At 33.3% G+C, this 533,408-nt stretch overlaps 55 protein-coding genes, 7 long non-coding RNA genes, 6 other non-coding genes and 13 pseudogenes across 86 annotated transcripts; 41 read left to right on the top strand and 40 right to left on the bottom strand.

Moving 5' to 3' along the window:
- Nucleotides 1–2,939: 2,939 nt before the first annotated feature.
- Nucleotides 2,940–8,203, bottom strand: LOC120219507. The gene is made up of 13 exons (XM_039216328.1): nt 7,929–8,203; nt 7,064–7,185; nt 6,817–6,968; nt 6,594–6,744; nt 6,182–6,216; nt 5,419–5,494; nt 5,287–5,350; nt 4,968–5,158; nt 4,227–4,484; nt 3,771–3,872; nt 3,574–3,621; nt 3,293–3,380; nt 2,940–3,209 (listed from the first exon to the last, which is right to left on the bottom strand). The coding sequence occupies exons 1-13, from the start codon at nt 8,086–8,088 to the stop codon at nt 3,037–3,039; spliced, it is 1,620 nt and encodes a 539-aa protein (XP_039072259.1). The 5' UTR covers nt 8,089–8,203; the 3' UTR covers nt 2,940–3,036.
- Nucleotides 8,204–10,026: 1,823 nt separating this feature from the next.
- LOC120219505 (DEAD-box ATP-dependent RNA helicase 32) lies at nt 10,027–14,429 on the top strand. Its single transcript, XM_039216325.1, is given in 9 exon segments — nt 10,027–10,508; nt 11,029–11,116; nt 11,119–11,303; nt 11,434–11,757; nt 12,157–12,348; nt 12,438–12,593; nt 12,691–13,109; nt 13,380–13,531; nt 14,063–14,429. Coding segments are annotated over 9 exon segments (2,241 nt in total). The 5' UTR covers nt 10,027–10,124; the 3' UTR covers nt 14,404–14,429.
- A 2,131-nt stretch (nt 14,430–16,560) lies between these two features.
- On the top strand, nt 16,561–18,219 carry LOC120219504 (GDSL esterase/lipase At1g28570-like). Its single transcript, XM_039216324.1, has 5 exons — nt 16,561–16,859; nt 16,946–17,170; nt 17,295–17,443; nt 17,594–17,870; nt 17,953–18,219. Exons 1-5 carry the CDS (start codon nt 16,586–16,588, stop codon nt 18,168–18,170), a joined length of 1,143 nt encoding a protein of 380 aa, XP_039072255.1. The 5' UTR covers nt 16,561–16,585; the 3' UTR covers nt 18,171–18,219.
- A 6,083-nt stretch (nt 18,220–24,302) lies between these two features.
- On the top strand, nt 24,303–26,080 carry LOC120219502 (annotated as a pseudogene).
- A 5,541-nt stretch (nt 26,081–31,621) lies between these two features.
- Nucleotides 31,622–32,546, bottom strand: LOC120219267 (F-box/LRR-repeat protein At3g26922-like). Its single transcript, XM_039216099.1, has 2 exons — nt 32,431–32,546; nt 31,622–32,327 (listed from the first exon to the last, which is right to left on the bottom strand). Exons 1-2 carry the CDS (start codon nt 32,544–32,546, stop codon nt 31,622–31,624), a joined length of 822 nt encoding a protein of 273 aa, XP_039072030.1.
- A 2,339-nt stretch (nt 32,547–34,885) lies between these two features.
- LOC120219501 (GDSL esterase/lipase At1g28610-like) lies at nt 34,886–36,447 on the top strand. The gene is made up of 5 exons (XM_039216323.1): nt 34,886–35,175; nt 35,257–35,481; nt 35,563–35,711; nt 35,781–36,057; nt 36,149–36,447. Exons 1-5 carry the CDS (start codon nt 34,908–34,910, stop codon nt 36,421–36,423), a joined length of 1,194 nt encoding a protein of 397 aa, XP_039072254.1. The 5' UTR covers nt 34,886–34,907; the 3' UTR covers nt 36,424–36,447.
- Nucleotides 36,448–38,640: 2,193 nt separating this feature from the next.
- Nucleotides 38,641–40,257, bottom strand: LOC120219500. Of its 3 annotated transcripts, none has more exons than XM_039216322.1 (2): nt 39,454–40,257; nt 38,641–39,423 (listed from the first exon to the last, which is right to left on the bottom strand). In XM_039216322.1, the coding sequence occupies exons 1-2, from the start codon at nt 40,241–40,243 to the stop codon at nt 38,774–38,776; spliced, it is 1,440 nt and encodes a 479-aa protein (XP_039072253.1). In that variant the 5' UTR covers nt 40,244–40,257; the 3' UTR covers nt 38,641–38,773. The 3 variants fall into 3 exon arrangements, with proteins under 3 accessions (XP_039072253.1, XP_039072251.1, XP_039072252.1); XM_039216321.1 differs by having other exon boundaries at nt 38,642–39,442; nt 39,473–40,257; XM_039216320.1 differs by having other exon boundaries at nt 38,641–40,257.
- Nucleotides 40,258–41,102: 845 nt separating this feature from the next.
- Nucleotides 41,103–42,723, top strand: LOC120219499 (protein FATTY ACID EXPORT 5-like). Its single transcript, XM_039216319.1, has 3 exons — nt 41,103–41,436; nt 41,853–41,940; nt 42,488–42,723. The coding sequence occupies exons 1-3, from the start codon at nt 41,238–41,240 to the stop codon at nt 42,663–42,665; spliced, it is 465 nt and encodes a 154-aa protein (XP_039072250.1). The 5' UTR covers nt 41,103–41,237; the 3' UTR covers nt 42,666–42,723.
- Nucleotides 42,724–42,884: 161 nt separating this feature from the next.
- On the bottom strand, nt 42,885–46,044 carry LOC120219498. Its single transcript, XM_039216318.1, has 7 exons — nt 45,709–46,044; nt 45,157–45,297; nt 44,686–45,051; nt 44,022–44,267; nt 43,748–43,840; nt 43,369–43,569; nt 42,885–43,265 (listed from the first exon to the last, which is right to left on the bottom strand). Exons 1-7 carry the CDS (start codon nt 46,027–46,029, stop codon nt 43,050–43,052), a joined length of 1,584 nt encoding a protein of 527 aa, XP_039072249.1. The 5' UTR covers nt 46,030–46,044; the 3' UTR covers nt 42,885–43,049.
- A 1,581-nt stretch (nt 46,045–47,625) lies between these two features.
- Nucleotides 47,626–49,547, bottom strand: LOC120219497 (vacuolar protein sorting-associated protein 22 homolog 1). 2 transcript variants are annotated; one of them, XM_039216315.1, is made up of 7 exons: nt 49,427–49,547; nt 49,211–49,321; nt 48,988–49,123; nt 48,444–48,598; nt 48,027–48,134; nt 47,851–47,940; nt 47,626–47,761 (listed from the first exon to the last, which is right to left on the bottom strand). In XM_039216315.1, exons 1-7 carry the CDS (start codon nt 49,475–49,477, stop codon nt 47,669–47,671), a joined length of 744 nt encoding a protein of 247 aa, XP_039072246.1. In that variant the 5' UTR covers nt 49,478–49,547; the 3' UTR covers nt 47,626–47,668. The 2 variants fall into 2 exon arrangements, with proteins under 2 accessions (XP_039072246.1, XP_039072248.1); XM_039216317.1 differs by having other exon boundaries at nt 47,626–47,757.
- A 5,211-nt stretch (nt 49,548–54,758) lies between these two features.
- Nucleotides 54,759–58,758, bottom strand: LOC120219496 (microtubule-associated protein TORTIFOLIA1-like). The gene is made up of 6 exons (XM_039216314.1): nt 57,896–58,758; nt 57,417–57,608; nt 56,979–57,078; nt 56,197–56,882; nt 55,254–56,123; nt 54,759–55,152 (listed from the first exon to the last, which is right to left on the bottom strand). The coding sequence occupies exons 1-6, from the start codon at nt 58,574–58,576 to the stop codon at nt 54,955–54,957; spliced, it is 2,727 nt and encodes a 908-aa protein (XP_039072245.1). The 5' UTR covers nt 58,577–58,758; the 3' UTR covers nt 54,759–54,954.
- A 4,320-nt stretch (nt 58,759–63,078) lies between these two features.
- Nucleotides 63,079–66,940, bottom strand: LOC120219495 (annotated as a pseudogene).
- A 4,734-nt stretch (nt 66,941–71,674) lies between these two features.
- On the top strand, nt 71,675–76,445 carry LOC120219491 (AP-5 complex subunit zeta-1-like). 2 transcript variants are annotated; one of them, XM_039216311.1, is made up of 15 exons: nt 71,675–71,976; nt 72,694–72,785; nt 73,125–73,221; nt 73,438–73,481; nt 73,606–73,694; nt 73,977–74,068; nt 74,154–74,297; nt 74,614–74,761; nt 74,907–74,983; nt 75,231–75,302; nt 75,409–75,456; nt 75,545–75,672; nt 75,757–75,916; nt 75,997–76,207; nt 76,283–76,445. In XM_039216311.1, the coding sequence occupies exons 1-15, from the start codon at nt 71,719–71,721 to the stop codon at nt 76,333–76,335; spliced, it is 1,713 nt and encodes a 570-aa protein (XP_039072242.1). In that variant the 5' UTR covers nt 71,675–71,718; the 3' UTR covers nt 76,336–76,445. The 2 variants fall into 2 exon arrangements, with proteins under 2 accessions (XP_039072242.1, XP_039072243.1); XM_039216312.1 differs by lacking the exon at nt 72,694–72,785 and having other exon boundaries at nt 71,703–71,976.
- A 1,667-nt stretch (nt 76,446–78,112) lies between these two features.
- On the top strand, nt 78,113–83,911 carry LOC120219492 (protein disulfide-isomerase 5-3-like). The gene is given in 16 exon segments (XM_039216313.1): nt 78,113–78,346; nt 78,715–78,805; nt 79,059–79,153; nt 80,131–80,188; nt 80,582–80,766; nt 80,894–80,951; nt 81,297–81,311; nt 81,313–81,338; nt 81,427–81,501; nt 81,789–81,845; nt 82,107–82,173; nt 82,280–82,414; nt 82,795–83,016; nt 83,301–83,462; nt 83,569–83,646; nt 83,732–83,911. Coding segments are annotated over 16 exon segments (1,443 nt in total). The 5' UTR covers nt 78,113–78,305; the 3' UTR covers nt 83,810–83,911.
- A 2,306-nt stretch (nt 83,912–86,217) lies between these two features.
- LOC120219211 (early nodulin-like protein 1) lies at nt 86,218–87,286 on the bottom strand. Its single transcript, XM_039216062.1, has 3 exons — nt 87,043–87,286; nt 86,305–86,814; nt 86,218–86,268 (listed from the first exon to the last, which is right to left on the bottom strand). The coding sequence occupies exons 1-2, from the start codon at nt 87,233–87,235 to the stop codon at nt 86,354–86,356; spliced, it is 654 nt and encodes a 217-aa protein (XP_039071993.1). The 5' UTR covers nt 87,236–87,286; the 3' UTR covers nt 86,218–86,268; nt 86,305–86,353.
- A 2,986-nt stretch (nt 87,287–90,272) lies between these two features.
- LOC120219490 (protein translation factor SUI1 homolog 2-like) lies at nt 90,273–92,154 on the bottom strand. Its single transcript, XM_039216310.1, has 5 exons — nt 91,972–92,154; nt 91,245–91,304; nt 90,925–91,130; nt 90,782–90,835; nt 90,273–90,524 (listed from the first exon to the last, which is right to left on the bottom strand). Exons 2-5 carry the CDS (start codon nt 91,279–91,281, stop codon nt 90,480–90,482), a joined length of 342 nt encoding a protein of 113 aa, XP_039072241.1. The 5' UTR covers nt 91,282–91,304; nt 91,972–92,154; the 3' UTR covers nt 90,273–90,479.
- A 3,729-nt stretch (nt 92,155–95,883) lies between these two features.
- LOC120219489 (scarecrow-like protein 21) lies at nt 95,884–98,491 on the top strand. The gene is made up of 2 exons (XM_039216309.1): nt 95,884–96,038; nt 96,601–98,491. Exon 2 carries the CDS (start codon nt 96,738–96,740, stop codon nt 98,481–98,483), a length of 1,746 nt encoding a protein of 581 aa, XP_039072240.1. The 5' UTR covers nt 95,884–96,038; nt 96,601–96,737; the 3' UTR covers nt 98,484–98,491.
- A 6,068-nt stretch (nt 98,492–104,559) lies between these two features.
- LOC120219488 ((+)-delta-cadinene synthase isozyme XC14) lies at nt 104,560–106,969 on the top strand. Its single transcript, XM_039216308.1, has 7 exons — nt 104,560–104,698; nt 104,791–105,055; nt 105,130–105,502; nt 105,646–105,862; nt 105,951–106,091; nt 106,183–106,431; nt 106,579–106,969. The coding sequence occupies exons 1-7, from the start codon at nt 104,564–104,566 to the stop codon at nt 106,870–106,872; spliced, it is 1,674 nt and encodes a 557-aa protein (XP_039072239.1). The 5' UTR covers nt 104,560–104,563; the 3' UTR covers nt 106,873–106,969.
- A 2,820-nt stretch (nt 106,970–109,789) lies between these two features.
- Nucleotides 109,790–112,298, top strand: LOC120219487 (annotated as a pseudogene).
- Nucleotides 112,299–112,969: 671 nt separating this feature from the next.
- LOC120219266 lies at nt 112,970–113,320 on the bottom strand. Its single transcript, XM_039216098.1, has one exon. It carries the CDS (start codon nt 113,318–113,320, stop codon nt 112,970–112,972), a length of 351 nt encoding a protein of 116 aa, XP_039072029.1.
- A 4,361-nt stretch (nt 113,321–117,681) lies between these two features.
- On the bottom strand, nt 117,682–118,378 carry LOC120219265 (annotated as a pseudogene).
- A 9,388-nt stretch (nt 118,379–127,766) lies between these two features.
- On the bottom strand, nt 127,767–130,331 carry LOC120219486 (multiple organellar RNA editing factor 9, chloroplastic-like). Of its 2 annotated transcripts, XM_039216306.1 has the most exons (5): nt 129,946–130,331; nt 128,540–128,637; nt 128,392–128,457; nt 128,102–128,278; nt 127,767–128,015 (listed from the first exon to the last, which is right to left on the bottom strand). In XM_039216306.1, exons 1-4 carry the CDS (start codon nt 130,284–130,286, stop codon nt 128,106–128,108), a joined length of 678 nt encoding a protein of 225 aa, XP_039072237.1. In that variant the 5' UTR covers nt 130,287–130,331; the 3' UTR covers nt 127,767–128,015; nt 128,102–128,105. The 2 variants fall into 2 exon arrangements, with proteins under 2 accessions (XP_039072237.1, XP_039072236.1); XM_039216305.1 differs by having other exon boundaries at nt 127,767–128,278.
- Nucleotides 130,332–149,057: 18,726 nt separating this feature from the next.
- Nucleotides 149,058–151,069, top strand: LOC120219316 (transcription factor bHLH123-like). The gene is made up of 8 exons (XM_039216135.1): nt 149,058–149,091; nt 149,308–149,471; nt 149,565–149,976; nt 150,082–150,186; nt 150,317–150,382; nt 150,503–150,568; nt 150,661–150,714; nt 150,803–151,069. The coding sequence occupies exons 1-8, from the start codon at nt 149,089–149,091 to the stop codon at nt 150,929–150,931; spliced, it is 999 nt and encodes a 332-aa protein (XP_039072066.1). The 5' UTR covers nt 149,058–149,088; the 3' UTR covers nt 150,932–151,069.
- Nucleotides 151,070–155,754: 4,685 nt separating this feature from the next.
- Nucleotides 155,755–156,398, top strand: LOC120219335. Its single transcript, XR_005525290.1, has 3 exons — nt 155,755–155,921; nt 155,994–156,201; nt 156,292–156,398. It is a non-coding gene; the product is annotated as an uncharacterized LOC120219335 (long non-coding RNA).
- Nucleotides 156,399–172,287: 15,889 nt separating this feature from the next.
- On the top strand, nt 172,288–172,697 carry LOC120219485 (calcium-binding protein KRP1-like). Its single transcript, XM_039216304.1, has one exon. It carries the CDS (start codon nt 172,360–172,362, stop codon nt 172,654–172,656), a length of 297 nt encoding a protein of 98 aa, XP_039072235.1. The 5' UTR covers nt 172,288–172,359; the 3' UTR covers nt 172,657–172,697.
- Nucleotides 172,698–177,212: 4,515 nt separating this feature from the next.
- LOC120219483 (zinc finger protein CONSTANS-LIKE 2-like) lies at nt 177,213–178,202 on the top strand. 2 transcript variants are annotated; one of them, XM_039216302.1, is made up of 2 exons: nt 177,213–177,792; nt 178,054–178,202. In XM_039216302.1, the coding sequence occupies exons 1-2, from the start codon at nt 177,301–177,303 to the stop codon at nt 178,159–178,161; spliced, it is 600 nt and encodes a 199-aa protein (XP_039072233.1). In that variant the 5' UTR covers nt 177,213–177,300; the 3' UTR covers nt 178,162–178,202. The 2 variants fall into 2 exon arrangements, with proteins under 2 accessions (XP_039072233.1, XP_039072234.1); XM_039216303.1 differs by having other exon boundaries at nt 178,014–178,176.
- Nucleotides 178,203–196,157: 17,955 nt separating this feature from the next.
- TRNAS-AGA lies at nt 196,158–196,239 on the top strand. The gene has a single exon. It is a non-coding gene; the product is annotated as a tRNA-Ser (tRNA).
- Nucleotides 196,240–198,450: 2,211 nt separating this feature from the next.
- On the bottom strand, nt 198,451–202,323 carry LOC120219264. The gene is made up of 4 exons (XM_039216096.1): nt 202,287–202,323; nt 200,150–200,661; nt 198,764–199,130; nt 198,451–198,696 (listed from the first exon to the last, which is right to left on the bottom strand). The coding sequence occupies exons 1-3, from the start codon at nt 202,321–202,323 to the stop codon at nt 198,771–198,773; spliced, it is 909 nt and encodes a 302-aa protein (XP_039072027.1). The 3' UTR covers nt 198,451–198,696; nt 198,764–198,770.
- A 1-nt stretch (nt 202,324) lies between these two features.
- Nucleotides 202,325–203,324, top strand: LOC120219481 (annotated as a pseudogene).
- A 127-nt stretch (nt 203,325–203,451) lies between these two features.
- On the bottom strand, nt 203,452–204,671 carry LOC120219482 (myosin-2-like). Of its 2 annotated transcripts, XM_039216301.1 has the most exons (3): nt 204,483–204,671; nt 204,033–204,162; nt 203,452–203,990 (listed from the first exon to the last, which is right to left on the bottom strand). In XM_039216301.1, exons 1-3 carry the CDS (start codon nt 204,528–204,530, stop codon nt 203,692–203,694), a joined length of 477 nt encoding a protein of 158 aa, XP_039072232.1. In that variant the 5' UTR covers nt 204,531–204,671; the 3' UTR covers nt 203,452–203,691. The 2 variants fall into 2 exon arrangements, with proteins under 2 accessions (XP_039072232.1, XP_039072231.1); XM_039216300.1 differs by having other exon boundaries at nt 203,456–204,162.
- Nucleotides 204,672–206,296: 1,625 nt separating this feature from the next.
- LOC120219480 (ADP-ribosylation factor GTPase-activating protein AGD5-like) lies at nt 206,297–210,494 on the bottom strand. The gene is made up of 11 exons (XM_039216299.1): nt 210,354–210,494; nt 209,537–209,595; nt 209,317–209,407; nt 208,857–208,911; nt 208,649–208,739; nt 208,317–208,551; nt 207,786–207,981; nt 207,450–207,628; nt 207,058–207,285; nt 206,913–206,968; nt 206,297–206,680 (listed from the first exon to the last, which is right to left on the bottom strand). The coding sequence occupies exons 1-11, from the start codon at nt 210,402–210,404 to the stop codon at nt 206,521–206,523; spliced, it is 1,401 nt and encodes a 466-aa protein (XP_039072230.1). The 5' UTR covers nt 210,405–210,494; the 3' UTR covers nt 206,297–206,520.
- A 9,927-nt stretch (nt 210,495–220,421) lies between these two features.
- Nucleotides 220,422–226,787, top strand: LOC120219263 (annotated as a pseudogene).
- A 14,407-nt stretch (nt 226,788–241,194) lies between these two features.
- LOC120219334 lies at nt 241,195–241,999 on the top strand. The gene is made up of 2 exons (XR_005525289.1): nt 241,195–241,322; nt 241,643–241,999. It is a non-coding gene; the product is annotated as an uncharacterized LOC120219334 (long non-coding RNA).
- Nucleotides 242,000–243,785: 1,786 nt separating this feature from the next.
- Nucleotides 243,786–245,464, top strand: LOC120219261. Its single transcript, XM_039216095.1, has 3 exons — nt 243,786–244,011; nt 244,269–244,475; nt 244,582–245,464. Exons 1-3 carry the CDS (start codon nt 243,786–243,788, stop codon nt 245,367–245,369), a joined length of 1,221 nt encoding a protein of 406 aa, XP_039072026.1. The 3' UTR covers nt 245,370–245,464.
- A 2,002-nt stretch (nt 245,465–247,466) lies between these two features.
- On the top strand, nt 247,467–247,945 carry LOC120113435. Its single transcript, XR_005515303.1, has 2 exons — nt 247,467–247,595; nt 247,777–247,945. It is a non-coding gene; the product is annotated as an uncharacterized LOC120113435 (long non-coding RNA).
- A 941-nt stretch (nt 247,946–248,886) lies between these two features.
- LOC120219322 lies at nt 248,887–254,932 on the top strand. Of its 6 annotated transcripts, none has more exons than XM_039216141.1 (3): nt 248,887–249,794; nt 253,568–253,657; nt 253,897–254,932. In XM_039216141.1, exon 3 carries the CDS (start codon nt 254,227–254,229, stop codon nt 254,887–254,889), a length of 663 nt encoding a protein of 220 aa, XP_039072072.1. In that variant the 5' UTR covers nt 248,887–249,794; nt 253,568–253,657; nt 253,897–254,226; the 3' UTR covers nt 254,890–254,932. The 6 variants fall into 6 exon arrangements, with proteins under 6 accessions (XP_039072072.1, XP_039072071.1, XP_039072074.1 ...); XM_039216140.1 differs by having other exon boundaries at nt 253,568–253,795; XM_039216143.1 differs by having other exon boundaries at nt 253,568–254,353; nt 254,438–254,932.
- Nucleotides 254,933–255,400: 468 nt separating this feature from the next.
- On the bottom strand, nt 255,401–255,727 carry LOC120219324. Its single transcript, XM_039216146.1, has one exon. It carries the CDS (start codon nt 255,666–255,668, stop codon nt 255,462–255,464), a length of 207 nt encoding a protein of 68 aa, XP_039072077.1. The 5' UTR covers nt 255,669–255,727; the 3' UTR covers nt 255,401–255,461.
- A 1,126-nt stretch (nt 255,728–256,853) lies between these two features.
- Nucleotides 256,854–287,035, top strand: LOC120219477. Its single transcript, XM_039216297.1, has 9 exons — nt 256,854–256,865; nt 266,128–266,133; nt 266,365–266,902; nt 267,313–267,453; nt 267,546–267,659; nt 267,752–267,925; nt 268,043–268,158; nt 286,520–286,607; nt 286,692–287,035. Exons 3-9 carry the CDS (start codon nt 266,390–266,392, stop codon nt 286,698–286,700), a joined length of 1,155 nt encoding a protein of 384 aa, XP_039072228.1. The 5' UTR covers nt 256,854–256,865; nt 266,128–266,133; nt 266,365–266,389; the 3' UTR covers nt 286,701–287,035.
- On the top strand, nt 261,712–262,819 carry LOC120219478. The gene is made up of 2 exons (XM_039216298.1): nt 261,712–262,337; nt 262,429–262,819. Exons 1-2 carry the CDS (start codon nt 261,848–261,850, stop codon nt 262,809–262,811), a joined length of 873 nt encoding a protein of 290 aa, XP_039072229.1. The 5' UTR covers nt 261,712–261,847; the 3' UTR covers nt 262,812–262,819.
- Nucleotides 287,036–290,499: 3,464 nt separating the features above from the next.
- On the top strand, nt 290,500–292,807 carry LOC120219260 (annotated as a pseudogene).
- LOC120219479 lies at nt 292,808–299,900 on the bottom strand. The gene is made up of 3 exons (XR_005525309.1): nt 299,887–299,900; nt 293,601–293,603; nt 292,808–292,985 (listed from the first exon to the last, which is right to left on the bottom strand). It is a non-coding gene; the product is annotated as an uncharacterized LOC120219479 (long non-coding RNA).
- A 740-nt stretch (nt 299,901–300,640) lies between these two features.
- On the bottom strand, nt 300,641–302,112 carry LOC120113441 (annotated as a pseudogene).
- Nucleotides 302,113–303,042: 930 nt separating this feature from the next.
- LOC120219475 lies at nt 303,043–329,281 on the top strand. The gene is made up of 5 exons (XM_039216294.1): nt 303,043–303,047; nt 317,263–317,273; nt 328,232–328,349; nt 328,487–328,692; nt 328,794–329,281. The coding sequence occupies exons 3-5, from the start codon at nt 328,260–328,262 to the stop codon at nt 329,059–329,061; spliced, it is 564 nt and encodes a 187-aa protein (XP_039072225.1). The 5' UTR covers nt 303,043–303,047; nt 317,263–317,273; nt 328,232–328,259; the 3' UTR covers nt 329,062–329,281.
- LOC120219474 (NAC domain-containing protein 72-like) lies at nt 310,672–312,381 on the bottom strand. The gene is made up of 3 exons (XM_039216293.1): nt 312,171–312,381; nt 311,814–312,082; nt 310,672–311,372 (listed from the first exon to the last, which is right to left on the bottom strand). Exons 1-3 carry the CDS (start codon nt 312,349–312,351, stop codon nt 310,803–310,805), a joined length of 1,020 nt encoding a protein of 339 aa, XP_039072224.1. The 5' UTR covers nt 312,352–312,381; the 3' UTR covers nt 310,672–310,802.
- LOC120219476 (ABC transporter G family member 9-like) lies at nt 323,343–326,331 on the bottom strand. The gene is made up of 4 exons (XM_039216295.1): nt 326,206–326,331; nt 325,314–326,112; nt 324,235–324,554; nt 323,343–324,145 (listed from the first exon to the last, which is right to left on the bottom strand). Exons 1-4 carry the CDS (start codon nt 326,302–326,304, stop codon nt 323,477–323,479), a joined length of 1,887 nt encoding a protein of 628 aa, XP_039072226.1. The 5' UTR covers nt 326,305–326,331; the 3' UTR covers nt 323,343–323,476.
- Nucleotides 329,282–330,001: 720 nt separating the features above from the next.
- On the top strand, nt 330,002–331,746 carry LOC120219472 (protochlorophyllide reductase, chloroplastic-like). The gene is made up of 5 exons (XM_039216292.1): nt 330,002–330,113; nt 330,191–330,289; nt 330,376–330,907; nt 331,005–331,363; nt 331,442–331,746. The coding sequence occupies exons 1-5, from the start codon at nt 330,060–330,062 to the stop codon at nt 331,595–331,597; spliced, it is 1,200 nt and encodes a 399-aa protein (XP_039072223.1). The 5' UTR covers nt 330,002–330,059; the 3' UTR covers nt 331,598–331,746.
- Nucleotides 331,747–341,973: 10,227 nt separating this feature from the next.
- On the top strand, nt 341,974–343,507 carry LOC120219471 (CBS domain-containing protein CBSX5-like). Its single transcript, XM_039216291.1, has 2 exons — nt 341,974–342,398; nt 342,523–343,507. The coding sequence occupies exons 1-2, from the start codon at nt 342,028–342,030 to the stop codon at nt 343,376–343,378; spliced, it is 1,227 nt and encodes a 408-aa protein (XP_039072222.1). The 5' UTR covers nt 341,974–342,027; the 3' UTR covers nt 343,379–343,507.
- An 8,874-nt stretch (nt 343,508–352,381) lies between these two features.
- LOC120219259 lies at nt 352,382–355,693 on the bottom strand (annotated as a pseudogene).
- Nucleotides 355,694–358,387: 2,694 nt separating this feature from the next.
- On the top strand, nt 358,388–362,647 carry LOC120219469 (nuclear/nucleolar GTPase 2-like). Its single transcript, XM_039216290.1, has 11 exons — nt 358,388–358,676; nt 358,916–359,049; nt 359,172–359,301; nt 359,447–359,607; nt 359,930–360,031; nt 360,134–360,238; nt 360,565–360,693; nt 361,106–361,246; nt 361,361–361,461; nt 361,767–361,824; nt 361,954–362,647. Exons 1-11 carry the CDS (start codon nt 358,445–358,447, stop codon nt 362,311–362,313), a joined length of 1,653 nt encoding a protein of 550 aa, XP_039072221.1. The 5' UTR covers nt 358,388–358,444; the 3' UTR covers nt 362,314–362,647.
- A 3,034-nt stretch (nt 362,648–365,681) lies between these two features.
- Nucleotides 365,682–370,155, top strand: LOC120219468 (MLO-like protein 11). The gene is made up of 15 exons (XM_039216289.1): nt 365,682–366,055; nt 366,177–366,234; nt 366,321–366,553; nt 366,629–366,745; nt 367,261–367,321; nt 367,489–367,583; nt 367,906–367,980; nt 368,105–368,190; nt 368,475–368,524; nt 368,744–368,784; nt 368,872–369,042; nt 369,182–369,217; nt 369,328–369,395; nt 369,481–369,541; nt 369,744–370,155. The coding sequence occupies exons 1-15, from the start codon at nt 365,918–365,920 to the stop codon at nt 370,125–370,127; spliced, it is 1,674 nt and encodes a 557-aa protein (XP_039072220.1). The 5' UTR covers nt 365,682–365,917; the 3' UTR covers nt 370,128–370,155.
- A 1,728-nt stretch (nt 370,156–371,883) lies between these two features.
- LOC120219470 lies at nt 371,884–375,047 on the bottom strand. Its single transcript, XR_005525308.1, has 3 exons — nt 375,038–375,047; nt 374,916–374,923; nt 371,884–372,172 (listed from the first exon to the last, which is right to left on the bottom strand). It is a non-coding gene; the product is annotated as an uncharacterized LOC120219470 (long non-coding RNA).
- A 26-nt stretch (nt 375,048–375,073) lies between these two features.
- LOC120219258 (putative glycine-rich cell wall structural protein 1) lies at nt 375,074–375,600 on the bottom strand. The gene is made up of 2 exons (XM_039216094.1): nt 375,226–375,600; nt 375,074–375,130 (listed from the first exon to the last, which is right to left on the bottom strand). The coding sequence occupies exons 1-2, from the start codon at nt 375,598–375,600 to the stop codon at nt 375,074–375,076; spliced, it is 432 nt and encodes a 143-aa protein (XP_039072025.1).
- A 1,198-nt stretch (nt 375,601–376,798) lies between these two features.
- Nucleotides 376,799–380,121, bottom strand: LOC120219311 (vicilin-like seed storage protein At2g18540). The gene is made up of 7 exons (XM_039216129.1): nt 379,515–380,121; nt 379,295–379,344; nt 379,136–379,177; nt 378,140–378,253; nt 377,387–377,465; nt 377,214–377,285; nt 376,799–377,118 (listed from the first exon to the last, which is right to left on the bottom strand). Exons 1-7 carry the CDS (start codon nt 380,040–380,042, stop codon nt 377,071–377,073), a joined length of 933 nt encoding a protein of 310 aa, XP_039072060.1. The 5' UTR covers nt 380,043–380,121; the 3' UTR covers nt 376,799–377,070.
- Nucleotides 380,122–381,125: 1,004 nt separating this feature from the next.
- Nucleotides 381,126–382,721, bottom strand: LOC120219467 (thioredoxin-like). The gene is made up of 3 exons (XM_039216288.1): nt 382,477–382,721; nt 381,317–381,635; nt 381,126–381,138 (listed from the first exon to the last, which is right to left on the bottom strand). The coding sequence occupies exons 1-2, from the start codon at nt 382,694–382,696 to the stop codon at nt 381,322–381,324; spliced, it is 534 nt and encodes a 177-aa protein (XP_039072219.1). The 5' UTR covers nt 382,697–382,721; the 3' UTR covers nt 381,126–381,138; nt 381,317–381,321.
- Nucleotides 382,722–385,882: 3,161 nt separating this feature from the next.
- On the bottom strand, nt 385,883–387,125 carry LOC120219307 (cytochrome c oxidase copper chaperone 1-like). Its single transcript, XM_039216127.1, has 2 exons — nt 387,021–387,125; nt 385,883–386,273 (listed from the first exon to the last, which is right to left on the bottom strand). Exon 2 carries the CDS (start codon nt 386,242–386,244, stop codon nt 385,993–385,995), a length of 252 nt encoding a protein of 83 aa, XP_039072058.1. The 5' UTR covers nt 386,245–386,273; nt 387,021–387,125; the 3' UTR covers nt 385,883–385,992.
- Nucleotides 387,126–388,149: 1,024 nt separating this feature from the next.
- On the bottom strand, nt 388,150–392,816 carry LOC120219466 (annotated as a pseudogene).
- Nucleotides 392,817–396,742: 3,926 nt separating this feature from the next.
- Nucleotides 396,743–400,037, top strand: LOC120219465 (annotated as a pseudogene).
- A 162-nt stretch (nt 400,038–400,199) lies between these two features.
- Nucleotides 400,200–400,786, bottom strand: LOC120113433 (protein GRIM REAPER-like). The gene is made up of 2 exons (XM_039134609.1): nt 400,643–400,786; nt 400,200–400,571 (listed from the first exon to the last, which is right to left on the bottom strand). Exons 1-2 carry the CDS (start codon nt 400,766–400,768, stop codon nt 400,200–400,202), a joined length of 498 nt encoding a protein of 165 aa, XP_038990540.1. The 5' UTR covers nt 400,769–400,786.
- Nucleotides 400,787–402,741: 1,955 nt separating this feature from the next.
- On the top strand, nt 402,742–406,999 carry LOC120219464 (annotated as a pseudogene).
- A 7,681-nt stretch (nt 407,000–414,680) lies between these two features.
- LOC120219257 (pentatricopeptide repeat-containing protein At1g62930, chloroplastic-like) lies at nt 414,681–416,500 on the top strand. Its single transcript, XM_039216093.1, has 2 exons — nt 414,681–415,542; nt 415,647–416,500. The coding sequence occupies exons 1-2, from the start codon at nt 414,696–414,698 to the stop codon at nt 416,498–416,500; spliced, it is 1,701 nt and encodes a 566-aa protein (XP_039072024.1). The 5' UTR covers nt 414,681–414,695.
- A 659-nt stretch (nt 416,501–417,159) lies between these two features.
- Nucleotides 417,160–419,923, top strand: LOC120219256 (pentatricopeptide repeat-containing protein At1g62680, mitochondrial-like). The gene is made up of 4 exons (XM_039216092.1): nt 417,160–417,645; nt 417,703–418,222; nt 418,543–418,600; nt 419,635–419,923. The coding sequence occupies exons 1-4, from the start codon at nt 417,160–417,162 to the stop codon at nt 419,921–419,923; spliced, it is 1,353 nt and encodes a 450-aa protein (XP_039072023.1).
- Nucleotides 419,924–420,061: 138 nt separating this feature from the next.
- Nucleotides 420,062–422,290, bottom strand: LOC120219453 (probable protein phosphatase 2C 39). 2 transcript variants are annotated; one of them, XM_039216274.1, is made up of 5 exons: nt 421,997–422,290; nt 421,161–421,409; nt 420,783–421,059; nt 420,480–420,634; nt 420,062–420,396 (listed from the first exon to the last, which is right to left on the bottom strand). In XM_039216274.1, the coding sequence occupies exons 1-5, from the start codon at nt 422,279–422,281 to the stop codon at nt 420,259–420,261; spliced, it is 1,104 nt and encodes a 367-aa protein (XP_039072205.1). In that variant the 5' UTR covers nt 422,282–422,290; the 3' UTR covers nt 420,062–420,258. The 2 variants fall into 2 exon arrangements, with proteins under 2 accessions (XP_039072205.1, XP_039072206.1); XM_039216275.1 differs by having other exon boundaries at nt 421,977–422,000.
- A 3,156-nt stretch (nt 422,291–425,446) lies between these two features.
- Nucleotides 425,447–428,039, bottom strand: LOC120219452 (annotated as a pseudogene).
- Nucleotides 428,040–432,322: 4,283 nt separating this feature from the next.
- On the bottom strand, nt 432,323–432,730 carry LOC120219255. Its single transcript, XM_039216091.1, has one exon. The coding sequence runs from the start codon at nt 432,728–432,730 to the stop codon at nt 432,323–432,325; it is 408 nt and encodes a 135-aa protein (XP_039072022.1).
- Nucleotides 432,731–437,761: 5,031 nt separating this feature from the next.
- Nucleotides 437,762–439,396, top strand: LOC120219463. The gene is made up of 3 exons (XR_005525307.1): nt 437,762–437,841; nt 437,987–438,224; nt 439,340–439,396. It is a non-coding gene; the product is annotated as an uncharacterized LOC120219463 (long non-coding RNA).
- A 536-nt stretch (nt 439,397–439,932) lies between these two features.
- Nucleotides 439,933–447,593, top strand: LOC120219450 (germinal center kinase 1-like). The gene is made up of 17 exons (XM_039216271.1): nt 439,933–440,018; nt 440,794–440,905; nt 441,164–441,201; nt 441,334–441,387; nt 442,220–442,288; nt 442,428–442,544; nt 442,669–442,737; nt 443,111–443,190; nt 443,359–443,487; nt 443,565–443,811; nt 444,754–444,846; nt 444,964–445,131; nt 445,549–445,664; nt 445,941–446,073; nt 446,623–446,747; nt 446,852–447,034; nt 447,448–447,593. Exons 1-17 carry the CDS (start codon nt 439,983–439,985, stop codon nt 447,464–447,466), a joined length of 1,788 nt encoding a protein of 595 aa, XP_039072202.1. The 5' UTR covers nt 439,933–439,982; the 3' UTR covers nt 447,467–447,593.
- Nucleotides 447,594–452,960: 5,367 nt separating this feature from the next.
- LOC120219457 (ethylene-responsive transcription factor 4-like) lies at nt 452,961–453,811 on the bottom strand. The gene has a single exon (XM_039216282.1). It carries the CDS (start codon nt 453,805–453,807, stop codon nt 453,190–453,192), a length of 618 nt encoding a protein of 205 aa, XP_039072213.1. The 5' UTR covers nt 453,808–453,811; the 3' UTR covers nt 452,961–453,189.
- A 2,679-nt stretch (nt 453,812–456,490) lies between these two features.
- Nucleotides 456,491–458,932, bottom strand: LOC120219458 (30S ribosomal protein S20, chloroplastic-like). Of its 2 annotated transcripts, none has more exons than XM_039216283.1 (3): nt 458,710–458,932; nt 458,008–458,180; nt 456,491–456,771 (listed from the first exon to the last, which is right to left on the bottom strand). In XM_039216283.1, exons 1-3 carry the CDS (start codon nt 458,888–458,890, stop codon nt 456,538–456,540), a joined length of 588 nt encoding a protein of 195 aa, XP_039072214.1. In that variant the 5' UTR covers nt 458,891–458,932; the 3' UTR covers nt 456,491–456,537. The 2 variants fall into 2 exon arrangements, with proteins under 2 accessions (XP_039072214.1, XP_039072215.1); XM_039216284.1 differs by having other exon boundaries at nt 458,740–458,932.
- A 787-nt stretch (nt 458,933–459,719) lies between these two features.
- LOC120219451 lies at nt 459,720–467,176 on the bottom strand. Of its 2 annotated transcripts, none has more exons than XM_039216272.1 (16): nt 466,879–467,176; nt 466,506–466,614; nt 466,085–466,147; nt 465,631–465,734; nt 464,660–464,726; nt 464,473–464,544; nt 463,941–464,102; nt 463,784–463,854; nt 463,561–463,658; nt 463,060–463,167; nt 462,094–462,191; nt 460,928–461,065; nt 460,625–460,672; nt 460,255–460,369; nt 460,017–460,114; nt 459,720–459,869 (listed from the first exon to the last, which is right to left on the bottom strand). In XM_039216272.1, the coding sequence occupies exons 1-16, from the start codon at nt 467,013–467,015 to the stop codon at nt 459,783–459,785; spliced, it is 1,575 nt and encodes a 524-aa protein (XP_039072203.1). In that variant the 5' UTR covers nt 467,016–467,176; the 3' UTR covers nt 459,720–459,782. The 2 variants fall into 2 exon arrangements, with proteins under 2 accessions (XP_039072203.1, XP_039072204.1); XM_039216273.1 differs by having other exon boundaries at nt 463,784–463,839.
- Nucleotides 467,177–480,982: 13,806 nt separating this feature from the next.
- LOC120219455 (D-amino-acid transaminase, chloroplastic-like) lies at nt 480,983–482,759 on the top strand. Of its 2 annotated transcripts, none has more exons than XM_039216276.1 (5): nt 480,983–481,072; nt 481,174–481,244; nt 481,369–481,544; nt 481,710–482,383; nt 482,467–482,759. In XM_039216276.1, exons 1-5 carry the CDS (start codon nt 481,036–481,038, stop codon nt 482,565–482,567), a joined length of 1,059 nt encoding a protein of 352 aa, XP_039072207.1. In that variant the 5' UTR covers nt 480,983–481,035; the 3' UTR covers nt 482,568–482,759. The 2 variants fall into 2 exon arrangements, with proteins under 2 accessions (XP_039072207.1, XP_039072208.1); XM_039216277.1 differs by having other exon boundaries at nt 480,999–481,072; nt 481,180–481,244.
- A 630-nt stretch (nt 482,760–483,389) lies between these two features.
- LOC120219254 (pentatricopeptide repeat-containing protein At1g62930, chloroplastic-like) lies at nt 483,390–484,373 on the bottom strand. Its single transcript, XM_039216090.1, has 2 exons — nt 483,872–484,373; nt 483,390–483,751 (listed from the first exon to the last, which is right to left on the bottom strand). Exons 1-2 carry the CDS (start codon nt 484,371–484,373, stop codon nt 483,390–483,392), a joined length of 864 nt encoding a protein of 287 aa, XP_039072021.1.
- Nucleotides 484,374–484,447: 74 nt separating this feature from the next.
- LOC120219253 (pentatricopeptide repeat-containing protein At1g62914, mitochondrial-like) lies at nt 484,448–484,963 on the bottom strand. Its single transcript, XM_039216089.1, has one exon. It carries the CDS (start codon nt 484,961–484,963, stop codon nt 484,448–484,450), a length of 516 nt encoding a protein of 171 aa, XP_039072020.1.
- Nucleotides 484,964–488,988: 4,025 nt separating this feature from the next.
- On the bottom strand, nt 488,989–491,011 carry LOC120219460 (pentatricopeptide repeat-containing protein At1g63330-like). Its single transcript, XM_039216286.1, has one exon. The coding sequence runs from the start codon at nt 490,950–490,952 to the stop codon at nt 489,090–489,092; it is 1,863 nt and encodes a 620-aa protein (XP_039072217.1). The 5' UTR covers nt 490,953–491,011; the 3' UTR covers nt 488,989–489,089.
- Nucleotides 491,012–491,690: 679 nt separating this feature from the next.
- Nucleotides 491,691–491,764, top strand: TRNAV-AAC. The gene has a single exon. It is a non-coding gene; the product is annotated as a tRNA-Val (tRNA).
- A 4,485-nt stretch (nt 491,765–496,249) lies between these two features.
- On the top strand, nt 496,250–496,323 carry TRNAV-AAC. The gene has a single exon. It is a non-coding gene; the product is annotated as a tRNA-Val (tRNA).
- Nucleotides 496,324–496,387: 64 nt separating this feature from the next.
- On the bottom strand, nt 496,388–496,459 carry TRNAD-GUC. The gene has a single exon. It is a non-coding gene; the product is annotated as a tRNA-Asp (tRNA).
- A 1,738-nt stretch (nt 496,460–498,197) lies between these two features.
- Nucleotides 498,198–502,181, bottom strand: LOC120219456 (28 kDa heat- and acid-stable phosphoprotein-like). 3 transcript variants are annotated; one of them, XM_039216279.1, is made up of 9 exons: nt 502,052–502,162; nt 501,276–501,313; nt 500,997–501,137; nt 500,207–500,269; nt 500,006–500,089; nt 499,870–499,904; nt 499,392–499,477; nt 498,631–498,696; nt 498,198–498,332 (listed from the first exon to the last, which is right to left on the bottom strand). In XM_039216279.1, the coding sequence occupies exons 1-9, from the start codon at nt 502,116–502,118 to the stop codon at nt 498,298–498,300; spliced, it is 615 nt and encodes a 204-aa protein (XP_039072210.1). In that variant the 5' UTR covers nt 502,119–502,162; the 3' UTR covers nt 498,198–498,297. The 3 variants fall into 3 exon arrangements, with proteins under 3 accessions (XP_039072210.1, XP_039072211.1, XP_039072212.1); XM_039216280.1 differs by lacking the exon at nt 500,997–501,137 and having other exon boundaries at nt 499,392–499,505; nt 499,811–499,904; nt 502,052–502,181; XM_039216281.1 differs by lacking the exon at nt 500,997–501,137 and having other exon boundaries at nt 502,052–502,154.
- Nucleotides 502,182–505,619: 3,438 nt separating this feature from the next.
- Nucleotides 505,620–507,747, top strand: LOC120219462. The gene is made up of 2 exons (XR_005525306.1): nt 505,620–507,130; nt 507,231–507,747. It is a non-coding gene; the product is annotated as an uncharacterized LOC120219462 (long non-coding RNA).
- Nucleotides 507,748–513,238: 5,491 nt separating this feature from the next.
- On the top strand, nt 513,239–513,312 carry TRNAV-AAC. Its single transcript has one exon. It is a non-coding gene; the product is annotated as a tRNA-Val (tRNA).
- Nucleotides 513,313–513,372: 60 nt separating this feature from the next.
- Nucleotides 513,373–513,444, bottom strand: TRNAD-GUC. Its single transcript has one exon. It is a non-coding gene; the product is annotated as a tRNA-Asp (tRNA).
- Nucleotides 513,445–514,944: 1,500 nt separating this feature from the next.
- Nucleotides 514,945–530,428, top strand: LOC120219459 (pentatricopeptide repeat-containing protein At1g62670, mitochondrial-like). The gene is made up of 3 exons (XM_039216285.1): nt 514,945–515,345; nt 515,447–515,508; nt 530,257–530,428. Exons 1-3 carry the CDS (start codon nt 514,979–514,981, stop codon nt 530,284–530,286), a joined length of 459 nt encoding a protein of 152 aa, XP_039072216.1. The 5' UTR covers nt 514,945–514,978; the 3' UTR covers nt 530,287–530,428.
- Nucleotides 530,429–533,408: the final 2,980 nt, after the last annotated feature.

Here is a 533,408-nt window from a genome sequence, read left to right as displayed (position 1 = left end):
TTTAACGTTATTATATGTCTTATTTAATGTTTATGAATTTAAATTTTAAGATTTAAAGATCATATATCATAGTTAGCAACAATTTCTGAAACAGATGATTAAAAGATTTTAGTTGACACCTCGCCATTCACCTAAGTTGTGAATTTAATACTTCATTAGAAACAAAAATTTATTTCTCTCTCTTCTTATATATAAATTGTTCAAAAAATAAATACCAAATATTTAAGATTCAGTGTCCCTAAATATAACACACGATTAGTTTAGAATTTCAATTGTGGAAAAAATCCACCATCAAAACAATAATTTATATATAATATTTTAATTATAAATATAAATATACGAAATATTAAGTTGTAGATGGTAGGATATTGAAAGGTATTTTTATATTGAGAAGAGATTTGTTTTTTCCATTTTTGGTGAGTGAATTTTGGATTATAGCAATGGGGTGGTGGGGTTAGGTGCCAACGTAGACTTCACCAACCTTCCATATAATTGGACTCTCCCTTTTTATAAAATTTTAATTCTAACTCACATCCTTTATTTGATTTTATAATTTTTTAGTAAGTTGTTTTTTCCCAGGAGAATTGCTTAATATTTTTTTCTTTCTAAATATGACAGTTTCTTTAGTTTTAGCCAAAGGATCAAAGTGGTAAATTTCAAAAAATTGAATGATATTTTCTGGAATTTATGTATATTATTTTATAAAAATAGCAACATAAATCAATTGGATTAAAATTTATTTTTTATGAGATTCTTTTATGTTCTATTTTTTTAATAATATGGAATGATTATAAGATAATATTTAATTATTTATTCATAATTTTTTTTAATCGTTTAACGACATACACTCTTTAAATACAGTTATTCGAATTTAAAATCTTAAATGAAACAATATTTTTTATCATTAAAACTATTTAAATAATAAGATTGACAATTTTTGTGAATTATTCAATCAAACATGTCACGTGAAGGAGCGAAATGGCCTCTTTGGTTTGTCTTGTTAGATTCCTTTATCTAATTTGCGTTCACACTTATAGATTCCACGCTTAACCGCGTTCACACCTGAATGATCTCGGCTCCTACGCCCTCATTATGGCTTGGCTCTTATCTCTGTTCCATGGCTTCCAAGGCTTTTACATCAATTATAGCTCTATAATATATGTATTTGATCTAATCGAATTATCAAATTGAATAAGGAAAATTTAAAGTTAGTTGAATTTAAATTTCTAAATTTTATTCTTAAAAGTTTAAATTAAATTTATAAATTTCAAATTGATTTGTTTGAATTTTTATTTAAATTTAATTATAAAATATTTATAATATTATGATATCAATTGATTCTATTTAAATATTTTTTATAATCATAAGTGATATATACATATATATATATATATTTATTTATTCACATTTTTATGTGTGATATACATATATTACGTAAAGTTAGGAACTTAACTCGAACTTAAAAATTAATCTATTAATTATTAAATTTTTTGAGTTGTTTCAATTATTCGAATCTTATTTTAAAACTTAAACTTTATTTAAATATTTTTAATCAAATATTTTAACATAAATCAAAATAAAATATTCATTTTTTAAGTTGAATCGAAATTTATTCCCTCTTAATCAACTCCATGGTTTGATAAGCGAAGCGAAGCGAAGCCAAGTTAACCGACATCATTAACCAAAGAAGTTGTCAATCACATGCAGATTTTGAGTAGGCGGGGAATGTCAACGAATAATCATCAGCCACGTCGAACGACATGTGATCCTACGTGGCAAAATTTTAGGTTTGACTCTTTCACTTCCTTTTCCTATATATAACCCATCCCTTATAACCATTCAAAGTCCTTGCTCTCTTCATTCATTCATTCATACACACATTACAATGGGTAACTGTTTACGGCGGCACTCATCAACAGAATGGGCCGGCGACGACTGGGGAACATCCACGACGGAAGACGGCGCCAAAGCGGAGGAAAAGGGTCTTGTAAGAAACAGTAAAAAAATAACATCTACAACTGCAGTTACTGCAACTACTACTCACGAAGTGAAAGTAAAGATAACGAAGAAGCAGCTGGAGGAGTTATTAGGTAGGGTTGATATGAATGAGTTATCAGTGCAACAGGTTTTAGCACAGTTGATCAATGTTAGCAATCAATATGATATTCAAGCAAATCAACGCTCCTGGAGGCCTAAACTCCAAAGCATTCCTGAGGTGAATTGATCATCACGGTGAACACAAAAAATAAAAATGAACCCAGATTTTCCTTTCTTCTCTTTCTATGGGGATTTTACTGGGAAAGTGACAGAAAATTGGAGAGCAGAGGAACAAGTTCTCTGGTTTTTTTTTGGGGATCAGTTTGTATATAGAAAGAACATGGTGCTTTGTTTGTATAGAGTTAGAAGAGGTCCTTGTTTTTCTTTTTAACTCAAAGCTCATATTTGATTTGGATTTCCTTTTTCTTTTTGTTAATTAATTTCTGTTCAAATCTGACTTAGAATGTTGAATGATTCGGTCATAATAATTAAGCAATTATAACTCAAATAATTAATTTGAAAACGACTTAGTTAAAAGCTAATTGGATAACAAGTTTTGAAGGAAAATTTCCATCATTCAAAATTTTAAGTATATTTTTATTAAGGTTAATATTTTATATTTAATTTGTTCTCCTTTAAAAAATAATCTATATATTATGTGTAAATTATATATTTAGTCTCTATACTTTAATTCAATCATTTTTAATTCATGTAATTTTTCGATATAATAATCTTTTTCGAAACTACATTCCTAATTCGAAATTACATTCCATGTTCTGTTTTGGAAAGATTCTTCTAGGGATAATAATATATTCCCAACCATGGTGGGAATATCATTTCCCACCACTACATTGTTCAAAAAATTAAACAAAAACAAAGTAGATAATCCTCTCTTAAAAAATGGAAACGACTCAAAAACTTGGATGCATTCAAAAGATGAAATTTTTTATTTACCTTCAAACAAAACAAAAAGGGTAATACTAATGAACCAACAAAATTTCATGGAAGCTTGGTGCTAAATAGTCCATTAGAACCCGGGAATTGTACCGGACGATTAACTGGGAAAGGAGCATGCAAATACGGAATATGGCTTGGCACCGCCAGTGGTGGTTGTCCACCGGCAATGAAAGGTTGAGGTACACAAAGCGGCAATGCTTGGTCCGGTGCACTTCCTGCAATCACGAAAAGGCTTTAGAACAAAATGACAACAATGCACACAACTGCATTCTACTTTTTACTACAAACAACAGTAAACCTTGGTGTTTCGGAAATTGGACATGATGTGGAGTCAACAGAGGACGTGCAGGTTCCGGAGAGAGACCCGCTGCGCTCGGAACCAAATCCTTCATATGAAATAAATAGCAATTTAGAAACAAGTAGAACTAAAACAACGGTACCGTCCTTTGACAACCTAAATAGAAGAAAATCTCTAGAAAAATAGTCTACATTTTCTTTCAACACTCGGAAGCTATCAACCCAGAGTGCTTTAATGATATAAGAATGTCATTTCTTTTGTTTGAGGGCTGATCATCTTACATGAGAAACAGGCATGCAAATCAGCTGTCCAAGATGTCCAAACATAACCTAGAAACGAGCAGATAAAGAGAGATTAGTAAATAATAAACAACCACTTTTTCAATGTTAAAAAGAGTATCAACATTCCAGCTCCGTCTTGGCAGGCTAATAAAAGGGACCAAAGCAACACAGGGAAGAAAGTTCCTTCTTTTGCTTACTGCTTGCGAGTTTGGATTCAAATATGCAGTTGCTGCCTGATCAGGATGATATTGACCGGCATATCTAAGTGGCTGGGTTCTATTCCCCATATGCCCAACAATCTAAAGACGAAAAATTGAAAACAACATTAGAGATATAATCGGAATTAGAAATACTTCATGATGAACATACTAACAACTCTTATATAATCCGTAGACAGCCAAGTGACACCAAAATCTTTTGTTGCTCTTGAAATTGAGCAGCAATCAATTAAAAGCTAAACAAATTAATATTGATGAACAGTTTACGGTTTAACAAAATAACGCTAATGTATATATAGCCAAACAGATTTCAAATGCAGCCATGTAAATTTTCAAGTCCTAAGAGGAAGAACTTTGAATGATAAAATGGGAAACATAAAATAAAAAATCTAAGATTAAGATTAATGAACTACAAAAGCTTATAAAAAAACATACGGGTTGAGAAAACTGGGAACCATTGACACCAGTTGCAGCTGATATGTTACCGTAAGAGACAAACTTAGAAGGCGTCGAGGAACGAGGCACAAAAGTGCCCATCCCATCCTCTGGCTGAGAACCAGCAACAGCTACCATAGGTGAATTGCCTGGTATGTATGGCACATTTGTGACTGTCGGCACAATAGGAGGAGCTGCTGATATGGCAGTAGCAAAAGATGGAGAGAAAACTTTTGCTCCGGGATTGAGCTTAAATTCCTGACACAAAATAAAAAAATAAAGTAGGAAACCTTCAACATAGACAAAGAAGATTGTGTTATGATATCCACTTAGGAAATTGTATCACTATAGTGTCCGATAACTAACTGAACGAAGAGTATGCAGTTACAATTCTATGAAACATAAAAACATGAGGCTAACATCTTGAAGACATGAATCGTGTGATATTAAGACATTGACAACCTCCTTGCTATTGTCTCGTATTATAGACATTCAAGAGAAAGGAATCCACCATTATTCTCTCTGCTAGATATTACAAGCTATGTTGCTTAGACTTTTCATTTTTCTTAAAGTAATTGTGTCCGAAATTTGTATCAGAAATGCGGATAGGAGGATATGACCTCTAAGGATTCCCCAAATGCATGAAAAACCTTAAAAAAATTTAACCATACTTGTATCTGACACTCATACCTGAGTCCGAGTTACAGAAATCACAAGTCAAATTTTATATAATTGTTTTACCTTTGAGTTTTTATTTAATTCTGAACTTTGTGGAGGTATTATGGCAGTCGGATTAGCAAATAACCTCTGACATGATTCCGGGGAAACATTCTTCACAAGATTAGAAGTTGAAACACCAGAACAAACAGCATCTTGGTGTATGTCTATTGCAGAGGGCCTTTCACAACATGGATTGTCATGTTCACCAACCACTGGAGTATCAAGAAATGTTCCAGTAAGCAATAGCTTAATTATCATCTAGGATGCCGATAAGTCAAAAGGCTATCAATTTAATATAACTTTTATTCTCCATATAAAGGAGATCCGGAAGGTTTAAAACCTGGCTTAAGAGTATCAACAGCAGAAGACTCACAGCTTGAAACTGACTGTTGAACTTCCTTCTCCTGTAGAAATAATCTCGTTAGTAAGTTGAATATTAGCTTCAATTCTAGGTTTTATGTGAAGAACATACATTCTGTTCAACATGAAACTCAAACTTTTGGCCAAGTTCATCCTGTGAAAGCAGAGACCTATCCTCTCCAACCTGTCTGTCAGAAAAAATAAATTGATACGAATCTGATAATAAGGAAGATAAAATATTACTGTACATAAAACATTCAAAAGAGATACATTAAAATAACTCCTGGCACATTGGGAAGGAATCTATCATGAATATGATGCTGCCAAGTTACTATATCCAACAGAAGCATGAGATAAGGAATTCCAAAAAAAAAACATCTTTTATTTTTTTTTCTTTAAGCAATGAATGAGAAATAATAGTTATAAGAACTCATGATGAGACTACAGGATGGAAAAGGCAAACTAAGGAGAAAAAAAGAAGCATCATCTTTTACATTCGAGCATGTGCTTCCTAAATTAATTTCTACGTTTGGAATGACCAAGTAGCCCTAGAATTTTCCTTATTCTCGTGCAAGTAATACAATATCAGACCTCCAAGTTTAAAACCATTGTAAAGAAAAGAAAAACAAATGCGATTCAATAGAAACAGTTCCTTTTGAAAACCTTACAAGAGGCAAGTGAGACAAGTTCCACCTATGAGAGACTAACTCTGGATGCTTTGGCTTGGGTTAAACTAGTTTTTTTCACGCGCATATTCATGTCTAAACATAGACCTCTCAACCAGAAAAAAGGTATGTTCTTTCAGCCAATGACATGATCAGAAGTGTGGAACTTGAGCAACAAGTGCAAAAATTAAAGAAAATTCTGTTTTGTACCTCCTAGCAACAGTGGCACCAGAAGCACCTTCTCTCTGTGAGAAGACAAAAATGAAAAATTTAGAATGAGAAATGGACGAAAGAATCATCATCACTCAGACAATATCCCATTATAGAATGTATGATATTTTACTTCATACTTTACAGTTAGAGTTTTTTTTTTTTGGAAGAAAGAATAGAACAATCATATGAACTAAGCAACATGACTGATCTTCCCTGGGAAAAGCAAAATTTTGTAGGAATGATGGAAGCCTTCAATCAAACCAATACCCATCAAGAAGGTTTTCTCAACTAAATTTTTTACAATGAAAAGATAAAAATGTATCTGTTAATATCTATTTGACATCTGCTTCACATTTTTCCCAAGACGAAAGGCTTAACTAAAAGATAGTTTTGAACTGGAAAATTTTACCTGTTCAACGTGTGTCTCATCTCTTTTCTGATGTTCAACTTCCTTACCATTTCCCATGGGGTTCTCTAGCAACTTTCGACCTTCATCTTCCTTTCCAGTATCCGTGGATATAAAACTATCAGCAAATCCATTCTCGTTATGGGCTGAAATTCTGTTTTGATAGGTACAATTAAATTAATATATGCTAGCCAAAAATAATAAGAATAAAAGGAATATATGGTACCTCTTTGTGTTTCTTTTTCTTTCATCCATGGTAGACTCATTAAGCTTCTTGGTCCCATTCAGTGGATTGGAAGAAGGGACAAATTCAGAAGCAGCTTCTCCATTACCACAATCTATATTTCCGGCAAAACCATCAAAAGGAAGCGGGACTCCCTAAACACAACATTCATTCATGTCAAACCAATCATTCAACCTTGCATTAGTCAAATAAAACCCCACCAAAGAAAAGGATGTAACAGTGATTATACCTTAGCAACAACTTGAACAAGATCACCAGCAAGAATTACCAGTGTCTCTACTACACTGCCATTCGGAACATTGGTGGCACACCTGCCCTTTTTAGTCAATTTTGCTTTCTTCAAAACAATACCTAATGAAACACAAATAAATTAAATAAGCATCCTCAAAATTCAACATAGCAAATACAGATAAAAACCCTCAACTAAATGCAAATTTTAGTCTTAAAAACAAGCTTTTATCTCCCCAAAAAGAGATGACTCAAATGCTTCATTTTGTACTGCTTTGGTTCCCAAAAGGTAATATGCCATGCCACCTTCTTTGAGCCATACTACATATTAGATAGTGTTCGCTTGGTTTAACCTTGCTTGTGCTACTTTCCTTTTTTTTAACTTCCTCACAAGATTAAAACCAAGATAAAAAAAATGACTTGAATTTAAGACAAAATCAAACTAAGTGTTACCTAAAAAAGCAAAAAAACAAGAAAAACAACCAAAATAGTGTATCAGATAAAAATGTCTCCTTTAATATGATCCCTGCAGCAATAATGCCCCTTGACAAAAGTGCATATCTGCATGCCACCGTTAATATTAAAACCTTTGCACAAAAGCGATAATAACGATAAAAATCATATTTCTTTCAATTTCTATTAATCAAATAGACAGAACAGAATAAATCAGCAGAAAAAACAGAAACCAATCTGATCTCATCCAATTAACAGACGAAATCACCAGAATAAAATATAAATAAAACAAAAACCCATACATAATTTCCATCAACAATCAAAACCCAGAATTGGCTTCGAACAGAATAAGCAATGCCAAGAGAAACCCAGAAAAAAAACTTCCCAAAAAAATAATAAAGGAAGAAACGCACCATATTCCTTCTCCACAGAGGCAGTGTGGAAGATTCCAGAATAAACAGAGCTGTCTTTCAAGTGCGCATCCACTTGCAGACCAATGATTGACATGGTAGCAAACAACAAAGCTTCGTTCATTGAACAATTCTTTTCTTCTACTCTGTTTTTGAATCCCATCTCTGCTGCTTCTTTTTTTCTCTTTTTCAATTTGAAACTCGTTTCTGAGGTTGATCCAATTGAGATTTTCCTTTTATATATAAAAGCTTGTGTTTTTTCTATAGATGTATGAATGTAGAAAAGAGGGATCTAAAGTAGCAGTGGGGTTGATTTGAATTCAAAAACAAGAATGACAGACATAAGGCTATATTTTCTTTCTTTCTCCCTTTTTTAATCGTGTTTTTCTTAAATGGTAAATTACAAATTTATCACTTAACTTTATTCTTATTCTTATTTAAATCACTAGTTTTTTTAAAAAAAATTAAAAATTCTACTTTCGAATTATTCATGTTTTGATCACTCGAATATTAAATTTTGACAAACTCGAATTCGAGTTCGTTAATTATTTAATATTCCGATTAATGAGTTGAGCAGTTCGTAAGCAGTTTTAATTCGTTTTGGTCAAAATTCAATTAAAATTTGATTTGAGTTGATTCGACTCGAATTCGAACTCGATTCAAAATCTTAATGAATTGAGTAAAGTCCAATTCGACTTGATAAATTCGCGAGCGACTCGTTAATTTTTAGTAGTTTGATGATTGCAAGCAACAATAAATGGAATGGAGAGATGTTGATTTCTTTATTTTTAAGATTGGTTTTGTATTGTTGAACTTTTTTTTAATAATATTTTTAATATGTTAGTTTGATGTATTTGTGGATTATTACTTTGGTTTTCATATGTTAATTTGGTGTATTTGTAGTTTGTTACTTTAGAGTTTATACTTTGAAATTACTTGCATTCTCTTTTAATAATTTTTTGGTTAAATTTGTTAATTTATGTTTATATTAAGCTTTACATAATATTAGTAGATTTTACATGTAGTTAAAAAATAAGGTAAAAATTTTGGTGAGTCTAACAAGTAACGAGTCGAGTCGAGTAATAATTTTTCAGCGAGAACTAGTCGAGCACTACCCAACTCTGGATTGACTCGCTCGACAAACACCCCTAATTTTAAGATTTAAATGGAGAAAATATGATGGGTTTGACTAAAAAAATTAACAACATTTAATTTAAAGATGGCTATTGAACTCCTTTTAGGTTTTCAAAATAGCCTAAAACTTTTTAAACCATATTTTTAATTCTTAAATTTTTTATTTTTATGATCTAGTCCCCAATTATTTTTTTAATCACAATGAAGCCCTAACATTATATTTTAAACTTAATTAACTCATGAATTATTTTAATCGAAATATTAACCTCGATTTTAGGGCATGCCAACTCTCTTTTCTTTAAAAGAAATTAAGCTTCTAAAATCACTTAATGTGGATAATTGGAAATATTTTTAACATATATATTTCTCTAGTTCCTATGTGGCTTCTACAAAGTTTTTGTTCCTCCAAAGAACCTTAATGAGTAGAATACGCTTTTTCTTCCTAATATTTTTATCTTTATCTAAAATCTGAACTAGTTCCTCCTCAAATGTAGGAATTTTTTTTATTAAGCTAGAGCGATAATAAATATTCTAAAAATTCTCAACCATTTAATAAGCTCAAACACTCTTGCATTTTCTGATGCTCAAACCTGAGACATTTAGGGATAACAATCATGCATTTAATCACTGAGATAGCTTAGTTTATGCTATTTTTAGAAAAAGTTGAGTATTTAATTGCACCAAAAAATGAAATTTGGATACTTAAATGCACCAAAAAATAAAAGTTGGATAGAGCTAATTGCAACAAAAAAAGTTAGATACCTAAATGAACCATTAAAAAAGTTATGTACCTAAAAAGACTATTAAAAAAGTTATGTACCTAAAAAGACTTAAATGCACCACGTTGAACATGAATGTCACAATTAGGTACCAAAAGTCATATTTATCCTTTATAGGAATATTTTTTTAAGGTCCTTAATAAAAAATTTCAAAAACCTTAAATCGAAACTCCTAGGAACCCTACCGAAACCCTAATTCTAAAACCCTCAAATAAACAAAACGAAAGTTCACAACTTTCTTCTTCTTCGACCCCCAGAAAACTAATTATCCATAAAGAAAAGAAAAATGCGGAGACCGAAATCAAGATCCACCCGGAAACAGCAGAAGAACAACGAGTTCCAAGAAATCGATATTCTAAACGAATGGATAGAATCCCAGAAACCCGAATCCGGGTCCAATCCTTTAGCCCTCGACCCACTGAAATCCAAGTCGCCAATTGGCCGAATTGTCGACCCTGAAAGTGTTGTCGTTTCATTCTCTAGATACGCCGGAGCGAGGAAATTTTATGAACTTCCGATATCAAAAAGGACGAAGAATGGATTGGAGGGAGGTGGGTTTAAGAAGATGACTGATATACAGGTGGCGTCTTTGCCTCACGCGCTTTGTGGAAGAGATATTCTCGGTGCAGCTAAAACTGGGTCCGGAAAGACTTTTGCTTTTGTTATTCCGGTTTGTTCTTTATCTTATCTATTTTTTATCATTTATGAATATTTCTATTTTCTTTTGATGGCAATTTTATTTTGGCATGGGGGAGTTAAATTATTTTTTATTAGAAATTTATAAGGAAAATTTTGTGGTTTTGAAGTTTTGAAGGGAAGTGGATATTTCCTTTGGCTGGTTATGGTCTTAACCCTTAAATGAATTCATTTGGTTGTGCATACAAGATTTATTTGCTTGGTAATTTAAGGGTGTAATCGAGCTTGGTTGAGATCAAGCTCAAAGTTCAGTTCAACTATCACTTTTAAAACTCGAACTGCCAAACTCAACTCAACAATGAAGGAACCAAATTTCATTTTACCTGAAATGGAGTAGCTTGTGAACACAAGTTATTGTTTTTCCTGTGGTTTTGATTATAGAGATGATGATGATGTAAAATGAACTTATGAAAGATGGTTGCAGTGATATCTTAGTACTAATTATGTGTTGTTTTGTTAATGTTTCTGGACCTTACTGAAATTGTTTATTTCAGGTCCTGGAGAAGCTGCATAGAGAGAGATGGGGTCCCGAGGATGGAGTTGGCAGCATCATAATATCTCCCACAAGGGAACTAGCTGGTCAGCTTTTGATGTATTAAAAACTGTTGGGAAGTATCATACTTTTAGTGCAGGCCTTCTAATCGGTGGTCGAAAGGAAGTTGACCTCGAGAAAGAGCGGGTGAATGAGCTGAATATTCTAATTTGTACTCCTGGACGTCTTCTTCAGCATATGGACGAGACTCCAAATTTTGATTGTTCTCAGCTTCAGGTCAACAGCACAATATAATGTATTCTTAATTTGGTTCGTTTATATTGGCATGCATCTGCATTTCTTGTTTGATATTTTCCACTTCTCTGTTAGCTGCTGATTTGGGTAGTGGTTTCTGGCCAGTAAACAGGTTTTGGTCCTTGATGAGGCTGATCGCATTCTTGACATTGGTTTTAAGAAGACGTTAAATGCAATTGTATCACAGCTACCAAAGTGTAGACAAACATTGCTTTTCTCTGCAACCCAAACAAAGTCGGTCCAGGATCTTGCAAGGCTCAGCTTGAAAGACCCAGAGTATATCAGTGTGCATGAGAAAGCTGTTACTGCCACTCCCAATCGCTTACAGCAAACTGCAATGATCGTTCCACTTGAGCAAAAGTTGGACATGCTGTGGAGTTTCATAAAGGCACATCTCAAATCAAAGATTCTTGTGTTTCTTTCAAGCTGTAAAGAGGTATATTTGCATTATTTATGTTGTGTAAACGAAACATTTTCTGTTTAAAGTATTTATTATCAAGAGTTAAAATGCACGGGATAAATGCTGGGTCTTCATTAGAAATGTCAAATTGTCAATAAACATCTGGCTGTCTTGGTTGGACTTTGATATCTTTATTTGCACCTTTTTACGTGCTGGTAGCATTTAGCAGCAATGCATTGTAAACAAGCAACTTCTCTGCCTTGCCCCTTTCCCTTTTTAGATTTGGAATTTTAGTATGGTAGATTTGGGAAAAAAGGTTTCCTCTTGCTCTTGGTCTTTATGATTTCATTATAGATTTTTTGTTTTCAGTGTTTTTCCTTCTTCTTTTTTTCATCCTTGTAATGAATTTACAATGTGAAAAATGCTGTATCATAGGTTAAATTTGTCTTTGAAGCATTCAAGAAATTGCGTCCTGGAATACCCTTGATGTGTCTTCATGGAAGGATGAAGCAAGAGATAAGGCTGGGTATTTATTCACAATTCTGTGAGTCTCGATCAGTTCTCTTCTCAACTGATGTGGCCTCAAGAGGCCTTGATTTTAACAAGGCGGTTGACTGGGTTGTGCAGGTAAAATATTTGTTCAAGGGAAAAATAAATAGAAAATAGAAGCAACTTTTATTTCATCATCTAAATGAGATTCTTTTCTTGTTTTTAAGGTGGATTGTCCGGAAGATGTTGCGTCCTATATACACCGAGTTGGCCGCACTGCTCGTTACCTTTCTGGAGGAAGGTCAATTTTATTTCTGATGCCTTCAGAAATGAAGATGCTTGAAAAGTTGCAGGCAGCAAAAGTACCTATACAATTTATTAAGGTAGATTAATCTCAATATTGTTTCTTCCTTTTCTGAATCATGTCCTGATGTACATGACTTGTATGTTAACCTAACAATTACGATACTGATTTCCCAGGCAAATACAAAGAGGTTAGAACCTGTTTCTAGACTATTGTCGGCTTTACTAGTTAAATATCCAAATATGCAGCAGCTGGCACAGAGGGCCTTCATCACATATTTGCGTTCTATTTATATTCAAAAAGATAATGAGATTTTTGATGTGACGAAATTGCCTATTGATGATTATTCAGCATCACTTGGTTTACCAATGACCCCCACAGTCAGGTTCTTGAATAGAAAAAAGGAAAGCAAAATTGAGTCAGAAAAATCCACTCTTATTGAATCTGAAACATTTGATTTGGACAATGAGTCAGCTATCGCAAAGGGAGAGCTACTTGTTGAAGATTTCGAAGACAACAAAGAGGACAAAGATTTCCTTCTCAAGGATGCACCAGACGTTGGAGAAGGGAATGCTAGTGAGATAGGAGATATCATGTATCCCCCTTTTTTATACTCTTACATAGAATGCAACAATAAAGATGGCCTTGCATTAATGGAAAATATTATTTACATACTAGGCTGGTTGAATAGTAAATTCTTTTGATATAGCTGATTTTTCTCATAGAACCACCTGGTTAGGTGGTAACTTGCAGAGATTCTTGTCTCTTTTTACTTCTGGACTAAACCCCCTAATACCTTTATGATTCTTTCTATTTGTACTCCTTTACTAGAAACCAGTTTTTGAATTGGGTTTCTTTTCTTCAGGCCAGCAACACGGGTTTTGAAGAAAAAGAAGCTGAAGATCAATGTTCATAGGCCTGTGGGGACAAGGGTTGTCTTTGATGAGGAAGGCAACACACAGGCTCCACTTGCCATGTTGGCAGAGAAGATTAGTGGCGAGATACAACTTGACGAAGGTATTCATTTGTCAGTTCTGTGTATTGCAATTTATAAGCTTATTTTGCTTGGACCTTTTATTTTCTTGAAATGCCCAGAGTTCTATACCCATGTTTGACACATGATTGGATATGGGTTTGGAAATATGATTTTTATATATGGAAAAACTTTGAAAAAGTGGAACATATCTGTGTCAGACACATACCTGTACTCGGCATTCACAATTGAGTCGGAGTGACATAGTTTAGACTTTTAGAGGCTACTCTTCTGCAACTTTTAATATATAATCCGTTAATTGACTTGATCTCCTGTTGTCCTCATGTAATAAGGAGAAAAATGAAATCTTAGGATGAATCAAGTTCTTTTCCCAACTAAACCTTTGAATGGTTTTAAGTAGTATGCTATGTCATTCTAAATTTGATGCTACTTTTTATAAATAGCTGTTCGTCCCCTGGCATAAAGACGATCAAATAGATTGTTTTATGTGCTTTGATCTTGAACGGAATGCTTGTTTCTTGATGTTCATTTAACTAATGATTTCCGTATTGCAGACAAAAAGAACGAGTTCTACAAGAAGATGAGGGAAGAGCTGAAACAGGTAGATAAGGGAGACAAGCTTCTACAGCGTCAACGGCTTAGGGAGGAACGGATGAAGAAAAAGATGAAGTTGAAGAAAGGGCAGAGGGATGATGATGAAGAGGTTGATGTTTCTGACTCAGGAGAACCAGATGCAAACAAAAAACGGAAAAGGTCGAAAATATACTTCCATAGTGATAGTGAGGATGAAAAGGAAGAAATTAAGGTTGATTCGGCCGGTGTCAATGCTGATTCCATTTCTCTGGCCGAACAAGAAGAACTTGCTCTCAAGTTATTGAACTCGATGCACTCGTAAATTTTATAAAATACCATATGATTCTCCTTTTGACATTGTATTAGTTTATCCCCAACATTACACAGCAGACACTTTCATTTTTCAACAAATCCAGTTTTGTCCCGTGTTATATACCAGTTTAGTATGTCAATGGAGTTGTCGACGGAACTATTTTTTTTCCCTATTTATGTATATAATCGTCAATAATGTTACATTCTTCTCTCATTTGATTACTGACAATCAAGTATCTGTTAAAATTTACATAAATGAAGACGTGGTAAGATATAATAATAGTTTGGGTCTTTAAATTTTATATATTCCATTAACAAGAAGATAATTTGAAATAATTTAATAAATCTTCAATATTTAAAAATTCAATTCATTTGATTTTTATATTTTTATTTTGATTTTTAAAAAATAATTTAATAAATCCAACCTTTCAATAAGATGATCAAACATGTCGTTTTGGTGTGTAACTGTTATATATTCTACAAAAGCATTATTTTAATTAAATTGTGATTTTTAAGAAAAAAAATATAAAGTATAAAATAATATTTGTTCAAAGATAATTCTCAATCATTGACATTGAACACTTAAATCATGACATTCGTGATGCTCGAACCCAAGGTCTTAAAAAATAACAATAATTTTTTTACCACCGAGATCGGTACATATAGATAACCTTAATATTTATAATCATATTTAAAGCATTTCAAATTTTATATAAAATTAATATATTATTAATTTATACTATATTAATTTAAGATCTACTTTTTAACAAAATCATAAAATTAATTACTAGACATTGATGTAAGTAGATTTTGTTAGGGATCAAAGCCATTTAATTTGCTTTATCTTACTCTTCCATCTATCTAAAGCTAATTTATATTATAAGAAAATAAAAAAGAACTCACATTTAAAATCAAAATTTAATCGTTAAATATTACCTTTAAAATTATTATTATTAAATATAAAAATTTATTTTAAATTTATTATTTTCTTTATTATTTATTAAAACATATAATTACTAACTATTATTTTTGTTACGCATGTAACAATTACTTAATTTGATGTAGTGGTAAATTATTTATTTATGTTTTTTGAATTAATCATTGGTATCCGATACAAATTTAGACCGGGTATTGCAGAGGTGAGGGCGACCCTCCCAACCCAGTTTGCTTCATTCGCTAATACTAGGATTCGAACCCTTGATCTTATTTAAAAAATCTAGTGTCGCATCCTACTAGATCAACTAATTGTTAATAATTATCTATTTATGTTTTAGGTCACATGTTCGTTCAAAATCCAATTTATAATTCATTAAAATTTTTATACTAACCATAATTTAACTTTAACAATATTTTTATAAACTTATTTAATATATTACTTAATTTTTATTAATAAAGATGACATGTTTCATCAATCAGAGTTAAATTTATTAAATTATTTTAAATTAAAATCAAAACTAATTTAGTATAATTTTAAATATTAATATTTATTGAAATATTATTAAATTCAAATTAATAGAATATATAAATTTTAAAGACTAAAATTATTATTTTATCAGATCATATCATTGTCTTTGTTAATTTTTTAATGACAAAAATATAACATTGACGATTTTAATTATCAAAATCGAAAATTGATAATAGTTTAATGACCAATTATTTTAAAAATATAAGGGAAAAGTACAAAAATAAAACCGATTATAAGATGTTGCTTTGTTGAGTCCCCCAACTATTAAAAGTTACAAATGGTCACTCGACTATTCATATGTTCCAAATTCGTCATTTTCTGTTAAAAAATTGACGACATTCTTAGCTAGACATTAACATGATGATTGAGATATACGAAAATATGATCACAAAATCTCAAACGATTATCATATCTTAGACAACATGATAACGTTTAGCTCAGAGGATTATCAATTTTTTATCAAAAAAAGACGAGATTGGAATATATGAATAGTCTAGTGATAATTTTATAACTTTTAATAGTCAATAGAATAAGAAGACAATTTTATAATTTTTATTATCCGGACTCAACAAAACAACACCTTATAATTAGGATACTATTTGTGTATTTTACCCTAAATATTATTCCAGTCAAAGTTTACCAACTCCATTTATTTATAAAAAAACCCAACTATTCCATTAAAGCTCAGATCTGCAGCAACCAGTTTTGTTTTCCAGGCATTTCTGAAATGGGTTATTCTTCATCATTTTGCTTGTTGAAACGCCATTTGATCATCAGCTTTATTTTCAGCATATCCATCACCCTAATCTCACATGTCAATGGATGCTTTACATCAATCTTCAGCTTTGGTGATTCCTTAGCTGATACAGGCAACTTGCTTCAACTTTCACTTTCAGAATCCAGAAAACTTTCCCACTTTGATTTCCTCCCTTATGGACGAACCTTTTTCAATAACCCGACTGGGAGATGCTCCGATGGCCGCCTAGTTATAGATTTCATTGGTACTTTTACATTCTTTAAAATGGGTTGTGTTTATATTTTATGGTTTCATTTTCATTGATTTTCTTCGATTGGGTTTGCTTTGCAGCTGAAGAGTTTGGACTTCCATTTTTACCGCCGTATTTTGAAGGCAAAAATGGAAGGGGAAAACACTTTCAGAAAGGTGTGAATTTTGCTGTTGTGGGTGCCACAGCTCTTGATGACGCGTTCTTCAAAGAAAGAGGAATCCGTAATCCCTTTACGAATATATCTCTGGGTGATGAATTGGGATTTTTCAAAGATGTTTTGCATTCTCTTTGCTCATCTTCTTCAGGTGAAGTGTTTTTTTTACTTCTCCAGTCTTCTTTAGATCCTGTTTGGTTGGAAGGAAAATAAGGGGATATGAAGTTACCTTAATTATGTTTGTTTCTAAATCCCAATCAGCTTTTGATTCACAGATTGTAAAGAACTCCTTCAGAACTCGTTGATTGTGATGGGAGAGATTGGAGGAAATGACTACAACCATGCATTCCTTCAGGGGATAAATCCCAAGGAGATGTCACACTTTGTTCCTCTTGTTGTTCATACAATTGCTGAAGCAATCACTGTAAGAAATTTGGCTTCTCATCAAATTATTTTGAAAGATACAGAAAACTATAATTCAACTCATCCGAATCAGATCATCATAAGTTTTAATGGCAAATTTTTACAGAATTTCTTCACATCAACAAAGTTTTTACTTGGCAATGATATGCAGGAGTTGATAGAGTTAGGGGCAGTCACAATGTTGGTCCCGGGAAACCTTCCAATCGGATGCTCACCGGCATATCTCACCTATTTTCAAGGTTCCGATATAGCCGATTACGATCCCCACACTGGTTGTATAACATGGCTGAACCAGTTCTCCCAACTCCACAATGAATTGCTTCAGAAACAACTCAATCGAATCCGCGAGCTTCATCCACATGTTAACATCGTTTACGCAGACTATTACAACACTGTAATGCGTTTTTACTATTCCCAGAACCAATTTGGTAAGGCACACGGTCTCTATCTAAACCGATGTATGTATAATCTACACAATCATTTACATGCTTTTGTTTGTAATGATTCCAGGGTTTACTGAAACACTAAAAGCTTGTTGCGGAGGAGGAGGTCGATACAATTACAGTTCATCAATGGCGTGCGGGGATCCGCCATTAACAACCTGCTGCGATGACCCTTCTTTACATGTTAATTGGGATGGTTTACATTATACTGAGGCAACTTACAAATGGATCTCAAAGGTTGTTTTACAAGAATTGTATGCCATTCCCTTTATAAATACCTTTTGATCTCCATTTACCGTCAACAAGCAAGTTTATTGAAAATATATGTGATGTGAAAATAAAATTCGAGTTTAATTTTTAGTTTTAATTTTTTTTTAAATCGACTGATTCCATCACTATAAATTTTCATATAATTAATATATTCTTGTAGTTATGTTGTTCATTTAATTAATTTTGTTGTTTAGTTATTTTATTTATTGTTTACTTACTATATTTTTAATATAATTATTTTATTTTTATAGTTTTCTGAATATTTCGTTTAATTAATATAATTGTCTTATAGTTGATGTATAATTTATAGTTATTTTATTTTTCTTTAGTTATTATGTTGATCATTTAACTGTTATATTTTTTTATAATTATTATTTTGATTTCGATTTCAATATTGATATTTGTAATAATAATCTTATTAATATATTGAATTGATATATTTAACGTTTTAAAGTATTGTGACAGCTAAGAGTACTCTAATTAATATATTAGTTTAAAGGAAGACCGGTTTGAATAAGAGACACAGACATTCACACATGTTCATATATTGAAGATCATTGGAGAGTTTCAATGCCCGATCAACCTTAACTTTTTAACACGTGTTTAGCTCATATTAGTTGTTTTTATTTAAAAGATTATATAATATATATAAAGATAAAAAATATTAATTATTATTTATAAAATGTAATGTTTTGATCATTCTTTAATTAAGTTGACACGTGAATAAATAGTAAAAGAAGATTATTCTCGTTTAAATTTTGTATATTTTTTCATTAAGTTCAAAAAATATAATATTTTGTTAATTTTGTATTTATTTAATTAAGGCATGATCATATTTGTTTTTATTCAATTAAAATATAATCACTTATCTTATTGACTTTTAAATGTTTAGTCATTGAAATTTTAACTGTCGTTAGTGACGAAAAGTGTGAAAATTAATTGAAAGTGACCACATTTTTATTAAATAAAGTTTAAAGTGATTAATTATTTTTTAATTTAATAAAAAATTTATATAAAACTCATTTAAACTTATTATTTTTTTTATTTTGAAATTCAAGCTCATTATAATTAATATGAATACAGAAGTATAGATAGTTTATTCCATTGGATCCCGCCAATAAATTTGTGTTTCAATTCATTTTGACTTGTCGATTTGAGAATCAATTTCAAGAACCGGTGGACCACTCAACGTATCGGGATGTATTAGCTATGTTAGCCTTAATATACAGTTATGAAAAATAATTACCGAAAATGTTATTATTTCCATTGAAGCTAAGGCGCGTGTCTTCACATCTGAAGCTCAAGAAAATTTAATACTTCAAATGACAAGAAGAAGAAGAAGCCATGAAGAGGAGAGAGAATGGATACTGCGATTAATAGACAGAGAAGAGATAGCAAGAGAGGAAGAAGCTGCTTTTGAGAAAGTAGAGGTCATCAAATGGACAAAATGATGATGCTAATAAATGAATCCATTTCCTTTAAGTTTAATGAATGAAATGGTGGATTCAAAGAAAAAAAAAGCCATTTTGTGAATGGCAAATTGGACAAGAGAAAGCAATTGGGGTATCAAACGATAAATAAAGCGACATGTTTTATACTTCTGCTTTTCCATCGATTCTTTTCTTTTCTTCCGTGAACTTTAACGTTGCTCGAGACACAAATGGCTTTTCTAAAGTATAATGGCCGACCATTGTTTGGAACATAATTGACACCAATATATTTAGTTAAACTACTCTGGCGATCACTTTGTTTTTAGCCTATTTTATTTTGGTCACTGATTTTGGAAAAATCATGTTTTGGCAACTTCTGTTTTCGATCCGTCTTATTTTGATCACTCGGCTGCTAACTCTTGTTATTTTACTAACGTGACACATTAGCAGAAATGATTAAATTTTAACTCAACCATTGAATGTTAGATCTAATACTAATTTGACCTTAAACTTTACATAAAATGCTAATTTAACCCTAAATTTTGGATAAAATATTAGTTTCATGCCTAAATCTAGTTAAACTTCTCGCCGTCAGCCGCTACTCATCATCGTCAGTTGTCATCACCGGTGATCATCGATCATTGTCGCTGACGACTGTTAGACTCAAAATTTTCAATTCACTCTTTTTTGACCTCCTGAATGTGAATATAATGTCTGCTTCACTGAAAATATCATGAATTCCACAAACCCGTTGATTCAATTAAGCTGTTGGTTGTTCACCTATAAAAAATGAGTCAATCCTCTCGGAAACTTTCTGGTTTCTTTGTCTACCACATTGGCTCTCTCAAGGCCATTTATGCACTTAGAATGATATGACATAACCTTTTCAATTAAAAGCTCATCTTTCAAAGGCAGCAACTCATTGGCATGATACTGCATGGCTAAATAAAGATTAAATCCATATTTTAATAGAAGTTTCAAAATTCTTTCCTTTAATGGCACATATAAGATCCATGTTTGAATGCAAAAACTTGCAAAATCAGCTTGTAATTGGATTCCGTATCGCCTTTATGAATTAATCATTTTCACTGACATGCCACATCAGCAAATTAACGGGTGTCAATGGCTCAGTGACCAAAATAAGACTGTTCGAAAATAAGTGACCAAAGTATAACTTTTGTAAAACCATTGACCAATATAAGATAGACCAAAAATAAAAGGGATCACCAATGTAGTTTATCCAATATATATCCCATTAATTGATTGATTGTGCTGAGTTTATGGGGACTGGTTATTTTGTTTTGGGGTGTAAAGGGCGTTTCGGTGATTGGGGCTGCTTTGGGGTATAGTTGGGGGGTTGATTTTGTGTACAGGGGCTTTGGTCCTGTTTGTTCTGCTTTTCGACCATAACATATACATTTTATCCCAAAAAAAAATTAAGTGTTTGAAAATTTAACATTGGTTAACAGACTAACTTAATTATCAGTTTTTTTAAAGTCGTGGCTTAATTTGACCATTATAGAGGGACTAAAATACAAAAAAAAATTATATTTCCATATGCAATGAGGTAAGGGGAGGTAGGATAGTAGGTTGCTCCAAACGTTAGGTTGAGAACAACTTCCGAAGAAGACCTCCGGCAGTCAGAAAAATTAAAAATAAAGATAAAAATACAATGTATGTATAAATAAATAAATTAATAAATACATAGTTGAACAGTCATCATATGCAGTTTTCATACGTGCGTATGTAATAGGAAGTAATCTCTGCAAATAAATCTCTGTGTAAAAATCTCTGCATATAGACAGTAACGTAATTCCCGGCTAAATTTAGAAAGAGAAAACATGAAGAGAATGATACACAAAAGTTATCGATGGCAAGTTATGAGAAGTAATAAAGTCAAATGGGTTAAAACCTAAACTAAAGCAACACTATTCCGCTACCCTAATTCTAATCCTTCATAAATTCTAAAATAAAGTCAAATGGGAAATTACTACAGAGGCATTAGAAAGAAGACAGAGATACTACACCCTATGACTGTGACCCACAACTACTCGGCTACCCTGGTCTTAAGTCTCCATAATTTCCTATTAGATGTCATGTCCTCGGTAAGGGTTAAATCATTCAAATCTGATCTCAAGTACTCTAACCACTTCCTCCTTGGTCGTCCTCTCCTTCTAGCACCCTCGACTGTAATTGACTCTACCCTCCTGACCGTATCCGACGGTTGTCGCCTAAGGACATGCCCAAACCACCGTAGTGTTCCCTCCTTCAATGTTTCGGATACAGTCACCGCCCCCAAGGACATCCTAATTGCAGAGTTTGGTGTCATGTCCCACAGAGTCCTACCACATGCCCATCGAAGCATTCTCATTCATGCGGCCTCCATCCTCCTTATGTGATCCTTCTTGATTGCCCAACATTCTGATCCATACAGTAGCGATGGTCTAATTGACATTCTATAAAATTTTCCCTTAAGTTTTAGAGGCGCCTTCTTGTCACACAAAACTCCAGTAGCAGCCCTCCACTATAGTCATCCCGCCTTTATACGGTGTAACGTCATCATCTACACTATCATCTTTATGTATCATAGACCCTAGGTACTTGAAACAATCCTTTGAGGGGAGAACGTGTCCTTCGATGCTTACTTCTACATCTTCATCGGTTTGGTTCCCACTGAAGTTTGAACATATATATTATGTCTTTTTAATATTGATCCTTAGACATTTTTCTTCCAAAGCAGTCTTTCAGGGACCAAAATAATTTAACTAAAATGTTTCTGATTACTTAAGTAATGGATGACAATTACTCGAGTTTTTCTCAAACTGTTGCACAGACTCAAGGGCACTCTTTCTATTCACATTTATAGTTTTATTAAAATTAAAAAAGGAAAAGGAAAAGAAAAAGAAGAATGTGAAATAATGTGTAAAGAGGAGCTCATCCCATATATCGAGCAACCCTGATAAGACCAATGGATACCGTCTGCATATATCAGCCAACTCGGAGAAGCCATGAAGACATAAGAGAATGATACATTATTTTTTTGGGTACAAAAGGGGACATTGAACTAACAGTGTCTGGGTCTTCTTCTCAGAGCTGATTTGTCCAGATTGAGAACGTTTTGAATTTCTATAGGTGGCTGTTGTAAGATCGACAATCCGAAGTTTAGGTGACCCCCAAGATAAGCCAAGGCATCAACAATTTGTTGATTTTGCGAGGGCAATATCTGACCGCGGACCTCCATTGCAAACTGAGGTAGCTTCTGATAATAGTTGACTCGTTTGCTTGAGCAGGAGAGTTAAGCCTGCAAACAGCTTTAAGATTGTCCATCTCCACTTCCAACAATCGCACGTCATGGCTCCAAGCAATGTTAAAACCATCGAGTAAAGCCCATAGCTCGGCTTGGAAGGGTGAGCATCGACCTATACAACATTAACAATAGTGCTAATATAAAAACTCCATAAAAAATAAATTCCGCATAGATCAAAATTTGTATATTAATTTTGGGATTTGCTCTTTACATTTATATTAAACTTATTATCAATTTAATAGGTGAATTAGTGCTAAAAGGAAATATTATTTTCCTTAAAAATTAAATTTAAATAATTTTATTTGCAAGGTATATATTATTAATAAATTATTTTTTTAAAAATAAATACTTTCTCAGTTCCATTAAATTTGTTTATTTTGATTTTTAAAATTATTTCATTCAAAATGTACTATAAAAATCAACAAATAACAACTTACATTATTTTATACCCTGTATATTTCATTTTTTATATCTATCAAAATAAATTTATCAAGTCTAGCAATCATTTTGAGAATATTTTTATTATTTCCTTTATTTTATATGATTTGATCTTAATGATTAATATCAAATAAAAAAATGGACTCGTTAAATGACTTTAATGATTTAAAGAAATGTTGTTTTCACTTAAATTATTAAGGGTGCGTTTGGCTCTCGGAATGTAAGATTACCAGTGGGAATATAACATTACCAGGAATAGGATTACTGAGAATGTTGTATTTTGTGTTTGGTTGGTTTAGCAAGAATGTAAGATTACCGTGTTTGGTTAAAGGAATAAAAGATTATTGAAATGTATATTTGATCAAATTGTCCTTATTATATATTTATTTTTTTTAATAAGTTGGAAAATATTTATATATTTTCTTTACAAAATTTAAATTCATAATATATATATATATATATATATATATATATATATTATAAAATTGAAAATATAAAAAGGTTTAATGAAAGTTTAAAATTTTATTTTAACCATGAACTTTATATAAATTTTAATTATAGATTTTTTTTTGTAAATCTAAAATAGTTTAAGGATAAATTTGTAATTTAACATTCGTAGAATTTTTATTATTCAATGAAAGAAGAAATATATATTTGAAAAAATTAAAAAATTAAGGATATTTTAGTCCAAAACGCCGGTAATCCAACAATACCTAAGGAAATAGAGGTAATGACATTCCTGGTAATATACCTCAAAAATCTACTATTGGTAATAAAATATTACTGGGAATGAGATTCTCGACCAACCAAACATGAGAATGTGGATTATATTCCCATCCAAACACCCCCTAAGTTTAAACAACTGCATTTATGAGATGTATATATTATTAAATGATTAATTCTATAATCACCCAAACTATTTTAAAAAATAATATTATTATGTATATAAACAACTTACTACTACTATGAGCTTTGCTTGTAGAACCGGCTGTTGCTTTAGCTAAATTGACAAATTTTATCAATGGCTACTTCATCACGTTGGTCGTTGAAACAGCGTTTGGTAGTTAGCTTCCTCGTCGCCATAATAACCGGCCTTAATTCACCGGTGAACGGATGTTTCACATCGATTTTCTGCTTCGGCGATTCCTTAACCGATACCGGCAACTTGCTCGAGATTTCATTTTCAGAATCCGGCAAACTTCCTCATTCTGCTTTTCCTCCAAACGGTCGTACCTTTTTTCACCGTCCTACTGGCCGGTACTGCGACGGCCGCTTGGTTATCGATTTCGTAGGTACGTATATATATATATATACATATATACCCAAATTGAATAATATGGTTGAGAATGGGATGGTTTTGCAGCTGAAGCATTGGGATTTGAGTTTTTACCTCCATTTTACGGATCTAAAAATGAAAAGTTTGAAAAAGGAGTGAACTTCGCCGTTTCGGGTGCTACTGCTCTGAATTTTACTTTTCTAGCGGAAAGAGGAATCCATAAGCGCTCCACCAACGTTTCTTTGGAAGTTGAACTCAATAACTTCAATATTTATTGCAATCTCTTTGCTCATCTTCTTCAGGTACTTTTTTTCTTTTAAGATTGTGTTGGGTGTCAGAACAACATAAATTTTTCGTACAGATGCATAGAGATAAATCTTATCAGAAATAAATTCGAATTTCAGTATCTATTCTTTTTTTCAAGTTCTTTTTATCTCAATTTTAAATGTCTAATATAATATATCAAAGATAATATATCTTTAAAAATTTTAAATTTTATATAATTTAAATATTTTTTATAATATTTATTAATAATTTGTTTCTATCCGTAATATGAAATCTTGCATTCGACTATAGACTGCAAAGAGCTCTTAAGGACCTCCTTGATAGTGGTGGGAGAAATTGGAGGAAATGACTACAATTATGCATTCTGGCAAGGGAAAGACACCGAGAAAATCCGAGAGCTTGTTCCACTTGTTGTTCATGATATAGCATCAGCAATCAATGTAAGAATTTGAAACATTCATCAAAGTTGTCCTTGTTTCAGATTAGTAAACATCTGACGACATGCAGGAACTGATAGAGTTAGGAGCAGCGACACTATTGGTCCCCGGAAACTTCCCAATCGGTTGCTCCCCATCTCTGCTGACACAATTTCAGGGTTCAGACAAGGACAATTACGATTCCTTAACCGGTTGTCTAACATGGCTGAACCAGTTCGCCCAACACCACAACGACCTACTTCAGAAAGCAATTCAAATTCTCCGGACCCATCATCCCAACGTCGGCATTATTTACGTCGATTATTACAACACCGCGATGCGTTTTTACCGATCACCGGAACAATTCGGTACACTTTTCACTACGTTTAAACCAAAGAAATCTTGATTTTGTCATGTCCGGAATCGGTCTCTTTACATCGGATTTTCTCGAATGATTTCAGGATTTAAAGAAACAGTCAAGGCATGTTGTGGGGTTGGAGGTCCTTACAATTATAATCCTTCGAGATCTTGTGGTTATCCGCCATTAAAACGGTGCTGCAATGACCCTTCTTCGTATATAAGCTGGGATGGTATCCATTATACAGAAGCAACGTACAAACTGGTAGCCGATGTTGTATTAGAAGAATTGATGAACACTATTCCTAGTTTAAATAACTTGTGTCATGCATCAATTATAAACAGACCGTCAACAACATATTTGAATTTAGATAAATAAATTATAATGAGATAACGAGTACTTGAATTTTTGCGAGTCCCGAATTTAGTTCGAATTTGATTAAGTATGATAATATCGTAGATATGTACATTAAACATTGTATTGTTACTTATTCATGTCATATTATATATTATTTTTAGATTAATTATCAATATTTAATTTATTGATTTATTAATTTAGATCAAATATTACAGAAGTCTATTAAAGTAATATATATTCGAAATACTCTAAATCATTTGATAATACATATTCATACATTCTAACAGGCATGATATTTAAATCCGATACCTTAAGAGATAACAACAATCTTTTAACCATCAAAATATATTGGTTATTACTATTGTCATTAAATAAATTTAATTGAGATTAATCATCAATGTATGCATTATTACTTTTTTATAATGTTCTAATAAAGTTATCATATAATTGGAAGTTAGGTGAGATTTCATTGTCATGAAGTTGGGGGTTGATCATTGGAGAAGTAAGTCTAAAAGATGTTGGTGTGCATTCCTGGCAAGTATCTCTTTTTTGGGGACCAAACTCCAAACACATTCGTTTCTTTATCTTTGCAAATTATAATAATATAATTGTGAAAGGGGATACGTAATGGGTACGTGGCATGTGATGAATTGTGGAAGGAGATATGTGTTATTTTCTGATTTACATTAACGTTCCTAACATAAAATCTCACGTAAAACAACTTTAATATATGAATAAAAATATATTATCAGTTTTATTATTATTATTTTAATAAAATAGATTAAATTATCAAAAAAATTATTATTTCTATTGATTTTATTATTATTGAATATTTTACCGATTTTATTATCATATCCAGTGAACCCTTCGCTAACCAAACCCAACAAATCCAAGCTTGTCAAAATTTGGAAACAATCATTGAACAAGAAAGAGCCAGTGGGTCCATTATCATTTACAATCTTGTCAATACAAGAGAATACTTATCCATGGTGTTAATTTGTTCGCTATACCTGTTAAATGATTTTAGTGGAAAAAATATTTAAATTCAAGCAGTCGTATTTATAAAATATATATTATTAATATTTAAAAATAATTTTAAATATATATTATTTTATAGTCATTTTACTTTATTAAAATATATATTATTAAAATATAATTTTAAAAATATATATTATTTTATAGTCGTATTTTATATTATTAATATCTAAAAATTATTTTATTTTAAAATAATTTAAATATTTAAACATTCTTTATCAACTTTAAAACATTGGTAATCTCTTAATTATTTTCGCTCAAATTTCTATAGTGCATGTACATTCGTCATATTTGTACTTTGACAATAATTAAGATTGAAAATTAATGCTCTGATATTTTGATATTTCAATTTCAGTAAGGTTGTTTCATATGTTCGAAACACAGACTCGTTTTCTTCAAAAACTAGAAATAGAAAGATACTGTCCTGCTTTTTTGGAATTATTAAATTAATAAATTAAGATTTGTTGGGTCATTAAAAATGGGATATTCAATTAAATTTAATTTGAATTTATAAAATTTATTTTAATAAAAACTAGAAATAGTAAGATATTGTCATGCTTTTTAGGTCGTTGTGTGGTGCTAATTCTTCCTTACGCATAATCGATTTTCGAACTTAACTTTTTGACTTGTAGACCTAAAAACGTTATTTTAATAATTTTTTAAATTAAATTTTATTAAAATGACAAAATCAATTTGAATACCCAATTATATCATAATCAAAGATTGGTAGTGATTTCTCGAACTGATTTTTTTAAAAATGGAAAATACCAATTTAGTGGAGACGACCCTTAACATTCCCGATTTAGGGGACCGTTTCCACAGCATGAACTTGCTAGCGTGGCATTCCTTGCAGTAAGTCTATACTCGTTCACAATTTGGGATCTCTACAGGTGTTAATCTCTTTGGAGGAGAGAACTTCGTAAGTTCTTCAATCTTGACTTCAATATACTATAAAATATTATTATCTTTTAAGAACTAAAAATTAATTAAATATAGAATAAAAGATAATATTTAGATAAATTAAACAAATTTGTAAAAACTTAAAAATAAATTTAATTTAACGTTCGTTTTATAAATATAAATATAATATAATTTATAAATAATTAATATATTTCATAAAGATGCACAGGTTCAAATCCCATGGTAGGCTTCATTTGGTTTATTCCAGTCTTTCCTTTCAAATTAATCAAATTGTGTCGTGTGGCAACATCTAATTAATTGCTATTAATTTAATAAAAATTAATTATCTATAATTAATTAATTTTAAAATATTATTTTGTTGATGCGGCGTCATACGTGGAAATGTCAAGTCAGTATTTCAATCCATGTGAACTTACCTGATCAGCAGTAAGGGTCCAAAGTTTTCATCTATCTAGGGGGCATTTTGTCCTATAATGAAACGTAGGGGTCCAAAGTGTTTTAAAAAAAGAATAGGGGTCAAATTGTCTATTTTTTCAAATTTTAGAGACTGATTTTGTCATTATGCCAATAATAAAAAAATCCATATCATTCGAGAGTGGTCAAAATAAGAGCAAATTTAAAATTTAGTGATTAAACTAAAAAAATTAAATTTTAGTTACCAAAATATGATTGAGAAATAGTTGATTAGGGAATGGTGTAATTTACCCTTATTAGTAATATTACAAATGGGTTATTGAATTTAAAAAAAATATAAATGAACCACTCAATTAATTTATTGTTAAAAATATTTCATTCTACTAACAGAAATAAAATATGTGTTAACTTTTTAATAACAATCATATCACTATATTTAACAATTGTAATAATTACATCATTCAATTTATTGAATATTACAATCGAATCACTCAATTGTAACTAAAAAGTTAATGTTCGTAACACACTTAACCATAGAGTGACATGTTTGTAACAATTGATTAACTAAGTGACTCATCTATAAATTTTTGGGTATAGTAAACCTAAACTTTAAAAAAATTAATTTGGTCACTCAACATTAATATTGTTATGTTTTTTTTTTCACTCGATCGGTAAATCACAAAAGGTGTGACTACATAATAGCTTAAATCAAACAATATCATTTTAGATCCTACAAAAATATTAAATTTATTCCAAAATAACATTGTTTCGGATCTTTATAATAATTATTTTTCGTTTACTTTTTTTATGTTCATATTTTGTACTTTCTTCTCGTTTTTCTTTCTCTCCTTTTCTCTCTCTCTCTCTACTTGAACCAACTCAAATTCCAACTACCACTTAATGCAACTGGCCATTGCACCGTCCGCCATTCTGGTCGCTGTAAGCAATGATAAATGATGAGTCTTAATTTAGTTTTATAAATATTGTAAATACACAAGTTTAAATTCAGAAAAAATAATATTATTAGTTTTATGAGTTTAATTATTTAAGCTTGTCTTATAATAAAATTCATAATGAATTTAATTTAGTTTGATTTGGAATAAACGAGTTTTATAGAGAAAAATAGAACTCGAACAAAATTATAAAATTAAATATATAAAGTATAAATTATCTCAAAACTGAACCGCAAAATAAAAACCCAAACAACATTAAACCGCATAATTTAATTCACATTAAAATTTTAATTTTTTCAATTTCATGACTTAAATATCTTGAATACGGACGAAAGCTACTTTGCATCTAATTCTCCAATTAATTAACATTATGGTTTTTATTAACTCTAATTTGCTTTAATATCTTGTCATGCATTCATTGATCCACGTTACGTAATTTTCACAAGTTTTAACCATGACCGTATATAATATTTGACATGCCCGGACTTATTCCTTTTAATTTTTTATACATACATATCTTATAATAAACTATGAACTTCCGTATTGGATTTCACAAATAAGGTCTTGAAAATGAGAGCACGTTAAACACGTAGAACCATACTTCATTTACAAGTTTTGAGTTTTTTTTTTTTACGCGATGATAAAATTATCCCTTAATATTCATTAAAATAGTTGTTTTAGCTCTTATTCTTTTTTTAATATTTTATTTTTTAATGTTTTAATTTTTATTAAAATAGTCCATGTTAGAAAGAAACTGTTAGTTGATTAATAGTTAATATATGTTAATGTGATATTTTTCTGTGTTTAATTGATGAGATGACACATATGTTAATTGACTAACAGAGTTATATTATTGACGTGACATTTTTTTTCACGTGCTTAATTGGTAATGTGGTAAATATTACATCACTTAAAGTGATAATATGACACGAGCTACATCACTGTAAGCACATGGAAAAATATAACGCCAACAACATTTGTTGATCGTTTTTCAACAAATGATTTTCATCTAGTAGAGATTATTTGAAATAACGAAAAATGTTGAAGTTAAAATGCTCCAAAAAGAAAAGGGTTAAAATAATTGTTTTAACAAATATTGGAGGATAATTTTTAAAGAGTATCAGTATAAATATCCCCATTGTCTTGTTAAACTTACAATTGCGTGCTATCAATGGCAATTTCTTCATCACGTTGGTTGTTGAAACAACGTTTGATTGCTGGCTTTCTGTTTGTTGTCATGTTTACCGACACTAATCCGGTAGCGAATGGATGTTTCACGTCGATTTTCAGCTTTGGTGATTCCTTAATGGATACCGGTAACTTACTTGAGATTTCACTTTCGGAATCCAAGAAGCTTCCACCTTCGGCTTTTTCTCCGAATGGCCGGACCTTCTTTCACCGTCCAGTCGGGCGGCACTGCGATGGTCAGTTGGTCATCGATTTCCTTGGTACGTATATACATTGCAGCTAGGTTCTATAATAAATTCATTTAAAGAGTATTTCATCAAGTATTCTATTATGGTCTCTCCAGTAGAAAAACTAAATTTGAAATTCATGCTAGTTGGTTCATTAATAACCTTTAAGAGATTCTTTTGGGAACCTTTAAGATTCAACATCTTAACTTATAATGTTCATCAGGTAATACAAAACATATTAAAATTCTTAAATAACTACTGCTGGTAAATTTCACCAAACAAACCCCAGCATTCGAAATCAAAATCATTGTCAAAAATTAAACAAAATAAGAGAGACATTAGAAAGCCATAACTTGACATTTTTTTGGGACTTTCTGGGTATACTCAATAGTTGTTCGGTGATCTTCGATTCTTCTTCAGCCGTTAAGACTTGAGATGCACATATTTTAAGCTTATCAAGAACTGTTGCATTCTTCAAGATGAAAGTAACCAATTTAAATAGAGAACTCTCATCATCAAAATCTAATACGTTAACCTTCTTGAGATGATGTTCAAGACAGGAAGACACCTTTTCCATTGGAAGCGGGACCTAAGACCACCAAAGAAGAAATGTTAGAAGATTTATTTTTTAAAGTACATACTAATATATTTTTCATTATATGTGTACCTCGTTTGATGATATTTTATATATAACAAGAGTTTGTAGAGTAGGTGAAAATTCAAAAAACTTGAGAATCTCTCGTCCTTGCCATGTGTGTTTCCCAAATGTCCAGTTTAAACAGGTTTTGAAATGGAACAAAACGTTTGTGGGACACAAATGTTATATTGGTCAAATAAGAGTTTAAAAGAACTTAAAAAGCATCAATATTGACGAATAAAAATGAAACTCATTGCTTCTGGATTGATACTCAAATGAAGTGACTTGATCTTGTCAATTCCTTCAAAAAGTTTAACTAAAACATCTACTTCTGTTGTAAAAGTTAACGTTCCATAAACCTTAATACCAGCCCTAACAAGAGAAGGCATGTTTACCGTCAAATAATTTTTTGCTCTGAAGTCCACGTATTTGAAGTAAACAAGACTTGGAAGATTAATGACAATGGCAAACGCTAAGCAGAGTGAATGGTCATCAAGGGGATAATCGTTAAGAAGTAAAGTCAAGCTCTTAAGTGAAGGAATTGAGATTGTAAGATAGATTATGTTTCGCATGTCACAATAGAAGATAGACAATTGTTCAAGTATAGGACATCCTGAAAAGAACGTTTTGACTGAATCATCATCTTCAAATTTAGTAGATCGAAGCACCAAGATCTTGAGGCTAGGCAAACAAACATGAATATGAACACTCATTACAAATGGGATTTCCAGTTTCAATCTCACCAGTGTCTTGCAAGTAAAAAGCAGAGCATTAGGCAACATGGGAATGTTATTGGACTCTAGAGCAAAAACCAAATCTATCTCCTTAACCCCATGCCAAATTGCACCATATATCCATGCACAAACACGTGAATCATCGATCCCTGATATGTCAATACGATTGAGTCGAAATTGTTTGATCCTTCCCTCACTATAAAAAAACAACCATGAAGTTGGTGAAGCTCTTAACAGTATGTAGAGAAGAACGTCATAATATTTCGAAATCAACGTCAAATCTAACCAATGAGGCAAACATGTATCGCCATCTGGTTGATAGAATGGAGGTTGAAACTACATCTTCGATGGGAAGCGATGATAGAATGCGAGTTAGAAGGGAATCGGGCAAATTACTAATCCTATTGGATGCCATTGGAAGTTCAAACTTTGAATGACAAATGAAAGGTTACATATATATAGGGAAGAGTTGCCAATGAATAGAAATGTCTCATTTTGAAAACACAATTCTTTTTAAGAACATTTTGAAAACACAACTCTTTTCGAGAATTTATAATATGTTTTATGCCTCTTTTACAATAATTGAAAGGGTGTGTGGGTTTAGAATGAATTAGTTTTAGTTCATTATTATTACGATGCCTGTCTAGATTTCATTTGGTATTTTGTAAGCAGGCATCGAGATGCATCTGTCGAAAAACATCTTTAAAAAGCATAAAGATCTTTTGTTATAAATAATGTGAAGATGCCTCAACTCAAAAACATCTTTAAGAAGCATTGAAATCCTCCTCTATAAGCAACATCGAAATGCATCCGCTTAAAATATCTTTAAAAATCATATAGATCATTCAATGCAAGTAGCGTCAATATAGCTTCACTCAGAGTCATCTTTAGAAAGCGTCCAGATCCTCCATTGTAAATATCTCTAAAGAAGTCACCATGTGTTCGTAAGAGGGAGGCAACGAACACAACAAAATCATCGCTTTGTCTTCATCCTCAATTTTCACATCAAGCCGAGCCAAATTAGAAAAGATTTGATTGAAGACATTCACGTGTTGCACCAAATCATTATCGTCCTGCATCTTCAGCCCATACAACCGTTGCTTTAGATACAGTTTAGTCATTAAGGATTTGGACATAAACTGACTTTTCAACTTCTTCCAAATTTCATCTGGAGTCGACAGATGCATGACGTGATACATAACCTCGTCCGCCAAACATAATCGTATGGTTCATGCCGCTTGCTGCTGCAATTATTCTCAATCTTCCTCCTCCATTGACGCCGGCTTTGTAAGTCGCAAAGATTTCAGGATTCCTTGCTGCGCCAACAGATCCTTCACCCTTGTTTGCCATAATCCGAAGTTACCCTGACCATCGAATTTCGCAACTTCGAATTTTGCTACTGACATCTGATACCAATTGTTGAAGAATCAGGTAAAGAAAAATGAAAGAACACAAGAATTTTAACGAGGTTCAGCAATGTGCTTACGTCCTCGGTGCCTAGGTGGCGCTAGAAGTTTTATTCAATATCTCACAAGTTTAGGTTACATCTCTATTTATAATAAATAAACTCTGGTATATAATTACAAAATTAACCCTGTACCGTACCGCGGGGCTGCGCCCCCGCACCCTCAACTCACATAATCGTAACTCCCACTATGAGACTTTCTTTGTAAGGACAGTTGATGTTCGCTTCGCTCACTCTGTTCCATCTCCTGTCCTCTTTACCGGTATATTTATGAGCCATACCTAATAAATTATCTTTGAAGCAATCAGGATAATTGGGTTGCACCATCCATTGAAATATCTCAACTCCAAGTGACAGTCCATGGCAGGCCATCTTTGGCAATATTTTATAATAACTGTACCCATTTGATAAATGATATTAAAAGCGAAAGATAATCATAATTCAGATTAAGATAATAATATTAATTATTTATTTATAAGGACATTTAGAGTTGACTAGGATGATGACCGATCATACCAATGTTATTTATTTGGATCTTTCACGTGTATTATAGTTATTAGTTAGTGTGTTCTCGAGTAGACAAATTTGTTTATTCTAAGTGTTATTTATACATCAAATATCATGTTTTAGTATATAAATGAATAATAATTTTTAATTGTGATTTTTTAAATAAGTAGTATAGTTAAAATTAGATAATTCAATTGATAAATAATAAGTCACATGTACAATTATAAGTTAAGAATAACCAGTTCTTGGAGTTCCGAAATGAATTGCATCAGCAACAGCTTGATTAATCTACAAGCATTATCCACATTACTCATCCAAAACTTATAAAATGATTAAAACATTTTAATATTTCAACCAAAATATATGATATGGTAATAAAATCATTCTGTTTTATATAAAATATTTAATTAAGATATACGTTGTTGCTTAGAGATTCAACAACTTATGATAATAGAAAGCACCTCTGCATCTGATTCTTTTTCCCATTGACCCATTTACATATAATCGGAATTATCTTTTATATTTTATATATATATATATATATATATACCATATATGGAAACTTACCTACCACGTTATCACACAAAAAATGATGATAGAAGTAGACGTATCTTTTAATCTACATTTCCTACAATGAAAAATAATTGAAATTACCTACCACGGTATCATTTGAAAAGGTCAGATAAGGAGTATATATCTTTTTCTTATAATTAAATGAATTTTTTGGTAGGGAAGTATAAATATAAATATCCACATTTGAAGGCTGTAGGTGCAGAAAGAAATTCTCTTTGATTGTATGCATCAATGGCATCATGTTCTTGGCTGAAACAACGGTTCATTGTTATTATCTCTGTCTTTGTAACAATAACCAGCGTTAATTCACCGGTGAACGGATGTTTCACGTCGATTTTCAGTTTTGGTGATTCTTTAACCGATACCGGCAACTTACTCGAGATTTCGATTTCAGAATCCAGCAGGCGTCCTCATTCTGCATTTCCTCCCTATGGCCGTACCTATTTTCACCATCCGACTGGGCGGTACTGCGACGGTCGCTTGGTTATAGATTTCCTTGGTAAGTATATCGATCTTCTTTGTTGCTCCGACTCTTCATTCTTGTCTAATATCCGTGCCGAAATTCAACATGGTTTTGCAGCTGAAGCATTGGGATTTTCCCTTCTACCACCATTTTATGGATCTAAAAGTGGAGGATGGGAGGAATTTCAAAAGGGAGTGAATTTTGCAGTGGCGGGTGCTACTGCTCTCAATTCTTCATTCCTTGCAGAACAAGGGATCCTGAGTGTCTCCACCAATATTTCTTTGGGAGTCGAAGTGAATTCCTTCAAAAATTTATTGCCATCTCTTTGCTCACCTTCTTTAAGTAAGCTTTTTTACTTCGTTTTGATTGAGTTTGCCAAAATTTTCATTTGTGTTCAAATGCTAATCTGCTGTGAGTTTATAGATTGCAGAGAGTTCCTCCGGAACTCCTTGATTGTGATGGGAGAGATTGGAGGAAATGATTACAATCATCCATTCTGGCAAGGGAAAAACACTGAGAAAATCCGACAACTTGTTCCTCTTGTTGTTGGTGTTATAACTTCATCAATCAACGTAAGAATCACTCATTTTAATTTTGTCATATTGAATTCGGGTTAAACTCTAAAATCACAATATATGCAGGAGTTGATCAAGTTAGGGGCGGAGACATTTTTGGTCCCCGGAAACTTCCCAATTGGATGCTCCCCATCTTTTCTGGCAAGATTTCAAGGCTCAAGCAAGGATCAATATGATCCCTTGACCGGTTGTCTAACATGGTTGAACCAGTTCACCGAATACCATAACGAGTTGCTTCGAAGAGAACTCCACGGACTCCGAAACCAACATCCCGACATCAACATAATCTATGTCGATTATTACAATATCTCAACCCGTATCTACCATTCCCCGGAACAATTCGGTAAATTTTCTACTTCTGCTCAAAACAGGAAAAACTTAATCCATCATCAATACCTGATTTCTTCACATCAAATTTTCTCAAACGATTTCAGGGTTTAAAGAAACACTCAAGGCATGCTGCGGGACTGGAGGTGTTTACAACTACGATCCTTCGAAATCTTGCGGTTATCCGCCATTGGACCGATGCTGCAAAGATCCTTCTTCATACATAAACTGGGATGGTATACATTATACAGATGCTGCCAACAGATGGTTTGCCAGCGTTGCATTTGCAGAACTGATGAATGCCATTCCTAGTTTAGAAGCCTTGTGTCCCACATCGACTTTAAACAAACTGGGAATAATGTATCCAAAGTCAGAGATGTAAATTATAATATAGGATGTTTTATAATTCAAGTGTCGAATTTGAGATGTATCCAAGTTTGGTGAGAAAATAATGTTTAGATTTTTCTTATAAAATTAATTTATTAACTAAAATATATTTTAAAAATAGAAAAAATAGTTAATTATGAGAACTTAATTGGGAGACGGGACAAATTTTTACTAACCACCTTGCAAAAATTTAAAATTAATTTATTTTTATTTAATGAATTATAAAAACTAATGTAAAAATATTTTTAATAGGCTAATATAATATTGTTTTAGTATATGAATAATGAAACGGGGCTGTGGTTAGAATTTCAAACATACATATGTCGTTAGTCTTAGTTTTGAAATGAAGTGTGGGAAAAATACCATATATAAAGGGAGAGCTTAGCAAAGCTATATTGGTGGAGTTTGTAAATTAACCGAAGCTAGTAGTGTTTATATTTGTATTTTGGTTCGTATTAATAATATTGTAAGAGTTATAAAAGTTCATCGAGTGTCCATTAACGCTTTCTACCGTTGTGTTTATTGAAATTATTTTCATGTATAACTTCTTAATTAATTTATCAAATTTCAATTAAATTTAGGGTGACGTATCTTTGTCATAAACTGATGGTTTGATTGTAAGACAAGTGATTAATGCTTACCAGCTGCTCACTAACTTGTTCCATATTCCCCAGAATTAAGCTGAAAAATGATATGAAGCACGCAAAATACTAAGTTATTATCAAGTTATTGACAAATAAAATTTTAATATGCATGTATGAAGATAAGTTAATTTGTACTATCATTTTTAAATGATACCGTGGTAGGTGATCTCCATATGTTATTAATCCTGTTTTCTATGAATGGATCGATGAAAGAATTAATTAGATGCAAAGTAGCTTTCAATAATTTAAAAAATATTAAATCCCTAATTGTATAGTTTGTATAGCTATCTTATATTTGGCATAATGCATTAAAATAACCTTAACGTTTGACAGTTGTGTCAAGTTTACCCGTATTGTTTTTTTGGAACATTTGACCCCTTAACGTTTCATTTTAAGTCAAAAAAAACCCTCATTGAATGAAAATTGTTAGTCAACTAACTGTCAACGCATGAAGATGACATGTCAAGCTTACATAACATCGCACGCTGATGTGGCAAATGCCACGTTAGTAAACATTAATTTTAAAAAAAAAATAATTACATTAATTTTTAATAATTTTCAACCAATACAAAGATGACACGTGTCATCATTTCATTGGCTTATATATTAAATTGTAAAATTTGCCTTCCAGCATCCATAAGTTCATAAATCTTAGAGTTTTGCGTGCTTCATATCATTTTTCAGCTTAATTCTGGGGAATAAGGAACAAGTTAATGAGCAACTGGTAAGTATTAATCACTTCTCTTACAATCAAACCATCAGTTTATGACAAAGATACGTCACCTTAAAAAATAAGCATAAATTCTTACCGGAAGGCAAATTTTACAATTTAATATATAAGCCAATGAAATGATGACACGTGTCATCTTTGTATTGGTTGAAAATTATTAAAAAATAATATAATTATTTAAAAAAAATTAATTTTTGTTGATGTGGCAAATGCCACCTCATCACCTTTGCATATGTGGCATTTGCCACGTCAGCGTGCAATGTTATGTAAGCTTGCCATGTCATCTCCATGCGTTACCCGTTAGTTGACTAACGGTTTTCATCCAACGAGGGTGTTTTTTGACCTAAAATGAAACGTTAAGGAGTTAAATGTTAAAAAAAAAACAATACGGGTAAACTTGAAACCACTGTCAAACGTTTAGGTTATTTTGTTGCATTATATCAAATATAAGATAGCTATACAATCTATGCAATTAGGGATTAATATTTTTTAAATTATTGAAAGCTACTTTGCATCTAATTAATTCTTTCATTGATCCATTCATAGAAAACAGGATTAATAACATATGGAGATCACCTACCACGGTATCATTTAAAAATGATAGTACAATCTTCATACATAGATATTAAAATACATCTTAAAATTACTAATCAAGATCAGTACGATTGGTGTAAACCAACAGAAACACATTTGGATCTCAACCTAAAGTTAAGGGAAAATGAACAGGGGTATCAATTGATAAAGGGTGACATTAAAGACTTATAGGCGAGTGTTTATTAATATATAGTAACATCTTCAACCAATACAATGAAAATGACTAATATGATTGTTAATTGCTACATTTAATTCAATGTTCTCACTATAAGTGGTATGACCAAGCTAGAAAACGTTCTTCACAAGCTTCGGATACATAGGGGCATAAGGCTATTAGTGTGAAACGAAGTAAACTGAAACATCAAAACTTAATAGAATCATTCTTTCGAGCGTTTGCTCAACCTTTCATCTTTCAAGCGCCTTTGATCTCCAACCATGGACTCAAATACATCCAAGAGATTGTCCAGTTCATCAGCATTATCACCCAAAGCCTTCAAAGTATATACAATGCTCTCAATGGTTGACAAACATCCTGCCTTCGGTTGATGCCTTATTTCACTATACAAGCTCATCTTGTCCAAATCTAACCTCAAATGGGGCAAAAGCTTCAACCATGGATTTTCATTGTAAACTCTCCCTGCCTTGGACCAAGTCCCGTCCAACACAATCAAATTCTTCACCTCGAAATGCATAGATTGAAGCTCATCAACTCCAACTGCATCTTGGCTCGGGAATAGAAGTACTGATCCTCGTGGGACCTTGACTTCAAATTCTTCATTCTCTTCCACTTCCACCTCCACCTCCATTTTCCCGTCTGATTTCCTCCTTCCAAGCTTTTTCACAACAAAACCACAGGACAAAGCTTCTTTGGCCCCTGTTGATTCCAAAATGTGCTCAAACTTCAGCTTCTTCCCATTTATATCTACTTTCCAAATATGAGAAAGATCAATAACATTTCCGTACTTAACCATTGTAGCACCAATCACAGGCCCTTCTCTATCTCGACAAACAGTTCCATTTCGATCAAAATCAATTCTATCACCTCTTGTTTTAGGCCAATCAGTTCTGTCATCTAAAACAGGTTTATTTGTATCATCAAAATTAGACCCTTCATCTAATTTCTCACAAGGATTCTCCATAGCCACTGAACCTTTTGCAACATCATATTCTTTACCAGTTAACTCTGACAACAGTCCATCACCACTAGGAACATCTAAACCCTTAAAAAAGTCGACACTTTTAAAATAATTTACCCCATTTTGGTTCCTACTAACATCATTTTCTAAACTAAAGGGAGTAAATTCTCCATTTTTTTCATTCAAGTTCCCATTTTTCTCATCAGGACACTTCCCATTTCCCTCAACTTCTAAACCAAAACTCTCAAAACCAGATTTCCGGCTCTCTTCCTTTCCCAAAACTTGAACAACCCCAGAACTTTCCGGTCCAACCATACCCAGACCTGACTCAAGGCACGGTTCCAACAACCTGATTTCAAACCGGGCTTCAAAATCAACTTCAGAAACAGTGACTACATTCAGATTCTTGAGTCCTAACTTTGCAATCCTAGTTGAATTTAAAGGATGGTTTCTTTCTGAACTGTGTTGAAGAATAGTTACACTTACGGAATTGTCGAGGTTCCGGGTCCGGATCCTATTGCAGAGGCAGACTCGGGCAGGTTTAGAACAAGTTGGACATACGAGTCTCCTTGGTTTTCCATCCGTTTGGAGTGTAGACATTTTTAGGGTTTTCGAAGATTTGGGGATTAGGGTTTGCACAGGACTGGAAAACGAATTGAACGGGTTGGAGCGGGTTGAAGATTGGATCCGGGTGCGAAACTGGTTTAACATTTGCTCTGACTCAAGTGAAAGGTTTTAGTTTTGTATTTGATATATGAAACCCTTCCCTGGATTTTAACCCTCCTGGCCCTAAACGATGACGTTTAGAAGTGTTTTATTTTGAGAGAAAGCATCTTTTAATTTTCATTTTTTTTAAATAATTTAATTTTTAAATTCATTTTTAATCGTTTTGATGATTACAAATTTTCAACTTCATGAAAAAATGTGAAATAAAATAAAGTTCATGAACTATATTAAAAATTAATGTAGATTAAAATAAAATTCAAAAATTAAATTAAAAATTTATCAAATTTAAAAATTTTAAAAATATCTCATCCCTTTTATTTCAGTGCAATCATTTTTAGGTTTTGTATTAATTAACTCAATTTAGTTATATTCATTTACTCGCAACTAATATAATAACTATATTTATTGAAAACTTTTTATAGGTGGCTTTTTATATATATGTTATTAAATGTATTTAAAATATTAAAATATTATTAAAAATATTGATTTAATGATAAAATAAGTAAATACTACGGGTTATACTCCGATTTCAACTTGAAAAATAATCTATTAATTATTAAAAATTTAAATTATTTGAGTTATATTTTATGACCCAAATTTTATTTAAACTTTTTAACCATATAAAATATATGAAATTACAAATTGAGTTAAATCAAATAGAATATTTTAATATTGAACTGAATCGAATTTTACTCTACCTATATATGGCTAGTTTTTGATTTATTGAGATAAGTAGGATATTGAGGAATCCTGTATAATTCAACTTGCTATTTTTTATTTTATTTTTGAAGGGAAAATGGTGCCTTTGAGGGTTGACCAATTAGAAATTCCACACGCCAGAAAAAGTCCATCTTTAAGAACTAAAAATTCTGAACTCAAAACAAAAATCCCATTGCTGTTGTTCCAATTTTTCCCCTTTGATCAGTTCAACTCAATATTACTCCTAAATTTTCTCTAGCAAAAAAACCCTTTACCCAAAATGCATGATTTTTGCTTCACAATCCCTTATGGATTGATTCTCGTGGCCGGAGGAGTAATTGGGTATTTGAAGAGAGGAAGCACAGCATCACTTGCTGGGGGTGTAGGCGCTGGATTGACTCTCATTCTTGCTGGATATTTGAGCCTTAAAGCTTTCGAGAAGAAAAAGAACTCTTATATTGCTTTCGTTCTTGAGACTGGTAAATTTTCAAAATCTCATCTTTCTTTTCACCCCCGCCTTTTATAAACTTTTTGTTGTAAATTTGATCTGGGTTTTTGTTTAATTACCCTTATGATCTGTAGTTAGGTAATAGATGATTTTGTAGTCTCAAGGTACTCAATTTAATTGGTGTTCATATTTTAGGAGACTTTTTTTTAACTTTTTTGGATCACTGATCATAGATGATGTTGTTACATTGTGGAAATCATGAATCAGATTGGATATTGTTGATCCAAATTGATGCTATTTTCTTGATGAATTTCTAGGGAAAAAACTGTCTTTGCTATGTTCATGAAAGTTGATTTTGTGTATTGTCTGCTTGCTTGCAATCTTCCCCTTCAATGATGGAAAATGTTTCTTCTTTTTACTGATCTGTATTATATACCTTTAAACCAGTTACTGCGGCTGCCCTGACATGGATCATGGGACAACGTTATTACCAAACGTCTAAAATTATGCCGGCCGGAATTGTTGCCGGAATCAGGTATGTTGCTAGCCTGTTAATATATATTCAGTACCCTTCATACGATTTATCAAATTATATCATTACTGTGATGATCCTGCTGGATAATCTTACATTAAGCTCTTCTAAAGCTAACAATACTCGTATATTGATAAATGTGTTGTATGAGTTAAGACCTTAAGTGCTCGATTGTGTACCAAAATATCTCCTTTCGACGGTGCTGATTATAGAACCCCCATGTCCGGTTTATCTTATACCTATTACGGACCGACCGTATGTTGCATTTCAATACCATGTATACAAGTCTCATGATTTTCAGATTCTTTCATGATATGCATGTCTTTTATGATCCATCATTGGTGTAACATTTAACTCAACCTGATTTCCGTCCGGTAATTCGTGTTATTTCCATTTCTGATGCAAAAGTTTCAGATCACCATGTTTCACTCTGCTTCCATTTGTCCACCTCTTTTGACTTGGACATAAGGGTTTATTTTAGGTTTTCTTTGTTAATTCAGAATCCATTAGAGCTTCAGGAGATATCAACTCATGTTGCATTTCGTTGCAGTGCTCTCATGACAGGGTTTTACTTGTACAAAATCACCACCGGTGGCAATCATTTCCGGCCAAGGCTGAATAACACTGTTACACTGAGATATACCAGTTTTAACAATTCCTTCAAGATCATTGAAGCTCGGCTTCTTGTGTTGGAAAATTTCAATTATATAACACGTGTTGTACTCTGATGTGTGTATGAATCTAAAGTATAGACTGTTGCATATGAAAAAACTGGTTTTTTTACCAAAATTATGTTTGCTTTTGGAGAAATTTCCCACTTTTAAAGTTTAAATTTGTTATTGGAATGAATGGTTCACTTAATTTTCCCAATATAATCAGGTTTGCTCATCAGATGTAAATATAAAGAACAAGCAGAACTAGAATTTACAACTCATATAAGACTAAAATTCAACAGAAGAATGGATTTGGTAAATCTATGGGAATCGTGTTCTTACATTTTATATCATACATGAGAGTATCTGACATCTCCATTCCTAGTATGATTAGCATATTTACAGTTGATGCCGAACACAACGTTGCACAGAATTGCCCGAAACGATAAATGAAGCTGTCTAGCAGTTTCGTGGCCTAAAGTACTTTGGAGGCATAGACGGACAACGTTCGTTCATATGGGCGTATGGATCCATAGAATTATATCCAGGTAGTTCCATTCGATACTTGCCCTTTATCTGACAGTAAGGAAGCTTTACATTGTCGGCATCATTGCACCACTTTGGAAGCCGGCTTGAATTATTCTCGAAAAACCTTAGAGAATAAGCATCTTTGATCTGTGTTTTCGATATTAATTCAATCGACAAGAGCTTGTATCAGTAACTACTTGGGGGAAATTATATCACCTTAAACAAAGACTTTATGTCAAAGTAAGCTCACCGTAAACTCGGTAACTTGAATAGAGTCGGCAAACGGATTAAAAAGTCCTGCCTCCTTGTACATTTCGAGGATAAAAGCAATGCATGATGTTGACTTCCCGTCACTATACACCCAGTTATCCTGTTCTGGAATGGTCAGCAGTTCATCAAACGACGACCCACGCTTTTCGATTTCCACCAATATATCAGAAAGATTAAGACCCTGCAGTTAACGCTATAATTAGAGAAAGAAAAGATATTGGAGCACATTTTTTTAACGAACAGGAACAAAGAACAGCTAATATATTCAATTTTTTTAAGACCAAATAAGTGTAAATAAGCTACAACCTCGATTTCTGCCATGAGTTTACTTATGTTACCAACAAAGAAAGATATCGTACCTGAGTTCCAAGACGCTTGTTTAAGGCCTCATTCCACATGTTAGCAGCATATTCAGGTTGTATTTTACTCCAAACTGTCATGACAGAAGCTACCTGTATGATTGTCAGGCAAACACTTAGAAACTATGAACTGCATAAGTTCTGGACTCAAACCGTGGAGAGAACAAGAACCATAAGCATTAACAACATTTTTATGCAATAACATTTTATCTGTAGTGCTAAAACTTAAAACCAAAAATCTTAGTACGAGGTACCAAAATGAATATCTAAATACCACGTGAGCATCCAATGGAGGAGGATAATTCCCATCGATGGTGTCTATCCAGCTAAATATCATGTTATGGTAACCATATGGTTCGCCCGCCATACTTAGTGCATACTCCCATGCAGCAGTCTCGTTAAACTTTGCTCGAACATCAGGATGCAGAGGAAGATATGCAATATGGGGATTAGACTCATCCTTGTTCAGCTCAAAATCCCACCATTCATCCCATGGTATAATTGCAATGATATCTTCTCCCTACAACCCAGGATAGATAAAATAATAACAAAAGAGTCATTAATAAGTACCGGCAGAACAACTCAAATAAATGGTTATACCTGATAAATTACTAAATTCAGTCGAAATAACATCAAAGAATCTATGCAAGAACATAAAGATAGTTGGATACAACATTGTTTTTACACAAATTTAAATGATTCTGAAATTTTCCATTCTTTAACATATTTGAATAGGGGGAAATCAGATAATCATGAAAAAAAAAATCTGTGTTTATGTGGTGCTAGGTTAACCTATTAAGCAAATACTCATTGTAAGTCTATAGTACAGCAAGAAAACAATAGCGAACAAAAGGGTATTTGTTTTTACAGACAGAAAGAAAAGAGAGAATATGTAGGGAACAAATTTGGTTAGTTGGATAAAAGGGTTTTTGTCATACCTTCTCATTTTCATGTCCTGATTCACCAACCCAAAGTTTCCCTTCAGAATCCTTTAAACAAACAGCAGTATGACCAGCATAAGCACCGCTAACCCACTTCTCAAGAGTCTCAAAACCACCCCATCGTCCACGAATTTTTGATATAGCAAGGAAATCTCCTGAGTGCACATCATCAACACTGATGTTAGTAACCCAAGGCTGAGGCCGTTCTTCAAAAGAAGCCCCCATGTGCTTCTCGAGAAACCCAATATTGGAGTTCTCACCCCATCCGGTATTCGTAAATAAGGGGAAGACATCCCATAGAGCTTGAAATGTTCCTATCATCCCTGCTTGCATCAGGAAAATTGAAATCCCCTTGCGTTTCACCTAATTTAAACATGACATAAAACTCCATGTATGAGTTCACCGGAAAGATGCATAACTGAAACAAGCTAACGCTTGAAGTAACTCAAACTAACAATGGAAACTTACATATTCATACTCAGCTTTATCTTCCCACTCGCTGATTTCAAGCGTATGCTCCCGAGACAAAAAATAATAATCCCAAGTCACACGGTATGGAGTTGCAAAGACATAAAGATCCATACAAGTCCAACTATGGGGGTAGCTAACCTGGATAAGCACAGAGATACCATTTTCACACTATTAAGTCCCGATGTATTCTTAACCTATTCTACAATCATTCAAAATATAGAATTTTGCATCATTCAGAGCATAAGTTATGCAAATATTCAATTTTCCTCAATTTGACAAATTACACTCTCAAATTTGACAAATTACGTATAGAAAAGCGAAATAAAAAATCCCAAATAATTCAGTTTTCCTCAATTCATCGAAACTAAACTAAATTAAAAGAAACCAAAATTGAAGCACTTTCAGCTGAAACCAAGCAAAACCCAGAAACAAGAACAGTCCAAAAAAACCTCAAACGAATTAATTTTAAGCACTTCAAATCAAACCAAGAGATACCCAGATTGCAGAACACTCCAAAACATCGAGAAAATAGAAGGCCATAGGTGTTACCCTTATATGGAGAGTTCCACCGCCAAACTCACTGCCGGTCTTGTTATGGAACTCCATCCAAGCCGTGTTCTCATAGAAGCAAGCACCTTTCCAGTTCATGATGCGGTTCGGCGATGAAACAGAGCCGACGAAGGATGGTAAAAGGTCAACGGGGCCGTGAAGAGAGTTCAGGATCGGCCACGAAACCTCTCTCGGCAATAAAGGCAGAACATCTCGAGGGTGAAATGGAAATTTTGCAGCTCGGACATGTGAGAAGAAGAAGAAGAAGAAGAAGAAGAAAAACAGTTGAAGGAAAGTAGGAAATAAAGAAGAAAAGAACATTATGGATTTCAGAGAAACGATTAAAAATTAGTTCTTTTCTGCTATGACAAAACATAAAAAGAACTTGAGAACAACCAAATTCAAGTTTGTTTGTATTTTATATAGCTGTTAATTGCATAAAATGGTACAAAAGTAACAAAATAGGCGTAAAACTTTTTGTGATTTTAATTTTTGGATGTATCGCATTGTTTCGGTTTCTTGTTTAAACGACCTTCCATTTTAATTTTGGGTAAAATGTAATCAATGTCACTATTTTATTAGTTCAATTACAAATGAGTCCCTTTTTAAAAAAATTACAATTTAGTCAATTAATTATTATTATAAATAGGTTATTTTGTTGTTAAAATCGAAACAGATGTATAATTTGACCTGGTTTAATAATAATTATAATCTCTAAAATATATATATTATATCAATTTGATCTTAATTCTAAATGATTAAATAAATTTAACTCTTAAAATTTAAAAATATAATCAATTTATTACCTTTTAAATAAGGTGAAACCTTTCACTTTGTTAAATAGGAAATGTTTCCGAATCTTCTCATAAAATCGTAGTTTGATTAAATTTGATAATGTGTTATAATTTTTGACATAATAACAACTTTAGCCCCTAATTTTTTATCTTAATTACTTTTTATTTTGAATAACGTGAGCCATCAACCTTCGAGTTATAGTCAAATTGTTTTTTTTTTAAATGAAATAACTTATTTGACTATTATATTTTAACGACAAAGACCAAATAGTTATCATGGTAGTTTACGTATATTTTATTATTGGACTGGATATTTTTAAGAAAATAATGAGTTTTTTAAAAAAAAATATATGGTTTTTTATTTATAGTTGAACTATCAAATCAATGTTAAAATTATAATAGTTTACCCTATTTTTCATTAAAAATAATTTAAGTAAAATTTAAATATTAAAAATTAAAGTGGTCTATAAAAAATTTAAGATTAAAGGATAAAAAAATAAATATTTGAAGTTAAATTTACTATTCCATCTACTTTTTTTTATAAAAGATGATGTGATTTTAATATTATTTGAACATAAATATAAATTAAAAGGAAATATTGTTGTCGTAGATGTTCGGCTGTTAAGCTTTTATTCATCTGTCTTGAAAACTTTTTATTTAAGTATATTATGAAAACTTTAAAGTTTTACTTAATTATTTTGAAATGTTATATTTTTAATTGAGCATATTCTAAAGTATTATACTTTTATTTAAGTTTTTAGACATTAATAAAATGTTATAATTTTATGTATCTCCTACAGAAGTGTTTATCCTATAAAATTAAAATATTATCATCCACAACCACTTTGAAAAAAGTGTTCACTTCAGCTTATTAGATCTCAAAATGTATCCATAAAATAGCTTAAATGAACACTTACATAGAGGGAAGAGCAAATACAAAAGGTGCAAGAAACTTCCGAGGAAGAAGATCCTTGGAAGGAACTAATTGTAAAAGAGGAGTTCATACATTTGCAACATGTCATAGCTTAATAGCCTCACTTATTCATACACCAATAATTCATAACAAACATGATTCTTTGCCTTGCTTGGAAGCTTCAATTGAGGAACAATCATTTTTCTTATATTTTTCCATTCAGCCTCAAATATCTCTAACCTTAGCACGTGAATCAAACACCAAATGAGGAGATGGAGGATACACAGGGAAACCAATATCGACGTTTTCCATCTCTATGACCATCATCGATCATTGCAAGACCTTCCTGCATCAAACAACACGGATTTTGTAAACCCTGCAAATCTAAATACCATAGTAAGATGAAATACATGTCGATCGTTTGTAAGAACTTACTTCTAATAAAGTATCAAGGGAATCGATAGCACGCCCATGCGTCCAGGAAAGCCGTCTCTCTACCTCATCGACAGTCACATAGCCTTGAGCCTGAGAGAGAAACAAGTAGAACATCAATGAAACACTTATTCACGTTTGGTACTTGATAGAAAATACAAAATTGAAGAATCAGTAACCTGTGCCAGCTCCAGAATTTCATTATGATCTTTCTTCAACTCAGTTGGAACCGATCGAACCAGCTTTTTCTTTCCAGCAGATATTACCTCAAATCCGCTACCTAATGTCTAGAGGATTTGAACAACACTTGTATTTAAAAATGGCAGTACACATATTTATATAATTTGCATAAGACGATTCCATTACAGACAAATGCAATAGGAAGTCAGATCTGCAAGCAGAAATAATGGCACCACAATTCAAAAACTGTTCAAGCAAGCGTGTTGCTCAAAACTACGGAAACCAATATGCATTCTCATGTTTATCCTGTCAATCATCCTAAGAGTCGAAAAGGGAAGATGGGAATGTGGTAAGGCCAGCAAACTCACTCAATAAGCAGTATAAAACAAATATGAAGTAACTTCATAGTGCCATACCTTCAGCTTACTTATAGCACGCAAACAGTCATCCTCAGAAACAGCTTCACGATCATGTTTCCGTTTCTGACGAAGCAATTTGCAGAGTTCCTGCAGATCGATCAACCCTCCATTAAGGGACCGAGTCGCCAAGCATATCTCAACAATTTGAACTCCTGTCTAGCCAAATACCAATACCATATTATAAGCACTCAACCAAATTTTGACACAAATGAATCTCTTCCATGTTAAGGTTAAAACTGTGAAGTTGATCACTAGAATTTACGAAATAACTCAAAAAAACAGCACCGGTATATGAATTTGTATATCAAGCCAAAATGCAGAGAAATCTGCAGGTAAATTATCTATATTTATATAAATTTCACAATTATAGAACTCCCAAACAAAAATGGGTAAATATACCCAAAAAATAAGCATAAAGATCATAACTCTGCTCTCAAAATAAAGAATATCAATTTAAACTAAAAAAGAGGGGAAAATCTTAAAGACAATGAAAAATTCTCCAATTAATATTTGTTCTAAAAATAAGGATTTCGTTACCAACCAAGTTCATAATAGAAATCACCAATCCCTAAAAGTTCAGCCCAAAATCCCTTATTTGAAGCCAAAGGATCCACTCCTACTTTAGCACACATTTCATGAAATTGTGACCTAAAAGACGGATTTTTACGAATATCATTCTGCAAAAAATATAGAAGTAGAAATTAGAAAAAAACTGAAATGATCAAAATCATGAAACGTAAAACTGAAAAGGAATTTTTCTTAACCTTGTGTTTTCGAGCGAATTCTTCGAGTTGAGAACGGAAAGTAGCGAGCTGTTCCTTCATGAGATCGGTCCGTAACTTGGCTACATTTTCTCCCAATAATCGATATTGATCCTAAAATTTTGAGAAACAAATTACACAAACAATTACAGGTAGAGGCTGTAATTGATATTGATTAGGAGAATCGTAATTAAGATCAAAATGAACGAGAAAGCAAACCCTAGCAGCAGCAGCTGTTTGAAGGCCTCCGATTCCAGGTCGTCTTCTCATTTTCCCCTTTTCTCTGCGTTTTTCTGATCAAAGTTTAGTTTCCTTTTTTTAGCAGACCGCCGAGTTGAGAGTGGGTTAAAAAAAGCTGGTCACGTTTTAAATTAAAAAAAAGTCAAAACATACTAATAGTCTCGATTGAATTTTTTAATTATTAAAAATTTAAAAATAATTTCCAAATATCAAAAATTAAAAAAATTATTTTTGATTATTAAAAGTTATAAAATAATTCCGATCACTAAAAATTATAAAATGACATTTCATCATTAAATGTTACAAATTAATCTGATTATAGGATGATATTTTATAAAGTTCTAGACTATTAAAAGTTATAAAGTGATCGCTCGATTATTTATATGTTTTAAACTTATTCTTTTCGGTTAAAAAAATGATCTTTTAAACTGGAAATTAACATGCGACTGATATATGTTAAAATCGTATTTTAATAATGCCTGCTGACATTGCCTTTGCTTTCAAGCACTAGCCCGACAACATAATATTTCAAGCATTGACTTGAAGGCGTAATATAAACGGAAAATTGATTCACAAAATACAACCCGAACGATTTCGAGATTATCATATCACAATCAATAGATTAATGTCTAGCTCAAACAATCATTAATTTTTATCAAAAATAATAATAAATTTATGACATATAAATAGTTTAACGATCATTTTATAACTTTAAATAGTAGAGAGAATCAACAAAATAATATTTTTAATCAAAATATCATATGTATACTTCTTAATCTCTTCAACATGAATCCAATGCTTCTTTTACTGAACATTTGGATTCACCTATTAAAGATGAAAACTTTTAAGATAATAACTTTGGAAGCAAACCATTACGTACTCGAACTCAAAAACATTTACAGAATAATATTTTCACCCCCAAATTATTGTCTTAAATTTTGGAAATCCATGCTCTTCTTATGATTCTCGAGATTTGGGTCTTTAAATTCTACTGAGCTGGAGGAACACCGAGAATGTTGACAATCAGGTTCAGTTTCACAGAACAAGCGCTTGGTTCTAATTCGACAGCCTACATTCTTATGAGCTAACTACAAAATGACATGCCAAGAAGAAATAAAACATCTCGATAGATTGTCATGGAAACAAATTGGTTACTGAATCAGTGGCCTATATAGCAGTAGGTTCTTCTCACATTGTATAGCCTGCAGGCATTGCTTGCATTTTTTACGACAGGACGGATCTCCACTTTTCTTAAGATTTCAGGGTGCTTAGTCAGCTCAAAAACACATGTCATCAACATCAAGATGATTACCTTCTACAAATGCCAGCCAACACAGGTAAACACTCGGATTTATTTTCCTAATATGAGGATTTATGATACTCTAATCATTCCGACTTCATAATATTTTAAGTTTATTGTTTCGTTTCATTGCAAGAAAATGACAGGGAGAAAACTCTCTTCATCACAAATCTATTGGTTAAATGCTATATCATTCATGGTTACATTTACATCGGAGGACACTTGTAACACTCATAGCCCATATATATATATATATATATAAAAGCCATAAATGTCACACGCGAACATTTATTGAATATAAAGACTTAAAACCTCATTTTAAGTTTAAACATTTCCTGCTTCAATTTAAAAATCTTAACGTTATTCCTATAAAACCGTAAAATAAATTTAATAACAATCAGTAATTAGACAGTTCAGAGTTGATCATATATATATATATATATATATATATATATATATATATATATCATTGCCTAAATACTGCTTAATTTAAAACCCATTTAAAATCAATCATAATAATATTCATTTATAAATATGATTATAACTAAAATTAACCAAAAATCAAAACAGTTCTAAATTAATATTACATATTCCTTTTTAAAATAAATCTGATAAAGCAACCCAACGAATATAATGCACATGCCACGAATAAGTCAAAATTAGGATGTCTTACTGATACCGTTAGTAAGTTAGATTTCCATAAGATGCTAGTAAATTCCTCACTTCACGTCATTTACTTTATTTGAACATACACATAAAAAATCATCACGCGCTAAGTAAAACTTAGTGAGGCAGAAATATAACTAAAACATAGAATCCATAAAATATAAGGAATAAACTGTAATTTAAATAAAAATATTAAAACTTCAAACCAGGCTTTTCAAGCCGTATTTTTCCTCATCAAAAACCTAAAAATCATGTTCTCATAATTACATCAAAATCACAATAATCAACATCAGCAATATTGTACTTTGCATATACTTTCCATTCAGACACATTTCAGAACTTTCATATTTTTTATTTTTATATTATTTTTCCTTTCAATCACTTTCAAAACTTTCTTTATTTCATTTTCATAATCCAATGTATATTTATGATAATACAAGATACACGAGTCAAACGAGTGAGCGCAATAATCACTTCAGTGATATCATCATAATCAGAATATATAAATACACACAATGCTATCATATCAAAATTGTAATGTGCACACAAAGTGCAATCATATCAAAATATATATACTAGTGCACCCACTGGTACACTACAGTATATCAGAATCAGAACATATAATCATACACAGTGCTATCATATCAGAATCGTAATGTGCACACAAAATGCAATCACATCAATATATATACTAGTGTACTTTTAGGTAACACCACAGTATATCATAATCACTCCAACCTCATGTGCCAACGACTCTCAATGCAACATACAATGAGCTTTACTTTAATTCATAACCATTTAAATAAATATCATGACAAACCAGAATTATTTTTAAATCATAACCGTAGAATATAACATGGGCAGTTCATACCCGAAATCATTCATGAAACTTGATAAAATATTATAAAAATAATTTCAAAATTAAAACATAAACTATACTTTTTAAATAAAATAATACGAGGCTGACTTATCACAAATCATCTTCAATCAGAATAATTAAATAATTAAATTGCACTCACATTAATACTTTATATACAAATCAAAACATAAATCTCACCAAACTTTAAGTTTATTTCTTGCTTCCAATTCACTTCTTCACGAATTTATCACAATTTTAAAATTATTTTGTATTAATATAGATATTTAAAATTTATTTTATTTATACCACTGGAAACTAGACTCGAATACGAATCTAACCATATAAGACACTTTTTCTAGTTCAATTCTCACAATTTATAGCGAATTTTCAAAGTTGATTGCAGAAGTTGTCTTGGATAGAATTTGTTGTCTTGTTTTCTGACCTATCACTGATTAAAAATTCTTATCTTTTTGTATACTTCTTGAAATCAATTTTCGTTTGTTCTAAACGAAACTAGACTGATATACAAATCCAATGGTATAAGATTCATCCCCCAATCATTTTTTTAGAATTTCTAATGATTTTTGAAACTTATTGTTCAGAACATAATTTATATGCAGATTTCACCATATAGTGTCCTTAACTTATTCACTAATTCTATTAACTTACTAAATAAACATATAAGCTTAAATTATATTTCATATAACACTAGGAGTCACTTCTTAACATAACTCCAACACTGACTTATCGCAATTTAATGTTTATTCGAAACATAAATATGAACTAAATGCACTCACCTAGTGTCCTTAGTTTGTAAACCTTCCTTAGAAATTCAAATTACATCCTTAAGCTTCTCCTTAGCTTTAATATTGTTTCATCATGATTCCAACAAACAATCTAAATGCACATCATTACCGAATATATACAAATTCAAACCACATGTTAGAATCTTACTAACATAAGCACACATAGAAAATAGACTCCTAAAAATTCTTTCAATATTCATTCGATAATAATTTCATGTCACAACATAAATGTTGACCTTAACACTTCTAATTGACCATTCAAATTTTATTTAATTCAAATTTTACAAACATTTTCACTTAAGCTTCCAACTTTTCCATCTTTGTGATTTTATCCTCAACTTTTACAAACTTTCCAAAAATAATTAAATTTCACATTCTAACAGCAATTGCAACACTTAAACATTAATTTCCAGCAGAGTACATCAATTATTGCATAATCACACATCAACCCACACTTTTTCATAATTGCCGACTAGGTTCCTCAACTTTTTAAAAATTATCAAATGGTCCCCAAATTTTTCTAAAGCTTGTTGAATACTTCTTACACATTTACAGGCCCTACATAATTTTTCTCCCTTGTTCAAGCTTCGGTTAAATAATTTAAGTTTAAGACTATAGTTTTCATGATTTTACTCGATTTTGATTCGATAAGCATGAAATCAACATTGATTCAACCTTATACAATCTCTACAATCAAAGCCCTAAATTAATTTCATCAAAACACATCTTTACCCTAAAGCTGGGTTTTGGCTGAAACTTTATATGTTCGTATAACCATGTACAAGTGATTTTAATCTTCAATCATGCTTGGAAATTATTCTACAACCTCAAAAACCTCAAAATCATTCATCAATTCCATAAACCCTAATGTGAACATAAACCATAGAGTTCGAGATCTTTGAACACAAATCAAATTAGCAAGCAATAATAGTACCAAATGATACCGCTTTTCGAATAGAACAAGTTTTATTTCACGACATGATCCAAAATCTTTAAGAAATTGCTCAAAAAAATCTCTTACCTAGGTACGAAGGAGCACGAAATGTCGGCTAGAAAATGGCTTGGTTTCATGAAATTTTGGTTAATTTTATGTTAATTTAGCCTTTATTTAAGCTTAAATGAATAAAACATTCATTTAACGAGAAATATCTTTTACTCTTAATGAAAATTGATATTTCCCTTAATACCATGCCACATAAACCTTGTCATAAATAAAAAGTAAAAAATAAATCAATTATCTTGCCCTTTCCGACTTTGCCCATGCCATTTTTCAAATATTTCAATTTTGTCATTTTTATCCAACGGTCTAGATTAAACATGAAAATTAATTCTCAAATCCAATGGTCCATATTATTTTTCATCATTTTAATATGTGGAAATAATATTTCTAAACTTAATTTAATGCTCTTTAAATTTTCCTGAAATTTCTATTCGATCAAATTTATCAAATTTTCACCAAACTTTAACACTTTCTAGTTTTTAACACAAATTTTGGATCAATAATCTAATTTCAATAAAACCACACTCTCAAGAGTAAACTATCCATTTATGGAATAAAAATATTTTTGGGAAAATTACCACTCAAGTCCCTAAACTTTTCCCAGCTTTACACTTTGATCACTAAACTTTAAAATTTTACATTTTTGGCCAATAACCAAAATTTTGGGTATTTCACCACTATCTTACACGCCACACAAAAACCAGCTTTGAATATATCAATATTTATATTTATACCACAATGCCATCATAGCCATTTGAAAAATGAAAAATATCTTTTCACTTACCATTTACTTCATGTAAAATAAATGTACTGAACCAGTATCCTAACCAAAAGAAGTTTGCAAGCAGAACACATGATTTCGTTACCAGTAACAGATTACTTATCAAACTTTTGCAACTCAATCCCCCAGGCCGATGCTAACTGCAGTAGAAGTTGGTCAGGTGCGATGCCTTCCCAATCCTCCGGTGGATTTGTTGTGGAAGCCGCCTCGTGCAAATTCAACAAAAGCTCTTTCTTCAACTCCATGGGAATACCAAATGCATCAGGTCCATTTTCTAACACCACTTCTACCAGCTGAAAAGTTATACGACATACAACTAATTAGGAACTTGAGAAAGATAATGTTTTATTAAAGCAGCTTGAACTTCAAATGATCACACATTGGGAAATGATACCTGTTGAATCCAGGACAGACAGATATCAAACAAATCCGGCTCCAGAAGAAATTGCAAGATAGCATGGAAGGCTTCATTTGCTATCTCATTCGAAAGTTGGTCTACCATAGGACCCGATTTATCCATTAGCTTTATGAGCAAGAGATCATCCCCTGTTGACAGAACTTCAGCATAAGCGGAATCCATATCACCTACTTGAAGGGCATGCATGGCATTGCTCCAAGAAATCCAGACTGGATCTCGTTCTGGTCCAACATCATCATCTCCCAGAGCTTCAGCAGTCAATTCAGGCACACGTCCAGTTCGGCATGCTCCACTGTCCTCCCCAGCGACACGTATTGCTTCCAAGGTAGCTTCATCCTTTGATGCCTGCCAGACACTTCTAGCAGAAGGTCCTTCACCGAGCCTTTTAGGCCCAGGACCCTTATCCCAACCTCTCCTGCCACCAACCTGATCACTCTCATGTTCTGATTTGGGTGATCTACCATCCAGGCCGCTGCTGCTAGCTGGAGCTCTTCTTGATGGAATTTGCCCATTCCTCAAAGCACCAAATGCAGGGAAATCCCAATCATCAGACATTTCAGATCTCCAAAAAGGTCCCCTTCCTCTCCCACCTGGAGCAATTCCATCAGATTGTGCAAACCTTTCTCCATATGGAACTCGCCCACTGAACTTGGAACCATAGTCAGAGAAGCCATTATACTTCCCTAAAGATCTATTAGACGATCCTTCAAACCCTTCCATAAAATTACCACCTCTCCTGCCTGATGATAACGATAAATCCCTAGCCATGTCTTCAACAATTCGTTCAAGGCCCCTAACTCTGTTCTCCAATGTTACCATGCTATCATGAGAACCACCCATAAAATCCTACAACATAGCAATGAATCTTAACAATCGAAAAAGCACTTACCGGAACCCTAAATGGAAAACTGAGAAATACCTGCAACATGTTCATAAGATGCCCTTGTTTCCTCTCAAGTTGCAATAACTGCCTCTGGATAGCCAACCAATTCCCTTTGTTGCTGATAAAGGATTCTTCAGACTGTCCATCTACCTTCGAGTAACCTAAACGATTTCCGGATTGCTCCCTTTGATTTACATCTATCCTGTTATTAGCATCAAAAGCCCTTGTTCTTAGGTCTTTTCCATTTATCTTTTCTTCGGGCCATTTATCCGACACACCAGCAGCTCCTCTCTTAATGTTACAGTTTTTGCTGCCAGAAGATGCACAAAAATCATCTGCTTGGCTGTTTCCCATACAATTCGACCTCCTTCTCATGTCTGGATCATCTGGTTTGGATTCTTCCTCATTCTTTGAGTTTGAAGAATTAAGGTGTCTACGAGGAACAACTACTTCAACTGGTACATCACCAGAACCCCTCGTTTCAAGTTTCTGGAAGAATTCAGGATTCAGCTCTTTGTCCGTTAACACAGGTGCTTTCTTCTTTAAAAATACAACTGCTTTGTCAGGAATGCTTCCACCTTTGCCTTGGGAAACAGAATCTGAAGTAGGGGAAAGATTGTTAGATGAATCCTTTCCTGATGGATCTGTTCTTTTATCACAAACATTTGGATTTTTCAAGCCACTCTTTTGTGATGATTCAGCAGATTGAGTATCGTCACCATCTGCAGCAGTAGTAGTAAATTAATCCAATAAGAGAAAGATTAAACATCATAAGGACAACCTGAAAAAGCATAGAAACGCATAACTAACATACTTACCATGAGACTTCTGGTCATCTGCAGCTGCAGCATCTCCTTCCCCTGCAATCTTCTTCCATAATTGCAACGCTTCAGTCATGGCATCTCTCACAGGTTTCATCTGTTTGACCAATAATTAAACATTACTCAAAATGATAAGAATTCCATAAGGCAGTCTTGTGCAACACCATACATATACTATTAGAAGAGATGGCAGTGAAGGACAAACACATAGGAACAACTTCATTTAGAGGACCACGATGCAAGAGTTACATTGGTTTGTAAGGAATTGGACAAAATGCTAGCCTTCCTGAATCATAATGTGCCAACTGAAATGCAAAACCATTTCAGAGAGCATGAATTCATCCAGTCGAAACTCACATTATCTATTAATAGCTTATACATATCGCATTGAGTGTGTGTTAACATTATATGAAAGAAATGAAGCCAGAAAGCTACCCTGTCAAAGCGGCAACCCTCAAGTACAGTAATCATCAAAGATGCTCTATCTGCAATCAAATTACTTGAATGTAATGCCAAGGCACTTAAAGTATCAGCAGCTGCCTTCCGTGTCGCCCAATCTGTGCTCCCAAGGCATTCATGGATGCTTTGCAGCAAAGCTTCCATGCTCTGAGGTGCAACTGCTCCCACCTGCAACAATGTGATCATAATTTTCAAAGAAATTCATTTTTTTGTGAGATTATTTAAAGATATTAAAATTAATTCTACCAAAATTCCACGATCAAACATAAGAAAATGTACATTACCAGCAGCCAGAGAAAAAAGCACATGGTAAAACAATTAAGATATTGCAAGACTTCCAATGGAGATTCCATTTAACATCCACAAATATTAACAACATAAATTCACCACTATCCTTATGAGTTCAACAATGCACATGATCAAAATCAAGCTAAAATCAGTTATATTGTCCAAACCTGTGACAAACTCGCCACTACTGGCAAAAGGGAAGCTTTAGCCATAAAGTTTTGACTATTCAACAGCTTGCAAATCCTTGGACAAAGCTTCTGGAAAGCAGCCAAAGGAGGATCAGCTGCACATTTCACCATATTCGCCATACAGATTGCTGCACCAGATTGCACCCCTTTGTTCTGTTCCCCCATTGCTTCAAACAATGGCTTGACAAACAATCCGACCAGAGTCCCTCCATTTTCCCCTTTCAAATACTTCCCTGAAAGAGCTCCGATGGAATCACGACAAGCATCTTTCACCCCAGAATCAGCATCTTTTAGCCTTTTGACAATGTGAGCAATGATTTTAGTCAAATGGGAAGCTGCCAATTCACCATGGCAATTACATAGCGTTGATAGTAACCTTAAAGATTCTTTCTTTACAGCTGGTTTTGAATCATTGGAAGAATCAAATAGGCAATTTAGCAACATGGGAAGTGATTCGGGGGAAATGGATTGGATAATTTTTTCAAGATCTTCAACAGCAATTTGGTAAGTGTCACGATCAGAAAGCTTGGAAAGTAAGGTTAAAATCCTTTGCTTTAGTTCTACCATTGCAAGGTGAGAAGAAAGTGAAGAGGGTTTTGAAGGAGCTAAAGTTGAAGACTTTGAAGGTTTTGTTGATTTGGATGCTTGGGGATTACTCATTGTCAAAAGAATGAGAAGAACAATAGGGTTTCTAGGGATTTCAAAGACTGAAATGAAGGGGAAAATGGAATTCACAGATTAAACTAGGAGAAAAAATGGGATTTCAAGGAAGTGGGAAAGTTTTCTACCAAGTGAAATTCATACATCGAAAGAAGAGTTGACGAGGAAATAATTCTTTTTTGGAGTTCAACGAGAGAAAAATGTGTTAATCTCTTAAGAGGGAACTGGAATTTCAGAGACTGAAACAAACAAATAAATGGGATTTATGAGGCAATGAAATTATTCTAAAATTATCTTCTTCTTTTTGTAGAGAAGGATTGGATCTTGCATACATTGAAAGTAAAATTGATGAAGAAAGAGAATGAGAATTCAAAGATTTGAGTTTTGAGAAAAGAGATGGAGTAAGGGTAAAGCTGAGATCTGAACAGAATCAAATGGGGATTTTGATATCATTTTTAAATGAAAATTTAAATTTTAAAGGTTTAATGAAAGAGAGGATGAGTTGGCCAGGGTATATTTCGTAATTTTGTATTAATGGAATATGATATAAAAATAATAAAGATATTGATTGTATAAATTATAATGTGAAAAATAAAACCTAAATATATTAAAATTAAGTAATAAACTTAATTTAGTTTTTTTGGATATACCAATTGAAAATATTTAAAGAAATTTATTAAATTCTACATTACTTGATAAAATAAGTGAAATTGACAAAGATACACTAGCATAAAATTTTACTATCTAAAAGTGTATGTAATTTTGTGCCATTTCAGTACTTAAAATAATTATACTAAAGTTCATGAAATTCAAACAACCCTAAATATGTATATAATTATATAATAATGATAATTGAATATAAATACCATATTAAGATATAAACATGCATTGTGGTGACATACGGTCTTGAACCTGTTTGATGAAGTTAAAATAGAATTTGAATCCTTTTAACAATTTCAAATTTAATTTTTTTTTAAATTTTATTTTTTTTAAATATCTAAATTCGAACAGTTACATTTACAAATATTATCAATAATATAAAAACTTTTTAAATAAATATTATATTATAATTACTATGTACTATTAAAAAAATAAAAAAATGAATTTAATTTTCTCAAAAAGAAACATATTTATTAAGTTTGATAATTAGAAATTTGAAGGGTGGATAGGCGTGAGTGGTGGGGCCGCTATAGAGAAATGAGAGAGTTTTGACCATGGGAAAGCACGTGATTAAGCGTAATCAATAAATTAAAATAAACAAAGCCATGCTTTTGGTGGGTATTTATTGGTAGAAATTTTTAGATTAGAGATTTGATAGGTTTGGTTCAACATTTGTTTTTCTTTTCTTTCCCTAAAATGATTGAAACTAATCATTTGTTGCCTTCTAGTTTGTGTGGACAACACGTTTTACTCTTGTTTTTAATAATATAAATATGATTAATTTATTATTATTTTTTAAAATACAAGTACAATCACAAATTCACGAAATAATATATTGGGTAAACTACAAGATTAGTACCTAAGCATCGGTTGCCGGTTCATCTGCGGTTCCGAGACGATTACAGCAGATGAAATCATCGGATGGAGCCGGCACCAGCGGCAGTCACAGTCCTAAAAACGTCCATCAGATGCCAATGTTTGTCTCCGAAAACGTTGCGTTAGAAAGAACTCCCATCAGACAAAAATGTGACAAGAAAGTGTCGAACATTGTGGAAGTTGTGGACATAAAATGTGGTAATTCGAACCGAGCATGGGCGAGTCCTATAACTAATCGTCTCAAGAAGCTCGGATTCTCCAGGCTTTCCGAGAGCATCGTCTACACTTGAAGCTTCAAATCTGACTTCGGATTCTTATATCCTATATCCTATATCCTAAACCCGAAACCCCGACTGGGCCGTTCTCTGAAACTTCCACCATAGAACAAATGCTTGGCAAAAGCATGCTGCCTCCTCTTTTCTTCTTCTTTTCAGCTGCCACAACTGGTCCAACTATAGGTCTACCATGAGCCTTTCTTCGAGCAATCTAGAAAACTTTTTTCTTCAAATGAGTTGGTTCCCTCTTTGTTTAAAGTGAAGTACATTGAACATTTAAGCTTCTAACAAACATTACATTGGTTTCATTTTAATGTTGTTTGGTGCACGTTGTTGTCAGGTACCTACTGTTGATCAGCTTTGTATAAATTAACCCTACTGCTCCTGGATGATGTTTCGAAATTAATAGGAATATGTGTCCCATATTAATAAACTAGATTAACAAGATCAATCACGCAATAAAAATTTATAATAATTAATTTAAATTAATTTATCACTAAACCAAGTTCTATATAAAAAAAATATGGTGCATATTGTGGACAGTGACGCCCAACAAATATTATATCTTCAAAGGACTTTCAAGGTGATTTGATTTATGGAAATTAAGATTATTTATTGTTATATTATATTATAGAGTTGAATAATAAAAATTTAAAAAAAAACTGCAATATTTAGATGAATCATGTTTTGTGATTTTTAAAATTGAAATTATTCAAATTGAATCGATACTATTTTTTTTATTTAATTTATAATTTATTTTAATTATTTCATAATATAAAAACAAATTTTATACTTAAAAAATAATGAAATAGCTTAATAATATCATATATAAATTATTAATTTTTTTTATATACTTACATAATAATAAAAATAATGCTTTAAAATTTTAAAAATAATTCAAAATCGTCACATCAATTGTGCCGTTAATTTTTTAAAGGTGGTTGATTAAATGAAACTAAAACGTAACGTTAAGTATGATTTTAAAAAAATACCAACAATCAGTTGGTCTAGTGGGATGAGATACTAGTCCCTTAAGCAAGGTTAGGGGTTCAAATCCTGATGTTTACGAATGAAGCAAATTGGGTGTTAATAGATATCTTGTTAATGATGGCTGCTTCGGAAGGTGATCAGCCCAAAATTGTAGAGCTGTTGAGAGCTGGAGTTACTTAGGATGTCAAGGATGCTGATGGCCGAACCGCCATTGATAGGGCTGTCAGTGATGAAATCAAAGACTTCATTCTTAGTTTTTCTGTGCAAAAGGCTTGATCTAGATTAGGGTGTTAATAGAATGGGATATCCGTCTTTGAAAGTTTTTAGGTTCGGTTCGAAAAACCTTGAATTCTGCTTGATTTTTGTTGGAGTGGAGTACCCTGTGCTTTCTTTCTAAGCACAATCTGCATGTGTTTATATATCATGGTTGCTCCTGTTGGCCATTGCTCAACAGCTCTGTTATGGGGGAAAAAACCATACACTCAGCTCAGAAAATAACGAACGCCTGCGAAGCTTTGCTCCATAAGTTGTACGTTAAGCAGAGAATCAGTCGCTGTTGCTCTGGTATCTGGAGTCAAATCCGACTTGATGTTGGCTCGTTCGGTCATTTCGGAAAATTTGGCGGGAAATTCGTTCCTGAAACCTTGATGTCTGCTCTCTCTAAGCTGGAAACGGTCTTTCATTCCCTCGCTAAAGATGATAAATTTCAGGTTTGTTCCGTCATTGATCCACCTTATACGTGTTCGTATGTGATCCTTTGATGAATACGCATTTGGATTAGTTTGAGCTGGGTCTTTTATGTGTTGCGTGTGTATTCGGGCAAAATTGTCCAGATCTTGTGATGAAAAAAAATTCAGTGTGGGAAGAATTTTTTCTTCAGATTATATGAATACTATAGTCATAGTATATATCGAAAAACTTATGATGATATGACGTCTTCAGAAAAATGCCCGAACAACACATTGTTTTTCTCCTAATTGCATGCATGTCTGAAATCTTGCAACACTAAAATCTTATTAAAGATGTCTTATCATCCGAATATCTTCTCAAGGACAACAGGACGTGGTGTCATCTGAATATCTTCCGACATATACTGTAACAATAAAATTATATAAAAAAAATAACCCCTCACTCCCTGCATGGAGTCTTTTTTCTATAACATAAATCCAAAAAAGATTGTCGCGTATTTGTTAACAGGAGATTAATTTAGGAATTTGGGAAATGTTTGTTATTTTGACTAGGGAAAGTCAACTTTATTTTGCAGAGTGGCTGTCTAAGCATTTCAAGCATCCTAATGGTGAGGCATGAATGGACATGAAATTTTATAGTAGGGGATGAACTTATAAAATTTTAAAGGAGACGAAAACATATTATCAAGAGAAAATACAAAGAAAATATCTAAAATGTATGAGAAATTAAAAATTTCAAGGGCGAGCGTTTCTGTCAAGGCTAGAAATACACCTTAAGAGGGAGGATCTTAACCGTACTGGTGCTTATAAGGTCAATAAGGCGGGTGCTCTGGCATCGCTCGCCAAAAGTTTGGTCCGACTATATATCGAATATAAATGTTAACATGTATAAACAAGCATCCATGTTCTCTTTGTTTTTATTCATGTCAGCTGTGCCATAGACAGGCTCACAACATTATTCAAACAGATTCATTCGCAAGATATAAAAGAAAAAGAAAACCTCACCTAATCCACCGTAAGATATTGTTTATTATCATCGCCATTATTAAATATATCTACACTTATGATCAAAATCCAGCATCAATCTACTACTAAAAAGACATTCAAACATGAACTTATCTGAACCAACTTTCCTCCACATGATGTTTGCTTTTCTCATCCTCTATTGTACATATGATGAATCGAAATTCTCGAACCCAATTTTCCTCAGGCTTTTGCCTGCGAGAAAGGATCAAAAGTGTTACAGATATCGGAAATCCATCATTCTCAATATAAGAATTTAAGACAGATCATATTACTATTTACTGTGAAATATGGCAATCTTGGACTAAGGCACACAAGGCATAAACTATGCATGAACATGTATGGTTAGGTCGACAGTAGTTCAGATAGCTCAACTGGTGGATCGAAAGCATCTACCACCGAAGATGTGAACTATCATATTAGCAGCTTAGTGCCAGCAGACCCCAAAGTCGATATTAATGTATTATATAATTCACCAATAACTACAGCAACCCCTAGATAGCTCATACAATTGGCAAGTCATTCAACTCTCTATTAAAGGATCTAATCCCAAATTCTTGTAGGATGCACTGAGTAGGACAATCGAACCGAAGACATTCGGGATTTTGATCAATAATATAGATCCATACTTAATATATCCTGTACAATGCGGAAAAAAATTAGACGACTACACTATTCGTAGCTAAATTAGTACTCACAAAATCTTACACGCAGTTCTTGAGATGAAATGCAACAGACTTTATCATTATGGAATTTTCCCTCCGAAACCGAACATAAGGAGGTCTCATGTTAATAGTCATGCACAGTTAATAGCTACAAAATCACTAACCTGGGAATACAAGAAGGTTCCAAGGACAGCGATGGCAGCTCCAAGAGCATTGATGGGCTGCACCGGCGTGTGGAAAATGATGATGGAGGAGACTATAACGGATATACGTTTCATGGTGTTCCCAACACTAAATGTCAAGGGAGAGATCTCATCAAGGGACATGTAGGAGACCTGATTGTACAGATGATAGAAAATACTTTGGGCTGCTACCCACCTTTCAAATACAATAAAATCAACATAACTTTGTTAGTTGATGAGAAGAATCATGTATCGTTACAAATATATAATTTACATTTAATTCAATAGGGAGAACTAATTGTTCAAAATTCATAGAAGGAAAGAAACAATACGGATTTTTTATTTTCAAGATGGAACTTCTAACGAGGTTGTGGTGCTAAGGAAAAGGTGAATATTAAAGAGAAAGCTGATAGAATGTTGTAGGAACCTAGCTGAATTTCCAATGGAACTATAATTAATTAGTAACAGTGTAACTCGGGTTGTATGTGGTTTTTGAAGAATTCCACAGAAAATTCACTGAACATTAATCAAACTCTTAATAAATCAGCTTGTGAAAAAGAGCACTGGCATCAAGACTCACATACGTGTCAACAGAGTATAACAATTCCGGAATGGCACTCCGTTGTAGTTCAGATTAAAAAGTCATAGAGATCATGAAGTAAAAATAAAGAAACTAGAACACTTTCATAGTCTCTTACTTGGTCATATAGGTGACAGGTAACTAAGCTATTCTACTTAGCAGAATCTTAATTAGTGAAAAAAATCTGATAAATTTCTCTAATGCATTCAAAGTAGCTGCCGGAGTCAAACATATAAATTTCAACAATATTTTAAGCAGATGAAGACCGAACGATGAAATAAAACCAATGTACTTCATGTAATTAGTAATTTTTTTGGTTGAAAATACATGTAATTAGTAATTACCAGACAAACTGTGGTCCTATTTCAGATAAGGCCTTTTTGCCATCCTGCTGCCCACATCTGGGGTCCCTCCACGGCAACTGCAAAAGGTGTGAGAATTAAGAGAGACAACAGTGATAGACAAGCATAGTAGTTCATCCCGCTAACAGATTTCCCCTTCATGCCCCTTCTTCGAGAATATGTTACGGAAGACAAATGCCAAGTTCGATATCATAGCTCCCATAAAACCTGAATAAACAGTGAACAACAAAGTTCAGCATTATGATAATTACCTTAAGGGAAAACAGATTAACATAACAATCCCAAAGCCATTACGGACCCTCAAGCAAAATATATATCCAAAAAATCCAAACCCAAAAAAACAGCTGAAAACAAGACCATGGTAACACATTTGACAAATTTAAAGAACTGAAAACGAGGATCGTATATTGAACCTTCTTTGGTTTGGTTGTTAAGAAAACAGAGGGAAAACAAATTTTAAACAAAAGGAATTTGATAAGGTTAAAACAATAGAGCATTCACTTCATATAAGCACGCAATTAGAGAGGGTTGGTTTACCAGAACTCCTGAAAATGTAAAAGTAGCAATTCAACAATGATATCAGAGAGATTATTAATTTTACCAGTCATATTGAAGTTGAGTTCAGTAACGGCGGCAAGAGCGCAACCACCAATGATCGGAACAAGGGACAAGTAAACCGATGGAGGAAAGGTCTCTCCGAGCAAGAACCTGGAAACCAAGACACTGAAAGCTGGTTCACCACTCTTGATGATGTGGGTAAATGAAACTGCAACCTTAGACATACTAACTGTTGCTGCTACATGTCCAATTGTATGTGCCACAGCAACCTAGGAAAAAACATAAAATGGAAAGAAAAAAAGTAAATCCAGAAATATTACTGTAATACATCAAATTGTCACTTTATTTTGTTCTATCAAAAGTTTAAATTAAGATGCATTTTCCTTCATTTTCTCAGCAATCAGACAAACAGTAATTTTCTTAAAGCCTCAAACAAAGGACATCTGCTCTGCACATTCAACTTTTTCCTTCATACAGTCCAAACAAAATAGCAATATAATGAAATTTAATCAGATGCAAAGCCTAACGGCAATCCTTTCTATCTTTTTCTCTCACTTTCTCAGCAACCAAACAATAAAAAGGGGAAACATAGTCTTCCAAAACTCAACATCTGTTTTTGAATTATTAGTCAATTGGGGTATTAAAAACAAAACCAAATTTTCTTCTTAAAATCTAACACAAGACGCATGATACCAATTTTAATTTCCCTTTCATTTTCTCAGCAATCGGACAAAGAATAATTTTGAATTTTCTTAAAATTCAAACATCTGCCATCTGCACTGTTAACTTTTTCCTCCCTACAGTCCAAACAACATAATAAAACATGATCCTGCAATTGACTTTATTCAGAAACAAAACCTAACAGCCGAACTTTCTATCTCACACTTTCCCAGCAACCAAACAAAAAAGAAAGAAAGAAAGAAAAAAAGGGGGGCACTCACCGGAAACAAAGTCTTCCAAAACTCAAAATCTGTTTTCGGGGCCTCAGCAATCCTTGTAGCCCATGAAATCAACATCATCAAAGAACCACACGCAAGTGACAACGTTGAAGTCAACCAAGGGTATGGGTAAGCATTCAAAACCTTCTTGTTGTATATATTGAAAACCACATTCAAAGCCCACCAAGTCGCAAAATAAATCCCAATTTTCAACCTCTTTGCAGCTTCCGATTTCACTTCAAAACCAGCTGCCTCAATAGGCTGTGACTTGTCGGCTTCATAAGCCTTGCATTGGAAAACTGGCTTTTTCTCCTTACCAATACTCTCGATGGATGAGACATGCAAGGGCTTTGATACTGAAAGATTGCTTCTTTTGGGACTGTTTTCAAGGTTCAAAGATGGTGAAAAGGAAGATCTACAAATTGTTAAAGGTGGTCTTTTGTGAAGACCACAATTTGTGGCATTCATGCAGCTAGCTAAACCCGATTGCTTAATGCTAAAACTCATTTTGTTTTCAAACTACTTGATCAAAGCTCGAAATGGGTATGGAGAATTTTTTTTTTAGAAAATTCTGTAATTCTTATGCAACCTGCTGTTTATTAAAAACTTGAAAAGAATCAATAAGGGGAAAATAAAATTTTATAACCTTCAAACAATGGTACCAGAAAGTTCGAAAATCCCATCTAGTCCACGAATTTTCAAAAAAAAAATTGCCTGGGTCTTTTGCACAATTTCCCTTAAAGTTTAAAGACCGCAATAAGGCGGCGAATAGTTGAAAAGAACAATACGTGTTACTAGAAAACTTTATAAGACCATATACATAAAAAAGTTCGATAAACTACCTAAATGATCATTAAATTATAAATAATTTAATAAATCAGTCACTTAACTATTAATAATCGTTTTGTAATAGCAAACAGTGATATAACACATTAGTTACTTAGGTTGATTTGTTTAACACTGTTTGATTACTCATATTTAATGCAAATTCTTTTTCTTCTTTCTGCGTTTACTTTATCTCTTTAAGGATAGAAAAATGAATGAGAGCGGTCGTCTTTCCTTATAAATTTTAATTTTTTTTATGTTTAGATGTTTTTTTTTATTTTCGATTGAAAATTTATTTTGATCCTCTAAAATTTTATAGATTTATTCTGTTTTAAAAATTTATAAATTTATCATCAAACATACAATCTTATATATCCTTTATGTCACCCTATCATTATATATATTATGTTTTAAGCCTAAAAATTTTACAAATCTTTCTTTTTATGATAAATTATTATATTTTTTATAAATAAAATTTGTTTATTTGTCATGTGCGTAATAAAATTCAATTTGAATATTTTATTCAAAATTATGTAATTATTTTGAAAAGTTGTTGAGGTCGGAAGAATGTGGTGTTGTTGATGGTAGACTGAGGCCATGGATGGTTGCTTAGGTCAAATGTGGCAACTACAACAACCCAAATCTTATTAAATTAAACTAATACTTTGGATCCAACTTATTTTATAATTCATATAACTATACCATTATAATATTAATCTAATTTAGTGGTTTGAATTACTCAACTAATACAAAATAAAAAATCAAATTTTAAAAATTAAGAAATAATATAATCTATTTCATGCATGTAGTGAGTACAAAAATGTTTAAAATGATAAAATTTTAACTATGAATATTTAAATCATAATTCTGAATATAAAAATTTATGTTTTAAATGAATATTTAAAATAATAAAGGGATAAGTTTTTTGAAGTGATAATTAGGGGATATTTAAGTGTGAAAATAAGTATATTGGCAGTGGGCTTCTTTTTAACAATACAAATAAATTAAAAAAATCATCATGTATTGTAAAGTTATTTTTAAAAAATGACAATTATTTTTAAGGCTTTAAATATATCATGTATTGTAAAATTTATTTCTTCCTTATTTATTTATTTTTAAGGCTTTAAATATAACTTAAGTATACTTCATAATTTTTTCCCGCTTATAAAATTATTTTAAAATAGTTTCTAATTCAAGTCAATTGTGAGCTAGAGAATTAAAAAGTTCGAGAGCTACAGACTACAATCTAAGTTAAGACTACAAATGAAAACCTCCGCATAAAGTGATAGTTGAAGTACTAAAGGTGTAATTTATTCAAAATTATATTATATTAAAATATATTTTTTAAATTCCCTTTATACAATAATAATAGAATATATAATTGATAGCTTTCAATTATATATGAAATTATATTATTCTTTTACACTTTCTTTTAAAGATTTAGGACTATAATAAAAACTTTCAGTTATATTTAATTCAATTATATTCACGAATAATAATAATTTAATGATATAATTTACAATATTTGGTAATGCTTTTAAAAAAGTATAATGAAAAAGTATCTTTTTAAAATTAATTTCTAAAAAGTGATTTTAGATTATTTTGTTTAAAAATCTTATTGAAACTTACGGGAAAACAAAGGAAAAAAAATCCCAAGTTAAAGCCATGAAAAAACCCTCCTCCGTCTTCGCTGGGCTCTCCTTCCCGTCGCTCTCGTCTGCTGCTGTCCAGTAATAAATAGGTTAGTAAATTCCTGTTTTTACCAATGAAAGAGTGTGTGTATATATATATATATATATCTGTTCTTGTTTAGTTCTCATTTATGTATGTGTGTGTGAGAGAGAGAGAAAGAGAGATTTGGAACATCAGCTTTTACATATATTCATGCAATTGACTTCATCTTGATTTTCTTGCAAAGTATTTGGGACTATCATTTGTTTCTATTATAAAAACACCGTGGCTTTTGGGTTTGAAGGAATTCTACATATTGCTTAGATGAATCCCTTGAACAGCGAGTATACTTGGCAGCGAGTATACTTGGCTCTAGTGCTTGACTGCTTGCTTGGTCTTGGTGAACTCTTCCTTATCAAACTATTCAATGCTATTTATCTTTTCATTTGTCCTTAAAAGGTTGAACTTCCATGGCATCCTATATGGGTAGAAAGCAAAGCACGAATGATATGATCAGTAACTTGTCTGATTCCATTCTAATTCGCATCCTATTGTCGCTTCCCATAAAAGATGCCATTCCCACCTTCATTTTATCAATCAGAGGGTGATTTCTATTTGCCTCAATATTTAATCTTGATGTTGATTTTCACATATTTATGCATTCTCCTCGCCTTACTATTAAGAGCTTTACAAACTTTATAGATAAAATGTTGTTTTTCCATACTGAAAGAAGGATCGAACAATCACTATAAAGTCTCCATACATTGTATAGATAGAAGGTTTACAACACTTCGTGACTATCAATTTATCTCTGGAAGGATATGCTATGCTAACATTAACGTTCGTCTTTGGAGGGATTTGTGACGCAATCATCATAGGGAGATAGTAAATGCATCTCGTGCTATAAAAAGCAAAGGTATTTGCCACTAGACTGGTAGAGCCGTAGATGTATCTCACTTAGATACATCTCACTAGGTTTACTATAACAATATGTTTAAAGTGGAGGGAAGCTACAGAGGCACCCATATACAATTTGAGGTCTTCCGGCAGAGGGATCTATTACACTGTGACTAATAGTTCATATTCGGAGGGATCTACCATACATCTCATGCTTTGAATAAATATTTGAGTAAAGGAATCTACAACTCTGGGAAGACATTAAGATAGTCATCTCATGCTTTGAAGCATAATATAATCTCAGTATGGAAAAACAACATTTTATCCATGAAGTACGTGAAGCTCTTAATAGTATGTAGAGGACAAAAACTCAAATATTTCAGAATTAACATGAAGATTAAACAGTAAGGGAAACAGATATCGCCATCTGATTGATAGAATTGAGGTTGAAACTGCATCTTTTATGAGAAGCCACGATAGGAAATTGAACAAGTTACTGATCCTATCATCATGCTTTGCTTTCTTACCTATATCGGATGCCATGGAAGTTCAATCTTCAATTACAAATGAAAAGATTAATAGCAGGGCTATATATAAGGAAGAGTTGCACAATGAATCGAAAAGCCACATGGCGAAAACACGACTTGGATTCCGTTTATTCAATTAAATGTCAGTTCACCAAGTACAAGGCACCAACCAAGCACTAGGGCAATGTACACTCGTTCATTTATATATTGCTTACTGTCATATTGTCTCCATTCTTTCAATTTTTCTTCATTCCTGTCCAATTTTCGTGTTCAATGCATATAATCAAATTATATGAAAAAATTTATAAAAAAATCAACATATTACGTTTAATATTTAGTAACATAGATTTATTATTGTATTGGAAAATGTTTGACGTCAAAAATGTACAGAATGATATTTTGGGTTTAGTAAATTCACTGTTATACTGTTATATAGTAGTTTAAAATATAATAAGGAGATTTTTTTTCATCTTTAAATTTTTAGTGATATCGACAATAGCGGTTGGCGGTGATTGGTGGCAGCAACCGACTTTGACCGACGATGGTGATGAGTGATAGCCGGGGACAAGAACTTTGATTGAATCAATGGGTGAAATTGATATTTTTATTTAAAATTTAGGGCTTAAATTAGTCTTTTATGTAAAGTTTAAAGTCACATTAATATTCTATCTAAAATTCAAAGATTGAATAATTTAAACATTTTTAGAGTTCGAGTCTCAATAAGAATGCTAGTTCTTATTGTTCATATGTTATGATATGAATTTACCACACCAATTCAATATGTAAAGATAATGAGATTTTATTGATACATAACCAATTTCAATAGACTTATAGGAGGGTCCAATTGGCGTACATTCAATATGAATAGAACCTACGAATCCGTCAATTATGAGTTAACTACTTTAACCATTCGGTCATGGATTCTTAGCGTGAATCTTCGTGCATGATGAATAATCAAATTTCAACTAAAATGAATTTTTTATGATAAATCAATACAATTTAAGAGGAATCTATGAAAAACATCGATTCAAATTCTGGATTTTTTGAATTAAGGAGATATACATCAATAAAATAAATGGAGATAACGGATCAATGACCAAAATAAAACAAATTAAAAAGAAAATTGATTAAAATGTAATATTTTTTAAAACTCGTGACAAAAATATGAAAAAAACAAGAGGGATCATCAGTGTAGTTACCCATTAATAATTAAATAAATAGATATTGAATAGTTCAAAAACGGCTGGTCTAAATTCGCTTTATTTACGGAACAAAAAGAAAACGGAAATTAAAGAGGGTTCGTTAGTTGATTCAAGAAACATAAAACGGTGTCGTTGCCCGAGCCTCTTGTCATCGTCTTCAGAACCGTCGCGGGAAATTTCAATTTTCTTTCCAAGGAAAAACACAACAGAAAGAAAAAGGAAATGAGCGATGGAGAAGGAGATTGGAGTTTCTATCTTCGAACCGTATCGAACAGTGCTAGGGAGTCGAATGTCTCTAATGATCCAGCCTCTGATCCATCTTTACTTCACGCGCTGAAAAAGCTCTGCGATGTTTGCAGACAAGATGAGAAATCCTCCGAGGATTTGGTTGCTAGGGTCTATCCTCATCTCAACAAGCTCTTTCAACGATCCGTTGCTTCCCTCTATCAATCTAGCACTTCCAACGGACTTCTCTTACTGGTTCGATTGTTCTTTTTCGTTTTTTTCTGTTTGAATTATAGAGAATTTTGGAGTTGCTTGAATAATTGGTGTGAATTTTAGTTAAACGTCTTTTGAAAGTGACTTAGTGCATATTCTATATAGCTGATTTATTTAATGATATGTATTTCATTTGAATTCTCTTACTAGTTCGAGTTGACTTCTACCTTCTTCTTTTTTTCTGTTTTTATTTGAATTTATTTGGATTATAGAAATTTTAGATTTAATTGATTATTGGACTTTTGATTAAACGTCTTGTGGAAGTGTAATTTATGATTTAATGGACACTTTTATAATTTTTGAGATTTGATTTGTTGTCTCCATAATGTATATAGTGCATTAGCTGTTGTATGTGATAAAGATATTGATTGTTGTCTTGATTGTAAATGAGAAGCTTTTACAATGTAAAACTTTTCGAAGATAATTCTCTATGTGAAAGTAAAATCGTGAATTTTGTTTGAAAGAAAATATGCATTTTTAATGTTCAAGTCTCCAAAAACACTAGATGTAAATTTTTAATGTTTGCTTTGTGTAAAGGCTGGTTTGAGATACGACACTAAAGATGGTATGGCTGAAAAATCAAATATCACTTCATTGTTTAGATGTTCCCTAGTTAGAGTGTTTGTATTTCATAGCTTTGCAGCTTAGTTGAATAATTTATCATTTTATCCTTTTTGTTATTTGGGATTCGCTCATCAGGTAATTCTTCAATTTTTCCTCGATTTTGGAGAGATGGTTCTCCATGATGCTGATCCCAGTCTGCAGATATTTATCCGTTCATGTTTGACCCGGTAATTATATCATTTTTATGGTTACAGGGTTAAACTTTAGACTATGAGTTGTCTATTTGATTTGGTTTGTTGAATTGGAAGACCTTTTTTTTCTTAAAATATCAGAAAAGAAAGAAAAAAAATTAATGAACTTGAGTGGATAAAAATGAAGTATAATGATGTAAATGGCACTACTTTATGATCTAAAGGAAATCTTATGGATGGATTAGTAATTAATATGTTTGGTACGATGCTAATCTACGGGATGCTCATTTCATATATTAATATGCTTTTTTACGAACTTAAACTTTCTGTTTTTATTGAATTGAATACTTAGTGCTATTCTAATGTTGATTACAGTGAGTATGCAAATCCTGCTGTTGCAGCGGCAACTCTTGATTTTCTATATGTAAACAAGAAGAAACTTCTTATTTCATTCCCCAACTTACTACCTCAGGTATGATTAGCAGTTTCTGCTGATAAACATGATTCTTTCTAACAAGCATGAAAGATGATGAATATTTGAACAATTTGCATTTTTTTGGAGAATGTTATAAGTTTATAAAAAATTTCATTCCTTTGGCCGAATGTATATTTTTATTTTTTTAAATTTAGGAACATGGGACCCAGTATTTATCCATGTGTCTTGTTAATATTCTTAATGTGTTTGTAGTTTTTCCCTTTGCTTCTGAAGCTGATTGCATGGAATGGAGAGAAGTAAGTTTACCTACCTAAGTTTTATTTCCATTGTAAATGCCTTAGTCCTAGAGTGAGTGTGATATGGTGGTTGATTGCCGAACCTAAGATATGAGCCATTAACAGTCATGTATCTTCTTTCCAGATTAGAAAAGCCATTTCTCAAGGTTTTTCCAGGATTGGTGTCACCTGGGTCATTTCTCCCATTATTTCCATCTTTAGTGGACCTGCCAAGTGAGTGGATAGTCTGGATTCTTAGCTGACTTAAGTTGTTCTCTTTTCTGCGCATATTACATACACACTTTTACCTCTTTCTGCATTTCAATCTTTCTTTTATATTTACTCTAACCACTCTTTGACATAAACTAATTGATAGTGGTTGATCCGATCATTTTTCTTTTCTTTTTTCGTTTCATTTTCTATGTGCATTCTGCTGGTGTGGTGATTGATGAAGTGGATTTTTCTTATTTCTTCTTAAACTAATTGATCTGTCTGACATATGTTTATGTACACCAGTTTTGGTTGTGGCTCTGGAAAAGGTAGAACGAAGGTCAGGATTACAAAAGGGAAACAATGTAGCTTCAACCCAAAAGAGTAAAGCTCCTGAGGTTATTTGTGGAACTTTATAAATTGTATGTTCAAAGAAAAAAACTCATGTAGTTCAAATGCTAACACTCCTTTTATATGACTCAGATGCTACTTGCTCTCATGGATGAAGCTTATACTGGTACTAACATTGGGGATGGAGGGGGAGACTCATCCAAGGGAAGCAGTACTAGAGATGCGCCTGATCCTCTGTTTCGTGAACTTCTCAAAGATGAAAATGATGGCCTTTCTGTATGTTTTATATTTCTAAATCATCATTTTGTGTCCCAATGCTCTTGTATAATACTCCTTTTTATTTTAAAACTTTTTGTATATGCAAGTAAAAATTAACACTTTACCATTTCCATATTTTCTAAATTCACTCTAGAATTCTGTTTTCTTTAGTCTTGTAATAGTCCTCACTCTTTCAGTAATACAAAATTATAATTTCAAGCTATGAATTTTGTCTATGCCTAGCTTTAATCTAGTGTTTGTTTTGGATTACTAATTTCCCCATTTTTCTGAGCTGGAAATAAGTTGACACTTGAGTGCTGCTTGATTGTTTCAGGAACTCCACTGGGCTTCTCCTGGGGTGGCTGCAGTGCTACAGGCTGTAAAGAACAGTCCTCAATCTGATAGATTGAAGCAAATACTCAATATAGCACCTCGGCTTCTTGATGCGTATTTTACTATAGCTTTGCGTGATGCAAATAACTGTACGCGTTATGTCATTACTAATCTGGTTGATATCCTTTCTAGCATTTACATAACTTTATATATAGATGTAGCTTCTATTAAGAGTTATTGATGTTCGTTCCTTGTATCTTATTGTTACTTTGTGCTCTTGCCTCTCTTTTGCAGCATTAATCTGTGCATTAATTCCAATTCTAATGACTAGATATTCCATGATGTTTCCCAACAAGAACTACATGTACAAGGTGTGTATTTATTTTCAAAATATCAAAGGCTTTTCATTGCATTTTTTTCTTTGCCTCTAGATCCTCCCTGACAATCTGGACGAATTACATTAATTATTTTGGCCCATGCCAATATGCTTATGTTTGATAAGTGTATATCTTTGTATGATTTTGAACCTTTTAATTGTCGATGTACATGTTATGATACGGAAATTTAGATGGTCGGATCAGAATTGTTTGGATTCATGAGAGGTTTATATTTTTGCAGACTCGTCAAAGGCTTTTAGAGTTCATGCTTGCAGCATTTCAACATTCTCCGGGTTTTATTGCACTCTTGAAGGTGCTTGTCATACACAAGTTTCATGTTTTTTTAAGAATGTGAATTAAATGTTATGGGCAAATGTTGCTATTTTTATATAGTTACAGTCCAATTTAACCTTCTACAGAAGCCTATAATTGACAGGCTCGGGGATGTATATGAGAGCACAGAAAAGGTCCGATAATTACATCCCTAATTTTTCAGATAAACTGGTGCCATGCTTTACTTTTCAGATCTAATTGTATATGATTTCCACTGTTTAGACAGAACTAGCATTACAACTGTGTTGGGCTGTCGGCGAGCATGGTGGGGGCGGTGGAGCTCACAAAGATGTCGCCAGGGAACTTTTCGAAAGTCTAGAGTTGCTTTTGTATGAAAATCTTTCATCTAGGTAGTTATATTCTGTCTTCTAAAAAAACAAGTTCTTTCTAATGTTGGCCATTGCATGCTCACTTTAAAATCTTTGTTTTGGAAGTCGTCTAGGTCCGAAGCAGGAATCTGAGGTCAATTCTAACCATAGAAACTTAACAAAGTCATCGCAATCAAGGCTTCTATGTTTTGTAATCACAGCCATCGCAAAGCTTGCCACACACCACCGCGAACTACTGCTGAGAGCAAGTGTAGCATTGGTCAAGGTCGTACGAGTTCCGTCAATTTTTTACATTTTACTTTGGTCGAATTATGTTGCCTAACAATCATCTATTGTCATATTCAGGTTGCTCGATCTCGAATATCGGATTCAAGGGTGAAGAGACGAGCTCAAGATTATTTGGGATTAATGGATGAGCCTGGTATTTGTTTGTCCGTCTTGGGGCCTTCCCGACCTTCGAATGGACTCGTGCACCATCCAGGCACTGTCAACTGGATTGAAGGAGGCACCAAAATGGTGGCACATATTCCGTTTTACATTCTTGGTGAACAGGAAGGTAAAGGACCTTGCGACATTCCGTTTTATATTGAACTTTCAATAGGGCTCATTAATTTCATTGTTTCCGACACAGGTCCACCCTTCCATGATTTTTTGTTTTCAGATGTTCTTCCGGGAAGACGGTAGCGGCGACCTTATCATATAGAAAGGTCTCGGAGTTCCTAATTTTATCGAGTTTCCGGTTTATAGCCATTGCATTATTCTTCCTTCATGCTTTGTTTTCTTTTAACTCATGGGTCACACCATGAATGGAATTAGAGGGGGTGGGTTGGGACGGTCCCCATAAAAATGTTAAATTTCTATAATTTTAGTATTTTTTTTGTATTTTCTGTTAAAAATATATTTTCGTCCTCCTAAACTTTTATAAGTTTGTATCTCCTTTAAAGTTTCATAAATTCACCCTTTAATATAATATATTGTGTCCGTTCCTGTGCCACATAGAACAAACTGCAAAATAATTAGTTAAGTGTTTTTAGAAGTCTTTTACTTCAATTTTTTTATGAAGTTGTGTTTCCTGTTTTTTAAGGAGGGATTCCTCCATTTCAGTTTTTGTTAGTACTATTATAAATCAAGACATTAGCAATAACTAATGAAATAAATACTCACAATAAATAAAATAAGTTTATTGTACCTTGATAAAAGTTTTTAGAAACGATTTCATAGACGTCGCTTGCTAAGGTTAACATAACGTTTCTAGGTTCATACATCCGAATAAGAAACATGAAGCTCAATTGATATTATTAAACTAAATAAATTTAAAATAAGAAAAAAAAATCTCTAATTACATAGTGACACGGGTTACCATTTTATTAGAAGATTAAATTTGTTGTATTAAATTAAAATTAGGATCAAATTAATAAAATGTGTAATTATATCAATTTTTTAATAATTGCATTAACTCTTTCGTTAAATGTTAATGTCTTGATTGACACACTTAAATAATTAAGTGGTCATATTGATAAAATTTTAAAACTGATGATCTAAATGAAAATGCCGCCCTTTGATTGGAGGAAAAAGTTATTTAACTGAATAAGTTAAAAATAAGAAAAAAACTCTCCAATCAGATGGTGACATATGTCACTATTTGTTAAATGATTAAATTTATTAAATTAGGACTAAATTGTATAAATATTAAGGACTCAATATATAATTATACTAATTTTTAAAATAATGACTTGATTTGCAAACTTAAATAGATCAAAGTGGGAAAAAAAAGGTAATGATAAAGTGGTCAATTCATGATAGTTTATCTTAAAATTAAACAGCAAAACTAGAGAAAGGATGCGAATCCGGGGAATCGAACCCCGGTCAATACCATAGAAGGGTACTTTATACCACTAGTATATTTGACAATATTATTGTTATTCATAGTATATTTATGAAAATTGATGTTAATAGTGCGCATTAACTTTTAGTATATTTTTAAAAATATACTTTCTTAGTTTAGATTTTATCAATAAATATTATCTTTTAGTTTAATTATAATACCTATTAACTTATAAAAAGTTGAGAATAAGACTTCACTTTAATTTGTTACGATTTATTTTTTATATTTTATTAAAATTGAGATATTAATTTAATTATATAAAACTAGTAAAAATTCACTTTAATCACTGACTTGGTAATTAATAGATCAAGAATTTATGTAAAGAACTAGTAAAAATCAATAATTTAACAAATTATATGTAATAAATTAAAAAAAAATATCATTCCAAGTTAAAATATTATCGACAACTAAACTAACTTCTTTATTTTTTTTTCAAAAAGAAGAGGACTATATAATAATTAAATAGAGAAATTAACTTCTCGATTTTTTTAAAGTTTAGGGATGAAACGCATAATAAGACCTTAATATTTTATAAGTATGTGCATGGGACTATTAATTATTATAATTTTAAAAAAGGAAATGAAAATCCCAGGATAAAACGCAGTAGAGTCGAAATAGTTAAAACGTAAAACGACTTTGCTCGTCTCTCACCCTACACTCTTTGGAAAAAGGTTCTCCATTGCTAGATCTCTTGGGATTTAAATTCCTGTTCTTTTTTTTATTTTGAGTTTTGAAAAAAAAATCGGATTCCGAGTGATTGATATCAGTCATGATTTCTTCAAGCAAGATCAAATCCGTTGATTTCTACAGGTTCAGATCTGTTAGCTCTCTCTCTTTTATTCATCGTTTTTTATTTATAAATTTTCTGATGATTGATTCAGAAGATTTGAAGTTTGAAAGTTTAATGGATCTTAGCATTTAATGTAAATGAGCAAAACTAACAACTGTTTGCTATACATGGATTGAATTTTTGTTTATTTATTTACTGGAAATGAAAGAAAGCTTACGTTATAGCATTAGATTTTACTCGTGTGAATAAATTTTGCGAAAACCTCGTTTATTTGCTTAAGTTTTATTTTCATTTGGCGAATGGGCTTAATGTTTAATGTTTTTCAGGGTTTAAGTAAATTTTATGATGATAATTCTGTTTTATCAATTATTTTTTCGTCCATTTGCAGGAAAATCCCTAGAGATTTAACAGAGGCATCCTTATCCGGTGCAGGGTTATCCATAATAGCAGCATTGGCTATGATGTTTTTATTTGGAATGGTATGCAGCCTGTGTGTTTACTCAAATTTCAATCTGATTTGATTCTGTTTGGCATGTAGGTTGATTTTACATCCCAGACATTACCTTTGCAACATCCTTCTATCATATTAGTTGTTGTCATTTCCTTTTCTTTTCACTGATTACATTTTTCAGTTGTATTTGTGGTTCGTTAGTTCAACTTTTTCCTTGAAAGAAAGCATTTTCTCTTTTATTTCCCCTTCCCCTATTTTAATCCATTAAATTTATTTTGCAGGAATTGAATAATTATTTAGCAGTCAGCACCACTACATCTGTTATTGTTGACAATAGTTCTGATGGAGACTTTTTGCGCATTGATTTTAACATGAGGTGCATTAACTTTCTGTAGCAATGTTATCATTCAATGTTCTCATTTGGTTGCAAAGCTTTTATGTAGTTAAAGTCTTAAGCTTTATGTGGCAGTGTTTTAGCAAATAATCTTTATTTTGAATCTTGAACGGCTGTTGGACGTTGATGGTTTTACCATCATTTCTAAGAAGAAAAGTAATAGGTTGAGTTATTTTTTTTGTGTGAAAATTTCCAACTTCAGTATTGGCTTCACCTTGTAGCCTATAATAGATTTTGTCTCATCATGTATCAAAAGGTAAAAAGGAAAAGAAACAAGGCATAGGTTGTGATATCTGTCAGTTTGTATATCCTGTATGTGAATGTGCATTACATTGATAAGTCTTGTATGCATTCTAGTATTAGCTTTATGGTTGAAGGTCCAGGTGAACTTCATGTCAAAACCACAAGCAGAGGGATTTTTTACTATGTAGATTGAGCATGTGCTTATATAAGTTTTTACTTATCTTTATTGATACACTGATGGACACATTAGTGAAATGGGCATCAGTGGCTTGAATTTTATTAAATTCTCGGTGATGAAATGATGTACTTCAGTTTCTGCTAGATCTCACACTTATTCTCAATTGAGCTTAGCCTGAAAATTGACCCCCCATGGTACTAGGGTCCAAACTATGTTGCATTATACTTGCTTGACCAGCAAACAAACAATGAGACACTTTGCATTATGGTTCTTAGGGTGCTTTAGACCGCCCTTGAGATTTCTATACAAATTCTAATCTTTTTTCCCAAGAAATGTTGGGATTACATTGTTACTTGTAAATCAAGATATATTTGGACACATTTATATGCTTTTTCTTCTAAACTGTCACAGGTTGCTATAGTGTTGGTGATCTTCATATGCATATATCTTTTCATTTCTGGAATATCCTTGAACATAGTTCGAGCTTTATTTTAATGATAGATAATTAGGTTGGCTGACTATTCCAATTGATCTCCAGTTTTCCAGCGCTATCATGTGAATTTGCTTCTGTTGATGTGAGTGATGTCTTGGGAACTGTAAGTATCTATCATCAAATGTGTTTCATTTGCTTAATTTTATTGAATAGGAAAACTTATGTTTCTGTATTGCACTACATCTTTTAAGAGGATGGTCCTTGCTTTGCTCTGAATTATTTTACTAGCTGCAAGCTTGATAATGCACTCTAAATGACTGACAAAATGTCAGAATACTTTCAGACAAGCTATATCCCCGTCCCCTATCTTTTTTTAAACTTATAATATTTTTTATGCTAAAGAAACAGAAATACACCACAGATTCTTATGCTGGATATTGTGTTAATATTTGCCTGTCTCATACTCCATTCTTCAAGATGCCTTAATCTTTTTCTCAGTGGCGTATACCATTTACATTTTGGTCCATATGACTAAATTTGTTTGTTCTGTTTCCAGAACAGGTTGAACATAACAAAAACCATACGAAAGTTCTCAATAGATCCACATTTAAGACCCACTGGTGCAGAGTTTCATTCCGGACCTGTTCTACATTCTATTAAGCATGGAGATGAAGTTGATGAAGAAACTGTCGAGGGTGCTGTACCATTAAATGGTGTTAGCTTTGACAAACTTTCACATCTGTAAGTGGATTTATTCAAAGTTTCAAGCCATTTAACTTTTTGGACGTTATGTCCTGACTTGGATTTTTCTCTGCTAATTGCCAATTTTGGTGAAACCTCTATTTACTTCATTTGATTTTTTTTTCAGGTATCCAATTTTAGTTGTCAATTTTTATGCTCCTTGGTGCTACTGGAGTACTCGCCTGGTAATTTACTATTAGCACATGTGATATTTTATTTTGCCTTGCAGATTCTTTCTGAAAGCAGTATTGTCTAGAATTCTTAGCTGTGTAAAGTGGTCATTATACACACATGTTATACTGATATGGTCTCCAAATATATTATTATTAGTAATCAATTTTTCTTTTGGACTATTGAACATTTTAGTAACTCTCTAATATACTCTTTGATGTGATATATTCTGTAGTAGGACCTTAGTTTGTGAGGCTCTGTCTTCCTTGAAGCAAATGCATGTTTGTCTACTTGCTCTGAAAAACAGCACCTAGAGATGATTAAACCTTTGCCTCACCATGTTACTTTTTGCGTTTCAGAGACCATCATGGGAGAAAAACTGCCAACATAATAAGGGAGAGGTCTGAGCATACATTAATTCTCTTCCAAGGATTAAATTTATAAATAGTTTCTTGATTTGGCATGCATTTGCACCCTTGCCTTTTACAGATATGATCCAGAATCAGATGGGCGTATTCTTTTGGCCAAGGTTGATTGTACTGTAGAAGTTGACTTGTGTAAGAGGTATTTATTTGTTTGATGTTTCTTCAAATGTTAATTAATGCTAACTTGTTTGAGAATATATGTCATTATTTGACCTCTAACTACATTGTTGTGTTTTGATCTTTTTGATGTTGCAGATTCATATCAATATTTATCTCCATATGTTTAAATGTGTTTTCTTGCTTCTATTATAGAATTGTTTCCCACTTGTTGCATCTTTTTCAGAACTTTGCCGCAAATTTAATCTTCTCTCTTTTACTCTTTCTTCCTTTTCTGGTTTACTATGCTCACTTGTGTTCTTCATATAGGCATCATATTCAAGGGTATCCATCCATTCGCATTTTTCGTAAAGGCAGTGATCTGAGGTAAAAGGAATTATTACCATATATCTGTTCTTTAAATCTTCCACACTCTGCTTTTTCTTTATTTTGCTTGTTACTTAGCAATATTATATTCCGATATGTGAAGCTTATTTATGTACTATGTTTTCAGGCATATGTTTAACCCTCCACTTTTGTTTGACCACCAGCTAGAGGATTATTACACATTCTTCTAGGCTAATTAGTGCTGCTGAACCTTATATATACGTGCAATGTTGATTCACCTTGTTCGTCCATGTGTTTCAGGGAGGACCATGGACACCATGAACATGAATCTTATTATGGAGATCGTGATGCAGAAACTCTGGTTAAGGTACACAACTAAGCTAGTTTTGAATTGACTATTTAACTTTACAGATCAAGTATAGAAATCCTATAAGATTAAGGTGCATACATGATCTAATGCAATTATCTTCTAGGCAATGGAAGATTTGGTTGCTTCTGTTCCACAGGAGAGCCAGATGCTGGCTTTAGAGGATAAATCCAATGTATTGAAACTACCGGCACCATTGACTGGAGGATGCAGAATTGAAGGATACGTGCGTGTTAAGAAGGTAATAATTATGATTCTAAGATTCTGTTCTTTAGATTTATTTACTTGTAATTATTTTGTTCAATCATTTATGTTTATCGGTGAGAAAAATGAGCTGTAGAAATGTAGTTATATCCAATGTTATTCAGACATCGGTGCGAGTGTTGGATATCGTATGTGTCTGACATAGGTATCGTTAGATTTTTCTAAGTTTCTCCATGTATTTGGAGAATCTTTGGAGATTATATCACCATATCCACGTGTGTGTCAGATATGGGTAATTTGACAAAATAATGAATTGGAACAACATAGGTTATATGATCTCTTTGATCTGAAAGTTTGCCAATTCAGAACTGTTATTCTTCATATACCTTAACGTATCAAGTGACTTGCACTTTGTAGGTTCCCGGCAACCTTATAATCTCTGCTCGTTCAGGCGCCCATTCTTTTGATGCTTCTAAAATGAACATGTCTCATGTCATAAGCCATCTTTCGTTTGGTAAAACGATTTCACCTTGGTTACTGAGTAATGCGAAGCGATTAATACCTCATCTTGGTAGAAGCCATGACAGGTTGAATGGTCGGTCATTCATTAATCACAGGGATTTAGATGCGAATGTTACGGTGAGTTCTTTTATACGATCCTTTTTGTTCAATTGCTTGTTTTACCTCTTAAGTGAATTTGGTTGTCCATGGACGTCTTATACGCATCTTTTCAAAGAAATTAGTGTTTTACCTCTGTGGCTGAGTAAGATATGCATTGACCTTTAGTCGAGAATAAAGAAAATCTATTCTAAGAAATCCTCATTCTAAAACTTATAAATGATCTTAACTAATTCCTGATAATTGGTGATGGGAGTGGAGTGTATGTAGTCTATACTAATTACCTTAATGCATTGCATTTTCAGATAGAGCATTACCTTCAAATTGTCAAAACAGAGGTGGTTACAATGAAATCTTCTCGGGAACATACGTTAATCGAGGAATACGAGTACACCGCGCACAGCAGTCTAGCACAGAGCATATACATACCCGTTGTGAAGTTTCATTTCGAGTTATCTCCGATGCAGGTTATTGGTCCAAACTGCTTAATTTTCACAAGTTTTTACTTCCATTCTCCTTGTTTTTTTCATTAGTCCAATGGATATTCGTTTTTCATTTTGATTTCGTACACAGGTTTTGATAACGGAAAACCCGAAATCGTTTTCGCACTTCCTCACTAACGTCTGCGCTATAATAGGAGGTGTTTTCACGGTTAGTATCTTACTGCCCCGTCCCGAACCGCCTTATCTTTTTTCCTTACGAAATCAGCCTTTAAATCATGATGTTTCAACTGCAGGTAGCTGGGATTTTGGATTCAATATTACACAACACAATTAGGGTGATGAAAAAGGTAGAATTAGGCAAAAACCATTGATAGAGAAAAGAGGGGGAAATGTATTGTGTAAAGGAGTCTAATTAGTGAGGATTATTATATTAAGGAAATGACATAAAAACACGATAGACGAATATTTTATTTCTAATTCTAGTTGGTATAATAGGAAATAAGTTCGGTTCACTGCTTCAATGCAAAAACTTTGATACTCTTTCCCCTCAGAAAATTGGGGAATTTTTTTCCACATTGATACCCAAGAAAATGGTGAGATATTCTGCCTCTAAGAGGATAGGTTTTTTCTTCTTATTATTATTATATATGGTTAGGTACCTTTTTATTTTAAAAAATATTAATGTTATATTTTTATCATTTATATTCTCTCATTCAACAATTATAAAATGATATAAAATTAAAGTGTTAGAAGATATAAAACGATCGTGTTTCATATAATATAGTGTCAACTTTCAAATTGAATATAAAAAATGAATTATGAAAAATGTTTTTTATATTTTTAAAATCAATTTTTTTTATATAAATATATAATCTAGTTTTCAATGCATTAAATAACTTTCATGATTATTAATTATAAATTTCATCAATTAATTTTAATTATTAAAAATTAGAATATTTTATTTTGATTACTCACTTTTGACATTATTCTCATTTTAATCATTCTAGTGTTAATCAATAAAATGCTGTAATAATGTGACAAGTCTCATCAAAATAATTGGATCCCTACAAAAAGTTAAAATTACATTAAAATGATGTTATTTTAGATGGAACATTCATGTTTTGACAGGTCGAAATTTGATGTCATACGATTTTTGTACAACAGAATTACTCCAGACGACTGCGACGGAAAATAACTAATAGAAATGATGAAATTGTTAGAAATATGATAAATAGAAAATAAATAAAAAAGTAAGATGGACAACAAATGATTTTCACGTTAACGAAAAACAATCTACATCAGTAAAAAAAACACATGTCATATCATCAAATTGTTTATGATTTAACAATAAAGTGATAAAAACATGAATACTATTATAGTTGACTAAGTAAATTGAAAATCTTTAAAATTTAATGATCAAAATATAGTGAAATTAAAATTAAATGATGAAATATATAATTAACTCTATTCAAAATTCTTAAATTTATCACAACACTTGTTAATGGTTATAATATCACTCGTGTTTGTGAAAAAATATTCTCAATATATCAAATAATTATTCTTCTTTTGAGAAGTATTAAAATTATTCTATATAAATATATAATTTTACTATTTTATTTAAAAATAAAAAATAAAAATATTTTTATAATAATATTAATTATATTTTAAAATAATAATATTTTAATATTTACTCAATTTAATTGATATATGAACCGGTGCCATCAAAACAATTATGAATTTTATAATAAGAAATATATTTTATTTGTTTTTGAATCCACTTGTATAGGGTTCGCAGTAATCTATATGTAAAAGAGGCTTTTTGAATTCTACCAGAAACTGGTTTTCGAATTTTACCGTTTTGTATTTTAACTTTTTACTTACGTAGAAATGAGTTATTAACTTCTAATTTATACATGAATCAGTTTTCAACCTAAATAAAATTTTCATTTAAAATAAACCGTAAATAGATTGAAAAAAAAAATAGTGGATAAATTTATGCATTTAGTACCTAAGCTACCAGTTTTGATCAATTTTAATACTTAAACTTTTATTTTTTTTAAAATCATATCTAAAGTTTAGTTTTTATTTTATTTTAGTAACTTGCCGTCAAAAACTTAACGACCCTACATGTTAATGGTTATATTACATCACTTATCACTAAACTATCTTCTCACTCCTATTTTGGTATTGAAGTTTAAAAAATTTCAATTTAACTACTCTACTTTCAAATTGCTTATATTTTAATCACTCTAATTTATTTTATTAATAATTTTTGTGACATGAAATTATTATTATTATTTTATTAATATATAATTAAAAATTTAAAAAATAAATTTGAAAGTTAGAGTGATTAAATTAGGAGTAATTTGAAAGTTAAGTAATTAAATTAAAAAAATAAAACTTTAGTTACCAAAATAGAAGTGAGAAGATAATTAAGTGATGAATGATGCAATTTACTCATAAAAAAGGTGTCACTGCAAATCACCATTAAGTTTTTAACAACGAGGTACTAAAACGAAACAAAAACTGAACGTTAAGAATGATTTTGAAAACAATTGAAAGTCTAGGTACTAAAACAGAATAAAACTGATAGTTTAGGTACTAAACACGTAATTTACTCAAAATAATTTATATACAAATAGAAGTATAGAAATTATTTTAAAAAAACTTGAAATTAATTTATTTAAGTGTTTACAAACAACCACACCAAATATTATACAACTATAACCTTATTCTTTTAGTTTTTTAACAACAAATTAAGAAAAAACAATTTAACCAAATAAACATCCACAAAGGAAAATCAAACAAATAAATATAAAATCTAAACAATCAATAATAATAATAATAATAATAATAATAATTATAATAATAATAATAAAGGAAGAACCCCAAATTCATGAATGGAAAACTCCCTCTTAGAAACCTAAAACAAGAGTTGAAGCCACAAGCATTGCTCCCATAGTAGAACCAGTGACACTCATCAACGCCAAAGAAGTTGCGGCATTTTTCGATGGATTAGTCTCTTCACTAGGTGCCGGGGTCGGGTTATTCTCGACTGTTCCATCCGGCGGAGACTCACCGGAAGGTGCCGGAGATGGTGGCTCGGTAGAACCGACTGGCGGAGGAGAAGGAGCAAGGGTTTCATTTCCGGTCGAAGAACGGTTGCTTCGATCAGCCAAGACAACCACCACCAACTTCTCGTTTTTTCCACAGTTGTCTTTGTTGCCACTGATGAAATAGTAAGGACCTGAATGATCCAATGAGAAAACAGTGTGGCCATCGGTGTATTTGGCGATTGGTGATTCTAAATTGCAGTTCTTGTAGGCCTCCTCGGTCACATGCAGCACTGAATCATCATTTGGTGCATAGCTAAACACTATGGCATGCCATCATACACATACATAACATCAAAAAACAAAGATAATAAAAAATATATAACACTAACTGCCAATATAACATTTGAAAAGTTAAAATTGTTTACCGATACAGTCAAATATGTTTCATACACGAGTATTTTTGGAAAACACGACTAATCCGAGTAATATATTCATACTTTTGGAAAACATGACTAATCCGAGTAATATATTCAATAACAGCAACTTACCAAGTGAGTCTCCAGTCTGAAATCTGTTCTTTTCAGCCCATTGATTGTAATTTTCAGCATTGGAGCCATTGTGAAGACCCCAATTGACTTGGAATTGTCTTGCATGAGCCTTTTGAATCATCATCTGCATGAAACAAAAGAACCCCAATGCTAAAAAAACTTTGCTTTGACATCTGAAAATGGACTTAGCCATTGAAAAACCAAGGAAGAACAAACAAAGACTTAGAGTTTTTGAAAAGCTGAACTGAAACTTTGGTTGCAACAATTTTCTGCCAGAACCAGGGTTTTTGTAGGCAACTTGCATGGATATTTTTAGGGCTAATTGCACTAAATGTCCTTGAACTATGACATAATTTAATTCGATCCTCAAAATTCAAAATATTTTAATTGAATTCTCAAAATACCTATATCATCATATCAAGTTGGTCTTTCCACTGGTCTAACCTTCAGATTTGGCGTTAAATATTGACTCGGATATTAATTAATGGAATATATTTAAAACACATGCTCGTATTTTTTTTTTGACATTACATGTTTTCTTAATATGTCACGTTCAAGTTGTTCATGCAAAGGGTAAAAATATGTTTTTGTGTTCTAAATCTGTTCCACTATAAATCCATGCTGACAGAAGAACCTGATTAATATGATATTGATACTTTGAAAATTCGATTAAAATATGTTAAAGTTTGAGGCCACTTTAAAATATACATTATAGTCTGAGGACACCTAGTAAAATTACCCCAGAACTTTAAAACAGTGGCATGCAAGTTTTTGTTTCTTTTCCATATATTCTCTCTTCTTTTTGCTTTGGATTTCTTGGTTTATGGTGCAAAGTATAAATCTTCAACTCCTTATAGTTTATTTGAGTCTCTTTTTTTCATATTGAATTTATGCTTTGCTTGATCATAAACAAGAATATCCATGACTTTCCTTTGGGTTAAACCACTGAAATTATGTACACAATAATGCACAATATGCTATATTCACACATAGAAAATGTGATTGTGGATTATTTACGGTTTAAATCCCTTTAATTTATGATATAATTTGCTTTGAAAAATGTATTTAAGCATTGGGTTTGTATCGAGTTCCCTCTTCCTCAAGTTATTCTCTCCTTTTAATTTATAAAACTAAAAGGAAAAGGGAAAAAAAGAATGCTAGAGATAGAGACAGGTTTGTTACAACTTAAATGTGTTTAAAATATGTAATTAAATAACATGACTATATTAATATGATTAGAGACCAACCTATTAAGAGTTATACCTACTTCTACATATGAATGATCCCGTGACTATTAGATATTCGAGAAATTAAATGTAGCTTCCCTAGGATAAAAGATGGGCTCTTTCTCCCTTCCTGAGCTCTCGGGGATTACACTATTTCTTCCTTATCTGGATCAATACTAAAATCTTCTAGAAACGATCATGTCAACTAGTGACCTTCCACCAAAGCTAGAGGAGGTGAACTATAAAAATCTTCCCTATTTCTCATCATCTAAACCACTATGAAATGTCATATCATGTGTTGCCCATCTATAAGAATCTTATATATTTCTAAATGCATCTATCCTATTCATCAAAAGTTTTTGTAATACTTAATCTGAATTAATCAATTAATATCAATGTTAAACCAAAAGAAGGTTCTGAAAGCCATAAAACTTGGAGGAATGACAAAATTAAAGGCAAAATAAAGGATGCTAAGGCATACCAATTCCAAGCACCACTAAGGTGAAACATCCTTAACACAAATAATCCTCAATTAAAAGAGGATTAGTACACCAATCACACAAAGGGCCAGGCTGGGGATCCAAACATCATGCCAGAAATGAATGATATTACCATCACCAATAGACCAATACAAATGACTTATAAAATAGGCTCAAATATTAGAAAGGGCCAACCAGAAAGTGGAATAAGTTAACTATAGTAACACCTTGGAGCTTGGGTTAGGGGCCATATGATTTTTTTTATGTTGAACACTGACATGTAATTCGTATAACCATACAATTTGACTTAATTTTAGACTGTAAATTGTAAATATGTTGATACTTATTTTATGATATTATTTTATAATATATATACACTACAACAAAATTGTTCTACAGCGGCGTTTTGAGAGTAAACGCTACTAACTTTAAACATATAACAGTGTTTACATTTCAAACGCTGCCACAAAATAGTAAATTAAGCGGCGTTTTTATACAAACGCCGCAATAGTGTTCATCTATAGTAGTTTTTTTCAACAAACGCCGCAAAGAGTAGTACTTTAGCGACGTTTTTATACAAACGGCGTAATAGGATTAATTTATAGTGGCGTCTTTCAAAAACACCGTAACAGAGTAGTACTTTAGCGGCTTTTTTACAAACCCAGTTTCGCCAGCCACGCTAATTTCATGTCGAGATTTACCAATTGATTATTTAAATAATTGGAAGCGCATGAATGGGGTACATTTAGCAAGCTGGTGACTTTTCTTTGATGACATGCGTGCATGGTTGGGGGATTTATCATCGCATTGGTGGATGCGTGCGCGGGGTTAGGGGATTTACCATTGAAGGGAGAGGGAGATTTGTGTGATCATTTGAGATTTAATCCCAACGCCGCATGAACTAATCGGGATCTTCTTCGTTTGGTGCAATGCTCATTTAGTTGATGATACTAACGATGACTACGGTAGCACGAGGAATTCAAGCTTAAGATTTTCTAACATTAGGGTATTATGATAAATTTTGAAAATTTAGGTTTTCTAATAAAACATAATTTTCTAAAATAAAAATTTAAATATATATATATATACAACACATGTTATATAATAATTTTTTAAACGGTCATTACTTCGTAAACACTTAAAAAGATAAAATTAGAAACATTAAGCATCTACTTTAAGCAAACATCTAAAGTTAACAAATGACAAAACTTGGGCACTTATTTTTCTCATTAAGCCATAAAAATAATATTTATTTTCGAAAATCTAAACATTAATATAAACAAATATAAATAAACTCAACTATTTGTAGAAAATTTTAGATTCATATCAAGTTAATTCAAACTTGAACAAGGATACATAATATTTATACCATAGATGAGTTCCTGAAATATGCTTAAATACTTGGTTTGGTTTGTCTTTAGTGAAATATGCTTCACCTTTGTCCTCCCCTTTTGTAAATGGAATATTCATCCATTATTGCAGGCTCCTATTTTTTCATAGCTAAATGCAAAAATACTCTAAGACGTTCGTTAAGATTTTCTTATCATCCAACACTACATAATCCAGTGAACTGGAAATCAAAAAGAAATAGGTGCAGAGCATATAATGCAATCAAAACAACATAGAGATGATATAAAAGCGTAGTTGTTATTATATTTTCCTAATCGGGTACTATATTCCAGGTTCGAAACAAGGTGTGCAAATTAGCAGAAAATCTTAAGCTTGCTGCATCTTAGAATCCATGGATTTTGATGTTTTCCTTCTTCACGATGCCCGCCTAGTAAAAACAAAATGAAAGAAGAAGATTAGAGACTTTAGCACCAAAATATATTTGGTCGAACTCATCATTTTTCCGCTTCGTGTCTAAAACCTGTACCAAACGTATACTCGGAAATAAGCATGTAGATACGACTCTCCAAGAACCCTCTAAATAAATGAAACTGAACATGCTCATGCCAGGCATATACCTCTCACAATTCAGTTCAAGTTACTTTTGCTTAACATCAACTGATTCCAAAAAGCAATGACAATTACCTGAACAAGGAAGGTGGAGACATTCTTACGTTGGTCACCTTGAAGTTGAATAACCTGAAATATAAACCACAGCATAACGAACTTTTTCAAAGGTTACCAAAAATAGATATGGTTGATTATCGCTTAAATGGTTATACACGCACCTGCCCTAATTCCGGGTCTTGAACCACTGTACCATTGCAGCAGAACTCCTTCTTGAGGTCTTTAAGTATCTTGTTGTAGCTGAAATCTTTCTTCAACCCTTGGACAGTTGTCAGGCTTTTCCTACCATTCCTTTGTTGAACACGGATGTGAACATACTCCTTTCCACCGGCACTTGAGTCCTCAGCATTTGCATCAGCAAAGGGATCTAACACAACGAATTCAAAAAGAGAAAAGGGCTAAAACCCGAAATTAACAAAGAACAAACATATCAACAGCATCAATGAATAATGCAGCTAATGAAGTTAAGATTAAAATGTACCAAAGGCGGTAGGAATTTGGACGTCGAGATCAGACATGAAACTTTGTTTATCAAAGAGGCCTGAAACAACCTGAACATGATAAACGAATGCCACATTGGGTTCAAACTTTATATAACATATTACCATCAAGAATAAGAATAATTTATCATAAATGTCAGAAGCACAACTTGGGCAGCCTAAATACCATTTGGCAACAAAACTAAAACATGAACTTCGTTTACCAAATAAGCCTAACAGCAACCCGAACACATTATGCGAAATCCACATCAGATTCGAATTTAGATAACATATTGTTATCAAGAACAAGAATAACTTTTCCTGTAAATTCGAAGAAACAAAAATCAGGCAGCATAAATTCCATTTGGCAACGAAACTAAAGCGGGCATCTCATTCCCTTTCCATCAGCAAGTTAAAACATAACAAGTCTTACAAACCTCAAGAAGTAAATTAAAACTACATAAACATTTGATCATTTTAATATAAAATATAGGGTAAATTGTAAACAAGCAAACACAAAATCATAAAAAAAAATTATTTGGAAAAATAAGTGATATTGAATCCTAAATTCGTCTTTTCCCTACAAACAAATAACGATTCTTGGCACACAAATTGAAGAAATAAAGAAAAACTTGATCATATAGGCAAAACCCATAATCAGAGAAGTTTAATATCAAACAAAAACCAAAAAAAAAATAAAAATTAGACAATCTATAGGGGAAATTTCACCTGATCCAAGAATGGCAGGGCTTTTTCTAGAGAATCGAAAGTCAGATTATCAAAGAAATTATAAGAAGAAAAGGCCTAAAATGGGTATAGAATGGGAACCGTCTCTGTGCCTTACGGGAGATGCTGATGGAGTACACTTTTTTCTTTTCTTCTTGGTTTGATTGGGTGGCGAGGAAAAATAAAAAAGAAAGGCCTAGAAAAATTTTCCTCTTTTGTAAAATTATGGTTTTGCTCACTCTCATGTTAAAATTAGAATTTTGATCCCTAGGTTTTAACTAAAATAATTAAAAGAGTTTAGTATTTTTTTTTGAGAAAATAAATATTTTAATTTTATGATATTATTAATTAGTCTCATTTATTAACGCGATTTGCTATTGATTAATGGTGTTGATTGATGTGGTCTTTTTCTTAAAACAAATGCATATGTTGCATAAATGTTTTAAGGGTATTCTTTTAAATCAATTAAAGATTTAAAGATTTAATGTAAAAAAAATCTAAATTATTTTATCTTTTTCATTATGTGTTTCAATTTTTTTCAATTAATATATATGTTTAATGTCTTTAAGTTATTATTTTTAATATATGTGTCGTAACAATAGTTAAAAAGAATTTAGTATTTTTATCAGACATGTGTCACGTTTATATATATATATATTTTTGAAATTTTTATTTAAAAAAATAAAAATATTATTATATTTAAAAAAAATAAGATTAGTCACCGCTTAAATTCTTGTGCCATTGTCGCCATTGAGTTGCATAGCTTCGCAGACCTTTGTTGTCTGATCAGTTAGTCCCTCAAGATCAGTAGGAAAACAGATACACTGTCCACATCCCTCAACTCAGTGTTCCAACGCCTGATTGCTCTAGATGCACAATCTCTCTATTCAGTAATGGTTCCTCATCGTGTGCGACTATGCCCTGTCCAGGAAAACTTTAATTCTTTCATCTACCTTTTCATTGTATGATCGACAAAGGGCGACGATCAATATGAGTAAAGGAGTCTGGAATTAGAATCTTTAAAAAGTCTTGTGATTTTTTTAAGATTTGAAAAAAATTAGTTTTTTTTAAATAAAATTATAATTTTAAGTTTTTTATTTTAAACAAAAATTTAAAATTTTATAAACACACGTGTTCAAGTAATAAATTTTGTTTACGGTCATGACAAACTATGTATTTAAAATAGTAACATTGATAACATTAGGATCTACATTGACAAAAAAAAAGTTTATCCACCTAAATGAAAAAAATATATAATTTGAACACATTTTTTATATTAAACCTCAATTAAACAACTTAATATAAAAACGAGCGTTTGATTTACAAAAAATATCATTATTATGAATAATATTTTTTAAAAAAAATATTATTTTTTTATTTAATTTACCTTCATTCCCATTAAGGGAGAAAATATTATTATCAACAATAGCGCTTTTTTGATTAAATGACGAGATACCATTTTCATCAATTCCTTTGATATTTTGTATAACGACTCGAATTTCTAAATTAATATTCGAACAATAATTCTGAAACATAGCTTGATAACTTGGATATCTCATTTTGATAGACTTCCTACAAGAGACAGACTTCGAAGAATGGGAATCACTTCTTAAGGTAACTGTGTTTTATGCAATAATGCAATGGAAACACGAGACCATTTGTTCTTCCAATGTCCGTTGATTGTTTCTTTATGGGATACTATAATGTTCCTTAATGGGTTGAGACGAACTGCATCGTCTTGGGGAACATGGAAACTTGGGCATTTGGTACTTGGAAAGGTAAATTCCTTCTCACAACAATCTTGAAGCTTGCTTGGTGCGCTTATATTTATACTCTGTGGGAGGAAATGAATCGAAGAATGTTCCAAGGTTGTACCCGACCAACTGAGGATCTTCTCAAAGTTATTAAGGATATCGTAGGTATACAATTAAAAGGAAAAAAAATATTAATAGACTAGGTAGTGTTAATTTCACTATTTGTAATTCTTGGGGTATTGTCTAATCGATCATTTCTAATGAACCGGTTCTAATGAACCGCAAGGAACCGTTTGAACCGGCTTTGAACCGCTCGAACCGGATCGGACCGTGAACCGGTTCAACCTAATTTTTTTTTATTAAATGTTTTTTGTATTTTTATTTAATTTTTTAAATAATTATGACGTCATCCGGTTCTTACGACCGGTCTGACCAGTTTGACCGATTGAACCAGTGAACCGGTAGCACGTTCGGTTCGCTGATCGGTCCAGTTCGCTGGCCGGTCCAGTTTTTTTAGAGTTATTTTTGATCCTTAGTCTTGACTTTTTTGAGTTGTAATATCAATATTATTCATATAATATAGATATTGTATGAATTTAGTCTTAAAAATCTAAGATTTTAGAAGGTTAGTATCGATATTGATTGATGCAGTATTGATATTGTTCATAGAACATCGATATTCCTTTCAACAATATCGATACTCACTAGTCCAAGGCATTCTAGTATGCCATTTTGGTATTGATAACATCAAATCAGTATTGATACTCTTTGCTTCAACTCGAATGACTATGATTTGCTATGAAATAAATGAAAAAATTTAGGTATTCAAGTTGTAAAAGTTCAATTCGAAAATACAAATTACTTATTTAATTTTATTCAAAAACTAAATAACTCGATTCATTCAAAAACTAAATAACTCGATTCAATTAATTTAAAATTTATAATATTTCTTTTGATTTGACTAAATTTTTACCTACTCCTAATTATATATTCTTACTATAAATTTATTTTTTATTTACACTATATATTTTTATTTGTTCTTCATATATAAATTTGTTCTTATTATAAGTTTATAGTGTGTTCATTAATGTTTAATATAGAATATTGAAGGAAAATTTAAATTTTATTATTACCTTAATTGTTAGACTTGATCCAAAACACTCGCAAAAATGGTGTTGGTAGATTGTTTGACTTCATCCATATCACTCAATTGGACCCCACAACTTGCTGACATGGCATGCTGAGAGATACTTCCCTATTTTTCGTCACGAGTGGCGTAAGAATTTTTTAATTCATTTCGTTTGTTACAATTGTTTTAAATTTAGTAGGCGAGGACAGCGAAATAATTACACAATTACCACGTGATTAAAATATATTTTTTAATTTGATTAATAATGTTACTTTCGGTAAATTATTTATTTGGTACCTCATATATAATTTTTCTGTTTTTGTAATTTAATTATTTTTTTAATAAAGTTGTATCTAACACAAATATTCGTCACTGATAATAACGTGGGGTTTAACACAAACATTTAAGATGATTGTAATTGATAAATTTTGAACTAAATTGTTATAATAAAACTTAGATTGAAACTGTTATTATATTAGGACACATTGTTATTTATGTTAACTTTTTAATAAAAAGAAATAAAAATAAGATGTAACTAAATACTTTTTTATTAAAAAAAATTGAATATAAAAATAAAAATAATAAAATAAATGGGGTATCAAATAAATAATTTATCCTGTTAATTTTAACCAATGAAAAATAAATTATTTATAGTTTTTTTAAATACCATTTTGATTTCGATTCAGTTGAATCTTATCCATAAGAGTATAATTATTTTCTTAAATAAAAAACGAAATAAAGGAAAAGAAAAGGAGATTGCCGACTCATTGAATATGAATGCGCAATGGATGACGGAGTTTATTTCACACTGTCCAGAGAGGCGCGTGGGAGCAGTGTTTTCTCTTACCACTCATTAAAAAAAAGGAAATATCGAAGATTGCTGTAGAAACGTGTGCTCACCATGGTCGGCGGCCGTTAGTTTTTCAACGCCGTTAGTAGTCGCGGTGCAAACTCTACCTTCCATTACATTTTAAAAACGTATACCGTTAAAATCTTTCCGTTACATTCTCCTTTCTTTGCATCTATAAATGTTAGACTTCATTGCTTCCTTTGTTTTTCGATTTCAAACTTTGAAAAAAGAGAAAAAGTCCAAGTTTTTCAAGTGGAAGAATAATAAAATTTCGTTTTTTACTTGGTTTTGAGCTTTGGGTTTTGATTTTTGGTTCTTAAGAAACAAGAATTTCCAGGTAACCTTCCTAGTTTTACTGTTAATTGACTCTCTGTGTTCTTTTTTCAAGGTGTTTCTTTTTGTGTTCTTTGGTGATTCTTTATCTTTTATTTCAGTTTCATGCCTAGTTTTCACGGAAATGAGAACATTACCTGAGTTTTCCATTTCGAGCTAAAGTTGTAAAATAAAATGGATAATTTAAGTTTAATGGAAGCTTTGTTTCGACATTGTTCATCAAGCTGAATTCTAATGTGCATACTCCTATGAACCTACTAGATTACCGATTTGCTGTTTATGAGCTGTTTTGCATTTTATATTAATAATCTCTCTTCACCTCTAAAATTTTATTATAAGTTCGTCTCTAAAAAATTATAATTTTATCCCAACATAAAATTCTAAGTCAGGTCTGTTCCCAGTATCTATGTTATTCTCAGTGGCACGGTCTTGCATTGACTAATGTACTGTTCACTGAAGCTAGACTATGAACATGGCTTTAGCTCTTTGATTTAGATTTCGGTTTTGGTGGCAACTGCTAAATGTGAATACATAGAACTTAGGTGGTTTTTGCTTTGCTTTTGCAGGTGGAATTTGTTTTCCTGAAGAGCTAAATTTGATTCTGGTGTTGAAGTTTATTGTGTCATTTTGAAAAAGTTTTGTGCAAACTCATTGCAGATAAATATTCTTTCCCCCCGAAATCTTGTTATCACAGTGGAAGCTGATGCAAACTCATTGCATGGACTCGCGCCTCTGTAGATACGGTGTGGTTGCCGCTGGCTTATCCTACCCAACCTCTTATTCATCTGTTCCTTCGGTACCTAATATGTTGATTATTTCTTCGAAATCCGACATAGGAAACTCATCACCGGTCTCATTCTTTTCAACTAAACTTGATACCAACACAGCGTTGAGTGACAGCCAGGAGCAGTATAACTCCACAGATAATCTCTCCGGATGTGCTTCTTGTAACTCTTCGCTTGAATCTAACTCTTATTTCCATCAATCGAGTCCCTCTCCAAACTGCAAGCATGAAAACTTACCGGTCTGTTCTGGTGGAACTTCTTATATACAAGATGCGAATTCTAGCCACGAAATAACATATGCTTTACAGGAGCTAGAGACTGCACTTATGACACCCGATGAGGCCGATGAAGTAACCAATAGAACGCAGACAACAGGCCAGCAATCTAGGGCATCAGGTCCAGAGTGCCAAGGATCTTTTGTGTGTCAACCTTGGACATCCTTTGTTTCAAAGCATAGGCTATTAACGGAAGCTGCTCCTGTTGAAAAACTTCTGAAAGCAATAGAGGATATGCCTTTCCAGAGTAGTTCACCGGGGAATCTAAAGCAGTTGTTGATTGCGTGTGCTAAGGCTCTCTACGAGAACAATATTGATGAGTTCAATATGTTGATTGCGAAGGCCAGGGCTTCCGTGTCTATCTATGGAGAGCCAATTCAGCGACTTGGTGCTTACATGGTGGAAGGGTTGGTTGCAAGGAAGGAGGCATCGGGGTCTAACATATATCGAGCCCTTCGTTGCAAAGAACCTGAAGGCAAGGAATTGCTCTCGTACATGCATATCCTCTATGAAATTTGTCCGTACTTGAAGTTCGGCTACATGGCTGCCAATGGGGCCATTGCTGAAGCATGCAGAACTGAAGATCGGATCCACATAATCGATTTCCAGATTGCTCAGGGAACACAATGGATGACCCTCTTGCAAGCTCTTGCAGCCAGACCCGGTGGAGCTCCATATGTACGGATTACAGGAATCGATGATCCCATTTCTAAATATGCTCGTGGTGGTGGATTGGAAGCGGTTGAAAGACGTGTAATGGCACTAGCAGAGAAGTTCAATATTCCAGTTGAGTTTCATGGGATGCCTGTTTTTGCACCGGATATCACAAGGGACATGCTCGATGTCAGGCCCGGGGAGGCTCTCGCTGTCAACTTCCCGCTGCAGCTACACCACACACCCGACGAGAGCGTTGATGTGAACAATCCTAGGGACAGAATTCTCCGAATGGTAAAGTTGCTTTCACCCAAGGTTATCACCTTGGTTGAGCAAGAAGCAAACACGAACACGGCCCCTTTCCTCCCCAGGTTCATCGAGACTCTGGAGTACTACTCGGCAATGTTTGAGTCCATAGACGTGACACTGCCGAGGCACAGAAAGGAAAGAATTAATGTCGAGCAGCACTGCCTTGCCCGGGATATCGTGAACATCATTGCCTGCGAGGGAAAGGAGAGGGTCGAACGCCATGAGCTGTTTGGCAAGTGGAAGTCTAGGCTAACAATGGCCGGTTTCCGACCATACCCTTTAAGCTCTTATGTGAATTCAGTGATAAGAGGCCTGCTAAAGTGTTACTCCAAACATTACACGTTGACGGCTAAAGATGGTGCAATGTTGTTGGGGTGGAAGCACCGGAACCTTGCATCAGCTTCTGCTTGGCGCTGTGATAGTTGAAATTCATACAAAGGTAGTAACAGTTTTATAGTCGAATCGGGATGTCTGGTCGACCAGGTTGATTTCAAGCTCCGGTTGAAACCGACTAGTTTATTATTGATGGATGATGAAACTTTCTTATTCCATCAGGCAATCACCATTGTTTGTTTCCTTTTTTGAATCATTTTTTGGGGTTATTCTATAGGATTTGATGTACCATTTGATGCTGAATGTATAAGAATACAAAAGGATTCATTCTTTATAGTAATACCAAATTTGATGTACGTAGCACAACATGGTCATAAATCAACGTTTTTTAAAATAATCCGATTGATTGATTAATTAATCTAAACTTCAATATCATGAATACACGTCATAGAAAACGACCATTCTACCATAATTTATTCCCGTTATAACACTAAATCATTGACTTTAAGTTTGGCCCAAAAATTCCAAATTAAAACGTCCGTAGGATTGGGATAAGCTTAATTGGGTTGAATTGAATATGCTTAATATGTTGTTTAACGAAACAAAACTCAATTCGAAAAATAGATCCTTTCAAGGACTCAACTCGAAAAAGTTTGATTCAAATTGACTTCAAATTTTAGTTTCATAAACTGGACTTAGAGAAAAATATTTTTCGGCAACTACTATCTGGAGAATTTTTTTCCCACCTCCTCCAAGCATGATGCAGTTCTCATTTATATATTTTGACCCTTTGTCCCTTTAAAGATTAAAAAAAAAAAGTAACTATGGTAAATTTTCATTTTGTCCTTTGAAATGATAGAATATTAGTTTAAACCCCTTAAAAGCCATATAATAATAAACTAAAATAATAATAAAACTATATTATGACCTTTAAAATTTTATAATTTTATCCTGCCCCTAAATTTATTTGGGCTTCGCCCATGATTATAGTTTTAGTACATTGGATGAATTAATTATAATTATAATTGTAACTTGAGACCCCACGACCTTAAGCTTAAGAACCTTGTGTTCTACCAACTGAGTTGGATGGAGAGTATTTCATAATTCGGATGTCTCCTACGGAAACTGTTCTCAACCTGGTGTTGGGGGCAGTCTACTATCTTACCTCCCCTTACCCCATACATATGAGAAAAAAGGGAAAGTCATTTTTATTATTGTAACTTGAAAAAGTTACCTCTTCTAAATATGGATTAAATTACTTTTTTTTCATAATTGAGTAATTATTTTAGTCTTGAAGGACCTGCCGAATAATTTGATTAAATAAATTTACCTAGTTTTCTATTTTTTTCAACAGTCAACAGTTTCTCAGTCAAGCACGTGGATAACTATTTTCACCAACCAAAAAATATATTATTAAAAATAGCGTAAATCTTAGATTTCTATTTAATATATATGTACGAATCAATTGACCTTAGCAGTTAAAGAATTATTGTTATTTTTTTGAGATTTTAGATTAGAACACTGTACATACATAAATATGAGCATTCATTATCAAATAATTGAAAATATTTAAACCAATAATATCTTATTCCCTCTAGATTTATCAATATATATATATATTTATAAACATAAATATTATATTAATATGCATGCGTGCCTGAGTCCAACTATTCTTTTATTTTAACGTTTTGTGGCCAAGTATTGAAATTTTAGCGGCTTGGCGGCTACGCCAGAGAAAAAAAGAGAGAGGTTAAAATCATATAAAAAATAATAATCAACCGAATTTATAATTTTATATACTCACACACCATGTTTGAAAAGTGAATTGAAAATTAAATTTATGGTAAATTATATTAGAGACTATTAAATTATTTTTAATTATTAAAAATTTAAAAAATATGATACTTAAATTTAAAAATTATTATATTATAATTATTAAATTCTATCGAATTATTACAAAATATTAATTAAATTTTATCAAATTAGTATAAAATAATCATTATATTTTATTAAATTATATTAAATTATCATACTTATTATGATAGCGTAGAAATCATTTTATACCGATTTGATATATTTAACTACTTTGATTTTTAAAAGTTCTCCCTTTATTTGATTATTGGGACTTTGAAAATAATTTTTTTAAAGTCGCCACTCTTTTTTCTAATATGAAAATTTCTAAAATATATATAATGAAGATTTAATTGTACATAGCATATTTATTTATTTATTTATACATGTATTACATTTTATCTCCACTTTTAATTTTCTGACTGCCGGAGGTCTTCCACGAAAGCTGCTCTCAAACTGGCGTTGGGGGCAATCTACTACCTTATCTCCCCTTACCCCATTACATTTAGGAATATGATTTTGTTGTTGTTGTATTTAATTGTACATAGCGTGCCAAATAAGTTGATTTGGTACTACTAAAAATTCAATATTTGATTATTTAATGTTAAATAAGTTTGTTGTTAACTAATTTTAAAACCTATCGTTGGAGGTAAAATAATGAATATTAAACTCTTGATCAGTATGGATGCCATTAGTAAAATAATGCATGAACAATAAAGCATTTTAAAAGATGATATTATTTCAATTGACAACTTCAATTATAAATAGACGCCATTAGAGAAATTTGCTTAATTTACCCTTGAATATTTTTGTAGTATAATAATTTTTTAGTGACGGGTTTAAAATATACATTTCTAGTAGGAATGACAACGGGTCGGGTTCGGGGCGGGTTTTGCTCGCCCCGTCTCCGAACCCGAAATGAATCCCCGTCCCCGACTCCGACCCGATCCCCGACGGGTTTTTTATCGGGGCGCCCCGTCGGAGATTTTTTTGCCCCGAACCCGACCTGAACCCGAACCCAAACCCGAAAATATTTTATATATAATTAATATAAAATATATAAAATATTATATATATAATTAATATATAAAATATAAAATATTATATATATATATATATATATATATAATCGGGGCGGGGCGGGGATACCTTGTCCCGAACCCGACCCGACCCGAAAAATCCCCAAACCGAACCCGACCCGATATCATTCAACCCGACCCGACCCGACCCGAACTTAACCAGGTTTTGAATTTCCCTGTCGAGTTCAGGTCATACTGCCATCCCTAATTTCTAGCATTGACTGAACTGCAACTATGGAATTCACAATCCAATTTGTTAAATTCATAGTGTAAACATTATTATTCAGAGCCATCGGCAGTGTTTCTTTTAATGGTTTCTTTTTTATTTTATTTAAAAAAAAGGTTGTTTTGAACTCTTTTTTTCCTCCGACGAATTCGGTTGGAATTTCGTAGCTATAAACTGTGAAGTTCGTCACTAAATTTGACTAATTTGTAATTTATGACGATTCAAAGGACTTTTTGACACTCTTTTAAGTCCAGGAGAGTCTCTCCAGATATTTTATATGTCAATATATCATATAATCTTTTTTCTCGAAATTCGGCGTGCCTTCCTTTTCAAAAGTAGATGAAAAACAAGTTAAAAGTTTATTAAAATCTATCGGGAGGTTATGAATTCGAGCATTCGTATTTATGGATAAGAGTGTATTCGGTTCGTTTTGACTCGTTTTTTCAATAAAATATGAACTGAACCGCACTTTGCGGGTTTTTAAAAATTGAAACCGAAACCAAATAGCATAAAAATCACGATTTTCGGTTGGTTCGATTTAGTTTTGCGCTATCGAATGTTTACTATTTTTCAAACTCAACATCCAAATAAAGCAAATAAAAAATTTAAATCGAGTACAAATATATAAATTTAAATTTATAAAAAAGTATTATTAGTTTTGAGATTTATTTCGGTTTGATTTGGAACAAACGATTTCTATATAGAAAAATCAAACTCGAACCAAATTGTATAATTATATTTTTAAACTGAATCGAATCTGAACTGTAAAATGAAAAACTCGAACTGAATCAAACCACATGGTTCAATTTGGATCGATTTTTCAATTTTTCTGGTTTCATTTTCAGTCCTATTTATAGGGTGTGTGCATATTGTCAATTGATTAAAAAAAATCGTAACAAATATTACCTTATAATCATTCCAAACTATTCAAATTTTTTTATTAAAAGTTCTTGTATTATATTTATAAATTGATTTTATTTTTAAGGTAAACTACACATTTATTATTTAAATTATTACTTTTATTTCATTTTGGTACTCAAACTTTATTTTTTAAACAAACCATACATAATATTTAGTTTAAGTTTCAATTTGGTATCTTTCTGTTAAAAGATCAACAGAATACTGGCGTGGCATTTTTTTAATTTTTTCAATGATGACATGGTATTACCTTATGGTGATACGTCAATATTATCATTAAGATTTTAACGATAAATACCAAATTGAAACCTAAATTAAACGTTAGGTGTGGTTTTGAAAAAAAAAATCAAATTTTCGTACTAAAACAAAATAAAAGTAATAGCTTAGGTGGTAAACATACATATTAACCTATATTTTATTATAACAACAATAACAAAGATTGCAGATTAGCTTGGACGTGAAGCCTAATGTGTTTTGATTATTTTTTTAAAATTGATGAGTAATAATCTTTCAACATTTGGCTAAGATACATAATTCCGTTGTCAACTTGGACATGTAAGTGCAAGCATGGAGTCCAAAATTTGGCATGACATCACCAAATACGACCATCCTATTATATTTTTAATAATCAATTCGGTTTTGTTAGCATTGTAGGATAATTCATTCTTAATCAGAAATATATTTATTCATTCATTCTATCTAAACAAACATGATTTTTGCACGAATTCAGTTATTTCAATGGTAAAAGAATTGTTGTTATTCATTGAGATTTCGGGTTCGAGCACCGATAATGGCAGTGGTACGAGCGTTTCAAATGGTTGAAAGTTCTTTGAACATATACTACCCTATACTTACTTCAAATTAATTAAAAAAAACATGATTTTTAAACATACAATTTTCAAGTAAATTTTATCATTAAAAACATGTAATTTTCTATAATAAAAAATAAAATCAATTTATTTCAATAATCCAAGTAAAATACCTTGCATGACTTTCATCATCAAGTATCTATATAGAAGTCATCTTAAGCTGTTATTATCATATAATTACTTTTAATTTGTATTGAAATTGAGAGATAAATATTGAAGTTATAAATGAATTTTGATCAGACGTACACTGCAATAATTAAATTTTAATTTAGTGTAATTATACTTAAATTATAGAACATTTCAGTTTTGGTTAAAAATATTTTAATTCTCTTCTTTTAAAATGATACCCAATTAATGAAGTTAATAAAAACATTTTAAAAGGATATAACTATATAATTAATTTTTTTTTTGATAAAATACATAAATGGTTCTCCGATTATAGGACATTGCTTTGTTGAGTCTTTTAACTATTGAAAGTTACAAAATGATTCTCTGACTATAAGGTGTTATTTTGTTGATTAAAAGTTGCAAAATGATCATCTGACTAATTATATATTCCAAACTCATCATTTTTCATTAAAAAATTGACGACAGTCCGAGATAGATGTTAAACAGCTGTCTGGATATGATAAAATTTGATCTTACAATCTCAAACGAATATACAAAAGAAACGATTATGGAATCAAATTTTATCATATCTCTATCAACATATTAATATTTAACCCAAACGACCGTTAACATTTTTTTTAAAATGACGAATTTAAAATATATAAATAGTCAAATAATCATTTTATAACTTTTAATCAATAAAGCAACACGACTTTGAAGATAAAAGAAACAAACAAGAGAAGCAACACGAGAAAAGGAAGCAAAATGATTACCCTTCAATGAATTATGCTTAAAATTTTAAAGATCAATTGATGATATTTACTTTGTATTACATTTCCAAACGTTATCTAATAATATTTTAAAGGCATCAACTTTGAAGATAAAGAAACAAACAAGAGAAGAATCAACACATGACTTTTCAATCTATTGGCAATTACCAATGTACCCCTGTATATTTTATTCAATAATTTTCTTGAATTTCACTCGTCTTTATTGACTTAAAAGCAGCCATTTTTAACCTATAAATACATGCAACAGTTACACTCTTAACCTCACACAATCTTTGCTAAATTTCGAGAGTTGACAAAAAAAAAAGCATATTAACCTTTGATCACCATTGAAATGGCTTCACAAGTTTCTCAAATTCCTTCTTCATCACCACTTACTGCCACTCCCTCTGGTAAGGATGAAATTCGTCCCAAGGCCGACTTTCAGCCTAGCATCTGGGGTGATCTCTTCCTCAATTATCCTGACCAGGTATATATATACCTGTATATATAATGCTATTATATTATTGTTTAATTATTTTACTGATTTTCACACGAAGGAATTTCCATTGTTTCGAGCAGGAAATCGATGCTCAAACTAAACATCGACATGAAGAGTTGAAAGAAGTAGTGAGGAAGACGATTGTGGCACCGATGGCCAATTCTAGCCAAAAGTTAACCTTCATCGATGCAGTCCAAAGATTGGGTGTGAGTTACCATTTCACCAAGGAGATCGAAGACGAACTAGAGAACATCCATCGTGACAACAACGTTGTCGAGAACGATCTCTACACTTCTTCTCTTCAATTCCGATTACTTCGAGAGCATGGATTCAACGTTTCATGCGGTAAATATTGAAACAACAACAGTGTTTTTAAATATATCACGATTAAAGAAATAACATGGGATGTATGATTGCAGATGTATTCAACAAGTTTAAAGATGAGCAAGGGAATTTCAAGTCATCCGTGACGAGCGATATTCGAGGATTATTGGAGCTTTACGAAGCTTCGTATTTGAGGGTTCATGGGGAAGATATATTGGACGAAGCAATTTCTTTCACCACCAACTATTTAAAACTTGCAGTAGCGGCTATAGACTATCCTTTGTCGGAACAAGTTTCTCACGCCTTGAAACAATCAATCCGAAGAGGGTTGCCGAGGGTTGAGGCGAGGCACTATCTTTCAGTATACCAAGAGATTGAATCCCATAACAAGGCTTTGTTGGAGTTTGCAAAGATTGATTTCAACATGTTACAACTTTTGCACAGGCAAGAGCTATGTGAGATTTCTAGGTAAGTTTCTTTTTAATCTTTTTCACTCATTTGTTTTATTTTTTTCATACCATAAAGGAAGCACCGGCCTTTAAAATAGGTTGAAAGAATTAAAATTTCAAGATTTAACTAATTAAGGTTTTTGCATGGTATAATTGTTGTAGGTGGTGGAAGGATTTAGACTTTCAAAGACAGCTACCATATGCAAGGGATAGAGTTGTTGAAGGCTACTTTTGGATTATGGGAGTGTACTTTGAACCCCAATACTCACTTGGTAGAAAAATGTTAACGAAAGTCATAGCAATGGCATCTATTGTAGATGACACTTATGACTCATATGCAACTTTTGATGAGCTCGTTCCCTATACAAATGCAATTGAGAGAGGTTTGATTTCTTTAGTTGTGAATCAACTTCCAGTTACATGTATGTTATGAGAAATAATCAAATATAACATTGAAATTGGATTTCAGGTGGGATATCAAATGTATAGATGAACTCCCAGAATACATGAAAGTAAGCTACAAGGCACTGTTAGATGTTTACGAAGAAATGGAACAACTGATGGCTGAAAATGGGAGACAATACCGTGTTGAATATGCGAGAAACTCGGTATGTACTTTGTCAAACATATATCTTACACAACAAAGATCTGAGTGAATCTCGGACTCAAATAACATTTGTTGCGGTTATGCTGCCTCAGATGATACGACTTGCCCAAGCATACCTTGTGGAGGCCAAATGGACTCTTCAAAACTACAAACCATCATTCGAGGAGTTTAAGGCTAATGCATTGCCAACATGTGGTTATGCCATGCTTGCTATAACGGCTTTCGTTGGCATGGGAGATATTGTGACCCCAGATACCTTCAAATGGGCAGCCAATGACCCTAAGATCATCCAGGCATCCACAATTATCTGCAGGTTCATGGATGATGTTGCTGAACACAAGGTACAATAATTTACTTATATGATCAGAAGAAATCAAACTCTAATAATCTAATGTCTTCCTAACAATATTAAACAACAGTTTTTATCCATATTTGAAAGAAAATTTATTTAATCCATACAACTAATTTCTATATTTCTCCGGGTGCAGTTCAAGCACAGGAGAGAGGATGATTGCTCGGCAATTGAGTGTTACATGGAAGAATACGGAGTAACAGCACAAGAGGCATATGATGTATTTAACAAGCACGTGGAGAGTTCATGGAAGGATGTTAATCAACAGTTTTTGAAACCAACAGAAATGCCGACGGAGGTTTTGAATCGTAGTTTGAACCTTGCAAGGGTGATGGATGTGCTCTACAGGGAAGGCGATGGCTACACATTTGTTGGGAAAGCAGCAAAGGGTGGAATCATTTCATTGCTTATTGAGCCAATCCCACTTTGAAATGATAATTTCCCTCTTCAAGTGTGTTACTTAAGGACTAATTATTAAGTTTTTATTAATAATGTTTTATAAATATAAACCCATGAAATGATATATTTATGAGAAGATGCTTCTGTTCACCTTCCTAAGAGCTTCTTAGTGCGTTGCTCCTTTTATTTCTCTTGTGAGCTGTTGTTAGATAATTACTAGTATTCAAAATAAACACTTTAGTAATAACTAAATGTATAAATCGTAAGAAATAAAATAAGTTTCTTTACCGTTACTACCTTAAAAAATAAATATCGTCTCCCAAAATTGACACAATACTTTTGAATCCATACATCATAAAAAAGATAAAATTCAATAAAATGATATAGTTGCTTAAGTACTAGTATTTATTAGATTTGATTTAACATGTAACAAAATAAGTGTTTCTTTTCTTAACAAATGAAACTTGAACTAGTTCAATGAAGGATATCAACTTTGGTATTGAAAAACGTTATCCCATTCATTCCAATTTTGAGGGCTCAAAACATCAGAATAGAATGAAATCGATCGAAATTACAGCAACAAATGTGTATCAGGGGCATCCAAACTCCATCACTCATACTGCTTAGCAAACTTGGCCAGTAAAATGAATATTAGTCACAGCACGAGCGAGAGAGGGCAGTTAATGAATGTACTTGTGATGATGGAAGGTGCAGAGTGAAAAATCTAATTTAAATCCTTCGCATGATATATATATATATATATATATATATATATAACCGCATAGACAACTGCGTCTAACCTAAAATTTGTTCACTTAACTGTCGAGGTCCTTCGCAACATCTTTAGTGTAGAGATATTAGCTTACATTTATTTTATAAAAACTACGCATTGAGAGCCATCCGCCGAACATATGTGTGGGCTTGGAAATAACTCTGCTAAAATAGAAAATCACATTTATGAGGCGTTACCACGCTCTTTATAAGTCTCAGCTTAAATCACTTTAGGACTCTTCTTCGATTAAAAGGGAACAAGTGTTTCATCTCCTTCGGATCACCTCTACTATTCAAGAACCCTCTGACTTCCGAAGTTCCACATCCACCGGACAGTTACAAGCCTTTGACTTGTTCGTTGAATTCTAGTGCGAGTTATTGTAGATGGTACTTTCCGTATACCCATCATTCTGTCCGACAAGTGGCAATCGACTGAGAGAAGGACCAATATGATATTTCTAAAAGTTTAAGATCAATTGATGATATTCAATTAAAATATCTACTTTGTTATACACTTCTAAACGTTATCTACTAATATTATTTTGTAGGCGTCAACATTGAAAAAAATAGAAGAAAGAAAATTAAGTTCGCTATACTAAGTACGACTACAAAAGTAACATGACAAGCATCTCACTACTAATTAAATTTTTAATATATTTATATAAAGATCTTTGGTGGGAGATTCATTTATTAAAGTTAGAAGGTGTACAATATAAGTCGATTCGAATTAATCAAAATAAAATCTTGAAAACTGAAAAAACAACCAAAAGAAAAATATAATATAATAAAATTACCAAAAAAAAAAGTTTATGAAACTATAATAGATTAAATCATATTAATCAATTATTTAAAAAAAAATTAAAGTGTACAAACTAAGTACTTATAAACAAAATAGATCATTCGATGAAAATGTTAAAGATTTAATATATTAACTTCAAAAATTATAGACATAAATATTAATCAATCGCAACATATCTTTAGCGATTGAAAATGTCTATCAATAAAAAAAACTAATCAAAATATTCAAAGAAATGTTAATTAACAAAATAACTAAATAAGCGCCAGTTGAAGAGACGACATCAAATCAAATCTTGAGAAAAAAGAAAATATAATATAATAATAGATAAAAACATGCTATAAAATAAGAAAAATTCACCCATTGCGTTCGTATGAAAAATAATGCATATGTATTATAGACTCAACTACTAAAATTCAAGATCTCTAAATATAATAATATTCTTTTTTTATCATTAAAATCACTTGAGAAATTAAGACTAATGTTAGTTTTAATAATAAAAGATAATATAAGAAAATGGTACGATGGAAAAAGCAAAATAAATTATAGTATTAAAAATACTAATATACAATATAGTAGTTTAAAAAATGCTGGCCACCTGGAAAAAATGCTGGCCAAGAGCATGCCACGTGACAAGAATACATTAACTACTACTCATGCCCCCAAACATTTCTACATCAATCATTTTCATCTTTAAATTTCAATACATATTCATTGATGAAAATTCGATCCTTATTAGTTGATTGTAAGAATCAGCAGCTCGTCTGATTCTTTAAATACCCAAAAATAGAAAAATCATATTAATTAATTATTATTTTTATGATTTATTTAATATCAAAATAACAATTAACAACTCCATCTGATGAAAATTTCAATCCTTATTAGTTGACTGAAAGAATTAGCAGCCCACCTGATTCTTTACATGCCCGAAAATAGAAAAATCATATTAATTAATTACTATTTTCATGATTTATTTTATATCAAAATAACTATTAACAGCTCATCTGATGAAAATTTCAGTCCTTATTAGTTTTTTGAAAGAATTAGCAGCTCATGATTCTTTACATACCCAAAAATAGAAAATTCTTATTAATTAATTACTTTTTATGATTTATTTAAAATAAAAAATTAACATTTAGTATATAGTTGAATTAAATAATTTAGTTCAGTCGTTCAATCCAATGAACCAGTGACTAAAAATTTACATCAACTTGACTTTCAACCTTGCTAATAATATTATAGAGGCATCAACTTTGAAGAAAAAAAGGTACAAACAAAAGAGGACTCAACGCATGACTTTTCAATCTATTTACAATTTATCCTTCATTGGACCCTACATTTTTCTTGAATTTAACTATAAATACATGCAACAATTGCACTCTTAACCTCACACAATCTTTGCTAAATTTCGAGAGTTAACCAAAAAAGGAAGCAAATTAAGCTTTGAAATCCATCGAAATGGCTTCACAAGTTTCTCAAATTCCTTCTTCATCACCACTTACTGCCACTCCCTCTGGTAAGGATGAAATTCGTCCCAAGGCCGACTTTCAGCCAAGCATATGGGGTGATCTCTTCCTCAATTGTCCTGACCAGGTATATATATATACATGTATATATAATGCTATTATATTATTTGTTTAGTTATTTTTTTGATTTTAATCTAAAGAAATTTTCATTGTTTCGAGCAGGAAATCGATGCTCAAACTAAACATAGACATGAAGTGTTGAAAGAAGTAGTGAGAAAGATGATTGTGGCACCAATGGCCAATTCGAGCCAAAAGTTAAACTTCATCGATGCAGTCCAAAGATTGGGTGTGAGTTACCATTTCACCAAGGAGATCGAAGACGAATTACAGAACATCCATCGTGACAACAACGTCGAGAACGGTCTCTACACTACATCTCTTCGATTCCGATTACTTAGAGAGCATGGTTTCGACGTTTCATGCGGTAAATATTGGAACAACAGCATAGGTTTTTTTTTAAAAAAAAAATAAAAAATAACTATTATAGAAATAGCATGGGATGTTTGATAACGATATTGTATTTGGGGTGATTTAATTGCAGAGGTATTCAACAAGTTTACAGATGAGCAAGGGTATTTCAAGTCATCCGTGACTAGCGATATTGAAGGACTGTTGGAACTTTACGAAGCTTCGTATTTGAGGGTTCATGGGGAAGATATATTGGACGAAGCAATTTCTCTCACCACCAACCATTTAAAACTTTCAGTCGCTGCTTTAAACTATCCTTTGTTCGAACAAGTTTCTCATGCTTTAAAACAATCAATCCGAAGAGGATTGCCAAGGGTTGAGGCGAGGCACTTTCTTTCGGTATACAAAGATATTGAATCTCATGACAAGGCTTTGTTGGAGTTTGCAAAGATTGATTTCAACATGTTACAACTTTTGCACAGGAAAGAGCTAAGTGAGATTTGTAGGTAATAAGTTTTGATTTAATCTTTTTCAACATGTTACATCAGTCTCATAACACTGGGAGGATTGCAAATGTTAAGATTTGAACAGTAGATCGATTAAATGAATTAAAATTTGAAGATTTAAATGTACTAATGAGGTTTTTGCATGGTATAATCGTTTTAGGTGGTGGAAGGATTTAGACTTTCAAAGACAGCTACCATATGCAAGGGATAGAGTTGTTGAAGGGTATTTTTGGATTATGGGAGTGTACTTTGAACCCATATACTCACTTGGTAGAAAAATGTTGACAAAAGTCATAGCAATGGCATCTATTGTAGATGACACATATGACTCATATGCAACTTATGATGAGCTCGTTCCCTATACAAATGCAATTGAGAGGTTTGATTTCTTTAGTTGTGAATCAACTTCCAGCATGTATGTTATGAGAAATGATCGAATATAAAATTGAAATTGGATTTCAGGTGGGATATCAAATGTATAGATGAACTCCCAGAATACATGAAAGTAAGCTACAAGGCACTCTTAGAAGTTTACGAAGAAATGGAACAGTTGATGGCTGAAAATGGGAGACAATATCGTGTTGAATATGCGAGAAACTCGGTATGTACTTTGTCAAACATTTATCTTACACAATAGAACAAAGATCTGAGTGAATCTCGGACTCAAATAACATTTTGTTGCGGTTGTGCTGCCTCAGATGATACGACTTGCTCAAGCATACCTTGTGGAGGCCAGATGGACTCTTCAAAACTACAAACCATCATTCGAGGAGTTTAAGGCTAATGCATTGCCAACATGTGGTTATGCCATGCTTGCTATTACGGCTTTCATTGGAATGGGAGATATTGTAACCCCAGATACCTTCAAATGGGCAGCCAATGACCCTAAGATCATCAAAGCTTCCACAATTATCTGCAGGTTCATGGATGACGTTGCTGAACACAAGGTATAACTAATTACTTATATTATATGATTAGAAGAAATTGAACTCTAATTCAATAATCCAATGTCATCATAATGAAATCAAACAATAGTTTTTATTATGGTTTGAAACAAATAAAATGTTTAATCCATATAACTAATTTCTATTTTTTTTCTGGTGCAGTTCAAGCATATAGGAGAGAGGATGATTGTTCGGCAATAGAGTGTTACATGGAAGAATACGGAGTAACAGCACAAGAGGCATATGATGTATTTAACAAGCACGTGGAGAGTTCATGGAAGGATGTGAATCAACAGTTTTTGAAACCAACAGAAATGCCGAAGGAGGTTTTGAATCGTAGTTTAAACCTTGCCAGGGTGATGGATGTCCTTTACAGGGAAGGTGATGGCTACACATTTGTTGGCAAAGCTGCCAAGGGTGGAATCACTTCATTGCTTATTGAGCCAATCCCTCTTTGAAATAATAGTTTTCGCTCTTCGAGAGTGTTACTTAAGGAATAATAATTAAGTGTTTATTAATAGTATTTTATAATATAAACACATGAAATGACATTTCTGGGAAGATGTTTCAGGTTGTAACTCCCCCCGTCCTACTAAAAAAATAAACAATATTATCTAAAATGGCATTTGTTATTATGTCACGGTAAAAAAGAGAGAGACTATTTTAGAAGTAATTTAGTTCTGCTCAATATAATCTATAAATGAATGTCGTCTTTCAAATTTAATACAATGCTTCCTCATCTGTTTCCCCTCGATCCATCCCTAACAAACATGTTGAGAGTTCATGGAAATATATAAATCTAAGAATTTTTTAAACAAAAGGAAATAAAAAATAAAAAAGAAGAAAAAAAAAGATATTGTTTGAGGAAAATATTAACCACCCACAGATATAGGTCAAATTTAGTTTTTGTTCTCTGTAAAATTTATAATAACGTCCATATATTTTAAATTATTTTTTATATTTTTATAAAATCAGTAGTTAGTATAAATCATGTTTATTATTCCCATTAAGATACTGATAGGTCTGTTTTTCTTTAAAATACCCATTTGAATTAATAAAAAATTTAAATTATATTATATTAAAGTATATAAATTAAATATTATATTGAAGAATTCTAAAAGAACCAAAACCATGATTTAACCTAAACCAAATATTATATTTCGAAAGAAAATTTAATTTACCCCATGTCGTCGCTGTGGCTTCGAACGTGAATTTTGGAAAGGGACCCCGACATGCTCTTCCTCTTTACCGCCCTATTCGCCGTTGTTGCCGCTTCCGGCAGCATTTTCTCTCTTTTCTCCGCCATAACAGTATCCTCCGAGATTGCATGCAACGAAGGCTTCCACTCTGGAGTAGTAGAGAATGGTGTCCCTACCTTCACCCTCTTCTTCTTCCTCCTCAGTGCCGCCATTTTTGGAGCCATTAAAGTCCTCGTCTCCTCCCTCCTTGGAGACGCCACCACCTCCTCTGTAGTAGACATTTCAGGGTTTTTAACGCAACATGAAACAAATTCCACAAAAGATTTCATAGCGGCTTGCTATAACTTGTTATTAATATTATTATAAATTAACAAATGAAAAATTGCACTTATATATGTAATTATATATATAATTGTGGGACTAACAATTCAATTATGCACAAAAAGGAACGAGAAAATGAGAGAAGAAAAGAGTAGGATGGGGAAGATTTAGAGTAGAAGCCTTTGGTGTTTCATTGTTTTTCTTTTTAGTGCTTCTTTCTTCTCAAAGTTTCTATGTATGTGGGTCTATTTTCATAGCGTGCGGGAAGTGAAATAGGGATGGATTTGGTTTGGGTAAAGTACACAAACGACCATTAAATTATGCCGAAATGATCTTTTAGTCATTAAAGTTTCGAGAGTTATAAAATGATTATTAAATTTATTGAACTATTATAAAATTATTGATGTAAGTTATACAATAGTGATAAATTTAAAGATCATTTATAACAGTTTAATAAATTCAATGACTATTTCGTAATAAGCTTATAAAATTTAATGACTATTTTTTAACCATTTGAAGTTTAATGACTATTTTATTTTTAAATTTTTAATAACCAGAAATTCATTTCAAATCCTAATTTAGTAACCATTTATATACTTTATTCGTTTGGATTTACATGATAAAAGAGAGAGACCTAGACAGTGTTAAGTTGAGGTAGTTAGATATTTAGGATTCATATTCAAGTTTTATAATATATAATTTATGTATGACTTTTTAATTAACTCTAATTTGAATTGAGGGAGTGAATGTTGAATTAGTTATATGATTTTATGTTGGCAATAATTTGATTCTTTTATGTGTTAATTATAATTATTGATAGATAATTGAAAATTGTACTTTAGGAAAATATAAATAAATTAACAACTAATTAAAGTTTTAATATGATATCACATATACACTGAAAAGTATTTTGAAAACTACTTATTAAAAGGATTATTGTTGAAATGAAATATTTATCATTTAATTGTCATATGAATTTTTCATTTAAGATGTGGGGCTGCCTTGGTTGAGGACTTGGCACTAATACTTATGAGATAGTACACCTTTTGGAATATATTTTTAGTATAGACACGTCTAGCAGGGAAGTTCTACCGTGCGATAGCCTTAATATACGGATAAGGAAAGACGCTATCGGTTTTTTTATTTTTTTTAACAAAATCGGTAAAATATTACTTAAAACATTAATGTTTTTTAATATTTCCGATAAAGTGCCCAATAATAACAAAACCAGTAGAAAAAATAACAAAAATGGTAGCGTTTTATCGGATATGTTAACAAAACCGGTAGGTGAAGATTCAGGATGTTCTTGCACAAAATAATTTAGGTTAGACATTGGAAGGGATCGATAAGATGTCGTCGTCCTTGACACCTAAGGAGAAACAATGTTAAGATCAAAAAGTCTTTTCTCAAATTCGTTTACACTTATCAAATTAAAATTTTTAGGATGTGTTGAAAGAAAAGAAAATTATCTCCTTGTGGGCAAAATTGAAACAATCTTGTTTGAATAAAACACTGATTAACAAGTTGCATCGAAAGCAACATTTATTCACTTAAATTGATAGAAGACTCGTCTCTTGAAGATCACCTAATTATCTTTAAGAAAAACTCTTAAATTTAAAGGTCAGAGAGATGAAATACGACCAAGAAGATTTAAAGTTGATGCTCCCATTTCTCCCCAGCCCCCATTCATCCTTCAAAGATCAGGTCAGTGAAGTATACAATTTCATACACACGTATGATAAGATGAAGTATCTTTAGGTGCATGATATATGTAAATCTCATATAGAAAATATGAAGAATTGCATATGTATATCATATATAGTTATAGAAAGCTGTTTAAATTGAAATCAATTAATACCATAGTATTATAAATATTTATAATTAAATTTAAATAGACACTCGAACAACTCGACTTGAATTTTTTAAAAGATAAAGTTGAAATTATAAAATATGACTCATCAACTCCACTAACTCAATTTTTTAATTCAAATCGATTCAATTTAATTGAATATTCACTCCTAAGAATCATCCCATGCAGGACTGATAGTTGCTTTAACACTCTTAAAATTAAAGAAATAAAATTAATCCCCTTAAAATTTATACAATGATAAAATTATATTTTTATCCTTCAAAAAAATTAATTCAATTTTAATCCCTAAAATAAAATTTCAGGTTTGCCTAACTCAAAACAAATAATTTTAGTTTTTTGAGGTTGGGACCCAAATACAAATTTAGTGTACCTCAGAATCCTCGATGTGTAAATTCTGCTCCAACCAGAGAACACCTAAAAACCCAACCCACTATCATATTTTCTTTATCTATTAATCAAAATGATATTTTCATTATCTATTAATTCAATTCATAATTTCATTTTCTTTTAGCTTTTTAATGAGTACGTTTTTATATAATAGCTATTTAATAGGTTTTTTTATATTTATAAATAAATTTAATTTATTATTATATATTTTTAATCATTTATTTAATTATTAATAGATTCACCTATGCTTAGTTTTATATATTTTAGGATCTTTTGATGGGTGAAAATAGATCGCTGAGATTATCTGTTTGTTTCTTTTCGATGAATATCTTCTCAATTTCAACTATTAATCTCAATCGTTTATTTTCGCTCATACAACGATCATAATAAATATAAGATCCGTTTACCTCATTGTAAACGGATCTTACCTCATTGTAAATACATGAAAATATATTAAAACTACAAAGAAGATTTTCCTATTATCAGTGAGCAAATAATAATCCATTTAAATATTAGTTATAGTAACTTTTAACCGAAAATAAAAATAGTTTTACTTCTATTTAATACTTATTTTTTTAATATTTCCATGTTTTATATCTATTTTTATATTTTAAATAATAATATTTTTTACAAACTAACCGTTGACTTTGATAATTATGTACATAAGGATCTTTACAGGTAAGATATCAGCATCCGATGTCATAAGAAAGTATCACATGGGGGGATAAAAAATTATCATTTCCCACATTAAAATTAATTTATGAATCCAATTTCAGTAACCAAAATTAATAAGATGACCCAAAATTAATAATATGAACCACTTCATCTTTTCGCCCTATTTAATACGGTCAAATTGTAGTTTTGGTCTCTCTATTATGCTCAAATTTTGGGATCTAATCACTTTGCTTTTATTTAGTATAATTTGATTTTTCTACTTTTATAATATCATCACTTAGTCCAATTAATTATTATTGTAAACTTTTACATTTAAATTGACAATTTTTTTTAAAATAGTATTTTTTAGGAGTGTTTTCACTTGAAATATTTAATTATTTAAATTAGCTAGTGATTTATTAAAATAGACAGACTGAATTATATCTAATTAAAGTATAAGAACTAAACCTAAAACTTTAGCATTATAAAGGGATTGAAACCAAAAATTGACCCTAATACAACTGTAGTGAATCTTTAGTGCTCTCCTTTATTTTGGATTACACGATAAAACTATGGTGAGATCAGATCATTTTGGGTTGGACAGATTTTTTTTAAATTCGATTCAGTTTAATTTGATCTTTTGATATTTAATTTTTTTATTTTACTTCGAGAAAATAATTTTATTTTATGTATTCTTAATACTCTTTAATAAAATTTTAATCTTTTATCTAAATATTTATAATATAATTATTTCTTGAGTAAATAACAATAATTAATAATTTTATATTTTAAAATATTTTTACTATTTAAGATGTTAATTAGTAACTATCCAGATATTATGGTTTAATTTGATTTTGTTAACTCACTCTAAAGAAAATAGTTGAAACCTGGAGTTATCTTAAGGTGCATATGAAAGGACAAATAAAATGGGCATATTAAGGGAGGAGCATTCAAAACAGTAGGATATGAACACGCACATAAATTGAAATTTGAGATTAATGGGAATGTCCTACAATGATTAATACCTTCTAACTATAGTACATGATTGGTTGATTTCATTTAGTGACTAATAGGAGTCGAGAACAATGAAAATACAAGTATAACAATGTTTAATGTACCCTACATTTAGGTGCTTGTGGGTCCATTTAATTATTCAACAACATCAACCCAACCCTCCCTTGTAAAATAACGTGAAGATGTGGATGGAAATATTAAAAAAAAAGCATTATTATTATTATTATTATAAATTATAATATTAGCTTAAAATTTAGAAATTCAGGTCACGAATTATCTTAAATAAGGAACTAAAAAAATATTATTCTTCTTAAAGGATCATGACTCGAACAATTATTTTTACAAAGTATATATATATATATATTAAATGGATTAAGAAAATTTCTACTATATTATATAATAATTATCGTATATTATTAAAAAATTACAGAGAGAAATATAGTGGATCTTTGAATGTGATTAGAACATTAGTTTCCATTAATCGCATTTCTTTACAACTCTAAAAATAACCTAAAATTACTTATATTTATTTATAATTTAGAGAAAAAAACCTAATTAATAATCACGTTTTCTGAAGGAAAAAAAGTTGACACAGCATGGAATCTTTATCTCATAGCCTCAAACCCTTTCTGCTTCCTCACTCGATTCTTCAATATTCCTGGAAAAAAACGATATTAGCTCAAAGAATATAACAAAAAATATATAAAATTATATTTTAAAAATAAAACTAATCAACAATGAGGAAGCTATGGATGTACCTTGAAATTTACAGTGAGGAGGCTCTTCAATAGAGACAAAGAGAGTTGTTTATAAGCGACACCAATATCGAACAAGATAAGACCAGACATAGGGTCATCAACGATTATGTCCTTAACAGGCAACCAAAGGAAGAGTTCTTCTTGGCTTAAACCAACCACACCAATTAGGCTGCCGTAACTAAGGTTAGCCCTCACCACACTGTGAACAACACCCTATTCTCGTACTTGGTCAAGCACGGTTTGTCCAGGAAGACCTCGAGGGTTCCGTTGTCGGAGAGTGTGTAGGATTTCACTTCCTTGGGGAGTAATCCTTTCGGTAAGCCTCTCGAGACGAGCAGATCGTGGATCGAAGGCGGCGAAGAAGACGATGACGAGAAAGGAAATGGTGAGATGAAGGAGAAGATTGTGAGGAAATGGAAGAGTTTTATGGGGTATTTTTTGTGGTGTTGAAATATGCCATGGATGATGTTGTTTCAATGCATAGAAACGTATGAAAAATGAGATTAAAATGAAAATGAAAGGTTTAGAGGAGAATAAGTCTTTACAAAGAAAAATAATTGAAATAGTGTTCTCAAAAGGTTTAGAAAAATAGGAAATTTTTCTTTCGTCCTCGCCTAGGGGCCCAATTTACAAATTTAAAATAGTGTTTTTTAATAATTTATATTAAAGCTTTACATCTTTTTAATGAAAATAGTGTTTTTTAATGAAAATAGTGTTTTACATTGAGTGTAAAACTTTTAGTTTTACACCTTTTAAGGTCGTTAGATGAGAAAAAATCAAATGTTAAGATTAATTACTTATTTTTTTCATTAAATATCTTCACATTTCATATTGTTAATCTCAACCTTCGATTTCCCCTCATCCAAACCATTATAAAAGGTGTAAAACTTTTGTAATTGGATCGCCCCTTTATATAAAATTATTTTTTCTTTAATTTTTCATATATAATTAAAATTTTATTATATTATGAATTTAAAGGATAATATTTAATCAAATTCAAATATTACATTGTACAAAAATTATTAAATATGCATTTTTTTTTGAAAAATTATTAAATATGCATATTATTTTTTTATGAAAAAAAACATCATTAATCATTTGTGGTAAGCTTTTAATATGGCGATCCATTGAGTATGATTCAATGCTAAATTATTTGCATTATGTATCTTGCTTTTTTTTCTTCCTTTTATTTGCATAATTATTGAGTGTTTTGCGGCATTGAAATTGGTTAATTTGCCATGCGCTGGTTGGAAACTAGGAAAAAAATTAGGGCAAGATTTTTTATATAGAGAAAAGTAATGTTATTTATGCTTTTTAAATATATTGCATCAATTGTTTTTTAACTTCTTTTTATTTACTTGAATTATATAGAATTATGATTTTCTTTACTATTATGCATCTTACTACAAGCAATTGAATTTTGGTACAATTAATGTTATTATTATTGTATTAAGTGTATCTAGAAATTAAAAAATGGAAGTCTAAAAATTTTAATACTTTTTTAACAAAATTGGCATACAATTTTTCTTATTTTTTATTTCCTTTAATATATCAAACTATATTTAATAATTTATCTAAAATAATGAGTACGCATTGACCCCTAAAGAGCCAAGTGCATCTGCCCCTGATTGTAACATTAAAAAGATCATATATGTACTTTTTTAATAGTCTTTTGTGTCTATAAGATAATATTCAGTGGCTTTTTTAACCTTATGAGTGTATACTCACCTAACAAATGTAACCGCTCAAACTTAAAACTTCTAAGAAAAACATTACTTTTTACCATTGAGGTCACTCATTGAATTTACTTTATAATCATTAAAAGAAAATTTTATTTTAATTAAAATATTGTATTATTTTGGAATTATGTTTCCTTTTCTCACAAGCAAAACTCAAATAATGCAACAAAAATGATCGGGTCCCCTACAAAATTGTTGTCAATCTCAATCTTTGTTGTTGAGATCTTCAAGTCGAGCAAAATTATTAATTTCAAAAACCTTAACTCGAATTATAATAAATCTATTAATTCATAAACCATGGTTAATTAGCCCATGAAAGGGTAACGTGGTCAAATCACATCAAACGAAGCATGTAGTGACGGTTGCATCTACTGGAGTGAAGAGGACTGAAACTCATATTGTCAATTTTGTCAGAATTGTAAATGAAGGGTATACATGTCATTTCATCTTCTAAAATTCAATTTTTTTTTGGTAATTCGCTGATGTTCATGTTTATAATTTAAAGTAAAATATATTACTGTCATTTGATTGTATAAAAATAATATTTTTGATTGATGATTTTCTAAATGTTACAACATGATTATTAATTTTTTAAATAGTTATAAAATTATTATTTTTATAAAATAATATTTAAATTTATATTAAAAAAGGACAAACTAGAATCTGGTAACAGCATTAACATGTGTTATTTGTAATAATATTTTTTATAAATTATATACATTTATATTATAATGTTTTATTTGGTTTGATATTTTATTTTTTAATAGTTTAGGTGATAAAAAATAATATTTTGTTTAAAATATTTTTTAATCATTAATAATGAGTGTATCCTATATACGTTGTTTGAACTCAAAATTTCAAAAGAGAATTATTCTCCTTTTAATTACAGACACCCAATGAATTCTATTTTTTTAATTATTGATCATATTAATAATATTAATAGAAGAAATATCTTTTTGTTTTTTGTTTTTTTTTATTATTTGAGATGGCAATAAGTGCGTTACCGGTGACGGGACCTAAGGTAGGTGACCCACCCAAGAGAAATGGCACACGTGGACCAAGGGTGACTGACAACTTGGCGATCTTGTTGATCAGATAGTCACGAGCGTTGGATTGTGCTGGAGGGATGATCAAGGGTAAAAGCAGGTTCCCGGTTGCGAATTGGTCCACGTGTGGGCCATGCATGTTCCCAAACGCGTGATATTTGCTTGACCTCTTCCTATTATGGAATCTGTTGTCCCAAAGATCTCACGCTTTCTTCTTTTCATAATTTATATTTATTTGTTGATTTTATTGCTTAAATATGTTGTTTTTAAATTTTATTTCTAAAAATAACATTTTTGTAATATTAATTAGAGAAATAATATTTATTATTGTCTCGTAAAATAAAAATACAGCTTGTTATTTTTTTGGATAAGCAAAATTTTATTATCCAATGAAAAAAATACAACAAAACATCTCAATTGGGAGTATAAACGCTACTTACAACAAAAAAAATAGTCTATACCCCAATAATTACATAAGTTTATATTAGCATAGTCAGTTCTATTGAAGTTTCTGTCAATGAGATTGAAACGAACAAGGTCTTTAATATTTTTTAAGACTTGATCTGTAGTTCTTGATTCTCGTATGAAGATTCGTCTATTTCTTTCTTCCCAGATCGAGTAAATGTAAGCTGTCCATGAAAGTTTCAGAATGGTGGTGAGTAGTGATTTGCCTTTCCAATGTTGAGAAGCCCATCCAATTATTGATTCCCAGGTAAAATGCATGATGCACATATTAGAAAGACTCGTGATTGAGTTCCATAGAGAAGTAGCAAAAGAACAGTCCATAAACATGTGGTCTCTAGTTTCAGACGTCTCGTCACATAAGCAACATAAATCATCAGAAACAATACTCATTTTAGAGAGCCTTTCCCGAGTAGGAAGGCGATCCAGAATAGTCATCCATGAGATAATACTCAGCTTGGGAATGTGCAGTGGAAACCAGATAACTTTGTGTCATGGTACCTTTGCATTTTGTTCTCTCAATTTCTCCCATATTTCTCTGGTCTTCGAAATTCCTGTGTTAATAATAGGGATGACTTCAGTCCTTATTTGAGAAGCTTCCTGAAACACCAGCTATAGGAAGAACTTTCACTGATGTCAGCAAAATTGCTACTTTTAATTACATAGCAGTAGGTTCCATGCTACCCACAATGATCCTTCACCAGCTAGTAGTTTTTGAATGAGCTGCACCATACAGGTTTTATTCCATGTTCTGATATTTTTTAAACCGGGGCCACCTTCAGATTGGGTCTGCATAATTTATCCCAACCGATCCTAGCTCCTGTTGCAGCCTTATCTGATCCTTTCCAAAGAAATCTTGAGCAGAGTTGTTCAAGTATTTTAATAACTTTCAGAGGAAGTAAAAATTGTCTACTCCAGAAATTAACCACATTGTAAATGACAGTTTTAATAAGCTCAAGTCTTCCTGCATAACTCAAGAATTTCCCAGACCAATGCTGGAGTCTTTGTTTGATGTTCTCAATAAGAGGCAGACAGTCATTTTCTGTTAATTTTCTAGTAACAAGAGGAATACCAAGATATCTAACATGTAAGAAACCAAGTTTAAAACCTGTACCAAATTTAATGTTTTCCAGAATTCTAGAGGAGATATCAGTTGAAAACAATTATGTCTTGCTTACATTAAGCTTGAGGCCAGACAGCTCAAAAAAATGGTTAAGGATAGTAATGACTCCAACAATTGATTCTAGATTTCCCTTGCAAAAAATTAAAGGACATATTTGGTAAGACACGTTTTTGTCTTATGTGACATATTAAACAATAAATATCAAAATTTTATTTGGTCGACATTCATGCGAGAGACACGTTTGATCAATTGTTTCCTTTAAGAATTTAAGAAAATATATTTTGTTTTTCTTTTGTGTATTTGGGAAATGTTTAGGGAACGACAGCCTGCTAAGAAAATGTGCAACCAAAAATGATAAGAAACCTAAAATGTTAATTGTTTTAAGATCTGCGCTTTTAACATTTTAGGTTGCGTTTAATAAAAAATATTAAGATTTTTTTAATATTTTTGGTTACGTTTTTCTTTAATCTTAAATTAAACCGTCGTACCACATAAATACTAGTACATTCGTGAAGAATTATATAGGAATTTGAGGTGATATTTATAATAATCATGAGAAGTAGTTGTGTGTTGTGTAGGAAAAAAATATTTTTCGAGTCAAAGTCTTCACCTGTTATTGTCGATATTTTTAGAGTTCAAAAGGAAAAACTATAAAAGAATATGTATAGTAAATTATACATATCAAATCTTTATAGATAATGATTTTTCTATAAAAACCAACTTTTTGTATCTGACAAATTAAAAGAAAATGAAATTAAAAATTAATTATTTTATTTTTATTAAGCTAAGAGTGATTACAAAGTAGTATTTATTTTAAGTACTCTTAACCATTTGACAATAAATGTTCAATCACTCTTGCACTCGTTGGTGTTTAAACTTGTGACTTCTAAAAATAACAATGATTCACTGAGGTATCAAATTTAAGTTCTTTCTATAAATATAAAAAAAATTAAAATTAAGGCAAGAATAAGGTTTTTGGGACAAAACGAAGGTGTTAATGGGCTTTCAGCTTATTGTTAGTGCGTAGATCTTAAAAAAATTATGCAGATTTAATAAAAATAAAATTGTCTCAATTAGACACACGGGCACAAAATGATGATATTTCAAAATTTTACGTTATAATTATAGTTTAAATAGCAACATGATTTATTCTTTTACTTAAAATACTTATTTTTAAAAATCTCTAAAAAAATGTGAGTGACTAATCACATTTTTTTATAATACAAAAAAAAAACGAAAACTAACTTAAACTAACTTATAAGGCTTTATAATAAGTCTAAGTCTGGCCTATTTAAGTTAATAGACTTTTAAAAAAACCCGAGCCTGTCCTTTATATTAAAATAGGTCAAGCCAGACCAGACTTTATGTAAGCTAGGCCGTAGGCCCCTGTAGGCCGGCCTGACCTATTTCCACCCCTATTATCCACTATAGTAGCTAGCCACCTCCCTTGGAGGAGAGTAGTAAAGAACCTCTCCTATTGCTTTGCCCCTCGCCAATGCTGCAAGTTTATCAGCTACCAGTTTAGCTTCACGACGGTTGTGCCTTATTTTTACAATCCAATCTCGGTGCAGTAGTTCCCGGATCTTTCAAACATCCGTCTCACTCTCAACAATCCGACTCTTGTTGTTGAGTATGTCCACCGCCTTAGCACAATCCGTTTCTAACAATTTTTATGTACCCATAACTCCGGTTTCAACGAATCATGGATTGCCCACATTTCCTCCATAAGAACAGAACAAATTCCTAAGCTCCAAGCAAACTCAAAGAGCCATGTACCTTGCTCGTCTCGCAGTACTCCACCCGCAGCAGCCATCTTCATCGCTCCACCTACAGCTCCATCAGAACTCACCTTTATCCAATTCATAGCAGGCCGACTCCACCGAACAGCAGCACGATCAACACCCTGACGTCCTAATCCGATCGTTCACTCTCCAAAATTTTATTTTTAAACTGCAAGCGACTAAGCACATCTTTCACGTACATATTAGTTGAGACATCACTAAGAATAAATATCACCTTATCAAATGTATCTTTCAAAATACACGAATGATAAAAAAATCACTTCCACTCTACATAACAAAAACAAGTGTTATTTTCATTAAAAAAATCTAAAATGATATTATTTTTACAGATAATATTAAAAAAATATTTTTAGTTAACACAATATCTAGGGATGGCAAACGGGTACAGTTTCGTGGATTCCGCACCGTATCCGTTCCAATTGGGGCGGGGATGGGTATAATTTTAGCGGGTAGTGGGCGGGTATGGATTTAGAAAGTGGTACCCGTCGCGGGTGGTGGGCGGGTAATGGGTTTGAGACATTACCCGCCCCGCATCCGCCCGCCCCACATCCGCCCGCCCAGCTAAATATCCATTAAATTTTGGACCATTATGAATTTAGGTGTAATTTTAGAGACTAATTTATAAATTCTAATATTGTATAAGATATAACATGTAATTTATCCAACTCTCCAACAAATAGCAAAGGATATTTTGGGCATTCATGTCTCCACTGTCCCATCAAAATCTGCATTCAGTATAGGTGGAATAGTAATTGGTCCTTATCGTAGTCGACTACTTCCGGAGACAATTAAAGCATTAATGTATGCTCAAAATTGGCTTTGGGCCGATATTAAAGGTAATATTATTATTTAGTTTATATTAGTTGTCAAATTATGCTTAATTATCTTATTAAAGTTTAGTTACTAACTTATATTAGTTTTACTTTCTATTATATATGTAGGTAGTAGTGAATTTAAATTGGAGCGCTCTCAGTTGGAGGAAATAGAGAATGATGATTGTAATACTGGAGTATTATATGTCACAAAATATTGCCTGAAATTTTAGAATGTTGTGCCAAAGAACAAAATTATTATGTGTTTGTCATTTATGTTTCTAGACTTTAATTATGTCATTTATTATGGTATTTTATGTATTTTAAGATCTATATTAACACTTAACTTAGATAATCATTGGATTATTTTATTATGTTTCTTAATGGACATGTTTTTTTTATGTTTGTTGCTTATGTATAACTTAAGTTTGCTGTCAGGCGGGTCTAGACGGATACGTCGCTAGTGGGTAGTGGCTGTGGGATTGGATTTGAGAATGTACCCGAGTGGGCGGGTGTGGATTTGAAAATTTGTACCCATCATAGGTGGTGGGCGGATGGTGGATTGAAAAATATTAGGTGGATATGAAGATAGAGGAAGGGGTATCCGCACCCGACTCACCCGTTTACAATCCTAACGATATCATTTACACATCTATTTCTTTCAATAATAAAAAAGAAAGAAACGGGTGCACTAACATGAATCTATGTGTGCACCAACACATAAATTAAAATATCTCTTTATTAAAATATCACACAAATTAAAGGTGTGTTCTGTCAAAAATATTTTTTAAAAAGTAAGGCTGAGAAAATTGTCTTTTTCTTATATAATAAAAAAATAAATTTTATTTTTATAAATAGTTTTAAAATAATATTATTTTCATAATTAATAATATATATAGATAATAAAATCTCATTAATTACCTCGATTTTTTTCATAAAATAAAAGAAATGTGTGCGCTAATACAAATCCATGTGTTTCGACCCAATACAAATTCATAGGATCGAATAAAAGAAAACGTGTTTTTGGATAGAACTGGTAAAGTTGACCCGTATCCGATTACCTGAATTAATTTACTCGATCCGAGATTCGATATAGATCCAAATACGATTATCCAAAATTATTCGAAACTCGAAATAAACCGAATCGAACATAAATCGACCTGAATTTTAGTTAAATCGAAAATAACCCAAACCAAAAATAACCTGAACCGAAAGCAACCTGAATTTAATTTTCTAATATCATATCCAAATCAAACTTCGACCCGATTTTAACTCGATAGTCGAGTCTAAGTAAATGAAAAATTTATTATTATTATCATCATCATCATCATCTATCTTTTAATAATTTGATAAATAGTAAAATGATGCATATTTTATTCTCATTTTGTATTATACTACTAGTTAACAATTAGTCTATCAACTTTAGTAATAGTTAAATGGTTCAATATAACATTCTCTCATTTAAAAGATCCTCTTTGTATCTTTTATCCAATAACTTTTAAATTATTTAAAAATTATTTATATCAACATTCATTTAAATATAATTATTATATTATTTTTTAAAATTCAATAAATATTATATTTATAATTAAACATCTAACATCTAATTAAAAAATTTAGTTGAGAATAAAATTTATAATTCAAAATTTAATTTTCATCTAATTAAAAACTTTAATTGAGAATAATATTTATAATTCAAAATTTAATTCTTCACCAAATAGGTTGCACCACAAACCTTTTTAGGTTAGATCAATATGAAATTCAAGTCACAAAATCTATTATGTCTTATAAGTTCGAGTCAAATTGTCATCCATAAATGATAGTCTTATTTGAAACATTGAATGTTGAAAGTTGAACTTGAACCTAAATGATAAGATTGAGAAACAAAAATATATTTTTTTATAAGAATATATTAATAATTTTATATATACTCGATTGGACTCATACTTAACTCAACCCAAATTGACCCAAAAATCTAAATATTTACCCGACCAATACTATTCAATCCGATATTGACCTGACCCGAAAATCAATCGATCTGATATTGATCCGACCCAAAAATCAACCGGTCTGATATTGACGAGATTCGAAAACCAACCGACCCTATATTGACCTAACTCGATACCCTATCTAACTCGACTTACTATTGACCCGAATTGAAACCAAACTCGAAATAACCCATCCCAACCTAAACCCGTTCTGAATGACCCGTTTGCCACCTAGTTTTGGATAGAATGAAATGCTTTTTAAAAGAAATGTATGCACTACACAAGCTTATGACTTTATTTATTTATTTGGGTGAAGATTTCAGTAACGATTTGGGCGTATCTGGTTTAGTTTTAGGTAATTGATCGTTAATTTCCTTATATTTTATAACATATATTTGATTTAAATGAATATAAAAAATTAAAATTAAAATACAAAGGCAAGATAAAAAGAATGTAATTTTGGATGTTCGAATCGAGACAAATTTGGGATAAAAGTAAAATAAGGTTTGGGTCCAAATCCATGTCAAGGCAAGCAAAAAACTATAAAGGTCTATTTCCGCATATGGCCGAAAACAGTCCATCAGCATCTACCAGAAAATTTCAAATTATCATATATTTTAGATATTTTCTACTAATAATATATTCTCTTAGAATTTTATAAATTTGCTCTCCCCTAAAATTTTAGAAATTCACCCCAACATAAAATTTTGCATTTGTCCCTGTCCATATGGCTCATTGCTTGTCCCTGTCCATATGGCTCATTGTTTGAAACCGGACATAAATCAGCTGCGAGGTCAGAGGTTAAACACATGATGCTAACATATTTCTCAATTAACATCTTCTTCTTTTTTGAAAGTTCAATTAACAACATCCGAATGACTCTTATAGGTATATCTCTGCCTGCTTAAATAAACTAACACAGATTTTACAGGGGGAAATTTATAGATCATATATATGATACCGCAGAAAAAGCCTTCGGACAACATGTGGAATAGCAATATCAGCTTACCGGAAACGGCTTGTCGTTTCAGTGAAACATCAATGAACTCTTCACAAAAGACAACAAGTTGTGTGATGAAAACCGAACTTCAGACCACCATAACTAAAATGTTTACAGAAAGGCATTTCTTGTACCTTGTTAGGATGATGGTTCTGATTGACTCGCTGATTGCTTTGGCCTGTATTGTCCAGCAGGCGGGCCATCTTTTCGTCTCTCATATCGTTTGCTCACGTATTTTGAGTCTTTTCTAGGTTTTGGTTGATACGTAGGGTATTTGCAGGGAATTATTTCTCCATTGACATATTTATCACCTACAAAAAATCGAAAGCAAAAGCAGAAGCACATTATATGATCATAATCCAGCCGTCCAGGCGAGAAACAAAGAAATTTGTTGGCATAACCAAGGTTGATTAGCTGAAACAACCTCCGTAATTTTTATTTTTGACATCTATGTAGGAATCTGGCAGCACCCAAAGAACTCCGGGCAATCCTACATAAACAATGAAGTTCGTTCACAACTCATGGTTAACAAAATAGTTCAAACAAACAGGGCCGACGATAAATCTCCTTACCCTTGAATTTTTCAGAGGTTTCTTCTGATACAGTACATTGGAACCCAGTATAGGTAGTGGTGCTAAACGCATACATGTTCTTCTTTGCTTCTTCCATGCTGTAATAATTGGGGGGGTGGGGGAGTTAAAAACTTAAAATGATTAAAACACACACAAATCACAATAGTCTCCATATTCATATCGACTACGTTCTAACACATTATGTCACAACTAGCATCAACTGAACACTAGGCTTGAAACCTCAAGGCAAAATTCGGTTCGACAACAGCCCGCCATAGCAAAAGTTCCTTACATAAGATCTAATACTAGACCTAAACATGAAGAATCTGTAAAACAAGATGCTAATAAGTTCTATAAGCCACTAAACCCCCTTGGCACAAGCTTGTTCTTCAGATATTAGACGGAAATAACTTGATTTTGACCAAATTTCAGACCATCCATCAATCTCACGCTGATACCTAAGCCTAATTCATTATATCTGGCCTTGGAAAAGACTACAGATGGCCTAAAAGAATGCTTAATATAGAGCCATATGCAACATATGAGTTGCAAGCTTCACTAATATGTGCAAATGGAAATCGAAATAACTAGTTTAGATCTTATGAGTTCTAGACGTTAACTAACTCGGGTTTGAGTAGGATTGCAAACAAGAAACCTATACTCACAAGATATTTGTGTTCAGCTCGAAAAAAGCTTGAATTTAATTTGGTCATTCTTGAGGCCAAGCTAGAGATATCGAGAAAGCCAAGTTCAATCATTTTAATACTCATTTTGAGCAGCTTGTGAGCCTGCTCAAACTTTTTTGTGTATAAATGTATTTTTATTATTTGTTATTAAAGTACTACTTTAAGCCAAAAAAATGTGTATGGAACGTTATCGAGCTTAAAGTCTAGTTTGAGTCATAAATCATGCAAACATTTTGTTCCAAGCTCGGAAGCTCAAGCTTAGACAATCGTTTTCAATAGAGCTCGAGCAGAGCTATGAACAGCAAGTTTGGAATCAAGCTTGAGCTCGAGCTTCTCCCTGTTCAAGTCTGGCTTTACTCGATTACAGCCTTAGATGTGTGGATTGGAATCAGTATGTGTCCGACACAAATATAGTTTGGGATTTTTTAGTTTTTGCATGGATTTGGAGAATCCTTGAAGGTCATATCCCTATATCTATACGACACACAAGAAATATGAAGAATCCAAATAACATATGTCTCAAATTTCAATGATGAACTTTTATCATATGTTGTGGAAGTCATTATAATCATCCATATATAAAATTTATCCTCTTTTCTCTACTTCGAATTATAACGAGAACTCAATCAAACACAGCCAATTCAACAAAAAATCTCATCAAACCCTCTAATTCTGATTCTTCAGAGAATGAAGCAAAACCCAGAAAGCTGAAAGTCTGACCTGCCAAGAACAGTGGCAAGTGTGTTGAGATAAGCGTCAATCATTTGTTCCCTTGTAGGAGCAGGGTCTTTAGGGAACTCCATAACAATAAGCCAATGATTATAATCACATCCAGGCAACATTATGGTTTCCCTCGGCTCATTGCTGCTGCTCCTCTTGGACGAATAGTCACTGTCGAGTGCTGCAGCTCTGACGATGCGATGAGGATGAGCTGGTGGTGAAGGATGGCGGCGAGTCAGCGAGTTGAGTCCCAGAGTTGAAGGTGGAGTGAGTCGGAGACGAGTTGGAAGAAAGGGTTTTGTGGGTAAAAGGAGAGACGAAGGGTTTAACAGAATCGCCATTGGAGCTGTCTAAAGGATTAGATTTTGATATTCTGAATTTGATGGGAAATATGGTTCAAAGGTTTAGCCTTTTTTATATTTTTGGGCTTCGAATACAAATTTTCAATTTTTTGGACTAAAAGTCCAAAACTAATGGTTTTGAGTGTTCTTTTAAGTGAAAAATTAAACACGTGTTTGGTCAGTGTATAATTAGGATGACATATGGGGAATGGGTGGGCAGCAGCGGATACCTCCTCCCTAAAAATTTAACCACAAAATATTATTACTGTTAGAAATATTATAATGTAATATGTTATGGATGAAATTTCAGGAAAAAAAATTAATTGAGTGTAAAATCTGATAAATTCTCACACACTTAAGTAAAAAAATTTAATTAAATTCTTATTTTCAAATATAAAAATAGCAATAATATTAGCACCCCATGTCCCCAACCTTGTATGTAAAGAAAATTCGTAGAGAATTAGAGGTTTCCTTTTATTTTTGATGCAAAAATGAGATAATGCTGACAAGTTATTGGCCTAGAAACTGACCCTTATGCCCTAAACCCCACAGGAACCTTTTAGGACTCCACAAGTTTTTATTATTGTTAATGATGGACTTTTGATTATGATATTTAAGGGATGGAGTATAGTGTTTAGATGAGACAATCTCAACCGTAAAAAATAATTAAGAAAATAAAATTACTTTCAGCCCCTAAAACTATAATATTGTAAAAATTTGTTTTTTTAATAAAAATATATAGAATGAATTTAATCACCATAAAACAAATATTTTTTTGTAAGGCGTTTTATATAAAAATAAATATATCTATATTTTATTAACCCAATTCATGAGCAAAGACTACAACTATTCTCCAAAATATTATAACCTCAAAGAAATCAAGCACAATGAGGAGGAGCTATAATAAAAGTCCATCAAGAATATATACAAATACATGTATGATCTATTGATATAATATAAACTTTTAAATTTTAGACGTTCTTTTTAAATTGTTTTAAATTTTAGATGTTCTTTTTAAATTGTTGGATAAATAAAAATGGACGATTAAAATTAATACTAAAAATTACAAAATAATGAATTTTCTCAAATTTAAAACTTTAATCCTAACCATTAAACTCAATTAATTCAAAGATCTAAAAGTATATGAAATTTTAAATTTTACGCTATTTAAGTGAATACTAAAACTAGGATTGTGAACCTCTTATTGACAAAATTAGAAAACGATTGCACCACTGGTCTGCCTGTAACCTCAGCTATGCAGGCATACTTGAGTTAATTCGGTATGTTTTGTTCAATGTTAGTAATTTCTGGTGCAGACAACTTGCACTCCCAGCATCGATCTTAAAAACCGTGGATCAGCTTTGCTCACGGTACTTCTGGAAAGGAGAAGATAAGTCTGTTGCCGGTGCTCGGGTAAGTTGGGATAATAATTGTCGTACGAAGTATGAAGGAGGCATAGGACTGATTATTATCTCCATTTGGAACAAAGCGTGTATTATTAGCCTTATAAAGAAAATTTTTGCGGGTGATGGCTCTCTATGGGTTGCATGGCTACAAAATTATATCCTTAAAGATAAAGACTTCTGGCAATTCGAACCTGGAAGTAACGTTAGCTGGGGTTTTAGAAGGATTTTAAAGCTAAGACATACTGCTTTTCCTCTTATTTCTACTGGTTCGTTGCAGACAAAGGAAATTTGGGACAGAATTCGGTTGCAAGGGCAGAAAGTTCCTTGGCATCGTCTCATTTGGTACCCTATGCATATTCCTAAACATAGCTTAATCACTTGGATGGCCATTTTGAACAGGTTACCAACCAAAGATTGGTTACACAGAATGGGAGTTCCCACAGATGGTCTCTGTGTTAATTGCAATTTATACCAAGAAACTAGAGACCATCTCTTTTTTCAACTGCTCCATGGTTATTCGTCTTTGGAAATCCATCTTAAATTTGAACGGGATTAATCATAATTTTTTGACATGGGAAGATATGGTCGATCGTGCTAGCTTAACTTGGAAGGGAAAGTCCTTACTCACCACCATCTTGAAAATCTCGTGGAATGCGTTCATCTATCACTTGTGGCAGGAACAGAACTAGAGAACATTTCGGGGTCGTTTCCGGGCTGTTGACGCAATTCTCAAAGACATCATTGATACTGTTGGTATTCGACTTAGGGACAAAGCTATTAACAAACTATATATTATTAACTTTAACCTTTGTAATGATTGGGGTATAGTCTAACCAATCATTGGTGTGTATTTAGGCTTTTGTTATTTTGTTGATTGGTTATTGGTTGTAGTTTGACTGTGCTTTTGGGTAATAAAATTTTGAATTATCCAAAAAAGACACACACATATATATGTACGAATTAGAATATATTTACACAATGTAAAAAACTTTTAGTTTTATATTGATTTATTATAGTCGGATGAGTACAAATAGACGGTTAAAATTATCTCCTTATTTTTTTTAGTGAATATCATCTCATTTACTACTTAATATCAATTGTCTATTTTCGTTAATCTAACAATCCATAATTAAAATATTTTATATTGTGTAATTGAATCTTACTTTTATATATATATATGATAGGCTTTGGCCAAGTTAATTGAGCAAAACGAAATCGAATTTACTAAAAACAAAGATAATTAATTATTTGATTGGTGAAAAAGAATATTTGATGAAAGAGGGTGAAATCCCATCAGGTGGGACGGGTGATGGGGTTAAAGCCACATTCCCACTACTCTACTTGTTTATTTACTCATCATCTTTGAATTGAAACATCGCTTATACCATAAATATTTTAATATTTTCAATGGTGGAAATTGTAGCTTCAATTTTGGGGATGGGAGAGAAGTTTCTAACAAAGTCAACTACAAGAGAGAGATGGCCATTTAAAGTACAACTCTCCTAAATGTTTTGTTTAACATAATCATAATATTAAATTTATTTGTTATATTATTTATCATTCTCATGCTTATCTTTTTTTAAATCAAATTTAACTTTTCGATCTTTCTAAAAAAAATCAAACTCAACCTTTTGAGATTTGAATTACTTTTTTTTAAAAATAGGAAATTAGGTTTTCATTAAATAAAAAACACAATGTACAACAAAAAAAACACAACCTCAATATAAAAAAATAAAAGATTTGAATTACTCGTTATCTTTATCGGACGAGACACTTTACGGAGTAATAAAGGAGTGGTGAGCGAACCAAACTATCGGGCAAGTTGTTTCGCTATAGAATTCTGATTATATCGTCAAACAACCTTTTATCAAAGATGATATCTAACTCTACATAACCACCGACAAGCCAATTTAAAAACAAATGTCGCGAGCACCAAAACAACTACAAATATATGAGAAAAAATTCAAAAGTCATAATGAACGTGCCACAATAATAAAGGAAAAACATGTCGCAGTGATAGATTTATATTTAAAATTGAAAAAAAAAACAATAAATTTAAGAAAAAAGAAAATAAATGACATAATATAAAAAAGAGAATTAATAATCATCAGAAGTTGATAGGAACATTAAAATTAATGTCATTAGTCATTATCAACTAAAAAAATCAAAGAAAAAAATAAGACTGCACAAAAAATTTTAATTATTTATTCAAAGATTCTCAATTATTTAGGATGAATAATAAGATAATATTTATTCTTAATTATTTATTATTAAATGCTCATATATTACTACATATATGATACTTGAACATAAGATCTTAAGAAATAACAATAATTATTTAATTACTAAGATCGCTTTGATAGTAATATATATCCAGGAAGTCAATGAGAATGAACATATTCTTTTATCCTAATATATCTGTTTCTCTATAATTTTTCACCAACCAGTGAGTTGCCAAGCACAAATAGCCTTTTCAAAAACATCCTCTGGTGGCTTCACCATGATCTCTCCCAACTTAATCAACGACAGAATGAATTATAACGATTGATTGGAGTTTGGATTTCTCCCATTGAAAACTTCACCTTGTGAACCAGTCATTTAAACAAATTAATCGAAAGCAAAATTGAACAAGAAATCAAGAAGAAAGTGAAAGTGAAAGAAATTGGAAGAGAAACGAAGAATTTGCAGAGAATTTGGTTAAGAAAGGAGAATTCCAATCACTCATTGCTCCTGCTAATGTGCGCTGATAACCTTTTTCAAACGTATGCCATTTTAAAAAAAAAATTCATTTGTTATTCTTTCCGGAAGATTTTTATTCGAGTCAGTGACATATTTAAAAATTTAAAGGTAAGGATTCAAAATTTTAATATATTTTAAAAAAAATTATATACAATTTTTTTTCAAAATTAAATTAAGTTTAACATTTTTTTCAAAATAATGATTGTACAATTACTCTTCTTAGAAGATGTATATTTTTGTCCCTAATTCAAGTAATAACATCTACAACGTATATGTTTATTAGTAATTAATAAAAAATTTAAAAAAAATATTATCTTATAATTTTATACTCCTAAAAAAATTAAATTCATTTTATAAACCTTTCAAGTTTATTAAAATTAAATTTCAACGAGATTGGTTTAAGTAGTAAGCAGTTTGATATCGTTTAAGCAAATTTTGAGTTCGAGTTATTGTGTATGCAGAAAATTTTCATTGGAATACTCATTCACTAAAACTAAATGTACTATCTGAATCAATCCAAATTAACCAAAATTAAACCTTAAAAACTGGAGAAGCAACCATAAAAATTAAAATTACAATAGCATTAGCATTAGCATGAGAATCCAAAAAGAAATAAACCAACTCATTATTATACACGCATATACGCGGTGGATCCTCAAATGGACGTCTTTTTAGTAGACTGGAAAATCTAGATGAATTTTTAAATAATATAGCATGTCATAACTTTTTAAAAATAAATTTCAACATTAAATATTTCCGAGAAAAGTATTTTTAAAATAATTTATAAATTGACAAACGCACAACGAACATAAACGTAGCGATGATTCTAGGAAATAAAAGTATGGTTTAAAAAATTAATATTCTTTTAAGAAAATAAGTATATAAAATTCTTTTTAAATTTTCCTCCTCTTAAAACCAATTTTCTCTTTTTTAAAAATTTAGTCCCTCAATTTTTTATTATTTTTTTACTTTTATAATTATTTCATTTTATATCCTTAAACCACATACTCTACTAACACTATAAAATACTCGTGTAACTTCAATTTCTATTATTAACAACAAATGTCTTCTCTTTTTAATTTAGTCATGTTTTATTTAATTTAGTCCTTTGGTTAACTTTTTTTTTTTATAAATTCTTTATTTTCAATGATTTTGTTGACTCATTTATACTCTCATTAATAATTTATCCTAAAAATCTCTTTTTTAAGAATTAAATTATAAATATATTTTATAATTTTAGATGTTATTTGATTTATTAAATAATATTACAAATCTTATTTACACATGTGAAACAAAAATAAAATATGATTAGAGAACGTTGTTTAAATTGTAACCTATATATACCATACTATTATAAAAAATACTATTAAAATTAAAGAAAAATACAGACAACTCGATTTGATTTGATTTGACTTGAAAAATGCAAATAAAACTTTAATCATATAATAAAACTAATCAATTTGACTAACTCATAATTTTTTGACTTGACTCAATCAAATATTCATTACCATCCAATCTTATTCAAATAGAATAACAAATTCGATAAGCAAGCATATTTTGTTGGTTGGCCAAGCTACTCATTTTTGTTCTCTTATATCATCTTAGGTTATGAGTTCTAAATCCACTAAGAATACCTCCCTTCTTTCTTATAGAGTCCCTTTTTTACTCCTCTCTAGATAAAATTAGGATTAAGATTAAATTCTGTCAATAAATAACAAATTCAATATGTGAAAAATATATAATGTTTCACACATTAAATATGAGTGATTAATAAGGTTAAGACTAAGACCCCCACTAGAAATGAGCTTTGAACTTAGGAAAGTCGCACTCTTTATTATTAACTCGTGTGGATTTTATTTCTCTCTCTTACGCAAGGACTCACCACTTTTAATTAGGTCAAAAGCCTTCGCATTTTGTCTCTTAGCACAACCTCATCCCACCCCTATATAACATTAACATCATGTTGCCCATTATTTATTATTCAATTATTACTAATTTAAAGAAAACATATTTTTGGTGTGTTTAATATAAATTATACATCTTTTTAGAATAGTTAGATAATTAAAAATAAATATTTAAAATTATCCTTTTTGTTTTTTTAATAAATATCTTCACATAACCATATTTTCTACTACTATATAGTGTGAACAAATCTTACTTCATATATATATATATATATATATATATATATATATATATATATATATATATATATATATATATATATATATATATATGTATATATTCCATTTTAATCAAGGTCACGAAGTTTAATCAAAATCACCAAATATTGGTTAATATTTGTTATTATGATGTAAGGTTATATTAAGGACCATCCCTTAAAGAAACTTTTGACAATAGTTAATAGTTAATTTAGCTTAACAATATTACATATTATTAATATTCTCGACAAATCCACTTTACTATATAGTAGGTAAAAAACAAAAAAGAGGGGAAATGTGAAAACAAAAGTGAGATTGAGGTATGAGGTTTAGTCAATTTGAAACATTGTGTAATTTGATGGCAAACACAAAATTATTATTTGAAAATGACACTCAACCTCCCAAATTCACTAGGTTTCAAAATCCAATTGAGTCGTAATATTTGGGAAAAATATTATCTATAAATTTTAAAATTACAATTATTCGATTAAAATCAAATCAAATTTTATTTTTATTTGTTCTATAATTTTTATAATGTAAAATAAGAATTTTAAAGTGAAAATGTCTTTAAACATAATATTAGAATTATTAATTATGTTATATTTATTTGAAGGATCAAAATTTCATAGAAATTTAATGAAAAAGATAATAAAAATTTATCAAATAATGTGAAAAATTCAAAAAAAAATGTCTATTATAAGAAAGTACGAATAAAATATTATAGAAAACTCACGGAATATGACCGAACCAATTTCACCCCTAATATTTTCATGATTATCGACTACATTTATGAAACAAGAAAAATATTTTCATTGTACTTAATTATTGAATTTACTTATCGTGAGTAAATAAATGATATTATTGAATTTATTTATAGTGAGTAGGGATGGATTGAAGGGGATGAGAAGAGGTAGTTGTTCATCTAAAATTTATAATTTATCATATATTTGAGATTTTTTAAATTTTTATTGATAATACATTTTCACCCTCCTAAAATTTTGTATGTTCACTCATCTTAAAAGTTTTATAAATTCTCTTCTCTAATATAAAATCATACGTTTATATATTTTAATTGTGGTGAAAGAATGGAAAAATAGCACACGATAATGAAGCCACTTGATGTTTTTGAGTGTTAAAATTCAAAGCGGCTGCAAGTTGTTTTTTTAATTATTAATAAAAGTAATTTTAAATATTTTGAAATAAAACCTACATAAACACGTGATTACTAAAATGATTGAAAAATATTACTACTAAAAAGATAAGTATTTAGTGCACCAACAACTTGCGATGGGAATATTTATATATATAAAAGGAAAGATTTTGTTTAGCCCAATCATAAATTATTTCAATGTTCTAATATTGTGGAATATTATAATTATGAACATGGGAATAAACTATGTTAGAGTTTGTTATGGTTTGTTATTAGTTTGTTATAGTTGTTGGTTACTTGGGCTATATAAGCCACACTTATATTAGATTGTAGGCATAGTACTTTCTTCAATGATCAATAAAATCTTCATTCTGTCATCTCTCTATCTTTAAGTTTCCTCCTCCTTCATTTGAGCTTTCATCATTCTTAGCCTCCATGACAGCATTCTCACAAGCTACTATATAGAAAAGAAAAATAATATATTTTTTGTTCATTAAAATAGTAAATTTCAACATTAGGTAAAATTACAGTATAAAATACAAAATCATTTTAAATAGAAGTTAAATAATCATTAATGGTGGAGTAATAAAACAATTATAAAAAAGAAGTGATGGGGACGTGTAATGTAAACGAGACAAGAGGTGAAGTGGGGAAATGATTAAGGGAGGAGAAAGGGAAAGAATAAAAAAAAAAGGGGGTCATTTAAGGGCTCTGAATTTGAGAGGGGTGTGGGGTCCAAGTATTTTTGCACGCGCGCACGCCTCGTGGACCCCAGTCGTTGACTTTTAGTTAAATTTCAAATGGCATAGGCTTTTTTTTATAAAAAAAATCATTTTTAAGAAATAATTGTTGAATTTGGAGGACGAGTGTCTTCTCTTTGCCTCCAATCCATTATCGCCTAGTTTAATGGAAAATTAAGTATTTTTATAATAAAAACTGAAATTTAAGTTGGATATTTTCTGTAAAATATTATAAAGTAAATAAATACATAAGAAAACTAAAATTATATAAGAATAGGAGATTGTAATTTAATTGAAAAAGTATTATTTCAACTGCAAAAGAAAATTAAAAGGTATTTAAAATATCAAGGGAGAATTAAAAAAGAAGAAGAAAGATTCAATTTCAAATTGACCTTTTGACCTGAGATGTCAACCGCATCCCGATTACTGTTTTCTCTATGGTACTTCCGGTTAAACTGTTGAATCGTTTGATAGAGACGTTTCGCTTTGAGTCGGCTCAATTTGGATTAAATTAATTTAAATTTTTCATGTATTTCTATGATTTAATGTTGGTTAAAATTTTCAAAATATGTTGTTATTGCTTTAAATTATTTCTAATGTTAAATATTTAAAGTTTTTTTTCCAAGTCATTTAAATTTGATAGTAGTTGATAAGTTTATAGGATCAAATTCGAGTTATTAGAATTTAAATAATATTATACTTTTGAAAATATTTTTTAAAAACTATCGATTTTTTGTAAATAAAAACTTTTACATAGATTTCTCCACTTATCAGAGTTTTTAAGAAGTTCATATCCTCTAAACCGACTATAAAGTATAGACAAGACATTCGACGGATTTATTTGACCTATCAAGGTGAAATTCAAGAATCTAACCACTAGATTTATTTAAACATTTTACCTACAAGTAATTATAATAATTATATAACTAACAACAATACAACATCAGTTATAGTTACTATAAATACTCTTCAATCACAATTGAGAAGGGATTCTCCCCGCTTATTCTCTTTTTGAACCCCACATATTCCCTTTATACATTTATCTCTCTCATAAAAATATCATCTAATGAATATTTATTCACCGGTTACAGTTATTTGCTCAGATTAAAAGGAATTAATCGTCAATAACTGATTAGATAAACTTTTATATATATATATATATATATGAATGAGAAGCAGGAAATTCATTTCTAAAGTATCCCATCAAACAAACCTGCCCTAACACCTAAAACAAAACCTCAATCAAAATTCATATCAAACAAGTAATATTCACAATCTCAGAAACAAGAAGTGATATATTTCAGTCATGGCAGATGAGTTTAGTGCAGAAACAAACTGGTGGGATAGAACAGCTGCAGGTTCTTTTTCTTCTTTATCTTCTGGTCTAAACAATAGTTTGGGAACCTTTGGTTGGGCAACAGAAATGGCTGTGTAACACCCCAATTTAGGGGCTAAATTTAAGAAAATATAAATTGGTGGATTTAATTTGGTATTTTGAAAGAAACAGGGGATTAAATTGTAAAGTTCTAAAGTTGGCAAACCATTTTCAGAAGTGCAGAAAGTTCAGTGGCTAAACCCATGATTTAACCATTTTTTTTAATATGTTGAATTATAAATCTGATTCTCGTGCGCAGGCAGCAGAAATTTTCCAGATTTCCCTTCTCCAGCAACCCAACTTCCAACTCCGATCTACTCGCCGTCCGACCTCCAAACGACGAGCCGAAACAACCATCGTGTTCGTTGTGAACCGAGGAACAAAACCCCTCAAACCTTTCGTCGTGAATCATCGCCGTTCGTCGTGAATTTCAGTCGGAAGTATCGTCGGTAATAACTCGGTTATAGTTGGTTTTTCATCGATTCACGACGATCGGGTCATCCGTTTACGACACCTCCCGCACCATCGTGTTCCTTGTGCCGTTCCGAGTCCACCGGTGTTCTCCTTTTTCTCCGGCGGCGGCGGCGCGTTGGGAGGTGAACCGGTCAAACTTCCCGATTTGTTGAAATCGAGCTCTCCGCCGTTCAAAATTGTGAACCGAGCTTTGTAAGTATCTCGAAATCGCTCAAAATAATTTTTAGAAATTTTTCCGGGATTTTATCACTGTTCACGCGCCCCCACGCGCCGCCACTGCGCGTGGGGAAGGAAAAGTGACCGGTTTGACCGGTTTTGGAACTGTTTTGACCGGTTTGACCGGTCACAACCCGACCCAACCCGTTTACCCGACCCGACCCGTTGACCCGACCCGTTGACCCGACTCGACTCGTTGACCCGACCCGTTGACCCGTTGACCCGTTGACCGTTGACTACTGTTGACCAAAACTTTGACTGGCTTTGACCGGGCATTAAACGACCTTTGACTTTGACCGAGTATACCTATCCTGACATTTTTCGACGTTCCAAATCCGATTCCGCTGTCCGTTTTTCGAAATTCGAACCCGAAGGCCTCGAAATTGTCAGTCAAACCCGTTGACTTTGATTTTGACCGAAAATTCCAAATTCCGAAAAGTCATATTTTATGCTTTCGACGTCCTGAATCCAAATCCGAAGTCTGTTTCGCCAAATTCGAACCCGGTAAGCCGTCTTTCACTGATTTATCACCCGATTCGATCCGTTTATCGTAATTAAGCTCTGTTTCTGATATAATTTATGTTGATATGTATCTGAGGAATTATTGGAAGTTGAATTGAAGATCAAAGGCGTTCGAATGGAATTTTTATGGTCGATCAGTATTGCACGGAAATCGAGGTAATACTTTACTACCTCTTTATGCTTTATGGAACATGTTGATATTGGTAAATGCATGAATAAGATAATGTTGGTCACTTTTGTGGAGTTGAATAATTTATTCACTCGATATGAATGTGGTAGAAATTCTGTAACGGAATACGGATCGAATGACTAAGATAAGAGATTGATAATTGTTAGAATTAAATTACAAGTTTGTGATTGGTGATAAAGAAATCAGCTCTGGATTTGTAACTTATATTTTATATCATCAAAGGTTAAATGTTAAAGATACTTGGATGAAAAATTATGAGAATACTCCGATATGGTAAAATTACGAAATTACCCTTATGTTGGAAAATGATAAGAATTGCCCTGGAAGTTGGTTAATAACTCTGAAAAGACATATTGAAATTATCCGGTTAAGAAATTACGAAATGCCCTTGAGAGATAAAATAGTCTGATTTGACCCTGAATGAGAAAGTACTTTGAGGATTTGTACTTAACTCGATTAAGTACGAATTTAATTGTTAAGATCCTGTCTTTGTACAGAAAAATTTATAATATTCCGTTTGTAAAATCTGAGAAGACACTTGACTCGAAAATATTCGAATAAGGAGTAAATACTTGAAGAGTAATTTATCGGAGGTATTCTGCTGACAGAATTGTTCGAAAGGACTGAAGTAAATGATAAGATTGAATTAAATAATAAGACCGGATGGAAGGAAATGATTGAAATATTCTAGAATTATAAAATGACCAAATTACCCCTGGAATGGAAATGACTCAAGAATGTCACCAAGCTCAGGAATGAATGGATATACTCAAGCTGTGAAATGAATAGAAAAAAAATGTTAAGCACCAAAATGACCAAAATGCCCTTATGACCTAGAATAAGTAAATGTCTTGGATTAATTAAGAAATCCAATAAACATGGATGTTGTGCTACCAGTAAAAGTTGTGGAACGCAACTTAAGTGATTAACCAACGTTAGTACTATATCATTACTGAATGATATAAGTATCACTTGAATGTTTGTTCATCTTCTCAAATTTGGATCGATGATAATTCTGGAAGTACTTGGCGCAGCTCAACTCTAGAGCGCATACAGTACTAATAAGTGGGTAGTCGTTAGTCAAATCAACCACGAATACCAGAATGACTTTATTATATTAATAAGTTGAAATGAAATGAAGTACAACGTGTATTTGAAATTCAGAAATGTCTGAATTATTCTGGAAAACTTTAAAGTAATCGGGATAGACTTGCTTACCAAACGAACTAAGTAACATCAATGACTAAGGATTAAATAGGTGATTTGATGAGTTTGGAAACACTGTTGAACTTACATGATGAATTGTCATTATGGGTTATGAGCCATGGATCAAGTACGTCAGTATTTCCTGATATTGTTGAAACGTGGAAATGAAATAAAGACCGTTGGAAGATTTATTCAGTGATGATTATGGGATGATCTATGGATCTGCACTATGGTATTAAAGAGTGAATACACTGGAAGGATAATGAATTGACTTGTTGACATGCATCAGTTTGAGAGTTGTGTAACTCGAGTTGTTTGATAATATGATCGATAGTCGTAGATTGTAAATGACTTGAATCTTCGATTCTATATTTCATCTAAAATCACTTCGGTCATGTTTGAAAAAAAAAAAAACAAGTAACGCAGATGGAAAAGATTCTGAATATCCCATTTGGTTCAATTGGGCTGAAATCCTATGAATTTAAAGTATATTCATGAATACCCCTGATTGTTTGGGTAATGGAATCACTCGCAGTAAATCTGAATTTAGAATTATTATGTATAAAGGTTCCTGAACGTTTTCCTAAAGCACACGAAAATATAGTGAGATTCTAATGTATCAACATTAAATGTCTGGCTAGATCGGTTAGTAATCGATTCTCCTCAATAGAACCTTGTTCCAGGAATTCGATCAAATTTCATAAGTTTCATGTTATCCAAAATGATAACTACTGGAAATACTGGGATTCTCTAGTGTGTTCCCTACTTATTACTGAACTGTTTTATTGGTTTTAATATGTGGTACACCGAATTCATTGGTTATTATTTTATTGATGCACCAATTTAATGTGACAATTTATGGAATATGGCTGCTATCTAATTTTTGTTTTGAACTGGTATATGATTACCATGTTTTTGGATTTATGGAATTTGTGTCACGGTGCAATTGAATTTTGGAATTGAATTACGATGGAATAGCTCTGATCAAGCTAACTGGGCCTAATGTGACTCTTGAGGGCCCCAAGATGTTTCATTAGGTCGGCTTTCCTTTGCTGTGTGCTTAGGGTAAGCTATATGGACTCATTGACTTGGGCTTAAGGATACAAGCTTCAGAGCCTATCCTTAAGTCGGCTTTCTTTTTGCTATGTGCATAAAGTAAGCTATATGGAAAATAATTTTGGCAACTACTGATGGTGTACCAGAAAAAGGTTTAAACTATGATTTTCAAAAGTTAAACTCTTTTACAAAATTGTGAGATTTACTGGACTAAGATTTGTACCTATTATGATTTTATTATACTGTTGGAACACACTAGACATCCTATTCGATCTCCTGAAAATATCATACTTTGAAAGGTTTCTTATGAACTGAGATTCATGGCTTCTACTCTATGAACTTCTAAGGGAACCCCAAATTATTCTGCAAGCTGGTATACATATGATTCAATAAGGAAATTATATGGCTTTCCATTTATCTACATGTCATGTAGCATCATCTGGTAGTTCTGTATTACTGAGCTTTCCAAAGCTCACTCTATTACTCACATTTCAGGTTAAAACAATTATACCAGTGCATCTATCGACTTCAGTAAGGGAGTTCTTCCGGCGTGGTTGCAGAGTATGGTACTTGTGATTAGGGGGCATGTAATTGTATTTTGATTTATATACGAGTTTGGAAATCTGTTTTATTTTTAAATAGTGATAAATGATTTTATAAGTTTACATGTTCTGATAAAAAGTTTTAAAATTTCCGCTATTTTTACGGTGGGTCGCTCCGGTGACCCTAATGTGACTTCCCGAATCGGATCGGGCTAACCGCATCGGTTTGGGGTGTTACATTTAGTGGTATCAGAGCTATGGTTTAAGTCAAAATTTTTCAAGATAGACCGGCCGGTCAAATGTCAAAATATGTCTGATCAGTACATGCCCCTAGACTGCAATCGTACCTCTCTGAGCCGGAACTCCAGGGCTGAGTCCCTATCTGTAATGAGTAAACCAAAGTTTCTATCTGCTAAGGCTATACTTGTACAAAAAGGAATACCAGTAACATCTGTCTTAACGCAGTAAAGTACCTTAGCCATGTGAGAGTTATTCATCTGAGAATTTCTGACTCGACTCCGGAAATGAAATTGAGATATGTTGCTACTCTACGAGCCTATTCACGTATCCAATGCTGAATTGATTTCACAAGGATAAAGTTGTTTTGATTATTTACTTGGACTGAGGGAGAATTCTGAAGAGATTGATTACCCGAGAAAATTTTCATTCAGATTCTTTTATTGAAATGAGGAAAAGTTCTGATAAGAATGTATACTCAACTGGTTAAGGATTAGTGAAGGATCTGTGTTTCTAGATATGAAAAAAAAAAACTGATGAAAGTTTTATTTTTGCAATAATGTGACATGAATGAATTTCGAGGACGAAATTTTTTTAAGGAGGGGAGAATTGTAACACCCCAATTTAGGGGCTAAATTTAAGAAAATATAAATTGGTGGATTTAATTTGGTATTTGAAAGAAACAGGGGATTAAATTGTAAAGTTCTAAAGTTGGCAAACCATTTTCAGAAGTGCAGAAAGTTCAGTGGCTAAACCCATGATTTAACCATTTTTTTAATATGTTGAATTATAAATCTGATTCTCGTGCGCAGGCAGCAGAAATTTTCCAGATTTCCCTTCTCCAGCAACCCAACTTCCAACTCCGATCTACTCGCCGTCCGACCTCCAAACGACGAGCCGAAACAACCATCGTGTTCGTTGTGAACCGAGGAACAAAACCCCTCAAACCTTTCGTCGTGAATCATCGCCGTTCGTCGTGAATTTCAGTCGAAAGTATCGTCGGTAATAACTCGGTTATAGTTGGTTTTTCATCGATTCACGACGATCGGGTCATCCGTTTACGACACCTCCCGCACCATCGTGTTCCTTGTGCCGTTCCGAGTCCACCGGTGTTCTCCTTTTTCTCCGGCGGCGGCGGCGCGTTGGGAGGTGAACCGGTCAAACTTCCCGATTTGTTGAAATCGAGCTCTCCGCCGTTCAAAATTGTGAACCGAGCTTTGTAAGTATCTCGAAATCGCTCAAAATAATTTTTAGAAATTTTTCCGGGATTTTATCACTGTTCACGCGCCCCCACGCGCCGCCACTGCGCGTGGGGAAGGGAAAAGTGACCGGTTTGACCGGTTTTGGAACTGTTTTGACCGGTTTGACCGGTCACAACCCGACCCAACCCGTTTACCCGACCCGACCCGTTGACCCGACCCGTTGACCCGACTCGACTCGTTGACCCGACCCGTTGACCCGTTGACCCGTTGACCGTTGACTACTGTTGACCAAAACTTTGACTGGCTTTGACCGGGCATTAAACGACCTTTGACTTTGACCGAGTATACCTATCCTGACATTTTTCGACGTTCCAAATCCGATTCCGCTGTCCGTTTTCGAAATTCGAACCCGAAGGCCTCGAAATTGTCAGTCAAACCCGTTGACTTTGATTTTGACCGAAAATTCCAAATTTCCGAAAAGTCATATTTTATGCTTTCGACGTCCTGAATCCAAATCCGAAGTCTGTTTCGCCAAATTCGAACCCGGTAAGCCGTCTTTCACTGATTTATCACCCGATTCGATCCGTTTATCGTAATTAAGCTCTGTTTCTGATATAATTTATGTTGATATGTATCTGAGGAATTATTGGAAGTTGAATTGAAGATCAAAGGCGTTCGAATGGAATTTTTATGGTCGATCAGTATTGCACGGAAATCGAGGTAATACTTTACTACCTCTTTATGCTTTATGGAACATGTTGATATTGGTAAATGCATGAATAAGATAATGTTGGTCACTTTTGTGGAGTTGAATAATTTATTCACTCGATATGAATGTGGTAGAAATTCTGTAACGGAATACGGATCGAATGACTAAGATAAGAGATTGATAATTGTTAGAATTAAATTACAAGTTTGTGATTGGTGATAAAGAAATCAGCTCTGGATTTGTAACTTATATTTTATATCATCAAAGGTTAAATGTTAAAGATACTTGGATGAAAAATTATGAGAATACTCCGATATGGTAAAATTACGAAATTACCCTTATGTTGGAAAATGATAAGAATTGCCCTGGAAGTTGGTTAATAACTCTGAAAAGACATATTGAAATTATCCGGTTAAGAAATTACGAAAATGCCCTTGAGAGATAAAATAGTCTGATTTGACCCTGAATGAGAAAGTACTTTGAGGATTTGTACTTAACTCGATTAAGTACGAATTTAATTGTTAAGATCCTGTCTTTGTACAGAAAAATTTATAATATTCCGTTTGTAAAATCTGAGAAGACACTTGACTCGAAAATATTCGAATAAGGAGTAAATACTTGAAGAGTAATTTATCGGAGGTATTCTGCTGACAGAATTGTTCGAAAGGACTGAAGTAAATGATAAGATTGAATTAAATAATAAGACCGGATGGAAGGAAATGATTGAAATATTCTAGAATTATAAAATGACCAAATTACCCCTGGAATGGAAATGACTCAAGAATGTCACCAAGCTCAGGAATGAATGGATATACTCAAGCTGTGAAATGAATAGAAAAAAAATGTTAAGCACCAAAATGACCAAAATGCCCTTATGACCTAGAATAAGTAAATGTCTTGGATTAATTAAGAAATCCAAATAAACATGGATGTTGTGCTACCAGTAAAAGTTGTGGAACGCAACTTAAGTGATTAACCAACGTTAGTACTATATCATTACCTGAATGATATAAGTATCACTTGAATGTTTGTTCATCTTCTCAAATTTGGATCGATGATAATTCTGGAAGTACTTGGCGCAGCTCAACTCTAGAGCGCATACAGTACTAATAAGTGGGTAGTCGTTAGTCAAATCAACCACGAATACCAGAATGACTTTATTATATTAATAAGTTGAAATGAAATGAAGTACAACGTGTATTTGAAATTCAGAAATGTCTGAATTATTCTGGAAAACTTTAAAGTAATCGGGATAGACTTGCTTACCAAACGAACTAAGTAACATCAATGACTAAGGATTAAATAGGTGATTTGATGAGTTTGGAAACACTGTTGAACTTACATGATGAATTGTCATTATGGGTTATGAGCCATGGATCAAGTACGTCAGTATTTCCTGATATTGTTGAAACGTGGAAATGAAATAAAGACCGTTGGAAGATTTATTCAGTGATGATTATGGGGATGATCTATGGATCTGCACTATGGTATTAAAGAGTGAATACACTGGAAGGATAATGAATTGACTTGTTGACATGCATCAGTTTGAGAGTTGTGTAACTCGAGTTGTTTGATAATATGATCGATAGTCGTAGATTGTAAATGACTTGAATCTTCGATTCTATATTTCATCTAAAATCACTTCGGTCATGTTTGAAAAAAAAAAAAAACAAGTAACGCAGATGGAAAAGATTCTGAATATCCCATTTGGTTCAATTGGGCTGAAATCCTATGAATTTAAAGTATATTCATGAATACCCCTGATTGTTTGGGTAATGGAATCACTCGCAGTAAATCTGAATTTAGAATTATTATGTATAAAGGTTCCTGAACGTTTTCCTAAAGCACACGAAAATATAGTGAGATTCTAATGTATCAACATTAAATGTCTGGCTAGATCGGTTAGTAATCGATTCTCCTCAATAGAACCTTGTTCCAGGAATTCGATCAAATTTCATAAGTTTCATGTTATCCAAAATGATAACTACTGGAAATACTGGGATTCTCTAGTGTGTTCCCTACTTATTACTGAACTGTTTTATTGGTTTTAATATGTGGTACACCGAATTCATTGGTTATTATTTTATTGATGCACCAATTTAATGTGACAATTTATGGAATATGGCTGCTATCTAATTTTTGTTTTGAACTGGTATATGATTACCATGTTTTTGGATTTATGGAATTTGTGTCACGGTGCAATTGAATTTTGGAATTGAATTACGATGGAATAGCTCTGATCAAGCTAACTGGGCCTAATGTGACTCTTGAGGGCCCCAAGATGTTTCATTAGGTCGGCTTTCCTTTGCTGTGTGCTTAGGGTAAGCTATATGGACTCATTGACTTGGGCTTAAGGATACAAGCTTCAGAGCCTATCCTTAAGTCGGCTTTCTTTTTGCTATGTGCATAAAGTAAGCTATATGGAAAATAATTTTGGCAACTACTGATGGTGTACCAGAAAAAGGTTTAAACTATGATTTTCAAAAGTTAAACTCTTTTACAAAATTGTGAGATTTACTGGACTAAGATTTGTACCTATTATGATTTTATTATACTGTTGGAACACACTAGACATCCTATTCGATCTCCTGAAAATATCATACTTTGAAAGGTTTCTTATGAACTGAGATTCATGGCTTCTACTCTATGAACTTCTAAGGGAACCCCAAATTATTCTGCAAGCTGGTATACATATGATTCAATAAGGAAATTATATGGCTTTCCATTTATCTACATGTCATGTAGCATCATCTGGTAGTTCTGTATTACTGAGCTTTCCAAAGCTCACTCTATTACTCACATTTTCAGGTTAAAACAATTATACCAGTGCATCTATCGACTTCAGTAAGGGAGTTCTTCCGGCGTGGTTGCAGAGTATGGTACTTGTGATTAGGGGGCATGTAATTGTATTTTGATTTATATACGAGTTTGGAAATCTGTTTTATTTTTAAATAGTGATAAATGATTTTATAAGTTTACATGTTCTGATAAAAAGTTTTAAAATTTCCGCTATTTTTACGGTGGGTCGCTCCGGTGACCCTAATGTGACTTCCCGAATCGGATCGGGCTAACCGCATCGGTTTGGGGTGTTACAGGCTGATATCAAACTATCATCTTCCATGGATTCTATCTCACCACCATCGTCAGTTGTTTTCCAAGATAACCCAAAACTTGAAGCCGGAGCTGCTAATTTACACATGATGCACATGATGGAGCTTGGCCTTTCCTCTCAACCCATGGACTGGAATCAAGCTTTTATGTAAGTACTGCTATATATATATATATATATATGTATGTATATGTTTTATCTTTTGAAGGTGTTGATTAAAGCTTTTGATGTGTGTTTTCATAGCCGTGGGGAGAAGAATGAGCATAGTTTCAAATCCATGCTCGAAGAACATAATCTGGAAACTTCATCTGTTATCAATATGGATTCAACAGCTTTATATGGGAGTTCTTCATCTATTCTGCAAGGATTCATTTTGGAGTCTGAAAACAATAAAGTCCACGAGAGTCGTTCGGTCAATGATTATCAATATGGGATGAACAGTAATGATCATCATCAACTGTCGCCTAATTCTTGGTCTAAAGTCCCTCAATTCTTGAGAAATTATCCTACAAAACATGGACAATTACATTTCTCAAATAATGCTCCTTTTTGGAATCCATCTGCAGCGGCGGCTGATCATAATGTCAGGCCGCCTGGGTTTCTCCCATCACTGCAAACCCAGATTCAAACAACAAATTTCGATGAAAAGCCAAAGGTACTATTTAAAAAAAGAACACTTTATTTTGAAGAATCTTTTACTTTTCATATTAGGGTTTGGAATATTTTGTGTATTAAATTCTTTATCTTCATATGTCATTAGAATACATCTGAGGCTCGAGACTCAAGCACTGTCGTGAAGAAAAGTGGAAACGAAGCCTCATGTAAAAGGCCTCGAAGTGAAACCCCATCTTTGCCCGCTTTCAAGGTACTTTCTTCTTCTTCTTCTTGGTCTAATTTTGATATTGGTCCTTTAGTTATGCCGAAGTTTAGAATTTAATCCCTTTATGATACCATGTAAATAAAGACGAGAATTTGTATGGCTTTGATTATGATAGGGGAGAAAAGAGAAGATGGGAGATAGAATCTCTGCACTCCAACAATTGGTTTCACCTTTTGGAAAAGTGAGTTTTCTTATCAATTCTTTTACTTAAATAGTGTGGTGTTGATCAGAATTCATATTTTGATTTGAATTTCGTGAAAGTTTATGATTAATGTTTTTTTCTTCTTCCCATTATATGTAGACTGATACGGCCTCGGTGCTGTCAGAAGCCATTGAGTACATAAAATCCCTCCATGATCAAGTCAATGTAAGCTTCATTAACAACTAGTGTTTTTCTATATAAAGATTCAAAACATAAAATATCAAAAGTTTCCCCATTTCTTCACTATATTCTTTCAGGTTTTAAGTACTCCATACATGAAAAATGGAGCTGCCACTCAATATCATCACCAGGTAATAATTATACTTCATAGAAATCCTTTGTTATTTTAGGGTTTCTACTCTTTGTCATTTTTATGCATTTTTTCCTCTACTAATGCAGAACTGTGAGAAGTCCATGGACCTAAGAAACCGGGGACTGTGCCTCGTTCCAGTCTCGAGCACGTTTCCGGTGACACACGAGTCTACGGTGGATTTCTGGACACCGACATTTGGGGGAACATTCAGGTAGGAACGAAGATAAAACTGTGGATTAGGGTTATTCAGGTAGGAGACCATTGGAAAACAGTAATTTGTTTGTAATCATTTAAGAATAATCACTATGAACAAGTTATATTGGATTAGGGATATTGAGAATTGAAAAACAATTACTGATTTTATAGGGAAAAACTTCATAGAGTAATGAGAAAAATAAATAAATGTTGTCAAAGATAATTTTTTTTTTGTTTACTAACATTATCAATTAGGGCTTTAATTTGATAATAATAAGAAGAAAAGAAATTGATTTCTGAATTGAAGTGTGGGGATGTCATTTGATTGGAAATCTAACTTTTAATTCTATTATTATTACTAATAATATTATTTGGAATATATGGGCTAGTGGAAGTCACAAGGTGGGTCTTTCGGGCTATATCTTTTTAGAAAACTATATTTCTTCTGTCAAATCAAATTTGTCTCTTATTAAATTTTATTGGTATTCATTTAATTTCAACTCATTATTATTTAAAATTTAGTATCGATAAAAATATGAAAAAATATATTTTAAAAATGTTCAATTAAATCATTTTTTAAATATATATTTTACAAAATTTAATTATTTAAAATAATTAGGATCAAAGTTTTAAAATTTTAAATTTAAAAAATCAATAAAAAATAGATTTAGTAGGAAAGAATTATTGGGATAAAGTATGTAAAAATGCTATCAATCATGTTTTTGTGCTTTTCCAAGTGAGTGGTCACGTTGAGGAGCTTTTATCGGAAGGTAAAGTAGAAAAAACAAAACAAAAATGGTAAACATTAATATAAATTTCATGTAAAATATTAAATAGTTTAATATATATTAAAATGTAATTTACTCATGGAGAATTTTTTTAATAATGTGAATGAAAAAATTATAAAATATATAATGCGATTTTTAAATTATTTGTTTGAATGAGATATTTGCTACATTAATTATGAGAGATGTATGAATTATTATGAGACACCATCAAGCTTGAATAAGAGAGAAGCCAAAATGTAACACACCTCCCTCAACTCTTAATCACAATGCGACTCCCATAAAAATTTAATGACTTTTTTTTTTCAAAAAATAAGTTAAAAATTAGAAAATTAAATTTACAGGAAAAGAGAGCGGTGGAGTTGGTAGTAGGAATGGCAACGGGTCGGGTTTTGCTCGCCCCATCCCCGAACCCGAAATAAATTCCCGTCCCCGACCCGATCCCCGACGGGTTTTTTATCGGGGCACCCCGTCGGGGATTTTTTTGCCCCGTCCTCAAACCCGACCCGAAATATTATACCCGAACCTAAACCCAAACCCGAAAATATTTTATATATAATTAATATAAAAAATATAAAATATTATATATATATATAATCGGGGTGGGTCGGGGCGGGGATACCTTGCCCCGAACTCGAATCCGACCATAAAAAAATCCCCGAACTCAAACCCGACCCGATATCATTCAACCCGACCTGACCCGAACTTGAACGGGTTTCGAATTTCTCCGTCGGGTTCGGGTTATACTGCCATCCCTAGTTGGTAGGATAAGAGTTAAGAAAAGAACAAGAATTGTAGAGATAACAAGCTCACATCAACAAATACAAAAGTTAAAAGATTGACAAGTCGTAGGAAGTGCAATGCGACTCCCACGAGTCGTAGAGATCACAATGCAATTTCGATTCCCACTATAGTATTTACCATATTTGAACAAATAATGTAAAATGCAACATTATTTCAAAAAAAAAAACTCACATCATGACATAACTAAAGATTATATATGATAAGATAGAAAATTTAATTAATTTTAAAAAAATTAAGATACAAACGTTTATTATTATCAATAGAGAAGAACAATATTTTTGACACTTACATAATAATAAAACATTAACAATTAAATTTATCACAACTTAAACATAACATATATGAACTGACTGCAAACACCTATCAATATGACATAACTAAAGTCCAAATTAAGTTAGATCAACAGCATAATCAAATACTCACTAACCAGAGAAACGATATTAAATTCAATCTTAAAATTACTTTAAAAAATGTCATATTGTAGGTTTTTTAGGATGACATCATATTGTATTTTATATCTTAATTCCATCAGCCTTAAATATATTTTATTAACTTTTATGAAAGATATTAGTTAAAAATGAGAATAGAATAAAGATCCTTTTTTTAAATTAGTACAGTAATGATATCTTTCTTTTTGTTTAACTTGGATTAATTTAAAAAGTAAAGATGATTTTAGGATTTATTTGGGTTATTTCATTATTAACAAATCTAATTAAGAGTAGTATTTGTGTATAATGTACTTCTAGTAATAAAATGATGATATAGTATCAATAATAAATTTATTTTCAAAATTTTAATAATATATTGTTATTAAATTTTAATAAATTTATTTTCAATAGTAAAGATCCTTTTAATATTATTTTTCGGAGATTTAATAAAAGAATAAATATTAAAATTAAATATATTCGCATTTAGTTTACTTTTAAAGTCAATTTATCTTTAATTCTCATTCATTACTCAATCATTTTAGACATATCATGAACTGTTTTAAAAGTCTAATAAATTATAATGTAAAATCATAAATCTATTATTACAACATTCAAATCAACAAATAAATAATATGCTTCAAAGTTCCAAAAAGTCCATTATTTCCCAACAAGATCCACGATTCAACCATTTTGTAAAACTCGTGTCACCATTGTATTAATCAAATAAAAGTAAACAAAATTTAAATTGTATCCCGTATCACCATCGTATTGACCAAATAAAAATAATATTAGAAAATGACACACGATTCTTGATGAAAAGAGAGAAAATATTGTGGAAATTTAAAAAAAATAATAAAAAATATTATATCAATATTGTCGTTAAATTTTTAATGGTCAGTTACAAAATTATGGAGAAAGGGTGATGTTAATAATACTTTTACAAAAAAAAGTGATTTTGTGACTAAAATAGGAGAGAAGTAACACGTTGGTGACTAATGACTTAGTTTACCCAATAAATAGTCAACTTCAAAGTTTCATCGAGGGACAGCCACCGATATTGTAAGTTTATTCTGAGAGATCGCTGTTTTCCTCTGACTTAAATCTTGTCCACTTCGGACATTCGGGAAAGCCAGACGCACCGGAGAAGGTAAGATGATGAATTCGTTGTTCAACATCATGACAACATCCAACGTGGTCGGCTACTCGTTCCTCGACACGAAGGAGTGCAGTATTGATGTATCTAATGGCTGCATTTGGACAATACTTATCTTGCAGTGCATGTCAGTGTTCATCAACTCCAGTGGCTTATCGCTTGTCCAGGGATCCCATGCCTGAAAACAAAAACAGGTTTAACAACTTCAGTAAAACCATAAATGAATACGCATTGGCACGAAAGGCTCCCAAACTATGATCCTCTTTCTAAATTGGTCCCTAAACTTCTAAATGTTCCAATTTCATTCCTAAACTATGACCATTTTTCTAAATTGGTTTCCAAACTTTTTCAGCAGTTCAATTTCATCCCAAATTATATGTATACACTAATCACATTCCATGTTAACAAAATCATTGGACCATGCTATCTTATTATATGTTTGAAAAAAAATAAAGTTTAGGTTAAACTGTGATTAGAAATATATTTGGATGAATTTGGGGATGAAATTGAAATATTTAAAAGTTTGCGGACTAATTTAGAATGAAGTCATAGTTTGAGAATGAATTATAATGTTCAAAATTTTATGGACTAATTTAGAACGAGTATATGAGTTTGAGGACGAAATTAGAATATTCAAAAGTATAAAAATTAATTTATAATAAACATCATAGTTTAGAGACATATGATACAATTAACTCTTTTAATTATGAATGTCCCGAATGTACTTGCTTCAATTGTACCGAACGATGCCGTCTTTGGCTAATATCAATCGTATTAAAAATTTATAAAAAAAACTTAATGTTTATTGTATTTTATCAGTTTATTTTATTAATTTGATCTATAATCATAAAAAAATAACCTTCTAAATTTTCATATTTAAAAAAAATTATAATATAATATTGTTTTCGATGATTTGGAAAACTATTTAAAAAATTATGTCAAATATTTTGTTTGATAATTAAAAATATCAGCTGCAGCAGTGACAGTTGCCTGTGCTTGCGAGGCTTTTACCCATCAGGGAAGCGGATAATACAAGGCCAATACGGAGAGTGTACGAGGAGAACACCCCTAACATGTAAGAATGGAGATAATAGACAGATTCATCAAGATGAATAGCTTGAGGTATCCTCTAAATTCAACTCAGTTAAATCAGTTCATCCTATCCTTTTCCATTGGGTCCTCAATTATCGACCTCTGATGCTAAAACATGCGAAGAAGCTTGCTTGAATAACTGTAGTTGCAGTGCATATGCACATAGCAAAAGTGGCCATTGCTTAAGATGGTTTGGCGACCTTGTTGATCTTCAACAACTTTCAGCAAAGGATACTAGTGGAAGTACAATCTTTATCAGACTAGCAGCTTCCGAATTTGACAGTGGAAGAGGTAGTTTCTTTTAAAAACTTCTAACTATCTTGGCTATTAAATTGTTTCGGAATTTTTAATGTCTTGAATTCGATCTTTAGGAGCCAATAAGTATATATGGAAAATTGCAATCCCCATTGTTCTATTGGTGCTTCTTCCTGCGTCCTTCATTGTTTTTCAGAGGAATATGTTCAAAGACAAAGGTACTGTGTTTCGTATTAGTCTTTGTGAATTGATCTGCTACCTTGCTCGATATGCGAATGGATGTACTTACATATGCTGACCTCTGTCTTCAAAAACAGGGAAGATGAGCATCACCACTAGTAGCAGAGAATTTTCAGATACTGACGACCCCGGGAAACTTACGAGGAAGGACACCGCGTTTCCATTGTTTAATTTTGCTAGTGTATCGGAAGCTACTGAAAACTTCTCCTTGGAGAATAAGTTGGGAGAAGGGGGATTTGGTCCTGTTTATATGGTATGAAGTCTATAATCTTTTAAGACTATTACCAGAAATCAAGCTCAAGTTTTCGGATGGTTTTGATTGCAGGGAAAACTATTAAATGGACAAGAAGTAGCAGTGAAAAGGCTCTCCAGATGATCCACACAAGGGCTCGAAGAGTTAAAAAACGAGACGCTTATAGCAAAACTTCAACATCGAAACCTTGTTAGGCTATTAGGTTGCTGTTTAGAACAAGGAGAAAAGATACTGATCTATGAGTTCATGCCTAACAAAAGCTTGGATTCATTTCTTTTTGGTTTGTGATTTATGAATGCTTAAACCTTCCCTTTTCTCCCCAAGATTTGCTTTTGTTATGCAACAATTTGTTTTTGCAAATTTGTGGCAGGTTCAAACAATCAAGGACTACTAGACTGGGGAACAAGAGTTCGAGTAATTGAGGGGATCGCACAAGGGCTTCTATATCTTCGCCAATATTCGAGACTACGGATTATAATTCATGCAACACTTGAATCCCATTGTGTTGTCTCCTCAGTTCAAATGCTTACTTCCGAATCTTATTCATCGGCTAATTGCTTATGATGAACAAATAAATACTCTAGTGGGCTATCGGAGTTGAATTGATTAATTATTCTCTTGCTCTCTAAGATATAGAAGTTGTTATAAATACTTACAAGTAAAAACAATACTAAAAATTTCTAAACGTGGAAACAAATTATATATAAAGAAAAATACAATAAGACGGAGATCTAGAGGTCCAGCCACTGAGCTAAGCCAACCTTACTAAGTTTTCACCCATACTTATATTAAAGTTATTCTTTTATTCTCAAGGCATAATAACAAAATCAATTCTTAATATTTTATTGAATTTTCAATTTCACCCTTACTTTTTTATAATTTTAACCTTAATATTTTTTTAAAAAAAATTCAAATAAGACCTTTCATTCTTTATATTTTCCAAGCATAATAGTAAAATTGGTTTTCAATGTTTCATTGATTTTTCTTTTTTATCTTTAATTTTTTAAATAATTTCAATCTCAATATTTCAAAAAAAAATTAAATAAGGCCCGCTTGTTATATATATTCTCTAGGGGTTAGTAACACTTTTGAAAAGAATGACCAAAATAGGAAAGAAATGATATGCTGGTGACTAGTGATGTAGTTTACCCAATAAATAAGCAAGTTTTTCATCGAGGGACAGCCGCCGACATTGTAAGTTTATTCTGAGAGATCTGAGGGTTCCTCTGACTCAAGTCTAGTCCACTTCGGACATTCGAGAAAGCCGGTCGCACCGGAGAAGGTAAGAGGGTGAGTTCGATGTTCAACATCATCACGATATCCAACATGGTCGGCCTGTCGGCTGCTCGTTCCTCGACACAAAGGAGCTCAGTATTGATGTATCTATTAGCTGCATTTGGACAATACTTAATCTTGCAGGTCAGCGTTAATCAACTTTAGTGGCTTATCGCTTGTCCAGAGATCCCATGCCTGAAAACAAAAACAGTTTTAACAACTTCAGTAAAACCATAAACGAATCGGCATTGGCACGAAATGCTCACGTTTCATCATATGTTACAAAAGTCATAAGTCACAATATAATCTCAAAGCCACAAGTATTATTGGATAGAAGATCAGCAAGACATTACAAATGCTAGAGTGCAACCTTATTTTTTTTTAACTTAAAGTGTGATATAGGGTCTATTGGCTCTAAATCATCCTTAGGTATTTCTCCTAGAGAGATATTGTAAATCCATTTGATCTCAATATCAACACGCCTAGGCCCCACATAAGTCTAGGAGAATGTTGCTTATATCATGGTGGTTTACTGGTTTATATACTAGCTCATGGTGGTTTATATGCTAGCTCAAGGTGATTGAGGATGGTGGAGGCTCCGGAGCATATTATTTCCTCTTGAAAAGCTAAATAAACTTACTATATATGATTAAGGGTGTGCAAAACTATCCGACTCGGTCCACCCGATCCACCGACCCAGACCTAAAAAACCGGGTAATTTTTTTTTTAAAAATTATCCGACGTGGTCGGATCCGGGTCACAAAATTGAAGTTTTTCGGGTACCCGGTTAGTTTTTTCTAATATATATATATATATATATAGGATTATTTATATATATATATTAATAAATTTTGTATTTCAAACTTTTAAATTTTATGTTCGAATGTTGGAGTATGTAATTCGAAGTTTCGAACATTTAAATTTGTGTATATATATATTTTTAATTAATAATTTGAAAAAAATGGATACCCGCAAAAGCCGGGTACCCGATTACCAGATAATCGCAACATCCGCGTTGAGAAACGAGCCGAAAATCATTGACATGGATGATGCAAGTATCCGATAATCGTATACCCAAAAACCCGAGTAGCCGAATTTGCACAACCCTAGATATTATACCAATAGATATTGAAATATCCAAAACAAGGATATTTCCTCGACAAGGCCTTCATTACCATTCTTCAAACATCTTCCTTAACTCACAATCACGTTTTTTTTCAAAACAGTATCATGGCTATAAGATGTCCTCGATATTTTGCACCCTTTGATTACAATTAATGTCGTTATCGGTTTAAATCCACTAATAGCTTTATAAAATAGATTTTTTTTTCATTTACTCTAAAATTTTATTAATCCATCCATTTGACTAATATTGACTATTAAGTTTGATGGTTTCTTATCAGTTGATTATATATGTCATATCACGGCATTGTCATGTACACTTCTAGAAAAATTTTATTTGAAAAAGTCTAAAAATATATTTATAAATTATAAAAAATAAAATAGATTTTTATATTTTAAATTTTTTCATTTTTAATTGTTTAAAATATTACTATCTTTTAAGATTTCTTCTTTAATAAAAATTTAAAAAATACAATGTGATAAAATTATAGTCTCACGTGACTATAATATCTTATAAAAAGAATTCTATTAAGGATTAATGATTAAATTTGGTCAAATATCTTAATTAATTCAATTTCTTAATACGATATACAATTTTTTAACTCGGAGATTTAATTAGATACGAAAAAAAATTAAGATAATGACTTTTTTAAGTTTAAACCTTGAAGTATCCTTAAACCCAAAAAAAATATTAGGGTAAATTACAAATTTAACACCATAACTTTACATTTCACTCATTGTACTTTAAAAGTTTTTAATTTTCTCACTGACCTTAATACGTTGGACTTTTTTTTTCACTCAGTTATTTTCACATTAACGACTTTATAAATGGGTTGTTATATACATGCAAAATGACGTCATTTTGGTTAAAAAAATGACACCATTTTAACTTCTTTAATTATGTAACGGCTGAGTGACAAAAAATCTAATGCATTAAGTTCAGTGAGGAAATCAAAAACTTTTAAAGTTCATCGAGCAAAAAAAGAGAGAGTAAAATTTAGTGATGAAATTTGTAATTTACTCAAAATATTATGTCAAATTAAAATGGGAAGATTAAATTTTAATTTTTTTTATAATATCAAACAAAATCTTTCGCTAAGAACCTGTAACACCCCAACCCGTACCCGGATACGAGTCGGAGATGTCACATTAACTTTTAAAAACGATATTCTTACAAAATATCAAAACATTTGAACTCATTTTAAGAAAATACGATCATATATTATTGAATTGTGTTTGTTATAAAATTTTGAGGCAAAAACGTATTTATGAATAGTAAAATACGGTATGAACAGTACCGTGAACATGTACCCTGCTACAGTACCAAATGCTAATTTTTCCAGATTTCAAACAGGGAACCGATTCCCTGCTACAGGGTGCCGATTCCCCTGCTACAGTACTGCTACAATACTTCTATAAAACATACATAAAACTCATAGGATTTAAAACGTTCATTTCTATACATTTACCATTTACAAAAATACTTTTAAACATTACAAAACTTGTTCAAAGTATATCGGATTCCAGTCTTTTATATTACATGCCAACTAAATTCTATATAACCAAATACATGTAATTCAACTACATTCCTGATCTGATCTTCGGTAAGGAGAACTGACATGTCTTGTTCCTCTTTACTTCTCTTTTCGCTTTCTAAACCTAGGCGTGAAACAATCACACGCTAAGTCATAGACTTAGTGAGGCATATAAACAAGTAATGGAAACCATAAAACATTTCATATAACAAAATGTATACATGCACATATACCATCATTATCATGATCTCTATCATAATCATTAACCCATTTATCATATGATCTTGTACTTATCATTTCTGTATATCGTGTATCCTTTCATATAATCAATTCACACATATACATATATTATTAACATACTTATCGGTACTTATATTACTATCACTAATTTCTTTTTATCATATAAGCATATACATCATTTCATAACAGAGCACACATAGTATCACATCAATTAATTTATTATCTTTAAATCCCATGTATACTTTTGTGAACTTAAGGTATGTGAGTAGATTTAGGTTGTGCGCCACTATGCTGTCACCACAGCTCGTATAAATGTCCCGAAAAACCTATCCAGAGGTCATAAAGAATCTCAGCAATTGTCCATAGGTCCCGTAGAACCTAGGTAAACTGTCCATATGTTCCTTAGAACATAGTATACTGTCCATATGTCTCAAAAGAAATATGTAATTATGCCCATATGTCCCGAAACATAAGTAATTCTGTCCATATGTTCCGTAGAACATAGGTAATTCTGTCTATATGTTCCGTAGAACATAGGTAATTCCTCGACTCTTGGCATGCCAACTATACCACTAGCTCTCATATCACATAACATTGGCATTATCATTTATAACATTTTTGTATTCATATCATTTCTCTTATAATGGCATGTTCCTTCTATTATGTCACATACCACATGTATGTGTAAACATATATTTCATATGCATATAACTAATAACTCTTTTATTTCATATCATGTAATACCCTTACAGAGTATCATATCTTCTTATCATGTATTTCATGTCACATGTTCTTGCTTTCATATAGTCACATAGCTCATGTCAGCTAGTCACTTATGTTCACATATCACATTCATATCACATCATTCTTTCACACAGCTCTTTATCACATTTCATGTAATCACATATTTCTTCTCTTCTATCACATACCACATGTATGTGTAAACATCTATCTTATATCATATAACATGTATTACATATTGCATATTCATGTAATCATATAGATCATGTCACATAGCTTATATTATTTCTCATATTCGTATATATATATATATATATATGGTTCACTTTCACATATCACATTTCCTTTTTCTCTTATTTTATTCTCAAATATTCACATAACGTGGATCAAATATACATATAGTCACGTAAATCACTTTTGCATAGCTTATATCAACTTTTCATGCCATTTCACACGTCTTGTTACATTGCTTATATCTTACTTTTATGTCTTCTCATATACATATATTCACATATACATATCATTTCATTATTCTTACCATCACCATTAATCCATTTTTCTTACCATATTCATATCAATAACACATATATATCATAACAAACACATACTTCTATGAATTTATGCATTTTACTATTGGAAATAGGCTTATCACAAGTCTTATTTTCCATTGAACATCATATACTAAATAATGTGCGCTCACCTTGACCTTGCTTTGATTTGATCCTAATTCTTTGATTGTTCCAAAACTTGTTTAGGCTCAATATCTACACAAATATAATTTTTAACATAATTATCAGAAGCCTAAACCTTAAACTGGATATTACTAACTTAAGCTGATTTAATGAACCAAAATTCCATTTTTCCTTTAGGGGGTATATGTATCCCTGCATAATATGGAATTTTTCGTTCAAGCCCAGAAATCACTGTTCATGCACGAAAATTCACTATTTCCACTTCAATTCTTAATGTTTCATTTCCTTTCATATTCTTAACTCAAATATACATGCTTAAACTCATTTATATCCATTTATCTCATTTTAAACCTCAAAATCATATCCTCTTTATGAACTTCAAGAATCATACCCAATTTTTAGTATGTTCTAAATTCAATTCTAACACTTCATATCTCTTAATTCCACTTATGACAAGTCAAATTTGACTTCCACTTCTAATTATGAACTCTATTCCAAGATTTCATTCAAGAACTAAAAATCTTTAATCTTCCCTAACTCCTTTATCTTTTGATTTTAAGATAACTTAAGCTTTCCTTAAGCTTAGTTATCATCTAATGATAAAAATCCAAACCTTAAATCAACAAATAATTAGCTAAACCGAAAACTTACCTTTGCTTGTATGCTTCACGGTGAAGAAGAAAACAAGAAGAATAAGAGTTTTCCATATACCCTCCCCCCCAACGTGTTTATCTCTTCTTAAAGGGAAAAATATCTTTCATGACAAATGACCATCTTGCCCTTTAATTCCTTTGATAATTACTAACAACTTTCAGGAAATATCTCCACATAAATCATTGAACTATTCTACTATTCTACTTTTATCCCCAAATTCTAAAATTTTATAATTTGATCACTAACCCGGTATTGAAGATGTTACAAATCTCCCATCCTTTTAAGAAAATTCGTCCTCGAATTTTCACGGCATATCTTGTTGAAAAAACATATCTTCTAATGTTCTCATGTTGCTTCACTTACTTAATCTTTCTTGTCATCATCAGAAAACTTACTTTTCAATCCTTTAACTTTACTCAACCATACGAATCTTCATTTCCTTCACTATATAACATTCATATGATCAACACATTTTTCATCACGTAATCTTGTTAGCCAATGCTAACTCTTTCTTCTAGAGTACAAACCCCTATCATATCCACACTCTTGCTTATACACAGTACTATCCCTTTGTTTAAAATTTATAACTCCGATTTCATTCATCTTATAAACGTATCACTGATGCACTTATTATTTTTCTCTTCTACAAAATCTAACCACATCATTTGATCTTTTAATGTTCTTATAGTGATATTTGTTCACCATATTCTATCTTATCCACATAATAACAAACTTCTAAATTTAATTTCTCCACTTAGGAGAAATGAACACCTTCTAGCATTATCTTCATATCATTTATCCAGAGGTCTGTAACAACAGAACCTTCCTCAAATTCACCCTTGAGGGTGCTCATAACTCTTTTAACTATTTCAATATATTCATTCTATGAGTTAACGAAGTATACAATTGAAAACACATCGAAATATCATTCAACGTCATAAATCATTCTCTAATCATATACAGGCACTCCCTGAGGTGTTCGCTCTTCTCCCTGCTTGGTCAGGGCAGGTGAATTGCTATTGCCTTCAGGTTTATCGCATTCCACTTCACTTTGAAGCTCTCATATATTCATGTGCTCATATAATTTCTTCTATCACATATTAATTGTGCATATGATCATCCAATTCATATCATTTAACATATGTCATTTGCATATGTTCACATATCATCTATCATATCATATAAACATATATATCTCATAAATCATTCTCAGGTATTCACTTATCTTATATAAAATAACAATTTAACTCTATTAACAAGATAACACACTCCTTACCCTATCAGATCAGAAAATTTTTCACTTTGTGTTGGCATGTATACTTTTAAAATACTTTTGACTTCGTTTTTAGCATAGAATCGGCTAAACCGTAGCTCTGATACTATTAAATGTAACACCCAACCTGTACCCGACCTGGATACGAGTATGAGATGTCACATTAACTTTTAAAAATAATATTCTTACAAAATATCAAAACATTTGAACTCATTTTAAGAAAATACGATCATATATTGAATTGTGTTTGTTATAAATTTGAGGCAAAAACATATTTATGAACAATAAAATACGATATGAACAATATCGTGAACAGTAATGAACATTACCCTGCTACAGTACCAAATGCTAAATTTTCCAGATTTCAAACAGGGAACTGATTCCCTGCTACAGGGTACTAATTCCCCTGCTACAGTACTGCTACAATACTTCTGTAAAACATACATAAAACTCATAAGATTTAAAATGTTCATCTCTATACATTTACCATTTACAAAAATACTTTTAAACATTACAAAACTTGTTCAGAGCATATCGGATTCCAGTCTTTTATAATACATGCCAACTAAATTCTATATAAGCAAATACATGTAATTCAACTACATTCCTAATCTGATCTTCGGTAAGGAGAATTAACCTATCTTGTTCCTCTTTACTTCTCTTTTCGCTTTCTAAACCTACGCGTGAAACAATCACACGCTAAGTCATAGACTTAATGAGGCATATAAACATGTAATGGAAACCATAAAACATTTCATATAACAAAATGTATACATGCACATATACCATCATTATCATGATCTCTATCATAATCATTAACCCATTTATCATATGATCATGTACTTATCATTTATGTATATCGTGTATCCTTTCATATAATCAATTCACGCATATACATATATTATTAGCATGCTTATCAGTACTTATATTACTATCACTAATTTCTTTTTATCATATAAGCATATACATCATTTCATAACAGAGCACACATAGTATCACATCAATTGATTTATTGTCTTTAAAGCCCATGTATACTTTTGAGAACTTAAGGTATGTGAGTATATTGAGGTTGTGCACCACTATGTTGACACTACAGCTCGTATAAATGTCCCGAATGACCTATCCAGAGGTCATAATGAACCTCGTAAACTGTCCATAGATCCCGTAGAACCTAGGTAAACAATCCATATGTTCCTTAGAACATAGGTATACTGTCCATATGTCTCAAAATACATAGTTAATTTTGTCTATATGTCCCGAAAGACATAGGTAATTCTGTCCATATGTTCCGTAGAACATAGGTAATTCTATCCATATGTTCCGTAGAACATAGGTAATTCCTCGACTCTTGGCATGCCAACTATACCACTAGCTCTCATATCACATAACATGGGCATTATCATTTAACATTTTGTATTCATATCATTTCTCTTATAATGACATGTTCATTCTATTCTATCACATACCACATGTATGTGTAAACATATATTTCATATGCATATAACTCATAACTCTTTTATTTTATATCATGTAATACCCTTACAGAGTATCATATCTTCTTATCATGTATTTCATGTCACAGGTTCTTGCTTTCATATAGTCACATAGCTCATGTCAGCTAGTCACTTATGTTCACATATCACATTCATATCACATCATTCTTTCACATAGCTCTTTATCACATTTCATGTAATCACATATTTCTTCTCTTCTATCACATACCACATGTATGTGTAAACATCTATCTTATATCATATAACATGTATCACATATTGCATATTCATATAATCATATAAATCATGTCACATATCTTATATCATTTCTCATATTCATATATATATTCATATATATATTCATATATATATTCATATATATATATATATATATATATATATATATATATATATATATATGGTTCACTTTCACATATCACATTTCCTTTTTCTCCTATTTTATTCTCAAATATTCACATAACGTGGATAAAATATACATATAGTCACGTAAATCACTTTTGCATAGCTTATATCAACTTTTCATGTCATTTCACACTTCTTGTTACATTGCTTATATCTTACTCTTATGTCTTCTCATATACATATATTCACATATACATATCATTTCATTATTCTTATTATTATTCTTACCATCACCATTAATCCTTTTTTCTTACTCTATTCATATCAATAACACATATATATCATAACAAACACATACTTCTATGAACTTTTGCATTTTACTATTGGAAATAGGCTTATCACAAGTCTTATTTTCCATTGAACATCATATACTAAATAATGTGCACTCACCTTGACATTTCTTTGATTCGATCCTAATTCTTTGATTGTTCCGGAACTTGTTTAGGCTCAATATCTATACAAATGTAATTTTCAAAACAATTATCAGAAGCCTAAACCTCAAACTGGATGTTAATAACTTAAGCTGATTTAATGAACCAAAATTTCATTTTTCCTTTAGGGGGAATCAATACCCCATGGGGTATCTGTACCCCCTGCATAATCTGGAATTTTTCGTTCAAGCCCAAAAATCACTGTTCATGCACGAAAATTCACTATTTCCACTTCAATTCTTCATGTTTCATTTCCTTTCATATTCTTAACTTAAATATACATGCTTAAACTCATTTATATTCATTTATCTCATCTTAAACCTCAAAATCATCTCCTCTTTATGAACTTCAAGAATCATACTCAATTTTCAATATGTTCTAAATTCAATTCTAACACTTCATATCTCTTAATTCCACTTATGACAAGTCAAATTTGACTTCCACTTCTAATTAGGAACTCCATTCCAAGATTTCATTCAAGAACTCAAAATCTTTAATCTTCCCTAACTCCTTTATCTTTTGATTTTAAGATAACTTAAGTTTTCCTTAAGCTTAGTTATCATCTAATGATCAAAACTCAAACCTTAAATCAACAAATAATTAGCTAAACCGAAAACTTACCTTTGCTTGTATGCTTCACGATGAAGAAGAAAGCAAGAAGAAGAAGAGTTTTCTAGATACTCTTCCCCCCAACTTGTTTATCTCTTCTTAAAGGGAAAAAATATCTTTCATGACAAATGACCATTTTGCCCTTTAATTCATTTGATAATTACTAACAACTTTCAAGAAATATCTCCACATAAATCATTGAACTATTCAACTATTATACTTTTATCCCCAAATTCTAAAATTTTACAATTTAATCACTAACCGAATATTGAGGATGTTACAGAACCACAAACTTTTAATTGACTTTCTTTTGGGTGTTATTGGAGTAAAAATCAATCAAAACAATAGGGTTATGTCTAAACTTTTTGTACTTTAATTTCAAAGGAAATTGTTGAAGGAAATTGCATTGAAACTTCCTTTTGTCTTGAAAGATAAAACAAAAATCTCAGTGAAAACCTTACCTCGGTGTGATTTGATTTCTCTTTTCCGTTTCTTTTGAAAACCATATTACTCCTTAGATTTAACATTTAACATATAAATGTCGTTTTCTCTGTATTTTGGGATAAATTCAAAAATATTTTTGTTGTGTGGTAGTTTAATTTAATGTTAAATTAAGATGGTTTCAATTTAAAATTTTATCATGTTTAATTTAAAAAATTATATTATATAATTTTCTTAAATTTAATAGTAAATATTAAATTTATGTTAATTATTATTAAATTATATATATAGCCACATCACATCACTATCAATCCTTCTGTTTTATTTTTTGTTTGGATTTTCAATATTAATATTATATATAATTTCGTCCAAAAAAGAGGAAACAAGAAATTTTGAGATACCGAAATTTGTATTTGTCGTTAGGAATGGAGTTTAGGAAAGAGGAGAATTAAATAAAATATATAATACAATTGAGACATCCACATCAATCCCATGTCATGATGGTACGTAGCAGATTAGCACATGCAGGACATCCCAAAGAACATCAATCGGTACAAAAAAATTTCAACTATTAGTGCTAAAAGGATTTTTTTGTTGTTTTTTTATACCTAAGTTTGAGTATCATAAATGTAAAGAATATAAAATTTTAATGTCAAATGATTAAGAATTGTATTTAAATAAATAATATATTGTATTTATCCTAATTTTTTAATATATATATATATATTATTGTTTTATAAATATATTAATTTTTTTTAAAAAAATATTTCTATTTCAAAAAGAATATAAACACGACATGCATCAGATAAAAGTTTTTCCAAATGGTCCTTATAATGCATGCACTTTAAAGAATAACGTCGAAAATGTTAGACACATACTTTGAGTGAAAAAAAATTAGCCACCTAAAGTTTAGTTTGAATAATTATTTTTATATTAAGCTTTAATTATATTTACTTTTGAGATCTTGGGATGAGGTGTTAAAAGATATTTAAGTGTATGAGTTTTTTTAATAAGTTTAATTAAAAATAAATGTTTAAATTATATTTTATTATTATTATTTAGGTGGTCTTAAATTTTCAAAAAAAAATATTTCAGTCTTCAATTTTTTTAAAATTATTTTTTAATCAATAAGTCGTTAAATCATACCGATGTGATGACATGTATCTTTCTCGTCTTTTTTTAATAGAAAACCCCTAACTCTTTCAATTATAATTGTTGATCAATTGACGATCGTCATTGGTCACCATTTGCGATAAGGTTGATATTGAAATATTTGTATTTTCCTTAATCCTCAAATTGATTTTTCACAAAACTCATTTAAAATCGAAAAAATTTCATATAAAGATTCAACTTTCTAATGCTTTGACATCCTCCCGTAGTCATCCGATTAGGCTAGTTTTGAGGTATGTTGTTTATATTCTCATAATAATGTTTCTTACTATTAGAATTTTTTAACAAACATCCATCAAATCTGTGAAAGTCCCAAACAAAATAAAAATAAAAATAAAGGTTTATTGTGTTTAGAATTGTAGACAATAATAAGATGAGTTTGTCAATAATTAGAGTGACTACAAAAAATATCAGATAACGACAATATGACAATTAAAATTAAATAAAAAACTTCTATTTTGATAAAAAAAATAACGTGGTGAAAAAAAGAAAGAAAATGTCATGTTAGCACAAAATAAAAATAAAAACTTTTTTTTAACTTCCATGTTACTATGTTAGTATAAAAATACCGCGTCATTTGGCTGATGCTGATTGAATAATCCAATGACAAAAGTTTTAGTAGAAAAAAATTAAAATATATAGTTTAATAACCAAAAATAGACAAATTATGAAAATTAATAATTAATGGGTGTAATTTCTCTATATTTTATATCCTGGTTTTTAGATATCTTATAATGTATCCTAATTTCCCGCTTCACGCTAAACAATAAACAAAGAGTTCCATTGTTTCCAACAACAACAACAACAACAATTTCGGGGCTCCACATTTTGAAATGAATAACATGTAGAAGGGATATTCTAGTTTGAAAAATAAGCATTAGATTCAGAGATATGAACAAACATATGTTTGTGTGGCATAATTTATAGTTTCTCTTATAAGAAAATATGATAAAATAATTTGAGATCAATCTTAAAATCTAGGGTTAAGTATATAGATAGTATCCCGATAATAGGATTTTGTTTTATTGAGTCATCCGACTATTAAAAGTTATAATGATCTCCTGACTATAGATAATTATTTTGTTGAGTCTCTTGACTATTAAAAGTTATAAAATTGTTTTCATAAACCGTCTGAGTTGGATGTTAACATGATGATTGAAATATGATTAAATCATATTTTAATAATATTTACTGGCACGATCGTTGCTTTCAAGCACTAACTCGACTACATTTTTTAATATATATATAGACACACGTACGTGGTTACTGTTTATGTTGATAAATTCAATTTCATGTTTAAAAGTTTGTCCGGTTTTAAACGATAATTTATTTCATTATTTGATATTAATAAAATATTAAAATACTTATTCATATTAAATTTAAAATATTATTGATCATAAGAGTTAAATTTAAATAAATATTATCAATTATTATTTGATTTAGTAATATATATTTATTAGATTTGATCAGGATTAAATATTCAGATAAGATAACTAAAATCTGAAAAACACTCAAGTGAAAATATTCCACGCCCCAACCTACACAGGTCCACCTATATATATAAACAAATGAAACTAATAAATATGTAGGGAACACGTGTGTGCAAAATCGCCTGGTAAATGAAACATATAATTAGTATATGAACCCTAAAATGAAATAATTGGTATCTATAATTTCAGTGACTCGATTTTACCCTCCAACAAACAGAACAAATGGAATAGAAAACAACGGGGTACAAGTGTAAATATGTTTTCAACTTTGTGAACATCATATACACAGATATCCCATGCAACTTCCACGAAGTAGGGTCTTCACAGTTAACTTCATGCCAACCTACTTGAAAGGTGCAAGAAGCTCACTATTTCACCATATATATCAACTTTATCTTATTATTGGTACATTTAGTTATCTTCAAGGTAGTAATATAATCAGAAAATTTAAATTACGATATCAAAATTTAAAAAAATATATAATCTTCTAAATAAATAGAACCAAATCATACATGTTGAATCATTTAAATATGCTTATAATGATGGAAGGTTGACATCTAAGATTTTATTATGAATACTCACGCAACACACTGTTATCTGATCACAACTAAACAAACATCCAATCACTCTAAGGCTTCAATAAAATTAAATATATTTTTTATGTCGTCATTAATTGAAAAAAAAGACTGGATTTCGTAATCATTTAACCTTATATTCGAACATCTCATTTACAATAAGATATGAATAGTTTTTTTTTAAGATTTTCCTTAAAAATATACAATTTTCATATTTTGGTAATAATTATCAGAGATCCCTTAACTTTTTCAAAGACATAAGTCTATATAAAATTCATACAAAACGCTATGGACTTTATGGTGTTTCAATTGTGTCAAAAATTCAACTAAATTACTGAGGGCATAATTATAAAAGATAAAAGTTCATCTTAACCAATTCATAATAGATTTTACAAAGATTATATTATCATAGAATGAGAACATATAACTCAATTTAATTCGATTTTATACATAAAGTTTCAATTTCACATAACACATGACCATCTCATAATCAAAACATAATATAAAATATTTAAAATTATCATAACATTGTAACAACTTATTAAAATTACCAAATCATTAAAATTGGCATACAAAATTATCTATGTGAGTTAAAGTATATAATTTATCATACACGTAACAACTTTTAATGCTAACATAGTTATTTGACATGACCACTAATTAAGGTTAATGGGTTAATCACACATTTCTCCCTTGTTTCCACATAGGTATTAAAACTTATAATGTTCACACTTTAGTTCCTGAACTTTCAATCTTTACAATGTAATCCTTAATCATAAACTGAATCAAATCATAATTTACCCTAATCAAACTATTTCCACAGGCATCATTTAAATGTTTAAAACAATCAAATAAACTCTAAGAAATTACTTTTACACCATCGCATATCGAAAAAATTACGGATCAATTTTCGCGGGTTACATAAAGGATGAGAACTCACAATTTCGACAATGAATGAGAGGGTGAATATGATGATGTAAAATCTTTTCATCCACATGAGAGAGAGCGATGATAAGGTTTAGGTCTAATTATAGGGCTTTTTGTTGACTCGGGACGTTTCTGAAGTGAATGATTGTGTGGGTTTTGATACGGTGAATAGTCAGTGGCAAGCCAAGATATTTTTTTGAGGTGGGCATATATAACATACGATGAAATATAGGCTTTTAACCCGGGGAAAGAAACACGGGGAGATGGGGAAAAGGCGCCAGCTACACGTATAATAGATCTAGGGAAATTTGCTTCCAAAATCTGAAACGGATTATATACCAAATAAGTCCTTGATTTTTGGCAGTTTTGAAAATAGACATATCGTTAAAAGTTCGCATTCTCGATGAAAGTTTATTCACAAACACAATCACACATCTTCTCCTTTGGTCCTGCATCTTCTCGTTAGGCGGTGGAATTGGGAGTTTCCTATCAGGCATGAGTTAATTGCATTCAGATGCTTTTATATGAATTTGAGTTATTAGTAAATAAATTGCTCGTCTAGCTCAGTTGGTAGAGCGCAAGGCTTTTAACATTGTGCTCGTGGGATCAAGTCCCACTGAGGGCAATTCATAACGGAGGTCTTTCACGGAAGCTGCTCTCAACCTTGCGTTGAGGGCATCCTACTATCCTACCTCCCTCTTATCCCATTACATATGAGAATAGGGTCAACTAATTTGAGTTATTAGTAAATGATTGGTAACATGTTAGGATCTTATGGGATGTCTATAGAATGAGTTTAATAAGAAACACAATTACATTAACCAGCATTTAGACAAATTACAACATTCATAAATCTATACATATGAACCAATTAAGCAATTTTGGTAATTTAAAATAATATTATTAGTCTTCTTAGAGGTATCAAGTTCGATCAGTTGCGTCTACAAAATATGTATGCATTATCAATGACTAAAAAGTATTATGAACATATACTACCTTATAAATACTTGTACTATTAGAAAAACTATACATAAACATATAACTATATACATTTATGATTATCCACACAGACAACAAATCATGTATATATTGCAACACGTGGTGAACTGGTATAAGACCATGCAAAGAGTTGAAACTTATTTATTACTTTGATAAAAGTGAATTGTCTATTTCTCGATGAATTTCTTCTTTCATTTTCAACTCCATAAATTTACTCCATCGAGGATTACATTAGCTTTACTCCAACTCAAAAAATAGGAAACCCTATCACGACATTGAGATAGAGCTCCCTTTTTGAATGGAAATGGTGTGGACATTGCGGTTGATTTCGAAGACTACTTTCCGTCGATGGTGGAGCGAATGGGGGCGGAAGGGTTCATAACGGAGCTTTGCAACGGGTTCAGGCTGCTGATGGATGGCGAGAGAGGGGTGATTACGTTCGAGAGCTTGAAGAAGAACAGCGTGGCGCTGGGATTGGATGATTTGAGAGATGATGAGATTGTATGCATGTTGAGTGAAGGTGATTTGGATGGCGATGGGGCTCTAAACCAGGTTGAGTTTTGTACTCTTATGTTTAGGTTAAGCCCTGGGTTAATGGATAACAATGGATCCAGGCAATGGGTTGAAGAATATGGTGTTATTTGAAAAAAATTAAGGCAATAAAAATATTTTTAAATTGCAACTTTTATTTCTTTCATCTAAATTAGTTTAAACTTAGCTTCTGGTTCATTGCTTAAAATTAGCTTATTCTCTCTCTCTCTCTCTCTTGTTTTAAAATTCTTTTTTATTTAATTTAATGTTTTCATTCTTATTAGGAATTTGGAATTCAAAACTTTATATATTTTGAACCATTGTTATTGTAATTATTATGATGGACTATGGGATGCATAATTTGATGATGGGTTGTTGAAATTTAAGATCTTTGCATTGTTATATTAGCTTGTACTACTTTTTAATTAAAACCCCATTAAGTTGGAGTTCTAAACTAGAAAAGAAATTCCCTAGGTTCATGTTTTAATCATATTTACAATTTAGTCAAATATTTAAATGCAATTAATGGTTATCCTTGAAAAATGTAGGATTTTTTTTAAAAAAATTAATCACTAGTATTCAGTTTGTTGATCGATTAATCTAAATCAGAATTTATAAAAATTCATAACGAGGACAACTCTCTCAACTCCGTTTACTCCATTCGTAAATAGCAAGTTAAAAAATATAATTTTAACTCGTAGATTGGATTACTAATCTAGTTTTGAAGATAAACTAGGTAATTGATGATTACTCTTTGAACCCAAACAATAATTTATAGCATATAACATTTTGTAGGCTTCTTGACAAGGTTGGGGCGTATTCTCGAAGAAGTTTTACTTGAATTATTTTAACCATATGTGTTTAAAAATATAAAGATCCTAACTTTTTCTCTTGATAAAATATAAATATCCTAACTTAAAGTTGGGATAAGAAATGAATCATAAGATTAAAATTCAATTTTCAGATATATTAAACGTCACCTCATAATAATGATTTTACGAATGAATTAAGTTAGATGTTCCATAAGATTAATGTATTTAATCTCTAACTAGACCTAGCATTATTAAATACGATATAAAAATACGATATAAATACATAAATGATCGATTCTACTCCTACCACCAAAATATTTCATTTTCTCCCCATGCAAGTGGGGATATAAAATTGGATAGTACATGCATGGTGTTATTGATAGTACCCAAATTTCCCAAGTTTTTGCCCCTTTAATTGCAAAGAGTTGAATTTTATTTATTTATTGGTTAAGGTGAATTTGTCTATATCTCATTAAATTTCATCTTTCATTTTCAATATCACAAATTCCTGAGATTGAACATTTTTATGTGTTCGACTTGTAACTATCAAAGGAGTCACCTTTAAGATAATAACAAAAATGATATTCTCCCCTCTCACTGACCTCTTAAAACCAACTAATTTATTCAATCATATAACAAATTTTAAAAATAAAAAATCAACTTGTGTTAAAAACATTTATTAACAGACTAGATAAATATAAAAAAAATCAAAATTTTATTATTTTTTTAATAATTTAGAGGGATTATAATAGTTATTACTTATTCATAATTTTTTAAATTTATTGACAACACACACTCCTACACATGCTACAGCTCGAAATTAAAACCATTAAAAAAATAACATTTTTCGTATACCACTAAAAACACTCAATAAATTCAATTTTTCGTTATTATAACAAATAATCCAAACTAAAATAATATAGCTACGGCCACAACCAAAAATAAAAGTAATAATTGTGGGGCTCACTTTACATCACTGTTTCAAGTGTCCAACATTTCTTTGCATTTAAATAGCAAACTATATCCTAATGAACCCACCCTCCCTCCTCTCCCTTCTCCATACGTTTCCTTCGATCTTTCAGAATATTTTGTTTACCTAACTATTAACAATGATGTTGACGTGTTACCATAAGATAATGCCATATCAGCATTGAAAATAATTTTAAAAATATCAGATCAGTATCAATGATAATTTTTTAATGATGGATGACCAAAATAGAATCAAAACATAATATTAGATATGATTTTAAAAAAATAATAATTAAATAACCTAAACAGAAATATAGTAATAGGTGGATGACCAAATAAGTTAATTTACCCAGACAAGCCCTGCTGAAAAGCGTACGGCGTTGACATATTTACTTTAAGCATGCCCACATCATCGAATGCCTCTGAATTTTACAATTTCAAATTATAAATCTACTGTATGTAAAAACAATTATAAATCTACTAAAAATGAAAATAAAATCTGACAAATGACTATAAAATTATATTTTATACACTTTCAATGTATATGTTTAATGGTTAATGTGTTATTTATTTATTTATTTATTATTATTTAATAAAATTTAATTTACATAATTTATGAGTGGGTTATAATAATATAAATAATAGTGATTTATGATTTTTTTATAAATAATATAAGTTGATTATAAGGTAACATATATTTATAATTTTCTTAATCTATTGACAATTCGTATGTACCCTACATACAAAGTTGTTTAAATTTTTAGACTTTTATAACAATTATCATTTATCTTTATTACTAAGATCATTTGATAAGATCAACGACGATTCATGTTTTAAATATAAACTCAAATGAACAAAGTATTTGTTTATCATGTAATGATTCATTAACAAATATTTTGCCTTGGTGAGTGTTGTTCCTCGGCTTTTTGAAAAAATAGCCCACTAATCCATTATTGCCCATACATATCAAGATTTGAAACATTTGTCACATGCTGTCATTATTGATAGGATAAAGTGAAATATTTATAAAGTATTAAGAAATCTATTATTGCAAAATAAATATATTAACAATAAGTATTAATAATATAAATATTAACAATTCACCATAATTTAGGATCATACTATCATTAGCAACAAACTAAAGGACTAAATTGCAAAAAGTTAAATGTTCTAATTGTTAATATCCATATTGTACTTCATATGATATTGAAAATGTCTTAGAACAATATCAATATTAGAATAATGATATTGATATTAAATTATTTTTCCAACTTCAAAGTTCGATTTTATATCGTTTCCTTCACATATTATCAACAAAATACAAGTATAGTATTGATATTGATGGATGGCACCAATACCCTTTAAGAGTTATAATAAAATTTGGATATCTCTAATCAATATCGATACTCAAGTAACAAATGATATTTAAGTCTAGAAATTTAATAGGTTGTGTCAGTCTGTTAGATCACGAATGTAATGGGTAGTGTTGACAAACTTTCTCGTGTAGTCTCATATGAACTCACCCTGTTTTTAGACCACATTAAGGAGGCTGTACGACGAGTTGTAGATTGTTTTGTTGGTCAATTCTTGAGCAACAAACATCTATGACAACTGCTTGAAGTATGTTATGGTTATCACGGGCATAGAGTCATGCCAGTTCTTCGCTCCCCTACAAAAAGTGGTCGAGAAGCCTTGCAGTTTAATTCATCGAAGGCCCCCATAATATCCATACAATTCATGTATTGACATGAGTGGTATGTAAGATCTCCAGTTCTATCATAGACCTTAGGCAACTTGAAATTTGAGGGATAAGAAGTGACAAGTACATATGGCATGAAAGGGCTGTGCTTCTCCGTAAACCAATAAGCTCTAGTATTACTCGAGATTCTGAAGTTGTCAAATTGCTTCCTCATGGTTTGCATATGCTTTTTACATTCTTCTCGGCATGAAATTTAACATGCGTCCACAATAGAAGAATGATTCAATTCACGTGGCTAGTAGCGACCCTCGCAATGGACTCTATTCCTCCACGTGGGACACATATGGAGAATCAGCCACGTCATCATCCTAATCTTCTCCTGTTGTTGTTGAAGATTAATATCTTCAAGCAAGGAATAAATGGCCCATCTACCATTGTCTTCCACGTGGCACCCAACCTACGCCCTCTTTTACTCATGCCAGCCAAACAACACCACGTTCAATTTTATGTTTTTTAATGGGGTAAACTATAGTATTTAGTTTTTCCCTTAAAATACGTGTTTAATGTGTCATTTGTAATTATTTTTAGATCATCCATTAAAGAAAAATGTTATCTCTATTTTTTCCAACTTGTCATTGCAAGTAAAATTTAAGTGTTTTGAAATTAATTTCTAAAAGTTAAACTCTTGATTTAACTTTCGTATTAAAAATAAAATAAAATAAAACAAAAATTTATAGATAAAAATTGATGCATTAAAAGTAGATAAATTCTCAAAATTAGAATGTTGGAGACTTATGATTATTTGATTTAAAAAAAATAAATTAAAATTTAAAAAAATTCATAAATTTTTCTATTTGTTTTCGTAAAAGGCTAAAGAGATAAAAGAAAGAAGACGGCTGAAACATATCACATATCCATTGGATACATTTTTTATAAATAAAATAAAAATATTACCAAAAAACATTAAGTATTTTTTTATAAAATATAAACATATAAAATAGAACACATATATAATTTAAACACGCATGTAACGTTAAAAACATTTTTGACAAATAAAAAGTAATTTTAAATTAAATATTTTAATAAATAAGAAAACAAACCAGAACTCTAATTACATCTTGAAAAATAAAATAACAAAACTACCCTTAACCAAACTCTTTACAAACTAGAACTTCAAATTATCTTGGTAAATTAGATTTAGGGGTACGAGAGTTGCTCTTCGTACTTCTCTTTATTTATCCAAACACTTCAAAAAAGTTATCGGAAAAGAAAAAGAAAATGAAGAAGTGTGAAGTATGTGGAGAGTTAGCTCGGATGCACTGTGAATCAGATGAAGCCAACTTATGTTGGGATTGCGATTTGAAGGTCCATGGAGCCAACTTCCTTGTTGCTAAGCACACTCGAACCCTCCTTTGTCATCTCTGTCAAAATCCTACTCCTTGGCTCGCATCAGGTCGCAATATCGGCCCCGCCTTCACTGTTTGCGATTCCTGCGTCGAAAACAGCAATATTGAACCTGAAGTGATGGCGGAAGAGTCATCCGAGGGAGAGTACGGTGAAGAAGAGGAAGACGACGATTACGATGATGAGGCACCGGAAGAGGAGGTTGAAGATACTGCTGACAATCAGGTGGTTCCGCGGTCAGGCGACTCTTCTTCTCTGTCAATGTCGAAGCCGGCGGCTAGCTTGGAGTGTAATAGTGAAGGTGTCGTTATTGGCAGTGGGATCGGGTTGAAGAGGAGGAGAGAAAATCAAAGTTTCTGCTATGATGTATGTTGAATTTTATTTATTTTAGTTTCTTTTTCAAGATTTAAATTGTTTTACATTCTTTTTTTTTTGGAAAAAAGAATCTCCTTCTCCGAGTAATTGACAGAGGCATGTTGAATGTTTTTCTTTATTTACCCCTCTTAATATTTGATGGTTCAAATAAATATATTATACAATCAAATTTTCTTGGTATTTTGATTTTTCGTCATGTATTTTCTTGGCATCCAAGCAGACGAGTGAATATTTTTTTGGTTGCAAATGCAGGGTGAAATCGGGTCCTCATCTCTCTTAGGCTCAGGAGGTTCATCCAATGGAGAAACATCATCTATGGGGATCATCAAGATTATTACTGAAGCAACCAACATTAACTGAAGTTAATCAATAAGGTAGAAATAAAGATGAGGGTGAAACAAAGTTTATCATCAGCTATTTCAAAAGACTTCTGTAGACACATAATTTCGTCTTCACACTTTTATAGTACTTACATATATATATTAGTATTACTCCACACTTTTATAATATTTACATATATATATTAGTATTAATTTTATTTATTTCTTGCATATTACAAGACCAAAATTAGGTTACAAGACCAATCTGCTGGCCCAACAGTGGACCAAGTCCAGTACACGTGACCCACTGGGAGTTAGGGTTCCCAGAACCCTAGCAGTTTCCCCATCCAGCGCCGCATCACCAAGATTCCAGGGCTATCACGTCGCTCCAAGACCCCCATCATCGCACGTCTCGCCTCCAAACGGCCGGAACTCTCGGCCACGCAAAGAAACAAGCAACAACAACCAACATCAGTGTTTTACTCTAATTTAAACTCTAAAAATAGCCATTTTTGGGCTATAAATATTATGTAAAGCACACAAGTTTAGGATTACGAAAAATACACAAAATAAAGATACTAGGCACGAGCACACAAAGAGAGATCGTGAGAGTCACAAAACTCAGAAGGTTGTAAAAGCATTCGAAGCATTTTTCTTGAAAAGAAATAAAGGGTATTTTTCTTGGTCTTTTACCTTTGTTTTTGATTCGGTTCCCTTGCACTGCTTGCATGTTGTTGTTGTTGAGTCTCCTTTGAACCATCAAGAAAAACCATTTGGCCGATGAACTCTTAGGGGAAGGATCGAGACTTTGATCTCAGTTCTACCCTCCCCCGAGGCCTATTTCGAAAAACCAGTTTAAGATTTGGGTTGAAGGCAAGAAGAGCTTTCGAAAAAAGCTTACCTTTTCGTGTTTGGCCGCCGATGAACGACGGCCGCCGCGATCAGCGGTGGTGGCAAGGCAGCTTGAGGCGGCGCAGGCCGTTTTCTGGAAATGAACGGTGGTGTGTTCATCAGTTGGATGAACAAAAGAGAGAGTCTGAGTGAGGGAGGGGAGCCTTCGACGAGAGAAGAAGAGAGAAATGAAATTTCAAAAAATATTTGAGTCATATAGTTAGCCCAGCGGACCAAACTGGCCCGACCCGTTATATCAGATCCGCGTGTTTTGCTAAAAGGGGTAAACTTCATTTTGGCTCCCTCTGTTTTGAAAAACATTCAATTTGGTCCCCAAATCGGTTGGGTAAACTTCATTTTGGCTCCCTCTGTTTTAAAAAACATTTAATTTGGTCCCCAAATCGGTTTAATTCCCTTGGTTATTTTCTAATTCTGCCATCTAACTTTATTTTGTTTCATTTTACCCCTTTATACTTATATATATTTTATTATATCTCATATTTACTCTTTTATACATAGATATTTGGATTTTTATTTATTTACACTATATTATATTATATTCCTATTAGTTTATATATATACATTACTTATTTTTCTTTTATTACATGCTATTTATTATATATATATTACTCATATTTGCTTTTTTTTATTTTCTTTGTTTTTATATTTTTTATTCATGTATATTTTTATTTACCTATCTATTTATATTTTTATATTTTTTTTTCTTTATTTGAATTTTCGTATTTTTCCTTGTAAATTTTATTCATATTTCATTCCTAATTCTTGTGTACATTATACTTTCTTTATTTCGTTTGTTCGCCTTATTTTTATATTCTAATTTTATTATTTTTATTATCTAACCATTTTCTCAGTTTTTTAAGGATGTTTTCAAAACAATCAGAAGTAAGTAATTCAGGATCAAATTTTACCTTTTTAATTTAAAATTGCTATTTTATTAAATCATGACAACTGGAAATTACGTAGTACCGAAAGGGCGGTTCAAGGGTGCTAATCCTTCCTTGACCGTAACCGACTCCCGAACTCGACACATTTCTGAAAAAACGCAGATCAGGTAAGATGGTGTCCGACCCACCTAAATTCGTTTTAAAATGGTCGGTGGCGACTCCAACCCAATTATTTCAAGTCGAAACCCAATTCCGGGCCCAACCGAAAGACGGTTCCGACAGCTTGGCGACTCCGCTGGGGACACAGGTAAGTGAGTCAGGCTAAGGTAATTTCCAGTTGTCTTTTTAATGAAAAAGGTAAGTTTGAACTTTAAGGTAACATTTCGATCCTTATTACTTACTTTTGGTTATATTTTTTCGAGTAAATAGTTGGACTGACCGTTTTCTAATGATTTCAGTTTTCCAAACTTTTTCATCCAAAGGCTCTATACCCGAGCTCCGAACCCTTTAAGTGGGGGTGAAAGCGACGCATTCGTGTGAATTTATTCACCGCATATGCCTAGCAAGTAGCCTTCGGGATTCATACACCTTATGTCTTCGTGTGAATTTATTCTCCGCATAGACATAAGGGAATGTGTCCCCTCGAGTTTAACTTAGTCCACATAAGCCTGTGATGGGTTTAGGACTAAGGGTCTGGTAAGCCCAAGGGGGCACCAGCAAGGAGAACTCGGGTACCGTGTTTTAGAACCTAAACCAGGAGACTTCGAAGAAATAGAGCCTACCCCAAAACCACATTCCAAAACCTAGGACAATTGTTTCCTAACCATTTGTTTTTTCTTATGTTTTTATTGCCATTTATTTCTTGTTATTTTTATTTATTTCCATTTATTTTTATTTTATTAACCATTTGCCTTTGTGTTTGTTTTTAGCATTTGCATCATAACAAGAGGCCATTGATCCCTAAAAAGACGTTCATTACGCACAAAATAATCTGAATTAATGGATAAAGGTGTTGTAATACAAGAGATTAAAAACCCTGAGGTACGACTATGGTCCGAGAAGACTCAGAAGGAAAAGGGAGACAGTCTTCAAGACAGCTATGTGTCAGAGCTGGTTAGCTACGCCTCGATCAGCCTAAAGCAGAATGACGTACAAGAGCTCCGGGATATTTGGGACAGTTGGAAGAATGAGGTGAAACAGAAGTTCAGCCAACGGTACGGTGATGTTGCACTTTTGCTTCATGTTAAGATTGATGAGCCCTTAATTAGAGCCTTGGTTCAATTCTGGAATCCGGGATACAGTTGCTTCACCTTTAACCGGGAAGACATGGTGCTCACCATAGAAGAGTACACTACACTGCTGCATTGTGAAAACATCAAACTCGAACGGGCCTACCTTAAGCACATTAAAAGTCAACCTTTCAAAATACACTAGCTAAGGTTGCCGGAGTTGATGAAAAATGGGTAACTGACCGAGCTCGATGTAAGGGTAGTGGAGAAGGAATCGCTTGGCTTCATATCAAACAACTAATGAAGCACCATCCTGATGAGTGGAAGACAATAGACCTGTTTGCATTAGGTCTGTATGGTCTAATTTTATTCCCAAAGACCTTGGGATACATCGATGCCACCGTAGTAGAGCTATTCGAACAACTCTCGAGAAGAGTCAATCCAGCACCAGCCATCTTGGCTGAGACCTTTCGATCTCTCAATCATTGCCGAAGAACTGGCGGAGGAAGATTCACCGGGTGCATTTAGCTCCTTCAAGTCTGGATTCACAGCCACTTCTGGAAGACTGACGGGGTTGCCTACCGCCGTTTCAGCACCACCTATTCACCTCTAGGTGAATTTATTACCTTAAAATGGCATGAAGGCGCCTCGAAAGAAAAATGGATGAAGGTCTTTACGCATCTTCAAGACCGAGATATTGTTTGGAGAGCCCCTTGGTTATTCCTCAGTGATGTTCTTTTTCGATGTGGTGACTCCGACACTGTGACCTTACTTGGACTTTGGGGAGCAGTCAGGTATGCTCCGCTATTAGCACTTAGACAATATGGAGCACGTCAGTTTGTCCCAGCAACATGCGGGTTAGCTAGGTCAGAGTTTGAGTATCACGGCGACAGCTATAAGAGATGATCAAAGAAGTAGCCGATTCGTGGAGGAAAGTATTCCGGATGGATGTTGTAGCTGCCAGAAGTATGCTCACTCCGGATTATGTGGAGTGGCGAAGATTGAGAAAGAATGACAATATCCCTGTGCCAGACTGTGATGACACCCGGACCATGGAGGAACATCTCAGGCACGTCCCTTCTGAACTCGAGATAGCCAAGACCGAGTTTGAAGCCGTGAATAATGAGCTGAAGCAAAGGATAAAGGAACTTGAAGCTGAACGTTATCAGTGGAAGCTTGATGCTGACTCTCAGAAAGATCGGGCAGAAAAACTGGAAAAGAACAAAAAAGAGTCCGTTTTGAGCTCGAAGACTTGAGAAAGGGGTATCAAGATAAGGTCAAGGATAACTCCAAGTTGAAGGTAACCTCTGAATACTGGAAAGACGAAGCTCATAGCCTGAAAAGGAAGTTCGAGGGGCCTGATGAGAGAGCTTGGAAAGAACAAACAAAGACTGCCCAAATACGCTTGGCAGATAGTCAATATCAGAACCAACGCTTGAGAGTTCGGGTAGCTGACTTAGAGAAACAGCATGAGAAAGATGGCAAGACGATAGCTGAGTTAGAAGCTATTATAGATGGGTTCAACAGGCAAGCAAACGAGCTTCAGATGGTGCCCTTCGACGGAGGACTACAATGGCGTTTCCGTTGGGAACAAGCACAACGAAGGGTGAGGGCCCGAGACGCAACCATCCGAGATTTCCTGGATCAAGTGCAAAAAGCAGCCCGTCATCTTCACGGCCTAGCAAGGGAAGCTAGTGTGGTTCGACAAGGCATTCAACCAGTGACAGATGAAGGCAGAAGACTTGTCAACCTACTGGAAGCTGTTCGGGGTCTAGAGGATTTAGTCCGAATGTACCTTTAATTTGTTTTTATGTCTCTAAAAAGATAAAACATTTTTGTCTGAATAAGGATTATTTATAATAATGAACACTTTTCTGGATCAATACCTCCAATTGCATACATCATACATTGCATTTCTTGCATTTTATATTTCATGTTTGTTTATTTTATGTTTTCCATGTTTTTACATTCATATTAACTAACAGAACATGTCTCAGACACCGAGCTTACCACCACAAGCATCAGATACACATCACCCGCACAATACTCGAGCAAAAAAGAGACAAATGGAAGCCAGAATGGAGAAGATCGAAGACACATGGCAAGACTTCAAAGGAGCTAGAAGATAAGATGGCTCAGAACAGTGAAAGTACTCTTGAGTCCATCAAGAAAAATCAGGAGTCCTTGGTCGACCAATCGTAGCCAAGTTGTCAGGTCTACAGCAAGCTAGTGCATCAGGGGGCATCTCTTCCGAGGGGTGGCCATACCACCAACCCCGCAAGTGGTTCTCTCACCCGGAATATTACCCGGGACGCATATGCTACTAAAGGGAAAGCAGCACTACCCGGGACTCATTCGCTACCAAAGCGAAAGTTGCACCTGCTGTGAAGATACAACTTCTACAATCATCCTGATGATCATCCGGATGATTATAATGTCCCAGACTTTGACGAGGAAGATAAAGCCAAAAAGATGGAAGAAAAGATAAAAATATTAGAAGATCAAATAAAGATGGTCCAGGGAGACCATGATTATTATGGAGTAGACGCAATGGAGCTAAGCCTAGTTCCAGACTTGGTGCTTCCACCAAAATTTAAAATTCCTGAGTTTGAGAAGTTCGACGGGAACAGTTGCCCTTCAGCCCATATCACTATGTTCTGTCGAAAGATGACAGGATATGGAGGGAATGATCAACTCCTGATCCATTGTTTCAGGAGAGCCTGTCCGGTTCAGCTATTCGGTGGTACAACCAGCTTAGCCGAACTCATATCAAGACGTGGAAAGACTTAGCCAAGTCTTTCTTGGAGCAGTATAAGCATATCAACGATATGAGACCAGACCGGGTCATGTTACAAAGCCTGGAGAAGAAACACAATGAGAGTTTCCGACAGTACGCACAGAGATGGAGGGATTTATCTGTGCAAGTTCATCCACCTTTGGATGAAAAGGAAACTAGAAAGCTGTTTGTACAGACCCTGAGGGCACCTTACTTCGGGCATTTGGTAGCAATCACGTCGGGGAGTTTTTCAGATTTAGTCATGGCCGGCGAAATGATCGAGTTGGCCATTAAACAAGGAAGATTGAGGGAGGAGACTCCAGTAAAAAGCCTCCCACGAAAAACAAGGAGCGAGAGATCAACAATGTGAACACCTACAACGTCAACAAGGGGGTTACGATCTCAAGCTCAAATTCCACAGCAGCTGTACCATCCGATACTTCTAGACAGAACCAGAGAGAACCAAGAAGAGAAAGGGAAAGGGAACAGTTTGACCCCATTCCCATGACGTATAAAGAATTATACCAACAGCTCTTCGACACTCATGCAGTGTCGCCTTACCCTATGAATCCAATAAATCCTCCTTACCCGAAATGGTATGACGAGAGCGCTCACTGTGAATACCATGGCGGTGTGCAGGGCATTCGATTGAAGTTGTCTCGCATTCAAGAGACTTGTGCAACGAATGAGAAACAAGAATTGGATCACTTTCAATTTCGGAGCACCAAACGTCGCCCAGAATCCCTTGCCCAATCATCAGGAGACAGGAATTAATGCCATTACTACTGAAGGGGGAAGGAGAATTAATCAAGGGTTTCGGAAATTGAATCTCCTTTGGCTTGGGTATGGAGCCAAATGGTAAAAGCAGGATTTCTTGCACCATATTCAGATACGATAGAAAATGAAGATGGTAACCATTGTTGTTATCACAACACAGAAGGGCATAAAGTGCAAGATTGCCCAGAGTTCAGATTGTTAGTCCAGCTCATGATGGATCGAAAGGAGTTGGAATTCTACGAGGAAATTCAAGATTCTTGGGAAGCAGATGTTTGTGCCACCGGAGAATCATCAGATAGAAAATTTGGTAGGGGTAGTCCTTTGATAATTACCCCTAAGGCAAGCATGACAGTGACAACACCAGCCAAGGTGGTAATCTCCGCACCGCGGCCTTTTCAATATAAGGACAATCGGCAAGTGCCATGGAAGTACGAGTGTCAGATGAGCACTTCCGGAGGAGGTAATAGTAAAGTAGGGCAAAGACCACTGGAGCCATTCAAAGAAGATGTGCTAGTCGTCAATGACCTATAAAGGAGGAAGAAGCTAAGGAGTTCCTCAAGATCTTGAAGCACAGCGAGTACAACATTGTAGAACAGCTCCACAACTTACCTACACGTACCTCCATGCTAGCACTATTTTTAAGCTCGGAAGCACACCGAGAAGCGTTGTTGAATGTCCTTAATCAAACGTTCGTGCCACAAGACATACCAGTCAGCAAGATGGATCGACTGGTGAACAATATTCAAGCTGATAATCTCATCTCATTTTCAGATGATGAGATTCCATCCGGAGGAAGAGGCCGAACAAAGGCGTTACATATTACTACCTACTGTAAGGGGCACGCTTTACCAAGTGTCTTAATCGATAATGGTTCAGCCCTGAACGTGATGCCTTCGATTACATTGAAGAGGCTACCAATAGATACCTCTCATATGAGGGCTTGTCAGAATGTGGTCCGAGCATTTGATGGGACCAAAAGAGAGGTAATTGGAAAGATTGAGGTACCATTGACCATCGGACCAGCCACCTATGATGTTGAGTTCCTTGTGATGGATATCATGCCGTCCTATAGCTGTCTCTTGGGAAGGCCGTGGATTCATCAAGCAGGTGTAGTACCCTCCACGTTGCACAAGAAAGTTAAATTTGTCATTGATGGGGCCTTAGTAATTGTCAACGCTGAGGAAGATATCGTAGCAAGCGTGACCACAGAGGCTCCATACATCGAAGTAGGCGAGGAAGCGGTAGAATGTTCGTTCCGTTCCCTGGAATTTGTGAATGCCACATTCGTGGCAGAAGGAAAAAGAATCCCAAGACCTCGACTCTCCAAATGCACAAGGATGGAGATCAAGCAAACCCTAGGCCGAGGTGCAAGAACCGGGAGAGGTTTTGGGAAATATTTGCAAGGAATGATCAACCCTGTCCGTCCTATCCCAAAATTAGACCAATTTGGGCTCGGTTTTCAGCCCTGTTATCATGAAAAGAGAAAGGAAATTCAAAAGAACCGGGAGAGAAGGATAGTCAGGTTGACTGGAAACGAACTCCAATGGAAGCCTATGACATTCCCGCCGCTCTTCAGAACATTCAAGTCAGGTGGTTATGTGTTTGAGACCACCACATCCGAGTTAGAAACGGCTCTGGAAGATCTGAACGTTAATGCCGTGACCACAGGAGATGTTGACAACAGAGATAGATCCGGGATATGCCTTCCGCCACATGGGTTCATGCCTAGCAGTTGGTCGGTGGAAGAACTACCTGTGGTTTACAAGAATCTTTCAGAGTAATATTCGAACTATCCCTATTTGCCTATACCCGGGGCAATAGGTGATCTTTTGTAAGGGTGAATAAATGTTTTGTTTAAGTTTAATAAAGGATGCATTTTCTTTTCCATGGCAAACAAATTTTTCTTTTATTTATTATCTATCTCCCTCATTCCAGTACTTCATTTCCAGTTACTCTCAAAATTAGTTCTTGACCATTCCGTGTGGGATATTATCCTCTCACACATACACATCTTCCTCCTTTCAGGTTCCCAGATAACGATAATGTGGGCACTAATGACCCTGATCCGGAGGTGGATTTTGAATCAACCATTTGTCTTGGGGAATTTGAAGAATGCGATAATGAAGAAGAGTACAACTTGCCTACCGAATTGTTGAGAATGATGGAAAAAGAAGAAAAGCAAATACTGCCACATGAGGAGGCGATCGAAATCTTAAATTTGGGCACTGAGGAAGATCGAAAAGAGGTTAAAATCGGCACAACTCTTTCGACTGAAGCAAGAAAAAACCTGATAGCCTTACTTCAGGAGTACGAAGATGTGTTTGCTTGGTCGTATCAAGACATGCCGGGACTAGACACAGATATGGTAGTTCACAAACTGCCAATCAAACCAGAATTCAAACCAGTGCAGCAAAAACTGAGAAGAATGCGACCAGAAATGCTCCTTAAGATCAAGGAGGAAGTCAAGAAGCAATTTGATGCCGGTTTTCTTCAAGTAGCCAAATACCTTGAATGGGTGGCCAACATAGTGCCTGTGCCGAAGAAGGACGGGAAAGTACGCATGTGTGTCGATTACCGGGACCTTAATAAGGCCAGTCCCAAGGACAACTTTCCTCTGCCACACATAGACACTCTGGTGGACATACGGCCGGGAACGCCTACTTTTCATTCATGGATGGATTTTCGGGGTACAATCAGATCAAGATGCATCCCGAAGACATGGAAAAGACCACTTTCGTCACAATGTGGGGAACTTTCTGTTACAAAGTGATGCCTTTCGGATTAAAGAATGCTGGGGCGACATATCAGAGAGCTATGGTGACCCTGTTCCACGACATGATGCACAGAGAAATCGAGGTTTATGTCGACGACATGATTGTCAAGGCACAAACCGAGAGTGAACATGTCAAGAATCTAAGGAAGCTCTTCCAGAGATTGAGAAAGTTCCAGCTGAGACTAAACCCTAGCAAGTGTACCTTCGGGGTAACATCTGGAAAACTACTAGGCTTTATAGTCAGCAGGAGAGGCATACAGGTCGATCCAGATAAGGTTAAGGCCATCCAGAATCTACCTTCACCACGAACCCAAAAAGAAGTTCGAGGTTTTCTGGCAGACTAAACTACATAGCTCGGTTCATATCTCAATTAACCGACAAATGTGACCCCATCTTTCGCCTCCTCCGAAAGAATAGCCCTGGAGCATGGGATAAAAACTGTCAGATTGTATTTGAGAAGGTAAAAGAGTATTTGTCTCACACTCCTGTCCTGATGTCCCCTATCCCAGGAAAACCTCTGTTTTTGTATCTCTCCATATTCGAGAACTCCATGGGGTGTGTTCTGGGTCAACACGACGAATCTGGGAAGAAGGAAAGAGCCATCTACTACCTAAGCAAGAAGTTCACCGATTGCGAGGTTCGATATCCTCCTATTGAGAAGGTTTGTTGTGCCCTGGTATGGGCTACAAAAAGACTTCGACAATACATGTTGTATCATACCACTTGGCTGATTTCCAAGTTAGACCCACTAAAATACATGATGGGTGTACCTGCTCTATCCGGAAGGCTAGCCCGATGGCAGATGCTTTTGTCTGAATTTGACATCGAATACGTCAGCCAAAAAGCGGTAAAAGGCAGCGCCATATCCGATTTTTTGGCAAGCAGAACTGATGAGAGCTATGAGCCACTGGACTTTGATTTCCCAGACGATGACTTAATGGCCATATCTTTAGAGGAAGCAAGCATTTCAACGGACGGTTCCTGGAGAATGCACTTCGATGGGGCATCAAATGCACTAGGACATGGCATCGGGGCAATTCTAGTCTCCCCAGAAGGGAGTCACTACCCATTTACCAGCAGACTGAACTTTGATTGTACCAATAACATGGCAGAATATGAAGCCTGTGTCTTGGGAATTCGGGCTGCACTGGGGCAAAATATAAAGACTTTGCGGGTGTATGGAGACTCGGCCTTAGTAATCTATCAACTCCGGGGAGAGTGGGAAACCAAGGATATAAAGCTGTTAGAGTACCGAAAACTAGTGTTGGATCTGCTCGAAGAGTTTGACGAAGTCACCTTCCACTACGTGCCTAGAGAAGAAAATCAAATGGCTGACGCTTTGGCTACCTTGGCAGCCACATTCAAGGCTGGCGGGGAGTCTGAAATGATGCCAATTAACATGCAGTCGTATGAGTATCCAGCTCATTGTTACCAAATTGAAGAAGTGAAAGACACTAAGCCTTGGTACTACGACATTCTGCAGTATATCAAGCATCGGAGTTATCCAGAAAAAACCACTGAAATCGAGAAGAGAACCCTTAGAAGGTTGGCAGCTGGATATGTCCTTGACAGAGAGGTTTTATACAAGAAAAGCCATAACCAAGTTCTGTTAAGGTGCGTCGATGCTGAAGAGGCAAAAATGATAGTGGAAGAAGTACATGATGGGGTTTGTGGAGCACATGCAAATGGGCATATGATGTCAAGACAAATAATGAGATGCGGATATTTTGGTCCACACTGGAAAGTGATTGCATCAACTATGCTAGGAGATGTCATAAATGTCAGATTTATGGGGACAAGATAAATGTTCCGCCCCATCCACTTCATGTAATGACGTCACCATGGCCTTTTTCTGTGTGGGGCATGGACGTTATCGGGCAAATCCATCCGAAGGCTTCGAATGGTCACCGTTTCATTCTCGTAGCAATTGATTATTTCACGAAATGGGTAGAGGCTGCGTCATATGCCAGTGTCACTCAATCCACTATTTGCAAGTTTCTGAAGAAAGAAATTATATGTCGGTATGGTCTACCTGAAAGGATTATCACCGATAACGCAACAAACTTGAACAACAAGATGATGAGTGCTGCTTGCGAACATTCAACATAAAACATCACAATTCCACTGCTTACAGACCAAAGATGAACGGAGCAGTAGAAGCAGCAAACAAAAATATTAAGAAGATAGTGGAGAAAACAACTGAAACCTACAAAGACTGGCATGAGAAGTTGCCTTTTGCTTTGTTCGCTTATCGAACCTCGGTACGTACATCGACTGGGGCAACTCCATTTTCACTAGCCTATGGAATGGAAGCAGTGCTACCCATTGAAGTCGAGATTCCGTCTCTCAGGGTCTTGTCAGAAGTCAAACTAGATGATGCAGAGTGGGCACAATCCAGATATGATCAGCTTAATCTGATAGATGAAAAAAGACTGAAAGCCATTCATCATGGTCAAATCTATCAGAAACGAATGATCCGAGCACACGACAAAAAGGTGCGCCCGAGAATATTCCGTGAAGGGGATCTAGTGCTAAAAAGAATTTGGCCAGTCCAGAAAGATTTCCGAGGAAAATGGACGCCAAATTGGGAAGGACCTTATGTCGTGAAGAAGGCTTTCTCCGGAGGAGCCCTTATCCTGGCTGAAATGGACGGACCTGAGCTGCCACATCCCATTAACTCGGACGCCGTCAAGAAATACTTCGCTTAGGATGAAAACCCGAGAGGGCGTCCTAAGTTGAAGAAAAAAAAAAGGCTTTTAGGGTGAAAACCCGAAAGGGCACCCTAAATTGAAAAAGAAAAAAGAGAAAATAAGAGAAAATAAGGTGGGTTCAAGATGAAAACCCGCAAAGGGCGTCTTGCAACTAAGGATGGGTCCAAATTGAAAACCCGGAAAGGGCGATTTGGATATCAACAGTGGAAACAGCCCGGCACATGAATCTTCTACGAACTCAACAAATCGGAGAAATGTTGCACCCTCCCAAACGTTGTCGCATTTTCAAAGATCATTTGGCAAAGGTTGCATTCAAAGTCACCAAACGGCTTTTCAACTCAGAAGTGCCCACGTTATCGAGATCTAAGACATTCATTTACACATCATTGTGTATTCATTTTCTAGAATGTTTGCCATGTATTATTTGTTCTTCCCCTCCCTTATGAATAAAGACCATATTTCCTCCAATTCCTTTTGAGCATCTTGAATTAGATTTAAACCTAATGGTTTATTTATTTTTATGAAAGATAATCGCATATTACTGTACAAAGATTCATTGAAAAGTACAGGTATCCAGAAGCCGATCAAGGCTCATGCACATGCTTGAGATGGTTGAGGAGCATCTTCAAAAAAAAAAATCATCAAACATTTGAAGAATTCAAGATCAGAGATCGGAACTTCAAGCTCAAGAGTCAACAACGACAGGCCACCGGAGATCGAGATTACTCTCCAGAGCCCAGAATAACATATGTTGCATATGCATTTTAGGCATACCTAAGAGCATGACATCCATAACATCACATATATGCATATCTTTGCAGGTTTTACCCAGAGCCAATTTCAACTTCACAACGAAGGATATTGGACTACAGACAACGCAAGTTCAACTTCACGACGAAGGGACCGCTGGTTGTCAACAAACATTTCTCAAATTCAGAGCCAATTTCAACTTCACAACGAAGGATATTGGACTACAGACAACGCAAGTTCAACTTCACGACGAAGGGACCGCTGGTTGTCAACAAACATTTCTCAAATTCAGAGCCAATTTCAACTTCACAACGAAGGATATTGGACTCCAGACAACGCAAGTTCAACTTCACGATGAAGGGACCGCTGGTTGTCAACAAACATTTCTCAATTCCAGAGTCAAGTTCAACTTCACAACGAAGGATATTGGACTCCAGACAACGCAAGTTCAACTTCACGACGAAGGGACCGCTGGTTGTCAATAAACATTTCCTCATTTCAGAGCCAATTTCAACTTCACAACGAAGAATATTGGACTCCAGACAACGCAAGTTCAACTTCACGACGAAGGGACCGCTGGTTGTCACAAACATTTCTCAATTCCAGAGTCAAGTTCAACTTCACAACGAAGGATATTGGACTCCAGACAACGCAAGTTCAACTTCACGACGAAGGGACCGCTGGTTGTCAATAAACATTTCCTCATTTCAGAGCCAATTTCAACTTCACAACGAAGAATATTCGACTCCAGACAACGCAAGTTCAACTTCACGACGAAGGGACCGCTGGTTGTCAATAAACATTTCCCAATTTCAGAGCCAATTTCAACTTCACAGCGAAGGATATTGGACTCCAGACAACGCATGTTCAACTTCACGACGAAGGGACCGCTGGTTGTCAATAAATAACTTCCCAACTTCAGAGCCAATTTCAACTTCACAACGAAGGATATTGGACTCAAAACAGTATAAGTTCAACGTCACGACGAAGGAGCTATATACAATACCAACTTCACAAACAGATTGATCCAACTTCGCGACGAAGGAGTCATCTGTAAACACCACAACGCCATAATCTTCAGAACAAGGGTCACCTTCACGACGAAGTACCTTGAACCAGAAGATGATTCAGAGGCCACTTGTCGAAAGCTTTGAGCTCGTCTTCAACTTCGCAACGAAGGATTTCATGCTCAAAATCTTCCAGTTTTGACTCAACCCTACGACAAGGGAGTCATTTCTTGATCAAATTTCAAACTCTGTGACAGAGGATAGTTGATATGGACGAAATTTGTGTCTTTTAATCTTTGCTCTATTGTCGTTACACGATAATGAGCAAAGAGGGGCAGCTGTAGACACATAATTTCGTCTTCACACTTTTATAGTACTTACATATATATATTAGTATTACTCCACACTTTTATAATATTTACATATATATATTAGTATTAATTTTATTTATTTCTTGCATATTACAAGACCAAAATTAGGTTACAAGACCAATCTGCTGGCCCAACAGTGGACCAAGTCCAGTACACGTGACCCACTGGGAGTTAGGGTTCCCAGAACCCTAGCAGTTTCCCCATCCAGCGCCGCATCACCAAGATTCCAGGGCTATCACGTCGCTCCAAGACCCCCATCATCGCACGTCTCGCCTCCAAACGGCCGGAACTCTCGGCCACGCAAAGAAACAAGCAACAACAACCAACATCAGTGTTTTACTCTAATTTAAACTCTAAAAATAGCCATTTTTGGGCTATAAATATTATGTAAAGCACACAGGTTTAGGATTACGAAAAATACACAAAAAAAAGATACTAGGCACGAGCACACAAAGAGAGATCGTGAGAGTCACAAAACTCAGAAGGTTGTAAAAGCATTCGAAGCATTTTTCTTGAAAAGAAATAAAGGGTATTTTTCTTGGTCTTTTACCTTTGTTTTTGATTCGGTTCCCTTGCACTGCTTGCATGTTGTTGTTGTTGAGTCTCCTTTGAACCATCAAGAAAACCATTTGGCCGATGAACTCTTAGGGGAAGGATCGAGACTTTGATCTCAGTTCTACCCTCCCCCGAGGCCTATTTCGAAAACCAGTTTAAGATTTGGGTTGAAGGCAAGAAGAGCTTTCGAAAAAGCTTACCTTTTCGTGTTTGGCCGCCGATGAACGACGGCCGCCGCGGATCAGCGGTGGTGGCAAGGCAGCTTGAGGCGGCGCAGGGCCGTTTTCTGGAAATGAACGGTGGTGTTCATCAGTTGGATGAACAAAAGAGAGAGTCTGAGTGAGGGAGGGGAGCCTTCGACGAGAGAAGAAGAGAGAAATGAAATTTCAAAAAAATATTTGAGTCATATAGTTAGCCCAGCGGACCAAACTGGCCCGACCCGTGCTTATATCAGATCCGCGTGTTTTGCTAAAAGGGGTAAACTTCATTTTGGCTCCCTCTGTTTTGAAAAACATTCAATTTGGTTCCCAAATCGGTTGGGTAAACTTCATTTTGGCTCCCTCTGTTTTAAAAAACATTTAATTTGGTCCCCAAATCGGTTTAATTCCCTTGGTTATTTTCTAATTCTGCCATCTAACTTTATTTTGTTTCATTTTACCCCTTTATACTTATATATATTTTATTATATCTCGTATTTACTCTTTTATACATAGATATTTGGATTTTTATTTATTTACACTATATTATTATATTCCTATTAGTTATATATATACATTACTTATTTTTCTTTTATTACATGCTATTTATTATATATATATTACTCATATTTGCTTTTTTTTATTTTCTTTGTTTTTATATTTTTTATTCATGTATATTTTTATTTACCTATCTATTTATATTTTTATATTTTTTTTTTCTTTATTTGAATTTTCGTATTTTTCCTTGTAAATTTTATTCACATTTCATTCCTAATTCTTGTGTACATTATACTTTCTTTATTTCGTTTGTTCGCCTTATTTTTATATTCTAATTTTATTATTTTTATTATCTAACCATTTTCTCAGTTTTTTAAGGATGTTTTCAAAACAATCAGAAGTAAGTAATTCATGATCAAATTTTACCTTTTTAATTTAAAATTGCTATTTTATTAAATCATGACAACTGGAAATTACGTAGTACCGAAAGGGCGGTTCAAGGGTGCTAATCCTTCCTTGACCGTAACCGACTCCCGAACTCGACACATTTCTGAAAAAACGCAAATCAGGTAAGATGGTGTCCGACCCACCTAAATTCGTTTTAAAATGGTCGGTGGCGACTCCAACCCAATTATTTCAAGTCGAAACCCAATTCCGGGCCCAACCGAAAGACGGTTCCGACAGCTTCAAAAGCACACCATCACCAATGATGATGATGCATCGGCCATAATCACTGGAATCTGCAGGTTGAGCAGAGATCAGAGCCGCCAGATTTCTTTCCCGCACTAACTCCTATTTAAATATAACGATATTCTGTAAAATTGGATTCGAAATAATTAATAAAATCATATACAAGTGATTAAAAAGCTGAGAGAAAAAGATTTAAAATTTTCCAAATGAAAGCATCTCAATGCTAAAGCTTGGGATAGCTTTCATATTATTGTATAGATTGCTAAATATTAATAATGTAATTTTTATTTGGTTGATCGTGAATGAAAAAGAACCCATATGATTTATTTTAGTTAATCCAGATTAGAGTGATTATAAAATAATATTTATCTTTGACATTTGGTGCTCAAATTTAAACCTTAGATAACGATTATTCTTTTAAGCACTGAGGTAGCTTAGATCATGAAAAAAATCATTTAAATTTAATTTTATTTGTAGAAAAATTATTTCATAAACTAAATTAAAATAATGATGTGTTTCATGTTTTTTAATTCTTAGACAAATATTTTCACATGTAACACATTAAATAATTGTCCTTATTATTATTGGTATATTACACATGTAGGTTATTCAATAATTAATAAGATTACAAATGGGAATTTTAAAAAGTTTTAAACAGGTCACTCCCTTTATTGGTTGTAACTAACAAATCATTATATCATTAAATGTAAAATGGAAGTTACGCTTTTTTAATTATAATTGAGTGATCTTATGATTATAATCGATAAATAAAGTAACATAATTTTAATTAAAAAATTGTCTTTAATCTGATTTTTAACGATAAAGTTGACGTTCATGGTCGATTGGTCGAGCTAAAGGTGGCAGCCATTGAGCGTTGGTCTATCCAGCAGCCGCCATAGTAGCGTTAGCATTGAAACCGAGAGAAAACCATCGGGGCAAGCACGGATTACTGTTGACGATGATGTCACACAATCTAAAAAGGCATCAGTGTCCGAAGGTAGCTGCCCACTTGTAGCAACCACAATGACTAATAGAGGAGCAAAACTACATGCATCTTCAGATAAACATATAAATGGATAAATGGGAAATCTATGAAGATATCTTATGTGTTTGTTATATAAGTTTATGAGAGAAGGGTGTGGTCAAAATCTCTAAAATTGTAGCACAAGTTAAAAGAAAGAGAAGGTTTTAGAAATAGAGGAAGACAGACGGATTGTTTGTAGGGTGACTTGTTATATTAAATTACGGTTGTGGAGGTTGCAGATGTTACTGCGTGATTTATTTCTTAAAAATAATTATACTTTTATATTGCGCTTGTAGTGTCGTGGTGACCTTGAAAAATGTTACGATGATGCTGTAATTAATACTCATTTGACAATATATCAACATACACTCATACGTACACATATATGGCTTCTAAAAGCAAATCAGCTACTACTGAGAGATTACAAGCCTCATGTTGAGATCTTCCTGGCCTTCTGCAACTGTTGCAGCAGACTTTCAAGTTATAATAACAAAACAAAAACTAAAAGATCAACGTATATATACATAGACATGTAAGCCAATTATTCAAGACCCTTTACCTGTTTTCTTTCTCTTTATGAATCTCTAATATTCTTATGCCTAAAAGATCAGTGTATATATACATTCTATTGTGTATATTAGATGTTTTCAGTGTATATAAAAATATAACTACAATATTAGATATTTTGTTAAAATATAATAATATAATGATCCTATTGTGTGAGAAAAGAATAGCGGGGACAATAGATAAAACTGAAAAGGAGTTCCGATGGAATTTGGAACGACATCCCTACGGGATTTCTGTTCTTGCATGTGGAACCTCTACAGCTCTATTTTATAAAAAGATATTTATATTTAAACAACGAAACTGGAGAGCAGCCTTGTGGACGTGCCGGAGTGGTTATCGGGCATGACTAGAAATCATGTGGGCTCTGCCAGCGCAGGTTCGAATCCTGCCGTTCACGATTTTTTGTCGTTTCTTCTTTTGCGATAGTTTAGTTTACATGCGAATTTTCCTATGCGTTACTTTTTATGTATTTTAAATACATTTCTAATAAGTATAAACATATAATTTAACTAAAACCCAACCCAATTACTTCCACCACACAAACCCAATCCAATAATCAAAATTCAAATAATTTTATCTCAATCCAATCCAAATTTAAATTAAATCAAAATACCCTAATCCAACAAACTTACAGTTTAACCACCAAGTGTTGGATGTATTAGTGGAGACACACATTATACTCTCAAAGAGAGGACCAAAATTCAAACTTTTAAGATGACATTATCAGAAGATACAATTATAAATGTCAAACATAAATATTTTTTTTATAAATTTGAGGTGAATATAAAACGGTATATGTCCAAATACTTACAACCATTTGACAATGAAGGTTCGTACCCCTAACATAAGCGATATTTAAACCCGGAACCTCAAGATATAACAATAAATCCATTAATCATTGGATTCTTTTGGTTAGTGATTTCAAATATAAATTTTAAAACAGATACAAAAAATGTCAAAAAATTAGCTTTATATTCTAATTACACTCTTACTAATATCTCAAGTATTTTTCTGTATATTAATTAAAATATATCATGATACAGATATTAGCCTCAATAACAAGCCAGTCCAATTCTCAATGTTACAGTGGCATTTCCTTATTCATGGAAAGGTGTAATAAAAAATTCAATAAATTGGATGTGAAATGTGAAGGGTTCATCCCCCCAAATCCAAAGGAACCAAAAAGAGTGAATCCAAAATCATATCTTTGGAGATTTTGTTAGTTTTTTACAATTATTGCTCCATTGTAGGATACAAATTAAAACCATTTATTTTATTACAGTATCACTGTTGACCGGCCCATCGAACCATTAACTTTTTCCTGGTTTAATATCGTTTAAGTCCCTTTACTATGTTAAAATTTACATATCCATTTTTATGTAGGTATATGATCTTATTACATTATGTAAAACTCTTTTAATTCTACACAGATTTAGAACCGTTGGATGAGTGAAAATAAATTATTGCGATTAATAGTAAGAAATAAGAATATATTCAATTAAATTAAGATTGAGACTATTACATCTAAATTTGATTATTTTACTTTTATAGTAAGTCCAAATTTTAATAATACAATTTCTTTTAAATAGTCTGAAGAAATTATAAAGCAAGAAATATTCAGAATCTTTCTTAATCATTTATAGAGTATACACATCTTACAGACACAAATATTCAAAGCCGAATTCCCTAAGAAAAACAATAATCATTTTTACCACTGAAGCCACTCGATGAATTCAATTTTAATCATAGAAGTGTTAACGTGATTTTTTATATGTATAAAAAAAATAATCATTTAATATATATATATATATAATTATTGTTAAACACAATTGATTAATTTTTTGTGTGGTTCTGATCATACAACAAACATGTAAAATATATTCCATATAATCACTTCAACAACAATAATTAATGTTATGAATTTAGATCTACCTATAGCATACTAAAAGTAAAAAGAGGCAAAATTAGAGTGATTGAATGTCTAATTTCAACATAGAAGACGGACAAACACCATAATTAGACCCAAAAAAACTAGCCCATCCACTACTTCGAAGTTCAAACCATTAGCCTTTTTCCTTTTTGTTTATTAGGTACCATCCCCCCTGCCCCAAATTCTCTCTATATAAGATATTCTCATCCACCACTTTCATTTGCTTCAACAAAGCAAAAACAGTCATTACATCCAAGAGTATAGCACAAAAGAGGGAAAAAACATGATTTCTTCAACAAGAGCATGGATTGCAGCAGCAAGCATTGGAGCTATTGAGGCACTGAAAGATCAAGCAATTTGTAGATTGATTCATGCTCAAAGGTCAATTCAAAGGCATGCCAACAACAATATCAGATCATCATCTTCCTCTTCTACACAAGCTAAGAAAATCTATGTTCCATCTTCTGATTTGTCTAAGAAAGATGATAAGTTGAAGAAATCTGAGGAATCACTTAGAACAGTCATGCATTTGAGCAGTTGGGGTCCTAATTAACGTATCCCCTTTTGATATTTTTTGTATATATGTAATGCTATTTTTACTTTCCCTACCTTCAACGATCCAAAAAATGGTCACAACTATGAAGGTGAACAGAGGTTAAATCATAAAATAATATTCACAAAATGTTTAAAATAGAATCCATATACTGAATGCAAATGCCTCTCCAATCTCCATATCCTAAAACATGAAACCAGGAAATAAGAAAAGGAAATTCCTAGGGAAAAGAAATCAATACCTAAAGTAGAACACATACTATACATAAAAATTTGCCTAAAACTTTGTATAAATGACACAATACTTCAAGGTTTTTTTATATAAAATATAGAAAGAAGCGCAAATGTCAGTATTCAAACCCTAAATCTTCTGGATGCTGATGATTGTATGAATCAATCGGGTTAAACCCTGAAAACCGCAAGATACTTCATCGATACTATATTTTTCATAAGTCATTTGGCAGTTCAAACTTTTGTGAACCAAGAATTTGGTGGGAGCTGTTCTGAACAAAGACCGCAAGAGCACATCTGTCGCTGTTGAAACCATCCCATAGAGTGAAAGTAGCAGTGCCTGAGACCGTCTTCTTGGTGGATATGTCTTTGACAGTGCAGAGCTTTTCAAGCTTTCTAACAACAAAATCATTGGATAAGACTTTCCCTCTGTTCTCTCCTGCCGGGCAGTCATTCACCAATCCGTTCTCATACAATGCCACCATTACATTGACACCATTGTTGTCTACTTTAGACCTCAAAGCTCCTGTTAGGGTCACTTGCAATGACTCTGATGTAGGCCTTTGGAAATTAGCCTGTTTCAGGCTAAATGTTTCAGAAGAATTGTTTCTTGTCAATGAAGATGAGGATGAACATGAACATGGAATGCATGAAGTGATCTTTGCTATCCTAGCTAACTAAACACTTAGGTTGCAACTTTCTTAGAATCAATTAAATATCAAAAGTGTATGTCAGTTTAATCGATTCCGTTATCAATTGTGAAAACCAGTAGCGGAGCTAACTGAATGAATCAATTTTCATAAACGATTAATTTCATAACTGAAAAAACTAAATTAACCAAATATGGTTGATTTGGTTAGTTAAACCAGTTTAAACCGAATAATGCTCTCCCCAGACATAATCTACTTTTCATGTATAGAAGACAAGCATTAGAATTGGGCGAGTCCGCTTTGAGACTTTAGCTTAGGAGGCAGAGTATTTGATGAAAATGATTTATTTTCAAGGGATGGCTTCCTTGGTCTCGCAGTTCAACTACATTAGCAAAAGTAAAATGGAAAATTTATATGAACATGGATATATTTTGAAGATGATTAATGCCCTTGGCAAAAGATATGAGGGATGGTGGAGTGGGAGCTAATTACTAATAGCCTTAGGGTGTAAGTACTGGATCCATGTATGTTTCTTATTCGAATTTTTTTTTCCCGTTTTTTCATGTATTTTCCCTTCATATCATGAAATATAAAATAAATAAATAAATAAATATTCTTTTGATAGATGAGGTTATCTGGATTTGATCTTGATAACTACAACTAAGAGAACATATGTATTCCATTATTGATTCATGATTTACTATAAAAGTTTCAAGATTCAAGTTCATGACATAAGTTAAAAATTATTTAATTCAATAGTGGACCCCCTAACTAAAATTACTAAATTTCTTAATTTATTTCCACAATTACTTTCTGAGATCTTCATATCAGAATAAGCAAAAACTTCACAGATTCTAGCAAAGGGCTAGATTTAGAATTCATCAATTCAATAAAAAAGAAACGATTGCCATCAAATCAAAGATATTATTTAAAAAATCCAATACCTGGAATGATGGAGCAGGGAACCTGGGAGCACTGGAAATGGTGGATAACAAAGTATCTTCATCATTACCCACACACTGAGCCCTACCTTGAACCACAACCTGAGGCGTAAACATGGTGTCAAGCCTCAATGCCTCAACATAAGCCTTTTGTCGAACAGTTGATAGGCTCGAGCCATAAGGGTCTTTCCACCCCATGTAATCCCAGTAATCAACATGATAAGCAAGCACAATAAACGGCGTATCCAGCTGAAAATTCCCTCTACCTAGTCTCGACAAAAGCAACTCCGCCGCCGGCGATGTCGCGCATCCCTGTGAAGAGAACAACTCCACCAGGACTGGCCCATCACCCGCCGCTGCTTCAACCACTTTTCCATCGGTTTTCCCATTTGCATGGACTCCCTTTTTCGATGAAGACGATGAACCCCTACCAAAACAGGCAAGAGACGACGACCCATGATAATAAACCCACTGCTCTCGTCTCCCTCTCCGCCCTCTAATGGTAGGTCTTTCGACTCACGAGGAAATGAAGAAAAAAAGCTCCTTCGGAAACAAAAAAAGGTTTTTTTTTCAGTAATGGAAAAAGGTTGAAAGTGTGGTGGAGAAAGGATTGTGGCGAATAAGATGCAAAGAAGAAATGGAGGGTTTAGAATATTTTCTGCTTTTGATCTTAATAAACAAAAAATTGTTGTAAATAATGTAAATTTCCTACCATGTTTGAAGAATCTTGTGGAGACAGCGTTGCTTTAAGAACACGAATTTGTCGGTGACACGTTGTGGTTGTTGTCAGCGCTGGGTTGGCTGTCAGTGGAGCTAGAAAGAACACCGGCACCAACAACAAAACTATATATTTTCCACCCATAGATGGAAAGGTTCACAAGGAATCTTAATACTAAAGAAATAAGAAAATGTATTCCCCAATAAACTTGTAAGATACTATGATATTATAATAGGGTAAACTATATGTTTAGTACTCAAGTATTACTTTTAGTCTGTTTTGGTCACTTAACTATTTTTTATTTCAAAATCATACTAACATTACGTTTTAGTTTCATTTTAGTTACATATCATTAAAAATTAACGGAGATGCCACTATAATGCCACATCATTATTATTATTTAAATATCGCGTTAGTAGTTCTGTTAATTTTTAACGACAAGTAACCAAAACGAAATCAAAACGTAATGTTAAGTATGATTATAAAAATAATAGTTTGGTAACCATAATGGAACAAAAATCATAGTTAGAATAGTGAGAATTCAAAACTAATATATTTATATATTATAATATAAATTTGTATATATTAAAATTTATTAATTATTATAAAAATAAATAGATTGATCCGAGATATATCTAAAAGTAATTTATATATAATGAAAGTCATGGGTGAGTATTCAAGGTTTGATGGGTTTACACTTTAGCAACAACTCATGACCTCATTGGCGAGATTCAAACATTTTAGTTGCTATTCATAAATCATAATAGGTTTGGAGTAATTATCAATAGCAAATTTGTTTAGATAATGTAGTGAGAAGAAAATGGTTCATACGATGTATATGAGAAATTATTTTTTAATTAGGATGGAATGAATAATGTGTGAAGGAAGATAATCGAATCACTTGGTGTTTTTTGAAAGATGCCAAAAGATACAACGTCTATTGAGTTAGTGCTTTATTAAGGTTGGCGTCCATATTATATGGCGTATGAGGAAGACGTCGTGTTTTTCAGACATCTTTCCAAAGACATCAAGTGATTTTATTATCTTCTTGTTCATTCCACCCTGGTTAAGAAAATCATTTCTCAACCTATTGACAACGTACACACTCTGTAAACATAACTACTCGAATTCAGGATGGTGATTTTCTAAATCTATTTTACTTCACATACAATGTCATGATTCAAATGTCTAAACTATTATTTAAGAGACATCGTAACTTATCCTAGTAGATAATGATTGCCAGAAATCATAATTAATTTTTTGTTTTACCATTTTTAAAGAAGTGATGAAAATCAAAATCATATTCGAAATAAAATTAATTTCTACTTAATCATTTAATGGAGAAATATTGTGGATAATGAGGAAGTGAGTTGGAGATATTTCAAATCATTTGCAGCCTTCTCATTGACTCATGATTTCAACCCTCAAATCCCCGCCTTATTGTTTCTGGGCCATCCATTTCTTACATAAAATATTCACTTCCCTTTTTTATACATTGAGCTCTAAATTATTAACCGAAAATCTACAGAAAACAATGGCTTCAATGCTCAGCTCTGGAACTGTTCTTAGGCCAACCACGTTTCTCGGCCAAAACAGAAATGCTAACTCTCTTAGAGACGCTGTTCCTACATGCACTGCCTAATATACAATGGTCTGTTCTTTGGCTTCTCTTTGTTTCTTCTTTGAATTTTCGTAGAATTGTTCAATTGTTTTCTGATTTTGAAGGTGTAATCATGTGTAGGGAAATGAACTGTGGTATGGACCAGACAGAGTGAAGTATTTTGACGGGTGAGTTCGCTGGTGACTGGTTGGGACACTGCTGGTTTGTCTGCTGATCATGAGGCCTTTGCTCGGAACAGGGCTCTTGAGGTATCCTCTCTTTATTCAACCCTTTCACTCTTCATCTTGTAAATTCGATCTTCATAACCAAAACAATCCAAAACATTTAGGTAATCCATGGGAGATGGCAATGTTGGGAGCGCTAGGCTTGCATCACACCAGAAGTACTTGAGAAATGGGTTCGGGTTGATTTCAAGGAACCAGTGTGGTTCAAGGCAGGAGCTCAAATCTTTTCGGAAGGTGGCCTGGATTACTTAGGCAACCCGAACCTCGTCCATGCTCAAAGCATCCTCGCCGTCCTCGGATTCCAAGTCGTCCTGATGGGCTCGTCGAAAGATTTCGCATCAACGGCCTCCCTGGTGTTGGGGAAGGCAACAATCTTTACCCCGGCGGCCAATACTTTGACCCTCTTGGCCTTGCCGATGATCCCGTCACGTTCACGGAACTTAGGGTGAAGGAAATCAAGAATGGAAGGCTGGCAATGTTCTCCATGTTTGGCTTCTTTGTTCAAGCCATTGTTACCGGAAAAGGTCCCTTGGAGAACCTCTTGGACCACCTGGACAACCCTGTTGCAAACAATGCTTGGGTCTATGCCACCAAGTTTGTGCCTGGATCCTAAATTTGCATTGTGCCTATCCGTGTAATTGTAGATTTTCAACAACTTTGACAATTTAAAACTAAGTTTCATTGAGAACGAAAACGTAATTTTTTATTTCATCTGAATTGCAAAGAAATTACAAACATCTTTCATCACTAACAAAGCAGAATTATACACAAAAAACTAAAACAAACTATTCAAACAAGACACCCCTATTTGTCTAATGCACATATGATAATCTCTCCACCAAGGTAACAAAAATTGGTAGATACATACAAATACAATGTCTCCTCACTGTTCATGGACTGTAGATATATTTGTTTCCACAAATGTAAAGAATTGTACCAAGAATGGAAGGAGGGAGATGATCATTTCAGACTGGGAATTTTATCATGCCTTTGAACCTAGCTTTCCCCACCATTTTCTTCGAACTTTGTCTGATTCGGGATGCCCACGCTTATGTATTCTTGCCTTAGTTTCATTTAATCTCAGCTTGTAATCTTTCTTCCAGGTCTCAAACCGGTTTTTTAATCTCCGAAGTTCGTCTTCAGGATTCTTATTAGAACCTGGCTGTGGCATTTTGATGTCAATCAAAGATATAGCATCAGCATCAAAAGTTTGTTTCCTCTGCTCAAATTCCTTTAACAGATTGCCCAGAGCATTCAAAGAGCCATTCTCTCTACCCACAACATCAGGCATATCATTAGAAAATAAGACGGGTGTGTTCCCACCGGTAGTTCGAGATCCCATGGACACGTTATCTTCAGAATCATAGCAGCGAGGAGATACCACATCAACTCTTCCTAGCTGACCAGCAGCACTGTTGGCAGCAAGACTCTGTCTGGCAGCAGTAAGACTTGTCTGAAATAAATGCAGTTGGAATCAATAATCGAAGTTACTATTATTATATTTTTCTAATTACGTTATAAGAGATTACTGAATTAAATCATAGACAAACCAACAAATCATGGTAGAAAGATTCAACAAATCCGTGATATTAGCTCCCATGTAAAGCTTACAATCCGCCAATTATTTTAAGTCGGTTTACATGATTAACTATGATCATCAGGATCACATTAATTTTGCAGTCACTTTGAGGATTATCAAGAACTTTTGTGTTGGCCAACAACGACTCTAATGCAAAGATGTTTTAATATTGATATATAAAAACACATACTCACTTGAAGTGATGCCATTTGCTTTTGCCACATATCCTCCATTTTCTTCATCTTTGCCTCGTAATCCAACCACCTTGCCTCGGACTTTTGTAGTTATTCTCGTAATGTGGCATTTTCTTGTTCTTTTTGCCTCAAGGTCTCCTCTGCCTTGAGAACCCTTCTTTGAAGCTCTGGCATTGCAGAAGGTAGAACTTGAATATAAAGCATGTATTTTCATTATTCTTAATTTCACAAGTGGAACTAAAAAATCAATTTTATTTTCATTTATTAAACACAAATGAAATTAAATTTAGTAAAAAAAATTATATTTTTTTATTAACCCGAGGTAAGTACAATGTAATATTTGTTCAAAAATAACTTTCAACCTTTTAACATTGAATACTACCCTTGATATTCATTGTGCTTAAACTCAAGACTTCAAACAATAATAATAATTCTTTTATCACCAAAATCAATTAATTTGTGCTTATATTATTTTATTAAATACAAATGGAATGAAATTATAATTAATTAGTTTGATTAAAATTAGATAACATAACACTTGTAGCTGATGATGTGACCCGCCGATGGTTGGTTGGTATTGGAATATCGAGAATGATCATCGCCACACCTAACGGGTCTGATTGGGTGACCTTTGAGAATTTTATTTCTTCCCACTGTAGTGTTATTTCAAAAAAGAAAAATATAAAAAAAAACTGGCCCGTCTGTTCACATAATTGTGTCTGATAAATGATAGTTGACGTAAATAGTTTAACTGTTGCTAATTTAAGTACAGCAATGATTTTGTCCAACTACAAATGGATTTTATGGTTTGGCCGTTTTATTACAAGCCACCATTAATGGAAATCAGGTGCATGCATGCGGGTAAAAGTAATGCTTTTTCGTATCAAACAGGAGTAGCTTTTGTTTCAGATTCTTCTTTTTGAGGTTGAACAATCATCTAATATCATGACTTTAGATCATATTATGTTCTTAAGATCAGGGTTATTTTGTTTCCCTAGTGTAGGAAAGGAATGAAGAAATTGAAACATTATTTTCATACTGTTGTTTTCAACAGGGAAATTATAGCTAATTCAAGCACCAAGGTATCTTGATTTGTGCAAATCTTAGATATATCCTTGCTAATGAAAAGTACCTTTTGGCAGGTTACACCAAAGACTTTTAGCAGCTAGAATTGGAGAAAATGATTGAAGATGGAAGACACTGGCAGCAGAAAATACGAGCTTTTCAGACAAATAATGGAAGAGTTTCTATTCAAAGATTTGGGAGGAGATAAGAACAAAGAATGGTTGTGTACAATGGCAGAAATTATTATGGTGTTCCATGCATATTCCAAAACATTCTTGATTGCTGGGATGGTTGTTCAAGACAAGCTGCCTACCAAAGACAAGTTATTGACTAGAGGTTTAATGGTGGTATTCAAGGAGGATTTGATAGAGTATTCAAGGAGATGAGAAACCATTTGCTTTTCGAATGTGTGTATTCAAGGAGGATTTGATGAGTATTTTTTTTAAAAGTCTGATGTGATTACAATGTAATATATGTTAATAATACCTTTTAGTCATTGACAACATCCTACGAATTAGAAAAAACAACACTCTTTTTAATAATTGAGATCGACACATTTTACAAGTTAAACACATCATTTATTTTCATGTTGAATAAATATAAATATTTGCATATACTATAAGTAAACACAAAAAGGTGATTTGTAAAATTAAATGTACATTTGTTATTGATATAACAACTTTTGTTAAGTCTTCACTAATTTTTTTTTATGAATGATATTAAAAGAAACCATGTTTGAGGAATGATTAAAACCCAATTCAATCTAAACTCATCTTTATTAAAGTATTGTGGCATAAATCTACTCATACAAATTAAGTCTTCACTCAATTATGGAAAAAACAAAATGAAATGAAACTGCATCTACACCTTGGTTACAACCCCCCTCTAAAATACCCTTCCAAGTCTCTAAATTCTTGTAAAAATGACTATTTTGGTATAGTAATGACAAAGCCAGAGATCATCAAAGGGTGGATCAGTGTTTTGTGAACATCCCTTGCGTCAATGACGAAAAATCGTAATCCTTACCTGATTGCGAAGAATTCGCTGATGGAACTGGGGAAGCTGACTGGGGCTTGCTTGCTCCCGTTGTAGCAACACCATTTGCTGGGGTAACTTGTCCTAGTGCATAAAAGCTACAAGAGATGACAAATCCAACATTTTAGGAGCACGAAACAGTTTATGGATGAAATCCGTAATCTATTGGAGAATTATTTATCATAACACGTCAGTGGCATGGAGTTTGAGAATACAATTAGAACCTTTACAGGGAATTTAAAGTCACGGGGAGATCATAACCAACCGAACTCATGGCAAGGCCAATGGTATTACAAGAGACAGCCAAGAATAAAGAGATTAAATATGTACCTGGATGATGGATATGCAGCAGAGCTTGCCACTTGTGTCTGTCCCATACTCATAACCTAATGCCAACAGAAAAAGAAGTGCATGTATGAGAAACTTGATAGAAATATTTCTTTTAAAGCAATTGCAACTATACAATGGAATCTACCTGCATGAGTTTCTGCAGATCAGCCTGCCCAGCAACGGGCATCATCATTCCAGGGATTTGGTAGCCCATGTTTGGCCAAGTTTGAGTGGGTATGCTTGAGCCGTTAGATGGAGGCTGTTGAGTATTTCCAGAAGCTGATTTAGCTGCAGCAGCCATGAGAAGGGACTGTTGTTGTGCTAACATAGCTAGTTGTTGTTGATGCATTGCAAAAGGCGACACCATATTGGACTGTAATTGATTGAAACGATGAAATTAACAATGTTATATCCCACAAAGGGACAAAGAAAGGATCAGTCACGCTTTATCAATTAGCTCCAACCAAAAAGTGATTAATAAATATGTTTTTCACCAAGGATTCATAAAGATACAAGTAAAGGCTGTTGAATATATACCTTTTCAAAAAGGCTCATAATATCATTTTTCATGTCTTTTTTGGGATTCTCCGGCACTTGGTTGGTTGTTAATGGAAGCAAATCACCAAATAAATCCTCAATTCCAGTAGTAGACTGGGTATTACTTTCAGCAGCTTTTGGTGGACTGGATTTGTCAGCTGTGGAAGCCCCTCCGGCAGCTACAGAATACCATGTGTCAAAATCAATAGTAATAATAAAATGCTCTAACCATAACCCTCAATCTCGAGATGTTAGCACTAGATAGAAATACTGTTAACAAGATAATAATGAAAAAATGTGAATAAACAAAAGTTATTGAGAAATATTAAGACATACACTGAAAGCCTGCCCAATCGTCAGTAGAAGTTTCCTCAGAACCATTCTCGCTTGGACCATCATCCAAGGACAACATGTTGAAAAGGTCTGTAGCATAATCGACTTTAGGAGCCGTGACTATGGGAGCAGTCTCTACAGCTGACTTTGTTTTCTCAGCTGGTGAAACAACTGGTTCAGGCTTCTGCACGGGTGTGACCTATTTGAGCAGCACACTATGTGATATGAACATCATTTTTTTTTGAAATATGCACGTGTATATATAAGAGAGGTAAACTACAAGAAAAGAATACTATGGAGTAGTGAGCAAGAAAGTAAGTAAAACCACGCACAAAACAAGTTCAAGATCACAGTTCTATTTTTTTGCTACTTTAGCAAGTGATAAACTTTCTTTCCACATGGCATTTTTCTCATACTTCTTCATTCTAATGCTAATACCTCTAGGCTACCCATGTAAATGTATTAAAGAAAAAACAAATGAATGATTTTCTAGAAAGAATCAACAACAAAAGCACATACAAAAGAACTTAGTACCTGATCAGGTCCCTTAGGAGGAATAGGAAGACTGACTCTTGTTGCAGGGAGGCTTTCTTTTTTACCAGATGCTTGTTTATTACTCATTTCCTCCAATGAAATCCCATTATTACTAATGTGTCCATGACCACTTGTTTCAATAGGTCTCTGCCAACGTGAGGGAGCCCTTTCGTCCAACCCACTAGGTGGTGATTTGGATCTTCCATCTCGAGAAACCCATCTTTTTTCCTCATACCTATGACAAGAGAATATACAACAATTATTATAATACCAAAAAAATCACTTAACCTAAAAGAAGTTAATTGTGAATAAAGAAAACACATGCTACATACTTTGCACGGATGAAGTTTTCAATTCCAACTCTATCATAATTAGGGGGTAACTCAGCTTCCCAGTAACTGTTTGCCTTTTCATTCCCCATTGCTGTATAATAAGATAAACTGTTGTCATAATTTGTAGGCTCTCTGCTCTTATCCATCTTAACATTAAAACCATCATTAATCATGATAATACATATTCATGGCCTAACAAATAACTTACATTGAATAAAAGCAACCTGCTCAGGAAGCCACGTGTCTAGTGTAGCAGATCGAACCTGCAGCAAGAGTCAGTAAGATGCAGGAATCCATTTGGTAAAAATTAACTATATTCCACAGTTTTCACTAATAATAAAATCAAACATAGAAGAAGAAACATGTGCAAGAACTATCAGGTAAAAGTTTTTCTCAGATAACAGTTGGCATCAGAGACAATTTGGATTTTGGAATCACCTAGATACAGTGCAGGGAAAAAAGAGATAAAATCTTAGGTTGCCAAAAACAGAGCAATCCCAACATCTAAGTGAGCTAAATCCATAACTCTATTGGGAAAAGCTTTATAATTAATTTGTTATGAAAAATATAAGTGAAAACAGTACACAAGTAGTGACCGTCGCAGCAACTCAATGAACCTTCTCAACAAGGAAGAGATAAATGCAAAATTCAAGAGATAAGAAAAGCACCTTCGATATGTGTACCCCAAGACTTCTGTGGATCCCAGAACATTGCATGCATATAAAGATACCTAGATTCACACTTGCCCATCTTGGACCTCTGTAGAGAAAAGGAGGCAATTATTAGCACTGTGGTAAGAATGACTGAATGAATGTTATCATCAAAATTGAGATGATTTCTATTTCAATATTTTCTATTAGGATATCATCAAAATCTCCAGTAACATACTTGGTTTTGCAGTCAGCACATTCCCTATTCTCTGGCAATTTAAGAAGACCTTCAATAATCTGCATAGGAGGTGAAAAATAAGAACTTCAATCCCAATAATAGACTGAATAAACATCAAAATTGAAAAAATTATGAACATGATATATGAATCGGCAAAAATCATCTACTGAATGAGTCTATCATATCATATGTATTGACATACTGACATACACACAATAACCTAAAATTCGAGAGAACATATATATTTACAAAAGAATGTGGAGGAATTTAACACCCTCTACAACCAAAAGCATACAACCTGATGCCACATAAGGAAGATTGCGTAAATTTGTTCATGTGATCTGAAAGCAACCTTCCAAAAGCTTTTACATATATGAACAAATCAATTATAATCAGCAAAATCCACAAAGATCTTAAAAGGGTAAAGCATAATTAGGCAAAAGGAACCCTAAAATGAAACAAAAATTGATTGAGGAGAATTGAGTTTAATTCTAGGAAATTATAAGATGCTACTTAAAATGCAACAATTTTTATCTGATAAACTTCAATTAATCTAGATGAAAGATCTATCTAAACCGATCTTCAGCTAATAAGAATCTTAACATAATCACCATTTATTCATATTAAGAAACGCCTAAACTGAGTTCATATTCGCTATTCCATATTCGATTCAATCAAATCCTTCATAAAAACCGTAATTTAAGCAATACAAAAAGTATATAATAAACACAGATCAAATCAATACAAAGCTGAAAAGAAAGGAAGCTACTTGGAATTACGATAAAACAAGGTCAAAAAGGTGAATTTTTACAATCACCTTTCGATGTCTTGCGTTGAGCTCCTTGGTAACGCTGGCCTTCTCATTCATGTTTGAGATATGAAAAGAAATCTACAGCGAGAGAGAGATCAGCGATGATGCCGACGAAGAAGAAAGGGTAATTTCAAAAGAAAGCAAAGGTCAATTCGATCTTTTTGTCACCTCTCTTTCTCTCTTCTTTCCCTCCCTCTTCTCCCTGATTTTTGTGCAACTCGCGAGAAAAAATAAGCAAAAATAAGAAATGAATGAAGGTCAAATTTTAGTTTTAGTCCCTATACAATGACTGAATTTGAATTTAGTTCAAACACTTTAACATAATTTGATGTTTCATTTTTTTATAAATAATATCCGAGCAACCTTAGTGGTTAAAAGATTGTTGTTATCTCTTGATGTTCTGGGTTCGACCATCACATATGAAGGGATACGAACATTCATTATCAAATGATTGAGAATCTTTAATCATATATTATCTTATATTTATCTCAAAATAATTAAAAAATTCAATGAAATTAGAAAGGGTAAAATTAAACTAAAACTAGAATGACAAAAAAAAAACCTCACACTTGTTTGATTTTATTAGAGAAATACTGAAATATTATACAGTTAAAAATAAAATTTTGATTTAATGATTTGAAAATGATAAAAACAGTTTATTCAATATACTAATTAATCCAAAAAGATGTTAAAAGTATTAATTTCTTAGTAAAGTCTTATATCGTATTACTTTTAAAAGGATTAATTCACAAACAAGTAAATTAAGCTTTAGTTTAGGGTAGGTTAAAGGTTGTCTGTTACTATGGAAAGTTGCTAGACTTTCTAATTATGAAGTTCTATTTGATAATGTTGGAAAATCATTTTTTATCCTAACCAAATACGGTATAATAACAAAATTTTCTTCCAATTTCGTTCTAGGATTTTTCTCTTTTGTTTTGATTTAGTAGGAAACTCAAATTTGTGTTAGTGGGTATTGGATATAATTCTGATTATATATTTTAAAAGATGATTATATAAACATTCATTGAGAGACCTGAATGATAAAATGATGTGTTGTTCTCTTTCTACAAGACGTGTGTTTGTTCATTGTCAATTGGTTGATAAAATTCTAAATATATATTATTTTGTAATTGTCTTAGACTAATAAAAATAATTACTTAATAAATATGAAATTCAAAATTCAATTTTTTGAATAAATGATTAACAAATTATTCATGCATTATAGAGATGTTAGTAAGTTAAAAAATATTTTTAAAATTTTTTGATGTACATATTGTATAGTGTCAAAATGCTGACATTTTTCAGTATGTACTCGTGACCTTTGGTTTTGTATAGGGTCAAGTTGCGTGTTTTGGCCTCTCAATTCGTGGATCTTATTTCTGGGAATTGGCTGCTGGTGGGGGGAGTACGATGTGAAGAAAGTGTGGCAGGGGATTCGGGTGAGGCATGAGAGAGTTCATTGAGCGAGGCTTGTATAGTTCCCGTTGCACATTCCTCGCTATGCTTTGATTGTTTGGTTCGCTATGCAGGATAGACTGTCAACGAAGGATCGCCTCTTGAAATGGGGAATGGAGGTGGACGAGAGAGATGCGGGTTTTGCTTAGAGGAGAGGGAGACTTGTGAGCACCTGTTCTTTACATGTGATTAAAGAGGTGTGGAGAGAAGTTCTTCGGCTCTGTCATATATGAAGGCCGATCAAGGGCTGGAGGCAGGAGGTGTTGTGGGCGATGGGAAGACCCAGGGGGTAAGACTCTTCTTTCTATTCTGCTCAAATTAGCTTGGGGTGCTTATATTTACAGGATTTGGAGACAGCGGAATTGTAGAATTTTTGGTGGGCCTGTGAAGGGTGCTGCAGATTTAGTTAGGGAGATCAAAGAGGACGTCCGATGGAGATTGAAAGGTGCTTTGCCAGCGAGTGGAGGTATAAATAGTCATATGTGTATTGCTTGAGGCATTGATTAATCTGCTGTTCAGAATTAAACATTTTTTTTGATAAATATGGACGAATATAAAGTAGTATATGTCGAGTCTATCATCCATTTGACAATGAATGTTCATACTCTTACATACGTGGTACTCAAATCCGAGATTTCAAAGGATAACAAAAAATCCATTAATTACTGAAGTCATTTTATTCATACAACAAAACCAAATATCTTAAATATAATTTTATGATGCAAAATCATAATGAAACTTTTCTAGTACAAGACCCCAAATATCTAAACTCCACCAAAATTTACTCCAACGCCTATTTATTTTCTTTCTTCATAAAAAAAAACCTAATTTAAAAATAGACAAACAACACATTGAGTAACATTCGCCAATATAAACAATAGGAATGATTAATCTTCCCAACTTGTTCAACTTTTTTTTGGGCACAAATCAATCAAATCTATGTTCATGTTTGACATAAAATTTATATGGGTAGTAAATCATCCCTCTTTCATAATCTTACCATTAAGTTTTATGGATATCGCTCAACAAATCTTAGATAAACACATCAAATTTTAATTTATCGACAATATATTAAGTAACATTATTTTTACACTTCACTCTTTTTAGATTCCATACTAGAACAATAGAGTAAATTCATATCCTATTTGGGTCAATTTAGAGAAAATAAAAATATTTTAATCCAATGCACATTAATTTGACAAGTCATATTTCAACTTTAAATCTTTTAAAAGAGATAACAATTAATCAAATCTATGATAGATTTAGACACGAATTCTATATGAAAATTAAACCACCTCTCTTTCAAAATCTTAATATTGTTTTTTACGGATATCTCTCAAAAAATCATAAATAAACAGGCGTCTAAATTTATTTTGTCCATGGTGTATTGAATGACGATATTCTTTCACCTAACTAATTTTATTGACTTTTAGATTCCCTATTAAAATAATAGAGTAAATTGAGATTAGGTCAATTCAAAGAAAAAATTATTTAAATCAATGTAAATTAATTTGACATATCATATTTCAACGGATCATATTTCATCTTTTAAATTTGTGAAAAGAGATAACTATTGTTCTCCTGATTATAAATTAGGTTCACCGACTCCATTTTTAAGATAGAATAGTGCGAAGAGCAACTAGATCTGACGAAACATCGGAAACTCCGAAATCAGATTTCGCTTATCTAAGATCATATTGAAGGTAAATTCTCATTTTTCTTCAATCTCCTTTGCTTCAATTATTTAAACTTATAATATAATTAAGATTTTCATGAATGGTGATGTTTTATTAAAAATATTGATTCTATTATTTGCTAAAATCATTTTTTATTTGTTAAAAAATTTAGTGGAAATTTTCCTATTCACTACTTGAATAAATGCTTCAACTTGTCATTTTAGATCTAGATATCCCACTTCTCGATTTATTTACTTTTTTTTCTTCTTATTTGCAAAGATGATTTGGTTTCAAAAATGTAATATTTAAAGATTCAGAAATATATATATATATTATATATATATATATATATATATATATATATATATATATATGCCAATATAAACAATGGAATGATCAATCTTCGCAACTTGTTTAACTTCGTTTTTGGGACACAAATCAATCAAATATATTTTAATTTTTTTTATGGAAAGTAAATCACCTACCTTTTATAACTTTAACGTTACTTTTTATAAGATATCAGTCAATAAATCGTAAATAAACACGTATCAAAATTTAATTTATCTGCATTGTCAAATGACACCATTCTTCTACCCAACTCTTTTTAAATTTCATAATAAATAATAGAGTAAAATAATATTATATTTAGATCAATTTAAAGAAAAAAAGTGTTTAAATCAATGCACATTAATTTGATAGATCATAATTTAATTTTTAAATCCATTAAAAGAGATAATAATTGATTTTCTTATATAAATTTGATTTGTCGTCTCAATTTTACAGATAAGTGTGAAGAATCATTAATCCTTACGAAGTATTGAAAACTCTTGAAGCAAATTCTCATCTTTTCTTCAATTATCTGCTTCAATTATTTAGAGTTATTATGTACTTGTTGTGGAATTTGGGTTAATTTCCACCAATAACAATTCACCTTTAGAACTATTATCTAGGTGACTAGTGTGAAAATAATTGTACTAAAAATCACCCCAAGGTAGATTCCCAGGAAAGAGGAGGGGTCACAATGGTCCCTCTTAAAACCCACTTTCCTTAGACAGAACTACCAAGACAAGTAATTTTAATAGGACAATAATTGACAACAACTATACCCGACAATAGCTATTAAATAGACATAAAAGAGAACACCAAAATATTTCACTAATAGAGGAAATATTACAAAGAGAGAAAGAATACAAATAGCCTTTAAAATAGAAAAAGGTTTATATTTGTGGGATGATTAACTAAGGAGGAGGAGGGCTTTATTTATAACAAAAGAATTTCCCCTCCTCCTTATACACAACCAATGTGGGACTTTTGCCAAAAACCAACAAATCTCCACTTTGGCAAATTCCACACACATCTCTAAAAAAACAATCTTTTAATTTGTAACAATATTGACCAAATCTAAACAATGTTTAAACTTGACCGCAGTTACCACTTTTGTCAACATATCAGCAGGATTCTCAGTGGTCCGAATCTTCTGGATTATGACTCCACCTTCTTCTAGAATCTCTCGTACAAAGTGATATCGAACATCGATGTGCTTCGTCCTTGCATGGTAAACCTGGTTCTTTGCTAAATGAATAGCACTCTGACTGTCACAGTGCACTTTGATGTGCTTTTGTTCTATTCCCAATTCACCAAGCAACCCTTGAAGCCAAATTGCCTCCTTCACAGCCTCTGTAACTGCCATATACTCTGCCTCTGTAGTAGACAAAGCCACTGTTGACTGTAAGGTGGACTTCCAACTGACTGGTGCCTTTGCAAATGTAAACACATAACCAGTAGTTGATCGACGCTTGTCCAAATCACCTGCATAGTCTGAATCACAATACCCAACTACACACTGACCATCTTGTTTGTCCTGCTGAAAGACCAAACCAACATCTACGGTGTTCAGAATATACCGCATAATCCATTTCACAGCTTGCCAATGCTCCTTTCCAGGATCATGCATATACCTGCTCACAACCCCAATTGCCTGTGAAATATCGGGTCTCGTACACACCATTGCATACATCAAGCTACCAACAGCACTTGCATACGGAACCTTTGACATGTATTCCCGTTCTGCATCATCCTTAGGTGACATGGATGCACCGAGCTTGAAATGAGGAGCAAGAGGTGTACTAACTGGTTTTGACATCTCATTTATGCCAAAACGTTTTAGTACCTTCCTCAGATATTCTTTCTGAGACAAACAAAGCCTCCCCAATTTCTTATCCCTTGATATCTCCATACCTAGAATCTTCTTCGCTTCACCAAGATCCTTCATCTCAAACTCCCTGTTCAATTGAGTCTTTAGTTTCGCAATTTCTGTCTGACTCCTGGAAGCTATCAGCATATCATCAACATAAAGAAGAAGATATATATAGGATCCGTCTTCTAGCTCGCGTAAATACACACAATGATCATAATTGCTTCTTGTGTACTTCTGCCCTATCATAAACTTGTCAAATCGCTTGTACTACTGCCTTGGAGATTGCTTCAATCCGTACAACGATTTTTCTAATTTGCACACCATCTCTTCTTTTTCAGCAACTTTGAATCCATCTGGCTGAGTCATGTAGATTTCCTCATCCAAGTCTCCATGTAAAAATGCAGTTTTTACATCCATCTGAACTAGTTCCAAATCCAACTGCGCTACCAAAGCCAACAAAATTCTGATGGAGGAATGTTTTACAACTGGAGAAAATACTTCATTATAATCAACTCCCTCCGTTTGAGCGTAGCCTTTAGCCACCAATCTTGCTTTGTAGCGGATGTTATTCTTGTCAGGAAATCCATCTTTCTTTGCATATACCCACTTGCACCCAATTGCCTTCTTTCCCTTCGAAAGACTAGCTAGTTTCCACGTCTGATTCTTTTGAAGGGATTGCATTTCTTCATTCATGGCAATCCTCCACTTTTTATGTTCTGAACTTTGAACTGCTTCATTAAAAGTGGCAGGAACGTCATCAATTGCAATTGGTGATGCAAAAGAGACCATATCAGCATAACGACCAGGTTGTCTAATGGTCCTCTTTCCCTTTCTGAGTGCAATTGATTCATGTTGCTGTGGAGGTTCTTGGGTCTGAACCTCTTCTTCATCTGACTCTTCTTCTACCATAGGAGAGTCAACATCATTTTCTTTACTGGTTGGGACAAATTTGCTTCCTTCAAACTCTACCTTTTTGGGAGTTCCATCTGTCTGCTCCAATTTTTCTGAAGTCACCTTTCTCAACATGGTAGATTCATCAAAGGTAACATCCCTGCTGAAGATTATTTTCTTTGTTTCTGGACACCAAAGACGATAGCCTTTCACACCAGAGGTGATCCCCATAAAAATCGCCTTCTTTGCTCTTGGATCCAGCTTTGACTCCTTAACATGGTAGTATGCAGTGGAATCAAACACATGTAAGGAATCATAATCTGTAGCAGGTACTCCAAACCATTTCTCTAATGGTGTTTTACCACCAATAGCAGTCGATGGTAAGCGGTTGACAAGGTGACAAGCATAGACCAAAGCCTCAGCCCAAAATTCTTTGCCTAACCCAGCATTAGACAACATACACCGAACCTTCTCCACTAATGTCCGGTTCATACGCTCTGCCACTCCATTCTGTTGTGGTGTACCTCTGACAGTGAAGTGCCTAACAATACCTTCCTCTTCACAGACTTTTAGAAATGGATCATTTTTGTACTCTCCACCATTGTCTGTACGAAGACGTTTGATTTTTCTGCCTGTTTGAGTCTCCATCATCTTTTTCCATTTAAGGAAAAATCCTAGCACCTCATCCTTTGTCTTCATTGGATACACCCAAACTCTCCGGGAAAAATCATCAACAAATGTGACATAATAGTGTGTTCCTCCCAATGAAGTTGTCTTGGAAGGCCCCCATACATCTGAATGAACATAATCCAAAATACCTTTAGTATCATGGATTGTTGTTCCAAATTTCACCCTCGTCTTCTTCCCTTTGATGCAATGCTCATAAAAAGCTAATTTGCAAGCCCGAGCACCCTTCAATAATCCTTGATCTATCAGTAATTTCAAGGATTTTTCACCAACATGCCCCAAGCGCATATGCCATAACCTGGTTGCTTCTGACTCCTGTTCATCAGTAGAAGCTGCCACTGCTGCTGTCCCAACAATTGTACTACCCAGAAAGTAATACACATTGTTTCTTTTTCGGATTCCCTTCATTATCACCAGTGCACCAGAGATAATCCTCATAATCCCATCTTTTGGCCTCACTTCTAAACCTTTTGACTCTAAGGTTCCCACAGAGATGAGATTTCTCATTAAATCTGGTACAAAATGGACACCTGTTAAGGTTCTGATTGATCCATCCTGATTCCTCAAGCGAATTGAACCAATCCCAAGTGTGTCAAGAGGGGAATTATTTGCTGTGTAGACAATTCCACCTTTTAGTTCTTTAAAATCAAAGAACCATTCTCTATTGGGGGTCATATGGTGGCTACAAGCTGAATATAACAGCCATGAACTGGAACAGCTGGTTGATGGCGTAGCAGCGAATGCGAAATCTGAATCTCCATCATCATACTCGACCACATTTGATTCTGAGACAGCCTTCCCCCTTTCAGGTTTGCCTTTATTCTTTAGCCTGGGACATTCTTTCTTCCAGTGCCCTTTTTCTCGACAAAAGGCACATTCATCTTTGCTCAATCTGGACTTTGACTTCGATCTCCCTCTGTTTCCTTTATTCTGACTCTTCGAACGGCCTCTAACAACAAGAGCTTCTGCTTCGACACTTGTGTTTTCTTGTTTGTCTTTCTTTCTCAATTCATAACTATACAAGGCAACAGTTACTTCACTGAGAGACACATCAACCTTCCCATGAAGTAGAGTAGTTTCAAGATACTCAAACTCATCAGGAAGTGATCCCATCAACATCAGAGCCAGATCTTTGTCTTCAAAAGTCACGTCCATATTCATCAGATCAGTCACCAGCTGATTAAAGCTAGTAATGTGATCATTCATAGTGGTACCTGGTACATAGTTGAAGCGGAACAGTCTCTTTTTCATGTAGAGTTTGTTCTGACCGCTTTTCTTCAAAAATTTCTCCTCCAGTGCCTTCCACAATTTACTTGCAGAAGTTTCCTTAGAAAATGCATACTTCTGCTCTCTAGAAAGACACGATCGAATAGTACCACATGCCATTCTATTGATCCTCTTCCATTCTTTCTCCTCAACATCATCTGGTTTCTCTCCTTCAATAGCAATGTCTAGACCCTGCTGAAATAGGGCATCTAGAACCTCGCTTTGCCACATGCCGAAATGACCGGTGCCATCAAAAATCTCCACTGCAAATCTAACATTTGTCACAACATTTCTTGCCAAAATTGAAGATGAAGAAGCGTCTGCCATTTCTGCTACAAATTCTATTTAATAGCTGCCAATGCAGAATGTCAATTATCCCAAGGAAATTTTTCTGATGTGGAAGATCAGCCTAAGCCGCAACCACAGAGCATACTAAAAATAAACCAAGAGCGCTGATACCAATTGTTGTGGAATTCGGGTTAATTTCCACCAATAACAATTCACCTTTAGAACTATTATCTAGGTGACTAGTGTGAAAACAATTGTACTAAAAATCACCCCAAGGTAGATTCCCAGGAAAGAGGAGGGGTCACAATGGTCCCTCTTAAAACCCACTTTCCTTAGACAGAACTACCAAGACAAGTAATTTTAATAGGACAATAATTGACAACAACTATACCCGACAATAGCTATTAAATAGACATAAAAGAGAACACCAAAATATTTCACTAATAGAGGGAATATTACAAAGAGAGAAAGAATACAAATAGCCTTTAAAATAGAAAAATGTTTATATTTGTGGGATGATTAACTAAGGAGGAGGAGGGCTTTATTTATAACAAAAGAATTTCCCCTCCTCCTTATACACAACCAATGTGGGACTTTTGCCAAAAACCAACAGTACTAAGATTGTCATTAATGTTCTTATTTTATTAAAAAAATCTATTTTTTAAATGATTTTTTTGTTTAAATTTTCAACTGCAAATTAGTTTATTTTTTTCTCCTCTTTTTAAATTTCCTAACATATTAACAATAAATTGCAATGCCCTAACTTTTTAGGGAAATACTCTTGCAAATATATACATTTTGGGTTTGCTTTTTAACAATTACAACTTTATTTTTGTAATATAAGATTTTTCATCTGATTTCTATTAGATATTTTTCCTTTTCGTTTTCCCCTATTCTTTAGAGTCTTAGTTTGTTAATTATTATTCACTCATCCATATCCAATATCATCTCTACTAAATCCATTTTTTTTTCAAAATTTGATATTTAAAAGATAATATAATAGTAGTAAAAAAAAGTAAATTTATGATGGAATCAATGTAATCTGTTTTAAGTAATAAGTGACTCCAATCTACTTATCTTTCAACAGTTTTTAAATAAAAATTCAATTAAAATGTTTCTCTGATATTTGTTGTAAAGGAATAAAAAAATTATTAAATTTTTTATATAATATTTTAAGTATTTAATTTGTATTTTCTATTGATAATATATTTTTATTTCCTAAAATTTTATAAATTTATATCATACTATAAAATCATGTGTTCGTCCTTGCGTAAACATTTATATTGATTGATATAATATGTTTGGGTCAAGTTGCTGCAACTAAGAAACTCTAAATATTTGTAAATTATCCTTTTGCCAAACTAAATCCCTTCTCTTTCTCTCATCTTTTACACGTTTTAGCTTCGTTGCATGCTTGTTGACATGTATTGGGTGAGTGAATTTCGGTTTCTTTTTTTATATAGAACCAGCAATTCGATCTCGGGCATCACATGTCTTCCTTTAAGGTTTAATTTTAGTACACATTTAAATAAATTGAAGGAAACCCTTTTATCTGCTTGCTATACATTAAAAACATCAAAATTCCATACTTGGATTTCTTCAAATTCTTGTCAGCCGACAAAATCTTCAGGTTTTTTGGCTGTTTTTTAATAAAAATCATTGTCGTTAGTTTTTTTTTTTTGAGGTTATTATCAAATATGTTCACCGAAGAAGAGTTGAAAGACATGGAAGGATTGAAAAGAGTCGGATTTCATTGAGGTCAAGTGTGGGTGCACCAGCAAGAAATATGGTGATACCATTGGGAAGCTTAGGGTTTTCACCAATGGCCAATTTTTGATATCTTGTGAATGCACTCCAGTTTGTGATGAAGGTAATTCATTGTTTCATTTTCTAAAGTGTTTCGTCGTTAGAAAATAATACTGTTGCAAAACAAAAACGTTAGTATTAACTAGTAGGTAATAATGAAATAATAGAAGAAATATAACGAATTATAGGTGTTTGGGTACTTGAGAGAATGTAGAATTGATCATTCATTTGTTTCACTTAATTTTGTTTATGAATTTGATGAACTTCAATTACACCTCATATACATGAAACTGATAATTGATTTTAACAATGTTAAATCAAATTTCTTCATTTGTTTTAACTGTATGCATTTAAGAGGTTACTATTAACATTCTGTTGTGGTTTGCCCCCTAAGTTCATCAATTTTGGAGCTGAACTTGCATTAATTCAATTGGTTCTGAGATCCACTTCTTTGGTTGACATGTTTTACGGTGAATTCTTGAAAACCATAGATATTGACGCCTTATGATTTCGAGAAACATTCTGGGAAGGAAGGAACCAGGAAATGGAAGAATCACATTTGGATGAACGGCAAGAAAGTTCCAATATGGAGGACTGTTCTTCTGAAATACTACAAGCGTGCATCTAACGGAGCCAACGAGCTTGCGAGCTAAGCGCCTTTTCCATCGCGACGAGTTCATTTGTTGCACGAACTGCAAGAAAGAACACAGGTTTCGACTCCGGACAGATGAGGAATGCCGTACGTACCATGATGCTTTGAATGCAAAAAAGTGGAGGTGTGCTAACTGGCCATATGAAAAGTAAGTTCTCAACATCGCTTATTTGGTTTTTGAATTCGATGAAGTCCCTAACATGTAGCTTTGCAATTGTTGGTTTAATGTTTGTTTTTCAGAATCACCTGCAAAGCTGATGAAGAATGAGCAAGCAGGAAGAGTTGCAGGGGCTGCCCTCGATCTCCTACTTGCAAAGGTTGCACTACTTGTTTCTGTTTCGGGTGCCTCAAGTGCCGATTTCTCGATTGCAAGTGTCGCATGGGAAATAAACCGAGTACGAGTAATTTCCCTATAACCAGATTAGTGAGAATGCGAAATAAAAGCGGAAAAATAATACCCGAAATTGATAACGGAGTTCAGCCAATTATGCCTACGTCTCCGGACTGCTGCAGATCTTTTACTAAGAGAGAAAATTTACAGGTATTTACAAAACACTCACTACTCACAAAAAAGCTCTCTAGTATTGGGAGAAAGAAATGATTTGGGATTTTGGGATGGTTTTGAAGCTAAATGAGCTAGGGTATTTATAGTTGAAGCTTAGGGACTAATCTTTGAAAATACCCTAAAGTGCAATGACTAAATGTGTGATTTAACCATTGTGAAAAATCAACAATATCAGCCCCCTTTTGACTTCCCCATTTTCGGTGCCTACATTTGAAAATTAAGCCACCCATTAGCCAAAAAAATCAAAAAAGAACACCCCCTTTTTTACTTCCCCCCATTTCGGTGTCTAACTTCAACAATCTCTCACTTGAAGACTGATTTGAATCTGTCTTCACACCTCTGATCAATGCAACAGTTTCTCTAGTCTTGTTACTCTAGCATGCCAACTGAAGTTGAACACAAATTCAGTTTTTCCGTGGTCACCGTCTTTGTCAACATGTCTGCCGGATTTTGGGCTCCACTAATCTTTTCAAGTTTCAAAATCTCATCTTTCAGAAGAGACCGAATAAAATGATATCGTAATTGTATGTGCTTCGTCCTGGAATGAAAAGACGGATTCTTTGCTAGATGGATAGCACTTTGACTATCACAATACAAGACATTATTTTCTTGTTTCTTGCCTAACTCTTCCAAGAAACTTTGGAGCCAAACCATCTCCTTGCTGGCTTCCGTAACAACAACATATTCTGCTTCAGTTGTGGAGAGAGCAGCTATCTTCTGTAGTTGAGAAACCCAACTCATTGCAGTTCCTCCTATAGTATAGACATACCCTGTAGTACTTCTTCTGATGTCGACATTTCCGGCTAAGTCAACATCTACATAGCCTGTTAGTATCTTATCTCCACCTTTGAAACAAAGTGATTTGTTTGTGGTACCCCGCAGATATCTGAGGATCCATTTGACTGCTTCCCAGTGTACCTTGCCTGGATTATTCATGTACCTACTAACAGCTCCCACTGCTTGAGCAATATCTGGTCTGGTATAAACCATAACATACATCAGACTTCCAATTGCTAAGGCATACGACACCTTCACCATGTGTGCACGTTCTTCCTCTGTCTTTGGTGACTGTTCTTTAGAGAGTATAAAATGAACACCTAAAGGTGTACTTACTGGTTTATTATCTTACATGTTGAACCTGGAAAGTACTTTGTTGATGTACTCAGCCTGTGATAACATCAAAGTCCTCGACTTTGTGTCTCTCTTGATCCTCATCCCAAGAATCTGCTTTGCAGCGCCCAGATCTTTCATTGCAAATTGCTTCGACAATTTTTGCTTCAAGTGTATAATCTATTGCATGTCTGAGCCTGCAACGAGCATGTCATCAACGTACAATAATAAAATAATGAAGTTATTGTCGAACCTCTTGATGTAACAACAATGATCTGCTTGGCATCTGGTAAAACCACTGCTACTCATGAAACTATCGAACTTCTTGTACCACTGTCTAGGAGCTTGTTTTAAACCATACAAGCTCTTCTTCAACCTGCATACTAGGTTTTTCTTGCCTGTCTGTATGAAGCCTTCTGGCTGCCTCATATAGATTTCTTCCTCCAAATCACCATGAAGGAAAGTTGTCTTTACATCTAACTGCTCAAGATGTAAATTCTCTGCAACTACAATTTTCAACACCAATCTGATTATAGACAATTTTACGACTGAAGAGAAAATTTCATTATAGTCAATACCTTCTTTTTGCTGAAAACCTTTGACAACCAATCTTGCTTTGTAGCGTTTGCTCTCATCGTGCTCTTCTTTGATCCTGTAAATCCACTTGTTATGGAGCGCTTTTTTACCTGGTGGTAATTCATCTAATTCCCACGTCTGATTTGACATAAGCGAGTCCATATCATCTTTCATGGAAGACTCCCACTTGACTGAATCCTCCACCTGCATTGCTTCATCATAGCACTCTGGTTCACCATTGTCAGTCAACAACAAGTAGTGCAAAGAAGGCGAATAACGCTGGGTTGGTTTAGGAATTCTGGAGGAGCGTCTCAGTTCTGGTGTGCCTGGTTCTTCTTGAACTGTTTCAGGACTGATTTGAACATCATTTCCAGAAATCTCCTCGAACTCAGCAAATTCTTTTGTTTCAGCTTTGGTATTGGAGCTACTTGATTCTATGGTTGATCTGTCTTTGTACATCACATTCTCATTGAAAATGGCATCTTTGCTTCTGATGATCTTCCGATTTTCATAGTCCCAAAATCGGTAACCGAACTCATCACCACCATAACCAACAAAGACACATTTGTTTGACTTAGTATCAAGTTTACTTCTTTCAGTAGAGTTTATGTGTATATAAGAAATACAACCAAACACTCTTAAGTGTGAAAGGTTTATTTCTTTTCTGCTCAAAGCTTCCTCTGGTATTCCACCATCCAAAGGAACTGAGGGCCCACGGTTGATTAGGTAAGCTGCAGTGTTGATAGCTTCAGCCCATAGAAATTTGGGCAATCCGGCATGTATCCTCATACTTCTGGAACGTTCATTCAGAGTTTTGTTCATGCGCTCTGCTACGCCATTCTGCTGCGGTGTCATGGGAACTGTTGTCTCTATCTTGATCCCATTGTTTGCGCAGAAATCTCTGAATCTACTGTTTCTGTACTCTCCTCCATTGTCAGACCTCAACCGCTTGACTTTCAAACCAGTCTCATTTTCCACCATGACCTTCCATTTTCTGAATATATCAAAGACTTCTGATTTATTCTTCAGAAAATAAACCCACACCTTCCTTGTAGAATCATCGATGAAGGTGACAAAAATATAGTGAGCCTGCAAGAGATGGAACTGGAGATGGTCCCCATACATCAATATGAACCAACTCTAACTTTTCTGCCTTGGGTGTCTTGCCAATCTTTGCAAAACTGACTTTTTTTTGTTTGCCAAAGATGCAATCCTCGCATAGTCCGACATCTACATTCTTTAGATCTAGCAGTTTCCCTTTTGACAAAAGTGTCTTCATCCCTTTCTCGCTCATATGGCCAAGCCTTTGGTGCCATAGGTTTGATTTCCCATCAGCATCTGCTGCATCAATGATATTCTCTAAATTTGAGGTTACATAGAGAGTACCAGTCTTCTTACCACGAGCAATGACGAGTGCTCCTTTGGTAATCTTCCATTCACAGCCTGAAAAAGTTATGCTATATCCTTCTCCATCAAGTTGTCTTACAGAAATCAAATTTCTTTTGAGGCCATAAATATGTCTCACTCCTTTCAGCGTCCAGGTGGTCTGGTTTGGCAGCTTTAATCGGATGTCTCCTTTTCCGACGATCTTCAAGGTTTCATCATCAGCTAGATGAACCTTCCCAAAATCACCACTGACATAGTTTTCCATGATTTCTCGGCATGGGGTGGAGTTGAAAGATGCCCCTGAATCCAAGATCCATGATTCAATCGGACTGTTGACGCTTAGAATCATGGCATCACATGTCTCCTCTGTCATGTTGGCAGATTCCTGTATGCCAGTATCTTTCTTCAGTGCTCGACAATCTCTTTTAAAGTGACCATTCTTACCACAATTATAACAGGTAAAATCTTTCTTTCTCGTTCTTGATTTTCCCCTTCTGGATTTCGATCTGCCACGATTTGAATTCTTTTATGAAGTTCTCCCTCTAGACTCCGTGTGCAAGGATGAGGAGGTTGATGCTTCACCCGATTCTCTCCGTCGAATTTCTTCACTCAATACCAGATCCCGAACATCGTCGAATTTTAATTTGTTGTTTCCCGACGAGTTGCTGACTGCTGTAACAATAGCATTCCAATTGTCTGGTAGAGATGATAAGAGAATTAAAACTCGAACTTCATCATCGAATTCAATTTTCACTGATCTCAACTGGGTTGTGATTGTGATGAGTTCATTTAGGTGTTGAGCCACTGATGCCCCTTCCGCCATCCGCAAATTGAATAATCGCCTCATCAAATGAACTTTGTTTGAGGCCGATGGCTTCTCATACATACTGGAGAGAGCCGCCATAAGACCCGTCGTGGTCTTTTCCTTTGCTATGTTGAAAGCAACATTGCGGGATAACGTTAGACGGATAACTCCGAGGGCTTGTCTGTCGAGAAGAGCCCAGTCTTCATTCTTCATGCCATATGGTTGCTTTCCTGAGAGAGATTGATATAGATTTTTCCGGTACAGAAAATCTTCAATCTGCATCTTCCAGAAGCCAAAGTCCGCACCATCGAACTTTTCAATTTTCACATTCCCTTCGTCTGCAGCCATCGCTCCCACTCGAATCTGGCTTCTTTGGATCGTTTTCTGACAATTCTTGCAAACTATCATGTATTAGAACACCTCTGTCGACAAATTCGTATCACCGACAAAAATATTTACTATTCACGAAATTCACTACTCATGTGAATAGTAATGAATAGTAACCTTACAAAAAATTGATAAATTTCACAACCAAAAGCTCTGATTACCAGTTGTTGGGGAAATAAACCGAGTACGAGTAATTTCCCTATAACCAGATTAGTGAGAATGCGAAATAAAAGCGGAAAAATATTACCCGAAATTGATAACGGAGTTCAGCCAATTGTGCCTACGTCTCTGGACTGCTGCAGATCTTTTACTAAGAGAGAAAATTTACAGGTGTTTACAAAACACTCACTACTCACAAGAAAGCTCTCTAGTATTGGGAGAAAGAAATGATTTGGGATTTTGGGATGATTTTGAAGCTAAATGAGCTAGGGTATTTATAGTTGAAGCTTAGGGACTAATCTTTGAAAATACCCTAAAGTGCAATGATTAAATGTGTGATTTAACCATTGCCAAAAAATTAACAATATCAACCCCTTTTGACTTCCCCATTTTCGGTGCCTACATTTGAAAATTAAGCCACCCATTAGCCAAAAAAATCAAAAAAGAACAACATTTTTTTGACTTCCCCCCATTTCGTGCCTAACTTCAACATGTCGCACTTGCGTCGATTTCGTCCAAAATACCGGGCCTTGAGGCTATAGCAAAGGCACTGAGGATCGATCCTTTCTATGCTTCATTGTTCTATCATTTTCCCGACTGGAAACTGTTCCAATGTTAGTAGGATTGTGAAGTCCATGCTTTTCTTTAGAATAATTCTTAGCTGAAAACCGGAGACTAACTAAGAATGGCGCCTTCAATCCGCCATAAGTTTACCAACTTCTTAATGAACTAGTTTTCTTTACTTCATATTGTTATAAGTTTGATTTTAAATCTTTTTGCTCAGGTTCCATATGAGATCGGAGATTTAATCAGGATGTATATTTACATTAATTAAAATTGATTGATAGGTGATGGGATAATTAATAAAATTGACATAATAACAAATTTAACTTACGACTCTTATATTTCATTTTAATTTGATCTCAATTTTTAAAGTTAACTCTTAATATTTTTTTAATTATTAATATTTGATTTATTGATCAATCAATATGAATCGAATTTTATAGAGACCCATTACAGGACAGTTCTTCTAATCCGGTATCTATTTATTCTCTTCTCTACCATCTTCCCCTCGATTGCTACATGTCAAACCTTTTCAATTACCCTTAGGGTGCGTTTGGTTCACGGAATGTAAGATTACCAGTGGGAATAAAAGATTACCAGGGAATAGGATTACTGGGAATGTTGTATTTTGTGTTTGGTTGGTTTAGCAGGAATGTAAGATTACTGTGTTTGGTTAAAGGAATAAAAGATTATTGGAATGTATATTTGACCAAATTGTCCTTATTATATATTTGTATAATATTACAAGTTGTAAAATATTTATATATTTTCTTCAAAAAATTAAATTAATAATATTTATATAATTTTTTTACAAAATTAAAAATATAAAAAAAATGTTTAATGAAAGGGTAAAATTTTATTTTAACCCCTGAACTTCATAAAAAATTTTAATTATAGATTTTTTTTTGTAAATCTAAAATAATTTAAGGATAAATTTGTAATTTAACCTTCGTAGAATTTTTATTATTCAATGACAGAATAATGATATTTTGAAAAAAAATAAAAATTTAAGGGCATTTTAGTCCAAAACGCCGGTAATGTTACAATACCTAAGGGAAGGGAGGTAATGACATTCCCGGTAATATACCCCAAAAAATCCACTATTGGTAATAAAACATTACCGGGAATGACATTACCGGCCAAACCAAACGGGGGAATGTGGATTCCATTCCCGGGGGAATCTCACATTCCCCCATCCAAACGCCCCCTTAGAAATTTCCTTTTGAGCTTTCATATTTTATCCCTTCATCTTCTTTTTCACGTCTCTTTTCCTTCAATTTTTTCCCTTCAACTCATCAAAATAAGAGGCGGGGCTAGACATGATCAATATGCGCGATGAAATAGGGCCCCGAAATAGTAAAGGCTCCAAAAAGTTCACAATGAGGTTATTGGTATTACCGTAGATGATTAAACTATCAAAAATGAGCCCAAAAAGCTTTGTTCGAAGGAAGATATGAGAAATACCAATAATTGTATTGTGCTACAACTGTAAAGCTTATCTCATTTTTTTTTGTCTAACTCACTTTACGGAAAATGGCATCTTTTTAAGAATTTGCACAGGACCTCCAACGTTCTAGTCCCGACCCTAATCAAAGTAGAACCCCGACTATGTTTGCAAGTACGGCAACAAGCCAACAAATCACATTAAAAAGACAATAAAAATTAAGGATAAACTACATACCACTAAACTTTATCGGTTAACTCGTTTATATCATTAAACTTTTAATTTCTCAAATTATAATATCGAACTTTGGTTTTATATTCAATTATATTACTTTGTCGTTAAATTATAATATCAAACATTGATTTTATATTCAATTATATTAGTTTGTCATTAAGTTTTTAACGACACAATGACATTTTTCTAAAACTCCATCGATGGAAATTTATCTTCAACCAATCTTAACAAGAAGTATTTTAAAATCAGTTTCTTCTTTTCTAGAATAAAATAGAGTCAAGAATATAATGACATAATGATAACCCTACCTATTCTCAAGGTGTATGAAACTTGAACTTCCGGAGTAATGCTATTCCATGCAAGCATAACGATAAGCAATAAGCAAGAAGATGACCCTTTATTATTGGATCGTACCATCCTTTAAATCTCAGTGTATACATAAATTTATTATCCAGATAAGAAAACAATAATGATAACAATAACAACAATCCTAACAGCAATTCCCCGTTACGAGTTGGATTGCTCCACTGAAGTGAATAAAATCATGATTCTGAATTCAAACAATTAGCCTGCTGCTATAAATATTGCACTTTTTTTTTATTTTCTTTTTCAAAGAAGGGAATATTAGGTATAATGGCAATCACCTCTAAATGATCCAACAACAATACCAAACCATGAAAGCACGGGAAAATTTTAGAATTTTTTTTAAAAGGAAATTCAATTAATGAATTTTGAGTAATTCGGTTCAGTCGGTTAATCGAACCGACCGATTGAACACCCCTAGAATCCAGTGTTCAATTTCAAGGCTACTCAAAGTCATCTTCAACGAACCGACAACTACTAGATGAGAAATCTCCCACAGGGCTAGCAGAGTTGTGCGGACCAACCCAGGAGACTGCAGCACCAGCTCTAGCTCTTGCGGTTCAAGTATATGTTCTGCTTCACGATAAACTATCTCCTGATGCTCGGAGTATGATGAGAAACTATTTTTATGTAATTATAAGGTAGCATCTGTTTGAAAGACTCCTAATCATTTGACACTAAACACTCAGATATCACTGCAAACGAATACTTGAACCCGGTACCCCTAAGGATAACAATCATCCCTTAACCACTAAGATTGTTTGGTTGGTGTCAAACTAAGAGTCTTTTAGTTTCATTTTGGGGATATTTTCGGGAAAACTTATTAAGTTTCTCAACAATTACAGAGAAACAAGACAACCAATGCAGTGTATGACTAAAACTCACCTAGTTTCAATGGTCATCTATAGACTATCGTCATGTATACTTCATCTTTGAACTTGTAGATGATATGCTTACTGAGATTGAGGCTCGTTTAGATTTTGAGGATGAGATGCCACTACTCGATGTCAGCCTAATTATGAATAGAATCCACACCATTGCTCAGGATGTGGAGCATACATTGGAGACTGCCAATTATGACAAACTTCTGCAATCAGGATTGCAGGTATAATCTCTTAGCACTCAATATCTTTGAATGTGAATGGAGTGAAAATTTTATGTTAGTGAGTTCAATTGCAGAAAGCGTTTTCTTGTTTAGAATTCACATTTTTACTCCCCAAACATATCATGAAAGTAATAGAGCAGTTCCCAACTTTTGATCGTTCAGTTGGATTATTTTATCTACCGGTCATTACGGTTCTTTGGTTGTAAGATACTTAGAGATTTTGGCCTTTACATGCTTGTAGAAAGGCTGTGCATGTTATATGTAAGGTTAGTTATCAATGATGCAGTTGCGTCCATTTCCAAAATCTTGCAGACAACTGTTGGGCGTCCATTTCCACAATAAGCCGCAAACTCAACTCAATGCCGCCCCAAATCATGGAACCGAGACGACCCTTCCTGTCGATCCATTTTTGAGACTCTGACAACACCATGTTTAGATTGTTTGGACTATCTGGTGATGAAGTTAACACGAGAATGTTTACCATATTGCATGGGAGGTTGAACAATGTATCTTATCTGGTTCCTCAATAGGTTGGACGTTAGACACTGGTTACATTTAGTCATAGCTTTTGTAACAGTCGGAACTCAGAATGTCTCAGCCAATACCTCTGATGCAGGGGGATCTGAGACAGATGATGCTGAGCTGTCAGATTGCACGTTGATGGCGCTGAGATACCATGAGTTGGCAGATCAGCGCAAAGGCGGGAATTGATTGTGACATGTTCCTTATTGGGGTCGTTTTGAGTATGTTTCAGTCTTTTGGCCATAACTTTGGCTACAGGTGTCAGAATCGCGCATAAGACCCCAATCCGGAAAGCTCTTTTCGACGCGCACGCTCTCCACATTGAGCTACGCTCCATGTGGCCTTTTTTTCAACCTCAAATTCTGCCGTTTTCCCTCGAATCACTAGATTTAGTTATTTTTTACTATTTATGGTAATATTTCGATTGTTAATTAGGAAGTCAATTTAAATCCGATTTAGACGGATTTTTGGGAGATTGCTTATTTTATTTCGAATTTCAATTAGAGTGATTTTCGGGATTTGCTATTTTTGGCAAAATTCGAATAAATACGATTTTTGCTATTTTGGCAAAATTCGAATAAAGACGATTTTTTTAGCTATAACAGTCCGGCTTGTGGACTGCTTTTGACAGTTATTGATTTTATAATATTTTATTAAACCCTAGAGACTTTTTTTTTCTTGGTTTTTGGGCGAATTTTCTCTTGTGAATCGTCTGTCGGAGCTAGCCTACAGGATAATCACTATGTCTGGCGTCAGTTGGTATCAGAGCTTCAACATCTTCTTGGGAAATTTCACCAGTTTCAATGGCTGGAGGTCGTGGTCGTGGTCGTCGTGAGCAGGTTCGAATGAGGAAGCCCAACGCGTGATCGCAGCGTTCAGGATGTGATGATTGCGGATTTGCAGAGGCAAGTCGCAGAATTAACCCAGCGCCTAGCGGCGCAGGATTTAGAGGATCGTGAGGCCTCTGATCACGATACAAATTCCACTTTCGAAAAAACCCATATCACAATCGCGCAGGGATTCCGGGGCGCAGGATTCCGGGAGCACCGTGGTCGGGAGGAGCGTCATGGAGACCTCGGTTTTCGGGTCGATCTCCCTGAGTTTTCTGGTACATTACAGGCCGAGGGATTCGTGGATTGGATTAATGAAGTGGAGCGTATTTTTGAATATAAGGAAGTCCCGATCGTGTGAAAGTGAAACTGATCGCCATCAAACTCAAGGGCAGAGCATCTGCGTGGTGGGAACAGTTACGACGTTCACGAGAAGACAGGGCAAAGCCAAGATCACTGATTGGGAGAAGATGAAAAAGAAGATGAAGGGCCACTTCCTTCCCTTCGGCTACACGCAAACCTTATTTCAGCGACTTCATGCGTTGAGGCAGGCGCGCGATCAGTCGATGATTACACGGAGGAGTTTTACCAATTGGTCGCCCGGAACGATTATCTGAGACGGAGGAGCAGATGGTGGCGCGATATTTGGGGGGTTTACGCCACCCTTGCAAGATGTCCTCAGCCTTCATTCATTGTGGAGTGTTTCGGAAGCATACCAGCGTGCACTTGCTGTTGAAAAACAGCAAAACAGGAGACCAGTGATCAGGAGCGATCACAACAGTCGACCAGTTCGCCCTCAAGAGTCCGTCCTGCTCAGCAGCCACCGCAGGGTAATTCTAACCCTACTATTAGATGTTTTCGTTGTGGTGAACAAGGGCATAGGGCGACTGATTGCAGGAAGCCTGCTAGTCAAAAGGGCAAAAATTTGTTGATTGAGGAAAACGTGGAAGACGAGAATGAGGAGATTGGCGAACCCGTGTATGACGATGATGAGACTGATGATGTGCTGTATGGAGATGGTCATGAGACTCTGGTCGTTCGCAAGAGTCTACTTACCCCCAAGGGCGATTCAGGGGACGATTGGTTGAGAACCAATATTTTCCACACGACTTGCACAGTTGCAGATAAGTCTGCAAAATGATCATTGACAGCGGCAGTTGTGAGAATGTAGTGAGGAGGTTGTCCAGAAATTGCAGTTGAAGACGGACCGTCATCCTAAGCCATACAAGTTGTCATGGCTAAATAAAGACAGTGAGGTAACAGTTGATAGGCGATGCCTGGTGTCTTTTTCAATTGGTAGAAATATTTTGATAATGCCTGGTGTGATGTTGTGTCTATGGATGCGTGTCATATATTGTTGGGTCGACCTTGGCAGTATGATCGCAGTGTCATTCATGATGGACGGAAGAATACATATTCCCTTAGCATCAAGGGAAAAAGATTGTGTTGGCACCCCGGCGGGAAGGACTTACTCCTACCCCAGTAACCATAATACTAATCTGCTTTCTATGTCCAGGTTTTTAGATGAGATTGAGCATGGCGACGTGGTCTATGCCTTGCTACCTTGCGAGAACAATGCAGTAGACGTGGATACAGATTACCAGTAGAGGTGCAGCGGTTGCTAGCAGAATTCTCTAACTTGATGCCAGAGGATCTTCCTCCTGGACTACACCTATGAGGGATATTCAGCATCAAATTGACCTTGTTCCTGGGCAAGTTTGCCAAATCGACCAGCATATCGCCTCAGTCCCAAGGAGGCCGAAGAGTTGCAGCGACAGGTGGAAGAGTTGTTGGAGAGGGGCTATATCCGAGAGAGTATGAGCCCATGTGCAGTCCCTGCTCTGTTAGTGCCAAAGAAAGATGGTTCTTGGCGTATGTGTGTTGACAGCCGAGCGATCAACAGAATTACAGTGAAGTACCGGTTTCCAATTCCCCGTCTAGATGATATGTTGGATCAACTATCTGGTTTCTAAGATCTTCTCAAAAATTGACCTTAAGAGCGGCTACCACCAAATCAGAATAAGGCCTGGAGATGAGTGGAAGACGGCGTTTAAAACGCCACAAGGGTTGTATGAGTGGATGGTCATGCCTTTTGGGTTATCCAATGCGCCCAGTACATTCATGAGATTTATGCATCAGGTCTTGCGGCCTTTTATGGGGAAATTTGTTGTAGTTTACTTCGATGATATCCTCGTTTATAGTCCGACATGGACTTCACACTTCGATCACCTCCGTGCTGTTTTTGAGATGCTGAAAACGGGAGTGCTTGTTTGTCAATCAAAAGAAGTGTTCTTTCTTCACTACTTCTGTGACTTTTCTTGGTTTTGTTGTGTCTACTGATGGTGTTCAGCAGATCAGTCAAAAATAGATGCAGTCTTGGAGTGGCCCAGACCAAGAACATTACATGACATCCGAAGTTTCCATGGCTTGGCGTCTTTTTACCGTCGATTCATTAGAAATTTCAGTACTCTGATCGCCCCTATCACAGAGTGCCTCAAGGGGCGTGATTTCCAGTGGTCTGAGGAGGCAGAGGCCAGTTTTTCAACTGGTCAAGCAGAAGATGACCGAGGCTCCAGTTTTGGCACTTCCAGATTTTGACAAAGTTCGAGGTAAATTGTGATGCATCTGGCGTTGGCATTGGTGGTGTTCTGAGTCAGGCAGGTCGTCCGGTTGCTTTTTTCAGTGAGAAGCTATCGGGATCAAAGAAAAATTATTCCACTTATGATCTGGAGTTCTATGCCATAGTTCAGTCCCTGAAGCATTGGCGTCACTACCTAGTACAGAAGGGGTTTATTCTGTTTAACCGATCATGAGGCCTTGAAGTACATCAATGGCCAACACAAGCTGAGTAGACGTCATGCCAAGTGGGTAGCATACTTGCAAGAATTCACTTTTACGCTGAGGCACCAAGCAGGAGTTTGAACCGCGTCGCAGATGCCCTGAGCCGTCGTACCTTACTTCTCACCACCATGAGTACTAAAGTTGCAGGATTTGAGACGTTCACAGATATGTATGCAGATGATCCTTCCTTTGGAAGGATATTTCAGGAGGTAACTGAGGGTCACGTCATGATTTGTTTTGCATAATGGGTATCTGTTTCGTGGATTACAATTGTGCATTCCAGATTGTTCATTGAGGCAGCAAATTATAAGTGAACTCCATAATGAGGGACACTTTGGCCGAGATAAGACATTGGCCCTTATCTCTTCTGAATTTATTGGCCCAAGTTGACTAGTGATGTGGCCCATTATGTGGACCGTTGTTATGTGTGCCAGCGATCTAAGGGAGTTCTCACCAATGCGGGATTGTACACTCCCTTACTGTTCCTGAAGCTCCTTGGTTCGATGTCAGCATGGATTTTGTACTAGGTACCCCGCACCCAAAGGGCCTCTGATTCTATCTTGTTGTGGTTGACAGGTTTTCCAAGATGGCTCATTTTGTAGCTTGCAGAAAGACTATGGATGCTGACCGGATTGCCCATCTCTATTTCAAGGAGATTGTGCGTTTACATGGTGTTCCTCGATCCATCACTTCAGATCGTGATACTAAGTTCATCAGTCATTTCTGGAAGAGCCTGTGGGGGAAACTGGGAACGCAGTTGAATTTCAGTAGTAGCGCCACCACCCCAGACGGATGCCAGACTGAGGTGGTGAACGAAGTTTGGGAAACCTTTTAAGGTGTTGGCAGGAACGAAGCCGAAGCAGTGGATTTGGCATTGCCTCAGGCAGAATTTGCCTACAACAGATCAAAAAACAGAACCACAGGTTTAAGCCCATTTGAGATTGTCTATGTCAGAACCCATCCGGGGTGTGTGGACTTAGCCCCTATTCCACGTATAGGACGTTTCAGTCCTAAAGCAGATGAGATGGCAAAGTATCTTCGGGGTATCCATGAGCAGGTGAAACAGACCATTCATGAGAGCAATACCAAGTACAAGACTCGGGTCGACAATCATCGTCGTCAGGTACTTTTTGATGTTGGTGATTTTGTTTGGGCTGTATTAACTCGTGACGTTTTCCTGTTGGTGAGTATAATAAGCTTAAAGGATCGGAAGATTGGACCTTGTGAGGTCGTGCAGAAGATCAATGATAATGCTTACAGGTTGCGATTCCCAGTCACTTGAAGACTTCTGATGTCTTTAATGTGAAGCACCTGAGTCATTGTTTTGTGGATCCTGATGACACTACTCTGAACTCGAGGACGAGTTCTTTCCAACCCGGGGCGATGATGCAGGGGATCTGAGACAGATGATGCTGAGCTCAGATTGCACGTTGATGGCGCTGAGATACCATGAGTTGGCAGATCAGCGCAAAGCGGGAATTGATTGTGACATGTTCCTTATTGGGGGCGTTTTGAGTATGTTTCAGTCTTTTGGCCATAACTTTGGCTACAGGTGTCAGAATCGCGCATAAGACCCCAATCCGGAAAGCTCTTTTCGACCGCACGCTCTCCACATTGAGCTACGCTCCATGTGGCCTTTTTTTCAAACCTCAAATTCTGCCGTTTTCCCCTCCGAATCACTAGATTTAGTTATTTTTTACTATTTATGGTAATATTTCGATTGTTAATTAGGAAGTCAATTTAAATCCGATTTAGACGATTTTTGGGAGATTGCTTATTTATTTCGAATTTCATTTAGAGTGATTTTCGGGATTTTGCTATTTTTGGCAAAATTCGAATAAATACGATTTTTGCTATTTTGGCAAATTCGAATAAAGACGATTTTTTTTAGCTATAACAGTCCGCTTGTGGTGCTTTTGACAGTTATTGATTTTATAATATTTTATTAAACCCTAGAGACTTTTTTCTCTGGTTTTTGGGCGAATTTTCTCTTGTGAATCGTCTGTCGGAGCTAGCCTACAGGATAATCACTATTCTGTCTGGCGTCAACCTCCCATATAGCAGTTTTTTTTTTTCTTTTCTTTTTTGCAGCATTGGCACCACTCAATATTGTTTCCTGTTGCTGCATGTAATGCCCTGCCATTTCCAGAAATTAAGAGAACCATTCCATGCACTCAATACATTAAAGGAGATTCATTGAGTGGTCTCAATGGTTAAAAGGGAGTGTTGTTCTGCTTTAAGGTTATGGGTTTGAGTATTTGCGTGTGCAGGGTGCATATGCGTTAGTATTTATGATGCTAAGACAAAAAAAGATATATCAACACAAACTACACTGACAAATTATTGGTGGAAAACTGGAACAACTCCATGTTTGTTTTCTTTTCTCAGAACAGAGTGTAAACAAAAGAAAACAGCAAGCACTTTTCCAGACCGAAACCTCTCAAGTTCATCCATACGGCACCTTATATTCCTGAAATTTATGAAACAAGATTTATTTAAGCACCACATTTCATCTGAAACGATCGAGTATTTTACTAAGATAAGAAAGCATTATAACCTGGTGATTGAGCAGCGTATGACGTTTTGAATCCCATGGCGGAATCGAGTTTGACAAAGAAGCTTGTCTCTAGAAGAACAAAGCTTGGTAACAACATCACTCATGACCATCCGCTCACCCGGTGATTCAGCAGAACAAGTTAGAGCTATTTCGAATATCAAATTCAAGCATTGAAGACTACCGTTTCTCAGGCTGTTTCAATGAGAGTGATGTCTGCAACTGTTCCTCCTCTGACACTCTCTTGAAGAAGGATGAGATCTATAATCTCAAGCATTTGATCCGGAAAAGCTTTCGCAACAAATTTGTGAAGACTCAAACCTTCTTTGAACCTTTCATCAGTTGACCTTTTCCCTGTAAACAAGCTGATAAATTGGAAGGAATTTCAGCACTGATGGAGTTATTTATAAGGTCTAATGTTTTCAGCCTTCGTAAACGACCAATTTCTTGAGAAATCTCGTTGTAGAAGCTGTTTCCCACTAGACTCAACTCCCTAAGAAAACTCAAGTTTCCAATGCATGGTGATAAAGATCCCGAGAGTTTGAGGAATTGCAGTTCCAACTTGGTGGCTCTATCATGCCGACAGCATGTATAAGAAGCCAACTCTGCTATTATCACCCGTCAATTGGTTCAAGTTCTCTGACTTTGAAAGTAATGCGGCTAATAATTTCAGGGGCTGCTTAACTTAGTGCATATTTGATAATACTGAAACAATTTCTTAATTGATGACATTTATATAATCTATATCCTGGTTTAATGGTAGTGGGAGATTGAATTTACATGCTTGCGACCGCATGTAATGCCACTCCACTGACACAAGTGAATCGAACTATTCCATGACTTATTGGTCAGTGTCATTTCCTCTAACAACAGGGGTTGCTGTTGCTATATTAAGACCCTGCAAGTTGAAGCATGTGAAAAGAGTTACAACTTCAACGCAAATAAGAAAAAACGGGATGGACGCTTCCATATGGTAAATAATTTCTTAATTGATGAGATTGATCTGCAAGTGAGAGTGATTTGTTAATAAACCAGAACTGAAGTGCAGTATAAGAAGCCAACTCTGATATTATCTCCCTTCAATTGGTTCAAGTTCTCTGACTTTGAAAGTAATGCGGCTAATAATTGCAGGGGGCTGCTTAACTTAGTGCATAGTTGATAATACCGAAACAATTTCTTAATTGATGATATTGATTTGGAACCCTGATATAATCTATATCCGATGGTTTACAGGTGGACCTTTGAGTTTACTCGATATAATCTGCTCACACCATGCGACAGAAGGATTTCGTGTATGTTAAACATTTTGTCGCACACTTTCAAATCCGACTAATGCAGAACCAGATATCAATCTCCCTTTAATAGCCATTAACATGTTCAATAACACTACTAATACAAGAAGATTTGAAGTTTAGTGACGATTTGAAAAAAAATAGTGGGGTGATCAAAATGGTAGGCAAGACTAGAATTGTGAAGCACCATTGAAATAATTAGACTACAATATAAGTAGTTTTGAACTCTGACATTATCCCATTCTAGTTGGTTCAAGTTATTGCCTTGGATATTACTATAGGCTGGAGACTCACTGGAGAGCAATATCGAAATTGACATTCATTTGTAGAAGAAATTCGACTGGAATGAATGTCCAAGATTATTCTATCTGACATATTTGATTTGTTGGTTTGTTGACTCGGATGAAAATAATTCGATTTTTTTTTCAAATTGAATATCGATCCACTAATTTCACAAGTTCACGGACAAGTCACTGGTTGAGACCCTGTTTTGAGTGTAATTACATGATCATGTGTCCTTTCAGGAGGCATACCCTTCAGATCATAGAATACCCCTTGATATCTTTTCAGCAGCTGCTGAATATCTTCATGAATCTCATAAACTGGTGAGTTAAATAGAGAACCGCATAAACTTAGTTGCTCCGTGTGGAAAACTGAAACAACATTAATTGCCCATGGAAATTTCTTGACCTCTTCCCTTCTGTATAATTTAATAGTGAATTTGTCATATCTATAATAATTTAACTGTATCAATCATCAAGCTTTGAAAAAATTACTTTTTCTTTACCCACAACACACTTGAATTGGCCTATAAATAGTCATCTATGAGAATATTATGCCTCACCTCATCATACAATAATAGCTACTTATCCAAAATGAAAGCTTTGCTTTTCATAGTATGCCTTCTCTTGGCTTCCACTCTCTCTTTTCCTACTTCCACCACTGCTCGAGAACTGGATGAGAAGGGTAAGAGCAATTTTATTTTCCCAATATCGATTCAAAGGTTTTTAAGTTTGCTGGTTTGCCTAAATGATTAGTATCAGAATCTTCATACTACTTTCTTAACATCTGCAATCCCCTCTTAAATTTTTAGATTATTGTCTCTTTATATAACACGAAAGCCCTAATTTGAATATAAACGGTTCATGTCAAAACTCATTGAGTAGCCTCAACGATAAATGGGAATATTGTTCTTTTTATATGTCTCGAGTTTAAATAGCTATGTTGCAAGTATTTACGTTGTCAATAACTACGAAAGAAAAACAGTTTTTTAATATTCTAATTTATGTTTGTTTATTGTGCAGACCCATATCCAGAAAATCCTGAAAATCCAGCAGTAAAATGCGGACGAGGTCAATCATATTTCAAATGCATTCTAAAGCCACCTCCTAAGTGTACCATTTACGAACGTGGTTGCAATGCTGATCCCACACCTTGAATTTTACTTTGAAGGAGAAAAAAGATTACGGATCTTGTATATCTAAAAAATCAATTACCAAAAGGAACGTAATAAAAAATATATATCTAAAGCTGTCACCTACTATTACGTTTTTTTATGATATGATTTGTATTATGAGTGTTGTGATTAAGTTTGAGTGATGTTACTTAAGTTTTTTGAGGAATAAAAGAATTAAAATTTCGATTTTGTTTGTTGGTGAGGTAACCGATTTACGATGTGTTGGGGTCTATTATGTGTGCGTTCAGGAACGATTATGTAGGTAGGAAATTTATGTGGGCAAAGTCACTATATAATGAGAGGTGTCGATAAAAAACCTTAAAAATTTATAAAATTTATTTTTCCTATAAAAATTATATAAAAACAAAAATGACATCACTATTAAAAAAGTCTGAGTCTTGAAATCTCTTAAAAAAGAAATTAACTTTATTGTTTTAAAAAATATATATATTATAAATTATTTAATAATAGAAGTATCAATGGTTAAAACATAAAATCACATCACAAAGATAATTATATGATAAAAACTTTATTTTAAAAGAAAAATATAATTTAAAATTTGAATAAATTGGTGACCAAAATAAATTTGAAAAGGGATTGTAGAATGTGTATATACTTACACATGTATAAGTATGTGCTTTGTTTCTAGATATGTACTATGATAGTGATAGATGTATATACTAACACCGATATAAATATGGTACATAGAAATAAATGCATACTTACATTGGTATAAGTATGTACTTCTCTCACTATCCTCGTACCTATAAATAAAATTATACTTAACTGGTGTATGTACATCTAAATTAATGAACTTAAATTAGAATAAGAAAACATCATTAATAAATAAGCGAGTCAATAAACAAATTTATAAACAAGCCAACAAATGAATTTATTCGTGAATATAAACAAACCAAATACACATTTGTTCGTGTTCGTTCGATGGAACCCTCTACACCCTTATATAACTTCCAATTGAAAGATCGGTGGTTAAAGTAAAAGAGGTAAATAATTAGATGGTCAATGGTATATTTTACCCTAATTAACATACCTACCCTCAAATCCTCCCCCTTTTTTTTGTTTGAAAATACACTTAAATCCCTATTGTTTGTTTCATATGGTCCATTGAATTATTCTTATTCGTTGAATCTGTTAATTTCTTTCCTTTTTTTGTTTTGTTTCGGTCCTGCTTTTATGTATTTTGATCTCATACGTTATACTAATTTCTACGTGTTGGGTTTAAGGGTTAGGAATTTCTTTATCTTTTTCTATATTTTAGAAAACATGTTTTAGGTTACGATTCGATTCGTTTTGTTTTATTGTATTTTTAGAGGAAAAAAACATGTTTTGGAAACATATTTTAGGTTATAATTTAATTTATTGTATTTTTAGAAAAGCATGTTTTAGGTTATTTTTTTATTTATTGTTTGCATGTTTTTAAATGTGTGTGTAGAATTGTTTTGATTTATTTCACTCATATTTTTTATCCTTAAATTAATTTTATATGAAACTCACTAAAAAATGATGAAATTCGTCTAAAGATTCAACATATTAATACTCATAAGATCATCCTATGAGATTAAGTTTATATTATCTTATTCATTTTCTCAAGATAATATTTTCCATCGTTCATATTTTTAAAAAATTACTCAAACCCCTCAAATCTTGTCCCAACCCTAAAAACAATGATGGATTTACCCATAACGCCCGTGATTTTCCCTATAAAAAGCGGCCCAAAATGGACATTATGCCTCACTCATCCCATTATACAGAATGAAAGCAATATTTTTCATACTATGCATTCTCTTGGCCTCCATTCTCGCTGTTCACCCTTCAACCGTGGCTCCACAACTTGCTGAGAAGGGTAACAACAATTATACTTTTATTATTTTTCCAATTTTACATCATTTAAACTTCCTTGATTATTGGCCAAAATAAAAACCAATTTGTAACCATTTATGTAATGTTACAAAAACTATTATACAAATTTTCTGTTTTTTTAATATTTAACCTTACGGTAACTTACACGAACCAATCAACCTCTGTATTTATTGAGCACGACGTATACAGGGATATTTGAACATTCATTATCAAATGATTGAGAGTCTTTCGATCAGATACTACCTTTTAATCATCTGTATTTATTGCCTTTAATTTCTGGTCTTATTGTTGTTAATTCTACAGAGGCAATTCGATCTCCAGCTCGATGTGCACTTGATCCTAATCGGAGCTGCACACCAAAGAGGCCTCCTAATTGCCCAATTTACCGTCCGAATTGCAATAATCCCATGCCATAAGATATTATGTTTTTGGAATAATATGTCTAATAAAGTTGCCAACTTTTGTATTTTGTTGCTAATGAAAATTTAATCTGAAGTGTGGCAAATGATTTGTGTTATGAATTGTCTGATTAATGTGATTGTGATGTAATTTTCTACAGTACTACTAGACCTTGCTACAACCACTGATGTAAATAGATTGTACTAAACTTATTCACTACATGCTGGTATATTGTGTCCAAAACAGGAAACATTATATTCGATCTTTTCATTCACAAGAGATATGGGTGATTGGATGTTTTACCTGTGGAAACTAGTAAATTATAGATTGTTTGGGTCTATTTCGAGCTTTGTACGATCTCTCGTGTCTCCTTTGAAGGGTAGGGCGTGACATTGACGGTTAATCCAAGTATATATGTATATGATATATATATATTTAAGTAAGTTTAAAATCATTAAAGCTATATACGTGTATGATAGTATGAATATGATTTGAATTCAAATGAATAAGAAAAATCTGCTTTCGATATAAGATCTGTTATAAATATATGATTTTGATTTAGAAAATTTATATGATCTTTGTTCATATGATTTGTATATGGCTCTACTATGATATAAAAATTGCTCTGATATGATATCAGATTAATGATTAAGTTATTAATGCAATAAACAAAACCTTGATAAACTCAGCATATCAGAAGGAGCTTGTGTGAAAATAACTTAAAGTATGCCAACTTAGTAAGAGTTTTAAAGTTTTTTTGTGATAAAAGTTGAAAATATGGATTCCTTACCATGATATGATTATGTTGTTTTTATGGTTGATCATACTGAATGACATACATATACAAGTTGTTGCTTCTTGTTCGATAGAAGGCTAAGATAGAGTTGATGAAAAACAAAGAAGAGAATATCGGAAACTAATTTCAGATTCATTGAAATTTCCATAAACTTTTTACACAGAATACTCTGCTTTTTTTTTTATATTGGAACTCAGCATAGTCAAATATATTTGACCTTCTAAGGATTGCTTTCTTACGATTCCTAAAATTAGAATCAGTTGGAGAAAGAGACTTCGATCTAATTTTCTTATTCATCCTTTTTTGGGCGAATTAATTTTGATAGCACGAACTAAAGTGGTTAAGGTACTCGTTATTCTCCGTACAGATCACGGGTTCGAGCACCGATAGGGGTATGAGCGTTCATAGTTAACTGGTTGAGAGTCTTTGAACATATATTGCCTTGTATTTACCTCAGATGTATAAAAAAGAATTAATTTCGATAAATTGTACTCACACCGTCTAACTATTTTTACACCGATAATTATGTTTGAATTTGTCAAATACAAATATTTTATATAAAAAAAACATTATCACACGAGATGTACTTATAAAGCTAGTAGAAGAATTAATATGGTTCTTTCAATCCTTCCGATAGGGAAAAGTGATACATTGTCAATGGTGAATTAGAAATATTCTTTTGGTAGACACGTTTATTAATAATATAAAAATTTTATATAGGTAAATTTAAATAAATTTTTTTAGATGAATACAATTGATAAAATAATTAATTAATTAAAAAAATTGAATTTTAAGATAAATGTGTGCCTATCCAATGTAAATCATACCTCCGCCATTGTATATTATATTTAGCTTCACCGTGAAAGATGGATCGAGGGGGTGGTGAGGGAATTTGTCTCCTAAAAATTTAAAATTGTCATATATTTTAAATTTTTTTCTATAAATTTTCTATTAAAAATCTGTTTTTATCTCTAAAATTTTATAAATTTATCTCCACTCAAAATTTTAAAGTTCATTCCTCAATATAAAATTTTGGTCCCTATTCACAGCTAATCATTAAAAAAGCACCTCCAAATGCATGAAATTTAGTGAAAGTTTAGACACCGTTGTAAGTATTCAAACGATTAAACAAATGAAAAGAAAGACATGCAACACAAGGAAAATAGCAGTTTGAGTTCTATAAACAGTCCAAAAAACCACGAATTTTTGCATCATTTCAATCATAATTTGTCAAACACCTTATAGCATACGATGGGATTCTTAAGAAACAGTTGTTTATCTGTCATTTTGCCCATCTTTGTTTCAGCTGTGATTCAAGCAAAAGCGGAATCGGTGTTTTGCAGCAACCCCAGAAGCCGATGCTATGGAAGGTTAATAGAATGCCCTTACGAGTGTCCCAACAGTGGCTCTGCCAACAGCAAATCTCAAACTTGCCATGTTGACTGTGATTCACCCCGCTGCAAGTCCTCCTGCAAACGTAAGTTTCGCCTGCTTCTGCGTCTGAGTTTTTATGTTTTGTTTGTTAAATTACCCGTCTTTCATATTTGTGTTTTATGCATATTTATGCATGAATAACAAGTGCATATGTATGGATGTTATCCAGCAAATCCCTTGAATTTCAGTCAAAGACATGTAAAACACTTTCTTAGTAAAAAGTAAAGGGACACATATTTTGAACTCATTAAACAAATTCAATGGTTGTTTAATGGTTGAAGGGAGTGTTATTCGCCCTAGAGGTCTTAATAGTCATTTTGCTTATCTTTATTTCAGATGTGAATCAACCAAAAGCAGAGCCGGTGTATTGCACCAATCCCAAAAGCAGATGCTACGGAAGATTAATAGAATGCCCCAAGGAATGTCCTAGCACTACATATGCAAATAGTCAAGCTAAAGTTTGCTACGTTAACTGTGATTCACCCGTCTGCAAGTCCTCCTGCAGATGTAAGTTTCCATACATATGTAGAGCTAGAAACTATGAATGTTAAACTTAATAGTTAAATTGAAATCAACTAATTATTGTTCTTCTTCTTATTATTGCTGATTTTAGATCGTAAACCAGACTGCAACGGACCTGGATCAGCGTGCTATGATCCTCGTTTCGTAGGTGGTGATGGCATTGTGTTTTACTTCCATGGAAAGAGCAATGAGCATTTCAGCTTGGTCTCTGACGCCAGTCTCCAAATCAATGGCCGCTTCATCGGCCATCGGCCCGCCGGTCGAACTAGGGAATTCACTTGGATTCAAGCACTCGGAATCTTATTCAACTCCCACTCCTTCTCTCTTGAGGCCATTAAATCCGCAACATGGAATAATGAAGTGGACCATCTAAAGTTCAGCTATAATGGGGAGGATTTAGTTGTCTCTGATGGAGCTCTATCCAGCTGGTACTCCCTGGACAAAGAAGTGAAAGTGGAGAGAGTTGCAGATAAGAATAGTGTGATTGTAACATTGAAAGATAGTGCAGAGATTATGGTGAATGTGGTTCCAGCGACCAAAGAAGATGATAGAGTCCACAACTACAAAGTACCATCTGATGATTGCTTTGCTCACTTGGAAGTTCAGTTTAGGTTCTTTGCCCTTTCACCGAAAGTTGATGGTGTGCTCGGCAGGACTTACCGAACGGATTTCGAGAACCCGGTGAAGCCTGGTGTGGCGATGCCTGTTTTTGGTGGTGTAGATAAGTATAGGACGTCTGAACTTCTTTCTGCAGATTGCTCAACTTGTTTATTCTCTCCACAAAATGGTTCAAATGAGAACACATCTGTGACTGAATATCTCACACTTGACTGCACCCGTGGGGGATCATCTGGATACGGAATTGTTTGCAAGAAATGAAGTAATGGGTTCATTACTTAAATAATGGAGGCTTAAAGCTATATAGTTTAAGTCAGTAATTTAATATTTTCGTCTTAAAATGGCGCTTTCATTCCTGTATTCTGCTACTGTATTCTCTTTTGTAAGTTCTATGTTTATGAAGAAAAGAACTAGTTATATTTTATATATTATTAAAATATGGCGGCTTGCGACGCTTTGCAAATTTAAATTTAATTATTAACTAAAACTAATATCTTGATCCATTCTAGTATCTTGTTGAAATAGGAAAAGTACATAGGGGTTGGTGTCTCTCAACATATGTCGGAGACCTCGAACTACCCGAGGATCCCTCAGGCCTCAAACAGTGTAGTGTATCAACTTCATTGGGCTCGGCTGGCCTGCCAATTCAAAGGGAAAGTCTTCCCTTTTCACCAGAAAAGCCTAAAGAAGAAGCAATAGTCCTTTGCCGCTAGAGCCCATCAGCTTTCATAATTGGCCAATCTTCATTATTCAGCCTCATATCGCTATCAAAAATCGACTTCACATTCGGGAGCCAACATCAATTAAGCATAGATTAGATTCTGAGATTATCTCCCCACGTAATCCCATACCAAACAGGAGAGCGGAAAAACCTTCGAGAAGAGAAGCGAGGATAAAAGTGAAAGAATGAGATAATACTCTACTACCTTTTGTATGCTTTCCGGAACATATTGATAATTGGTAAATGCATGAATGAAAATAATTGGTTCGTAAGGTGTATTTAATTATCATTGCACTTAAACTAAATATGAAATAAACATAAATAAATTTAATCAATTGTTAATATGCAAAAGTCTTTTGGAGTCAACTAGATAAATTTGAAATAGTCTGACAATATAGCTTATAGTAATGTCATTTTCTTAAAACTTTAGGTCAATTTTTTTAGTAAATTTTTCCACACAAATGACAAAATATTAAATTTCCATGTCGTTGCCTTCTTAGGACTATTCTACACAATACAACATGACAAATCGTTGATGATTATATCATCTTGGGAAAGAAAGGGTTTGGAAAGGCTTAGTGGAGTCAAGAAAATCCACAAAATATATATTAAAATTTTATATAAAAAATATCATTGCCGAGGAAATTTCACGAGTTCGTCCAATTACTCAAATTTTCTCCTTTTTCTAAACTTTTAATTCTATAATATAAAAAATTATAAAAATATCTAGATATTCTTATAAGATAATATAGTTGGAATGTGATTTCTCCATGACTTGATAAATTATAAATATTTCACGAATAAATTCGTGTGATTATAGTTTGGATTATAATTTTAAGTTTTAAGGGTACTTAAAAATTATATTGAATATAAACTATTAAATACATATAAAAAAGTTATTAAAAACTATAAAAATATTGATAATTATATTGCAGAGTTATAAATCTTTTAACAAGAAAAGTTATTATACACCTCTAAACAAAAAAATGCCTAAATCACTATAAACATTTATTTATTATTGCTTTTGTTATTATTATTTTGATTAAATTATATCTTATTAAAGTATGTCATTGTCTCGGACAATTTCCACAAAACATGCCGAATAGTTCATAATAATCTTATCATCGTGGGAAAGAAAGGGTTTGAAAAGGCTTATTGAGGTCAAGAAAATGAAAGAAAAAAATATGTATGGAACGATCTCAGTAGTTGAAAATTTTATTGTTATTAGATACGGATGCACTTGATCAAGTGCATCATACCTATTATTTTGATTAAGTTCTTAAATATAATTTAATATGTTAAAGATAAGAAAAAAAGGATAAAATTTGCATATCTATTTTATTGAAAAGAGAGTATTATTTTTTTTATCATCCACCGCTGATTGTTATCTTTTGAGAAACTAAGTTCAAATACCACGTATGCAGAGGTATGAACATTTATTGTCAAAGAGTTGATAGTCTTTAAAAAAATACTACCTTATATCCAACCAAATTTATATGTAAAAAAATTATATAAAAAATAGCAATGCCGTGGAAATTTCATGAGTTCGTCCCATTAGTCAAATTTCTCTCTTTATTAATTACAAATTGCATTTTTCAATTAACAATCTTCGGCCTATAAATAGTAGTGTGAGATGGAGATTATGCATCACTCATCCTTCAATTAATAATCCAAAATGAAAGGATTGTTTTTTATAATATGCATTCTCTTGGCTTCCATTCTCGCTTTCCCCGCTTCCACCATGGCTCGCCAACTGGCTGACAAGGGTAACAACAACTATCATTTTATTATTTTCTTTATTTTTTACATAATTTATATTCCAAGGATTGAGTTGAAGGATTTTTTAAATATTTATAATCGAATAATTCAATCTCGTTTTAATTCATTTATTAATGTATTTATAGAAATAATGTTTTTTTAGTAATTATATTAAGGTTTATTGTGCAGCGGCAATTCCATCTCCAACTGCATGTTCACGTGATCCTACTCGGAGCTGCACTCCAGTGAGACCTCCTAACTGCCCTATTTACATTCGAAATTGCCATGGAGGAACCCCTTAGAATACCATTATGCTTTTGGAATATCACGTCTAATAAAGTTGCTAGTTCTTCTGTTTTGTTGGTAACCAAATTTTAATTTTAAGTTTGAAGTATAATTTGTGTTACGGTTTGTGTCCATTGATGTGATTGTCATGTATTTTGCTTCTGATTTAGAAATGAAAATAAAGGAAAGCTTGCATCTTTTTCATAAAGTCATCTTTATATTTTGCCAATGCTCCATATAATAATTTTGGAGGGAATATAAGAAGATATAGTTCTTTTCATCTACATGATATAATTAACATGATAATAATAAAAATTATGATACGATATGAAAATAACATTAATGTAACATGATATTAATATGATATAACAGTGAAGAATGTGTGTGTCAATCAAACTGAATTAAATGAAGAGTCTTGTTTTGATATGGGGGAAGAAGGAAATGAAGAAAAGAGAATGAAGTGTCAACCAAAGATGTTGATGCATTTTTGTTTAGATGACATGTCAACTTTTCTATTTGCTTATGTATCTTTTCACAAACTAGTTCAATTTTACTCAAACAAGTTACTTTGTTGATTCCTATTAATGAATTATGTGTGCCAACAAAAAAAACTAAACTAAAATTAAAATATATACCTAATTAATATAAGGAATACATATTTAAATTGGCACAAAAATATTAAGTTCAAATAAAATCTTATTGCATCAATAGAATTAGATAACGTTAGTAAAATTTAAAGTAAACGATAGATTTTATATCAGTTCGTTTTATATATTTCATGATAACGGGGGAGTGAATGATTGAATACAGGGGTTGATTTGTTTTTATATATTTCATGATAACGAGGGAGTGAATGATTGAATACGGGAGATAGAAAATAAAAGATTTTTCTATTAATAATTTTATTCAAAATGTTTGGAACCACATATTGAAGAGATTTTTTTTTTTGAGAGAAAACAAGAATAATTGACAAATTTATCAATAAGAAATAATAAACGCCTAATCAAATACGTTTGTATGTTTCTGGTTCATAGATATTGGCCTTGGCTTTAAATTTCATTTGGCCAGCAACAATCTTTACACATTGTTTATGCAAACTTTTGATGCAAAGGACTCAACCTGAATCATAAGTAATCCTTCGGAAGTTTACAATCATCATCTGCTTTCCTCATCCTTGAGTGTGATCTCCTGCCGCTTGAACCCCTTTGGTTTCTTCAACCATCATTGAATTCGACAGACTAATCATCATCATCATCATATTTTGTACGCTCATCTATGGAAATAACAACATTATTGGCATCCTAGAAACCCTTTTGTCAGCCTCTGAATACGTGGCGCTGCAGCTTCGTGAACAACTACTGTATCAAATATAAATTCCAGCACATCCTCAACGAGCAAAGCATAAGTGCTCACATGATTTACCTTAAAAGAGGGGGAAACGGTTGATGAACGGGAGTTCCATTTTTTTGGTGATTCGGTAGTTGTTTTCAAGATCCGATCAGTGAGGAAGTTCTTCTTGACAGAGAGAATAATATAGTTTTGAATCGGCATCATTGGAATGTGAAAGACGGTGTCTGATGAATTTTAACCCATGGAAATCAAAACGTTTTCCTTAGATCTAGGACAAACGAAGATGATTTTGGGATATCGAACCCCATATTCATGTTTGGGAAGATGATTCAAGCTTACGAGTAAAGTTGGTATTGAACGGTGACGAAGATGGCATTTGACGTGGTGGTCACCGGAATTTGATTGTCGGTCGATGAAGTTTTCTCGTTGATTTTGCAGAGCATTGTTGGAGAGGGCCTAAAGATGAAATGAAATGGAATTGGCATGTGGGAGATGAAGTTGGTTACACTACGTAGTTTTGGGGGTTTCTAGAGGGGAGGCGGGCAAATCTCAACTTTAGTCCTCCATTTAAGGTAAGAATGTGATCTTATCCCCACATTTCAATATATTTTTATATGTATAGCTCAATAGTTTAGAGTAATTCTATTTAGTCCAAAATTGATAAATTAGGTATTCATTCAATACTAAGTTCTTAATTTTTTTTTAGCGAATAAGACCCTCATTTATTAATTAGTTCTAACAAGTTATCTTTATGGCGAGGAAAAAAATTAATTGGATTCAAGTTCGATGGCGATCAGATAGGGTTTAAACAATTGATTAATGTAGCTCGAAAATGCGAGATAATAATTTACTACCTCTTTATGCTTTTTGGAACATGTTGATATTGGTAAATGCATGAATAAGATAATGTTAGTCACTTTTGTGGAGTTGAATAATTTATACGCTCGATATGAATGTGGTATAAATTTTGTAACTGAATACGGATCGAATGACTAATATAAGAGATTGAGGAATTGTTAGAATTAAATTACAAGTTTGTGATTAGTGATAAAGAAATCAGCCCTGAATTTGTAACTTGTATTTTATATCATCAAAGGTTAAATGTTAAAGGTACTTGAATGGGAAATTATGAGAATACTCCGGTAGGGTAAAATTTTGAAAATACCCTTATGTTGTAAGATGACAAGAATTGTCCCTGGAAGTTGGTTAATAACTCTGAAAAGACATATTGATCCGGTAAAAATTATTGATGTGCATAAGAAATGCTAGTTTTGCTTAGGAAATGCGGATAACCGGTTTTTAACCCCAAAAGGGTTTTGGGCAAGAAGAAGCATGTTAAGGAATCATTTCAAGATCAAAGAATGTTCGGAAAAGCAATTAATCATAGGATCTCTAAATTATATTATTTTTGTTAAGAGTTAATACCGAAGTTATTTTGTTAAGAAATTACAAAAATATCCTGAAAGGCAAAATAGTCCGAGTTGACCCTGAATGAGAAAGTACTTTGAAGATTTGTACTTAACTCGATTAAGTACAAATTTGATTGTTAAGATCCTGAATTAGTGCAGAAAATTCTTGATATTATGTTGGTAAAAATCTGAAAAGGCACTTGACCCGAAAATATCCGAGTTACGAGTAAATACCTGAAGAATAAATTATCGAGGGTGCTCCTTTGTCAGAATTGTTTGAAAGGACTGAAATAGATGATAAGTTCGAATTAAGTGATAAGATCGGACGAAATGAAAAGATTGAAATATCATGGATCTATAAAATGACCAAAATACCCCTATAATGAAAATGATTATAGAATATCATCAAGCACAAGAATGAATGGATATCCTCAAGCTCTTAAATGAATGGAAAAACATTGAGCACCAAAAATGCCCTTATGGTCTAGACTATATAAATGTATTGGGTTAATTAAGGAATTCAAATAAACATAGGGTTGTATTACCCTTAAAAGAAATGGAACTCAATTTAAGTGAGTAGATCAACCCTAATGTTATGTCAGTACCTGAATGATATTGATATCACTTGAATGCGTGTTCGTCTTCTCAAGTTTGGATCGATGATAATTCTGAAAGTACTTGGCTCAGCTCAACTCTAGAGCGTCTTTGGTATTAAGAAGTGGATATTCGTGAGACAAATCAACCACGAATATATGAATGACTTTATTATATGATTAAATTGAACTGAAAGGAAATACAATATGTATCTGAAATTCAGAAATGTCTTAATTACTCTAGAAAACTCTGTAGTAACCATGATAACATTAGTTGCTAAATGAACCAAGCAACCTTAATGACGGAGAATTTAGTAAGTAATTGGATGAGTCTGGAAATACAATAAACTTGTATGATGTACGGTCCCTATGGTTATGAACTAAGAATCAAATATGTCATCAATTCTTGATATTGTTGTAATGTGGAAAGAAAATAGAGATTATAAGGATGCTTGTTCGATTCCTTAAGGTATATTTAGCGATGATTCTGAAGATGACTTATGGACAAGAATTGTTGGTATTATAAAGTGAATACCAGGAAGGGCAATGAATTGATCAGTTGACAGGCATCAGTTCTGAGAGTTGTTTAACTCAAATTGTTCGATAATCCTATCGATTGTCATGGATGGTAATTGCCCTGAATATTCGTTTCTTCTTTTTCGACTCAAATCACTCCGGTTATTCCTGATACACCTGAATCATAGTGGGAGTGTAAAGTATCGTTTTAAATGTCTGATTTGAACGACTAGTAATTGACTCCTTTTCAATAAGACTTCATTCCTGGGATCTGATCAAAAAGACATCAGTTTCATGTTATCTATACTGATAACTGCAAAATGCCTTTGATAAGTATTGGGATTTCTCTAGTGTGTTCCTTATTTTTTTAATAAATTGTTTTGTTGTTTTAACATAAGGTACACTGAAATCTATGGTTATTGTTTTATGGATGCACCGACTTAATGGTGATGTCTTATGGGTTTGTATCACGGTATAAATTGTATCTTAGAGATACAGATTTTGTATAGTACAGCTCTGATCAAGCTGGAAAATTTTTATGGACCTAATGTAACTCTTAGGTAGGCTCTGCGGCCCTGAGATCATTCTCGGGTAGGCTCTGTGGCCCTAAGATGTGTTCTTAGATAGGCCCCGTGGCCCTGAACTTTCTTGGGTAGGCTCTCAGGCCCTAAGATGTTCCCTTAGGTTAACTCTTTATACGATGGTTTTAAAACACGAGTTTAAAAAGCTCCACTACAGTATGGTTTATGGGATTTACTGAAATATCATTTGATTAGTGTACCTATTATGATTTTATCGTACTGTTAGAACACACTAGACATCCTATTTAACCTCCTGAAAATTTGATACTATGAATGCTTCCTATGAACTGAGATATTCATGGCTTCTATTCGTTGAACTACCAGTGGAACTCCAGATTATTCCGAAAATCGATATACGTTAGATTAAATAAGAAATGATATGGCTTTCCATTTATCGGCATATCTTGCAGCAACATCTGGTAGTTCTGCATTACTGAGCTTTTCGAAGCTCACTCTATTACTCACCATTGCAGGTTAAAAGAATCGTACCAGGGTATGGTACATGTGATTAGGGGGCATCTAGATTGTATTTTGTTTTATATACGAGTCTGAAAATCTATTTTACTTCTGGATACTGATAAATGATTTTATAAGTTGCATGTTTTAATTAAAGTTTTAAATTTTCCGCTATTTTTATAGTGGGTCGCTCCGGTGGCCCTAATGTGACACTCCAGATCAGATCGGGCTATTCGCATCGGTCTGAGGGGTTACAGAATTTTTAATATAGAATTCAAAAAGTAGCTTAGGAAATAATTTAATTCAATTAGCATATGAATTATAATTAATATCAAATTTGATTATAAATGTCATCTAAAAATAGCGAAAATAAAATAATATGAAATTATGGGATTTCTTGCTCTAAGGGTTTGTCCCAAATGATTAATGAAGGCCTGAAATTTGTTAAGTAATTGAAGCAATGTTGAAATTTGGTCCATTTTTCTTCAAAAATTGAAGCATATGTGTCCTTACACTGTCACTAGAAAAAGTTTAATACAAATATAAGTGTCTAAAGTATACCCTAAATTAATTTTAGATGCCTAAAGAATTTTTTATTAATTATAGGTTTAACAACATCTTACTAATTATATTAACTAATGAGTTAATTAATTAATTAGAGTTAATTAATTGGTTAGTCTCAGTTGTATATATAAACCATGCAAATGTATTATACAGAAGAAAAAAAAAAGAATAGAGAGTCATTCATTATTTCCTCTCGTCTTATTCTTCTATTTTTGTTCTTTGCAAGATATTCTTGTTATATTGGTATCAGAGGGAAATAACGTCCCTTCCAACTTCGTCATGCCTGATTCTTTGAATGATCGTTTTGCTAATGGAGGTACTTCATACTATCTACATCAGTCGGATAACCTTGAAATTGTTTATACTCGGCCTCTTTCCAATGGTAATTTTCATAGTTGGAAAAGATCGATGATGCTTGCTTAATCAGCCTAAAACAAGTTAGGATTTGTTGATGGTTCGATCACTGTTCCTGATCCTTCTTTCACATAGCAGTTTAATGCCTGGACGAGAGCTAACAACCTTGTATATTCTTGGATCTTGAATTTTGTATCCAAGGATATAGCTGCAGGTCTTTTGTATCATTCCATTGCTGCTGACATTTGGAAAGATCTGGTGATCGTTTTCAGCAATCGAATGGACCAAGGTTATTTCAGCTAAAGAAGAAATTAAGTGACTTGGTGCAGGGCCAAATGAATGTTAGCGCATATTATACTCCGCTCAAGATTGTTTGGGATGAGCTTTTCTCCACCAAGAAGGTCTGTTCTTGTATGGGTTATACTTGTGAAGGAGTTAAAAGAATGTTAGGAACATCAGCAACAGCAAGTTATGCATTTTTTTATGGGATTAAATGAGTCTTATTCTCACATAAAGTGACATTTTCTTTTGATGGATCCCTTTCCTTCGATTGTCAAAGTGTTTTCTTTTCTCATTCAAGAAGAAAACCAGCATAGTGTCAAGATTGTTAATCCCGATACTGAAGCCACCTTTGCCGTTAGAGCAAATCATGGCAATCGTAAGAATCGACCTCAATGTAGCCATTATAATATTCTTGGCCAAACAAGGGATAAATTTTACAAGTTGCATGGATATCCTTCAGGTTATGTGCCAAAGAATTCGTCTTCGAACTCCAAGAATTCTCAAACGGCTCACACGAATTCAATAGCCACTTCGAGTGATGTTGCACAACAAGGATCTTCACTTGCTAATGAATGCTTGAAAACTCAGCAGTGTCATCAATTGATTGCAAGGCTTACAGCTCAATTACAAGCTGCATCAACTTCAGAAAATCCTTCGACTTCTGTTAATGCAGCCATGCAAGGTGAGATTTCGTCTCAAATTAATAATTTTTCCCTTCAATTACCAAAATGCTGGAATGTTGATTCTCGTGCATCCAGACATGTTTGTTTCTCAAAGGCCATGTTCGAGACTTTGTATCCTATCACTGGTAGCAGTGTTGTTTTGTCAGACAAATATGTAATCTCCGTTGGATTTGCTGGGACCGTTAGATTTTCCTCCAAGCTTGTTCTCAAAGATGTGTTATGTCCCTGAATTCAGGTTTAATCTACTATCAGATGGGTGTTTGATAAATGATACTGATCTCATTGTGTTGTTTTGCAAATCAAAATGCTTGATTCAGAACTTATATCGAGTGATTGTGAAGGTTGAACTGCTTCAAGGTCTCTATCTACTGCAAATGCCTTCTGCTGAAAATATAGATAGAAATGATGTTCCTTGTAAAGGTTCTAGTAGTCCAGTTTTTAATTCTTGGCACGCCAAACTTGGTTATCTAGTAATCGTGTATTAGTAAAATTTATATTAAAAATTTAAAGGACGAAAAATTAGAAAATTTTAAGAATTTAAAATTAGATTAATAATAAATATATATATATATATAATACTTAAAATATATGGTATCATATTATTTTAAGGAATCAAAGGAAAAAAATGATATTGGGACTGAAAATATTCAAGTAAAAGACTAGCTATGATATATAGTAATAGTGAGATTAACTTCATATCTGATCTATTTTGGAGATTAGCATGAGTTAATTAGTTATAGTTGCATACATACGGCCTTAAAAGTCACGAAAAACCGACAGAGAAGACAGCTCCGGCTTCTTTCATCTGTAAGATTTAAGAACAGCTCCACAAAAAGTGCAAATTATAGCTTTCCGAGATTTCCAATAAAACGGGACATAACAAAACCGGTTGATCGTCATCATATCTCCGACGCTTGCTCCACCGCCGCACCGCGAGCATAACCCAGCTGCCGGCTTAATACTTTTCAGCTTCCGCCTTTGGTCCACCAAGAAACAAAAGCAGACCATATTCAAAACATGAAACGACTAAAAAACAATGTTCAGGCCCCAGAAAGCTAAATGTTTATTTCAACTCTTTGTTGTAATTAATTTTGAGGGGGGATGCATGGGATATTTATAGAGCAGATATGGCGTTAAAGGTCGGGCAATATCTGAGGGTAAAAAGAAGAAGTGGTTCGATGTTTAATTCATGTTATTTTTCCAGAAACCTGTCCAGCTATGATGGCAATAATGTGTGGATGGTTTACACTTGGACATGGCAGTTGGGGTTTATAATTATGCTGCAGGGAGGTTGCTGTACATCAGTAAAAACCTGAGATAAAAATATCTCCCAGGTTTTAATGAGGGATTTTGATGTAGAACAGTAAAAACTAGACGGTGAAAAAATCTTCCAACTTTAAATGAAGTTTTGCCCAGGATAAAAAGTCCCGAATAAGGGTTTTTTTTATTACAAAATATAAAAAATAAATAAATGGTAACTACTTAAAATAAGGGATTTATCCTTTATGATGGCAACCACCACCATTTAATTGAACTGCAAATGTTAAAAGCAAACATATTAAAATATTTCTGCTATTGATATGTACTACATCATGTGAAATAAAAGTGCAAGCACACTATTGTAAGGTTGCAGTCGGGAGTGAGAAATTTCCTCTCTTTTTTCCTAACATGAGGGTAGCTTTTTCTTTAGATGGTAATACTCTAAGTTTGAACTGAAATAAATAATGAATTTGAAAGTGTTATATTGGGTCATCAATGGGATGCACACAATTTTTAAATTATTTTTAATATTTAAAAAGTTTAATTAATGAAATAAATGACTGAATTATACCTATTAGCTTCTTAAAGTTAAAAAATGGACCATTCAAAACTTTGATCGTCACTAGCCGCTTGATCTTTGATTTTTTATTTTTAAGCTCATAAAATGGATCAATTGTAAGCTCTCGGCCTACAAGACTTAGTCTTATAAGGTATATTGGACCAATGGAGGTCAAAAGAGTTAAAAAGAGGTCACATTGTATCAATTGGACCAGCCTGAAAGAGAAATAATTTATCATTTCTCCCGAAAAAAATTAGTTGACCCTATTCCCATATGTAATGGGGTAAGGGGGAGGTTGGGTAGTAGGTTGGTCCCCAACGCCAGGTTGAGAGTAGCTTCCGCGGAAGACCTCCATTATAAATTACCCTCAATGGAACTCAATCCCACTACCACAAGATTAAGAGCCTTGCGCTCTACCAATCGAGTTAGATTAACCTTCCGAAAGATTGATCTTTTTACGAAGGGATTTATCATTTAGTAAAAGGCTTGATTTTTTTGAGTTGTGCCAAAGTTGGGACCCCACACTAAAAAAGTAGATTTTTTTAAAGAGATATATCCTTTTGTTAAGGAAAGGTTTAGAAATATTTTTAAGGTTATATATATATTAATAATATAATTTTTTCGGATAAAATAGATATAAATAAAATTTTAGAGTAAACACCCTCAATAAAATAAATTATTAATATAAAAAATTTAAATTTAAAGATAAACACGTGCCTACCCTGAACAAAGGCTACATCTTAGACTGGTTTTGGCCTTGAGTCTGTAATGAGTTTGTCAAGTGCCATCGTTTGCACTTAGACCCCCTCCATACACTCTACGTGACTCTAAACACTTTCGAAACATCATATAATCATATTTAGCATGTATAAGCACGCTTAAAACTTATTAAAAATCATGCATCTATGATATTCAAATTTGATTCGATTTAAGTTTAGATTAAAGAATCAATGGAATGATTATCCAAGTTTTATGTATCAAGACATAATTATATTTGTACATTTCAATAAAGATAAAATAGTTTTATTATTATGTCATATTTGAGTCAATTGACAAAAAAACACAATCAAATTGAAAGAAAAAAACCAATACAATAAATATTTAATTATACAAAATGTCAAATGCATTCCATCTATGTAAGATATATTTAAAAATGTAAATCAAGTAATGGGTGTAGGCTACTAGATTCAACATTATCATTTATTATGAAAAACTATTATTTTCCAATGATCATAAAGAAGCTGCAACTTGGAAAATTACCAAACAGAAAAAAGAAAAAGACATTAGGTATTTCTCCACGTCGAAATTTTATATGATTAACATGTTAAAAATACCATTTTAATGTTACGTTTGATTTCTTCAATTGATTATCTTTTCGTTAGGTATAGTCCACGGTATTAGTGAAACACAACACATGGGTTTCCAAATTTTAATTAAGGCTTTTGATATACATAATATAAATTTAATCCATTTGAATAACAAACATTACGGCTATGTTTTATTATAAAAAATTAAAATAAAATTTTACTAGTAGCTTAATTTATATATATTTTTAAGGGTAAAGTATAAAATGGTTCTCAACTATAGGGTAATGATTTGTTGAGTTTTTTGACTATTAAAAGTTACAAAATCATCCTCCAACTAGAAGGTGATGTTTTGTTGAATCTAGCAATTATTAAAAGTTACAAAATGGTCACTTGACTATTCATATATTCCAAACTCGTCATTTTTCGTTAAAAAATTGACAATCGTCTGAGCTAGAGGTTAACATGTTGATTGAGATATGAAAGAAATCGTATTTTAATAATATATATTGACATCGTTGTTGCTTTCAAACATTGGCTTAACGACATAATGTTGCAAAAACTGACTCGATGCCATAATATAAATGGAGAGTCGATCCATAAAATTTAAAATTTATTTTATTAATAGCTTACGTTCACCTCTTTTGATTTAGGTAGATAATCGTGATTAATTAGAGAACGATTGTTTGTTGATTTTTCTACGTGAAAGAGAGTTGGTTATAAGGAAAAAGAGAGAAATCATATGTAGATTGTTAAAGGTTTAGTCCCATTTATCAGTCTTGATAGAGGGTATTACTAGTGACCATAGTTCTAGTAGATTTTGTTAAAGGTTCATGGACTAAATAGGTCTAGTAGTTAGATCTTAGATTTTGTTATAGTGTATCACGTGGATTTATTAGATGTCTTAATTATGTGTTGTAATTGACTCGGGAACTTGTGCTGGAAAGATGCGGGCATCTTAGAGACTCTGGTGAACAGAGACTTTGTCCGAATATCTTGATTAACGAAAACTGATAATATCCTTTAAAGGTATAATAAATTTAAATTTAAAAATTATTTAAAATTAAAATGACTTAAAATATTTAAATTTTAAACGAGGTAAAATTTAAATGATTTAATTTTAAAAAATAAGCTTAAAATAAATGATTTCATTCAATTTTAGGATAATTCAAATTCAAATGATTTAATTTTTTTTAAAAATTAAATTTAAATTAATTCATATAATTGATCCGAGTAACTACAATTTTATATCTATAAAAGTGAAAAACAAGTTTAGATTTTTGTTGGAGTGTTGGAACACATAATTATGACAAATATAAATAGAAAATGACAAGCAAACGCATAGTCATCTACAAGTCAGACTAATCTCTTTTTCAGGTATGTATTTTATCCATCGTGATCAAGCTTGTATAGAACCAGAAGGAAATGACTTTTAATAAAAATATCGTATCAGCTAATCGCCTATTTTAAAATTTTGAACCTCATTTTAAACATCAGAAATATGATATTATTAAATATTTAATAAGAAATTTTTACCACTCTTATAATAATATTTAATTTAATAAAATTAATTTTTACTTAAACTATTAATTAATTAAATAAATATAGAAATATTGAATTAAAAGAATTAGGGATAGACATTTCATCTGGACGCGACGGGTTTGAGTCGACCTAATCGAGTTGGAACTAGGGATTGAATTATTAGAAATATGATTAATTTTTACTAAACGATATACATATATATTTATTTAAATTTTAATATATTTAAAACATAAAAAAATCAATATATAAATATACAATAAAAATTATCAAACAACAATTTCATGCATTGTATATATCTTTAACTTCATAAAGATTCCACATCATAATTATATTACTTTGGGATTCCGAATCGTCACTTGTGGTTCATTTAAACGAAATCCGAATATATTATTTATTTTCTATAATATCCCTACAAGTTTTTTATTTCACAAATAAATTTAAAATTTACTGTACGTCTTATTTATTTATTTATATATTTATAAAGTATTAACTAAACTTAATTAAATACATATATCTATATTTATGTTACATCTTATAATTATTACGTATGGTGATGAAATAATTCAATAACATAATTATATATCCCAATCATTATCGATTATTTATTCCTAAGCAATTCCAGGTACCTTCCATATTTTCACAACCTACCTAAATCAAATCAACATTTGCTAATTTCTTTTATTGGAAATTACCTAATTCGATAAATGTACTTTGTTGATCATTTTTTTAATTGTAAATAATCTTTTAATCTAGCTTTAATCTTTCAATCATTATTCATTTAATTTTCTAAAAATTAAATTTTATTAAATTTATAATTTTAGAAAAATCTAACATATTTAGTATCTGAATTAATATTCAATTAACACGGTTAGATTGATAACCCTTTAATTGGAAGATATGGAAATATTTTTTTAAGGAAGTTATAGAAATATTATAATTTAAAAATAAAAATCCTAAGAAAATCTAAAAATCAAAATCGATGACGCCTTCAACTTTACAAGAGGGACTTGCTTGTCTTTCGGTGTGCAGCCGTGTGACAAAAGTGACCATCAAACAAGCTTTTCCAATAACATATTTAATTAAAAACATAGGGGTAATATAGACTGAAATAATCAATAAATACACCGTGAAGAAAAAAGATTTGAATCTCAAGATATGGTTGAACGGTTAAGATCATCCCTTTTGGTCCATGATTTCCGGTGCAATGGGGCAACCTCATCATTGTCTTTTGCTATGAAATATTTTTTTTTATTAAAATTGAATTTATGACATCAAAATTATTCCAAGTGTAAAGTCCAAGTATTTGATACATTAAAGGTTTGGGGTCATCAATGGGATAAATGGATTAAAATTGATTTACACTTCTCATGAATTAATAAAAAAATAAGCATTCAAATTATATTATTTTTCTTAAACCAATATTTAAACTATTTTTTAGTTAATTTAAATATTTAATATTATAAATATTATTACTTCAGGTGACTGATTCATAATAGATGTTAAATTTTACTGTTAAATGACATGTGTCACGTTTAAATAATTTTAATTATTAAATATTAACAATTTTTTCTAAAAATATTAGTATCATGAGGCATAATACAATCATGTCACTTGACATTTACATATATATTTTAAAGAACATTTCTAACAAGTTTTAAAATTCTAAAAGGTTATTAGAAAATAATAAAATTTTGAAAAAAATTATATGAAAATATCCTGACATAACATATGACATCAAATAAATAAATAAAAATATCAAAGTTTATAGTGAATGTTAGTCAAAGGATTGAAATGATAATTTATTATCAAAACGAATTAATTGGATAAAAACCACGAATTTAATTGATATTTTTTTTTCAAAATTTAAGATTTTCATAACACCATTAAACCGAAAAGATTAACAAGAAATTTATTTTAGTTTCGGGACTGACCCCTAGTATATGAGGCTTAGACAATTGTATTTGACTTTGGATAACCCTAAAACAATTCCAAGTTGGAATTTTTTTCAAACTCTAAAAAGAAAAGGTCAAATATTTAGGTTTATCTAGTCTTCGATTGCCGTCTTATTTATTAAATTCTCATTTTACTTTAAAAGATTATACATACATACCAGGATCCCACTCACCATTCACTCCCGCTTTCCTACTCCGTCAAAATCCGTACATTTTCCGCTTCATTTTTTTTTAATTTTTTTCTACTACCCCTATAAAATTCAAACAAACCCCACAGAAATAAAACATATCGAAAGCGCGTGAAAAAAAATTGGTATTTGCTAATGATATCATTCCATTTGATCATGGAATTCCAGTACAACAACTGACATTTTCGCAGATTTGTTGCTACTGCCATTAGTTTTCTTGTATCTGCATGAGATTATCTGACATTTTCTTCTGCTACTTCTTGCTGGATCACCCAAAAGATTTTCCTTCAAGAACATCTTCTGATTTGATTGATCAACAAAAACCCATCAAGGATTTCCTTTCGTTTTCTTCTTTGTTTTGAGTTTTCGACGAGATTGAGTCATGGGAAAAAGCAATAGTAGCAGAGATTGGGCTCAGATCTATGCCATTTACGGCATGAATCAATGGCAAACTCTTGTTTTCCTTTTATGTCACGCTGTTTTCTTCTCCCTACTTTCGTTCATCTTCCTTTTCTACTTCGGCCCTATCTTCCACTTCTTCCAAACTATCCTTCCCAGTCCTAGCGCCGCCCGTTTCGCCGCCGGGTTCAGCGGGGCCGTCACGTCGATTTCAGCTGTCTGCTTGTTCCTCGCGGCGGCAAACTTTTTCTACTCCGCTGGGCCTTTGCATTACGAAATGGCGCAGCGGATGGTGGGGTCGGTTTATGATTGGTCCACGGTGAAGCTGGCGCTTGATGTCGGTTGCGGCAGAGGTATTCTTCTCAATTCGGTGGCGACTCAGCTGAAAAAGGCCGGAAGTTCGGGTCGGGTTGTTGGGTTGGATCGTTCTAAACGGACAACTTTGTCCACGCTCCGAACCGCAAACATTGAAGGTTTGTTAATCTAAAACCCTTCTAATTTAAAAGTATACGAATTCATACATTAAATTCATCATTAAAAATGGCGATGGGGAATTTAAAACAGGCGTGGGGGAGTACGTAACTTGCAAAGAAGGAGATGTGAGGAGTCTCCCGTTCCGGGATAACTATTTCGACGTGGTGGTTTCGGCCGTGTTCGTCCACACCGTGGGAAAAGAATACGGCCATCGCACGGTGGAGGCAGCGGCGGAGAGGGTGAGAGTGTTGGGGGAGATGGTTAGGGTCTTAAAGCCTGGCGGCGTGGGTGTCGTTTGGGACCTCCTCCACGTGCCGGAATACGTGCGGCGGTTGCAGGAACTAAAGATGGAGGATATTGGAGTCTCCGAGAGTGTAACTGCCTTCATGGTTAGCAGCCACATGGTATCCTTTAGGAAGCCCAATCAGCATATTGTGGGTCCGGGGGAAGTCCGATTGGATTGGCGATGCTGACGTGGAAATAAAAGCATACTTAAAAGAATAAATCGAATATTAATTGAATTAGTATTGATAGTCTTAAAATCTAATTTTGTGGGGGAAATATACATAGAGAGTACTCTTGTTTTAATTTATTTATAATTTACATATGTCTGGGGAGACGAAGCCAAACCAGATGATTTTGTTTATATATGTCCGCGAATAATGAATAAATTTTGGTCTTCTCATGGTTTTACTTTTTATATTTTTGTTTAGTTAGTTTTCATTGTTACGTATACCAAAATTCTAAACATAAGTATCATCTATGTATTCATAATAATAGGCTAATTTCGATTCCCATATAAAATCAATCGATGAAGCACTGCGAACCGATCGGTTCAATCCAGCCGATTTGCAAATTTCAGGCGGCTTCAAGTAGCTGAAAGCCGAAGGCCGCACAACTCTCTGGTATGTCACTAAGGCTTGGCCGCCGATGGAGCAGCAGCACTAGATATCAATGATTTAAATTGTAGTTATGTTTTTAATTACGTTGTGTTTATGTAATTACAAATATGATAAATATTATTAAGGTCGTTATAAATACATTGGTAAATATCATTACTATTATATAATAACTGTTATTTTAATATCATATCACTATTTAAATTCCTACCAAATATGCCGGCACCCGTTAATTACGTTTCTTTTCAACCCAGAGTTTGTAAAAAGTAGAAAGACTAAACTAAGAGAATCTGAAAAGAATAAATTTGCAGGTAAATATGAAACAGAATTTGTCATTTGAAATATGAGAAAAAAGTTCTAAACTCTGTGTATAATTATTATCTATACTCTCAGTCATCTGATAATGGATATTTAAACATTTATGTAGATATCGTGCTTAAACTTGAGACCTTTAGGGATAACAATAATCCTTTTATCCACCAAAATTGTTTGATTCGTATTATTTAACATTATCTTATTAATTATCATTATTAACATCATTTTTGAGCTTTTGTAGACAACGTATGTTTTTAACTAGATACTATTTTTTTCACTAGTTATTGACTTTTAAATTTGATCAAGTTTTTTGATATTGATGCATATAAGATTTTAAAGGTATTTGATCGTATCTGGCCAAAACGACCGAAAACGATTCTAACCAAGTGATGCACTTTTCAAAGAATCACAATTTTTTCTAACAACCTAAAAACAACTTCGACAATATAAATTTTAAAATTAAACATAAAGTAAGAAAAATCTATCTTTTGATCAAAGTAATATATATATATATATCATGTTAAGAGCAAATTGGAGTTGCATGGAACTCATGGGGACTTAATTGGCCTGTTAATCAAAGGAACAAGAAAACAAGAATGGTGCCATCTTCCCATGGAAGATAAACGTAGCTTCGTTTATTTCATTTTAAACGAAATAAATGTCTAGCTTTATTTATTACTCAATATCAACAAGGGTTTTGTCGTTAGAAAGAAGTTTGCATCTTGTTCTCAGCTAGTAGGCTATATCTATCGTCTTCACTATTTTTCATGGGTAAACTATATATTTAGTCGCCTAATTATTCTTGTGATTTTGTTTTAGTCACTCAACTATTTTTTTTCCAAAAGCATACCTAAAATTATGTTTTAGTTACATTTTGATCACTCGTTAAAATAGACATAACTACTGATGTGATAACTTTTTTTTATTTTTTCAATGATGGCGTGACATTATCTTATAGTGACACGTCAACATCACCGTTAATTTTAAACAATGGATGACCAAAATGTAACTTTAAATATGATTTTGAGAAAAAAATAGTTGGGTGACTAAAACGAAACCGCATGAATAGTTGGCTGATTAAATATGTAGTTTACCTATTTTTCATTTGCAGAAGCTGTCAACAATCCCCTTGCTTTATTCAGATTCAAGCTTATTTCTTCATAACATGCTTTTCTTTCCTTTTATCTGGGCCTGAGTTATGTACTTGTTTCCCACTTTTACTAACATCATTGACTATACAATGATTCTTTATGTTTGGTCAAGCAATTACAAAACAAGAAAGATCAACAAATCCGATAGAATCAGTTGATTTGGCTTTTAGATTGGTTTTGAATCTGAACCAGTGAGTCTGCACCATTTCAAGCTTCATTTGTGTAAACTGCTGGAAAGTTGCATACATGTTCCATTTCCATGCTTATAGTTACATGTTTTGTTTGCTCCGTTTAGGCACACAGGATTTGTGTATCACAACTTCGTCAAAATCCAATACATCTCACAGATTTTTCATCATTTCAAAGTCTCTCTTGGTTAAGGTCACAATTATATACTACAACAAATGGTTGGCCATTACACTCATCTGCTACTGCTATAGCAGCTGTATGTAAATTGACAACGAAGTGAAATTCACTGTTTTTCAGCCAGTAAGTCGGGTAATTTCCACTTCCCTTTCATGGGTGAAGGAATTTAATGACCGATGCTTTATTTTAAAAATGATCTTTTATGTTTGATGAATATATGGGGGAGAGTAAAGTGGCTAAAAATCTAGCAAAAATCCTGGATTTTTAGTCTGTCGAAGCAAATCCATAAATATGTGTGGAGTTATTGGCCACGGAATTCAGAGGAAAACATCCAAAAAAATATATATCTTCCAATCTACAATTTAGTTGTGGCCTTTACATTTTTTAATGGTTTACAATATCTGTTCTACTCATTTATCTTCAGCCAGGAACAAACAGAGATGTGTCATCATCACTCATGTGGGCTCCTTCATCCATCTTTCTACGTGCTCTGCTTTCTACCCAAATCCATGATGTCGCTTTTACAAACTTCATTTTCACCCATTCTAACCTTAATACTTTTGACACCTTGTTATGAAAATAACAATGTTTTGTTATATATAATGAATAAATAAATAAATTTGTTTATGAATATAAATGGATCAAATATATAAAGATATTCATATTGATTCGTTTATTAAATAAACATAAACATTTTATTTATGTTTATTTATTCGATTTTATAAACGAACATGAATTAATATTATACAAATAATTCATAATAAACTCACACATTTGGTAGGTTTTTATATATTGTTAGTATAAATATATTATATTAATCTACGATCACATGTGGAAATGATGAGATTGCATTTATTTATTTACTTTTTAATTTCTCAAATAGTAAGCATTATTGGTGTTTTGGTCAACTATGATTATTGTATTATATATTTTGTAAAATCTTATCCAGCTTTTATTATGTGGACCTTATTTTCTCATCCTAAAATTATCTTCACCACCAATCACACATAACGTTATCCACTGTATGACACTCTTCAATAGGCAACGTGCACTACCACACTCAAAGACCATCAATCACAGTCCAAGCATAAATAGTGTAACTTAAAATCACATCCATCCACAAATAGAATCCTAAACTTTTTCAGAACGCAGATTTAATCTTAAGCCTAATCGCATAGAATCTCCCCAACTCTTCCTCGTATAAGAAGAGACTTCCGACATTTTGCAACGTTGGAAAACTAGAAAATAGTATTTACAAGTGGCAGTTGAAGCCTTTGTGAGTTGCCGGGACATATCTCGGTTCCTCCTTGAAACTTATCCATGGCGTCTCTTCACACAACGATATCTCCTCAAAGCCTCCTTTCTTTATCAAAACCTGGAAAACCCATCTCGAGGCAGGTCTCAGCTTCCTCATTAACCACCTCAAAGTTGCCCGATGGCCTTGTTTTCTCCGGGACCAAACCGAAAAGGAACAGCAACAAAAGGGCCAACTCGGTGGTGGTGAACTCATTGGCCGAGGAGTTCGATGTGATTCCAGTTCAAAGTGAGGATGTTACCGATATGCAAGAAGGAGTCACGGTGAGCCAGGTGGAGAGAGAATCGCCTGGGGAAGAGCTGGTGAGTCAAGTCAGTGGGTTTGGTAATGAAGGGATGTTATATTTTGAAGGGATTTCTTCTTCGGGTTCACCTTCAGGGAATGGATTTGGTGATGGAGGAGGAAATCAAGAGGAATTGGATAGGCTTATAGATAGAACTATTAACGCTGCTATTGTTCTTGCTGCTGGTACGTTTGCCCTTACCAAGTTGCTTACCATTGATCACAATTATTGGCAGGTAAGATTATTTGTATATTTCTATCTGCAAATTTTATTTTGAATTGGTTCTGTTTCTGTGGAAATCTGCAAGATTTAGCTTGGGAAAATGATGATTTTCATAAATTGTTTCCCTTTTTTTCTTTTAGTTGATGAGTAATGCCAAAGATTTCAACTTTTTTTGCTTTGGTATTTCCTTTCTTTTCCTTTTCTTTTTAGAGTTTTTCTTATGAACATGTAAAAGATCCCCTTTTATATACGTATATTACCTTCAATCGGTAATTGCCATTGTTGAAGGCTTGATTTGTTATGAGTGGACTGTGTTGATGTTTGATATGCTTATGTACCACTTGAATGCCTAGCATTGGTAAGTCATAATCGATTTGATCTGCAACCTACGATGAACTTAAAGATTTTGGCTTTCAATGGTAGGGATGGACTATTTATGAGATACTAAGATATGCACCTCAACACAACTGGAGTGCTTATGAAGAAGCTTTGAAGACAAATCCTGTTTTAGCAAAAATGGTTATCAGCGGAATCGTCTATTCTATAGGGGATTGGATTGCGCAAGTAAGTTTATATAGTCAGAAAAATACTTTCAACCTTTTGGTTTTTGGTCACATAATTGTCTATTAAAATTTATCTTGCCTTTATTCTTTCAGTGCTTTGAAGGGAAACCTCTCTTCGAGTTTGATCGTACCCGAATGGTCAGATCTGGCCTTGTTGGTTTTACTCTACACGGTTCCCTGTCTCATTACTATTACCAGTTCTGCGAGGTAATCATTCTGCACTATATGTCTTACAAATCAAGTTCAGTGTTGATATTTTTATCTGGTTTAATGAAACAACACTCGTTTTTTTTCCGCAGGAGCTTTTTCCTTTCCAAGATTGGTGGGTGGTTCCTGTGAAAGTAGCTTTCGACCAAACTGCATGGGCTGCAGTTTGGAACAGCATTTACTTTGTAGTTGTGGGATTTTTGCGTCTTGAGTCTCCAATCAGTATTTTTAGCGAATTGAAGGCAACATTCTTGCCTATGTTGACAGTAAGAGAACCTTCTATCCTTGCCATTCATTCTCTCTATATTCAAACAATCTGGTGTTCCTTCGTTTGTAAGTGATATGGATATCTCTTAGCCTAATTGTGCATGGTTATCATGTAGGCCGGATGGAAGCTTTGGCCGTTTGCTCATCTTATCACTTATGGTGTCATTCCGGTAGAACAAAGGCTTCTTTGGGTGGACTGCGTAGAACTTATTTGGGTGACGATCCTCTCAACGTAAGTATCTTAAATATTGAATGCTAGGCAATGGCATCGAAAAACACTCTTTCCGTGCACAAACTAGCTAATTGAGAAAATGGCTGAATGGTAGCAATTACTAATATGATTCTGAGACGCATGATCCTGTAATATGTGTCGTAACCGGTTTTCGTCCGGGCACGAAATATTTATTTGGCGGGGAAATTAATGTTAATAAATAATTTTGAAAATAATTTGGGAGTCGCCATCGGCCTTTTGGGTCAGGTAGGTCGAATACCTAAAAATTATTTTTTAAAAGAGTTTTAATAAAACATCAATTAAAAAAAAAATAAACTGATCTGCGTTTATAACCAAAAATTCGTTCTTTTTAGTAATAAAAAGGGATTCGTGGTCGGTTACGTTTAGGGAAGGATTAGCACCCCTACAACGCCCAAAATTGGTACTTTTTAATTATAAATTGTCTCTATTATTAAAATTTTAAAAATTCAAAAATATATTTAATTTATAATCCTATTCTTTCAAAATTATAAAAATATTATTTATTTAAAAATATCCGAAAAGAACTTCTAGGTGCCTTAAGACAGCTCTTTTCTTTGATATTGATAAATATTAATTTAAATAATATTGTTTACTTTTTAATTTTAAAATATCAGAATAGGACATCCAGTTGTATTAAGACTGTCCTTTTCTTCGATATTAAAAATAAATATTTTTAAAAAATACTATTTATTATATATTTATGAACATAAAAATATTTAACAATATAAAAATACAAATATTACTAAAACAATATATTTAAAAACAATAAAATAAATGAAAACATATAAAATAAATGAAGACATATAAAATAAATAACTAAATTATAATAAAAATAAAACTAAATCTAATTCTTAATTAATTGAAATTATAGGGATTAAATATTTTATTTTCTAATTTAATAATTTAGTGACCAAAATAAAATTATCTAAAATTCAAATTTTATAATAAAATTAATTAAAAATATGAACTAGGGATAAAAAAATTTATTTATTAAAATTAAGGGATTAAATCTGTCATTTATCCTAAATATATTATTTTAATAAAAAGGACTAAAATAAATAAAATTAAAATTCGAAGACTAAATTAAAAATATTATAAAATCAATTTAGTGACTAGAATGTAAAATTTACAAATACGAAGGACTGCGGACGGGGTTTAACTATTTCATAATTACGCGTATAGTCCTTCCCGAAACGACGTCGTTCGGGAAGGACTATATAAGTCCCAAACCGGCTGGCCCGAAGGGCCAACCATTTCATTCCTCATTTCCTTCTCTCTCTCTAAACCGAGAGAGTTTAAAAAACTCTATCGCCTCTCTCTAGCTTCCCTCACCGGAGGGAAGCCGGTCACCGGTCGGCCACCGTGTGCCGCCGTGTTTATCACCGCCGGCCACCGTATCCGGTGGCCGGAAAATTGTATTTTTGACACCATTGAATAGATCGGACCGTCCTAAGGACGGTTCCGATGTTCTTTTTCTTTAAATGGCTCCCAATCGGAGCAGATCTATAAATATACCTTCGGTTTTTTCGGTTTTCCGGCGATGTTCAGTGTTTCCAGCGACGGTCAAGGCTTCCTTGGTAAGCTTCTCCCCTCTTTTCTTCTTTCTGTTTTTTTGCTCTGTTGGGATCGTTGGTAGTTTTATATCTTTCTATTTTCTTTTTTTTCTTTTTGGTTCAGTCTCTGTCTCTTCTTGCTGTCTCTGTTTTTTTTTTTTTTCGCAGGCGGGGTGGTGGCTTTTATAGCCACCACCGGTGTTCGTCTCAGACCGGTCCGAAGAGGGGCTCTCGGTGAGTCACCGGACTACCAGTGGTGACTCACTGAGTAGCCATGGCGTGGACGGCTGCCATTTTATCTTCTGGAGTCTTCGGTTGGGACGTGGCAGCGGCGGAGGCGTCGGCAGTGGGCCATTGGACCACTTGGCAGTGAGGCGGCGGCTGGAATTCTGGAAGCATCAGAGGCGGCTGGGTGTGGCTAGGGTTTAGAAACCCTAGCTGAAACCTTACTAATCGTTTAGGGTTTCTGGTTGTCTGGACCGGTTCCGGTTGGTTTGTAACTGGGCCGGTCCAGTTGTAATTATTTATTAAATAATAATAATATATAATAATAATAATAAATACTAATAATAATAATAATAATAATAATAATAATGCTAATAATAATAATAATACTAATAATAATAATAATAATAATATTAATAATAATAATAATAATAATAATATTAATAATAATAATATGGATAAAAAATTAATATCTTCAGCTGCCCCTCTTTGCTCATTATTGTGTTAACAAGAATAGGGCAAAGATGAAAAGATAATAAAATTTTTTATCCATTTGACTTCACTTGATTGTAATGAAGATATTGAATAAATTCTTCTCTTTCTTCAGATGAGTTCTTCTCATTATGAACTTTCTGCTGGGGATGATGTTCCATCAAATGATGAATTCAAGCAAAAGATTGAACAAGTTCTTCTCATTATGAACTTCTTCTTCCTTCTTCAGATGACGAGTTCTTCTCATTATGAACTCTACCTGGCAAAGTTGATCCATCAAATGATGAATTCAAGCAAAAGGTTGAACAAGTTCTTCTCATTATGAACTTCTTCTTCCTTCTTCAGATGACGAGTTCTTCTCATTATGAACTCTTCCTCTGGAAATGATGATCCATCAATTTGATGAATTCAAGCAAAAGGTTGAACAAGTTCTTCTCATTATGAACTTCTTCTTCCTTCTTCAGATGACGAGTTCTTCTCATTATGAACTCTTCCTCTGGAAATGATGATCCATCAATTTGATGAATTCAAGCAAAAGGTTGAACAAGTTCTTCTCATTATGAACTTCTCTTCCTTCTTCAGATGACGAGTTCTTCTCATTATGAACTCTTCCTCTGGAAATGATGATCCATCAATTTGATGAATTCAAGCAAAAGGTTGAACAAGTTCTTCTCATTATGAACTTCTTCTTCCTTCTTCAGATGACGAGTTCTTCTCATTATGAACTCTTCCTCTGGAAATGTTGATCCATCAATTTGATGAATTCAAGTCTTTGCTAAAATCTTTAAAATTCCTGTTAAAAATTCAACATAGATGAAAATGAATGAAAATGCACCTATTTTTGTAAACACCTAAAATATGATGCATGAATGTTAAGTTATTTGATTTCAGATGAGTGAATTGAATATTTCTTCAGTTGTAGAAACCCAATAAATCTTTCTTCTTCAAATCAGAGAATCTATCCTCTTTGACAAATGTAGAGGTAGATATAATGTCACAAAAATTTCTTGAGAATAAAACTCAATTGTGTAGGCTCTTGAAAAGCTTGCATTCAAGCAACATGTTGATTCTGATAACAGCTCATCTGATTATGAAATGGCCTTTCAAGATGATTTCACAGATATCGATAGTTCTTCTAATACCAAAAAATCTTGAATTCTGATTCTGATGAGGAGAATAAACTGTTATACTTGACAAAAATGGGATTCTCAAAGGCTGAAGCTTCAATAGCCATGTAGAAATGTGGTCCAAACTCATCAATTGTAAAATTGATAAATTTTATATGTGCTGCTCAAATGACTAAGGCTGCTGATGCACTTCTTCTAGTAAAAGATAACTCAAAGAACACTTCCAGAAGATGCTATTGGCAAATTTATCTTTTAAATTCAATACTTGATTCTGTCCAATCAGATCAGATAACTCAAAGAACACTTCCAGAAGATGCTATGTTCTGTCCAACCAGATTAGATAACTCAAAGAACACTTCCAGAAGATGCTATGTTCTGATCAACCAGATCAGATAACTCAAAGAACACTTCCAGAAGATGTTATGTTCTGTCCAACCAGATCAGATAACTCAAAGAACACTTCCAGAAGATGCTATTGGCAAATTCATCTTCCAAATTCAATGCTTGATTCTGTCCAATCAGATCAGATAACTCAAAGAACACTTCCAGAAGATGCTATGTTCTGTCCAACCAGATCAGATAACTCAAAGAACACTTCCAGAAGATGCTATGTTATGTCCAACCAGATCAGATAACTCAAAGAACACTTCCAGAAGATGCTATGTTCTGTCCAACCAGATCAGATAACTCAAAGAACACTTCCAGAAGATGCTATGTTCTGATCAACCAGATCAGATAACTCAAAGAACACTTCCAGAAGATGCTATGTTCTGTCCAACCAGATTAGATAACTCAAAGAACACTTCCAGAAGATGCCATGTTCTGATGCTTTTCCATTGACAAAGAAGTGATGACCTTCATGGGATCCAAGAACAAAGTTGAACTTGTTTATAACTATGTACCAAAAAGCGCCAAATTGATAGAAAAGATTTGTAATGTTCTGAAGCTTATGACAAAGAGCCACTTTCGAGTGTCCAGAAGTATGTTCTTGATGAGTGCTGAAAATGGAATCTAGTATGGGTTGGAAGGAATAAAGTTGCTCCACTTGAACCTGATAAGGTGGAAATGCTTCTAGGTTTCCTTAAAAACCATATACAAGGATTTGTATAGAAACATGTTTCCTAGTGATATCAATGTCTTGTTTCTTTTTGTTGGAATCAATGCTACAAAGGTTGCCTTTTATTGTCTTAGTATATCTTTGCAAACAGATGTGCAAGAACTGAATGGTGATCGGTTGGAGCAATTGATGAGTAGATTTGTCAAATTCGACCTTGTTGTTGGTTATATCTAGCATAACACCCTTATTGTTCAAGATGGTGATGATTTGCTTATTTTGTATTCCATGTATTTAAAAGTATTAACATAAAGTGATATTCAGAAATCTTTAATTTATTTCAAAATTATGTTAATTCAATAGAAAAGAATAAATTGAATTTCCAAAAATAAATTGAATCTCAAATAAATTGAACTTGAAATAGATATAATTGTATTCAAAGTTATGGCAAGCATAAGAATAAAAATTCAAATGTCTCAACAAATTACAAGCATAAGTATTTCTAAATTAATCAAGTTGACACAATTTAGAGTAATGATGTAAGCTTTTGTCTGGAAGATTTCAAACGTTGTCAAAATGCTTGTAGATGTGAAGTTTCTCCCAAACTGTCAAAATCTTAAGAGGGTTCAATTGCCAGATGCCTAATATCAAACTGCATTTGAGCCGCCTTTTCAGGTTTTCAACTCAAATCCTTCGTTTGGTTACAAGATGCCCTTTGCGGGTTTTCACCTTGACCCTTTTTTTCTTTTTCTATTTTTTTTTCTTCTTCTTTTTTTCCTTTTCTTTTCTCTTCTTCTTTTTTTTTTTCTTTTTTTTTTTCTTCTTCTTTCTTTTCTTCAAGCATAATATTTCTTGACAGAATCCGAGTTTATTGGATTTCTCAGAATTTTTCCATCCATTTCTGCCAAGATCAACGCTCCTCCGGAAAAGGCCTTTTTCACAACGTATGGTCCTTCCCAATTAGGCATCCATTTCCCACGGAAATCTTTATGTATAGGCAAGATCTTTTTAATACTAGATCACCCTCTTGGAATTCTCTTGGATGTACTTTCTTATCATGAGACTTCATCATCCGTTTCTGATACATCTGTCCATGGCAAATAGCTTTCAATCTTTCTCCTCAATAAGGTTCAATTGATCAACTCTAGCTTGGATCCATTCAGATTCATCCAATTTTGTTTCTCTCAATATTCGGAGCGATGGAATCTCAACTTCAATTGGTAAGACTGCTTCCATCCCGTAGACTAAAGAAAAAGGCGTTGCCCCAGTAGATGTTCGAACAATAGTTCGGTATGCATATAGAGCAAAAGGTAACTTCTCGTGCCAATCTTTGTAGGTTTCAGTAGTCTTTGTAATGATTCTCTTGATGTTCTTATTTGCTGCTTCAACTGCCCCATTCATCTTTGGACGATATGCCACTGAGTTTGCATGTTTGATCTTGAACTGTGTACAAAGTTCGGTCATCATTTTGTTGTTCAGGTTCAGAGCATTATCTGTAATGATCCTTTCTGGTAGACCATACCGGCAAATTATCTCTTTCTTTATGAATTTACAAACTGTGGACCTCTTAATATTGGTATATGAAGCAGCTTCAACCCATTTGGTAAAATAATCAATTGCCACAAGGATGAAGCAATGTCCATTCGATGCTTTTGGTGTGATTGCCCCAATGACATCTATTCCCCACATAGAAAATGGCCAGGGTGCTGTCATTACATGTAGAGGAGATGGGGGTACATGAATCTTGTCTGCATATATCTGGCATTTATGACATTTCCTAGCATAATCAATGCAATCTGTGTACATGGTAGCCCAATAGTATCCATATCTCATTATTTTTCTGGCCATGGAAAGACCATTTGCATGTGTTCCACATATTCCACTATGTACTTCTTCAATGACATTTCGAGCTTCGCTGGTATTTAAACATCTCAATAGCATTTGATCATTGCTTTTCTATACATAATCTCTCCATCAAGAAAATATCCAGCAGCCATTCTTCTCAAAGTTCTTTTATCAATTTCTGATGCATTTGGTGGATAACTTTGATTTTTGATATATTGCAGGATATCATGATACCATGGTTTACCATCTACCTCTTCTTCCACACTATAACAATGTGCAGGAATTTCATACACTTGCATTTTGATTGGCATCATATCAACTTTCTTATTTTGCCTGAAACATAGCAGCTAATGTAGCCAAAGCATCTGCCATTTGATTTTCTTCTCGAGGGAGATAATTGAAGGTAACTCTCTCAAATTCTTTCACTAATTCGAGTGTAAAATTTCGGTATTCCAATAATTTGGGATCTTTTGTTTCCCATTCTCCTCGCAATTGATACACCACTAACGATGAATCTCCATATATCTTGAGAAATTTGATTTTTCTTTCTATAGCTGCTTTCAATCCCATGACACAAGCTTCATATTCCGCCATATTATTGGTGCAAAAGAACTCCAGTCTACTTGTAAAGGGATAATAAATATTTTCTGGAGAAATTAACACTGCCCCAATTCCTCGTCCCAAAGCATTAGATGCTCCGTCAAAATAAAGTTTCCAAGTTGCAAATTCATCATTTGTTCTGTCCTCTTCATTCATGGATATGCACAACAAATCTTCATCGGGAAAATTGAAGTTCAAAGGCTGATAATCATTTGATACACGACTGGCCAAAAAATCAGCTATGACACTTCCTTTTATCGCTTTTTGGTTGACATAGATAATATCAAACTCAGATAATAACATCTGCCATCTAGCCATTCTGCCTGTCAAAGCTGGTGATTCCATTAAGAACTTTAAAGGATCAAGTTTTGATATCAACCAAGTAGTATGGTATAACATATATTGTCTGAGTCTTCGAGTAGTCCACACCAAAGCACAACATAATTTTTGTATTGGTGATATCGAACTTCACAATCAGTAAATTTCTTGCTCAGATAATAAATAGCTTTTTCTTTCCTTCCTGATTCATCATGCTGTCCTAGTACACATCCCATCGAATTTTCAAAGACCGTCAAGTAGAGAATTAATGGTCTATCAGGTATTGGTGATACTAAAATAGGGGCATTGGATAAATATTTCTTAATAATATCCAAAGTTTCCTGACATTCTTCATTCCAGACTTCAGGATTGTTCTTTCGAAGTAATTTGAACACTGGATCACATTTGTCAGTTAATTGAGAAATGAACCGAGATATATAATTTAATCTCCCCAAAAAGCCTCGAACTTCTTTTTTTGTATTGGGTGGTGGAAGATCTTGAATTGCTTTGACTTTATCCGGATCAATCTCAATTCCTTTTTTGCTGACCACAAATCCCAAGAGTTTTCCAGAAGTTACCCCAAAAGTGCATTTAGCGGGGTTAAGCTTTAATTGATATCTCCTCAACCTCTGGAAAAGCTTTCTCAGATTTTGAATATGTTCTTCTTCAGTTCGGGATTTGGCAATCATGTCATCTACATATACTTCAATCTCTTTGTGCATCATGTCATGAAACAAAGTTACCATGGCTCTTTGATATGTTGCCCCTGCATTTTTCAATCCAAATGGCATTACTTTATAACAGAATGTGCCCCACATGGTTATAAATGTTGTTTTTTCCATGTCTTCAGGATTCATTTTTATCTGATTATATCCTGAAAAGCCATCCATAAATGAAAACCATGCGTGTCCTGCTGTATTGTCCACCAATGTGTCTATGTGGGGTAATGGAAAACTATCTTTCGGACTAGCTTTGTTGAGATCTCTGTAATCCACGCACATTCGAACTTTTCCATTTTTCTTTGGTACGGGAACAATGTTGGCTACCCATTCTGGGTATTTAGATGCCCGTAGGAAACCTGCATTGATCTGTTTCATTACTTCTTCTTTGATTTGTAACAACATTTCTGGCCTCATTCTTCTGAGCTTTTGTTGGACTGGTTTATAATCTGGATTGATTGGAAGCTTGTGTATCACTATATCTGTGCTCAAACCGGGCATATCTTGATAAGACCAGGCAAATATATCTTTGAACTCTTGAAGGAGATTTATCAATTCTTGTTTTATCTGGACTGTCAGAGTAGTACCAATTTTCACCTCTTTTCTTTCTTCATCTGTTCCCAAATTCACAGTCTTAACCTCTTCTTTGTGGGGTAGAATTTGTTTGTCTTCTTTTTCTACCAATCTTAATAGTTCAGTAGGAACATCACATTCTAGTTCATCTTCACAACCATTGATTTCTTCCAGACATATAGGCTGCTCTAAATTTATCACTGGATTAAATCTAGGAATAAACATGCTATTAACACGGTGACACCTGCAAATTTAAGTCGGAACATTTCCGAAAGAATATAGTAAATTTATGAATTGTAAAAATGTAATAAAATGTAAAGAATGATTGCCATCTGAAAATTTTAAAGAAAGTTCCTTATATTTAACATAATTTCTTTTACAAGATAACAAAAAGTTTTCATATTTTTGAGCTAAACATAAAGATTAGTTCTGAATATTACTCTGCATTAATATTAAAAAACTATAGGAAGATCTTCAGTGGTCCAATTGGTGAGTGTTTCTCCAGGAAGACATGGTCGAATCATATCCAAGTACTTGCCAGTCTTGTTGTTATTCGTGATCATGTTGATAAATAATCCATTCATAGCTTCTTCAACTATGTCTTGATCTTTCGTCAACTTTTCTTCTTTAAAGGCTTCAACAAGCTGTTGTTCCACATTAATTGTTCCCCCTGATCTGAATGTTGTCCTCAACTGTGGGAAAGACATGTGTTTCCAAAGGATTTCTCCTCCTTTCAATTTTGCCTTTCTGTCTTCACATCTTCTTTTCATCTCTTTGTTCCTTTGCTGAAGATTGGGCTTAAATCCCAGCCCAAAACGGTCTTTTTTCATCTTTATACTGATAGGAACTGAAATCCCTTGAAGATTCTTTCCTAGACCTCTCCCAGCTTTAGCTCCGATGCCTAAAGTTTGTTGTACCGTCATCTTGGTGCAATCAGACAATTTGGGATATGGAATTTTGCTTCCTTCTGCAATAAAGGTTGCATTTACAAATTCAAGAGCTCGAAAAGAGCATTCAAGAGCCTCATCATTGGTGTCGATATATGGAACATCGCTTGTTACAGACGCAATGATTTCTTCTTCAGCACTAACGCATATTAGTTGTCCATCAACAACAAATTTCAATTTCTGATGTAATGAAGAAGGAACGGCTCCTGCTGAATGAATCCATGGCCTCCCTAATAGACAATTATATGTGGGGTGGATGTCCATAACCACAAAGTCAATATTGTACACGACTGGGCCAATTAACAACGGTATTTCCATTTTCCCAAGCACTTCTTTTTGAGTACCATCAAATGCTCGTACTACATTCTGATAACTCTTCATGTGTGATTGATCCAGAGGCATTCTTTGAAGTGTAACTAGGGGCATCAAGTTGAGAGCGGATCCATTGTCAATCAATACTCCTGGCAACACATGACCATGACAATGTGTCGTGATGTTCAAAGCTTTCACTGACCCCATTCCGCCTTCTGGTATTTCATCATCTGTGAAGGTTATGTAATTGTCAGCGGCTATATGTCCCACAATCCTATCAAGTTTATTGAGGGATATATCTTCGGGGATAAATGTTTGATTGAGGATTTTCATCAAAGCATTCCTATGCGCTTCTGAATTCATCAAAAGATCAAGAATAGAAATTCTCGCCTGTTGTTGTGTAGTTGTTCAACCACACTATACTCACTATGTTTCAAGAATTTCAAAAATTCTTGAGCTTGCTTTTCTGTCACAGGTTCATTGAATGCTGGAAGGGATTCATCTTCAAATACCTTCTGAGGTATTGCCATGGCTTTTCCTTTTGCTTTCACTTGTTCTGAAGCATTGGATGTTTCGGGAGAGTAACATCTCCCACTTCTTGTAAAAAAACCGACCTCGCTCACTGCTTCAGATGCCGATGTTGTACTCAGACTTTGTGTTTTCTCTTCTGTTTTATTTAGAGAATCAGATCCTCCTACCATTGAAACATTGGTAGTATAATTCCAAGGTACCCTGCGGGTATCTTTGTATGGAAATGGTAGAGGAGTGGTAATAATTACTTTTGGCCTTATTGGTGCCGGAATCGTCGTAGATGATTTCACATTAATGATCACAGGATCACTTATTCTTTGACTTGGTTTAGAATCCTCTGATGAGCAAACATCATCTTCTTTTTTCCCGGGTTGGTTCTTCAAAGAATTCTATTTCTCTGTTGTTCATCAATTTTTGCACCAAGTTTCTAAACTCAGGACATAATTGAATTTTATGCCCTTTCTCCTGATGATATTCACAATAATTCTTACCTTCATTCTGCTTTGGCCTGAATTGTTGTGGAATTATACCGGCTAAAGAAAGCTGTTGGAATATCCAAACAAATGGAGATTTAATTTCAGAAATGTCAGTCTTTGCTTTCTTTCTGTCCTCTTCCTGAATTGCATTCACGTTTTATCTCCATGATTTGGCAATGGATGACTTGATGCGGATGGTGTATTAAATTCCAACTTCCCAGTGTTGATCAAATTTTGAACCACCCTTTTGAATGCTAGACAGTTTTCAATAGAATGTCCTGTAATTCCTTCATGGTAAACACAGTGCTTTGTATCATACCAAGGAGGGAATGGTGGTTGCATGGGAACCAAAGGGTAGGGCCGTATAACATCTGCTTTTAACAGCGAATCATAGACCTCTGCATATGGTACTGGTAAAGGTGTAAAAAACAACCTTTCGTTTTCTTTTCGAGATCCTCTGGACTCTGCTCGATTAGTGTTTGTTTCCTCTTTCTTAACCCTTGGCTGGGTTATTGTAACACTTTTCGATGAATCTTTGCTGTAAGAATTTGCATTGTTGACCTCATTCTCCTTTTTCCGGTATGTAGGTCTTTTGGAACTAGACCCATCATTTGATTCAATCTTGCCACTTTTCAAAACATTTTCAATTAATTCTCCAGAAATGACCAAATCTGCAAAATTTCTGGTTGCATTCCCCATTAGATGACTTAAATAAGGGGCCTTCAATGTATGGACAAACATTACTGTGGCCTCTTTTTCTGACAAAGGTGGTTGAACTTGGGCTGCATTGTCACGCCATCTCTGGGCATACTGTCTGAATGTTTCATTATTCTTTTTCTCCAAATTCTGGAGAGTCCATCTATCAGGGACCATGTCTGTCACATGGCGGTACTACTCTAAAAATGCTTTAGCCAAATCTTTCCAGGATCTAATGTTGGCTTTGGTCAATTGAGTATACCATTTTAAAGCCGGTCCTGTCAAACTATCCTGGAAGCAATGAATTAACAATTTTTCATCCTTCACATATCCTGCCATTCTTCGACAAAACATAGTGATGTGGGATGAAGGGCATGTAGTACCATTATATTTATCAAATTCGGGAGCTTTGAACTTGATAGGGAGGATTAGGTCTGGAACCAAACTTAACTCACTAGCATCAAACCCATAGAATGACTCAGTTATTTCCACGGATTTCATTCGTTCTTCTAAGCTCTTGATCTGTCTGGTCAGCTCTTCATTTACTTTTTGTTTCTCATTCAGTTCATTTAAATCTGGGATCAACTGATCAGTATTAAAATCCCCTATTTTCACATCTGATATAAGTGGATTTTTGCTTGAAGATGCAGGATCCACTTGTTGATCTTCATGTGGTTTGACTTCTTGTAATGCAGATGTACGAGCATTGATTTGTATAGGTGTAGCACCAGAATGATAAATTGGTTCTGGTGGAAAACCTAAAGGATACATAGGATCTTGATCAAAAGATACAGGATTTTCTTGCATTTTTCCACTGATAGCCTGCCTTTTAAACATGTCCTCTATCTTTTTCATCATACTGTCCTGTGAATTTGCAATGCTGGCTTCAATTTTTTCCAACTTCATTCTCATTTCTTCTTGTTCTTTATGATGCTGTTCCTCAATACGCTGTATTTTATCCTCCATAATTCTCCTAGTAGCTTGTCTAGTACCGTAGTGATGTAGTATTTCTCTTTTGGCCAGAGTAACTGCGATTGAAAAATCTTTTAATATTATTTTTTCAAATTTTAATTAATTAATTTTAACTTAATAAATAAAATAATAATTCATAGCGAAAATTATGAAATGAATGATGAATGTATGCAAAATGCATGTATGTAAAAACATTGATCCCAAAAGTTAACTGTCATAGAACAACTTTCATCGGCATACAAAAGTTTCTTTATAATATTTCATAACTACAGATAAGGCATAGCTTTCCTATTAAGCTCTATAATTTCTTTCATTAACCATGACACCTTCTTTCCACATCTAGAAACTGGATCAACTTGATGCTCAATTATTTTGGCTTCAACAGCTAGTTCCCCAACATATCTAGCAACTTCACTCATCTGTACCATGGCCTCGAACACCATATTGCTTCTTTCTTCACTTCTTTCCACATAAAACTCAGTTGACTTTTGCCATTGTTCATTCGTTCCTTCAAGAGTTTGCTCTAACTCAGTGATTCTGACTTGGCAATTGTGCAGAATTTTTTCAAGATCTCTAATGCGTCTTCGCAATGAAGCATTTTCCTCATTACTTTCCTTGAGATCATTAGGTCCTAGACGAACCTTTTCTTGAAACAATGATTCCTCAAGTTGTAAAATGTAAGTATTAAACTCTGAGTTTTTGTTTCTAGACTGATCCAGATCCTCTTCCAGTTTTGTTCGTGCTTCTTGCGTTCTTTGATTAAGCTTCTGGATTTGAACATCTTTATTTCTGCATCTATGCATCCAATTGCTAGCCACCTCCTGCTCTACCTCAAGTCTGGTGTTGAAATTTTTCCTTTCCAGCTCCCATTTTCTTTTTCAACATTGGATTCTTCCATCTTTTGGCCTCTGACTTCAAGTTCAGCAATCAACTGGTTCATCTCAGATTCAAATCCCTTGAACATGCTATTTTTCTCGCCTTCAAATTTAACAAAGATGTCATTCTTCATCTCTTCTAAATCTTTGGCTCGATCTCTTTCTCTTTGCATTTCATTCATGATCTCACGGTGTTCAGCCTTGTGTTTTATAATTCGCTCTCTTCTGTCGACCTCGAAATCTTCCATTTTTTGCTTTCCTTTTTCCAGGCTTTTGAGTAGACGGCTATTCTTTCCTTTCAGATCTTCAACTCGTCTTTTCTCAATGCTCAATTCTCTGGTCATCTGTACCGTCGATTGGCTGGGTCCTGATGCTTTTCGAGATTTATATAACTCCTGGTAATCTTTCTGTAAGGCTCTGTACTCATCCTCACCTTTTTCTTTATCTTTTCTCAACATTGCACATTGTGATGAATGAAAGTCAATGTCAACCCCCAACATAGCTTTATCTTGTCTCATTTGCTCTAATTCTTTCGACCAGCCATCTCTTTCTGCTTCAAACTCAGCTCTCAAGATTTCAATCTCTGATGGAACCACCTTAATGCGATCTTCCATAGGAATATCCTCATTTTGATCTGGTAGAGGAATATTTTCGTTTTTTCTGACAGATCTCCATTTTTCATAATCAGGAGTTAGCATTTCCTTTGCTGCTTTAGCTCGAATACAAAAAGTTGTTTTCCAAGCTGTAACGGCTTCCATGATGTTTCTTTTATAATTTTTGCTGTGAAATGCAAACTCAGATGACTGTAGTCCAGCAGTGACAGGTACAAATTGACGACCTTCATACTGTCTTATAACCAGAAGTGGTGCATATCCAATTCCTCCCCATAATCCGAGCAGCATTATCCAGTTGTAATCACCACATCTATAAAAGAACTCCCTTTGTATTTGCCACGGGGTTCGCCAAACAACGTCATTGCTTTGCAGATTTCGAAAGGCATTAATCCACATATCTTTCTTAATTTCTTTCGGCCATTCCTGCTCCAGAAATTCCTTTAATGGTGAATAATCCGTATTAAAGCGTCGGTATGAAACCTTTTCTGTTCTCCAGAAATGACTACGGATCCAAACATATAACAACTGAGTACACCCTGAGAATCGTCCACCTCCTAACCTTCTGCAAGCATTTAATGATCTGAAAGTCTCTGCTAGGATGGCAGAAACAGGATTAATCTTCTTCGGTAGTTGTTCAAACAAGTCTACCACTGCAGCTTCAATATATCCCAATACTTTTGGGAAGATGACCATACCATATATACCCAGAGCAAATAAATCGAATCGTACTTTAATATCTGGATGGCTCTGAATAAGTTCTCTGATGTTGGTCCAAGCAATGCCTTCGCTTTCGCCTTTTTGTTTTGTACGGGATGCTACCCATTCTTCTCGTACCCCCGGCAATCTTTGCTAATTTAACTCGAAAGGGTTGAGTTTTAATTGACTTTGAATATATTCGATTCTCCAAAGCACCTTCAAGATGTAACAAAGTTGTATATTCTTCAATAGTAGGGACCAAGTCCTCCTTATTGAAAGTAAAGCAATTGTACCCTGGATTCCAGAATTGAACTAGGGCTCTGAGTAATTTATCATCAACTTCGACATAGAGCAAATATGGGATGTCTCCGTAAGTCTGATAAAACTGCAATTTTTTGTTTGAATCCCAACTTTCCCAAATGCTTCGCAAATCTTGCATATCATTTCTTTTTAGTGAAACTGAAGCATAACTGGCCAAGTCAGACACATAATCATCCTGCAGACTGTCTCCTTCTTGTCTTTGTAAATCTTCAGCCCACTGTCTTACTTCTGAGTTTAGAATTACTTGACTTGAACACTTTTTATCCATAGATGTAGGCTTTCCAATGAGACAATTAACACAAGGATCAATGTCTTTTATCCTGTATGATGCAATGCAAACAGAAAAATAAAGAACACCCAAAAAGAAAATAAATTAGTTTACATAATAAAGAAATTTAATAATAACATTTACATACATTCTTTATTTAAACATGCTTTTCTAAATTTAAATAATTTAAATAAACATGTAATTTAAACACTAAAAAAATTAACAGGAAAGACAGAATTCATTTCTCCTGTGTGTACACCTATTTTGGACAAAATTTCGGCATGACTTCGGATTGGAAGAGTTTCTAAGGTTTTTTATATGCAGGGTTTCAGATCTAGGAGTAAAGGTACCCGAATTGTCCTTGTTAGTGCCCCCTTGGGTTACTAACCCTCAATCCTAGTCCATTACAGACTAAAGTGGATCGAGTTCAATTCGAGGGGATACATTTCTCTATGCCTGACACGGAGAATAAATTCTCACGAAGACATAGAGCATATGAACCCCGAAAGTTACTTGCTAGGTCTGACACGGAGAATAAATTCTCACGAAGACGTCGCTTTCACTTCCACTTAAAAGGGACAACTCAATTATAGAGCTTTATGTAATGCAATGCAAGTGTTGTGTGTGAGGAGAAATGTTCAAACCTTTGACAGAAAAATAAATACTGAAATAAAATATTTGCAAATAAAATAAAACATATAAATATTATAAAAATAATAAATAAATAAAAAGAATGAAAAGAAAGAATTAAAAATTAAATATATAAATTTTTAATTTTTAACTAATAGAGACAATTTATAATTAAATTTTTAAAAGTTTGACCGGTCCCCAGCGGAGTCGCCAAGCTGTCGTAACCGGTTTTCGTCCGGGCACGAAATATTTATTTGGCGGGGAAATTAATGTTAATAAATAATTTTGAAAATAATTTGGGAGTCGCCATCGGCCTTTTGGGTCAGGTAGGTCGAATACCTAAAAATTATTTTTTAAAAGAGTTTTAATAAAACATCAATTAAAAAAAAAATAAACTGATCTGCGTTTATAACCAAAAATTCGTTCTTTTTAGTAATAAAAAGGGATTCGTGGTCGGTTAAGTTTAGGGAAGGATTAGCACCCCTACAACGCCCAAAATTGGTACTTTTTAATTATAAATTGTCTCTATTATTAAAATTTTAAAAATTCAAAAATATATTTAATTTATAATCCTATTCTTTCAAAATTATAAAAAATATTTATTTATTTAAAAATATCCGAAAAGAACTTCTAGGTGCCTTAAGACAGCTCTTTTCTTTGATATTGATAAATATTAATTTAAATAATATTGTTTACTTTTTAATTTTAAAATATCAGAATAGGACATCCAGTTGTATTAAGACTGTCCTTTTCTTCGATATTAAAAATAAATATTTTTAAAAAATACTATTTATTATATATTTATGAACATAAAAATATTTAACAATATAAAAATACAAATATTACTAAAACAATATATTTAAAAACAATAAAATAAATGAAAACATATAAAATAAATGAAGACATATAAAATAAATAACTAAATTATAATAAAAATAAAACTAAATCTAATTCTTAATTAATTGAAATTATAGGGATTAAATATTTTATTTTCTAATTTAATAATTTAGTGACCAAAATAAAATTATCTAAAATTCAAATTTATAATAAAATTAATTAAAATATGAACTAGGGATAAAAAAATTTATTTATTAAAATTAAGGGATTAAATCTGTCATTTATCCTAAATATATTTTTAATAAAAAGGACTAAAATAAATAAAATTAAAATTCGAAGACTAAATTAAAAATATTATAAAATCAATTTAGTGACTAGAATGTAAAATTTACAAATACGAAGGACTGCGGACGGGGTTTAACTATTTCATAATTACGCGTATAGTCCTTCCCGAAACGACGTCGTTCGGGAAGGACTATATAAGTCCCAAACCGGCTGGCCGAAGGGCCAACCATTTCATTCTCATTTCCTTCTCTCTCTAAACCGAGAGAGTTTAAAAAACTCTCTCGCCTCTCTCTAGCTTCCCTCACGGAGGGAAGCCGGTCACGGTCGGCCACCGTGTGCCGCCGTGTTATCACCGCCGGCCACCGTATCCGGTGGCCGGAAAATTGTATTTTTGACACCATTGAATAGATCGGACCGTCCTAAGGACGGTTCCGATGTTCTTTTTCTTTAAATGGCTCCCAATCGGAGCAGATCTATAAATATACCTTCGGTTTTTTCGGTTTTCCGGCGATGTTCAGTGTTTCCAGCGACGGTCAAGGCTTCCTTGGTAAGCTTCTCCCCTCTTTTCTTCTTTCTGTTTTTTTGCTCTGTTGGGATCGTTGGTAGTTTTATATCTTTCTATTTTCTTTTTTTTCTTTTTGGTTCAGTCTCTGTCTCTTCTTGCTGTCTCTGTTTTTTTTTTTTTCGCAGGTGGGGTGGTGGCTTTTATAGCCACCACCGGTGTTCGTCTCAGACCGGTCCGAAGAGGGGCTCTCGGTGAGTCACCGGACTACCAGTGGTGACTCACTGAGTAGCCATGGCGTGGACGGCTGCCATTTTATCTTCTGGAGTCTTCGGTTGGGACGTGGCAGCGGCGGAGGCGTCGGCAGTGGGCCATGGACCACTGGCAGTGAGGCGGCGGCTGGAATTCTGGAAGCATCAGAGGCGGCTGGGTGTGGCTAGGGTTTAGAAACCCTAGCTGAAACCTTACTAATCGTTTAGGGTTTCTGGTTGTCTGGACCGGTTCCGGTTGGTTTGTAACTGGGCGGTCCAGTTGTAATTATTTATTAAATAATAATAATATAATAATAATAATAAATACTAATAATAATATAATAATAATATGCTAATAATAATAATAATACTAATAATAATAATAATAATATTAATAATAATAATAATAATAATAATATTAATAATAATAATATGGATAAAAAATTAATATCTTCAATATGAACACTGAACTTGGTTTGTAAGATATTTTCTTAGCTCAAATATGTACAAATATGTATACCGAGTAACTGATCTATCTTAAAATGGGATTGATCCTTCTTTGAAATCGAACCTAGTGTAGCCAAAACCTCATATTATTGATGTTTTTTCAACCTTTGCTAGTTATTCAAATGAAAAATCGGAAGCAAGGATCTCCGAGGCGGCACCAGCTGATGCAAATATAAGTCTGACACCCGTTGATCCATCTGAGGTACGAAAGCTGATAAAATTTTGTTTATATCTTATCATCTCCGTTTGTTCACCATTTTCTTTATATTTTCCTTTGTTATTTTAGCGGGAGTAAATGATGAAGATAAGCCAAGAAGGATAAAAGAGGAGGATATCTGGGATTGAGACATGACGGTAGAATTAACCCCACCGGCTTTGATGAAACAAGGCTCGGCTGGCCGGTCATCAGGAAATATCACAGAGAACGGGAACTATATGCGTATGCTACGTAATTCCATCTTCTTCTGTTTGTATGTATGAAACTTCTTGTACTTTCTTGAGACATTGTTATCACTAACTGTGGAAAACACATGGCATAGTGCTGGAAATTTTCTATAGAATATGGAAGTTTTTGTGTACTTAAAATCAATTTGTTCCATTATAATTGTTTTTCCATAGTTAAAATCCAAACCTGTTTCCATCACCAGAAATTGTATGGTGCAATGCAGGGCCAAACAACATGGCATTTGCCACCACATGCTAGTAGTGGTCAGGTTTAATTGAGGCTGATATTTTCCCCAGATTTTGATGTTCGCAATGTTTGCTCGGAATCCTTTGACAAGGAATCTGCAAATGAAGGTATCGTCATCCTCAGGTGCTGCAACTGTAACTCTCCGATGTCACACAGGCTACTTTGATGATTCATTATAATATATACACCAATACTATACTTATGGGGTGCGTTTTAATATGAATTTAAACTTTAAAAATAAAATAATTTCTTTATTATGAATTTAATTTATTAGATGATACTTTATTGGGACTGTAAAGACAGAAAAATTTACAAGAGCGGATGATCGGAAGAGAAAGGAAAGTCATTGAAATGAAGACCAAGCATCAGTTGAAAAAAGGAATTCATGACATGTATATAACGTTTATAGGTAAGGATAAACACGTGATTTTATATTAAGAGATAAATTTATAAAATTTTCGGTCTCACTATGCCACATGGAAAGCTTTGAATATGAAGTTACAAATATAATCTTTACTAACTTCAATTATCAATCCACCGAACGAAGATCTAATTATCTCATCATTCGATAAATTAGAACCTGATCCAAACTTTTCATTTGATAACCCTGAATTTTTCTGATCTTGTTTTCAAAATCTCAACTTGGATGACATGTAAAAATAGAACTTTGATAAAATAGAGAGAAACACTTTTCATTATTCTTTATGAAAAAAGGTAGAAACTTTTCTTCACTTTTGAAATTTGATCAAAGAAGAAAAAGGATTAATGAATAAATGAACAGCCTCATGCTTCTTCAACCTTTGCTGTCATCATCCAAAATCAAGTAACCATGTCGTTTGTAGGCCAACGCTTATGGTGGATTCTAAATTCTTCTTTGTTTGACTTAAAAAGGAAAAAATTTGAAAGAAAGAAATGAAGACTTTTCAAATACGAGGAAAAAATCGATAATATCACATAAAACAATTGAATGGGATCATAAGAGAGATGATGAAAAGAGTTCATATAATAATTTCTCTTAAATAGGAAGATTTTTTTGTGTGTAAAAAAATCTATAAAAATCTATGAATAAATAAAGATAAATAGTTTGACCGATCGATAAAACCTACCTGATTTTATCATATTTAGTTTTTTATTGGCTGAAATGATCATACAATTCAGTTGGTAGAGCATAAGGTTCTTAATCTTGAGGTCATGAGATTGAGTCCCATGGAGGGTATTTCATAATTTGGAGGTCTCCTACGAAAGTTGTTCTCAATCTAATGTTGAAGATACCATACTATCTTACCTCTCCTTACCCAATTACATATTACATATGAGAATAAGGGACATTATTTTAGTTTCTTATTGGCTATTGATTTCCAATTTAGTTTCTTTATTTATCGTATAAATGCACATATTTCTAGAAAGTATGACCTGTGATCATTGACTTACACAGACTCGATAGTCTAAAGTCAAAAGTAGAATAATTGTTAATTGGAAAAGACCTTTTGGAAAATACAAGAGATGACCGCCAAAGTTGCATTGATTCCGGATTAAAGGGCAAATAATAATTGAAATTTATAGGTTTAAAGTGTTAATAGGTTTGATCCAAAAATAAATAATTAAAGTATTATTTTTACTTAAGATGTTTTTAATCGTAATAATTATTTAAGTATTATTATTTTATTTGAGAATTTAAACTATTTTTGAATTAATATCATATATTAGTTCTAGTTATATGGATAAAAAAGTTTAATGTTTTTAATTCAAGTTATATATATCATTCATTTTATGTCTAAAGTATTTTTTTTCTCAAGACAGATGACTAATTTGTATTTTATGTTATTATTTTAAATGTTTGAACCATCACGATCGTCTGGATAATTTATATTTTAAATTGTTTGGCCCATCACAATATATAAAAAGTGTTTTGGCGTTACTATTCAATGTATTTGGCTAGTCACGACAAACAATTGACGACCACCATCTTATTTTAATTTTATTTTTAAATTATTTTTTATATTTTAATAATGATAAAAAATGTCACATCATTGAATAATAATAAGATAATTCATAGTGATCAAAATAAAAATAATTCAAAAGTTTAGTGACTAAATTGAAGAAATTGAAAATATGATGAGTGAAATATGAGAAAAGTGAAGTTTAGTGATGAATGGTGTAGTTTACCCATTCTCTATGCTACTTATACGATCATTCTAAACTATACAAGTATTTTAATTATTTAAGTAAATGATAGGTATTTAAAATTAATTAATTAATTATAAAATAGCACATTTTTTAATATATAGTGTCACGATAAATATATATCATATAAGACTTATCGAATGAAAAATGAAGATATGGATGGAACTCTATGTCTCCCTAAAAGATTATTAATCATTTTATGAAGGGTGCATTTTGCAAGTGGTGTGATTCCTCCCCCATAAAACCCACTTTATTTCACATCGAATAAGATTATAGAAATAAGAAAATGTTTTTTTGTTGATAAATCTAGGAATATTGTTAATGCTGATCACGATAAATAAATGAGACAACATAATTACTTAAAATAAATTACACTTTAGATCTTGAGTGTATTAATGATTACAAGAGTAAATGTTTAATTTTTATTAGTTCACAATAAATTAATATGTTTATGTTTATAAAATTCATAAATATAATCAAGTAGATGTATATCACTAAACTTTGTAAGCTTAGTGTTTAGATTGTTTTCGTTCAAATGTTACAAATTTTTATGGATCACGATGGAACAACGATATCATCTGATGAGTCATAACAAAACATTAAAGCATACTAATGATATTTAAGTTTGTATATAGATGTTAATATTTTTATTCGAGTCATGTTGTAATATTTATTTATATATTTGATATTTTTTTTCAAATAAGAGTTATGATTTTTATATTTTTCGTTTTTTATAAAAACTTTTACAATTTTGAGAAATACATTATTTTTTTAGTTGTGAAGTTTAAGGTCACTTTAGTGATTGAATGTGGCATTCATAAATTCGATAATAAATTAAGGTCGGATTTGAGTGTTATAAGAATTGTTTGGTGGTCAATTTAGTATGAATTTAAATTTTTTAAATAAAATATATAAATATTTTTTAATTTGTTAAAAAATAAATATATAATAAAGATAATTTGATCAAATATACATTTCAATAATTTTTTATTCCTTTAATCAAACACAATAATCTTACATTACTGTTAAACCAACTAAACAAAATAATATAACATTTTCAATAATCATATTCTCTGATAATCTTACATTCTCACGAATAATCTTACATTTCATTAATTAAAAAACACCTAAATATTTTCATATCTGTGCTTATAAAGCACAAAATAGGCAGCCTCCTTCCTACTACACTACCACTTCACACCTCCACCACTGTCACTATCGGGCCCCCACAAAAATGTCGTCAACAGAGTCTCTCATCCTCCAACTCATGAAATCTCCGCCGTCAAATTCGGCAACTTCAAGCTAAAATCCGGCATCTTTTCACCTATCTACATAGACCTCCGCCTCATCGTTTCTTACCCTTCCTCCTCCGCAAATCTCCCACTCCCTCCTGTCCTCTCTCCCTCCAGACACTTTAACTCATCTGTGGCGTCCCTTACACCGCCTCCCCATAGCCACCTCTATCTCTCGACACCTCCATCCCCATGCTCATGCGCCGCAAAGAAGTCAAAGATTACGGCACCGCCAAGTCCATCGAAGGCGTTACGAGAAGGGCCAGGTTGCCTGGTGGTGGAAGACCTCGTAACGTCCGGATCATCGGTTCTGGAACGGTGGCGCTCTTCGATCAGTGGGTATCAACGTGACTGACGCCGTCGTGGTCATTGATAGAGAGCAAGGCGGGAGGGAAACGTTGGATCAGAATGGAATTAAACTCCATGTCTTTTACTTTGACGGAGATGGTGAAGGTTTTGAGAGCGAAAGGGAGATTGGAAGAAGAGATGGAAAATTTGGTCATGAAGTTCCTGGAGGAGAATAAGAAAGTTCCTGTGCCTAAGGTTGAGAAAGCGAGGATTAAGTGTTTGGGGTTTGAAGAAAGGGCTAATATGGCTAAGAATCCTACAGGAAAAAGTGTTTGAGATTAGGGTTAAGAAAGAGAGTAATCTCTGTTTGGCTGCTGATGTTTCCACTGCTGCTGAGTTACTTGATATTGCTGAGAAGGTAAGTTTGGGATTAGTTTGTTTGGGATTGGTTTTCATTTCATTTCAGGAAAATTTCGAAATTTTCTAGGGATAAAGCTAGATTTTTTGTTTTGCGTTAATTTTTTTCTTGATAAAGCTGTAATTTTGGAGCATGTGGTATATGCTTGGTAACTTAGGCGGCATAGTTCAATGACATATATATATAAATAGTTTTTATTGAATGTTTTTTGTATGATAAACTTTTCTGTTTTGCTGATTTTGTGTCTCTGCTCAATATTTGAACTTTTATGCAGGTTGGACCTGAAATCTGCCTGTTGAAGATCATGTTGACATTCCTGATTTCACTCCTGACTTGGGTCTAAACTTCGTGCGGTATATATCAATTGTATGTTAAATGTCTTCTTATGCCTACATATCCCGAGCTATGGCTGTTCTTTAGAATTCTTTTGATTTTCAATGGGTATAACTGTGTTGCCCTTTCTTTCCAGTTTCTGCATTAGTTAAATTGGTGATGGATATGGAGAAGCTATATCAAACTCCATTGGATTAATGTGGGATTTGTTGAACTGGTGTTTGGTTGATAAGTTGAACTAACAATGCTTTTGTTCTGTATTCAATTGCAGATTGCAGAAAAATATAACTTTATGATATTTGAGGACCGTAAGTTTGCGGACATTGGGAATACAGTGACAATGCAGTATGACGGGTAATATCAGTTTCTGCTGCACAGTTGTTCCTTTGTGCTTTGTATTACCTAAGTCCACTCGGCGTGTTTGCAGGGGTATCTTTCATATATTGGAGTGGGCTGATATTGTTAATGCTCACATTATCTCGGTCCTGGAATGTGGATGGTTTGAAATTAAAGGTTTGTATAATAAGCCTATATTACTTTTAGCTAGATTGAAATAGGGATTTAAGACTGATGTTTCCTAATTTTATTTTGGAACTATTTTAGGGTTTGCCCCGTGGTAGGGGGCTGTTGCTACTCGCGGAAATGAGCTCTGCTGGTAACCTTGCCACTGGAGACTACACAGCTGCAGCCGTAAAAATGCTGAACAGCACTCCGATTTTGTCATTGGTTTCATCTCGGTCAACCCTGCATCATGGCCTGGTGCACGGTAAATCCAGCATTCATTCAGGCAACCCTGGAGTTCAAATGGTAAAGGGCGGCGATAACCTTGGCCAGCAGTACAACACTCCATATTCTGTAAGTGTTTGCTCCGTCATTCATTGGTTCTCCATTTCTGTAAAGCTATGATGTGTATAGATTAGGAACTTTCCTGGAAGTGCATTTGAATATGTTTACTGTAGAAAACATGATGGACGAAAACAACTCTGTTGGTCGGTCGTGCAGAAGACGTGAAATTAGTCCCCCAAAATATGCATTGTATATAGTCCGATTACGAGTTTTAGCAATGGAAGAGATTGATTTTCTTTTCCAGTGGCATTCCTTATATTTCAACTTTAATAACCTAGAAAATGGTATTTCAGGTGATCTTCGATAGGGGTAGTGACATAATAATCGTGGGTCGAGGAATCATCAAGGCAGTAATACATTTCCCTAATAAGATAAGGAGCCAAATTTTGTTGAATCTATGAATTAGCATGTTTGGCTCGTTATATTTGTAATAGACGGTGAGGGAGATCTTTTAGGCTCCGAATACTTTAATCCTGGTTTGCTAAGGCTATGCATTTACCTTATGTTTGCCCCCTTTAATTTTATCATCTAAATTTCACCATATCTTGCAAATCTTCAAGCTTCATTCGTGTTATTTTTTGTACATCTTTCTGATTACTTCACCATAGTTTTGCTTAAAATTAAGAGTAACTACACCGTTTTTGTCTTTCAATTTCTTCAACTTTACTTTTTAATTAAATACAAGTACCAAATAGTTGAAATGTAAATGGGTGTGATGATGTGAATAGGTGAGATAATGGTGTGATGACAAGGACAGATGGGATGAGGTGGGTGCAAGATGACTCAGGGGACTATGTGATAAAACGAATTAACCAAGTCGACAGATAATTTTGGGGGCATCTCTGATCATGTTGATGAGACGCAGAACTATTAAAGAAGGAAACTTCACATAGACCAAGTCGTCAACTCCTTTACTGCGATCACCCACTACATTATTGTTGGTTAGCCACGCCTATTTTCACAGACCAAGTCATAATAACATTTCAGGGGTAAACATAAGGAAGGAAACCCCACATAGACCAACCTCATTTACTGCGATCATCAACTACATTGCTGTTGGTTAATCACAGTTATTTTCATTAACAACTTACACACATAGGAGACATAATTGTTCGAACTTAAGACTTCAAGGGAGAACAACACTTTCTTTAATCACTGAGACCACTTAATACTAACGCAAGTTGGTTTGCTTTCAATCAATAAGGGGAAAAGATCCTTCCGACTTTACTAGGGATGGAATTGGATTCCAAAACCAGTGGTTATAAAGTTTGAACATTGCAACTTGTGTTAAGATCTTTGTAGTGAGCATCAGCAAGTTTTAGTGCAAGTGAAATGTACTCAATACCACATTTGGGATATAGGTGTCGACAAGCTGAAAGTACTCATACCACATTTGGGATATAGGTTCGAAAAATTACTATAAATTGAGGTGTTAGCATTGATAAGCATATAAAGAATAATCGAATAAGAAATAAAATATTGTGTGGTAAATTACTAAGTAAATTATCTCGATTGATGTAATCACTGCATTGAATGATACCTCTTAAGTTAACACTAGGATGGACTGTACCTGAACCTGACTGGTTCTGACCCGATCTAATCGGTCGGGTTATTTTTTAAAAAATTTGGGTTTGGGTCGGTCAGGTTCGAGTTATGGGTGAAAATACCTGACCAATCTGACCCGAAAAATATATATAATTTTTCTTATATTAGAAATAATTACAATAATACTCCTCTATATATTACCTTTTTCAATTAAGTCACGGTTTTATTGACTAAAATATATTTTTTTATTATTTCTAGTCGGGTATGATTTTTAAGTTATATATCGGGTCGGATTCAGGTCGGGTGAAATTTTATTTTGTTCGGGTCATGTCAGATCTCGGGTAGAGAACTCCTTGTTCTCGGGTCGGGTGGACAAAAAACCCAACCCGACCCCGCCCATCCCTAGTTAACACCGCCTCTCCAAGAAATTGTAATTATAGGAGCAAAAAAATCGTTCCAAAAGTTATCATGTTTATAAATACAAAAGAGAACAATTCTTTTTAGGTTTAAAAATTTAAAGAAAAATTCTTACAGATTTTCTCTTAAAAGATAATATGATCGCAGTACTCATGTGTTAACACAAACATAAATACGAATCGAACTACCAGCAGTGGCAGCGGCGCACGCATGCGTGAGTCATATCACTCTATTCTCAGCAAAAACAAAATAAAAAAAAGATAAAAATTATAAACCCATCTAGAAGAACTTCTCTTTCCGACATAGGATTACATGCCTTACCCACTTTAGCATTACCAACAATTAGTTGATCCCCGAAGTGTAATATATGAGGCAGTGAACGTGATTGTCATGACCTTGCGTCAATGGACGTCTGGTGTCAGTATGTTTCAAAGCTGTTGAAATTTGGTTTCACAAAGACACTCGTCATTTCCCTTTAGCCGTGGGGAATTTTTTTTTCCATTTATTTGGAGATACATTGTGTTTAATTCATCTCAATGAAAATGCTGAAAATTTCATTCTAAAATATATAAAATCAACCAAGATTTTAACAATACAATCAAATCATTTACATATATTCTCTATATTGTTCGATCTCTGGTAAAGAAAAAAGGCTGCAAGTACTTAAGCCATGGACATGTTAGAAAGCCTGCTTGGTGTTGGCCTGAAGTTCCACCACCGAAGTGTCATCTTCCGGATGGGTGAGTTATTGCCCTCCTTATTATCTCTTTGTTACCACTGTTTCTCCTCATGTTCTGCCTTGGCAACATGTAACCATGCCATCTACACGGTGCTGAACCCGGTTGGTTCAAACATGTACACCGTCGGGAACTTCTCAAAGACGACGCCGCCGCCGACGCCATGTAATTTCTTCTATGACTCCAATTCTCCTCCGTCACACCTCCAGCCATTCCCGGAGTTTCTTCTAAACCTTGTGTATTTTGTTCCTCAAAGAAGGTCAACTGCATATTGCAGAGTAGGTGAATTGAGAGATTGTAATTAAGATGAATTGGTCATTTTGATTTGGTGAAGCTTATATAGGTGCCATATTCTTTGACTTGGTAGTTCCTGGAAGGCTGTTTCTTTGTGTTGGGAGACTTTGACCAAGTTGTTTTGAGCATCGATGATCATCATGGCTGTAAACTTTTGACGTTGATTTTGATTTTCTTTCTGAGGGAATGGGTTTGAATTTTTATTAGATATTTTTATATATGAATTTGAGCCACAAATTCATACAGATTTTTGGTAGGGAAGCTATCAAACTCATCGACGTGTGCTTGATTAGATTTCAGACTTCCTTTTTAGAAAGTTTATTATATAGCATCAGCGACCACTAATCCACGCTACTGTTGCAAGTTTGACGCTTTCACACCAAATATCTGGTCTAAATAACCCTTATAAAGAATTGGCATAAAAGGAAGATTCGAGAGATTGTTAATTCTAATGACGATTATATCAAGGGTAAACTACATGGGTGGTCCCTTAAATTTTAGTTCATCTGATTTTAGTTATCGATTAAAAAAAAAGAACAATTTTAATCTCTTACATTATCGGTCCGTTCAGTTTTAATCCATCAACCGTTAATTCCTTCTTCCTACTTCCATATCCACCTGAAATGCTTTCACTAAGTCCACCACCATATGAAGCAAAGCGACCAGAGATGAACACCGTAATTATTTAAAGATTCTTAAAATGATTAAATATACTTAGTCAAAACGATTTTTCATCTCATAACACATTTCTAGCTTTTGATGTGGAAAATCACTTTTGGAGTGAAATTATATTTTTATCCTCAAATATTATACTTCCAATTTACAACATAATGTCTAAAATAAAATATTTTATCTTTCCAAAATCACATTTTAACAACAATCTTAAACAATTAAATTTTAAATTACACTTTCCAAAAATACTTTTAAAAATATTTTTTACAACAATTTTAAAATACTTTTCAAAAGTGTAATTAGTTTATTATAAAATGTATTTGGAATAAAAAATATAATAATTATCAATATATTAAGATGCTTTAACCACTTAATTATTGCTTCTTTAGTATATTGTCGAGCATGATGTAAAAATGGGGGGCCATGAACCACCTATGGTTAGAATTTAGTTCAAATCTCATGGTCCAACTCCAAGGCCAGGCCATATCTACACTAGAAGTCTAGATTAACACGTATGGCACCAAGTGCCATTATGTAATGGGATAAAGGCAGGTAGGATAGTAGGCTGCCCCCAACGTTAGGTTGAAAGCAGTTTCCGTGGGAGACCTCCGGCAGTCAGAATTATGAATTGCCCACCGTAGGACTCGATCCCACGACTACAAGGTTAAGAGTGATTATAACAAATAAATCAAAGAAATAAATTAAGTTTATAATGTCATCGTAAAATCATTACCTCAAGTATAATCATAAAATAAATGTTATTTTAGGTTAACACGACATTTACACGTACAATATTGAAGAATATAACATTCAATTGCTCTATTTAAAAGAAGGCCTAGTGTAACATGAGAACCGAGAGAAAATATATGATTTTTGCTGGTAAAACAAAGGGTTAGAGGTTGTTGTTGTTTTTTTGAAAATCGAAAAGAATAATGATAAAGATGAAGTAGAAACTGCTAAAAAATACAAAATAAATAATCAAAAAAGAAAAATTCTATTATTTGAGATTCAAACTTATCTAACGGAAAAATGTATTGATAAAATTATTTTATCTTTTGAAATACATCGATAAAAATAGTATGAATACAAACATGACCTAGACTAGACAGACAAGAATGGTGACATACGTGTATAAGCTTTGTCTCATTTATCAACGAGAGTAAGTTTAAAAGGTTATGTGCTGGTAAACAAAGGGTTAGGTTGTTTGTTGTTTTTGAAAATCGAAAAGATAATGATAAAGATGAAGTAGAAAACTGCTAAAAAATACAAAATAAATAATCAAAAAAGAAATCTATTATTGAGATTCAAACTTCTAACGGAAAAATGTATTGATAAAATTATTTTTTCTTTGAAATACATCGATAAAAATAGTATGAATACAAACATGACCTAGACTAGACAGACAAGAATGGTGACATACGTGTATAAGCTTTGTCTTCATTTATTCAACGAGAGTAAGTTTAAAAGGTTATGTAATAATATAAGCATGATAATAATGAATGTAAACCAATAGTAAAATAAAGAATACTAAGATTTAAAGTCGATAAATTCTTTATGAAAAAATCACAAACAAATAAAGAAAATTTTATTATGTCGAAAAATAGTACAATATGATTCACATTTAAATACAATATAGGGTTTCATTAAGTACAATATGATTTGCATTTAAATACAATTTAGGGTTTAATTAATTTACATATAAAATCCATTCTCTAAGATCTATTTACAGAGATAAATTTCTTGTTTACAATGAAAATTTATTATCTGGATTTCGAGGTGTTACATGACGATAAATTTCTTGTTTACAATGAAAACTTATTATCTGGATTTCGAGGTGTTACATGACATATATACCTACATGATACTTAGACAATATCTGAAGAATATTTAAATATATATTAAACTATTTTCTAATAAAGAAATAATAACTAAATAAATCATTTGAAATTCTATTTAGATATCGGTTAAAATTTCTATACTGAATTCTTGATAATTTTGGTGACACTATAACTTTTGGGATTTGACCATAACGTTTAGGTCGAGTGTAAGAGATTACAACATCTATCTAAAATAATTCTCTCATACGAGTTTAAGAATAAGACACTATTTATATTTTATAACATCTATTAATGGGATTTTTATTGCATAATAAAAAATGTGAAAAGAAAAAGAGAAAGCCATGGCACCAACAATTAAAGATGAATTTTCTATGGTTAAGAAAATATCGCTACAAAATAATTTATTAACAATAATTATAAATAAGTACATAGAAATAAATAGATTAATTATGTTGCTGTAAAAATAAAGTCTTAGAAAAACCAAAACATCTCATTTCAAAACTTTTTAAATTAGTGTCTTACATTGTCAACATTCATTCAACCATTATTATGTGTGAAATCTCAATACTCGAACGAGTTCGCTTACAAGCATTGTTTCGATTTAAATATAGGATAAATTACATATTTAGTCATTTAATTATTCTCGTGATTCTATTTTATCATCTAATTAATTTTCAAAATCATACTAAAAATAATATTTTTGTTTTGTTTTGATCATCTGGCTTTAAAAAGTAATCAGAACTACATACATGATATTTTTTTATTTTCTCTCATGATGACGTGGAATTATCTTATGGTGACGTATTCAACATCATGTTAATTTTTAAAGGCCAAAACGTAACTTATATATGATTTTGAAAAAAAATTTGAGATTACCAAAACAAAACTATGGAAATAGTTGGGTGACTGAGATGTAGTTTACCCTAAAATTAATTAAGTCATATTTACGTAGATCATTTTGTCCCCTATGTGAAGATATACGTACAAGACACGCAGTGGTATATTGTATTTGTATTTACGTATATATATACACACAAACCCAAATAACAAGTTGAATTGAGCATGTGAAAAGAGATTTTAATGGTGAAAAAATCTTATATTCGAAGGAGATTTGTAGGGTTTTAATTGAGTGATAGCGTTACATGGAATATACTTGTTATGCCTTATCAATCTAATGAAAAGAAATGACATCCACTTCATATATCTTGACTATTTTACTTTTATTTTTGACATATACTTTTAAAATTTACAGTTTTGGAAGATAGAAAATAATCGCAACATTAAAATTCGAACTCTTATGCATGATTATATGGAAGGAACAATAAAAGTTTATCACACATCGAGTCATGGCCTCATGGGAGAGATGCATCTTTTATGAAATTTTTAATTAATTTTAGATGATTATAGGGTAATATCTTTTTAAATTTTTTTAATTAATTGACAATGAACACATACACTATAGACGCAACTATTCGAACTAAAAACTTCTAGGAAAAATAACATCTCCTTTTATCACTAAGATCGTTCAATAGATTCACATCTTTTGTGAATTGATTGATGGATTTAGATTTATTTTTCATATTACTCTTGAACATTAACACTCTCAAACTTGGGCAACAAGATATTATCTCTTAGTTAAACCCTATTTTCGTCTTGTTTGAAAAGGGAAATAAAATAAAATTCGTTCTTTACTATAATATTTTTAAAATTGTTACCTTTCATTGTCTAAAAGATCAGCCATCTCTGTCAAGTTAAAAAGGGAAGGAAAAGAAAAAAACCACAGCTTGAATAAGAAAATGAAAACTTTTAAAAAAATATCTACAGATAAATTAATATATATTTTTAAAAATTAGATACTTTTTTTTCTCTATTTAAAATATCAATGCTTATATATGTACTACTTTACCTAAAAAAAGTCACACGTACACGTTCATTATCTATCTATGTTATACGTATATTGTGTATACATTGTTTTTTTTTATGTATATATATATTATTTCAGTTGATTGATATATGTCCAATGATGGAAATAAAAAATAATAAAATAGTAATATGGCCCCATATACGTAAGCTCTCATCAACGAATACTGGGTGTTCGTACCTAGAATTGCTAATGATTTTTATTTAATTATATTATTAGTCAATATTTTTTTTCCGATTCAATAAATAAATTAAATAGGAAAAGCAATATTAAATTGTATTAGTCAATACCATTATTTTTTTCCTAAAGAAAATGTTAAGGTAACCGATCTTCATAAACCTAGCTTTTTGGAAAGAAGGGGAAGAAGATGAAAATGGCTGAAAGAGAATGAAATTCTAAGCTTTTACCCTTTAGGGTTTATGGAGAGCAACCATGATCTGAATATATATATATATATATATATATATATATATGAAAGCCATAACCAATATATTATTAAATATGTGCTTCATCAACATAATAAAGTTCTACAACAGCAAGGATTCCATAAGTTGTATCCTAAAAGCAAAATATTTCATCATTCTTTGCATCTTCTACATATTAAACAGAAATCCCTATGTATAAAATATATTTGTATCTATATAAATATAAATATACCTATATATATTATAAAATTGATTTTTCCTATACATCTATGACCCCCAATAGATGAAATTTTGCAGGTACTACCCTGAAAGAAACATTCAGGCCTAGTTCATCTAATGAAGTGTTTTCTACTCACTTACCTAAGAATCAAAATACAATCTTTATCCCAATCCAAATGCTTCATCACTATTTGGCAACAGTATCAAAAACTATGTTACATGACACTGACACCTTCCAAGCTACTATTGAAAAGTTTGATTTTTGAACTTTTTAAGGTCTACGGAGTACTTACTATCTGGAACTGAATTATGAGTACCAGTTGAGTCCTGGAAGTTGAAATAGAGGCCGATAAATCTCATCTCCTATCGACCCCATCATTGTTTGTTCTTGTTGTTGTTGTTGCAATGGAGGACTTTGTGGTAACTGGCTAAGCAGAGTGGCAATTGAACTATTTCCATCCATCTTCTCCAAGCTTCCATCATCACTTTCACCATGAAATCTCTTGCTTGTCGGTGGCTCGGCTGCGGTTTCGTCGGTCCAAAAAGGTGATGGTAGAGGTAGATTCCTTCTGAGTGGATTAACCATAGGCAACGAACCATTGTTGATCCCACCAACACTGCCCAGTATTCCATCCAACAGGCTATGCTCCTGATGTTCAAGCAATGTGCCAAAACTTGTACCCTTTGTTGGAAACTGAAACTTGGGATTATTTTGGCTGCCAATTGGTATTGAAGGATGTACTGGACCAAGCATGTCATCAAGCGAGTCATCCTTATCATGATCCAATTGTCTCTGCATGTTGTTTTTCTTGTAGATTCGACATAGCACCCAATCGTCAAGCTATTTGAAACAGAAAGGAATCTAATTAGCAAACAATCAAACCCTGAAAAAGAACAACAAAAAAAGTGATTACCCTTAATGAGTTTTGCTTGTTGCCAAAGGCATATCCAGGTGGTCTATTGTTACTCTTACTATCAGCCAGCCTATATTCATGCATAATCCAACTAGTTTTAATCCCTTTAGGGGGCTTCCCCCCATAGAAAACCAGTGCCTTCTTCACACCAACCTTTTGAGTCCCACCGGAAGTCAATACTGGCTTATCGGTTCCGGTAGCCTTCCAGTAACCCGAAGTGGCCGTCCTGTTTGGCCGGACTCCGTTAGGATACTTCCGGTCTCTTGGACTAAAGAAGTACCATTCTTGTTCCCCAAACGTTGCCTTTGCTGGAAAATCCAAACACCATAACTATCATACTCATGTGTAAATATATACCAACTTTGAACAAATTTGCATAAAAGATTGGGATTTACCTGGTAATTCCCATGGATCAAATTTGTATAAATCAACCTCTGCAATAATTGCAACAGGAAATGGATCAGAGCTAGCCTTTTTCTTTAGATAGTGAACCACTAGTTCCTCGTCCGTGGGGTGGAACCTGAACCTGGTGGCAGGTTAGGCTGCTGCGAGCCACTCAACGAGTCGGTGCTCTCCATCGATGCACCCTTCGAATCTACTTATATGTAAAATTCGGTGATGAAATTGAGAAGTTTTGCCAGAAAATTCTGGTTTTTTTTTTTTTAGAGAAGAAGATATGATATGAATGGAATTATTTTTGGTTTGAGAGGCTGCGAATTTAAATGGAGGGCAACAGAGAAGAAGACAAGAAATGGAATGGTGTGGGCCAGGGATTATTTCATCACACTTTGGCATCTTACCATTTAATCCACCTAATACCGACAAAACCACGTGACGGTTTCAAGGGTAGATTAGTCATTTAAAATTGTTGCTAAAACCATGTTTAATTAGCTAATCCATGCACACCAGGTTGACAAAAGACTTGCAGTGGTTGGCAATTGTATTTTTATGTGATAATCAATGTCTGCAAAATATGAGTTTAGTGACAAATTTCATCTTCAATCAAATTATTAAATTAAATATTTAAAATTATTTTATCCGATATTAATATTAGTCAAATTATTGATAAGGATATTTTTCTTTAATAGTTTGGGTGATTACAATGTAATATTTATCTATATTTTTCTGTCATTAACAATACACACTATGCAGAGACAGTTACTTGAATCCAAAACCTGAAAAAAAAAATAACACTCTAATTTTGAGATGACTCGATAGGTTTAATATTAATAAATATTTTAATTGTAAATTTATACCGCGTTACATAATAATTAATTCTATTTATTGTCTAATGTGATATATAATATTGATTTTGTGTAATTATACATAAAAATTTAATTTTGATTAAGTTGTATACATTATAGAAAATAAATATATTTATTTATTTTACATCGAACAAATATATTATTCGTGTATGCAACATAAAACTTAAAATGATGTTATGCTGCCAACGGTTTTAGTGATTTTTGAAAATTAAACAAAATAAAAACTTCAAATATATATAATTATACAAAACCGAAGTTCATACATCACATGGTATATTTGATCAAATTACTTCATGTATAATTTTGATATTTATTTCTAAAATGCATTTTATCAAATATGCAAGTTTAGTATAATTTTTAACGATGAAACAAATTATCTCATTGATTAAATGAATGATTATTATCCTTAGAGGATCCAAATTCAAGCACTAGAGACTATAAAAAGAAACACATACTTAAAAGCTTATTTCAATTCTTTTACTGTAAGAAAGAACTTTTTGGTCCTATATAATTAAAACGTTAACATTTTGCTCCAAAATGTTAAAGTTATTGTTAGTTGGCTTAAATATCTTGGTTTAAACACTCTTTTGGTCCCTCTCAATTTTGAATTCGAGCATATTAATCTCTCTCTAAATGTTTTGTTGTGAATTTTCACATCAAAAAAATTATTACTTATAAATATAAATGAAAATTTAATTTATATTCTAATTCCAAACGATATTAGCTTCACTTACAATTATATTACAATTACATGTGAAAACATAAAAAAATATTTTAATGAAAAAATGTACATCAAAATTTCTTACGAATTTTAGATTTGGAGTGAGAATAAGGATTTAATTGAAAAAGACAATACAAAGAGTGAGAATAAGGATTTAATTATAAAATTATATTAATTTTTGTTTTTTTTTTATTTAAAAATCATCCAATCATGTTTGGAAACATGTCAAGCATTGACAGAAAATGTCAACACTATCGTTGATCGTTTTTATTTATTCACTTTTAAAATGTTCATTAAATAAATTACTATTTTTTTCAATATAGATCAATTTACTCAATTTTAAAATTGATAGAGATTTAAAGAGTGCTTAAATTAAAATATTTAAACCAACTAACTATAACTTTAAAATTTTGAATCAAAATAATTAATTTTAAATATATTGGGACTGAAATGTTGCTTTTTATACAAGAAAGATTAAAATAAACATATATATAATACAAAGACTTTTCATAAATTTTAACAGTTATAAATATACTTTTATGAGTAGGGTCGGATCTAGGATGGATTGAGACGGGACTTGTAGGGACGGTTGTTATTTTGAAAATTTCAAATTACCATATAATTTAGAACATTAATGATATTTTTTCATCTTTAAAATGTTATAAATTTACCTTTATAACATAAAATATTGTGTTATTCTCTGATTAAATCATAATTTAATTTAATTTTTTATATATAAATTCAAATTTGATTCAATCTAATTTTATAGTCTGTATTTACTATTTATAAATTATTAAAAAAATTAAAAATGATTTTATTATATATTTTAAATTCTGTGTTGAATGAATCCAAAAAAGAAAGTTGTTTGAAGTCTAAGTCGAGATGAACCGAATTTACCAAACCAAACGGACTGCTGTGGATAGGTGTGTAACTTATTAAAGGGCAATTATTGTAAACAATTGGTTTTGAAGAGGAGGGTAAGATCGAATGAGGGATAGAAACGTGTAATTCCTCAACGTGGAAGGGACTAACAACGAGTGGGATGTGGGAACCACAACCCACCATCAACAATATGCTTCCAATTTTCTACCATTTGCACCATCCATACAAGCATTAATGGTTAATGAAGTATTTATGCATCGACGTACGTAAAATTTAATATCTTTTTAATAGTTTGAATGGATTATAAGGTAATATTTATTTATAATCATAACAAATACCTTATAGATGTAACTGTTTGAATCCAATATTTTAGGAGAGAACAACAATTCTTTAATCACTGAGATTATTCAATAAAAAAATACAAAAAAAACTTTTTTTTAATAAAAGAGAGGCATAAAGCCATTACAATAATTTATTCATACGAAAATAAGGGGACCATAGGTGTCCATGCGAAGGATATCAAGTATATAAGGCGAAAAGTAATCAAAGATAATAGAGGATTCATATGAGGGAGTGTCCATTTTCGTGATGAAATCTGTTGCTGCATTAGCCTCTCGATAAATCATCTTGAAGTCAATGAACCAAGGTTTGTTGTAGTGAGTGTACATGGATTAAAATGATTCTAGTTAAACCCCTATGAATGATTTCTTCTTTTCACGTATGATAACAAGCGGGGCAGCTAATCGGGCATGCATGGGCGAGGCTCCATGTAGAGGAATAATTGTCCCTAAAAACCCTACCTGGGTGGAGAAACAAAAGGTGTTTTATTTTTCAATAATTTCTACTGGCCAAAAGCGCGATATATGTCCCCAAAATCTCAAAAGATAGGGTATGGAACTATGGGAAGATGGGGTCAAAATGTTGGTTCAATGATGAACAAAAAGGTCCCATCAAGTGTCACTTCACTTGGTCCATTTCTTCGTCAGCAAGAGACAATATCCCCCACATTAACCACCACAATCACATCTCAAACAATTAATTCAATTTTCCTACTATCCTCAACTTCACATTAAGAGCTATTTAGAAATCAATTGGGAAATGAAGGGATTATACAATTCTTATGGTATCTATGCTCACAACAAACTAGATTAGACTTCCATTATTCCTTTTTTTATTTTCTCGAGAAAAGGGCAAAAGAAATTACGAGAGGGATGACATTATTACATTAAGATCATCCATTAATTTCAATTTGTAGCAATCTTTTTCGTAATGCAGACAATGAGTTTATGCGAGTGCTTTGCTTTTTCTTGTATTAGCTCGTGCAAGGCTATATAATATTCTTAGAACTCAACAATGGCGACTAAATAAAAATCAACTTGTCCAACTTCAATCTAGTTAATACTAACCCTCCTGCAATTAATATCAACTTAAGGCTTATTAATCATTTTCCAATGCATAAGTAAGATAATAAAACCATTGGATAAAGTAGCAATTCAAGCACAACATATTAAAGGCAATCAAACATTAATTAAGAACATCATTAATTTGAATTAACTCAAGTTAAGCTCATGGCCGGACAAATGAAGTTCAACTCATAAACCATGTAAGTCACATTGTCAAACAATTAAGAATGAATAAACTACAAGATTGATCACATTCATTTTAGTTTTATATATTTTTCCTCACTAAATTCAAAAAAATAACATTTGACCACTTTTATTTTATTTAATTAAGACATGATTACTTTTATTTAATTTTCTCACTAACGGTGTAATACCCTAATTTTGACCCGAACAATTCAAAATGGGCTGAAGAAATTCGAGGACCAATCGAAAGATGTTCTTGCATCGATTGGAGCAAATAGCATAGTCAAGAATGGCTTGTGGAATTTTTGCATTCGTTAGGGGCGTTAAAGATTTTGGTGCTCAATTGGGTGTAACCATAAATGTCCAATTTTTAAGATTTAGGGTACAAATTAAAATCCAAAATGAAACCCTTTTAATTGGATAATAAACACCAATCAAATCAAATCCCAATTTCCCAAAATTAAATTACGCCAAAGTTCAAGTGTCCATTTACAAATAGAATAACCCATTCACATGTCAGACCCAATAACCAAATTAAATACCCAAAAATTTACCCATTATAACTAATCCATAGCCCGTTTATAACATTGACCCAAATGACCCAACATATGATTTAGGGTTATGGAAACCCTAATAAATACCAAAGGAAATGAAGCCATCCGCACATGGCCCTTCCTCTTCCACGATAGTAGCCGCTCAAGCAAGTGGTCCATTGCACCACATCAGCAAGGCACGACCCCACACAGCAGCCATGCACGCCCCTCAACTGCCTCCACAGTCGCCCCAGCAAAGCATTTGGTCGCCCTAGCTCCACACATGCATAAGTGGTCTCGATTCAAAACCTTTTTATTTTCTAAAATGTCGGATCGATCTTTCTACCGAAAATCGGTTACGACAATTTGACGATTTTACTGGGAACTTTTGTTTTCCAAAATAAAAAGTGTGTTGAGCCACAAATCGATTACTCTATATTTTAAAAGTTTGAAATTTTGAGTGCGAGTTTATTTAATTCATGATTCACTTTGTTTTTTAGAAAACCGAAAAAACATTTTCTCTCTGATTAATATTTCACTTGTTTGAATATAAATATAATTGTTGCATATCATAGCTCTACTCCCAAGTTTTGTCCTGTTTAGCCTAAGTAGTGGGAAATATCACACCACCAAGGAATATTGTTTTTACTTGTGTAGGTTGTACAATGTACCTCTGGAAAGCATTCTTTTGTCTGTCACGATACTGTTTTCCTTGATAGTCATCTAGTGATGTGATCCCCTGGACTAAATTCGATCCGAATAGTCTGTAATAGGCTAGGATTGAAGTCTTTTTTACCTTAGTAGGTTGTAAGGACAACTTGGGATCCATTTTTAAAAACCAAACATCATGTAGATAACTTAGTAAACTCACCCCTTAGAGCCATTTGGATACCCTAAGAGAACTGTAATTCATGCGGTTAGGGTTTTAATTTCTCTGTGTGCTTTATTCACTGTATTTATGGTCTATTTACCGATTGAATTTAATCATTTCAGATTTTTCTAACACACATTTCTTTTATTTGATCATTATTTTAATTTTACTAACTTAATTTCCTTTTGTCTTGTTATGTGTTTTATTGTATTTTATTTTTGCATGAGCATGACATATCATCAAAGATATTGATCTCTAAAATATATGGTCATATTTGAAGGTTCTTGAAACGACAATGTCTTTCAATGAGTTAGATAGAATTTCAGAGATTCATCCACATTCAGAGTAGAAGCAACTTTAATCAAGAGACAATCTATCTGCTAAAGAGACGGTTCAAGCCCAACATGATTCAATGTTAAGGGTAGAAACTAAGGATAACGAGCTTGCTCAACTAATCTTCGGTATGAGGTAGGAAGCAAAAGCTCTAAGGATTTTCTTAATGACAGAGCCTGACAAAGAACGATGTGTTGTCCAGCAACTCGAAAGAGTTGAAGAGTTAGGAGATATAACTAGATTTTATCTGTAATCTTTGATTTTTGCTCATTTAAAGACATAAAATAATAAGATAAGGTTTCCGATCGCAGTTGATCCTAGCCCCTACTAGGAGCAAGAATACTCCGCACCTGCAAGACATATGAAAAATGTCTAAGGAAAGAGAGGATAGGCTAGCCAAAATTGAGAAAGAGCAGAAAGAGATGCAAGAACAAGTGAGAAACAAGCTAGCTAAACTTGAGTCTAATATCGCTAACTCTCAGCTTGATCTACTGAACAAGATGAAAGAGATGTTTAGGAGTCATGTGATCGCTAGAAAAAGTCTTGTTGAAGACCCCACACCTCCTCCGGGTTTTACACTTGTCCACATTCCTAAGCACACCATTGGGCATTAGGAAATCCAACCACCAGTTTTGTTCTCTGCTGAGAACCCACCACATTAGGTTAGAATTTCATTCCCCACTGATTATCATGTTGCATTTGGGATGAAGCTAGAAGATTTCTATGCTGATAATGAGGTCCCTGATTTAAATGAATTAGCTGAGAAAGAAAAATCCACCTAACAACTAAAAAATATAGAGGAGATGATAAAATCTAGGGAGATGGTCGAGTCATTTTATGGGTATGACGCCAAAGAGCTAAGTTTGGTCCTCGAATTGGTCCTCCCACCAAAGTTGAAAGCTCCAGATTTTGAGAAGTATGATGGGAACACCTGCCATTCGTCTCACATCACCATGTATTGTTAACGGATGAGTGGCTATGTGGAGAACGAGAAACTATTGATCCATTATTTTCAATATAGTTTATCCGAACATGTTTCCAAATGGTATAATCAACTAAGTCACACTCAAATTTGTTCTTGAAAAGATTTAGCTCAAGCCTTTTTGAGTAAGCACAAACACATTACAGATATGGTCCCTACTCAAAAAACGTTACAAAACATGGAGATGAAGCGTAACAAGAGCTTCCGACAATATTCGCAACGATGGAGGGATGTTGCTCCCCAAGTACATCCACCAATAACTGAAAGGGAGTTCACTACGTTGTTCATCAATACATTAAAATCCCCTATATTAATTACATGATAGGGGTTGCCACTAAGAATTTCTCTAACATCATCATGTGTGGAGAAATGATTGAAACATCTATAAAGAACGACATGATAAGAGGCACCGACAATACTAACGTCGAGAAAAGAGTCGAGGTTAATACATTGAAATCTTATTCAACTAATCATGAGATCAAACCTTATAGACTGATCCGAGAGAAGACTCATATTGGTTCAATTCCAATGACATATAAAGAATTGCTTCCAATACTGGTTGAGAAGGATCTCGTGACTCCGGTTCATATTATTTATGACAATATGTAGGCATAAATTGTATCTTCAGAAAGTCTTATACATATTGTGTTAAAATATTATTAACTGAGGGAAAACTTATATGTTAGAAAATTCATTTGGTTGATATTAATTTATAACTATTTGTGTTGTGAAATTTAATAAAAAAATGAAAAGAGAATAAAAAAGTAAATAATTGAACAACATTGGAGAAAACATGAGAATTTAAAATGAAATCTTAGAATAAGTTAATGCAAATGGAATATGTGTTTTATCTTTCCACATTTTAAATGAATTGAGAATGTAAATGGTCGTGCCTAAATTATTTTATTCATTCCACCAGTTGTTGAAGAGTCTATTTTATCTTCTTTTCTTTTCAATGAAAGTGGAATGATAAAGACAGAGTGAGAGAGAGAAAATGTTTAGGAACATACATTTCACGCAATGGTATTAATTCATTTCAATATTGGTGGAAGATTCTCTATTCCAATTTTGATAATAAACCCAAAAATAATTTCAGAAAATTGAGTTAAATTTCCATTACATTAATTATTAACAAGCTAGTTTCCATTTTAATTCTGTAGTTAAATTGAGTTAAATAATAGTGCATCTATTATATAGGTAGGTGCCCAAAATATAACATTAAAAACAGGCTTAATCTTAAAATAGGTATCCAAAGTATTTCTAAAGTTAACTTTAGGTGTCTAAAGTATTTTTCGTTAAAAATAGTTATCTTTAGGTCGTTGGGTGGTTGGTCGGTCGAACAGTGTTGGGTATTTGGCCAATTGACAGTTTTGGTGGCGGCCGACGATGTTAAGAGATTGAAATTAGATTTTTCGGGATTTTTTAGTTTTTTTCTTCATAATTTCAGAAAATATTGAGATTTTTCAAATAAATTATAATTTTAAGTTTTTTTTAAAAAAAATATACTTTTATATGCCAGACATGTGTTACTTAACGGTTGAATTTAACGGACGTTACAGTCCATACACCTAAAAATATAATGTCGGAAACGTTAGGTACCTAAAAGTGTAAAGGATATAACTTTAGACACCTAAAATTAAATTTGGATATACCTTGAGCACTTATTTTTGCATTAAGTCTAAAAATAATTTAACTTTTGTTAGTTAATTTGACTTCAATTATTTGAGAAAATAAATTGTACAAATATGTACAATTGTGGGGAATATTGCATTTATTATCTAAATAGGTGCCCAAAATATAATATAAGAAGATTTTCTAATTTTTATTAAATAAAACAAATTGTACAATTGAGTGCAAATGTTGCATCCACCGTTTAGCTAGGAGCCCAAAAGATAATGTATCAAGATTTTCCAAATTAGTCAATTTCAAATTTCAAATTTATTAAATAAATATTGGATACAACACACTATATTTTTCATAAAAAATAAATTTAAATTTTAAAAATAATATCACTAATAAGAGTATTAATAAATTTCAAACATAAATTAGAAAACAAATATAATTAAATAAAAATATTATTAACTATCAACTCAGTTAAATAAATCAACTCATCAATTTCTTCAGAGTTTTCATTTTGTTACCATTGCACAAAATCTTGAAATTCCTCTCCTATTAATTATCATATACTATTTATTGCCTAAACCCAAACCCACTCCACTGAGTCGGGTACCGGAATCCGGACCTGTCGATTGAGTCCTGGGTCATCAGCCCACTTGAGTTCTGTTGAAAAAACACCGAGTTATCAACTCGCTGAGTTCTGAGTCCACTTTGTACTTCCTCTTCGACCGATCTACCAACTTTACTCGCTGACATATCCATCTGGCTTAGTGCAGGCGGCATCGTTGGGACATACAAGTCATTATCTCCATAACTCGGAATCCCCCGAGTCTGGGTTTGTCCATTGGGAACCAACTCTGGCACCGAGCTGAGCCCCGCAAGACTCGCCCAATCTAAATTCCCACAACCCAGGTTGTGGAACCCAGTTTTCCCATCATTCTGAAGCGTTTTCAACGAGTTCACTCGTGGCAGAGCAAAGAAACGATCGTCTAAATCGGGTAATGACTCAAGCATGTCGTCGAGATGGGGAGAAGAAGACGATGACGAGCCATTGTTGCTATGCTCTTTGCTTGGAACAGTTGAAAATGATTTTTGAGCACTTGACTTCTTCTTGTATATTCTACATAAAACCCAATCATCCAACTACAGAAAAAAACACACATAATTAATCAAATAATGCTATACATGATTGATAATGAAATCTCTTTTTCTATTATAAAATGTTAACAGTAATCTCATCACATTAGTTAAAACTTAAAATGATATATATCTAAAAAAACAAGGTTGACTTTAATGTGAATAATCACTAAAACTAACTACTTTTTTGAGTTAAAATTTCCATTAAACAAGCATAAAAAACTTGCTATATAAGGTGTCAATAAAACTCAATTTAAGAAAATTAAAAATTTTAACTTAGTTGTTAAAAAATTCAACTTGATTTAATTTGATTAGTAATTGTATAAATTTAATTTAAATAAAATTTATCAAGATTAATTTTTTTTTAAAAATAATTTGACTGGATCGAATATTCTTCCTACGTTATATTTTGACGGCTAGAGGTTTAGAAATGATAAAATATATTACCTTGGAGCTACCATGTTTACGGGAAGTTCCCAGGAGTCTATATTCATGCATAATCCAATTCGTTTTGGTCCCTTTAGGTGCTTTTCCGACGTAAAAAACTAGGGCTTTCTTTATACCAACTTGCTGACCATCACTCAGAATAACTTTATCAGTTCCGGTAGCTTTCCAATACCCGGAACCGGCGACTCTATTGGGTCGTGATCCGTTGGGATACTTCCGGTCTCTTGGACTGAAAAAATACCATTCTTTTTCACCGAATATAGCTTTATCTACGCAAAATGATACATATTTTGGTTAGCCAAAGAATAGGCATTCATTAATAAGCAGAAAAAAGGGATTGAATTTGATTTAACCTACTCGGTAAAACCCAAGGATCAAATTTGTATAAATCAATTTCGCCAATGATTTGCAGAGAAAAATGATGCCCCGCAACTTTCCTGCATAAATATTGCACTAAAAGCTCTTCATCCGTTGGATAAAACCGAAATCCTGGTGGCAAGCTCAGTTGTGCCAATGGGTCAGTTTCTGGGACTCTCATTTTCTCGACAACCAAACAGGAAATTTAATTGAATTTGATTTGAGAAAATTGAATGAGAAAATTTGGTTTTTTTTTTTTTTGTCTTTCTGAGTGTTTGGGGATTGGGAAGGTATTTAAATAGAAGAGACGGATAGTGTTGAACGCGAGACTATGCGGGCGTACCCGCCTTATTTTCGAAATGGAAAACCACTTTATTTTTTATCACCATTAAAAGACTGCCACGTGCCTAAATCTTGCGGCCGACCTTATCCGACCGAGTGGGTGCATGAACCCTCACCAAAAAATTACAAAAGTGAGTCATCAATACTTAAGACACGTGTCCTTTGCCCATTTTGTTTTCTATGGAACCCATAATGTCCAAAAGGTTGTACCTGAAATTTTCATAAACCATGATTTTATCAAGCAGGGCGAAACTAATGAAGGCAGGAAAATTCAGTGCCACTGTTAATTTTCTACTAATAAATAATTAAAATATAATTTTAAAATAACAATAATTGATTAATTAAAACAGAAATAAACTAATAGATAGATAATCAAATAAACAGTTTATCCAAAATTAAATGTGACTTACAATCAATACTTACTGTTTATTTTTTATTCTTTTATGTATTTGTATAATATTTATTATCGCAATACATAAAAACCACATCTAAAATATTATATATAGAGATTTGATAAACATATGCTTTATGCTATATAATATTTTAAATTATTAAATGTTCCAAGTATTAGCCAGCTATTGCATACAAATGTGGGAGTTAGGCTAGAATTCTTTCGACGAATATAAAGTTCAGAGAATGATGATAAATAAATAAAAGAGGGAGAAAATTGGTGGCTATAGTCATTCCATGACACGTTTACTTGACTTTTTTCAAGGTTTCTTTTTTAGTTTATTTGAATTAGGGTTTTCTTTCACTCAATAACTTCTATGGATGGCTTACAAGTTTTAATGCATTACATGGGTTTGGACCATTTTGAGTAGTTGTAGCACTTTAAAAAATAACAATCGAGTGGTTTTCCAAAGAACTAGATTCTTCTCATCTTTTTCTCTTTATTATTATTATTATTATTATTATTCAATTGATTTATATGCTTGTCACATTGTAATGGTTCCATCTAGCTTTTAAATCAATCATACCAATCTATATGTAATACATTTCAACTCCCAAGATTGTGATTGATTCATTCTAAATTGTCCTTTTTGGATTTTTGGTCTCTTTCAAAAAAAAAATAAGTGGAAGCTTTTAGTGAAGGATAAATGGCATTGCATAAAGTTTTTGAAGTGTTTGGTGGGTCAATGGGACATGTAGAGGAGGTTTAGCTCACATAAACTGGCGTATGGTGTTAAATGAGATCAATGGGTGCAAATTGAAATAGTTTATGTGCTATAACCAACATGGAAATTAGGTTTATACCTTTAGGTAATAAATGTCAAAGTCAAAATAATTAATCAACTAAATTACTATTTTATATATAACTAGCGGGGTAAGTATTCAATCGAGTTGAGCCAAATTTTTTTGATCTAGTCGAATTGACGAATCCTATTTTATGATTCAAATTTTATTCCAAATTTTTTCGAGTTGAAACAATTTTATAGAATCCGGGTTAACTCAATTATAAGATATATATATATATATATATATTCACATATGTAAGTACGATTTGTAAAGTTATTTACTAAATTAAATACCATCTAAAATTATAAAATAATAAAAATTTGTACAATTATTTAATAAATTATATGACATCTAAAATTATAAATTATTTTAATATTATTATTTTTAAAGAAGATAATTTTGAGGAAAGAATATTGATGATAGTATAAAATAGTCAAATCATTGATGAGAAGAAAGAAATTATTAAAAAAATACAACTAAAGCGTCAAATTGAATAGAATGCAAAGTTGAGTGACTAAATTGTAAAAGAATATTTTTTTTGTTAAAATTAAAAATTAAGGATACATAGATATTTTATAGTGGCATTGGAGCATGTGGTTCAAGTTTAGTAAAAATGCACTTAAAAATGAAAGAGAAATTGAAGAAATGAGTAAATCATATAAAGTTAAAGGATTAAATTGAAAAATGAGAAAATTTGTTTTCAAAAAGATGAATAATAGCTACATATGTATTCTATGGAGGTTGATGAGCGATTTAAATTTAATGAAAATAAACTTAAAACGAAGGAGAAATTATAAAAATAAAGAAATTTTTGACTAAATAACAAAATTATCGAATTTTATTTTTTTAAATTTTTTAAATTGATAAAATTTGAGATCGATTTTATTAGAGCTATAACTTTTTGTAACTAATCAGTGACACGTGGCTGAGTCTGCTGAGCTTGAGTGTTTTATTCTCCCCTAATCATGAGTGAAGTGATTCGTGTGAAGATGGGGGCTTAAGGAACCTGGACTAAAAATTTTGGTAAAAGATTGGATTTGTAGCTGTCATAGAGTTTGAAAATTCTTGATTTCTTCTTCTTCTTTCTATAAACATGTAGAGTGGGAGATGTCTTTTTGAAAGGTACATAGGTTCCTTTTGATGTTCAAGTGGAGTCCTTCATAATTACCATTTAGTAAAATTTAGAGATGATCCAATCTGGCATGTATTTCTTTCCTTTCTTGTTTTATATATAATGAATTCATTTTAAGATCATATAAGAGAAAAATTGAATAATATAATTAAATAATTTGAGGAAATAAAAATATAAATAAATATTATTATTAACCGTGAAGAGTAAATACTATCAATAATAATATAATAATAAAGCATTACAATACATTAATAATTATTGTTATCATATTTGAGATAATTATGAGTATCTATCAAGATGATAAGATAATCATGAAAGTTTAAAATGATAATAAATGAATAAAATAATTAAAAAGATAATAATAAATTTAAATCTGAAAAAAACATAAAAAAAAAGACAAAAATGTGACAATAACATGCACCACCACTCGAATGAGAAAAGAATAATATTTCTTCTATTGTTTTACATTTTTTAATTTGGAAAAGGAAAAAAAAGAAAGAAAAAACTACTTTAGAAATTTCAGTATAGTGGATATACAAATTTGACAAAATAAGCGGAATGAAGAAAATTAAAGGGCTGGTAAATCTAATGTTTTTTGTTGCAAATTAAACACAAAATCAGAGTATGTGGGCATGGAATTGAAACAAATACAAGCTGTAAGTCAAGTGTATTGAAATTGTTAGAATTAATTGCCAATTTTTTAAACAAGTGGAAATTTCAACACATTTTATAAACGTGAAAAATGTTTTGGACATCGTTTCAAATTTTTTCTTCTCCATGTTCAATGGTTTAAGTCGGTTCTTGACTACTCCGTCCACTAGTTTTTATTTATGGTCTTGCCCACTGATTTTTCTTTCTTTTTTTCTTTTAATTTCTTTAAGGAGCATAGCAGCCCTTATGTGATAATAACAACAATAATATCAATAATATCAAAGTAGTCTATCCTTTGACGAAAGGTAAAATTGTATAGATGATCATCTACTTTTTGAAATGTATAAATATTTTTTACCGTGAGGTCAATCCTTTTTTGTTGATTTAGTCTTCTTTTATTAATTTAGTCTCATGTGGGAATTTAGAAAATTATACACTTATAAGAGAATTTTAATAATTTAAATCCTCTAAAAGAACTTTTGTCATTTCCAATTATTATTAATCATACTACACTCGAGTTTCATTTAAAACAAGATCCATAATTAATCTTCACTGATGATTTTGACACTCTCACTAGGGTACCGATACACAACCTTGAGTAACGATGCCCTCATTAGGCATCGATCTCAATTTCATAGTTAAAATAAAATTTGAACCCCATGGTATCAAAATTGAAGGAACAATATCGACACCTTATGAATATAGTATTGATACTCTTCTTTAGAAATACCAAATTTCTACACCAATTCAAACGATATCGATACTTTTTTTCTTGAAAAGAAAAGCGAGCCTCGTTAAAAATCATTCGTAACTCGATCAAGTTGAGGCTTAATCGTGACAGGGGAAGAGGAAAAGAGTGCTCAAAATTTTATTAACCATAACCAACCAGTCAAGAAATATCTAATTAATAACTACAACAGGAGACATCAAACACCGCAAAAGGTAACCTAATGAGCCAAACTACGACAATTTTACTTAAAAATCACCCTAAAAATTAAATATCCCTAGTCTAACACACGTTCCCCATTATTTCCCGATGTAACACCCTTTTTGACAGTATGGAGAGAAGGGTCCTTCTCGGGGGCGCCTTCATGGGGTCTACTGATGTGGAGGGAAAGCGCGTTTCAAGGGGTACACCTTCTAGGGGATTAAGCTGATGTGACACCACGATGGAAGGCGTGTTGTAGGGGATGAACCTTCCAAATGCGTATTTGGGGGCACTCATTTTTGCCTCGGTTCAAAGTATTTTTATATATTTTAGGGTTTATGGTTTACACTTAGTTTAAGATTTTAAAGGGTTTAAGGATAATAGTTTTTAGGGTTTTGGTTTTCTTTTAGGGTTTTAGGAATTTATAAGATTAAGGGTTTCAGTTCTGCTTTGGAAATGGTTTAAGGTAATTTGTAATGTTTTTTAGGTTAGAGTGGTTTAATGTTTTGTTTATGTTAAAGTGGTTTAGGATTTTTTAAGTGAAAGCGATTTAGGGTTTTTTAGGTTAATGTGGTTTTGAGTTTTTAGGTTAAGTTGGTTTAGGGTTTAAAGTAAAATGGTTTTAGGGTTTAGGGTTAGATTAAAATGAAAATGTTAATCACATGAACTAAGAGCTAAATGGTTTTTTTTTTATAGAAAATACACATACATTGAAAAATATTACAAAATATAATTACATTGAAATATTAGAAACATGAACATACATTGAAAAATTAGAAAATAAAATTACATTGAAATATTAGAAAACACACACATTAAAATAGTAGAAAAGCACATATAATACTAAAATATTAGAAAAGCACAAATATAGAAAATACAATTATATAAGTAAGTGTTAACGATTAAGTGATGATAAAAGAGTTGGACAATTTTTCCTATTATGGCCTAGGTTTCTACAATGCCCACATCTTTTATGTTCTCTTGAACTCTCATGAATATCCATATCATAATGAATTTGATTTGATTTTGGACGACCTGAGTCCCTCAATAGCAATGGATCTAAAACAGTTCTAAGCCAAGTCTGAATCTCATATGGGTCTTTTTCGTTACCTATGAAGGAAAACTCAAATTCAAATACATTGAATACTTGTGAAAGTTGGTATACGGGATCAACATACACTATATAAAGAAGGTATATTTGAGTGTTTTGCGAAATATTATGTGAATGTTCATGTTGGCTGTAAGATTTTGAAAGAAGCATCTACGATGGGTACAATAGAGGCAACATATGCATTGAGAATAGGATTGCTTCATTTAGAGGGGAAGTTTCGAGAAGGATATAAGATGTTAGAGAATCTCACTCAAATGCATAATATGCAGAATCAAGGAGCATTGGAATATTGTTGAAAAATCACTTTGACAACGATTAGAAAAATTCCCTCAATTGCAACCATCATTAAGGATGAAACACGAATATGCAAATAGTGTGCAAATGGCAAGGGTTGTTTTTTTTGGGAAAAATGAAAGTAATATGATAATTGATTTCGTTAACCGTAAGATTAGAAGAAATGTAATTTATGTTTCAATTGTAATGTTAATTTCAATATAAATTTGAATTTGAATTTGTATTTGTATTTCAATTTGGAATTGAATTTTAATTTATATTTCAATTTTATTTTTAGCTCATCTATAAATAGGAGCATGTCTTTGTGCTTTGATTCATATATCATAAACAACTTTCTTATCATTCATAATCTATCAGTTAATATAGAGCACTCGACCAACAACTCAAGCAACAAGTCATTGAAAAATGGTTGTGGTTTATGCGAAGTTGATGGTTCATATGAACTATTTAATATATGTTCTCTATGTAACATCAAACGTCATTTATAAGATCCTTGCTTAAACCTAACTTGTACTATTTCTTTCATATATCTTATGTGATTAACATATTTTTTTCATTTCAAAGATATTGCATGAACGTGATTTTAAAGGTTCAAGGTTGGATACGTGAAGCATGTATTTCCAAGACAATTGCAACTCCTTCTACTTAAACTAACTTCAAATCGAGAGATGCATTCCAAAATATAGAAGTTGAACTGCAAGAACTTGAACTTTTTACATATAGAAGGAAACAAGAGAAAGAATGGAGGTTTAAAAAACTTAACATCTGACGAGTCAACTGACTATGAAGAATAAAGTAATGTTGTGTTGCTGAAGAGCTAATGCTTGTATTGTGATGTAATGTAATGCTTGTAGTAATGTTGTGTAAGGTAATGTACTCTAATGTAAGATAATGTATTCTAATGTTTCTAATAATGCTTCTAATGTAAGGTAATGTACTGTAATGTCATGTAATTAACATTTAACAAACACTTAACAAACACAAATACAATTATTTATTGAATGAAAACATTAAACATTTAACAAACATTTAACAACTATAAAGACAAACTAAAAATAAATTAAAAAAATTAAACATTTAACAAACATAAACAAATATTAAAAACATTATATAAAAATATTAAATACAAATATTAATGTTCCAATGAATCAACGATGTCGTCTTCTCAAATAAATTCCACAGGGCGATGATTGTCTATTTCACTGAGATTTTCTTCGTATAACATCCTTTTCACTCTTCTCATCTTCACTATCATCATCATCATTGACATTTTCTTGATTTGGCATGAATGACGATGAAGACCCTCTATAAAATAATGACCCTGGAGAAGTATCAGGAACTATCCTGCCACCCAAAGAAAATTGTGAAAATTGTAAAAACATTGACATCGATGTCTGCGATCCATACAGAGGTAGAGGTGTTTTTGGAGGAGGAGCACCACCTGCCAGATAAGAAGCATATGAGTCTTATGCTGGTAATCATGAGACTTTAAATCTAACCATGAGAAAATTAAACAGAGATAACAACCAAATAACCGATAAAAAATTGAAACTGTGTCATTAAAAATATAAAAAAGAACGTGACATAAAACAAAACTAGTAAAAATAAGCAAAAACTAAAAATAAAATAGATGAAAATAATTGGAAATCAACACTATGGCTAATGTCGTCACAAAGATAAAAGAAGAAAGAAGCTAGAGGCGCAAGGGAATAAAAGCAGTGTTTTGAAAACCGGATCGGACCGGCCGGTTCAACCGGTTTAACCGGGAACCGCTGCCTAGTCCGGTACAATCTACACCGGTTGAACCGCTACTAGTGAACCAAACCGAAACCACTGAAACGTTCTGTAACACCCTCAACCCGTACCCGACCCGGATACGAGTCCGAGGTGTCACATTGACTTTTCAAACTTTGACTATTGACGAAAAATCAAGGAAATTTAAAACTTTCATTAAAATAACATTGTTACTTTACACAAGTTAACCAGAACAAGACAAACTGATCAGAACATTTGTAACAGACACTTTTCTTACATGCCAACCATATACACGACAAAAGACATACTTTATCCGTTACTTCTGATCTGATCTTCAAGCAGTGCTACTGTTCTTGCAACCCTATTTCCACTCTTCCTGATTCTTGGTACCTACGTGTAAATCACTTACACGCTAATTCATAGACTTAGTGAGACATATAAATCTAACAATAATGCATTCAGTATGAATATGAACATGCAATCTATCCATTCAATCCTGTCGTATACAATTCAATGTAAACAATGATAATATGATAACATATAACTATAACAATGTAATTACCTTTGATAACCTTTTATAGGCCCATGTACATTTTTTAGAACTCAAGGTATTCGAGTACATTGAGGTTGTGCACTATACTGTCACCACAGCTCGTATGGGTCCCACTAAGGGCTATGAAATTTGTCCCTAAGGACCTACTACTGTATTTGTCCCGAAGGACCACTCCTTAAGAACCATATACATATTCCCTGTGGATCAGATCTGTCTCAAAAGACACTGTAAATGTTCCAAATGATACATATACGTCCCGAAGGACCACGTAGAACCCTCGACTCTTGGCATGCCAACTATACCTATAGCTCTCATATCGTATACCATGGGCATTATTCTTATGTTTCATGTGTTCATGTCATTTCTCTTGTGATCACATAGCTCATATCACTTATCATATCACATGTGCATTTGGGTCTTTTCACATATATCATTTATCAAATCATATGAACATATATACTTTATGCATGTATCATAATAATTATCATGTATGCATGTTCATAACTATTGTGCTATGAAAATCAACATATGAATTAGACTTATCACAAGTCTTATTCCATTGTACCATACTTCTAATATGTATTCACCTTAGCCTTGCTTGACTCGATTCTAATCCTTCAATTGTTCCGGAACGAGACTAAATCTACATATTAATACATTGATACATATCAATATACTAATTGATATATTCTAAACTATCATTCCTAAGGCTAATAAGAAAGCTATTTTTATCTTTTAATGAAGGCATACATCGATGCACTACACCATGCATCGATACATCCCTTGACAGGTGCATCGATGCACTATTCATGCATCGGTGCATAAATCCTATTCGATGTTTGTATTTTAAGAAGGTGCATCGATGCACTGATTGCATTCGATGTTCATTTATTTGAGAGTGCATCAATGCACATTGAAGATGCATCGATGCACACAACCCAGAATTTACATTTTAAGCACAATTTCACTCTCTTTCTGCTTAATTCTTCATCTTTCACCTCCTTTAATATTCCTAACTTTCATATACATACTTAAACTCACTTCTACTCCATAATCACTTCTTTAAACTCAAAATTCTATCTTCCATATGAAATCCAAGAATCATACTAAATTTTCTACTTGTTCTAAATTCAATTCCATCACTTCATATCCCTTAATTAAGTGGATGACAAGTCAAATTTGTCTTCCAATATGAGTAATGAACTCTATTCCAAGATTTCATTCAAGAACTCAAAATCTTTAATCTCTCATATATCTTTCATCTTGTTGTTTAAGAACAAATTAAACTTTCCTTAAGCTTAATTATCATCTAGTGATCATAACACAACCTTTAAATCAACCAATAATCAAGAAATCACAAACTTACCTTTGAGCTTGGAGATACGGGAGGAAGAAGAAGAAGAAGAGAGTTTCCCAGATAACTCTTTCTTTTCCCCCACGTGTTTCATTCTTATAAAAGGGGAAAAATATCTTTCTTATCAAATGACCAATTTGCCCTTTAATTCATTCAGTAATTACCAAACAACCTTCAACTATATTTCCAATAAGTCATTAAACTATTAAACTATTTTACTTTTATCACCAAATTTCAAAAATTCTCATTTAAGTCACTGACTAGGATTTCGGTATGTTACACGTTCGAACCGGACCGGCTGAAAACTGGAAAAACCCGCCAATTTTTTTTTTTTTTTTAAATTAAACCAAACGACGCCGTTTGTTAAACAAGCCAAGTCGAACTCGAGTATTGCTGAGCTCGACTCGAACTTGAAAACTTTAAAAGTAAGCTCAACTCGACTCAAACTCACGAGCTAAAAATTATCAAGTTCAACTCGAACTCAAAATATAATATTGAAACTTGAACTCGAAAAGGCTTGAACTCAAAAAAAATTAGAAGCTCGATTGAAGCCTAAAATTCGAGCTTGATTGAAGTGAAAGAATAGTTCACTCAATGCTCACCAAAAGGCTCCATGATTTTGAATGCCAAATTACCTCTATTATTTATAGAAGTTAGTTGTGATGCTCTTCTATGTTTCTTAGCCACGTGGTATTGTTTTGTTCTCATATTTTTACTCTTTAGACTTTTGGGATACTCTTCTATGTTTCTTAGCCATGTGAGATTGTTTTTTTTAAAAAATTAAACCAAACAATATCATTTTGTTATGATTTTTTTAGCCCCAAATTTATTTTTTAATTATAGTTATATAATTATATTTATTATTTAATATGTTTTACCTTAAATATTATGTTGTAGTTAATTTGAATCATTTTGTTTCACTTGATTTTATGGTTTGTAACTTATATATGTTATGACTTGCTTTAAATATTACTTGTGATATAAAAAATTATTTTTTATTAAATATTTTTAGTATTTTTATTTAATTTTTTAAATAATTATGACATCGTCCGGTTATTCTGACCAGTTGAACTAGTGAACCGGTAGCATGACCGGTTCGCTAACCGGTCCGATTTTGAAAACCATGAATAAAAGAGCAGAAAACTAGTTTTTAAGTAGTGGTATCTTATGTTCCATTGTTATAATGATAGAGTTGAACTTTGAAAAGTAAAAAATAACGCTTTCGGAAAATATATAATTTTGAACTTATACCTCTCGTATCCTCTCCTCTTCTCATATTTTCTTTTAATTTTTTACTAACTGTTTAAATTCTTCCAATTTTTTCACAAATCAAACAGTGACGGATCCAGAAATTTAAGAATAGAGATACAAAATTTTAAGAATAGAGATCCAAAATTTTAATTTTTTTTCTTAAAAATAATGGGTATGAAAAATTGTAATTTTTTTCTGAATAAATTAAGTTAAATTTAACCACTTTTCCAAAATAAGGATGCACTTTGCTCCTATAGGGCTTAATGCATCTGCCACTGCAATCAAGTACAACTTAAAAACTATTATATTTTTCTTTCTATTTTTCATCTACCCTACTGAACACGCCATTATAGTTTAGTGTAGAAATGAAAAATAATTAAATTTTGATGTCAAATCCAACTCTAATAAATAGTTTGTGTCAAATTGAACATGAACGGGTTAAGCAAAATACTATCGAACACAAATAGTAAAAACAAAACTCCATCAAGCTAAAGTTTTTTGGAGGCTCACCACACTATTTATAATCCCAATTCTTGCTTAAACTTCTTATACTTCTCGAGTTTGTTCGATCTGATTACACCATGGAGATCCTACTAAAAAAATCATGCCCTTGCATAGGACGGTCCTTTGTATATCAAGCTTAAGAAAAACCACAGCATAATAGCCGATGTATGCAAGTAACTATAGAAGATGGCTCATCTAATGCTCTAACTTTTTGGTGACCCCAATTCTCATGAGGGCCAAATAAGCAACCAATCGGTACATTACAAGCATAATAGCCAATGCAACAGCAGACAAAACTTGCCCATCGAGGCCAACGGATTTTATAGCCGGATAATCTCCGACGTAGCATTTTTTTGGAGGCTCACCACACTGGTAAGCTTCATCTAGAGTGTATTGAGCCCCCATCAAGAGTTTGTAAGTATGTTGGCTAATGGAAATGTATTTGATCCATGCTATGAATGGCGGAACATGTTGGACATAGAAACCGCCGGCAAGGAAGAAAGTGAGCATGATGACCGAGCCGAGAATGGTAGCTGATTTTAAGTCCATAACCATGGCACCAAGGGCTAGCCCTAGGCCTTGAGAGACTAGGACACTGAAAAGAAGTACAAATAAAGTGTGCATGAAATTGAATGCTGTGGGTTTAAGCCCTGCCATCCAATATGTAATGGTGATGAAAACAGTGGGAAGTATAAGCTCCATGGGAAGATCTGCAACGATTCTCGATATGAAGTATGAAGAAAGCCGATACATGCCCGAAGACCGCTCTTTTTGGAGCATCATACGTTCTTGAGGGAAGGTGAAAAGAGCTTGAAATAGAGGGAAAAAGCCCCAAAACCCTGCAATAAAGAAGAGGAGTCCAATCTGCATGCATGTTTACAAGTTAACACTCAGAAGTAATGGACGGTCTAATTTGAATGGATCAAAAGGTGAATTTTGAGACATTAACTTACCTGGTCCTGCAAGTGAGAAATATTAGATTTCCACCATAATAAACCTGCAAGAACAGATACAATAATGACCTCAGCAATGTTCAAACCGGAGAATGATTCATGCTTCCTTTCTTTTACTCCCCTTTGAAGCAATACGATGAACTGTTGCCACCAAGTTGTGGGCCACTTCGCACGAGTCTTGTTTTCCAATTCATCAGCTGGCTCATTACTGACATCTTGAAGCTCTTCCTTTAGTTTCCCAGCAATGTTCATCTCATAGGCATCAATCAGTGTTTTCTTCACCAGGGTTGGCTCCTTTGTTGACTCAGTTGGTGAGTCACCTACATTGAAAGCACATCAACATTGGGATTCTTTTCCTATGCACCATCAACTTCATAATTTCATACTTCGAACATTAAGTGGCATTTGAAAATCATAAAACAAGAGTTACTAAATGTGTTCAGCAATAATCTCCAACTATTCTCCAAAGACATGGAAAAACTTCACAAAATCGTGTCTGACACTCACCCGAATCCGAGTAACATAGGATGGATATATAGAACAAAGCATTAGAGTATGAAAGGCAGACATAGTTGAAACCATGCAAAGAAACTTGAAGAAACAAAATTAATTTGAAATTGATAAGTTAAACTTGCAATGTGAAAACAATTTATTGAATCCGCCTATATAATAAATGAACATTAAGTGGCACTGGAAAAGATTCAAATTAGAGTTAATACTAGTTTAGTTCTCTGCAGAAATATAAATTTAGACCAGGGAATTCATCTATTTATATCATATTTATGCTAAATGTGAGATATACATATATATACACATTTTGAAATATTTCCAAAAACTATCGAAGTCTTGAAAGAAACTATAGTGAACAATTAAGATTTCCAAGGCACGTCTAAGATTTCCCATGCATTAAACCTGAATTGGAATTAGGAAACTATATTTTCCCAAGCCGATTTATTAAGGTCATACTTGTACTAAATTCAGTTTGATTTCTGTGCAATATAAGGGAATTAAGCATAGATTCGTGCAAACATTAAATAGTTGTTGAAAAATATCAATGCAGAATTAAGATTAAAACATACCATTTGCAAGATCCAGAAGGAAATCTGAAGGATTCATGGCAACTGATGGGGCATATCCAATGCTGGAAAAATAATCCATAGCAGCCGATCCTTGTCCAAAATACAAAGACTTGCCTTCACATAGCAGCAAAATCTTATGAAACATATAAAATAGCCTACTCGAAGGTTGGTGTATCGTTAACACAATCGTTCTTCCACCTTTAGCAAGGTCCAACAGTGTCGACACAATCCGTTGAGCCGTGCTTGAGTCGAGACCCGAAGTTGGCTCGTCCAAGAACAACAAGCTCGGGTTTATTAGCATTTCTTGACCAATGCTAACCCTTTTTCTTTCCCCACCCGAAACACCTCTCAGAAACGCATTACCAACGATGCAATTTTTGCACTTAACTAGTCCGAGTTGATCGATCACTGCTTCAGCATGCATGATCTTGTCTTGTTTGGTGAAACTATTAGGTAATCGGAGAAGAGCGGTGAAGACAAGCGTCTCGATCACCGTTAAATGAGGGTAAAGAACATCATCTTGAGTTACGAATCCGGTTTTTCGCTTCATCGAATTGCTGAAAGGCTTCCCGTTGTATGTTATGGACCCTTTGAGGTGCCCTCCTAGGCGGCCTCCCAATGCCGTCAATAGTGTCGTTTTGCCACTGCCCGAGGGACCAAGCATGGCTAACATTTCCCCGGGTCGAACCATCCCACTGATCCCATTTAAGATCACTCTATCATTATCTCCAGAAACCAAACTTTTTCCGAACACCTTACCTGCTTTTTGTACCTTGATTGTATAGACCACATCTATGAACTGTAAAATAATCAAACAAAGCCTAGTTAACATCAAATTTAATGGTTTTTTCCCCTATTGGTTCAATAAAAATGGTAAAACAAACATGCATACCTTCAAAACAACAGGTTGATTTGTAATCTTTAAAAAGGGTTTGCCTTTGAACTCATCTTCAGCCTGGGTTTCACCTTCAATGTCCAACACTGCCTCCATTGTTACCAATCCAATTAACACAGCAACAAAAGCTTAAATTTTTGTCAAGAAGCGTATATATACATATATATTGAGAAGAAGGGTTAGTGTTTGATTTGTTTTAGCTGTTTAACTGAAAAATAATTCTGCTTTAATTAAACTTCCACTAATTCCTTAAATTTCAAACATATTTGTAAGTGTTAGAGACGGGTAAAATTGAAATTAGGTTCTTTTTTAGTCAGAATTTCCGAAAATTATGTAAAACTGTTTTAATTAACTTACTAGTTTATATAGCAAAATGAAATTAATGTAGAATGGTATGTTGCTAATAAAATAATTAATATTTCAACTACTAGAATGATAATATTTAATTATCACTATCATAAAGATAATACAACTAGAGGATAGAGAAATCTAGCAAATACTTTAGATTGAAGAGATCAGGTGGGGACAATCATTTCTTAAAAATCTTAAATTCTTACATTTTTTGGATAATTTCTATTTTTATTTAAAAAACTATTTTTGCCTCCTAAAATTTTCTGAATTATCCTTTCTTTAAAATTTTATAAATTCACCCTTAACATAAAATCATATGTCCGTAATTAGTTATCAAGACCACCAGAAAATTGGAGGAAGTCATAGACCTAGCCAGAATAAAATCTTAGAAAATGTGATGAACCTAAGATTTTGATCCTAATTTGTAAGTATATTTCACCATTTTCAACCTTCCATTGCAGCTCATGTTCGTATGACGTGAACTTATAAGGTATCCATATATAAATTCATCGTCAAATTTACAAGTTATTTCAAGTTAAAATGATATGCATCAAGAATTTGTTGAATAGTTTCGATAGTTAAAGGAAATGTTGTTTTTTTAGGTCTTGGTTTGAAAAATTACATATTTATATACGTTATCAATAATTAAGTAATATTATAAACACATATTGTCTTGTAATCATTCCAAATTATTTAAAATATTTTGGTACGCATCATGTGCATGGTTCGACAATCACATTCATTCTCTTCTCTTTATAATTTTATTAATTTCTAATTAAAAAATCTAACAATAAAATATTTTGGGTCAATTACAAGTTTTATTATTTTTGTTTCATTTTTATTCACTTTTTGATAATCAATTTTTTAAAAAAAAAAACTTATGATACGATATGATCATTTATATTATCGATTTGTTATATTTTGATGGGTTGAATATTAATTCTCATTAACTTATGATGCAACATAGTGATAAAAAGAGTTTATTTCTAAATTGAGCCATTAACTTATTAAAACTCATTTTTTTCACCCTATTCAACAACAACAACAAAACTCTCTCAATTTCTCTCTCTTTGTGTAATCCATAGCCAAGTCGACACCTAAGATTTTCAGCAACTCCGGTTATCCGGTACTAAAAGTAGCTGCAACTTTGGAAGCACCGAATACTTGTTTTGCTAACTGTGCAAATGGGAAGAAGATTATTGGGGGGGGGGACACTGGAATGCACAGTGCATAATGTAAGAAGCTAGCATAATGTAACAAACAAAACAAAACAAGGAGTGCAGACATTTATATACAGGTTTCATAAATGGTTAAATTATAATTTTATCTTTAAATTAATTTACTTATATTTCTATTAAAATGATGTAAAAGAAAAAACAAAGAGTGCAAAACAAGCTGTAGATGTTGGCACGTCATGCTACGAAATGTTGTACGCACAAGGCTTCCAAAAGGCAGTTAATCTATGGTTGGCGGGTAAATATTCCCTTTCACGAAGCCACCTTAAAGTTCCCTTCCAACAACCTTCACTTTCCCATTAAGCATCCCCTTCAACAGGGAAAAAAACTATTTTTCTTCGTTTTTAATCAATTTGCCTTGCTTGTTCTGTACTGCTAGTGATTTTTTGTTTATTTAGACTGGGAGAGTTCAGAGAGAAAAAGCAAAGCAAAGAGAAACAAAAGAAGCTTCCATTGTATTCATCCATGGCTTCTAAGCTTCTTTTGATTGCTGTATTCGTTCTTGATCTTATTGCTTTTAGTTTAGCTGTTGCAGCTGAGCAAAGAAGAAGCACTGTGAGTTCCCCTTTCCCCTTCACTTTCTTTGATGCATTTTGTTTTTGGTTGACATTAGTTCATCCAGTTTTTAGTTTTAGACATGAAGTTGCTGCTTTTGAAGTTTATATCATTATGGTAGACATCTTTTGTTGCAGGCCAAGATTGTTCAGGACAGTGAAATTAATTACAACTATTGTGTATATGACTCAGACATAGCCACTGGCTATGGCGTGGGTGCATTTCTGTTCCTTATGGCTAGCCAAGCCCTTATAATGGTGGCCACCCAATGCTTCTGTTGTGGAAAGGCTTTGAACCCTACTGGTTCTAGGGCCTGGGCAGTCATCCTGTTCATTGTTTGCGGGTGTGTCACCAACTTAACTCAAATCATGGTTTTAGTCTCGATTATCCTCAAATTTGCAGATTTGCATGTTTCACTTATTCTTTGAATTGCCTGTATGACAGGTTGTTTTTCCTAATAGCCGAGATATGTCTGCTGGCCGGATCGGTCCGGAACGCCTACCACACCAAATATCGGACCATTTTCAGCGATCTGCCTCCGTCTTGTGAAACAGTGAGGAAAGGAGTGTTTGGTGCAGGGGCAGCCTTCGTTTTCTTAACTGCCATAGTGAATAAGTTCTACTACATTTGCTACTCAAATGCTAGGGAAAACAGTTTCCAGCCTTACGGTAGCGGCCGAGAGGCCAGTGTCGGAATGGGAACTTACAAATAAGCAATGCCTGAAAACAAAAACCGGGACTTCAAGTCATTGCAGTAATATGTGACTACATGAACTCTATGCTATCGATCTGGTTACTTCACTGTCAGTTTTTTCTTAGTTCAATGTCATGTTCTTAAGGGTTCTATATAGGCGATAGATCGTATTTCGTATTTGATTCATATTTTTTTTATTTCCTTTTCTTCCCCAATTCAAAATTCTGTCGAAAGTTTTGAAGTTTCTTGTATAATTGCAAATAACAGAAGACTGGTTGTCTGTGTTCCAATTCATCATGCAATGCTAGTTATGTGTTTTCTTCAATGAATTACAATGATCTTCGGTAGGCCGTTTTTATATGTTTAACAAATGACCTAGATTTTGAAGGCCCTTTTCTTCTAAGTTTATGCCCTACAGGCCCTACAGGTCTTAATCTACAACCAAGCCGTGTAGTTTGTTTAAAACGGTGGGCGATCAAAAGTAAAACCAATACATATCGTTAGGTGTGATTTAAAAAAAATAGTTGAGTAATTAAAATAGAATAAAAATGACAATTAGAATACTAAATGTATAGTTTACCCAAGTTTATAATGGCCTTAGTTCTCAAATAAGCGGAAAAATAGATTTTTTATTCACAAAATAAAAAAAAGGTCATAGTAATTATCTGACCACCTTGTCCGCGTGAGCATAGGCTGCCAAAGCCAGCATTCCACTGCACCTTATCCCTTTCAATCAATCCTCTGCTAAACCAGCCCATAACTAAAGGGAGTGGAGCCCCATCCCAAAATATCCCCTTACTAAACCAAAACAAATATTGTTAAAATATACTAAGGAAATCAAAATCTCAAACCCCCATTGGCTACTTTGAATTGATGTGGCAGATAAGTTTGCCCTCCTAAATTTTCTTATCTTCCCCTACCTGTCACTATATAAACTCCTTTGCTCTTTTGCCACAACCAACACTCCTTTCAAAAAACCCATTTCAACGTGGTTCAGTAAAGATTTGAAGTTTGTAAATGGCTCTTCAAGCTGCTGCCTTGCTTCCATCTACTTTCTCTGTACCCAAAGAGGTTTGTTTCCAATTTTTTACTGATGAAAATGGTTCCTTTATTCCATGGTTTAAGTATGGGGTTTTGAATTTCAATAGGGAAAGTCTGGTGCTTCTTTCAAGGATTCATCTTTCTTTGGAGTTTCCCTTTCTGACCATATCAAGGCTGATTTTACCTCTTCTGCATTAAGATGCAAGGTACTGCAATGGCGTTTATGCTGTTTTTGTTCTTTAAATAGCTGTTTTTTTGCCTTTGATTGAACCATTTTTCACTTTCATTGTAGAGGGAATTCAACCAAAGAACTGGGGCTGTTAGGGCCCAGATCACAGCCACTGCAACTCCAGCAATCACCAGATCTTCAATGGATGGAAAGAAAACCCTTAGAAAGGGCAGTGTGATCATCACTGGTGCCTCTTCCGGACTGGGTTTAGCCACTGCTAAGGCCTTGGCTGAAACTGGGAAATGGCATGTCATAATGGCCTGCAGGGACTTTCTAAAGGCAGAGAGAGCTGCAAAATCTTCTGGAATGTCCAAGGAAAACTACACCATCATGCACTTGGATCTCGCCTCCCTCGACAGTGTTCGGCAATTCGTCGATAGCTACAAGAGATCCGGCCGGCCTCTTGATGTGCTTGTTTGCAATGCTGCTGTTTATCAGCCAACTGCCAAGGAACCCTCGTTCACTGCTGAAGGATTTGAGCTTAGTGTGGGGACTAACCATCTTGGTCACTTCCTTCTTTCGCGGTTATTGCTCGATGACTTGAAGCAATCCGATTATCCATCGAAACGTCTCATCATTGTTGGTTCCATAACAGGTGATTTGCAACCAATGCGTTCAAAATGAGGTTTTTTATGAAAGGATTGTGATATTGATGTACTAACTTTGAGTTGTTTTTTGGTATAATGAACCAGGCAACACGAATACTTTGGCCGGAAATGTACCACCAAAGGCGAACCTTGGGGATATAAGGGGACTTGCTGGAGGACTAAATGGGCTGAACAGCTCGACCATGATTGATGGTGGAGATTTTGATGGTGCAAAAGCATACAAGGACAGCAAAGTCTGCAATATGCTCACTATGCAAGAATTCCATAGGCGCTTCCATGAGGAAACCGGCATCACTTTCGCTTCGTTGTACCCCGGATGCATTGCTACCACCGGCTTGTTCAGGGAGCACATTCCGTTGTTCAGGCTCCTCTTCCCTCCATTCCAGAAGTACATCACCAAGGGGTTTGTCTCCGAAGACGAAGCCGGAAAAAGACTTGCTCAGGTATAAGCAAAGACTTTGGTGCATTGCAGACTGTTTTATGTCTTGTGAAGTAAGACAGTTTCATTGCTTCCAATGCAGGTTGTGAGTGATCCTAGCTTGACGAAATCGGGCGTCTACTGGAGCTGGAACAAGGCTTCGGCTTCATTTGAGAATCAGTTGTCTCAGGAAGCCAGTGATCAAGAGAAAGCAAGCAAAATATGGGAGCTCAGCGAGAAACTTGTTGGCTTGGCCTAAATATAGCAGCCTTTAAGGGTGCTTTTGCCACTTTAAATCTTTTCTTTGCGGGAGAGCTTTGTTTAATCGCTTAAGGGTCCGACTCCATTGATGAGTGTAGATGACTTTGTGAATTGCAGTTTGACAATAAAATTACTCACCCATTTCAAACCTCAAACTACTCCTAAGCATTATTATCAACATGAAAATGGGCAAAAAGAGTTCCTATAAAGTTTCAAAGCTTCATTTGCAGTAGCATTCACTTCAAGCAAATCACTAATCTGCTTCAATTCCTCAGAATAATCCCCAATGTAGCAACCAAAGAGAACAATGAAAACCAAACAAATTTGCTTCAACATTTGACTTCTGAATTTTGCAATTGTGACTGTTTTTTAAGCATTGGAATGATTCTCCGATTTCTCTATCTTTGCAAGTAGCAGGGTTTTATATGGAGCTTACAAATAGGTTAATAATATGATATTCTAATAAATGTTTGAGCTGCTCCGATTGTGCAGCAATTATAGCTTTTGTAATCAAGATTAAAACTTTGCCTCAATCAACAGATTTTCTAGTTTATTTTGGAGATATTCGTGTCTTCAAATCACCACTTATCCAATGGACGGATTAAGTAGATATAATTCTGTCAAGACGGTTAACATCACAAGAATGATAAATTCTTTTCCTTCATATACTAATTGATTCAAACACTTATGTTTATAATTTTGAGTTAATTGCATCTTACATCGCTAAATTATGACCCCCATTTCATATTGGTCCTTAAATATTTTAACATTCCAATTGCATCCTCAAAGTATGACTCTCATTCTAAATTAATCCCTAAACTTTTGGACATTCAAAATTCATCCCATACGATGATCCCCATTCTATATTCGTCCTAAATCTTTAAATGCTCCAATAATGTCTCCCAAAAACTTCAAAATTTTGGGGATGGAATTGGAATATTCAAAAGTTTGGGGACTAATTCAGAATGAGGTTTATAGTTTAGGGATAAATTTAAAATGTTTAAAAGTTTGGGTGCCGAGAGTTGAAGATGAAATTAAAATGCTCTAAAGAACAAACCGAGTCTTCCCCTGTTTTTAGAAACAAAGAGAAAGTTATGTTAACATGTTCACGTCGTAACTATTTCAGGTGGTTTTGGTTTTATGTAGTTATAGGCATTTGATGTTGAACATTGTTTCAGTTTTGCCTCATTGTAAGAAGGATAACAAGGTTGAATCAAAGAGTAGTAAAGGTGATACCTTGAATGAGCTTATTGAGTTGAGAGGTTGTTCTTCCTCTTTGTTTTTTTTTTTGAGGTAAATATCTAAGCTTTGGTTTATATATATATTGCAAGACTGAAGTGTAGCAAATTTGATGCATATTTCATGGACTCACTTAATTTGTTTATACACAACTTTTGTTTATGCAAGTGTAGGAAGCATCGAGATCTTTATATGTGGATGGCGAAATCTCCCAATGATCCATCTCTGAAAATTTTGGTTAATGGTGGTAATATTTCCTATTTGATTTATCAAAATTCTCTATTATGACTTCAATCATATTCATATTATGCAATTATTTGTGTTTGATGTGGTCGAATTTAGTATTACAGAATGCTGTTTTTTAGTTGTGTTTTGACAAAGTATGTTTTGCATATTTCAGTGCATACAATGGAAGAACCGAAGCTGACTGGAAATCATTTGAAAGGTGCTCATTGGAAGCTGCTGAAGGAGATGATCATACAGGTATTTTGATGTTTCTCTTTTCAAATAAATATAATTTTGGATTTGGTTTTCTCCCATGTCTTGCTGCCTGCAGAATAGTAGATTTAAATTCTCTGTGATGACATTTGTCCTTGGAAAACTATGTGAAGGTTGTTCGATAGCTTTGACGTATGTCGTTTTCTTTGATCTGTTTCAAGGAGGTTAACAGGAACGGATGTGGTATGATGGATGGTGGCCATGATTATTGTAGAACGTTCACATGGATTCATTTCAATGTCAATTAGAGCATAAATATAGAAAACGAAATATATTTATGACAAAAACCATTTGGGTTTACATCTTGTCAAGAGTGTTATGGTTTTCAAAAGAAGGAATGGAAAGACAAGGATGAATAGAGGCATTGTCTGCAATTCACCAGCACATCCTTCATTGATGGGCCTCCAAAATCGTCGGATACGAGCACTCAGCCGTCACCTGCGATTCACTTGTACACCACAATATCCACACATCCTTCATTGATGCTATTGTGGTTTTCAAAACGTAATGAAAACGGAGATTTTTTTTAAAGATTATTAGACACAAATAGAGTTGAATTGAAGAATGTTAATGAACATATATGGCCCATTGACTACTTGAAATGGGCTCAACTCAGACAATTACTTTTTTTCAAAATCGAGCACAATTGGTGATGGAGGTGGGGATGAAAAAATAAAGAGTAAATTACATAGTGATTTGTTGAGTCGCTCGACTATTAAAATTTACAAAATGTTTTGTTAATCTTTTTAATGGAAAATAACAAGTTCGGAACAAATAAATAGTCGGATTAATATTTTGTAGCTTTTAATAGTAAAATGACTCAACAAAACAACGTCCTATAACCGATAAATCATTTTATAATTTTTAATAATTAGAAAACTTAATAAAATATCACCTTAAAACCGATGGATCATTTATATATTTTACCTCATAAATAATATTATATTTCGTAAATCAACCTTCCTCAAATATTTTTCGGTTCTTAAAAGTATAGGTTATATAAAATATGAAAAGGTGTTTTTCCTTTGACTGCATATGAATATTGTTCAACTATGTATTTATGTATTTATTTATACATGCTTTGCATTTTATCTATATTTTTAATTTTCTGATTGCCGGAGGTCTTCCACGGGAACTACTCTCAACCTGATGTTGGGGGCAGCCTACTACCCTACTTCCCCTTACCCCATTGCATATGGAAATTGAGTTTTGTTGGTGTTGTTGTTTTTCCTTATTATTTTTAGCAGAACAAAAGAAAAGTTGGGGTAAAAGATCTGTCAATCTTGAGTGATTTGAGTGTGAAGGACACAGATTTGATGTTTTTACTTTTTTAAAATAAAAGAAGAGAAAATGATTTGAAATTCCCTCCAGTAAAAGGGTGAGTAATTATTTAATTAATTAATATATTGATGAAGATGTTTAAAATGAAGAGAATATTGAAATTGAGGACAAAAATACAAAGATCCAAACAAAAACATTATACAATTCATGAATTGCTGTTGACATAAATATGGCGATAAGCTGCTCGTCATCTCATCTCACTGAATTTATTTATTGTTTGAATTATATTTTCAGAAATTGTTATTACAGTGTCTGTATATGTTTTAATGTACGGATCTTGACAGTTCATTCATCTCTGTATCTGCATGTGCATTTGTCGGTTGGTCTTGTCCTTCTTACTTTTATTCTTCATTCCAATAATCCCTGCATATTTTTTTCCAAGCAAGAAAATAAAGTTTCAATTTAATAAATTAATTTTTCTTTTGCAATTTTAGAATTTTTATTCAAACCTTTGAATGAATCCAGGACAGCTCAACTCGACATTTTATGTTTATATTCGATTTATAAATTTTAAATACCTTTAAATTAATTTTGCAATGAATTTCAGGATTTTTTTACCAAATAAATAAATAAATTGATTATTCAATTTCTCTCTCTTAGGGGCTGCTTACATTCATTTTTTTATGAAATTTAGCACTGACATTCTCTTTCTCTTAATCAATTAAAAAGTAAATTAATCAGCCAACATTCACAAAAACAATAAATTAATAAATATTTTAACACAGTCCGTAGCTTTCGTTTTGTCGTATTTTGTAATACCTTATATGCATAAAAGAATACTTCAGCGCCAAAGATTGTACTTTATTTAAAATCAAATTATTTACAAAATCAATCCCTAAAAATAATAAAAAAAATTAGTTGACTCTATTCCCATATGTAATGGGATAAGGGGAGGTAGAGTAATAGATTGTCCCCAACACCTGGTTAAGAACAGTTTTCGTGAAAGACCTCCGTTATGAATTATCCTATTTCTTAAAAATAATATTACCCTATTCCCATATGTAATGGGATAAGGGGGAGGTAGAGTAATAGATTGCCCCCAACGCCTGGTTAAGAGCAGTTTCCGTGAAAGACATCCGTTATGAATTGCCCTATTCTCTAAAAATAATAATATTACTAAAACGTCTTCGAATCATGTGGCCATTTGGTTAGGGAATTATCAATTACTTTGTTTTGGAAAAATAAAATAAAATTAAAGACCAAACTGAAAATTAAAGACCTAAAACATTGTACACTTTTCCTCACCATCTTTGTTCATCTCATGCATCATACAATCATTATTGTCCATTAATATCGTAACCCAACATTATTATTGTCAATCTCCATTATCAAAGGCAACACAACCTTCAATCGCACTAACATTTCTAATACGATTCACTCCGATGAAGATCAAACAATCAATAGGGACTGATATAATATTTTGACTCCGATGAAGAATTTTTTTAGAAATACAATCGTAGATATAGACCAAAGAGGGAGGAATTTTCATTTGGCGTTAATATCGTTGTTATTGAAGGTTGGGTGGCGACAACGTTGATGTGTGGAAATTTCTTTATTTGAGTACTGAAAATTTAATATGGCGTAATCACATAAAGAAAGAGAAGGAAATGATGAATAGTCTAATGGTGATAATGATAAATGAAAGTAATCAGAGGACTTGTTTATTTTAGAGAGAAAATAAAATAAAAGAAATGATGTCCACAACATCGCTTATTTCTAACAAGCAAACGTCTTAACTAAATATAAATTAAAGTTCACTGTTAAATTAAAATTCAGTGATGAAATTGATATAAAATCTTAAATTTAATGGCATTTTAGATAGTTTACCTTATTGTTTTATGGAATCTTTTAAAACAGTACTGAAAAAGGGGGGAAGGGGACGGTACAATTTTGCCTGGAGACAAAACCCGTGTTGTGTCCTTTTAATCATTGAAAGGTGAAATTTAAGCTTCTTTCTTTTCTCTGTGCAAATAATTGGTTTTTTCCTTAGTACAAGGAAACAAAACATGCATAGTTGTTCCTCAATTTCTTGTTTTTTTTTAAAGTGAATAAAATATAATTTTATTTTAATGTCACTTTTGCTTTTCTAAGGTTATAAGAAGAAAAATCTAACAATAAATCGTTGATTATAGTGAGTGTTGATCGACAAAACATATGCGGACATTCGGACAAATTTTGATTCTTGTAGAAGCCATTACAATTCAGTATTATGACTCATAATTTAAAATACATATCAAATCATAATCATTCAAATATTTATTATATCATTTTTTCTAAAGCAATTATATGAAATAATATTGACTAAAATGCAATTTTCTAGTGTATTGTATAAATGAACTTTTCAATCATTCAATTATAAAGAAAATTTATATTTATATTATTTTGTTTAATTGCACTCAACATAATTATTGGATCATGTTACTTTCAACTACAAAGGCATGGTCAAAGGACATGCTATTTTGGTATCTGGATGTAACCCCATCCAAAGTTATATTCCAATACATACTCTTCTTCCAAAAATTAATATCATTTTAATTTATATTTAACAATGTCTTTCACAAATTGTGCTTTAAATTAATGTTGTTGACATCGTTAAGAAGATAAATTAATATTACTTTGTTTTATAAAAAATATTGATTTGATAAAATGATTTGGAAGTATTGATTTTTCGGTTTTGGCAAGAGTGATTTAAATTTTCAAAATAACTCGAAATTGAGCTAGGAAAAAAATATTTTTTCAAACAACACTTCAAGAATTGATTTATTAAGGGTCAAGTACATAAATTATCATTAAATTATGTTAAAAATGATCCCTTTTTTCATTAAAGTTTTAGAAGCTATAAAATAGTCATTAAAATTCATAAACATTTATATAATAATCAGGGTTTCAAATTGCGGTCGTGGTCGCGTTTTCAGTCATTTTGTGTTTACCGTGATTGTGGCCGTCGTGGGCGCTATTGCGGCCATTGCGGACGCTATTGGGAGCTATTGCGAGTGTAGCGGGTAATTCGGACGGCGACGAAACCGCTATTTCGCGGGTGCTATCACATTTTCAGACCGTGATTTGAAACCCTAATCATAACTTTTAAATTTATCACTACTTTATGACATACAATGATCATTTTATAATAGTTCAACGAGTTTATGATCCTTTTGTTACTTCTAAAACTTTAATAACCATAAAATCATTTCAATCTAATTTGGTGACAAATATTGTACTTTACCCGATTTATTAAGTCCATGGATGTTTCTTCCTATTTCAAATAAGAAACTCTTTAATTCAACCCAAAAAAAATAATATTATAAATTTTAGATTGTTGACTAATATTATTATAAGTATTTTTTATATTTCTAAATTTTAATGAAATCTTTAAATAAAATAACTAAAAATTATTAAAAAGGACTGAACACAATATTATTAATATATTGTAGGTAAATTCTTTATCAATTCACCTGTGATTAAAAAAATACATAAAACATTTTTATTTATCTATATTATTAATGTAAAAAATCTGATTTTACTAAATTAAAAAGAAAAAAATGAATAATAGGCATGTTTATGTTCGCAAGTTAGTAGTTTGTTGTAGGTTGTAGAAGGATTTTCAGCATATTCTCTCAGAGTATAATACTATTTATTTTAGTGAACATGTGTATTTATAAGACTTATTTATATATTTAATATGTGAACTTTATAGGATTTTGTGTTATTTTCATTTAAACTAAATTGTAATGGAGTCTCATATTTCTAAAAATATATTATAATTGTTATGAATTTTATATTTTATTTAATTCATATTGTGATTTGAAATTGAAATGAAAAAATATTTTAAATTTGGTGGTTGCTTCGATAGTTCAATGTGATATCTTAGTCCATCATATAATGGATCGAGTTTGAGTATTACAATAATAGTATTATCAATAATCAACCTACTAGAGACAAAATTGATTTGACAACGCAAAACTAATTTGGTACTAATGATTTAAGCTGTTTTACTATCATTTTTGTAACATTCCATACTTGACTTAGTAGAAAATTGAGTCGAAAAAGTCACCACAAATGATCGAAAATATATTTTATTGATTCACAAAATACAACATGCAATCAAACCGATCAATTAATACTTTATTGATTCATAAAATCTCTTATCATTATTTTATTCATTCAAACTCTCGAACTTAAAATAATATTTTAAAAAACATAATTTAATTTTTGTGAACTTCAAATATTAAAAGAAATAAGAATGATCAATCACGTTCATGGCACAATAACAAAGAAATCCACATGTTCAACCATTACTCAAGTAAACAATTGCTCACTCTTCCATTACTCGAGTGATAAAAAACAGCTTAATGAATAATAGACAATGATAATCCACATGTTCAACGTGTCAAAAACAAAATGACAGTGGTCGTAAAAGGAATCTTAAAGAATTATATATAGATTATATTAAGCAACACTTTAATGGTGCGAATTATTATTTGAAATGTTTTAATATATATTCTTAGAATCATTAAAAATATTGTATTAAAATCTTATTTTTAGAAATTGTATATCTTTTAAATTTATGACCATGTGTAGTTTATTTTTTGAAACGGACACAGTTAACTATATTAATACATTTTTAATTCAATAAAAATTATAATTACTTATTAAGATTCATTAATTTATCAGGTAGTTAAAGACGTTCATATTATTTCACTTTGTGTGAGTTTGAACCATGACGTTTATCTTTAAAATATAATACCTTTTTATTTAATAAAAAATCTTATTACTTATTTATTTTTAAAAACATAGACTGAAAAAGAGTGTATAAAAAGTTATGTCATACATTATCGATATGTATCACTTTCACATAAATATGCGATTTTTCTGGATAAATCAATTGCCTAGCTTTATCGATAAATAAATGAGAGTCGGGAAATTTGTAGTACAATGAAAAACTAAAAACAATACGTACTTGTTTACCTAACTTTATCTGTTTATATTATATATAATATAAATTATAAGTAAATGTAACTATCATAAACCATAAAAATAAACATATAATAAACAAGTAATTTATTTTTCCAAATACTAATTTTATTTAATTAGTCAAGTTTTTTTATTAAATTTAATTAGTGAAGTAGAATAGCCATTAGCCAGTGAATTTGGGGTTACAAGTTTTATATATTGCCATATATTAATAACCTTTTGAATATGTGTTTCGTGATCCTGTCTTTTTTGTCGTCTTATTTGACGTCACGGGCTACTTACACCTAAAATGAGAAAAAAAAAGTTTAAAAAAAGTATGGTAAAATTGCTTATGGTCCCCATGCCCTAAAATTGAGGACTCATTGGTCCCAAGGGTTCCATCAATTTATTTGTCAATTACTACTTGAATAACATCATAAATAAAATTGCAAACAAACAATTGGGTAAATGTCTCACATAGATGCAACCATATTTATTAATGCAAACCCCTCAATTTTATTCTTACTAAAAGAAAAATATCTCATACGTGGAAGGCTCAATGTCCTCAGATTAATGATGGGCACCGATGAACATGCCTTTTGGAAAGGAATATATCAGTTTTTTTAAAATAATTTTTGTTCAATTTTTTTCCTTTTTGGGAATTAATTTTTGTTAATATTTTACTTCATGAATCTTTTGTTTTTGTAAAAAAAAAGTTGTTGTTAGAAATTTGGAAAATACATATTGTAAGGGTATGGCTTATAAATATATCTGTCCTTACAAAGAAAGTCTTGTAGAGGGGGTTACGATTATGGGGGTTGGGGGTGCAGGGGTTGTGCCCCGCGGTACTGTACAGGGTTAATTTTGTAATTATGTACTAGGGTTTTCTATTATAAATAAAGATATAACCTAAACCTATTATCATTGAATAAAAATTTTCTAGTGCCGCCTAGGCACCGAGGACGTAAGCACATTGCCGAACCTCGTTAAAATTCTTGTGTTCTTTCATTTACTTTACCCGATTTATCAACACATATAAAAACTAATCAATTAATAGCCACTAAACTTAATTGGGATAAGTTCAATTGTATATTTGTATTGTACATATACAATACTAAAATAGAATAATGCATGTTAAAGAAATTTGAAAATCAAATCGCAAAAGAATATCTTTGGTGTTACTAATTAAGAGATCAAGAAATATTTACTAATTCGAATTCATCAATTAAAATGCCCTCAAAAATATAAATTGAAATTAAGTGTCTAAATTATAAAGCTAAATTAGTAAGATAATACCTTTTTTTTTATCAAAATAGTATCTAAAAAAAATTATTTCTTAGAACAACACTCATTTATATCGCATAAAACGAAGTTATATTTAGGTGACAACACCTTTAAAAGATTCTTCCTTAAAGAAGCATATTTACTTACATGATAGGTCACGTAAATTGTTTCTCCAAATATTAACGTCATTTTGTTCCTACATTAAATCAATCATCATGCAACAACACTCAATGCACCAAACATATGCGAAACAAGATGCATTTCAGAGTTAGAGGTGCACTATCTTAACTTCCCCTAAACAAGACACCCTCACTAAGCTTTAAATACCTTCTCATTGCCTCTAGATTGATAGTACTCCCCGACACCTTAAGCCAATCAAATTATCATTCAACGTTTCTAGTTACAACCTTAAAAAGAGAAGATGAGATTGGGACTAAAGGAACACAAAAAGGGACGAAATTGGACATAAAATATCATTTCTTTCAACAGCGCTATAGAAACCTCGTTCTTCCCACAAACTACCGTTTTTAGTGTTCCTGAGCTCATCATAGAGCTCTTAAGGAAAAGAAAAATCTTACCTTTAGAAAGTTCTGAAGTTTAGATGAATTAAAAAAAAAGTTTAAGCTTTTTGTTTCGGCTAAAAACCTTGAGAGGAAGAGACGAAGAAAGTGAGAAGGATGAAGAGAAATGAGAATGAATATACTGCTTAAAATAAGAGCTAAAATTCCTGAAGGAATCAGCCACTTTTCTAAAAAGGAAAACGCTAAAAGGGTTGGTGAGGGTGAAATATCATAATTTTACACTCAGGAAGAATAAGAAAATTGTTTCGGGGTGAAATGAAAAACATATTAAACGTTCAAAAAAATTAATTAATAAGATTAAAGTAGCTTATTTACATTATAAAGCAAAATAACTTGGACCCACATTGTTTTGCCCTTTGGTGATTGGTACTTGTATAGTGTACCCGGCTCTTCCCCTTCATTTTCCAAACAACTCCATCACCTCTCTTATATAAAGCCTCCCATAATCTCCGGTTTCAGCATCCATCTTTTAAGAAAATCATCAGAAAAGAAAAGAAAAACCCTTTCTATTCACTCAATTTTCCTTAGCTTTTGCATGGCAGTGAGGTTATTGTCACATGAGTTGTCTGACCTGTGTCTTGGGAAGCCAGCACTGAGGTCACTTTCTCTAACATCCACCATTGCTGAAGCACTCCAGGTCTTGAAAACCTCTGATGATAACTTCCTGAGTGTCTGGAGTTGTGACCATAAGCCCAGAACCAGTCCAGGCTTTGAAAAAGCTTCTGGTTTTGATGATGACGAGGACGATGAGTGTCGATGTGTAGGCAAAATTTGCATCGTGGATGTGATTTGTTTTCTTTGCAGAGATGAAAATTTGGTGTCACCTTCCGTTGCTTTGAAGCAGCCTGTTTCTGCACTTTTGCCTAAGATTCCTGGCCTTGTTTTGCATGTGGAACCGTCTTGCAGGTACACATAATTTCAGGATTTCGAGTTTGTTGTCAGACTGCAAACTCAGGTTTTAACTTAATCTAATTTAAAGGGAGTAATCATAAATGTTTACTGTTTTCAATTTTCAATTTCCTTTTTTCAGCTTGTTGGAAGCCATTGATCTTATACATGAAGGAGCTCAAAACCTTGTGGTACCAATCAAAACGAAGCTGAGCAACAAAAGATCAAAGCAGCAGCAGAAGCCTTCACTTACAGTCACTAACCACAAAGGCCGTGAATTCTGCTGGTTAACGCAAGAAGATGTTATCAGATTCCTACTAAGCTCAATTGGTCTCTTTTCATCGATCCCAGCTTTATCCATCGACACACTTAACATCATAAGCCCCGACACGCTTGCAGTCGAGTACCACTCACCTGCCTCTGCCGCCGTTGGAGCCATCTCTCGAGCCTTAGTGGAGCAAACCTCGGTGGCCGTTGTCGACAGTGAGGGAACCTTGATAGGCGAGATTTCACCCTTCACCTTGGCCTGCTGTGGCGAGACGGTGGCAGCAGCGGTCAAGACGTTGTCGTCTGGGGACCTAATGGCTTACATCGACTGCGGAGGTCCCCCGGAGGAGCTTGTCAAGGTTGTTTCTGGAAAGCTGAAGGAGAAAAACCTGATGGGGATGCTTCAACACTTCACTGTTTCAATGTCCAGTGGTGGGTTCTCATCTGCATCTTCTTCGTCCGACGAGGAATACTCGATGTCGGCTCCGGTTTCCCCGTTGCCGAGGCCAGGGAGGCTGAGCAGATCGATGAGTTATTCGGCCAGAATGGTGAGAAGATCCGAGGCAATCGTTTGCCATCCCAAGAGCTCACTTGTTGCAGTGATGATCCAAGCCATTGCTCATAGGGTGAACTATGTTTGGGTCATAGAGGATGATTGTAGCTTGGTTGGGATTGTCACATTTTCTGATATGTTGAAAGTTTTCCGGGAAAATTTTGAAACCATGGCCTGATATGATCATCTTTTTTGTTTATAATAATTTTTGTTGATGCTGACAGGCAGAGCTCAGCTGAGGCAGGTAGAGGAAAGAACAAAGAAATTTGTGATATTTGATCATTTTGTTATTTTGTTATTGTCATTGTGAGATAAGGAGTTTTGGTATAATCATATCTCATTGTGTGAATTTGTAAGTGTTTTTTTTTTATCTAATCTTTATCTTTATCTGCATCTTTTTTTAGATCATCAAACAACAGAAGGCAAGATGCAAAAGGATTCTACCTTTATTTCATGATCTGGTTCAAGATTCTTCTCATGTGCTACATGTGTGTTTTAAGTTTATTCATGCAACCATGTGAGTATATGTGACATGTACCGATTCAATAAATCTTCGATATCAATATTTGCAATAACTTTCAGACTTTTACTATAAAAAAGGGGAGAAACCTTTGAAAGAAAGAATCAGAAGATGAAAATCAACAAGTGAGCAGAAATGGGCTTGGTTTACTGGTTTCATATTTTAAAAAGTCATGAGAGGAAGAGTTACTGCAATTTTACATCATGACAGTTCATGAAGTTGCCTGCAGTCTGCAGATATATGAAGAAAAGAAGATATATATAAATTGGCCTTACTTTATGAAGCAACATATGCTTAGTGGGTTCAGATCATGTTTCAAAACGTGTCAATGGTGGGAATGTGGGAAAGAAGATGTATATATATTCTATGTTGGTAGAAGAGTCAGACCACAATAAATATTTTAATGATTAAAGCTTCCACACTGCCTTCAATTGAGCTACTTCACGTCTAAAACCATATTCTTGTAATATTATTTAGGAATCTAATTATGATTGATTTTTTTATTTCCCTTGCCTAAATATAAAAACTTTGTACTACTAACCTTTATCATTTTTATAATTTAATATAAAATTTTATTATTAAATAGCAATTCGCCTTGAAAGGTCTATTCCCTTATTTAGTGAACTTGCAATAGAATAATAGTCTAGGTGCCAACCAAAAGTGAGCACAAATTGATTGTTTCAACTAGTATTACCAACTAGAACAATATTTTGGTACCAAACAAAACCTCTTATAAATTTGATTTCTCAAGGGAACATATTGTGCATATACATATACACATACATAAATACAAGTTTTTCTTTTTTCATGAGTAAATATACATCTATGGAGCTGAAAGTGATGACCAGAAGCAATCATACAAGTCAGATCAGGGTAAAAATGTTGAAATATCAAGCATCTCCACTGTTATTAAGATATAGACAGCAACTTTCCCTTGGACTCTGACTAATACGGTTGAAGGTTTAGGAGGAGTTTTGAGTCATGGTCCGTGCCCACGACAACGACATAACTCGACTGCGACCATCTGGGCCGAAAACTTGCGCAGGCAGCAGATCCATGACAGTTCCATGTTTTATGTGGGTGGCTCTAAGGATGTGGGTGAATTCTCACAATCTAAGGGAAGAACATAACTGCTGCTCTTTTGAGGTTTTGGATACTTTCATAATAATACCATAAAGGTTCTTTGGTTTCGCAGTCAAGCATCCGTAATCATGGGAACCTGAGATATGGTCCGGAAGGACAAAGTACATGTAGCAAAAGAAGATCAGCAAATTATAATTCCTACATTACAAGAAACTTTGATTGGTTGAGAAATACTTTTAACTTTAATGCGTATGAGTATCGTTGATGGAATATATTAGGTTTGTCGGTCATTGACGGTTCATCCCTTCTAATTTAGGTGGTGAATCGTAGTCGACGGAGGATCAACCATTGACTGGCTATCTTCTGCTAGAGGATGCTGAAGATATCATGAGGAAGAAGATAATTTGTCTAGATAAGAGTTTCGAGAAAAGAAGTCCCCTCTCAATCGGAGCTGAGAAGTATTTATAATAACCCTAAATGGTTGTGTCAGGCATAAAATAATGATGGTTATTCGTAGATTAATAGGTTAGATAAACATATCTAATCGTCTTGTCTTAGATTCTGTCCTACTAGGTCACGTGAGATTGTCAAAGATCTTGTTCATACATTTTAATCCTTCAAATATATGAATTTTTTTTAAAGAGATCCGAGTTAGAAACATATTCATGAATTGGATAACATAAAAAAAACCAATACGATGTTGTTCAAGCAATATTAATAATTCATCACATACATTTTCAAAGATGGAGTTGTCAAGATTGAATCAATAATGAGATAAGCAAAGGGATGAGTTATGTTAACATGGCATGTGTCACTGGGTTCATTAATCTACAAGAAGTTTGACTTGGGGATCAAATTTCATCTCACTTTCAAGTTGTGCAAATAGCCATGTAAGGGAGGCTTTGATGACATAAAAAGATCAAAATTTGAGATTTGTTTAACCTAAAGGAAACAACTTGCATTTGAAGTTAACTTATTGTCAGATTGTGCAAGAAGAATAAGATGGCAATCATCTTCCAACTAAAGGATATTGTCAATATCTTTCTTTACCATCTGTTCCCAAATCCTGTTTAAAAAGGGAAGAAATGTCAAGATCCTACCTAATTGTCCAGATTCTGATAGAAACGGCAGTTTCCACCAATAATCTCATTATATTTGTCTTCTCAGCATAACCCTGAGCAGGAATGAGACTAGGTTGCATAAGGACTGGAAAATGGTAGTACCACATCTAGCAACATCTCTTTATCAATCCAGCTGGTGGTTTTTATTTTGTTTGCAGAAAATATTATTAATATTAAAAGGATTGATAACTGATAGACCTACTTAAATACCAAAACAACCCTTGGCCCCCTGGTTTTTGTTTCATGTAAAGCTAATTTTGTGGTCACTAGATGTGGAATTCTATTTTAAACCGGGTTAACTTTCCTGGAAATTTGTTTCCTACACTAAAGCTATACTTTTCATATTTTCTAAAATCTTTCATACATACGAAGGATAATACTATCATATCATATCCAGGACATATGTGATGGACATGAATACCTCAAGAAAATGAACATAGACTAGATGGATAATTGAAGAACCATGGTGAATAAGCATGAAAGTTTAGTTCTTCAACCAATGAAAATAACATTTTGATTTCATATGAAAAGTTCACCCTTTGAACTTATCCATTGAAAGCTTTTGTAGAGTATAGATTCTGGTGAAATTGAGATTCAAGGTTTCAAGTTTTCATTTGATTGAACTTCAAATATTGCAGCAGATACGTTGTATGTCAAATAATACTTATCAATTCACCTGTTAGACATGGGGATTTGACTAGCAAGTAGTAAATTGTGACAAAAATTTCAAAATCATAGAGGTGAGACCTGCAAGTGTCACATAATCTGAGCTTCACTTATAAATTTGTTCAGTGTATAGTTTATTCTAGTGGCAAAATAGCTGTAAGAATGCAGGTGGCATAACCTCTCCAGCTATAGTGACCGCTACATGCAATGCGATTCAACCATGCAGGGAAAATTCACAATTGATATGCAAAATGCAAGATAAGAAAATAGTAAAGATCGAAGCAATACGAACTCGAATAAGTAGAATTTACAAGGATAGAAGCGGGGAAAACAACTATCACGGCCTACAAATTCAACTTTATAAAATAGAATAGTTAGGTGGTGTTTGTTTTTGCATAGGTAAAAGGTATGCAGTCTACGGACCACATATGCAGGCATCTGTAGCATAAGAGGTGGACCAAAAGTCTACAGTCTACAAGAAGAAGACTGTTTGTTTTTTAACGTCTGCAGACTGGTAAAATGAACTGAAATATAAATAAACTGATTTTTTAAACTTAAAAGAGTTTTGCAATACTGAGATTTAAATAATTTTAGTTTTACAATACTGAAATTTAAATAATCCATATAACTACAATAATAAATTATTTAAAATAAATCAATCCATATTTTAAAATAAATCAATTCATACTAATAAATTATTTAAAATAAATCAATTCATGTTTTAAAATAAATTAATTCATATTTTAAAATAAATCAATATTTTATAATAATTTATTTTAAAATAATTTATTTTAAAATAAATAACCTTATTAAATTATTTAAAATTATTTTAATAAATAATCATATTTTATAATTGTTCTTGAAGAGGTTTGAAGATATTTGAAGACATAAAACCATGTCTGCACCAAAAATAGCTCGCGCAGACGTTAGAAGAGTTTCTGTCTTCTAAAAAACAAACGGTCTGCGAAGCCTAATGTCTACGCGACACAAACATAATAGGTTTGAAAAGGTATAACAGTAAAAACAACACAGTTAAAATTCATATAATTATACAAATAACTGTTATGAGGGAAAAGGGGTGTTTCACCTCTTAAATGGGAACACAACACAGTTACTAACCTCCATAAAAGCAAATGTAATTCATTGCATTTCATCTGTGTTAGGTATGGCTCATAAATATACCAGTAAAGAGGACAGGAGATGGAGCAGAGTGAGCGAAGCGAACATTAACTGTCCTTACAAAGAAAGTCTCGTTGTGGGGTTACGAATTATGTGGGTTGGGGGTGCGGGGGCGCAGCCCCCGCGGTACGGTACAGGGTTAATTTTGTAATTATGTACCAGGGTTTTCTATTATAAATAGAGATGTAACCTAGACCTAAAATATCATTGAATAAAAAAACTTCTAGCGCCGCCTAGGCACCGAGGACGTAAGCACATTGCCGAACCTCGTAAAATTCTCGTGTTCTTTCGTTTTCTTTACCCGTTTTCGTCAACAATTGGTATCAGATGTCAGGAGCAAAATTCGAAGTCGCAAAATTCGATGGTCAGGGTAACTTCGGATTATGGCAAACAAGGGTGAAGGATCTATTGGCGCAGCAAGGGATCTTGAAGGCTTTGCGACCTACAAAGCCGGCGTCGATGGATGAGGAAGATTGGGAAGAATTGCAGCAGCGAGCGGCAGGAACCATACGATTATGCTTGGCGGACGAGGTCATGTATCACGTCATGCATCTATCGTCTCCAGACGAAATTTGGAGGAAGTTGGAAAGTCAGTTTATGTCCAAATCCTTAACGACAAAACTGTATCTGAAGCAGCGGTTGTATGGGCTGAAGATGCAGGACGATCACGATTTGGCGCAACACGTGAATTTCTTCAATCAAATCGTTTCTGATCTGGCTCGGCTTGATGTGAAAATTGAGGATGAAGACAGAGCGATGATTCTGTTGTGTTCGTTGCCTTCCTCTTACGAACACATGGTGACTACTCTTACATATGGGAAAGAGACTATCAACGTTGAGGAGATTACTGCAGCCTTGTTGGCTCACAATCAGCGGAAGCAGAATGCAGGGGAAAGCTCTCAAGCCGATAGCTTATATGTCAAGGGTAATCGAGATCGTGGACGGAAGCCAGAGAAAGTAGGGTCCGGGAAGCGGAATTCCAGATCCAAATCCAGGGATAAGAAGACGATTCACTGTTACAAGTGCAAGGAGGCGGGACATATGAAGCGAGACTGTCCGAAGTTGAAAAAGCAGACTGATGAGAAGCGTGATGGCTCATCCAAGTCTGTGAACGTGGTCGAGGATGATAATTCTGATTGCAGTGAAGGTGATATGCTTTCTATTTCAACGACACAATTGACGGATGCTTGGATTCTTGATTCTGGATGTTCTTATCACATCACGCCAAATAGGGAATGGTTTTCGACATACAGGCCGGTTAATTCTGGTTCGGTTTATTTGGGTGATGATCGATGTTGCAATATTGTTGGTATTGGTGATGTCAGAATTAAGATGCACGATGGCTCCGTTCGGACGTTGAGTGGTGTTCGACATATCCCAGACTTGAAGAAGAATTTGATTTCCTTGGGCACTTTGCACAAGAATGGTTTTATCCCTAAGGCTGACGAGGATAGGGAAACCATTCGGATTGTTAAAGGAGCATTGACTGTGATGAAAGGCAAGATGACTGCAGGGAATATCTACAGATTGTTAGGGAGTACCGTTGCAGGTGGAGTTCACTCTGTTGAGTCCTGTGATGATACGACAAAATTATGGCATATGCGCCTTGCTCATCTTAGTGAACGTGGTATGGCAGAATTACACAAGAGAAACTTGTTGCATGGTGTCAAAAGCTGTAAGCTCGACTTTTGCAAGTATTGTGTTCTTGGTAAACAGACTAAAGTCCGTTTCAAGACTGCGAAGCACACAACTCAAGGGATTCTTGATTATGTGCATTCTGATGTATGGGGGCCTTCCACGACATCGTCTTTGGGTGGATCTAGGTACTATGTTACTTTTATTGATTATTTTTCACGGAAAGTTTGGGTGTATTTTTTGAAACAGAAATCTGAAGTTTTTGAGAAGTTCAAGCTGTGGAAAGCTGAGGTAGAAAACCAAACAGGACGAAAAATCAAGTGTTTGCGGTCTGACAATGGTACGGAGTACACAGATTCACAGTTCCTACAATTTTGTAAGGAGCATGGGATTCAGAGGCATTTTACAGTGCGCAAGACACCACAACAAAATGGTGTTGCGGAACGAATGAACAGGTCGTTGAATGAAAGAGCCAGATGTTTGCGGTTGAATGCGGGGCTTCCCAAACACTTCTGGGCTGAGGCTGTTAACATGGCGTGTTACCTTATCAACAGATCGCCAAGGGCATCGCTGGCTGGGAAATTTGCAGAAGAGGTATGGACTGGTCATGATGTTAGTTTTGATAACTTATGGATTTTTGGTTGTCCTGCTTATGTGCATGTACCTGCTGATGAGAGATCCAAACTTGATGCAAAATCGAAGGAGTGCATTTTTCTGGGTTACAAGAAAGGTGTCAAAGGATTCAAGTTCTGGGATCCAGTTGCGAAGAAAGTTGTGATTAGTAGAGATGTCGTTTTTGATGAACAGTCTATGTTGCAGCAGAAGCAAGACACGACAGTGGTAGATTTCGAGCAGTTTCCAGTTGAGAAACCAGAAACTTCTCAACCGACTTCTGGTGGTTCCACTACGGATGATTTGCAGGATTATAGTCTCGCCAGAGACAGGGTGAGACGGACGAATATAAAGCCTCCGAACAGATTGGGTTTGAAGACTTGGTATCTTTTGCACTTATTGTTAGCAGTGATGATCCAGTTACTTTTCATGATGCCGTTACTAGTCAGGAAAACGACAAGTGGATGGCAGCCATGGTTGAGGAGATGGAGTCTTTGAATCACAATCGCACATGGGAGTTAGTTCCCCTTCCTGAGGGTAAGAAGCCGATTGGTTGCAAATGGGTGTATAAGAAGAAACCAGCAGTAACAGAAAAAGAGGGGAGAAGTTCAAGGCTCGTTTGGTAGCGAAGGGTTTTTCACAGCAGAAAGGAGTTGATTATGATGAAATCTTTTCTCCTGTGGTCAGGCACACTTCAATCCGAGCAGTACTTGCATTGGTGGCTAGTTGGGATTTGCATTTAGAGCAGATGGATGTTAAAACTGCTTTTTTGCATGGTGATTTAGAGGAGCAGATCTACATGCGGCAACCTGAAGGTTTCACTCAACCTGGAAACGAGCATTTAGTTTGCAGATTGAAGAAATCTTTGTACGGGTTGAAACAGTCTCCGAGACAGTGGTATAAACGGTTTGACTCCTATATGATCAAGATTGGCTACAACCGATGTGAGTATGATTGTTGTGTCTATGTTAAGAGCCTTGATGATGGTTCTTTTATTTTTCTATTACTGTATGTTGATGATATGTTGATTGCTGCGAAGAACATGGATGATGTTATCGGTTTGAAAACTTTATTGAGTCAGGAATTTGATATGAAAGATTTAGGTGCTGCAAAGAAAATTCTTGGAATGGAAATTTGCAGGGACAGAGACTCAAGGAAACTGCGGCTATCTCAACGGGGTTATGTTGAGAAAATGCTAGAAAGGTTTGCGATGAGCAGCGCAAAACCATTTAGCACTCCATTGGCGAATCACTTTAAGCTCTCATCAGAACAGTGCCCCAAGACAGATAAGGAAGCTGAAGATATGGCAAAGGTTCCGTATTCTAATGCTGTTGGCTGCTTGATGTATGCGATGGTATGTACTCGTCCTGATTTAGCTCATGCTGTTAGTCAAGTTTGTAAGTACATGTCTAAACCTGGTAAGCAACATTGGGAAGCAGTCAAGTGGATCTTTCGGTACTTAAAGGGTACTGTGGGACATGGAATTGTTTTTGGGAGTCAGCGGGATAATCCTTTGGTTGTAGGATATGTGGATTCAGACTATGCAGGTGACTTGGATAATAGAAGATCTACGACAGGGTATGTCTTTACTCTTGGTGGAGGGCCTATTTGTTGGAAGTCTACTGTTCAATCTATTGTGGCTCTATCTACAACTGAAGCTGAGTACATGGCAGCGGCTGAAGCTGCAAAAGAAGCTTTATGGCTTACTGGTTTAGTGAAGGAGTTGGGTGTTCAACAAGGTGGAGTTCAGTTGCTTTGTGATAATCAAAGTGCTATTCACTTGGCTAAGAATCAGGTGTATCGTGCTAGAACTAAACATATTGATGTAAGGTTCCACAAGATCAGAGAGTTGGTTGCATCTGGAGAGGTTTTGTTTCAGAAGGTACATACTGATGAAAATGACGCTGATATGTTCACTAAGCCAGTTACGACAGACAAGTTCAAGCATTGCTTGGACTTGTTGAATGTTTCGAGTTGTTAAAGAATCAAGGTAACCCAACCCACATTGAATTTTCAAGAGGCAGGATATTCGCCAAGGTGGAGATTTGTTAGGTATGGCTCATAAATATACCAGTAAAGAGGACAGGAGATGGAGCGGAGTGAGCGAAGCGAACATCAACTGTCCTTACAAAGAAAGTCTCGTTGTGGGGTTACGAATTATGTGGGTTGGGGGTGCGGGGGGCGCAGCCCCGCGGTACGGTACAGGGTTAATTTTGTAATTATGTACCAGGGTTTTCTATTATAAATAGAGATGTAACCTAGACCTAAAATATCATTGAATAAAAAAACTTCTAGCGCCGCCTAGGCACCGAGGACGTAAGCACATTGCCGAACCTCGTAAAATTCTCGTGTTCTTTCGTTTTCTTTACCCGTTTTCGTCAACAATCTGCTTTCCAAAAAGAAGAGTTGCTTCGTCTTCCATTTCCTGAATAAAAATCTCGGTTGGTTCAAGACAGCCTCTCAATGTGTCATGACCAAGTTGTGCTCGCTCATTGTCCCCAAATCCAAACATCCTCCCCCCGCTGAGTTACCACCACAGTGTGGTACAGACCTGTGCTAACCTGCGAAACACGGTGACCTCTCAAACAATCAAGGATTCTAGGTCTCATAATTTTGTCAGATACACCCCTATCCGGAAAACCCAGGCTGCCAAATCCCATCCACCCAAAGCCATAGACGGCACCACCATCAACCAGAACAAATGTTTTCCTCTTTCTTGCACAAACCTACATCAAATTGTAACAGTCATCATTCAATCATACAAGCAAAGCATGTGTTTTGATTAAAGAAAACCAATAGGGTTCTTTTTCTTTCTTTCCCCAGTTAATTGAAGTTATAGGAATTGAATGTGATCACTGAAGGAGTCCAACACTACCAAATGACTCCATGGGTGTTGGTAAATGGGATGAATTCTTCTAGTCTAGTGACAAATATTGTCATATCATGCATATGAAGGCTAGAGGCTAGAAGCATCCATGTTAACTTCAATATGCTTATAGGACTATCGGCAAGCTTTGCTATGTACTTAAAATTAAATATCATCAGCACATAGATAGAATAGAAGTCTAATTCTTGAATTCATTAAGAGGACACTGTTCTCGATTTTGATATAGGACTTCTGCACAAGTAGAGTTAAATAGTATATTCTGATTCACTCAAACATATTACTCCATAAGAAAAGTAATAATGGTGGAGATAAGGCTAACCTGCACAGCTATCTGACTCTTAAGGCTGACCAAGTGTTGTGGAAGAGTCTTATCGATCTCATCCCCATTGACCTAATTCACCACAGTAACCTTTTTCCCCAGGTATAAAACTACATCAAGCATAAAAAATTGTAAAACCATAAAAAACAAGCAAAATAAACAACTTCAGAATTCAACTCAAATGCAGAGACTCACATATCCACTTGAATCAACTGCCACAACATGCTCATCACCAGCAGAGACACGAAGAACATGAATACCCTTTCTCTTAAATGTTTGCATTGCACGTGGGTGGAATTCATTTTGCTGTTCCCCATGGCCAAGGCAAAAGTTAGAACCAGAACCAAAGGAGTAGACTACTCCATTGTCAGTTACAGCTAAAACATAGCTTGGGCCAGCAGCAATCTGAACTATAGAGCCAACTCTCTCAAGCAGTTCAACCATTTTGGGGGTTGGTCGGTATTGAGTGTCACCATGACCTAGCTGCCCATGTGTGTTAGTTCTACATGTATAAACATGCCCTTGCCTTGTAAGAAATACAGTAAAATTCAGTCCAGCAGCTACCTGAAACCAGGGTAAAAGAAGATGCATCAAATTCTTACTAAATTCTTGCCACGACAATAATAACGGTGTAACTTCAAAATTAACTCATCAGATTATACCAAATTTTTGCTTTATTGCAAAAATTCTCTCTGCTCTGACAATAAACATTAAATGAAGACTTAATATAGCAGAAACAACATTGTTTTTGATGGCTTAAAGTTTAACCTTTATCACCATCGAATAGAAACAGTATTATTGACTTCTTCTGAGCTATATGCTAGCTTAACCATCATACTTGACAAGGCTCATGGCAATCATCGGCTTATGGAACTCAATAGTTATAGTGATGACAGAATACAGATGGTAGCAAAAACGGAAGGCTGTCATGAAAGTTTTACTATCCCCACCTTTAATAACGCAGGGGAAGGTAACAAAGACAACAGAGCATCAATGATAAAAGAAACAAAATACACAACCAATAAATAAGATACTAATACAAACATAGAGAGAAAGAAGTTTCAGATCCACTTATTGCAGAACCTATAGTACAAGCTGCTAAAACTCTCAAGCACAACTATTCTTACACGTTACACCATATAATGAGGACGATATACACCATACCTGTTTACAAGGAATTCCTTTCATTGCTTCAACAAGCCTTGGTTTAAAGATGGGACGGCTTGTATCTCTGAACCCACAACAATAGGATGAATTGTCTCCACATGTATAAACCTGCACAAGTTACTGGTGCCACTATGAATATTGAAATCACTTGGTAAACCAATCACAAACATACTTAAATGTTGGAAAAATAAATATGCACTCACAAATCTGTGACCACAAAGTAAAGTGGGTAAAAAACATAAAAAATCAGCTGAATCGTTGGAACTTTATATATATTGAAAAGCAAGGACCTGTTAAACCGTGCATAACTGAGGCACTCTCATATGAGGAAATAGGTTATAGTGCTGCATAATAATCAAGTAACATGAGCTTTGGTTCATCATGCCAAGCCAGATTAAAACTCACCTGAGTTCATTCAACAAAGCTTTGGAGTTTGACTAAAATCTGCCAATTCAAGCTTTTCACCAGAGCAAACTAAGTACAACAAAAGGCCTTCTCGACTAATCAGTCATCAGAGCCATCAGTGGAGGCTCATAGATGGCGGCTATTCATACTCTAAAAGAGCTAAATATAACCAAATCATACTCGTAAGTCGTAAATTTATACTTTCTTCTTTCTAGGCTAGTTTTTAGCTTGCTTCTGCCCAGAATTAAATATATGAAGACCATATGAGGTCGCAACCATTACAAACCTTTTTATCTAAAATACCAAGAAATGTTATCTAGGGTCCACATTTTAATAACCTATCATCAAATTTAGGTAAACCAAGTTATTAGGAATTGATCCCTCCATAAGTTAATAGTCTAAAAATTTGCCCCTGTTTAAGAAATAAGAAACATAGGGGTTATGAATATCTAACTTTATTACATATTCACAACATATTGATGTTATCAGCAGCATTAACGGTCAGGTAATATTTGTCTTTTCATAAGTGGGTGGTGGGACAAAAATTCAAAACTATCCAATTACAAAGAATTGACATCAGCATTCAGCTGTTAGGAAAATAAAATATTGGCTTGCTTACAGAATGCACCCTGAGTATGCTATTGGCCGACTAAAAAAACACAGCAAACTGAAATAAGGTAGGTAACAAACCTCTCCAGACTGCAAAATGAATGCAGCATGATTCTGAGAAGCTGACACCTGGATCACATTAGCTGGAGAAGGAAGTTAATCCTCGTAAACGCTACGCATTGAGTTGTTTCAGGACCATGTCCAAGGACACCACACAAACTGGAACCACAAGAGTACACTGATGAGTTACTAATTAGCAATGTGTGATACCTTCCCGTTGTTATCTGCATCTGGTAAACCAAACTAATTATAATTGTCGAGTAACCACAAGTTTTTCGATGGTAAGATAACAATGAGAGTGGAATCAATGATGTTTCAACACAGAAGCAAAAGTTTATTCGAATGACGTGTCAAGGGACGATTGGCTAACTGACGTCGAAAGCATTGGAGCCGCGTATTGTTTCTGGTTTACAGCACTAGTTGTCGATCGACCACTCTGTTCTGTCCGAAAATTGATTCACACGTGGAATCCTATTTTTTTTAAAAGTGTTTTTATTTGCGTTAATTAAAAGCACCTTTTTAATGATTTTATTAAATGTCTATTTTTTGGTATAATTAAATAATAATTTATATTTTTTATTTAATTAAAGAAAGACCGAAAATGCCTTATAATATACGATTTTGACCAACTTTTTTCGATTTGCCAAAATGACCAACAAAATCGCAATGCGATAATACAAAATCGCAACGCGATTCTGACTATTGCAACGCGATAATACAAAATCGCAATGCGATTTTCCAAATTTACGTTAGTCCAAATTCGTTGCGATAGTCCAAGTTCACGTTGCGATAGTCCAAGATCGCGTTGCGATTTTCCAAATTCGTTGCGATAGTCCAAGTTCGCGTTGCGATTTTCCAAAATCGCAACGACTGGTGGTATTGCATTTGTTTCTTAAGAATTTTCTCTAAAAAGATAGTATCCGCGCGAACGTGTCGAAGACACGTATTACCACGACCCGAGACGAGATGGCGGCGGTGCGAGAGCCCCCCTTGTTCTCTTCCACTCAACAAGGAAGTGGGAAATCCAAGCCTTAAATACCCATTCCCAATAGTGTTTCCAATACTATGTGGGATTGAGCATTGCAAACACTTGGGAATCTTTTACACTATCGCAACACATTCTTTATTGTTTCAAACTAAGATCTTACAAATGGCTTGAGAATCTTTTACACTATCGCAACACATTCTTTATTGTTTCAAACTCCACGTGAATTTGGAATAGTTAAAATGTAAACTTATTTTGGATTTTTCACTATCGCAACACATTTTAACTATCGCAACACATTTTTCAAAATCGCGTTGCGAATCTTACAATCGCGTTGCGAATTTGGAAACTGAGTTGAAAATTAGAGTTCGTGTTGCGATTTTGTTGGTCATTTTGGCAAATCGAAAAAAAAGTTGGTTAAAACTATATATTATAATGCATTTTCGGTCACTGAGGTTATTTTCTCTTTTTTAAATTACACATGTTTACGTATATAAAATTTATATTTAACTTCTAAATCTCTAACATAAATTATCTTTTAAATTAAACAATGTTAAAATTATAAACAAGAATTAAACATGGATAATTTAAATAATATTATATATCTAATTATACCAAATAACAAAACTTATGTATCTAATAGCACAAAAAATTGAGTATCTAATTGCAAAAAACTGAATACTACACTACACATAAATACTTAAATTAGGCACTAAAAATTACATTTACCCTTAATTAAACTAGACTTTCCCAATTTATGTTCCACGCTTTAAGTTTGTTCACAATCACAAACTTTAAAAAATATTTTAATTAAATATTAAAAGTATGAATATCATTATCAATTAAGTACTTTAACAATTACTTGTTAGTTTGGATGATAAAAGTTAGTTTAGATTTAATATTCAACATATAAATCCATTTTGGCATTTTTTAGACCTATTGTGAGTAATTTGAATTTAATTTATTAAAAAATAATCAATTCTAAATTTTAATAATAACATTTATTAAATAAATCATATCAAGAAACCATAAACGCCTTTTGTTTATCGGCCTTTTGTTTGATTAAGTTAAGAATTATCGTATAATTGCCAATTTTGATTCTATTGTGGAACAATAATCAAAATTGGTAATGATACGATAATTCTTAATTTAAAAAGTTATTTCATCCTAGGCGAAATCTTGGACGTTGTTTAAAGGACATAACGCCTCATCCCATTAAATTAGTTGGTTGTTGTCATTCATGAATAAATTTTTAATTGTTCGTGAACGTATTCAGTTATATGTTAAACGGTGATGAACCCAAAAATATTTTTAAGAGTGGACAAACATATATTAATTACATAAAAGTTTTTTATTTTTCTGTTTGAGGGTGGGCATAAATAAAATCTATGGGTGAGCACAATTAATAAAATAAATAACGAACCAATAAAATTCGGATTTCAGGATGGCGACTTGACCACCCTCAACTCTACTTGTGTTCACCACCAATATTCATGAATGTATTCAGGAAAATTTTAGTTTTAATATTAAAAAATATGTTAAATAAATATATTCGTGAACATTATAATCGAACATAATCACACATAATTTTAAATATACAAGTCTTAACATAAGTTTAAAATGTATAACAAATAAAAAGTATACATAAAAAATTTAAAAATAAACAAATCAATATAAAGAGAGGTTTATTAGTTCAAGTTAAATTTATTTATAACAAGCACAACGTAGGTTAAATTGTTCTGATTATTTTGGAGACTTAATTAATCTTGGCTCTGAAGTAGAGGGAGTTCTTGAGTATTTATACTTTTTTCTTCACTTGCCATTCTCATTAAAAACATGACCCGAAATTTAGTCCGTGATCCTGTTAACCCGACCCAATTGAAACGGATACAACTATATAAATACCTTTAACCTAGATATGTTCTTGCCACCGCTATTGCCATTTTCTACTCCACAACATTTTCTCGGCAGCCAAACCCCCAAAACATCTCGTAAAATGGCGAAGAAGAACAAGGAGAGGAAAGTAAACGTATCTGGTAAACCAAAACACTCGCTAGACGTGAACCGAAGCGATGGCAAGAACAATTCGAGAACCGCCGCCACGGTTCGCCGCCTCAAGATGTACAACACACGACCCAAACGTGACACCAAAGGGAAAATCTTGAGCAATGAGTTTCAGTCTAAAGAACTGCCAAATACACGTATCCAGCCCGATCGCCGCTGGTTTGGTAAGCTTAAAAAAATAACCTTTTTACTGGTTTAAATTAGACCCCATTTAGCTGTTAATGTCCGTGTTATTTGTTTCTAGAACTTGGAAATATGCACAGTTTATGTCTTTGAATAAATGCAATTTGTGTGTATAGCGTTTGTTCACTTTTATCAAATAAAGCGAATTTCGTTTACTAAGCTTGAATTATGTTTGCTGTTTTAAGTTTTACACAGTGCCATTATACCTTTGTTTTTTCAGGGAATACCAGAGTTGTGAATCAAAAAGAGTTAGAATTTTTTCGAGAAGAGCTCCAAAGCCGGATGTCAAGCAATTACAATGTAATTTTGAAGGAGAAGAAACTACCTTTATCTCTCTTGAAGGACAATGCAAAGGTATGAATTCTTTGGAAGTGAATCCTACTGGAATTTGGATTTTGGAAATTGCTTTGCCATTTGAGTTAAAAACTATACCTCTAATTTTGTTGTATTTATTATTACAATGAATGTTTATGAAGCAAGCTAGAGCTCATCTTCTAGACACAGAACCATTTGAGGATGCATTTGGACCTAAGAGAAAGAGGAGGCGCCCAAAGCTCCTAGCTGTAGATTATGAATCTTTAGTTAAGAAAGCAGATGGTTCTCAAGGTAAATTATTAGTATTGCTATTATTAGTTTTTATTTAGGGAACATGAGTCTGACCTTAGTATAAGCTGTTTTTCTCCCAACTTCTATAGAACACAATATTGAAAGCTTCTATATGTATTTCACATTTTGGTTTATCAAACTGCAGATGCATTTGAGCAGAAGTATGGTGCCTCTACTTCCACAGAAGAAGGTGAGGTAGATGGATTCCGTGACCTTGTTCGACACAATATGTTTGAGAAGGGTCAAAGCAAACGTATATGGGGTGAACTGTACAAAGTAATAGACTCATCAGATGTTGTTGTCCAGGTCAGTTTATGTCCATCATCTATTCATTAGTATTTGATCTATGAAGTAAAGAACAATTATTTAACCCGCCTTGCCCAATTTTTGATAAATTTTTGTATCTCATTATTGTTTTCTGTTCCTTCTTGCTACTTCTGTTTAATTGAATGGAGCAGGTCAAACAATTTTAAAATAGACCTGAACATAAATATATGTTCCTTTCAAACTTCAAATGTGTATTTGTTAGACAATGCATAACTCCTGTGCCCTACATATAAGAGGAAACAACAGTAAACTAGAAATTCATGCCATTGTTTTTGTTTCTAATTTTCTTTTTGCATTACAGGTTTTGGATGCCAGGGACCCACAAGGTACAAGATGTCGCCATTTAGAGAGGCATTTGAAAGAGCATTGCACGCACAAACACATGATTCTTCTGTTAAACAAGGTTAGTTGAATTTTCATGTGATTGTTATTGTTGCTATTATTATTCTACTCCATGATGTTTTGTGTAAAGCTGCTTTTAAACTCTGGTAATACCTATTTTTAGTGTGATCTGATTCCTGCTTGGGCTACAAAAGGGTGGCTTAGAGTTCTATCCAGAGAATACCCAACCCTAGCATTTCATGCAAGTGTTAACAAGTCTTTTGGAAAGGTAATATCTAATTCAGTTTATGATGCTGTTGGATTTAAAATTTTAGTAGATAAAGTGTTCACACCTTCATGCCCTTCGGTTCCATATTTAGAGGTTATAGTACATTGTGATGCTAATTTGTTAGATTGGCCACCCTCCATCATGTCTGGTATTGGATGCCTTAAATCTTTAATCAGGACATAAAATTCACTTACCTTCTGATATCTTACAATCTATTGTATTTGCAACATCTTTGGTTTTACTATTTTTAGTATATTTTGGTGGACTATGTGTTTATTCTTTTTTAGATTTTTGTTTTGGAATTTCAATAAAATTTTATTTCGTAGGGGTCTCTTTTATCAGTGCTAAGACAATTTGCCCGCTTAAAAAGTGACAAGCAAGCAATATCTGTTGGATTTGTTGGGTATCCAAATGTTGGCAAGTCTTCAGTTATCAACACACTCCGCACAAAAAATGTAAAGTTTCTGATCTCCTTTTTCGTTCTTTATTTCATCCGCTTGTACTTTATACTCTTCTAATTCAGTATTATGGTAATATTAAAAGGTATTTTACTTATGTGTTCTTATGCATACGCCTATTTTAGATACCTTATTTTCTGATATATACCTGACCTCTTACTGTCACCTGCCCCCTTTCGTAACCTATAATGATTATCATGTGTCCTATTTTGGTACATTGAGAACCTTGTGTACTTGTAGGCATTCATAAAACATTTTTTCTTTTTGGTACTCTCATAGGAAGGATGGTTTGTAATGTGGTTCAAGGGTGTAAACAATGTTCTATATTTGGTCAATTCATATATATATATATATATATATAGGGTGCTTTAGTTCTGCTCTGTAATCTGTTTTATTCAATTTTCTGAAGGTTTGCAAGGTTGCTCCGATCCCAGGGGAGACTAAGGTGTGGCAGTATATAACACTCACTAAAAGGATTTACTTGATTGACTGCCCTGGGGTTGTTTACCAGAACAGTGACTCAGAAACAGATATCGTGCTGAAGGGAGTGGTATGTTCTATATGTCTAAATGTAGTCGATTTTTGGACTTTCATTTGCATTCAATGTTTTCTGGTGTATTCTTATGCATTATATTTAAGGATCAAGCTCTCTTGGTTTTGCTAGGTACGGGTTACGAACCTAGAAGATGCTGCTGAGCACATTGGAGAAGTTTTAAAGCGTGTGAAAAAAGAGCACTTGAAACGAGCATACAAGATAAAGGAATGGTGAGCTACTTTGTGGCTATTGTCTCCATTGATCCTTCAGATTGATCCCATTTTTGTTTGTTCTATTTTATCGTAGTTTTATTATTACACACAGTGAAAATAAGGAAGTTTTATTAGTTAACTTCTTGATCCATCTTTTTTCTTTTACCTGGGTGTGTGCAAAGCCTTTTAAGAGTAAGGTGGTTTCCCCTGGGGCCATTTACATTTAATGCTGTGCCCATTTGTTACTCTTAAATGATATAATCATACAATAACAATGAAAGAGGACCAGTTCATTTATTATATTTATTATTTGCTATTGTTAGGGAAGATGAAAATGATTTCTTAGTCCAGCTGTGCCAGTCAACTGGCAAACTTTTGAAGGTATGTTGTAGTCTTAAGTTTCAAGCCTCTTTTTAGTGCCAACTGTAACATGCAAAGCGAAACTAAATTTCGTTCAGAGAAGTGTTAATATTTAAGTGATTGTGTTTTCCATAAATGGCTCGTGTCTAGGGTGGAGAACCTGATTTGACGACTGGAGCGAAAATGATTCTTCATGACTGGCAGAGAGGTAGAATACCCTTCTTTGTTCCTCCTCCAAAACAAGAAACTGATGATTCTTCAGAGGAACCCACTGTGCATGGGATAGACAAGGATGCTGTGGCTAATAATAATCAGGCTGATGCTGCGCTTAAAGCCATTGCGAATGTAATGTTGTTCCAGCAGCAGAAAAACGTGCCCGTTAAGACGGATCTGTTCAGTGACAATGAACTCACTGGTGAGGCAACCAACGTGGTCTCTGATGGTGAAATGGTTGGTGAAGTTGAAGTCTCTGATGATGAGGTTGGAGCCATTAGCTCAGATGAAGAATGAACCTTTTGTTTTGGGAAGAAATCAAAGGCTCATGTTTTGGTAGTTATGGTTGTAATTCAAGTGGAACGTGTTCATAATTTGAAAGATTTTTTGACTGAATTCAATTCAATTTTCTGTTTCTCTTGTAATTCAAGAATTTAAAAAAGAGATATTTCTGAATATTGATTATGATATATGATTAATTTGTTTTATCTCGATAAAGAGTATGTACTCCCCGCTTCACCTTGGCATTGGGACAGGATGTCCTTTGTTGCTACCAAGGTGAATGCATATGAACTTGTTAACGGACTCTACGTTACCTAGGAGTAAATGACTGTGTTTGTGTTTTTGTGTGTATTTATGAACATGCTAATTCGTTTAAGGTTTGTGAACATATTTGTTGTTTGTTGCACATCCTATTGGTCCTTAAACTTTTTAGATTACAGTTTGAATTTTAAAGTTGTTCAATTTAGTTCCAATCTTCATCAATATCAAAAATGTGAAAACAAAGGATAAATGAGTTGATAAATAAATTGATAAACTAATTTTCAAACGAGTTTATTCATGAATATAGACGAATTAAATACATTCTTGTTTGTATTTATTCAATGAACATAAGAAAATTGTTCTTAATTGTTTAATTAACTTAATAAATGAACTCAAACAATTGCTATACAGATAGTCCATAAACAATTCATTTAACGTTACGTTGATTTATACCCTAAACACTATCACAAGGTGAAGAGGATTTACGCCTTGCTCACTGGAGCGGTTTATCGAAGTTGATGCTTCGTCCAAAATTTCGTTTCTTCTTTGGGAATGCTTCCACGAGGACGAGGGCTATGTATATCGGTGTATGGCTCTCATTTCAAAATTTTCATATCTTTACCCCTAAATTCAACGAAGTTTTTATTGTTTAAGTCCAAAGAAATTTAACAAAAAATAAATTATTTTTAATGTTTATTTCACATGACGACATTTTATTAGATCATATTATGTTTTTTTAATGAAAAAATGTAAGAAGTGAGACAAACTAACCGGAATAAAGTAAAAATGTTAAAAGTGAGAATCTCATTACTGTATAGAGCAAAAACATGTGTTAAAGCCTTGTTTTATATTCAATTATTTTTCAACAAAATTTTTTTATTGTCTTTATAGAACACTACATAGCCTTTAGATTTATCCATACATTACAAGTCCTTAATTGGATTAGAGTGCACGTTTAGGGGAATCAACACCATCCTTTGACTAATTCCTCTCTCTGGCATTATTTTTGGATTTTTGAATGATTTGATTGAATGCTGATTCAATCTTAGGGGAACAAGTTCTTCCTCTTGGATAAAGCTTGTCCCTCACAACCTCTGGATCTATAATTCCCTCCTCTGCCATTTTCGTGAATGTACTTATGAGGACCGTGTCAAAGATTTCTTCTTTCTGTTCAGGGGTAAGCAATAATGTTGCCATCCCCTCCAATTCCCCACTTACCAAGGCTTCTCGGATCTCTTCATTAAGCCTGCTTTCTCGTTCAAGAGGAAGTCCTCGATCAGCCAATGACGACCCCAACTCACCCACACTATCAGTAACGTCTCCTGCAGGGTTGGACTCGCTTGTCTTGAAGTCCTGGATCTGTATGTCACGTCCTACCACGAATTGGATTGAGAGAACCAGGACGAACGGGAATACAACCAGAACAATCTTGCCCATCTCTTTTCTTTCAAAATCTTAAAAATTAGAAAACAACCTTTTTTTTCTCGAAGAACACTTGAAGATAAAAATGAGATGAAATTTAAAGAGTTCAAGACGATTGTTTGCGATCAATTCAAGGACTTGCTGGGCAGTCTAATTCTCAATGACCATACACATCTAGAGCGTCTTTCAAGGGGAACCAAAGTTATAAATAGTACACTTATTTTAGAAATCCACTCTATACCAAATTTTGAAATTTGGTTAAGGTTGATAAAATATAAATATTTTCCCGTAAATTCTTACAATAAGCATGCCTTCACCACTCCATGTTAAGTGATTAACAACATATAATACATATTTTATATTATAGGTAATGCCATATATATAAAAAGAGAACTCGGTCTATAAATAATTTGGGAAGTATGAGGGCATTTAAACTATTGTTGCTAATTTAATTATTAATTTTTAATGAACTATATTTTAAAATGTAGTTAATGTGGATATTCAAATGAATACCTTTAATTATTAAATATTATAAATCAGGTATTGTTTTTTAAAAATTATAAATTTTGAATATATACCATAAAATAGAGGTGAAAAAATTAACGAAATTTAGAAAACTAAAGTTATTTAATTGCAGTAGTTGCATAGATTCTTTAGCATCTGGCAGCTAATGTAGTTACTATTAAAGTCTAACACGACGGCGTAGAGGCATTGTCATCTCTCATACTATATAAATAATTTGATATTTTTATTGGTGAAATAAGAAAGTACGTCACACTACAGACATCAGAGTAGAGGGAATCTCTCTTTTTCTCCGAATGCTATGGCATGCAGAATCCAAAAACTTTATTTTCCATTGTTAAAAGAAAGTGCTTTTTTTCATAATAATATAAAAAGAAAATAAGAAAAAAAATGATTTTTTGAGGTAATAAGATAATATTATATGTAATTATATCTCAGCTGGTGTAGGTCCATGTGCATCAGCACTATCTTTTGCCTACTCTTAAATTTTTCTCATTTTCACTTAGTGCATTTCAAGCTCACGGAAAATCTGTTATTCTTTCTTGTATTCACTAGAAAAGACGATTAATATATCAGCGGGATTCATTTCCTCTATCTTTTCCCTTAATTATTTATCTTTTGAGTGGCAAAATTTGAACTTTTATTACAGAAAAAGAGTTAAAACTTCTCACAGAAAAGAAGCTTTGAATATTTGAGAGGGAAACAGTTGTTGAACATTAACTGTGCCTTTAAAGTTCCTGCTTTTCCGGGTTTATAAGGGTAGTTTTAATGCTTTAGTGTGCACAACTACCTGGATTAGACTCTATTCCAGCATAAAGGAAAAGCCGATGAAACGTCACTTACGCGTTCTTTTGGCGTTTTCTCAGACTCAAAATTCAAAACAAGCTTGAGAAGAAAAAAAAGAGGAAAAGGAAAAGGGGAAAGAAAACCTTTCGTTTAGTGCACTTTTGTTATTTTAAGTTGAAATGAGAAGCACCCTGTTCTTCTCTCTGGCTTTTTCCTTGGTTCTTGATTCAAGTATTGAAGCTTTGGTGGTGGCATAGATTTGAAGACTAGGACAAGTTTGTTTTTGTTCTTGAAGTTAAAGATCATAGGCTTTTGTCTTTATGCTAATGTGATTTTTGTTTTGAAGATTTTCAAACTGTTCATATGCAGCAGTTTAAGAGTGTGTTGAAGTAATTGTGTTGAATAAGTTTGAAGACTAGGAAAAATTTGTCTTTATTTTGAAGTTAAAGGTCATAGATTGTTGTCTTAGTACTAACGTGATGCAAGGTTAGTTTCTAAGGTGAGTTTTAACAGAAGAAGTTTGTTTCCCAAGATTTCGTGGGATAAAATTTTAAGACAGGAAAATTGTGTGTCCTGTTCTTCAAGTTCGAAAGAAAGGCTTTATAGAGCTGTCAATAGGGTTATTTAAATGGTGGAAGGAAGTGTGGAGAACGATGAAGAAATACGAGCACTGGCATTAACGCCGACATGGTCTGTTGCTACTGTGCTGACCATCTTTGTCGTGGTTTCTTTGATAGTGGAGCGCTCGATTCATCGCCTGAGCAATGTCGGTACCTATGTCTGTTTATACCTGCAATCACTAAATTTGGACAATGAAACTATGTTCCGTATGTGTTCTTCAAATTGCAATGATAACATTTTATGAATTTCCTACTGTTATGTTTCAGTGGTTAAGGAAAACTAATAGAAAGCCTCTGCTCGCGGCTGTTGAGAAGATGAAAGAAGGTATTTTCGATTCCGAATATTTCGATATGTAATTGCTACCTAATGAGACTCATGAAAATGTTATTTACTAACTTTGTTTTCTTCAGAGTTAATGTTGCTTGGATTCATATCGCTCCTTCTCACAGCAACCTCGAGAACCATAGCAAATATTTGCATTCCATCAAAGTTCTATGATAGTACATTTGCACCATGCACCAGGTCCGATATTGATAAAGAACTCGAAGAGGAGTCGTCCGAGGAACGTAAGCTTTTGATGGCTTCCGGCTTTCACTTGTTTAGAAGAATGTTGCATGGCGTGAGTCGAAATACCTGCACACAGGTATTGCACTAATCCATATAGAAATACTTTTTATGCTCATGATCTTTCATCTTAAATAAACTCTCTGCTCTGCAGGGTCACGAGCCATTTGTGTCCTATGAAGGTCTCGAGCAGTTGCATCGTTTCATCTTTGTCATGGCAATCACACATGTATCGTACAGTTGCTTAACAATGCTACTTGCTATTGTGAAGGTCGGTCTTCTGGTTGCATAAAATTTTGCAAATGTTGATCTTGCTGTCTGTTTTTAGAGTAACTTGATAGGTTCTTCTGAATTTCGATACTCGGCATTGTTCTTTCTTGCTAGAATACTTTGCATTTTCAATGCAAAACCTCTTATTCCAAGTATCCAAATAACTGCAATAAGGGAAAACCAGGGTGCATATTGGTTTTGTTATAGACAATGGATCTGAGACAACCTTTCCCACCATATTTTTGCAGAGTATTTAGCAAATATGGGCCATGATACTCCCTGCTAGGGTTGAATTCGTCATTTTAGAAGTAGCCGATTGATAACGCTAAATACGAATGGTGACTTAATGCCAAAGATGCTAACATAAATGGTAAAAAGTCTTAAGCAGGCTAACTCCCAGATGATTTATTGTTGTTCAAAACAATAATAAGTATTCAGAAATGTTTTTATTTGTGATGAAAGCATGAAGTAATGCTTCTAAGATGCTGTTATTTGCTTATTGTAACTATTTGGTAGATTCATAGTTGGAGATCATGGGAGGATGAAGCTCATAAGGACCTACATGATTCATTAAACGGTAACTCCGAACATCATCTCTTTGTATGTTCAGATAATAACATTCCTTTAAGTTGATTATCGTTTTCTGATAGGGAACTCATGCTTTAACATGTGATCAATTTTGGTCAAAGATTTTATCAAAATTTTGTTAGATATTATATGATCACTGGAATTCACTTGATACAGCGAAGGCAAGAGAGTCGATATTGCGAAGGCAAACAACTTTCGTCAATATCCACACTTTGAATCCATTGACCAAAAATAGTCTTCTTATCTGGGTGGTAGGTACAAGACATCTCTTTGTTCACTGGGGGATTTCATTCATCTATTCGTTGTGAATTCGTTTTAGTTCATTATTATATGCTTAACAACCCCGGAGTTCTTTTGTGCTATGCACAACTTATGGCATTCTTCTCTATAGGATTTATAACTTATCACGGAAAGGACATATAATGAACTGGAAGGGACAACAAGAGGGATTTATCCTAGTCAAATTCATTCTCATTGCAAGCTAAAAGAAGATTGAATTGTTCGAAGTTGCTTTAAGCATGATATGATAGTTTTAAGTTTTTTTCCTGGTGTATTCTTATGTTCTACTTGCAGAGATGTTTCTTTTGGCAATTCGGGTGTTCAGTGGATCGTGCTGACTATCTGACTCTCCGCAAGGGCTTTATAATAGTACATTTTCTTCGGAATCTTACTTGTTGAAATATTCGTATGAGAAGATACATTAAACTAAATCATATGCGCAATCAATTACTATGATTCGTCTATACCTTTTTGTTTTTCCTAATGATGGCAGAATCACAACCTGATGTTGAAGTACGATTTTCACAGCTATATGATTCGTTCTATGGAGGAGGAATTTCAAAGGATAGTTGGAGTTAGGCAAGTAAATATCTTCATATAACGCTTTCATATTGTTTCCAGATCATTCGTTTACTATTATCTTATATTTTCTATTGACGTGTTCATGAGGCAATATATGAACTATAATGATATATATACATTTCCTGCTATTGCTTCACGAACGATCTGGTTTATTGAAGGTGACTATTAACTTAAATTTACTAGCTTAGTCATGTCTATTAACTGATTGTTTGGGTTTATGCTCTGCCTTAAGATCTTAGGATTGCAGATTGCTGAAGTTCTGTTTGTTTGATATCGTGCAGTGGTCCACTTTGGGGATTCGTTGTCGCATTCATGCTGTTCAACATTAAAGGTATTCTGCAATGTATATCGAGATCGAATTATTATGCCTATCGTGCGCTTGGCTATACTTTTACCTTAAGAATGATTCCAAGATTGTTACCTCTCTAGTGAAGCATTTTGCTGGTTGTTTAAAGCACAATCTGAACTTTTCGAATAGTTGGGTACATATTATAGGCAGTTCTGCCAATTCAGTAAATCGACGACTCACCGGCTTTTTTTCTTCTTACAGGATCTAATCTGTATTTCTGGATAGCAATCATTCCCATCACGGTAAGTCTTTTGTCGTAAGAATATTCGTTGATGGCCTTCTAATCTTTCATGTCATTCTGATTTATATGTTCATAACTACATATGCAGCTTGTTCTGCTTGTGGGTGCAAAGCTACAGCATGTCATCGCTACGTTGGCACTCGAGAATGCCAGCATAATTGGTTGTTTTAACAGGACAAAGCTGAGGCCTCGAGATGAACTTTTCTGGTTTAAGAAGCCAGAATGGTTGCTTTCCCTTATCCATTTCATTCTATTTCAGGTTGTTGTTTACAGCAATTCAGTCCAAGGGAAGATTTTTTGTACATTTCATGTTCCAATTGCCTGTCGAAAGAGAAATAAAAAACTTATTTACGGCTTCCATTTCATGGAACTTATGTTCTAGTCTCATTTCTCTGCAGAACGCATTCGAACTGGCTTCATTCTTTTGGTTCTGGGTACTTTCTCTTCTCCTGGGGAGTTTTGTTGATATATTTTGAAACCAATTGAGTGCTCATTGTAATTTCAGTCTCATGGCACGTTAGTTACTATGTCGATATCTTTGCAGTGGCAGTTCGGCTATAATTCGTGCTTCATCCGAAACCATAGGCTTGTTTACATACGACTTGTTTTGGGGTACGGGTTTGTTATAGCTCGTCCCAATTTTATATTTCTAGTTTCATCGATTATAGGTCCTTAAATTATCTTCCTCGTCTCATAGGTTTATCGGACAATTCATCTGTAGCTACATCACCCTGCCGCTCTATGCTCTTGTCACTCAGGTATTGTAATTATTCATTAACATCCTTTTCAGTTGCTGTACTTCGTAATGATTATCGATGTCTGCTGATTCTTCGAACTTCAGATTCGAGTTACATTTTCCGAACCTTAACCCGAAACATGTCATGTTCAGCATTTGCTTACCTCTAAAGGTGTTATATGTTTGTGCCTTTGATCTCATTTACAAATGGTTTTCCTTTTCAGATGGGAACAAACTATAAGGCAGCCCTGATTCCAGAAAGGATAAGGGAGACGATCCACGGATGGGGTAAGGCGGCAAGGAGAAAGAGGAGGCATGGACGTTTCACGGATGATTCAACTATACATACCGAGACAAGCACGGTTCTGTCGCTCGAGGAAGACGATCACCGGTTGATTGATGTTCATGAAGCCAGTGATGGTACATACACTGAGATAGAGTTGCAACCACGGCCTGATGCTCCATCCGGTCCGGGCCCGGTCAAAACTTCGAGCAGGGTTGGTATGCCTATAGTTAGAACATCTACTTCTATTTCTGCATCGACGATATCTAGGCTTCAACACGAAGATTTTCAAAGATCGTCCTCCATGCCTGTTACAAGAAAATGAAAAAAAAAACAAAACAAAAAGAGCAATTATGTACAAAATAATTTGGAAGGAACTACTTAATGGAACACTTCTAATCTGGTCTAACAGTTACATACATGATTTATTAGTGTTAATTGTGTTAATCTTTTGTCCAAGTTTATTTTGTGTATATTATTTTTGTCCAAACTTCGCAAATATCAAATGGACCTTCAATCTTGGATATTAAAAGTTAGATGAGACCTTGCATTGTGTATATTTAAGTCATCGTATTTATGATATCATTTGGACATAAATCAAAAATAAACTTTTAAGTAACTTTAAGATATCGTTAAAAAAAATTATCAAAAAGACTCCTTTATTTTTATTATCCTGTTGATATTGATTCAACAAGGTTTGATTGTAGACCTAGAAACATCATTACTTTTGTATATTAGAGAACATTATGTGGTAGTTAGGGTTGAGTAACTGTACTAATAGTCTTTGACATCTCTTTGTCAGCTTCAGTCACATAGTTTCCATGGCAATTGCGTAGATTACATCCAGGAGTTGTAGTTCCTGAACCATATCCCACGCCAATTCCCGATCCAACTCCAGTGTTTCCTGATCTAATTCCAATTCCGGTCCCAACTTCACCCCCTGGTGCACCAAACTCATTGTTCCCGCCTGACCCAATTTCAGTACCATATCCAACGTTGTTTCAAGATTGACCCCCCGACTGACCAACTCCATGTCCAATTTTCCAACGCCATATCCAATGCCCTTTCCATTTCCAATGCCATATCCAATGTTGTTTCCTGATTGGCCTCCCGATTGTCCAATGCCGTACCCAACACCTTCTCCATCTCCATTGCCAATTCTAATTCAATACCCAACGTCTTTTCCTGATTAGCCTCCCGATTGTCCAACACCGTACCCAACACCAACACCTTCTCCATCTCCATTGCCAATTCCAATACCATATCCAACACAATTTCCTGACTGACCTCCCAATTGTCCAACACCGTACCTAACGCCTTCTCCATCTCCATTGCCAATTCCAATACCATATCCAATGTTGTTTTCTGATTGACCCCAGATTGTCCAACACCATACCCAATACTATTTCTTAATTGACCCCCTAATTGCCCAACACCATACCCAATACTATTTCTTGATTGACCTCCCGATTGTCCGACACCATACCCAACACCTTCTCCATCTCCATTGCCAATTCCATTACCATATCTAATGTTGTTTCCTAATTGACCCCCCCGATTGTCCAACACCATACCCAATACTATTTCCTGATTGACCTCCGGATTGTCCAACACCATATCCGATACCCTTTCCATTTCCATTGCCAATCCCAATATCGTATCCGTATGAGTATCCAACGTCGTTTCCTGTTGACCCTCCTGATTGTCCAATGCCATACCCGATGCCATATCCATTTCCATTTCCAACGTCATATCCCATGTTATTTCCTGATTGACCCCCCAATTGTCCAATGCCATAACCTATACCCATATCATTTATTGGATTTTTTTAAAAAAAAAAAATTTCTTGTATTCAAACTCTTCTTAATGGATCCGAAGATTTTGTGTTCTAGTGATCTGCTTTGTATTTATGAGGAAACTCCTGCTTGTCTTAAAACTCTGGTTTCCTTTGTTGACCAAAAAAGAAAAAGAATTCCATACTTATTCTCATACCCTTTAGAGTATTACATAGAATTCGTATTCACAGGAGTTTCTAACAGTTCCAAGACAAGAAAAGAAAATAAAAAGGATGGATGACACGGCATCATCTCTTTAGCATTCTATTTAGAACATTGTTCATCCATCTAAGATTTTCAGCCATCGAAGCTTGATAACAAACTAGTTTTTACCACATGAGAAAACATCCCTTCGATCCAAAATATTGAGGAAGCTCTTTAACAAGTTGTTCAAAGGTAGTTTATGAACATTTGAGGATGCTGACGTTCAATGCTTACGCACCACCACCACATTCGGATTCCGTGGCCTTCAAACTTTCGGCCATCATTCGGTACCTGTTCTGCTGCTGTCTTTCTACAGCAACCATATGCAAGCCTACACGATAAATCATTGTGAAACCACCAGCATGAGCCACGAAAGAAGATAAAGTTTATGATCTCAGAGTAACTTATGTCATGCGATTTGCGCCAAGTTAAAGGTCAAGAATGCATACCGATTGCACATGCCCACAGAATCCTCATAGACCACTTATCTCATATAACTCCTCGGGCTCCCATAGCTGCAAAGACCAATTAAACTAATTAACATAACATCAATCTACTTACCATATATTATTGCTTGCCAACCAAGTCTAATGCATAGCGAAGATTCAGAGAGGCTATATAGTGCAGGCTTGTTTAAAACTTTACAGTTAAACTCTTCCCTTGCTCTCTCTTTCTACCAAATTCATCAGCCACAATAATCCGTGCAATCCAACGAAATCAGTAACTTTCTTACAAGCTACCACTTGATTGATGGCAGACATTTGGTATGAATCCATGAAAATTGCTGGATTCAAAAATAAAAAAGAAACTAGAAAAGCAGCGATTTCAGAAAACCATTTTCTGAATAGTTTATATCCCTTTCATATGTAGAATGCTAGAGAAATCATATTCCCATGATAAAATGCCTTTTCTCTAACAGAACAACACTGCACTTCGAATTGTTCTTGAATCGGTATGAAATCCAGATACACGGAAGAGAGAAAGAAATCATGAAAAGGATGACAAGCCAAATGAATTGAATGAATCAAACTGTAAGCTAGGCCTGTATATATAGAGCATCAACAGGCGCTTAGGTTCCCCCTCAGAGAAGTCACAACCTTCATAGAAAGGTTACCAAATGGTTCAAACCATTCGGATTGAAAAGAAACTTTATAACAAATTTGAAATGTAGAGAACCATAGACAGCTACTTCTGAACCACTAGAAGCTCCTACACGGAGTTTAATTTCATACTATGCCTTTGACACGACGTCTCTTCAATCACATAATTTGATGATAGAACCAACCGAACTTGTTCGCATTGAAATCACCATAAATGAAGCTTTGATATGTAGTTCATGATACAGAATCAATTAAACTGTATGCTGAATATGGAAGAGGACATATGAACTTTGAATTAACCCTAATTTTATACGACCCATGAGGCTATGATTTCCTTGGTCTAAATTTACAGCTCTTTTGTCTTTGGTAAAATTCTACTTTCAGGAACTGACTAATTTCAATCATTCTCTTTTTCTTCCCGTGTCACCGAGAAAGGAAAATTCAAAGATATGGAATTTAAACTTACAATTAAAATCATAGTTTCAACAAGTTACTAATCAAATATTTTTAAGGAGCAGTTTCGGATTAGAGAATGAAGCAAAACCCAAGTTCAAACAACATTTATACTGAAAAACGAGTAAGCTATCAAACGAAACAGAGAAAGAAACCATCAAATACTGTAAATAAAGAGGGAAAAGATATTACCTTTGAAGAAGCAAATAAAAAAAATAACTTTTTTTTTCTTGTTAGTCTTAGAAAAACTTAATTTTATTGAAAAAGTTATTTTATTAAAAGAACTTAGTTTTATATGTATCTTTCTCTTATTTACCCCACTTTACTCTCTTATTTCTCTCTTTCAAATCTTACTTTCATTTCTTCTTATCTTTTAAGTGCATTGACTTTTCATTTCTCTTTCGCTTACATTTCCATCTTCACTTTCAATCCTCCTCGATTCCTTACAACATAAACATGGTCTGCCTTGAAAGTCACACACATATTGTGAATCAATATAACAAATAATAACATTTAAACGAAGGTTAGTATGTTACGTGGAGAACTCTGACTAATGACAGGCAAGTCCATTTCCAGTCCAACATGTTCGAAAAGTTTAAAGCCATCCATGTCGGGCATGTTAACTCACTGTTTACAATGTCGTAACCGCCCTTCCTTTCATGAAGCAAGTTCAGAGCGTCTCGTGCAAGGCCACATGTAGTGATTCAAATAAAATTGAGTTATAAAATATGACTCGTCAAATCATCAAAATGCTACTTTACTCATCAAATGCTCATCCCTAACTGTAAATGTATCTAAATTGTAGGTCTATCTCTGCTACTTTACTTCTTGCAATAGGGCCTCTCGGAAGAGTTCGGTCGAAATCTGGACTTGAACCTATGATGCTCGTATCACAGATGCCACAAATTAACCAGTGTTGATTTCATGGGTTGGATCCTGTTCGAGATAAAAAAAAGTTGGATACTGATCTCAATTCCGTCGACATATACCAAGTGAAACAATCTCTAATTGAATACCATTTTGTGTATATATTTCTTGACCAAATCCTTGAAAATATTAGTTGAAACTTCAATCTTAGATGTGTAATTCAATCCTTAGATATTGAAAGTTCGATGAAACCTTACATTCCATGTATTCAAGTTTTAACTATGTTTATAACATAATATATCTTGTTATATAGATCTTAATATGTTCATATATTTGTGTTTTTATTATGCCCAAATTACGACATTAATCAAAACAAGCTTCTAAATAATTTTAAGATGTCATTAAAAGAAGTTTTCAAAGAGAATCTTGATTATTATTATCTTATTCATATAATTCAACAAGGTTTGATTGTAAACCACATAAACATCATTACTTTGGTATATTAGAGAACACTATATGATAGCTAGGGCTAAGTAATTGTTTTAGTAGTCTTTGGCATCTCTTTGGCAGCTTCAGTTGTGGATTGTACAGAATTTCCATTACAATTGCCTTGATTACATCCGGGAGTTACACCACCTGAACCATATCCCACACCAACTCCACTTTGTCCTGATCCAATCCAACTCCAGTCCCAACTCCACCCCCAGGTCCACCACACCCGTTGTTCCCACTTGACCCAATTCCAACACCATATCCAACATTGTTTCTTGATTGACCTCCTGATTGTCCAACACCGTACCCAATACCATTTCCTAACTGTCCCCATGATTGTCCAACACCATATCCAATACCATTTCCTGACTGTCCCCCTGATTGCCCAACACCGTACCCAATACCATTTCTTAACTGTCCCCATGATTGTCCAACACCATTTCCTGATCCCACTGATTGCCCAACACCGTACCCAATACATTCCTGACTGTCCCCATGATTGTCCAACACCATATCCAATACCATTTCCTGATTGTCCCCATGATTGCCCAACACCATATCCAATACTATTTCCTGACTGACCCCCTGATTGTCCAATGCCGTACCCAATACCATTTCCTGACTGTCCCCATGATTGCCCAATGTCGTACCCAATACCATTTCCTAATTGTCCGTTGCCATACCCAATACCTTCTCCTAATTGTCCCCCTGCTTGTCCAATGCCATACCCAATACCTTCTCCTGATTGTCCAACGCCATATCGAACACCATTTCCATTGCCAATTCCAACGCCATAACCAATGCCAAGTTTTTCATCATTAGGGCTCTTCATTGGTTCATGGACCATGTTTTTGTAGACATGGTCGGCTTGGTCCAATAGGAACCTATTAGCCGAACTCAAGCCCAAGCATAAACAAATTGAGAGAATCATGCACGTCAACTTTAGTACTGAGGTTAAAGAGGCCATTTTACTGGTTTTCTACCCTTCTTCATGTGATTCAAAGGGTATCATATCATTGCTTTATAGTGTTGAAAATGGCAGTGAAAGAGAAGATTCGGGAGAGTGCAATGCAGAAAATGCCCCATTGCATTTGGTTGGTGTTTTGTTCTTCTTTCTGGGTCATGGACCATACATGAGTAGCCGTTATGTGCTTAATTTGCTGCAACATGCACCAGTCGTTCATTATTCTCCAAACAAAACATAAACGAAACGAAACAAAAAGAAAAGCACCCTTTCATGTGACTTATGCCTTCTCAACCACCCTCTCACGTGCTTCATCAGCTCCTGAACTTAATGAATTAAGTTGGATAATTAGTTTAAACGCTTAATTAGCTGGAAACAATTTGTTATTTTCACTTCAGGGTCATGGAAATAAAACTTGGCCTAACTAAGGCTTTGAGTTCCATGGATTGGTTTTAGGGTGATTTTATTATCAAACTCCATAGAATTGTACTATTTAACCGATACTGTCCATTAAGAAGAGTCTTTTTATAAAAAAAAATGATGCATTTTTTAGAATGTGCATCACAATAATTTAAATGTCAAAATATCTTTCTTTTTATTCGATGTGCATCGCAGTTGAAGGAAAACATACATAAAAAAGAGAAGTAATTGAATTGGTTTTATTTCTTCCTGATGTTGACCTGATTTTTATCAGAATTGCTTCTTGTTGATTTTTACATGTCTAAGACTTGATGTTTAATCCAGAAAACAGAGATAAGGATGAGAAATTATGGAACAAATTGTAATGAAATGCAGATATGGAAAAATTGTACACTCTGATCGGCCCTTGTGTTAACAAAATGGTCTAGCAATGCTTTTAGCATTCAAATTTCAGTGATTGCATTATAATCAAAATGGTTTTGAAATGCTTTTAGCATTCAATTCAATCTTTACTTGGCAATAATTATCAAAAGAAACATTTTTTTAATTCAGTGAGAATTGATACAAGTATCATTCTTTGTTTAGAGGTCGAAGCATGACTTGTAGGAGGAAAAAACATACATTTCTTAAAGCATAAAATATGATGTAATTAGCATAAAAGAGCCTCAATGCAGAGCACAATAATACCTACTTAATTGTATACTAAGCATGGATCATCAAACATTCTATTCCTACACAAGTAGCTGCGAGGAAACCCGCAAACTAGTCCCAAAAACTGTTATCCTCTTAAAATGGATACAGTTATATTCAACCTGGTACAAATAGAAAGACGAAGGTAATTCCTTCTGTTACCATTCTCTGGTGGGCAGTTGATGTAAAAGCCTAGAGCTGATCGATAATTAAGTGTTAGCACCATCGTCTAGGCCATTCTTCTTACATAGCAACATCTGGATCCAGCCGTTTTTGTATGGCAGCTGCAGCCTGTAAATTTAATATGGCAATGCTACATCAATCATCAACGATGGAATAATTCAAGATTTTGCACAGGTAAGATAAAACCGACAGTGTATCCCCACCTCGAAGTTGCCAATTTTGTACATGTAAGCCATTTCTTCCCGTAGCTGAGCTTGTTCTTTCATTGCTTGTGCCTGCAAATTCATATAGATGGAGGTCAGAAAACGTAACTTGCTTGGGGCTCTACAGATCAGCAGCAAAATGATCACTATGTTAAGGCTAACTAAGAGCTAACCATTCCACTCTGCATGTCACGTTTCAAAGCTTCGACCTCTTCTTCCTTCTGCTTTTCACGAGCCATAAGCAGCTCTTGCCTGAACATGCAGAATTGAGATTATGAGCCAACACAAATATATAATGCATGTAATAGTAACACGCTTATCATTGCTAAAAAGTTCAAATTTAACATTCAAATTCCCATATAACGGAACTAAAGAGAGCAGGCATTCAATATTACTTTGTCCTCCAAAGAGACAGAATATATCATAGTAATATAGGATCACTAAACAGACACTACAAACAGTTTTGGATAGCATTTTACAGTTGAGATTTACAAACAACTCTTGTTTAGGGTCAATGACATCATCATCAAAATTTGACCATCTCAGATACATTATACGACGGCATAGAGTGCAGCATCATCCTTGCTTTGGATGATCAAGGGATGTGTAAATAAACAAACCATAAACTATTATAAGATGCAAAATTTGTAAGTTGGCAAGAACCATATAGTAACGAAATTGCATTAACGAAATTGAATCTAATAAGGAGTAATAACAGTACTAATTGATACCACAAATGACAGCTTTCACGCAAATATACCAATCAATAGTGAGCTTGATCACTAGAACAGAGCTTAGGAAAAAGAACGCATGAATAGTCAAATATAAGTCTAATTCAAAGAAAGTTGTATTCAAGATAGATGCAAAAACTAGGATATCAGCTACTTCAATATGGCATAAATGATGCAGTGTGCATTGAAACATACCGACGCTGATCTTCGTCATTAAATACGGTACGCTCTGCTTGGAGAACCTTTTTAACACCCTTCTTGCTCTCTTTCTCCATTTGACGCTTATAATAAGCATCAAGATTATAATATCTGAAAGGACCAATCAAGAAGCTATCATGTACATTCCTTCATGGTAACCCAACATACATGCCGAATTATTGTTATTTTTACATCTTGGAATGCAATAAATCTCCCATAAATAAAACCTGAACAGGACCTTTGGTGGGGATAAAGGTCTACCGACATCATTAACAGGAATACAACCAAAACACTTTAGATAAGAAGGCAAGCACCAATTTCTTAAAAAGAGAGATGGTTACTTAGCTCTTTTCTATTTTTCTGGGACTATTACTATTACCTATGTAGAAAATAGAATACATCCTTTCCAGGTATGTTACTCGGAGTGTCAGACATGGATATGTGTCCAGCACCGATATGTTCAATTTCTTCCAAAATTTTCATATATTTGGAGGATTATTGGAGGGTCATGTCCCAGAATTTATGTTCGGATATGAGGTCAATATGCATACTTCAAGAGAAATAGAGTCAAAGCAAAAATGCATAAACTGATCCATGTCTCCCTTTTTCTTTTTTTTTTTATAGGAATGGCAGGCCTCGATAAAAAAACCCCTTCATGATTAATGGATCACAAAGTGCTCCTTAATCAGCGGAAGGAGGAAAAGATGCCTTAATTTCATTAAAACCCAGAAATTACATAATACTTGGGGAACAAAGCATATAAGCTCCCTATACAAGCCAATCTAAACCTAAATTATAACAGAAACAAAATAATGAAGCTAGCCAATACCCCCTTTGCTAAGGCGTCAGCCTCAGCATTAGCTGACCTAGCAACCATCTAATATACCCTCCAAACCTCAACAAAATAATGTCTCCCTTTTTCTGATTAAGAATCTTATCATACACATCCTTGTTGAAACATAATCTACAATTCTATATATTACAAAGACTTACTTTTTGGAAGGGAAGGTGGCTGTGTTGTGATCTTCCATGAAACTGCAAAAAATAAACACAACTTCTTAGAATGAGAATTTAATTTAAACAATAAACAGTCCAAGTTGCATTCATAATCATAGAGAACATGAGAAGAGAATCGAAAAACAATTGACATACTCTTTAAACAACTGCTTCTCTTCCCAGTTGGGCAAACTCTCCAAGTTTATCTGTGAAGAGAATCATACATCTACTGTCAATAAACAATGCAAATATATATATAGTTCATTACATGGAAAACCAGTTTTTCATCACGGTGGAAAACAAAAATTGTAACACCAAAAAACATAAAAGAAACACCAAAATGATAGGGAGAACACCAAAAAGCTGAAAATTTTACCTGTTTCACTTCAGCTAACCATGCTGTGAATTCAGGTCGCTTATTCCTGCACATTAGAGAAATAGTAATTATTATAATAGTAAAATTATAATGAACTTTCCAACATTTCAACTTTTGTCTCATTTCCATTTCCAACAATTTTCTCTTTCCTCTTCTTCCTTTTCCTCTCTTCTTCTCTCTCCTTCTCTTTCCTTCCTTTTCTTTCTTTCTCTCCTCCCTCCTTTCCTTTTCTTCTCTCTCTCTCTTCCTCTTTTTCCTCCTCCGCTCCTCCTCCGAATCCGAGTACCCTGATTCCGATTCCGAATGCTCGGACTCGGACGAGGATTCTGAATCCGAATACGAATCTTCTTCACTGCCACCGCTGCTGCACTGTCTCCTTCGGGATTTGGTTGCTCTTTTCCCTTTGTCGCTTTTGTTAAGGCACTTTGGGTTTTCAGATTCCGACTCGGATTTGGATTTGGGTTTAGGTGGTGTTCCCGTTTCTTCGTCGGAGTTTTCCGAGAGGGGAAGGTTTCCATCTTTGCCCATGTTCTGGTGTTCTTTGAGGTTTTGAGATTGAGAGGAGGAAGGAAATGATTTTGTAGCTCGTTGAAGGTCTGTGTTTGGTTTGCAAAGAAAATGACTTTGGAGGAAGAAGACTGGGTTGGGCTAACCCACTTTTGTTTCCTCCATATGGATCACTTCAATTTCTAAAGACTGACTTATATTCATAATATTTTAAAGCCCATAAAGTTAAACCTGCATGCAAATTTTGAAGAATCTATGACTATTCTTTTTATTAATATGTGAGTAATATAAAATAGCATTTAAGGATAAACATATGATTATATATTTTAAAGTGAATTTAAATATTTTAATAGGTAAAAATTTATAAAATTTTAAGTTGTCGGAAATATATTCTCGATAGAAATTTAAAATTTTTAATGTGTGACGCAAGTAATGGAAAGGTAGGGCTTTGGCGAAACTTGTGAAGAGGAATTAAAAATGAGTAAATTGATAATTTGCCTCTAAATTATCTTTTTACAAAAAAAAAAGTCAATAACTAATATTTTACTTAAATTTAGGAGCTAAAATAAAAATAAAACTATTTTACTAACGTGTCACGTCATCGAAATAACAGTATCCAACGTCTTAGCGATTTATCTTATTTAAACGAAACAAAAGTAACCAGATCTTATGTTTTTAAAACCCAATGAAGAAAATTTTATAAAATTCAAACAAAAGTGATTAATCATGTAGTTTACCATGTTTTAAAGCCAATAAAATTATAAGTATTTTGTAATTAATCATGGGTGAATATAAGATAGTATTGAAGGATGAACATATGTTAGTGGAGCGAACTTATAAAAAAATTTAGTAGAGTAGAATTTATAGAATCTTAGGGAGGAAAAAATATATTCTCAATATAAATTTAAAAATTTTAGGGGCCAACTACCCCACCTGCTCTTTCTAGATCCATTTTTGATAATATATGTTGGAAAAACTTTCAACCAATTTTTTTTTACAATATCTAAATTTAATCATAGTCTTTACCTAGGAGGGGGGAGAAGAATTATAGAAGAAGAAATGGGAGAACTCATAATGAATTTAAAACTCATAATCTAAAAAAATGTGATTCCATTGCCTATATGTCAAACAGGATTAATCCTTAGAAAATTTTTAGTAACTTTCCCTTGACTTTTTAAAACAAATATAATATCATTTATCGACTGAAAATTGTAAGATCCAAATGTGAATTTAGTACAGTGATGGCTAACAAAAGAAGAAACACCTCAACTTTCAGAAAAGTGACATTTTCTTACCACATTTACAAGAATCTCTCGACACAGGTTATCAAGGTGGATTTGGGAACAGCACCAATCACTGCATCTTTCTTCTCCCCATTCTTAAAGATCATAACAGTTGGAATGCTTCGAATTCCATATTGCGTTGCAATGTTAGGACACTCGTCGGTGTTAACTTTGTAGCATTTGAGCTTCCCGGCGTAGTCCTCTGACAGTTCGTCAACTACCGGGTGAATCATACGGCAAGGTCCACACCATGGAGCCCAAAATTCAACCAGAACAGGCAATTCACAATTAAGAACAAGTGATTGCCATGCATCTTCCTTCACTGGTGCCACTGCAAATTTCAAAGAACAAGCATAATGACATATATATATATATATGTTTCATGAAGGATCAGTTCTAAACACAATAGCAAGGTCAAATCAACAAAGATCTACGACCATCGACTTTGAACTTGAACAGAGAATGATAACATGAACTCTCGGCTGTTCTTTTATCCTCTTTCATTTCTGAACAAGGAAAGAGAATAAATTTCAAAGCATAGTTTTCCCATCGTCATTTCATTAGTAAAACGTCTTTTTAACTTTAGTTTTTTTCTATTTTAAAAATCCATAATTCCAAATAAGTAAAATTTGAAATTCGTGAATTGTTAGATAATTTAACAATAAACTATATGCTAAAGCATTAGTCATTCATTCCCGAATTGGGATTGAGCGGATTCGAAAATCAGAAAGATAGCAACTTATGATAACAAAGTTTGTAATTTGACTTCCAAGTTTCAACCTATAAAAGTTTCGGGCTCAAATCTTCGGAAAGAGAATTAAGGATTTATTGGGATGTAAGACAATCACTTCCTTTTTCTAAACCCTAAAACAAAAAAAATTTACTTCTTCAACAAACAGAATCAGCTAATTCTTGTAAGAAAACTTACATCGTAAACATCCTGAGTTTAAAAGGCTAAAATTAGCTAGTTTGCAGCTCTATAAACCAATTCAACTCTAACCCTTTATGATGATTTCATCTAAGAAAGGTTCGATTTCCATAGGAATGTAATTTCTTCTCTCTCTTTTTTTAATTTCCACCGAAAAATCCTTTCTATTTTCTTCCACTTTCCAAGAAACCAGTCAAGCTAAAAAAATGATAAAAACCAGGTGAAACAAACCAACGGAACTGACCATCAACAACGGTCTCCTGGGCTTCACAAACAACTCGACCCTGCAGACGCAAGACCCGGCTCACTGATCGGGAAAATGGAACCAATGACGCCGACCTAGATTTACTCTTAAGGCCACGAAATTCCGGTAACCTAACGGATATTCTCCGATGAGAAACGAAAGTAGAAGGGACGGAAACGGTGGCGGTGATCGGGGAGAAAGTAACGGTGGCGGAAGCCATGGGGGACTGAAAACACCATTGTTCTATATGTTTGCCTAATGACCACCACATGTGCAGTTTGTGCAGCTGAAGCTGGCCCCGCACTTGCAGTTGCCATTGTTCTCTACCGGCGCCTCATCTACTACACTGCTGATGTAGCTGTGCAGGAATACCACAACAGATTATATTTATCATGTTTAGAATGAAAATTTAAGCTTCTTAATAATGATATATTGAATGTGGTCGCAGTTCCTTCCTTTTGCATCTCTAGGTAAGTATGTCTACGATAAAGAAGGGACGAAAGAACTGATGCATCAGAAATGTTTTTGATTGCTTGTTTGAAAATCTCATGGATGGTTCAGAACTTAGAAAATAACAAAATATGAGAATTTGTGCAATAATGGTTTATTTATTTGCAGATATGAGAGCCTTTGAAGATCAGAAAATATACCTATTTTCAGTCTCAATGACCAAGGTGTTTCCTTTCTTCCTGTGATCATATAAAAAAACCTTTAGTTTCAGCCATAATTGATTGCTTTAAAACAATAACATGATCTCAAAACCACACAAAAGTAGAACCGCTCAAAGCTCATAATGGATCGATGATTAACGGTTACTTACACGCACTGGGTCTCAATGACCAGGTGTTTCCTTTCTTCCTGTGATCATATAAAAAACCTTTAGTTTTCAGCCATAATTGATTGCTTTAAAACAATAACATGATCTCAAAAACCACACAAAAGTACCGCTCAAAGCTCATAATGGATCGATGTTTAACGGTTTACTTACACGCACTGGGTCTTGTAGCACAGTCGCAGTTGCCGCACTTGTCAGACATGGTGAATTTGAGAGAGTTAATAATTTATTAAATAACGATAAAAGCGTGAACGTAACCCTCGTCCGGAGTTGTAATTATGAATTATAATACATTTTCTACAAAGCGGGCACGTTACATGATTCTCGAGCCAGTGTCCAAGCAGCTCGAATGAAACGTGTGTTACACACCGGAAAACTCCTACAAGATTCACCAACCACATAATCGTCCAAGCATATGGACAGTTACTGGAATTTAACCGATGTTCATCGTCCTCGTAAATCAAATCGACGGTAATAGTTTCTCCAACACCTGCACATTCAACACTAATCCATTGTTCACGACCTCCGACAACGACGACCCGTTGATCGTACCCGATGTCTGCAAATAGTTACGGATTCTTGCTTCGTAAGCAACCATCTGCATGTAAATGGCGAAGGGATGAACGATGAAATAATGATGCAGGCTGCGACCAAGCATAACAAGAGAGCCGCAATGCCAAGGGCTGTAAGAGAACTAATCAGAGGGTACCGTGAAGAATATTGAATGACTAAACTTAGTTTAATCATGTTCTTCGATGTATGATGTTTACCACTTGATGACCTTTGTACTTATTTAACACTTAGCTTAGAGGACAATTTGATCCTTAACATGAATCTTTTAAATTAATTACATTAAAAAAGAGAATTTATGAAAGCAATTGTTAAAATTATTTTTAAAAATGGTTAAAAATCTGGTATTTTCGGTGGTTTGAACAAAGAGGTGTCGAAGTACAGCCATATTTTGTTGCAAAAATAGCATTTATTAATTAATAACATACGAAATAGAAATAAAAACAGAAATCAATTAATAATGATGTATTGATCTGTGGAAGCTTTAACGAGAACATCCTTATGAGAATCAAACAAATAACAGATGACATTAAAGCAAATGAAAATAGACTAAACTTATATTTATGAAACAACTATTTTGCTTGAAATAAAGATTAATTTACTGTGTTTTTAGTTATTGCTTACTATCTTAAATTGTATATCAAAATTTAATTTCTTTTTATAAGTAAACAACGACGATATTTTTTTAGTTATGAGTACCACTTAGATTCAACAAGTATGATTAGGTATATACATTTGTTTCAAATATGGGTGAAATTGACGTTATGTTGCATTATTGGTATATCATTACATCACACACATATATATATATATATGCTACATATAGTTTAGGCCAAGTTCGGTGTAGTATGAAGTATGTTTGAAATATGATCGTAACCATTTGGTGCATATGGTATCGGTGTTAAAATTGGGAAATCGTTATTATAAAATTACCAAAATACTCATCCAAATTTTTATTTTTTCGAGTGACTTGAAATTTTCAAGTTTAAACTACTTGAATTGCATGCTCCTAAACTATCTTAAAATACATATGTACTTCCAATTACTCTTTTTTATAATAAGTTTTATATTTTTTAATTTAGTTACTCAATTTTCATGATTTACTTATTTCTTCAATTCATCCTTTATTTTAAGTATGTTGTTGACTAAATTTGAACCACATACTCCTATAACATTATAGAATATCTATGTAACTTCAATTCCTATTTTTTACTAAAAATGCTCTCTTTTTTAATTTAGTCCCTAAACTAATTCCTATTTTTTACTAAAAATGTTATCTTTTTTAATTTAGTCCCTAAACTTTACATTTTACTCAATTTCATCTTTTAATTGCAATTGTCTGCAAATTCTTTCTTCTCATCAATTCCTTGACTCCCTTATACTCTCATCAATATTTTACCCTCAAAATATCTTCTTTAAAATATAATAATGTAAATACATTTTATAATTTTAGATTATATCCGATATATTAAATAATATATAATGTAAAAGAATATGAAGATATATATATTATATATGGTTAGAGAAAGTAAAAAAATTAGAATTGATCTGTACCATAATACCATAAATAATACAATTAAATTTGTATAGAAACTCGAACAACTCGACTCGAATTTCATAAACCTGATTCGAATCACAAGTTAAGTTTGAGTCATGAAATATGCCCCGTCAACTCAAATAACTCAAAAAAAATTTGACTCGACTCGATCAAATGTTCAACCCTAATTTTCGCATATTCATAGAAGTGCACAATCTTCTTTCCTTAACTTTTACCAATACAAGTTACGCAGAAACACAAGTAGTGAGAAAATTCATAAAGAGAGTCAGTCTATAGGAAAGTAAAGGGAGAAAATAATTTCCTCAAGGAACCAAGGCATACAGAGCGTCGCTCTGTCCATATTCATGGAAGTATTCCAGATGTTCCAATTCATTTAATAGAGGTAAATAACCTCATAAAAATGACAAGTTCAGTGAACAGTTTGGACTTGGGGATGCATCCAATTGCAAAGAAAAGCTATATTTTCCTTTTATTCCTAGGTTCTTTTTTTTCAAATCATCTCTGTAATCCTATAATTAAAAGTTTGTACCTCAAATTGTTTTCATTCTAAACTTCAAATACCAATCTCAACATTGAAGCCCTCCGCTTGAAGGCATATACGATGAGCCTCTATCCATTTTGCACAGGCTTCTTCACCATGCTCCACAATGCATTCATCTCTGAGCTTCTTCGTCTCAGGGCAAGCACAGCAGATTTTCTTCTTTGGTTTTGACTCTGAACCAGATGCTGACGTTGATGATCCCTTGTTTAGCTGCAAGCGAGGCAAAGCTAATGCGGACGTATTTTGTGTTGGCAACCCATCCATTGTCTCAGCAGTATGTAAAATGTAAGATACTGTGAGGGAAATAGAGAAAGAGAAAAACATCACAAAAAAGCATAGGAAAATAAAACGTTACCAAGAACCATGAAGTATTTCATGAAAAGAAACAGAAATCACATAGGCCATGATAACATGAATCATATCACAACAAAAGAACTAGAGATAATTTCTATTACTTTTCCTTTTTTATCATTCAGCTACCAATGTCAGCAAGAATACATTTCATACCATCTAATTAATCAATATACAAAGAAAATGCATAACCAGAACATCAGTCTATCTAGTATGATTTCAATTGAATTCAGTAAGAAAATGCAAGTTTGTTATGTAAAAACCTAGTGAAAACAGGAAAAAATGCTTGGAATGTTTAAAATGTCAATTTCTGTGTATATTCGAACAATTAAATTAACAAAGAAAGTGAATAGGCATTTTTCGAATTATTTCATCTACCCTTAAAAGAACTGGTTTAGAATTAACTGAATTTTCGGGTTATTTAACAGTAAGATCAATATCAAGTTTCACCTTGATACTACCTAAAGTTTAATCCAAAAGGAATAGCCAGTTTTCATCAGAAAAAAAGGAAAAAGCAGCCATAATTCATCAGAAAAACACATGAATCAATCAAATGAACACTTCGCAACAATAAAAAATAATCTTTATCGGTACATGTTTCTTTGCTTCTTTTGTATTCACGTTAGTTTAATCTTTTTCCACAATTGAATCGGGAAATAGATAAATAAAATAATAAAAGAAGGGCTTACCGTTGAATTTTAAGCAAAGGGGCCGCCGGCAACGGGTGTCGGGTTTTTTCAGAGGTTTTAAAGAAGGCAACAAAGAACGAAGAAAAAAGGATTTCAGCTTTACGGTCAGGTCTTTTTTATTCGGTTGGTTTTAATTTTTAAAAAAGTTCGAAAATATTGTTAGGAAAAAAATTAAATTGGAAATTGCTATGGTGTTATAACAATATATAATTGTCCTGTGACTTTTTTTGTGTATTTTTTTATATCATTTTATAGGGTAAACTACATATTCAGTCATTCACTTGTTCTTGCAGTTCCATTTTTGTCACCTAACTTTTCCAAAATCATACCTAAAATTACGTTATGACTCTGTTTTGGTCACCCAACATTTAAAAAATTAATGGTGATGTTGATGTGTCACCATAAGGTAATGTCATATCATCATTAGGGAAAAAAACTATCGTCAACAGTTTTATTTATTTTTTAATAGCAGATGACCAAAACAGAAAAAAACATAACGTTAAATATGGCTTTGAAAAAAATAGTTTGACGAGCAAAACCGAATTGCAACAATAGGTGGGTGACTAAATATATAGTTTATCAAAATTTTATAATAAGTATTAAAAGATTATAATCACAATAAAAATAAAATGTTTATATCGGTGTATTGCATAAAAGAAATGATCATTTTGAAACAATTCTATTATTTTAGGAGTATTTTTGTCATAAAGAAAAGAAATTATCTAATACATAAGAAGAACAAAAGAAATGACATTCCCGGAAAAAACCTTAAAAGTGCTATCATATTATAGTGAATGTTTGTGTATATTATTTCAAAAATTATTCTTCGAAAATATTTTTTTCCCGCAAACCAAAGGTCCTTATTTGTTTTACTGAAAGCGAATTTTAAAAAAATAAATTATATATTTTTTAAATTATTTTTTAATATTTAGATGATGTCATATAAATCATTTTTCGTTATTTGATAAAAAAATTAAAGATTTTTTTATTACAAATATCAAACATAACAAATATACTAATAAAATTGAATATTATTATTTTAAAAATGTAATAACAATAAATTATATAATATTATACCGATATATTTTTTCTTCTTCAAACTTTCATGTTTGTTATTTAGATATCAAAATTTCCGACAAAAATGCATGCCGAATTACTCTTTATGTGATCCTAGAATCGTCCAACAAGTCCTCTTCCATGATGACAATCAGAAAATGTTTCAAGAAAGATAGAGAAAAGGCTACATTTCCTTTTTCAATTTGGCTTAGACAGTATTTAAAGCAAATTGGTTTCTCTATTACCAGTGGCATCCTTGCGTCGACGCCTTGAACCAGATCTCGTATCCCTTCTACGCCCTGTAACCCTCTTCCCTGGAGTTCTTCCCAGTATATTGGGCAAAGCTGGTGGGTGTCGATTCACAGCGGCAAATGCCTCTGATAAATCTCTATGGTATACCTGTTAATGGAAAATCATTAGAATACATGCACCTATCAAAACTACAAATTCCCCCATCCAAGCACCAACATATCAAAGACATTGGTTGTATCCGATAAAAGCCTATAGATAGCAACACAATCAAAAGATGTGTTCTTCCTTTTTGCACAGGCTCTCGGGAAAATATACAAATAATATATTTAGCTTTTACAATCTAGATTCATAGTCCCACCAAGTTAATATGCCAAGATTTAATATATGTACCTGAGTGACGAAATTCCGTCTTTCACAATCCAAGAACATATTCATATTCCAATCAACTTTTTCCGTTATTTTATCTCTTACAATCGCAAAGCTTAATTGGTCCCTGGATGTAAAACGATCAACTTCATTGAACCACAGACAGGTAAACAGATTAGTGATTGGAAGATGCTCCTTTATGAGCACGCAGCCTTCAGGAACATCTGCAGACAACCAGTCTCGCACCTTTTAATAGAAAATGGTTGAACTTGAAATACCGTTCAAGGAAAACGAATGCACACATTTGTAATTGCCTTAAACATCATACTTACCACTGGTTATAGGAAGCTTGGCCTCAGAATATGTAGTTAAACCCTCCATTTTATAAAAATCCACCTGTTCATCAATTGAGGAATTATCATATTTTCCAGCAGCTTTATTTGCTTCAGCCTCTACAAAGACATCGAATCGTCTGTAGTGTCTCGAGATTGCAAAAGTAGCATTTTGGCGCCATAAGAATCTGAAAGGAATGACCAAATGTCAAATCAGAATTCCATTATATCCTTTAATCTAAAGCGAAAAGATTAAAGCATGCTCAGTACAAATCACTGATGCCTAACGGGAGGCCGTCTTGACTAAGTTACAATAGCTCAGAATTGCTGCCTTTTTCTCTTTTCCATACTTCAAATCAAGAAGAATATCCTGGGAAGTCATACATGTCAAACATTTACGCATGCTGAAGATAAAAACAACCAGGATGAACATAATTCACATAATATTTGGGTTAATTTAGACTTTACAAATCAAATAAAAGATGAAGCAAAGTATCCGTTCCAGTGCATTACAAGGATATGATATCGTAATTTGAGATTGCATTACCAGATGCTCTCATTCTACTAACATTGAATATTAAACCACGGTAACAGCTAAACTTAAGTACATATGTAGGAACAATTAGGTTGATATTCTTGAATGACATCCTTGATGTTTCATTGTTACTTTAGATGTTCAGTCCGTATGAAAATAGAAATCACATCATCTAGAAATTTAAGTACTCTGAAAATAAATGGCATATAAATAAAAATAAAGTCATAAAATGGAGAGTACTTCTCAAGAATCTGGTAAGGATCCACAACAAGCCGCAGCTTTCCATCAATCCATATAGAGTAGCGAACATTGGGGAAGATTCTATGTAATAAAAGCTTTGGGACCTGCCATAAATACATGCCAGGTAAAAAAGACTCAGCAGCCCTGAAATTTCTGATAAGGATTAATCACCGGCTATTCCTGAAATTTCACCAAATAACAGCCTAATTGTTACACTCTTATTTTCCGAATTGGAGTATATAAATTAAGTCCATTTTGAACTGAAAATAGAGACAAAAATGATAATCAACAACCAGATCCCCCTCCCCCACTTTATGATAAGGTTATGCGCTTCTTCCAGTTAATCTATTATAACCAGAAGACAACACTAAAACACAGTCATGCTCTTTAATAACAGCAAACTGCAAAAATGTAATCCACTAACACATGTTGAATATTATGTTTCCAGCAGCCTAGGCCCTAGGGAAAAATAACAATGAATCAAATTGCAAAATCTGCCTTTGCATTCTAGGAAACAGATTGTACAGTTATATTGGAAAGGCACAATGATTTAATGAACTCAGAAATAGCGATTCCCACTTTCTTTCTTGCATATGTGTTCATAGTTTTACCATCAATATCACAAAAAGAAAACAACTAATCCAAAGATTCAAGGATACCACAGATTCTCAAATGTGAATCAGATTGCCATAAGTCCAAGTAGTAATAAAAGTTAAAATAATCTCTCTCTCTATATGTGTGTATGACTGTGTGTGTACATAATAAAGAAGTGCAAATTAGTCAAACCAAAGTATCCTAACCTTCCCATTACGTCTTGCATCACTGTAAGGAACATTGTGGACAACAACAATTCTCCACAATCCTACCCTTTTACCACTGTCCAAAATACTTTTGTTCCTAAGATATGCTTCAGTTTCTTCATCAATAAACATGTAGAAAGGAATATTTTTCTTTGCCTCTTCACTAATGTTCCTGGGCTGTTGTATTACATCATAGTTCCCTGGGGAAAAATAAAAAAGCAAGATGAAGATCAACCATTATCAGAAGCAAGAAGCTCTTGTGGAAGCTTGAACACCTAGCAGTACCAAATATGGCCGATGCAACAATGATATCATGGAACTGCTGTAGCTCTGTAAGGTCAGACTCATCAAAGTCGAAGCCAGTCTGTCGGCCAGGCTTACTTCCCTTAACAAATCTGACAGAGAAAGTATACAAATCATAATATCAGAAAGAAACTAGAGGGTAAGGCTTATTTATGAAGGCAAATATTTAATTGAATCATTAACATGCGCCATATAAACAGTACGAACCTTACAAATTTCAACCTGAAATTTCTGCAATGAGTATGCTCTATAATAAATATAAGGGGAGAAAACCTACCCACAATGCACTGTCATCGACTCTTTTATGTCAAAAGAATAATTTCTTTGCTTTAGAGAAGGATATCCACCAAAGTCAGAGCCTCGATGCGGTTCACTTTTGATTGGATTATCATCGTGAACATATGTCAGATCATGTAGCACTGGAGATGCTGATGGGGAACTTGGCATGCTAGCTATGGCCTGATCCACGGGGAGGTAACATACTGGACATGCTGAAAAAGGGAAGAGCAAGAATCAAATCAGCAGAAAAATAAGACATGCATACTCAGATGAACATATTGACAAACTGATGACAAGAAAATGTTATTTCATTCACATGATTATGCTTGGATCAATATTTTTTCCGTACAAGTGTGATTTTGAGTTTGTGACTACAGAGGAAAAATAACATAATTAAAAATCCAGTGGTTTTCTGGTATTGTTGACAAATATGTTTCCTTCTGTCACAAATTACTGCTTTTGAAGCATTTATATAAAGAAAAACATTAATACAATTTACATTAAAGGCCATGTTCCACTAATTAATGCAACTCTGTTAATGAGAACAAGCAGAATGAACCCAAACTTACGCCGAGGTCCAATCCGTCTAAGAGTAGGTGGAGGCGAGGAGGAAATGTGAACTTCGCACACAGATGGTTTGATGGCAAACCACTTGCACCTTTAGAACCAATAATTTGAAATCCATTTCCATCACCTCCTTTCAGAATGTTTGCTACAACATAATTTTCATCTTTCTGTTTACCCTTCTTTTCTATCGATGAAGCTCCAGGATTGCTTGGGGCACCATTCACATAAGGAAGAACCATGTTTAGAGTTTCAATCTGTTGATCAACATTTAGACTAATGCTTTCTGGTTCATTAAGCATAGAAAACGCAAACCAGAAAATGAATAAGTATCACTTCAAATCAATTATCATGCTGAGAAATAAAAGTCACAGTCATTATGTTAAAGTGAGCCACTAAGGACCAACTAAAAAGGAAATTTCATCTGGTGCCTATTTTACCTATAGGATAAAATTTAATGCTCTACCAATCAAGATCCAAGAATAATCACGAATAAAAGCAAAAGGGACAAACCTTTGTTCACTACAAAAGTACCCAAGACAAAGACCAGAAGGGCAAAGGCAATCAAAAGCAGCATGGAAACATTCCGACAACCTAGACACCGGCACCAACCAGAGGGGAGAGACTTCTCCTTTTCCCTAATACCGGAAAGCATCTTGGTTGAATTCTTTCGTACATTGACCAAATATTTAGAGTGCAACAATTTTCCACCTTCAGTAATAACACCATTGATGTTCGGTAATGATCCATTATTCCATGTACGTGGACCCAATGACCCGTCAGTCATTATATACCAAATCCAACCCCAAGTACCTTATTCATTTCCTTTCACCTTCTCATTCACTCAAACACCTACGATACTCTCTTCTTCCAAAAAAACTATATGAAGAACAATATTTTTCTTGTTATGAAATTTGGAAGCAAAGCCAATCACCAATTCTCAAGTTTAGACGAAAAATACCATGAAAAATTGACAGATAAATCACACATTACCAAGAACACAGTTCTCCAGAGCTCTTCACTTTCCAAACTGTACCTGAAAACCAGTGTGATTGACTCCTGTTACAACCTGAGAAAAGAGGAAGTAAGAAAATTCTTTCTTAAAAACACAGTATACAGAGATTATAACTTCTTTTGTCATCTATGCTCTTAAGAACTTCAGATTGTATAAACAAAGCCAATGACCCAATTCTCCATTCTGTGAGCCTAAAATCACTAACCGTGAAATACACAAACTTAATACCAAAACTGCTCGTTGAACTCTGCTAAAAATAACCCAAAAAAATGTGGCAACAACTGAACATTTTTCTACATCAAGCCTTCAAATAACAAAAACCCATGATCCATGTTTCAGTAAATTTGATCTCAGAAATCAATTTAAATGAATTCTATTAACCCAACCAAAAATCAAACATAGAAACATAAAAAGTGCGCCTATGAAAAATGATCATTAACGATAAATATTGGGTCTTTTTACATGAAATGATAGATGTAATCACCGTTAAATGGGAAGAATAATTACTGAAAGATGAGTGGGAATTGCTTACCTTCAACACTTAAAGATTCTTGACCTGTTATTTTCCTCTGTTTTTCTTTAATTTTCTGATGGCGATTGTGTGTTTTGGTAGGTGAAAAATGTCATTTTAATTTTTAAAGCTATTATTGTAAAATAAATGAGATCTCGAGACAAACGTGAGATATTTTAGGACAATAATTTGATTTTATCCTACGTGGATAATCAGTCCGGAGGGCAAGCAATCAGATGCGGATGTTCCTTTTTTTAATGCCAAAATGAAGTGTGAACTCCAACAAATGTTTATTGTTTTAAAGCTTAATTGATAAAATAAATGTTTGGATTATTTTTATTTTAAGTGTCCAATTTTTAATTAATATTTTGTTTTTAATCGTTTTATTGTTTTGGGTAAAGTACACAAACAGTCTTCTAACCATACGATATTTTTTTGTTGAGTCCCTAACTATTAAAAGTTATAAAATGATCACCTACTATAGAAAATTACTTTATTGAGTCTCTCAACTATTAAAAATTACAAAATAGTCACTAAACTATTCATTATATTTCAAACTAATTATTTTTCGTTTAAAAAAATAACGACAGTCTGAGTTGAATATTAACATGTTGATTAAGATATGATAAAATATAATATTGTAATCTCAAACGACTAAAATATCTAGGATATCATATTAATGTCCAACTCATATGACCATTAATTTTTTAATGGAAAATAATGAGTTTGAGACATAATAAATAGTCGGATGACAATTTTATAACTTTTAATGGTCGATGGATTCAACAAAACAACTCACTCTAGTTAGAAGATATTTTATAACTTGTAATAGTTAAGATTTACATTAATCTTAACTTTTTTTTTGCAAAATAAAAAATTTTATATCCTAAAAATTAGTTTCATACACTTTGATATCAAAAACTCATCTTTTTCCGGATGTGAAATTAAAACTTCAACTCTCAAAAATCAGCTTTGATTTTATTTTAGGTGCTTATAATGACAAAGCTACATAAAAATAATTACAGGTCTTGATAAATTTATCAATGGAGAATATCAACATTTTTCAAAGGACGTGACATATCGAGGAAGTTCTACAGTGCGACATCTTAATATAATGTTAAAATAAGACGTTATCGTTAAAAAAATCACCTAAAATATCATTATTTTTCCCTAAAATACCAATTTTTTAACATTTCCAGTAAATATGCCCAACGATAATAAAATCGGTAGCGCCTAATAATGTTTTCGGGCATTTTTATCAAATCAGGTAAAACGCCCAATAATAACAAAACCGGTATCGCCTAATAATATTTCCGATAACGCCTTTTTTTAGCTATATATTAAGATTGCCGTACGTGAGCATTTACCGACATATTGACCTAAAACAAAAAATAAAACAAAGCATTAAACAATTATTTTGAATAAGAAAAAAATTATACAATATATATATATATATTAATACTTATTTGTCAATGAAGTATTTTTTGTAAGACGTCGCTTCATTGGTTTTAGGGGGGAAATATTTTGTTCTAAAATTAAGGGTAAACTATATAGGCAGTTTCCAAAATTTTAAATTATTTGTATTTTAGTCATCAAACTTTTAAAATTTATAATATGATCACTGAACTTTTAGGGTACTTGTATTATGGTTATTATTTTCCGTTGTTGAAAGTTAACGTGACACCTTAAAATCTAAAAACATACTCTTAAAATCCTAAAAGCTTAAGTTTCAAAACCTATTAACTCGTATCACTGACATTGAAATCGTTCGACGTCCATCGTATTGTTGTCATCACCATTCAAAACATTTTAAAAATCTTAAAAACAAACCTAAACTACCCTAAGCTTCAACATTTTATTGTGGCACTCTTCCTGCTAAAGTACATCTAGAATTTTAGTTGATATTCAGAATAATACATTCATTGTTTAATGTTATGAAGAAAGGGATTATTTGAATAAATTGTTTAGTTAGAAACGTTCAATGCATTAAATTGATTCTTTTTAAAATTTAGCGACGAAACTAATATACCTTTAAAGTTCATTACCTAATCTAACGTTGTTCTATCCACGTCATTATAATGACGGAAAGATCAATCTATATTATTTCGCCGTTAAATTTAACGGTTCAAAATCAAAATCAAAACTTAATATTATATTTAAAATAATTAAAAGTTAAATGACATAAACTATATATATCTTCTTTGTTATATATTTAAGTTTCTACCGTTAAATAAGTGTCCAAGTTATAGACTATATTCAAAGTTAATTTTTGGTGCCTCAATAATTTTTTTTGTTAAAAACAAATGTCTAACATTTTATTTGTTACACATTTAAGTTTATATAGTTAAAAACCCGTTAAGTGACATATGTTATATTTATATTTTTTAATTTTAAAAAATAAAAATAATATTTTAAAGAAAGAAAAAAAAAATTAAACCCCCTCGCATTATAATTTCAAAAAAATTTGAAAAATTTAAATTATAATATTAAGTATTTTTTAAAATAAAAATTTAAAATTTTATACGTATGACACGTATTAGATAACATTTAAATTCAACAACAATTACGGTGTAGACATTAAAAAATATAATGTTAAAAAAGTTAAAAAACGTTTACTTTAACAAAAAAATTATTTAGATAATTAAAATTAACTTTAGATATAACTTCGATTTTATATTTAAGTCTAAAAATATTACATAAGAAAATCTCCTTGATTTTTTTTTTCCATGAATTCCGCTCTTTTAAAGACAAGCATTTAAAGCAAAAATCTTAGTCATTATCTCCTTACTTTTTCCTGTGTTGCTTCCCCTTATCGCTCTTTCTTGTGAAGAAGCGGAAGAGAAATCAAAGGGAAAGAAACTGATATCTGACAACATAGCTCTTTAACTTACAAAATTTCTGAACAAAAATTATGGGTTTTCTCTTTTTCTTCTAATTTCATAAGATTTTGCATGTTAATTTCTTGATAGGTAAAGGTTGATTTTGTGTTATAGCACGGTTTTATCAGATTGTTATCTGATTATTATTATTGTTGTTGTTATTATCATTTTCAATTATAGTTATCAAACATTTTCTGTTATTCAATTTATTTACTTTTATCTTGTAAAGGTTTCTTGTAGAATTCGTGAAATTTTGAATCTTTGTTTGAAATTATTCTATTTGCCAACTATTTTGATCTGATCAATAAGAAACTAGCTAAACTGATGGTTTTAAATATCTCTATTTCTAATTTTATTGACAATGTTGTTCTTTATAGTTTATTCATTTAATATATTGTTTTATGTGTGAATCAGTTGCCTTGTTTACCAGCATGTTCACTCTTTTAATCCAATTAACAAAAAGCTAGCAAACATATTGCTTTGGGTTAATTTTTTTATTATTCATAATTTCTATTTCAAACTAAATGATATTTATATTTTTGCTATACGATATGGTATCTTAATCTTTGTTTTTGGATATTTTCAGGTTGTTCATTTTTGTGATTAATGGGTGTTGAGGTTGTTGAACCAGACATGGCTCTGTTATCTGTTGACAAAGTAACCGAAATTGACAATCAATTCTCCATGATAAGGAAAATGGAACAATAGACAAAGATCCACTTTATTGTGAACCCATTGAAGTTGATTCAAATGTTGAGGAACCGGATAAGGGAGAGAATAATGCATCCAATGTCATCTTCCCGAAGGATGCAGTAGATGAGTGGCCTGCACCTAAGCAGATCCACTCTTTTCATTTTATTAGGTATCGCCTTTACGAAGATCTGGCAATAAAAGTCAAAATCGAACAGGCTGATAAAGAGGTACAAAAGTGGAATAAAGCCAGGTTTAAGCTAACCGAGGAATTGAAGGTGAAGAGGGTGAGTGATATTAGCCTTCTCCTGTTTATTCTTTCATTGACTCTTACACATTAGGTGAGACATTATTATCGGGACGAGCCTTTAAACACATTTTGCAGCGCAATTTGATGTGCTTATAATAATATGATGAATGTAGAGGCATTAAACCTGGGTGCATTTATTTGAATGTTTGGAATTTAAGTCCTTGAACATGTAACACTTTACTCATGCTATTGTTGTTTAGTTGTCTGGTAGGATTTTGAGCAATTTAAGACGATTCTAGATGAGAAAAAGAAGGAAATAGCCACTGCAGCAAGGCTTTAGGCAAGCTTCGCAATAATAGAGATGCTGATGGTCGTGTTGCTATATGTTATTCTGAGGAAGAGCTTGATTTTATCGATGATTTACTATAAGCTCTCACTGCATTTAGATTTATCGGTTGTCTTTTTGCTGCAGTTAATCCTTTTCTTTTCTTTGATTCACTTCATGGGAATTTGAATTGCAGATCCATAGCTTGCAATATCGCATTCAGCATGAAAGCATCATTGACTGAGGAGAAGCAACTACTTAGAGAAATCAAACAACTAGAGGGAACCCTGAACAAGTTGTTGCTATTGCTGCAATGAGATCAAAGATTGAGGACTCGTTAGGCCAAAAAGAAGACATTCAAGATCAAGTTAAAGTACTAAAATTTGATTTTGCACATTTATTGTCAAAGTTCGATTTTCCCCTTATGAATATAAAACATCATAGCATTGCACTAAAAAGCCTTGGTTTATTGTAGCTTATGGGTGTTGATTTGAATGGAGTAAAGGAGGAGCAGCAAGCAATCTGGTCCAAAAAAAGGCAAATTAAAGATAAATTGGATGCTATTGAGAATAAAATCGAGTCTTTACAGAAGGAGCTAGAAGCTGTGACCCAGAAGAGGGATGAAGCATATGGAAACATTCAGGACCTGAGGAAAGAACGTGATGAAGGGGTATTGTCTTTTCTCTGCTTCAATTCTTAAGATATCTGTTTCATATGCTGATGATGTCGAAACAAAATCATTTATACATGAATAAGTAGTATCACTTAAAATAGTCTTGTGTGCATTTCCGGGCTTTTCACAATGAAAAATGTTTAGACAGTTCTCTGCCTTTGTGTTGTGGGAGTTGAATAATGTATGATTCTTGGAATCTTGTTGATTATTTGTTTTCATGCACAATAAGAGATTGCCAGAAATTTGTATTTTTTGTGTGGTTGAATGGTTTTAACGAGGTTACCATTAATGTTTGATGCTTGGTTTGAATAATTGGGTGCTCGTAAGTTGATCACAAGTGTTTTCATTAGTATCATATTCACTGGGACATTATTTAATTATACTATTGATGAAATGTTTAAGCTCACAATGAAGTGACCTTACTATATCAATATTTGTTTTCACTACATCGAAAGATGCCAAAGTCCCAAAGTCTGGACTTTCTGTATTACTATAAAACCCTTATGTTGGTTTAGTGCACGAGGCAAGGGAGACCTTCGGGAAGCAGTGGCTCACGATGTTAATAGAAAATTAACTGCATCATAATCCTTGTGCATGTAAAGATAGAAATCCTTTTTAAGATCTTCTGTTTCTTAATCTTTCTTAGATGATAAATTATTCGGGCATAACTTTTATATGGTTTTGTCAGTGCTTTCATTCTGTCTAGGATTAGTGATGTTAAATAATACATATTATAGGTCAGCTTTCAGATATTCTTGTGCCGATATTACTAATGACTCAATTACTTTTCATTTTCAAATTTTCAGAATGCTCCCTTTTACCAGAGCCGTTCAGCTGTAAACAGGGCTAAATTGCTTGCTGCAGAAAAAGATATAAAGGCACTTGAGGAGTTCTCAACTGCAGAGGTTTGTTGAGACTGCTGATTAGTGTTACATCCGGAGTGTCTCTTGCCTTTATATTTGGCTGCACTCTTTATCTTTTATATTTCTTTTAGGTTGAGAAGTTCATGGCTCTCTGGAATGGCAAGAAAGCCTTCAGGGATGACTATGAGAAAAGAATTCTGCCATCCCTGGACAGTCGGCTATTGAGTCGGGATGGTCGGATAAGGAATCCTGATGAGAAACCACTGGTTGCACCTGAGAAACCAGTGCAATCTGAAAAAGACACAATTCTGCGACCTAGTGTAAGACAACAAAAGGAAGAAACCAAATCAGGTCCCCAACCAGATTCCAAACACCCCAAAAAGGTATCGAAAGATGGCGAAACTAAAATAATGGAAATTAAATCCTCGTTAGAGTATAGTGGTGTAGCTGAGGAGATCTCGGGATCTGGCAAGTTTCAAAAGGACACTTCTGCAGACAAGGAAGTTGATGAAGAAGAAGTTGGCTGAGAAAGCGGCAGCCAAAGCTGCTAGAAGATCTCAAATGGAAGCTGAAAAGAAGTCAAGGCAATCATTTGCTTCGTTATTCAGTTTTTATTGTAATTAGTTTGTGTTTGAAACTGAAACACTCTTGATCTTTTTTTTTTCAGGAGCGTGAAAAGAAAGTAAAGAAGAAGGCAGCAGCATATCCTGAGGAGTCACCCGAAGCTGTGGCACAGGATTCAGAAACCGAGAAGGTCGATGTCATTACTGATGCACCTGTTTCAGTGAAGGATAAAGTGCCAAAGGAGAATACTGCTAGGTACAGGAATCGAAATAAAGGACTTGAGTCACTTCCACGAGCCATCCTGAAACGTAGGAAGTCGGCCAACTACTGGATATGGGCTGCCCCTGCTGCGACGTTGGTGCCGATACTTCTAGCGATGAGCTACTATATCTTGTCTGAAGAAATTTTAACTTGAATGGAACTGGGAGTGATGGATAACATTTTTGGTCGATCATACATGCTAGTAGGTAAGGCCATAGTGGCAAAAGTTGATTTGTTCTTTGCATCCCATGAAGGATGGACAAATAACTCATAATGTTGCTGGGAGTGATGTACTTTATGGTAGTTCAATTGAATAAAGATGGTACCTTCTCTTAATCTTTTTTTGTTACAGTAGTGTACATATATATCGAATTCATCATAACATGCTTCGAAAAAAAGGCATTTTGAATATTTGATCTGATTAAGCATAACCACAATATCCAAACTCACACTTGACTCCAGGCGAGCAGCGATTGTCACACTTGCCGCAGTGATCAAAATTGTGGACAACATCCGTGCAAACTCCACCACAGCAACATTGCCCGAACTTGCATCTGTTCCTGCATTCTCCACAGTTATTCTGATCACGGAGAACATTTCGACAATGCGTCTTGCAGCAGTACAATATGTTGGTCCCGTTGTTCACAGAAATGCCGTTGCATATGTTCTGATAGGAGTCGGGTTCACAATGTGCACTTTTCCTGATCTTATCTTTCTTCGGTGAGGTCATTAAGAATCGACTTCGTGATCGAAGGTTAGGGACAATAAGAGGATGACCGAGCACGTATTCTTCCTCTTCGGTGAGGTCGTTAAGAATCGACTTCTTGATCGAAGGTTAGGGACAATAAGAGGATGACCGAGCACGTATTCTTCCTCTTCGTTGAAGTCTGCGATTTCAAATGGGAAGGTTGCTTGAGGATGAAAGGATAAGAGGATTGAGATGGCAAGGGGGAGAATGGATATAAGCTTCAGATTGTTATTAGAAGCCATTGCTTTCAAGTGGAGGGAAATTTTCGCATAAAAGAGTGTAAGCTAAGGGAGAGTGGAGGGTGTTTAAGGTGCAAATTTATAAGGGTAAATTACATCAATACGTAACTAGACTTTAGATAATATCTTGTTTTGTTCGCTAAATTATAAAAGTTTCAAGTTGTCATTCAATTTTTGTCATTGAAACTTTAAATTATTAACAACATAATGATGATTGTTATCTTTTCAATTTTTGCAAAAAAAAAAAAATCTATAATTTACGCATAATATAAGAATATAAATATTAGAATTTGGCCTAACTAATTTCACAATTACTATTGAGCTAAACAAATCCACGGTTTACAAGAATTTACGCATAGTATAGAGACTTGATATAAGAATTTAATCTCTAATGATAGAAATAGGACACGTAGTAGGGATTTAAATAGCGATCCGTTATCGGAATAGTGATCGTTACACAACGGTGAAAGTGTTGCTCAAAATCGTTATTGTATGATCACGAAATCCATAATAATCGTAATAGTATGTTAGTATCACAATCGCGATATATGTGTTGCAACCGACACGATCACAACCATAATTTACGCCCCAAACCCACAAGCTTTCAGTTAGGGATGGGCATGGACCGAACTCGACCGGTTCCGACCCGACCCATGCCCATCCCTACTTTCAGCCTCCCCAGAGCAAACCTCTCTTTCTCTGCCCCCAGTTTGAGTTTACAGATCAGTTTCACATGCTTCCTTCTGTTCTATTTTCTCCCATAAATTCATGACTTTTGTTGTTCCAACTACCATGTTCATTTGCATCTTATTTTGTTTTGAGTTGATTGCATCACATGTACTTAAAGTAGGATCTTAATTTTAAGTTGGTCCCTAAACTTTTAAATATTCCAATTTCATCCTTAATCTATGACTATCTTTCTAAATCAGTCCTCAAACTTTTGAACATTTCAATTTCATCCCCAAACTATGACATTCATTCTAAACTGGTTCCCAACTTTTGAACATCTAATTTCATCCAGAATTATACGTATATACTAATCACATCCCTTATTAATAAAATCATTAGGCCATGTTCTATTATTATATGTTTAAAATAACATAGTTTAGGTTAAACTATGGTTGAAATTAATTACATACTTGGATGAATTCGGAGATAAATTTATAATATTTAAAAGTCTGGAGACTAATTTAGAAAGAGAGTCATAGTTTAGGGATGGGATTAGAATGCTAAAAATCAAGGACTAATTTAGACAATCATAATTTGGGGATTAAATTAGAATATTCAAAAGTTTAAAGACCAGTATGAGGATTATAGTTTGGAGACATTATGATGCAATCAACTCTTTTGTTTTTAAAATGTATAATTTATTAAGCTTCAAGAGTTTTGGTCAAAGAAATTAATCTTAAATAAAATCGATAAATTTAGTTTGATTAAAGAGTTTAATGAATAATTTTGAGTTTAGATTTTTCATTGAATGTTTTTTTTAACTCCCTCCATTTTTCATAATTCTGGTTAAGATAGATGTTATTAGAGTTTTATAAACTAAATTTTATTCTAATTTAATCTAAATATTTTGTGATGTAATTCGATGGTTAATAAATAAAATAGGGAAAAGTAGTTCGAGTAGGATGTCTAATTCGAATTCGTACAAGACTATACTTCAACTATTAGACGTTAGATAAGAGTAAGAAATCTAATTTGAGTATTTTTTCACTGTATACATTTCTTTGTGCAGAGGGACTTAACTAAACTTTTAGAAAATTTAGGGATTTGTTTTGACCCTTAAGCAAAAACGTTCTAAATTTACCCAAACAATGCCGCGTGGCATGCCCCATGGGCTATAGCAACCCAACCCATTTACCATCCCCGACCCATAATCCACCAACGTCTACATTTCACAATTTTAAATTCAAATCTAATTAATCAAAAAAAAAAGTTCAAAATCTAAAGCGCCTAATTTTCCATCTTTCCCACTCTTCTCTTGTTCTCTTTTTTCCCCCTCTTCAATGGCGACGGCGACCCCTACTCCAACAAGAACCCCAAGAGACAAATCCAAGAGATCTCACTATCACCACCAATCAGATGACTCTTCCTCTTCTCTGTCCCGTTTCGAGGCCTACAACCGCCTCCAAGCTGTTGCGGTGGCCTTCGGAGAGAAGCTTCCGATCCCGGAGATCGTAGCCCTCGGAGGTCAATCTGATGGAAAAAGCTCTCTCCTTGAAGCGTTGCTTGGATTCCGTTTCAATGTGCGTGAAGTTGAGATGGGTACTCGTCGACCTCTCATTTTGCAGATGGTTCACGACCCTTCTGCACTTGAGCCTCGTTGTCGATTCCAGGTGGTTTTTGGTCTTCTTTTTTCCTTCGTGATTTCATTTTGCATTTGATTTAATGGGAATTTCTTGGGTTTTTTTTTCTATTTCATTTTAAAGTTTTGTGTTGATTTGTTACATGATGAATCGACCTGTGTTTATTTAGTTTATAGGAAGTAAATAACTGAATCTGAATGGAAGAATTGCAAATTGCACAATGAAAAGAAGTATGAGATTTTTTGAAGAATTTATAATTGAATAACGTCGGACTTCTCTTTTCAATAGAAATTAGAGAGATCAAATTTGTAGAAAGTTAAATTTGGTGAAAAAATCAATAATTAGCTACTTACAAATGGATTAGATTGTTTTAGATGTGAATAATCTTGAATTATAGGTTTAATTATTTTCTAGCAGATTTTTTTTTTATTTCTTAAGCATCTGGGTTTTCTTCATTGAATGCTCCACTTTGTAGCTTGCTATGTGTTCTTTGTTTTGTTTTTCTCTTTTTCATTGAAACTTAAAATTGACAATTGAAAACAGGAAGAAGATTCCGAAGAATATGGAAGTCCATTGTTTCATCATCAACAATTGCAGATATCATAAAATCAAGAAGTGAGGCACTTTTAAAGAGACGAAAACTTCAGTTTCTCCCAAGCCAATTGTGATGAGAGCTGAATTTGCGCATTGTCCTAACCTCACCATCATTGATACCCCTGGATTTGTTCTTAAGGTAGGTTGCTAATTCATTTGAAAAAGAAAATTCCGGCTTAAATTGATTTAAATCTTCGTAATACTATGATTTTATTTATGAATTGAAATGTATGATTGGAAATTTCTTGGCAGGCAAAGAAAGGAGAACCAGAGAACACTCCACAGGAGATTCTTTCCATGGTGAAGTCATTAGCTAGTCCTCCCCATCGTATTCTGTTGTTCCTCCAGCAGAGTAGTGTGGAATGGTGCTCATCATTGTGGTTAGATTCAATTAGGGAAATTGATCCAACCTTCAGAAGGACAATAATTGTGGTCTCCAAGTTTGATAACAGACTCAAGGTACATATTTTGTTGCTTTTCTTTTTGGCTACGTCATCTACTCATCTATGAGATGCAACATTGAGCTGGCACATTCACACTACTTTTTCATATTACACATGAAATCAAGGGATTTAAATAATCCATGTTACCTGGACTTGGATGTAAGTTTTCGATACAGGAAATGTGCTTAACGTGGGCATTTTCAACTTTTTCAAGCTTTTCAATGTATTTGGATGATCCTTGGAGGGTCATATCCCTGTACCCATGTCTGAATAAAAAGTCGGTGTAACATAGGGAAAAATAAGCCTTGTGTTTGATAAATGTCTCTATGTGTGTAGCTTGTGAGGAATTTGATTGTGGTAATTCAATTGAATTAAATGCAGGAGTTTAGTGACAGATGGGAAGTGGACCGTTATTTGAGTGCAAGTGGTTATCTCGGAGAAAATACTCGACCATTTTTTGTAGCATTGCCCAAGGATAGGACCACCGTTTCGAATGATGAATTCCGAAGGCAAATATCCCAAGTGGATGCTGAAGTTTTACGCCATCTGCATGATGGAATCAAGGGAGGTTATGATGAAGAGAAGTTCAAACCTTATATTGGTTTTTGTTCATTGAGGGAGTATTTAGAATCTGAACTTCAAAAGAGATACAAAGAAGCTGCTCCAGCAACACTGGCATTGCTTGAGCAACGGTGCAGTGAAGTCAACATTGAACTTGCGAGATTGGACTCCAAAATACAAGCAACTTCTGATGTTTCTCATCTTCGAAAATCAGCCATGATGCATGCAGCTTCTATCAGCAATCACGTGGTGAGACATCTCTCACACATGTTCATTTGTTGCAGATAAACAGTACCATAATATTAGATTTTACCTACTTGAGAAAACCATATGCCTTTCAGGCAGTGCATAACCATATGACTAGGACTCAGGTTTGAGCGTCAGACACGTGTATGCCTGACTTTTTCCCATTATTCTATGTATAATCATTTAGGAAATTGGATAACATATATTGTTTGACTGCCTGAATTCACATATCAGAATTGAATTTTTAAGAATTTAACTGTCTTCATAGGCCTTTGTTTAGCTACATGAAACCTAATGATACTGTTTTGTTGCTTAAGGGAGTTTTGATTGATGGAGCAGCAGATCCAGCCCCGAGCAGTGGGGGAAAACAACAGAGGAGGAAAGGTCAGAGAGTTGCATAGGGAGTTGGCCAGGTGTTACCATTGATATAAAACCTGCTAATGCTATTCTTCGACTTTATGGTGGAGCTGCTTTTGAAAGGGTAATGCATGAATTCCGCTGCGCTGCATATTCCATTGAATGCCCTCCAGTATCAAGGGAGAAGGTAGATATTTCGAATATGGAATTCGCCCCAAGAATATCATGGTTGAGCATTTGAAAGTGGATGAAGTACTAAACAGATATGTTTTTCCTGAAACAGGTTGCAAATATCTTACTTGCACATGCTGGTCGAGGTGGGGGTAGAGGAACAGCAGAGGCTGCTGCAGAAATTGCACGAACTGCTGCACGGTCATGGCTTGCTCCTCTCCTTGATACTGCTTGTGATCGGCTGGCTTTGTTTTAGGCAATCTTTTTGACATTGCTCTGGAGAGGAACCGCAGCCGGGAATCAGAGTGTAAGAAGCTCTTAAAGTTTTCCTTTTTTTCAGTAACTATGGCTGATAGCCATTTCCCCTCATCTCTTTAATGTTTAACCATCATTTTGGATAGTAATTATCTTCATAGAGATGGTATTCTCTGCCACAAATGTTTTATAATTATTTCAACTGCACAGATGGTGGGAAAACTGGAGACATGGACGGGTATGTTGGGTTTCATGCAGCTTTAAGACATGCATACAATCGCTTCATAAAGGATTTAGCTAAACAGTGCAAGCAACTAGTTAGGCACCATCTTGATTCAATCACAAGCCCATATTCTCAGGTTTTTATGAGAATGACTTTCAAGGAGGCTTTGGCTCAAGTGCGAGCTCATATTTCAAACATAACCAAACTTCGGCATTTTGGCTTGAGCTATCTGATGGTGGGCAAGTATCGCGTGATGAGACGATGAGGGATCAAGAGAACATACCTCCTGAAAACAATGCACAGAAAACCACTCCAGGAAAAGGCACGGAAGCTCGAGAAGTCCTCCGAGAAAGCCAAATGACAGTGCCTGAGACCCCATCTCCTGATCAGCAATGCGATGTGGTCTACCCTGGTGGTGTTAAGGCTGAAGTTGGACCGAGAAAACGTTTGGCAAGAATGACAGGCAATAGAAATCCTGAACAATTGATGAAAGTTCCTAACGGCGGTAGTCTCTTATTCGGCAACGGCGATAGTAGTTCTACATCAGCTTACACTGCAATCTGCTCATCAGCAGCACAACATTTCGCACGGATACGTGAAGTTCTTGTTGAGCGTAGTGTGACATCAACACTAAACTCTGGATTTTTGACCCCATGGTAAGTTCTTTCAGTTCTATTATTTATACCACAATGTTATTTGACATTCACTTCGGATTGGAGCTAATGAACTTTGATAATTCTTTACTTCGATTTCGACAGCCGAGACAGGCTTGTGGTGGAACTAGGGCTGGATCTGTTTGCTGTGAATGATGAGAAGTTCATGGACATGTTCGTTTCGCCTGCCGCCATTGATGCACTGCAACAAAAACGACAGTCCCTTCAAAATCGCCAGAAGGTACTTCAATCTTGCTTAACTGAATTCAAAAATGTTGCACGAGCACTCTGACGAGACACAATATTTCGAATCATTCAACCTTGACTAATGGTCCAAGCAAAGGGTTTTCACATCTAGTGAAGAAATAAACACTTCAACATGTATTTTCTTTGATGATGTTTGATAATGTATCAACCGTAAAGATGATGTGGCAGGTTATAAAATAGACATTTTATTTCCTTCAAAATATTTTTGACGGTAGTTCTAAGCACTAAAAATAAACAAAATAACCCTAAATACTTTAAGAATCACTTTCAAAAATTATTTTAACACTACATTTTTTTAAAAGCATTATCAAATTATACCGTAAATGAAATTGTTCAAATTCAAATCTTTAAAAAGAATATTATTTTTTTATTATTATTGAGATCATTTGACGATTTTTTTTTTAATTTTAATTTCAAAAATTTTGTTTTGATGGGTAACTAGAATTTGAATAATATATCTAGAAAAATAGGAAATAATTTCTAAATTAATATAAAATTCAAACCCTAAAAGAAGCGTGAAAGGTATACGAGAGACTGTTAAAAAAATCGCATTTCATACACTTGGTATATAATTTTATACACTAATTTTAGGTATTAACTGACATCTCGTCATCTATACTTAAAAATCATATATATTAAAACTTTATCATAAACACTATATGGGTGAATAAAAATATTTTTTTTTATAAAAATATATTTAAAATAGTAAATAAATAATAATATATATCCAAATTCACAACCAAATCTGAAACCCAATTCGCACTCCACCATGAACACCAACCCCAACCAAATCTGAAACCAACCTTCATCCGATAACCTTTTCCAAGCTGACACCACAACTTTCAAACAAGTTATCCAAATGCTAACCGGTTCCTCCAAAACCCCATCACAACAACAACAACAAGAAGATGTACCATTGCTGTCTAAATCATCATCTTTCACGATACCCCAATCAAACAAGCTCCCCCAAGAAGCAAAGTTTCAAGCTTTACGAGAGGAGAAACAGCAACCTCAAAAACAGCCTCATGATCAGCAAAGTTCCAAGTTGTTACAGTGGCATTGAATTCCCACAGTTTTTAGACCAGACACACAACTGCCAACCAGTTTCAATTCAACTACCTCATTGGTCAGTAGAGATGCACAGAAGCCGGATTTTAATCCGATCCGGATCGGATAAAAACCGATCCGGTTTTTTCCCAACCCAAAAACCGGATTTTAAAGAAACCGGATCGGATCCTAACCGGTTTGGAGGGCCGGATGGTGTAACCGGTTTCGGTTTGCAAAAAAACCGGTTTTTTTTTCGGATAAAAATCCAGTTTTTTTAAAAAACCGGATTTTTTCCGGATAAAAAACCGGTTTTTTATCCGGTTTGAAAAAAAACCGGTTTTTAATCCGGTAAAAAAACCGGTCGTTCAATTTTTTTCCAAACCGGTTATACTATCCGGTTTTTAAATATCCAATTCGATTTAAAAAAACCGGTTTTTCCAAAAATTCGATTTCGAATATTTTTTATACAAAATCGGATATTCAGATTTTTTGTGCACCTCTATTGGTCAGTAGCAGGCAATAATTTATGTATTTATTTCTAATTTCCAAAGCTGAACCAAATGCTGCTGAAATGTATACCATTCAGAGCTGTATTAGATGTTAGTCCACCTTATTTAATATTTTGAAACCATCATTCTCTTTCGTATGAAAAAGAGAGCATTCATTGATTTTTAAGGGCATTTTTTTAATCGATTACCAATTTCAGTCATTTCAAATTTGAAATTTAAATTATTTTGGATTTGATTGTTTAGGATTTGGGTTCAAGGTTAAAGTTTTATTAATCGAGTTACCATAAGTTTAAATCGTTTTAAATTTTGATTAATTCGTATTCAAGTCATTTTGAATTGTTTATTCAGGTCATTAAGTTAAATTATTTTAAATTTTGATTAATTTATATTAGACCATTTTGAATTGTTTATTCAAATTATTAGAATTTGAGTAATTGTAGGTTTAGACTTAGATGGAACTAGATTGTTAAATTTTATGTAGAATTTAAATTGTAGATTAAGATTCAAACAAAATATATTTTTAAATTACTATCACAAATTATATAAAATACATCATAAAAATTCAAAATATGACACAAAATGAATTTCAAAATTAATTAAAATAAAAAATAGTATGACTACAATATAAACATGCAAATGAATTAAGATGTAAAATATAAATGATTAACTTGTAAATAATATATGGATCGACAATATTCTAAAAACACAAAATCAATCCCTGAAAAAATATATATTAGAAAGTAATTAATTAAGAAAAAAATTAAGGATCCGTTTGATAATACTTTCTAGAAATACTTTTAGTTAAAAATTTTGTTTTGACCACAAAATCAATCTTAAAACAGGTAAAAAAATAAAATACAGTGAAAAAGATAATTTCAAAACCAACAGTAAAAACTAGGGTTTTTAACTTTTTCATTTTCAACTTTACGCTTGAATCAAATTAAAATTGTACCCTTACTAATGCATAAGCTCCACTCAAATTATGTATTATATTTTATTTTAATAATTCAATACTGAAAGAAATGACCATCTAACTCAGTTGGTAGAGCATAAGGTTCTTTACCTTGAGGTCGTGGGATCGAGTCCCATAGAAGGCATTTCATAATTTGGAGGTCTCCTACGAAAGTTACTCTCAACCTAGTGTTGGGGGCAGCCTACTATCTTACCTCCTCCTTACCCCACTTACATATGGGAACAAGGGACAGCCATTTGTTTAACAATTCAATACTGACATTTAAAAAAATAATTTATTACTTAATAATTTTTTAATTACTTAAAAATATATAAAATTCATGGTTTATATGTTAAAGTATTAATAGTGAGTTATTATAATTACATTTTTTATTTGTATTTTTTATATTTTTAATTTACAACATGATGTTTATAATGGACTTTTATCTTTTCAAACTCATTTTTAACAGTAATTCTAAACAGTTAAATTTTAAATTGTATTTTTGTACAACACTTTTAAAAATTCATTTCTACAACACTTATAAAAGTCACTTTTCAAACATTATACTAAACTGGCCCGTAGAACAAAATATAATAATAAATTACGATTGTATGTCACAGTTACAGATAATGTTGCAACGTGATTTTGTAGGTGCTATTATAGTGTCACGGTGGGGTGAATACAAGGTGCACCTTCTTAATTTAAGTTACGATCAATCAAAAATGTTATTAAATGAGAAAGTTTTTTAAATAGATACAATCGAAAATGCTAAAGTTTAAATTGATACAAGATGAAGCACTTTGTTATCAGTTATCAACCTAAAATTAATAAAATTTTCAGTTGTAGATTAAAATATTATAATTAGTTCTAAATTAATATTGAGGGGTATTTTAGGTTGTGACTTGAAATGTTATCATACATATAACATTTTAGGTAGGCGTCGATAACATTTCATACTTCAACTTAAATTCTTACATGAGTTTTTGGTCTTCCTAGGTTGAATATTTCACGACAAGTATCAAAATTGTGACTCAGAGTTTTAATGCTTACTAAATAAACCTAAAATGTTATATATATATCGATAACATTTTAGGTTAAAAATAATAAGTATCAAACCTCAGAGAATAAGTTTCGGCACTTACCAAGCAAACCTAAAATGTTATATATATATATATATATATATATATATATTGGTAACATTTTAAGTTGGAAACGATAAGTATCGAAACTCATAGCAAAAGTTTTGATACTTGTCGTGAAATATACTCAATCTAAACTGTTATTTCCTTTGTCCGTCCCACTAAATTTGTCTCTTTTGATTTTTAAAATTTTTTCATTCAAAATGCTTAGATTATTATACGGATGGACCCATAAATGATTTGTTTATAAATCTTTATCAAATGCATCTATTATGTATGCTATTTCCAATTCGGGAAAAAACGTAATATACAAATAGATATTGTCACACTCATGACATAGATTTTTTAAATTTTTTGTTTCAAATTTTGAAATGCATGTGTTATGTTATATGTGTGTTTCAGGGTTTTCTTATATCTAGAATATTATAATTTTATCTGATAAAACGAGATAATAGATTCTTTAAATAAGATCATGAGTTTGTTATTTTGTGTTTATGAATTGAGTAAATTGAATTGGGATTGTCACCGTCATAACCTCTGTAAAATCTAATCCGAATTAATCGATCATTGGATCTGTGATTAAACTAAAATTTATAATTTCATTTGTAAGTTTTAATATGTTTGTGTTTTGTTGTATCAAAGTTATTTTTCATGCCGTGTTTTATATATTATTATTGTGATTCAATTTAAAGAATAATTCATATGTTAGTGACATTTCTTAATTCATAATACATTTTTCATATTCATTTAACTAATATAGCATGTACTTATAGCAATTCTAGTTATTTATGTATATATATATTTTAACACGTTCATTTATGTATTTATGTCGTGCTCAAGTTTCATAATATTTTTAATTATTTATAACGTTTTAATTTATTCTATAATTTCACTTTGCCTCTAATTTACTTATTTATCAATTAATAGTCTATATCACTAATTTTCCAGGCTAAATATTGGAACGTATCTTGTCTTAAAACCACAAAATTGTTTTTTTTTAAATCCTGATAACAAATTGAAGTGGACGATATCTATTGAAAAAGAAAGTACGAAAAACATTCGGATCGGAATAATTAATATTATTAACTACTCGAATTAACAAATTAAATTTGAACATAATTTTTTTTGAATTATTTGGGATAATTAAAAAATTCATTGGATGGATTTGACAACTTTTAGTTAAATTTTTTCAGTTGATTATTCATTCTAATTATATCCATTTTAAATTTTATTTAAAAAAATTATTTTGTTAAAATATGTATATCCACCCTTAGAAGAATTTCTAAAGTTATCACTGTAAAAAAATATAATAAACGAGTGGAGGACTAACCATGAACACAAAGCTGGTGACAGTAGTCCAAATATTAGCAAGCGTTGCACCGACAAGGTGAAGCTCGCCGAGGTGACCGGCGTACATGACGGATATCAGAGTTATGGAATAGTAGACAAGATTGGTAAGGATCATCGGAAGTGAGAACAAAGCTTGATTCTTCGCCTACTCCAAATCCAAAACTAAATTCCACCAACTTCTTCCTTCATTGACATCCGATAACAACGGTGTCGTTTCTAAATCGCTCCCGTTCGCCATCTTTGGGAGTTTTGTAAAGGAGAAGAAGCAATTTTTGCAGGAGAGCTGAAAATGTCAATGAAGAAGAAATCTGTGAGCATCATTTTCTTTAAATTAAACCCAAAACCTTTAAAAATAACCCAACCCCCACCAAGCCCCAAACTAAAGCCCAGACCCAAAACCGAACCTAAATCTAAAACCTGGAGGAACCCAAAAGAACAGAACCCGACCCGGTCTAACCCTAGCCCTAGGGTAGGCACCCCATTCCCCAACCCATGGCCACATTTCTCCCCCAATAACAGCAAAAGGCACCCACGCACGCCACCGAGCTCCACGTTACGCTGCATCAGAAACAAAAGAGAGAAAAAGAATAATATTTCATTTTCAGTTGTAAATGGGTATAAAACCCATGCATTAAACACTGTACAAGGATTTGAAAAAAAGACTCTGTAACTAGTTGTTTCGAAAGCAATAAACAACAAATTTTCAAGGTTATTTTTTCTTTTTCTGTTTTTTTTCTAATTTCGCATAGTTTCTGGTGTTTTACTGTTCTTAGCTTCGGTTGAAAAAATGCTTTTCTAAGTTCTCAAACTAATATTTAGTTTCATTTTAAAAAAAAGTGAGGATCTTGTTGATGACTATGATGTTGCAGTAGATCTTTTTATGCAAAGCATATAGAACCTTTGAAAACTTCAGTCTTGTTAATGAGGTTCTTTGGGTGTGTTAAACATGGACGTGTATTTAGAAGAAATTGTAATTTTTTTGGTATGATCTCCCATTGAATCCACGTTCACATATTGTTATTGTTGGTTTGCTAAGAAAGACAAGAACCATGGAGAGGGAAAGAAGATTTGAGTTAGTGATTTGGGGGTTTTGTTGTGTTTGATTATGTTAGGTTAAAAAGGGGTAATTTAGGATTTAGGGCTTCTATTTTTTTTGTTTATGTTTGTTGCTACAAGTTCATTCTGGTAAGCTTGAATTTGAATATTGTTGGGATTGTTAAAGTTCAAATTGACAACCGAAAAAGTGTTAAGAGGGGGTGAATTGACTAATATTGTTTAGGGAGTAAGGATAAAGAAGAGGTAGGCAATTTTGCACAACGATTTATAGTGGTTTAACTTTTCAACTAAGTCTACATCCACTACATAAGCTCCATACTTAGGATTTTTCAACAAATCCACTAATTTGTTCTTTCTTTTTTCAAGGACAAAGAGATAACATTTACAAACTCCCTAGCTTTTCAAAGGCTTAGCTAGTACCAAAACCCCTTTTCAAAAGGATCAAAGAAGTAAACAATAAAAACCTCTATAAGGTATGGTGTTTACAAATTAAAGCTCATAAGAACAAAATATTTACAAGAGAAAGTATAATAGGAATGAAAAACTCTTCTCTTGTATTTGATTGTTTGGATAGATATTCTAACCCTTATTATAGTTTATTGAACTTGTATTTATATGTTGGAATTTGTTTGTGGTCGTTTCTAGCAGTTTGGAGTGATTTGGAGCCGTTGGAGATGTTTTCTCTGCAAAATAAAATTGTTCAGGATAAAAGGTATCGATACTCTTATAGGGAGAATTGGTACTACATTTGTAATATTTAAATAAAACTAGCCGTTCGGCCTGACGGTATCGATACTAAGCTCATGATACCGATACTACTATGTAAAGTAGTATAGGTATCCCTTTGAGTATCGATACCTATTTTGCATTCTGTAATTTGAGTAAGCTTGTAGTATCGATACTACATTGAGAGTATCGATACTTCTCTTACCTTTGGTATCGGTACCACATGAACAGTATCGATACTGTTCATGCAGTATCGATACTATAATAACAATATCGGTACTACATACGTGAAAAATTGTGTTTGCTCAAATTCTAAGTTAATGGACTTTGGATTATTTTTTGAAAACTTTGAATAAATTCCCAAAAATATTTTGTCTTAATTTGTTATATCAAAATATTATAAAAACATAGTTTAACAAACATGACTTTGAAATTTGAGGTTCAGCATATAAATTGAATTGTCTATGAACATGAATTATCAAATAAAGAGAATTAGAGAAAGGGAATTTTGATTTTTAGGGTTCTCATACAATTTTGGGTAAGGAAATTTTTTTAAGGTGATGAAATGGGTTAAAAGGATTATTTTATTAAGCTAAAAAATAATAGTAACGTGCCACGTCCGATGAAACTAACGGGACGTAACGTCAGAGACCTTACCAAAAACGAACTAAAAGTTCGGTGATTGTATTGTAAGTTTTAAAAGTTGGGTGACCAAAATGCAAGCATCCTAAAAGTTCAATACCATTTATGTAGTTTACCCATAAAATTATTAATGAAAATGCTAAATCTTTAATGATATTAATATAAAAGTTCGTATGACAATACACATATACTTCATGTTGATGTGGACATATAAAAATAATATAAGGTATATGTGACTCCTTATGTGAGTTGTTATGTCAATACTTTAATAAATTAATGTTATACTCGTCATTTCCCCTTAACAGCTTTTATATTCTTTATTTACAGATCTGTTAAATTGGTGCGGCCACTATTTCAAGCTCAGCTCTTTCTTTTTCATTTCAAGATATGGGTAAGCTTATTTCTTCTCTTATTCTTCGACCTGTTGTCAATGCCCGAAGGAATCGCTCTATTTTTCCACCCTTCTTTTTCATCTTCTGTTAACCCCCTTGCTACCAACATCGATGCTTTAAATAAGAAATCCGTCTCTGTAAGTGGAAAGGGGAAAACGTATGATGACTTCGATAGTGTTGGTGATGCTCTGATTGTGTTTAGCAAGATGATTGGCCAGTACCCAAAGCCTTCAATTGTGGAATTCACTAAATTATTGGCTGCCATTGTTAGAATGAAACATTATGTCATTGTCGTTTCTTTGTATAGCCGTATGGAAATGCTAGGATTTTCCCATAATGTTTATTCATTGAGCATCTTGATTAATTGTTATTGTCAATTAGGTCGGGTTGATTTTGGATATTCTGTTTTGGGAAAAATGCTCAAGTCTGGTGTTGAACCTGATATTGTAATTTTCTCCACTCTGATTAATGGACTTTGTAAGCAAAGTAAGATTTCTCTGGCTGTGAGTCTGTTTGATGAAATGGTTGAAAAGGGGTATCAACCTAATTTAATTGTTTACAGTACAATTCTTAATGTTTTGTGTAAGATCGGCACTACTGATAAAGCTGTTAGGTTGCTAAGGATGATGGAAGGACGAGGTTTCGAACCCAATATTGTAGCATACAACACTGTCATCGACTGTCTTTGTAAGCACGGGCTGTTAAAGGAGGCTCTCGATCTCTTCTCTGAATTGAAGGTTAAGCGCATTAGACCAAACACTGTTACTTACAATTGCCTAATTCATGGTATGTGTAATTTTGGCCATCAGAAGGAGGCAACAAGGCTTTTGAACGAAATGGTGGATAACAACATTTCCCTCGATATTTTCACGTATAGTATATTGATCGATGTTCAGTGCAAGGAGGGATTGATTTCTAAAGCAATAGATACCGTTGACACAATGAGGAAGCAAGGCATTGAGCCTGATGATGTCACAAATAATACATTGTCGATGCACTTTGCAAGGAAGGGATGATCTCTGAAGCTGAAGATTTTATTGACACAATGATAAAGCAAGGCATTGAGCCTGATGTTATCACGTATAATGCATTAATAAATGGTCATTGCTTGCAAAACAAAGTAGATAAAGCCAGAGGAGCTCTACAGCTGATGATTGAGAAGGGTTGTGCACCTGATATAGTTAGTTACAGCACGTTGATCAAAGGATATTGCAAAGCTAAAAAGTTAGATGAGGCAATGGAACTCTTTCATGAAATATCTCTAAAAGGACCAATCCCGGATAACGTCACATACAGCACTCTTATGCAAAGTATGTTTCAGTTAGGGAGAGTTTCAACTGCATGTGAATTTTTGAGGAAGATGCTTGCTTCTGGACATGTTCCAGATATAGTGACCTGTTCGATTTTGTTGGATGGTTTATGCAAAACAGGTAAACTCGAAGAGGCGTTGAAACTTTTTCACGCAATGCGGAACAACAGATTGGAACTTGATATTGTCTCTTATAGTATCCTGATCGATGGGTTGTGCAAAGCTGGGCGTATTGATGTGGCGAAGGAATTATTTCAGAAACTCTCATTCAATGGTTTAAAACCGACTGTTTACACATATACCATAATGATTGATGGACTGTCTAAAGATGGATTGCCAGACGAAGCATACCAATTGTTTAGGAGCATGGGAGACAATGACTGTTTGCCTAATAGCTGCTGTTATAATGTAGTGATTCGGAGGCTTCTTCGAAACAGTTATACCTCGAAGGCAACAAAAGTTCTTGAAGAAATGGTGGGTAAGGGCTTCTCTGCAGATATTTGCACTTCCACTTTATTCCTGAATCTATCTTAGGATCTGATAAATCAGTCTTGATGAATTTTAAGATTTTTTTTAAGAAGGTGAAAAATAAAATAAAAATTTTGGGTTAAAATAGAGTTTATTTAATGGTAAAACTGATATTTTTTAAAGTTAAAAAATTAAGTTTTTATTAATATATCACATCATTACATCATTGAAGTAATGAGAATTAAATTAATGATAAATTCAATCATATACTTTTTAATTAAATTAATTTTTATGTTTAAATTAATTGTTAATCTTTTAAAAAAGAATTAAATTTTGACACTAAATATTTTGATAAATGTAGATATTGATTGATCACGTATACAACATTGGTTGGTGCACTTTGCAAGGAAGGAAGGGTTGGTTGATCACGTACAGTGTATTGATCGATGTACATATGAATGACTAAATTATCATTAATTGATAAAGTAAATGAACACCTCTACTGTAATTTTCCCTTTGTTTATTTTACAATTTTGTGATAGACAACGACCCTCGCCTAGTTTCATTTCCCCTTAACAGCTTTTATATTCTTTATTTACAGGTGAGGCGTGAAAGAAAAATCAGTTGTTAAATTGGTGCCGCCACCATTTCAAGCTCAGCTCTTTCTTTTTCATTTCAAGATATGGGTAAGCTTATTTCTTCTCTTATTCTTCGACCTGTTGTCAATGCCCGAAGGAATCGCTCTATTTTCCACCCTTTTTTTTTCTTCTTCTGTTAACCCCTTTGCTACCAACATCGATGCTTTAAATAAGAAATCCGTCTCTGTAAGTGGAAAGGGGAAAACGTATGATGGCTTCGATAGTGTTGGTGATGCTCTGATTGTGTTTAACAAGATGATTGGCCAGTACCCAAAGCCTTCAATTGTGGAATTCACTAAATTATTGGCTGCCATTGTTACAATGAAACATTATGCCATTGCCGTTTCTTTGTATTGCCGGATAGAATTACTTGGAGTTTCTCATGATGTTTATTCATTCAACATGTTGATTAATTGCTTTTGTCAATTGGGTCGGGTTGATTTTGGGTATTCTGTTTTGGGGAAAATGCTCAAGTCTGGTGTTGAACCTAGTGTTGTAACTCTGTCCACTTTGATTAATGGACTTTGTAAGCTAAGTAAGATTTCTCAGGCTGTTAATTTGTATGATGAAATGGTTGGAAAGGGGTACCAACCTGATTTAATTGTTTACAGTACAATTCTTAATGGTTAGTGTAAGATCGGCCATACAGATAAAGCTGTTAGGTTTCTAAGGCTGATGGAAGGAAGAGGTTTCAAACCCAATATTGTAGCATACAGCACTGTCATCGACTGTCTTTGTAAGCACGGGCTGTCAAAGGAGGCTTTCGATCTCTTCTCTGAATTGAAGGTTAAGGGCATTGGACCAGACACTATTTCTTACACTTGCTTAATTCATGGTATGTGTAATTTGGGCCAGCAAAAGGAGGCAACAAGGCTGTTGAACGAAATGGTGGATAACAACATTTCACTCGATATTTTCACATATAATATATTGATCGATGCACATTGCAAGCAAGGTATGGTTTCTGAAGCTGAGCATATTGTTGACGCAATGGTAAAGCAAGCCATTGAGCCTGATGTTATCACGTATAATGTATTGATTGATGCACATTGCAAGGAAGGAATGATCTCTAAAGCTGAAGATATTATTGACAAAATGATAAAGCGAGGCATTGAGCCTGATGTCTTTACCTATAATGCATTAATAGACGGTCATTGAGCCTGATTGGATTTACCTATAAAGCAAACCATCCCTTCAAAAAAATAATAGTTAATCTTTAAAAAATAATTAAATTTTGATACTAAATCTTTTAATAAATGTAGAATTGTTTCCTTGAAGTAAACACAAGTTCTTGAAGAAATGGTGGGTAAGGGCTTCTCTGCAGATATTTGCACTTCCACTTTATTCCTGAATCTCATCTTAGGATCTGATAAATCAGTCTTGATGAAGGTTTAATGTTTAGTGTAAATATCATTATTTGTAGTTGTAAATCGATTTACTTATAAGTAATTGTACTGTGATGAGTTCAAGATTTGGAAACTCCAACGTGTGCCGAGTCTATTTTCAGTTTAGTTGATCTCTTAAGGAAGTGAGGATCTTGTTGATGACGATGTTGTTGCTGGAGCTCTTTCTATGCAAAGCATATAGAACCTTTGAAAACTTCAGTCATGAATAATTTTTCTGTGAAGATTAAAATAACTATTTTACCTGAACCTCAGTGTAAGTATTATACTTTTTTAATGGTATAATTATGTATTTAACTTTTTAAATGGTATAATTAAATTTTTGGCCCAGGTTTTAATTTTTTTTCTGGCAAAAGTATTAATCTTTTATTTTTGGTGTATCTAATAATTTTTTAAATTATGTGTTCATACTTATATTTTATGGTCTAACTTTTAAACATGTAACATAAATTATTACTTTAACTAAAAAATCTTAAATTATGAATATGAACCAACCAGAAGTGAAAATATATAATTAAAATTTTGAATATTTAATTACCCAAAAAAATATATTGAACATAAATGTCAAAGTTAGAGTACTAAAATTTATATTTACTCATAGTAGAAGAATCTAAACATAGCTTAAAAGGGATATGATAAGTTGATAACATGTCAAATATCTGACTCTTAACTATTAAATTTCAATAAAATCTAAATCTTAACTTTTAAATCTGTTTTAAAACTAAGATTTATTTATTATTATCCACAAATTTGAGTGTTATTTTCTAAATCTGATTTAATTAAACTATTCTCCAAATATTTAAATTTACTGAGTAAAAAGATAATACGAATTTATTAAACATAAAAATAAAATTAGTCTAAACATTTTGTTATCTAAATTTTAAATATTTGGAAAATTGAACTTGAATCATGGATATTCAAATATCAACATCCATCCAAATCTCATCGAGATAAATTATTAAAATAGAATTTTTTAAGAGATAAATTGCTATTTTATTAAAGTCGGGTTAAATTAACATGTTAATGAATTGTTATTAGTTGATAACGTAAATAAATAAATTGTAAGAATCAAAATTTGAGTGCCCAAAATCGAAAGCAAATGAAACAAAATTTACCTCTACTGTAATTTGCTCTCGTTTATTTTACAATTTTGTAACAGACAGTCACCGAAGGAAGCTGAAGATATTGTTGACACGATGATAAAACAAGGCATTGAGCCTGATGTTTTCACATATAATGCATTGATTAATGCACATTGCAAGGAACGAATGATCTCTGAAGCTGAGCATATTGTTGACAGAATGATAAAACAAGGCATTGAGCCTGATGTTGTTACCTATAATGCATTCCGAGCAATTCATCTTTTCAACATTCTAGGTCAGATAAGGAGCTTAAGGATCAAAACATCATCAGCTTATGCCCCCCATCTTTTGTCAACCAATGGTTAATCTCTCACAGTATGTAGTAGTTATAAGTTAGCATACCATGATGAAGGATTTTATAACAATGTCATGTATCGGAATTATATCCGATTATCCGAGGGAAACTCCAATTGTTCAATACAAATTAATAAATTTCATAGCATATCCGATCAGCTGAAACACTGAAACCATGAGTAAGCTTGGATAAATGATTCAAAGACAACTTTAGTTTCATTGGTTCTTAGAAAGCTAAATTACAGTTAGTTTACGTATAGAAAGATTCGGATACCGACACGAAATAAGCATAAACATTCTATCGAGCATGAAAAAGGTTCAACAAAATAAGTTGACGCACTTACAGATCACTGAAATCTTACAACTACAATGGAGATGTCATCCTTGCTGTTCCTATTAACAGCTTCCTCAGTTAGGTGCTTTGCAGCAGATCGAGCATCCTTAACGCCTTTGATAGCATCAACAGCTTCTTGGTTCGACATAACCTGCAATTTGAAAGGAACACCCATTAAATCTAAGATTTAATGTGCAGTTTCAATAAAAGAAAAATGCACTAAGCACGGCTAACCTTCCATAAACCGTCACTTGCCAATATTATGAGCTCGGTATCATCATTGATCATTTCAGTGATCACGTCCGGCTCCGAAGTAAGATGTTTCTTTAAACTCTTGTCACCAAATGCCCTGGCCACTGCTAACTGACCGTCAACACGCGCAACATCCCCTGAAACCAAAAGAAAACATGCAGCTTTCCATATGAACAACATAACCAAAAGGAAACATGGAGCTTTCCATATGAACATTCAATAGTCGTAATCAAAGTGTTAATGTAGTTTCCAAAATAAAGTTGAAAATTAGATTGGCTCCAGTACCTGGAAAGTTTGAAACAAAGCCACCTCTATTTTCGATGCTCTCCCTCTCGGAAGCAGGCTCATGATCAACTGAAAGCTGTTTAGCCACACCATTCTTACATATCACAGCCCGGGAATCTCCAACATTTGCTACTACCAGCTTCTGGCAGTTCATCAATATTGCTGTCACTGCAGTTGAACCCCCTTTGCCCAAATCAATGGCTTGTTCCAATATTTGCGTATCTGTTACATTATACGCTTTCCTAATTGCAGTCTCCGGTTCTGTCCAAAAGTTGGGCTGCTCTCGAAAATGAAACAAAGATACAGTCAAAACCAAGAGCAAAAAATTATAGGATAATAAAGGATAAGATCCAGCTGATGACAGACATTACAGATTACCTCATTCAAGATATTGGTAAACAAATTCGCCTTCAAATAATCTGGAATGACATGGCTCAAATGACCGTCGAATATAGCGAATAAACCAAGCTCGCTGTTGTTGACTTGCCTAAACTCCGCAAAAACGTAGTCTTCCATAGGATGGTTTGATTTCCCCTTGACTAAATGATAGCCATGAGTTATGTGCTTCGACATCTTACTCTTCCCTTTCCCAGAATCAGCATTGGAAGGGTTTATACCAACTTTTTCCTGCAGTAAACCAATATACACAGCTTAATAAACAGTAAATCTACACAATTTCCATAGAAATACCCATCGATGAAGATAACCATGAAATCAACAGCAAAGGATTGTGCTGAAAATGGGTTAAAATTTTTCAAAATGCAAAAGGGAATTTAATTTTGGCCCTAATTTCTAAACAAAATCTTAAAAATTTCATTTTCTTATGGAAACTTATTTGATAATTATTCAGGTAAAATGATCCAAAACTCCCAATTCTTACAAATTCATCAAATCAAATTACCATAAACTAATTCTTAGAAACTATCATCTAGTTTCCAATGTTTCATCCAAAAAAAATCTATCCAAACCCCATATATATATATATATATAAATCGGTTCTCAAGGAAATCATAACCCATTTGAAAAGATAATCTAATATCATACAACATTCCTTCCTAAATTCCTTATAAAACAAGGTCCAAGGTTCCACTTATCAGATTCTAAATACATACATATATAAATTATATGTGTATATATACATAAAACAGGTTATGCAAAGTCTAACTAGACAAAGAAAAGGGTATTAAAAGAAACCCAGAAAGGAGAGGGGATACCTTCATCTTATCGAGGATTTCTCTGCCAGTCATGGCTTCCTTAGAAGGAAAGAACTTGTGTTTATATATATATATATATATAATATGTATGTGTGTTTTTGTTGTTAAGATTACACACAGGAAATGGCCAAAATTATTGTAAAAAAAAAGGAAAGGAAACAAAAGGGAATTGAAAGAGAGAAACAAGAGGAGGAGGAGACCGAAGAAGTGTAAGGTTGAAGGAGGATATATCATCGGATCACACGCCGCGTTCTTTGCCTTAACTCCATCACGCGTTCTTCGCATTTGCTTTTCTTTTCTTAATTTTCATTTATAAAATTATATAATGGTTAAACTACGTATTTATATTTTATCATTAACATTATCTATTTATAATATTTTAATCATTCGTTTGTTAATTTGTATTGAAAAAATAATGTTAAGATAAGTTTCTATTAAAAATTGTCTTTTTTTTGGGGGGGCAAAAGTGCCCAAATAATTATGAGAATTTTAAATTCCCAAAGTAATGTAGTCACTCGATTAATTTATGATATAGGGTGTTTTTTACAGAGTTTTGAGATCTCTCGGCGTCTTCAGGGGTGGATCATATTTTTTGGCGTCTTTGGGTGAATTCAATTGTGGAAATTCCGGCGTCTTTAGCATTTTAAAAAAAATTTGACATTTTTACACAAATATCACCTTGACAGAAATTAATTACTTGTTACTGTTTAATATTATTTTACAGATCTAGCATATTTTAAATACTTTCTATAAAATTATTTCTGCATTAAATTACACAATACATTTATGTCTACCAATTACTACTTGACATTTTCTTATGCGTTTTTGACCCTTTCAAAATCCTATACGTATAGTATATTCTAAGATTTTGAAAATTAAATTATTTATATAAAATTATTTTCTTATGCGTCTTTCCATAAAATTATTTTCAAAATGATGATGATCTGTATTATTTTATAAAATTATTTATATTTTAAATTACTTACCCTCAAAGTTTCCTAGAATATACTATACGTATAGGATTTTGAAAGGGTCAAAAACGCATCAGAAAGTGTCAAGTGGTAATTAGTAGATATAATTGTATTATGTAATTTAATACATGAATAATTTTATAGAAAGTATTTAAAAATATGCTAGATCCGTAAAATATTCTTAAACAGTACCTAACAAGTAATTAATTTTTGTTAAAGTAATATTTATATAAAATAGCCAATGGAAACCATACACCTAGAAATCCATCTAACAATGAACACCCCTAAAAAAAAAATACCCTATATCAAAAATTAATAGATAAATACATTCTTTTGAGAATTAAAAATTCCCACATCATTATTATTTTGACACTTTTGCCTATTTTTTGTTATTAAAAAAATCTTAACCTATCATTGACCATGTGAATGAAAATGGGGTACCCCACGTTGAATTTCACTATCATTTGCATTTTGCCATTATTTTTAGACACCAAATTAATCATGCAAGAAACCTGCACCAATCTCGAATACAACTGTAATTGATCTGATTTTAAAATACTTCTTTTATTATAAATTACTTTCTTATCAATCTATTAATTAATTGAATAATTAATGATATATATTATCTCGACTTTTGTGAACTTAAATTATGAGATTTGTCTTAAAAATATAATATTATTATTTTTTAAAAAACACCGAAAAAATAATTTATATTCTACTATCCAACTGAAACTCAAAACATAAATGATTTTTCAGTTCAAGTAAGAATGATAAGGATCGGGTATTATTGTAGGGATGGTGTTTAGTTCTAAAGATGAAGATTAATGATGATGAATAGGGATTATGAGATTTTGGGTTGGTACTGATACATTGTTGGATGTTACAACTGCGACTTTATATTTTTAGGTTTTAGATTTTGGTATTTAAATTAATTTAATATTGAATTCGTTCAATGATTTTAGTGATAAATGAGAGAATTGTTCTTCATAAAAGTTTTAAATTCGGGCAATTACGTTTACATGATGTGTGTATGCTCATTGTCTTAGAATAGTTATTTCGATGTTTTGCCTGATTAGATGCGATTACTTCAAGTTTTATTTTTTATTTTAAAATATTTTTAATTTTAAATAACTAAGAATTCTTTTAATTATCATTAGTTTATGTTTTAAGTTTTTAAAATATTATCAACTAATATTTGATAATAATAATAATACTGCAGGGTGGATATGGAAGTGCAAACATGGATTTGTCAGTTTTCATCAACAAACCCAAAGGTGATTAAAAAATTTGTATTCTGAATCTTATTTTTCTTGTGAACTTTACATATTTCTGTATAATCAGGCAAAATGAAGAGTATGGGACTGGTTTCTTTAAATGAATTGAACTTGGTCTTGTGATATTCATTGCAATTGCAAATTTCTGCAGGATTTGTTATTTACTCAAAAGCTATGTATTTCCCACTTTGATGAACACAGTGTTGGGTGCATGCATGCTCTCATATATAGAAAAACATATAGTTTAAAACCACATAATCAAATTTCAGGGGTGCAAATATGTATAGAGCTATAGTTTAATTATCAAGTCATAAATTTAAATATTAGGAGGGTTAGGGTCTAATATGCTTAATTTTAAAATTGATAGGACCTAAACAGCAATTTTACCCAACAATTTGGGAGGTTAAGCCTTAATTTGCTTAGTTTCAAAATTAATAAGACCTAAGAAGCAATTGAATTCAAAAAATTGTGAGGGTTAAAACTTAATTTATAGGGTTTCATCCTTTTATTTTATTTTTTAATATTTTATGCATGCTATTAATTACTATTTTTATTTGACTAAATGATTGAATTATTGGATCATGCAATTAAAACAAAAAATTGCAGGTTAAAAAATTGCAATTAAAACAATCTTTACGAATTATAAATTTTAATAAATTAAATTTATGTAAAGTTAGAACATGATCACTAAATTAGTTTTGAAATGATCCTTTTAGATATTAAAATTTTAAATTATAAAATAAATATTAAATTTTGGGTTTTAATATAAAATGGGTAATATTTAACTGAAATGGTGTGACATATTGAAATTAATAAATACTATTTCACTTGACATTTCAATTTTATTAATTTTTTTTATTTTTAAAATTATTATTTAAAAGTATGAAAAAGTATCCAAATAAAATTTTGAGGAACTAATTAAAATATTACCTATCAATGTATCATGTTAGTACAGTTGATGACCCAAGATTCATTTTGTAACAAAACCAAAATTTTAAATATTTATTCTGAAATAAAACTAAAATTTTAATGTTTATTTTATAATTTTTAAAAAGTTTAATGTTTAAAAAAAATCATTCTATGATAGTTACTCTTTCAAGGAAAAGCTAGAAGGAAGCTATATTAAGGATAAACTACAAGAAATTATTAGATAGTTGAGTTTAGTGTATTAAAGACACATTTATATAAATAAAAACAAACACTAATCCTTGTACATTTCAATCCAAGAACGTTTCCATGACATCTGTGTACATCCCAGGCTCGGAGTTCCTGTACTCCCTGGTTTGGTGCTGATGATGATCGACTGAAGTCGATGATGAAGACGTGGCCATCCTTGCAGGTATCGGAAAGTTCTTCTTCAACTTGTTTTCCATATTCCTCGTATTCTCAGGATGACTATCCAAGCTCAAGAACTCGTTCGGGTTCGCCCCAGCATCTGAATTTTGATTGGAGTCTTTTCCGTCGAGTATAAGTGGGTGATCGTTTGTTTCTGGTTTGTTTCCTAAGCTCTCGGAGTTGAATAAAAGCTTGGCATCTTCGGTTCGTCCGGTGAGAGCAGTGAAGAAACTCAAGCCATTAGGCCATTTGATGTCATTTTCATGCTCAACCATCATGTCTTCCATTCGGGTTTCGGACGAACGTGGCAGTAGGAACATGTGGGTTTCGTCTTGGGGTTGCTGAAATCCAAGTCTACCCGGGTTCTGAAAATTAAGTGAAGCAAGCATTGGATTAGTTGCTGGCGGAAGTGGCCGCTGGCTCCAATTGAAGAGCGGAGGAGGTGGCCGCATTGGAACGGTGGACTGCTTTGAAGGAATCGTTGATAGAGACGAACCATTTCTGTTCGACGAAAACAACTGAGACAGATAGAAACCAGATTGGTATCCGGGAGATTCAAAAGTATGCCTCATTCTCAGCACAAAATGAAGGTCTTCAGGTATCTGTGGATTAAAAAACCAGACTTCAATCCGAAAATCAACTAAACAACTAATAATCATAATTTTTTTCACATGAAGAACCAAATTGATGTCCAAGAGATTCAAATGTATCTAAGGATTCACACAATGATATCGAAAAACCGGACTTTAATCTTGAAAACCAACCACAAAGAAGATAAAAAACAGAAACAAAATTTCGAAGAGCTACTTTATGTTCATAAAACTAGTAATCATATATGTTTCATATTAGAAACCAGATTGGTATCCAAGAGATTCAAAGGTATCTGAGGATTCGCACAATGAGATCAAAACGAACTTTCATCCCGAAAACCAACCACAAAGAGTCGATTAAAGAAAATGAAAATCGCATTTTGAAGAGCTACTTTATGGTCAACTAAATAACTATTAAACATAAACATTTCATACTAGAAACCAGATTGATATCCAAGTGATTCAAAGGTATATGAGGATTCACACAGAGAGATCAAAAAACCGAACTTCAATCTTGATAATCGACAACGAAAAGTTTAAAAAACACCCCGGAAATTACGTTTCGAGGAGCTACTTTATAACCAACTAAACATATAATAATAAGACTCACAATCTTGCAGGAACCTAACTGGAGAAGACCATGGCCAGCTTGAATCACAGCAATAGTCTGTTGAACAAGAAAGGGAAAAAAAACACACCAAGAAATCACCAAAGTCTTGATGATTAGACAAAGTAAACCAACAACAGTGAACATATGAAAATTGAACAGTTTCTGTGCTGACCTGAATGCCTGAATCAAATTGATCAGTCCATTCAGGAGGAAGCTGCAATTACAGCAACAATACCGATGTTACGAATGCCGGATTCGTGAATAAAGAGTCGGAATAACATAGGTTAATCATCGAACACGAAATAAGGTAAAAAAGTGAAACTAAAAAGAGAAAATTACAGCATCAAAGGAACTCTGCCAGTAATTGGAGATATTGGGTTCAGATTCTGTTGGTTCTTTGAATACCCATTTATGACACTTATCTGATGCAACTTTTCCCATTAACCTGTCCAATAAATCAAATTTCAACAAATAAAAAAAATCACAGATTTCCATTTATTTTCCAAATTTAATTCCTTTTTGTTTTTCCACTTAAGAGAATCGAAATATATGCATGTCTGTGTTTATATATATATATATATTTTAAAAAAACACCTACCCAATACCCACCCTTCTCCATAATTATACAATTGAATGGACATTTTGCTGAAAGCTTTCCTCACTGGATCTTCTCCATCTATCTCTTCCAAACAATCTGCAACTCTTCCTTTGCAAAATCCATCTTCCCACATCAACATCCTTTAAATCACAAATTTGTAGTCAAAACATCTTCGTTTTCCTCTGTTTTCCCGAGAAACAAACAGACAACAACAACAACAAAGAAAGGGAAAAACTTACAAGCTGCCGTTATCATCTCCAACCTTGCAACCATTACCACCCCTCACTCTCCTTACAAACAAACGAGAAGACAAAGATAACCCATTGAGTCAAACAGGTGAAAAAACTTGAAGAAGTTGGGGGGGGGGATGGGAACTTTAAGTGATGATAAGCTTATAAATAGAAAGAAAAGTAGAAAGATACGGGCGAGGACGATAGTCCAGAAAACAGAGTAAGTCCAGTCCGAGTTGAGACAAACGGTTCGAAGTGCTTCGTGAAGGGCCATCATCCCAACAGCATCTTTGCTCCTATCTGCTGAACCTGAGCCCACCATCTCTTTCTTTCTTTTTCTCTTTCAAAATCACTGGCTGCTGCTCTTTTGCCACTCTCCCTGGGGTTTTAGAAGGAAAAAATGCTGCCTTTGAAGATTGGAGAAAGCAAAGCTTCTTGTTAACTTTCTCTTCTCCTTGTGTACTTCCTATTGTTTTGTCTATAGACCCAACCAAGGCAAGTGAGAAAATATTAACAAAAGGGGAAGAAGCAATTTTTATATTGCTTTGTTTTAAGTAGATTAAGTCTGAAAGATATAAAATTGGTGGGGACTTTTTTTTCATTTTTCATTTCTTGCAGGCTTTTTAATAAATATTAATATATGTTTCAAATAATAATAATAATAATATAAATTTATTAATTGATGTGTGCGTTTGTGTGTTCTATGGATGTTTGAGGCAAGTCGAGGAGTGTGGGAAGAAGCAAAAATGATAAATGAAAGGGAATTCACATTGTTGCCCTTTTGAGTCAATTTGGATTGTTCTAAATGGGGAGTGTATTGTAACTCTTAGGTGGTGTTTGTTTTTACTGTGCAAGCTATTCAAACCATTTATGTCTGCGTTTCGTAGATCACGCGCAGACATTAGGCTTCGCAGACTGTTTGTTTTTTAGAAGACAGAAGCTCTTCAAACGTCTGCGCGAGCTCTTTTTGGTGCAGACTTGGTTTTATGTCTTCAAACCTCTTCAAGAACAATTATAAAATATAGTTATTTATTAAAATAATTTTAAATAATTTAATAAGGTTATTTATTTTAAAATAATTTATTTTAAAATAATTTATTATAAAATAATTTATTTTAAAATAATTTATTATAAAATAATTTATTATAAAATAATTTATTATAAAATAATTTATTTTAAAATAAATTATTATAAAATATGGATTGATTTATTTTCAAATAATTTATTTTAAATAATTTATTAGTATGGATTGATTTATTTTAAAATATGGATTGATTTATTATTATAGTTGTATGAATTGATTTATTTTAAATAATTTATTAGTATGGATTGATTTATTTTAAAATATGGATTGATTTATTTTAAATAACTTATTAGTATGGATTGATTTATTTTAAATAATTTATTAGTATGGATTGATTTATTTTAAAATATGGATTGATTTATTATTGTAGTTGTATGGATTGATTTATTTTAAATAATTTATTAGTATGGGTTGATTTATTTTAAAATATGGATTGATTTATTTTAAATAGTTTATTATTATGGATTGATTTATTTTAAAATATGGATTGATTTATTTTAAATAATTTATTAGTATGGATTGATTTATTTTAAATAATTTATTTGTATGGATTGATTTATTTTAAAATATGGATTGATTTATTATTGTAGTTGTATGGATTGATTTATTTTAAATAATTTATTAGTATGGATTGATTTATTTTAAAATATGGATTGATTTATTTTAAATAATTTATTATTGTAGTTGTATGGATTATTTAAATTTCAGTATTGTAAAATTAAAATTATTTAAATCTCAGTATTGCAAAACGCTTTTAAGTTTAAAAAATCAGTTTATTTATATTTCAGTTCATTTTAGTAGTTTGCAGACGTTAAAAAACAAACAGTCTTCTTCTTGCAGACTGTAGACTTTTGGTCCACCTCTTCTGCTGCAGATGTGGTCCGCAGACTGCAGACCTTTTACCTCTGCAAAAAAAACACTACCTTAGTCGTTTTTACTATTTGGTTTCAATAATTAGTTTTCTAAGCTATTTTCTAAAACAATAATGTTCAGATTTTTTTTTAAATTTTAAGTATATATAATTATCCTTCTTTTTTGTATTTAGATTATTTATCAAAAAAACATATTGATATATATAGAACATATAATAACTCGAATAAGTATTTATTATTGTTAAAACTATTACGAGAGTAATTCCTCCCATAATACATTGATACGTACATTATCATGAAGCGTTATACCTCTAGTGTTATTTCTTCACAAGTTACGATTCTTCCACCTACGTGTAATCCTGTTGTTCAATGTACCTTATGGACAGTCAGTATCCCCTGACAAGATCATTTAATAAATCCTGGAGATTCATCGTGACTGAATCGATTAATTGATAAATGTATTTATTTATTTTATCGGTCTACGAATAACGATCATGATTATACGTCTGACTCTAACACACACAATAAATGAGTATATAAACTTCTGTATCAAGCCATAAGAGAAAGGATCTTCTTCTTTTTCTTCTTCTTCTCCTCAACAAATGCTCTCTTGATTCTTCCCCTATCATCTCTTCATTCACAATTGATATTATCAATTTCGAATTTCCGCTTAAATCATAAAAGATGAACCGTTTACAATCATCATGATATTTTTATTATAATCAACAGCTATAAATAGTAACTATGTATATAGAAACAATTGTTAACATTATATTACGCTTAAGGAATAGCACGATCCTTATTGTTCATGCATACTCTTCAACAAAATAGGAATGTATGTAAAATTTTATGTAAGGAATGGTTAATTTATAAAATTTTAAAGATAAATATACTTATAAAATTTCAGGAGGAACAAAAACAAATTTTCAATAAAAAAAAAATTAAATATATAAAAATTAAAATTTTAAAGACATTACAAATTTTATGTAATGAGTGGTTATTTTAGTGTAATATTTTAAATTAATATATATTTTAGAATTTTGCTTTCTTAAAATTTAAAAATTCACCCTCAGTATAATATCTTACGATCGTCTCTGCTTGAACGAACCCTAAATCATTAAAAAAATGATTCCCTCCTATTTTGTTAATATCGAAGATTTCATGTGACTTTAAAAAAATAGGCTTTTTTTATCGAGATTTTAATCTGATAAACTCACAATTCCATATAATTTTAAATACAAAAAGTTAATGAATATTATTGATACAAAGATAAAAATAAATGTAATTTCTATGATTATAGTTTTCAAGTTAAGAATGTCGGCAAAACATGTCTTGTTTTGTTTTGATTCGTTTGGTTGGATTTGCTCTTTTGAGATAATTTGTTTATCATTGAATAATTAGGTTGAAAAAAAAAGTGAATGCAATGATGGGACAATGGTGGAAGTAAATGGCATCATCATTTGATTTTTCTTGAATTTTGATGATTATAATATATAGTTGAATACTATATATATATATATATATATATAATGGCGGATATAAGGCTTCTTTAGGATGGATACGTTTATTTTTACTAATAATGTTAATCCTAAAATTTTATTTATGTTTATTTTATATGAAAAAATTATTATTAATATATGTGTATGTCTTAAAAAAAATAATTTTAGATCAGTTATTGTATTTATATATGTATAATTGAAGTGAAATAAATATGGAACCTTCAACGTCAACAACTTAAATAGCAAGTGGTTAAAAATTATCAGTTGACATCTCTCATCTCTCTCCTAGATTATAAGTTTAATATCTATTACGAGTAAAATTTCTCTTTCTATATGTAGAAATTATTCAAGAAAAAATGGAAACTCTATTAATAAATAAGGATGAATCAATATATATATATATATTGAATGTTTTCTTTAGAAATTTTAAATTATTTTTATAATTTAAAATATTTTTTATATTTTATCAATTATTTAATTTTGAATTTCTAAAATTTTATATTTCATATATTTAGATTTTTAACGTAAAATTATAAGTTGATCCTTGATAACCGAGTGTTCAAGGTTAAATAGTGATATTATCAACAAATAATTCTTTAATATTTTATACAATGTTTAAATTAATCAATTATTTTCCTACTTTCAAATCAGACAAATATAAATTTTAAAGAGGAGATAATTATATACTAAATAATATTTTGTTGTTTAAAATTTTAAATTTAATTAAAATTTTAAAATATTGTCAATAAAATATAATGGATAAATAATATTAAATTTATTATTAGTGATGGACCGGAGGATGACGGATGAGGGTAATCATCATCAAGGAAATTTCAAAGTCTTATATGTTTTAGATACTTTATTTATATTTTCTATTAGAAATTTGTTTTAGTTCCTTAAAATTTTATAAGTTTGTATTCCTTTATAATTTTACAAGTTCATCCCTAACTTAAAATAATATATTTGTCCATTATTATAATTATTTTTAAAGAGAGATGTAACTTTATTATTCTGTAAATAACCCTTTTTGGAAAAATCTAATATATTTTTATGAAATTGAAAATTCAGATGATTTATCGTTGAGATCTAGAAAGTGTTTGCAAATGTTTTTTTGGATAATCAATTTCATTACCCAAGAAAGCAGAATTATGCTACAAAAAAACCAACTCATTACAACACATCATCCATCTAATAGCAAAGCATTACCAAAGAGACCAGATGCAAAACAAAGGCTAACAAGGAACAGAGAAAACAACATCACAATTATGAAATACCCCAGCTAACACAAAGGGCAATGTTCCTAGAGTAACTTCTGTTAATTGGCCAACCATCGAGTCGAATCTGGATATCAGTTTTAATGCTCAACAGGATATCACTCATCGGCCTAAGCAATCCACCATACAGTCTGTTGTTCATTTCTCTCCATATGACATACACATAGCTTGTCAAAGCAAGCTTAAACACTCTCGTGAGAAGGGACTTTCCTTTAAGGCAGTGAGCAGCCCATGAAAGCTCGCCTTCCCAGTGGCTTACTCTTCGGTTAACTCCACAGAGCAGAAGGATGGCCTTCCACAGGCTTTTAGCATAATCACATTCAAAGAAAATGTGATTTCTAGTCTTAGGCACCAAATCACAGAAGAGACATCGATCATTCTCTATTACTAGTCCCATTCGCGTCAGTCTAACCCGGGTGGGAAGCCTATCCAAAATGGTCATCCACAGAATTATACTGTGTTTAAGGATGCGCCCGGAAAACCAAACCAGATGATGCCAAGCAACGTGTTTGCAAATGTTTGCTTAACGGTTTTAAGTATTTACTTTCAAGTTTTATCATACGTAATATTATGATATTCATTTGAGAGGTAATCTTATTATAATAATATTTTATAAAGTTTTTTATTTAAATTACACCCAAACAATATTATTGAATAAAATGACATCCTTTTGGTAAAAGCGTGCCATATTAGAAATGTCTTTTAAAATATCATTTTATAGAGTATACATTTGTCTACGTGATGTGTTTTTTTTTTGAATTGTCTCTTCTATCAGGATTACGTTCATGATTAAAATGTAAAGAAATAAAAATAATTAGTTAAAAATTGTATGATTTTTATTTTTTTAACAAATAATGTGGGTAGTACGTGTCAATGGCATTTATTTGCACGAGCAAAGCCAAACATTGACAGTATTGATGCTCGTGTATAGGTATCGTCTTCAACAACTCAATGAAAATATGTTTAAAATATTATATTTAAACACTTTAAATATAAACGATGTGTGATTTGAGAATATAATGAAAACAAAATATTGTTTTTGAACTGTGAAATACAATTTTTAAGTTTGATCAAACTCTTATTAATGTGATAATTAAAGACAATTTTGAATGTCGAGATCTCAAGTATTTCAAAAGTTAAAAATTGTATTGACAGTGTACTGATATAGGTCCGATCAAGTTTAATAATTGTCTTTGATTATAATCTTATAAAATTCAACACAATTTATATACAAAGATTTTTAAAATATTTAATTATAATCTTCTAAACATGCCCTCATTGAGTTATTAAAGATAAAGTTAATATACGCACGTCATTATTGTCACTGACGACTCATGTTTACGCTCGACTTAATCTCGATTTTGAATAATGTTAATATATTTTTTGATTAATCTGGTGTGAATATAATGTAATATTTATTTGTTTAAAAACTTAATCATTTAGTATTAAATGTTTATATCTTGTATATGTGATGTTTGAACTTAAAATCTTATAGATTAACAACAATTTATTCCTCACTAATATTATTTGGTACGTGCAAACATCTCGGAGAAGACTGTGGTACTAAAAGACATCCTTAAAGTTGATAGGCGGTAGCCGAGACACCTAAAAAACATGATTGGATATGTTAGATCGTCTATAATCAACTATTCGATCCACGACACTTTTAAAAATTTATTTACAACAATTATAATTAGGATAATATTTATATTTAATAAAATTAATATGTGATATGAAAAAGTAACACTTTTTAATATTATATAATTATCAACATTAACGAAAAAAAACTGAAAATAGAAAAAAATCCACAATATTTGAAAAGGGTAGAAATGTCTTTGAGGAGTCTGGAAAGTAGAAAGGGGGTGCTCGTAATAAATTAGTACAAACAAAATGATTTTAAACAGAGATTAATTAGTTAATATTTAACTAAGTTGGTAGAGCACAAGGTTCTTAATTTTGAGGTCGTGGGATCGAGTCCCACGGAGGGCATTTCATAATTCGGAAGTCTCTTACGGAAGCTACTCTCAACCTGGTGTTGGGAGTAACCTACTATTTTACCTCCCCTTACCCCATATATATTAGAAAAAGGGACAACCAACTATTAATTAGTTAATATTTAAATATATAAACCTGCAAAAACAGAAAAAGGCGTATGAGTACTGAGAGAGGTCACGTGCGCACGTGACATCGGCAGTGAGTCGGTGCATCGTTTCTCATAAAGAAAAGCGAAAGCGCACGAATTGCGGGGCACTGCGTCCCCTACATGAGAACCCTCCATTCCATCTACTCGCGCCCTTTTCATCCACGCTTCACTAACAATAAAAATAGGTCTAATTCTGGATTTAGTCCGTCTCTTATGCTGGGAATTTTAATTACTCTTTTTTTATTCTAATACGACACTCTATTTCTATAACATTATTGGTAGGAACAAATTAGTATCATCTTGAGCTTTTCTATGAAATTTTGTAGATTTATTTATAAGATTACAATCAATATTATTCGAAAGTTCAATAAACCATGTTCGATCAATAATAAGTTTAACAATTGAATATTTATTACTTAATGTTATTCTAAAAAGCTTTTGTGTCTTCAACTTAATGACAATAACTAATGATGTTATTAATTTAGATATATGCTGATAATGTTATAATAATAAAACAGATTAAATTATATCGAACTAAAAGAGATATGATCAAATTTCAAGTTCCAACATAACAGAGGTGCTGGAACTATAATTAGAATATAATAATGCAAAATTGAAGTCGAGGGGAAATTGGCGCGTGCATGGTAGCGAGTGGATAGGTGAAGATGGAAAGAGTTGAGAAAAACCAAAACAAAATCCCAGGCTCTGCATTGACCGCCCCAGGCCTCGCTCTAACCCCATGACCGTATCTTTTAATGGGTCCCACTTTAATATATTAAAATAATTTATTAATTTTCTTAGCCTAACCTAGGTTACCAACCCTAATCCACACCTCTAATATTTTTAGCTTGAAGTGGATCTATTATGTCATTCTTAAATTTAAAATGATAAATTTAAAATTAATATGTCAAGATATGAAATCCAAATTTATTTATATTAATTGTTTATTTTATTATAAGTGTTCATCATAAAATTTATTTGTGTTTACCTCATACGAAAATAATCAATTATCAATATATATGTGCTCACTCTAAAAAATATTTTTGAATCTCGTCATTGATTCTTAGTTAAATTTATCATAATCCTTTAATTTCACTTAAATAAAAAAAAACACAAGGAACATATAAGTATAAGATGAAAAATCTAACCAAATATAAAATGATTAAAATAAAGTCATGTTGACCAAATTATGTGATGTAATTACAAGCACTAAGTCCAAATAACCCCTAAATATAGGTGAGAAAAAAAAATAATAGATTTTATAAATATAATTGTCAACTTAATTTAGTGATTTGAAAACCATTTTATATGCAATATACAATTCATCAAAAATACCTTCCATGTTTGGTAAAAATATATTTGTTTTATTGAATGATCCAATCGTGCTAAATGTAGTCAATCAAGACAAAACTTACTACCAATCTTATTTGACTGGCTGCAAAAGATTCCCCTTAGCTTGCCATCATTATAAACTTAATTACATAAATTTGATATTTCTCCTAAAATCATCAATTTTGTATAAATTAGACATTAGAGAATAAAAAAATCATCAAAAATATTAAAATTTCAATAAATTTTTTTAGACATACGATAAATACAAATAAACATCATTATAGACAGTGAAAGATAGCATCATCAACGTTAACATAAAATGCATATAACAATGATAGCCCGTTGAGAAATTGATATTTCTAAAACTCAAACGCGACCTATCTCCGATGATTGCAAATGTTTATCTATATCTACGTTGATGGTCCAAAATAGAGATAGATCGATAATATAACTAAATAAATATCTTCTAGATATGGAGGCGACATGTAATTCAACTATGAGAAAAAATATATATATGTTTAACTATGATGTGGTTAATCACAACGTGCATACACTCTGCAGATGAAAAACCAATTGAGGAACTCAGGAAACAACATTCTCTTTCATTATTAAGTCCACTTGATAGTTTAAAATTACAACTCAAATTTAATTTTATAAAAAGCTATTTATTAATGATTATTATTTTCAATGTGATCGAATTTACTTCCTACTGGATATTATGATAATAATTGTATCAATTGAATTAATATTACAATAATATGTTTTAGGTTATTGTTATTTTTTTATTAAGATGACTTTTCTTTGAAAGGTGGACAATGGGTCAGCCCAGTTGGGGCACAGGGATTTTTTAGCCATATTGAGCCAAGTGGGCTACTATGGCTCTGCTCATTTGAGTCTAGAAATGAAAACGGATTAAAACGATGCGTTTTGCATCATCGAGAAATAAAATTTACCCGCAAAAAATTAGGGTAAAATACAGAAATGATCCACTGACTATGGGGCATTATCTTGTTGAGTCTCTTAACTAATAAAAGTGAAAAATGGTCCTTAAAATACATGATACTATTTTGTTGAGTATTCCAACTATTAAAAGTTACAAAATAGTCAAAAATTATTCATACGTTCCAAACTCATCGTTTATCATTGAAAGATTTATGATTGTCTGAATTGGACGTTAACATGTTGATTGGAATATAATAAAATATGATCCCAAAATTGTTTGGGTTGTATTTTTTGGATCGACCCTTTATTTACATTATGTCATTAAGTTAGAGCTTGAAATGTTATGATCTCGAGCCAGTACTTCAAAGCAACGATGTTATAGTATACATTATTAAAATATAAATTTATCATATTTTAGTCAATAAGTTAATATGCAATTCAAACGACGATCAAACTTTTAATGAAAAAGGAAACGTTTGAAACATATAAATAATTAGGTGACCATTGATGTACGTTACCCAAATGAAGAATTGCCCTATAGATGGACCATTTGTTAACTTTACCCAAAAAAATTTACTACAAAGCGAAGTCCTCCATTAACGAACATTTTTTGTTTTTATTCTTCGATCTCTATGAGAGCTCTGAAATCAATAAAAAAAAATACATTCTTTTTCTCTCTCGATGAAAACTGGGAGAGACAATCATCGAATTAACGAAAGGGAAAGATCTTCCGTAACCGAAGAGATAAAATTTTAAGAGAAAACAACATTTCTACAACACGAATTAAAGAATGTAATGTAAGGGGGGAAAAGCCAAGTTGTTGTCGTTATTGTGGTGTTTTTTTGTAAGATACATGTGGATGTTGTGGTCTCTCTATCAGGAGAGAGTGAAATTTTGTAATGGGTAGTTGTTAAATTTGTTGTCAAGGATTCTTTTTGTTTTTGTTCGCATGTCGCTTTAATATATCCTTTCTTTCACCTAATAGAAAATGAAATATTTATTTATTGTGTGTTTTTTCTTTGAGGCACCTCTTTGTTTATGCTTGGCTTTCACTTTAAGAGCTTATGGGCATTTTCCGATTTCAATTTTTGGTAAAAAAGATTTTCCTTTTAATCGGGTCTATATATCTTAAAATGTGGGATTTCCCGGTGTGTGTGTGTGTGTGTGTGTGTTTTTTTACAGACGTGTTTTCTATATGAGGATGTTAATGGGGTTTGTTTTAAATTTCTGTTTCAGGGATTGGGTTCTCAAGGCTGGTATTGGCAATATGGAACTGCGTATTGAACTGTAATTGAAGAATGGGTGGAATGTGAATGTTTTGAGGGATTGGATTTTGTGTTGGTTTTGATTTTTGATGTCAAAGGGGTTCGTATGTAAAAATGGATGATATAGCAGGTTTGCAGGAAGCAGCAGGGTCTAGATTTAGTCAATTCGAGTTGATTGGTAGAGGAGCCTTTGGAGATGTCTATAAGGCGTAAGTCTATATCGATCTCTTTGGTTACCACACTGCTTGACTGCATTTGCATTGTTTATTGACATTTTGTCATAAGAAATGAACTGCAAGCGAATGTAATGGTTTTACTCTTGACTGAATGTAATATGTTGCGCACGTTTTTACTTTGTTACTGCTGTTTAATTCATGACTTGATTGACCTGGTTGGAGTAAATTAGTGGAATAGTGGTAAATAATACCAAAGCTATTGTTAAATTTATATATTTTAGTGTCCAAGTTGAAAATATATCATGCTTCTAAAATTTGAATTTGTATTTTTGATTTAAAAATAAAGTAAAAGAGGATCTTCCTGTGAATGGGGAAAAAAGGAGACTCAAGGCTTGTTTGGTGCTGAATGAGCCATGAATTGACATCTTATACGCTTCAGTTAGGATTTTATGGAAATATCTAGTTAGTCTATGTAATAGTAAAATAGGGTCGGAAAATGACTGGTGAAAAGTAAAGAATTTGTGTACTGTTTAGGAGGATTGCTAGTTTTCAATGAACTATTGAAATGACTTGCAAGGTTACAAATATTGAGTGTGCTCAAGAAATAGAGTTTTAGTTACTTGCAGAGTGATCTCGTTTGAATCCCCCTTGGAATAGAGCCCTTTTATGTAATAACTGGTATCTCTTTTTCCTATCAACTCAAATTGGTATTTTGTCCCTTTTTCTTGAGTTTATCAGATAGATTAGGTTGATATTTTTGAAACAGGGTGCTCTAGTGAGCCATTTACTGTCTTATTTATTTGCCTATTTTTTAATGGCATGTCAAATACCTGGGAACACATCATGTAAGTTGCCAGCATATCAGTTATGCAATCTACATTTGTAACTATTAGGTTACCGGTCTGTTGGTAATTGTTGTAGTACTGAAATTGATTCTTTTTAAATTAGTTTGAGAATTGACTTTATATTTAACATTTTGAGGCATTTATAGAACTTTATCTTGTTTTAGTATGTAAATGCTAGTTATACTGCAAGGCATCTCAAAAGGTTCTTACTCATAATCACATTGGACATGCTATGGTTGTTTAAGTCATAAATCATAATTGATGAAAATGAGATGGGTAGCTGATGCCTTTCTTGATGTGCAGGTTTGATAAGGAACTGAACAAAGAAGTTGCTATTAAAGTTATTGATTTAGAGGAATCGTAAGTGGTTGCTATGTGCAAGAAAGTCTTGTTTATGATCTTCCATTCATTTTCAATTTGTTTAATCATTAACTTGCTCTCTCTTCCTCATCTTCCCCTCATACTCACAGTCTATGTATACTTGTAAGTTTTTCTGATAAGAAAACCACTTTTTCTTGATAAATAAGAATCAATAGTTTGTGCATGTTCGGCAAAGAAGTTTTATCTTCTCATTCATCCTAGAAGTCCCATTACATATAATCAATTTGCATGGGAGTTTGTAGATGCCTTTATTTACTGCGAGTAGCTGTGGCAGTAACAACTTCCATTCACATATTGTTTGTTTTTCTGTTCATATTTTTATCTCTTTCTTATGCATGCTTTATTTATTTATGCATTTTGCAGTGAGGATGAAATTGAGGACATCCAGAAGGTTAATCCTTATTATCTTGTGAGCTGGTATCCATAGTAATTAATGAGTAGGTTTCTAAGTCTTCCATATGTATGTTTTTGGTTCCAGGAAATCACTGTTTTGTCACAATGCCGCTGTCCATACATCACTGAGTACTATGGTTCCTATCTTCATCAAACCAAACTATGGATAATAATGGAATACATGGCTGGTGGTTCCGTTGCTGACCTAGTAAGTTTCTTTTATTACTTAATTCTACACGTTTGGTGCATGAAATTTGATTGAATATTAAGGAGGAAGTTTTGCTTCCAACTTCTCATGAACTCTCTTTTTTTTCACTATGTTTTTGACCAGGATTTTGGTAAATATGAAAGTGCCTTAGCAAAGATCATTGCAAACGTACCACCATGAAATAAATTAGGAAGTGTCATTGTTAAAGACTGAAATAAATGATAATGGGTTGATTTGTTATTGTTCTTTGTTTATTAGTGAGCCCAAGAACCTGATCCAGTAGCTTTTTACTTTAAATTTCTATAACTATATTTTCCATAGGGATTAAAGTCTTGTTGTTGGCATGGGAAGAGAGTTGTTAATGTTTTTTTAAATAAAATAAAATGTCAATGTCGTGATCAAAGATTCTCTAGAACTACTTTTTATGGTTAAATTTCAACTGAACTGATGTTGGTAATAATAATTGCAAGATTTTGAAGGCAACACCACCATCTTTTCTTTAGTAGTGTAAACTTTTTCTTCTGTGCTTTTACCTTCAACTTCAAGCCATTTTCTTAGCAAACCTTGGTTGTCCCTTTGTTTTTATTCTGTTCTATACTCGGCATATCAGTCTCTGATTTGATTTCATGTGGGTACAATACAACCACCAATTTCCTTGTACGTCTCTGGTTGCATATGAACTGATCTTTGCCTGCATATATTTGTGTTGGGGCACATGATTATTATCTGATTTGATGCGCCGTGATTCCTGAATAACATGATTATATATGTGCAGCTCCAGTCAGGCCCTCCACTAGATGAAATGTCAATTGCATGTATCTCACGGGATTTACTGCATGCGATTGAATATTTACATAATGAAGGAAAGATTCATAGGGATATCAAAGGTTGTGTGTGTGTGTGTTTTTTTTTATTATTGTTATTCTTTCTTTACCTCCCCTTATAATCTTAAATATAGTTGTTATAAAGGCAAGATTAAAATTTAGAACATTTGGTTTTAGAGACTTCTATAGGCATATTCTCTGCTTTAAATAATCTGTCTCATTTATTTTCACCCTTCTTTTAATTTGTTTGAAATAGTTTATTAATTTAGTGATTTACACTTTTTTTTTAACTGACAACACTTTTGCTATCTCTGTTGTCAGCGGCAAACATTTTATTGTCTGAGAATGGTGACGTTAAGGTACTTCTTTTCTCTTTAATGGGCTCACATTTGGCATGTATTCTTTGTATTGAGTGGCTACAAGTGTATGTGTAAAATGGGTGAACTATCTGCATTTTGATGCTGGAAGTTAATTTTATGGCCTTGCAACAGGTTGCAGATTTTGGTGTTTCAGCACAATTAACAAAGACAATATCACGGAGAAAGGTACAGTGTTTTGTTTAAGATACATCCTTTTCCCAATAAGCCTGAATGCCATTTTTCTGGCTTTGCTGCTGCATTTTTAGAAAAAAATCCTATGCCTTAAGTGACTTTGTGATCTCTCTCTCTCTCTCTCTATCTATGCTCTTTAGAAGCTAAATTATAACAACCTTTTTGCTCAAGTTTAAATTTAACAGAAGCTTTTATTTGTCTCTTTCTATTCTAAATCAAAGGTTACATTTGATTTAACATCTAGATTTTGAAAGAAAAAAAAAAGCTTTCAGTTTAAGGTTTTATACTAGAATTTAGTTTCTTGAAAACTATTAAATGCTTTTAGTCCATGTATTAAAAAAATTGAAAAAATGGTTTCTAATAATATGAGATAAGGTTTTAGGTGAGCAAGAATGGAAAAAGGTTATAATGTTTGTATGTTCTGAAACTAAAAGTTGGACATGCAATTGGAAATGGCATGGTTCAATTTGGTCGTGAATACAAGTGATTCTGGATTACAACCTTCTTTTTTATGTACTCCCCATTCTATCTTTTATCTGCATCTTTCTTTTGTTGAATCGGAAATTGTCTTCTGCAAGTAAACTGCTTTATCAAATGGTTGCATTAGCATGGTATTGTGGCACTATTTCCATTTGACATCCGTTTGATTTTTACCTCCAGTGTATTCAGTGTCACCAGGACCCTGGTTGTCTTAGAAAGAAATTTGAAATGATATTTATAGAAGGATTAAAATCAGCCTGTGTTCCATTTACCCCACAATTATTTTTTATGCAAGTCTCATTGTCATAATGATCATTAATGAACTAATATGGTTAACAATGTTCAGACTTTTGTAGGAACACCTTTCTGGATGGCACCAGAAGTTATTCAGAATACAGATGGATACAATGAAAAGGTACTTATAAAATCTGTGCTTTCAAATTTTTCTAGAGTTACTGCTATTACCTGCCATCCATCTGCTTAGGCACATATGCACTTTGCTAAGCCTTTTTGAATAATGAGCATTCCGTCATTGTGGATCTTTGCTGATACAGGCCGATATATGGTCTTTGGGGATAACTGTGATTGAAATGGCCAAAGGAGAACCTCCACTTGCAGACATTCATCCTATGAGAGTTCTTTTCATAATACCTCGAGAAAATCCACCTCAGGTAATCTCAATAGATTTTGTTATCGTGATAAGTTCATGTTAAATGATTTATTCTTATGTTCTCATTCTCATTATGGAATGATCATATTTATGCTTTAAATATAATCGAAATTTCTATCCTGCAGTTGGAAGAACATTTTTCCCGCCCCATGAAGGAATTTGTTTCCTTATGTTTGAAGAAAGTACCCTCGGAGGTAAACACTTATGTTTTCACTGTGCTTGCCCCTCTTTCATGTCGATTTTCTTTGTAATGGGTACAAAGACTTTTCCACTTTAATAGTCAGAGATAAGATTGTGACTATTCATGGTAATTATGTTTGAAATAGAATTATTTTCTTTTGGTCACTCATCAATTCCCTGTGTTTGAAGAACTTCTCATTTTCTACATGGAAATGGATTTCGTGTTTGACCCCAACCAGTAGGGTAAGGTTTATTAATTTAGTAAAGTGGACTATTTTGGTGTTTAAAACTCATCTGATGTGTTTAAGCGATCCTAGGTTTACTGGCTTAATTATTTCTGAATGCTGTAAACTGCTTTTGCTTTTCTTTTTATCTATTTAATTTCAGAGATCTAGTGCCAAGGAACTGCTCAAGCATCGTTTGATAAAAAATGCTAGGAAGAGTCAAAAGCTTCTGGAGAGAATTAGGTACCTTCTTGAATTGGAATCTGTATTTGACATGATTTTGAGATGTCAAAGCACCTTGGAGTGCACTATGCTTATGACATCAATTATGTTTCTGACATGTCATGAGAAGAGTATCAGTCTTGCATTGTTTATTGTAGTTAAGATGCTTGTGTTTCGTGTTCTCAATAGAGAGCGCTCAAAGTACCAACTAAAGGATGATGGAGAAACCCCCAGAAATGGCTCCAGGTTTGTAGGACAAGCAACTGACACTTTGAAGGTGACAAGAGATTTTAGAGGTGATGAAACTGTTCGAGCTAGGTGGGTTGATAGTGTTGATTAGAAGTACTTTTCCTTTTAATCTTGATTGGATTTTTACTGACTTGTTTGCTCAGCAGTAATCCGGGGAAAACATTCAAAAGTGCTGGATGGGACTTCAGCATTGGTGGACCAAATAGTACAGGTACCGTCCGGAGTTTTGCAAGACCTCCTCAGATTAGAGAAAGGAAACTTGAACCTTCATATAGTAAAGCAAAATCGAGAACTCCTGAAAGTGGTAATGCCCTTAATGAATCTCTGGAAGCTTTTTATGGAAAAGACACTAGAGAGTCATACCACGATGAACGTCGAGATAATGACAATGATGTAAGGTTTTATCTCTCTCTCTCTCTCTCTCACACACACACACACACTGCATGAAGCAATGTCCAACCATGCACTGCATCATTGCTTTTGGCATCATTAGTTTTTCCTTTTTGTCCTATGCCCTTAATAAAAAGATGTGTTGCATTGGATGATCTAGGGACTTCAAAGACTTCCATTTTTCTGAAAGTGACAGTGGAGTTGAACATATGATTACATTGACAAGTATGATTAAACTTTTCAAGAATACATTTCTTGTTTGCCAATACTGTGACTAGAAATTAAGTTTACATAGTTGCATTCAACCATCTTTTCTGTTAGATTAGAGCCAGTTTCATATAATATTTTTCTTTAATGTTTCTTATACTTACTATATGCCTTGAGGTCAAAGACATGAAGCCAAAGTAGGTGATAGAAGCTTACATCGTGAGGCGCAAGGCACAAAAAATGCACTTGCCTGAGTGAAGGCACAATACTTGTATGTTTTTATACATACAAAATAAGCTAAAATATGTAACAATGTTCCTAAACTCAGAAGAGATGTCCAGTTTTGTCCTATAAAACATGCAAAATTTTCTTTTCATTGTTGACCAATATGCATGATTTGTCTATAATACCAAGTTTATTATTGAATACTTACATATTGAGAAATAGAGAGTTCAATATTGTTCCCTTTTTACTATTATAGGTACAGTTAATGAACAAAACATAAATATAAAAGAAAGTCAAGATAACTTCAGTCATGCTGGCCTTTTCTGTGCCCATCACCTTATAGAAAAGCACTTGGTCGTACAAGGCATGTGCCTGATCAAATGTGCCTCGCCTGAAAGGGTCTTGAGGTGCTTTGTTTTCTTGAACTGTCTAGGCATGTGCCTTCACAACACTGACGATATGATACTTTTATTCTAAGCTCTTGTGACATTGGTTTTGGCGCTCTATTCCCAGGATCAAATGTCTGTCAGCGGGTCAGGAACTATGGTCATAAGATCTCCTAGAGGATCTCAATCATCAACAATGCTTCACCACTCAAACTCTCTTGTAAGCTTCCTTTACTTTCTTCAAAGTTGTCTTCAGAAGAATATTAAGTAGATAAAGTTTCCGTTCCCTTTTTTTCTCCCAGTCATTGATTTTATTAGATTTTAATCTGCTGTGTAGTCTAGCAGCGCATATGCTTCTTTTGAAGATGCTTCTACCAGTGGAACTATTGTGCTCCGTGTCCAAGCTGATGATCTCGATTCTCCTCAAACCCCAAGATCCAGACAAGGAATTCAAGACAGAACTTTGAGTGCATCAGTTGAAGATAGTGCTTCAAATCTTGCAGAGGTGGTTTTTAACTGTAAAACCTTTTTTATTCTTGTTTGGTCGTGAATTCCAAAGTTATAGAGTGTATCTTTTATTGATTAATAGTTGATATTGATACATTTTACAATATTTATATAGCTTCCACTTTTTGTTCTGACTAGTTTTGCTATAGTATATCTCTAACATGTACTTTGTTTGATAATTTGTTCTTTTTCTTATTGTTCTTCATTCTGTCTAGCAAGAACTACACAAATCATTGTCTAGCTCTAGCTGGATTTTCCTAAAGCCTTTTTGTTGTATAATGCGTTTATTATCGGTTATGCAAATTTATACTGTAGAAATCTGAGTTAATGGAATTTGAATTTATTATTAGCTTCTAGATTGAGAGCGTGTGCTCATGTTTTCTGTTGAAAAGTTCATCTTTTAATGTTGATTCAGGCGAAGGCTGCAATTCAAGCAGGTTTGAGGAAAGGAAATGCAAGGAGCAAGCTTAGTAGTCCTGGCCAGGAAAACAGAAGAAATGACCAAACGAGTAACAGTTCCAATTCTTTTAGGTAAGCTGATAAAGCTATGTTATTCGGGCTCAATTGTGTCAAATATGGGTATGTCTCCAACATGGGTATATTCAATTTTTCCTTGTATTTGGAGGATTATGGATGATCATAATAGCTCCCACTCCCTGACCAAAAATGTATCTAACTCAGGGTGTTGGACATGAGTACTTGTAGAAAAATGAAGACTCAGAGCAACATAGTGATAAAGAACTAACTTTTTTTTTAATCTCTATTTGGCTGTTCCTATATCTCTAAAGTATTGTGATACGGTTCCAGCGGTTCTCGTGAATTTCTTGATGCACAAAGAGTATTTCCAAGATCACGCCAACCAAGTGACGATGAAGAAAATGCTAAGATAGCATTGGTATCTGTGCCACTATCAATGTTACTTATCCCTTCTCTAAAAGAGGTGCGTACCGCATACATGCTTAGTTTTCTTTCCAATTAGCATGATAGAAGTAATCTTTAACTCTGATGGTGCATTAAGATGCTTACCAATTATCAAGTATGCTATACATATAACTTGAGTCTTGGTATGGACTCTAATTCATCTGGATCAAAGTAGCTTTACAATAATGATGTGAGTGAAACAATTTTGCTGACCAACTTCTGTGAGTGGGTAATCAATAAAAGGAATTCTGTTAAGGTGGAAGATTGAAACATCTGGGACTGTGAGGTAGATGAGAAACTTAATACAAGTAGACTCGTGAGGAAGTCAAACAGGTAATGGTTAAACTAGTAAACAAAGTCCTTGCCTTGTTAGTGCTCTTAGATGGAGTTAACCTGAAAAACATAGGCATGTTTTGAAGTCGTTAATTCATGTTAAGAGTTTGTTTCTAAACATGATTCTATGATGTCTCCGTTGGCTTCCAGTTTTACTGTATTGGCTATCAACTTTTCTTAAGCCTGAATCAAATTTGTCTATATCTTATTAGTTTCGTCAATGCATGCAATGTAGGTTTTTTCTGATGATTCAGAAGGGTCAGTTGTGCGTGCAGTTATGAATGCCCTCATAACTATGGAGCGCACAAAGCCTGGGTCTTGTGAAGCTCTTGTTCGCAAGTTGCTTGAACGATTGGCAAGGTTTGAAGTTTTTACTTTGTATCATCGTAGTATTGTCTCCCTTATTCGTAACGTGTCTTTGTCATTTAACACGATGAAACTCAAGCAGAGGTAAAATTTTGCAGCTCAAAGGAATCTTCCATGAAAGATATGCAGGAGCTAGCCGCTCACAAGTTCAATAAGGGAAAGGATACTCCTGAAGAAACACAAAATACAAACCTAGAAACTGATAGTCGAAAAAAGCAGCAGCATAAGGAACTTCCTTCAAATTCCAACTTGAGCCCTCTTGCTAGATTTCTACTTTCTAGGTTTGTTGAAACATCACTTCCCTTGAATGCTTTTTATTCTGGAAAACGGAGTCATATTCGATGTTACTAGGACTCAGTTGTGAGTTCCGGATACAAGTATTTGTGTGGTATGGATCTATTCAAGTTTTCCCATGTATTTATGGGGTCCTTGAAGGGCCATGGCCTCATATTTATGTCTGAAAATGGGTTCGACACTCGTGTCAAACATGATGCTTAAGTGAAAAACGAAGAGTCGAAGCAATAGGCCCTATTCACAACAGGTTATTTTAAATAGGTATAAACTGTAGGGCCTATTGCTTCGGCGAGGAACTTTGGATGTCCAATATCCTAATCTGCTTTGGTTTTGCTTCAGACTAAATTTATCTTCTTCTTTTTTCCTGATAGTAACAGATAATTTTTCTCATGTGGTGTAGATGGCAAAGCCAAACATAGATGGAGATCTCAAACAGACCTGAAGGAAAATGTGAGATTTAATAATATATCTCTGTTTTGATGATGGGTTTGCTTTCATGCATTTGTTATTGATTTGAATGTACATAACATTTTAAGATATTGTGTATTTATTATTATCATCCATTCTGATTACATTCTCTCTTACAGTTTTGTTTTGTGGTGGCTGCTTTCATAAAAGTTTTGCCCATTCCGTTCAATGTCAACAATAGTCATCATTTATTAAAAACAATATCCTATTTACTTATATTGGCATTCGTACATATGAGCAATTTCCACTGTATCCCCAACAAGAGATTTAGGTATTCCTCTTTTAAAATTTATAAACAAGTGTTGGGATGTGGTCGCACTCCTAGAAATTTAGGGTAAAATTAAAAATTAATCTTATATATATTAGCATGTAACATCATCAATGTGCTGAAGTTAACATTAAAGTGCTCTTTTATGATAAATTGAAAATATAATTTTTAAAAGTTGAATGATAAAAATAAGAATACCGAAACAAAAGTGATTGCAACTGCAATTTCCCCTTATTTTAAAACTCGATTCGTCAGCCGCCCAAACTCTACGGTACATACATGGTTTTTCGACCGTAAAGTGACGACATATCCATTTATTTCGACCGTAGAGTGGCGATTTATTGAGTACATTCGCTATTAGAAGTTAAAATAATTCTTTAATATTGTATTATTTTATCGAGTATTCAACTATTAAAAGTTACAAAATTATCAATGGACTATACATATATTCTAAACACATTCTTTTTTTTTTTTAAATTAATGGTCTTCTAAATTGCACGTTAACATGCTGATATGATAAAATTATATTTTAATGATATCTACGAGTATTGTCGTTACTTTTAAGCATTGGATCTACGATATAATATTTTAAAAACTCGCTTGACGACATAATATAAACATAGAGTTGATTTATAAAATACTGTTCAAACGATTTTTGAATAAGATTTTATTATATCTCAGTCAACATGTTAAGTCAAACTCAACCAAACTACCAATTTTTTAATAAAAAAATGAAATTGAAACATATAAATAGTTATTTACTAAAGTAACCTCCTATAATCAATAAATTATTTTTAACTTTTAATAATTCGAGAATTTTACAAAGTAAAGCTAGATAATTGAGGACAATTTATGTAGTTTATCACAGGAAAAAAAGGGTTACCTTTTCACACATTCACAAAATTCTACAACGTCCTCGTCAAGACAACTTTCTACAACGAATTTCTACAACGTGTCGAGCAACCGCGTTTAGAATATTATCACCCGCGGGTCCAATATCCGAATCTTCCGCCGACCTAACTGTCACTCACCTTCGGACATGTCACCCGATACACCCCCCCCCCGTTTTATTCTTTTCTCAGCCGTCCACAAAGGGCATCCGTACAAAAAGTTCACGTGTGCGGGACAGGTGGCGGGTTATGATTGCATAAACGTCGATTTATCAACGTGAGACCGTTTGGTAGATTAATCACAAAATCATACAAATTTAAAAAAAAAACAAAGGCTTTATTGGCAGTGCTTATTCAAGACGACACGAATACTTGGGCCCACTCGAAAGCAGCCCACGCGTCATACTTTTTGAATATGGTTTCACATTCTTTTAGGTTAATTATTTTCTAAAAAATATTTTATCATTTTATTTCATTAACTTACATCTTATTATATTAAACTACTTTAATGGTTATACCATTTAACATACTTATTTTTATTATTAATTTTTTTAAACTTATATTACAAATATTAAATTTTAAAAGTAATTTCATTTTCGTTATTATCGTCGATGATGGTCGATGCAATATATTATTTATTATTTCTATAATAAATTGATTTTTTTAAAAGATAAAATATTTATGATTATTTTATTGCTCAATAAAAATCAAATAAATATTATATTTGAAGAGTTTGTAGCTAAAATCTCAAAAAAGTATGGTAGATAACTATTACACCAAACTAAATACTTTTTACATAAATGATAAAACTAAGATGCTGTAGATGCTCGGTTTTGTCCGGGGTCAGATCGGAGCAGACCCAAAGCTGAGCAATTGAAGGCCCAACTCAAGTTCACGTAAATACTCTCTAGAAAACTAAAAGCAGTTATCGGGTCAGTTTTTTTAATTAATTAGGAAAATTGCATTAGTAAACTATTTTGTAAGTAGGAGGTTTATTAACCATCAGATACAGAAAAAAAAGGGGGACAAAAAACGAAAAAAAGGAGAGAACACGAAAAGAAGAAAAGCATTTCGAAAGGAAAGTATACTAACGATCAATAATTTTACAAGTGCAAAAAGGTCATAGGAAATACTATTGTAATCTTACAATTGAAAAACAAATAACGCAATAAAGGTATGTTTTCTCGAGAAATCATTCTTCAATTTTTTTATTTTCCGATTAATTTTTTTTGTGTTTTTTAAATGTATGTGTGACTGTGGTTTAAAACTAAAAATTGAGAGAGATTAGGACTTACCTGGATTGTCTGAACGCCAATGGTGTCTTATTGATCCCATTTATTCTATGTATTGGTTCCATTGTGAAGGAAAAGGTGAGATTTAATTTAGCAAAATCATAATAAAATAAAAAGAAGAGCGAAAGTGAGGATTTACCTTGGCCGAGCGTCGGGGCTGCTGTTGGGGTTGAAGAGGGAAGCGTGAAGAGACTGTATGTTCTGCGTAAATTCATATTAGTCTTGGAGGTTTTACATGTAGATAGAGGTCTTATTTGAATTTGGAGGCTCGGTTTTGGGTGTGGCCGAAAGAAAGAGCAGGTTCGGGAGAGTAAACAGTGGAGTTGGAGTCACCGACCTCTTATTGGAGTTTAGTTATAAGGTCGATTCAAGGCATTTCTAGCAGTGTAGTGTTTGGGTTTTGGTTGAATTTTTGTTAGAAGCGTGAAAAAACTGAAGTTTTGGTCCGGTTGTGGTTTAGTTCTGTGCGTTTTCGGTGAGGATTTATGGTGGTTCGGGTAAGAATGGTACCCGGTCTCCTTTACTGGTAAGCCGCGTGAGTGGAGAGACTGGAAAGGTGAGCTGTGGAGTGTGGCGTGAGGTTAGGTAGGTTCTGTGTGTAATTAGGTTAGTTTTTTACTTAGTTTAGGTTTCATTTATTAATAGTTTTGGGTTAATTAATTTTTAGCAACCTAAATCTTAGGATAATTTGCTCTCTTTGTACTTTAGCCTTATATTTACACTTTAGTCACTTTTAGGATTGCTTTCGAATTTAACCTTTAGTGTTTGTTCTGATTTCTCTATTTTTCTAGTTTTAATTTTAGTTGTAATTTTTTCAGATTATTTATGTTAAAATCCCTTATATTTATGTGTGTTTTTATTTAAGTCCCTTGTTTAATTTTCAATTTGTATGTTTAATTTTACATATATTCAAATTTAGTCAATATTTTAAACATGTATATATGAACTTTTTAAAATTTATAGTTTAGCATGTTATGATTTTGTTTTTATATTTAGGTCACATATGTACATTGTATGTTAATATGCATGGTTTACAATCCTTAATTAAAAAATATGTATGTAATTTTTTGTATGTCACGTTGTATGATATTTTTAATTTAGTTTAATTAATTTTGGTATGACATCCACTTTTTGCATAATTTGCATGATAGTCTCACGTGCATAACTCGACTTATTACATAATCGGACTAAGGGTAATCCCTTTTAATTTAAAATTGTTTTAAGTGGACAGTCATAACTGATTTGAGATCCGCTTTTATGATTTTAAAATAAAAATGTATTCCATTAGTGACGCTTAAAAATTGATCCATCACTCTAAAATTTGAGAACGAAAGAAAAGGAAATGTTCGTTTATTTAAATTTATCGATAAAAGGTTGTTATAACTTTTAAGATCTGGTCTCGATATTTGTAAATAATCGAACATTCTTTATCTTTCTAAAACGATTTGGTAATTTTAATTTAATTATTTTGAGTGCTTTTGAATGTTTTAAATTTACATTTTTATTTTATGGGATCAAAAATCAAAATAAATTCGAATTTGTAAAGTTAATTGCAAAGACGTTAATTAATCGACTAGGTACCGATTTAGGGCGTTGTGGGGGTGCTAATCCTTCCCCACACGTAACCGACTCCCGAACTCGGATTTTGGTAACGCAGACCTCAATTTGTTGTTTTAATTAAAATTAATTTTTATTTAAAATGATACAATATTTTTGGGTGCCCAATCACACCCTAATCAAAGATTGGTGGCGACTCTTCGAACCGTATTTTTCGATCGTAAAGGAAATTCAAAATTTTTCGAAACGAGAAGTCTTTTAAATCGCATATGTTTTTAAAATAAAAAGAGACAATTAATCATTAATGTGGTTTTCAAAATCTCACCTTTTTTCACCTTTTAAGAAAAAATCGTTTCGACAAATGCCTTAACCGAGTTAATTAAGTATTATTTTAGATGATTTCTTTTTATTTTACTAATAGTTTAATATTTCTAATTTAAAATAAACTCTTTATTTGTATATAAAAATCATGCTCTCTTATTATTTTACTAAAAATTAAAGATTTAAAAATTTCTGAAGTTCTTAATTTCTCATCATAAGCTTTAAATTAAATTTACTTCTTTTTTTTGTTAAGTTAGGTAAAGGGTGAAAGTGGATACCCAATACTAACCACTGTAAAATATATATTTAAAATGCATTGTGTTGTTCTAAAATGTAGGTTTTGTCAACTAAAAGAAAGATCCACCCACATAGTAAAAAAAATATTAATTTAATTAAATAAAAATAATAAATACGTTTTCAGGAGTTAAAAAGAAAAAGAAACCTAAAATAAATACTCTCTACCAGATGCCACGTGTTTGGCAGAGCTAAATGGATTGAGAAACAAGAGAAAAAGTTGATTGATAATTAATTAATCTAATTAAAAAAATTCTATAAAATAATTAATTGGGCGGCGAGGGCACACGTGACGACAAAAACCGAAGTCCCGACATCAACCTCGTCAAAACGGAATTACCCTATGGGCCCCACCCAAAATTTATTTCCATCATGATTCCCGCCGTCTAACTTCGAGCCGTCGATTCCTCTCTTGAGATTATTCCAGAACTACCACGTCTATATGAAACGGCACTCACTTCCTCTTATCTTGGCCATTGGATGATGAACCAGATCTGACCGACGGCTTTGATCAATCGAGCCGTAGATAATTTTTAGAAGTAGAAGCAGTTGATTTCTTTAATATTATTGTTACCAACCAGTGCGATTTTAATGGGATCCGCGAGTACCGTCATCAAACATCCGCCGTATCTGCACTAAGCAAACTAAAACTTTCACATTGACGTGTCACTTCATTACCTGCATGGATTTCATACGTAGTCATGGACTGCCCGTTAATATTAAAAAGATAAGTAATATTTCAAATATACAATTAAATTATTCGTTGATTCTGAAAAATATAAATTTAGAGTAAATTTTAAATTTTAAAGCTCTGATTGGTAAATATGAAAATATTTAGTATTGTTATTCAAATTTTAATTATAATAAAGGAGAAACAACATTGAGAAAATTTTATCAGGTTGTCAAAACTATAGATCACTAGATGTTACCATTTTTCTACATACATGATACATTAAAGTGCCATTTTGTTTTCTAAAAAAAAAGACTAAAGGAAAGCCCAAAACGCAGATGATCGAAGCTCAAAACGACAAGTGGAAAAAAAACTAGAGAAATCAATCCATCTCAACGGGCAACTGATTAAGGTCAAGATCAAACACTCTCCGCCGACATCCGCCTTCAAAATCTACAACCGAGGACGACGAATCGGAGTCGCTCTGAGCACCACCGGTTTTCGGGCAACCCGACCCGGTAGACGCAAAGGCATCGAAGAAATATACCGGACGATTCGCCGTCACATGGAGCGAAGAACACGCGCTGGCGAGAGTGAGTTCCCGAGGCGGCGAAGAAGAAGACTCCACTGTGCTGCTCTGGCTGGGGCTGCGCGTGAAGTCGTTTACGTTGTTTTCGGAGAAGTTTGTTTTTGCCTTAGCGCCACGGAACTCCCTTGCCGCCGCGTCGTAGGCACGCGCTGCTTCCTCAGCTGTGTCGAAGGTGCCGAGCCAGACTCGGGCCTTTTTTCTCGGGTCCCGGATCTCGGCTGCGTAACGGCCCCATGGGCGCTTCCTAACGCCACGGTAGCGGATCTCCTTGGAAATCGGGTCGGAAATCGAGTTAATCGGGCTGGGTTTCGATCTCGGAGCCATGGTCTTTTCCCTTTCTTTGTATATAACTTCTTTCAAATTTTCAAATGAAGCGTGGGCAAGCGAAAATGGGTTAAGGAAAATGGCCATGAAAGGGGTGTGTTTATATAGAAGAAGGTAAGCTATAAACGCACCATTCGGCGCTTTATTGTGTGCAGTCAAAGCAGAATTTGTGGGAGTTCGTTTTCTGTTCCATGAACCACTTTAGTTCATTACTGTCTTCCAATCATTATGTGCCACGTTTCTTCTTCCTTTCTTGCATAAACTTATATTTGCTCAAATATTTGAAAAAAATATTAAAAATCTTAATATTTTTATTGCATCATCTAAATTTGTATTTTCCTGATTTGTTCACAAGTATTTTTATTAAAATAAATTTTGAAATTTATTTTTATATTAATATTTTGGCTAAATTAAATTCTAAGGCCAAAACGAAAAAAATATAGATTAAAATTAACATAATTATTTTTACAAATGATTAGAAAAACTAATTTATTTGAGTATTGACCGACTGAATGTGATGTCATAGAAGATAAAACTAAAATATAATTGGTATGAAAATTATAATCAGTACTTAATATCAATCTAAAATTTCTAATTATTTTCACTTTTACTGATTTCTCGTCTTCTAAAAATATGCGTCTTTTATCATTACTTGATTTTTAGTAGTTCATGAAATCCTATGTTAAATTACTTATGTAAGCGATAATATGAGACACTAGCCAAATGAGAACTTTCATACTTATAAAATTTTTAACAATATTTTCTCTTGCATACAATAAGAAATGGGAACATTAGAGTTAATTTTTTTTAAAACATTTACAACTAATTTTAAATTGGTTAATCTACGTATAAAGTGATACCATAATCATAAAAATAATCAATTTCTTAAAAAATTAAATCTTAAATGTTTTAAGTTTTGAAGCATTACGGAACATCTTCATAATATACTTTACATTTCTTTGACTATTATACTTCATGTACATAAGAAAAAGTCAGAACTAATGTTGTCTCAATCATATCAATTTTTGTAATTAATCTATAATTTATCTAACTTTTTTAAAAATATATATAATATTTATTTTGACATTTTAAATTTAATCCTAATTGTACTTAAAGGAGATGAAAAAGAACAAGAGTACTCTTAATGGATCTAAAACATATAATCAAAAAAATATACGAGAAAACACAATTAACCGATCAAATTTAGTTGCTCGAAACATGTATAACAATTTAGAAAATGTATAAGACAAATATATACATGAATTTCAGATTTACGCGTATTATTATTAAAATAAGCATAGAAACGAGATAGGAAATTAAATTAAAACGGGTTCTTCCAAGAAAAAACCTGTGGATGTGACGCAGAACCGTGTTTCCAACGGGATAAAAGTTACAGGTTCCACACGCTAAATAGCATCATACATCTCCACGTGTGAGAAATCAAGAGATTATAGAATAATTAATGTACTACCGGTTGCAGCGATCCCACTGACTTGATCTGCCAGGTTTTTGACAGCCCTAAATCCACAATAAATAAAATATGATTTAAATAAATCCAAAATCGTACGCAGCCACCTCTGCCGCCACAAGAAAGACATAGTGGGCCCACTTGACATAGTGAGGATCTGAGGACGGAGTTTGTAACGGAGGCTAAAGAGGCGATTTTGTCGTTGCCTTCTTGGGGTTGTAAGGATTGACGGCGAAGCTACTCGTTGTGACGGCGATTCTTTTTCTCTTTTGTTTAGAAAAAAAATATTTGTTTGGGGAAGTATGTGTCGCGTGCCGCGTGGAACGGATCTCGTAATTTCGTGGAAACTGGTTTGGAAGGAACTGTCGGCTGGCTTTGAAGTGGTCAATTGGATCTAACGGTTGTAGGCCATTTTGGTTGCCTGGTTCTGGTGTCGACACCTGTAATTCTGCTGCTCTTGAACATTATCTTTAGTGACAATGAGCATCCGGATGTTATTTATATTCATAAATATATAAAAATGAAACCCGACTATAAGATATTGTATTATTAAATTTCTTAATTATTAAAAATTATAAAATGTTTCTTTGATTATAAGAAAGTGTTTTGTTTAGTTCTTCTACTATTAAAAGTTACAAAATATTTTAAAATCATCATTTTTAGTTAAAAAAAACAGTGGTCGTCTGAGCTGGATGTTAACATCTTAACTAAGATATGATAAATTCTATTACTAGAATCATTTGAGATGTATTTATGAATCAACTCTCTGTTTACATTATGCCTTTAAGTCAATACTTGAAAAATACCGTCAAGCTAGTGCTTGAGAACGACAATGCTAAATTTTATCATATCCTAATTAATAAGTTAATACTCAGCTCAGGCGACCATTAATTTTTTTAACAAAATAGGATAAATTTAGAATATATGAATAATTAAATGATAATTTTACAAATTTTAATAATTAAGAGACTTAACATAATATTGTTTTATATTCAGAGAACCATTTTACAACTTTTATTAATAGTAAAGAAATTTAAAGAACCAACATCCTATAGTTAGAGCTCATCTGTATGGTTTACCCTATTTTCTTCTCATTTAAAACTTTTAATACAATTATTCACTGATAGATATGTTTATTGAGTTCATAATAGTTTGTTTATGAAATTAGTATGATTGCTAGCAAAATTTAATAAAAAAATATTAATATCATCAACAATTAAATTATTATTTTTAAATATAAAAAGAAATTTTAATTTTTTTTAAGTAGAAAGCAATATAAAATTTCATTAAAATGTAGACAAAGGACACAACAAAAAAGAATGATTTCTGTAAATGATGATAATAATCTTCTAGGCTGCACTTTCTGCTGCTGCAGGGGTATACCATCCATGGTGCATCTCCGCAGCCTTCTTTCTCCGAGCAAGTCGTGACTTTCTACGAGCTCCGGTGTTCCTATGCAGCGTTCCCACCTTTACTGCTTTATCGATCACCGAATAAGCCTCCGCTATCAGTTTCTCAATCGGGAAGATTTCTTTGGCTTCTGCCTCTGGTTTCTTCCTCAGCACATCCAGTGCATCCAAAACCTTCAAGGGTGATTAAAAAAATCAGAAAAGCCATTAGGCATTTCATGGAACATCATGAACCATCTTAGAACATGCTATTAAAACAGATCTAATGTAAGCCCAGGCCTAAATTCGTTGGTTCATGCCACCACCTTTAAAAGGCGGTATCTGGCAGATTTAGGATTCGATCTAAGCATCTGCAGCTTCCTTTGTAGAAAAACAGAAAATACTTTTATCTGAACTTTGCCCTAGTTGCTTACTGGGGGTGATTGTGCCTTACACCATTGAAGTAACATAAGATGATAAGGAAGGCAGGGAAAGAATGCAAAAAAGCCAAAATCGGAAGCCATCTTTTCTCTAGTACAAATGAGATATTGGTATGGGATTGGAAGTACAATCCATGTCCGATACCCAAGTTAAATTCATATTCGTATAGGTTATGAAGGAATAATCCCCTAAGTATATGAAAGAACTTTGAAAAAACTGTGCGTACTTGTCTCAGGTAAATGCCAATATCTGACAGTCACCCCGGAGTCGAATTAACATCAGATTGATACTTTTCTATTCTTCTCCTGACCCCCAACTTTTCAGAAAATGTTTCCACCCAAATAGAAAAAACAAAAGAATTCCTATTGCTCAACAAGCATTGTACCATCTGCTAATGAGAATCACTGACAATCCAATTGGGAAACTGAAGATGTTGGAATCAAGATGAGTGATAACAGCTCAACATATCCAAGCAAGTATAATAACTCAATCGAAAAGAAAAAAAGTTAAAAAAAAAAACAATTACGAGTAAGCTACTATGTTCTGCAAAGAGCGGGTCTTGCATATGTCTACGGCCTAAGTTAGGTGAAATTTAACCGCAGAATGCTTTCATACAAATCTTGTCGAATTACAATAAATGCTAGGTTATTTCTACGTAGTAGCTTAAGTGCCGGCTCTTGTACGAGAATGCATGAGTACCCCAGGACGGATAAAAGTATGAAACTAAAAAATAATTAAGAGTCAATATGTTCTGCAAGGAGTGGATCTTGCATAGAGGAATTGGAATTGCAGAATGTTCCCATAAGAACCTTGTCGAATTACCAGAAATACTGGGTTTTATCTCTTCGTTGTAGCTTAAGTACTGGTTCTTGTATGTGAACGCATGAGACTATAAGAGTACCCTAGGATGCACAACAATCCGAGACTCGATATTTCTAGAACCCTAACACTTGTTAAGCAATCAGAGAAGCAATATGTAAGGATTGGTACCTTCTTCATCCGGGTTTTGACTTCGGATTTCTTTGCTTTGTTGTAAATTCGCCTTTTCTCAGCTTGTCGAGCACGCTTAGCAGCTGAATCAGCCTTCTTCTTTGGTGCAGCCTCACAAACAACAACAGAACGATGAATTGGTTTCCGATTCATTGTGCTAAAAGACATGTTCCCTGAAACAAAAAACCCCAATAAAGAAACGAAAATCAAACAACTCCAAATTCATCATCAATTTCCACTCACATAAAGAAGAGATTATTCTAAGGAACCAGTTCATATCTAAAATGAGGAAACAAGGGACTAAAATAACCCAAAAAAAAAATACATCTAACCAACAGCTAAAGAGTCACTTAATTCCCAACAAGCTCCATTAAATTGCCAAGAAAATCTAGTAGGAACCAAGGTACTAAAACAGGGATAAAAAATGGTGATAAACCCAGAAACAGAAACTTAAAGAATTAAACTTACCCCAAGACTTTCAAGCGAACCAAACATTGAAATCATGTAAAAAAAACTCCCTACATTAGCAATAGAAAAGGGTTATTTCTCTCTCTTCTCTCCCCCTAAAATTATAACGACCCATCAGTTGAAACTCAACATAATTACGAATTTTCATCAACGTTTTCACTTCAACTGAGCAAAAAGAGAAATGGGTATCGCATAAAACATGATAACACAATAAAAGAAGAAGAGAAAAGATACCTTTGGAGAAGATATTGTGAGAGAGGTTATTGGAGAAACTGAGAGTGTTAAAAGCACTGAGATTTTGATGCAAAGCATGAGATGAAGAGTTGATATTGCTTTTAAGCGAAATGGTTTTGAGCTTAGACTGAAGAGTGAAGCATGACGAAGATAAGCAACAATTAACCGCTGCAGTCGCCATTTTTCTTTCTCCCCTTATATGTTTATCTAAAGATTTTATGTTTTTTATTTATTTCTTCAGCCTTTTTGCTTATCCAATATCATAGCCAGAACGGTGGGTGAATCTTCAGTGGATTTCCCCCCCCCCCATATTTCCTACTTTACCCTTGTTTTGTCTCCAAATTCCAAAATGCCTTGTTGTTTAGATGAGCTTTGATGGTTTGAGGCTTGTGCTGCAATGGGCTTTGTTGGGTTTTAATTACTAATAGGGGGTTAATTTTATTAAATAAAAATGAAAATAAAATGACATTATTCTATAAATTACATTTATATCTATAGTTGCTTTTAGGTGTTTAAATTATTCTGTTCTCTAGTATTTTTATTATTATCATCTGCCACGATATTATTATAAACCCCTTTAGTAATTGTATCTCAATCTATCCATTTGTTCAACACATTCTTCTTCTCTCTATTTTATATAATAAAAAACCTATTCATAACCCTATCTTAATTTTTTTTTGCTTGAATTTGATTTATAATTTTCTATAAGCCATGTTTGATAGAAAACGTACAAAAATAATTTTAAGTCATAAATAAATCCCCAAAAAAATCAAAAATGATTTCTTTGGTTTTGAGTTTTAAGAAAAATCTCGTGCTGAAAGGATTGATCTTTACGAGGTAAGGATCGACGTTTATCTGTGTGTAAAGGTTATTTTATCACATTAAAATGTTGTTCATAGTTATGAAGGATGTTTACTTGTATTTTCAGAGTTTTCATCTGAATACATCACATCAGTTATGTCAGTAAAGTTTACAACTTTTTTAAAAAAAAAAAAGAAAAAGAAAAACCAGAACTGTACCAAACATGACAAAGATAAGTCTCCCATGATGTAACCTAATTTGCTTGCAAAAGCCTAAAATCTTTCAGCTGTCATTACCACCGGAGTTGCTTCATTATTCTTTCTTACCAGATATGGACCTCTCTCAACACCTTCTTGCAACTGCAAAACCAAAATGGAAATTAATACAACGCCTCACTTATGGATTTTGGTATGAATTCAAGATCTCTCTATCGATGCGACTTCTGATGCGATTGATCAACACAACTGAAATGCAGAAGAAACGAGATCTTTCAGCTTGTAACTAACCTTCCCAGCTGTTCCCGAGAGGGCAGGGTCGCTAGCAAGTTTACTCGACATGAACGACCTATGGATTGCTTTGCAACAGTTGTATCTGGCCTCCATACCTCACAACAGAATTAGTTGTAAGTCGGATAATACACGACATCAAAGATATTGGGATACGATTTCATATGGACAAGAGAGGGAGCAATGGAGATATTATGATGGGACTTTCTTATTTGATTCAGATATGAAAGCAATATACCTATTTTTGCAGTTTCAGTAGTTGGATCAGTTACTATGCTTATTATCTCAGGTTTCGAGCAAATCTCCATCAAGCACCATACTCGAGCTACTAATCCCGTTAATACTCTGTACCCCTGATATCAACAAAAACAATACCATGATCATTTAGCAAATATCTGCACCAAAATGAAACACTGACATTGGTAAAAAGAAAAATGAATAGACACCTTAGGTCAAAGCTCTAATATTTTATCTTATGCGGTGAGTACAGATAAGTAAATTCAGTTATATTCTTGAATAGGAGCACTTGAAAATGATTGGTTTCAATTAGAAAAGTAAGCTTAATTTGGCAAAAATATATAGATTATATGTCGAGAAGAAACACTCACTGCTAGACGAATTTCTGCGGCCTGTTGAAGAACAGATAGGAAAAGACCCTGCAAATCATGCAACAGGGGTTACTGAACTTCATTTATTTTTTTCAAAGGAGAACATCAGAGAGTCAAATGCATAAGAGTCCAGGATACTTGAGATTGATAGAAAACCTTTTTTACTTATGCTTACTAAATAGTTTGCATCTCGGTCGAATGATTGGCATTAAACAATGTCTTTGAAACTAAAGAGATACAGACGTAAGCAAACCATGAAATGAAAACAAACAAAAAAGATATGTTTCTTTAAGAATTGCTTACAGATGGTGTCAACTTTGTACTTTCTGATGCTACTTCATAGATCAAACGTCGAAGACGTTCTTCTGCATCGCCATTTAGTATTATGCTACCGTCAGGCCGGTTTTCTCCCACGATATTCCCTAAAGCATGTAATGCAGCCTAGATAGCAATAAGCAAATCCATCAGAAGTCGGAATATTAGAGTGAAGATACAATCTGATTGCTATGCGGAATTCACTCCATAAAAGATCAATTTGAAGACATATTTTGCCAGTTCTGTCAAAGTAATGGTACATCTGATTTCCAAGCAACCCATCCCCAATGAAAACTACAATTCTGTGACTACTGGGACATTTGAAACATTAGGTTGAAACTTTTTTTCCACACTAAAAGAAACTGTTATATAGCTTAAAAGGACCGTAGAAATACAAAGGGAAAGCCAGCTGCTATACTCCATTGATAATACATCTGAAACAAAAAAATCCTTATTAACGTATATGTTCTCTACTATGAACCTCCAAGCTCTTAGAGAAACGGTAATGCATGTTACAACTGTGGAAAATCACTCAAGTCCATCAAAAGGAGCTTGAAACCTTAGGAATCATTAGAGAGAGAGACAAATCTCGACGATTTTTGGTAAAAGTTCTGCTTAGGATTTTTGGAAAACCACTCAAGTTCATCAACCTGACCTGCATCTCTTTAGGATTTTTTTAGGCTTTAGGTTTAAGGTTTATTGTTCCATCCATCCCTTTAAATACAGAGTAATCTTTATTACATAAGTAGGAAGCCTATTCTCGAAAGGAAAGAAATCAACTAAAATAAATCACAACAAATAAACCTAAGGAAAGAAAAAAACTTACAATCTAAACCATAATTAGAGAACTGGAGTTGATGGTATTTCCTAACATACATGCTAATGGTTTAAGTAAAGTCAATAGTTTAAGATAGATCATCGACAATTATCACGAGGTTATATATGAACAAATAGGTAATGATTTAACCATGTCATTAAGTTGAGTCTTTTAAGAATCACCGTGATATCATATTTCAAGATAACATAGAGACATGCACATAGTTGTGTCAATTCTGTGTTTTTTGTGCTTAGTGAACTGATTCAAAGAGCCTTCAAATTATGTAATCCATTATGATCAGCGATGAATACCGAGCAAAAGAATTTGAAATACTTACCAACTGTTTACCACCCCCTTGCCCATCAAATGCAGCATGAACTATATGCCTTGCAACGGAAGGAAAACTTGTCAGTAGAAACACGGCTCCTTGAATTGCTAAAAGCATCAGAAAATAGGAGGGAAAAGAATCAGGTATAAACAGTAATCATTTTAGGATTACCAACATAATGAACAAGTTCTTCAGACAGTCGCCGATTTTACAATATAACGTTGAAGAGATTTGATAGACATGATTAATTATTTTAACAATCAAACTTAAAACCAATCGACCATAGAGGTAGAAACTCAACCAAAGATGTAAGACCACAGGGCACACAAAACCAAAGCCATGTTGATATAACACAGAGTGTATACTTTGAGCCAGGTGTCCATATAAATGATTATAAACTGAAATGGACCATTTCCATTTAAGCCATATAGTGAAAATAAATAATTACAAAAGCCATAATAATAAGTGGTTAATTCAAAGTGAACCAGCAACAATATAAAAAGACTATAAAAGAAGCAAGTTATTCTATTTGATGATAGTCATCTAAAAAATTAGCTGACCCTATTCCCATATGTAATGGGGTAAGGGGGAGGTAGGGTAGTAGGCTGCCCCCAACGCCAGGTTGAGAGCAGCTTCCTTGGAAGACCTCCGACAGTCAGAATTATGAATTGCTCACCATGGGACTCGATCCCACGACCACAAGGATAAGAGCCTTGCGTTCTTACCAACTGAGCTAGGCGGGCAATTCTTGATGATAGTCGTCTGCATTCTGCAACTACATAGTCTACGTTGCTCCAACTCTATTATTTATATTTTTGGAGTACTTGTGTCCAAATCATGTTTGGACATAGGTATGGGGGTCTGATCCTCCAAATGTATGAAAAACTGAGAGAACTAATCATATCTGTGTCAGACAATAACCGTATCCGACACTCACACCTAAGTTCCAATAACGTTGGCATAACCAATACTTACATGATCCTATTCCTCCAAGAGCTTCAAGTGCAGATTCTCGTTCATCAGCATCTTGACCATCCAACAGCCCAAGTCTCACATCAATGGCTGAAATCAAACTTTTGGCACCTGAATATAGAAGAAAATAAGGTAGCTTAAAACATTCCATACCCAAAAAAAATATTCAGGTCAGAGTAGGGATAACTTCCTTCATGATAGTAATTAAATTTCAATCTATTTTCCAAGATTATTTTAGTTGGCTATCGTTTTTCCCTGTACTAGCAGTGCAATAGGGAACCTGCAGTTGGATGCGAGGTGCTAAGAAAATATTGCCATAGCATCCAGAATAAAAAGGGCCAAGTATATAACACATGCAAATCCAAAGAGAACAAAGGCAAACAATATAAAAACGACAATGGTAATTGCAAATTCAGTCTTTTACACTTCTAAAGATGCTTAGTTCTAATTAAATTAATCTCTCCGATGACTGAATTTCAGAACTCAGAGGCATATAAGCCATACTTGGTTCATCAACAAACATGTATATGTTCTCCTTGGATAAAAGCCTTCCACTTATCATCATTGCTCTTGATCGTAGGATCGATTCCATCGATGAGTTGCTATAAAAGTAAATAAAGAGGGTTACAGAGAAAACAATGAAAATTTGGTTATAACAAAAGCAGCAATGGTTTCAATAAAAATAAATAAAAAGGGAAGGAAAAAATATTAATCCTCACATAAGTACCTGATTATAGAATGAAGTAACTGAAGGGTGTTCCTCGCCAAAAACTCTGCACCATGCTGGATTTCAGTCAACTGCATATCTGTCTAGTCAATATCCCATACGAAATGCACATAAGAATGAAGTAATTAAAGATATATGTTCTGGGCCAGGGTTAAACCTCATACAAGAGTTCCAAAGCACTAAGGGTTACAAGGGTATCATTTGAATTCCTGATATCAGCCTCCAATAAACTGAGCAGATTTGAACTATATATTACTGATGCTATGGAGTTCGAAATGGACAATAACTTCACTATCAATGATAAAACACGCACGCGTCCCTGAAAAAGGATTTACAGTATTAAGAAGGGAATACAACCATAAGAAAATTTCCTAAGCATATGCATAGACTACATAAATGTCAAATTTTGGAATTGGTGCCTGCCGGGAGCTTCAAATTTCTTACAACTGCAGAGATATAAAAATTATAAAAGTAAAGAATAACATGGACATAGACTACTTTTTCTAGAAATAAAAAGAACTCGAGACATTTTTGTGATGACAATAGTTAAAAATACTACAATTCAAGTAGTCTTTCAATTTTCAAATATATGCCCAAAAATATAAGAAAAAGACTATGAAACAAAGGGAACTCACACATGAGACCGGTAATAGAAAAAAGTCAAAGAGCACATGAGAAAATAATCATACCAGTGATGAACATCGAGATGCTACATTCCCAAGGTGTGTAGCATCATTGATATTAGATGGGAAGATAATGCCCTCCAAAAAGTTACAAAAAAGTTAAAATAAATATTAGTAAACTGAAACTATAATGATATAATGCATTAAAAAGACTGAACCTCAGATAGCAAGTGATTTAAGGTCAAGTCCTCACCATGGCTTCACGAAACTGAGCTAAGGTCTTGATGGCATCAATTGCAGCAGTTGCAACTTGTTCATTGCTACAGATGAGTAACTTGACATTATTTTATGCAGAAGGATGCCTCAAACAACTAAATGGGTGCTAAAAGCAGTAATTTGTTTAAGATACGACCAGAAGTCTTTAGATAAACAATAGACACACTAAGAGATAGCTAGGCACATTCTTCCACTGCAACTAATCTAGAAGATTTTTCCAGTTTCTTTATGCAACTAATCTAGAACAGTTTTATCCCTGAATTACAGATTCAAAAGAATGTAGAAAGCATATTTTCTTCCTGCAAGTTCTCTTATAAAGGATTTCCATGTCAAATTTCAAAGAGCGGGATCATGACTTTCAGAATCATTATTGTCAGTGAGTAAACTCTTCAAAGTACTTTGAATAATTATTGACCCCGAGGAGCAGTGCCAAAATATCTCTAGTACTATAATACACTTGAGGCATAAGAAAGCAGTATGATGACCATATTCGTCATATTCTCCCTCACACTAGTAGAGCATTGCACATTAAATAATTCATCAATTTTACTTTTAACTTTTCAGAAAAGAAGCGTGGATGACACTTATAAAGCTTATTGATTGCCCAACCAAAAAGAATGACTTTTTTTATAACCGTAAGCTATGATAGCCCATATGATCAGCAGCATGGCAGTCCTGAACAATTTTTTTGTAATCATAAGCTATGATAGCCAATATGATCAATGGCATGGCAATCCCAGTACAACAAACCCAAAACACTTAAAAAGTCTATACATAGGGAAAATAATTCATAACCACATTTTCCATGTCATGCACCAACTTTAAGTTTGTCCACTCGTGCACAAAACAAAATGATAAGAGGGAGTATGACATTTCTCTGCAAAAATGAAGATTAAATCAAAAAAAATGGAAGGTCTTATTTCCGAGTTCAAAGTGATAGGTTCTTACCCATTTATCAAACAGTCCAGTAAGAGAGGATAAATATCATAGTCCATAATCAGCTTTACGGCAGATAAAGATTTGTCAACAAAGTTCTCGAGAAAGAACAAAACCTGGATGAAGTTGTCAACATTCAGGCAAATACACGAGTTAATTTACAATGGTATATTAATGTTGTATAAATACATGTAGATAAGCACATTCGATCATGCTTTGCTCATAGAATCCTGTGGACATATAACATAGTAAATCTTAATACCTGCCAGTTCCATCTATCCCCCAAAAGAGATATCTTAAAAGGGATCTGGAAATAACCAGTTGAGGCAAACCCTTGGATAGTAATTTTTCTGTGACATTTTATTCTTACCATAGCTACGGGTACCTTGTGTCGTAAGAATTCAACTTAGCAAGTGCTGCACTTACCGAAGAAATCAATGAAAATAATTTAGTGTTGTACACGTACCGTTTTGCATGATAAACAACGAACTATTTGAGAATCTGCCTTGAGGCCAACTTGAACAAAAGGCTAATAAACAGAAAAGATGGCCCTTTAAGTGTCATCGTAAACTAATAAGCACATGATAAAGATATACTCCAATGTTTGAACTGTTAAAAATGCTACTTAGACTACTTATTCAAGTTCTTAAAATTTGTAAATTTTGAAACATTTCAAAGATAACCCATCAAGGAAATAATAATCACTAAGAACTCGAGCCTACATTCAAAACATCATAATGTTTTCCTAATACTCATAGGGCTGATACTATCCAAAGATTCTCATTCCCACAAGGCATCCGAACAATGTACATTACATTTGAAGCTAATCAACTGCTTTTTACAAGTGAAAAGCTAGCAATTAATTTACTGAAGGACCAAATGCATACCATGTACTGTGGAACGAGTGAGGTACCATACTTAGTCTTAAATACTCTCTCCAAACAAGCAACCAGAGTATTCTCCAGGCCAGGCACATCAGCTTTTGTTTGCAAAGCACTGCAAAAGAGCTAGTAAAAGTTAAAAGCCCATTATTTTAAGTTAAAACTGAAAACCCAATAAGCTAAAATAAATTCCCACAATGAAAACTGATTATTTTCAGCATCTAAACAACGTTTTATGATTGCCATTGCATTACATAAAACATTTAAATTGCTAATCTTGAAATACCCATTAAATAAAATCCCAGAAATACACAAATTAATAAAAAGAAAAATATTTTTTATAGTGAAGTAAAAAGGAATAAAAGGGGGAGGGGGTTGCCTGATGATGACAGGTAGAGGGAAACGATCAAGAAAATTTTTCACAGCGGCTTCGTTTGGAGCAACGGGATGATGAGCGAACTCGGAAGCAGAGTCGAGCAACTTAGTTGGATCGTGGAACGAGAATTCTTCCTCCATAGCTCCGCACTGATTTCGATTATTGCAAATTGTGAAGTGGCGGGCGGTGAGAGTGAAGGAAAGAAGAGAGATTTACAGAGCAAAGCCGCGTGGCGTAAACGTAAGTGAAGCAAGGAATTTTGACGGTGACGCGTGCCCTAAATGATCTTAACGCCGACACCACCCGAGACATGGAGGGGTAGTTTTGTTGTACGATAATTTAATATAAAATTAAAGAAAACTGTTATTAATATTTTTTAATATTTTTGATAGAGTATTATTTAAAATATTATTTTTATATTAAAAATATTAATTTTAGTATCTAAAATGAATATTTTTTATATTAATATTTTTTATAAAAAAATAATATTTTAGGTAATATCAAATATTAATATTTTTTAATAAAAATATTAATATTAATATTTTCTTAATCTTATATTAGACAACATTTCCTTAGACATCCTTGACCTACGAAATATATTCCATCAGTTTAGTTTAGGTATCAAATTGGAAACACAATCAGCATGACATGATTTATTAAAATTAAAAAAATTAATATAAAAAATGTTTAAACTATATATATATATTAAAAGAGATATGCATATAATATATTTAAGTGATTTACGAAATTATTTTATTGTTTGTGATAAATTAAACATTTAAAATGATAACATTAGGCACTTATATTAATAAAAATAATTAAACATTTAAACAGAGAAAAGACATAATTTAGAAAAAAATTTATATTAAATCAACTAAAAAAATGATAAATTGATCATACATAAGTTCAGATAAACAAAGTTGGTGTTGCCGCCAATCAACAAAGACAATAAAAAAAGAGATGAACGATTTACCATTGAAGAAAGCTAGAAGAACTCACGTAACATTTAAAGTTCCAACCGGAAATATTATCAAAATGTATAACATTTTGTAACAACCCGAATATTTACAAAATAATATTAATTGAAATTGAAGGTTAATTGTGAGAATTGGGGAAAATTGGGGACTAAATTGAAAGATTTTAAAATTTGGAGTTTGTTTTAGAGTTAGAAATTCAGGGACTACGCCCTGAATTTACCCAATAAAATTAGGTAAGTTTAGTTTTAGATGATATATAAACAGAAAACCACTCCCCAAATCCCTTTCCCCTACGCCGATTTCCGATCTTAATTATGGCGTCGTCTGAATTCTGATCGTCGTTTTGAAACCATCGTTGTGTTCATCATCGAGTGAGAAACAAATCCTTCAAATTAATTGAAGCGAAACGCTGCCAAACGTCGGGAATTTGCAGTCAAAGTCTCGACGTTTTTGTTAGCTTTATTGCCGGGAAAATCTTAAATTCACCGCCGATCGTTGCTCTGTTTACGACACCTCATGCACCATCGTGTTCCTTGTGCCGTTTCGAGTCCGTCGGTGTCAACCTAGTTCGCCGTCGACGGCGGCGCGTGAGGAGGTGGAGCAGTCATAGATTCGGCCGAGTTAAATTCGAGCTCTCCGCCGTTCAAAAATTTGAACCGATTGTTGTAAGTATCTCGAAATCGCTCAAAAAAAAATTTTGAAAATTTTTCGTAATTTTTAGGTCCCCGAAGGACGTCCCACGCGCCATACGCGCCGCCGCAGGGAGAGTGGAGGGCTGGAAACCGGTTTGACCGGTTTTCAACCGGTTCTGATCGGTTTGACCCGGTTTGACCGGTCTGAACCGGTTCGAACCGGTTTGACCGGTCTGAACCGGTCTGACCCAACCCGACTGACCCGACCCGACCGTTGACCCGACCCGACCGTTGACCGTTGACTTCCTTTGACCAAAACTTAAAATGGCTCTGACCGACCCTTAAACGACCGTAAATCTTTTCCGAGTATACCTATTCTGATAGTTTTCGACGTCCCGAATCCGTTTCCGAAGTCCGTTTTGTCAAATTCGAACTCGAAGGCCTCCAAATGGATGGTCAAAGTGGTTGAGTTTGACTTTGATCAAGAATATGAATTTTCGAAAAGTCATACTTTATGTTTTTCGACGTCCTGATTCCGATTCCACAATTCGTTTGGCCAAATTCAGACTCGAAATACCCTAAAATGATAGTCAAACCCGAAAAATGCTTATATACTTAAGAATTTTAGCTTTGAACAATTAAGTAAGATTTGTGGCTGATTAATTATTATTGTTTGAAGGTACAAGAGACTCTCTGGATCGTTCGATAGCTCGACCCAGCTCTTCTAGATCAGTTAAACCACGTATAACAGTATTCACCCGTTCAAAAACTGTAGCAGAGCGTGGTGAAACCAGCAATAAATAGATCTACTATCTGAACCCATTATCGATGTGTGTTCTTGTTTACTACATAATGGTTTTATATGTTTTGAAATATGGTACATTGAAATCTATGGATTATTATTGTTGGTACACTGATTTATTGTTGATGATTTATGGACTTTGATGACTGGTATATAGATATTGATTTTGGGATGGATTGAACTACAAGTGTATAGCTCTGATCAAGCTAATAAACGGGCCTAATGTGACTCTTGAGGGCCCCAAGATGTTTCATTAGGTCGGCTTTCCTTTGCTGTGTGCTTAGGGTAAGCTATATGGACTTATTGACTTGGGCTTAAGGATACAAGCTTCATAGCCTATCCTTAAGTCGGCTTTCTTTTTGCTATGTGCATAAAGTAAACTATATGGAAAATAATTTTGGGAACTACTGATGGTGTACCAGAAAAGGGTTTAAACTATGATTTTCAAAAGTTAAACTATTTTACGAATTTGTGAGATTTACTGGACTATGATTTGTTTAATGTACCTATTGTGATTTTATGGTAATGTTGGGACACACTGAGCCTATCTCACCTTTCGAAAATGTTTTTCCCCTTTCAGATACTGTTGGTTAGATACCTCGGTTCGAGCACTTGGAGGATCAACATATCTCTTGAAGTATATCTGATTGTAATATTTTAATCTTGCAAGTTGACTTTATTCTGGTGACATTGACCTATTTTAAAGTATTGGATTTTATAATGATGATACTTTTACTATTACTATTCAGTTTATTGTGATTTTAATTTTTAAGATATATTTTAAATTAATTTATTACTGATTGGTTTTATATTTAAGAGTTAAGTTTTAATAGTATAATTTATTATAATTTCATGTCATGAATAATGTGATTTTACATTGATTGGATAACAGTTTTGGAAAATGTCTTTGTGATCCACTAGACTTAGTCGAAACGCATAGGCCGGGTTTAGGGGGTTACATTTATTGGTATAAGAGCTTTTGGTTTTTAAACCTCGGACTGTGAACGACTCCACATTGAAAATACAGTTTTTAAATATTTTACAAAACGAGTTACTAAGGCCATGTCACAAAGTTATTAAGATTTTAACTATGTTCGAGACTCCAAGTGCTTATCTAACCTTAAGTTTACCTTCTGTAGTAATCTCGAGATCCACCAAAATGAGTGCTAGACGTGGTCGTCGAACTAGCCGTGGACGAGGTTGAGTGGCTAGATTTGCAGATCCGATTGATGAGATACGAGTAGATCCCCCACCTCCGATAGGTGATCCTGCTCCTACGACCCCACGAATATGCCACCTACCGATGGTATTGGCATGACTAAACCGATCATAAGAGCGACCGATATTGAGTCATAGTCTACTGGAGTTGCATTGGATGAGAATTTTAGTAGACAGTTTCTGCAGTTAATACAAAGAGCAGTCAGAGTTACTGGTGTTGTATCTGAGGTTCCTATTTCACAGACGTTGATTGCCAATGGAGTTAGAACTTTTGGGGGACAGATTGGTGGAGCTCTTACTGAAGCCGAGGATTGGCTCCAGGATACAGAAAGACGCATGGATCAGTTGGGTTTGGACACAACTAAGAGATATCAGGGTGCTGTGGCGATGTTAGATGGCAATGCCTACACTTGGTGGGAGTCAGTGACCAGTAGTGTTCCTACCGATCGTTTGACCTGGAATTTCTTTAAGGATCACTTTTGGAGCCGTTTTCTGGGAGAGCGCTACTTAGCTCAGAGACGTCAGCAATTTCAAGACCTGATACAGGGAGACATGACTGTTTCTGAGTATGAGATCGAGTTCTTGAAGTTGTTGAAGTATGGATTCAGTATGGTACCTATTGAGAGAGATCGATGTCGTAAATTTGCCCTTGGACTCAGATACGAGTTGCGTAGGCAAGTTGTAACCCATCAGGATGAGATATTTGATGTGCTGGTGGGCAGACCCAAAGATGCTGAGGAGGTGGAGGTTTTAGCTTCTGGTAGAGAGCGTGTTGATCAGAAACGATCTAAGAAATTTTCAGGCCCTGTTGAGTCATCGGCACAGTCCGGGAAGAGGACTCGTAATTTGGCCCCTCAGAAAAGCAATACACGTTTCAGGCCTGCAGCATCCTCACCTTTAGCTGTCAGTCGAGGCGGTTCCTCGTCGTATTATAATGGGCCCCTTTGTGAGTATTGTGGTAAACAACACACAAGAGAATGTCATAAGAAGATGGGTCTTTGCTATCAGTGTGGATCTAGGGGTCATTATCGGAGGGTTTGTCCTCAGCTAGCTTCGTTTGAGCAGACCGCTACCCAAACTCCTGTGCGTTCTCAGACTACAGTACATACCCCAATTAGAGATCGTAGTCAAGGAAAGACTCGAGGATCAGCGTCCAGGATAGACAGTAGAGCCCGACCTCAGCAAAATAGAGGGCCAACAGCTTTTGAGGCTAGACAACCAGCTTTGGTTTATGCCACTAGACGTCGTGATAACAGAGATGAGCCTGAGGTTATTGCAGGTACATTTACTATTTATTCCATTCCATACTTTGCACTATTGGACAATGGCTCCACCCATTCCTATGCATCGAGCTCAGTATCTCGAAACCTTCAGATTCCGATCGAGAACACTGAAAATACTGTTACAGTTACGAGTCCAATAGGATAAGCGGTATTGGTGAATAAAGTATTTCGGCGTTGTCCTTTGGAGGTTAAGGGAGAAATTTTTCTCGCTGATCTTATGGAGCTTCCTTTAGAGGAGTTTGATCTAATTCTTGGGATGGATTGGTTGACTAAACACAAAGTAAATCTGGATTGCGAGTACAAGAGAGATACTCTGAAAACTTCTGATGGTCGGACCGTAGTGTTAATTGGTGAACGTCGCGGCTATCTCTCCAATATAGTTACAGCGATGGAAATTGATCGTATGATCCGGAAGGGATATGAGACTTTCATTGCCTGTATTTTGAACACCAAAGGTGCATTGTCCACGATCGAGGAGATTCGTACAGTTAGCGAGTTTCCGGATGTTTTTCCGGAGGAGTTGCCTGGGTTACCTCCTGATAGAGAGGTAGAGTTCGAGATTGAGACTTATCCAGGATCTTCACCTATTTCTATGGCACCTTATCGCATGGCTCTAAGGGAACTTAAGGAATTGAATGTCCAATTGCAAGAATTATTCGATCGAGGATTTATTCGACATAGTACTTCACCATGGGGAGCTCCAGTTCTGTTCGTGAAAAAGAAGGATGGGTCGTTGAGATTATATATTGACTATCGGAAATTGAACAAGATTACGGTAAAGAATAAATACCCACTACCCAGGATTGATGACTTATTTGATCAATTGCGAGGAGCTACTGTTTTCTCTAAGATTGATCTTCGTTCGGGGTATTATCAATTGAAAGTTAAAGGATCTGATGTTGCAAAGACGACCATTCGCACTAGATATGGTCATTATGAATTCTTAGTGATGCCTTTTGGTTTGACGAACGCTCCTGCAGCTTTCATGGATTTGATGAATCGGGTGTTCCGACCATATTTGGATCAATTTGTGGTGGTCTTCATTGACGATATTCTGATCTATTCTCGTACTGAGGCAGAGCATGACGAGCATTTGAAGATCGTTCTGCGGACTTTGAGAGAGCATCGTTTATATGGCAAACTAAGTAAGTGTGAGTTTTGGCTTCAAGAAGTGTCGTTTCTGGGGCATATTATTTCTGCGCTAGGTGTTCAGGTCGATCCCAGCAAGATAGAGACTATTATGAATTGGAAACGACCTAAGAACGTATCTGAGATCCGCAGTTTCTTGGGCTTGGCTGGTTATTATTGACGTTTTGTTGAGGGCTTCTCGATTATTGCTTCTCATTTGACAAAGTTGTTAAGGAAGAATGTGCCGTTTGACTGGGGCGAGGCACAACAGGAGAGCTTTGAGGAATTAAAGGCGGTTTTGACTCAAGCACCGGTGTTGATTCAACTATAGTCCGGGAAGGATTTTACAGTGTATAGTGATGCGTCATATTCAGGACTTGATTGTGTTTTAATGCAGGAAAGTAAGGTGGTGGCTTATGCATCCCGTCAGCTGCGACCACATGAGTGTAACTATCCTACTCATGATTTGGAGTTGGCAGCAGTAATTTTTGCCTTGAAGATTTGGAGACACTATCTTTATGGAGAGAAGTGTTACATTTTCACGGATCATAAGAGCTTAAAGTATCTTTTGACCCAGAATGAGCTTAATTTGAGATAGCGTCGCTGGTTAGAGCTTCTAAAGGATTATGATTACGTGATTGATTATCACCCTGGTAAAGCTAACGTTGTAGCGGATGCTTTGAGTCGAAAGACGGTATCGCAGTTGAGGTCTTTAATGGCCAAGATGAATTTATATGACGATGGCACTATGCTAGCAGAATTGCAAGTTATGTCGACCTTGGTTGATGAGATCAAGGATAAGCAGCCCCTTGATAGCTCCTTGCTTTCCATATTTGAGCAAGTAGAGCAGGGGACAAACTCAGATTACGCAATTGATCAGGATGAAGTTTTATGCTTTAAAGGTCGATATTGTGTGCCTGATGATGCTGAGTTGAGGCAGACTATCCTTACTGAGGCTCATAGTAGTCCATATGCTATGCACCCCGGAGGAGATAAGATGTACTGGAATTTGAGAGAGAGGTATCATTGGATTGGGATGAAGAAAGACATATCTGATTTTGTGGCTAGGTGTTTGACTTGTCAGCAAGTTAAGACAGAACATCAACATCCATCAGGTTTGTTACAGCCTATCAAGATTCCTGAATGGAAATGAGAGCGTATTACTATGGATTTTGTTACTGGCTTGCCTATGACTCATTCGAAAAAAGATTCAGTTTGGGTGATTGTTGACAGACTTACAAAGTCAGCTCACTTTATTCCTGTGCGGGTAAATTATACTTTGGACAAGCTGGCGAGATTGTATATTTCAGAGATTGTCCGATTACATGGTGTTCCATTGTCTATTATTTCTAATCGAGATCCGAGATTTACTTCAAGATTTTAGAAGGCGCTACATACGGCTTTGGGAACAAGATTGTATTATAGCACATCCTTTCATCCACAAACAGATGGTCAATCTGAGAGAGTGATACAGATTCTGGAGGATATGTTGCGGGGTTGCGTAATTGAACTTTTTACCTTTGGCTGAATTTGCTTACAATAACAGTTATCAGACCAGTATTTGTATGGCACCTTACGAAGCACTCTATGGGCGTAAATGTCGCACTCCAATCTGTTGGACTGAGTTGCGTGATAGGAAGACGTTGGGACCTGAGTTAGTACGAGAGACGGAGGACACAGTCAGATTGATCCGTGACCATCTCAAAGAGGCATATGATAGGCAGAAGTCTTATGCAGATCAGAGAAGGAAAAATATATAATTTGAGGTTGGAGATCAAGTCTTTTTAAAGGTATCACCATGGAAGAAAGTATTGAGATTTAGGCGTAAGGGTAAACTGAGTCCGCGATTTATTGGGTCGTATCCTATTCTGAAGAAAGTTGGACCTGTTGCTTATCAGCTTGAGTTGCATTCCCACCTCAATCGTATTCATGATGTCTTTCATGTATCAATGTTGAGGCGATATCATCCAGATCCAGATCACTTCATTCAGGTTGAGGATGTAGAGCTGAGACCTGATTTGTCATATGAGGAGGAGCCCATCCAGATCCTAGAAAGAGATGAGCTAGTTCTTCGGAACAGGCGCATTCCAATGGTCAAAGTTCAGTGGAGTAATCGTAGCCCCTCAGAAGCTACTTGGGAGACATTGGAGTCAATGGAGGTTCAATTTCCTCATCTAATTTCATAAGGTAAATTTCGAGGACGAAATTTCTTGTAGAGGGGGAGAATTGTAACAACCCGGATATTTACAAAATAATATTAATTGAAATTGAAGGTTAATTGTGAAAATTGGTGAAAATTGGGAACTAAATTGAAAGATTTTAAAATTTGGAGCTTGTTTTAGAGTTAAAGGAAATTCAGGGACTAAGCCCTGAATTTACCCAATAAAATTAGGTAAGTTTAGTTTTAGATGATATATACGTGGGGTGGTTTTCTGTTTCAAAACAGAAAACAACTCCCCAAATCCCCTTCACCCTGCGCCGGTTTCCGACCTTGATTTTGGCGCCGTCCGAATTTCGATCGTCGTTTTGAAACCACCGTTGTGTTCATCATCGAGCGAGGAACAAATCCTTCAAATTAATTGAAGCGAAACGCTGCAAAACGTCGGGAATTTGCAGTCAAAGTCTCGACGTTTTTGTTAGCTCTATCGCCGAGAAAATCTTAAATTCACCGCCGATCGTTGCTCCGTTTACGACATCTCCTGCACCATCGTGTTCCTTGTGCCGTTTCGAGTCCGCTGGTGTCAACCTTTTTCACCGTCGATGGTGGCGCGTGAGGAGGTGGAGCAGTCATAGATTCGGCCTAGTTAAAATCGAGCTCTCCGCCATTCAAAAATTTGAATCGATTGTTGTAAGTATCTCGAAATCGCTCAAAATAATTTTTAGAATTTTTTCTGTAATTTTTAGGGCCCTGGAGGACGTCTCACGCGCCACACGCGCCGCCGCAGAGAGAGTGGTGGGCTGGAAACTGGTTTGACCGGTCTGACCCAACCCGACTGACCCGACCCGACCGTTGACCCGACCCGACCGTTGAACGTTGACCGCTGACTTCCTTTGACCAAAACTTAAAATGCCTTTGACCGACCCTTAAACGATCGTAAATCTTTTACGAGTATACCTATTCTGATAGTTTTCGACGTCCCGAATCCATTTCTGAAGTCTGTTTTGTCAAATTCGAATCCGAAGGCCTCCAAATTGACGGTCAAAGTGGTTGACTTTGACCAAGAATCTGAATTTTCGAAAAGTCATATTTTATGTTTTTTGACGTCCTGATTCCGATTCCGCAATCCGTTTGGCCAAATTCAGACTCGAAATACCCCAAAATGATAGTCAAACCCGAAAAATGCTTATATACTTAAGAATTTTAGTTTTGAACAATTAAGTAAGATTTGAGGCTGATTAATTATTATTGTTTGAAGGTACAAGAGACTCTCCAGATCGTTCAACAGCTCGACCCAGTTCTTCTAGATCAGTTAAACCACGTATACCAGTATTCACCCGTTCGAAAACTGTAGCAGAGCGTGGTGAAACCAGCAATCAGTAGATCTACTATCTGAACCCATTATCGAGGTATATTCCTGTTTACTACATAATGGTTTTATATGTTTTGAAATATGGTACATTGAAATCTATGGATTATTGTTGTTGGTACACTGATTTATTGTTGATGATTTATGGACTTTGATGACTTGTATATGGATATTGATTTTGGGATGGATTGAACTATAATTGTATAGCTCTGATCAAGCTAATAAACGGGCCTAATGTGACTCTTGAGGGCCCCAAGATGTTTCATTAGGTCGGCTTTCCTTTGCTGTGTGCTTATGGTAAGCTATATGGACTTATTGACTTGGGCTTAAGGATACAAGCTTCATAGCCTATCCTTAAGTCAGCTTTCTTTTTGCTATGTGCATAAAGTAAGCTATATGGAAAATAATTTTGGGAACTACTGATGGTGTACCAGAAAAGGGTTTAAACTATGATTTTCAAAAGTTAAACTCTTTTACGAATTTGTGAGATTTACTGGACTATGATTTGTTTAATGTACCTATTGTGATTTTATGGTAATGTTGGGACACACTGAGCCTAGCTCACCTTTCGAAAATGTTTTTCCCCTTTCAGATACTGTTGGTTAGATACCTCGGTTAGAGCACTTAGAGGATCAACATATCTCTTGAAGTATATTTGATTGTAATATTTTAATCTTGCAAGTTGACTTTATTCTGGTGACATGGACCTATTTTAAAGTATTGGATTTTATAATGATGATACTTTTACTATTACTATTCAGTTTATTGTGGTTTTGATTTTTAAGATATGTTTTAAATTAATTTATTACTGATTGGTTTTATATTTAAGAGTTGAGTTTTAATAGTATAATTTATTATAATTTCATGTCATGAATAATGTGATTTTACATTGATTGGATAACGGTTTTGGAAAATGTCTTTGTGAACTACTAGACTTAGTCGAAACGCATAGGTCGGGTCTAGGGGGTTACATATTTTCTATTGTTTGGGTTAATATTTCCATTTTGGTCACACGCCAATGTATAATTTTACCAATTTTTAACTACCACAATAATTTCTCCGTCAAATATTAACGACAGATGATTTGATTGACACCATTTAAATAGTTAAATGATGTTATTAATAAAATTGAAAGATCGACAGTGAAATTAAACTTGTCCCATAATTAAGTGGACACTGTAGTTTACCCTAAGGCCTAAATTAGAAGTCAAGTGATAAAAGAAACGAATTCGAAAATGTTAGAATTAGTATAGTTTATAATTTAGTGGTCAAAACAAAAGTATGGTCAAAATTAAAGGTCAAGTGACCCTATAAATGTTGATTACGTATGCAATCATGATAATAAGTGCAATGAGTGAAGGAATAAAGAAGACACAAGTAGGATTCAAAAGATTAGGTGGTGCGACGTTTTAGTATACGGTTAAAATAAGGTGGTATCGATTTTATTATTATTTTAAATAATAAAATCGGTAAAAATGGTCGAAAATATAATTTTTTTACCGATTATAATTACCTATATAGGTAAACGCAGTAAAAAAATTCAGTCAAAAAAAATGATATTTTCGGTAAAGCGCTACCTAAAACATCATTTTTTTGACGGATTTTTTTACCTTGTTTACCTATATAGGTAATTATTACCGGTCAAAAAATGATATTTTCGATCATTTTTTTACCGATTTTATTATATAAAATAATAACAAAATCGATACCATTTTATTTTAACCTTATACTAAGGCGTCGCACTTGAACGTTTTCCATTAGGTGATGTAAGGGAATATTAGGTAAAACGCTTCTTGTGCGTCAAGAATCGCATTTAGCAGGCTAAATTAGAAAAATAATGAAAGAAAATAGAGCATTTCTTAAATATATTTAAGGAAATATCACATGTTCTATAATAATTGGACAAAATAATCGTGTGATGGAGGGAGGGGAAGCCGCCCACGGTTTATGATTATTTTGGTACAAAATTCAGGACCACATTGAAAGAAAAGGAAAATACAAGGGCCAACAATAAATTACATTAAATTTATTCAAATAGAAAATAAGATAAACTACCCGTTTAGTTCTAATATTTTTAACGGCGGTTATCAAATTGAAACTTAAACTAAACGTTAGGTATCAATTAGTTCGTTTCGGTTTATTAAGAATTTTTTTGATCAATTAACAACGCATACATCCTGCAGATACAACTACTCGAACTTATAACCTTTAGAGAAAATAATATTTCATTTTATTACCGAGGCAACTTGGTGGGTTCCATTTGTTACTTGTATTATTAATACATTTAACACTCATAAATTTGTGTATTGGTTTTTACGAGTATTTAAATATATCATTCGTAATTTTTTAATTGAGTGGTTAGGGATAATGTCCATTTATGAATTGTTGTTGCTTGCTTGGTTTGATTTGTGTTTTTGTAGTGAATTTTCTGTAATATATTTTTGGGCCCTGTTAATCTACTTTTCTTATAATTTGGGCTTTACTAACTTTTGACCCTTATATTTTTTTCTTTCAATTTGATCCTCAATTTTCACACTAAATCACACGGCGACTTTGCCTAATTCACCTCCACCACACGATTAGTTTGCCCAAATTATAGAAAATGCTCTATTCTCCTAAATATATTTCCGGTTACAAAACAAATATCTCCACCATTCCACAGCCATAAATTCCGGACTTTAATGCTTTGTTTTCACGTGATCTTTAAATTATTTTTGTATTTATATAATTTTTAATAAATTCATAAATTATTTTATAAAAAATGATATATTTACGTTTCCATACCTTTTAATAAATTTTAACTGTTTTTTTCCGTATTATATAATCAGATTAATTGAAATGTTTCCTAATTTGTTCTGAGAACATACAGTAGGAAAACGACACAGCAAAAGACAATATCTGACATGGAAAACCTCAATCTTTTTCATACAATAAATTAGCATGTCGTTAAAAGCTGCCGATTGGCCGGCCGGGGACGTCTTATTAGTCATCTCCATTTTACCTAAAGCTGTAAACTAGTTGAATTGAGTTAGAGTACTCGATAACTTGAAAAAATGATTTTCACTATACCTAAAAATTCACAAGTTTAAAATTATTAAGTTTAACTCGAATTTAGAATAAAAATTTGAAGCTCGACTCAACTTGAAAATTTACAAACTTAAAAATTTTAAGTTCGACTCGAAATAAAAAATTGAAACTCGACCCGGGCTATAAAAAAACTTAAACTCGACCCAGGCTATAAAAAAACTTAAACTTTAAATATTCTCACACTTAGCTCGATTAATGCTCAAATTCGATATTGAAACCTAAACCTTAATTACATGAAAATCTTGTTTTATATTTTAAAAAATATAAATATAAATATTAGTAATAATTTAATTTTAAAATATAAAATTTTAATATATTATTTTTTGAGTTGGTGTCAACCTTTTTGAGTCGGATATCATGTACTTTGCTTCGGGCCGTTAAGAATTCGAATCGAGTACATTTGATTCGAGGGTTGATCAAACTTTGACCAGATCGATCTTGAATAGCTCATGATTTGTCTCATCTCACTAAAAACTCTAATTCTACTTGAAAACGTAGTTAAGGTTATGCATATTTAAATATTTATAGACATTTCTAATGAAAAATATTTATTTATTTTTATTAATATAATATTTTATTTTGAATATTCAAATTACTATTTACAATGAAATATAATCTTAGTAGTGTGTATCGATATATAATTTTAGTGATATGTATCTTTGTGTACACTCATTTTAGAATTTCACCTCTTAATTCACGCGTTTGATATTTTTTTAATTTAATTAATAAATTTTAGTCAGGTCTATATTAATTTTAAAATTTGTCAAATTTATTATTTTATATGCAATTAAGTATCTAATTTTCTTAATAATACAATTAGGTAGTTAACCTTTTCGGTGTATTTAAGTATCAATTTTTTAAAAAATTATACGTGTTCAATTTTGATTCGCTCATAATTACGAGTTTAATGTTGTTTAGTTATGCATATAATAAATGCTAAAAAAAATAACTACTAAAATTTTAAGCAAGAACAATAGCATATCTAAAAATATTTTTAAAGATAGACACACATGCATTAATAATATAATTTTTTGTATGGGTGAATAAAAAAATTTCAGCGTGAGCACAATCAATAACGTAAATAATTAACTAAAGAAATTTTGAATTTTAAAGTGAACGTGTCCACCCTAAACTAAGAATGGATTCGCAGCTGATTATACCTTTTCTTAAAATATTAGTTACTAATTGCGCCAAAAAATATTAAACGTTGGGTATTGTACCAAAAAAATTAGATATCTAATTACACTAGGGAAATTGAGTACTACATTGCATATGTGTGGAACTTAAGTACCAATAACTATATTTTAACCTATTTATTTATACATAGTCTAAATTAATTATTCAACTAATAAAACTCTCTTCTCCAAGCACTGCAAGACAAAAACGATAACATATTAAGTCGATAAAGATTCCATTATTTTCTTACATAAACAAACCCACTTCTTATATATTCCAAAACCTCATTTCTGAAATCCTAAAGAGAATCATCTAATTTTTTTTACCACTATGGCCAATTGCAGCCCTTCTTCTGATCAGAAACCAGGTGATTAATTCTTCTGTTTTTTTTTAATTAGTGTTCTTCGGGTGTTTTTGAACAATTTCAGCTTATTTGTTGCTTTGTTTCTTCTTCGTTTGAGTTGGAAGATGAAATGGCTTCAATGGAGCATGGAAGTGAAAATGATGTTAAAGTTCATGTGTTCTCATCATCATCAGAGGTTAATACTTTAAACCCAAAGCCCAAATTTTTATTTTCCATTTGATTTTGGGTCTGTTTTTTCTTCAATGGGGGAAAAAAGTTTGGTTGTTCAGCAATAAAAAACGTTACGGTTGTGTCATCAGTTGATAGGAAAGCTGCACGAGAAGTGGAGTCCGGAACAGAAGAAACCGTATCCGGCTATGTATTCCAGCGTTGTCGGAGGGATCATTCTCGATCCTGCCATGATGGTGATCCCCATTGATGATCACATGGTTCATCGAGGGCACGGCGTGTTCGATACGGCCGTCATTCTAGATGGGTAGGTTCGTGGTTTATCTGTTTTCCGTACAAAGGAGATTGATAGTTTAGGATCCTGTTTGATGATTGAATGAATCAGGATGAAATTTCAGGTTCATGATAACTCTTTGATGCGTTAGTTAACATATGTTTATAAAGCTTAATATAAACTGTCCTGTTTCTGTAGCTATCTCTATGAGCTGGATGCTCATTTAGATCGCTTCCTTCGATCAGCATCGAAAGCAAGAATCACGTCTCCGTTTCCTCGATCGACTCTCCGTAGTATTCTCGTGCAGTTGACTATGGCGTCCCAGTGTAAGGAAGGAACTCTGCGTTACTGGTTGAGTGCCGGTCCGGGTAATTTCTTGCTTTCTCCTTCTGGATGTCCAAAATCTGCATTCTACGCTGTAGTCATCGATGACGTCGTCTCGCAACACAACGACGGGGTTAAAGTGATAACCTCGACTATCCCTATGAAATCGCCTCTTTTCGCTACAATGAAGAATGTGAATTACTTGCCAAATGTTCTTTCAGTAATGGAAGCCGAAGACAAGGGTGCATTTGCTTCGATTTGGGTTGATGAGGAAGGTTTTATCGCCGAGGGTCCGAATGTGAATGTTGCATTTATAACCGATGATAAGGAGCTTATTTTGCCTTCGTTTGATAAGATCCTAAGCGGATGTACCGCAAAAAGGCTTCTCGAATTAGCACCTAAGTTGGTCGAACAGGGGCGTCTTAAAAGTGTCAAAACTGCCGATCTTACCGTCGAGGAAGCCAAACGTTCGACTGAAATGATGTATATAGGAAGCACCCTACCGATATTGCCGATCATTGCGTGGGACGAACAGCCCATCGGAGATGGTATGTAGGATTTTCGGCCTAGCGACTATGTATTAGTTCCGTTGTTCTTACCAAAGTAAGCTTATTTTGATCTCTTGATGCAGGAAAAGTGGGATATTTGACAATGGCACTCTCCGATCTGCTTTGGCATGATATGGTGGCCGGCCCCGATACACAGAGGCTCTGCGTGCCGTATATTAACTGAATCCGGCATTCGTCAAGGGTGCTTGGAAAGGGCTGATGCTGCTAGGCGTCTCACTAGTTATTATTCCAGCTGCATGTCCTTGCCCCGTCTGCTTTAGTTTTGCTTCTTTCAAAATGAGCGAGCCGAAAGGTTCCAAATAAGAGGCCCATCTCGTGTACTATTGTGCGTGTTATTTAGTAAAAACATAATGTTGAAGACAAAATGTGATTTTCCAGCAACTCTGTAAACATCTTTTTTAACAAACTCGAAACACAGTTAAATATGGTTGAAACAATGCAATCACAGAAGATAGATATATAAACATGATACTGATATAAAAACTATCAAAACTACGTCATAAATATATCATGCTATTATATTTTTATTTTATAAACATTTAATTTAATTGTGTATTGAAATTATTGTTAATTATAGAAGTTAAATTCAAAGACTATGATTGTTTTTGACTTGATTACAATTCTTACATTCATTCATGAATAAATATATGTAAACTTAATATTTTAAATTCATTTAAAAAAAAAGAACTATTTTCATCAGTTCAATAAAAATATAAAATTGGACTATTAATGAATAAATATAGTTTTTAAAGATTCTCACTTACTTCGTATCTTAAAGAAGAAAATCAACTAAATTGAAAATAGACATTAAACACTGCTTGTAGTTTCCAGAATCTTTTAACTTATCACAGTACAATTGCTTATGATTCACAATTACATGTAACCATCTTTACACTAAACATTAAACCTTCATCCAGACTGATTTATCATATCTTAAGACGAGATCCACAAATAAAGTCGCAGTGTAAATATCCGTAGAGAAGCCCTAACCGACCATTTCCACAAGTAGTCGTGTTGCCTTCAAGGTATAAATGTTTCGAAAAAGCCCCTGAATCATTACATTATAACAACGGCTATTAGGCAAACAATCATCATCTCCCATGCTCCTAAACAGTTGGTATGCTTCATCTGGCAATCTCTCTTTAGACAATCTACCAATCATAATGGTATACGTGTAAACAGTGGGTTTTAAACTGTTGAATGACAGTTTATGAAATAATTCCTTCGCAACATCAATATGTCCGGCTTTGCACAACCCATCGATCAGATTATTATAAGAGACTATATAAAGTTCCAGTCCGTTGTTCCACATTACTTGAAAAAGTCTCAATACCTCTTCGAGTTTACCTGTTTGGAATAAACCATCCAGCAAAATCGAACATGTCACCATATTTGGAACTAGTCTAGAAGCAAGCATCTTCCTCAAAAATTCTCATGCAGTTGAAACTCTCCCTAACTGAAACAGACTTTGCATAAGAGTACTGTATGTGACAGCATCCGGGTTTGGCCCTTTTTGAGACATTTCATCAAAGAGTTCCACTGCTTCGTCTAACCTGTTAGCTTTGCAATATCCATTGACCATTGTGTTGTAACTAACAACATCAGGTGCACAACCCTTCTCAATCATCAACTGTAGAACTCCTCTAGCTTTATCTACTTTGTTTAGCAAGCAATGGCCGTTTATTAATGCAGAATAGGTAACAACATCAGGCTCAATGCCTTGTTTTATCGTTTTGTCAATAATATCTTCAACTTCAGAGATCATCCCTTCTTTGCAATATGAATCAATCAATGCATTATACGAGACAATATCAGGCTCAATGCCTAGCTTTATCATTGTGTCAACAATATGCTCAGCTTCAGAAACCATACCTTCCTTGCAATGTGCATCGATTAATATATTAAATGTGACAATATCGAGGGAAATACCGTTGTCCACCATTTCATTCAAAAGCCTTGTTGCCTCCATTTGCTGGCCCGAATCATACACACCTCGAATTAGGCAATTGTGAGTAATGGTGTTTGGTCTAATGCCCTTAACCTTCAATTCAGATAAGAGATCGAGAGCCCATGCTTACAAAGACAGTCGATGACAGTGCTGTATGCAACAATATTGGGTTTGAAACCTCTTCCTTCCATCAGCCTTAGAAACCTAACAGCTTTATCTGTACTGCCGATCTTACATAAACCCTTAAGAACTGTATTGTAAACAATTAAATTAGGTTGATACCCCTTTTCAACCATTTCATCAAACAAACTCACAGCCAGAGAAATCTTACTTTGCTTACAAAGTCCATTAATCAGAGTGGACAGAGTTACAACACTAGGTTCAACACCTAACTTCGGCATTTCCCCCAAAACAGAATACCCAAAATCAACACGACCTAATTGAGAAAAGCAATTAATCAAGATGTTAAAAGAATAAACATTATGATAAACTCCTGGAAATTCCATCCGGCTATACATGGAAATCACAAGGGCGTAATGTTTCATCCTAACAACGGCAGCTAATAATTTAGAGAATTCAACTATGGAAGGCTTCGGATACTGCTCAATCATCTTGTCAAACACACTCAAACCATCACCAACACTGTGGAAACTATCATATTTTTTTCGCTTTCCACTTACAGAGATGGATTTTTTTTATTTAAAGCATCGATGTGGGTAGCAAAGGGGTTAACAGAAAAAGAACAAGTAGAGTGGAAATTAGAAAGATTCCTTCGGGCATTGACAACGGGAGAAGAAATAAGCTTTCCCATATCTTGAAATGGAAAAGGAAAGGCAGTTGCTGAGCTTGAAATAAGACAGCAAATGGTGGACAACTTTGTTTTTTCTCGCCTCACCTGTAGAGAAGGGATAGTAAAAGCTTTCCCGACCCTACACAATAGCAAACAGAAGGTTGTTTAGGGGATCTTCCCTCATTTGGGCCGCGAAAACGAAACTAAACGAGTCATTCTTTGTGATTCTCTGTCGGGAAATTGTAAATTAAAGGGTAAACTATATGGGAGGTCTCTTATGTTTTTGGTTTATCTGAGTTTGGTCATCAGTTTAAAAAAATGATTTTTGGTTGATTAGTTCGATTTTAGTCCCTCAACTGTTAACTCTCGTTAATCTATTAACAGAAGTTTGAATTGACAATTTCAAAAAACCATAATTTTCTTTTTCTTTTTCACTTTTTCTTCTTCTTCCACACTTAACTGTCACGAACACCAAAAGTGACGTGGCTAGTAGTAAGAAATACTTCTGATAAGTACCTCTACAACCACTTTTCGGTCGTCTTCTTTAAGTTTAATGGGAAGTGGGAAATTGTTTTGTTGCGGCAAAGTTAAGCATTCTTACCTATGTAGAAGAATTACTTTTTAATTGCAAACTATTACTTTTGTTAATGGATTGACGGTTGAAGGACTAAAATTGAACGGACTGATAACGTAAATGAATATTGTAGTTAAGGTCACTTTTGTTGCATTTTCTTATGATTTGGCAATTCAACTATTGATTCTTATGATTTGGTCATTAATTTATAGTTTCTAATTTTACTTATGAAATTTAATTAACCTTTAAAAAAACTCTTTTTTAGCCTCAAACTTTTATTTGATTCATTTTCTTCATCATTTTAAAAAAAAATATCAAAAACTATCTCAACTTCTCTTTTAACTCACAATAATGACAATATCACTACTCAGAGTCAATGTCACTCCAACCACCTTCTTTAATCGATAATGAAAATGAATCAATCTTTCTCTATCGTATTTCCTCTTTTCTAGAATAATTTTATTTCCTTGAATAAAAAGGTTTCTTATTAATATTGTAAACTATCAAACTATTATTATCCAATACCATCTTCAATCAAAAGCAATGTTGTTTGATTCATCTTTTTCTTCTCTATAAAATGATCGGTTTAAACTCGTTGGAAAATATTTCAAAATCCTCAAATTCTAAAATGAAACTAATTTTTTTTTTAAAAAAATATCTTTCATCGTTAATTGTTAGATCAACTTGACACCAAATCATGTTACTCTCTTTAATTTGTGTTACACATTTACGGATAGAATTCATTGATGGCTATTCTGATCATCAATAGCTTGTCGTGGCCAAATTAAGGGTTTATTTATTGCAATAATGTCTTCGAGTGTGTGGCAGATAATTTTAGGTTAAAATATAGGGTAAACTACATAAAACAATTGAAGTTCGCAATGGAGACACCAACTGCAATCCCAACATGTTTTTATGGAAAGTTAGCTACCTTACACACAACTTAGATGAATAATAATGCTGGAAGGAGGTTCTCTAGGTTCATTAACCATGGGTGTGTGTTTTGAAGAAATTGTAAATTTTTATTTGGTATGATCCCAATTGAGTCCACGTTCACATACTGCTATAGTTGGTTTGCTAAGGAAGATGAGAGCCATGGAGAGGGGAAGAAGGTTTGAGCGAGTGACTTAAGTGGTTTGTTTAAGGATTTTGTTGTACTTGATTATGTTGGGTTAAGAAAGGGGTTATTTAGAATTTAGGGTTTAGGGTATTCTTCTTAACATGGATGGACAACCAATGAGGATAGATCGGAGGTTGCTTTGTGAAAAATGAATCAATATATCCTTAAAAATAGCTTACAACTCATCCTAAAATAATCCATATTAAATTAAAATAATTTTAATAAGATATATTCGGTAGTGTGATTACACCTTCATTCTTAATATTTTATAACTAATAAATTTATGACATATTTTAAATAAAATAAAATAAAATAAATATTAATATAAGTATTATTTTTTAATATAGTAATACCTTAATTGCTAACAGCAGACTAGTTTTATTATGACCCTAGCATTTACTTATAAAGGCATAATAAGCCTATAGTTTAGTTTTAACAGTTTTTCATGGCCTCCGTTGTCGACATAATTAACTATATTATTAACATAATGAGATATCGCCGTAACCATTTTTAGAATCGGTATTCTGATCCGTCTAGAAAAAAGAAAAGAAAAGAAACACAATCTGTGAATTTTAAAAACTTTATTTGGTAACAATATTTCCATTAGAATTTGAAAATATCAGTTTATTTTTCTTTTAGAACACAATTTGAAAAGCAAATAAAGGTATCATGCTGCTTATTATTTAGTTGTGATATTTCTACACTTATATTTTAATCATTAAAAATTAGTTTGTAAACAAAGATCAATTGGTGTCGTGGTGTAGTTGGTTATCATGTCAGTCTTACACATTAGAAGTCTCCGGTTCAAATCCAGGTGACGCCATTGATTTTCAAATTTTTAGCATTTTCTTCTTTCGATAGAAGGAGGAAAAATTAAGGGTGTGTTTGGTTCACGAAATGTAAGATTACCGTCGAGAATAAGATTATCAAAATGTAACATTACCTAACACATTACTCAGAATGTTGCGTTGTAGTGTTTGGTTAAAGAAATAAAAGATTATTCGAATGTATATTTTACCAAATTGTCCTTATTATATATTTGTTATTTTAACAAGTTGAATTCTACTATAATTTTACTATAATTAATTTATATATTTTCTTTAAAAATTTTAAATTCATAAAATTTATATAATTTTTTTACAAAATTAAAAAGATAAATAGGTTTAACGAAAGGTTAAAATTTTATTTTAACCCATGAACTTTATATAAAATTCTAATTATGAAATTTTTTTTGTGAATCTAAAATAATTTAAAGATAAATTTGCAATTTAACTTTCATAAAATTTTTTTTATTCAACGACAAAATAAGTATATTTTTGAATTTTTTTAAGGGCATTTTAGTCCAAAATATCGGGAATGTAACAATACCTAAGGGAATGGGGAATCACATTCCCGGTAATAAGCCCCCAAAATACCACTATTGAGAATAACTTATTACTCCAATCCAAACGAGAGAATGACATTCCATTCTCCCAGTAATCTTACATAACCTGATCCAAACGCCCCCCTAAAAGATCATGAAGTTGCCAGTGGTCGAACTCAGGTCACCCACGTGACAGGCGGAAATACTTACCACATAGTACACGACTTTAGTGGGGGCTAACTTGTTACAAACTATTTATCACAGTACTAGGACATTTTTAATGTTTATGATTTCAAGGAGAGCACTGTACTATACTCTGTCTGATCTTTACCTTGGATGAAATTTGACGGATTAGAGATACATGTTTTCAACAACCAATAGATGAAGGATGAGATTCCCCCCCCCCCCTCAATCAAAGTTTAATTTATGAATAATATAAAGTCCCGAACTGAGGATTTAAAACAAGTAGAAGCAAACATTAAAAGAAATCATGATCTGAGAAAGAATCAATGCTAATGCTAAGAGAAACAAACTGGTTCATTTGAGCCAATGCGTACCTGGTTTGGACAAGGACAAATGATCAGATATTCTTTTACAATTGCTTATTTCGGATCGAAATATCAGCTGAACTGAAACAGCCTACGTATACAACTCGCAAATCATTTGAGTACAGATTGAGTAATAACCATTAGTATACCCTTCCAACAAAGACTTTAATGAGCAAACCAATGAATGTTCATTGTAAAACAACCTCAATTCCTCCATAGATCAACTAAATAGAAAAGAGACTCAACACTCATTGTAGTTTCCAGAATCTTCAACTTATCACCGTACAATTGCTTATAAATAAATCGTTCCACAATTACAAGTAACCATCTTTACACTAAACCTTAAACCTTCATCAAGATTGATTTATCAGAACCTAAGATGAGATTCACAAATAAAGTGGCAGTGAAAATATCTGCAGAGAAGCCCTTACCCACCATTTCTTCAAGAACTTGTGCTGCCTTCAAGGTATAACCATTTTGAAGAAGCCCCAGAATCATTACATTATAACAACAGCTATTAGGCAAACAGTCATTGTCTCCCATGCTCCTAAACAATTGGTATGCATCGTCTGGCAATCCCTCTTTAGACAATCCATCAATCATTCTGGTATACGTGTAAACATCCGGTTTTAAACCATTGAATGAGAGTTTCTGAAATAATTCCTTCGCAACATCAATATGCCCAGCTTTGCACAACCCATCGATCAGATTATTATAAGAGACGATATTAAGTTCCAGTCCGTTGTTCAGCATAGCTTGAAAAAGTTTCAATGCCTCTTCGAGTTTACCTGCTTTGCATAAACCATCCAGCAAAATCGAACATGTCACCAAATTTGGAACTAGTCTAGAAGCAAGCATCTTTCTAAAAAATTCACATGCAGTTGAAACTCTCCCTAACTGGAACATGCTTTGCATAAGAGTACTGTATGTGACAACATCCGGGTTTGGTCCTTTTTGAGACATTTCATCAAAGAGTTCCATTGCTTCGTCTAACATGTTAGCTTTGCAATATCCATTGATCAACGTGTTGTAACTAACAATATCAGGTGCACAACCCTTCCCAATCATCAACTGTAGAACTCCTGTAGCTTTGTCCAATTTGTTTCCCAAGCAATGGCCGTTTATTAATGCAGAATAGGTAACAACATTAGGTTCAATGCCTTGCTTTATCATTTTGTCAACAATATGCACAGCTTTAGCAACCATCTCTTCCTTGCAATGTGCATCAATCAATGCATTATATGTGAAAACATCAGGCTCAATGCCTTGTTTAATCATTGTGTCAACAATATCTTCAGCTTCAGAGATCATCCCTTCCTTGCGATATGCATCGATCAATATATTATATGTGACAATATCGAGGTTAATCTTATTATCCACCATTTCATTCAACAACCTTGTTACCTCCATCTTCTGACCCGAATTACACATACCATGAATTAAGCAATTGTAAGTAATGGTATCTGGTTTAATGCCCTTAACCTTCACTTCAGAGAAGAGATGGAGAGCTTCCTTTATCAACCGGTGCTTACAAAGACAGTCGATGACAGTGTTGTATGCTACAATATCGGGTTTGAAACCTCTTCCTTCCATCATCCTTAGAAACTTAACAGCTTTATTTGTACTGCCGATCTTACACAAACCATTGAGAACTATATTGTAAACAATTAAATTAGGTTGATACCCCTTTTCAACAAATTCATCAAACAAACTCACAGCCTGATAAATCTTACCTTGCTTGCAAAGTCCATTAATCAGAGTGGACAGAGTTACAATATCAGGTATTTTCCCCAAAACAGAATACCCAAAATCAACCCGACCTAATTGACAAAAACAATTAATCAAGATGTTCAAAGAATAAACATCATGAGAAACTCCAAGTAATTCCATCCGGCTATACATAGAAACGACAAGGGCATAATGTTTCATCCTAACAACGCTTCCTAATAGTTTATTAAATTCCACGATGGAGGGCTTTGGGAACTTTCCAATCATCTTGTTAAACACAAAAAAAGCATCACGAACACTATGGAAGCCATCATACTTTATATCCTTTCCATTTACAGGCTTGGATTTCTTATCTAAAGCATTGATGTGGGTAGTAAAGGGGTTAACAGAAGAAGAAAAAGAAGAGTGGAAAATAGAAAGATTGCCTCCACCATTAGCAACAGAAGGAAGAATGAGAGAAGAAATAAGCTTACCCATATCTTGAAATGGAAAAGCAAGAGCTGAGATTGAAATGAGACAACTTCGTTTTTTCTCGCCTCACCTGTAAAGAAGAGTATAAAAGCTTTCTCGGCTCTACACAATAGCAAACATGAAGGGTTGGTATAAAAACATTACGTTGTGAATCTATACGTGTCCGTCCTAAAAAAAATTATATATATATTTTTGGATTCGTAGCTGTTGCATAGTATTTATGTGTTGTCAATAAATCATAAAAATTTATGAATAAATAATATTTTATAATCATTTTAAATTATTTTAAAACAGACTTACTAAACATATAATTTAGCTGATCAGGTAGACAATAAAAGGAATTGATTCACAAAAAAGAGTTCGGCACAAGCCCGGAGAGATAATGCCTTATTGTACCCCATTCTTGTATGTCAAATTATTGTTATTATATTTAATCAAACAATAATAATTTTTAAATTAATTGATCATTAAATTGATTAAAGTGTGTTCTTTGGATTTATTTGGTTCTATACCGATGAAAATTTATTTTATCTATGTTCACTAGCAGCAAATTAATTAATGTAAGAGAAATGAAAAGAAACACAATGAGTTTAGAAAATTTTATTTGGTAACAATATTTCCATTACAATTTGAAAAGATCAGGTTTTTTTAGAACACAATTTGAAAAGCAAATAAAAGTATCATGCGGCGTAGGTTGTTTAATTTATTAAGGTATATTAATTATAAGTTTAGTGGAATCGTTCGGGTTTCGTGGTGTAGTTGGTTATCACGTCAGTCTAACACACTGAAGGTCTCCGGTTCGAGTCCGGGCGAAGCCATATATTATCGTTTTTCATCTTTTTGTCCTTTAAAATATTGAAAAGGAGAAAAAAACATAAAATACGCCGTTCCCGGAGATCGAACCCGGGTAACCCGCATAACAGGCGGGAATACTTAATACTATACTACAACGACTTTGTTGAAAGCAGGTGTATTTTATTATTTTATAGCGTAGTAAAACATGTTAGTACTGTTCTTTCTGATCTCTATCTTGGATGAAATTTGAAGATAAACACTGAAGGATTGAATTAGAGATCCCATGTTTTGAACAACCAAAAGATGAAGGATGAGATTCCCCCCCTTCAATCAAAGTTTAACTCCTCAAATGAGGATTTAAAATACATCTAAACATAGAAAATTGCTCCAAAAGCCAAGCGGCATAACAAAAATAACCTTGAATGATTCGAAACATTTGATCTTTGAAGCCCACTTATCACCCCTTATAGACAAACCTTCAAACACCAAAAGCAAAAGGTATATAATCCCCCCCTTTAGCTCCATGCCACCATCAGCAGCGAAAGCGCATTAAAACAGCCTATTGGAATATACAAACCAAACCATTCCATCATCAAAATAAAGCATTATAAGTAGTACACGTCCAAACACTACCAATATGGCAACAACCGTTTTGGAGAACAACACTTGCCTCGGTCATCTCAATCAAGGGATACCACCCATACAACACTGGGAAACCCTCCCTTTTCACTATAGCAATCGTTGTAATAGTACGGACGCAACCCCTGCTAACTTACTCTACTTGTTAGAGAGGTTGTTGATTTTTACCAGTTTGGTGGTTCATCGTGTGGCTAAAGCTCTAAGTTGGATTCAGTGGTTAAAAAGTGCATTGTACTGAATCAAAGCATGCTACAAACAATGGCACTGAGGTTGATCACAATTCATTGCAGAAAACAAACAGATCCGAACCTCTGCCACATCCACCATCACCCTCCCTGTCGCCGTTGATTTGCATTGCCATTGTGGTCGGGATGAGCAACCTTCACTCAATGTCTACGAACATAGCCATGTTGGAGAAGTTTGAACATAGCCATTGTGGTGTCGCAGTGTTGATCAACATGAAGATAGATTGCAAATAAAATCCACTTAGGGAAACCATGATCAACAGAAAGATGATGAAACAAGCACCAACCCATACTTACTTTTCAGGTGTACAAAACTTCAAGTTCTTTCAGTTTCAGATGAAGGGTTGGAAGGTTGGGGTAAAAGTTTCATTAAATTTGGGTGTGTTCTTAGTCTCATTTCTTTTAAAAATATTTTTAAATTATTTATTTTATAACTGAAATCACTCAATAATTTTTTGAATCAATGCTTATTTAATTTAGAATTAAGTTAATGATATATAATATAAAGAATATTTTAGATGTAAATTAATAAAAATAAAAATCTATTAATTACATTGATTTAAATAATTAAAATTCAATTATTTTTATTACCCCATTTAGTTTTGGGTTGAGTTTTTAAAAATTAAAATAATAGCATTTAAAAGAAATCGAAACAGAGTGTTTATAGCTCCAATTATCTAAATCATCTAATTCAGTCGGTAGAATATAAGGTTTTAAAGGTCGTGAGATTGAATCAGACATTTTATAATTTAGAGGTATCCCACAAAATTATAGCTGCTCTCAACCAACCTACTATCGGGAACAAGGACAACCAACCATTTAAAAGATAAAGAGGTGGTGTTGATCGGAGAGTCGGGTGTCGGGAAATCGAATTTTTTGTCTAGATTTACGAGAAACGAGTTTAGCCTGGAATCAAAATCTACAATCGGAGTCGAATTTGCCACCCGAAGCATTCGGGTCGAGGATAAAATCGTTAAGGCCCAGATTTGGGACACCGCTGGACAAGAAAGGTATATTTTTAAAACTTCATTTTTATCATTACTCCCATTCCTCGTTTGCTTTGTTTTGGTTAACGGGGTTCTGGAATTTGATAGATTTGAGGAAAATGAGGTTTTTCTCTGCTGATTGGATTGGTATAATGCTTGGAATTTTGTATTTTTTTAGTCTGTTTGGTTGCTGAGTAAAATGTAGGAAAATTATACTCAAGCAGTTCTCATCTTTCCATTTTGTTGTTTAGTTCTATTTTTATAAGTTCAAAAAAATTTTTGAAGCATTGGAGGAAATGTTGGTAGTTCTAGATTAGTGTATTGCTTTGGCGAAATGGGTACATGGGTTTATTTTTTTCTTTGTTGGGTTGTTTGGTTGCTGAGAAAATGTGGGGATAAGTTGCATTCAGAATTTTCTTTTTAATTATAATGCATGTGGACTTGGGCTCGGTTTTTGGTGAAGAGGGGCATTTTTTGGATTGTGGTATTGATTTTTAAGGCTTAAGCATATTTGAAAGACAATTTTCATGATTGGCATAATGCAAACTCGATTTGAATTTTTGAAGTACAAATTTGCTTGTTGTAGGTTGTATGCAAAAATCCCAGACTGAGTTTACTAATTGATGAACTACAAAGGATATTATACTTGTGTCTAATTAATAAATGTTGCAGCTTTGATCCATTAGTGGAAAGGTGGAATAAACCTACTTTTCTGAAAAGTCATAGTTGACTCATGGTTTGTTTTTTCTTTTCCAAAAATGTATCATAGTATTTTTCGTCATTGCTCTAGGCTACTTCTGATTGTGAAGTTCTTTATGTTATTCTGAAATTTCAGACATTATTAGCTGTCTGTTTCAGTTATGATACATGTCCTGTATCTGTAACCATAGATGCCTGAACTTGTATGAAAGCATCGGTACAAGCATTCAAGGACATGCCTACATTTCTTTAACTCTTGTTTATCATGAATGAGGCTGGAAGAACGCTTGTGTTGCGTAATCGGGTACTTCGCAATAGAGCCATCTATGAATAGATAGGCGATGTTGCTGTTGAAAAGGATACCAAATGGAGGTTCCTTAATATCATATATTTTCCATTGAAATTTTTAACTGTGTCAGCTTTAGACATGCTTCCAATGTTCTACATTGACAGACCGATTAAATAAAATCTGTGTCTAGAACATGTCGAGCATGAAATGAAAATTCTGTGTTGTCTCTCCTTGAAATGAAGTTTCTGGAGGACTGAATTTCCAATAAACCGTAACACGTTTTATTATAAATTCTCAGTTGATGATGAAATGTCTTTATTGTCATGAATTAGTAAAGGGGAATCATGAAAATGCTGTTCTTGCTTGTACTTCTCTTTGACGATGAGAAATCAATAGAAGATTCTGATTTTGAATCTTGCCTTGCTTGCAGTGTCATGAAACTGCAGTGCTGTGTTGTGAATGCCTGATTCACAGTTTCTCCAATAAATGGATGTGTTTTTACAAGCTTTTCATGAGTTGATTTATTGTTATATTCTGTTCTAGATACCGGGCGATTACAAGTGCATATTACCGAGGTGCTGTTGGTGCATTGCTCGTCTATGATGTTACTCGACGTGTCACGTTTGAGAATGTCCAGAGATGGCTGAAGGAACTACGGGATCATACAGATTCTAGTATCGTGATTATGCTCGTTGGTAGAAATACCATTCATTGATGTTGATACTTCATGCTTAAATAAAAATATCTAATCTCTTTTTGGTTTCGATATAACTATCTACCATCGATGTTGTATAAGAATAACATCGATACTCGAGAGTGGTACTGCTACCCATTTAGGATATATGAACTATGGCATCGATACCAATAATTTGGTATTGACAACATTGATGCAATATTGATACTTTAATTTAAGTATTAATATTAAATTAATATATTAAAATTTAAATTTGGTCTAATGTATCGGTACTCTTCAGGGTGGTACTAATATCTCCCTACTAATTTGATGTTGATATCTTTTGTTTAGTACTAATTTAATTTAGGAAATTTGATTTGGTAATCATATTTCCATTACAAAGATATAAATTTTTATTTTGATTAAAGAAACTTAAATGATGAAATTTTATATAAAAAAGATGGTAAACCTGAAACAAGATAGTAAACAGAAGAAAGCAGAATGAGGCTAAAATGAGTGAGACTAGGAACCAAAACTGAATGCTACCCAACGAGATTCCATGCCCGCGGTGAATGGAAATGCATGCACATCCGTTCAGTAAAGCTCATTCTTCCAGGTTTTAGAAGTCCAACAAGTGAAGATTATTCCATTATGGTGATTAAGTTATAAATGTTTAACAGGTTGTCCCGGCTTGGAATAGTCATGTTCTTGGCAAACCCATTGATAACGGCTCTAGGCAACAGGTACAGGAAAGATGTCACTTGCAATCAACTGGAGTTGAGGATCTGCATGGTATCCTCAAAACTGGGATCTCAAGGAAGAAATAAATACACTATGGAATTTAGGACTCCTCGACGGTGTTGATCATGCTGCCGGAGTTGCCGTAACGGGAAATCCACAGAAACTAAAACCAACAGGCAGAATGATATTAAGAATATTTTATAGTTATAAAATATGGTTGAATCTAGAAGACATCAGGTTTCGTGGTGTAGTTGGTTATCACGTCAGTCTAACACACTGAAGGTCTCCGGTTCGAGTCCGGACGAAGCCATTTTTTCCTTTTTCAGCTTTTTTTTCTTTAAAAAGATAGAAAAGGAGTTAAAATTAAAAGACTACGCCGTTGCCGGGGATCGAACCCGGGTCACCCGCGTGACAGGCGGGAATACTCACCACTATACTACAACGACAACGTTGAGACTAGGTTTGTTATATTTATTTACAACCTATAAAAAAGAGTACTGGGACATATTTAATAATATGATTTCTAGGAGAGCACTGTACTTCTATTCTTTCTTATGTAAAAATAGATAATAGTAATTTGTTTATTTATGTCATGTTTGTATATTTTTATTTTCTTTAATAAATTTTTAATTTAATTGTGCATTGACATTATTGTTAATTATATAAATTAAAATTAAGATTATGATTGCTTTTCACTTCTTATATCAAATCATAAATAAATTTATACATACACTTAAAATTTTAATATCATTTTTAAAGATAAAATAACTATTTTGAACAGTTTCGTATAAATACAAAACCTTAATTAACCTTTAAATCCTTTTCAAAATCATTCATCAAATTACGGGGCATTTAAGGTATAAATTTATATTATGCAAGATGAATGCTTTTTAAAAGGATTTAAAAATTAATTTAGGTTTTTAGGTATAAGATATATTTCTGTGAATTTATATGTATGTTACTTTTATGATGCGTTTTTATTTTGAGTTAATTATATTTTTCATATATGTATTATATTGAATCCTTCAATATCAAATAAATAATTTATTTCTAAAAAAAATTATACATAAATAATTTCATCGTCAAGCATTTCACCTATTTTCGTCACGGAATTTAACATGACAACAATGGATTAATAAAAAATTTATTTAAAATATAATAATAAAAATTAGTTCTTAATATTTTACTTAATTTTGATTGTCCTTAATATTTAAAAATACATGAAACTTAAATATTTATTTTTCAAAAAGTATAAGAAAATTTCATACCAATAAATGATTGCACTTTTTTCCTAAAAAATCACCTTTTACTTGAGGCATAATTGCAAGATTAGTCCTTAAAAGTTCACTGTGTTAATCTTGCCTTCAATTTTTATAAAGTCGAGCTCATTATTTTGAAATTTGTTAAATTAAGTCCTTTTAATTCTTTATTCCGCCAAAGTGTAATAATATAGTTTATCCTCAATGTTTGATTGATTTTTCAATTTTACCCTTATTTTTTTTTAAAAAAAATAAGATGACTAATTTGAAATTTTTTATAATTTTCATTGTAAAAGAAATTATACTTTTTTCAAAAGTAAATATTTTTCAACTTATTTTCTAATACAAGATAATTATTAATATGAGGCAAAAAGGGGGGAAATCAAAACCCCAGTCCTTCCTCTTTATTTTCCTTTCTCATGCTCTCTAGGGAAAATATTGGACATATGGGTGCACGGGATTTGCTAGGCCGAGAAACAAAAGGTGTAAAGGTGTGGTGTGGCGTCTAAACATAAATATGGCACAATTATCATAATCATCAATATATTTAAAGCACTTACCGCCAGTTATGCATCAACATAGCTCAAATGAGAGGTATTAAACTTGCTCAAACATATTAACAAGATCAAATTTTTATATATAAACCATTTTTGTGAACATAAATCAAACAATTTTCTTATTTGTAAACTATGTGTTTAAATATCTCATGTTATGATATTAAACTTGATCCTACGATTAAACCCTAATTCGAACTCGAGACTCTATGATACCCCTACTTCCTCACTGAGCATAATCTCTCCCTTCCAAGCCAAAGCTATGCTCTTGGCCTACATATTTACTACGTTTCAATGTTAATACAACAGAAATGAACGACGAAAGCATGTAATTTGTGACGATCCAAAAGTAAATATAAATGTATCAGAATTGAAACTTTTTTATGGTATAAGAGCTTAAGTATACTAATGTATTAGTCGAAACATAGAAGATAGAGTTAAACTGATCATACTGATTTTTCTCAACCTGGATTATTTACGAGCTCCAGTTTTCTTCTGTTCTCTCGCTGTAAGAAAACAAATAGAAAACATATCAGCTTTCACATAAATTGTAAATATGCGGATTTTAGATCAAAATTTGATCTATGTTGCTTCGATTCTTTGTTTTACTTGACAGGTATTCAAACATGGATTCGAATAATATTTGTCCAAGAACCCTCCACATATGTTACCTGCGTTGGACACATACTTGTATCCAAAGCTGACATTCAAATCTGATGCTGATTCTCTAACATCAGAAATTTTGGAGTAATTAAATGCATGCATTATAATATAAAGGTGAGATAATTCGTGACGGAGCCATACCAGCTTTCTCTTCCTCTCTCTTCTTAGCAGCGTCTGCCCTTTGTTGCCGTATCAAGGCTAAGCGCTCTGTAATTGAAAAATAAATGTGAACATCAGAAAATACGGAAGAGAAGAGAGATGTAAACAAAGGAGTTGATGTCAAGCTGATAACTTGAAAACCAGCATTAATCATCTCTTTACTTCTTGCTTCTCAAAACCTCCATGAAAGACCGATCCAGATTGCACTTATGGAAGGAAGAAACGAGTTCTAAAAAATCCCAAGAAAAATATCTTATACGACTTCTCACAAAAATTTCCTAAAGGTTCCAGTCATATTTTAAAACCAAACGAGTAAACAGCTATAGAAATCATGTTACATATCCATTCTCTCCTCAGAAATCAAGTACTCCCATATAATGTTAGTAGTACAGAAAATGATCTTCCATATATGCTTAGACAAAATATGCTATCATTTGCGTCACACTTACATCGAGGATGGTTGACACAAAACACACAGTACTACTATAATAACTCAAAAGGGAGATGAGTTATTATTATCATTATTTTCATCCCCCCCTTCAGCACATAAGGAATGAACATAAATTCAACCTCAGCTATACAGGATCATATTCGGTTAACCAAAAAAGAAGCAAACCAGTCCCTGGAATGTTGAAGTATAATAATATTTGACAGGGGTATCAGAAGTCCTTGGTAATTTCAAATAGTCAATTGGGGTTTAAGAGAGACATTAATTTGTGAATCACGTGGTATCCACTAGTTACCTAAATCTTTTCTTGCTTGTTCAGTTTTCCCTTGTTCCTGCAGCTTCATGTATCGTTCGTGAGCTTTTTGCTTTTCTATTTCCTCTCTGCACTCATACATTGTAAAATAAGAGCATAATCCAAGTCAGTCTCAAAGGAAATAATTAATTAATACATCAGCAACCATTGCAAATAAAAATTCATAATAAGCACAATATATATAGCTTCGAAAGATGAAGATTTAAAAGCAAGAGCACCATATTTTGAAGCAAATAATCTACAGCAGTTTCAAAGAAAGAGATGAAATAGCTTTCACCCATTACATGCTGAAATGACAGGAAAAATATTTTTAACCATATCATGCCCCTTTTCCAACTAGGATCACAATCTACAAAAAATTCAGTCTCAGAGGAAGTACTTAAGCAATCAAAAGTTTGTGCCAGATGCACATGATAAAGCAGTGATCAGTGAGATTTGATGAAGGGAGAGAATTACAAACCTTTCACGCCTTGATAGTTCAGTTGTTCTCCCCATCTGGAACATAAATTTCAAGTTCTCAAACAGTTATAAATTCATATATATCTATCTATGATTAAGTACAGAATTTGTGCATCAGAGGAGCATCTGTAACTTACATCAACATCTTTAGCTTTAACATTCTTTTGTTTGACCAAATTTGGATTCTCAATCTCAATAAGCCCTTGGGTACCCTTTCGCTTCTGCCATATCAGCAAAAAAATAAAGGAACTATAAAAGGTGAATAGGACATTAAGCACTTATTGCAAATGGAATTAATGTCATCAGCATTAGACTAAATAAGGGCAAAATGTAATGACCTCAGGCTCTTCTTCCACTTCCTCCTCAGACTCTTCTTCTTCATCCTCCACTTCAGCTTCTTCCTAGAATGAACGATAAAATACCATTTCATCTACCAAGTGAAATGAAGTACGGAAAACAAACACATACACATCCATAAAGCAAAGAAAGAGAAGAATAAGAACAAAGCTAACAATATTCAAGAAAAAAAAAAACTTTAGTTTTCTTATTAAACACTTGACACAAATGATTATGAAGCATGAAAAGGAAAAGAAAACAACCATCACCACATTTATCGTCAATATTATTGAATACTTATGTAACACCCCCAAAGTCATCAAATTTCATAATTTTTCTTTAAATTGAAAAGGAATCAAGCTTAATTTTGATAAGTGATTAAATTGCGAACTTTGAGAAAAATAAGGATGATTAAGCTTTAAATGAGCCATTAAATGCTTGTTTGAATATGTATGATCAATGTTTGTTATTTGTTTGAATATGTATGATCAATGTTTGTTATTTGTTTGAAAGTTTTCTAATTCTTTGTTCTCCGATAGTATATCTGATTCGGTTCCCATCTAGACTGGGTTGTGGTGTTACAACTTATCCATTTATCAAACATATATAAAAGCAAAAATCAAATTTCTTGACTATTAAAAGCATCTAAACGTGAAAAAGAAAAGATAGATCTTCAGACATAAAAAGTCCAATCCAAACTATAATTACCTTGAAAATAAATTATAATGAAGATGAAAACTGACACAAACAATCAAAATACAAGAAAATTACAATATTCAACCTGCCATCCACCTTATAGGAAAAGAGATCAAACATAACTTGACAAAAGTTCAAACAAAGCATCATTTTTGGTTTGTCAAACTTTGTAGTATTTTCCTCTTCATAAGAATCACTCTCAAAGCAAAAATTCACTTCTTTTTGGGCGAAATACAGCTACAAATCAAGATAACAACAAACAAATTTCCATAAGTAAACTAATAGCAATTAAAAGCTAATTTCACCATACATATTATTCTTCAAATATTATAGATTTATAATCACAAGTGAATTAAAATTAGCATAAAAACTTACCTTCTTAAAAGTACGGGGACGAACAGAGGTACCAGCACCTGAAACCATTAAAACATTTGAAAAGAAAAAGTGAGATTAATGATAAAAGTTATAAAACCACAGAAGAAAAGCACAAAGAACTTTTTCGTTTTGGTCTCTGAATTTGATTTAAAGTGCAAATTGTTAGCTGAACTGATTAAAATAAACAAAAGTACTTAACTATACAAAAATTTTGGAATCTAATAATTCATCCACTAGTTGCAGAATCATTTCTAAGTTAATTAAAAACTAAAACTTAAATTTAAAAGTAGAATATTTTGAATTTCAAAGTAATTTTTTTTCTATTTTCTCTGTTTAGCATCTAAAAATTCACATATGCACACACAAAAAAGCAACAAAATAAAAATCAAAACGCTACAGAAACCGTATAGAAATACACAAAAGTACATCACATGCAAACGAATTAAAATACACCAGAACTTTTGAATCTAACAATTCATCCATGAAATCGCAGAGTCCATTAAAACCAAAAACTGAAGTCTAAAAGTATAAAACTTTGAACTTTAAAACAAAAATTTCTCTATTTTCTCTATTTAGCATCTGAAAATTCACATAACAAAAAGGAACAAAATAAAAACCAATACACTAGAGCTACTGATCCAGCAGTTTAAAGCTAGGTTAGATCGGATACCAAAAAACCCTATAATAATCTGTATGATAAAAGCACATGCAAACGAATTTTTTTAAAAGAAAAGTATATAAATACATAAAAAAGGAAAAGAGACAAGAGTATGTACGGAGCTCTTCGGGAGTCGAGAAGTGGCGGTGGCCGGTGGGCTTGCCCTTGAATTTTCCTCTTCCCATAATATTATATGTGTGTATATATTAATAAGCTCAAAAGAAATTGAAGGAAGAAGCAGCTGCAAGCGAGACCTGAAACCAGTGACTGAAGATTTCTTCTTAAATACATAAATTTATGCATTTAGAATTAGATTATTGGGTTAAAGAAACTTTTAGTCCCTAAACTTAGTAATATTTTTCAATATGGTCAATGATTGTTTTTTATCCACATCAAAATATCAAAACTTCAAGAATATTAAATTTAGGAATTAATGTAGATAAATGAATTTCAAGGCATAATATGGAAAAATATATCAATTTCAAGATTAAATTTTTTTAAAAAAAGCGATCAACTTAATTTAATTCTATTAATATCAATGTTATGTAATATACATGAAAAATGTGAGATTAAATATCCTTTAACGTTTAAAAGAATTTGGGCAATGAATATATTTTATAAAAATAAAGAATATCATTAGTTATGTGACATGATGCTATGGAAGTAACTTACGTTGATTGTTATTTAACTAATGATTTTTATCTAATATAGATTATTTTGATGGAAAAAAAATAAAACGTTAAAAGCTAAAATAATAAAAAAAATAGAGGTCAAAATGATCAATTGTGCAACCCTGAGAGTTAATTTTGTCATCATACCTTTAATTTTTTGATCGAGTTTGAGGAACAAAAATTTGACTTGATATGACCTAACTCATAATCATCTTTAACACATGTCATGCTTTAATTGAATAACATATATTTTGAACGTTGGTCAATGAAAAACCTTAAAATAATATAAAAAAAAATATTCATCATCTATCTTAATGAAAAAATACATATTTTAAAAAAAGCTAATTTATATACTTATTTTTTCTATTAAACTATATTTTAAAATGTAATGTACATTTTTTTCTGTAATTTGAAACAATATTTTATTAACCAAAGCAGTCATCATGTAAAACGACAGTATCAATACAGTTTGAACAATCCAACTCAAAATAGAAAGATTGGACAAGAGAGATAGTCCACTGTGTCAAGGCATGAGCCGCTTCATTGGTAGTACGATGGATCGAATGAACTATAACAGGAGGATGAGATTTCAGCAACTGGCGAGTTGCGGCTGAAAAAAAAGTGCACCACTGATAAATATCAGCCTGAGAAACCACGTTGGAAGCATCGCTTTCAACCACAAGACCCGCACATTGTAACTCGGAAGCCAAGCGAATACCATATGTGATAGCGCGAGCTTTAACCAAAGTGGGGTCGCTAATGCTGTGGAGAGGGATTGCCTGCCCAGCAACAGTCAAACCTATATGATCGCGTGCCAGGACACCTACCGAAGCAGCAGAGGAAGCAGAACGAAGTAATGTACAAGGAAATAAGATCAAAACTAGTAAAGCTGTTGTGTGGAACTGAAGTACGGGATTTGAGCATTTTGGAAAATTAAAATTAAGGGTTGGGTTGTTGGATAAATTATTTATTGAGCTAGAAGGGTTATTTATAATTTATTTTAAAAGTTTAAATTTTAACGGATTTTCGGATAATCTAAAATTAAAATTTATTCCATTCATATTCGACTTGATTATCTAGTTTTTTTAGATTTTCGGACTAAATTATCCTAAAATTAAAAATAGATCGAATATCTGAATTTTTAAATTTGATCAGTAAGATCGAATTATTTTATACTGTAGACATATGATTAACGACGATAATTTTATACGAATGCAATAGATTTCAATCTGATCAAAATTGATTTCATATCATCTTTTTTTTTCAGTTTGAAATAAATAAGTAGGATTTTGTAAAATGCAAATTGGTTTTAATTAAGAGTTCTGTGTAGGGTGGAAAATCTCATACCCAAATCAAAGTAATTAATACGTATTATTTAATATATTTATGTTAAATGATTGAAAATATTTAAACAGATATTACTTTGTATTCGGAAAATTCTATAATGAATGTAATGCAATATTCACCATTAATTTTATATGATAAAATTCATAAATGCATTAAACTATATTAAAATTTATCCTTTTAGATACTAAACCTTCACAACTTCTATAATGGACACTAAACTTTAGATTTTGTTACAAAATGAGAAATATCTTATAACTGAACTTTAAATTAATAAGAAATATCTTTTAACTGAACTTTAAATTAATGAAAAATATCTCATTTGATACTTCAATTGTAACTGAAATTTCATTTTACTGTTAATTTTAATTAAAATAATTTCATTAAATTCGTTGAATTGAAAACAAAATAGATGTGAATAAAATAAATATTATTTTTATTACCAATTATAGATATTGAGTTTGTATCATATAAATTATTTGATGCATTATTAAAAGTTAAAGATTATTTCGATTATTTATTTAAGTTTGGAAGTATTTGATTAACTAGAAAAATTCACAAAATTATAATTTTAAAAAATAAAATTTAAAAATAAATTGTTACCATATATATTTTTTCAATTCTATTTTTTAAATTATATATAAAAATAAAATTTTAGTTATAATTGATGGTCAGATAAGATATTTTTTAAATTAATTTAGCATGCTACCTCACCCACTTAACAACATCTAACGTTCAATATTTAATTTTTAATAAAATTCAAAATTTAATGTCTATTTTGTAACTTTTAAAAATCTAATGACAAATAAAATTATTTTAGCAAAATTTAATGATCATTTATGAATTTTTCTCTATTAATATATCAGTAGTGTATATTGGTACATGTCATTAATGTTGTATACGAGTGTAATAGGGTTGTAAACAAGTGAGTTCAAATATTGTTGAGCTCAACTCGGCTCGAAAATTCGTATGCCTAAAATTTTTAAGTTCGAATCAAACTTGAAACCATGAATTGAAACTCGAAATAAATTTTTTTTCTTAAACTCAACTCAATTAATGTCTATTTTGTAACTTTTAAAAATCTAATGACAAATAAAATTATTTTAGCAAAATTTAATGATTATTTAGTAATAGGGTTGTAAACAAGTCGAGTTCAAGTATTGTTGAGCTCAACTCGGCTCGAAAACTCGTAGGCCTAAAATTTTTAAGCTCGAATCAAACTTGAAACTATGAATTGAAACTCGAAATAATTTTTTTTTCTTAAACTCAACTCAATTGAAGCTCAAACTCGCATCCAAACCTGAAATTTTAAATATATGAAAATATTATATTGTAATTTTAAAAAAATCAACACATGAATGCTAATATTATTAATAATTTAATTTTTAAAATAAAATTTAATATATTATTTTTTAGTTACTCGTGAGCTTTTTGAGTCGAGTATCAAGTAGCTCATTAAGAATCGAGTTGAGCTAGAATCGAGTTTAATCTATTTAAATCAAATATATATTTCCAAATTCTTAACTAAATCAATCTCGAATAACTCACAATCAATTTTGTTATATTTACAAGCCTTATAGTAGTGTATATCAAAGTTTAGGGTTTCTTTTTTCTTCCCCTCAGATCCGCTCGCAACTTTCCTTTCCTGTCAAATACCACTATATATATAATTTAGGGTTTCCCTTCCTTTCTTTACCTCAGCCGCTCGCATCTTTCCTTTCTTTTCCTAATCTATCATCTCCTCTTTTCCTCCCAGAACTAAAGAAGAATAAAACTATGCTCTTTTGTGTTTCCCAACGTTGAGCCACCATCTCAAAATCTGTACTCCCACCGTCCTACTCTCTGTGACAGCCACCCCGACGAGAATTTTACTGCATATGTTTAGGGTTTTGATTTCCCCCCCCCCTTATTTCTGTCTTCATTCTAGCGTCGTGCTGCCTGTGCATGTGGGTTTCTCCTACTTCTATTACTAGCGGGAACACTTGCCTCCGCTGCTTATCTTATCAGGAGAATGTGTTGTTGATTTTGCTTAGTGTTAACTATAATTTTTCTATTGGTAGATGTTATAATTTGATCTAAATCTGTTTCTCATTGTTATTCCTGTTTGTTTTTTTCATCATATCGTTAATCACTTGAGATATGGGTAGGCGTGATTCTTCATTTGTTTTCGTCTAATTCTTAATGATGGAAGGAATCTCTCTAATTTTTAGTTTTCCATTTCTTCTTCTTTGGATACCATCCCTACCTACATCGAAGCTTTAAGTAAGAATTCAATGTCTATAAGTGGAAAGCGAATAAATATGCTTGCCTTGTTAATGTTGACGATGCTTTGAATTTGATTAATAAGATGATTGGCAAATACCCAAAGCCTTCAAGTTGTGATATTTGATAAATCACTAGATCCGTTCTTAAGATTTAACATTATGCTATTGTTGTTTCTATACGTTGCCGGATGGAATTATTAGGAGTTCCCCGTGATGTTTATTCTTTAAGCATCTTGTGAATTGCTTTTGTCAATTAGATCAAATTGATTTTTGATTTTCTGTGTTGGTAGAAAATGCTGCTGTTAGGTGTTGGACCTATTATTGTAACTATTTTTACTTTAATAAATGGACTTTGTAATTGAAGTAAGATTTCTTAGGATGTGAGCTTGTTTGATTATATTATTATATAATGAACCTTTTTTATATGATTATAGAATCAAACAAACTCACAGCCTAATGTTGTCATCTTTAATGCATTTGTTGTTGTACATTACATGAGAACCGTTGAGTGGCCTAAGTGCTAAAAGATCAGGGTTCGAGTAGTTCTCTCTCTGTAGAGTGTGTGTGCGTTGTTAATGGCTTTTAAAGTTGAGGATAGTGTTGAAACAATGATAAAGGGAGGCATTGAGCAGGTAAGGACTTCGTCTTTTTCTTGCAATGAAGAAATGTTTATAGTACGATTTGCAAAATTTTTGTGTAACACAGTGCAAGACTTATTCAATGGTGCCTTTTGCAGGATGTATAGGTTCGGTTTTCTGATTTTGGATAAGAGGATGAGTGGGTTAACATTTGCAAGAATGTCAGGCAAAGGTACCTTCAGTGTGGGGTATCTGTGTGCGATGCAGTTCTTCCAAGGGATTTTATACTTTGTTGTCAGGTTGTGTAGTTCTTCTTGGCGATCTTATACTTTGTTTTCAGGTTGATTTCCACTTACAATACCCGATTGAAGACATGTGTATTTCTTTAAACTTTAACCTTTTTGTAGAGTTTATTTTCTGGATGCTTTCATAATTTTCAGGAAGTTAAAGATCGAACTCTTTTCTTCAATGCCATGTCCTTAATGCACGAAGGTGGAGACATGATGTAATAGGTTGTTGTTGTTGTAGATTTTTGGTGCGGTAAGATCATGATGTGTTCGGGATTTTAGTACTGTATTATTGTTGCCAATACATGTGTTTTGTTTTCCTATATATAATTTCATCGCTTGAGCTTTGCATTTTCATGGCTTTTAAGATCTCAGTAATAACATAAACTTTCAACCTATGTTGCACGGGAATGGTAACCAATGCCATTTCAAGAACCTAATATGTCCCTGAGATGCGTATGAGACGGACACAACTGGGTATGTACCAAAGGCGTCCATGTTAAAGGGGTACAGCTAGAATTAGTTGGGTAAGTTGGCTAAGTCGAAGAGTATCGGGATGTCATTTGATCTTTCCATGTGTACATTTAGTGTTTTGTTTTTCTATTGGATACATTTAGCGTGTGTGTGGACTCTAAACTTTTACATGTAACTTCGTTTAAAAATGTCAGAATATATTTTCAATTAGAATCATATTATTTTATTTTTAATTTTTAAAATATTTGAGCATTTTATTTTTATAAAAAATAGGTCATTAAACTTAAAAAAATCAATTTGACTCTCAAACTCGATATTAAATTAATTCAGTATAAATGTGTTACGTCATTAGGCATTAGCTACAGTGGATTACTACATCAGTATCGTAAACCGTCGCATCACTACCATAAATGCCACATCAATATTATACCGGCAACAACATAAATAGTTGATCAAAGGGTAACATTAGTTTTTCTTTTTTTTTTTTAGTTTAAAGATCACATTAAATGTAAAAATAGTTCAATAACTTAATTAATTTCTTTAATTTAATCATCTCTATCAAATCTAATGATCAACTAGACTAAATTTTATAAAAATAATCCTCTTAACATATTTATTTATTCGCAAACTCCAAGATTATTATGATTTCTTTAACGACAACATACTCAGCACCTTAGTCCTACAATACTAAAATGGAAAATGGTGTAGTTAAAATATGATAGTGTCGATAATGTTGGTGATGCTTTGACTTTAATGTAGAGATCGTTACTTGTAACTGCGATCGATTTGTTTATAAGCAATTGCACTGTGATAAGTTAAAAGATTCTGGAAACTCAATCAGTGATAAGGTATATTTTCAGAGTAGTTGATTTCTTCTTTTCAATAAATCACAGTAAAGGATGGATACTTGAAAATAGGAGATCTGATAGGGATTTATAATATATATATATATATATAAATTTATTAAAACTGAGGTTTAAAAGGGAATATTTGAAAATTTTATTTATATTATGACTTGTTCTAAAATGTCCTCCATATGTTTTGGGAAATTTTGTAACCCCCAGACCGATGGGGGTAGCCCAATCCGATCCGAGAAGTCACATTAGGGCCACCGGAGCGACCCATTGTAAAAATAGCGGAAAATTTAAATCTTTTTATCAGAACATGTAAACTTATAAAATCATTTGTCACTATTTAAAAATAAAACATATTTCCAGACTCGTATATAAATCAAAATACAATTACATGCCCCCTAATCACATGTACCATACTCTGCAACAACGCCGGAAGAACTCCCTTACTGAAGTCGATAGATGCACTGGTATAATTCTTTTAATCTGAAAAGGTGAGTAATAGAGTGAGCTTCGAAAAGCTCAGTAATACAGAACTACCAGATAATGCTGATGAACGTGCAGATACAGATAAATATTTATTTCCTTATTGTTTCCGAACATTTACATATTTTTATGCTGAGCAGAGATCCTACTGATATTTCAGGTGGTAACAGACAATGAGCTTTCAGTTCAGAGAAATATTTTGGATGACTGAGTTAAGGAGATCAGAATAGGTTTTCTAGTGTATTCCCCAAAAACCATGTAACTTTTCAGATCTTTTTAAAATATATATATATATACCCCCATCCCAACACAACATAATGTGTAGGTTCCCCAGAACCATACACCCAACCCAACACAACATATAAGGCCCTGAGCACAAAGCCGAGGAACCTGCAGAACTTCTTCCTTCAACAATACCCCCCATTTAAAACATTTCTCCGTCGGTAAACGGAGATATCAAAAATCAAAACATAATTCAGATCATATATCATAACAGAATCCAGGTTAGGAATCAGAACAGATTTCAGATCAGATGTTTAAACAGAATTCAAATCAGAAATCAGATAAAATATTCATATAAGTAGGGAACACACTAGAGTTTCCAGATATTATTTAGAGATACAGGATAATCTTATCGGCAGAGAAACGCAAATCTTCAGTTTACCAATAGAATGCCGAAAATTAGAATCACTATTAGAAGAGTTTGTTAACTGACAAAATCATCGGTTATTCAGGATATGATTCATCGGATCATCTTATTCGTACACTTTTCTGAAGCTCTACGAAATTTGAAGGTATTCTGAATCTTTACAATCTATGACGATTAATCCGATTATCGAACAACTCCAGATGAATAGCTTTTGGAACCAATACTTACCAACTTGTCAATTCATTAACCTTTCAGGGTATTTACTCTTTAATACCAAATATTCTTATCCACAAATCATCATCTGAGTCATCACTGAATAGATCTTAAGGAGACAAGCAAATATTCTAATGGTCTTTATTTATTTCCATGTTCAACTATACCATGAAATGCTGACGTACTTGATTTGTGGTTCATAATCCATAAGGATGATACATCATAAGTTCATCCGAGTTTTCAAACTTATTCCAATCTTACTTAATCCTCAGTCATTGAGGTTACTTAGTTCATTTAACATTCAAGTCCAATCCAGTTACTTCGGGATTTTCCAGAATAATTTAAACGTTCCTGAATTTCAGATACATGTTGTACTTCCATTCCATTCAATTTGGTCTTCGTGGTTGATTTGTCGAACAAACGTCCAATTCCTAGTACTGAATACGATCTAGATCTGAGTTGAACTGAATACTTCCAAAATTTGTCATCGAGCCAAACTTGAGAAGACGAACACATGTTCCAGTAATATCTATGCCTAATTAATCCAAGATATTTACTTAATTTTATGCCATAAGGGTATTTTGGTAATTTTGATATTCAGTTTTATTCCATTCATTTCAGAGCTCGAGGATATTCAATCATTCCTGAGCTTGGTGATATTCTTGGGTCATTTCCATTACAGGGGTATGTTGGTCATTTTACAGATCCACGGTATTTCAATCTTTTTTCTCCATCCAGTCTTATTATTTAATTCCAATTATATCTTTTCCTCCATCCGATCTTATTATTTAATTCAATCTCATCATTTGTTTCAGTCCTTTCGAATAATGACAGCAGAATACCCCCGATAAATTATTCTTCAGTATTTACTCATTTCTCGGATATTTTCGGGTCAAGTGCTTCTCAGATTTTACAAACAGAATATCATGAATTTTCCTGCACTAAGTCAGGATCTTAACAATCAAATCTGTACTAATCGAGTTAAGTACGAATCCTCTAAGTATTTTCTCATTCAGGGTTAACTCAGACTATTCTATCTCTTAAGGGCATTTCTATAATTTCTTAAACCAGATAAGTTCGATTATAGCTCTTAACGAAAATAATATAATTTAGAGATCCTATGATTAATTGCTTTCTTGAACACTCTCTGATCTTGAAATAATTCCCTTAACACACTTCTAGTATCTTGTATAAACCCTCTTGGGTTAAAAAACCGGTTACCATAATTTCTAGTATAACTATCATTTCTATGCACATCAATATATTTATCGTATCAATATGTCTTTTCAGATTATTAGTCCACTTCTAGGACAATTCTTATCATTTTCCAATATAAGGGTAATTCGTATTTTTACCATACCGAAGTATTCTCATAATTCCCATCCAAGTACTTTAACATTTAATCCTTGATGATATAAAATATAATTACAAATCCATGTCTGATTTCTTTATCATATTCACAAAATTGTAATTTAATTCTAACAATCTTTCAATCTCATATAGTCATTCGATCCGTATTCAGTTACAGAATTTCTACCACATTCATATCGAGTGAATAAATTATTCAACTCCACAAAAGTGACCAACATTATCTTATTCATGCATTTACCAATATCAACATGTTCCATAAAGCATAAAGAGGTAGTAAAGTATTACCTTGATTTCCGTGCAAAACTGATCGACCATAAAAATTCCATTCGAACGCCTTTGATCTTCAATTCAACTTCCAATAATTCCTCAAAAACATATCAACATAAATTATATCAGAAACGGAGCTTAATTACGATAAACGGATCGAATCGGGTGATAAATTAGTGGAAGACGGCTTACCGGGTTCGAATTTGGCGAAACGGACTTCGGATTCGGATTCAGGACGTCGAAAGTATAAAATATGACTTTTCGAAAATTTGGAATTTTCGGTCAAAATCAAAGTCAACGGGGTTGACTGACAATTTCGAGGCATTCGGGTTTGAATTTCAAAAAACGGACAGCGGAATCGGATTTGGAACGTCAAAAAATGTCAGGATAGGTATACTCGGTCGAAGTCAAAGGTCGTTTAATGCCCGATCAAAGCCGGTCAAAGTTTTGGTCAACAATGGTCAACTCCGGTCAACGGTCAACGGGTTAACGGTCAACGGTCAACGGGTCGGGTCGGGTCAACGGGTCGAGTCAACGGGTCGAGTAAACGGGTCGGGTCGGGTTGTGACCGGTCAAAACAGTTCCAAAACCGGTCAAACCGGTCACTTTTCCCTTCCCACGCGCAGTGGCTGCGCGTGGGGGCACGTGAACAGTGATAAAATCCCGGAAAAATTTCTAAAAATTATTTTGAGCGATTTCGAGATACTTACAAAGCTCGGTTCACAATTTTGAATGGCGGAGAGCTCGATTTCAACAAATCGGGAAGTTTGACCGGTTCACCTCTCAACGCGCCGCCGCCGTCGGAGAAAAAGGAGAACACCGGTGGACTCGGAACGGCACAAGGAACACGATGGTGCGGGAGGTGTCGTAAACGGATGACCCGATCATCGTGAATCGATGAAAAACCAACTAAAACTGAGTTATTACCGACGATACTTCCGACTGAAATTCACGACGAACGGCGATGATTCACGACGAAAGGTTTGAGGGGTTTTGTTCCTCGGTTGACAACGAACACGATGGTTGTTTCGGCTTGTCGTTTGGAGGTCGGACGGCGAGTAGATCGGAGTTGGAAGTAGGGATCCTGCACTTCTTAAAACGGTCTGTCAACTTTGAAATCTTACAATTTAATCACTTATTTCTTTCAAAATACCAAATTAAATCCACCAATTTATATTTTCTTAAATTTAGCCCCTAAATTGGGGTGTTACAAATTTAGTTAAAATTTTAAAAATAATACTTATATTAATTATATCAAGATATGATAGATGTTATAATATAAATTTCAAATAGATGAATTTAAAATTAAAATTGAATTAGATAACACACTGCAAAATATTATTCACATGTAATACACGCTTGAGGGATTAAGCATGATATGATAAATTTCAAATAGATAAATCAAATTAATTATAAATCTATAAAAATATAAAATTTAAATTTTCTTAAACCACATGTAATACACGCTTGAGGGATTAAGCATGAGATGATAATAGATTATTATTCACACATTAATTGTTATGTCAGTAAGGTTAACGACCATGTAAATAGTATAACGATCAATGATAGAAATCGTCAGTCCAAGGCCACGTTTGGGTGAAAACAATGAGGGGCTTAATTGATATTTTATAAAACTTCAATGGCCTCTTATACCATTTAGCCAATATTAAATTATAACTTTATATTAATATTTACATATTTGTATAATTAAGTTCAAATAAAATATATATTTTAAAAATCATTTAAAGTATATTTGGGTTAACCTCCGAACTAAAAATCGTAGTTATGATTTTTCTACACTTATATTTTTTAAAGTAATTATAAAATGTAATGGAACAGAGGAACAATCAGGTTTCGTGGTGTAGTTGGTTATCACGTCAGTCTAACACACTGAAGGTCTCCGGTTCGAGTCCGGGCGAAGCCAGATGGTCATTTTATCCAGCTTTTTTCTATAAAAATAGAAAAGGAGGAAAAACAAAGCATTCGCCGTTGCCGGGGATCGAACCCGGGTCACCCGCGTGACAGGCGGGAATACTTACCACTATACTACAACGACGATGTTATTCGCAGGTTTGTCATTAATTTATGAAATCTATTTAACAGAGTACTTGGACATGTTTGATGATCACAATTTCAAGAAGAACACTCTACTTCTATTATTTCTTATGTCAAAACAGATTTTAGTAATTTGTTTATTTATGTCATGTTTTTATATATTTTATATAAACATTTAGTTTAATCGTGTATATTATTGTTAATTATATAAATTAAATTCAAGATTAGGATTGTTTTTGAGTTAATTATACTTCTTACATGTAAACTTAAAATTTTAAATTATTTCTTACAAATAAATAAATAAAATTATTGTGAATAGTTTAATATAAATATAAAATTGTTCCATTAACAAGCATATCGACAACATCATTAAAATACACCAATAAAAATAAATAAAAGAAAGTGTATATGTGAATCACCTTTAAATATTGTATTTAGATGTAGTTTTATTTTTCTAATTACATAAATAATTGTTTTCAGAAAAATGTTTAATGCATGGGTCGATACTTCTATAGTGATTCCCACGTATTCTCCTTTTAGAGTTTTTTTTATTTTATTTTTCTATCATTAAAATAATTGTTTCAATACTTCAAAATAATCTAATAATCAATAAATTTTTAATTTAATCACTCAACAATAAAATAAATCACAATTCAATCTTTAATATCATCAATATCATTTTTTTCATCATCCATTAATAAAAATATTTTATAACACCTTATTTTACAATTTTCCCCTACTGTAATTTCCCCTAGTTTATTTTATAATTTTGTAATAGAAATTTGACATTGACCGAAGGGTTTAAACGACCCTCGCCTAGTTTCATTTGCCCTTGACAACTTTTATATTATTTATTTACAGGTGAGGCGTGAAAGAAAAATCAGTTGTTAAATTGGTGCCTCCACCATTTCAAGCTCAGCTCTTTCTTTTTCATTTCAAGATATGGGTAAGCTTATTTCTTCTCTTATTCTTCGACCTGTTGTCAATGCCCGAAGGAATCGCTCTATTTTCCACCCTTCTTTTTCTTCTTCTTCTGTTAACCCCTTTGCTACCAACATCGATGCTTTAAATAAGAAATCCGTCTCTGTAAGTGGAAAGGGGAAAACGAATGATGGATTCGATAGTGTTGGTGATGCTCTGATTGTGTTTAACAAGATGATTGACAAGTACCCAAAGCCTTCCACCGTGGAATTCAATAAACTATTAGGAGCCATTGTTAGAATGAAACATTATGCCATTGGCGTTTCCTTGTATAGCCAGATAGAATTCCTCGGAGTTTTCCGCGATTTTTATTCTTTCAACATCTTGATTAATTGCTTTTGTCAATTGGGTCGGGTTGATTTTGGGTATTCTGTTTTGGGGAAAATGCTGAAGTTAGGTGTTGAACCTGATATTGTAATTTTCTCCACTCTGATTAATGGACTTTGTAAGCAAAGTAAGATTTCTCAGGCTGTTAGTTTGTTTGATGAAATGTTGAAAAGGGGTATCAACCTAATTTAATTGTTTACAATACAATTCTTAATGGTTTGTGTAAGATGGGCAGTACAGATAAAGCTGTTAGGTTTCTAAGGCTGATGGAAGGAAGAGGTTTCGAACCCAATATTGTAGCATACAACACTGTCATCGACTGTCTTTGTAAGCACGGGCTGCTAAAGGAGGCTCTCGATCTCTTCTCTGAATTGAAGGTTAAGGGCATTAGACCAAACACCGTTACTTACACTAGCTTAATTCATGGTATGTGTAATTCGGGTCAGAAGATGGAGGTAACAAGACTGTTGAATGAAATGGTGGATAATAATATTAACCTCGATATTGTAACATATAATATATTGATCGATGCATATTGCAAGGAAGGGATGATCTCTGAAGCTGAAGATATTGTTGACACAATGATAAAACAAGGCATTGTGATGTTTTCACATATAATGCATTGATTGATGCACATTGCAAGGAAGGAACGATCTCTGAAGCTGAAAATATTGTTGACAGAATGATAAAACAAGGCATTGAGGCTGATGTTGTTACCTATAATGCATTAATAAATGGTAATTGCTTGCAAAACAAAGTAGATAAAGCCAGAGGAGTTCTAAAATTGATGATTGAGAATGGTTGTACACCTGGTATAGTTAGTTACAACACATTGATCAATGGATATTGCAAAGCTAAAAAGTTAGACAAGGCAATGGAACTCTTTCATGAAATATCTCAAAAAGGACCAATCCCGAATAATGTCACATACAGCACTCTCTTATGCAAAGTATGTTCCAGTTAGGGAGAGTTTCAACTGCACGTGAACTTTTTAGGAAGATGCTTGCTTCTGGACATGTTCCAGATATAGTGACCTATTCGATTTTGCTGGACGGTTTATGCAAAACAGGTAAACTCGGGGGCTTCTTCAAAATGGTTATACCTTGAAGGCAACACATGTTCTTGAATAAATGGTGGGTAAGGGCTTCTATGCAGATATTTGCAGTTCCACTTTATTTGTGAATCTCATCTTAGGATCTGATAAATCAATCTTTATGAAGGTTTAACATTTAGTGTAGAGATTGTTACTTGTAATTGTGAATCAATATATTTACAAGCAATTATGCTTGTGGTAAGCTAAAGATTCTGGAGACTACAATCAGTGTTTAGGTCTATTTTCAATTTGGTTGATTTTCCTATATACATCTGTTGCAATGGCGACCACTCCTTTAGTACAAATTATACCGTTTTCTAGTAGTATTTGAATTAACACTACGCCTTCTCTGTTCAGTTGGGGCTAGATAGCCTTTTTTATGTTTCTTTATAGATGAGAGCACAAGTTCTTCTGGTAGTGCCACCGCCGTTTGTGGTTCCATTTCAAGCTCATCTCTAGCTTTACAGAAGAAAGAATAAAAAGTAGAGTGCTCTCCTTGAAATCATTATTATTAAACATGTCCACGTACAATGAAGTCATCATAGTACAGTGGTAAGTATTCTCGGCGATTTAACCAAACGATATTGTTTAACCGAATATTTACCTTTTTTAGTACCGTTTGATATATATTTCTCGAAGTGGGCACCCTTTCGGTTGAGCTGGCGAAAGGCGCGTCCCTGGGGACGCGCTTTACCCGTGTTTTCGCTGAGTTGGATGCCACGTGTGGAAAGCGCATCCCCGGGGACGCGCCTTCCATTAAATGCCATAAATGCCCCCATCCGTTTTCCCTAACTACCCCTCCTCCTCTCCTATATAAACCCCCTCAACCCTCCTCATTCTTCACACCAAATCATTCTCCTCTCTTATATAACTCAATTCTCCAACTATTGAGTTTTAAATTTGTTATTAGTGGTAAGAAATTTATTTTTATGTTAGTATTTTTTAAATAGTTATTATATTTTATATTAATATATTTATATAATATATTTTTTTTTAAAATAATATTATAATTATTATTTATTTAGAATTATTAATTTTTTGTGTGCTAATTATATTATTTTGTCTACAGTTATAATGGAAAACGAAATGTTGCTGCGATTGGATATTGATTATATCTCCAGACATTTTAGCGATATGGTAATATTTTTTATAATTATTGTTAATATTTAAATTTTTTATTTAAATTATTATGAATTTTATATTAATTTTAATTTTTTATAATGTATATTATTTAGGATACTGATCGTATTTTAGAGACTTTTATTAAAAATCCACGTATACCGACACCGAAACGTATTTTGCCATATTTGGCTTCTGCCGGGTTCGGGTATATTGCAACAATTATTGGCGGTTGCAAACTCAAACCTGTCCTAATTTCTGCACTGATTGAGGGTGGAGGCCCGGGACACACACTTTTCACCTTCTATGTGGAGAGGCCACAATTACATTGGAGGATGTCTCTATGCATCTGGGGTTTTCCGTCGACGGAAATATGATGTGTGGTATGGCGGATGGTGATTGACAGTCAATGTGCATTGATTATCTTGGAGCTGCTCCGCCAGAGTTTAATGGAGGTAGGAGCTTTATTTTGGTTGAAAGCTAATTTTGAGGTTTTAAATGAAAATGCTTCAGAGGATCAAGCAAAGGCATGTGCTCGGGCATATATTCTACGAATAATTGGAGGAATATTGATGCCCGACAAATCTCGCAACCAGGTGCATTGTATGTGGTTGCGGTATCTAATCGATTTTGATGAAGCTGGAAGATATAGTTGGGGCACTGCAGTTTTGGCATTTCTCTTTAGATAAATGTGTCGGGCGACGAATTATAAGAAAACTGCTATCGGTGGATGTCTCCTGCTTCTACAATCATGGGCGTGGTTCCGCATGCCTTTCTTATGCCCGATCGTGAATGAACCATACATATTCCCCTTATTGTTGAGGTAATTTTCGAACTAAATTTTGATTTAAATATTTTTAATTAAATAGGGTGATATTTAGTTTTATATTATATTTCATAGGTGGGATGATGAAAGAAAGAACCATAAAAGTATACATACTGGGTTAGAGGAAATTCGTTTACTTATTGATACGAAAACTGGGTCTGAGGTATGTTTTTAATCTGTTAAATATATATTTTAATTTAAAATACTAGATATAATTAGAATATTTTATTTATTTGAATTGTATATTTATATTTCAGTTTCAGTGGATACTTTATGCGAGAGATGAAGTGAAGGATTGCATCTCACCCCACCTTAGTGGGTCATTAGAGGTATGGATATCGATTATACCTCTTATATGTTATGCTATTATTGAGTGGCATCTAGTTGATTGCGTGCTCCGTCAGTATGGTTGTACGCAATATATTCCTGGAGCACCTAGGAATTTAGACGGCGTGCATAACATAGATAGACGAGGAAAGAAAGAGGTTAACTGGGTGGTGAGACACAGAGATTGGATTGCGCTTTGGGAGAACCGATATACACTGTTGGCCCCTCGACAATATTACGCTGAAACTGGTCATATGGTTACGGATAACTATGTGGACTGGTTTAATGAAAATGGGAAGTCGTTTCTACTTTCGACGGAAGCACGAGGGGTTAACATTCCTAGGCGCCGAGAAAGACGTCAACCGTCTCAATATCATCATCCCCCGACGTGTGGACGGAGAGAAGGCGCTACCGGTTCTGCATCAGTCCCACCACAACATCCTTATCCGTCGATGCCGCATGGGTACATGCCCAGCCCTCCACTTCATATGCCAAGCTCACAATTCATATGCCATCTCCGCAGGGTTACATTCCGAGCCCGCAGGGTTACATTCCGAGCCCGCATGTTACATTCCTAGCCCGCCAGGTTACATGCCTAGCCCGCAGGGTTTTATACCATATGGAGGTGCATATACGACTATGTTTAATGATCCAACATATGATTCATATGCATCTTATTTGGCTGGTGGTGCTTCTCCGCAGACACCTCAATCTCCATCTGGATCACAGACATCGATGTCAATGTTTCCACAGTTTTCACAGTTTCCGGTAAGCGGTGGGATTGTTACTAGCACTCCTCCAGGATCGTTATTTTATACAGGCCCTTCAGCCCCTTCAGCGTCATCTACACCAAATGAAGAAAATGATGCTGATGATGATAGTGAAGATGAGGAGACTGAAGAACAAGTTCCACAAAGAAATCCTCCACGAAAGAAGATGAGGAGACTGAAGAACAAGTTCCACAAAGAAATCCTCCACGAAATAAACAACCACCGCCATGTGGAACTCATTCGAGAAGACGACATCGATGATCCAATTGTATTTTAATGTTATTTAAATAGTTATATTTCAGAATTTTATGTAATTTGGTTATGTTATTTAAATGTTTTATGGTTGTTACATACATATTTTTAATGTTGTTTTTTATTCACATTTAACATTAAATGTTTGATAAATGTTTTTAAAATACAAATTATATTATTCAAAATTTAAAATAAAAATAAAAATAATATTATTCGAAATTTAAAATTAAAATATAAATTATAGTATTCGAAATTTAACATTAATTTCAACTTAATATTCCAATTGTATTTGAATTAAAAGTATATTCCAATTATAGTTCACAATACTTAAATTGAATTAAATTTATCCATATATGATTTTATCAACATATATATTAAAACGTATACTTAAAATCAACTTATCACTTCACATTTATTCGTAAAACATCTCGATGCTCATTCCATACAATTTCAATGTCACAATCACTTATCACTTCACATTTATTCAATTTATCCATAACATTTTATCTAATTTATTCAAACTTCACATAACGTTTTAATTTAAGTTATGAACTTAAATTAATCTATATGTATAATTTATTCTTGACTTGCTGAACTTTCAAAAGAAGTTAAATTTTGGTTATAATTTACTTGATTTCACAATTCATCTAGTGTCCCCGAGGGACATGAGTGACATAATAGGGTAATGATAAACATATTCTCTGACAAATAATGGGCGCACCCCCGGAACGCGCCTTAAGTCCCCTGAGAAATAATAGGTAATGATAATAGTGTCCCCGAGGACATGAGTGACATAATAGGGCAATGATAACATATTCTCTGAAAAAATAATGAAGGCGCGCCCAGGAACGCGCCTTCAAGTCCCCTGAGAAATAATAGGTACTGATATTAATAGTGTCCCCGAGGGACATGAGTGACATAATAGGGCAATGATAACATATTCTCTGACAAAATAATGGAAGGTGCGCCCCCGTGAACGCACCTTCAAGTCCCCTGAGAAATAATAGGTACTGATATGAATAGTGTCCCAGAGGGACATGAGTGACATAGTAGGGCAATGATAACATATTCTCTGACAAAAAAATAGAAGACACGCCCCCGGGAACGCGCCTTAATGTGAATAGTACTCCGATTATAGACACTATTATATGCAACGTATTATAAACTTTCAAAACAAACTTCAGTTCACAAGCTTTCGAATTCTTAAATTCTCAAACTCTAAATTCTCAAATTCTCTGAAAATGAGTCGTCTTTCTGCTGTTGTTTTGTATGATGGAGAAATTAAGGAAGCTGAAGAGGGGGTTGTTTTTGAGTCAGATCATTATATCCCCTTAACCTTGAAGAGAAACATCACAATTGAGGAGTTAATCACAAAAATTTCGTTAAAGATTCGTGTAGCAGGCCAGAGAGGACTATCTTCACTTCAGTACAGATTTCCTACTGAACTTTTTCCGCTCAAGTATATATCATTTCAGCTTTCAAACGATGATGGTGTTTCTATGATGGTTGATGCTCATATGGGGAGTTCACAATCTCTTATTGAAATGTATGCCACTTTTATTGAGGTTCATGCAACTCGTGGTCTCTCATATTCCTCTCACTTTGGCATTGCATATCAAGCTGATCAAGTTGATAGCGCGACACAACTGATCTGTAATGATTTCACATCATTAATGGCGGATCCAACGCCAGATGCCATGCCATCAAGTTCAATAGGAAGGCATTCATCTGCAACTGCTTATGATCTCAACCCACGTGGCTTCACCAATAATCCATTTGGCAACATCTCTTCTACTTCAAGGGGCAGACATTCATCTGCCAATGTTTTCGACTTACATATGGAAATGACAACGAGACAGCAGTCTATTCACATCCCACATGATACAATGGCCTCAAGTTCAATGGAAGGACACACAAGCGGGAACTTATTTGACCTCAACATTGGATTATCGGAGGAACCCTCATCTCCACCAGAAGAACCTCTTCGGGAGCCATGTGCAGATGGTGCTAAAACGAGATTATTCGTTGAACCTGACTCACCACAGTTTAACGTACATTCTGATGATGACGAGGATGACGTTCCGATAAATACAACACCAGCCGAACTTCCTGCACATATGTATGAGGCTGATTATGATGCAATGTATGAGCCTGAATTTCCAGATCTTCCTGATGTTGGCAACTATGGACTTCAATCATCAGTCAATGACGGTAATTTACATATTGGAATGAAGTTCGCATTGAAGGAGGAAGCAATGATGGCAATAAAGAGTTACAATATTCATAACTCAGTTCAGTCCCGAGTTGATTCGATCTAACACGGAGAAATATGTCTGATACTACGTCCAACGTGACAACGGATGTCAATGGATGGTCTGTGTATCAAAGAGGAAGAGGAAGAACAACTTATGGGAACTAACCAGATACAACGGTCCTCATACATGTTGTGCAAGAGGTATAAACCAGGATCATCCCAACTTGGACTCCAACATTATTTGCCAAGCAATCATGCCCATTGTGAAGCAAAGCTCTCATATAGCTGTTGCAGTGTTGATTTCTGCTATACAGTTACAATACGGGTACACTGTCTCATATAAAAAAGCGTGGTTGGCAAAACAGAATGCCATTTGCAAACTTCATGGCGAATGGGATTCCTCTTACAACGAGCTGCCCAGTTGGTTTCATGTTGTGCAAAGACTTAATCCCGGGACAATTTTTGAGTTCGAAACTCAACATCATTACGTGAATGATCGAATGGTTCGCGATCGCTGCCAATTTTACCGTGTCTTTTGGACTTACCCTCAGTGTATTAATGCAGTCAAGTACTGTAAACCAGTTGTCCAAATTGATGTTACTTTCTTGTATGGGAAATACAAGCAAGTTTTATTATTGGCTGTGGTCCAAGATAGAAACCGCAATATTCTTCCTGTTGCATTTGCCCTCGTTCAAGGAGAAGACACTGAGTCTTGGGCTTTTTTCCTTAAAAATTTACGTTTACATGTTGTCACCAGGGAACGAGTATGCATTATTTCAAACCGAGGAGCCGGGATAAAAGTAGCAATGGACTCTTTGGGTACAATGTATAGACCTCCACATGTTCAACATCGTTATTGTGTCCGTCATATTACTGCAAACTATTACGGAAAATACAAGAACAACGATGAACGTCAGTTAGTCGTGCGGATGAGTATGTTACTTTTTCCCAATTTTTCTATCAATTTTCTTATTACTTATTTATACTTCATATTAACTATTACATATTCCTAATGGCTTAGGTTACGAACTCTTACCTCAAAGGTTTGAGTCGATGCTACAAGAGTTGTTTGGCAAAAATAAGAAGGGGTGTGAGTACATTATGGACATCAGGAAAGAAATGTGGAAAAAAACATATGACGGGGGGTATCGCTATGGTCATATGAAAATAAACTTGGCTGAAGCAATAAATTCAACCTTAAAGGGGGGGCGCCATTTACCAGTCACGGCATTGGTTAAAACGACTTATTTTCGTTTGGGTTAACTCTTTGCAAAGCTCGGTGGACAAGCTCTTACTTGGATGCAAAACAGTCATATTTACCACCCAAGACTAGTAGTTGATTTACAGAAAAAAGTGGCTGCATCAAATGGGATGTTAGTTACAAATTTTTCTCGCACCCGTGAATTGTTTCGTGTAACCAAAATGCCACGTCCGCTGCAAGGGATTGGAGCTAACTCTTTCAGAGTTAATCTGCAAGAGAGGTGGTGCGATTGTGGTTTCTTTCAAGCACTCAAATATCTATGCTCTCATGTCATTGCAACTTGCTCACATTCGCATTTGGACTACAAAAATTATGTTGATCCCGTATACCAACTTTCACAAGTATTCAAGGTATATGAATTTGAGTTTTCGCCCATAGGAAACGAAAGAGACCCAAATGGGATTCAAACTTAGCTTACAATTGTACCAGATTCATTGCTATTGAGAGACTCAAGTCGACCAAAATCTACTAGAATACATTGTGATATGGATATTCGGGAGAAGTCAACAGAACAAAAACGATGTGGGCATTGTAGAAACATCCGGCACAATAGAAAAAAATGTCCAGCTCTGTTATCATCATATAACCGTTAACTCTTATGTAATTAATATTGTATTTAAATGAATTTTTTGTTTATAATAATTTAATGTTATTGCATTTTATATAATTTGTCGATGTATGTACACCTAAATAATTTTTTTAACTTTTAAATACATAAATATTTTCAATATATTTATTTAATATAATGATTAATATTATTAGTTATAAATTTTTTTAAAATATAATAATAATTCCACCTTCTAAGTAGAGGAAAATATTAAATTAAACAAATTAAAAGTTATTAAAAAATTTATGTATACGATGACACATTTCATGTTCTGATTGGAGGATTAAATTTATTAAATTAAATTTTCAATAAGACTAATTCATAAAATATGTAAGTCTTGAAGATTAAATATGAAATTATACTAATTTATTAACTTATGCATCAATATTTTCGTTAAAATTGATAAGAGATGACTAGATTGATAACATTTAAATAATTAACTAATAAAATTAATAGTCGATAATCAAAATCAAAAATAATATAATCATATGTGTAATATTATAATTTCATACATTTTTCCTATAACTACAATAAAATCAAAACTGGTTTCATATATTGTTCTATCATATTAATGTAGATAATTCTACCGTTAACACACATTAACAAAATACATTTGATAATTCTTACATTATAATCGAAACACTTTACATAATATATTACTAATTTATAATAATAATAAAAATAAAATATTTATTATTAAACAAAATACCAGCGTGGCAGTCGAGTCATCAGAATCCCGTGAAGGCGCGTCTCCGAGGATGCGCCTTCCACACGTGGCATCCAACTCAACGAAAACCCGGGTAAAGCGTCCCGGAAATGCTCCTTTCGCCAGCTCAGCCGAAAGGGTGCCACTTCGAAAATTATATATCAAACGGTGCTTAAAAAATAAATATTCAATTAAATAATGTCAGTTGGATCAAATCACAAATATTCTCACCTGTCACGTGAGTGACCTCAGAAACGGCAAAATTTCCAATAATTTTCCTCATTTTTGTATTTTTTAAAGAAAAAAAATGTTGTAAATGAAAATCACTGGCTTCACCCGGAATCAAAACTGGAGACGTTTAGTGTGTCAAACTGACATGATAACAAACTACACTGCGAAACCTATTGGTTTTAGTGGCATACGAGGCAAGTGTGTAACAATCAGTAGGATCTTAAAACACAAAATCAAATATATTAAACAATATTAAATAATTAAATAATTATTTATATTTTTAAAGTTAATATTAATTTTTTTTAAAAATTAAATTTATAGTATTTATTTAAAATATAATATAAAATCTAATTTTATATTTTTTTAATTTTTAAATATTATTTAAGCTAAAAATATAAAAAGTAATCTAATATTGGTTTTATAAAAAAATCCATAAACAAAGTAAAAAAGAATAATAAGATGGTGACCATGGTCAACAAAATAAACAATATTGTTGTTTGTTGAAGCTTTTCTCTGCATTTGCACGTAATCCCATTGCACAAATCCTTCGGCTACTAAAGTATACCTTAAATAAAGAGGGAAACCCCAATCTTCAAGTTTCATTTCTCAAGCATTGGAGGATCTTCTCAGACACTAAATTCAGTTTGATTTTGAAGATCCCAAGTGAGGTATTATACAATATATATATATATATATATATTATATATCTATATATATATATATATATATATATTGTTATTTCTTGATCTATTGATCTCTTGCAATGTCTTTCATGAAGGAAATCAGAGCCAAACAAGTGTAGGATTTTGTTTTTTTTCCAGTCAAATTCTTGGAATTATTACTACATTTTGAAGCGGTAAGCGGAGAAGTTGGCTGTATTCTAGAAATACTTTTGAGGATAGGCGTACATATGTTAATAACACAAATTTTTTAAACGTAGTAGGCACAAATAAAATTTCAGGGTAGACTCTATTAGTAAAATAGGTAAATAACCAAAGAAAATACGGATTTCAAGATAGGCACTTGCTCATCCTCAACAAATTGTGGCTCTGCCACTTCCAGAGATAAGCTGAGTGGAGCTCGCAGGACAATCTTCTAAAAATTTTAAATTCTCATATAATTTAAATATTATTTTATATTTTTTATTGATAATATGTTTTCATTTTTAAAATTTTATACATTTGTTCTCACATAAAATCTTACGTGCATCTTAGACTCATACTGACTTGTTTGCTTTTATCTTAGGGGTCACTTTTGCCAATGTAGTAGATTCAATTTATCATTTTGACCCTATCATATTTTCGCATCAATTTACCTCTCAAAGTTATTTAATTGCATTATCTATACCTATCATTAAAACCTTACTTTGATAACCTAAACCCTAAACAATAACCCCATAACTTTTAAACCATAAACCTTAATCTCTAACTTAAAAAAGAGAAACTTCGAGAGATAATTGATGTGAAAATACGATAGGAGCGAAAATGATAAATTAGATCTTCTACAGAGATAAAAGTGACTTTTTTATCTTTGTTTTTTTTTATGAGAGAAGAGGTTGCATAATTGAAGAAGATACATCTTAGTAAGTTAAATATTTGCAGGAATATTGTGTGTTTCAAATTGTTAAGGAAATCAAATTTAAGATTATGTATAATGTATACGTAGAATGAGTAAACTTGACTCAACTTGAAAAATCGATTTTTTCGACTCTATTCGAAAAAACTCTCGAATTTACTTTGAGTTGTAATTTTATAAACTCAATTCGACTAAAAAAATTCCAAGTTCAAGTCATATTATAAAATATAACTCTAACAACTCAAAACTTTTAGTATTTAGTGGATTTGTTTTCAAGTTTGAGTTGAGCCCGTCGACTATATATATATGTATATCACATATGAAGAAAATATGAAGAAATAAATGTGTATTTATATGGTTATAAAATAAACTTGATTCGACTCGAAAAAATTCATATCAAGTTTAAGTTATAAAATATGACTCATCAACTTGAGTAACTCAAAATTTTTTGATTTAACTTGACTCGATCAAACACTTTCCTTTATGTATCAATACCACCACTTGGAAGAATGTTTACAAACCAAACGTAGGAATTATCAAAACCCGAAATTTGGTCTAATAAATTTAGGTTATTAACGCAATAATAAATTGACTCTCATGTATTTACCTATAATGCATTAATATGAAATATTTAAGTTTTCCATTTATATTAATCTCTGCTAAAATGGCCTCTATATTTTTTGGAAATTCAATTCTATTTTAATTAAAAATTGTTAGTACACTTGAAGCACTTTAATCATTTATTTATTTATTAAACTTATATTTTATAACACAAATGTAAATCAAATTGTTAGTACATAAAAAATATAATGTCAACAAAAAAAAGGTTTATAATTTTCATCGTAATAATAATACTTGAATGCATCGATATATAATATAATTATTAACATTAAAATATATAATTTTCAATACTTTTTACCTTACAAATGATTGAATTGCCCTTCTTAACAACAAATTTCCTTTTACTTATTATATTTTGATTTGAAATTTTCAACTAAAGCATCTCAAAAGTTAAAAAGAACATCCCTTATGTTATAATAAGGGTAAAGTACACAACTGGTCACTCTACTATATTAAATGCTACAAAATGATTCTCCAACTATAAGACATTTTGTTGAGTTCTTTAACTATTAAAAGTTACAAAATAATTACTTGACTATTAATATGTTCCAAACTCGTCTCTTTTTCGTTAAAAAATTGACGGTCATCTGAGTTGAACGATAACTTGTTCATTAGGATATGATAAAATCTTATCCTAGAACTATTTGAGTTGTATTATGTGGATCGAGTCTCTGTTTACATTATGTCGTTGAGCCAGAGCTTGAAACATTATTGTAGAGCACAAGGTTCTTAACCTTGAGGTCGTTGGATCGAGTCTCATGGAAGACATTTCATAATTCGAAGGTCTCCTCCGGAAGCTGCACTCAACCTAATGTTGGGGGCAATCTACTATCTTACCTCCCCTTACCACATTACATATGGAAACAAGAGACAACCATTTAGCGCAGACAACCATCAACTTTCGTAACAGAAAAAGACGAATTTAAAATATATAAATAATTAAATGTTTATTTTATATCTTTCAATCGTGAGAGAATTCTTTTTAACGTCCTATATGGATTTTTGGGTTCACACAAATTATTGACTATATTATTCTTTCGATCATTTACTGGAATTTGAATTGATCACTTTTTAAATAATTTAGCTTCGGTTTTTTCGGCTCAAGAGTTTGGGGACGGCTGTTCTCTTCTATTTATTTACAGTCGAAATTACAGCATTAGTTCTTCTGCTACTTCCGCCCCCCATCTGTGGTTCCCTTTCAATCTCAGCTCTTGTTATTCATCGGCTTTATCCCTCCCCTGCGTGACCCTAGTTCAAATCCCTTTGAGCGCAATTTTGTCCCTTTAATTTTCACTTCCATTGGGTGGTGATCAGTGACGGATCCAGAAATTTAAAAATATGAGTCTAAAATTTTAATTTTTTTTTAAAATAATGGGTATGCAAAAATTGTAATTTTTTCCTTTTTTTCTTAATACATTAAACTAAATTTAACCACTTTTTAAAAAAATAATGGGAATGTACTTGATCTTATGGGGCCTTAGTGCATCCGCCACTGGTGATGATACGTGTCACCATCTGATTGGATAGAAAAATAATTTAATTAAATAATTTAAAATTCATAAATAAAATCTTCCAATCATATATTGATATGTGCCACGTTCTAATTTGATAGTTAAATTTATTTAATTGAATTAAAATAATGACTAAATTGATAGAATATGTAAATATTAAGGACCAAATATAAAATTATGCCAATTAAGCTTAACAGACACATTAGGGATGGCACAATGACCCGAACCCGGCAGGGAAACCCGAAACCCAGCCAAGTTCTGGTCGAGTCGGGTTTTAATAAAATCAGGTCGGGTCGGGTATCGGGGATTTTTTCGGATTCGGGTTCGGGGTAAGGTATCCCTGCCTCGATTATATATATATATATAATATTTTTTATTTTTTATATTAATTATATATATAATATTTTTGTATTTTTGTATTAATTATATATATAATATTTATATTTTGTATTAATTATATATAATATTTTATATTTTTATATTAATTATATAATACAAACACTAAACATTTAAACCCTAAACCCTAACTTTTATAATTATGTATGTGTTTAATTATGTATGTGTTTTTATTTTGGAGTTTAGGAAATTATTTATAATTGAGTTTAAATTTGTGACTGTAGTTTGAGTTGTAAATAATGTAGACTAATTTCCCATTTTTTGTGATTGTTTTTCTATTTATTTTTTTATGAAAAATACGGTTTTTCTAGAGATCGAGTCGGGTTCGGGTACAACACTTCGGGTCGGGGAAAAAATCCCCGACTGGGTGCCCTGATAAAAAATCCGTCGAGGATCAGGGCGGGGACGGGAGAGCAAAACCTGTTCCGAACCCGCCCTCTTGCCATTCCTAAGACACATCACCACCTCTGTTAAAAATTAACGGCCGATGGTTTGATTGAATCAATTAAATAGTTGGGTGGCCTGAATGATTCAATTGAAAGTTCGATGGTCACATTGATTTTTTATCATAGTTTAGTGGTCTCCCACGTAGTTTACCCTATAAAGTTTAGTTATTAAATTAAAATCTTTTAAAGTACAATAATTAAAATAGGAGCGATAATAAAAAACAGCAGTTAAATTTATAATTTGCCCTCTTTTTTTTGAAAAGTTATAATTTGCCCTTAAAATGAAGGCATAGTTACATTTCCCTACTTACCCTCACAATCACCAGCATATTTGTCACGTGTCTTACGTGTGCTATTGTGTTGAGTTGGGGACGCCTTTTTCTTTTCTAGTTCTTTACAGTCGGGACCACAACATTAGTTCTTCTGCCATTGCCGCCCCCATCTGTGGTTTCGTTTCAACCTCAGCTCTTGCTTTTCCATTTCGAGATATGGGTAAGCTTAACTCTTCTCTTATTCTTCGTTCTGTTTTCAATGGTGGAAGGGTTCTTTCTAATTCCCACGCTTCTTTTTCTTCTTCTTTTAACCCTTTTGCTACTCACATCAATGCTTTACATAAGAAATCCATCTCTGTAAGTGGAAAGCCAAAATAATATGATAGTTTCCACAGTGTTGGTGATGCTTTGATCGTGTTTGACAAGATGATTGAGCAGTATCCAAAGCCTTACATCGTGGAATTTCACTAAATTTTTAGCTACCGTTGTTAGGATGAAACATTATGCCCTTGTCGTTTCTATGTGTTGGAGTATGGAATTACTAGCAGTTTCCCATGATGTTTATTCTTTGAGCATCTTGATTAATTGTTTTTCTCAATTAGGTCGGGTTGATTTTGGGTATTCTGTTTTGGGGAAAATGCTCAAGTTAGGTGTTGAACCTAGTGTTGTAACTCTGTCCACTCTGATTAATGGATTTTGTAAGCAAAATAAGATTTCTCGGGCAGTGAGTTTGTTTGATGAAATGGTTGAAAAAGGGTATCAATCTAATTTAATTGCTTACAGTACAATTCTTAATGGTTTGTGTAAGATTGGCAATACGGATAAAGCTGTTAGGCTGCTAAGGATGATGGAAGGAAGATGTTTTGAACCCGATATTGTAGCATACAACACTGTCATCGACTGTCATTGTAAGCACGGGCTGTTAAAGGAGGCTCTCGATCTCTTCTCTGAATTGAAGGTTAATGGCATTGGACCAGATACTATTTCTTACAATTGCCTAATTCATGGTATGTGTAATTCGGGCCAGCAAAAGGAGGCAACAAGGCTGTTGAACGAAATGGTGGATAACAACATTTCACTCCATATTTTCACATATAATATATTGATCGATGCACATTGCAAGGAAGGGATGGTTTTTGAAGCAATAAATATTGTTGACACAATGAGAAAACAAGGCATTGAGCCTGATGTTGTTACCTATAATGCATTAGTAAAAGGCTATTGCTTGGGAAACAAAGTGGATAAAGCCAGAGGAGTTTTGCGGTTGATGATTGAGAAGGGTTGTGCACCTAATCTAGTTAGTTACAACGCAATAATCAATGGATATTGCAAAGCTAAAAGATTAGACGAGGCAATGGAACTCTTTCATGAAATATATCGGAAAGGACCAATACCGGATATTGTCACATGCAACACTCTTTTGCAATGTATGTTTCAGTTGGGAAAAGTTTACTGCATGTGATTTTTTGAGGAAGATGCTTGCTTCTGGATAAGTACCGGATCTAGTTGTAAACACTAATTTTTTCATTTCGTTTTATTATTTTTATTATTAAAATTATTATTATTATTATTATATATTTTATTATTAATAATATTATTAAATATTATTATAAAAAATAATTACAAATACCCAAGGCCCAAAACACAGAGCCCGTTTACATGCTCAAATCCAACTAGAACCGGCCCAAAAGATGACCCAAACCCTTCTAGGGTTTGTATCATTTCCAGCAGCCGTCAACATCATCAGCCGTTGGATCTGGCAAGATCCAACGGCCCAAAAGGGTTCCAGATTGAAAACCCTAGGGTTTCTAACCCTAGCAGCCGTTTCCAGTGATTCCCAGCCGCCTCCAAGATTCCAGAACAACCACGTGGCCGTCGCCGTTGCTTCCAGACGTTCCAGCTGCCGCCGCCATCGCCAGAAGGCTCCAGAAGGCTAGTTGCTCCCCACATGTCACGGCTATGGGGTGAGTCACCACATAGCTCGGTGAATCACCGAACTTCCCCCTCTAGACCGGTCCGAGCATGGCTCGGTGGTGGCTATAAAAGCCACCGGATCCTGCAAAACAAAAGGAAAAAAAACAACAACAAACAGAAAAAAAAAGAGACAGAGCAAGAACTACAGCCACGAGAGAAGAGACCACGGCGAAAACGGGAGAGCCGAACGAATAACAAGCAACCACATCAGCTAAATATCGTAGGAAAAGAGAGGAAAGAAACTTACCGAAGAACTTGCAGTCATCGGAGCCTCCTTGTGCGACCGTAAAACCGAAAGGTTGAAGGTAAAAAAGGCTAGATCTACGACGTTAGGTAGATTTTTAGGTTAAGATAACCCTGGATTTAACTTTAGGATAACCGGGGCTTTGATTTGGTGTATATTAGTAAATTTCGGCCACCATGTACGGTGGCTGGCGGCGGCGGCGATCACCACCAGAGTATGGTGGTTGGCGGCTGCTGGAGATCACCTCCGATAGGAGGAATTTAGAGAGAAGCGAGAGAAAAGTTTCCTCTCTCAGTTAGAGAGAGAGGAGAGAAAGAAGAAAATGAGGGAATGGCCCGAAGGGCCGGCCTGAGTTGGGTTTAAATGCCCTTTCCCAAACGACACCGTTTTGGGGGAGGGGTATTTCTGTAATTCCCCTCAAGGGTAAAACCCTTTCTGCAGCCCTCTATATTTGTAACTTTGCAATTTAGTCACTGAAATTGATTTTTAATCATTTTAATTCGGTTTTATAATTTTATTTAATTTATAATTTAATCCTTGCCTGCTTAAATAATATTTAGGGTAAATACCCATTTTAGTCATTATCAGTTTATATATCTTTAGGATAAATAATAAATTTAGTCCCTTATGTTTTAATAATTATTATTTTAGTCACTAAATTAATAAATGCATAAAATAGCATGTTTAGCCACTGCAATATTAAATAATTAATTACGAATTAGAGTATTTAATTTCAATATGTTATAATTTAGTCACTAATTTTAATACTTTTATTTAATTACAAGTTTTATTACTTTTTATATTTAGTTTTAATTTTATTTTAATTATTGTTTAAATATATTTTAATTTTATATGTTTAATTTTTTAATTAGTATTATTATTTTATTTTTTATTATATATATTTGATTAATTTTATAAATTAATAATGTTTATTTATTTTTAATATCGAAGAAAAGGACAGTCTTGATAACTGGATGTCCTATTCTGGTATTTTAAATAATTAAATATTATAATTTTTTACTTAAATTATTTTACTTTTAAATTTTTACATTTTTAGTTATTTATTTATTAATATCAAAGAAAAGAGCTGTCTTAAAGCACCTAGAAGCCATTTTCTGATTTTTTTAAATAAGTAAATATCTTATTTATATATTAATATATTTTCTTAAAATTTTGAAATAATAGGATTATAAATTAAATATATTTTGAATTTTTAAATTTTTAATAATAGAGACAATTTATAATTAAAAAGTACCAATTTTGGGCGTTGTAGGGGTGCTAGTCCTTCCCTAAACGTAACCGACCACGAATCCCTTTTTATTATTAAAAAGAATGAATTTTTGGTTATACGCAGATCAGTTCATTTTTTAATTGATGTTTTCTTAAAACTCTTTTAAAAAATAATTTTTAGGTATTCAACCTACCTGTCCCAAAAGGCCGATGGCGACTCCCAAATTATTTTCAAAACCATTTATTCACATCACTTTTCCCGTCAAATAAAAAATTTCGTGCTCGGACGAAATCCGGTTACGACAGCTTGGCGACTCTGCTGGGGACGGTCAAACTTTTAAAATCAATTATAAATTGTCTCTATTAATTATAAATTAAAAAAATTCATATATTTGATTTATAATTCTTTCTTTTCAAATTTTTTATATACTTATTATTTTCATAGTATTCATATATTTTCTTATTAATATTTCATTATTTGCAAGTATTTTATTATTTATTTTTCTGTCAGAGGTTTAAACATTTCTCCTCACACACAACACTTGCATAGCATAAAGCTCTATAATTGAGTTTGTCCCTTTTAAGTGGAAGTGAAAGCGACGTCTTCGTGAGAATTTATTCTCCGTGTTAGACCTAGCAAGTAACTTTCGGGGTTCATATGCTCTATATCTTCGTGAGAATTTATTCTCCGTGTCAGGCATAGAGAAATGTATCCCCTCGAATTGAACTTGATCCACTTTAGTCTGTGATGGATTAGGATTGAGGGTTAACAGCCCAAGGGGGCATCAACAGGGACAGTTCGAGTACCTTTACTCCTAGAACTAAAAACCTGCATATAATAAACCCTAGAAATTCTCCTAATCTAAGACAATACTGAAACCATTTCCATAGGTATACACAAAGGAGAAATAAGTTTTAGTTTTTAATTTATTATTTTTTCTG

Source organism: Hibiscus syriacus, unplaced genomic scaffold, assembly GCF_006381635.1.
Source record: "Hibiscus syriacus cultivar Baekdansim isolate YM2019G1 unplaced genomic scaffold, ASM638163v2 tig00110206_pilon, whole genome shotgun sequence".
NCBI classification, from domain to species: Eukaryota; Viridiplantae; Streptophyta; class Magnoliopsida; order Malvales; family Malvaceae; genus Hibiscus; species Hibiscus syriacus.
Note: the sequence above shows the minus strand (reverse complement) of the source record. Positions and strands in the feature narration are given on the sequence as shown.

Coding starts and splice junctions, on each gene's coding strand:
- LOC120219453 (XM_039216274.1), bottom strand. CDS start 422,281: ATGCGAAGAACGCGTGATGGAGTTAAGGCAAAGAACGCGGCGTGTGAT. Junction 421,410..421,996: donor AAATCCTCGATAAGATGAAG/GTATCCCCTCTC, acceptor GGTTTACTGCAG/GAAAAAGTTGGTATAAACCC. Junction 420,397..420,479: donor CAAGTGACGGTTTATGGAAG/GTTAGCCGTGCT, acceptor TTCAAATTGCAG/GTTATGTCGAACCAAGAAGC.
- LOC120219507 (XM_039216328.1), bottom strand. CDS start 8,088: ATGGGATTCAAAAACAGAGTAGAAGAAAAGAATTGTTCAATGAACGAA. Junction 5,351..5,418: donor AGTTTCATGTTGAACAGAAT/GTATGTTCTTCA, acceptor TTATTTCTACAG/GAGAAGGAAGTTCAACAGTC. Junction 3,622..3,770: donor TGAATCCAAACTCGCAAGCA/GTAAGCAAAAGA, acceptor GCTCGTTTCTAG/GTTATGTTTGGACATCTTGG.
- LOC120219266 (XM_039216098.1), bottom strand. CDS start 113,320: ATGAAATCTTTTGTGGAATTTGTTTCATGTTGCGTTAAAAACCCTGAA.
- LOC120219253 (XM_039216089.1), bottom strand. CDS start 484,963: ATGATTGAGCAGTATCCGAAGCCTTCCATAGTTGAATTCTCTAAATTA.
- LOC120219257 (XM_039216093.1), top strand. CDS start 414,696: ATGCCCGAAGGAATCGCTCTATTTTTCCACCCTTCTTTTTCATCTTCT. Junction 415,543..415,646: donor TTTCACGTATAGTATATTGA/TCGATGTTCAGT, acceptor AATAATACATTG/TCGATGCACTTTGCAAGGAA.
- LOC120219499 (XM_039216319.1), top strand. CDS start 41,238: ATGCATGATTTTTGCTTCACAATCCCTTATGGATTGATTCTCGTGGCC. Junction 41,437..41,852: donor TGCTTTCGTTCTTGAGACTG/GTAAATTTTCAA, acceptor CCTTTAAACCAG/TTACTGCGGCTGCCCTGACA. Junction 41,941..42,487: donor GGAATTGTTGCCGGAATCAG/GTATGTTGCTAG, acceptor ATTTCGTTGCAG/TGCTCTCATGACAGGGTTTT.
- LOC120219500 (XM_039216320.1), bottom strand. CDS start 40,243: ATGTTAAACCAGTTTCGCACCCGGATCCAATCTTCAACCCGCTCCAAC.
- LOC120219486 (XM_039216305.1), bottom strand. CDS start 130,286: ATGGCGATTCTGTTAAACCCTTCGTCTCTCCTTTTACCCACAAAACCC. Junction 128,638..129,945: donor CTTGCCACTGTTCTTGGCAG/GTCAGACTTTCA, acceptor CAATTATTACAG/CATGGAAGAAGCAAAGAAGA. Junction 128,458..128,539: donor AACCTCTGAAAAATTCAAGG/GTAAGGAGATTT, acceptor TTGTTTATGTAG/GATTGCCCGGAGTTCTTTGG.
- LOC120219483 (XM_039216302.1), top strand. CDS start 177,301: ATGAAGAAGTGTGAAGTATGTGGAGAGTTAGCTCGGATGCACTGTGAA. Junction 177,793..178,053: donor ATCAAAGTTTCTGCTATGAT/GTATGTTGAATT, acceptor TTGCAAATGCAG/GGTGAAATCGGGTCCTCATC.
- LOC120219307 (XM_039216127.1), bottom strand. CDS start 386,244: ATGGATGGGTTGCCAACACAAAATACGTCCGCATTAGCTTTGCCTCGC.
- LOC120219455 (XM_039216276.1), top strand. CDS start 481,036: ATGGCCAATTGCAGCCCTTCTTCTGATCAGAAACCAG. Junction 481,073..481,173: donor TTCTTCTGATCAGAAACCAG/GTGATTAATTCT, acceptor TTGAGTTGGAAG/ATGAAATGGCTTCAATGGAG. Junction 482,384..482,466: donor CGAACAGCCCATCGGAGATG/GTATGTAGGATT, acceptor CTCTTGATGCAG/GAAAAGTGGGATATTTGACA.
- LOC120219489 (XM_039216309.1), top strand. CDS start 96,738: ATGCAAACTCATTGCATGGACTCGCGCCTCTGTAGATACGGTGTGGTT.
- LOC120219258 (XM_039216094.1), bottom strand. CDS start 375,600: ATGGTCCATGAACCAATGAAGAGCCCTAATGATGAAAAACTTGGCATT. Junction 375,131..375,225: donor GACAGTCAGGAATGTATTGG/GTACGGTGTTGG, acceptor TTGGGCAATCAG/GGGGACAGTCAGGAAATGGT.
- LOC120219451 (XM_039216272.1), bottom strand. CDS start 467,015: ATGGAGGAAGAATTCTCGTTCCACGATCCAACTAAGTTGCTCGACTCT. Junction 464,545..464,659: donor CTCAGTTTCGTGAAGCCATG/GTGAGGACTTGA, acceptor AACTTTTTGGAG/GGCATTATCTTCCCATCTAA. Junction 460,115..460,254: donor TACTGAAACTGCAAAAATAG/GTATATTGCTTT, acceptor TTCTGTTGTGAG/GTATGGAGGCCAGATACAAC.
- LOC120219264 (XM_039216096.1), bottom strand. CDS start 202,323: ATGGATGGCCCAGAAACAATAAGGCGGGGATTTGAGG. Junction 200,662..202,286: donor AATAAGGCGGGGATTTGAGG/GTTGAAATCATG, acceptor TTTCCTCGTGAG/TCGAAAGACCTACCATTAGA. Junction 199,131..200,149: donor TCCCTGCTCCATCATTCCAG/GTATTGGATTTT, acceptor AGCCTGAAACAG/GCTAATTTCCAAAGGCCTAC.
- LOC120219471 (XM_039216291.1), top strand. CDS start 342,028: ATGGCAGTGAGGTTATTGTCACATGAGTTGTCTGACCTGTGTCTTGGG. Junction 342,399..342,522: donor CATGTGGAACCGTCTTGCAG/GTACACATAATT, acceptor TCCTTTTTTCAG/CTTGTTGGAAGCCATTGATC.
- LOC120219457 (XM_039216282.1), bottom strand. CDS start 453,807: ATGGCCATTTTCCTTAACCCATTTTCGCTTGCCCACGCTTCATTTGAA.
- LOC120219504 (XM_039216324.1), top strand. CDS start 16,586: ATGGGTTATTCTTCATCATTTTGCTTGTTGAAACGCCATTTGATCATC. Junction 17,171..17,294: donor TCTTTGCTCATCTTCTTCAG/GTGAAGTGTTTT, acceptor TTTGATTCACAG/ATTGTAAAGAACTCCTTCAG. Junction 17,871..17,952: donor CTATTCCCAGAACCAATTTG/GTAAGGCACACG, acceptor TAATGATTCCAG/GGTTTACTGAAACACTAAAA.
- LOC120219324 (XM_039216146.1), bottom strand. CDS start 255,668: ATGGTCTGCTTTTGTTTCTTGGTGGACCAAAGGCGGAAGCTGAAAAGT.
- LOC120219311 (XM_039216129.1), bottom strand. CDS start 380,042: ATGGGCAAAGATGGAAACCTTCCCCTCTCGGAAAACTCCGACGAAGAA. Junction 379,345..379,514: donor GGTTAGCTGAAGTGAAACAG/GTAAAATTTTCA, acceptor TTCTCTTCACAG/ATAAACTTGGAGAGTTTGCC. Junction 379,178..379,294: donor GAGAAGCAGTTGTTTAAAGA/GTATGTCAATTG, acceptor TATTTTTTGCAG/TTTCATGGAAGATCACAACA.
- LOC120219477 (XM_039216297.1), top strand. CDS start 266,390: ATGGCGTCTCTTCACACAACGATATCTCCTCAAAGCCTCCTTTCTTTA. Junction 267,454..267,545: donor TAGGGGATTGGATTGCGCAA/GTAAGTTTATAT, acceptor TTATTCTTTCAG/TGCTTTGAAGGGAAACCTCT. Junction 267,926..268,042: donor CATTCTTGCCTATGTTGACA/GTAAGAGAACCT, acceptor GTTATCATGTAG/GCCGGATGGAAGCTTTGGCC.
- LOC120219475 (XM_039216294.1), top strand. CDS start 328,260: ATGGCTTCTAAGCTTCTTTTGATTGCTGTATTCGTTCTTGATCTTATT. Junction 328,350..328,486: donor CTGAGCAAAGAAGAAGCACT/GTGAGTTCCCCT, acceptor CTTTTGTTGCAG/GCCAAGATTGTTCAGGACAG. Junction 328,693..328,793: donor ATCCTGTTCATTGTTTGCGG/GTGTGTCACCAA, acceptor CCTGTATGACAG/GTTGTTTTTCCTAATAGCCG.
- LOC120219316 (XM_039216135.1), top strand. Junction 149,472..149,564: donor GACTGGAATCAAGCTTTTAT/GTAAGTACTGCT, acceptor GTGTTTTCATAG/CCGTGGGGAGAAGAATGAGC. Junction 150,715..150,802: donor CCACTCAATATCATCACCAG/GTAATAATTATA, acceptor CTACTAATGCAG/AACTGTGAGAAGTCCATGGA.
- LOC120219485 (XM_039216304.1), top strand. CDS start 172,360: ATGGTGGAGCGAATGGGGGCGGAAGGGTTCATAACGGAGCTTTGCAAC.
- LOC120219482 (XM_039216300.1), bottom strand. CDS start 204,530: ATGAAGAAAATGGAGGATATGTGGCAAAAGCAAATGGCATCACTTCAA. Junction 204,163..204,482: donor AGCAAATGGCATCACTTCAA/GTGAGTATGTGT, acceptor CATTTATTTCAG/ACAAGTCTTACTGCTGCCAG.
- LOC120219474 (XM_039216293.1), bottom strand. CDS start 312,351: ATGAGAGTCCCAGAAACTGACCCATTGGCACAACTGAGCTTGCCACCA. Junction 312,083..312,170: donor TGATCCTTGGGTTTTACCGA/GTAGGTTAAATC, acceptor CATTTTGCGTAG/ATAAAGCTATATTCGGTGAA. Junction 311,373..311,813: donor GTAAACATGGTAGCTCCAAG/GTAATATATTTT, acceptor TTTTTTCTGTAG/TTGGATGATTGGGTTTTATG.
- LOC120219478 (XM_039216298.1), top strand. CDS start 261,848: ATGGGAAAAAGCAATAGTAGCAGAGATTGGGCTCAGATCTATGCCATT. Junction 262,338..262,428: donor CCGAACCGCAAACATTGAAG/GTTTGTTAATCT, acceptor AATTTAAAACAG/GCGTGGGGGAGTACGTAACT.
- LOC120219490 (XM_039216310.1), bottom strand. CDS start 91,281: ATGTCTGATCTCGACGTCCAAATTCCTACCGCCTTTG. Junction 90,836..90,924: donor AAGACCCGGAATTAGGGCAG/GTGCGTGTATAA, acceptor TTTATATTTCAG/GTTATTCAACTTCAAGGTGA. Junction 90,525..90,781: donor TCTCCACCTTCCTTGTTCAG/GTAATTGTCATT, acceptor TGTTTTTACTAG/GCGGGCATCGTGAAGAAGGA.
- LOC120219459 (XM_039216285.1), top strand. CDS start 514,979: ATGGGCAGTACAGATAAAGCTGTTAGGTTTCTAAGGCTGATGGAAGGA. Junction 515,346..515,446: donor TGACACAATGATAAAACAAG/GCATTGTGATGT, acceptor TGATAAAACAAG/GCATTGAGGCTGATGTTGTT. Junction 515,509..530,256: donor GTAATTGCTTGCAAAACAAA/GTAGATAAAGCC, acceptor TGGGAAACAAAG/TGGATAAAGCCAGAGGAGTT.
- LOC120113433 (XM_039134609.1), bottom strand. CDS start 400,768: ATGGCTTCTAATAACAATCTGAAGCTTATATCCATTCTCCCCCTTGCC. Junction 400,572..400,642: donor TCAACGAAGAGGAAGAATAC/GTGCTCGGTCAT, acceptor CTCACCGAAGAG/GAAGAATACGTGCTCGGTCA.
- LOC120219467 (XM_039216288.1), bottom strand. CDS start 382,696: ATGGCTTCCGCCACCGTTACTTTCTCCCCGATCACCGCCACCGTTTCC. Junction 381,636..382,476: donor CCAGGAGACCGTTGTTGATG/GTCAGTTCCGTT, acceptor TGAAATTTGCAG/TGGCACCAGTGAAGGAAGAT.
- LOC120219472 (XM_039216292.1), top strand. CDS start 330,060: ATGGCTCTTCAAGCTGCTGCCTTGCTTCCATCTACTTTCTCTGTACCC. Junction 330,290..330,375: donor CTTCTGCATTAAGATGCAAG/GTACTGCAATGG, acceptor CTTTCATTGTAG/AGGGAATTCAACCAAAGAAC. Junction 330,908..331,004: donor CATTGTTGGTTCCATAACAG/GTGATTTGCAAC, acceptor ATAATGAACCAG/GCAACACGAATACTTTGGCC.
- LOC120219456 (XM_039216279.1), bottom strand. CDS start 502,118: ATGGGAAGAGGAAAATTCAAGGGCAAGCCCACCGGCCACCGCCACTTC. Junction 500,090..500,206: donor AAGTGGAAGAAGAGCCTGAG/GTCATTACATTT, acceptor CTGATATGGCAG/AAGCGAAAGGGTACCCAAGG. Junction 498,333..498,630: donor GAGAGAGGAAGAGAAAGCTG/GTATGGCTCCGT, acceptor GTTTTCTTACAG/CGAGAGAACAGAAGAAAACT.
- LOC120219460 (XM_039216286.1), bottom strand. CDS start 490,952: ATGGGTAAGCTTATTTCTTCTCTCATTCTTCCTTCTGTTGCTAATGGT.
- LOC120219256 (XM_039216092.1), top strand. CDS start 417,160: ATGCCCGAAGGAATCGCTCTATTTTCCACCCTTTTTTTTTCTTCTTCT. Junction 418,223..418,542: donor CTATAATGCATTAATAGACG/GTCATTGAGCCT, acceptor GATGAGTTCAAG/ATTTGGAAACTCCAACGTGT. Junction 418,601..419,634: donor TTAGTTGATCTCTTAAGGAA/GTGAGGATCTTG, acceptor ATTTTGTAACAG/ACAGTCACCGAAGGAAGCTG.
- LOC120219261 (XM_039216095.1), top strand. CDS start 243,786: ATGGGATTCTTAAGAAACAGTTGTTTATCTGTCATTTTGCCCATCTTT. Junction 244,012..244,268: donor CTGCAAGTCCTCCTGCAAAC/GTAAGTTTCGCC, acceptor TATTCGCCCTAG/AGGTCTTAATAGTCATTTTG. Junction 244,476..244,581: donor CTGCAAGTCCTCCTGCAGAT/GTAAGTTTCCAT, acceptor TGCTGATTTTAG/ATCGTAAACCAGACTGCAAC.
- LOC120219211 (XM_039216062.1), bottom strand. CDS start 87,235: ATGGCTAAGTCCATTTTCAGATGTCAAAGCAAAGTTTTTTTAGCATTG. Junction 86,815..87,042: donor TCAGACTGGAGACTCACTTG/GTAAGTTGCTGT, acceptor GGCATGCCATAG/TGTTTAGCTATGCACCAAAT.
- LOC120219476 (XM_039216295.1), bottom strand. CDS start 326,304: ATGGAGGCAGTGTTGGACATTGAAGGTGAAACCCAGGCTGAAGATGAG. Junction 326,113..326,205: donor ATCAACCTGTTGTTTTGAAG/GTATGCATGTTT, acceptor ATTATTTTACAG/TTCATAGATGTGGTCTATAC. Junction 324,146..324,234: donor TTTCTCACTTGCAGGACCAG/GTAAGTTAATGT, acceptor ACATGCATGCAG/ATTGGACTCCTCTTCTTTAT.
- LOC120219496 (XM_039216314.1), bottom strand. CDS start 58,576: ATGAGTAATCCCCAAGCATCCAAATCAACAAAACCTTCAAAGTCTTCA. Junction 57,079..57,416: donor AGGGTTGCCGCTTTGACAGG/GTAGCTTTCTGG, acceptor TTGGTCAAACAG/ATGAAACCTGTGAGAGATGC. Junction 56,124..56,196: donor ATCTTATGAACATGTTGCAG/GTATTTCTCAGT, acceptor GCTATGTTGTAG/GATTTTATGGGTGGTTCTCA.
- LOC120219488 (XM_039216308.1), top strand. CDS start 104,564: ATGGCTTCACAAGTTTCTCAAATTCCTTCTTCATCACCACTTACTGCC. Junction 105,503..105,645: donor GAGCTATGTGAGATTTCTAG/GTAAGTTTCTTT, acceptor TAATTGTTGTAG/GTGGTGGAAGGATTTAGACT. Junction 106,092..106,182: donor TTGAATATGCGAGAAACTCG/GTATGTACTTTG, acceptor ATGCTGCCTCAG/ATGATACGACTTGCCCAAGC.
- LOC120219322 (XM_039216142.1), top strand. CDS start 254,227: ATGGATCCCTTTCCTTCGATTGTCAAAGTGTTTTCTTTTCTCATTCAA.
- LOC120219254 (XM_039216090.1), bottom strand. CDS start 484,373: ATGGAGGCAACAAGGCTTTTGAATGAAATGGTGGACAACGGTATTTCC. Junction 483,752..483,871: donor ATACAGTACTCTTATGCAAA/GTCTGTTTCAGT, acceptor TATTCCAAACAG/GTAAACTCGAAGAGGTATTG.
- LOC120219450 (XM_039216271.1), top strand. CDS start 439,983: ATGGAATACATGGCTGGTGGTTCCGTTGCTGACCTA. Junction 442,738..443,110: donor TGAAGAAAGTACCCTCGGAG/GTAAACACTTAT, acceptor ATTTAATTTCAG/AGATCTAGTGCCAAGGAACT. Junction 445,132..445,548: donor GTGCTTCAAATCTTGCAGAG/GTGGTTTTTAAC, acceptor ATGTTGATTCAG/GCGAAGGCTGCAATTCAAGC.
- LOC120219498 (XM_039216318.1), bottom strand. CDS start 46,029: ATGTTCTTTTCTTCTTTATTTCCTACTTTCCTTCAACTGTTTTTCTTC. Junction 44,268..44,685: donor CAGGACATGAAAATGAGAAG/GTATGACAAAAA, acceptor CCTGGGTTGTAG/GGAGAAGATATCATTGCAAT. Junction 43,841..44,021: donor CTCCATTGGATGCTCACGTG/GTATTTAGATAT, acceptor ACAATCATACAG/GTAGCTTCTGTCATGACAGT.
- LOC120219469 (XM_039216290.1), top strand. CDS start 358,445: ATGGCGAAGAAGAACAAGGAGAGGAAAGTAAACGTATCTGGTAAACCA. Junction 359,050..359,171: donor TCTTGAAGGACAATGCAAAG/GTATGAATTCTT, acceptor ATGTTTATGAAG/CAAGCTAGAGCTCATCTTCT. Junction 361,825..361,953: donor CAACTGGCAAACTTTTGAAG/GTATGTTGTAGT, acceptor GCTCGTGTCTAG/GGTGGAGAACCTGATTTGAC.
- LOC120219468 (XM_039216289.1), top strand. CDS start 365,918: ATGGTGGAAGGAAGTGTGGAGAACGATGAAGAAATACGAGCACTGGCA. Junction 367,584..367,905: donor ATAGTCTTCTTATCTGGGTG/GTAGGTACAAGA, acceptor TTCTACTTGCAG/AGATGTTTCTTTTGGCAATT. Junction 369,218..369,327: donor CTTCATTCTTTTGGTTCTGG/GTACTTTCTCTT, acceptor ATATCTTTGCAG/TGGCAGTTCGGCTATAATTC.
- LOC120219501 (XM_039216323.1), top strand. CDS start 34,908: ATGGCATCATGTTCTTGGCTGAAACAACGGTTCATTGTTATTATCTCT. Junction 35,482..35,562: donor TCTTTGCTCACCTTCTTTAA/GTAAGCTTTTTT, acceptor GTGAGTTTATAG/ATTGCAGAGAGTTCCTCCGG. Junction 36,058..36,148: donor CCATTCCCCGGAACAATTCG/GTAAATTTTCTA, acceptor AAACGATTTCAG/GGTTTAAAGAAACACTCAAG.
- LOC120219267 (XM_039216099.1), bottom strand. CDS start 32,546: ATGGCATCCAATAGGATTAGTAATTTGCCCGATTCCCTTCTAACTCGC. Junction 32,328..32,430: donor TCAACCAGATGGCGATACAT/GTTTGCCTCATT, acceptor GTTTTTTTATAG/TGAGGGAAGGATCAAACAAT.
- LOC120219497 (XM_039216315.1), bottom strand. CDS start 49,477: ATGAGAAGACGACCTGGAATCGGAGGCCTTCAAACAGCTGCTGCTGCT. Junction 47,941..48,026: donor AAATTCTGGAGCTGGCACAG/GTTACTGATTCT, acceptor TTTCTCTCTCAG/GCTCAAGGCTATGTGACTGT. Junction 47,762..47,850: donor CCCTTGATACTTTATTAGAA/GTAAGTTCTTAC, acceptor TGTTTGATGCAG/GAAGGTCTTGCAATGATCGA.
- LOC120219480 (XM_039216299.1), bottom strand. CDS start 210,404: ATGAATGAGAAGGCCAGCGTTACCAAGGAGCTCAACGCAAGACATCGA. Junction 209,408..209,536: donor TGTGCTGACTGCAAAACCAA/GTATGTTACTGG, acceptor TTTTCTCTACAG/AGGTCCAAGATGGGCAAGTG. Junction 207,629..207,785: donor CGATTGGGCAGGCTTTCAGT/GTATGTCTTAAT, acceptor GGTATTCTGTAG/CTGCCGGAGGGGCTTCCACA.
- LOC120219458 (XM_039216283.1), bottom strand. CDS start 458,890: ATGGCGACTGCAGCGGTTAATTGTTGCTTATCTTCGTCATGCTTCACT. Junction 458,181..458,709: donor TCACAATATCTTCTCCAAAG/GTATCTTTTCTC, acceptor TTTTTGTTTCAG/GGAACATGTCTTTTAGCACA. Junction 456,772..458,007: donor TCAAAACCCGGATGAAGAAG/GTACCAATCCTT, acceptor TCACCCTTGAAG/GTTTTGGATGCACTGGATGT.
- LOC120219491 (XM_039216311.1), top strand. CDS start 71,719: ATGAGCGATGGAGAAGGAGATTGGAGTTTCTATCTTCGAACCGTATCG. Junction 74,984..75,230: donor ACAAGAACTACATGTACAAG/GTGTGTATTTAT, acceptor ATATTTTTGCAG/ACTCGTCAAAGGCTTTTAGA. Junction 75,673..75,756: donor TATGAAAATCTTTCATCTAG/GTAGTTATATTC, acceptor TTGTTTTGGAAG/TCGTCTAGGTCCGAAGCAGG.
- LOC120219255 (XM_039216091.1), bottom strand. CDS start 432,730: ATGGGACTAGTAATAGAGAATGATCGATGTCTCTTCTGTGATTTGGTG.